A 537,984-nucleotide genomic window follows, 5' to 3' on the forward strand; every position below is an offset into this window, starting at 1 on the left:
TGAACGGTGAGAAACCAAGAAGACGATAAAGAAGCGAAGAAGCAAAGCCGGCCCGCCCCGTCCGCCGAGGTGCTTTGCTTTTTACGAGGCCATTCATTCCCCGAGATGAGCAACATCAATCTTTACTTGGCCGCCGGGACGAGCCCGGATCGAGGCGGGCGACTGGCTCAAAGGTGTACCGCGCGTGCCGCCGAAAGCGCCGGAGGGAAATATGACGGAGCGGGACGCACAACGAGGCAACAAACGTCGCCAGTTCTGTGCCTTCCGTTCAAAATGGGAAGACAAATTGGGGTTTCCGCCAGCACCGGGGTGAAACGTTTTGGTTGGGAGGTAAGGATTTCGGGTCACAGGGTTTGGTCTTCAGGCTCCGGATTAGGCGTTCACATCAAGGTCAGGGTGGTGAGCTTGGCTTTTGAGCTAAGGACAAGGGTTGCATTTCGGCCCAAGGGCTTCAAACCTGCATCGAGGGTTCAAAGTCGGGCGGAAAGGGCTCGGGTTCGAAAGTGGTGGTAGGGTTACCATTTAAGGGTTTCAAATGATGGATTTTAGTCAGGGTTAGCCTCTTAAATCAAAGGAAGTAAGATTTGAATTCAAAAAGGAATCTTTCAAAATGGAGTACACGACCCAATGTGTCCCAATATGAGTGGAAACCTGACTCGGGTTTTCAAGTCTCGTGTCAGGTCAGCCGTTCTGCTTGAGCTGTAAACAGAACCTCCCACGTCCTCTTGAGTTCGTCGTTGCTTTCGAAAGACGGCGAACGGGCGGCGTGAGCCCAGGTCGACGATACGCTTCTGCGTGTGCACGCGCGCGATGTTATCGGAGGCCCGAGTGAGCGACGATGCCGGTTAGAACGGGATCTCGCCCGCCTCCCGTCAGGCAACACCGCGGCCGCGTGGGGCACAATCCGTCAGAAAACAAACGCTGGCCAGAGGAATTTGGGTTTTGAGCCGGGCGACGCGCTCGTCTTTAAATTCCGCCGTGCGGCAAATTTGCTGCTCGTATTTTGTGGACACACATGCGCGTCGTATTGTTTTAAAGCTCGGACGCCTCAAGTTAGCATGAAAATTTGGGTTTCGAACCATGGTTGCGGTTTTGAAACGAGTGTTTCAAGTCCGTTTTACCACTTCAAGCAAGGTCTGGGGTTTCAGATGACACGACCCGTTGGCCTCACTTTTTTTTTTTTTTACCAATGTCGGGAATTTGTAGTCGGAGTACTATTTTCCTTTTTTTTGGCTCGCTACGTGAGCTCTCACGAGCAGCCCGACAAAACCCGGCCCGCTCGCCACTCGGACCCGTCGTCGTTTTGCGGGCCAACGACGTCGGCCGTCACGGTCGCACGGAGCCGACGTCGTCGGGCCGGCTTGACAAACGGCCCGCTTCGAGGCCGCCGATAGCGACGATGTGTAATTGCGTTGCTCCCTCCCTCGTGCGCAGGCCTCCCTCCTCCGCATAACACTCCTTTTTGACTTGGGGGGAGCATTTCAGCTGGGAAAGTACCACCGACAAAGACTCGACTGAGATGTCGGCGTGAACCGTCGTCCGGGCTGAATGATGGGTTACTTCGGAGCCTCTTGTGCACTGACAAAAAAAATAGGGCAGAGTCATTAAAGCCAGTACAAAAGTATGGTTTGAAAAAGTCCAGTCTTGACAAAATCTAAAAGTTTTGTTTTTCATATCGCCTCGGCACACGAGTCAAAGTCAGTTCAAATCATATTTCCTCATTGAAGTGGATAGAAATGCCATTAATCCGTTCCAACCCCTCAAAAATCGGCCAAAAACACGTTTGAAATATGATTTTGAACAGGAAAAATAGCAGCAGTAATCCTCAAAGTGGTGTGGTACTATTGGCTCCCTCTATTTATGTGCTAAAGAATCACGAAATACAAATCAAATGTACAACAGTTAAACCACGAATTAGAATGCAGGATGTAGCTAATTGGAGGTTTTTAAAAATCCACCATGGTAAAATGAAAAAACCTAAAATCACAAATAAAAGATGAAATGTTTAAATACAATTGTAGAATAAAAAATAGACAGTAAACTGCATTTTCGTTTTCATAAAATACAGCAACAAATAAATAAAAAGTGAAATAAGATGTAGACAATTCAATTAAAAAAATAATAACTTTACACCATAAAAAACTAAAATGAAATGGAATAAATTGGAACCGGTGATCGAATCAAATATTCAAATGACATCGCTGAGTGTGAATCACGTCTGTGTGCGAAGCGTCAAACCCAACGCTAAAATCAAATCACATCTCGGAAGTGAAGCGGTCCAGCTGGGCGATCCGTCGGCGGGCGGCCACGTCGCGTCGGTCCTCGTCAATCACTCTAAGCAGATTCGCGCTCTCGCCGACGGGGCTTCTTATTGCTACCTGCGGTCTTCTTCTCTCCGGCGCGTCGGACTCCATCATTTCGCTCACTTTTCACAGCGTGAGAGCCGAGGAGGATGGGGGAGGGCGAGGGGGGGGCCGTCTGCGGCCGAGCGGGAGAACATTCCAAAGCGGTGAAGAAGACGTCGGAGGAGATATTTCCGCTGCGGATGAGTTAACGACTCTCCGGCTGAGTGAAGAAGCAGCACATGTCACTCACGCACGAGGAGAAGAAAACCCCTAAAAACCTCCAAAACGATCTTTCCATCTGCCCCTGCGAGATGGCGATTGATTTTGGCGATCAGCAAAAGTGCCGCCTGTGGCACTTCCCCACCAATTTGGGTAACTTGAAGACGTCTCCAACGGCAGCAGGCGTGGTTGCGTCATCGACCCAAAAGTCTGCCTGCCCGTGTCAACGAGAACGTGACCTTACTTCCTGTATTCATTTCAAAAGCAAAAGTTCACGCGAGCACGCTTCCCTTCGTTGTCGACCGCAGAAGCAGGACAGCGATTCGTTTGCCATGTAACGGGCGAAAGCAATCTCGAGGCCACATCATGCCACACGCCTCCCGCGGACCGGACAGTCCCAACGTTGTCCGAAAGCCTCCCCCTCCCCCCCCCCCAGCACTTTGAAATTGCCTCATAATCTGTTGGGGGGGACGACAGACCGACAGGATCTGTCAATGCAGTTTATACCGTATGGCACGCGAGGTTTCCGCCCGACGGCGATGTTACGTACCTGTGTCCGGAAAGCAAAGCGTGGAGAGTCTCTGTCGCTGAAACGCACACGAAATATTCAACTCCTTATTCTCGCCCGCTTCCACTCTTTGTGCCGTTCCACTTCTCATTTGACAATCGCGCCACGTTTTTGTGGTCACGTGAAAAAAAGAACGTACGTGGAGCTTCTCCCTTTTCTACAACGTTTAGAGACGGTCACGTGCGTTTTGGGTCATGGCGAAATATTGCGCATGGATTGTTTTGGGAAGCCGAGTCGGCCCGACGGCGGCCGCCTTCCGTTTCGCTCGTTTGCGACCCGCTTCCCACGAGCCGCCCGCTCCATCGGCGTCACGCGACGTCTACGCAACGCCGCAAAAGTTTCCCAGGCATCGTCGTCGCTCGCAATTCTCTCAGGCACTTAGCAACCGACGCGACGCGCTTTGATATGTATGTCAACTGAAGCTTTCATAACATTATTAACGATGTACATATATTATTGTCATCAGTTATGAGCAGTTTTATTGGATATTTTTGGATTTGAAACAAATGACATCATTTTTACCAAGCAAAGTGTCAAAATAGCATTTAAAAAAAAAATCCAAACTATATTTAGCAGCGGAGAAAATTGCATAAATTCTTGCCTGTAGTTTTTTAGGATTACTGTATTGTGCTTGGTGACAAAAATGAAATAAATGCCACGATGTAATTGCTAATTGTATTTTAAAAACTCACTCCTCTTACTGTTAATTGAGGAGCTTCAGTACAAATCGGTGACATCAAAAATTCAAGTAATTAATACACATCTTGAGTCTTTCAATATGTTGACTGTTAGGAAACCAATTTCATTGGAGTGGCCGTTGTATATTTTCATTCATAAATATAGCATTTTGAAAAAATGTTTTGAAGTTGCTGTACATTTCCTGTCGGCGATTTCTTTGGGCATGTTTGCTTCTTTTTTCACTGATCTCCCATTCAAATATTCAACTTGATCAATTTTATTGGTTAAATATTGTCTGATTGAATAGTCATCATCTGTGTAATGTAATTATTCTGATTTGTGTTGGATACTGTATTCAGCACAGGTGTCAAAGTCAAGGCCCGGGGGGCCACATCCGGCCCGCCAAATGATTGCATGTGGCCCGCGAAAGGCAAATCTTGCGTGTTAATTTCCATGATTCCTGAAATATTAAAATTCACATTGTCAGATCATAAATGATAAATAGTTGAGATATTGTTCAACTATTGTTGAAAAAGGCATTGGCCTTGATTCCGGACTGCAAAAGTGGCTCATAAATTTTATGTGTAAATACGATGAGGTGATTTTTCTGCTTTCACGGTCATAAAGGCCCTCTGAGGAAAACCGCAGCTGATTTCGAGCCCCCACCCCCCCGCTGATGGTTTGGTCCGTTTTAGCGACATCCCACAGGGAAAACGTGGCCCTTGCAATTCCTTTTTTTTTTTTTTTTTTTTTTTTGTTGATAAAAGTTTATCATAAAATCTAGAACATGAATTATTGTAGTTGTAAACGAGCACACAAGAGAGGATCGTCAACTACAAGAAGGCGCACGTACTTACCCAAACTTTGAAAACCGGCGTCCAGTGTGTGCCGGACGGGCCGTTCGGGTATTGGATTTAGACGTGTGCAGGTGTACCTAACAAAGTGGCGTACGCGACATGGGAAAATCAATTTTAAGCATATTTGGAGTTTTCAGGCGTATTAGCAGCAAGCGTCACTTATTGAGTTGCCTTGACGGTAACGATGACAAGCGAGACGCAACAAGCAAAGGTCAGCACATTATAAAGCCGAGTCTTTTTCACATGAGCTCGGCCTGACGTTATCAATTTGTTTTTCATTGATCCGGTGGCGTAGGTCACGCTCGGGTTGATATCAACGCTTACGTGCGCGTCCCCGTTCCTCCGCTCTCTTAAAAGACCAACGCGTTTATGCAAATGTAATTAGCGGCCAGGAATATGATACGGCAGAGCGGGGGCGCTCGTGGGAATTGATCACCGGAGCCGCGCGCCATCTAAACATTCAATGAAAATATTGGATTTCATCGACTTTAATCTGGAGGTGATAAATTAAATAGCGGGGTGCTGATTCTGCGGATAATATGGATTAGCAGGGGGTTCCGAAGTTGGCCCGCTTGACAGGGAGGGCTGATGATGTTGTAGCCTTCAAATAAAATCTGATTTTTTTTTTTTCACCTTTGCCTTATAGAAAAAGCAACAACTTTTTCCCCCTCCTTGTGTGGTTTGTTTTAGTCCTCCTTACGCTAAACTTGCATCACCGTCTACAGAAATATGACTTCATGAAAAAAAGAAACCCCTCAGAAGTTATTGGCCGTATGGAGCAGTTGCTATTTCTGTTCAAAAATCTTCAAACCAGCTGACGTGTTAGCATCTATCTATTAGCACCCACCTCGGGTAACCATTTGCATTTGTAGTTTTATATTAAATACAGGAATTTTTTTCCCCTCATTTTGTTTCTCTCAATCTATGCTAAACAGTGAGAAAATGTTGTCAGTCAAAACCAATTTTTTTTGTCACAGCTCAGCCAGATAACATCACGTACGTTACTGAGGTCACGTGAAACACAATTTCCTGTCAGGAAAATGTCCATTTAGCCTCAAGTTTGTCATTTTCAATATGCAATCATTTAACGTCCCATACTGCATAAGCGCTAGTTTTAATTTGAATTTCTAAACGGGGAGAACAGGAGCGAGGGGGTCGCTGGATGTCGCCACCAAAGGATGAAGTTTGTCCCGGCCAACGGCGTCGGTCGGTCCGTGGCTCAGCTGTCAGGCTAAGCGAGGTCAAGGCGATGGCGCCGGCTGGGCCGTTGTCCCACATCTCCTAATGTCACATTTACAAGGTTTTTCTTTTCAAGGTTGAGCTGCATTCATGTACGTAAAATAATAAATGAACGTGACCTCATTCTTCCACATTTGCATGAGAGCCCTGTGGCTTTCTTTGCTATTTTGACCCGTTTCGTGTCGGGCTTTGCGACACGGCCTGGAACTCAGTCGGGAGCTTTTTTCGTTTCGCTGCGATTGCGCCAAACTATTTGGAGCCCGTTGTCTGTCGGAGGCAGCGAACTCGAACTCATTCCGAGCGACTGGCCAAACGGCGCCTCTTTAGTCAACTCGCTCTTCTCTGTTCGTTTCCGAGACGGCAGACTACTGAGAACAAATAATGCATTTTTTCAATTCAACTATTTCTTCAATAAATCAATGTGATCCCCGCCCCGGCCGAAAAGACGTACGCATTCATTTGGTTAATTGCTCGGTCCGTCCTGCGTCCCTTGCAGCGGAGAAGCGCGGACGAGCCGCTGATCCGCTCGCGCGTGCGCCGAACGACGTCGGCAGATGGCCGCCGACACGGCCGCCGAGCTGCGGCGAACGACGTCGTTTGCGTCTTTCGGCAAGCGCGCAAAGACGCAGGCGACGCGGTGGGTGCGGGCGCCGTTGTGCGACGTTCATTTGCACGCCTGCTCGTGTTGACGTTCGTGACAAGCGTCAACTCCCGCGTCGGGGGCGAGGTCGCACCCCCGCCGAGGCGTCTGCACGGGTGTGCGTGGCGTCAGCGAGCGAACACCTTTCGGGCCGCGACATCAACCTTTGACGGCGACGCACGCACGCACGTGGAGGTCGTCGGCCTTTGCGCTCGCCTCAGGCCTCGACGTTAGCAAAACACGGGCGGCGCGCAAATGTCAACGTTGCGCATTTGCTGCGAGGATCTAACGCAGATGTGTGTGTGTGTGTGTGTGTGTGTCAAATGTTGCGAATGACGTGTCGCCATTTTAATTAAACGGCATCTGGAGACATCTCGGGCTGCGATCGCACCTCTGGTGTGTTTCAACCACTGACGACTAAAGTTCTGCAAACAAAAGCAGCTGAGCTAAGTCGCACTCCGAGCTCTGCCAAGCGCGCAAGTTTGGCAAAACGGCGCTGCAGTCGCGCATCCGCATCCTTCTGCGTCTACCTTGCTCGTTAGCTAGCTACATATCTAAATGTGTATGGCGCAATACAGTCCATTCATCACACATTCCTATACGTGTGAAAATATATAAATCACTGTTGATAGAACAAGAAATCACCCATCTTTTGACAATAAGTCTCCTTTTTTCAAGATGAACATGAATCAGAATCAGCTTTATTGGCCAAAAGTCGGTCCGCCTGCTCTCGTACGACACTCGAAAGAGAAAACAAAGAAGAAGAGACATTTCAGTTTCTCGGAAGTGTTGCACACTTCAGGATGAAATGAATCGTAAAGAAATCAACCCGACGACAAATGAGAAGAAAAGCATCAACATATTATTAGATCATCGTCGTCGCAACTATCATTGACGTGTCTCCCCGCAAAATATGAAAAGTCGGGGCCGTCGAGCAGGCGTTAATGGCGTTTGTGGTGGCAGCGTTGACCCGTCGTCACGCCTCCGTCGGGATCTGGACGGCAAAGGTATGACGTGATCACCGCCCCCCGTCCCGTCCCCCCCCCCCCCCAAAAAAAAAACAAAACGAAACCCTCCTCCTCCTCCTCCTCCTCTCCTCCTCCTCCTCCTCCTCCTCCTCTGACAGCGCCGGCTTGATTATTTTTTCCCTAAATGCTGCGAGCACATGTGCAAATGTATATTTAACATTTCTCTAAAACGTCCCATCAATCAATTGCGAATGTGAATTTGTTGCGAGTCCAACAGGTGGCGAAAATCTCCCCAAGCTCCGTTTTTCAAGATGTCTCCTCCTTTTTTGCACGATTTATTGACGCTGCCTTTCTTTTGCGTACATTCCACACCTTCAGGGCATCAATTCAAGGCCACAGTTTTTTTTTTTTTTTTTTTTTTTTTAATATCATTTTTTTTTGTGAGGGGGTTAGCATAACCCATGTGAATTTTGGAGCGCCGTGACACCGGTGAGAAGATTGATCACATGTTTGGTATTTTTTTTTTTTTTTTAATCTACCACACTGAGAAAGATTCTCAGCCTGTACATAGTAATTCCTCACAGTTAGATTTAATGGATAAGCGATATTAAAATAGGTCTGAAAGTCTTCATTTTGACTTAATTATACTGACAGATATCCCGAGGAGAGGAAGTCGTGATCCATTGCTGACACGTAGCGTAACTGGAACAGGAATGCAGTACAAAGCCAAGAAAAAGAGTCAAAAAACACAAAGTTAGCAGCAAAGGAGACAATAAACGTTGTCTTTTTGGCAATTCTTGCTTTGGTTTGATGATGTGATTGCACAAAAAAAGAACACATAGCGCACACACACACAGGTGTCGAAGAAAAACACAAGCAAAGCCGAGGGGCCCCGGGGCCCAGGGGCCCATTGCCACCGGCCGGGGTCCATCCCGTACAACAACAAAGACACGCCCGAGACGTTTTCTTGGCTATTGCAAGGCTCTTTAGTGTCCTTGACAATCATTCGGCTCCTTGTTTTGACCGAGACCGAATCATCCATCCCCCGAAAAACATCTCGGCCAGTCTTTAAAAGCCTTTTATTTTGCAAAAGGAGGATTGAGTGTTGAGTCACCTCCAGATCAACCGCAAGTTTCAGACGCCCTTTCAGCTCAGTACTCTACTTTTGGCTTTTAGAGACGACAAAAGATTCGCCAAAGTTTGACTCGGAGTAGTCGGAAAACGCGCTGACGATTTTTCTCTTGAGCTTTGCTACTTTGCGTCTTTTACGGTCCAAACGGTTCTTCCTTCCATCAGGGCCCCCGAAATTTGAAGAGCCCTGAAAAGAAACACGACTTGTTCTTTGATCTCAGCTACCTCGAATGTTTTTTTTTTGTTTTTTTTGTTTTTTTTTTTTCAGAATCACAGCAAAAATTGTTGAGCCCGAGAGAAACGTGCTAAAATGAAATGGGATTCGAACCACAAATGCAAATCCCTCCCGGACGCTTTTTGAGCTTGCGCCAATGACATATCTCTGGCGTCCAAGCTTGCTGATGACGGATTGGATCGGACCGACCGGCGTTCACCTCGACTTGTCTGTCTGCGCGTGTCGATTATCGTCCGCGAGCTCGGGAAACGTGTATTCACGGCTACTCGTGTGTCATATTCACGTCAGGAAGCGCACATTCAGTTTGCGTCGATGGGCGGCGATGACCTCCGAGCGGCTTTCGCGGTCACGGCGGACGTTTTTGCGCCGGATGAGAAGATGTTCCGCCGTTGCGGCGGTTCGAATTCCCGCTGAAATCTTTTTTCGACTTTCCCGGTTGTGTTCGGGGTCAGACGCATTTGTGTGCGTGAATGCAATGTCAATACATTGTTTGTGTGTGTTTCATCCAGCGCATATTCCAGACAAACCATTTTTTTTTTTTTTGACGGGGTATGTCGCTGAATGGCCACGCCCCTTTTCTTACTTTTCCTTTACAACACAGTTTTGTGTGTGTGTGTGTGTGTGTGTGTGTGTGTAATTGTGGACGTTTGTGAGCGGAACTGTGAATGAGCGTGTCATCAAGTGTACATGAGTGTGTGTTTATGAATATTTTGGTCGTGTGAGTATGAACTTTATATTATTTTAAGAGTAAATTACCTCAAGCTAATCTATATTTCCTCCCAAAAGGACACCAAAACAATTGTTATGAAAACAAATTCTGGCTAAAATCACAAATTAATTCTGATGAATGAATCGGCATATTTTGCTTGATCAATCACGTTTCAAAAAAAAGAAGAAGAAGAAGAAGAAGAACGTTGGGGTGCCGCAATGTGTACCTTGGGGCGCAGTCAGTCGTCCAATCTTTTATGAGCGGAAACTTCAAATTGGGAGGAAAAAAACTGTTCACTTCAGATTTCTACAAGATTGATTTTGACTCATTTTTCGATTTCTTTATTTACAGATTCATCGTATTTTGCGCATCGTTGATGTAGGCCGTGAATCCGAAATGAAATCAAATGAAACACAAATGTCGTGGTCTTATTGTTGTTATTGTTATGGTTATTGTTATTCCCACAAAGGCCCGGGCGCCTCCCTGGCTGTCCCTGGTTCGGGTTGAGCGAGAGCAGGCCTGCGCCGTTTGAGCGGCGGGGTCAGAGGTCGGGTGTAGCGGTCCGACCCGTCTTGCGGACTTTTCGCACGCCGCGATCGCAAAGTTTTGCGCGAAGCAGCTGAAGGGCGGCCGAGCTTGACGACTGCCGGAGGAAGTTGTTCAAGTGGCCGATTTCGCAAAGTCAACAATTGCCGTTCAATTGGACGTTCAATCTTGCGACGACTTTGTGAATTTCAGACGCTGAATTACAAAATTGAGCTTGAGCTGCCGCGATGGGCTTGAAAGGAAAACAAATGCTGTGCACTTGGAAGTTTTGTCGTTTCTCAATTCATTTTTTGAATTTTTCAACTCCCCCACCCCAAATCATTGCCATTCCGATGCGATGGCACGCACATATATTATTAAAAAGTATCAGGCCTGTCCTTGTATTTTTATCGTATGGGATCGATAGCAAAATGTCGCAGTATCGCACACTACTGCTTTTTGCCATTACAGTAATGCAAATGTTAGAAATGATAGCATAGTTTGTGGGTTTTATTTACTGTAAAAAAAAAAAAAAAAGAAAGAAAGAAAGCCCACACAAAACAGCTGACTGATTTAATGATGAAAATTGTTCCAAGGTATCGTGTATTTCTTTGGTATCTGTTGCATCGCTACCATTTTTGGAATCAATCAAGTAAAACGTATTCGTGATATCATCGCATCGTTCAAAGCTTTTAATTAATCAATAAGCAATAATGACTGTAGATTTAATTTGCTGATAAAGTATCGGTGCGTCTCCTCGATTGAAGTAAGATCGGATGGATACCGACATCGTTGATTCTGATGATATAATAAATGTTTTTGTAGCACGATAGCATCAAACGCGGGTTTGAAAAGCTTTCAGATTTGGCGAGCGGCCGACGGATCCGCCTTCACGATTGATTCAAAGGTATCAGCGCCGTTATCGAGCCGCCAGGGAGCCGTGTTGCGTTTTTGTGTTTTTTTTCACTTTGATGACACGAAAAACTTTCCCCGCCTTGCCGGGTGACGTCGACGCAGAGTTTGGACGTCGCCCCAAAGCGTCGGCGGCCCGTCAAGTGCGGAGAATTCGTCTTTCCGCTGTTAGCCGCTTTTCACACCTTTGATCAAATGACGGGATGATTGCGTGTAATTGAGGGCAAGAAGTGCCGCCATGACTCGCTGGCTCTGCGGGGGTCGAGTCCTTCGCCCCCCCCGACGCAAAGTCCTTACTGGAGCGCCCCCGAACCGGTTCTGCGCATTCCGACGCTTTTTGAGCCGCTGACTTCGCCGCAGTCAAGCCAAGAACTGAGTTTTGTTGGCGTTTAAGTCTCCTGCCAGTGAAAATTTTCCCTCCACTTTTTTTTTTTTTTTTTTTTTATTCAAATTGTAAAATAATTTTTGTTGTTGCCTAAACTGCCTTTTGAAAAAAATAGCATTAAAATAGCACTTTTTACTTGGAGAGAGCACTCGTACAGGAAGAAAAAAAATAAAAAAAATTCCTTAGCTGATTGCTAACTTGGCTACGTGCGCAAGAGCCAAGCTATATTCCACTGGTGTCAAACTCGAGACCCGCGGGCCAGGTCTGGTCCGCCACCTCATTTTAGCGAATCGTGCGCATCTACTTTGTGTTTCTTGCTCCAATCTGTTGCAAGATTTCAAAATGTTTTTTTTTTTTTTAAATAAATTTGTTTTTCTTGCTTGATTATGTCAAAACAAATGATGCATCCATATTTTGTGCCCGTGTCATAATCGAAGCGATTGTGCATGAATACTCTTTTTGCCAAAAGTGAGGGAAACGTTAACTGCTTTGTGGCCTGCAACAAATTGGACTTTGACACCCTGAGAAATTCTTCAATAATTTTGTTTTTGGATGCTGGCAGTTGTCCGCTACAGAATTACCCAAAGAGCAAAATTCCCAAAGCAAATTTGAACTTGCGAAAATGTTTCTTCTTAATGCTCATTGCGGTCAAGACTCACGGCGTCGTCTTTGTTGAGTTTTCTCTTGTTTTGTGGAAATTTGACTGAGACGAGTCCGCAGTAAGGCTAACGATGATTTGAAATGATCCACTGTATTGTTCTTTGTATTATTTGTGTGTGTGTGTGTGTGTGTGTTGGTGTGATTTTCGGATTGTTGTTCACATTTTGGATCATCTTTCTATTTCGTTTCGGGTTGCATTCCGAATGCTAGAAATGCTAAATGATTTGTCTGCTGGGTTTGAATCACGAGATTCTTTTTTTTTTTTTGTGTGTGTGTCAGTTAAAATCCAGATATCGCGATCCATTTGGCTTATTTTATCATGAAAAATATTCCGATTCTGAGAGGAATTATTCAGAAATCCTCACACTTGGTGATACTCATCAATGGCGGTATTAAAAAAAAAAAAAAAGTAAAAAAATTAAACGTGGTTGCTGTCAGGCCTGACCAAAGATGGGCGAGCGAACTCGTCTTCCACTAGAAACGACAACTTTTTTCTTGTTTTTTTTCCCCAATCAAAACAACGTTTGTGCCGTTATTTCATACGCAAGCACGTTTAAAAGCGCCGTTTGTATTAAAAGACTTTATGAAGTTGAACACTAACAGGCGTACTTCCCCAAACTTTCCAGCCCCCCCCCCCCCCCCCCCACAGTGCCTCCCTTCCATCACTCACACTCTCCCCGACGCTGGTTTTTGAGGAGTGCGGCCATGTGATTGGCCAGCGAGACTAAATGCAACAAAGTCGCACAGAAAGGGATGCGGGGGCCGAGGCCCCCCCCCCCCCCACTCCCCGTTTTTTATGAGCCATTAAAGTTTTATTCATCCCTGCACTGAGGCAGCCATCGGCCACGGGGTCACTGTGCTTTAAATAAACTCCCATCATTCCTATGCTGCCCCCCCCCTCCCATTCCAGATATGAGCCCCCCCCACCGCACACTTAATGGACTGTTTATTGTTTGATCCTCAAGTCCAAGTCGGTCCCGCTTTCATGTGGTTGGTCTCGGCCTTCGTTTGGATGGAATCGTGTTTTTTTTTTTTTTTTTTGCATTTACCTCCTGTAAGTAGTTCAAATACTTTCCTCAAACTGCAAACGACGCGAGCCGGACTGTGAAATATTTGAATGCAACTTGCTTGCGTGATATTTGCAAGCCGAAAGGCCCAACCGAAATTCATTTATGCGGCATCATTTCTATTGTAAATGACTCGGGATCGTATACTGTCAAGCAAAAGTCGAATACACGTCGGCGTGATTATATTTAACACACTCGCTTTATTCAATGTTTTTGTTGTTGTTGTTGTTGTAATTTGTGTAAGCGTAAGTGAAACTGTAAGAGAACTTGTTGCCGTAATTATGTTTGTAAGATGATGTCGAATGATGAAGGACTAAATTTATTCCCAAGCTTTTGTAAGTATTGATACTGATATCTCAACAGCAGCCTGTACGACAAGAATTTGTGATATTTTTCACGACGACCTCATTTTGAGCTCAAGAAAGTGTTTCCGTGTATCCTGTGAAGTGTTTTTATCGATCACTTTTCCTTTTTGCAAAATATTTTTGGTGATTTATGTATCGATACTGACGATGGCAGCCACTCGCTATCGTTTTGGATATTAGCGACGTCGCTAGCTTGCGTCCGCCGGTGGGACATTTTCAGATGAGCGCTGACGCTTCCTCAATGAATGGTTCAAACCTTCTGGAGCAACTTAGCGCATTTCTCGTCTATTTGGAAAGGAAGTGATTGGCACACAAGTTTGAACGATTATGTTGGCAAAATATGTCTCTGGCCAGTCTTCCTTAACTCAGTTAGCTGAGAAGCGTTGCGGTATTGTCCTCGGCTAACGCTGACATTTGAAGGTCAGGGGTCGTGCACCAAATTTGTTATTCCGACGTCGGGCATCTCGAGGCTTTCTATTTTCAGAAGTTGTCATCCAAGGCGGCGTGAAGATTTGTGGTACAGAAATGTACGCTATCCAAAAAATCACGTTGACCAATCAGTCATTGTGTACATTTTAAGCATTTCTCTCGCGACTTGTCGACAAACTATAACAACGATGAAATTTCGCTTTGCTTCGCATCCAAATTGCGGTATTGTCTGTTGCTTTTCAAACGCGAATAACTTGCAAAGTATTGAAGTCTTACGTTAGCATGAGCTAGCGACAAGTCTGCGTGTCAATTGTTGGCTTATGTCGCGCGAGCAAAAGGTCAGCAAATACGTAAACGTTGGGCTTTGTTTTGCGGGCCGCCGAGTGACGTAAGGCCAGCAGGAAACTGGGGGGGTTGAAAGAAGGCACGCGGGTGGAGAGTTTGCAGAGTAGACCCCCCCCTCCCCGCAACCCTTCCACGACCCGGTCCTCAACTTTGACCGCCAACCCCGCTGCAGATCTGTCATGAGAGGGTGCTGCTTAACACAAAACGCAGCCTGGTTCAAGAGTCGCGTATGGGGGGGTTAACACAGAAGGCTCATTTATCCACCCTCTCCCTCCTCGCTGCACTTTTCCTCGGCCTTTTGTTAGCGCCGGCCGCAATCGTCCACGGAGATGCCAGCGGTCCGCGGCGGCGACCACCTGACAGACGGACGTTGGCAAATTGAAATGAAAGAAATGCGTAAGATTTAAAAAAAAAAAAAAAAAAGGGTCCCAGGCAGGAGGGAAGGAAGGAAAACGGCGGCCAGCCGAGCTACCGAGGAAGACGAGCGGCTCAGGTCAGGAGAACGCCGACGTTGCCGGCAAAATGTTTTTTTTTTTTTTGGGGGCCTGCGGGGGAGCAGGAAAATGCTGTTGCTAGGTAGATTTTCTCTTCTTCAAATTGCCGCCTTTTTATTGCCACATGTACTATCAAAAAAAATAAATGAATATCAGATAAGTGAGTGGTTTTGGATGTTTTTATTTACGTGCAATTTCCCCTGCTTTGACGCTCATAAAAGAAAAACAACATTTAAAAGGGCTGCAAAAATATGAAGTTAGTTTTTTGTGGCCTAATTTTTATTTGAAAGTTTGCTCGCTTGAAGTATATTTTAGTGCACAATAAATTGCAGATTCCACGATTCCAAAATAGCTTGCCCGCTCTTATTTTATTTCATTTGAATTTTTAGATGACACTTTCTATTTACATATTCACCGCTTGACATTGTTAATGGTGTTAATATTTTTTACAAAATCCCACCGTAATGAAAAAAAATTATTGACGGGCTCATTTCACTTGAGAATTGATCATTTCAATTGGAAATTGTGATTGTTCTGGATTTGAAGTCCTCCTTTCAAATTCCAATTTGAATTCTGTCGTGTGGATGGAACTCAACAATAATATTTCCGGTGTTGCTACGCGTCATCTTTTTTTTTTTTTTTGATGAAAGACATTTTTTTTTTTTTTTTTTTTTACAAATGGAACAGGTTTTATTTCTGTATTTATTGGCAGCGTAAACGTGCCAAAACCTAAAAGTTGGTCTCCCAGCGTGACGAACAAACGAACAATGAGCGACAAGGACGCTGACTCAGGTGGTTCCGGTCCTCTTGACACATCCGAGCCGTCCTCCTCCGCCGAGTCAACAAAGTAGATCCCCGATTCTTTTTTTTTTTTTCTTCTTTCTCTCTTTTTCTTTTCGTTGTTTTAATTTTGAGAAAGGGTGAAGGTGACGTCTTTCTGATGCCGTCCGTGCGAGTTCGCGTCTCCTCGCTTGCGTGCTTTTTCTTCACGGATGCGCCGAGCCGAGCCGAGCCGAACCGAAGCAGATTGTTTATAAATCCGAAGTGAACGCGTGCACGCGACGTGCACGACATTAACGAGTCCATCATAAATCGCCACATTTTCTCTCAGTAATTTGCTGTTTATGCGCGCAATAAATTCCGTCGTTGTGTGTTGTTTATGAGCTTCCCGGGTCTTCACTTTAAGGAATTTATGATTTGATGCGATTCCTCCTGTGATTTCCAGGTGCCTCGTTCCAAAATAAATAAAACAAATAAGTGCACGCAATCGATGAGATCCGCTGATCGGATTTGCCTCATCAATAGATGGAGTTTATTGTGGCAGCTTTTGTCAAAACTGCTTCTCAAGCGGAAATTCCCAGTAAAAGAATAAGCATCATGTTGTGGTGCGTTTTTACAAGTGAAATCAAAATCAAAACATTTGCTTGAACAATTACGTTTCACGATAAAAAAAAAAAAAATGAAATGAGAGGAAAATGTCATCTATCAAAAGATTTCCATTCGACATGTCATTGACTCGTATTTTGCTGTCTTTTCATGATGTTTTGAAATCTTCAAATGGCCTCTGAAATTATTTTGGGTTCCAGGCAGATAAAGTTGAGGAAGTGCCGCTGAAAAAATATCTACATACTCATATCATATTTTCAAATCCTACAATTCAGATTCCAACTCCAAGCTTTTGCAAGAAACACACCTCAAGACATTTCTTATTTGCCCATTTTTTTTCCCTGCATTTTGTTCCAATTTCATGAGGACCCATTACATAGGGTGAGAAAAAAAATGTATCTTTTATTTTTATCTCCAACATAAATCAACATTTCAATTGAAAGTAGCTGCTGTACATTATATAGTATTTATGTATATTTGGCCATTCAATGGAGGCACGACGAAAGATTGATTAGCACAATAGCCTCCCAATTCTGAGGATCCAGGTTCAAATCCCGCCTCCCCATGGCTCCCCCCTCCCCCCCCTTCCTCCCACATCTAAACTGCCCGTAGGTGTGATTGCGAGAGTGATTGTCGTCTATCTCCGTCTGCCCTGTGATTGGCTGGCGACCAGTTGAGGGTGTGCCCCACCTCGAGCCCGATGAGAGCTGGACTTGCCTCCGGCACTCTCGTGACCCTTGTGAGGATGGGCGGCTCAGGAAATGGAAAGATGGAGTTCTTACCTCCTTTTTCGGGTGTGGGGTTACACGTTTGTCAACATGTTGGAGCCAAACATTTTTGATGCCACTTTTTCTTTTGGCAGTCGTTTCACATGATCTTCATTATCTTTTTTTTTTTTTTGTATTTTGGGTCAAGTGGTTAACTTCAAGAAGGTAAAGTTCAAATTTCAATCGTAATTTCCATTTCAATATAGCTTGGCAGAGGGCCCCCCCCCCCCCCAAGCTACCTTGTTACCTGCCGGCGTCTTTTTGTCCGGGGGGGCGCCACTCGTGTATGACACCAGTAATGGCGGTAATTGTTATTGTTGAGATTACCTGTCAAGAGGAGGCGCCCCGTATTGACGAGGCCCGACACGGGGGAGGTGCGGACCCAACCGCCGAGCGGGGGTGGGGGTTCACCAGGCGGCCCCCCCCGATGACTTCTCCGCTGATAATCAAGCGTCGCGGCCTGTGGGATAATTCAGCTGTCGGTGACACCTAGCGAGAGCGCCGTCAGCCTGCTGGCGTGGGGGGGGGGGGGGGTCACGATGGGGCTGCATCTTTTGAGCCTTAAATTAAAACCATCACGAAGCACTTCAGCAGGGAAATTGATCAACATTATAGCTGACGCCTTACACCAGGAGGCGCTTTTTAAAATATTATATAGATGATAAATATTCTATCGCTCTGGATCAGTGATGGCTAGAGTACACCCCAAAGTTCTTTTCAGTTGTATTTCACCTAAAAATTCAATGACTTTGCATTTTGCTGTCGACTGCTCAAAGTGGATCATGTCAGAATGGCTCCCAATAAATAACATTAAATTGGCCATTAAAGCTGATTCTGATTTTGATTATATTACATCTTAAATAAATTTTCAACGGCTTGTTTTTAAACACTTGGGCCTGCTACGCCGCTGTATTTTAATGACAGTCAGTGCAGTATTTTTTATTTTATTTTTATGAAGCCAAATATTTTTGGAGGCGCTACTTGGCATAAAAGTGATTTGAGAACCGTGCGTGCAAATAACACCCTGTAGTACACCCTTTATAAAATCATAAAAGAATGAGAAACATTTGAAAAAACGTCTCAAGTGGAACAACAACCAAGACAACAAATAAAAACATCAATACTGACAATAACTGGACTTGAGTTATCACATTTTTGAAGCCAACTTTGAAAGGCCTTTTGGTGCGGAGCAAAATAATTCATCATCGACAACATACCAAAGTGTCACAATCAGCACATTTTCCCAGAAAAGCAAAACAACCCCCAAATGAAGTTGCTTCATTCTTCAAAGGATGCAAGAAACGTGATGCTTCGATGATTCACGTCCAGCATTCACCGGGCAAAACGCGTTGTTAGCAACCGCGGAAATACAAGCAATATTTTCTACTTCCGAATATTCCCTTAACCCTTTAACGGCCGATCGCTGTACGTGTGTGCAAAAACGAGCAGAAAGAGGGATGAAAAGCGTTAATGGCGCAATCCTGGCCAGACCCGAATGACCGCTGTGGACTCGGCCGCCGGCGTGGGTTGCCGGCACGCGTTTGCGTCATAACGAGCGCAAACTGCCAGCAAATCACTCGTGGGGAAGTCATCAGAAAGCCTGTCGTGATCGACGATGGTGTCCGATTCCGATTGGACGTTCGAAACCAGAGAGAGAGAGAGAGACGCTTAGGTCTCTGTATTCCACTGAGGCATCCCGCAGGGCTCTGACACGGAGCCCCTGTTATTCCACCGCGATACAAAAACAGTAGATACAGATACTTGTGTTAAATACTCACAAATTCAAGCGCGGTTAGTATTGAAAGTTTGCGAGGTAAAACGTGCAAATGGCAAAGGTTCTCGTGTGATGATTTTGGGGCTGCATTTTGGCAGCAGCACACCTTCCTCACGGTGCTTTGGTCGAAGGTTCAACACTGGACGGAATTTGCACGTTTTTCCTGTGCCTGGCGCCCAAAGTCAGCTGGGTTTGGCACCGCCACCCCGTGACCGAACCCTAACGAGGTTAAAGCGCTACCAAAAAAATGGATGGACTTTAGTTTTAACTCTTGTTTAACAGCAATCAAGTCCAGATGAGTTTAGCGCAATACTCGATGCAGTAACAAGAGAATAGCACGCACCCCGTAATGTCGAGACAAACCCCAATCTTGTCGTGTTAAAGTAGCTCCAGTTGGATATTTGCAAGATTTGGAGTCATTTCCCCACTCAATCAAACTCAATTGCTCCATAAAATCATTTGCCGCGCCGCTCCCGATTTATTACCACGACGTCGTCGTCGTCATCGTCACTGCGACTCGAGGGGGCGGGAAAACTTGAGATTCAAAAGAATAGTAATCCCCCGCCCCCCCCCCCCCTCCGATTTCCCATCCAGATGACGGCGTCGCTGGCATTTATCACCTGGCGCAGGAGCGAAGCGATAAACAAGGCCATTCATTATCGGGCCCAGATGCGGCGATTGTTGATTAGAAGCCTTTCAACGCAACACAGATGGGCGGACGTGAAGAAAGGCCGGGGGCCGCGGGAACGGCCTCGGAGGGACGTTAACGGCTAGCGGGATTGATTGATACGCCGCGCTGGCTTTTTAACGCTATTGTTATTCCTCAGAGTTATCCGCCCGTCCTCCCCGCCGCGTCTCCTCCCGCAGATGAATGGACGTGGAATAATGAACGCAAATCGGACTGCCGGTTTTTGCTTATTTTTCTTGGCCAGTCTCAGTTAGGCCGCAGAGTTGAAATGAAAAGATTTGCGGGTTGAATGCCACGGCCGTTAACGCGCCGCGGAGATTGTACAATCTCACCTCGAGCTCAAAAATCTGCGAGCTGTAACGCGCCGGCCGTGCAGTTCGGCGGACCGGGGTTCAATCCCGGCCCCGCCTGTGTGGAACTTGCACGTCCTCCCCCGTGGCTGCTTGTGTGGGTTTTCTCTGGGTGGGCACTTTGCTTTCCTCCAACATCCCATTTTTTTCCCCCCCACATTTTTGGTGCATTTTATTCATAACAGTGCTTGGCATCTATTTCTTTCCATTTGGGTGAGAAATGGAATCACATTTCTGGATGAAATATGAGCCACTTAAGCACAGTTAAGCTAGCTGGTCGTCCGTCAAGCATCTTTTGATTTTTTTTTTTTTTTCTCACCCTAAAGGTAGAAACCTTCTAAAGCGCAGCCGATTATGTTTATCTCAAAGGCCAAAGGTGTGACGATTGCGGCTTTTTGTAAATGAAGCCACGGTCGTGCGGATGGCAAAGTACGACACGATGTAGTCCAGTATTTGATGTGCCGCGGAGCAGCTCGCGGGTTTCTTGCCAACGTCGGCGTCCCGGCTCCAAATGAGGCCATTATCGCGTCTCGGCTGTACGACGGAATTAGCGAAGGCGAGCTCACGCCCGCTAACCTTTCACACGTCGTAAAGATTTAATCGAAAGTGTTTCTGGCAGCCCGCTTTGATAAACCCTAACCCTTTATTTTTACCAAGTCCTCCTTCACGACGACGACGACGTGTAGCGACACTCGGGACTTTATTTGATTGATTTGCTTTCCTCGCGACTCCTCTTCTAATGTTGTGTAAAACACGAGCAGGCCGTTTTTACTCTTTTTACAGCAGCAAACGTTTCGTTTTCAACGGCAGCCTTGACTTGTTTCTTTGTCCACTTTGAATGTTTGGCTTTTCACACGGTGGCGGACTTTGAACCGTTTTAGTTTGACAGATGTAACCGACGTTTGTAAATCAGCAATCGGTGAGCGACGAAAAAAAGAAAAGATTTAAGACGTCACGTTATCCCGTTGCACGTCCGTGTCCGGAAAAAAAAATGATGTCGGACTTCCCTAAAAAGACGTTCGGCGGTCAAAATGGAATTGGGTCACACCTTCCTCGAAAGAAAACGTTGACGCTGTCTATATGAAATTGTCGGCATTGTTCATTTGCGAAAAGGAAGACAAACTATTGGTGTGAGTCTTTCCTGAAAAATTGTACTCACATGCTTCATTTCTCGAAAATCTAACAGACAATCACTTTGTCTTAAATTGTGTTTAAATTCTCCCAACAGATCATTTGTTCATCACAAAAAGAGAAATATGGGTGTGGCGCTTTCCTAAAAGAAAAGCTCGAAGCTCTTTTGTGTTCTTGGATGGCGCTGTTAGCTAACCCGACCAAAGCGAACGTTCCGCTGCACAGTCTTCAACTAATTTATTTCTCCACAGAAGACAAACGTTGGCGTTGCACTTTCCTAAAAAGCAAAGCTACGATTTGCTCCCAGAAATGCGCTTTTACTGGTGCTTTTGTCTTCTCGCTTCCACCAAAGAAGGAAAGCAAATTTGGCAAAAAGAAATATTTCCCGCTTCCGACCGCATTGCGAAACTTTTCTCCCTGGTGGCTGTCAGTGTTTCTGTTTCTGTTGTTGTCATCACTTGCGCTCGAAAAGTTCCGTCGTCCGTCCGGACCCGCGTGGGGCGTCACGCTGGTCTTTGCCTCGTCTTTGGGTTTGCGTTCATGCTGGCTGGCAACATGTCGCGTGCCCGTCCTCCTCCTCCTCCTCTTCGGCCACGCCCAATCAGGGCCAGATGGAGGCAGCGACGGAGGACGGGGAGGGGATCGGGTTTGGACCCCGCGGCGGGGAGCTGTCGGCCCTGCCGGGAGAGAGGAATTCTCCGGCAATAAAATGCTGATTTATTGCCACTCTACCACAGAGGGAGAGAGAGAGAGAGAGAGAGAGAGAGAGAAAGGAGAGTGGGATGAGACGACAAATAAAAAAGAGTGACGACGGAGCCGCTTTCGGCTGCGAGGGGGACGGCGGGTGCCCCGGCGGTTCCGAGGTTCTGGCGGCCGAAAAAGCGACGACGGCCTGCGTCGTTGAAAGCAGAACGCGGCGCATTTGACGGATGGCTTGACCCCCGCAGGAATGTTCAGCCCGTCGATTTGGACGCCGTTTTGGACCGATGGAGGTGTGCGACCCTTTGTGCGCGCTTCACGACGACAGGAAAGACGTGCCCCGTGGTTATTATTCGCCCAAACAAAACTACATCAGTCGTTCCTCACTCGCATCCGCCGCATAGCACGAGGGCGAGAGGCCAAAAACGATGAGTACACCAAATCAATACAGAAAATACAAATCCAGCGTGCGTCCAAATGGGACGACGCGCCACGTCCCAGCAACACACTAACTTGTGGGGGGGAAAAAAAAAAACAAACAAAAAAAAAACAATTAAACTTACAGTAATGTACCTTCAAGTCAAAAGGTGAAAAATCAAAATTGAAATTAAAAATCACTTTTTTACTCTTGCAACATTTTTTTTCTTTTGTTTACTGTGAGTTTTGAGGAAAGGGGACAACGTTGAATTTTGAAAAATGTGAATTTTCTACTATTTACAATGACATGTGATGCATATTCATGAACATATTGTGCCCGGCGATTGGCTGGCGACCGGTTCGGGGTGGAGTCTGCACCCTGGCACTCCCGCAACCCTTGTGAGGATAAGCGGCCAAATTCTGACCTATAGGTGAAGGTCAAAGGGTAAAATCCCCTTTTGGAGCAAATGTCCTTTTTCTACTCGTTCCAGAAGTTTCTGTGTACAATTCGTCACTTGGAAAGTTTTCAGTGCATTTTTGTGCAATATCGTGCAAATATCGTGCAACTATGTCAAAACACCACTTTAAATGCTATCTTTGAAAATAACGAAGAATAATTTCAAGGCAGGAGCAATGTTTGAAATGAAATATCATTTTGCTGATTTTGCCGGTTTATGAGTTTAGGATTGTTACAGTGTCCCACAAGTGTTAAAAAGCATCTTTTCTACTAATTACGGTGCCTTCTTGAACAAAATGCGAGAACCTCAACAAAATCTTCAATATTAAAAGTTGCATTTCCTCTCCATGCAACCTTTTCCTGGAATAAAAGTTCACGTAGTGTAAAATGAAATTTTTTTTTTCCCTCTTTAAGTGGATCACAATTTGGCTAATTCCAAATTCTCTCGTAGCTTGAAATGAATGAGAAAAAAAACAACATGACCTTCCCCCAAATTGCATTTTGTCACTTTAACACAAAGACCGCCACCCCACCTCACAAGGGCCCCCCCCAGCCCCATCACTATATGTGTATATTATCTCAAGTGCAGAGATTTTATTTTGACTGTTCAAACTTACGCCAACTGCTTTCGATGACATTTTGTCAATAAAAGACAAAAATAGAATTTGGACCCAACAGCAACTTTTCACATTCAGTTGAGCAGCTGACGTCTGTCAAGTACGTCAAGGACATAAAGCCAAAAACATAAAACATATCTGAATAACAAAACAGTTAGTCACAGTAAACTTCGCGTCATTGTTTCCCCCGTGTGAACATTTTTCATGTTATACTGTGGATATTTGTTGAATAATAATTTAAAAAAATACAATGACTATAAAAATGTGACAAGTAGAAAACATGAGAAATACAACAATAGAAATATTGAAGTAAAATTACAAATGTTTAAAATACAAAAATAATTGAAATAGAGCCTTTTAAAAACTTGCATGGGTATTTTAAAATAAAATACTTACAAAGTACCTAAACTTACAAAGGTGCAGCAACGGAAAAAATAGAAATGCAGCACAAATGAAAATGCAAACATGAAATGTGCAAAAACAAACAAATAAAACGGAAATGTAAGTAAAAAAAAAAAAAAAAAAACAAGTAAAATTAGATTTCAAAATACAAAACAACCTAAATTAAAATGCAACAACAAAAATGAAAAAAAAAATAATCTGCCTGCTTGCATACATAAATAAATACACAAATACAATCATGTCAAAGAAAATGTTTATAATCTAGAAAGCAGAAAAAAAAGAAGGATCTGTTTAGAGGAAAAGTTTCGGGACTGCGCGTACGTGAGCGCGAGCTAGCGCGCGTCCATCAACAACGGCCGCGCCCCCAGGAAAGGGCGCGGCGGGGTCAGCGCAACGCAAACACAACGGCGGCAGATTTACGAGCTTTGGCGTGACGAGGCCTCTGCACATTCTCACGTTTGCAATTTGCAGCTTTTCAATCAACTTGACTGCACGCCGCGCTCGTCGTTTGGGGATGGATTTGCTTTTACAAACTCCTCATCAGTTCTTTTCTTTTTTTTTAAAAAAAACTTGCCATGCTGCTTTCATCTCTCGCTGTTTCAAAAAGTAAAAATAAAAATAAAAGTCCCCCTTGTCCATTTTGACACCGACAAAAGGTTTGAGGGAAAATTTTTGACTCAAATGAGATTCATCAGTGCACGTTAAATGAAGAAAAATGATGGTCATTTTGAAAGTGAAGTCCTTTGCATTTCGACAAGTAGGTCATAATTTGATAAGGACAGTTATTACGACAATATTCTGGACCTGCTTTACGAAGATCGCAAAGAGCAGCCACTAAATTGGGTGTTTGCGCTGTTGGCAACAAGTGCAAAAGAGGATTTTGCCCTTTCGGTAGCTCTGTCGCTTTCTGTCGTGCAGGCGCAAGCTAACGTTCCGGGTGATGCAATCGGAAGTGTTAGTGGAACACACAAACGCATTACTGAGTTGCCGTACAGCCGTTAGCTGGGCCTCGGCGCGTCTCATCGATAAAAGCATTGTACGATTTTTTAAAGTTCTTGTATAATAAATAAAATTCATACCATTGCTGAGGCGCTGATGTTTGGTAAATCAAGTCAAATGTTGCTTTTATTTGAAAAGTTGTGTCGCCCCACAACGACGACGCATTTCTCTCACAAGGCGTGAAATGAAGCGCACCGAAATTTAGCGCAGATGCAATCCTGCGTCTGCCTGCGGACGGACGAGATTTCGAATCTGTTTACGTGCAAATTCAGACGCGCCATGGTTTTTGCCGACGCAAACCTTTGGTTGCACCCGTGGACTGCGAACATTACGTAAGACTGGAAAGCAATAAAAGGCATGTGGCGGGAAGCCAGCGGGAGCGCCCCCGCCGTTTCAGCGCCCGTTGACAGTTGTTACCTGTGCCCCAGCGGGCCCTCGCTGCCCCGGGAGAAAACAACCGCTATCCAAGCGCCAGACGCGTAAATACTGCGTTTAGTCGCTCGCCGTCTGATTTCCAAAATAGCTTTGAATTGTTCACGTTTTATGAGCTGGATATTAAGTGCACATGTTTTACAAGACGCGCCGTCCTCCGCCTCACCCCCGACACTTCGGCAAATGTTTTGATTTAGCCAGCTAGCAAAAGTTAGTCAGTGGGGGGGTGGAACAAATTCCACTCCAGTGCCCGCGTCTCGCCACTAGTTGCTCGTCAACGACGCACATTACACGTCGCTTTTACATTTTCTTGGCAAAAACGGAGGGAGCGCCGCGTCGCTTACCGGGAATTGAAGTACAACTTCCGACGTTTACCCGACGCGCGGCCGAATGCAAAGTCGCGATTCGCCGATGTCGGATTTGTCCCGATACTGACGCGTCTCTAAATCAACAAAGCGGCAACTCATCTTAACACGGTCGCTTTGTTCTCGTAACGTTATGAATTTCTCCTCTTAACTTTGCGACTTCGTTCCCTTAACGGGATTCCGTTCGATGCACGTCGGCGACCCGTTTGGGCAACGTCATCGATGATTTTATTTCCCACGTCTGAGTGCATTGGTTAGCTTCAAAGCAGCGAAGAAATATGTCAATATTGCCTTCAAGGAGAAACAGTATCATCTTGTTAAGATTTGCATCACATATTTTCATATACCATTGATGATTTCGTTCCTTCAAAAAGTGGGAGAAATTCAGGAGAAAAGACTTTCTGTCGAAAAAAAAGAAACAAAAACAAAAGATATTGACGACGGTTGTTGGACGGTGTCGGTGGTTACACAACGATTAAAAAAACAAGAAATTAAAAAATCACTGAAAGCCGAAAAGGGAAAATAACCTCATTTGTGATGAACAGGAAGAAAGAAAAGAGTGCGAAAAGCAAGAGCCAAAAAAAAAAAAACAAAAAAAAAGATGAGGCAATGTGACCCACCTGCTCGTGGCCAGCTGAGCAAAATGGAAAATAAAAGCACAAGCAAGAATAAAACCACAACAGAGAAAAGCAGCAAATATGAAGATCGCTTTCAAATTTGGATGCCACAAAAAATATTTTCATAGAGCAACTGCGTAACTTTCCACAGCGCAAGCGAGCGAGCGAGCTATAAACTATAAATTTGTCATCCTTTTTCCTTTTTCTAAATGTTTTTCCATGTGCTGGTAGCCTCTGCGTGACCTCCTCCCCTTATTTGTATTTTATTTTTGCCCCCCCCCCCCCCCCCACAATATCCGCCACATGTGTTTGGGCGACCGGAGCGCCGCAGCGACGTGGCCATTCATCTTCTCCCCGAGTGGTCGCGAGCTCCTCGGACGACATCCGAGATGGTTTGTTCCACTTTCTGGTCGTTCCGAGATCTCGATGCGATTTCGGGGGCGGGGGGGGGGGGGTAATGGAAGAATAACTCACGGGGAAAGATGCCAGATATGACTTTTATTTGAAGTCAAGAAATTTCGACTTTTTATTCCTCGCTCGAGCCTCCGACGAGTTTGCTTCTTAGGAAATATGGAAAATGTCTCCGTCCACGACTTGGGAGCTACGCTGGGTGAAGCTGCGCCCTTTTCGAGCCCGGACCAAACGACGAGGCCTGTACCTTTACCACGCCGGGTTGGGTACGCAAACGCGAATCCCTTCTCGATGGATTGAACGTACCGGTGTGAAACTCAAGGCCCGGGGGCCAGATCTGGGCCGCCGTGTGCTATCATGTGGCCCGCAAAGGCAAATCACGTATTTCATGTCATCAATGAAAACAGGTTTACAGGTGATTCCCTCTTGCGGACACATGGCAAATGTTGCATGCATGCGGATGCGACGTGACGTGGGAGCTGCTCGGACTCCGGGGGGAGAGAAAGCTCTCGGCCCCGAATCCAAACTTTTATTGTGGTTTTCCAAATCCCGTCTTGACTCGTGGCAGCAAACAGGAAAGACGTTTTCCAACACGGCGGCCAGGAATGCTCTCAACTTTTTTTTTCTCCTCTTAAGTTGCAACTCCAAGTGTCGAGTGTCGCTTCAAGCGTTCTACGGTCTGTCGCACGCCATCAGATCGGCGGAGGATCCGAGGTGGCTCCCTGGTGAATTCCAAGCGTGTCCTGCTTGCTTGTTGGTGGACGGGCACTCACGGTCGACAAGTGTGCTGCCTTTGAAACACCAGACCAGAAGAAGCAATCAACAGAAGGCCTTCCCTCTTTTAGGGAGCCAAATCGTCACTTTTGACTTTGAATTCGCTTTAAAGTCACAAACCAAAAGTGCGCGTTTAGGCCCGTCACATGACGTGCGATGTGGTCATTTATTTGACCTCAGACAGTTGAGATTTTCTTTTTTGTTAGTTGGCTAGTTTGGTGTTGCTTAGCTAGGACGTTGCTGCAAAAAAAAAAAAAAGAGGTCAACTCGAAATGAAACCGTATAAAGATGATACATTGTAAACTTCAAAAAAACCCCAAAAAACCCAAAGATAGACAAAATAGTACCAAGTTCTGCGTTTTCTTCTTCCTACTCCCATGTCATCTTTGCTAATACGTTTCCATTTGAACGTAGTTCTCTGCAAGAAGAAGGGAATTAAAACCATTGATGTTGATAGTTTGGCTTTGGCGGAAGTTTGTAATTCACTGCGGACACTTTAGGATCGGCATGCAGATTAGTTGACGGCAAAGTCTAAAAGACACTTGACCGCTGTCTCGGATTCTAAATCTAAACCGGATTAGGATGAAACCAAATGAATTCATTTGTCAATTCTGCTACCAGATTTGGATGTCTCTCTCCTACACGTGTGTTGTTGCACAGGGCTTGCTATTATCGCTCAAAAGCAGTGGTCCTAGGACGGACACTTGTGGAACACCGATACTGCTGAAACCAGTCCAAAGCAGTTTACGATGTGCTTTTTCATCGAGGTACAAGAGAATCTTAGCGTTAGCATCTTGTGGTAACCCTGGACACACCCGAGGAAGCCAAAAGTCAGATGACATGGAAGAGTCAAAGTGAAGCTATTCTCGGTGTTCCTCGGCAGGGTCACAGCCCAAGGACCGCCGTCGGCACGTGGCCCCCCCGCGAGAAGTCCCGTCTCTCAAGTGCAAAACGGACGACGGCACGGGGCCCGACGTGGCCTCGCGTGAAATACGGCAAAGTAAATCCCCCGGGCGCAACCTTCTCCAAGTCGCCTCGGATCCAGCTGTCCTCCCGACTGCGGCGACGACATGACATACGGCGTTCTGTCTGGGAACACCTCCGGAGGATTTGAGTTCTGTGGCTCGCAGGGTTTTGAAGGGGGGTATCCCTTTTCCTTTTTGAGACAAAAGGACTCGGATGAGGGACCGCACAGTTACAGTGTGAGCAAACGGAAACTGAAGGAAATGTGACGTAACGCGGGTGTAAAAGCCTGCTTTGAAGGAACTGAATACTGAGCGTCAACTTTCGTTGACCGACCTGACCTGAAAACGTCGCCGACTTCATGGCCGAGGGCGGCTGAGGCTAAGTGGGACATCACCCACAAACGTGACGTTATCGGCACGGGTGTCTGCGGCTCGACTCGACGTCCCGCCTTTCGCCCGAAGAATTTGCTGCGGGTGCCGTTCACGCGGACAACTGAACTTTAGCAAATAACAAATTGACTTTGAGGGGGGGTTTTTTTTTTCTTCCCCTTTTGCGAAAGGGGCTGAAACCCAATCGTGGCCAATGACTCGACCGCCTGAATAATAAGGAGTTCGCCTTTTTCCTTTTTCACATCACTTCGCCGTGTGAAAGGGGGCAACAACACAACGACTAAAATGTTTTCTACAAGCAGTCAGAAATCCAATTATCGAGTGACTCCGACTTCAATTCAACTTTTGTGGACTTTTGGCTGCGGTCACGCTGGCCATCAAATCTGTTTTGTTTTGGTTTGGGTTTTTTTTTTTTTTTCGCGTGAATGGTGAATTCCTAAAAAAAGAAAAGTCCTAAAAGGGTCTGATAAAAGTCAACAAGCCGAAAGTGCTGCCGAGGAATTTGCCGTTTGATTAAATGCGGAGCAGGCGATAAGCGCAAGCAGTCATCGGGGAGAAGCAACAAGCCGTGATGAATGTGCGCGCCGTTCCCAAAGCTTGAAATTTCCCAGATATATTTCATGCTTTTAGCAAACAAACTGCGCTGTGTTTTCCCTGGCTCGCGAGCCCCCCGCCGATATCAGACCCCGCAATGACTCGAGCCGCTCTGATGGCCTCATTCGCCCCGTCAGCGATTTTTCAGCAACGTTTTTGTCTCGCTCCCTCGGCCCGTCGGGGGAATTCGGGGGAAAAAAAAAAAGTCAGACCAAGGTTGGACGAAGGTTTCGGGCCGAGAATCTGAGGAAAATCACACCTTGGTCGGGCCTGTCAAAACACGCGAGGTCCGGGAACGTTTTGAAAGCTTTTATAGTTTGGGGACCGGATCGATGGGCCGGGGTCACGGCGGGCTCGCCGCTCGGCTGAAAACTGGACTCATTGGCCAAATTCAATCGGCCTCGAGATGCTTTTCTCGCAGTCGGACAAATCCGTGAACGTTTTGCCGACAGATGGGGTTCGAGTTGGCAAAGTCGACTCCCTGACATCCGTGCGCATGTGCCTTCCCTCAGGCGCCGTCAACTTTGAAATATCTTTGGATTAATACTTTGCCATTTCATCAAAATCTGTCCATGATTATGCTATTAGGTATACAGTACTGTATCATGATCCAACATACCAAGTAGGATTGGTGAATTATGTATTTATTGTTTAATAGCTTTACTTTCTTCAGTGTCTATTTTTTGATTCAATTAATGACTTCATGGTAACATAAAAAATGTCATTATTCACTCATTAAGTACAGATTTTACGTGATCCAAGTTGGGCCCATTTTAATTTCTCAAAATCAGATTTGTGTGATTGTCATTTTTCCATGAGTGAATGTGCCAACGTTGTTTGAAATGCATTAAAACTGGCAACTGCTTTTTACTGTACAGAGCGCAGAAAAAGTTGTAACTCTGTTGAACCTTTGACCAATCGACAGACAGAAAGCGGTCAGGAGTAAATCCGCACGCCCGAGCGAATCCTGAATTTGAGGACTCGTCCGCCGGCGGACGCGCACCCGCAACGTCGGAGCGTCGGTCGGGTGTGCGCGTTGCGCTCGCAAGCCGACTCCTCATTTTTCCCCCAAAGCTCAATGGGCCCGAAAGCCCTCCCTGCTGCCTCCCACCGCGCGCTTGTGCCTTTTACACGGCCACAATCCCGAATAACATCAACACCTTGCCTGTGATTGGCGTGTATAAACGTGGACAGTGCTCGCCAATGAACGTTGATTTTTGATATCTTGCAATTTCTGCTCTTTTTCAACTTCTCATTTCAAACGTCACACTTTGGTTTGGAAAGTGAGCGGACTTGAAACCTTCCTTTGCAGCCTTAATTCTGAATCGTGAACAACACGCAACTTCAAACCAGACTCGGGCGATTTAAAACTCCGATCGGAAGCCGTCCTAACTTTCGCTTAAAAACGTCAAAGCCTAATTTGAAAAACGTACCAATGGACGGAAAGCCGAACTCGAGATTGAAACCCCGATTTGAAACTTTCTCTTCAAACGCTAACCTGTTCTTCAAACCTGAATTTCAAATCCTAATCTGAAAAGGTAACCCTGAATTGCAACCCTAATTTGAAACCTGAATTCTTGTTGGGCCGAAATTGAAACCCTAACCGTGAATCGTGACCACAGTGTGAAACCCTAACCTGGTGTGAAACTCTCATTGGAAGTGGAAGACTTTGTTGAAACCCCGACTTTTGTTTGACAGGCAAATTTAAGTCCGTAACCCAGACTGGAAACCCAAATCTTTGCACCGAACCGCGACTTTGAAACTCTCGCTTAGCCAGGTCGACCGGCTCCCTTCGCACTTGAATCCTTGACTTGAAACTCCTACTTTGCGACCCCCACAAACCTTTTTTCGAGACCCCGCCCGCGACAACAAGAAGCCTTCAAGTCGGCCCGTGGCCCCCTTCCCCGCCGTACGTCGGACAACCGATGAAACGGCGACAGATGATACCGTGCCTTCACTTTGCCGAGCCCGGCGAGTGTCGGCTGGCGGTCACTCGGAAGAGAAAGTGGCCGTCGGTGCTCCCTGCTGTTTTATGTCCCGCGGTTTGGGGGGGGGGGGGGACGGACGGACGGACGGACGGACGGACGTATTTATCGCAGCGTGTCCTTCCCCGGCACAGCTTCGTTCACGGGCCCCGACGAGCCGTCCGGGCTCCATAAATAACGGCTCGCGGAGCAGAACGCCGCGCAGCCGGCCGACTTCCCGTCCTGCGCTCGTGAAAGAATGAGTGTAAATGCGGAAATACGTCGTTCGTTCTTTTCACGAGGGGACGTGAACCTTCCCTATGAGCTGCTACGACGTCACCGTAAAGCAACGGCGAGGTTTTCTCCCGACAATTTAGTTGCAGAGCGAAGACAGAGAGAGACGTGGGCTGAAGTTGCAGAAAAAAAAAAAAAGAGTTTCCAAAATACATTTTCCTTGTATTTGTTTAACTGTTTTTTTTCCGCACATCCAATCCCATTTGTAACAGTTGCACGCGGAAATTTGTGATTGGCTCTGGACGAGAACTTGGGGGCGTGTCTCTTTTGCCTCACAAAAGTTGCCCAAGCGGGACGAGACGCCTTCAAACCCGAGCAAAAACTCGACGGAATTTGGCTGAAGTCGTCCCTGAGGCGCCCGCCAGTGTTGGCGCCGCTTTCGGGTTGGAAGACACGAATCCATTTTTGTGCTCGCTACCAAAACGCAAGCATTCGAGCGCGAGTGCTAACGTGGCGCGGGAAAAACAAACAAACAGAGAAACACAAAATCTCAGAAAAAGCAAAATCTGAAAACTTAACCTTTGTTCGAAACCCTAACCCTAACCCTAGTTTGAAACCCCCTGGTATCCCCTGGTCACCGGAAAGTCTGGTTCTGTTCTGCAAAGCTCCGTTTTTAAACCCTCACCTCAACTTTTAAACCTTGATTTGATTTGAAACCTCATCACTGGTGAGCAAGCCTTACCCGGGTCACGGAAAAGCCGCTTCCATTTGCGATCCAGACGCCGCCTCCTCCCGGTCCCGTGCCTTGCTCAAGGGCGACTTGCCGCTTTCGGGAACGAACAGTATCTGTCCAGCGGCCGGCGTCGATGCATCCGTCCATGCCGTACGGACCGAAACGAACGCCACCTCGCACTCTGTAAAAGCGAGGGTTAGGGTTGGAAGAAGAGGAAGAGGGTCGCTCATCCTCACGAGGGTGAGGGTTTATGAGCACCGGAACCTATCCCGCCTACTCTTGGGGCGTGAGGCGGGATACGCTGGGTGCCAGCCAATCGCAGGGTACGTGGAAACAAACAACCAATGGCACTCACAAACACACCTTGGAGCAATTTCCAGTCTCCAATGAATGTCGCATGTTTTTGGGATGGGGGGGGGGGGTGTGAAGAAAAGCATGAAAAACATGGAAGAAAACATGGAAAGTCCACACAGGCGGGGCTGGGATTTGAACCCCGGTCCTCGGAACTGGGAGGCCGACGGTCGTCCGCTGTTAACATATTTGACATTCAAACGGCTATAACGCGGGAAAACAGAATCATTTCTGTATGGAAGCATCAAAGAGGTCAAAATTGAACATTGGCGACGGTTTGAGGACAAAAATTCGTTTCTGACGATCTTTGCAAACGATCGCTCGACGTGGATTCCGGCGCAGGAATTAAACCGATCAGAGGAGGTTACGTCCAGCGAAGGCAGGAGGAGGACGAGCCCCATCGTGCGTGCCCCCCCCCCCCCCCCAAACGATGGCCGCCTTATGAGATAATGCAATTACAAACATCAATAAAGAGCCGGCCGGGTCCCGTCATTATGCGCTGACAGTGATAAATGGTCCCGCGCCCAAGCGGGCCGCCTCCTCGCGAAGGCCCCCCCCACCCCCCCCTTGGGGCCGGGGGCGACCCCGTCCGTCGCCAAGGAGACAGATGGCATCCAAAATGGAGCCCGCGCAGCCTCTTTTCACGTCGGGGTCTCCTTTTGTCCGGCGGCCAACTGTTTTGCCGCGGCTTTGGGGGGGGGGGGGAATTGACGCCCGGTTTCGGCTCGCCCTGGAAGCCATCCATCCAAAATGCCGCTCAAAACGCGATCTTCATTTGTACTATGCGGCATCTGAACGGTCGGACAACAGATAATCAACATTTACAAGTCAAGGAAAAAAAAAAAAAAAAAAAGAAAGAAATGAAATCTGGAAAAACAAAGGAACTCACGTTTTTTTCCCCTCAAGAATAAAATATTGTTTCCCTTAATTATGGTTCTATTTTATTCATTTATTATTCTTTTTAAGGATTTTTAGGAAACCGTTCTGGTTTGGGAAGTATCCATATTTTAATGGAAAAAAAGGAGAATAAAGGTGTATTTTTAAGGTTTTAAAGTCCATCCATCCATCCATCTTCTAGTGCTTTTCCTTGAGCAGGGATACCCAGACTTTCCTTTCCCCAGTCGTTTCTCCGGCGTGGTCCTCCCCGTGGGATGCGCCCGAGCGGGGAGGCATCCGGATCACCTCTTCTGGCTCCTCTCGATGCGGAGGAGCGGCGGCCAGACGCCGAGCCCCTCACCCGTTCTCGAAGGGAGAGCCCCGACACCCTGCGGAGGAAAGTCATTTGGGCCGCTTCTATCCCGGATCTTGTTCTTTGGGTCTCGGCGTACGTGAGGGGAGGAACGGAGACGGAAGCTTGGCCTTCGGACTTCGCGCCTTCTTTATCCCGACGGACAAAAGACAAAACCGCTGCAGGGGTCCGGCTGACAATCTCCGGTTCCGTTCTTCCATCACTCGTGAACTCGACCCCAAGACACTTGCAGTCATCCCCGACCCGGAGAGGGCCCGCCACCCTTTTCCCACTGAAGACTGCGGTCTCACATTTGGAGGTGCCGATGTTGGAGATCCGGAACCACATCATCTGGAAACAACAGTGATGCGATACCGAGCTCACCAAACCGGGGCAGCCTCGGCGGAGTCCAACCCTGACCGGAAACGAGTCCAAATTACTGCCGGCGATGTGGACCACCGGGTCCTATCGGGGGGTTCCGTACCCCGTACGGGACTCGAAGGACTCCCCCAGGGACAGGGAAAGTGATTATTATTTCAAGGAAAATATTATTATTATTTTTGATCTAGAAAGTTATCTTTTTCCAAGATAATGAATAAAAGTCCATTTGGAAATTATAGAATTTTTCCAGATATATGTGATGATTTTCTAAGAATATTTGGAGGAGCAGAAGTAAGATTTTAGGAATGATTCTTATTCAATGAGAAGGAGGAGAACCTGAAGTGTATAAATGGAAAGGACACTTAAAATAGTATTGCGATTCGGGAGTGAAAAAAATGAACGATTTTTCTTCTGGAGGGATATACTTACTGTATATTGTGGAGAAAAAAATTATGATTTTAAAATACAACTTTTTTAACGTACGTTAAAAATAAAGTGGTATTTTTAAGCTATTTTTAAAAAATAATTCCCAAAGTCATATTTTGCAACAACAAAAAAATATGTATAATAATGTGGAAAAACAACAAAAAAAAACTTGTTTTCTGCAATAATATTGCAATATTACAAGTACTTTGTTCTTGTTGCATTTTTTTTTAGGGTTTTTGTTTTGCAAAACGGTTTTCATTTGTTTCCTTTTAAAAGAAAAAGTATCAAAACAAGCATCAATATTACAAATAAAAATGCATTATTAAAAATGGGAATATTTTGGTTTTCTTTTTTCAATTTTCAAAACAGAAACTATTCATTTTGAGAGGGTGGAGTGATAACTAATCTTAAAAAAAAGAAAGACATTTTTCATTATGATGAAGATAAAACCATTTTTTTCAAAAAGTAGTTTAGAAATGTGTATGCTCAATAATTTGTCATAAACAATATTAAGTCATAAAATTTGTGCACGTGTTAATGCCAACAAAAAACGATCCAATTGAGGCAAATCGAAAGACTTCAAAAAAATGGAGCCATATTTGTACTGGGGGAAAAAATCTTTGGGAGAAAAATAAACTTTGCACGAGGAAAACATTGCATCAACATTGTTTGATTTTTTTTTTTTTTGTTTTGTTTTGTTTGTTTAAAAAAATCGAGCTTTTCTAGGAAAAAAAATTTCAAGATTTTTTATTTTGGAATCATAATGATTGCAGTCATTTTTTAGTTTTGTTGTAAACATTTCTACAAGATTTTTGACATCTTTCATGGTCGTCAAACGATACGAAGATACGCTAAGCAAGTTCAAAATATGTCATCATGTTTCCTTTTTTTGGTTTAGATTTTTGTACCGTTAGTTTGCATCCTGTGTATAATATTTCAATATATTTGACTAAAGTGTGCACTTATTCGTATATGTGGGGGCCAGCTCATGAGGTTGAGCAAGTGTACCTAGTAAAGTGACCACTACTGCATCCACCCGTGCACGTCAATATGTTGCGTTTCAAGCACGAAACTCTTTTTTTTTTTTAGATGGAGGTCAGCGACAAATGACTGGAGGCACGCCTTTGTTTTTCTTTTTGTTGAATATCTCGTGTTTCAAAGGCTTTTTGGATCAATACATGGGTCAATGCGTCTCATCCAATAAGGCAGGAGAGCAATAAAAGTGCTTCAAGTTCCCTAGGATACTACTTCTACAGTATTCCAGTATGTACTGGATATGAAACTGCAACAACAACAACAACAACAACAACAACAAAAATGCAATTTTCTGGAGTAGCGGTGTGTTTTATTTGGCTGGTCGAGGCCTGGGCGCGACTCCCCGATAGGGGGCGCTCCAACACGAGCTTTTCTCTTCAGCGCCAAGCGGGCCGCCTCGCGCAGGCTCCGGGTGGGCTCGAGAAGTCGCCGAACTCCGCCGATGCGTTCTTCGGACTTCGAAAAACAAACGGAGCAATTGAAAAGCTTCAAAAACCACTTTGGGTCAAAATATTTGGGAGTGGTTACGGAGTTCGGCACGGGGTGAAAAACGGGCAGTAAGCATGCGGCCCGGAATGTCCCTTGAAACGCACCTCTCCAGTTCTGCTGGGATTGAAGGCACATATTTAAAATATGTCACAGCGGCAGAGGCAACACCAACGTTTTTCTTTTTTTTTTTTTTCCTTCACAGAAACTCGAGAACATGCACACACAGCTTGGTTGATGTCTTTTCTGTTGATTTGGTCACTTTTTTTTTGTGCTAACCCCTGAGGAAATGTATATTGAGGCCTTTTTCGTTATTCTTGGAAAATAAAGTTGAAAGATTTTTTTTCATTATTTTTCGAAAAAAAAGTCCTTTGTCCTAAGGGGGGTGGGGGGTGGGTAGGATAGGATTACAAACATTTTCTAGGAAAAAAGTTTTCCTCTTAAAAATAAAGTTAATTTTTCCACAACTTTCAGGAATGTAGTTGTATTTGAATATTCAAAATTTTCATATATATATATATAAATTTTTTAAAACTAAAAAAAGTACTTTTTTCAAGGAAAAGTCCTATTTTTGTAAATTTTTAGGAATAGTTGCAAAAAATTGTAGAAACATCATGGGAAGGTCAACAAATTGATCTGTCTATCTATCTATCTATCTATCTATATCTATCTATCTATCTATCTATCTATATCTATCTATCTATCTATCTATCTATCTATCTATCTATCCATCCATCCATCCATCCATCCGTCTGTGTAGCGCATACATAGAGGAAGGAAAAACGAGGAGATCTTTTTCTTTTTTAAAAAAAAAATCTATTAGAAAGAACATAATATGCAGAACAATACAACAGCATTTACAAGAGTGGACTTTGCAGTCGAGTCCCGCTTCTCCTCCACCTGACGTACGTATTCCTTCCTTCTCACGTCCTCTCCATCGGTCGGATTTTTTCTCGATTACCCCCCCTCCCTCCCCCCTCCCGTTTTTAACTGGGCACCTTCTGTTTTGGTTTCTTAGGTGTCGTGTCAGGTTTACAGACATTGGCTAGTCCTCGCTCTCGCTCTCGCTCTCGTTCTCGCGGCGAGCGTCCCCGAAACAGTTTTTACAGGAGCGCCCCGGGAAGTCTGGAACGAGTCCTGGGAAACGGGAGCGAAAAGCGGCGGCGAACCAACTGCTGAGAGTCACGTCGCGGCCGGTCTGTCCGGATCTGGGGGCTTTTCGTCCGGGCGGGAATAAACAAGTGGGTGGGGTCTCGCAAGTGCGCAGGAAGCAAGATGGTCGCCGTCGCCGTCGGGACGGAGGGGAATCCCGTCCCCTGAAATCCGTACGTACGCCTCCGCTGTGCCCTGCGCTCCTGAAAACACACAAAAGACGGTCAACAATGCTAATCGGTGCTGACGCTAACCCAAAGCGCGAAAGGACCTTCCCACGTCGAGAACTACAGTGGGGGCAACATCGGATCTCTTGCTGGCAGTACCATAGCGGTCCAAGTCCAAACATTTGTCGATATTTTGCCAAAGACCCAAAATGGGGGTGGAGGGGTAGGGGTAGGGGGCTGCTGCCACGACACGACGGGAACGCAACCTACCGGGAGATCTTCCCGCTCCTTTTTCTTTGTATTTCATGGGTGATAACAATCGAGCCGTTTTACGAGGAAAACTGATGTCTTTAGAATTTTGCGACAAAAAGTCTTTTTCCAACATTGAAGGGGGATGTTGCAGCCTTGTGCTCAAAATACGGCAACGTCTATTATATTGTGCCATTTTTAAAACATTTCAAAGTTGGATTTAAGGTTAAGGATGAGAAAAGTTCTTCCTTTTGCAAAAAAAAAAAACCAAAAAACATCACCTTTAAGAGCGTTTTCCTGTTCTAAAAGTCTCGTCCGGTGCCAAAGTAGCGCATGAAAATGTGGCAATAAAAGAAAAATCCATATTTAGCACAAGGGCCGAGCAGGCACCATTAAGAACTCCGAGAGTCGATGCGAGTCCCAATAAAGAGCTCGAATGAGCACAAATTGCTAATAAGGTTTGGCGCTAATAAGCCAATCGATGCAGGGGAGCTCTAAGGCTTCCCGCGCGGGATTCCGCAGGGGCCGGATCGACGGCGACGAGCGTTCACGCGGACGAAGCGGAGGGAGGGGCCGCCGCCTTTGTTCGCGCCAAAAGATCATCGGGCAAAAAGCAACGTTAAACGGCGGGGCCGCGTCGCCACCTCCTCCTCGGTTAGCAAATTGCCGCTTCACGACGGCGGGGCAAAAGCGTCTCCGTCCGGGCGAGGTGCGGGACGGCGATTCGGGGGGGATCGGCGGGGGTTCGCGGATGTTGGAGTCCGCCTTCGAAGGAAAAGCTCACAAATGGCCCCCACGCCGCCCCCAATATCCAAAATGGCGCCCCAAATTGCCGATAAAAAAAATAAGAAACAATTACTCGGCCATTAAAGCTGATTCTGATCAAATTGAAAAAGAATCCTCTCAGTCATGGAAATTAAAAAAAATTATAATAAAAAAAACTCCAGCATCAGAAAAGACATTAGGGAGTAAATATTAAAAGTAATTCATTAAAATGTATTTGTATTGTATTTTATGTCGGGAAGGAGATTCTGCATCATAAGCGAGCCAAATTTCCGCCGAGAGTTTGCACGTCCCCGGCAAACGGGGTCAAAGGTGACGTGGGAGTCAGCTCGGTGGCGTTCAAAGAGGGAGGGGGCGGCCGGGGGGGTCACGGGGGTGTCCTCGCTTCTGCTCGGCTTGGCCGACTTCATGCGCGCTGACAGGTGTATTGTTTCGCAAGGATCCGGCCGATCCAACTGGAACGTCACTAATTGGCTTTAATGTCGCAATCAAGACCGGGAAGAATGGAAAAGTTGGGAGACATAATGAAGCCCCCCCCGCCCCGCCCCGCCCCATCATGGTACGCTATTAATTTAATTGCTCACAAAAGACTTTCATCGTTTAATTGACCTAGAAAAGACGCCACCGACACAAGCCGCGGACTCCCCCTTTCCTTTCCTGCCTTTGGTCTGCTCCATCCCCCCCCTCCCCCCCCCCCTCCACGTTTCTCGGTCGTCTCGGCTCGGCCGGGATTCCTCCGGTGGCCCAATTACGGGATTGAGCAGGCAAATTGAGGCAGTTTAAAGCGAAGTCTGCTGGGAAGGCGAGCAGCTGCTACCGGGGAGGGCGAGGACGCGAGGACACGCCCACTCGGGAGGACGAGGACGCTGGGACACGCCCACCGCGCACACAAACGTAGACGGTGCAGCGTTTCCGTCGTCTCCTCACGATGAGATTCTTTGTTATTTTTTGGATTTTTTTTTTGGAATAGTGGCACACGCCGCACGGGGGTTAATGGCGTCCATTTTGGTAAACTGAATAAGTCAAATCCATTGGTCACACCTCCGCTGATGGCATATTTAATTTGGATCTAGTCAATTAGGCCCCGCTAAGCTCCATAGCCTGCTGGCTACCTCCTCCTCCTCCTCCATTTTTTTTTTTTTTTTTTTGGCGTTCCCGTCCCCCCCGTGCCAGCAGTAATCCTATTACCGCACACGCACGTATGCGCGTATACATCCACACGCAAACATTCCATATGTGTTTACATTTCACAGACGCGCTTTCTAAACATCGCTCGGCGTTTTTCGTACGCCGCGTTCCGGAATCACGTGGGAGGCCGATTGGGACGCCCTGGGACGAGCGAGAGCGAGAGAGAGAGAGAGAGAGAGAGAGAGAGAGAGAGAGAGAGAGGAAATAAGACATTGAAGGGGGAGGGGCGGCATTTAGGACACTGAATTTATGAATGAATCCTCAAATCAGACTTGACATCAATTCACTTCTTTTTGTAGTTTTTGAAATAAATGCACCTGAACATGCAAAAGTTCCCATAATAAGCAAACCAAAGACAGCAAATTTCTGAAATCATCCATCCATCCATCCATTTCCTTAGCCACTTATCCTCACAAGGGTTGCGACGGGCAGGAGGCGGGGCACACCCCGAACCGGTCGCCAGCCAATCGCAGAACACGGAGACAGACAAAACAGCCGCACTCACAATCGCACCGACGGCGACGGGCAATTTCGAGTCAGGACGTAGACTTACGTTCGCCTCGCTGTTGCGATTGGTCGGCCCCGGGCTGGGGGCGGGGCTACATGTAGTGCCACTGACCTTCCATGCCCATGTTCATACCCATGCCGCCCATTGGTCCTGCGGAACACAACGCGCAAACGTGTCAATGCGGACAAAAAAGAAAAAACGGCATCGCGCTACGACGTCTCGCTACGTCAGTAGCTAACAGAGTTTGCCGTCTTGCACGTCGCGAAACCACGCTACCACATCCGACTCTGATGTTGCGCTAAGAGGTCGAGGTACGACACGACATTCTGACATCACGCTACGTCGTCACACTAAGACGTCGCCGTCGTGCTACAACGTTGCACGGGGACGCCGTGATGGAACATTACGATGTCGAGTTACAGTTATGCTATGCGATCAACGCCGTCACATGAGGACGTCAACATATGACGATGTGGCCAAGCTACGCTGTCGCGTGCTGTGAAGTCTGCGCACGCTACGATGGACGTCGTCGTGACAGCTGGCGCCGTCTGGAAAACGGCGTCGCTACGAGGCCGTGCTACGACGTCCCCTCAACGATGTCGCGCTACATGCTGAGCGCCGTGGCCTTCCTTCCATGCTGCGACATCACGTGACAATCTCCTGCTTTTCACGCGGGCAGCGCGGCTGGCGCCATCTTGAAGACGCGAGGCCCATTTTGTGCACGAAAGCAGGTGAAGGACGAGCGCGGCGGCACAAAGTTGACAAAGAAAAGGCCTCACCAGGTGGTCTGATTCCCATGTGCTGCTGGCCGTCCATGACGAAGCCCCCCATCGGTTGGCCATCTGGATTATAGGGAGCTCCTTGACTTACTGGAGGAAACGGAGGGGGGAGGGGGGGTCAATTAGCGATTTTAATGAAGGCTCAGTGGCCGGAGCAGATCATCTGTCGGCCGCCGCACGCACGCCTCGTAACGGACTTTTTACGCCGCGAAGCCCCTCGCCGGTCTTTCGCGCTCGACTGAGGTCTGACCAGCGCACACAACAGCAAACAAACAAAAAAAAAAAAAAAAAAAAATTCATCTTTCTGTACATATACTGGCAGTGTCGACACGCAGTGGTTGATGATGAAGACTTATCTGTGACTGACAGCGTGTGCATTAGTTCCGGTCTGCGGGGCGGACGCAGACACGAGCAATCGCTGTTGGACAAATCCATATATTGATTTTCCTCATAGGAAATAATGGAAGGAAATTTTCAGTGACTTCCGGGGTTGATTCATTTTTTTCTCTCCTCCAAGTTGTTGCCGTCTTTGACTGACTTTTCTCTCTTTGTCTATCAGCAAAACCTTTGAGCTTTGTTTTGTTTTTTTTTTTTGTTTTTTTTTACGTGCTCGTTTCCCAACCGGGTCCCGGCCAGCGGTTGCTTTTCTTGATGTCTTTTGCAGTAAAGCTGTTTTTTGTTAACGTCTCTCTCGCTCCTGAACTTGTTTTTGTTGTCGTTGTTGCGCTCTCCTTTTTTTTTTTTCTTGCGGTTTCGCCGCAGGTTCTCCAATCAGGTTTCCTGTGGTTGTCTTTGGAGCTGATTTTTTTTCTGCTTTTTTGACTTCTGTGTATATCCTGAAATCCAGCAGGTGTTGTTGTGTTTTTTTTTTAGTTGCATCTTCTTGCTCTATTATGATGGTAGGTTTTAGGGTCCGAAGCTTTGTCATTTTTTTGTTGGTGTGTTTTTTTTTTTTTTTTTTGCTTCGGTTTTCATTTGTGGCGCGGCTGTTGTCGGCGTTTTAATGTAAACACCTGGCAGTGCGCGGGTCGTAAATCGGGGGGCGGGGGGCTCGGCGCGCACGTGAAACCCGAGAGCGTCGGCCTCCTTCGTGACGCCCTCATAGAAATCCACTTAGCTCCCACTGAGGCCGTCAGCGGGTCAACTGGAGCAGAAGCGAGATCTGGGCCCCTCTGGATGCCTTTGAACTTTACTGCGGCCCCTAATAGCGCCCTGACCTCTCACCCCTATTACAGGTAATAAAGTTTACAGCGGCCCAAACTAAGCCGTGCAAAGGGAGGACAAGCGCGCTCTAAAATGGCAACGAGTGCGGAAGGAGGTCTGGAGCCCAAAAGCCAAAAACTGTGACAAAAGACTTGCCTGCGCGGTTGGACTGGTCGATCATGGGCTGCACTATTCTCCTCCTGGCGTTGATGAACCTGGAGGAGGGGGGGGGGGGGGGAGTAAAGAGAAAGGCATCCTTGAAAAGTTTGTCATGCAAGATGAAAACACAAATCGCTGTGAAATGGTGGGAGGGGGGAACGGTCCAAGGTGGGACCCCAAAAGGGAGCTTGACGAGGACGCTTTGTCAGGGGGGGCTTCAAATGGGGGGTGTCAGGCCAAAGCAACATAACGCCAAAGCAGCGGACTGAGGGGGCAAATTGGGCTCAAGCTGGGGTCCTTTAAAGGGCCGGGACCACCGCATTCGGCCTTGCCCACTGAGGCCGCTCACGGGGACCATGTGACCTCTTACAGCCAATCAATTCATAGCAACCGTCAAGCCCTGCGTCGATACCAAAGACAAATATAGAATCATCGAGCGCCATAGTTTTGTATTTATGTATTCAAATTTGTTTTTATTCCTCCCTTAGAGTAAAAACGGAACCCCAAAATGACTTCATAAATGCTAGCGTAGTTGAAATAAAAAAAAAAATACAGGTGAACGCGCATACATGTTTGGCACAATTTTGAAGCCGGATGCCCTTCCTGACGCAACCCTTCTCAGGGAGTGGATGCGAGCCCACAACCGCTGGTTTTACCAAACCAGTGCTCTCACCACTGAGCTACAGGGCCTCCGTTTGAAAAAAAAAAACCCCCCCCAAAAAACTATAATGAATACAAATATTTTAGTCATCTTTAGTGAGTATGCGTGTGGACAAAAGGACAACATATGACAAAGTCACGTTTTAATTCAAAAATAATCTAGATGCCAGAAAATCCTCCGTAAAAATCAAATTGAAAAGAGTAAAAAGCTCCACGTTTGTTTGTATCTGCTTCTTGTTCATTCTCGGCTCCTCTCACACACACAACGCTGACCCGCCACGACCCGACCCCTGCTGAATCGACCCTTTGACCGGTGCCGCGACCCCGAGGAGAGCGAGGCCTCTCGGGGATTTGGAGACTTGATTTATGTGTTCCTGCTGTTGCCCCCGCCGGACTCTTGCGTTTCACGTCTTAAAGGGGGCGGCGGGGGCGGTTGGGCATTGGCCAAAAGTAAAGGAAACAAAAGTCCCCAAGAAAAGGGGAGCATTTAAAGGGAGAGCAGCAAAACAAAAGGGACGCATTTGACCCCTCATTACCCCCCCCCCCCCCCTGGATACAAAGTGTTGGCAAATTAAAAAACAAACAAACGAGATGTGGAGTAAAGCATTAAGTGTCATTTCCCCAAATAAAAACAACAACAAAAAAAACCCAAAACAAACGAGAACTTTGAATTGCCGACTTATTCACTTTTTGAGCCCTCAAACTCGGCTGCCACGTTCCTCCCACGCACGACGACAAAAAACAAAACATCAAGTTTGTCGCTCATACGACGCGATGTGATTTGATGGCAATCAGAAAAATATCCTGGTCACATTTGTGGCCAAAATGACGCAAAAATGATCATTTCAAAGCAAAACGGCAGACAGACGGGACATTTTTGTGGCTCGACTACGACAGACAAAGCCACCAAATTTCATGTAGTTACATGAAAGTTGCCCCCCCCCCCCCACCCACCCTCCTGGGCCTGAATCTTCAAAATATTGCAGTATTTTCCCTTTGGAGGACCCTCAAATATGATTGAAAATGACAGAGTGTCTTTTCACACATTGCTTCTCGAGACTTTTTGGTGGCTATACACCAAATCTCATGCATTTGCCTTCCAAACCATGTTCCAAAATGGCTGCTTGGACCCAAAATGGCTGACAACCTGTGCCTTTTCAGACATCAGGTCTGCAGACTTTGTTTTTCTGGATGCACTTACGAAAGACACGTCTCCCAAATTTCACGTTGCCAAGTGAAACTGGCTAGATTTTGGATGGGAGGGAGGGATATGAGGGGGGGGGGTGCTTTGCTTTTGCAACTTTGTTCAAATAAAATGTGGGGAATTCTGTGTGTGCTCCGGGGGTGTGAGGACAGCGAGGGAGGAATGCGAGAATGCACTGACATGGCAGAGCACCATCAAATGAGGGAACGTCTGGAGTTTTATCACCAAGCGCGCACCCCCCCCGTTTCGCTGGGGGAGATATGGGAGCGTCGAGAAGCATTCCTCCAACTCCTCTCCTCTGCGGGCCTTTTACAGAAGGTCAACCGTGGGCCAGCGTTGGCTAACTGTTGACCCCCCCCCCCCCCACCATTCGCACTTTCCCGCGATATATATTTTAAAGGCGCCTTTTTATATTCTCTCCTGCAACCCGTCCTCAAATACGCTGACGCAAGCCGTACTCGCTTCTTCGTACTTCTTCGAAAGTTACGTGTTTGTTCCTGCTCGATCGCAAAGGACCACATCCAAAGGTTTCGAGCCAAAGAGACAAAAGCGCCTACAAGTCGCACTTTGTTTTGACTGCGAATACTTCATCGACTCCGCCAGCTACTTCTACACGACTACTAAAACGACCCATTTTTAACAGTGCAGCAGTTCGCCTCCATTTACTTTGCAACTACTACCAGCGACATACTGGTAGAAGTACTGCAACACCTTTCTCAAGATACCGCTAGTATCGTGATACTTTACCACTGATAATCATGTCATGACAATATTTTGTCAATGATTCTAAAATATATTGGAAAAACTTTTGCTTCCAATATAAAATTATGGTGGCGACAACAAGTATCACGATAGTTTGTCACGAACCTCCGGTGCGGGGGCGGACCCAAATGCAGGACTTCGAGGCAGAGGCCTAATGTTCAATGCGGTTTGTTCTGGAAACTGGGTCATACCTCGGTGTAGCGGTCTGACAAGGCAGAGGCACAGAAAGGCTCGGCTAGGCGGGGTCCAAAAGACATACGGCAAAGGTTCGATGACTCTGAAGCAAACCGACTTACTCAACAGGACAAGATCAGACAAAAGGGCACAGGAATCGCTGGGACTGGGGTTACTGGAATTTATGTGCAGACGCGGAGAGTCCCACAGGCAGTGAATGCAACTCACCAATGCAAGGCAACGAACTGTGACAAAAACTCCACCTTAAATATGCCTGTTTAAAGTCCAAATATGAAACAGCGGTGAGCGGATGACAGGTGGCCACGCCCCCTTTGGCAGTGGCCAAGCCCCGCTCAGGACATAATTTGCCAAGTACTTTACCATCCATACCAAATCGATCACAATACTTGTAAGTCTTTTGAAAGTATCGTGCTTCTTTACACGATACTTATATTTCAATGGGAATAATAGCGGTCATCCAAATATTTTGCTTACGAGTCTGAAAACACTGCAATACCTCAGCAACAAAAGAGAGAGCATTGTGATACTTGTGATATGGCAGTATGATTATGCTTACTACTATCACAATCATTTTTCCTATGACAGCATTATCACAAGATTTGGACAACAATTCAGAGAACATTATTATTTGCCACAAGCACCAAGAGATGTCAGTGTCAACAATACTGACGTCACAATATTGTACCCGCCATTCTGAAAGTATCACAATATTAATACTTTACCTACCAAACTGATACCATCATAATACACACCCATGTGACACTTTATCAGGCCATTATGGCAATTAAAGTAATGCAATACGTAGCCAGCGAGTCCAATAACATTTTTCTACTGAGATTCTGAAAACAAAAATGACAATATTGATGCATTTGATTTTGATTCTTTACCTCACAAAACTTCACCTGAGGGTATCGCAATTTACCAAGGATACCTCCATCTCCGTTTTTTTTTTTTTTTTTTGCTTTACCGCCAATAGAAACTGCATTTTGAGAGTCGGTCACCCGTTTGGGTATCCAACACGCAAGTTTTCCCGCCCGCAACACGTCCACGCAAAACTCCATCAGAAAAGCGATTTCGACTCCCCCATTACGCCTCCGGTTTCTCCCCTACATGGGTTTGCTTCCTCGGCCCGTTTTATCACTTTCTTATCACGCCTCCCTCCTCTGGCGGTCCAGTTCCGACTCGTACTGGCTGGACAAGCGCCCCCCCCCCCCCCCCACCCTTCCTGTCCCCGACATGCCCGTATCTGAGGCCAGATGCATCGCGGGGTCTGGCTGGAACAAAGGAGAAAATGCCTCTCGTAATAGCAGCCGGGGGAACGGAGAGGCAGAATGGAAAGTACACGATGGAGGAGGACGGGGGGGGGGGGGGGGGGCGCAAGACGCTCTCACCGCAGGCGTGAACGAGCCCAGAAGACGAGGAGTAAACGCCGAGCTGCCCTTCGCCTCGGCACGACCACCCCCGGATGTCGCACACACCCGGTCGGCGTTTACGACCCCCCCACGGCTCCGCTAGTCAGCCGCGGCCACGATAGCCGTGCCCAAAAACGGGGCGACCGACCCCAAATAAAAACGGAGCCCAGCGTCTCAGCGGGGGCTCGCAAACACATGCCGTCCATGTGTTGCGCCACAACTGAGGACGCCGTGCGCTCTTTGTTGATGCGCCACTGAGAGAGACCTCAACATTTCCAGCCCTTCAAAGTCTGCACCACTTGGAGAGGGATCAACATTTTCGGGGTGGGGTTGGGGAGCTGGGTTTCGATTACATCAGCGTAACAACGCTTTTTTTTTTTTTGTTTGTTTGCCTTTTTCTCGGGTGCCAGAGCAAAACAAGGAAAAAAGCTCATGAAATTGGTATGATGTCATCATTTGTTTATTGCAAGGCTTCGGTTCCAGCTAGCCCTGCAATCACACGTCAATTTGGTCTCAAATGCAAACACATCACGCGACAACTCCGTCCACGCGCTAACGAATAGCGTCGGCGTTGGCATCAGCTTAGCGACAGACATTTGAACACAAGTGGTGGCGCAACACAGGTAGACAACACTCGCATATTCTTTATCCTCTTTGAAGAACGACTACTATGACTGCAGCTTCGTGCACGTCAGCTGTATTATACTGACCCACCCCGGGCACGTACACGAAAGGAGCAGCACAATGTCCATTGAATTGAAAGAAAAAGAAAAAAAAAAAAAGGGACATTTCTTGACATTCTAGTTCATCGTGTCATTTGGAACAATTGCTCACGCGCGGAACCGATTGCGAGCGGCGGGCTCGTGTCCTCTTCTCGCGACAGCACACATTTGCGTCGTATACGCTGCACTCACACCGCCGTGCACAGGTGTACGCGCGGCCAACGTGAAATGGACAATTAAAAGCAAGAAATTGTCTTTTTCATCAGCTGCCTCGGCGCCGTGACCGATCGGGAGGTAATTTAATAACGAGCCGGTGGAAAGATGCAGATTGGGGATACAAAAGGTTACGCGGCAGGCGCGTGCATTTCAATTCGGCGTACAACGTGGCACACAAACACACTCGCCGCCAAATAGCAAACACGAGTAAAGCCGGACGCACAACTATACACACACACACACACACACAATAAGCAGGACTTATTTGGGTGCGCGCTTGCATATCGAGAATGCGGGAGAGCTGGAAAAAAAAAAAAAAAAAAAAAAAACCAAAAAAACCGTCGGCTCCCGCCGGCTGCCAATCAAGGTGATTTAAGAGCGTCAAGGGGAGGACTCGCCGCTTATCGTCGGCGGCTCGTCAGCGCGTCCTTGTCAGTCCATTGTTTGCCTCCTCAAACCGCAATTAACGCCTCGCCCACATGTGCTTCCTGCTCTCGCTCGCACATTAGACGCACAAACTAACAGTAAACTGCTTGAAAGTTTTGACTGGGGAAAAAAGATGATTTATTAGCATCAGCGCACTCGAACACAAAATACACACACAGGAAGAAAACAGCACGACAGATTAGCTTCAACTTGTACCCGACGTGATTGGCTATCGGGCTGCAAAACACGAACATAACGACGGCAACAACAAGTCGACTCTTCTCTTCATTAGCAAGCACGGAAATATGAAAGCCATATGACGATGTGCAACGGTACGACAGTAGAAGGACACGTTGACCGGATCGCGTTACAATATTTTAGCATCACAATACCGACAGTATCACAATACAGTATCACCCGTATCGCGATACTTGGCTAACAATGCTGATAGAATCATTGCACTTTGCTTATGAAACCAAAAGTATGACGATATCAAAGGTTTTATGGCATTTTTCCAACAAATACTGATGGAATCATGATACTTTGACAGTATCACAATACCGCGATACTGATATGATCATGGTATTTTGGATACTGGCTAATGATACCCGCGGTATTGCGATACATTGCCACTGATAGCAATCGCGCACGTTTAGCATGTGTAAATTCTCTTGTGGCCTTTTCTTCTCCTGTAATTTTTTTTTTTTTCTATCCGTGTTTATTTTTGTGTTTTTACTCAATCCCATTCATCGTTTGTCTGTTTTTCATAAGCACAGCGATTCCAATTCCAAGGAAAACGTTGTCGATACTTTTTCAGCAAAACTGATCGGACGGAACCGCAATGTTCGAAGTGTCACCACACTTCATTCATCAATGTGACAAAGTGACGATTTGAGGTCAATCGCAATAGCGCCATAATTGCAATTACTGGATAATAAACTCGCTCGCATTTGACATGTTCATTAAGAACATAAGAGAGGCAATTTGCACATTAGATGACTCACTTCCATGAAGTAGCGCCGCGATTACAAGCAGCAAAGTGCTAAAAATACTCGGGAAAACGACATTTTGGATGTTTGAACGCGTTAGCTTGCGTGGACACGCCCTTACGTGCTCTTTCTTCCGAGGTGTCCGCCCTCCGAGCGCCCCGCAACTCGCCCCACCTGCTTTTCTCCACATCTTGTGTGGGCGTGCGCCCCGTTTGGATTTGGACAGAAAAAAAAAAAAAAAAAAAGATGTTGCAACTAACATGACGATGATGCATGTATGTACAGTATGTGAATGACATCATGTTGTGCATTTGTTTTTGGTGTAACCGTGGCAACCGACGCTGGGTATTTGCCGAACTGCAATCAAGCAGTGCGCGTGCGTGCGCGTGCGGGTCATGCGAAGACGTGCTGACATCGGCGGGGCGGACCACTCATCCGTGCAGCTTCCTGTTTGTTTTCCGGAATATTCCGAACTGTCCGGACCTCCTCATGTTTTTTGTTTTTTTTTTAAACATGTCAGATGAATTTTCTTTTCAAAATATTTTAAATAACACGTCTTATTCCTTATATATAACACTTTGTATGGGAAGAAATATATATTTAAAACATTTTTTTTTATTTCTCAATTGTGTCTGGAAGAGATAGGCACAAAATAAGGATTTGGGTTTGAATATCAAATATGATTTCTTTAAAAATAGAATTGAAACTTGATGGCGGGGGAAGGTCCAGAAGCAAGCAGGAAAATGCTTGTGGAAGGCGACCCGAAGCTTTTGAGCCAAGTCAGGCCATTCAAAGGAAACGGATGGCAACTTTTCACCTCGAAGAAAATCAGAATAATAGACAGTTCTGGAGGAAATTTTTGTCGGCGGCGGCACGGTGGAAAATATGGTCACGGCTCCGAGGACCGGGGTTCAAATCCGGGCCCCGCCTTGCAACCCTCGTGAGGATAAGCGGCTGAGAAAACGGATGGATGGATTCTCGCTGTCATTCTTGTGGCGTTGAACAAAATGAAATCATTTTGGTGAGGGTTACTTTGATTTGACTTCAGACAGTGTGACAAAAAATGAAATTTGTGTGTTTTTGCACAGCATGCGTGAACCTCTGGCTTCCATTGTGGGGAATTAGCTTGATTTTATTATTATTATTAGTATTTTTTTTTTTACTTGTTGACATATCATTCCAAAGAAGCAGCAACCTGCAGAATGTTAGCTAAAGAACTATTTTTACACTTCTTGAAAATAAAAAAAAAAAAAAAGACGCAAATCTTCTTCTGGTCACATTTTTTGTTGGTCAAATAAGCATGAAGTCAAGAGTGCTGCTTTTCGTGTTATTTTGCCAAATATTACATCTCGGTTATGTAACGACTGCACAAAGACAACAGTTGGATCCCGGGAGGGATGATTTCGATTATGTCCTCATTTCCATATTTCGTACTAGGGGGAAAATTGCCTCCAAGGGCCCTTTAAGAGTTGTTTATTCCCCACGCAAGCAGTCGGTTGCCATGGACACCATTTTACACAAACGTGGATCCGCGCACTTGTGTGCGGTTGTTGCCCAACTTGTCTCCCTGCTCCGTAAAACCAGTTTAGCGTTTGTTTCGCTGCACTTGTAATGGACGCCGTACTCTTGCATGGAAGCGCAACAGGGCCAGTGTGTGTGTGTGTGTGTGTGTGTGTGTGGGTGTGGGGGGGGGGAGGATCGAGATTAGGGGGGACCCCCCCCCCCCTTCCCCACAGCAGCTCTCACTTTAAAGCCCCTTTTAAATTTCACACTTTCCTTATGTTTCCCTGCGCCGCATGCACATGCTAATCCTCCGCCTCCTGTTAGCGGGATTCGGATCCAACATTGCGTGTGTGCGCTTAGAGAGAAATATGACGTTCACATGCCTGAACAGAGCCAGCGACGTAGCATGGGCGCAGCCAGGTGACCCCCGCCGCACCTCACCTCACCTCAAAAAGTCAAGTCTGCTTGTTAAAGGTGTGCGCTTCATGCACGTGCGTGTGTGTTTATAGATTTGCAGGTAACACACACCTTCCGCCTCGCCTACGACAAGCGTGATAATCCGCGACAGTGAAATTGCTCATAAATCCGCAGATTAATGCGGAAACAGTATTCGCGGGGCGCCGCTAAACAGCCCAGTTATTAATAGCGCAAGGAGGGGGGGAATGACAGTATTGGTATTAATACGCGTCGAAGAATTGATATTCCTGACTTCGTGGGCCGGGCCTCGAGCCGGCGGGGCTGGCGGCCGAACAAGATGGAGGTGATTTATGAGCAGAAGAATTCAGAACACACAAATTTATGATGACAAAATGTAATAAAATGGCTCAAGCTTCTAGGACGCTGGATGGAGATGGCAAAAGTTCTTCGGGGATGCTGCATGTGACCTCATAGGACTGGTGTGTGCGCACCAAATGATCATTCATTGTGGTGACGTTTTGACGCCAAAAGACGAGAAAAACAAACAAACGTTGTTGTCTTCCCTTTTTGGGTGGCACCGCGCTGGAAGTAAACATTCAAGGGTTAGGGTTACAAGTTTTACTCTTTTATTTTTTGATATTCTGGCACGACCATAGACACCAAATCTGTGTGTGTGCGTGTCCGTGCCACACAAACATAGAAAGACAACAAAGAAAAATGAACATTTGTGATGTGCGTTGATGTTTTTCTCGTCTTTCTATCTTTGTGTGGCACATCCACTTTTCCAAGAAGCGCATTTTGATGGCGCCGAATGAGCGCAAGCGGCGAGCGGCCCGACTGAAAATAGACGTCGTCTAATTCCGACGCGCAGGAAAAACCGAAGCCGACGACCGGACTCGCCGGACCGGTCTCGACCAACGTGTTTAGCGCAACGGTTGGTATCGCTGGGCCGCGGGATTCCCCCAGAACTGATGTCAAATCCTGATAAGCCAGAAGTCACGCTTGCCCCCCCCCCCCCAATTTTTCCAATTCAAGAGAGAAGCGATCAAAGCAGCTCCGCTTCTCTCTTCTGAATCCGAATCTGAATCTGAATCTGATACAACTCGCTTACAATCGACTTCCCAGGAAGAAAAATATGCTCAAGTGTTCCGCGACCATTCTTATGAAAGTCATAAAAATAGCCGGGGTTGAGCTGCAGTTAGTTTTTCTTTCGGGATGGAAATTTCTGGAGGATTTGCATGTGGTGCGAAAAAAGCACCAAAATACAAAATAAAAATCAATCATAACAAATATATCAGATGGGACATTTACGTCGATCAGGACCCTGGACAAAAACCCTTTAGACGAAAGGCTCAAAAGTGAAAAATTTGCATCAGATCAGAAGAAAATTGCATCGCGCGTCATAAAATGCAAGTACAGATTTCCTCCGAGGCTCAACAATATTAACTTGGATCACATGTCCGATTCACGCATTATTTGTTGAGAAATAAAAGATTATCTGTCCAAAAACAATTCTGAGAATTGCAGGATGTGTTTTCCGGATCCGCGTGGAAAATGTGAGGCACGGACGCGTTTGTGGTATTGTTGCTTGATGCCGTTGTCTGAGTCCCTCCCGTGTTGCTTCTTTCTTTCTTTCTTTCTTTCTTTCTTTCTTTCAGGAACGCCGTGAAGATCCCCCCCGGCCTGCCCCCCCCCCCCCACCGCCTCTTAAGTAGCCTCCGCTTGCTTTCCGCCGGCTTTTAAGACGTGGCTAAAAGCGGCCATATTGACCAAACAATGGCGGAAACGCCGCCTTTTCAAGGGCCGTGATTGAATTGCGCCCAGGAAGGAGAAACCCGATGACCCTCGCATTGATTTTTACATCAGCGCAGCGGAGTGGCGCAATTTAGGGAAAATCTCCTCTGCTTGTGTGTTTGTGTGCGTTACAAGCCAAACATCACTTCCTGGTGACACGCGCCGAATGACATCAGAGGAGTTCATTAGCAATTCCTGACATGACACACAAATTGCTCACAAGTTAAGTGGAAAGAACAAGACAACGCACGTCACCTTTGCATTGCTTCGCTCGTGAAATCATGTCAGAATTGTATTACCAGGAAAGTACGCAATGGCGCCGATCTGCGTCTGTCATCCGAAATCTGAAGGCACTTTGATGTGCAGCTAAATCTACTGCCCAATTTCAGGTGAATGCCTGCCTCATTGTGGGTCATCATTCTCTAATTTCATTTTTTTTTCAGTAACTGCTTTCCGGTGACTATGTTGAAGTCAGCCATCTTGACTGTTCAATGATCTTTCCATGCTAGGGAGGAGCTAAGTTTAGCCTGGATTGCTGGCGGAAATGACGGTGAGGTCGGCTGAGGGTCATTCGCAGATTTTAGTACAGTGGAAACCCAGATACTCGCATTTCAGCACCCACAGATTCCTCTTTTTTCGGGGGGGGGGATGCAACCAAATTTTGAAAAATTCTCACCTTTTTTTCACCTCCATTTTTCTCATCAGTGCAAATATAATGAATATCAATTATCCATACAATTTGTCTGTCCCGGTGCCTATCCCACACGGACACTAGAGGGGGGGGGGGTCCGCTGTACGGTACGTCAGTCTAAAAGCACGACTTCAACATATACTTCATGGGACAGCAATGACTACTTTCAAATGAGGCAGGCCTTTGGTGCCATCTTGTGGCGGCACAGCGTTTCCGGAAAGCATCCGCAGAAAAGAAGACCAAAAAAAACCTATTTGCTGAAAGCCCCTTCTTCCGTGTCCGTTTGAAAGTGCAGCCGTCGAGAAAGCGAAGGCCAACCGAGGCACAGACCGATCACGTGACACGACGGCGGCGGCGACGGCGATGTCAGGCGCTCGTCCCTCCCCCTCCGTTCAGAGGGGGAACCTCCCTGGTGCGGCGTCGCGCTGCCAATAATTCATGAGTGATCCGAGCCCCTCGCCGGCCTTTAGCATTTTTTATTTAATCCGCCGAGCTCCACTCCGGCTGCCGGCTCATCAATAATACACCGCGACGTGTGTTAACACGTCCGCGCGGCGCCGGAGCGCTCGTGGGGGACGCGGCCGGCCGGGTCGTGTCATTGTTTGACGTAAAATGACTTTGCTAATATCGAGGAGATCTGATCTCTGTTTATGTTTACGTATCTGCAGTATTGGCATCCAAGGTCGGATGGTGGCGGTGAAGCAGTCAACTCACTTCACTTCATAACACGCAGCGCTCTGGCGGATCAAGTTATATGCATCCCTGACTTGAACTTTACCGTCAAACTACACGCAAAACCAAAACTTTGCCTTGCCACTGACGCGTCGTAGGAAATGCCATAGACTGGGGAAGAAATAGCAGTGGGATAACACCAGGAATACTCTCGGGAATCAATTCTTTATCCTTTCCGCAGACTTACTGAGAACCGAAGACCTCTTCCATGTACAGTGAATGTGTATTTCTCCCACCCCCCACCCCCAGAAAGAGCAGCACGATGTCCACTGAATTGAAGCAAAGACTGTGGCAGAAACCGTTTCTTTACATTCAATTCAATGATGCAATTGCAGTATATTTCTATACGGTACAATAGCATTGTTTTTGTTTTGTTTTTGAATTGAAAAAACATTTGGGGGTTTTTTGTGGGGGGGAGTGTTGGGAGGCTGGAAAGGAGTAATAGCATTTCCATTATTTCAACGGGGAAATATGATTTGGGCTACAAGGACAAAATTTCACTTTTATCTTAATGCACTCCCCTAAAAATTGGATTTTAAAACCTTCCAAAACAAATTATTTGACATTATGAGCAGCAGCTAAAGCAGTTGTCAGGGTCGTCGCTGTTAGCATACGCCGCAGGCCGCTAAATACGAGACGGTGGGCCGAACCCCCTCCCCCCCCGCCACAGGCCACGGCTTGAACCCCCCCGGCCTAATCAGTCATTAGTCAAGTTGTTCTTGCGAGATTTGCTCTTTGTTGTCTGACAATGTAAACAAAATGAATCGATGATTGTATCAATTTCTTCCATCGGTCTCTTTTTACTGGACATGGCTTTCAGTGTGTGTGCGCGCGCGCGCGTGTGTGTGTGTGGCTGCCGGGCAAATTGACTCCACCAAATCAACGGGTCAGGAGGTAACATCACCGAGGGGTTACCATGGCGACGGCCAATGGCAACGGAGCTTCCAGGACGGCGCCACGACACAACATGCCAGCAAAATGGCAGCTCTCTCTCTCTCTCTCTCTCTCTCTCTCTCCTCATGTAACCTCTCACTCCTCATTTTTTTTTTGTTTTGTTTTGTTTTTGTCGTCGTGTGCATCCACGCCGCAGCGCACGGAAAACATAAACACACAACAACAGCACGCACAGAATCGGAAATGCACGTTATGAGGGGGCAGCGGGATGGGAGCATGTTGGCTTTAGCAGCTAATACCTCCCAGATTAACCACCCCCGGTTTACCCAAACGAACACAGATTACCCTCCCACGATGCTTCAGAGTGTGTGTGTGTGTGTGTGTGTGTGTGTGTCTAGTCCCGAGATAATATAGTGTCAAATAAAAACTTGGACATTTTCTACAGGAACTGAATCAAAATGGTGGCTTTGCACCAAAATGGAGGGACGATTGTTTCCCCCTCCGTCGGACTTTTTCGTGCGTTCCTCTGAGAAGGGTTGCGTCAGGAAGGGCATCCGGCGTAAAAATTGTGCCAAACATCATCTGAGATGACACGCTGTGGTGACCGACCCCGAAAGGGACAAGCCGAAAGAAAACACACACCTCTATCAAATTTCATGCTGATCCATCCAATTTGTGTTTGGGGATCCCCCCCCCCCCAACAACATTGCAAATAATACAAATTATGACCAAATCTGGCCCACGTTTGACGGTGCAGGCTAGTAAATTCACGCAGTTTAACGTCGGCCGTCATTTTCCGATGACGGCCTCCGACTGGGGTTCGGTTGGACAAATTTCTCAAAGTGCGAAACCGGAAATTCACCAAGATGGCCGACATCGTGTTCAGTTTCAGCCATCAACCCTTGAAAATTTTGGTACTTTAGCATCGCTGAGCTGCTCCTGATTGGGGCTCATCTGGTCCAGTTCCGGAGTCGGCCAAAGTACGAGCCACCCGAAAATACTTCTTGAAAACTGAGGCACGGGTCCTGAAGACCTTTTCGTGCATCCTGCTACGCTAGACGAGTCCACCGATTTTTATTTTACTCTGTAACAAGTGGTGTCAGCAGTTGAATTTCTTTTTTTTTTTTTTTTTTGGGGGGGGGGGGGTTCTCCGAAGTGAATTTTGAGACTGCTGAAATTTCAACCCTTTTCACTTGCCACAGTCGGTGAGTTTTCAGGCACGTTTGAGGCCTACAAAATGAGAGTGAGTGAGTGAGTGAGTGAGGTGTCCCCCCCCCCCCCCTTTCTCTTTCATGTGTGCTAAAAGAATTGATCCCCGTTGGATTTGGGCGAGGTCAACCGACGAGATGGCCTCCACTCGGGCTTCCCCGCGGTCCTCACGGCACGCGTATGCGATGAATCCTCCGTGGACCGCCCGGCATGCTAATCTGCCGCCGTTTCCGGAGCTTTTCCCCGTTGAACAATGGCGGGCATCGTGTTAACATCATTAGACGGATTAATCTGCTCTCCTCCCTCCTTATCCTCTCCTCTGCTTTTCTTTTGGTCTCAATTTGGCTCTCCCTCTCATTTTCCAGGATTCATTTTTACAGATCAAACGGGTTCAGCCCAACCGCGCCGGCCCCTTAATTAGCCGCCGCGGCTAATAAGGTGGTGTGTGCGCGCGCTGATGGGCATCTCAAGGATAAAACCACGTGAAGACGACCCTCTTTCTACCTTTCTCCCCCGACGCTACCGCAGGTTAAAAGCCTCGTTTGGAGTCAAACTCTGCAGCCAATTTAAAAAAAAAAAAAAAAGGCTGCCTCAAGCTAAGCTAACCAGCAGGTGAAGAATCTGAAATGTCAAAGCGTAAAAATGCAGAGAGTCCGACAAACTCAGATTGGAATCGCTTGAAAATACGTGCCGCGAGATTTTCTGAACGCTAGCTCAGGTTCAAAGACTCGTTTTGACTCAAACTTTCCAGGGTTCCTTTTCACCCAGGAAATATGCCGCTTCGAGCTAAGCTAACCGGCGAGTGAAAAATTGCAGTGAATGATGACAATTCATTTTTTTTTTAGCGGAAACACGGCACGCAGTACGGACGTGGCAGACGCGTGACAGCATGGAATCAGACTTTCACACATCAAATTTCCTTGAAAACACGTCATCAGAATTGATTTCAAGTATAATCACCAGCGTCAGAGGCCCATAATTCAGATTTGTTTGCTCCCAGTTTGCACAATTGGGATACGGCGGCGTGAAAGCGCACCTAAATCGCAAATTCTCAATCGGTTAAAATAGCTTCAGGCCACGACATTTCCCTTTATTGCTTTTGTCTCTGTTGTATTGTTTGATGCAGGTTCAAAATAAGAACATATGAACAATAATTGCCCTACGAGCATCTGAAATTAAGTGAAAGTGATTTTAAAAACGTGAAAAGGTTTCAAAAAGCAGCCTGCTCCGCGTGCTAATCACCGTCGCTAACTTTCTCCACGCAGGATTTTTTTTTTTTTAGATGGGGCGGGGGAGATGTTTTCCGACGCCTGCTCGACTCTTAATTAACGCAGCTTTTTGGAAAATGACCGCGGGCCATTTCTGTCGAGATTGATCCGCAGCAGCGCGATTCCGCAAGCGGCGGGGGATGATGATGATGATGACGACGACGACGATGATGATGATGCCGGCGGCCGGCGATGGCGACGGCGAGCGAGCGAGCGAGCGAACGAGCTTCTCTTACCAGTTGTTGACTTGTAGGATGGTGAGGCCCGTGTCTTGCGCCAGCTGCTTCTTCTGTTCCTCCGACGGGTACGGATGCTATTCGGGAAAGAAAAGGGAGGGGCTCATTACGTTCTGCCGAGAGAGATGTTACGTTCTTCTTCATATTCTAAAAAGTGGACAAACCAGCTCGGGTTAAGATGGATTGTTCAAAGACATTCCAGAACCTTCTTTCTCGCACCTGTTAAAAGATGGAGACGAACATGTGCATATCTTTGGGCCCCGACTTTATGTATCATTCTTGATTAGAGAAAATCTATAATAAATTCAACCTTCCCCTCCCCCCCCCCCCCCTCCTCAAAAAAAATCATTGATGTACGTACGTTGTATAATCATGCTACCCTACGGTTAAAATACATTTTCAAAAGAATCAAACGCTCACGATGAGGCTGAATGCAAATGAACGTGCGTCATTTCGACGGGGACTGGAGTCCAAAAACTTTGCCAAATTGAGAACTTCACCAAGGTACCACCAGCGTGTAAAGATGGCACTCGTTTATTTAGCGCCGCAGTCTTTTTGTCATTTTCCCGTTAGGAAGTAAAAGGACCTCCCGCCCAGGCTCCAAACCGAGATCCGAGCCCAATTATTGGACGCGTTTGGTCTTTTTGTACGTTGGGTGTCCTAAAAGGAGGCACACGCTCACGAGCCCGACCCACGTGGGACCAGAACCGGACACCGTTTCAACCACGTTTGTTTCCATCTTTGGGCTTCTTGTATTTCCCCGTCCCCAAAGAAAGTGCTGCACATTTACTGTAGCTGTAGGGCTCTTTCACGTGATAGGAATGTCATATCATATGCGATGAACTCAACAATCGGACGTGTAAAATTGGTGCGGCGCCAGCGTCTGTCTGTCTTTTTTTTTTTTTTTTAGTCTTTCACGAACAGGACTGTGTTTTGTTTGAAAGCTGGCACAAATAGCAGAGGGGAGCGCCCCCCCCCCCCCCCCCCCGGCCACCCATTTCCAGCATTCCCCTTGTCCATGTGATGGGCTGTGACGGAGGGGTGGGGGGGGGGGTCAATTCCATGCAATAAGTTCCAAGTTCCTCTGGCCAAATTGCCGTCCACCATCTTTGCATATAACATTCAAACAAGCTAAACTTGGAGCAACTCACAATAGTTTGGAAAAAAGAAAATGAAAAACAACTATCACAATACGCCGATCGCGCGAATATCAATTTATTACAAGAATACCATCTACAATATCATGAAACTATATCATATAAGGAGACCTGCGCGCTATGTAACAAAAGGTAGCATTTTAAAGATGAGGAAAACCAAATTGTAAATAGGTGCGCTTGCTAGTTTGACTGCATCGCGGGAATCGGCTGGCGGGCCCGTGCGGCTCCTCCATGAAACTCATTGGGAGGAATATTTCATTTTTTTCATCCATCATTGCGAAAATCAGTGTGAATGCTTCTTTGGTCATGGGTGAGCTGTGATTGGCTGGGAAGCAGAGAGGGGGCGCAGCCCACTTTTCACCTAAAGCTGCTCAGTGACGATCTTAATGAACGCTACGGGAAACAAGGCTCTTTCTTTCTTTCTTTCTTAGCAAAGCGCAACATCGTCACTCGTGTGTCTTCTTTTTGGGAAGCAAAGCGTGCAGACAAGCTCAGCGCTGACTCAGAAATGAGTTCCGCAAGTTCCGTGTACGGCCCAAAGCGCGTCGCTAGCCATGATGTCCGCGAGCCTGAGACGTCGCCTTTCTTTGGCTAGAGCGCGAGGCAGTCACACTCCCTGCCTGCCCTTGACGTGATACGTCGCACGCGCGCTCACTCGGTATCCGTCGTACAAAATGCCCAATCCCGGAAAATCGGAATCTGTCAAAATCGGACAGATACGACGCAGGGACGATGCGACCCCACGCCGGCGCGCGCACCTGAAAACGTCGTGCGCTGGGCAAAACAAAAGCGGGATGAGGTCGATGCAGCGGAGTCCCAATCGTGAGGGGTCCGAGAAAGGGGGCGGGTCCACGCCACGGGCCGCGGCGCGGAACAAATGCAGCCGATTTGCACGCTTACACCGAATTCTTCACGGCTGTGAAAGTCGACAACCGCCTGCATTAAAACCTTCGAAAATGAAAACAAAACGGTTCAGAGACAAGAAATGCGGTACAAAGAGTCGCTACTGTATTACGAGATTGTCACCTTGCTAATACAGTGCAATTTGCAATTTCCATAACAGATGTGCCCAAAATCTTCTCGAGTTAGCAAACATGCCTTGTCTCCCGTGCAAAGCAATTTGCTCCAACTCAAAGCGCTTTTTGAAGAAAACCAACACATGGATTCTCCTCCCTTCTTCCTTTCGCTTTTGTGAAGTTCAGTCTGTCACAAGTGTGAACTTTTAATGCGCTTTGTGCGAGCGCGTCTCCTCGCGGCCTTTGGCCCGGACTCGGCGTGCCGACGACGCGTTCTTGAAAAGGGCAGATGGAAAGTTTCTGCGCATCCTCCCCTATTTTAATGATACGACTTCTCCAAATATACAACGGCTTTCGTGAGAACTCGCAGCCTGCGCTTCTGCGAGCGTGTGGCTGCCAGGGCCGGGGGGGGGGGGGGGGGGGGACACACGACATGTTTTCCCCCATCTTATCTTATCAGTCCCGCTCGCTGCTATTTTGCGTGTTAATAGAAGCAAGTGCTCCTTCGCCAAAGGGCCAAGGCGCAGATACACAGCTCGTGTATTTGTTGGAGGTTCGTCATGAAGACTTTCCAGAAAAAGCACAAACTTACTTTGACTTCCAAATCCATTTTTAGGTTCATTTGGGGAAAGGAGTCCCAAGTCTCGTGGCATTCCCGTTTGTGGATGTTCTTCCTGTTTGTTTTTGGCATCCAATCCGGTTTCAGCCTATATTTGTTGCCATGCAACCTGCCGGGGGGGGGGGGGGCGTCACAATCGGTCGGGCCGCAATTTCTTCAACCAATCAGATTCAAGCTTCGCTTCACCGATAACGCTCAACTGCATTTTTCCAGCCTCCGAATGATTGGCCAACGAAAAAGTGATCGATAAACGTCTGCGCATATTAATACCAATCACGATATCTGCTAACCTGATTAACATAAAGGTAAAAAAAAAAAAAACATTTCATGACTATTTCACTGCCATTTCCCCAATTGGGTAAAAATCTCCCCCCCCCCCCCCGCCTCCCCGTCTAAAATCAACAAGTGACCTCCTAGCTAAAAACCAACGTAGAGCGAACGCAAAAATATATAAATATTGCTTTCATTTCACTTTGCCTTCACTGTTTAAGTCACAACTGAGTACCCACCCCCCCCCCCCCGTAGAAATTAAAAGTTTGAAATTTTTGCAATGCCGCAATAAAAACACGTTTGCGGCACTGATGTTCTAGTTTACAGTGACGATGAGGATTATTTCACAAATGTCTTCATCTCGCAATGTCAGCACAAACAACCCCCCCCCCCCCCCCGAGGAGCACCAAAAATACATTTTGACAAGAAACATAAGCGCTGACGTCGCCGACTGCAGTCAACTTCACAAGCGGCCTGCGACGTTGAAAACGTTTTTTTTTTTTTTTTTAATGCGCCGTATTCCCTCCTCGCTTATTAGCGTTGTGGCCATATCGCGCTGCATCTTTTCTATTTCAAGCTCCGCGAGCCTCCACGCTCGCTCGATACGCCGCGTTAGCTTTTTAAAAAGCAGAGCGGGGTGGGGGGGTTGTGTCACAGTCATGTGATACGGCTCTAAAAAAATGTAAAAAAAAAAACGGAGGCCGTGACGCTTCATCGGCAGACGGTCGGACGCAACTCGCAGCATCGGCACCATTTTGCTCGTTTGTTTCAGCGCGAGGCGATCTTAATGAGCTAGTGTCTTTTTTTTTTTATTATTTTTATTGTTTTCCACTCGATTTTGTACGAAATCCAATTCAAGCATTATCATATGCTAAAAGCACAGATGAGACAGTTCCAATTGTTGAGTTCTTCCTCAACGCACTCCACAAATCCTCAAAACGACAAAATATTACTTTTGCCACCCGCGCCAATGCTAACTTCCTTAGCGCGCGGCTACGAGCGGGACTCTCCCGTCGGCTGAGCCGCGACCCCTCTCGCGGCGCGCTGCCCCCCGGAGGATCGCTAACGGCCGCCTTTTGTAAACAGTCCACAAGCGGGACGTTGATTCCCGCTTGTTGACTTGGCAGGTGAGCGACGAGCCGAGCAGCGGGCCCCCTCCCAGACGGTTAATCTTTTTTCTTTTGGCCCGGGCCCGGGTGAGATACGCACGCACGCGCACGCGCACGCACGCACACACACACATACACATTCAGGAACACAGTGTTTACTGCGAGCGCTGCCAGGCCAGTATGAAGTTGCCTGAAATATTTGGGGAGGTGAGCACATTGTTAGTCCAAAACTCTGAGCAAGTGCAGACTTTCCAACATAAGCCGTACGCACTCCCCAATTTCGCTTCCCTTTCTGTCGTCTCGTGGCTGTCTCGGAAGGCAGTGGCGTCCAAATCGTCGCGCGCTCCACACGCCTACGTATGTACTTGGTTCCTCGTTTATATTTCCATCGCCTTTCACTTTCGCTCAACTCCGCTTGCGCTTCATTTATTTTCCCAAAGCATTTTCATTACGCATCCAAAATTAAATTGGAAATATGTATATCGCACTTTCAATTACAGCTCTAAAATGGAATCTTAAAATATTCAGATAAAGAACCCAGTGAACACAAATTGTTTAATTTTTAAACACTAGTAAACATTCAGAATAAATATTAGGTAAAAATTATTGTACAAAATACTGATTTCTGAAAAAATGAGTCACGTCAAAGTGGAAACAAGCAAACAACGTTTGCCAATTAACTGCTTCAGTTGCAAGTCGACAGAACCGACTGGAGACGCCCGAATTTTCGTAGCAAGACGGCGAAAAAGATGACGTTTTATCAATAAAGAAATGGGGGGAAAAAAATACACATGGAAGAAAAAAGTCATCAAAGGAGTGGACAAAAGCGGAAGCGAAAGAAAACAAAGGGCAGCGAAGCTAATTTCCTCTGACTGGGGCTTGCTCCGGTGCAGAGTAACAAAAGACGCTCCAAAATAATAACACCCCAAAAAATGCACGTAAACGTCTCCGAGCTTGTAACATGAATTATTCAGCAATTGGCATTTTGTCATCTAGTGTCTCGCGCTATCTCCTGGAGATAAAGCGGTGGAAAAAAAAAAAAAAAACCCAGATGTTTTCATGCATTAATGAGCATTCCCCCCCCACCCCCCCCAAAAAAAAAAAAAGCTTTTGTTGATTTAGGGAATTCCCTCAATGCAGTACAATTTAGACTCTCCTTTGTGTTTTTGTTGCTGTTTTTTATTTAAACTTTTACATAAATGACTATTAATCAGTACAGCGGTGTTTAATAAGCTTGTGATAAAAATCACTCGCACCTCAAATCATCTTTTCCCAAGGGACAGAAATGAAAAGCTGTTAATTAATCCCCCCCCCAACCCCGCCCCCTACATTTTATGTAGTGTTTTAGCACTCTATAATATCGTACTTTTTATCTCTATAACATAATGAAATAGAATGTCAAGTATGAAACATTTGGTTAATTTCTTCTGGTGTGCATGACGCGGCCACCAGGGGCAGTATAATTGAGTCACGCGTACACAAACAAAGACGACTTTCATAACTACAGTAAGTGACTCAGTGAACTGCAGTAATCGTCATTAGACAAAGAGGACAAAGGAAATATGCGCATTCAAGCCGACGAGATTCTATTTCTCGACGTTAAGAACAAGTATCTGCACTTGCACTTAAGTACAGCGTGCGAGTGCTTTGAGAAGATACGGACGATTCCGGCACATTCCGTTGACAGGGTTAGGGTGGGGGGGGGGGGTTGTCGGAGGTGGGCCGGACGTTCCGCGACACCTGCCGCCCCTTTATGGCGCGCCGGCGGGCTGCTCGTTAGGCCGCGGCTGATGAGCCGGGGCTAATTCAAGGGGTGATTATGTAGTTTGCTGGACCACTAAACCTCTTTAAGCCCGTAATTACTGCTTATTTGAGCGACGGGAGGCACTCCGAAAAGCGTCGGCGAACGGCGGCCGCAGCTGGAGGCGGACCGCCGTGAAGGCGGGGGTGTGCCGCCGCAGAGGGTAACGCCGGGACGCCCCAAAGAACGGCCGCCGTCGTGATGCTTAAAAAAAAAAAAAAAAAAGGGTAGGGGGGGTGTTTCCAGGCTCAAATGGAGGCGGAGGCGCTAGAATTTGGATCATTTCCACAAGTGCGTAGGTCGCAAAAAAAAAAAAAAAAAAAAGAGGAAATATTTGACAAGGGTGTCATACCAATTGAAGATTATTTGGCGTATTTTCTTTCCGTCTGCAATCTCAGACGTGCTCGGTTACAAAAGAAATCCCCGAAATCGTTTTGACAAATTGCCGTTCGGAAAGAAAAAAATCAACGCCGGTCGGGGTTCAACATCTGAGAGCGGCTCCTCGACGCCGAGAATTTGAGCGGTCTCGCCGTTTGGTGACTTTGAAGCGTTGAAGTCGGGGATGTCGCGTTTTGCGACTTTGCCGACGTGGCGGCAGGCGGACTCGGAAGGAAAATGTGAGCGGCGGCGCCGAAAGCCGATCCCTCGGAGGAAGCAATTTGGGCGCACGCTAATAACCTTGGCGATATTATTACGTTATTAGCATAATTACCCTTTTGCCCCTGACGTTTTAATTAGGAAGTCAGCTTTGGGGTAGGGCTGGTAAACGGCGAAAAGTAGGTGAGGTCATTTCACAATTGCTCCCTGATGCTCGGGAGGACCAAGAAGCTTTGTGACGTCTCATTTTGACTTCGTCTCACGCACGCAGACACACAAGATCTTCTTCTCACCTGTTCTCGCCCTCGCCCATCTTTGTCACGCCGCAACACCCCCAACGCCCTTTTATTTTCCTTCCATTTTGCCGCTAAGTGCGCAGCTCGGCCTCCTCCCCTTCCTCGTCTTCCCCGTCGGTGAACCGCCACGACCAATCGATGAGCTAATCCGTCGTAACAAACGAGTGAGCGTCGCTTGCTTCAGCTCCCGATTGCGGGGCGGAGGTGAGGCGTGCGAGATATTTAAAAGAGGAGTCGGGAAATAAGACGACGCCATTTAGTTGGAGGCCTTTCCGAGCGTGTTCGGAGCTCCTCTCGCAAGCACGATGAATGCACGTCGAAGTCAGCCGAGTGCATCTCGGCTATCTTGCTGGCCGGGGTTTGCCATTCAGCTCATCGGGATGAAAACACACGTGAGGCAACGAGGACGAGCCCGAGAGAAAATTGACAAGAGCCATTATCTCAGATGCTTATCCTCACAAGGGTCACAGGACTGATCCCGGCTGTCATCAGTACATCCTGAACCGGTCGCCAGCCAATGGCGGGGCACACACAGACAGACAACAGTCGCACTCGCAATCAATCAAACCTTGGAGCAATTTAGAGTCTCCAATGAATGCAAGCGTGTCTTTTGTTCTGGGAGGAAAGTGAAGCCACGCAGGCGGGGTTGGAATTTGAACCCTGGACCTCAGAACTGTGAGGCCAGCACTCGGACAAATTGGACCACAGTGCTGCTGAAAGATGCGTGTTGTTCTTTTTTTTTTTTTTTTTTTTTTAAATCCAAGCTAAAATGGACTTTATCTGACCTTTTTACAGTTCTTAGTACACTGACTAAAAAGTCAGCAAGCCATCAAAGTTAAGGCTGAGTTTTCAATAAAAGTAGCAGTTAATATATATATATATATATATATATATATTTTTTTTTTTTTGTACATTTCTCTCTCTGAGAGTTAAGAATGCTTGCGCAGTCCAGCTCAGTTTTACGAAGGCGACAGTTTTGAGCGTGAAGTGCATTTTTTCATTTCCATGATGTGCTGTTCTTTGGACTCCCAGCTGGAAACCGGAATTCAACCGCAATTTAGCAGCATTTTCAACCGGACAGGATTTCACCATTTTGTATTTTTGACCCATGAAAATCTGCATGAATCGAAGAAAAACCTTAAGCGTAATTTTGTGTACATGATACCGTCGTGAAGGCCAACGCGGTGTGATGAAATCCACAATCCGGCATTGGAGACTCTCAATTGCCTGCGAGGTGCGATTGGGACTGCTCCTTTGTTTCTGTGCCACGCGTTCGGCCGCCAACCGGGTCGGGTTTCCAAACATAGCTGGGATCGGCGTCGACGCGCCCGTGACCCTTGTGAGGATACGCGGCTCCGAAAGCTAGCACCTCAAAACGGCAGCCGAACAAAGCAAAACAGGCACACGCGCGAATAAATACAACCCGACGCGAGCGGCGATCGAGCGGCCATAAAAGTGGCAGGCAGGCATCGTGTTGCTGACTCCTGGCAGAAAAGAGATCCGACAATCCCGCGGATCACCCCATCGGCCTTAATGGACAACGGCTAACAGCTAGCGCTAATGTGATTTCACACTGAAGCGCAGTTAATATATTGCTGGCTGAACACAACCATGACACACACACACACACACGCGCGCGCGCTAAAGCTATGCTAAACTTTCTTCAAAGCCGCTGAACATTCATTTAAGGAGTTTTAATGTAAAACTGCTGATTTGTGCTTGCCAAAAAGCGCTGACTCCATTTTTTTTTAAACTCAAGATTATTGAGGGTTGCCAAAGAAAATGGCAAAATGTTGGCGAGGATCCTGGTTAAGGCAGAAAATCAAGTCATTTACAACATCTTAACGCTCCCACGTTGTTGTTGTGCTTCACTAGTCACACTTTTTCCATTTCAGTTTTTTTATTTCCCCATGCAATTAATTCCCAGCTATTTACAACAAAAATGATAATCCTATTTGCTATTTTTGAGCTGTTTCCTAAACAGCTGAAGATGCCACAAGAGGACGCCCCAGCCCCGTCTAAAAGGAAAGTAGTACATTCGCGTGGAGGAAGTAGGTTGAGGCTGGGAGGTGGGGGGGGGGGGGGCGGCAGCAAGTTTGGCCTGAATTGTTAGCGGAGAGTTATGGAGACTCTGTTCACACGCAGACATGTTCATTTCAAACTATTTTTTAAGGATAATAATGTAAGACGCATTTTAAATTACATTGTAATGTTTTGGGATCATAATTTGTGGTTCATTTGTAACTACCAACAAAGGGAACGATAGCAACATTTCTGGAATTTAAAGCTACATTTTTTTTTTTTTTTTTTTTTAAGCATGAACCTTAATGACAAAATAGCAAGAGGCGCTACGTCCAAGGAGGATCGTTAAACCTCGGCGGCGGTCGGAACGGAACACGGCCCCCCAAGTTTTGAGCCGGGCGAGCTCAACGGCAAGATTGTGAGCGTACTTATTTATTTTTTTCCCCACGGTCGGACTTGCCACTCATGCTCAAATAAATTGCGAAGCGATGGTGGGGAAGTCCGCATCTCACCCGTGCGCTGATGTCACCCTTGAGCGTGTTTTGTGTGTGCTGGTTGGACGATTTATCATTTTAGAGTTATTAGTCTTTTTCCAAAGAGCACGTGCGCAGGCAGGCACCCGCGCGCAGGCGTGGAGATAACACACACTTGATAATGAAAGCAAGAAAGAGTGCTAAAGGGCGCGTGAGCATGAAACCATCATCAATCATGTCACTGATGGTGAGTGCACACACACACACACACACACACACACACACGCTTTATTATCATGCAAGAGGGTGCATTAATTGCTACGTGTCTGTCAAAATGGTGGCCATGCAGCTATGCTAACTGTTAGCCGTACCTAAATGTAAAAATATACCCCGCTGCGAACGAAGGTCATATTTAATCTTTTTTTCTTTTCTCAGTCTTGCTCCTCATCATGAACGTCGTAGCTGGGCGGCTGCAGCGACTGCCGTAGACAAATTCCTTGTGTGTTGTGGCGTATTCGGACATTAAATGATTGCTTGTGATTCTGATCTATGTGACTGAGTCATATGATTCCATACATTCAAATAGAAATTGATCCACTTACTCGCGTATAAGCTGCCAGCGACCCATCCGGCCGTTCACTCCTCCGTGGAACTACCATCTATCCGTCTGTCCGTCCATTCGACTCCCCACCTCTTATCTTTTATCTAAACCCTACAACCAACCTAGGTTTTGTTGTTGTTGTTTTTTTTTTAATCAATACAAACCACCACGACATGATGTCATATTTCATAAACAAGCGACATGAGTTATTTCTCGGCTTTGTGTGGGAGAGGTCACAGAGTGCCTCGTGGCGAGGTTCCGTTCTGACCTCCCGCTCGGGTTACCAAATACGCTTCCTTGCCCCCGTGAAGGGGAAAAAAAAAAAAAAAAAAAAAAAAAGGTCCATCCATCATTCTGTCCATCAATCAGAGAACAGATGGCCTTTCATGTAATCTGTGCCCCCCCCCCCCCCCCCTTCTGCCCCGGTCATACACTGGCACCCCCAAGACCACCGAGACCGCATGCAACACAGCCACTCGCATCCACGCTCCCATGGGTGACTTTTCGCCAAGGACGCCTCATCATGCTCTCCTTTTTTAATACACAAACAAAAGCGCGCGAGTGTGTGTGCGTCCGTGAGGGTCGGTCAACAAAAAAAAAAAAAAAGATGCCCCCCCCCACGTCTGCCTTCAGTCTCTAGGGCCTGTCAAGAGGGATAATTGATGATGTTTTCATTACAAGGTGTGGGCCAACGTGGGGGTCTGGGGGAACAAAATGAGCGCACGTACGTGAGTGTCGGAGGTTGACTCAGCTGCCGTCAAGGCCAAAATTCCACAATTTCTCATGATTATTTGTTTCGTCAAAACGCACGCCAAACGCTCGGTGGCTCCGTAACAGGCGGCCCACAAAATATGTGCATGTATATGAATCGATACATTGACTTCAAAAGTTTCCAACGAGTGGATCAATCTTTCACCGTCCAAATGAGCAAGAATTTTTGGCCAAAGGTCGGTCGGGTGCAGCGGACCCCGTGATTCCCTTCCGCGCAAAACGTTTGCGCTCGTGTTTCTCCGCAGGAATCCAAATGAACAAAGCTCGTCCTTTTGAAACGGGGAGAAGAAAATAAAAAAAGTCACCGGAGGGGGTCACAAAAAGTCACTTTCTTGGCAGCACTCGGCGTGCTTTCGTAAAATGTCGTTTGTGCAAGCGCTAAGAAGGCGCCTTTTCAACCGGACAGTCGAAAATTTGCCCCAACGTCCCGGAGTTGCCGATTTTGATGTTAAAAAAAGAGGAAAAAAAATTCAAATCAAACACGCTGGAGAAAAACGGGTGGAATGTAAGTCAAATATATATATATTTTTTTTAAAGTCCATTTCTAAATGAACAAAGAGATCTTTTGCTGGGATCAAACGTGATTTACCGAGAACAGAGCTGGATTTCCCCAAAATTGTTTGACACAATAGAAAATTGTTAAGTGAGCAAAAAAAAAAGTCATTTTACCAGTTGGGGATGACAAAAATACAACTTTCAGGAACTTGGCTGACGTAAGGATGGGATGATAACAAGTCACAATCATATCAGTTCCAAGAAGTTCAAGGCTGTAAACGGGGGAAAAAAAAAAAAAAAAAAAAAAAAATCATATACGTTTTGTTTTGTTTAATTGTCTTGAGCAACGAATGAAGATTTTTTTTCTCCGGTTTCACTGGCGCGGCGGCAAAGAAACCGCAACACAGGAGAAGCAGGCCAGAGGCAAAGAAACAGCCCGGTATAAAGCGGCCAAAGAACGCCGACTCGTCCTCTGACGTCACGGCCGTCACGTGCGCGCCGTCCCTTTGAAAGGCCCCCCCCCCCCCCTTTGCGAGTGCACGAAGACGGCCATCTCGTGAGGGGGAGGAGACGCGGCGGCGCAGCACGCGACCGGGCGGACATTGGGCCTTTGTTCTGACGACGGCCGGTCAGCTGACGCCGTGCGGTCTTCGTTCCCCGACAAAAATCACGGGGCAGGCATCGCCGGGGCACGAGGCCCGTCGAACGCGGGCGGCAAGTCTCGCCACAAAGTCTTTCATGACCTGTTTGCGGCGGAGTCGGCGCGCCCAACATTGGCCAATTTTCTTTGGGAAACCCCCCCTTTGAGCTCCCTTTTCATCGGGAGCGCAAGCCCAGTTCAACAGCAAGATGTCCGCCACCTACTGCAAAAAGAGACGGAAAGCGACTTTGCCCAGCACCACGTCAACAACAAAATGCTCAACCGTCCTTTCCGGGCTTTGCCACTCAATTAGACACCTTAAATCCCGTATTTAAAGGATTTTTTCCCCAAGAATAACAACAGCCTTTATTTTCAGAAAATCACAGTGATGACTTTTTAGATTTGACCAAATTACCCCACACAATATGTTTGTGTGCGTGTGTGCCAAAATGAAATAAAGCTCGTTGGAATGTGGACTTTTTTTTTTTGTTTTTTTTCCATGATCTGTTCATTCGTTCAATAGGGAAATACAATCTCACGCAGTTATATCATTAAACACCATTTCCCATGCATGACCGGTGATTTGAAATGGATTTCTAATTTAATGTAAGTTTTAAAATTCTTTGAATGAGTTGCCAGCGTTGATTTCCCACATTTTTGATCTCGCATTTGTAGCTTGGAAATTCGGGACTTTCCAGCGTCGCGGAAGGCAACGTTCCGAATTTCCCGGTAAGATGACGGAAGAAGGACCGAAGGGCGGTCTGATGAAGAGGACTTTTGTCCGCGAGGTCGCAACGGCAAGAACGGACGAAAAGGGCCAAAGCCGAGCCCTTTGCGCCCGTGACGTCTTCGGCCTCCGGCGACAAACAAGCTCGGGAGGCGACTTGCCGAGAGATTACGGACGGCCCGTCGATCGGTGAACGTTGATCGGCTTCTTTAAACAGTGGCGAGGGGAAGCGTTCCCGACAACAACATCGACGAGGCCTCGTCAATGTGCCCACTTATTAGTCTGCTGTAAATCTGACAATTCTGCAAAAACGTCCCCTTTGGTTTTGAGCTGCACAGACATCGGGACTTTACCGCGTTGGTGTTTTTCTTCCAATATTTCTCACGAGTGACACGGGGCAAAATGGAGATTCCCAAACGACGCTTGGGTCACCCCCGGCGTCTCGTACCGTACAAGCCGAGGCTCCACTGCGGGTGCCCGAATGGACTTTGTCGATTTGTCGACAGACGTTTCTGTGCAAAACCTCACTGTGAGTGTGTGAATGCAAGCAGTCAAATTAGCCTCGAATTGCGTTAACGGCGGATTACGCCTTCCAGTCGGATTTTCTTGTTGGTTTTTTTTTTTTAAATACGCCCTCTTGGTGCTTTTTCTACCTTTGAAAATGGAGACGAGACGGCGGGCGGCGGGCGCACACGGGGTCGGCTTCTCTCCTTTTACGAGGCCGCCTCTCGTTACGACGACGGCGCGTACAAACGAGCGCGGCGCGCAGCCAGCGACGCGAGCGTTAGCGATAACGTGTACGTCCCGGTCTGCCGGCTAACACGCTAACACCACAGCCCCTCCCTGTTCCAAGCTGGCAGCCGTAAACGGGAATAACAGTGGGGGTGCGCTTGTGAATTCCATCTAATTACTCCATCACATAATTTCACAAATTGCCTTTTCAGAGGGGAGAGGGGAGCGGAGCGCCGACTGCGTCGGGGGATCGGACGCCCGAGCTTTCATTTACTACTCATTTCTTGTTAAATTAAACAAGAAAATACCATTTGGATGAAAGCGGAAGGGCCTTGGGGGCAGCGGGGTGTCGATTCCAAACGCTTTGAAGAGGCGGGACCGCGTTTCCTCGGCAGAGGCCGGACTGGCAATTGTGGGTACTTTCCACATTTCCACAACGGGGTCAGATTCAATTGACCCTGCACCGCCGTTTTTGAAACGCTAAACCGTCACGGCTTTGTCCGCTCATTGGTCAACAGACGTTTGGACCATAACCCAAATAGTCACGGTGGAGAGAGGAGTACACGCCTGTCTCTGGTTTCACTGACTGAGTGACCTGGAATTGAAAAACTGGACCACTTGCCCTTTAACAAGTTTTGACAAACAAAGGGCAGGTTTTTTTTTTTTTTTTTTTTTTTTTTTTAAATTTTCAGGGCAGTTTCTATTCCAAGTCGCAAAGTTCCTTACCTGTACCATCCAAATTCTAATCACCCTCCAGCCGGAGCTAAACACGCTGCCGTCCGCTGATTGGCCTTCGATAGGACGGCGGCCTACGACAACTCCCGGCAGCTGGATGGCACCGCCCACCTTCGCTTCCACTCAGGCACGACGGCGACTCCCCCCGGGGGCCCCGACGTGAGCGGCGGCCCCGCTGCACGTCTACTTTTGCTGTATCAACATTTTTTTCCCCTGCATGCGCACTCAATTATTAAATACACTTGAAAGATAATGGGGGGGGGGGCGATTGTTAGCGTGCAATCGGTGTACGACAAAAAGCAGCAGCTGAGACAGTGAGACAGCCGACTCCCTCGTAAGTGTGGCGTTAACCGGGGAGTAGTGCCATTAAAATGATGGCGACGCAGTAAAAATGATGCCTGCGATAAAACAAGGCGGCTGCAGTTATTCGCAGATTACTGCGCGACAGTCGCCACGCTACAAAATATAGCTGGACTCGTGCCGTCCACTGATTGGTCCATCGAGGACGGGTTGGAACAACAGGAAGGAGCTTGGAAGGTTTAGATTAAAAAAAAAAAAAAGCGGTTGGAAAATATCACAAATTATGACAGTGGGAGGAATTCTGGCCATTTGCGCAGATTCTCATCAAAATCATCGCTGGAAAAATGTTTTTGCTCGCACCGCCGCCAGTGTGACGTGCCAAGACCCAGTCGAAGAGTTGCCCGCCCAAAACCGGCCTCGGGTGGACAAGGCCACGGCGATTTGGGCCCTCCCAAACTTGGGAATCTTTTGCAATGTCCGGAGCAAAGCGGCCACAGCTGCTCGGGTCGTCACCCGCCCAAGTGGGCCTTTCGCATCGGACACCCGCACCCCAACAAAGGCGGTTCGACCTCGTCATTCGTTCTCGTATTTATTGGTGCGTTTTCCCTCCATGATGCAGTCGCTCAGGAGCCAAGGGGTCAGCCCGCTAAGATTGTTGCCTGCTAACGGAGCGCCTCGGTTATGGACACTTCTCCTCATGCAGTCCTCGCAAAATCGACTGAGTGGAACCAAAACAAGTCAAGCACAAAGCGACGACTTTTACAGACTACAACGTTCCCTCGCGAAATGGCTGCTCATCGTATGGAATCCCCGCCATGTACCGGATTGGACTGGAATGCCCTCACAAGCCAGAAAAGGAGAGACGCAGTCTATTTAACATCGGGAAAAGAGTCGAACAAAGAAGCTCAGCGTGGAGGAGCTGCTGCCAACCACAGCTCACACCCAGACACTCACGTGAAGCCCTGCCGGGCTTCTTGTGCTCCCCCCCCCCCCCCTTTTTCGGGAGGTCAAATACAGTTACAATGTGGTTAAAAACTGTTTTTCTAATAAGTCTAAATGCATTTAATGCGTGTTGGAGAAGAAAAAGTGTTCATTACATCGCAGATTTCCAGTCTTGAACGCATCGGCCCCGAAAAACGGTCTTTGCGTGTACTGTAATTTTATATTTCTCGGGCATATTTATTTCTGGAGTTCAAATCCGGCCTCGTACGCTGAGGGAGCGGAGCCAGCCCGCAGTGTTGGCGTGACATTTCAGGTTGGATGAGTTCAAGTGCAAAGACGAACACCATCAAGCCTTCACCGAGAGAGGAAGCGCCCTGGTGCGATCTTGTGGTCCGCCGCCGCCACCGCCGCCGCCGCCGCCGCTGTCGGCGCTTACAGTCAAATCACAAGCTGCTTCTCAGCATTTCAGCTTTCTTTGAAAGAATGGCATATTTGTTTTTAATAAGCGCTCCGTCAAAGCGTCTCCACGAGCCGCTGGCCGGCGGGGGCGGGTGGGGGTGGGGCTCGCTCGGGGCGGATGACAACACAAGCGTGTGTTTGTGAGAGAGGTGCAGCATGATAGTAGAAGAAGAAGAACGAGCGCGGCTGTGATCTGGCGAGCACTGACGTGTTGTTTGCTGTGCTAAAAAGCAAAATGGAAGATGTTTGCACACGAGATGCGGCGCTGACAGTGGCCGAGCGCTCAAATGTATTATTACATCTCGCCGGCGAGCGGGTGACACTTGAAAGTCAGCGTTCGGCAAAATGGCAGCTTCAGCTCAAAAGTGGCCACCGTCCTACTTTGGGGGAAGCCAGCGAGTGACGGGACGCGATTCCGGTCGAAGGAATCCCTTGAAAATCTCAGGGGCCGATGTTGATTATAGCCGGAGAAAAGGAAAGGAGAAACCCGAGTCGCACGGACGGGAGCGACACGTGCCCAGCCGGCAAAGTCCGGCGCTTTACATGTCCGGGGAAACCACAAGATCGAGTCGCACGGGATGCTGACTGAGCAAACGGACCTTTTCAAAAATGCGAAAAGAGAAGAGAAGAGAAGAGAAGAGAAGAGAAAACCCCGTCTCAGAGAGAGAGAGAGAGGAGTAATGCATGCCGACTGACTCAATGGCATTACTTCAAAATTCCAGCAGATGGCGTTTCCTTGTTCCCCCCCCCCCCCCCCCCCCCTCTTAAAATGAAGGAAAAGGAGAAAGGACTAAAGAGAAACCAAATGCACTGGGTGGGATACACTACTACACGCTGACCGAATGAACGTCACGGTGGAGGAGTTTGAGAAACAAATCCGGGGAGCCAGCGAGCAAGCGTTTTGTCCGTGCGGACTGACCGTGAGATGCTGGAAGAGCCACGCCCGCATGATGTTGGTGGCCACCTTGGGGAAGATGCCCCTCTTCTTGTTGCGCTTCTTCTCCTTATCCGGGTCGTCGTCGTCACCCGTGCTCGGCGAGGCCACACTGTTGTCCAGGCCGTCGCCTGCAAAAAAATAAATGAAAGAAGGCCACAGATTAGACGCGCCATTTGTTGACGTCAAGAACCTCAAAGGGGGATCAAATAGCAAGGAATTCCCCCGTGGGGGGAGTCTTTGTAAGCAAATGCAACAATAGCCCAAAGTGAATAGTGCATCATAAACGCATTCATTTTTAATACTTTTATAAATATCCTTGCCTTTCATACCCCCCTTCCCAGTCAAAACACAGCTCGCATCCCAGCACAAAGGACTTGTAAGGTCGCATTTCCCCACTCAGCCTTCCCGGCCCGCGCCGAATTGAAACTGACAGAGAGATTTAGTCTTTATTATTCTTTATATGGGGGTTGGGGGGGGGGACTAATAGTTATTCCGCCGTTTGACTTGCACTGGAAAACAGCAACGGAGCGGTACAAAAGGGGAGGCTGCCAAAGAAAAGGTAGCGCAAAAGAACGGCGCTCACAAAGCTAGCTGCTTTTCATAACAATGGCGTCACGGATGCTTACAGCAACCTGTAGGAATTCGATAAGGCGCTAATTTAAGGCCACTTCACCTCACCTGAGGGGGAAGATGGCTTAAGAGGGGAGGGGGGCATTCAAAAGCCCTTTTTTTTTTTTATACAATACATGAACGCATGTACCGTAGCTGTATTTATATATATATAACTCTATATACATACACACACACACGTGACCAATTACTGTAGGCTGAGGCTAATTGTTGCTACCGTTATCCAAAAAAGAAGGGAGATGACGTTCATCAAAGGAAGACGGCGCGCGGCAGACAAGCCACCCAACTGAGAAGAAGAAAAATCCAAATAAAAAGCACGGCGGTTATTTATTGATTGCGCACAAAGCGCTGGTAAAGGGCGCTCGGCATCTAGCGACGCGTGAGCGACACCTCGCTAAACCCGGAGCACATTGATAATTAATGAGGATGTTGACGCTAATCCGGCTGGAGATGACTTTTTTTTTTTTTTTTTTTTTTTCTTTCCACGCCCGCCGCCATCAGCGAAATAATCAGCGGCCTAAAACCCCGAGCCTTTGCTCCCCGATACCTCGGGCTAAAGAATTCCTGAAAGCACGCCTGCGGGGGACCTGAATTAGGATAGCGAGAGCGCCCGGATCCCTACAGTCGGCTCCCGCTACGCCGAGATCATATGCGCACATATGGAGAGCTTTCTAATGAAGTTACAGTGATAAAACGAGCTTCCAGAAACACAGGTGGGAACATTAATAATGCACATACGTGAAGGGAGACGGCGGCACCACCACTGCGGAGCGTGCGGATGCTACACTTTTAGCCAAAAGGAGCGGTTGGACTTCACCGACCTTTGGAAGACCATCGGGAACTATTCTCGAAACTTTGTTCGAGGGAAATTTTCGCGATACGAAAGAGGAAGCCAGGAACCTCGGCGGCGGGTCACGCAAATCAGATTCCGTGTTTACATTTAGCGAGTACAAGTATTAAGCTCTTCCCGACACGTCAACGGCAGCAACTGTACACCAGAACTAAGCATTTCATTGGAATCACGTGTTTGGACGACGTCAATTACTGTTATTATACAAAACTTGTCAAACTTGTATCCAAGAGGCACATCGGCCACAAGAACCAGAAACATTTCTACGTTATTATAACTACAAGTTATTGTGTGTTTGGACTGCGGGTTAGATCTGTCTCAATTTACTTCCAAGGATTATAAGAACCAATAACTAGAACCTACGGGCACTTTGTGGCAGCATGTCAACCGCAGGAACTTCACCTCGGAACCCTTGGACAACCATTGCCCGTCCAAAGTGTACTTCCGACGAAAGTGTTTCCGTGTAGTTCAAATCAAGACCTTTTAAAGGAGGTTGTACTTTGGAAAGGCCCGGAAACTTTGGGGAAGGAGTACAGTACCGTGAACTGACTGAAACTTTAGGTGGCACTTCGAAAGTAGGACCTGCACCCCAGAACTTGGAATTTTCAGGGAATCATTGCGTGTTTGGACAACAGGGAGTCTAAATTTAGTGAGGATGGTCCACATTGAGTTCCAGAAACTAAATGATAAATGGCCACCACGGAAGTCTTGTCTACGATTTTGTTCTGGTGTCCTTCATCAGGGCCGAGAGAGAACCTTGTTTGGGAGGTAGTACTTAGGAGAGTTCCAGGAACCTTGGGAAAGCAGCTTCAGGACCTTTTGGAGGCCCGCTGTCTCGTATTTAGTTCCAGGGTAATTTATCAGGGCGGCACATTGGCACAACTGGCAAGAGCATTGGCCTCAGAGTTCCGAGGACCGGGGTTGAAATTCTGGCTGCGTCTGTGCGGACTTGGCATGTTCTCCCCCGTGCCTGCGTGGCTTTTCTCCGGGTGGGCACTCCGCTTTCCTCCCACATCCCAAAAACATGCAACATTAATTGGAGACTTTAAATTGTGATTGCGAGTGCCATGCCGCTGTTGTCCGTCTCCATGTGGCCTGCGATTGGCTGGCGACCAGTTCAGGGTGTACCTCGCCTCCTACCCGTTGACAGCTGGGATTGGCGCCAGCGCTCCCGTGACCCTCACGAGGCGAAGCGGCTCAAAAAAAATGGACGGATCTTTATCGCTTACCGGGGTCTCCAAACCTGTGTGAGGTTCGGGAACATTTGGAGGTTGGTCTCCGGCGCTGAACACGATCCCAGAAAAGAACGAGGGGCTCTTTGGTGGACCGCGGCACAATTAATTTCCCGTCGAAACTGACTTCTGGGATAGAGAGGGACGCCACTACTCTCCAAAGGCTCAGGAAGCATCAAATATAGATACTAACCCTACCGTGTATGCAAGCCTTTATTCCAGAACACGTGGACTAAAACTACACTTTGCAGACCGCAACAGTTGTCGTCACGCAGCCCGCATCAAAAACGTTCATTCCAGTCGATCGATTGTTAGAAAGTATGGTGGCCTTGAAGGGCAGCAAAACAAAGTGTTCCATTGTTAGCGTTCCTTGAAAAATCTCTTTTTTGGTTTTGGGGGACCGAGCGCCCCTGAAGTTGAAACAGCGAGAGCGGGGCGGGTCCGTCCGTGCAGCCGAGGCGTTTGTAATCCAAGAGCAGATTTTCATTGGAAGCAAATGCTCTGAATCCGCCGTAAAGACCAGCTCGTGTTCAGCAAAGCCTACAATAACAAAGCCGGGGGCTCGTCCCGTGCCAGTTGGGAAAAGACAAGCAAACGCGAGCGAGGGAAGCAAAAGGAAGGATGAGGAAACCCACCACAAGTACGGCGTCAAAAGAAGCTCCGACGTCACGCCAACATTTGCCGTCGCCACAGGCACGACTCGGAGCTCGCCCCGGCATCTTGCCGGGAACTACACGAGACAAGGTTTAAGGTTTCAAATTCGGGCTTTAAGGCAAGTTGAGGGGTTGACGGTTTGCAGGTGGCCTTTCCGCGTTGCGTTTTAAAGCCTCACTTGGGTTTTGATACGAGGACTTGGAGACAGGCTTGGGGTTTCATCGTGGGCTTCGAAATGGAGACTCTCAGGGCGGGATTGGGATCGCAAAATAGGGTTTCAAAGCAAAATCAAAATTTGGGCTTGAATTTGAAATTGGGCCTTCCATCTCGCAGCAGTGTTACGGGTTTCCAGCCACGGTTAAGGTTAGAAAGTCGGCTGCTATTATGGCTTCAAATCAGGGTTGGCCTTTCCGGAACGGACAAAGCTTTCACACTTTGAAGACTTTTAAGAGCCAGTTTGGCTTCGTAAAAGTATCCAAGTGTATCTACCACCAGTGGAAAACCCAAGAAGGTCGCGTCTTAAAAGCAACCCGACCGCCAGCTCGTGACGTCGTTAAAGCTTCAAGTGACCACATCCAAGATGGCCCCGCTCGAAAAAGGAAAAGAAGAAGAGGAAGACGACGACGACGACGACGAGAAGAAACAGGACAAGACGAGGTTGAAGAAGGGTCGAATCAATGAAGGGTGCTCGCTTGGCCGTGGGGGTGCGACGCCGGATGCCGGATGCGTCTCTGTGTGTGTGTGTGTGTGAGAAAAATGCTCGCACGCACGCACGCATGCATGCAGGATGTGCATCGGTCTGTGGATGTGGGTGCATGCGGCCTTTTCTTTATGCATGTGCGTTTCCCAGCACGGCGGCTCTGTGTGGCAATTAAGGAGCAGGCCAGTGACTGGAAGGAGCCGGGGGCAATTGAAATGCCCCGGGGCCGACCCAGGGAAAGAATATTTTAGCAGTCGTCTCACACACACACACATAATGACGTAAAAAGTAGGTTAGCCTTGGCAGCGTTTGGCCAAGCGTCTCCGCTAGCCTCGTTAGCATTAGCCCCTTCCGTGCCGTGCCCGTTGTTTTTACGTCTTCGGTTTTCTTTCATCCTGTGTTTCTTTTTTCAGGGGGTATTTCAATGCATTTAGAAAATGAAGACGTCATTTTGCAAGTCAAGTCATTTTTTTGTTTTTTGTAGTACCAAACTTGTAAGTGCAATCCACACGTCCAGTTTTGCTCATTTGCAATCGAGCGGCAGGTAACAGACTCAATAATGAAATGCCGTACATATATTTATTGGGATTTGAATTCCATTTTGACGCTGTCTAAACAAAGCTCAGGTCGATGGAAAAATCTGGACAAAAAATATTTTGATAACGTAAAAGAAAATTGGCCTGAATCTTTTCAACGGGGTCATAAATCATTTCCTGCCTCGAGGTCGCAAAATATCCATCTTTTTGCAGATTTAGGATCACACGTTGAAGCGGATCAAATCAGATTATCGTTGACGTTCGATAGCATCTCCAAAAGATTGCGTTATTGTTGCACCAATTCGGATCCAACATCTCTGATTTAATTTGCATCCAAAGTTTTGGCAATGTGGACGAAACCTGATCCAAGTCGATGGAAGTCAACAATCTTTGTGAAATACGTCAATGTTTGACAAATTTGAATCTAACGGTTCACATTGAGGGCACGTTGCAAAGTGACCACCCTTTGCACCATTTAGGACCCCCGTAAATTTAGAGCAATTATAGAGTACAGCCTACTATTTTTTGCCACACCGTTTTTTTAGCGCTATTTCAAATGCCAACAAAGCGCGTCTTAGTCTTTCACGTCCAATTTCCAGACAAGGCGGGCTGAAGCAAAACGGCGCTACGGAGACGGCTAATGACGCTTCATCTCTTTTGTGTTACGTCTCAAGGCAAGCGCTGACATTATCGCGCGCTATCTAGGCTAATCTGTTATGATCTGATTACGAGCAGTCGCTCGCGCCGCACCGCGTCGGAGGTGTCGGACGTTTTTCCGCTGCCTGAAAAAGTGAACGCCCGCCAATTTCTGCCAGTCGGTCATGTGCGAAACTGCGGCGTGTCGCTCCCGGCGCCACGTGGGAGAATTATGACATTTAAGATTTCTAACATGTCCGTTTGTTAGCCCCCCCCCCCCCCCCCCAGCGCACAAAGGAGTGATGAATATTAGCTTTGCGCCAGATGTCAGGAGTACAAGGATCATTTACAGATGGCTAAATGCTTTTTTTGGAGATGTTTGTGTGAGATTTTATGGAGCGTGAGGTGGATTGAGAGAGAGAGAGAGAGAGAGAGAGAGAGAGAGAGAGAGAGAGAGAGTGAAAGAGAGAAAGAGAGAAGTGCTTTGAGGTGATGTCATGTAAGGTCTTCTTTCTGCTTGGTCAAGTGACCGCCTCCCGCGGGCCCGGCCTCTTTTTGGAGTTTCACAACCAGAGCGTCTCACATAACGCCGGTCGTGCCGTCCGGGCCGGGCCGGGCCGGGTCCGGGGCCGGGCGAGACCCGGGGCCTCGGGGCCTCGCTATCGTGTTCCGCGCCGGGTTCTTGTGCAGCAGGTGAGAAAAGCGACTGAAATCCAGGTGGTGCTCACAGAGGCAACATTGACACCGTGGGGAAAATTACAACCAGCTTGGATTTTTTTTTTTTTTTTCCTTCTTCTTCCACTCACTTATGACTTTTTCTTGGCAACGACGTGGAATCAAATCTGGAAAAGATCGGCTTTAGAGCCCCCGTGTTGAAAAGGCAGAAATCCCGTCGACGTCGAAAGAACATAATGGCTGCAGAAAACCATTTCCTAATAAACAGTTCAAATTGCGCCAGTGCATATCCTTTGTGTGATTTAGGACCGACCGCATGTTGACGAAGTCAGACGGGCCTCAATGGAACGCAACGTCTACAGATATTATTTTCAATTAAACTGTGTACATTGACGACGCATTAACAACAAATGAACGTGTGTTTAATAAATCCAGGTTGATGCGATTGAGCACGACGTTAATGATGGACAATAACCTGTTTGAAAAATACTTGGATGGAGCTCGAGGTTAAAATGGTGCAAAACAATCGGCCTTCGTGATCACACGTTGAAGTGGACCACGTACAATCGACGTCAATGGACCATCATTTCCGAAGAAACTCTTAAGCCCGCGTGGACACTACCTCTCCTCTCCTTAATGTGATTTCAGCCCACGTGTGTAAAAGTGACCCCAACCCGATTAACGGCGACGGACGATCGCCTTGACGGAACATCTCGTTATTTTGTCAGACGGTTGAGATTGAGGTCACGTTACAAAGCAGTCGTCCTTTGTCCGATTTCCGAAATCTAGTAGAGCAACGACGGAAGAGGCGTTCTTGTTGCCTTCGTTCCAACCAAAGGTTTCAGACACCTGAGCGAAATCCAGCCTTGAGCGGATTTAGGACCGGCACCTTAAGTGGACGATGATTCCAGGTTGCATTTGTAAAAACAACGTGAGCAAAAGGAAACCCAAAAACTTTTCCATAGACGTGCGCTGCATTGCCAACCGTCCTCGCTGGCTCCCGAGAAAAAGAAGAAGGGGGCGGGCGGCGTTTATTGTATTGCGGCCATTCATAAGCTCTAAAGCGGGGTGGGGGGGGGGGCATCCAGGACCCTCCCATCTCCCAAATATTCGGAACATGCCGGAATTCCTGGGAGGCTCCGAAACCGGGGTACGCTTTCAAAAGCATCTCTCCTTTTACGGCGCCGAAAAACAGACGCCCGCACCCTTGATTATTTTTTTTTTTTCTTTCCTTTCTTTCCTGGGATGTTCCGCAGGGCCAAGTTCCAAAAATGGCTACGAAAACTACTCCAAACAACACACACTTGACACAAAACTCTCTCTGTTTTTTTTTTTCCCCAAGTCCTACACACGGTGGAGAGGCGAGAGAAATCCCCTCCGCTGTCAGGCGCATAATGACATGCGCCGCGGACAAAACACGACGGCGGCCCGGCTCGGCCCGGCCCGGCCCGTCTAGACTTTCCCTTCCTGCCCGAGCCAGAGCGCCACGCCACTATTTTGGGATCGCAATGCGGTCGGCTCGCATCCCTCCGCCGGGGTACATTTCACTTAGCGGAACCGAAAAACAAACAAAAGGGATCCAGTGGCGTCGTCTTTTGCAAGCCGTTTTTTGTGTTTTTGTTTTTTTACAGTCCGTCCATGACCGCGTTGCTAACGAACGTCACCTTCAACCTCATCCAAGTCGTCTCTTTGATTGGTCGTAATGAGCAACTACAGACGATGATGTTCCGATTCTGGAGCCTTTTTAATTAATTTTTTTATTTTTATTTTTCCCACACGGAGAGCCTGCAAAAGGTCATCCTTTTGTACACAAAGTGCTTTTCTTAAAGTAGGCGCACAATCCACAATGAACGCGAGACAGTGAAATGCTTTTATGCGTCGAGCAAAAAGGTCAGCTGATGTGTGCGCGCGCGCGTGTCATCGCTGAATGTAGGTCAACACTATTTCTGTATATTGTGACATCATAATGACTTGAAGTGACTTAACGTTACTTCCATTGAAAAAGCATCACACGGAGGTGATTTGATTCCCCACGCCGACGACAATGGAAGGGGTGTGTGCGTGTGTTGTGGTGTGGGAGGGGCTCCTCTCCTGTTGACATCGCCATAGGTGACGGCAAAAAATGTCAGCGTAAATGTGACTGCTCTCTCGGTGCAGTTTTTTCCCCCCACCGCAAAGGCCTGGCTTGACACGGCGCAAAACGGCCCCGAGCGCCGGCCGGCGACAGACACGGCATTATGACACACGCACACACGCACACGCGCACACACACGCACAGTCACTGGCTTTTTTTCCACTTCCGGGAGAAAAGGGGCCGACGGTACAAGCTCGGATGGAATTGTCGGGTGATGAGTTCGCCCTTTCGTGTTAAGCACGTTTGCTGTGTAGCTCCTGTATTGATTTTTCCGTCTTTTTTCTTACTCCATCTCTTGCCTTTGTTTTACTGCGATAGCCTCCACCACCGTCCACGACAGAAATGAACGCAACGGCTTGAAACGAACCACAAATCAAAGAAAGAAGTCCAAAGCGCGTCCAATGTACGACAAGTTATTCATCATGGCAGCCATCTTGCAAACATGAAGAGAGAAAACTTTAAATAACGCACAGGCAGGACCAGAACAACGTCCTGAGAGGCAAAAGAAAAAAAGAAAAAGTCAGAAGCAGGCTCGTCACGCACCAGCGTTTGTGATGAGGGCGATCGCGACCCTCGACATCTATTCGCAATCATCACTATATTGGACAAAACGTCAAAACAGAAAGGACTTTGAATAGTCCAATAAATTACACACAAAAAAAAGGGGGGGGGGGGGAGGTCTACAGTCGCATCAGGAAAGAAAATCAAAATCGATCCAAGGCAGAAAAGGACCAAGTTGAGATTTGAAAACAAAGAGCAGAGTTGAAAAAAATCAACTCCAAAGTCAGTTTTAGTTTTATGCTCCCTCTCGCGTGTTCCAGTTAAGGGATTTGGAAAAGAGTGGAGACGTTCGGGGGAGGCTGGCTGACCCCAACGTCAGTCATCTGGCCCAGATGGGACCCTGGCGTGCTTCACGGTTCCACAACGACAAGAAAGAAATCGCACGTGCAAAGTTGTCTGATGGTGAAAGAAGTCGAAAAGTCAAACGGGAAGAAAGTACAAAGAACAGGAAAATGTTCCAAATCCACAACCGCAAAAAAAAAAGTAATCACGTTGTTTTTCTAGGTTCCAATAACTTCAGTGGAGGCGCGGCGCTAGTATCTGTCTGATAAGCGGCCAGGGGGTGAAATCCTGTTGCCATCAATTCCTCTGCCAACAGATGCCCCCCAAAGAAAAACTTGGGGCCAGCCTACAAGTTTTGTGTCCTTGACTCTTTGAGACGTGTCATTCTTTTTGTAGTCTTTGCCAGCAGCTTCAATCGGGGGGGGGGGGGGGTCTGGTTCCCCCCCCCTTCATTTGAGTTGAGCTCGAAGGGTCGCCATCTTTGTCCCACGTCCGCATTCAAGGACTTTGTCAGCTGACTTTTGGAAAAAGGCCGTCCGCCGTGCTATTGTGCCGCTTAAGTGCTCTTGGCTTTTGTGTGGCGTCCCCCCCCACCCCCACCCCCTTCGCTCTCTCTATCTACCGCTCTTTACTCGGAAGCTCAGAGGTGTCAAAAGCCGTCGAAGAGGCAGCCAAACAATTGTGAGAGCGAGGAGGTTAAAATACGAGAAGGCGGCCATTTCATCAACGCATCTGAACAGCAGCTCTGGAAATCGTGCCAGGCTGAGTCCAAGTTTTTCCTTCCTTTTTGTCCCGGACCCACCGACTGCTCTGCTTTTCTCCACTGTGCAATTTTTGACGGGGTTGACAGCGACGACGCGAATGATCGCGCACGTGGCACAGCATTCGGAGGTGTTTTCTTATCATGAAGTGAATGGATCAGCACAGATTTTGAGTACAAGACAAAGATTAGGATGTGAATTGAAGTTTTGTCGCGGCGGGTTCAGGCCCCGCACGCTCAAGTAGAGAACGGACACGGATGGCAATCAAAAACGCCACAAAGCACGTGTTGCCGTAGTTGGTAGAAAACGTGTCGCCATCGTGAAAAAAAAGATGAGTCCGTCGGTGCGAATCTTCCTCAGGTGCAGAATAATAAGAACCAAAAGCCAATGCGATTAAATATAAACTACAGAGAGCGAGAGAAAACGTACGACCGTCGAAGAAAACCAAGGCGTCCGGAGGTTAACGAGGATAGAAATGTACAAGTCACGTGTTCATCTGTCCAACGCTACAATTGAATCGCGCTTTTACAAGCGGGTTCACGTGACATTCTGCACAATTTCTCGTTGAATGTCTATTGCGCAAAGTGGTTGGCGACAGGACTCATCACGTTAAATATTTCTCTCGAATCGCACGGGTGCACGTGCCAGTTGATGCCGCGAAGCTAATGTGCGACGTTAATTCGAGTTGTTCTGGTTACTGGCAAAGAGTCGAGCGCGGGAAGCGGGACCGGCAAACAGGTCCGACCTGCTAAGCTGCTTTGCGTCTTGTTTCATTTACATTTTCAGCTGTTGTGTGCGGATTAACTTTAACATTTCAACTTCCTCCTCGCTGTCAGCGCATCCTTGACGGGTGCAGGATGCGGCGTAAGATCGGGGTGGGGATTTGTAGTATCAAGTCTCCCACGTGTACCAGATAAGGACGCAAAAGAAAAACAGGAAGTGAGTTGGGTTTTTATGCCCGCACTTCCCGCGTGTGGACCGATCGATATGACCCCCGCGTGGGCGGCAAACAGACCTCCGGCTCCACAAAAAAAAAAAAAAAAGGAAACTTTGGGAGGGCCGTCGGCACCGCTGATATTCACTGGAGCTCTGAGGTAATGTATCAGGACTCAAAAACGACGCTAAAAACGAGAAACCCTTCTGAACCTTGGAGGGGGGCACAAGAGATCTGATTGGTGTCTGCAACTACCAAGATTGAAAGGTTCCCCAAAACACATCTGATTGGGGACTTGAAGTAAAAAGAAGCAAAGGCTTCTGGAACTCGAGAAGGTCCTTGAAATGTAGGAACCTTTGGAGGACTGCGACTCCAGAGCAAAGTTTGCAGCAATGACCCAAACCCATCGGAGCCAAGAAGTAAAAGTTCCAGGAACTTCAGGGGAAATTTGAACCACGGAAACGAGCAACTTGAACTAAATTCAGTTCTGGATGTATTTTATCTGGCTCAAAAGAAGACCCGATTAGTGGTCCTAGAACCTTTCGGTGGAATTTGCTTCTCTGGCGCCTCAGATGTGACTGGAGGCCTTTTAGGTCCAAGAACTAAACATTCCGGCACCTCAAGGTGGCAGTTTGCAACTTTTGGAGGAAGATTTTTTTTTTTTTTTTTTTTTTGCAACAATCGTCTCCATTTTCTTCCAGGTTCAAAGGTCGACCCTGCCAGGTGGGTAGTAGTCCTGAAAGAACCTTTGAAGCTGGGCCTGCACTTGTGACTAAAATGTTTCCTAAAACTTGAGAAGCCATTTCAACTGTGGGAATTTTACTGTGGAGTTAGGTGCTTTTGGGGGAGCAAGCTGGAAATGTAGTTCTGAGGCCCAAAGAAGACCTTTGGTGTTGGGGGGGGGGCGTCTCCTTTTTCCCCTATCAAGTGTCCTTATGTATACGAGGCCTCACCGAGGAACAGGAAGCGAGCCGGCTTTTTACAGCCTTACTTCCTGCGTGTGGACTGAGCGATATGCCCCGCGGAGTCACTTCCCGAAGGCGGCGGAGCGACTTCCTGCGCGACCCTCGGCGTGTGTCGGGAGGTCATCTCAGGTGAGGATCTCTTATCTCTTTGGATTTCACCGACTCGCGGCGGACGATCGGGTTACATCCGAATGCGAGTAGCGCCAAGCCACAAGTGGCCTGCGCTGTGTTGCTTTGCAAACACACAAACAAAACAAGACAGCCCCCCCCCCACCCCCCCCCCACGCGTTTACCTACAGGTATTTGTTATCTGGGCCCTGGCTTTCCTCTCCGCACACGCACACAACTCAGCCGGGTCTTTATCTCCCACTTAAAGGCCTTTAGCAGCTATCCATGTCAAAGGGAGCACAAGGGGGAGCAGGGGGAGGCGGGGCAGGCCTTGGGGGAGGTAATGGAAGGTGAGGAGGGGGAGGGGGAGGGGGGCGAAGGCACCTTCGGTGCAGGTCACCCTCGGGTCAAGCGTCGACCCCGCCGGTACGCGAGCACTCTCGCCATTAGCGCCCAGCGTTCTGGGACGCTGGCAATTTAGTCGGAAATTGGACAAACCGGTCAAGCGCCAGAGCAGGGACGAGCTTCACGAGTGGACTCGACGTACAAAATGGAGCTGCAGGAAATTGGGAGGCCGGCACTCGAACCAGTTGCGCCACTTATCTCGTGATTTCCATCATGTCTACGCTTTTACATTCAACCTGAAACTGTTTTAGAAATGGTGAAACTCTTTTTATTCATTTGGAATATTTACAATTTCAATTCGTTGATTTTAATTGTTTAAAATCTGTATATTTTTGCAATTTTTCAAAATGGATATCAAAGATTTTGTTGAAGGTTTAAGGGAAACTAATGTCCAACTTTTTCAGGCCACTTTGGGTCAAATTGAATGTGACCACGAGGGGCTTCAATCTTACATTTATTCATCTACATGACATAAAACATGACCAAAAGATTACTTTTAAAGCTAATCCCACCCCCTCCCCACACACACACACACTTTTTTTTTTGAGGGGGGGGGGGGGGGCGCAGCATCTTTCCACCTTTGCAGCGTCCCGTTTGACTTTCATATAAAAACATCGGCTGAATATTGAGGGCATCAAAGCGGCGACATCATCGCGGGACCCCGCGCTACGTGGCAATAACGTAAGCCAGAAGAATACATTTCAAGCAAGATAAAACCGATCCTGTGGGGAAACGGGGGTCGGGGGCTAAAATGGCGCCTCTCGCAAGTCTTCGGGGCTGGCATGAAATTGGCTTTGCGTGGGTGTCCTTTTGGAGAGCCCGCCGCTAAATTCTCCCGTTCTTTTGTCGGGAAAAAGGGAGGAGGGGCCGGCAGGCCAGCAGGAAAGGGCGGGGGTGTCCGCGCATAATGGTCTTAGCTGGGGAGGTCTGGAACTGTGTCCATAAATTGAATTATTTCAATTTGAGGGCGAGCATGTGAGAGAATAATGCAGAGAGAGGCTGCGCGAGAGAGCACGAGAGCGAGTGCTCATCTCTATTCCACTGCAGGCTCACATTTACAAGTGGGAATGGCAAGTAAGTTGCAGGAGATTACAGATTGGGGGGGGGGGGGGGGCGTTACCTTGCAGCTGGAAGCGATAGCGGATGAAAGGGAACCGCCGCGACGCCACTATCGGCGGATTTGGAAAACTCCACCCTAAGCGAGAGATGAACTCACTTTTAGCTGACGCACGACGTGAAAACGCAGTTCCACACGAGAGAGTCTTTGTGATTGTCGAAATGATTTGGAAGATTCTGCTCAACGGGGCCAAGAAGCTTTGGGCTTTCCGGAACCCTCGAACAAGGAACTCCGGTCCGACCCTCGTGCGCTGGGAGCGTCAACTTCTTTTCACAGTTTATAGTGCTCAACGGACCTGATCGAAACCTTTTACTTCCGGTAACGACAAGTAACGCAAAAACTAAACGGGAATCTTAGGTGCCGTTTTGACCGCGGGAAGTTCTCTGCACAACTCCCAGAACTCAAAACCTTTGGCACACCGTTGAGTGTTTTTCGCATATCAAATTCTGATGACATGATAACCGTGAGCAAAAATATTGCAGTTTTTGCAGTGACAAAGTATTGCAATCAAAGCTCAAATTGGTACCATTTAGGAATGTTACATCATGTAAAATCAAAATGTAGCGCATTGTATGCAACTCTGGTAGCTGTTTGCAAATGTTCCATGTAGGGCAACGCGATAGTAAAAGTTTAATTTGTCAGAAAAAGAGGATCTGGATGAACTTTATTGGCCCAGAGAGGAATATGTTGGAAAAATGTTTCAAAATTTGTGCGGCCCCCTTCGCAAATGTGACATTTTGCCCCCTTTCACAGGCCTACCAAGATGGAAAAACTGAAACCGAAGAACTTTTTTTTTTGACAAGGGTGAAGTTGCCGCTTGGCTCAGTAAATCTTGAAACCGGTGACTGGCCGAGGCTTAGTTTGGACAGCAGGAACTATTCTGCAAGTTTAGTTCCAGGGTAACATTTCCATCTCAAAGTAGCACACGCTGCAACGGGTGCAGCACTTTTGGGAGCTGCGCGAACTTTTGTAGGTGAGGTCTGTAGCTCCAGGGGTCAAAGTACAGACATGGTGACCGAAGAATAATATTTCCTTGATGGTGGCGATTCCTCCTAAACTTCCAAATCCTTTCTTTGTTCCTGATCCAGATGGCACCCACAAAGGCTCCTCGATCCTTCAAAAGTAAGTTCTTTTGAGGAAGGATCACAGAACAGAATCTCATCACCAGTTCGTGGAATCCAAATGCACAACCGCCACCCAAAGGTTCCTTAGGTGCCAGGTAAAGTCCCAGAGGTTGAAACGTTCGGAATGCGTACTATTATACGGTCCCATATCATAACATAAAAGTGGATGGGGTGGTCTTAGGGTGTGGTGTGGAGGAGGTACAAATATCCCCGAGACAATACTGTATAACGCTAAGAAGAGCATATGGCAGAGTGGTAGGCGGCAAGCTATTTATCCTCATCATCCTCTTTGCGGGCTAAAATTAGCACTTTGCTGTTTGTAGCTCTAAGCCAGACCACTGCGACTGGTCCAATAATAAACAAGGACAAAAACAACAGAAGAAGAAGAGTCAGGCTGGCACCAGCACTTCCCGTTCCTTCACCCGCGACTGACCGAGCGGTCACTGGAAGCGGCGTCGCGCGACTGTCGCTGCAGAGACCCCCGCAAGTCAGGAAATCCTGGATTTCCTCAACATGGGACCCCCCCTTGGCCGGCTTAAGCGCGTAGGATGATGATGGCGCTAATCTTTTCATCAAACGCCTACATAAACATCTCGCGAGCGCCTGAGAGCCAAGAAGAAGTCAACGCAAAAGCCGACAAATGTACTGAGACCGGGGACTTCGCCGCCCAGTTCATTTGAACGAGACCCTCCCATTGGCTAGCGGGACAGTGGTTGTCAGTCACCATAGCAAAGGCTGGACGGCGATAAGAAACCTGCAAAGGTCCCGTCCCCGTTAGCATTAAGCTAGCAGGGTTTCACTTTTAGGTGCTTGAATCTGATGCAGGACGCTCGATTCTCTTTATTTTTGGATGTCGGATCAATTCAGTCTTATTTCAAGCGGGTGTCGCATTTCCTCCGAAAGTTGCAGGAACTTGTCGATGTTGTTGATTCCAATCATATGCGAAGCCGACCCAAAATGTCTCCTGGACCGCTCAAAAGTACGAGAGTCTTGTGGTCCCTAGAACTACATTTCAGACATTAGTTCCCAGACTCCAAACACAAATGAAGTCCTGACTCGGAATGAAGTTCTTTTGAGATGGACTGAAGCTGTTCGTTCTAGGGTCTACTCGCGATGATAAAGAACAGGCCACCAAACTTCCTCTGTTGCCTCTGAATCCTGCAACTTAGATGGAGGCTGGCTCCAAATGATTCCTGGACCTCTAAAAAGTAGTTCCCTCTAAACTGACACGTATCCCCAGAACAGCGTTTCGGGCTAGCTGGCGCTTTGAGGCAGGATTGGCAAGCCCGAAACTTTCTGTGCGTTCGATGGAAGCAGTTTGGGGGAAAGTCCATCTCGGTTCTTCGGGTACAAAGAGGAGCTAGACGACAGAGATGAAAAGAGTCGGTCGGATCAGTTTGGCGTTGTTCCATGGCGGTCCTTGCAAAAAGCCAAAGCTTCACACGCAGTCATCCGGCTGACGGAGCGCGCTAATCATGGTGCCCGCGTCCAGCGACGCGAAGTCAAAGTATCGAGTCCCCGCGCGCCGTTTCTCCACAACGTCACATTCCAACTCCGCTGTGTGGAAATAGTAACTTTGAGCAAAACACCAGCAATTAGATCGAGCCTCGGCGCTCCCAAATTAAAGAAGAGCGCTTCCTGTCAACAAACGAGCGAGTGCTCGCGTACATCATTAGCGGGCCCACAATTACAACATGGAAGCTAAAGATAGGCTTTACACCACCGCCGCCGCCGCCGCCGCCGCCGCCACCCTCCTCCTTCTAGCGTCGCATCGCTGGAGTCGATGAAGTATATCCTCGTTGCATTTTCGCCCTCCGCTTCAACGTTAACAACTCAGCAACTGCAGAGGCGCTCGCTGGCCACTTTATTAGGTACACATCACGACGGTAAAAGACCGGAGATGAAAACAAATTGAAAAGTAAATACAGGAGTTTTGCTCATAACAATAAAAATCCAGTAAAACTAATTCATTAACTAAATCATTGAAACCGCTAAATGGAAACTATTCAAATTCAAAACCGAGATTTTGCAATTCAAAAGTACAAATAGATCTATAATTTCAAATATCCTGTATTTTGCCTCTGTTTATTCAGTGTAGATTTTAAAAACTCACTTTAAATATATTATTTCAATTCATGCAAAAGGAATATTGGCTATTTTTGGACGACATTACCCACATACCTGTGCGCTAAATGCTGCTTCGCCGTGTTTGCTTCGGACCCTGCGCGCCACTATTTGACCGGAGTCTGTCGATCTCGGAGCTCGACTGGGTTTCTGTTCCGATAAGCATTTCTTTCACGTATTCGGGACTAGGCCATTTATTGATTGACACAGCAGTAGCAGAACTTTAAAATCTTTGGCAAAGCCGATCGGAAGCTAGCGTAAAGAGTTTGGATTTGGAGTGACATGGTCTGAAGTCTTTGTTCTGGTCAGAACCCAAGCTGCGGCATTCTGAATGAGGTGCAGCTTCGGTAAGTCCAGTCAGAAGACCGTTACAATCGTCAAGTGTTCTTGATACAAAAGTATGGATGGGCTTTTCCTGGTCTGTTTGACACGTACAAGCCTCCCCTCTCGATATGTTCTTCAGATGCTAAAAGGCAGTTTTTGCGATCGATTTTGATCTGAACACCAAGGGTTCGGAGTCAGTCTTTGGTTTTAAAAGACGGAGAGTCCGGGTGTTTCCTAACAGCAATTGTCTCAGTTTTGTTGGGGTTGAGTTGAAGGACATTTTGGATCATCCATTTATTAGTCAGCATTGGACGGTGGCACGACACCCCGACTGAACTCAAGTCAGCTGGCGACACTGCTAAACAGAATTTGTCAAAATGAAACTTTTGAACATTTTGACCCAAGGGTGGAGCTAAAAAGGGGCAGACGTTTTATTGGACAAATAACAACCCATCTTAAATATATTGAAACACGTTTTTGATGAATAAATACTGAAAAAGAGAAAAAATACTGAGCATCGAGTTAGAAATGTAGCAAGGAGCGCCGGTATCACTGCGCTTGTTGTTTTCGCTCACGTCCAAGTGCACTTCATCCTGCTGACAGCTGTTTCCAATACTCGCTGGGTGACTCAGTCGCCATGAATGCAGAAGGAAAAGGCCAGATACCTCGAAAGTCGGCGTCGTGCCGCCTTTCCGACCAACGTACGGGCACGACGGAGCCTCCGTCAAATTGGCGGAAGCTGGCGTGCGAGCGCCGCTCGGAGCCGCGTCGTTGCGTCGTCCGCGAGGGCCAAGCCTCCGCGTGAGAACCCGACCCGCGTTTCCTCTTTCCGGCCTGGCTTTTACAGCCACGCCGTCATGTGAAAAGTCAAACGGGAACAAATCATTAGGTACTCCCCCATCCGCACACGGCGTCCACCGCCATTTCATTCCCACAGTCTGGTCTTATCGCGCCATATCAAATATTATTTAACGCCGTTTATCGTTTTCCAGCGTCGACAGAGAAGTTGTAAAGTCTTTTTCTTCCCCAGGTGAGCTCATCACCAGCGTTTGCCAAGCACTAAATTTTATACAAACTACTATTACTGCTCGCTGCCTGCAGCTTCCTCAAAAGTGTTTATGCCTACGCAAACAACATGAAAAGACTTTTATGACTTTTGCGCCGTTATCTTCCCTTCACTGCGCGCACACAAAAAAAAAAAAAACTCCGGCATCGCATAGACCTCCACTGAAGCCAAACAATCTGAATTTGGATACACAACCGGCACCTCGAGTGCAAGCGCATCTCCATTTTCTCCCAAACCTTTTCAGTGCCAGTTTTGGCTCTACGCTTGAATAATTCCGGCTACGAACGGCAAGCTTCTCGAAATGTTCTTGACGAGCCACGTAGCGAAAGGCCCGCTAAAAAAAGGCAAACTCCTCGAGCGGAAAGACAGGGACACGGTTTATCTGGAGGGGCCCACGACGGCGGCGGCAACAGACGCTCGATTCGGAGTGAAAATGCTTTGCCGTCGCACATTTCAGCTTGGTGAGCAAAATCGTCCTCAACTTGAAGATTTTGTGAGGAAAAGAAAAAAAAAATATATATATATATATACATATCGCTGGAACACAAAATCAAAGCTTCCTTCCTTTTTGTCTAAAAATAAATGCATTTTAGCAATATAAAGCTATCAAAAATAAAAGCATGTTGCACTGATAAATGTCCTGTACATACGATTTTTTATTTGGATTTTTTTTTTTTTTAAATAAATTCACCAAGTGCTTTTCTCTTTCATTATAAAGAATTAACTAGTGTACAAGTCGTACGGCTGGCAATTTTACTAGTTGTCATCAAGCTCTTCAATTACCTGTAATAAATGAAATGTCGCCGGTGGAGTAAATAAGGCTTTAAGTTTGACCCTGGAAGGTATTGTCAATTCCCCGTCGAGCTTTTCTTACGGGACAAACTGTTTTGCGATGACATAACTTAGCGGGCGCCAATGAGGCGCAGCCCAAAGCAAATTAAGACTCGATATCGTCTTATTTTGCTCAGAAAAGTCTTTGCGATGGAAGCGTGGACGCTCGGGTGCGGGTTAGCCCAAACGGAGCCGGCCCGTGTTCCGGTAAAGTCGAGCAAATTCGCGCAAACACGCTTTCGTTCCGAAAGGGAGCGAGGGAGGCCCACGGGGACTTTGAGAGAGAGAAAAAGAGAGCGCCAGAGACGCCGGGTCCTCTCTTCCAGTCTGCTGGACAACGGCGCCCATTAATTGGCCGCTTTGAGCCGTCGGACGAGCTCGAGCCGACCATGGCGGAGGTCAGAGGGTGATGGATCCCAAACGGATCGATGGGAGGCCAGAGCTGCTGAGGTTTGGACGAGATGGCGCGTGCTAAATCGTCGCCACGCTCACAAGTCAATAGGAGAAAATTGGGGAAATCCCCCTCCCCCCAAAAAAGGACCCGTGCTGCGTTCACTGCGACGGGTTTTTCCAAAGCTTTGAAGTGGCCAAGTAAGCGCAACCCCGCTAACGTGACTTCATAACTTTAACGAGACTTTTTTTACACACGCACGGCCGCCGTCTCGCTGTGAGCAATTAGGAGAAGCCCCCCCCCCCCAACCCCAAGTCGGCATTCCCGGCTCGAGTGTTTATGCGTTGGCCACAAACTGACTGGTGCCACCCGCCCCCGACTCCTTTCACTGGATTGCACCGACGGTAATGACATGAATTACAGAAAAACACACACATTTGTTTGGCAAAATGTTCTTGAAACGGAGCATGTCCAAAGAGTCTTGTGCATTTTCTTTCTTTCTTTTTGCTCCAGTGGCTGCGGTGGCGGCGTTAATGAGTCCCTCTCGACGAGGCCAGCTGTTTGCCAGCTAGCCGCCAAGGGCGTCCCTTCGCTCGTCGGAGCTGACGCGACTCCGGCGGGAGGGAGGAGGGACTAAAGTGCTCCGTTATTTCTTCGTTTTTCTTTTGTTCGCATACACGACCCGTCAAAAGTGTCGACACGCTTTCGAGGGATACCGAATGTGAAACTGATGCGGTACGTACGGTCAGGCTCAATTAGCGGGTTTTATCGAAATATTGTTTTTCTCTTTTTCTCCCGGTGGGGACTCCGTCCATGTGCCCGACAGCTGTGATTGGCTATAGCGCTCCTGCGACCCTTGTGAGGATAAGCAACTCAGAAAATGGATGTCTGATATGTGTTTGCCAGAGCGTGACCAATTCTCTCGAGTCTTTGCATCGAGCCGTCTGTTATTCCCACATGAACATGAACCGGAGAATAAAATGTCGCATAATTCACAGAGAAACGCGTAACGTCGGGCGATTGCTGTCACACGATGACAGGCTATGAAAATTAGCACCAAAGTCATACCCCTTGGAGAAAACGCCCATTTGATCACAAATGGTGTAGTAACACATGGAGACAGACATTCTACCAATACTTATGTGTTTATCCTCTGTGAAAGATGACTAATACTACTTCTTTCCTCATCTATTTTAATAAATGCAAACGCCGTGTTGATTCACTATTAAAATTGTCCCAAAAAATAAAAGCTAAATTGACTGAAATAATTTTTTTAAACTTACAACAACCATTTTTTTTTTTTTTTTTAACTCTATAAGAGCAGCACGGTGGAGCAGTTAGCGCATTGGTTCTGAGGTTCCTAACTGTAACTCTCCACTGATAACCCAGGCTAAACTTAGCTTCTCTCCAGCATGCAGCTTTTTCTGTCTCGCACTTGAGATGGATCAATTCAAGATTACTTCCTTGACACCAATCACGACTTCCTGATTTGCCAGTGCATCATATTTGATTTATTTCACATCCCTTTGAAACATAGCGGCGGCACATTGTATTCTGCCGTTGTGACATTTCTGCGTTTCCATCTTTGCGCAGCAAGAGAGGATCTCTGCTTTCTGCCACCACCGCTATTAACTTCTGGTTACACTCGTATGACATGTTAGGAAGGCTCAAATCAGATCACGTAGGCGGCGGCGGCAGAGGGAATAAAGTCCTCCTTCTTGCCTGCCGTGCGAGGGGGAAACAGAATAACACAGCGCCGAGTGTTTGCTCTCCTTTTTGGATGGCCTCACGCCTTTCCTTTAAACCCCCCCCCCCCCCCCCCCACGCCGCATGTCAGAAGCATCCAGGGAGCGAGGCGATGACTGGCCGTATTAGATATGTATCAGCAATTACGGTTGTAAAAGACGAGAGCGCCAAGGCAAATAAGCTCCCTGCGAGGCTCGCCGTTACGCTCAAGTGTGCGACGCTAAAGACGCGAGAGTGGAGAGCGCTTGAGACGTGCAGCCCGTGGACGGCGCCCTCAAACAATCAAAACTCGACTGGACAAAAAAAAAAAAAACTCAACACAATAGTTGCAAGGGAGGGTGGGGGGGTGGCGGGTCGTTGGATCCTGCATTTGAAAAAAAAAAAATAAATAGTACAAGCTACCATCTAATGTTGCCATCTTACACTCAAAAAGAGACTGAGGGAAGAAAAAAAGATGGAGTGGGTATCTAATTTTCCCACGTTCCAATCAAGAGCAGACTGAGGGCAGCAAGAAACTGGGCCGGTGCAGCAAAGCAGAGACTAAGGAGGAAAACTCTGCAAATCGAATATTTGCGCGCGTTTGACGCTTTCAGCCGTTTATCAAGTGTCGCGATGGCTTGACGGTCAGAGAGACTGAGGGCAGCAAGAAACCGGGCCGGTGCGGCAAAGCGGAGACTGTGGGGCACCATCGCCCAGCGCCAAAAAAGATTTGCATGCGAGTTTAGTACCGCCCATTTCGTGCTGTGCATCCTCGCACCAGATCGGTGGAGGGATGTTTCCGAGGGACGTCCAATGAGGCGTTCAAGGGGAAAAGGAAAGAAAGAAGAAAAAAAGAAAGAACGCCGACATCTTCCCCCGGAGGAAGAGGAAGCCGGGGTCGGGGTGGCGGCGGCGAAGGTGGGAGAGGGAAAAGGTCAAAGTGGGGGGGGGGGGGGGGGGCAGAAGGGAAAGAAGAAAGCAAGAGCCAAAACGACAACAGCAAGGAAGGAAGGAAGGAAGGAAGGAAGGAAGGAAGGAGGAGATTTGAAGAAAACCTGAGGAGGAGGAGGCGGGAGACACTTGCAAAGTCAAGATAAACAAAAGGCGACGTTTCGGGGAGCGAGTGGGAAGCCGAACAATCGAGACGTCGGCGAGTAGGTGGGAGATGAAAGAGTTTTAGACTGATGGTGGGGGCCAACAAACAGATAAATAACCACATCGGCGGGATTACAGAGTGACTGCCAGAGGCCAAGACCACAACAAAGACGGCGAAGAAACGCCTCCAACGTGGCCTCCCGTGCGGAAGGAAGGAAGGAAGCAAGGAAGCAAGGAAGGAAAGAAGGAAAGAAGGAAGTAGCACTTGTACGCAACGCACGCCTCGATGGACGCACCCTAACGGCCCATAATCTCGTTAAGGACGTCATCATCGCGTCAGGTACGCGCCTCCCTCCTGTGGAAATACTGCACGTGTACTTTCTCATTGGGAAGATTTGATCGAGTTATTTGGACAAAAATACACCAAAAAGGAAGAATTTTGTTCTCATCTTGAGATGAATCACTGGGTTGATTAGAAACATAAAAATACTGCAAAAATAAAATTTTGATTGGACAAAGTAATCACAAATCAATGCCCATATATTTTCTCAAATTCCAATCATTTTAAAGAAAATTTCAAGGGTGACATTTTTCTGTATTGAAATCCATTATTTGGACATTCAAAAATATTAAAGATACTTGTCGAGTAGAGACTTATTGAGCTCATCTGGGACATCGAATTTTGTGGCACATCATTGGTTAATGTGTTAAGCATTTCTCGTTTGTTTTTATCAATACGCTTGCAATTTGTATTTATGAAAAAATAAATACTTTCCCCCGACTAAATGACGTGGGATGCATTTAGAGGCGCACCAAGCACGAGGGAGCCTGAACGCCTCAGAGCGAGATGGCGAGTGTGCAGAATTTAGCGCGGAAACACAGCAAATATAGCCGCGCGCGGGATATGATTAGTAGCTGGAAAGTTGACCGACGTATAGGAATAGACTATCATTCCATAATTGAAAGAAGAAGACGCACCAGATAGCCAAAAATATTTGGGCAGCGGACCACGACAGGCTTATGAACTTCTCTTCGATGTCATAATTATGTCGCGTGAAGGAAAGGCCCGGAACACCCGAAACACGACAAACTACACATGCACGTACAGCGCGCATACAAAGTACATTCCTTTCTGGAATTGTACGTTCACCATCAGAACATGAACATCATTCACTGTAAACTTTGGCGGTGGAAGATTGCAAAGGAACTCCTTCCGTTCCAATATCCACTCATTTTTTTTTTTTTTGTGATATTGAAATCCGATGTGGGTGTATCAATACGGCGGATAATGAGACCAAATATCACAGGATCAATTTTTCTACAATATTTGCACAAAGTCACATTTCCTTTTTGAACATTCATCAACACCAGCGGTAACCTCGACGGCTCCTCTGAGGGAATCGCACCCTCACTCGCGCTAAAATATTAGGCCGATATTTTTCAAAATTGTATCTTAACACATAACAATAGCATACATAACTGTATCGTTACATCCCACATTCTTAAAGTATAGAAAAGAAGTTAACGGACGGACTCTCCATGTTGAATAAAGCCATCGAAAGCAAATTTATGGCTTCTTCCCCAACCTTTGAGCAAAGCAAGCCAAACAAAACAAAACTAGAGAAATGGGAGAAAGCGGGTCTTGCTCCAACTTTCTCCAAAACACATCTTTGACCGGGAGGGACAACAATGACACACAAAATATGTCCACTCATCGAAGCGGAAGCCGCGGCAACGGCGGCGGCGGCGGCTATTCGCTGGCCTGCCAGCTAATCCCGCTAACGCTCCTTTAATAATAGACGACTTTTCCTTTTCTCCCCTCTCTACTGTAGCATAATTTCCCGGCCATTTGAGCGGGTACGCCCGAGCAACCCGAACAAGTTCGCCTCGTCTTGATCGGCGCGCGCCGCCGTCGAGGTAACCTGATTGGGCGCAAATCTCGGCCCGCTGCAGCGAAGCGGAGACTGCGGAGTCTACGGCAAGTTAGCAACTGTGTCATTTCTCGTTGTGTGGCCTCAAAAGCTACAGCGACGCATTTGAGAACAGACTCAGAGCGGGAGAGCTGCAGTAAAGTGGAGCTTGTGGAGTATAATTCTGCAGCATTTAGCGCTAAGGCGCAACAACAGGCTCACCGAGTGTTAAGGTGAGTCTATTATTGTCATTTTTAGCTCTATACATCATGAGGTGTTGTGAAAATACTGAAAATGAATATTCCTGAAGAAAATGCGGACAGATGTGGCTAAATGGAGACTGCGGAGTGCAGTAGCGCCGCTCCAAGTCCAGAGCTAGGACACGTTAGCATGAGCGTTTGACGCCATCATTGTGAAACATGAAATGTCACGACAAACACGAGAATAGTGCACGATGTGACAACATCACTATGAAGGCAAGTTGCAATTTTATCAACGCCAGAAACTTGAAGACGACGGAGACGTACGGTACGTTTGCACACGAGTTTAGATTTTGCCATTTCTTGCTGTGAATCCTCAAATGTCACAAAGGCTCCGCGATAACATCACGGACAGGAGACTGAGGGCAGCGTCGGAGGGGGCGAGAGCGGCAAAGTGGAGAATATGGAGCAGAATGCTGCGGCCTCCATCTTTAAAAGCTAGTTGATTTTTTTTGGTTTTGGTTTTTGTCACGGTTTCATCCTCAAACACTCCAAAGGTGTCCAAAATGTAGACCGAGGGCGGCAACGGTTTTTCCGAGCGGCCATCTGGGGCAACACGTAGCGCGCCGTTGGCTTTTCTTACCTTGCTCGCTGCTGTTGTCGCCGCTGTGCGACGTGTGGCCGCCGCTGGACGGGCCCGGCGTGCCCCCGGAGCGCGTGGACGCCGCGTCGTCGTGGTCTCGGTTCCACGACGTCTGGGGAGCGACACACGATGGACACGTTTGATTGATTCATTTTTTATAAAAATGTACTTATTGCAAACTTTTTCAGTCATTTCCACTCTTTTCAAAAGCACAAAAAAACTTTTTAATGTCATTATTTACAAGCTTCTTTTTCTCTGTACTTCTATCAAGAGCAAAATAATTATTCCTGCCACCTAGAGGACTGGAGTGGAACAGTCATTGCTTTGGTATATTATTTTTCCATTTTACTCAGTTTAAAAAAAAAAAAAAAAAAGTCTCAATTGACATTTATCTTCATAATTCACAGCGCCACACAGACAACACAGTAAAATATGTATGAGGTTGTCCGAGCAGAAATAACAAGCATATTGAAATAAAAACAACACATAAGAAGACTTTGTGTCACCGTCAGTCAGCCTTGGCGGAAATTTCCGCTCGACTACGAGCGCCGTCACGTCTTCTTTTTGTGCGTAGAGCGCTAGTGGCGCGCTCACGTAAGGGCACAAGCGAGCGTGCGTGACGCCGTCGTACGGAATGAGGGCTGAGAAAAGGAAGAAGAAAAAAAGAAAAGAACAGCAGGAAAAAAGAAGAAGAAGAAACCAAAAAAAAAAAAAAAAAAAAAAGATCCAACAGCGAGCCAACACGTTGCATGAGTTCCCGGCTTTGCGAAGCGTGCGATCCGCGGCCGTCTCCGTTCGGGACAAACCGCTAGCAGATGACGACAAGCGCAACGGCGAGCAAAGCGGCGAAAGTGATGCCATCCGCAAAGAAATTCATTCAAATTCACACAGCGCCCGCCGGAGAGACGTGGCAAATGTGTGAAAACGACGCCGTTAAATGTCAAGATGGCGCAAATGGGTGCTAACAAGTGTTAGCGTACACGGCTAGCAAAGCTTGTAAACGTTTCCCCTCTCACATGCCGCCAATCTTCAGACTTTTGTCGCAGGTCCTCGTTCCGCGTGGAAGGCGCACGGCCGCCAAATGTCCAACTTTGCAGGCGGATGACAAATTTTGCTGGCTTCTCGCGTCTTGTTGCGTTGAAAGCGGACAATGTCGCATCTTCACCCCCGCACAAATTGTTTCAAAGCGTCTTGCCACCGCTAATGTGACTTGACGAATTTGAGATATGGTTGCACAAGTGCGCACACCCGCCGCCACTTTGCATGCCTCTGCATGACCCCAAGTGAAGTTCAGCTGTTTTAGGAGGCTTTTTCTGACTTTTTTTTGGATTTGATTTGATTTCTGGAGTCACATCATTTGCTGGGTTCTATAAAAAAAAGTAAGCCGACGATCGCTTAAATGTGATGCGGCATAAAATCTGCGTGACAAAAGCTGGCGTCACATGACTTCCCTACGTCGTCGAATTCTATAACCGATGTGATCGTGTTTTCCTCTGCGGGCCTGCGTGAATCCTTTTTATTGTATTTAGGCCAAAGTTTAAAATAAAAATAAAAACCGCGTGAGGGAAAAAGGAATCTGCGGTTAAAAAAAAAAAAAAAAAAAAACATAAGAGGCAGACCAGAAGCGAGGAAGTCCTCCTCAAACAGAACCAGAAGTATTTGTGACAAAACTCCAGCGAAAGTTTGATGAATACGCTGCCAAAGTGTGACCGAACTCGGGGGAAACCTCTCATTGACCGAGTTATTTTCAGACACGCACACACTGCAGAAATGTATCGACGCGCAAAAAACGCCTCCTCCGCTGCGACCGCACCACATGTTACGTCTCATTCGGCTTCTGGAGGGAGATCAAAGGGCGGCGATGGCGCGGACGCATCAACGCGCCACCTGTGAGAGTCAAATGTGAACCGAGAGCGAGTGATGGAAGATCTGGTTGAGGAGGGAGAGTTGGGGGGGGTGTAATATAAAACAAAAAAATGGAACAACAACTGGTTCCAATCTGGATCCTTTCGTGGCGGCACACAACTGGAGACAGTTGGAGTGTGTTAAAAATGGGGAACAAAAGGACTTCATTCAAGATGGCGCTGCTGCGTCTAAATTCATAAGACGCATCATTTTTAACACGTTGGGGCCCGACTGGCCGGCTTTACGTCGCCGAGCTTCGTGCACAATACGTCCCCCACCCCCACCCCGAAACGAGTCCACGGGGGAAAATGGCGGATAAACGCCGCAAGGGATGCCCGGCAATCCGGACCACATGACGTGGGATCAACGAGCGGAAGCCGCCCACCTAATAATGGTCATACAATATCAAATAAAACGGGGAAAAAAATGGAAGGAACAGGAAGTAGAATTTCTTGCACAGGACACGAGGAACATCAGCTAAATTTCATTTAACCGCAAAGTCTGAATTTTATTTGCATCTTCCGTCCCGTCCATCGCTCAATCTTGACTTCCGCCTTCGCCACCTTAATTAATGAAAGCGGCCACGTTTAGTTGTGCCTGCAACGTCCCGCCGGACCTTTCCCAGAATCTAAACACTTCTCCACCTTAAAGGTCAAGTGTCATCCCTAAAAACATTGTAAAATAGATATTGTAATGGAAAATACATATAACATTATTCATTTCAATGTCTACATGAAAAAAATAGACCGCGTCATCCATGTGTCATTGGACGACATCCAAGTGGCCGCCATATTGGCTGCACCCCCTGTCCGTGACATCACCCCGGACATTCACCAATGAAAACACGCGGCGGACCCTACTGCGGGAGACGAACACGCCCCTTCAGACACCGGAACAATAGGGTGAAGTTACCGGCGCAATATTACACTATTCTTTCCATCCATATTCAGATGATATGCGATCACGGCCACACCGCCTCCCAGTCCGATCCACTTCCGCGGCGGAGATGAGCCATGTCGCATCACGGCGCCGAGCCGGGCGGCTTTACGGCGTCGGCGTCGCACGCGGCTGAGTGCGCCGTTGCCGGCGGCGTTGTTCGTCGCCGCTGCCGTCCGCCAGCCTTCGCTTGCAAGCAGACGCGGCAGCCTTCGCCGGCGAGCCCGACGCAGAAGCCGTCCGACGCGCACACAGACATTTAGCACGCCTGTCATACGTACGTGGATCTTTTGTTACGTTAAGAGAACACCGGTGCAATCCATTTTTCACGACCAAGCGGGTCTCTTGGAAACTTACGAAGGGTAAATCCATCCTCCCGAGTGTTCAAGCAATGCAACGAGCCGGCATTTTGGCTAACACGAAGGAACAAGCAGCTATCTTCCTGCAGTTAAAACAAACGAGTCCACTAGAGGGCGCTCCTGCCCTGTACGTCACTTCCTTCTTCTGGGGGGGGCGGGGGGGGGGGGGGTGAATCCCTCGAGAGGATTATCATGGCGGGAGTTACAAAAAGCCATATGCGTCAAAATCATGTTTTGTGGTGAAAAAAACGAAAGGGTCCATACCGGCTGCCGTTTTTTCATGAATAACATACTAAAAATGAATTTTCATTTCATTTCATGACAGGAGCCCTATAAGCTTCCGGTCGGCTTGAATGAACGCCTGCATGCAGCTTCCTTCCCGACGTTCCCAATTGAAATGAAAAAGACGGCCGGCCACTGGCAACGTTCGGGCGGCGGCCGAGCGGGACACGACTTCGACGCGTATTCATTGTGCCGCCGACAGGAGCGACACAAAAGGGGGGGCGGGACGGACCACGTCCTCGCAGGCCGGCGTTTACGCATCGCTGAAGCCAAAAGCGAGCGGGCGGCGGAAAGTCGGACTCGCCGAGATTCCAAAAAGTGACAAACGAGGTGGATATTTGAAACAAAATCTAATAAAGGTAAAGTTGGGCGCTTGCTGTAATTGAACAAAAGAACGCAAGGCCTGCCGGGAGGCGGCCGCCCGGGACCCATGGGAAAGGGGGCGGGGCCGTCGCAACGGGGGCCGGGGGGGGGGGCACAGGCCGCCCTTAGACACAAGCGCTGATCTGACACACAATTAATGCTGAAATCGCTCACACACACACATATTGCAACGCCACACCCTAATTTTTTGGAAGAACAATTTTCTACACAGACGTACACAATGCATGTGTGTGTGTGTGTGTGTGTATAGAAATAAGGATACACACACCTAATTTTGTTTAACAAAATCACATACATTTTGTACACTTTGACTGTAAAGTGCATGTGTGCACACACACACACACACACAACACAACACACACATCCTGAAGAAAAAACTAGCAAGGAACACTGAAGCCAACAACAACAACAAAAATAATCAGTTTTATAAAAAATTAAACAAAAATATATTTTAAAAAACACAAAAAATGGCTAGTATACAATTTAAACTTAAGGCCAAAATAAAATGTATATATCAATAGACACTTAAAATACTTGATGATAAACTCAATGCTTATTATAATTCCCCAAAAATTTAACACTTAAAATAATTGACATATGAAACTATTTAAAATGTGTACATTATGTTATGATTTAAAGTGTGTACACATGTTTGTATTTAGCTGTGTTTGGCACCCCAAAAGCTGCCGAATCCCAAAGTCGGAAGAAGAAAGCCCTCGACGGGCAGACACACTGGATTTATTGCGTGTTCTCCTAATGAGCCGCCATTGCCCCCCCCACCCCCCCACCCCCACCGTTCCCTCTTTCCCTTTGCTGCGTGCGTGCGCACTCGCTTGTATTCCGACGCTTAATTGTCAAGTAAATTCAATTTCCCTGCTTCGGTTCTGCCTCGCTTTTCACTAAACTTCTTAAATCTGCCGCCCAGGGAAGCGCACCGACGCACGGAGACGACCCCCCCCCCCCCTCCACCCCAATCCTGATTTAGGCCTTTCTTCCACTTTTTTTTTTCCTTTTTAAATCATCATTTTTCTTCCCTAATTCTCCGTGAAAAGATTCCTCTCGGTGGAAATTGTGATTCGGCATTCCGATCCAGTGCGCTCTCATTCTGTGTGTGTGTGTTGTGTGTGTATGGGGGTTGTGTGTGTGTGTGTATGGGGGTTGTGTGTGTGTGTGTGGGGGGGGGGGTCCTCATGCAAGCAAGCGGCCGCTCATGCAAGAAGGAACATCGCCTCGCCGATTGATTTGCAGTAATAATAATGGCTAAGGTTGAGGTGCTGAAATCTTTTCCGGGGGGGGGGGGGGGGCGTTCTGGTTATTTACAGTTGGCCAGGTTGCAGGAATAATCATATGTGCATACTTAAGAGGTGCAGGCGTAAATATGCATAATCCCCACCAGCGCCCCACACACGCACGCACGCACGCACGAACAACTCCAGCCCCCAGAATGCTTTGCAGCTGCAGTTGTTTTCTCTCAACACCAAAAGGAAGAACACGGTGACCTAGCGGCTAGCGGGGCCGGTTCTGGGTTTGAATTTGGGCTTGGGCCTTCCTGCGTGTTCTTCCCCGTCAACGTTCCAAAAACACGCATTTATCTCCTTCAATGTCACGATGTAGTCATCATTCCTTGAAGAGGAGCAAAATGGAAGAGAGGAAAGATTTTTGGAATGCGGGAGGAAGCAGGACCACCCCACAAGTGCAGGAAGAAGATGAACCCGGATTCGAACAGAGAAACTCCCAAGTGTGAGCCATACGCGAGATCTTTGGCCGTCAAGAGCACTTTTCTGAAGTCCAAGCTTTGACGGCGCAGCGGCCTGGGAGGCGCAGAGTCTCGTCACATTCGTCTTTTCATGCAAAAACACAAATTGCATTCCCGCCTTTGCATGTTCGTCGGCTCCTTTTGGAGAAAGTCCGTATCGCAAAAACAAGCAAGAGTAGCGTGCGCATTCTATCGCTGAGTTTCTCTCCTCGCTCGTTTACACTTAGGGAGCGGAGCCCCCCCCCCCCCCCCCCCACTGATTTGTAAGCGACATTTTGTTGCGCTGCCCAGTTTCCACATTAGCTTAGCCTAGCCGGGCACGTCGGCCATTGTGGGCAGCCAGCGGGGGGTTAAAAGGGGGTGTGGGGCGCAGCGACGGAGGGCTCGGGTGGACGGCGGGGGACTTTTGGGGGTGTCCTTCTATTAGCTAAGTACACACAAGCCACGCGATTGTTTGCTCCGACTTCAAACGTGGACGTGCGTCAGCGGTCATAACTTTGGCGGCACAAAATGGACTTTTGCATTTTTTTTTTCCTCTTTTAGGCTAGCGGGGATGGGGTGGGGGGCAGACTATGACGACCCCCCCCCCCTCCTTTGAATGAGCCTACTTGCTATTCCAGCAGGCTAAGAGGCACACAAGTCACGTGGTTGCCTGTCTTTTGTGCCACTTGTTGAATCGTCCGCCCCAAAAGGCGGGGGGAGGCCGAGAAAAGGAGGGGTCAAACCACCCCTTTATGCCGCCACAAAAGCCGCCATTACCGACAACCCCCCACCCGTGTGTACCCCCCCCCCCTCACTCCACTGCGACTCAGAAGTTTGCTTTGAGAGGAGCCATTTGAGGCGCACAAAAAGAACCCCGCATGTGACGCCGGCGGGTGCAAGCTAATAGATTAGCGATAGCAGAGCCGACCCGATTAGGAAAATGGCGGCTGAACGCATCCCTGTCACCCCTCCTGATTCAGGGGGTGGGGAGAGGGGGAGGTTGGGAGTCACCCTTTGACCAGCAGTATTACCTAAACCAACACCGCTGACCTGGAAAGAAGAATTGCATAACTTCGTAGCCGAAAGACAGCCTGTGAGTGCTAAAGGGGCCCTTTGACCGACGCCCCCCCCCCCCCAAAGTTGCCCGCCACGCCCGTACTCAATAATAATAATAATAATAATAATAATAAATAAGACACATGACTTTATTGATCATTTGCTGCACCCAAGTGTAAACGTGCACATTCCACATTATCCTCGTACAATAGATTGGAACGCTAGCTGGAGTACGACGTTCCCAGGAATCAAAACAAGGGATAGAAGTCAACACCCCCCCCCCCCGCTCAAAAAAAATAAACAAACAGGAAAGCTTTTTAAATTTGTACCCACAAAAAAAAAAAAATCTGATAGTTAACCATGTGAAAGGAGGGGGGGGGGGCGCGCCACAATTTGGGAATCCCCTGCGCTAAGCTAACAGCTAACAAGCGTAAGACTCGAAATGCACCATGAAAGTTGCGCTAAGACGAGATGAACAAAAACAAAACAAATCAAACTACTTCCTGGCTGTATCGACTTTGACAAGTCACATGGAAAAAAAGAAAGTTTCAGTTATGAGCGGCCCCACTTGATGTCGTGGAGAGGCTCTCCAGACCCCCCCCCAAGAGTTCTTTGCGGCATGAGCCTCACACCACCACCCCCCCCCCCCCCCCCGCCCCAGCAGCATGTGCAAGAAAGGTCACTTGAGGGTTTAGACACGTTTGAGGTGCGCCTTCAATTCAAGAAGGACAAATTCAGACAGTCTTCCAACTTTCAAGTACTTTTGGATGTTTTTGTTTGTTTTTTTTAATACATGCGCTGCGTCGATTTTGATTTGAACAGTAGGAAGCATTTTCAAAGAAACACACACACACACACACACTTCATGCTTCGACAAAGAAAGTATTGATCATGTTGAGTGCAGCACATCAATTTTGACCAAGACCAAAATCAAAAAAAAAAAAAGAAATTTGGGCACTATGAAATCACTTTTTCTCACAACGCTGTAATGCCATAAACTAACAAAATGATGATCTTGTAGTCGCTCCAGGAGATTACGTTGAAAAGGAAACAGAAAACAAAAGTGATAATCCCTTTTTTTTTTTTTAAATGATTATTATTTTTTAATATATAAACGCTGCCACTTTGCAAGTGAAGCACTTTCAAGCCCCCGGTGAGGAATCTCGAGCGGACGGGAAAGCGTTGGGAATCTCTCGGGGGAACCGAAGGAACGGCGGCGGACAAACGGGCGACTCGGCTCGGCTCAACGCTGCGCCCGAAGGGGGGTGTTGCGTTCGTCAAGCCCCCCCCCCCGCTAAAGTGGCCGCGTCGCATTCACCAGCCCGGGTTGACTTTTTCCACCTCGGCACGACGGACGGACGGACGGCTCAGAACCACCCGACTTAAATATTCCAAATATTAGCGGCGTGACACACGCGCGGCCCAAACGCTGTCAGAAAATGTCCAGTTGAATAAATATTCTCTCTCTCTCTTTCTCTTTCTCTCTCTCCCTCCCTCCCTCTTTCCCTCCCTCCCTGACATTTTCTTTTCTCTGCTCCACGCCTCGCGCCGGAATAAATTGCTTTATGAATAAATGTGCCTTCTTGTTAACATTGCAGCTTTTGTGCAAATTTGCAGGCCGCTCTTGCTCTTCAACTTTATGCCCGGGGGCATATATTAAAAATACATATGTGGGGTGTGTGTGTGTGTGTGCGCGTGAGGTGGGGGGGGGGGAGTCGAGATAATGTGCACACACATACAAGGGCAATTCGTTAAGGATGTCACCAGTGCGGATAAGCTGTCACACAAAAATAAACCACAAAATGTAAAAAAAAAAGAAAAAAAACTTTGCAAGTATGCGTTGGCAAGTTGTTTTGGATTCACGCCTCCTTCTCTTATGGTCACCCCTGCTACTATTTTACATTGTACAATATCACATACACATCTTTTGATTGACATGGTATATCAACCGGTTCCTAATATATCGACACACGGGACAGCTGTTATTGACGGTTAAACGGGCAGCGGGTCAATTTGACCCGGGACCATTTGAAGCAAAGAAACGAGCCTAGCAGGAGTCTTCAAGAACTGCATCAGTGAAGCCACAGAGCACAACAGAGCTGGCCTCAAATGGGGGGGGGGGGGGGGGGTCTTTCACGCCTTCGTTATATCACGGGTCAAATAGACCCATGCTAATAAAAACTTTTTTTTTTTTTAAATTTCTTCTCCTGCATTTTTTAACTAGCATGTGGTATTTAACATAGCGACCTGAGAGCGACAGGATGGACTAAAAGGAGGCAGACGTGAGCTATTTTGTGGGTCATATTGACCCGTGAACATTTTTGATCCATGAAAGAAAATCTTTTCATAAGAGGATTGACAAGATTATTGTCTTCATGTACCTTGAAAAAAAAAAACCGAGGAGTCTCGCACTCGCCTGTAAAGTTTGTTACTCAGTAACAGCAACAACATCCCCGGGTCAATTTGACCCGGGGCCTCTTTGATGAGACTAAAGTGTCAGAAAGGGGACGCTTCGCAATAAACATTGTGGAAAATATGCGCAATGAGTTGCATTGTACGTCTGGAAGTTTCAAACGGGTCACTTTGACCCCCGAGAAAACAACAGAATGGTTAACAAAGCCGGCGCGGACCTCTTCCAGCGAGAGAATTCAAAATCCTCGAGAGGATACACCAAGCCCCTCAAAGAGACACTTAAGAGTGTGTTATTTCATTCTCGTTCTGGATTAAAAAGCGCCGTTTTATCTTTGCCGGCTGATCTTCATTTCCATAATCACACACACACACGGAGACGAGCCCCCCTCCCTCTTTTGCTCCCCCCTCCCTCCTCGAAGCCACTCACCCATATGGACGCCACACGGATTTAAATTATTTAGCCTGGTGACTTTTTTTTTTAAGTCGCACGCGCCTTTAATTTCGTTTGCTTCCGAGCACCGTCGCCACGTGACCGAATGCGGGATTTTACCGCACGCGGCCATCCGTTTTGTGAGCCGCTTATCCTCACCAGGGCGGCGGGAGCGCCGGAGTCTATCCCGGCTGTCGTCGGGCAACCCTGAACCGGTCGCCGGCCGATGGCAAACAGCCGCACTCGCAATCGCGCCGACGGGGCGATCTTGGGACGTGGGAGGAAAGCGGAGCGGCCACCCGGAGGCAAGCCACACTCGCATGCAAAGGCGGGGCCGGGATTTGAACCCCGGTCCTCGCAACTGTGAGGCCAACGCTCTCGAGCTGCCCCGCCGTGGCGCCTCCGACCGCGATCCTGTGATTTTTCAAACCCGGCGAACGGGTGGCGAGCGAATAAACGCGACAGAAGGAACACTTTCAAAATACTTCATTGTTGTACTTGAGGAGATGTTTTAGGGACAGCGTTTTACTTGACTTACTCGCTTTATTTCATTCACGACGTTTTACTCTGACGCCGCCATTTTTGTTGATCGTAAGACAAAACGGCAAAATACTGTCGGACTGCAAAACTGTGCAATACTACCACTGCGATGTTGCGGCGCATTCAGCCAATACACGAACGGGCTGCTGAAGGCCACAACTCACGCCTGGACTCTCACAAGCGGAGTCAGTGGTGTCGGTGGCTAGGCCACGCCCCTAACAAGACCCGAGGATACTTACGCTTTATAATAGCAGTTTAATGACTGGATGTTTTTGTTTGTATACATGACTACTTTTCTGTATTAGGGTTGGTGCTTTTTGGAGATGGAAAGGATTTTTTTTTTTTTTTTGCCAGGGACTTTTTCCAATGATAATAAAGCTGTCATCCACGTAAGGAGAGAACGTGACACTTTTGAGCACTCGGGCCTGACGTAGCTTTTCTCGTTTTTGCCGCTTATTGCTTCGCAATCCAGTTAAAAAAAGGGCTGCGGCGTCGCGGTGGGGGGCGGCGGCGGCGGCCTCTCGATAAGCAATGTGCACTCATGTCTGAGCAGAACCACTGACAAGGCGCCTAATGAAGCGGAAACGCAGTGGAGGAGGAAGACGACCGAGAAAAGGAGAAAACAAAAAAAAAAAAAAAACAAAACGGCCAGGAAGGAGGGTCGAGTCTTAACGAGCCCAATGAGAGCATTTATGCAGAAAAGGTCTCATTCCGACGGAGGGCGGGGTGGGGTGTACCTGGTCGAGGGCCACGGACGAGCGGGTGATCTCCTCGCTGTCCGACTTGGAGCCCCCCTCGCGGTCGTCGATGACCAGGTCGATGGGCATCTTGCCCTTCAGGCAGCTGATGTAGCGGTGGCAGAAGTTGTCGCACAGCTCGTGCACCTGCCGGGGGGGGGGTCGGACAGAGGGAGGCGTCACGCGTGCGCACACCAAATGCGAAAAACACAAAACGCCACGATGACTCCCACCGGTGGCCACGAGGACCGGAAATTACAATCTAGCGTCATTTACTTTGGGGGGGAGCAGAACACCACCAAAAAAACTGCTCAATGAGTTACGCAATGTGAGCTAAAAAAAAAAATAATAATAAGAAGAAATCATTAGTCACAGTCTCCACACAAAAATAGATAGAAACAGTCCTCAACCCATCAAAACAAAAAAAAGAGCCCACAAATGACGAAGAATAATTCACTAAAAAACAACCAGCTGATTACATGATATTCCCCCGGCCCCCTCCCCTGGGAAAAAAAAAAGCCCAAATAACAATCGCTGGTCAAAAAAAAAATTGGGCACATAAATCAAATCTCATCCCTGTGGAGTAAATCCAAAAATATTAACAACAGCGTTGACACACACAAAATATGGGAAAGAAAAATAAGCCCAGGTCAAAAACGAGAGCAGATTATGTTGAAGCATCAATTAAAAAATAATAATAATAATAATCATCATCATATCAATCACAAGGAAAACTATTGGGCACAGCTGCACTGGATTTCACGAGCTTGGAAAAAATGACAAGAATCAATCAACTTTGTAAATTGTGTCTGGCAATTATTAGAAACAGACATGGCGCAACAAAACAACCACAAAATTACGACGAAAAATACAAATTGGAACGCCACTAAGGCAGCAGCCAGCAATGTTTTTAAGTTATGAATTTATGGAGAAAAAGAAGAAGAAAAATGCCAAGCACTGGTCAAAACATTAGGCACACGTGCACTGCATCTTATTTAAGATTAAAAAATAATTCTGATTTACAAAATGTATTTTTAAAAAAAAAAAAAAAAAGTTACATTTCAACGGGGTTTCTAATATTTTGACCCTCTCGTCATCAGTGGTGCGGACCAAAATATTAGGGACATCCCCTCCACACTACACAACGTATCCAAAAAAATGCAAGAAGTGACTTGATAAAAACTCAAACACAAAAAGAAATTAGACAATAAGGCACTGATATTTTTAGAAAAATACTAAATCATACAATTAGACTAAATAGGAAGGGCTCACAATCAGTCAGATTTCATAAACCCTGTCAGGCAAATTATTAGGAACAGTCCTCAAGATCCACATCCAGCATCAAAGCGGACAAGGGAAATGACCCATAAAAGAATTCTGACACAACAATGATATTAGATCATATTGCAACAATATCAAATTCTTGCACTCGTCCTTTGCAACACAACATCTTAAGAGTGAATAATAATAAATTACAAAGTGTGGATTTCTAAAATATTGACCTTCTCCTTCACGCACGTACCAAATCAAATCATTCAAAAGAAAAAAATTAAAGCCAAGTAACACTTTCCAACACTTCAGAATAATAATATTTATCACTAGTTGGATACTAAAAATAAACCCAACTATACGCTGTGTAAACTGCACAAGGATGTTCTGTTATCAGCTGTTGCTAATATTTGGACCCCTGCTCTCATCGGCCACAAACAGAATTAAAAAAAACACAAAAGATTTGTGCCTACAAGTTTGCTGGGTGCAGAGGTGTACCTAATGAGGTGGCCGGGGCCGTGCACGCAGACAGTAGTCGCCCCCCCCCGCCGCCCAAACCCCAATGGAGATATCCCCGAAAATTGGCAGTGACATGAGGGCTCACACGGGCCACGACGCACTCAACACGCGTGTTAAATTTAAAAAAAAAAAAAAACACGACGCCGCCGCCGCGACACACACGAAGAAAGCAAACGGAAATGGATCGGAACCGGCAACATTTGCACTGGAAGGTTGAAGGCACATTTAAAAAAAAAAAAAAAAAAGAAAAAACTACGGTGATTGATTTGAACGCTAATTACAAGAGACGAGCTAAAACACAATTATGCAAATGATGAGAAAAAGATATATTTACCTTTTCCAACTCCAGCAGATGAAACCGTAACACTTGAATGGCTTGAATCATCTGCAGAAATGACAAATAAAAATGTACAAAAAATAAGAATCATTAAAAAAAAAAAAAAAATCGAGCCATTTAATTCAGCGGAAAGTGACGTCACAACACTTGCCGTCCATATTGTTCATATCAATGAAGTGCAAAAGACGTTCCACGCGAAATTTACTTACCAGGTTATCCAGTTCTGGATTTGAGGAAAATAAAGGTTTTTCTGCACGAATCTAAATGAAAAAAAAAAAATAATAATAAATGGAAAAGTCATGTGATAATTCAGTCAAAGTCACGTCAGTGCACAGCTTCTTGTGCTTGTTGTTTTTTCTTTTGTTTTGTTTTTGCGTGTCGCTGACCTGTTTGGCAAAGACGGCGATGTCCTCGTTGAAGGACTCCGACGAGCACACGTCGCCTCCTGCCACGCCGGGCTCTCGGGGGGTGCACGTGGCTAATTCACATTTCTCGAAAATCAGTGCAAGCAACGGGAACAGGGGGTGCCTGCATTTGGGGGGGGACACGCACGCGCATTTAGATAGCAAATGTCAGCGAGCGGCTCGACGCCACTGCGGGCTTTTTTTTTTTTCTTTTTTTTGGGGGGGGGGGTGGTTTCTGTTTTTTTGTGGGCTTGTGTTTTTTTGCGGGGGCAGCGACCCCCTCGGCTAGGGAGCTTCCCCGCGTGGACGCACGCATGCTGGAGAGGGCGACACAATTGCGCGCGTTGTGTGCACCTACAGTGTGTTTATTATATCGAAAAATTTGACACGCCGCTGGGCAATGCGAGCAGGTTGAGCAACACACACATAAAGAAATCAGTTCACGTTAAGAGAAAAAAAAAAAGGTTTTAGCTCAAGTTAAATGAAGTGGGAATTAGCAGGCTGCACCTGTCTAAATGAGATGCACACTTACATTTTCACGAGCTTCAATGAATTCAATTAGCAACAGATTGTCGCCGCTCCCGCTCGCGTCAAAGTCTGCCATTATTACACGACTCCCACATTTTTAAAGTCGAACATACTTTTACAACAACACATACAAGCGTTAGGAGAAGGGGGTCGGGGGTGAAGGGGGGGGGGGTAGAGGAAAAGGGGGGAAAAAAAAGCACGCGAGGATCCGCTCGGCCGCGGCGACTCGCCGAGCGAGTCAAGCCCGGAAAGCTCTCACTGTCCACGGGCAAGGCAAGCCGAGCATCCAGCTGGGACTCTCGGAGGTCCCCCCCTCCCAGTCCGATCCCTCCGGGGCGCCTACCCGTATATGGCGTCCTTGTCCCTCTTGAGCGCGTCGTTGACCGACGAGCCCATGCTGGGGGGCATGGTGTTGGTGTGCGCCGTGTGCGGGTACTGGTGCGAGTGCAGCTGGGGCCCGTGGTTGAGGTGCACGGCCTGCATGGAGCGCGCCCCGTGCGGGTCTCCGTACATGGTGGTCGGGATGCCCACCCCGTCCATCCCGTAGTGGGGCAAGTCTTCGTACTGCGCCGGAAAGTACACGGATTAGACACAACAAGTGCACTCATGCAATCGTTCCTGAATTTGTGTTTACCTCCCTTTCAAGCGGGAGGAAAAGGGGGGGGGGGCAAATCAAACCCGCGTTTTAAGCAGATAAACTGGGAAATATGCGAGCCCGAGTTGTCAACACGTCAAATAAATAGAACCGAAACACGGTGGCTGCCGCTTTGACGAGTAATTTAATTTAATTCCAAGTCGACTGGTTAAAATTACAATTCAAACTTTTTCAATAGGCTGTTTTGTTGAAATTTGAGATTTGCGGAATTGTCACAATCGTCCAGGCAGTGGAAAAAGTTTTCACTCATTTTCAAGGCTTTAACTTGTGCCTTTTGCCGCTAAAATGCTTTTTTTAAGCATGCAAGTGGAACTGTTTGCCTTTAACAAAGTGCTGCTTTGTTTTCAAAAAATGAAAAGAAAAAAAAAAGTGTCCCACTGTTGATGGAATTATTTAGCAAAGCGAGGACAACAACCACCAAAATTTGTTTGCACACAAATCGCAATTCTAAATATTTTGTCGTCGCCTCGCTGTGAAATGTGTTTTTCTTTCCATCATACGTTTGAGGGCATTTGATTAAAGTGGGGTGTGTGTGTGTGTGTGTTGGAGGGTGGGGGTCCCTGCAGCTCCAAAGTCACGAGACGAATGTTTGAGATTTGTCGCCCACAGAATCCACGCAGTGCTGTCAGAAGTCATCTGCAAAAACACGTCCACGAAAGACGTGTGTGTGTGTGTGTGTAAAGGGGGGCTTGGGGGGGTCGCCCGTGCGTAATGTGGGTGCCAAAAAAAAGAATGTAAAAGTAATAACTTTTTTTTTTCCGAGCCGCACGCGTGATTTTACGTACCCGTTGCGCCATGAGCCTCCTCGCCGCCCGCAGTTCGTGGTTCGAGTCCCGCACTTAAATCCGCTCGGAAGCCAGCCTTGCAGGGCAAATTAGCAAATCCAAACAAAAATAGACGGGGGAGGAGGTTACATTAAAAAAAAAAGAAAAAACAAAAATGAAACCAGCATGAATAAGAAAAAAAAAAATCCTTTGTTTTTGTTTTGTTTTTTTTTTTTTTGCTGCTGTTTTGGTGGGGTTTTCCCCCTCCGGCCAATCACCGCGGTGCCGGCCAAGTTGAACCCGGCAGAGGGGAGTCGATCCTGGGCTCTCCTTCTCGCTCCGAGTCGTCCTCCCCCCCCACCCCCACCCCCGAAAAAAAAATATTTTTAAAATAAAATCAAAGCCTTAAAAGGCACCCGGTGGTTCTCATGGCTGTTTTCTTTGAGGGTCCTCCCGCGTGTCCGGCGCTGCTTGCTGGTCGGCGGGGGTGGGGCGGGGGGGAAGGAGGGGGTCCTCCGCAGGCGGGCAGGCTTGGGTCCGCTGGGTCGGACACCGGCTCGGCGCTCCACTCACGGCCGGGAATGAAGCGTCTGTCCTGGCTTCGTCGGCTGCTGGCTGCCGGCTCTCCCGCGGCTTGATTTACTTATGCAAAGACGTGTGGAGGAGCTCAAAAGGAGGAGGAGGACGAAGAGGAGGAGGAGGACGAAGAGGAGGGAGGAGGGGGGGGGGGGCGCTCATCATTCCGGCTCGGGGATTTTCTTAAAGGAGCCGCGTGGCGTCATGTTTGGATGGCTTGAGCGGCCGTGTGTGTGCGCTCGAACCCGGAAGTAGTGTCGGCCATAAACAGGTCGCGTCGGACCTCAGCAAGTGTCGCCCACACCCGGGGGTGCATCTCGCCATTTTAGTGCTCCGCCATGAGCTCGTTTACGTGCGGACCCACCCGCCGCTGGCACAAGGCTCGCGGTCGTAAAGTTCGCCGAATTCACCCGCGTCGCTCCACGCTGCGGAGTCGCACGTCACGTGGCCTCACCGGGGGCCATTCGGATCCGGACGGGACATTCTCGCCGGTCCAGTCCGGCCGGTTTCGGGAGTCCAACTTTTCTCACGTGTCATCTTGGAAAAAAAAAAAAAAAAAAAAAAAAAGAAGAAGATTGAGTTGAGAGAGGTGACGGCGGCCTGGGGAAGGGGCCCGGGGGGGGCGCATTTATTATTACTATTATTTTTTATATATATTTTGTCTTCCTTTAGCGTAAAATCACAAGCGAGGAGCACTTGGCCAAGCGGCCCCCTCGCGGCCACCCCCGCTGCTGAGCCCAATGGGTCGGTCCGGTCCGGCCAATCGCGACGGGCCTAACGCGGGGGTCGTTGGAGGGAGGCGCTCTGATTGGCTGCCTTCGCCGATCGATCCGCGGAATGATTGATTGATCGCTCCCAGGCCACATTGGTGAAAAGACGCAAAAAAGCAAACACATCATCATCATCATCATCATCGTCAGGCCGCGCTTGAAATTTACTTCAACTTTGTGGCGCTTCTTTATGGACATTATTTTCTTTCGAAAGAAAAAAAAATACAAAATACAAAATAAGAAAATTGGCTCGTGCGGAATTCAGATGCAATCATGAATGAGCGCAAGATGTCGATACGTCAATTATGTTTAATTTCGAGTCTTTGGAACTGTGACTTTCTTGCCTCATAAATTAATTTGATTCTTCTATGTAAGACATAACTTCATCGAGCAAGGACCCGGGAAGTGACGTCATTCTATCCTTTAGTAAAGTACTGCACATACGTGTTAAGTGAAAAGAAGCTTCAGCCAATGATGGAAAAGCCAAATTTCAAAAGATGTGACATACTTAGACTATGCATTTATGTACCATTTACAGAATTGTTCCTTCTCCATATAGATTGATACGATTAGTCATCATATACCATGTGCACGAATACAATCTTCAAACGCAAAACATGTGATTTCTTTCTTTAGTTTAACAAGTCATCACATTTCCCAGGATACATAAATGATCAAATATGCACTGCAAGTACAACTGGAATTGTGATTTAAATGCGTGCGTAAACAGCTAAACTTGTAAAGGCATCAAATTCCCAGTATTTGCATGTACAGATATGACTTCATAGATAGCGACGTCACCGTGTGAAAATAATCAATAGCGTATAAAAGAGTGCGCAGGCAAAGTGCAAATAATAATCCGTTTTTTTTTTTTTTGGTACAAGAAATGGTCCTTAAAATCGTGTCCTGCGTGAGGTCATCTAAAACCTTCTCGCATGTATATCTCGATGATGCAGATGATTATGCTAATACTACATAAAGTATTAAATTGGGGGGGAGGGGGGCGGCGTTTCCAGGCTGCTGCTGCTGCTGCTGCTGCTGCTTTTTTTTGACGGCTGCATGGAAGAAGTTCCTCCGTCACATTCAGTTCAGCGGCCACTCCGACTGTGAGCAGGCCGAGCTGCGAGCGACCAGACGCGGCTGGGAAGTGTGAGAGCCCCCGCCCCGCCCCACCCCACCCCACCCCCCCGCTCGTCATCTTCTATCTTTTTCCGAGCACGACGCGGGGATTTTTCTTTTTTTTTTTTCCACTCACCGCAGCTTCGACACTCTTAGTGAGTATGAGTCGTATCTGTTTGGTTGTTTTTCTTTTTGTTTTCGCAGCACATGAACAAAAGCGAGTGAGTGACGTTGCTGTCGATGCTGACAAAAATGTTGACTTTGGAGCAGTCCAGGAAGGCCAAAGGCGTCTTAAAGTCACGATTAGCGTCGAGAAACGCCAAGCCAAAACTTTCTCAGGCCGCCTTCAAGGTGACTAATAAATCAATTGAAAGAAGAAGAAAAGAAGACCGAGGATGTTGCGTTTAAGGTGTGTATTTTTGCGCTCATGTTTTCGTGGAAATATTTCCTCAATAATGACTTTGCCTGAATTTTTGCACGTCGCAGGAGTCGAAATGAGGTCCAAATGGTCGATTTTCGCCATCGCCAATTACTGTCAATCAAATCAAGTACTGAGGTACATATGTACAGGACGTGTCCGGCCAGGTTTAGCTTTTATTTTAAAAGCTCGAAATCAATCCAATCGTTTATTTTCCGGTGCGATATGAAGTTGGATCATTTTGTGTTCACTGCAATTCCATCGGTCAAGATTGAAATCAATTTGGAGCCGAAAGGTCATATTGCAAGCAGCTAATGTTTTTGTCTCCGATGTCAGCGTCATCAAAGTGTTGGAAACTTGACTTTATTTGCATTTTTTTTTTTTTTTTTTTTTGAGGCGTCGGGCGCGAGTCTCCTTCCGCGCGAATACTTAATCGCGTGCGCCTCCTGGCGCGCCTTCTCGGAATGGCAGCCAGATTGCACACAAGATTTCCGACGGCAATGTGATCCCAAAAATATATCGATCGGCAATATCAAGAACCCCTCGGCGCATTCCAATAAGCCGCGCGTGTACTACATTTACATAGCTGGAACACAAATAAATGCATATTCCACAAAACAAAAGTACATGTATAAAATGATTATGTGTTGGAAAAATGAATGTAACAAAAATGAAAAGCAACACTTGATTAATGAATCACTGCTAAAAGTGTGTCAAATAGGTGGAAAAGTACTGTGCAAAATCTTCATATTGTACTTCGCTACTCTCACTTAGGGCCAAATGATTAAGAACACTCCTCACCATTATGAACTTGAATTTTACATTGATCTTGTACGCTTTTCATATATCTTGAATACATTTTTGATCAAATCGTTTTCATTGTATCCACCCACAGATTTTCTTCAAAAATATTAGGAACAGGTCTCTCTCTTTAGGCTATACTGACGTAAACTACAATAATAGTAATAATTATTATTATATCTTACATTTATGTACAGCACGTTTTAATGAAGCTAATGAGACTCCACATTTCTATCAACAATGACAACAGAACCAGAAATGAAGAATCTCATAACTATGCTCACCCAGGACTAAATTCACAAGTCCAAAAAAGGTTGAGTGGAATAAACAACGTTGACATCTTCTATCTATCATATACATATGCACGTGTTTGTGTGCATTTGTGTTATTGAGTGAATCTTGTACAAAGATCAAAACTGGCCATTATCATTTGTATAAAGCAACAATTTGTTTATGGGATGTCATAAGACATTTGGAGGTGTCCCTAATGACGTGTCTCGCCGGTGGCAATAAACGTCTTTGTCCTCTGATCTTTAATACAAAAAACAAAAACAAAAAAAGGTCTGAATCGAGCCTCTTGTGTGTGATTGTCTTTTCATAGCAAATGTCACGAGTGAGCGTCCGGAGGTCAACTCGTTGGATTTTGGGGGGGGGGGGGGAGGAAAAAAAAAAAAAAAAAAAAAAAGCAATTTGTGCGGCATTCGGCGTTGGCGCCGCTGCAGACAAAGACGTCAGAACATCTCACGTCTGCTTTGGCGTTGCACGCTCGAAGTCGCTAACTTAAGGAGACGCGGTGGGAACACGTGAAAAAAGGCCAAAAAAATACACAAAAGTGTACGTGCGCTCCTAAACCTGGCGGCACGGTGCAGTACTGCATTGTGCCGGATTTTACCGTCCTTCTGCCCGATGATGTGAAAATGGATCATAAGGCAATTCGCGTGCGGTATCGTAACCTGACTGGGGAGAATCGTGACGTCATGCGCAAGATCGTATCCTGTCGAGTGAATCGTGACGTAAGGCATCGGAATCACAATCATCTTGAATGGCCAAGTGTGTCAAAACACACAAAAGGAATTTTTCTCCGGCAAAGAACAAGAGACTTTTCTGTTTGGGGTCAATCCTAACATGTCGGGTCACATCGTATTCCGGCCTATTAATAACATATTGCATTTTATTGGATCAGATGCAATTGAAGCGACTCGCATCGCCTGGTGTCTGTCTTGGGGTGAATCGTTAATTATGATTAGAACGTCTCCCAGCACATCATAATCGATGTGTGGTTGGGGTGAATCGGAACATCGCAATGGGAGTGAATCATATTGCAGGTGGATTGAATTATTCGTAACGTATCGTCATTTCTGCACCGAACCTTTCGATGGTGACAGCGTCATCATCGGAGTCAAGCAGAACGTAGAACGTAGAACCTCAGAACCTGGGATCCAAGTGAACGGGCCCACGTCGCATAGTACTGCATGTCGTACACCACCGTATTGGACTTGGAATCAAATGTTTTGCAATACCAGTAACCTGGAATGCACGGCTACGTTCTCGGATTCTCGGTTCTCGGCCCCCAGGATGGATCTGCGCCATCGCCACTCGTCCTCAAAATCCATTCTCAACGTTGCGGCAACGACCAATCGGGTCATAGCGGCGCGCTTTATTAACATCCGCCCCCGCTCAACATTGCCAGCGCAGCTTTTGTTTCAGGTGCGCTCTTGCCCCGCCCCCCTCGGCAAAAAGTGGCGAGGGCGAGGACAGACGCGGTGCAAGGGGGGGGGGGGGGGGTCGCACCTCGCAGGGAGGCTGTGAATTGATCAGCACCTCAGAGAAGGAGAGGGGGAGGGACGGATGGAGAGAAGTGAGAAAGGAGAGCGGCGGGGGCGGGGTGTGAAAATTTGCTGCGAGTGCCAAAAGCCTGGTGGACTCAAAAAAAAAAAAAAAATCAAATCAAAAATCAAATGACGATGCTTTGAGGTGAGCGAGGACATCTTCACAAATAAAAGATCTTTGTTTGGGCGTCAACCATTTTGCAATATGTCACTTGCAACGTCAAAAATGACTTCGCCGCGATTTTTCACCTCACCGGCGACACGTCGTCAAACAAAATCACGACTTGTTATATTGTCAAGATTTGCCAGTGTCCTCAATGCATCGCATCACAATTGGAGCGAATCGGAACGTCTCGAATTGGATCGGAATCGGAGTCAAATTTGTCATCTCGCATCGCATTGCAGTTGTGGGGAATGTCGAGTCGGCCCGGAATGTATCGCAATTGGCGGCAACGTCCTATTGGACGGCATCGAAATTCCAAACGATTTGGAATATGTCGCATCGCGATTGGAACCAACGGGACCGCATCGCAACCGGGAGCCAATCGTGCAATAATGCGACGGAATTGGACTCGCCGCATGAATGTGGTAAATGATTTTGTCCTGAAAAATATGACCCGCAGCCTACATGATTGTGCAAAATATCGGGATCCATTCCCGATAAATTGCATTTCATCCGAGTTGCGCTCAACTGTATTGGAATTCCACAGTATCGTGTCACATTGTTCATGTTAAAAATGAAGAAAAGTGATTTGACTTGTATGCGGTACACGTTGAAATATGCAAACAGCTGCTTTTGGACATTGTGGAAAGAAATGAGCTTTTCTGACGTGAAGCGACTCCAAACACGATGAGAAGCTCTCACATTTTGCAAGGATTGCAACGTTGGGCGACGTGTTTGGATCCAATTCCCACCACTGCAACTGCTAATATTCAACTCTTAGCAAGAGGAAAACTTCAGGTCTTATTGCCGAGCTATTTTCAGTGGAGGGAAAGATTTGTCATTTTCCAAAGGCGAGTAATAATTTCCTCCGCTTGATCGGCAGCAGGCGGCCGCCTTGTTCTTATTTTTGGAAGCTAATATGAAAAGAGAAAAATACAGCAGCGCATTCATCGGCTTTTTACAGCTCTACTATGTCATCGCTTTGCTTTGCTTTTTTTTTTTTTTAAATGTCTTCACATTGTTTTCTGGTCGCTTCCCAAAGTGCGGTGTGCGGGCCCCTGGGGGGCAAAGGATGGAAAGGTGGTCTGGTTGAAAATGCTTCGAAAGAAAATAAGATTGACCGATTTTTAGGACTCAACATTACTGGATATAAAATAGCTTTGTTTGGACTTTTTCTTCGCTCTGCATTGTTCCGTAAAATTTGCTGTGTTAAGTTACATGAAAGAGACTTTCACAAATATATTGAATAAAAAAACAAATGCAGGAAAAAGTCATAAGTATTGAAACAATAATAATAATAATAAAAGAATGTACGATTCATTACTATTATAAAGAATGGCTTATTTTAATGGCTATTATTAAATCTGACAAATATTTCTGTCGATAAAGGTTCTTCTCATTTAAAATAATACATATTATGGTGAGATAATCGCAATTTTTCCCACCGGATGTTTTGAGCATATTTTTTCTCTTCCAATTTCCAAATTTTTCCCAATTCTCTTTTACCGAAGGAATCTTCGCGCCGACAAATCGGCGGAGACCGTGCGGGTGTTCCTAATATTGTGTCCAAAGGCGACACCGAGAGGTCGGAGGTCACACGACGTGATCCCGACGCGATCCCAATGAGGAATCTTCCCGACGACCTCGGAAGAATCCGGAGATGGACTTTTTTTTTTTTTTTTTTTTTTTGCTTGGCGCTAATCATGACGAATGCGGCTAACGCGCGACGGCCTCCATCTTGACGTCCTTTTGTCACGACGACGGGCGCACCTGCGCGGCTTTAATTACGCCGCCCGCCTCCTTCTCGGCCTTGGGAAAAAAAAACAAAAAACAAAATCACAAGTTGTCAGCGAGGACATCTGGAAGATGAAGTGGCTTCGACGCGTCTTTGCCTCGCTTGTTTTAGCCAGGAAAATACAAAAATGAAGCCACGTTTTTAACGTTCAACAACTTCTTTCGAGCCACTCCAAAGCGTCTGACCTTTTGAGTACAGGCCCAAATATGTTTTCCAAAAACATTTTGTTTCAAAGGTTTCATAGGTGCTTGAGGCCGGCATATTTTGAATTGAGTATGACTTGCGCTGGCACATGATTTAAAAACAAGGTACATCAAGTACTGCAAAGATATGCTACACCGGAATATTGCATACCAAACATATTTGCTCCGTCAGATCACTTGAACGTTAAATATGATCTGCGTATTGTCAGTGTGTGGTGTTACCAAATATGGTGGCGTTCCTTTTTGATCGCAACTTGACAGCAGCGTTGCGTCTCCATGACGACATTATGAACCATTTTAAAGCGGGCAAATTTGTTTGTGGACAAAATCTGTCGACTCGCTCGCGCGTCTCTTCAACGACGTCAAGCCGCGGGAAAATTCCCCAGTTTGACGCTCGATCAGAAGATGAGCCGTTCGCTACGTGCAATACGCTCGCCCACGTGGTGACACTCCTCCACAGTGTCCACTTTGCTCCAGCTGCCCTCAGTCTCCCCTTGGATAAAAAAAAAAAAAAAATGTTGCGTCGTCGTTCGTCATCGCCATTCAACGCCACGTTTTCCGCAGTTTCCCACGTCCGAAAGGCGAAAGCGGGACGCTCTCCTTTCATCATTTTGGCCTCTTTTCAGCCCCCGGGCGGCGCCGCAGAAACGGGACGATAAATCGGAGCGGGTCGATAGCCGATCCGGTCTCTTGTGTTGTCGCCTTTCACTTGAGCGTAATTTATACGCGGGCTGATCAATAAGTAATCTCTGGCCCGTCGTCCGCGCTGAAATAAAGACAAGAGTGATGATGATGATGATGACGGTGGTGGTGGCGGCCCGGCGTCAGAATGTGAGTGGAATTGATGCGCCCCCGACGCACAAAGGCATACGAGTTCCACACGGGTTGCGTCGTCGTCGTCGGGAATTGCCGTTTATTGTTTATCCTTACAACTTTTGGGCGAGCCTTCACATGCGCCCATTTTAATGGAATATTTTTCATCCTTCTGGAAAGTTAATGAAAATTCTCCTGCTTTTTTCATGTTGGCTCCAGCGTGCCCGAAAAGGTTCTTGAAAACCTTTTCGCAGGCGCTCGTACGCAGAGCTACGTGAGCAGTTTTTCCTCTTTTTGATACTTTTGTCTCTTATGAACTGAATCCAGGACTTGCCGAAGGCGCCCTCTAGTGGTCAGACTGATACAGGCCATAACTTGGTTACCTTGTGCTCCAGCCGACATGCAGTCGGATGACGACGTGAAAAAAAAAAGTTACTCTGAAATCATCGTCAGATTTGAGCAGAATCTATGCCGTGTTCAACATGAGTACACGTTTGTGACCAATATTTGATGACAATACACCCTTTGTCACCACAACGGCGGTAACAAGTGTCGGTACTAACTGAACGTACTTGTACTCGGAGTGGAAAAAAAGGCGCTATGGGCGCCCCGCTCGCCCCACAAAGTCGCGGACGGCAAAGCGCTGCAGCTGTTTAAGACAAACGCTTTTTGGAGCGCGTGCTGGCTTTTTGTGCGCGGGCGCCGTCGGAGTTGAGGGGGCTGAACCCCGTGGCCTCAGATTAGCCCCCGCCTGATAGGATTAGGCTCTAATGACTGCCACTTGGAAGACAAAGCGAGTTTGTGCAAAGAGGCTTAGATATGGAAGAATTAGCAGCAACCTTCCGTGGCACCGCGCTGGCCCTCGCTTGCTCCTCTTCTTCTTCTTCTTCTTCTTCTTCTTGTTCGGGACCTTTTTGGTCATCGCCGGCAAAAGGTGCGTTTCATGTTATCCTCCAATGTTCGAATAGCACAAAACACGACGAGACTGAGGACAGCAAGACAAAGCGGAGACGGCGAAGCGTAATACTGCAATTTCCACCAGCGAAGGCCTTTATTTAGTCATTTCTTGCTGCGCATCCACAGCTCTTTCATATTTAATAGGAGATGGAGGCCATCACCAAACTGGGCCGCTGCAACCGAGTGGAGACTGTAATACTGCTGGGCTCCAAAATTTCAATAAAACTCAGGCAAGCATTTATCATTTTTATCCACCAAAGGTAGAGAAACAAATATTTAGGAGGTTGATGCTAGCAAGAAAAGGGAGACTGCGGAGTCCAATTTTGTTGTGCCCAAAGCTGCGTCAAAGCTAATTTTAGGGTGGATAATTTCGACACGTGCGTCCTCAAATGTTAAAAAAAATTTATTGAGGGCTGCTACAGCAAAGTGGAGACTGCGGAGTTTCCGGTTGCTGTCGTAGTGTCGCGTTTATGTTGATCAAAGTGCGCAAAAAGCAACGTAATCCTCGAGTGGTCACAAAATAAATGGGCACGGAGTCATTTCAGATTGGCCTCAAAGCTCTCGTCATGAGTAAAGGCAGCCGGAGGACGAAAAACTGCTGCTTAGGGCGGCTAAGCAGAGGATAAGGAGATCAGCGGGAGGGGGTGGGGTGGGGGTGGGGTGGGGGGGCGCCTCTTAAGCATGTCTACACTTGCTCACTTTGACTTTTTTTGGGGGGGCATAATAAATCTCCACTCATCAAAGCATGATGGACTCTCCTCACTGCCCCCTACTTTATATTATCTTACGTAGAAGTTCCCCCCCCCCCCCCGTCGCATCTGGTCGAGTCCCTCTCCACTTTTACAAATCTCCCAAGTAACGCAAACATTGGAAGGGGAGGGGGGCCTTTTAATCCCATTAAGAGTCGCTTATTCTTTGGCCATTTTCAAGGCAAAAGTGAGCGAAGGGACTGAGAAGCGGCAAAACGGTTTCATATTTCTGTAAGCCTCAAACTTTTGGCAAGAGAAAGAGAGAACTTGGCCCGAATTCCATCTCACGCCGGCGTTCTGGAGGGCCGCGCCGGCCGGGGGCCTGAGCCCTTAAATTGGATATTGCGGGGGGGGGGGTCGATATAAAGGAGCCAGTGTGCGCTCCCGCCACCGGGGAATTATTACCGCTTCCCCCGCACCTCCCAAGAGCGAGCGTACGCGCACGGGCCGCGTAGATGCGCATCTCACAGACTTGCGTCCGTCGCAAAACAGGATTTTCCAGCTGCGACCCAAATTGGGAAGCGGCATTCTTCCTCTTTTCTTCTCCCCTCCCGACTCGACCTTTTCCTCCGAATGCACGCAGATTTCATCCTTTCTTCTCTCCTCCACAGGACAACAGGAACGTTTCTTCCTTTTCACACGGTGACAACAACAACAATGACATCGCCCGTCGGCTCACGCAGATCTCGACAGACGACGCCGTCGTTCGCGTGCCGGGCCAGTAGTTGGCGCTGTCACGGTGCAAACAAAATGCGAAAACGTTGCGCAATTTAAACATCTTTTGTCAGATTTCTAAATGGTCCTATAAGACCATATTTATTTGAAAGGACACTAAGGGCAGCTGCAGCAAAGGGGAGACTGCGGACTGTGGGGTAACACAACATTAGGAGGTATTTACTTTTGTCATTTATCATCAAATGTTCAAATAATGTGACAAATTCTACAGTAGATTGAAGGCAAAAAAGTAACCAGGCACGTACATCAATGTAGAAACTGTCTTGCGTAGGGTTAGGCTACGCTAGCACTCGCGTGTCTCGTTATTCTCGTCGTTTCTAGCCATTGATGTTGATCCAGAGAAAAAAAGTGGCAGCTGCAACAAAGTGGAGACTGCGGAGTATGAAAATTAACCCTTTAGGCACAGCAACGGGCAATGCTAATGATAGCGTGTTTTTATTCTATTCACGTGAACGCAAATGTTACAAGAACGCCGTCATTTGTTATCCAAGACCGAAGGCAGCTAAAAATGGGCAACCGCAGCCAAGTGGAGACTGTGGAGACTTTTAAAGTGAAAGTGCAAAAAGAAAAAGTGTTTTTCATGCTTCTGAACGTCACCCACGTGTGGCCCACGTCGCGGACGACGTGAGTAATTGCGCCGCGTAAAGTTTTACGACTTGCGAAAAGTGGTACCGTGCCGTCGTCTGCTTTTGCAAAGCGCCGTAAACGCGCTGGTTATTTTCCTAGCGGGCCCGAAGGTGACGTGACGGGCCCGGCGGGCCTTCCGTCAACCCCCCCCCCCCCCCCCCCACGACCTCTTTCTCCCTTTCAAGCCCGGATCCAATGTTCAAAACAGATTGATGTGGATGAGCAACTGCCTACAGAGGACTTGAAGCGGCAATGCTGCTCGAATGTATTTCATTTCACACCCTCTCATGGCCCTGTTTTGGATTACGCACAGAAGGGGCGGGGGGCATGGGGGGGGGGCACATCCACAAGGACATGGCGGGTGAGTAGGGGGGGGGGGCAAAAGAAAGAACTTCAGGAAGAAGGCCAGCAAATATTGCTCAAAATACTGTATATAGCTACAAACGAGAAAATTAAGTCTTTTTTTTTTGCTTTCTGGAAAAAATGCAAAGAAAATTTTTTTACATTGGATGTTTTGAATAATCACTGTATATATAGTGTATATATGATGAAAATGTAGCCTGAAACTGAAATTGTTTTGGATGTTTGAAGGAGTGCAAAAGCAAAGTTGCTACTTTTGGAGATGCACGGCTGGAAATGGTAAACTTGATAAATGTGCTAAACTAAGTTTATGATGGTGAATTATGCTCCAGAGTCTATTTTATCTTCTGGAATATGAAATGGCCAAAATAATTTGCCAGAAAATGTCCAGAAAAGATAGCTGTTTCCGTTTCCTTTTAGCCGCCTGGCTCGCAACTGGCAAGAAGGACACCCCGGAGGTCCTCGTTCTCCTCCTCCGTTGTTCTTGTTCTGTTTGTGTGACGTGTTTTTGACAGTTTCACGCACGTTGTCGTCTTAAACCTGCAGCGTTGGCGCTACAAAGTACGTCGTCGTGGCCTTTTTGTGCTTGGTACTGATCCACGAGGTCCCACGTGCAGGGAAGTCCGTCCAGATGGGAACGGTCCTCTGATATCCCCCCCCCCCCCCCACCTTTTCTAATGAGTCTCCGGGGGACGCCGCCCCCTCCACCCCGCCGCGCACTTAATCCACTCGTCTACTTTGACTTCCTGCGCTCGAGGAGCTCGCAAGTCCGGTAAAGGTCGGCCGTTGGGCCGGCGGTCGATGCCGGCAGACTGCCGGGAGTTTGGGTTACCCGACATCAATGAATGGGCCCGTGGGGGAAAGACATGACGACAACTCCGCATCAAAGACTTCAAAATACAAAGACCAACACTCTCGTGTGATAATAGGAGACTGCAAAGATGTCATATTTGGGATATTAGGATACAATTTCCCTCAAAACGAGGAGCGACAGTTGATATTTTTTTTTCAGGGGATCAAAACGCAACCAAGCGCAAGACACTCACCGACTGAAATTAGCTCAGGCCGAGACGTTGGCATTTTTCCACTGTGATTGTCCAGCGCGCCTTTCCTGGGGGAGGGGGGGGGACACGGCTCGTAGCCAGCAGGTCCAGCGTGGACGTCGGTCTCGCGCGGCGGTCCTGCGGCCTCTCCAACGGACGTGGGCTAAGCGGTCCAGAAGCGGCGGCGGCAGCTGCCGCAAAGACAAAACACAAAAGCCACTCAGAGATCCAAGAGACACAACAGCAACATCTGCGCTGGCCCAGACACAGCACGACTTTGTACGAGCGCCGCGGCCTGGAAAATCGGCTTTTACGAGCGACAAAAGTTTCCATCTTGTTAGCATAAAAAAGTTGGAGACTCACGAGCATTTCCACGAAGATGATGATGATGATGATGATAGTCAAGTTTGTTGTTTGAGCGAGTCGAGCACTCCAAAGGTGAACTTCAAGAAAGAAGCAATCAATAGCTCTTACGACGTATAGATAATGCACGGATGCGCGGAGTCGCCTATGAAACGTGAAACCCTTCAACGTATACTTTGCGTTCGGTCCATTTAGCTGGCGGACTTTGCACTTGGACTCGGTCGGGTGTTCAATCGCAACCAAAATCCAAACCACCATACGGTGAAGAAACGAGATTTCAAAGTCGCCAGTCGAGTGCAACCATATAGCACGCGCGTATGATAACCAATCAATGTTGCCAGATTGTCGACCTACTCAGCGTACTACGGATGCCGTCGGGACAATTTTTCTGGCCTGGATTCGTCGACGGACCGACACAACTTCTCAGATTCGATTTTTTTTTTTTTTTTCGGTTTAACATTCAACGTCTGGTTTTGGCGTCACTTCTTATCAAAGACTTTTCTATTTTTCTAGATTTTATTTTGGAACAGAATGTCGCATTCTCAATGTGTTCATGCCTGTGCAAATAAAAGCCATTCTAAGGATTTAATCTCATCTTGAAACACGCCGCTACTGTTCTGAATATGTTTTTCGGAAGTATTGATGCATTTGAATATAAGGTGGTGAAAGACGGCAGGATTTTGCAAGACAATCGACACGTTGCCATATCGATACCGTGGGAAAAGATCAAAGTCGAGGTGAAAATAAGACTCAAATTGGCGCCGACGGCTTAACTTGAAATCTGACAGCTCGGCGGCGGATGTTTTGTCTGCGGCTATCAAGCGACGACAGCGCCGGCGTTCCAGGTTCTTCCCATCTGGAGATCGCCAACGTCGCTAACTTGACAATAATCGGCAAAAAGCCTCCACACAATGCCCGTCAAACGTCGGGAAAAGGCAAAACGTGCGGCGGCTTATCTGCGGCCCGCGACGGCGTACGCCCACGTCGAGCTCGCCTGCCGAACGTGGCTCATTACGCCTCTTTTGTGGAACCTCCGTCGCGAGGCGAAGATGCCAACGAGACCGCAACTCGGGAGATGAACAAAGACAGAAAGCGACCATAAATCACATGACAGAAATGATCCGCTCAGATGGGGGGATTACCCCGAAGGGGAAGCGCCTCGATTGGGTACAATGGCCGCCAGCAGGTAAACCGCGTCGGTTCCAGCAAAACGAGACGAGTTCAGAGGTGACGCGAGTGGGCGAGAGACCAGACGAGACGAGAGGAGGCCCACAAAGACGTTTCGCAGAACTCAAAGAGACGCATCATAAAGCATCAAAATGCGGCAGAAAGCAGATGATTTTTACATCCAGCGCTGGCCTCTTTCAAGTCGCTGAAGGAGTCTTCAATGTTTGTATTTTATTTCTTTTTTTTTTTTTCCCGGGCCAAAACCTACAAGATAAACTTTGATTGATGTTTTATTTATGTTTCCGCCCCAAAAGACTGCAACCCGTTTAAAGCGCACGCAATTTGGACTTGGGCAGGCGCACATGGACAAAAAAATACCCGAGGCCTGCTGCACATGGGAACATCTAATGTCTAAGCTCGTAATTATTGAAATGTGACTCATAAAAAAAAAAAAAATCTCGCCCCTAATTGAACGTTGCGCAAGGTCAGCTTCATCGATATCAGAACATGAACTTGAATTCGAACCATAAACCCGTACGATTCCAATTCGATGACACTTACTCAATACACACACGTTGGAAAAGAACTACAAAAATATGATGAAAACCATTGAAAATACTCCAAGAAATTGACAAAAGTAAAAATAGTAAGAAAGGGCTAAAGTTGGGCAGACGCAAAGATTGTCAAATATGAGACGGAAGCCCACTCGGAACCGGAGCGGGCCGACGACCTCGGCGGTTTCATTGTGCAGGAGGCTGACGGCAAGTCGGACGGCCGCCCCCGACGCTTCAGCGCACCTGCGGTCCGACTACAAGTATTGGACAACTCTGGCAACATTTCAGGGAAGAAGAAGAAGAACAAGAAGAAGAAGGAGAAGGAGAAGGAGAAATCATCCTAGCTTGGGTTTTTACATCTTTGCTGACATTTCTGACTCATCTCCCAAATAACTTATTCACTTATTGCAACATTTCTATTAAACGGCCCCCGAGCTAAAAATAAAAGCGCAGAGTGCAATAATGGATTTAGCCCACTATTCGTCTGAAGGATACACATTTCATTTTTGAACTTCAAAAGGGAGTTCGTTCCTCGATTTGAAACGGGAACGCCGGCTCAACTTCTCACTGAGACAGTTTTGACTGCCCCCCCCCCAACCCCCCGCACAAAGTAAGTGCTCCAATATTTGTGTTCTCCACTTTCTGTCGGGCCGGGACGAGGCCAAGTGGGGGGGTTGCGTGAAGGGCTTTTGTCGGATTAACGCCTATACGATGTCGCGCCTGAACTATGTCAACAAACGTGGGACAAAAGCCGCATCGAAGCCGGACTTCGCGTCCAAATCAGCGAGATTTGAGCTGAGAAACGGGCCCGACTGTCCGCCGAGTGCGTGCGCAAACTGTATTAGAGGCGCTTGCTTCCCGTGCGCCAGGCCGCGTACCTGCAACGCACGCCCACGCTGCTCTCCAAGCCCAACACAAAAGAAAAAGAAAAAGAAAAAGAAAAAGATTGGCTCGACCGCGGCAGCCTGTGTTTCTACTCACGAGACGCGTTTCTCCACCCTTGATGAAAACTGTGCAATGCGTAGTAAAATAACAATGTCAAAAAATCTGAAGAATGCAAGGAAGAAAACAAGACAAACACAAAATTGAAAAAAAAATAAACAAAATACATAACTAACGGAAGAGCAAAATCCGAGGAAAACCAAAAAGAAGAAGAAGAGCCATTTTGATTTTTGGTCAAGCATCACCCTAACCCCAAAAGACATGAAAATACTGAAAACGACCATGTAGAAAAAATAGTTATTACGAAAATAAACAAAACAGAAAATAGGACAAAAATACCAAATCATGACAAAAGACAACAAAAATTTGGACAAAAATCCAAAGATATTGGGAAAAAAAATACATCTTAACATTAACCAAAAGACAAAAAAAAATTTGGGGGGGGGGCGGGGTCCAAATAAAAATATTTAAAAAATACAAAAAACAAAGAGAAAAAAAAAACATACATTGTACAAAAAAATATATATACCGGAAATAAAATTTAAAAAAAAAACATTACGGATCAAATATTATTTTGAAAAGAAAAAGTAAATTTGCCCCAAACTATCAGATGCAAAATACAAATGACGTCATTTTGTCGACAATGTAAATTTTCAATGACGTCACCAAATCTGAAAAAGTAAACGACGCGTGTGTGTACTTGGGGCTGACAACGAGGCGCAATTCTGGCAAACACACTGGTGTTAATCTCCCAGCCAGGAGGAGGGAATTGGGGGTGGGGGTGGGGGGGCAGCACCCTCATAGAGGGATCCCGTTACAACTCTCACCGGTGTCGCATCCACAACAAAACTCCCGAGGCAAAATCCGGCCCTGTCATCGCCCACCCCCCACCCCCCATCGATGACCGCTTTCGGCAAATAAACGCTCTTTTAAAGTACTTCTCTGATGACGCTATAATATGATTCACGTTGCGTTTGAAATGTAAGCGAATCTCAGCGGCGTGCGGCAGCGCCTTGAGATACGACTTTCATTTCTTCTGGGACCACACTCGGAACTCAAGATGCTCAAATCATTGAGTCGTACTGCAACTAATGGAAGTGCCATCAATTTGTTCCAACCTTCCTAATGAGGAAAATAAATCACCATGTAATTGTTGCAAAAATCATTGTTCACGCTCTGGCAAATTGTTGTCAAATATTACAACACCAAATATTGTGTGAGTCAGCAAATACGATCAAAATTGTTGCCATTCTGCCATATTCTTTCTTTGGTGGTCTTGGTCTTTGGTCTGTGGCGAGTTCTCCTGGCAGGGAGCCCGAAGTGACGTCCTTGGTGCCCCCAGCCCCCGTATCAGCTGTCCGTCAAAGTGATTGGCGGGCACGCGTCACACTGAGGCGACGTCGAGAGAGCAAAAAGCCACGGCGGCAAATCTCAATAATCCGTCTCCAGACGGGGGGGTGGGGTCTTCATGGTTGAAATTCTAAGAGTGTTAGGCCACAGGGTTCATGTCATTTCCCTCCGTGGACCAAACAGACGATTAGAAGATTCCATTATTTGTCCATTATGCATATGTGTTTGTGTGCAAATGGCCTCCGTCGGGCTCATCACGGGCCAATATGTCTGCGGCCGCGAGCAGCTGCGCTCCCCGCGGGTCCGAAAATTGCTCATCATTAGGCCCTTTCTCTTCTTCTTCTTCTTCTTCTTCTTCTTTTGACTAAGGGGATCATCAATATGTGAAAGGTTAGACTCACAACAATGTTGTTTTCCCCAAAGAGGAGGAGGACCTCTGGAAGTTAGCCCATTAGCCTCCAACCTCCGCTCCAGACCAGAATTTGGGACACGTCCACAAACCTCTTGGCAGGATATCGCACTTGACCTTTTACCGCCGCGAAGATGAAAATAGCAAAGGCGACGGGGGGGATGCTCGATTGTGGGGGGGGGCGATACGCAAATATGGACGCTCCCGTACCGGAACTTCCCGAGCGACGCTACAACTGACAACTGGAAGGTCTGAAGCTAGCTAGCTATGTGCGTACCATTCAAATACTCTTCTTACTGCAGGTACCAGTGACACCAGCCTCTGATAAGGAAGTACACTTTATGGTACATTTGGAGCATGATGATGATTAATAAGACCCCACTTACGTGTGAAGAAAATAAAAGGCAGAATCTGGCATTAGAAGCATTGGTGCAAAAATATCCATGCAGTACTTCCCGAATCCGAACAAGTACTTGGATAGGAGCTTTCCCCGAAACTGAAACGTTATCTCAATAAATAGTACAGAAAACCGGTTACAGGAGCTAATTGAAATAAGACATCGTGCGGCACCACGGCATCTTTTCAGTTTCGGTATCAGCGGCGCCAGATTCTGTTTTACTTGGTATTGCGTTAAATCGCACGCGACAGTTTTCCGTGATTTCATTTGGGCCGATTGGTTCGATCTCCAGTAGTTTGGAATACAGCGTTAATGTAAACTGAAAGCATTTTCCCACTTCTTTCCCCAATTTTTATGGTACCACGCGGGCTATTCCGAGACTTTCAGCCCGCCGCGTTCAATCAGGCTCATTTTTGGGGGGGTTTGTCCATATAACGCTTGGCCGACACTCGGAGCGCCCATCGTTAAACTCACATTCTTTCAGTTTTTACGGTGGAAAGTGAAAATGTCCTAGGACTAAGAATTTCATGACCAGTATTAGGAGGAAGAGGAGGAGGAGGAGAGGAGGAGGAGGAGGGCCGCCTCCTGTCGCCGCGAGTCGAACCGGACAGTTTTGACGTGTTGATGGCGGCAGACGGCGCTGGAATTCTGTCCCGATGTGTCAAATTGCTTGTGGCCTCCTTGCTCTCCATCTTTAGCTCCTTCCTCCTCCTCCTCCTCCTCCTCCTGCTTCCGCTCGCGACCTCCGCAGCATCTTTTGCCGTCGTTTCCCGAATCCAAACCTCTCCAGTCGTGAGGAATCCTCGCTAGCCTCAGAGTACACGTGCTGATCCCATTCTCCGGAATCGATCATTCATCCCAAAGACCCTCTGCTTTCCGACTTCCAACGTGCCGATCGTTTGTAATCGTAATCCCACAGTGTGATTATAATACCGTCCGGCACGGGATCCTACCGAATCAGTTTGGAATACGATTGGAGGGGTTGACATCACAATGATATCGTGCCATCAGAATAGACTGATTCCGATTAAGTTTCATGACCTTCTTGGACGTTTTTATTCCACAATAAAGTGCGTATTAGAAAGAGTTGTGTTTTTGAGGCGATCAACTGCACTCAATTTAAGCTACCTAAAAAAAAAATCTGCTGGGGTAGAAAATACGTACGTGCACTTGGTTAAATCTCCCGACTGCGTACGAGCCGCAAAGCTTCTCCCGCGCGTCCTGGCATGAAAAAGTCGAGTGCTGCACTCTCCTAGCCTGGCCGTCCAATCCTCCAGCAAGGTTGTAGTGCTAGCATGTAGCGAGCGCGCACGCGTGACTTATGCATGAGCCGCCCGGGAATTCTGATTCTTTTTCCCGCCATGAAACTTGCATGGCCTTCCCGCACTCCGAGGGGAGTAAATGATTCACGATATGCTAAGTAAGCAACGTGTGTTAATTCAGTCTTTTGCTGATACGGTATCAAGTCCGGGCCGCGGCTACATTTAGCCTCGCGTACCTCTTAAAACACGAGGGGAGGCCTCATGCGAGCGTGCAGGAGGCGATGAAGCGCGCCGCGGACCTCCTCGCGAAAGGCTGCAACTCGTGTGTGTTTTGTTTTTTTTTTTTTTTTATCTTTGCGGTGTTGCGTCCACACGGTGGTGCGCAGCGTAGCCCACAAGTCATTAGCCTAATAGCATGACTGCCTAAATCAGTGGTTCCCAAACATTTTTTGCAGCCCCCCCCCCCTCCCCTCCTTTTTAGGAGATGAAATTATACATCCATATATAATTCCTTTGGAATGAACAGCACACATAACCCCAACAATCACTGCAGTGGTCACTTTTACCGTTGACAAAAAAAAAAAAAATGACACTAATGAGTAAATAAACAAAGAAAAAAAAAATCATAAATCCTGCTCACATTTGATGTCTTCAATTTCTGCGGTGGCGGCACAGCGGCGCAACCAGTTCAGGGTGCCCGATGACAGATGGGGTTGGCCCCTGGTGCGCCTGTGACCCTCGTGAGGATAGGCAGCTCTGAAAATGGACGGACGGATGGAATTTCTGCAGTTATTTCATTGGCCGGTCTGGGCTCGTTTGCTCCGTGGTCAAATTTGCTCCATCTGTATCTTAAGAATGAAAAGTGATCATAAAATAACACTTTCATTTGATTATTCCCATTATTATTCCTTTGACTGATTTTATTTTTGAATAATTCCCCCCTTGTGGCGCGTACACGAATTAGCTGCGTGAATATTTTGGAGCGCTTCTGATTAGAATCTCAATTCTTTGCATTCTCTGCAGACTGATACTCGAGTGTAAATATAATTTTAATGTATTCATTTACCTCCCTAATGTGATACTGGTGAAAAGTGCCCATACATGCTATTACTGACTTACTTAGCCCCCCCCCCCCCCCCCAGCCCCCCACTCACTCGCTGGAACCACATCAGAGCACTTCAAAAATTCAAATCAACATTTAAATAGTTTGATGTGTAAGTAAGATTCTGTGAACTCCATTATTTGCCGTGCTATTTGCGTGAATAATTCAGGTGGGAGAGGGGGGCTGAATTATGGATAAAGTGTACAGTTTGAAGAGGGGGGGGGTGGGGGGGGCTTCACGGGAAGCCCGCGGCTACAGCCTCGCCTTTTAATGATGTCTGGAGACGCTGGACTGGGCGCAAAAGGGGCGCAAAAGGGGGGGAGTCGTTAGCGGGTGTAGTTGAGACCAGAATTTAAAAAAAAAAAAAAAAAAAAAGGTGGGGGCCGCTGGGCTCTACTGGACTGGGAATTACGAATGTCCTGTTTCGTGACCGTGGAAAATGAAAACGATATTTCATTCCGGAAAGCCATGCTTGAATTTGCAACACTGTATCGTAATCGGAGTGGATCGCATCGTATCGTATCGCGCGGTATTGGAATTGCGTCACAAGATATCGGATGCTATCGTAATTGGAGCAAATTGTTTTGAGAGAATTGTAAAAACGGTGAATAGTATCGCACGGGACCCCATCGTAGCGCATCGTGCGGAAATGGACCTCAATTTGTCTCGATCGCATGGCAATTGCGGCCACAATTGCCGACACAATTGAAACCGGTGCCGATTCTACTGTAGGGGGAGCCTCGAAAGTCCAAAATGGCCGAGACGATCGCACACGCAAAGAAAAACACGATTGAGCGGCCGGCGGGGAGTCATCGCCTTCCCGCTGGCTGCGGCGCGCGCGCACACAACTCATTCCTAATTACCCACCGAGCCGTCATTATCCAATCATAAAGCCATTAGCGGCCTCGCGCCATATTAACGCGGCCCCGCCTACACCGGCGCCGGCCCGATTGTACAAACGCCTCTCCCGACGCGCACAAATAAAAGCGCTTTTCTACGCCGCTAATAGACTTCGTGTCGCAATAAAAGTCTTATTTGCAGGTACCTCCGGCAAGGCTTCAACTTTTAAGCGTTGCTCACAAGGGTAACAAACCGGCTTTTGGCTTTTAATATTCCACGCCTGGAATAGGTCGGCGTGAGCGCAAAAAAGAAAAGCTTCAAAAGAAAACGGCAGACTCTTGGCCGGTGTTCAGTCGGGACTTTTTGGACTTTTTGGTGGGTCTCCTCATGACAGACTGCTAAATTCATTTTCTTCACTTTCAAATTGGCCATTTTGGGGAATATTTGGACAATTTGGCCATCGGAGAGGCGGTTTCCCTTCGTGGCAGAAAGAAAACGTCTGCCATTTTGGTTTGAGGAAGCCATTTCCAGAGGTCAAAAGAACGTTCATTCTTTCAGCAATATTTTGAAAATTCAGTCCCCGAACAACTTTTTCACATTAGCAGTGTCGAAATTGGTCGGCGTGCCTACCGTGAGAAGACCCGCCAAAAATTGTCAGGAAGCTAAAACCAGTCGGATCATTTTGGCCATTTTCACGAGTCCGCCGGAGACCAATTTTATGATCGTCAAATCTTGAAAGTCAAGCCCATGGAGCCCGTTTCAGTTTTCTAGACACGTCAAAAGACAGGAAGACCGCCATCGTGGTTTCCTGCCATTTTTGACATCATTCGGGTAAAAGGGGAATTCAACCGTGTCCTCCGAGTCGGATTTGGGGATACTCGAAAAGATTCCCTGTGAGAAAAGCTTTCAGATTGATTCGTAAATAACGTGATAAGAAAGGCACCCCCCCCCCCCCCCCCAAAAAAGCTCGCTCGGAAGGAATCTTGAGGTCAAAAGTGAAGCCGACCTGCTGGTTTGTCGAGTCCCTCCCGGCGGCCGCTCGTCCAGATTGTTGCGTCCTTTATTCATAGCCGTCACGGCGGCGGCGCCTTATCGGAGGGAGCGAGGCGGACGGCCGACACGGGCGCGCAGATGTTAGCGCAGCTGCCGGCGCCGCCGAGATGCTGACGCTAGACCGAGCCAGACGGCGGGGAGGCCTGCGCCTGGATTCGCGAGACCTGTTTGGTTCTTTCTCCGCTCGACTCGGTAAAGTGCAACCGCCGCCACCCAAAAAAAAAAAAAAAAAAAAAAGAGGCCACTTTCATCAAATTTGACCACAGAGTTTCCCATTTTTTGGGGGTCGCATCTTTCCACCTAATTTCAGGAAATCAGACTCAAGTCTCTTCAAAGGCATTCTGATGCCATTTGAGACTTGACTTCGAGCAAACGTGGCGAGCGGCAGTGGCCCACACGGGCTCGTTGACTCTACGACAATATTTGAATCGCTTTGGAATAAGATATAAATATGGATGTTTACAGTCTTTTTACCAGCACTTGGATAAAATTGACTGCTACTTACTAAAGCACTTGTAATGGTCATTTCTAAAACTGATGCTTGATTATACCAATGATTAAAATGTAGCTAATGACAAAAATAATGTGGAATTTTGAATCATCCCAGTGAAGGTTTTGGTGTGGTTTATGAGGCCAGTCAAAGATTCCAATCTGCAAAATGTAATTGAAAGGCCACCTGACACCCGTTGTATGACTTTTGTTCTGCCTTCGAGACGTGAACTTGTCAAACGGATATGAAAAAGCACGTTTGAAGACAAATCCGGCAGCACAAAAGAGGCGTCGACAACGGAGGACCCACCTCGCAGATGTTCCTCCTCGCAATCGAACAAACGTCTGCCGCTCAATGCCGATAAACACTTTTTGTTTTGGAGCCTGACGCGCCGGCTTTGTGTTTCCTCTTCCAACCTCCGTTGCACGCTTGGCAAACGTTCAGACTGGAAAAATGTCACTCAATATTCCGTACTGGTGAGTGCGGTGGCTTCGCAGTTCTGGGGACCGGGGGTTCGAATCCCGGCCTCGCCTGCGGGGAGTCCATATGTTCTCCCCGTGCCTGCGTGGCTTTTCCCCAGTTTCCTCCCGCATCCCAAAAACATGCCTGCGTTCATCGGACGCTCGAAATTGCCCCGGTGATGTGATTGCGAGTGCGACAGCTGTGCGATTGCGACTGTTGTGCGATTGCGAGTGCGACAGTTGTGTGATTGCGAGTGCTCTAAATTGCACCGTTGATGTGATTGCGAGTGTGATGGTCGTGTGATTGCGAGTGCGACTGTTTCGCGATTGAGAGAGCGACTGTTGTGCGACTGAGAGTGCGACTGTTGTGTGATTGCGAGTGTGACTATTGTGCAATTGCGAGTGCGACTGTTGTGTGATTGCGAATGCACTAAATTGTCCCTTTGATGTGATTGCGAGTGCGACTGTTGTGCGATTGTGAGTGCGACTGTTGTGCGATTGAGCGTGCGACTGTTGTGCGATTGCGAGTGCGACTGTTGTGTGATTGAGAGAGCGACTGTTGTGCGACTGAGAGTGCGACTGTTGTGCGACTGAGAGTGCGACTGTTGTGCGATTGCGAGTGCGACTGTTGTGCGATGGCGAGTGTGACTGTTGTGTGAGTGCGATTGTCGTGCGATTGCGAGCGCGACTGTTGTGCGGATATCATTCTGTGCCGCGGGATGCGCTCCTGCCGCCGCCGCAGCGCCTGTCAAAGCGCGCGCACGCCCGCTTACACGATGTGCAGTGCGCCCAGAAATGGAGGAGACGCTGGGCCTCGCTCGAGAGAGCACTTTGTTGTTTGGGACGCTTCTGTCATCCTCAATACACGTCACGCCATTGGCACAAATCCACCACAAGCAAAAACAACAAAATGGGGTGTAAAGCTCACAGGTTTGGGCCTCCTTCTCCTCATCGGGAAGGATTAAATGCCCCGCGGGCCTCTCGCCACCTTCTCGCAGGCTGGAACGCGCCACCAGGGTCCACTGTAGTGCGAGACGTGCAATTTGGACAGCACCAGTCATGGAGTGAATATCCATCCAGCCATTACCCGAGTCACTCATCCTCACCGGGGTCGCCGATCCCAGCGGGAGGCGAGGTGCGCGCCGAATTGTGGCAATTTGGAGTCTCCAATGAACGCAAGCATGTTTTTGGCGTGTGCGAGGAAAGCCGAGTGCCCACCCGGAGAAAAGCCGCGCGGGCACGGGGAGGAGAACATGAAAAATCCACACAGGCGGGTGCCGGGATTTGAACCCCGGTCCTCAGAACTGTTGAGGCCGATTCAAACTTTGCGACTAATTTGCACTGACGTGATGGGATGCGTGCGCACGGGCGTCCCCAATCTTTTGACTTTCCCTCATGACGCCCGCTCGGCTTCAAAAGTCGTCCGGCGTTTCCAGCGGTGGGGCCTCGGGCACTTTCCCTTTTTTTTTATTTGAAGTGAGGATTAAACCGGCGATGGCTTTTATCAGAGTGCCATTTTATCCGAGCGTTGCTTGATTTGCTGCGATAGAGCAGCGTGCCGCTATCTGCGCTTTGATATGCTGGATGAAGCGCCAGGCGCTTCCTCCGCGTGCCCCAGAGCGCATCTGAACGTGTTCGCTACACCGCGGAGGAGCTAAAAGCGCTCACGCTCAAAAAAAACAAAAACAAAAAAACTGCAGTACAGCGGTACATTGATCTAGGTTTTTAGATCATTCTGTAACTACGCTTGCATCCCAAATCAACTTTCCCGATTCAAATGAATGGAAATGCCGTTTATCCGTTCTAGAACCCCAAAGAACGTGAAAGACAAACAGGCCGAGACAAATGTGTACTTTTTAAAAACGTACAGTATTCACAAAATGACAAACGAAGAATTGTACTGAATTAAACAGAGCAAAAAAAAGAAGACAAATTTGTGCATCATGATTTCATCTTCACTCCTCATTGGCATCGTACTGCTCCTTGTGTTGTGTGCACCTTGGCCACCGGGGGACAGTATAATACATATATAATGCATGCATACATACATTACAATAGTTAAATACCATTGCCTAACTGGTTATAACTACCGTAACGTCGATGCTAGTTTTCTTAGGCCGTCTATGGCATTTTGCATTGTCTGTTAGCAACAACCTAGCAGGCCTTTTGAAGTGATGTGATTGAGTTGAATGTATATATATATATATATATATATGTTTTTTTGTTTGTTTGTTTCAGTTTAGTTTAACAGTACACTACTTCCACCACTACTTAGTGTGAATGTCACTGTTGCCATCTTGGAACTCGATCGTTTGTAGGGAGTAAAAATAAATGTCTCACAATATAGTAACAAATACTCACGTAAAGACACTTGAGGAACGTGTACTGTACATAAGTATTTGTACTTGACTTGAAGCTGCTTTTTTGTTTAGCGACAGTTCAACGGTCGAACTCGGGAGCAGACGCGTACGACTGAAGCTTTCCCAATGGCCGATGCAAATGAGGCTGATTAAAGCTGCGGCGCACGAACCGGCGCGTTGTACGCGGCGCAGCAGACCGCCGGTCCGATCGGCGATGTTGTGAAGCGGTCGGTCCCGGCCGGCGGCATCGCGCTACTTTCAAGATGAAAAAGCTCGGTTTTGTGATCTTTTTCTGGCTCGCATTAGCACGGTGCTAAACGCGCGGCGTGATTAGCTTCCATTAGCATGAGACCTTCGTTAGTGCGGAGTTTGGCACCTTGCACGTGTGCACTTTGACCCCCCCCTTGCAGGTACAGTCATCACCGATGATCAGGCAGGTAATTAGGCTAATAAATTGTGTGTACGTGTGTGCGTTCGGATTAGAGACTTCATTAGCCCACCCCCTTCCACTTATCCACCCCTTCAGTCAACCCGAGTTGACCCCGACCCCCTTTCATTCTTTTCTCCTCATCTCCAGCAGCCTTACTTCTGACCCTTGGAGGGGGGCTCCACGATAAGTGGGCTGCATTTTGGGGTACACAGAGCCAGATCAAAGCCTCTGGGGCTCCCCCGGGGAGGACGTACTCATGCGTCGCCGTCATTCCGGTGGACGGCTGCCGAAAAGCTGCTTTCTTCTCCACGCGCGAGTCCTAATTGGACACTTGAAAAATGCGCATCGCTCACGACAGTCGACAGCTACGAGACGACGTTCAAATTCATTTTCATCTACGTAAATGGAAGTTTCACATCAGTCCTTACGATGTTTTTTCCCCAGAACTGATTTCTCTTAATATCGATCTCAGACATCAGCAACTTGAGTCCAAAGCCGTTTTGGACACTTCAAGCCGAAGTCGGCAATTCCAAGACGTGGCACCTTCTCGCTTTTTCATGCCTCCTGGAACGATAAACAACGTCCACCCAATTTCATATCAGTAGATTGATGAAACTGGTGTCAGAGGCTGAATTTTTTTTTCCCGGGTGGGGGGGCGACTGAGTGAGTTGTGTGGGCCTGAGGGTGGTCAGACCGTCCACTTAACTCATTTCTGCTTTTGATGATAACAAAAGCCTCGCTCAATAAGTGTAGTCATAAAAGCTACGTCGTTAGCATGCTACTGCATGTTTAATGTGGCAAATAGATACATAACTAAATAGCTAAACAGCCCATGCGGTGAAATGCACGTTGTGGATGCTTGTAAAAATAGCTCGTCGTAGGCTAATTGTGCTAAATAATGGATCATCTCGAAGAGAATGGAAAAAAAATGTTTGCCTTCAGGTGAATCTCCACCAGCTTCCTCTTCATCTTTTTTAAAATCACACCATTCAAAAGCGAAAAGGTCGCAATCTCTCATCATTATCGGGAGGAAATGGGAAACAATCCTCCAGTGATGAAAACGCGCCACTCGTTGACTGCTTTGCTTTAAAAATGTTAAGATGAGCGCATTAAGGCGGAGTACACGGTATGACTTCATTATGAAATATTGATAGGAGCAAAAGTAAATGGACAACTGACCGCTCCGGTTGTGGACCTGAGTGCGTGCACATTGTTGGAGGTATTAGTTCTGGCTCTTATAGGGAGCGCTAATATTATCGTCACATAATCTGTTGTTGTAACGTGGTTGCAAACGCACAAACTCTCCATGACAAGGAAAAGACAATTCATTGCTGGCGTCAAACCAAAATGGCAGATTTCAGTTTGGAGGCGTAGTCTCTTGATAATCTCCCGTAAGGCGCACCAAAGAGCCTTTCATTTTCTCGAAAACTGACAGTGCGCCTTATAATCAGGTGCGCCTTATATATGGATCAATATTGAGCCTTTAGCCAAGCGCATCTCATGGATGCGTAACGTAATCCCAGCTTCTACTGCAGCGTCTATTCTGTGCGCCTTATAATGCGGTGCACCTCATGTGTGTGGGGGGGGGAGTTCTCAAATATTTCAGTCGTAATTGAAGGTGCGCCTTATAGTGCGGAAAATATGGGGTACTTTTTTGTGGCTCTACTCAAAATGTCATCTTGCCAGGGGGGAGGAAAAGTTTACCTTTCAATGACCAAAGTGTCAGGAAAGGATTCTTCAGACATTTTGGGTGGCAAACGTACGTCATATGACGGACGTAGCTATGAAATGACACATCGCAAAGACAATCTTGATTGAGGTGATGTTTTTGGGGGGTTTTCCCGATGCGGTGCCACTGAGCCAATTTAATGGTGAAATCGCACCTGCACGAAGCTGCCTGCAAAATGTCATGAAGTGTCGTTTTGAAAGTGATAAAAAAAGATCGTTGTTGAATCTGCTTTTGAGTACTTTCCACAGACGCTAACTGGTCCTCATCAGCGAACTTTATCTTGATGAACGCAGCCTGAGACGACGGCAAAGATAAAGTTATCAGTCCAAGTCCGCCAAAGCACTTGTCACAGCTATTAGCCGCGCTTCGACGACGGCACGCGTCCCAATCGGAGGAAAATGATGTGCCGCCGAGTGCGGAGACATTTTGGGACTTTTGGGCCAACGCTCGTTACGTCAGGGGCGCGAGCACTTTTTAACAAGGCTTTAACTCTTGCGAGCGTTCTTCCGTGGGATGCACGCGCAAAACGTCGCGCTGTCAACCCCAAAGACGTCGCGGCGAACTTGATACGCCCGCTATTTACCAACAGCTTTGCGGTGACCGCTAAGAGGATTAGAACCCGTGTCTTTGGATTTTAATTGTCACCGTGAAGATGTTGTCAGGAATGGCAAAAACGAGCCATTGTTGAATTGTCTTCTGAAGCACAAAATGGAGGGCACCAGTCAGCTTGAAAAATGTACATATTTTAACCCATATTGTGCCACAAAAAATGCTGTTTATGCCACAGGAAAAATGTATATACATTTTGCCGTGAAAACTCTAAATATTCTCCACATTTTTTTTTAGATTTTCCCACGCAAAAAAAAAATTCAAAAATATTCTGAGAATTTTTTTTTTTTTGCCATGAACTCAATGACATGCTGTGATAATGGTGACAATCCTGATCATTCTGCTGACTGTCGTTGCAATCTCTATGACAATTTCCATTTTTTTTCCCGTCCGTTATTGGCCCGCAAGCTGTTTGGGTCGCCAGCGGAGGCCCCCGAGCGCCGCCGGACATCATCCCGGGCCCTTTCCGCTTGAATATTGCAAGATTGTGATCATCGGCGCATAATGCGGATGGCCATGAATAATTTGGTCGCATTTGGTGGAGGTCGGATTATCACGAGCAAGTTCTGTTCTGAGCGGGGGTGGATCCAAAAACACCATTAGCCAGGTGGTACGGCATGAATTAAAAATAGAGCAACAGTCAAGCTAAGCTAGGTGCACACGTGTACGCACGCACGCACGCTCGCACTTCCAGTATCGAATGTACAGCCTTTCGTGACAGAATCCTCGCATCCCTCCGACCTGGGAAAAACAAAAAAGTGGTCCGGACACGCACTGGTGACCCACATAGGCCCCTCGCTCATCCCACCATGTTTCCGCCATGTTTTACCATCCGATTTCCTCCAGGCGGCTCCTCGGCCGACGTGTGAATCAGACGACAAACACGACAAGATTGCGGAGACGAGTTAGCGAGCTGTCATGAAGACACGACACGGGCCCGACCCGCAGAGACTTTTCCACTTTTAGCGGAAACACTGCGGGGCCATTCAATAAAATAAGACAACGTGACGCCATAAGACACAACAGCGTTATTTTGTGGCTTATTTCGAGCAACGTGAGCCGTGACTACCGACACCAAGCCACGCAAGCGTCACTATTTTTAAAAATACTGTATGCTTTTTTTAGTTTGCTTTATTCAAATAATTGGCAAGAACCTGTTTTTTTTTTTTTAAACTACAAAAAAAATAATAAAGGTGGAGGAATAGCTACAGCAAACGCAACACAAACAATATATCGATACCATTTTGGAAAAGGTTTCCTTTATATTTTTAGAATTGAACAAGCGCCCTATAAAAGCCAGGAAACACACCCAAACAGAACAATAGTAACTCAAAAAAGAACCCCGATGAACCAACATCACGCCAAAAAAAAAGAAAAAAAAAAAAACTCCATCCACAACATGTTCTCTGCAGCCTATTGTATATTTAATACGCACTCCATTATTCTGCCCTCTTTCCATCCCTTTCTCATTCCCAACTCGGCCACACAGATGAAAATTGTGAGGCGTGACGGCGCGTTCTCGGATCCCAATCTGTCCGCTGCGCCGCACCCCCAAAGTCCAAGGCCGGGACGCAGTACAAGGGGGGAATTCAAAATTAAAAGAAAAAAACAGAGGGAGGGGCCAGATAACCGAGAGGAAATGAGTCCACTGGGAATGACAAACTCCGGTTAAGGGCGGGAGAGAGAGCGAGATGGGGCGGGGGGGGGGGGGGGGGGGGGGTCGGTGGCGTAGATGCAGGAATAAAATGTACGCCACGGCAAACATGTTTATCTCATCCCGCGGCTCAAGCGTTGACTGCGTGACGCCGGTTCAAAGCTTTGTCACCCGCTCGTCTCCTTTGCTGGATTTTGTCTGTCAGCCGCACAAAAGGGAGACGGAAATAATCCCCGAGGTCTGCCGCAACGATGCCCCCTCTTTTCAAAATAATATCGTATATAGCGGGGCAGAGCGCCATCCTCGTAGTTCCCGAGTCCGCCTGACAGTTCCGAGGATCCGGATTTCAAATCGGTTGGGTACTCCGGCCTCCTCCCGCATTCCAAAAACGTGCTCGCTGACTAAATTGTCCGTAGGTGTTTGTGCGAGTGTGTATTCTGCAGCACATCCGCGTCGCTCCTCGATGAATCCATGTTGAAATTGAAAATCATGGTGATGAATCTTTGAATTATTCATCGAGCACTGCGATATTTGTCAGCGTGAACGGTTGTTTGTTTTGTCCGCCGCTGGTGGAAGCCACTCCAGGATGTCAGCTGAGGTAGGCAAGCAGCGGTACTTCGCCTCGAAGCTTTGGAGTTGGGACCAAAAATCGGGCTGAAAATGACACCTTCAAGTTGAAACTTTCTTCAAAGTTCAGTCATCCAAAGCGACGACCGCAGTCGATGTCATTTTTCTTTTTGTGCCAAGCGAAGAACAATCTGCCCCGTGCAATAAAGATGAGTACTTTTGTCTGGTACCGAGGCGCCCGATGGCTCGATCGCGAGCTACCAGTTGATCTCTGTCGCGAACGCGTTCCAAAAAACAAACAACAAAAAAAAAAAAGACGTCATCCATCTCGTCGCTTGATTCGGGTGGGTCCAGTACGTGGATTGATTGACATTCGGTTTGACCAATCCTGGCCTCTTTTGCATCAAGCTGGCTTCTTAGTTATCGTCTGTTTTGTTGCAATGATGCCCCCCACCGCCCCCAACCCCCTCTTTTCAGTTGATCGCGAGAGGTTTGCCGTTTGAAAACTAGATCTTGGGGCAAAAAAGTGTGGGCACCCCTGGTCGACTGTTCTTAAGTGTCCATATTTAACGCGATTCGCTCTGCATACTGGTCGGTCCCAAGATCAGGGAAGCGAAGCGCTGACGGCACTAAACGTGAACACTAAAACATTGCCAATCACCGGACAAAAATACTCGGACACCTCTGCTTTACTTCACGGGGCACAATTTTGGGGGGCATCGGACAGAGGTGATTTGAAGTTGCTGTTTGTGGAAAAAATGATTGATTCAAATCAGTTTAATGAAGAAAAAATGATTAACCGTCTGACTTGCTAGCTGCTATATGCTTCACATGGCTTTTAATATTTCCACAGTGGTCGATGTTACTTTCCACTTACGTGTAAATCGGGACAAGGGTACCTAAAACTTTGAGAAAGACAAATAATTTTGAAGCCTTAAATTGAATTCTGTCAGGTTGTTACGTCTTGTTTTTGTTGAAGTTGTGTCTTATTTATCCAAGGATTGAAGATGTAGCCCGCGATGTTAGCTTAGCTAATGTTTTATTGCCTGTACGACAATACAGAATTGTAATAAATTCCATGTAAGTATAGTTATACATTCCCAATTTAAAAAAAAAAAAAAACTTCCATCAAATTGAAGCGACGTCACTCGTATTGTACGCAGTATTTTTTTCACAAACTTTTGCGATGAATCTCCCAACCACAGTCACGATCTCTCCATGACTCAGAAGAAATCTACACAGTATTTGAGCGAAGCGTTTAAACCCCTTTGTTTTATCGCGAGCGCAGCGGAAGCGTCGCAATGTTTCAGGGGTAGCGATTTCCGCTTCCTATGAACTTAGCAGAGAGCACTTGATAAATAAAAGCGTCTCGCCCTGTGGCTAGCGTCGTCTTCACCTAATTGTGTCACTCATTCATCGCGGGCTGCATTTTCCAGGTCACAGTCGAGCGTCTGGCGAGCTGAAAAGTGCCACTCCTGACGAAGAAAAAAAAAAAAAAAACAAAAAAAAAACGGGCCGGAAGAAAAGGAAATTAACAACCGAATGCATTTTTCATCTACCCTACCAGAGCCGAGGTGTAATGCGGGCGTTTGCCCCCATGAAAGATGCATGGATGGCACCACTGGAGAGGTATAAAGAATTTAGCGCTAGAAAGGATATATGACAAATAAATCAAGATGCAAATCTCACCGGGGCGCCGCTGGGACTTCCCCAATGAAAACGCTCTGAATAATTGAAGAGGGAGAGGAAACATTTCATCAATGAGTCGAGCACTTTTTTTTTTTTTTTTTAGACACTCTGGGGGGCGGGGTCTTTTCGGTAGACGAGTCCTCTGCGGCGTAAACTTGGCGAAGAAATTTGGTTTGTGGTCAACTTAACAGGGAAAGGTGACGGTGAAATGAAAGGACGCAAAAGTGGTTTTCCGAGACCTGCTTCTGTGAAACCTGCGCCGCTAATAAGACTGAAATTCAACAAAATTGAGACATTCAAAAGAACGGACAAGTGCAGCAACCAGAAGTCGACTTAGGGGAAAAACAAGTGGAAGGCGTGTCGATCATGAGTAGACTCCAAACCATGAGCCAAAACACGTTTTGTTTCAAAACCGCCACTCTGTGGTGGATTTAGCCATTTCTCTCTTTCTCGAAGTCAGCCAGTTTCACTTGGCAACACGACTTTGCCTCTTGTTAGACATTCTTCAAAAACAAACGACGCCTTCAGATTTGACCAAAGGTGAGACGCAACGATGACGCTGAGGGTGAAACACCCGCCGAACCCCGCAGTGCGGAAACTTTCACGAGGCATCTACTCAGCTCACTCAGACTCCTTTGTAGTCTTTTGAAAACTCGGGCCCAAGGAATGTTTGCAGACGTGTCTATTGTGAGTAGCCCCCACCAAAAAGACAAAGGAAGCCTTCCATTTTGATGGGAATTTTCCATTTCCGGAGTTTCTTGGAAAACGAGATTTTGTTGCAACTTGCTGCTGTTGGCAAACCTTCTGCATGTTCAGCGGGCCTCCACATGGCTTGAAGGGGACTCATCTCCATGGTGAAGCAGTGGCTTGCCAACCACAACTGTCTTGGCAACAGCGTCGCCAGGGATACGGACCCCCCCCCCCCCCGTAGATGGGGTTCATTGATTAGAGTTGGAGCTCACCCCAGAGTCCTTGGAATGATTAAACATTGGAGGGTTTTTTTTTTTTTTAGCGGGGGATGAGAGCCTGGGGAATTGTGGGAAGGACTCGGAGGTCATATTCATTAAGAGGTCGGAGGTCCAAACTGTATTTCGCTGCCTTTGTGACTTCATCTGGGGAGATTACGCTTGGATAACCTTCGCAGGGGAAACACCACCAAGTTTGCGCTTAGTTCACAGTCGTTAAGACCAAGAAGTCGACCCCTGCAATGACTTCCTAAAAATGAAACGCTTACTTTGGTCAAATTTGACAAGAGCTGACTAAAAATAAACACGCCCCCATTTTCATGGCAAATATGCACAAACACCATCGAGTTCTTGCTACTTAGCATCTGTGCAATATTTTATCCGTTTCCATTTCAGGCTCATTTGGGTGAATTCTCTCGTGGGGATTCACTGGGGTACGAGCCTTGGAATTTGCCAGAAATGGCTGCTTCAGACCAAAATGATTGACTTCCTGGTTCTGTGAAGCTTTTCTCATGCATTTTGTTTTCATACAAATGTCCACAGATGTCGATTAGTAAAAACTAACCCGAACCCTAAACCCATCCCATGAGGCAGTTGCAAGAAATTGGTGGAGTTCATTTGTCATTTCCTAAAGCGTGATCTCAAGAGGGACTCTCGGATGTGCCCCCGAAGGACTGAAGAAGCAATTGGGAGCGTCGAGAGGGATTTGATGCGTGTCTTGGCCGGTTGGGGGTGTGTGAATGTTGCGTCAACCCGGGTTAAACGCGGCCATTTGAATGAAGCGACGTGGCGGCGTCGGGACTAATTCGCCAGCTCAGTGTCACATCCCCAGCTAAAGAGTGACTGACACAGCCCAAAAGCATGTCGACACCGCCTCTCTTTGCCCTTTTTACATGTTAAAACGCCGCTGGCCTGACAGTCCACATGTCCGTTAAAGTCAGGTTGATGTGCTATAAATAACTACATTACCGCCGTTTGGATCAGAATAGAATGATTATCCTGGAGAGGTTGTCAATACTGGACCAGGTTGTTGTCAAAAAGTCTGCATTAAGTTTGAGCCAGTATGTTATATCTAACGAAAGTGTAGACAAAGAGACAGACGGCGCGATAGAGACAGAAGGAGAGACAAAGCGGCCAACTGTCAGACAGACCGACCAACACACAAATACAGAGTGTTGAAAAAAAAACGTCATCGTGAAGAAAACGCCACTTTTTATAGAATGATCGTTTTCAAAGCATTCATCGATGAGAAAGGTGACGGTTCAGTCAAAAGCTTTCAACGTACAAAAGCAACAAAGTTCAATAGAAAGCAATTGGCTTGCTTGCCACGTTTCTGCTTGAAGTTTGTGTCACGCTACCTCCAAAAAGGAGACGGGAAGAACTTCCGCTTCCTGGACGGTCGAGTAGACGGGAATCTTTTGTGAGCTTTGTGAGCGGCCAGGATGCTCCTCACGACCGGCGGACACGCGCCTGATTCGCCGGGCGACGGTTCTGCAAGGCGACCGTAAGTCGGGCGAGGTGGTCGTCGTGGCGATTGAGCTGCAGCACCTAAAAACCCAAGACGGAAAACGTTGATTCTCAGACGCCGTGCCACGGCACGTCGTCTAGAGTGTCTATGCCAGCGGCAAACAGTGACAGGAAGGAAAATTAAATGACTTTACACTGATTAAATGTGAATCAATTGAGACAAGGTCATCATTATTCCAGTAGACAGAATTTTTCCAACTTTTGTATTACATGTCTCGTGAAAGTTGTCGGATGTAAAATGTGTACTTTGCCTCCATAAAGTCGGCAAACTTTGACGGTAAACGATGGAGACCGAGTATGTCCGTGTACTGTTACGTTACCTTCGCATCAAAGGGATACTGCCATACCCCTCTCAAAAGTGTCTTTTCCCAGAGAATTCGGTTTCTCTCACCCACTCGTAGACCCACCCCAACCTCTAACCCTAAAGTACGGCAACCACGCACCTAACCCTACGGCCCTTTCCCTGGTCATCTGACCGTCTTAGGATTCCTTTCAATTTGAAGAGCCTTCATATGCCGAGGTGTGCCAGTAAATCCTCACACGCAAGCGCGAAGGGGAGCGGGTATTCGTTGTTTTGCTGTATGTGAGGTGCACCTTTGACGTGTTTCACAGGGATTGAGTATGCGCACACTCGAAATTTAGGCTGTGCACCCTCGACCTCAGATGGGTCTGCGGCGACCCTTGCCCGCGGGGGTGGACGACGGTATTGACGCCACGCAACCAATGGGCACTCTAAAATATGAATGGTCTTAAATAGTCCTAATCCTAATCACATAGCCTAGATGAACTAATGGTAACCCGAAACCCAAAGCTAAACTTAAACCCAGCCCCAACTTCTAACCATAATCTTGACCCTAAACCCGAAGCGCCGGAGCCCTAAAGCCAACACTGAACCCGTATAGGCTAAATGTAACCCCCAAACAACATCACCCTTCCAGACTGAACAACAGGAGCTAAACTGAAAGGTGACCCGCTAACGTGTTTTGTTTATTATTTTCTCATTGACGTGTCGCTCCGTCTCGAGCGATTTCCACTTGTAAATAACTCGTCCTTCCCACTTGTCAGACGTGTCACTAAACTCTTTGACTAAAGCATCCAAATCCCAGAAGCTCATCCCTATTATTTTTTTTTAAACAGTGTTAGAAGGCTCGTCTCCGCTATTGTCGCTTCCCGCGGGAGTGAATCCATTTTTTTTTTGGAGAGAGATGGAAACGGCGGCTGTGGTGTAAAGCTGCTGACACACTCTCAAAGGAAGTGTCAGCTCCTCAGGCCTCACTTTTGTCTTCTGGGTAATTTCTTTGGAGAGGCACGACGGCGGGTCCCCCGGTCCACCCATTCAAACCTTGTGTCCCAACGGTGGCTTGCTTCCTGATGCTGAGATGTTTTTTTTTTTTTTACCCCTGCCTGCCGCCTCATTCCTCCGTGTCGGGGATCCCGGAGGAGGGTGCGCACGGCCCCTGAGAGGGGCTTCATCGTCCGGTTCTCGAGAGCCCAACCTGCGAGACATCCCGGGGTCAGGAGCCAAATTAGTCAGCAGATGATGAAGCTGTCTTTGATTGCACCAGATAGAGCGAGGGGGGCTCGGTTCAGGGGGTCTCCTGTACGGGGGCGGCTTCACGGGGCATGAGAAGCACGGCCGCTGTCAACGGATGCTCCGTTCCTTACATAGCTGAGGGCTGAAAGACGCGTCCGTCGTGCAGGTCAACAGGGTTCACCCGACGTTTCCCGAGCAGACATGTCGGGCACAAAATTGACCTGGCAGCCAGTCCACCGTTGCAGATCGTAGCAAATGGAACAAAGAACAACACTTCCTTCCGTCACCTGTCAATCACTTACGTTGCCAACGAGTTCAGTGAGCCGATCCCGCCGTGTATAGAAAACAAGTTCGTATAATTTGCCTTCCAACTTGCCAAGAACTCCTTGGAAGAGGATTTGCAGTACAGCACAGCAGAGCGTCTTGTACTTGAATCGCTGTTGTCTCAGATAACGACCGGTAAAGTTACAGAATGTTTCCATGTAGGTGAAAGGTGTTTATTGTGTTAAAATGAATATTTGCCGGAAACATGCCAAGAGCTCCTTGGAAGAATGTGTTCTATGAACTGTGCGAATCACTACATTAGAGCAAATTGCAATGCATCAGGCTACCGTAAAAGCTTTGCATATATAAATTGGATACCATCTTACCATCACTACTATGCGACTCACTACGTGCTCTCAAATCCCCACCATTTAAAAATTTCAGAAAGTATCCAAGTACATAAAACATGTTGATATTATTTGAAGTTCCAGAAATCCCTGTACGTGAATATGTTGGCTTCCAGTTTGCCAGGAATCGTCTGGAAAATGTGTCATCTGTACCAGATGCATCTTTATAATGTTTCAATTTGGGATCACGGAATTGACCAAAAGTCTCCACGCATACAAAACATTTGCAATATCTCGCCTGCCAATTTGCCAAGAACTTCTTGTAAAGAAGTACTATGTGAATCACTACATCGTGGCAGCCTTCACAAAGCAGTCTTTAGTGCACAGTCTTTGTGCTCCATATTTTGATAGATGGATCCATTAAAAAGAGACGATAGGTTCTCGAGCCCAGAGGATTCCTTCGGAGCCATCAGCGCCACCGGAGGGTCCGAGTCGAGACAGCTACGAGCCAGACGAGAAAAAAGGAAGAAAGGAATTTCCTCTGCTTTTGTCTTACTTTCTGGGTCAAGGTCTAATTGATTTGCTGATTAGTCGTCCATCAACCTAAATCACAACCTGCCTCCGCACCTGCGACGGCGGGCATCGAGCTCCCCCGTGAAGACTGCGCTAATGCCTAACACATTAACACATCTATTCTTGTCTGAGCTGGAAGTAATAAGACGAAATGTAAAAAAAAAAAAAAAAAAAAAAAAAAAAATCATTTTGTTTTCCATTTGCCATCAGCAGGGGAAATTTGTCACACACAGCACACAAAATCGCAGGGTGAACATGTACACGGGTGGTTAGTGTCATTGGTGTGTCTAATTTATGCTAGCATACGACACGCCACACGGCAATTATCTCCTCAAAAGCACAACATGGCTATCATTTCCCCAGATGCCGTAATTATATTGTACAACTGTGACAAACTTGTCAAAGAATTATGACAAACGGGTACTTTTACTTTGCTAAAGTAGAATCAACCTCAATCGAGCTGGACGGTGGCGGCCTCAAGCTGGTAAACAGCGAGGCCCACGAAAACCAGGACAAACTGCCGAATGCACGCGCTGCGTTTCGTGGCAGAACTCTTTGAAGATCGAGACAGCGTGCGAATATGTAAAGGAGCAGGTAAGTACAACGCTAGACCTGGTTCAACGCGAGGTGAGAATCGTTTGGGAGTCAAGTTTGGACCAAATGAGAACTGGTTTGGGGTCAAGTAAGGGATGAATCAGACCTGGATAAGGACCAATCAACGAGTTTAAGACCAAATGAGAAATAGTTTAGAAACCAAAAAGGAACCAGTGGAAGACCAAAACTGGACAACGGGAGAAACAGTTCAAGATCAAGTCAGGATGAAGTGAGAACCAGTTGATGAGAAAGTAAAAAAAAAAAAAAAAAAAAAAATGGAGACGTATAGATTTAAAAACCGCGCAATAATCATTTTAAAACCAAGTAAAGAACCAGTCTAGGACCAAGTAAAAATGAAACGAGACCTAGTTTCATACCCGCAGAGGACCGAGTGAGAACCACTTTGCGAAAATGTAACAATCAAGTGCGAAATAGTTGGAGACCTAATGAGGACCAAATTTTGTCCCAAGTGAGAACTAGAACCAAGAAACGGGGAACACTTTTGGACCAATGAAATGAAAAAGGGAGCCGAGTTTTTGAATCTCTTCAGGACCAAGTCAGAAGGCATTTATGACAAGTTGAGAAAAGGTTTAGGCCCACGCAAAGAAAAATGTTTTTGCTTTGACTGCGCCGCTGCCGTTTCAGAGTTTGTGCCGCGGCGGTAACCTGACACAAGAGACCGGACGCCGAACGCTCCCCGCCAACCAAACCAGCTGCAATCATAATACTTAGCGTAGCAATCATAATACTTAGCATAATTCCCCCAAAGTGGAGTCATCACTGAGTCATTGAGCCTTCTGCTCTGGTCAGGACCGTGTTGCCAATCTCATGACATCATTCAAGCAGAGCACGCCCGAGCAGATGTGAACGTCCCAAACGCTCGAGCGGGTATCGTCTTTCTCAACGACATCAGAGGCTCCCCGGCAAATGGCGGAGAGCGCCCGACGCCTAAGTCAAACGGTGGAGCTTTTTGCAACAACGCCTCCGGAGTGGCCTGATCTCAAGCGCCGCGGAAACAAATTGCCTTTCATTTTTTTTTACATGCCGCGTCGTTAATAAGCCAGATCTGCTCGTCGGACCGGAAGCGGCTTGCTTCATCCATAAGATGGGACAGGAGGGGACGCGACGGGACTGGAGCTCCAAAGAAGACTGCAATGGGCCTCGACTGGGCTTTACGGAACACGTCAAGTCTAGAACCGGACCGGGGAGACCTCCGCGAAACAGACTCCGTCAAGTTACCTTCTCAACACAAGTGACCTCCTTTGGGGACGTTTCATCTTACATCTGATTTTATTTCGTGTTTAGTTGAATCGAATAAAATCAAGTCAAATGTCCATGCATCCATTTTGCACTCCACTTATCCCCACAAGGGTCGCGGGAGTGCTGGAGCCTTTGAACAGGTTGCCAGCCAATCGCAGGGCACGAAGAATCGACCATTCACACCTACGGGCAATTCAGAGTCTTCAATTAACGGGTTTTTGGGTCGGAGAAGGAAAGCAGAGTGCCCACCCCACCCAGAGAAAAATCACGAGAAGATGCCAAAATCGAGTTAGAACCCCTTTGGAAATAAGTCAGGACTGAGTGAGATTCAGTTTACCGCCAAGTGAGGGAGTGAGAACCCCTTGGAACTAAGTCAGGCAGATCCAGTTGAGGCACAAGTGAGAACCCGTTCAAGCCACTGACTGGATGGAGTCCCGACGGTGAAAGTCTGCGCCCGAGAAACCAAAGCCGTCATCCGGCGGAGGGAAGGCAACGGTGGAGGACGATTGGAAGCGGGCTCAAGAAGCGAGCGGCAGCTTGTGAACGCTCGCTGGCCAAAGACCACGTCCTAATTGAGAGATGCGCTAAAATGCTCGGAGGCTGTTTTCATTTCACGGTTCACTTCACATCCTCGCGCACACAACACGCCGTGTGGTTTGCATCATGAATAAATGGAATAAGCTCTTAGTAAGTTACTAAACGCAGCCTCGATGGCACGCGGCACCCCATCGGCTGACTTCTCTTCTAATTCTTACTTGGCTGCTACTACTACGACAAACTATCAAAACACAAATATTTACCAAACGCAGACACGCTGAAACGGCCCAACGGCATTCGGAGCCACGGTGTGCTATCGAAGAGCGAATACACGCAAATATTCAAAGATGAATGTTGACATAAAAAAAAAAAACACAAAAAACAAGACTGTCCCAAATTGCATCATCCTCAAACATGCTACAAACACATTTACACGTTCAAATGCTAGATTATAATCATCATTCCAAAGCAGCGAAGGTTTGAATTTCATTATTTTTTTTTTTTTTAAATCATGTATCAAATAGACATGGGCATAACTTTTGGGGGACAAAATTCTCAACATTTCTTGTGACGTGATAACTTCTGATTGAACTTTTTTGCCACCAAAAGTTCCAACACGTGTCGACAATGTTTATCATTTCCAAACGGAACGACGTCATCTTAATTCAAGTCAAAGTTGCCTTAAACTCTTCATTTTTTCAACAAAATTCTTGCCAAGTTTGACCCCCGAATGTTTTCCACACAATTTTCCCCTTCTAAAACACGTTTAGATTGTCTTGTGCAAAATCCTTCTAAATTCCTGTCACATAACGCCTTATGTTATGGGTTTCTCATTAAAGGCACATTGCGAGCCTTGTGAGGATAAGCGGCTCAGAGTGCGTTAAGAATCTCCCCGAACAGCGTAGCTTTTAGATGCTTTTTTCTTTTTGGGGGGGGGGGGTGACGATTACGGTTCGAACCTCTCGCTTGGACAATGAGCTGAAAGCCAAAAATTGCCCCCGAAATGTCGCACGAGGAGGGCAGCCGAGCGCAAACCACACAAACACATCAATGCAGATTTTTGGGGTGTGTTGTGTGCGTTTGAATGCGGGGGGGGGGGGGGCTAATCATATGAATATTTCAGCAGACATCCATTAATTTGGTTGTAGCGTCTCGCCCGATAGAAGCCGTTCTTCCCGTTTGCACCAGTGCGCCCGCTAAAGATACCCCGAAAGGCACTTAAGGAGGACTCGCCTGTTGTGTTGGCGCAACGTCGTGTTCGGCTGTGGTGCAGGAAGCTGAAAGGAACAAACAAAGTAACTTCACTCGGAAGGTTTTTGTGTGTTATGGTAGCCCGGGGGCTCCGTGTTTGATCCCAGGCTGTAAAATGGATTATCTGGCGGCGGGAGGGCGAAAGGATCGCAATGTGTGTCGCGCACGGAACCTTTTGTGGCCCCCGAGGAGATGTGTCTTCTTAAGAAAGCTCTCTTGCGTGTAGCTCGGCCTTAATGCTCACTTTGTCACCCAAACTGGGCGGGAAAGCTAATCAATAGCCTTTGATGGCGACTATTCGACTTTTAACGAGCTTTTCCACACGCTACAGAGGAGAGGGAGGGATAACCTTCAAACGCGAGGCCTTCAAATTTCACGACACCCCCGATGAATTCAGATTACAGTGAACGCCTACTTTGCTTCTTTCAGATTTTGGGGGGGGGGGGGGACTTGCAAGGCTATCGGGATGGCTGATGCTACCTACCGACGACCCTCATCTGAAGCTTTCTTTGCGTTCAACAAATAAACTACTGAACGCACTCGTGAATGTAACACGGGCGTGCAATCGTGTACATGCCAGCGAGATGCTCTGCTGATTGTGTGTCGTTCCAGACCACTGGATAGTCGTCCATTTTGAATCAATGCCGGCTGTCATTTCAAATGTTTTGCCACCGTTCTCTTGGCATGTACAGCCAAATAAAAACACCTTTTTTTTTTTTTTGTGAAACATTTCGCTGGCTGTTACAGGAAAGTCCCAACTTAGCTTTCGTGGACGAGATGCAATGGAATTCAAATTTAATAACATAAATGTTTTAGTAAGTTTAAATGTGTGAAGAGTCCAAGAGGGGTAGGACTATAAAAACAAGTTTTTTTTTATCTGTTGTAACTATATTGGAGAGTTTCATTTTTTTCCGTTCTCACCAGACGTGACTTCAAATGAAAAAGTCGGTTAATCGGTGAATGCTGCGTGAAGAAGTCAAGTCTGCTGAGCTGCACTGAGTTAAAAACAAACAAACAAACGGGAAAAAAAAAACCCACCAAAACCAAAACCAAGCAATCTCTCTGCTTCCGTGTTTAATGCTCACGTTCGAGAAAGTGGCTGATCGGTGTCACCGAGACAACGACGATCAGGAAACGTTTACGTGCTGGGATTAGCTAATGATGACATCATCGTCCGCAGGAGCCCAGAAGCCAAAAGTCGTGCGCTATTCTTTGAATCTGGCTGACATCATGCAAGAAAATGAAATGAAATCTTTCTTTTTTTTTTTTTTTTTTACAGTCATGCTCCAAATGATTGGTCAATCGTGTCCTGCGGTATCAATACAGGCTGAGCGACTTAATTTCCTGCTTGATGCGATTAGCCGACTATTAGGCCGAGGCAGGCCACGGCCAAATTGACTTTGGTGGCAAGGTCTTGACAAGAAGCAGAAAGGCCTGCTCGCCGCGGCTCCGTGCGTCAGCGCCGGCGTAACCGCGTTAGCCGCGCGCCGCTCCCCGCGCTAGCCGCCTGTTTCCGACGGAGACGTAACGCAGCCGTCTTCCCGTCATCCGCTGCGCGTGTGCATTCGTCCAGCGACGCGGCGCGTCTACGGTATCGGCCCATCTGTCCGCGGCGTCTTTTTCTCATTTGCCGCCCATTGCCGTTATCTTTACTGCGCAGAGCCGTGTGGCGCTCTCGGATACCGTCAGATTTGTTGCTGTGGCGGCACTAATGCATTCTTCTGTTCTTGATTTTGGTGCTTTGCCTGTCGCTTGAACATCCGAAGTTTCCTGTTGTTGACTTTATCGCTGTCTGCCTGGTGTTATCCTCGCAGGTGTATTTAGTGCGGTCTTCTTTTGTGTCATTCTGTTACACTTGTTCTTCTTTGCTCTTTCTATCTGTCCGGTGTTGTCCTTGTAGTTGCCCTCCCGCTTTTTTTCCCCGCTGATACAAAGAAGAATCTGTCACTATTGTTGTCTTCTTTTCATCTTTTCCCTCTTTTATGACACCATCTCTTGACTCCAAAACCAAGTACTACCCATCTTTGTTCTTGCAGTTCTTGCTGTGACAAATGTGACAAACCCACACGTAACTGTAGACCGCTTCCTCGATTCGGAGTAACTGTCACATCGTAACGGTTGACCCAAATGCAGTCGGTTTTATTCTTAAAAGAAAGTGATGCACCATTACACACTCCAAGAAAGCAGGATCCAAAAAATGAGGAACAGGTTTCGATGACTATGAAGCTAAGAGGCGGAGTAACTGGGGATGCGGTGAAGCATACTCGCTAAGACAAAGCAAGGAACTGGCAAAACTCCAACTTAAATACTTGGTCTAATCACGGTGCCTCGTGCGAATCAGCTGGGACCGGCGACAGGTGTCAGAGATGAGAAGCGGCCCGGCCACGCCCCTCCCGGTAGTGGCCACGCCTTGCACATGACAGTAACGAACGCGCGGCTTTCCTCTTGTCTATAAAGGCATGTTCACTGCTTATCCTGAACAGTCAAAGTCAAGTCAGTTCTCTCCGGTCCTGCCACATGAAGGAACCAGTTGACATTTTCTGACAAGGTCCAATGAATGGAATCATGATTTTTGTATGATCTTGAGCGGGCCGGATCGAGACGGTCAACAATGCGTAATTGCCCCGCCCCTTGGTCTTCTTTCAGTTGAGGGTTGGGGTGCAGGATGGTACTCGCACCTGTGGCGGGAACAGGTGTTGTCCTCCCCCCTTGATTGGGAGCCGCCACGCTTGGCTTCCCCGGCAAAGAGCGCCTTATCCCGCCATCGGCGAGGCTCAACTTTGGATAAAACCACTCGGAATCAGCCGCAATCCGAGGAAGCTCGACGGAACCGGCAAATTCCCAAACGCCCGCCGTGCAATTGTTTGGAGTCTTTCAACCTCTCGTCTCCGAACAAAAATAACAAGCGAGCACGCGCTGTACGCTGCCGTGTCAAAATATGCCCCCACCCGAGGCTAATCTGACGCTACACGGGGAAGCAATCAAGCGCAAGAGAAGGAGGGATTGTAATGGCACACAGCTGCGAGAAGCGGGGGGCCCGCGAGCGAGGGGGGGGGGGGGGGGCCGCTTGCGCTAAACACTTTCACCTGCCGCGCCACCGGCGCTACGCTAGGCCAAAGCTAAATGCTACAACATGCACAGAAACACTCGACAAGGGCTTTTCCGCTCCCGGTGAGAGAATGACAAGAATCAGCCCTCCAAATGTCAACACCGCATTTAGTGACCAGCCCAAAATTTCATATCATTCCAAGATCAACACAAAAGTGATTAGATTACACGGGGAAATGTTTAGCATCCGATTTTTACCTCAAATAATTACTGCACTGACAATAAATGATGCTTTTTTTTTTTTTTTTTTAAATAGCTAATGACGCAGTCGCAATATGGAAATACTAGTGATGATTTCCATCTCATGTTGGCGTCAAACGAGCTCTGTTGGGACCTCCCCTAAAAAAAAAAACAAAAAAAAACAAGCAGTATTGACTGTCAGCTGTTTTCAAAGCATCTTGTCAGTTTTGGATGCACACAGAATGATATCAAAGTTCTGTGACAATCTAAGCACCAAAGCTTCCGAACGAAAAGTTGCTTTTAGCTTTTTCCCTTTTTAATAATCAGCAGTAGAAAATGAGTCCCACCAAAAGTCCGTTTCTGACCAAAGCAGAGACGAGAAAAGAAAAAAAAAAACCATCAAGCGCACAAGTGAGTTTGATGCTTATATATATATATTTTTTTTTTTTTTTTTTGTTTGTTTGTTTTTTTGCTTGGTGACCCTCCCAACTGACTGAGAATTTGATGACCAAGTCATTTCTTTCCAGCTCTACAGCAAAGAAACGTGCCGTGAGCAATGCTGACTCAACTTTTTTGTTTGTTTGTTTTTTTTTAAATCTGGAGTTCCTCAATCACTCCGCGAAATGTCATCTTCTCTCACAACCGTGACACACTTTTAACTCCGTACCGTGACACATATTCGGTTTATACCGTGCGGACACACACTGCAAACTATTTGAGTCCTCCGACTTTGTCGGCCTTCCCCGCCCTCGCGATCGGCACGACAAGCCGCCGTCTTGATCTTTGTCTCAAAAACTGCGAGCCAACATGGCCGTCCGTCTATTCCAATGCTGAATTTCACAGCTTTCAAAGCTGGCCCAGACCGTCGAAATACTTACTCGACAAATGGGTGGTAGTAAACGGTTGGGTTCCAGTTGACGAATATAAAATAACAAAAGATATTTTACTGCAATAAATCTTCCCGAAAAAGAGAAAGAAAGAGATCGTCGAGACCCAGCAGAGGGAAAAACTTCACCGAGGCCTAACAATTGATCATAAAAAACTTTTTGATGAAGAATGACTAACACATGGGCCATACCATTATGAGAAGGAGGGTGGACTCTTGAAAATAGTTCTCTCTCTCTCTCTCTCTCTCTCTCTCTCATCATAAATTCAGATCCTTCCCAAAATGTAACGTGTCAGCGTCTTTCCCCTTGACACGCTTTTGGCAAAATCACGATTCAGAATCAGCTTTATTAGCCGAGTAGGTAAGCTGAAGTCCTTTTCTAGGGATCCTATGTGAGGTTTTGTCTGACCTGAATATCCCGTGAGCCTTGTGAGCATAAGCGGCTTTGAAAATGGATGGATGGATGTTGGTAGGCTCCAGCCTGGGTCGATCGGATCTTGTCTCACACACACACACGCACACACACAAATATGAGGCTATACGCCGGCGTTCCCTGCAGCCATAAGCACTGATCTGCAACCTAATTAAGGGAACAATTAAGTTTTGAGCCGTGACAATTTCATATTCACATTCAAATTCACGTTTTCCCATCACTCGATCCGATTATCCTTGGTTTAAAAAAGAAGCCCCTTTAGCAGATCACAAAAGACAAAAAAAAAAAATGTAATAAATAAAGCTCGCTGATTTCACTTTTTTTGTGAATCGCTGAAATCTGAACTGAATATTGTTGAAAAAAATAAATAAAAACACAATTTGGGGGTTTCAGGGCCACACTGGATGAAAATCATCGGAACACTCCGAGAATTAAGTTGTGTATTTTGAAGAATTGAAAAAAAAAAAAAAAGACTTTTAGATTTAGGGAGAGCAATGCCAATTACTATCCATCCATGATCTGAGCCACTTATCCTCACAAGGGTCACGGGAGTGCTGGAGCCTATCACAATTGTCATCGGGCAGGAGGCGGGGCTGCACCCTGAACCGGTCGCCGGCCGATCGCAGGGCGCACAGAAACAAACGAGCATCCGCACTCAAATTCACATCGGGGGGGGCAATTTAGAATGCGGGAAGGAAGCGGAGAGCCCACCCGGAGAAAAGCCACGCGGGCACGGGGAGGACATCCAAACTCCACACGGGCGGGGCCGGGATTTGAACTGTGAGGCCAATGCTCTCAAGCTGTCCACCGTTCCACCGTCAATCAATACAGTATTTATTGCCTCCGTGTTTGCCTGAGATTGAGTAAAATTATGATATTTTTTGTTTCACCTCAAAATACATTTTTTGTATTGAAATCATAATTGGCAAAGAGTTTTGCATTACATTTTTTTTTCCTCAAAACTTGCTGAATTGAAACTTACACATACAGGATCAAACAAATCACAAACCAAATCTTTTCATTTTCTTCACTTTTTAAGTGTCTATTTTTTGGGGGGGCTGAAACATTTTTTCTCGATAATTCCAAACTTCACTCGTAAGATTCGTGCCTGATGTCACGCAGCAGGCCACGCCCCTTCAAGGCACACATTCAACACACGGATACCGCAAAGTTGCATTTCATTTCTCTACCTTGTCATTTTTTAGAATGTTTTTTCTCCAATGGAGCCCTATTTTGTTGTTATGAAAAAGACTCAATGCGGTGTTTGGGGGTGGGGTAACAGATGAATGGCCTTTGAAATTCATTTCAATAGGAAGCCAATCAGGTTTTTTTTTTTTTTTTTTTTTAACATGATACGCGATTTGCACATTTCGGAGTCGGTATATCGGCCGTTGATTCCCTCCTAAATTCCGCCGATGTCATCAAGGCACCGACAATCAAGAGCAAGCCCGCCGCCCGTCATTTATCTTTGATGACCTCCTGCGGGGTTTCTTGCGCCAGACTCGCGCATGAAAAGGGGAGCGCAGACGCTGAGAAATACCTGCTGGCCCGACCCCAAAAAAAGACGGACTCGGGATGCCCAACGCTCGCTCTCCTGGGCCCCACAAACACAACACGCACGCTTCACCGGGGACAAGTCGGCAAGCGTGATCCTGGCCCGGTTTTTTGCCCCCGGACGAAAAAGAAAAAGCCCAAAAACAATGGAAGGGAAAGTGAAGGAAGGACGGCGTGAAAACATCTCGGCGACGTCAAAATCACAAAATGTAGAAAATGAGGCTTCACAATGTCACGCCATGTCAAGCCGCTTATCCTCACAAGGTTTGTAAGAAAGCCGGAGCCTCTCCCAGTTTGCTGCGGGCGAAAGGCGGACCACGCCTTGAGCTGGTCGCCAGTCAGTCGGAGGCCAGATATCGACACCAACGCTCAGCGGGAATCGACCCCGCGCTGCCCGCACCCAAAGGCAGGCGTGTGGACCACTACACCATCACTGACTCCATTTCCTCCAGTCTCACGTCGCCGGACTTTTCCATCGCGCAACAACGGCGGCGCAGTCACTGGCTGTCAAGTAGGACTCCCCGGCCTCGCTATTCTGCCTTGCGTGCACTCGCAGCCCGACAACAAGGCGCTCTAACGTGGCAAAGTCAGAGGACTGCCCAAAGGGAAAGGGCATTTTTATGGACGCAGGCATAGCGAGCTATCCATCCATTTTCTTACCCGCTTATCCTCACGAGGGTCACGGGAATGCTGCAGCCGATCCCAGCTGTCAACGGGCAGGACTGGACTGGTCGCCAGCCGATCGCAGGGCACATCGAGACAAACAGCCGCCGCACACACAATCACAGCTCGGGCCGTTAATGTTGCGTGCTCTTGGTATGTTGGAGGAAACCGGAGGGCCCACCCGGAGAAAAGCCACCCAGGCACGGGGAGGACATACAAACTCCAGGCGGGGACAGGATGGAACCCGGGTCCTCAGAACTGTGACGCCAACGCTTTACCAGCTGATCCACCTTGCCGCCTGTAGCGAGCTAATTACGCAAAAGTGCTCAAGTTCTTACTTTGCAAGGGAGGGATGATGCGTGCGCTCGCAGCCTGACAACGAGGCGCTCTAATGTGGCAGCGCCAGAGGACTATCCGAAGCTGAGGTGCATTTTTATGGACGCAGACATAGCGAGGTAATTACGCAAAAGTGCTCAAGTTCTTACTTTGCAAGGGAGGGATGATGCGTGCGCTCGCAGCCTGACAACGAGGCGCTCTAATGTGGCAGCGCCAGAGGACTATCCGAAGCTGAGGTGCATTTTTATGGACGCAGACATAGCGAGCTAATTACGCAAAAGTGCTCAAGTTCTTACTTTGCAAGGGAGGGATGATGCGTGCGCTCGCAGCCTGACAACGAGGCGCTCTAATGTGGCAGCGCCAGAGGACTATCCGAAGCTGAGGTGCATTTTTATGGACGCAGACATTGCCAGCTAATTACGCAAAAGTGCTCAAGTTCTTACTTTGCAAGGGAGGGATGATGCGTGCGCTCGCAGCCTGACAACGAGGCGCTCTAATGTGGCAGCGCCAGAGGACTATCCGAAGCTGAGGTGCATTTTTATGGACGCAGACATAGCGAGGTAATTACGCAAAAGTGCTCAAGTTCTTACTTTGCAAGGGAGGGATGATGCGTGCGCTCGCAGCCTGACAACGAGGCGCTCTAATGTGGCAGCGCCAGAGGACTATCCGAAGCTGAGGTGCATTTTTATGGACGCAGACATAGCGAGGTAATTACACAAAAGTTCTTATTTTGCGAGGGAGGGAGGGAGGGATGACTCATGCTGCCCAAGTGCATCATGAGACGCCCCCCCCCCCCCCAAAAAAAAAAAAAAGCATGGTGAAATAGTTTAATGCGATAGATCCACAATGAAGTACCCCATCGTTGTCCATCCTGGTACATTTTCAGCAACCATCTTGAAAGATGTATCTCGTATCTCTAAATTCAGCTTCCAGGGCGGGCAGTAATATTTTATTCTTTGCGTATTTTGATGACTTTCAAGAGTCTCCCACCGTGTGATTACACACACACACGAACGCACGCCACGCGTGAGTCATGGTGCGCTTAAAATACGACTTCATTTGCACACGCTTGCTTTGTCTCTCCGATGCCTCTGAAGAGCGATCGCCGGTTCAAGGATTGAAAATGGATTTTTTTTTTTTTTTTTTTTCCACGCCATGTAAAAAATAAATCGCCGTCGAGCTTTGGGTGGAGAAGACGAAAAAGCAGGAGAGACAAAGTGTTGTGTTTATTTGCTAGAACGCGAGCGTCTTCCATTTGGCTGAACGACTCTCACTGCCTTTATTCGACATTTGCAAAAACTTAAACGTCGGCAAATGTCAAAAGTCTACACACCCCTGTTCAAATGTTGCGCTTTTGTGATAGAAAACCAAAATCAATTGTTTGAAAAAAAGCTCCAGCATTCATCTTCTTTAAGTTCTTTGTTTTGGAAAATAAGTGACATATTTCACATTAAACGAGGCAACTTGTTTTCCAGGGCGACGCGGGACCCGTCAATTGTCGTATTTTATATTGCCGGCATTTCTGTCAATTATGACCTGGATGATTTGCTTTGTATGGAAAATGTACAAAAATCTGCATGAAATTAAAATGAGTCTCTATGCGTGTCTGTATCCAAAATAAAAATGTACTTTGTGTCAATCAAGGAAATTCCGTGAAATGCGAGTCGCTAAGAATGCGCTGAACAAAATTGGGATTCCATAATTTGAGCAGCGTTCTGCGCTCGCTCCACCAAATGTTTGAAAAGTTCTTCCTCGTTGGACACATTCAATTTCACACAGAATGAAGAAAGTCCATTTCCACCATTTCTGTAATACGCACCCAATTCATGGAGAATATGAAGGTTGCGTGCATATTTGCACATAATTTGGCGCATAACTTAGCCTGAATTCAATCAAGGAAGTGGAGCCGTTTTCGAGTCTCTGCTGGCCCAACCCTTGGCTGAGGTCGGCGCTCAATTTATGTTCCCTTTAGTGCAAATGCCGTGCTTGTAACCGAACCGTCGGACTAATCGTTCTTTCAAAAATAAGCAAACCAAAAAAAAAAACCCACGTCACATTCAACGGGAAAACTGATCTTGTGGTGCCGAGTTCAACGGGAAATAATACGCCATTGACCTCTGAAGCGGCGGCGTTCACTACTTTTGTCTCCGCGCACAAACATCGGCCCACACATTCTCGGCGCGGCGGAATAATAATAATCGTAGCATAATAATCACCAAAAAAAGGATGTAATTAGGATTTTTCTACCATTGTTAAACCTTCAGGGGTGTGACACGGCAACCTTTCATTTGCCGAGCGCCACGTTTGGAATGGAAAATGGGGAGAAGGAGGATGAATAGCGGAGGACGAGGGGAAGGGGGGAGGCTACGGCTTATGAATATGCATATTTATATTTGGAGCTCCTTTGAAAGACAATCGGCGGCCTCTCCGATTGTGCTCGGGCCTCGGAGCACAAAAGGCCGACATTTTCTGCTGAGGCCTCGTCCGGGACGGCACCGGCACCCGCCGAGCGGCCTTGAATCGGAAGGACGGGAAGCCGTCCCGCCGGGACCCCCGTCCCCGCGGCGATTCCCAGCGCAAAATTCCGCCGGCCCCGTTGGTTGGTTACGTATTCAGATGACCCAGATAAGTGCAGACTGAACGCCATCTCGGGCAGGGCCGGCCCAACTTTCTCCGCGTTGCAGAGGCCATTTTGGCATTCCTCGGCCTTAACTTGGCAAACGCGCCAAACCCGGTCCGCCATCGGACGGCGGCTAAAGGTGTGACGCCGAGACCGTGGTTGTCGAACGGTTTTACACCGAGTACCACCTCAACAAAGGTCATGGCGACGAATACCTTCGAGGAATCGGCCCAAAAACTAATTGCAAATGTCCTTTCAGGTGAAATACAAGCGAATTGCACTCTGCACGTGTTCTGGACTGGAATGGAGGGAGAAAAAACGAAAAGTTGAAGCTGCTTTAAAATGATGTGCAGTTCAAACATTTCAGTCCGTAACGCTTTGGAGAACCAGTAGAAGGAGCCACCGTGCTCAGCACTCGCTCAAATGTTACGTCGGCTTTTTGTCATTGACAATACACAAACAGCCCTCCATTTTCTTCGCTGCTTATCCTCACAAGGGTCGCCAAGCCAGCTACCAACAGGCAGGAGGCGAGGTACACCTTTGAAATGGTTGCCATCAATAGCATCACTGAGTGGGAATCGATCGCACGCTGCCCGCTCTGAACTCAGCCACGTGTGCCACTACACCATCGCTGACCCGAATGTAAAAAACACTTTAGTATTAGTCATTATTTTGAACGTTGCCATGACATCTGTGTCCCATAGAACAGCACTGAGCAGATCTCCCAGTTCAGAACCAAAAACGAGAGCAATTTGATGCAGCAAGCTAACGTTCTTTATGTTGTTGTTTGACTACTTAAGGAGCATTCATATGATATGACGTCCACAGCGTCTGACCTTCGATAACGTTGCGAACCATTTTTTGCTTCTGAAACAAAATACCATTACGAAGACAAATGTTACCTGGAAGTAGTGTAGAACCAACAATCTATTATTAGAAGTTCCAGTACAAAACGCTCAAAAACGGACAGATGGACGGCGAGCCGGCCCAAAGAATTTGCAAAAGGCCCAAAGACGAGTGGCTGATCCGTTACAACCGGGATCGGAGCGGAGAAGAATCATGTCCGTCGTTCCCCCGCTTTTGGCTTTTATGCCCGGTCATAAAGAGGCCGATTTACGTCCGAGCCTCGCCGAACGTGCACGCGTACGAGAGGCGGCCGCTGGGGTGGGGGGGCCATATATCTTTCCAAACAAATACAGTGAAAGACATGGCAGCGGGAATGGAAAGTGGACTGTGGCCGGACCCGCGGAGAAGGAAAATAAAAAAAAAAAAAAGACGGTCGTGTTTTTTTTTTTTTTATTTAATCGGAAAATCAGAAAACGGAGTCGTCACAGCGCCGATCGCATCTGGGAATGCCATCACGGCTCTGGTCTTACGAAGGCTTTAGTACCTGCAAAAAGTCGTGTTTATGTCATTTTAGTTCCCAGGCTGCTACAGCCCTCAAGTTGCTTTTGTCATTGGACATTTCCTTCAGGATCCATAAAATATGGCGGCGAAAATGTCTCACAGCTGATCCAAAGTCAACTGGTTCGTGGAGAAATTCCAAAGATCCAACAAAATCACAAACGTCCAGTCCAGTAAGTCAAGTCAAGGATTTTTGGTCATTTTGCTTCCCAGGCTCAAATGTTCAAAAGTGAAGCTCAAGATGTCTTTTCTGTTCAGATTGATAAAATGAATTCTGAAAACCCATCAAAATCATTTACGGATTCCGGTTTACAGTTACAGATGAATGCTCATCTTGCTCATTTTGGTTCCCAGTTTGCTTTTCATTTTCTCAATGGGAATTTGTTTTTTCAAATATGGGTGTAGGCTACCTGAAAATGGATGGCGGCTGAAAGCGCAAAACGACATGATCGAAAGTCAATCATTGAGTCCCATCGTACATCGAAGTCGACATTTATGTCATCGAGAGTTTCATCCTAACTGAACAAAACGCTCCTCAACCCTCAATGCTTATAAAACATTTTGGTCAAAAAGTCAACAATTCCGACGGGAAAAAAAAAAAAAAAACTTTTTCGGCTTTCTTTCAATTTTGCAGTTAAAACGTGTAAGTACGTCCAAATTCCATTTAAAAGCTTTCCAGGAGTTCAATCGTTGAGCGCCTTCCATCTTTGGTACAAACTCGCGGTACATGGCTGCCGTCGCAGTAAATCGAGTATATTGAATGAAAAGGCAGATTACGGCCTCACAGGACTAAAATCCGAAAGGTATTGGCTCATGTTACTTTCAGCAAAAAAAAGTCTCTCCCGACCCCTGGATCATATTTCCAGTGGAGGTGCGTCGAGCCAACTTCCTTGCAGGGTTGGGGGATGGCGAGAGAAGGCAGGAAAAGTGGGGGAGGACCGAGAAATGCTGCAGGGAAAGCAGAAGTCTGGAGTGAAATATTCATCGGCGGTGATTCATCTACCGCGGAAGCCTTCGGGCTTCCTCTGCACTCGGCCAGCTGTTGGCCGCCATCTCCTGGCCCTGGCCCTGGATGTGAGAGGCTGGGCCGCTGCCCGGTGTGCCCGTGCGTGAGCTTCCTTGGCCGGGGGAAAGTCGGCGGAGGCCAGGGCAGGTGGTGGACCCCCGGCCAGGAACGCTCGAGTGGGACTTTGGCCCTTGTGTGGGCTTTTTGACTCTGCGTCTACGGTAAGGCGTTTCGCTGCACAAGCACATCTGCGGCCGCCGAGCGCTGGCCGGCCCCTCCGAGGGCAACGACACTCGACCACGTCAAGTTATGACAGATGCTGCAAGGGCCACAAACAAGGACGATGGATCAAGCAAAGCACAACTTTCGGACTCACGCAACATCCCAGAAATGTGAACACAGACCGCCTTCTCCGGCAACATGGCATCACCCTCTGCTTTGAAAGCTTTTGGAAAAAGCTTGCAGGTCACCGTCGTGTCGAGTCGTCGCACTTTTCTTCCAGACTGGCCGTCCAATAAGATTCGCTTCTTTCAGAGATATGCTCGTCCACACAACGGTGATCTCGCACCTGAAGCGGAGTTAGGACTAGATTTTACGAACCAAGAACCAATTTTCCTGTGAGCCTGTTATCGTATCGGTGATCGGAGACCCCGATTGGTCCTCGTGAAGCCAACCGTTTGGAATCTGATTTAAAACGGTCTGAAGACAGGCCCAGTCTAGTCCTAACACACTTTCAAATCTGCAAGACCACAGTCACTGATTCATCCAGTCGTGCGACCAGAGAAATCTCGTCTTAACTGATGGATCACAGTTGCAGTCAAACAAAAATTGGACCAAATTCTTCCAGTTGTTGCAGAACCAAGAGGGAGCTACAAATGGCTTCTTAGAAGCTAGACCACTTACAATTGGCTTTAGTGGTTAGGCATCGGGGTAAGTCTTGAAGCTTAGGAACTTCTTGCCTTTTTCTGCTTCAGCTAGATGACAATCCGGATTTTTGACCTGTCATCGTACTGCCAATCGGGAGATGCCAATCGTTTCTCAACAGTCTGACAAAAGAAATCAGGGATTTAAAAAAAAAAATGGTTTTGGAAAGGATGCAGTTTGGAAAATTGATTCGCAACTCTCCAGATCAATGTTGCAGCCAATCACGTTCATACTTGCTTTGTTGCGGGACCAATGGGCAGGTGCCAATCACTTCTTGGAAGTCTGCCAACAGGTTACCGGGTTAGAAATGATGAAAGCAGGCGTACTTTGACAAGTCTAGTTATAACTCTGCAAGATCATCGTTGCAACCAAGCAAATACTCCAAACCAATCAGGAGCTAGCCTCGGTTTGTGGGGAATTGGGTTTGGAATTCGCTCGCAATGGGCAGAGTTTGGCAAGACTGGTCACGATTCAGGTTCAAGTGAGCAAGATTGCCGTCGCCGCTGACCAACATTCTGACAAGATTTCATCCAATCGTCTCAGTAACAATCAGGAGCGACCAAAACACGATCAAGAGTCAGGCGACTTGAAGTAAGCGCTCGAAATGGACACGGGAAGACAACGCAAGTCGTCCCTCTGTGTCGACTGTGTGACGTCATTGACGTCATTCTTGCAATTGTTGTCCAACCAACCAGGAGCGGCCAAACCCTTCGGAATCGGTCTTGAAACAGGCAGAAATCCAAAATGCTTTTCCTTGTGACGTAAAGGCAGCCTTTATCTACGACTGCACTCGTCGTGAGCTAAATTTCACCTCATTGGAGCGGACACTTCACACTGTGTTGCTTGTTAGCCTCGCTGAACTCTTCAGGGAAGCCCATTAACACCCTCCAAATTCATCCCGTCATCAACTCTTTTCACAATCTGCGTTGGCGTAGCAGGCCCGCCCACCCTTAAACCACCTTTTTACATTGTTGAGTGGGGGCCGGGGGGGGGGGGGTACTGCAGCGTCTTGGCCACAGAGGGGAAAAATTTCAAGGCAGAAGAAAGCAAAAGTGCTGGCTCATGAATTATAGAGAGGATCGCTTTCGTCTCGTTCCGGGGCCACAGCGCTAGACCGCGAGAGAGAGAAATTCACCCCCTATTCTTCTCCGCGCTCCGTCTGCTACGTGGGAAGCCACCGGGGAGGAGCAATTTATGGCCAATTGAAGCGGCCGGCAACATCTCTCCGGAGGCAACGGGTGGATCCATAGCAACGATCCGAGAGGGGCGTATTAATCCCCTGCTTTATGTAGTGCTAAGTGTACAATAGTAATCAGGATTGGAGCAGGCCCCGCTGATCATTAAGGGAAAAGGCTATATAAAGAATTCATAATGGGATTAGCCCACGGCGGGTGGAGACGGAGACGGCGCAGGGGGTGGATGTCAGACCGGGGGGCGGGGGGCGGGGGGTACAATACAGTACTGGAATTAAATCACCCATCAAATTGCATGGAAGAATTTTAATTTACAGGTTAATGTCGCGACGTGTGACTAATCACAGCCAAGCACGGCGATAAACCAGTAGTCGAAGGGAAGGCCAGACCGTAAACGCCACTTACTGATCAAGCCCCCTCGACAAACATATCTGCCATTGGCTGGCGACCGCTTCGAGGGATACCCCCGCCTCTTGCCCCAAGACAACTGGGACGCACGGCTGACTTTGGTGCGGGCAGCGTGGGTTCAATTCCCACTCACTAATGGTGTCAATGTGTGCCCCGCAACTGGGTGGATTCTGCCATGGCTTGGAAAACGGATGGATAATGGTTAGCCCGCATCCAGTTCACCACTCAAAGAGGTGCCATTCATCTGTACAGCAGAAAAGTCAATTCTTGAGCTCGTCGTCCAATATTTTCGACGTCTGGATTGTCTGAACGGACTCACGTGTCGACATGTGCGCGAGGCTAAATTACGGCTGGCATTCTGGCTCCTTTCCCATCAATTTCTTTGACATATGTAGCATCTATCTTCACACTCGGGCTGCAAAGAAGGTGGCGAAATTCCTCATGAGCCTGGTTTCTTCAGTCAAAAGACACGGAAGACATTTGCAACCCAGAATCGAAGGAAGTGTGTTCGAAATGGTCGACGACAGGGCCGGAAAAGCCTCATTGTTGGATCCGTTTTAGACAGCGGTTCTAAGACCTAAATGAACCCAAGCGGGCGGCACGTCGGAGCAACTTGGTGAGCGTGTCGGCCTCACAGTTCTGAGAACCGGGGTTCAAATCCTGGCCCGGCCTGTGAGGATTTTGCATGTTCTTCCTGCACCTGCGTGGCTTTTTTTCTGGGCACGCAGTTTATTGGTGTGTTTTGTTTTGTTTTTTTTTTAATTTTGCTTGGCCCAAGCAGAGAATTCGCATCCTAAGAGCACCTTGACCCTCAGCACCAGGCCGCCGGCTGTCCCTCAGCCCACCTAAAACTCTTCCGCCATCTCAAGCCTTGGCTCGCAGCCCCTTCATCACCGGCGGCAGACCAGCGGGAGGACTTTATTACAGCCACAGCTCGTTAGCTTGAGTGGTCTTAATGAAGCAGCATGGCGATCCGACAGAAATCATGCTGCTGAGACCCCGCGTCATTACGCCGGCCTTTAATTACGATGATGTATGGCCAGGACAGTCCCTTTGGGGAGTGCGGGAGCTCGCAAACTCTGAGTACTGTCGAGTTTCTTGCATTAACATGTGAGTGTTGGGCAGAGAGCAGAACAGCTCGTCTTTATCTGCTACGCTAAGTCTTTTGACTTCCTTGCGGAAAACCTCGCAAGGGCTACAAAGAGAATTGAGAGAATTCCGCTTTGCCGGCACGGTATGAGGGCAAAAGGAGCTCAGGACTGATGAGGCCGAGTTCCAAGTTGGCAAACCGAAGAGGATGACGGGCCACTTGAAAAGAGATACGTACTGTCCAGTCATTATTATTCACGACTTTGCTTGAAGACATCCTTTGCAAAAGAAAGAACAAGATCCCGGATGCAAGAAGCCGAAATGAGTTTCCTCTGCGGGGTGTCCGGGCTCTTCCTTCGAGATAGGGCGAGAAGCTCGGGCGTCCGGGCCCCTCCTCAGTGTCGAGCCGCCGCTCCTCTGCATTGAGAGGAGCCAGATGAGGTGGCTGGGGCGTCTGTTTCCTCTCACCGGGAGGCATTCGAGACCCAGGACACGCTGGAGAGACCGTGTCTCTGGGCTGGCTCGGGAACGCCTCGGGATCCCTCCGGAAGAGCTGGAAGAAGTGGCTGGGGAAAGGGAAGTCCGGGTATCCCTGCTGAAGCTACTTCCCCCGCGACCTGACCCGGAAAAGCGGTCGATTGATGGATGGATGGATGGACGGACATCTTCTGCAAACAGAGTTTAGGACGAGGATTTTCAAGAGGTTTTGCGATTAACGCAACGATTGAAAGAAACTTCATTCGAGGCTGGATGTAGCTCATGTATAAAAGGTCACTACCCTCGTATCAAACTGGAATGTAAAACCATCTTGGATGTTTGAGACTGCTCCGCAAGAGACTGGGTTATGAGTTAGCGTTGGATTCGGCCCCATAAGAAGGGGGATCGGGAAATATCATCAGAAAAACCCCGCATGATACATGAGGAGAGATGTCCACCATATAGAAAACTCGTATTTTGAAAATGAAATGGATTCCCGATGTCTTTTAGAATATTTCTTTCCTAGACGGACATATATATATATATATACACATATATATCTCCACTCTGTCATAGAGGTGAAGGGGTGAGGTTTAATCGTCACCGGGTTATCAAGCGAGAGGGGGGGGGGGGTCAGAAGCGGTTGTGGGAAAACTTGGATAAGTGCTGCGGTTCCCAGACTGCCTCGCAAAGGTCTTGCGTTCATCATATGGACACGATGTCACGCCTCCTTCATTATTCAAAATGAGCAGAAACCGACGGCGGGCGAACGTCGCGGCGAGATGTGTGCAGCTCACCACTGCGCATCTTCTCTCAGCTCCGTGTTAATTGCTTTTGCTTTTGCTTTTGCTTTTGAGCAGCCATCATTTTCTTTTCGAGCCCATTAAGCAGAATGCTCCAGAGTGACGGATGAGTTGGCGACGGCTAAGAATTGCTGTGTTGTCGTTAAATTCAATTTTGGGCACCGCCATCGCCGCCGCCCTGCTCACCCGACACCTCGGGTGGGCCACTGGCACAATGAAGAGATTCATGCGCTTTATGTTACCTTCACGCCTTACTTACTTGTCAGTGGCATCTTCTTTTTCCTTGTGGATTAACAAACCCGACGTCATACGATTCGGCTCACTTAAGCATGTCGTCACGTGAGATGCTAGCAAAACAACTGAGTGAGTCAACTGATTTACTCTCTGGTTGTGTCTTTTTCCACACTGTTTACAGGAGAATATACATCACCAGTCAAAGTACACAGTACTTAGCGCTGACAATTATGTGATCATTAAATCGATGCCAAAATGCACTTTCACGTTGTTTTTGTCACCAAAGTTTGGATGAAGTGGTGTTTCACGTCCTTGTTGTATATTTTCCCATTCATAGTGGTTGACTCCATCCATCCGTCCATCCATCCATCCATCCATTTTCTAGCGCTTCTCTGGGTCAGGTCACGGGGGAAGTAGCTTGAGCAGGGTTACCCAGACTTCCCTTTCCCCAGCCACTTCTTCCAGCTTTGGCGGAGGGATCCCGAGGTGTTCCCAGGCCAGTCGAGAGGCATGGTCGTCCTCGGGGTCTCTTTCCAGTGGGACGTGCCCAGAACACCTCACCGGGCAGACGTCCGGATCAGATGCCCCAGCCGCCTCATCTGGCTCCTCTCAATGCAGAGGAGCGGCGGCTCAACACTGAGCCCGTCCCGGATGTTCCAGCTCCTCAGCCGCTCTCTGAGGGAGAGGCCGGACACCCTGCGGAGGAAACGCTTGTATCCGGGATCTTGTTGTTTCGGTCACGACCCGCAGCTCGTGTCCCCGGTTAACTCGTTTCCGTCTTTAGGCGCGTAAAATATTTGAATCTTCCTGTTGTGTTGCAGATCAAATTGACCATTTCACAATTTTTGTGTAAGGATTGAAATTATTCTGCTGGCCTCGTTTTTAATTTCACTTATTTGGCATTTTTTTTTCAACAAGACCGTAAAGTTGTTGTCGGGGGAAGTGATTATTTGTAGATCATTTCCCATGGGAATGAAAACTAACAACAACATTGGAAGTAGGACTTTTCCCGACCGGCGCGCAAAATACCGATTGAGTGCAGCTATTAGCGGTCCGTCCAAATATCAATAATATCGATGGCAACGTTGGTGTTGGGATTGGAAGAAAATGGAGACTGAGCTTAAGCAATTTGATGATGACTCCACGTTAATGACGAAATATTTCCGATACTCTCCTCGCTTCTACTTATCGGCTTGAGACCACGACTGACATTTATGCTTCGCATACATGCAAGCTATCAAATATTGATGGTTATCATCTTATTTCCAATGTTTGAAGGGTCTAACTTGCATTTCAATAGCCGCGCAAAAACGTTCATTTTTCTCACATTTTGACGGAGTCGCGTTGTTTTCCTCTCGTCCTTCGACCTTCATTATTAACTCCTGCTCTCATTTGGCCGACTGGATTTGCTTCTTCTTTTTCTGCTCAGGATGCAGGTAAGCGATTCATTATTCAGCCAATGGCTCTTACCGGACTGGCCCCGCCCTCCCCTTTCCCCATCTAAAAGCGTCCCCTGGAAGCCCACCTGCACTGCACATTCACTATAGAAGCACTCCCCGAATCTGAATAAAAGATGAAATATTGAAGGTTGGGGGTTTATTATTTAGGGAAAAGATGGTCTAATTGCTTTAATGCAATGATGAGGATGTTTTTTTGTTTTGTTTTTTTTTTTCATCTTCCCTCGCGAGGTGTGGAGTCGGCTAGTTTGAAGACCTCGTCTTAAAGGGCGCGGCCGGCGTCGGACCTTCTTTAAAAGTAGCCGAGACGTGAAAAGACTTTTTCATTTGTGAAAGGGGCGCTGAGGAAAGTTCTACAGGCTGTTGAATTTTTCAGCGGTCTCTTACCTGAGGTTCGGGAAGGGAGATCTAAATCTAAATGTGGAAGTTTTTAATGTAGAGAATGATCACGCCGCCTTGGTTATTCATGAGCCCCCGGCAGCAAGGCGGCCAAGCTAAATGGACCCCGAGGATCTCCGCCAGTAATGGAGCATCCTGGTTAGGAGGCGGAGCATTTTATTCACGTTCTCAAGCTCCGTCACCCGAGGAACGCGTTGTGTCGAACATTAACAACGGGCTCTGTTGTGGTTTTTCCACCATTCAAAATGGTCCCCTCGTGTTTGACCAACATAAATGTCATGTCTGTCAAATAATGTTGGTTTTTTGTAGCCTTGCAACAATCCAACCACGAGCAAAAGATTTCCCCGACGCCCCCTTTCAAACACGAGAAGTGCTTCAACATTGTTGACGCAAAAGACCAAAGTATACTTCATATTTTCAGTCAGCGGTGAAGGCAGAACTTCAGCACCAGGCTAGCGTACGACAATTTTCGGACCCGATTTACGAAAACGTGCGAACTCAATCGGACGTGGAAACGGATCCAAAATCGGGCGCCAGCAGTGACATTTGCGTCGTCGGACATACGGGGAAAAAAAGTCACAAAATTGAACAGGATTTTCAGCCATTTTCAGGTTTCATACTTTGACAAACGCCTCCTAGTAGATTTGCCCGGTTTAGACAGACGACACACAGAAAGTTGTGGTTGTGGGACAAAAGATCCATCCTGCTGTTGTGCTGTACAGTTTGGCTAAAGATACGGGTATCAGTACAGTAGCATTAAATATTGTTGTCATCTTGCAAAAACTGCTTCACCTTTGAAATCCATAATAGTCCCCTTTTTAATATACATCCTGTCTGATACATAGATTTCTTCCAATAGAAGAAGATCACGGTCATCGCTGTATTGCGATACTGTCAGCTCACACGAGCCCAAAATCCCAAAAGGTTTCAAGGGAAGGCCGGGAAATGACAGCTGTAACCACTTCCATTTAAACAGATATTAACCAACGCGGCCTTGACCATATCTAATTATACATCCGACGTAATAACAATTCCCCTCCTGGGATTTAAAACCAAAAAAAAAAAGGGCATCTATCTCTGCGTCAATCCAAGGCTTCGATTCCCGGTGTGGGACTCTGGCGCTTTTCGGTTTCCTTGATCCGTCCGCTCGAGTTGAAACAAAGTATTGTGGAGCCGCCGCAGCGAGAGGACGAACGTAATGGCAATTCCGAGTAAGCTACTTTATAATTAATAGCGGCAGAACGCCGCTTTCTGCTCTTACCGAGGGGGAAAGCGGCCGCACTGCAGCGCTCCTGTTCCGGGATCCGCTCTCCTCTAAACTTCCAAAAAGACGCGTGGCCCTCTTCCCATTAAGAAGATAAAATAATAAACTAAACGTGTGTGTGTGTGTGCGTGCGTGCGTCGTCGTCGTGAAGGAGGCCCTTTTGAGTGCACTGGAATGTACTTAATCTGGCCGCCATCATCATGCAAATGAGGCTCTCGGTCCCAGCGGGGGTTGCCACTCAAATGTGTGTGCGTGTGCAAACGGACATTTTCCACACGATTGTGATGCCTTTTTTTTTTTTTTTTTGCATTTACACTCATCTGGCATTTTATTAGTTACACCTGCACGTTTGTTGTTCTTTCCCTCCATAAAAATGAATGTCATTGTCAATGTCACCATCAGGAATCGACCAACTAACCAAGCAACTGCGAGGCCTCCTCGTTAACGGAAAAGAAAAGAAAAGAAAAGAAAAAAGAAACCGCTGGGAGAGGCTTCAGCCCCCGTACACAGAAGCGTGTTGCAGCCACACGTTAACCTACTAAATCTCGGTGTGACTGACGGTTTATTTTATTTTTTTTAAATACGCACTGGACTGATTTGAGAACAATGCATATTGAAAAAAAAAACAACCAAAAAAAAAAAAGTCTGTCGGTGAGAGGTCCACTGAAGTTTAACGTGTGGCCGCAACACGCTTCTGTGTATGTTGGAGACGACTCCCTGTCTTTTGTTGTTTTTAAACGCATTGTTCTCAAATGAGCCAACTTGCCATTTTAAATACTTCTTGTGAATTTGCGATTGAGAAGAATAATCCCTACCTGAAGTGAAGTGATCGCTACACAGTCGTGTGCGTATTTAGGTCGGGCGCCATCCGTCAAGTTTAATTGGCGAAATCCATCCCTCCCTTCTGGTCTTTACATCCGTCTCGTCCGTTGTGACAAGCGACAGCACAACAAGTCTCGGGCATTGTGAATATTCTGCTCCGGTTTTCAACGTCCGCCACACTGTCGAGCGGCTCTCTTCGACCGACAATATGGCGGCGCGAAAATGCTGACGTCACCTGCACGAGCGCTTTAGCCGCCAGCCGTTCTGCAGTCGGCCCGTCGCGTAATGCACTCAAACTTTTTCTTCCATTTAGATGCATCAGATCCATCCGCAAGTTGACTTGCGATATTTCCGACGCAAACTTTCGGGGACCGCCGGCACTTCCACTTTTAGACGCGCCGAGGCCTTGGCTTCATCCGATCTGAGGTACGACGGCGTTATTAACAGAAAGACACTTCATTAGAAGGGAAGATTAATTAAGGGCTTATCCGGTCGATCGGCGGGGCTAAAGATAACTATCTAATGAACAATGCAGAGGGAAGAAGAAAGTTTGTCGGGAACTTAAACAATCTCCTCGTCTATTGTTGTCTCGCGGACACGCGCACAGGCGCACACGCTTGCTCGGGGGCCCGATGTTTATTGATTGCAGAGTTCATACAATGGCGTCGCTTAATGTGCTCGCTTTCATGTCCTCTCTTTGTTGCTGTGGGTGGACAATATTGCGAATTGATCCGTCTCCCCTTTGTCAGCTTTGTGCATTGAGCTGCGATTACATGAGACGCTGGTGTTTGGATATTGTTCCAGTGCCTCACGCCTGGATGACGTCGTTGATGAGCTCCTGGAGGTCGCACGTCGCTGACAATAAACGGACCCATCAGACGCTCTGACCGCCGACCTTTCTCGTAACCCCGACGCGGACCCCGTGCGACCAAAGCACTTCTTGTTTTCCACCTGAGGTGACCGCCGGAAAATCGAGAGGCGCGAACACAAACAAGGACGACGCACGGACATCGACGTGTCAAAACGATCCCCCGGGCGTGCCGAAGTGCCGATTATTTGGCCGCACGACTTTTTCGAGAAACTCGAGTGCTTCTCGTCACAAGTCTTTCAACTGCACGTCATCACCGACGTGGAACGTCACGTGACCAAACCCGGAAAATGGGATGGCCGACCGACTTCCTGCCCGTGCTAAAATAACGAGCAAACTACGCTTTTAGTTGGTGATTGTTTGAGGACAAGCTTGCTCAATTTTTTTTTGCTTTGTGGGTATTTTTTCAAGGTGGCACCGTGGTCGATTAACGCTCTCCCGTTTGTTCACGTTTTTTTTTGTCATCACAGAGCGGTTTTGGGACATTCATTGGAAGAGAATGTCGCCGTTTTGCCTCTTTTGGTGCATTCTCGTTCGACTTGTTTAGAATTGCTCACTTGGTTGAAAGGGCGGCGAGATTGGGCGAGCGAGGCGGCCACTGTGTTCACCCGACTCGGCCGGCAGAAACACTTTTGACCTTCTGCAGCTTTTTTCTCCTCAAAGTTTTGTGGATGAAAATGGAAAACTTCGCAAAGTGGAGCCTTCGGACGGTGTAAGTCGGGAAAAACCGCAAGGTAGAAAAACAATTCTCCAATAAAAATTGTGTTCCCCGGACAATTCTAGGCAAAGTTTTTATTTAGTTGATGTTTCATTTGGACCGGCCCTCGTGAGTCTAACGCCTCAACTGTGCGTGCCTGACAAACGTATCAGCTGCTTCATTCCTTAAGGTGTGTGCGTGTGCGTGTGTGTGTAATTAAGATTGTACACCACCGTCAACGCACCTCCCATGGCTGCTGTTGTCAAGACGAGAAGAGGCTGTTTGAAGCAATGCGGTTTCAATATCGAGGGGTGGGGGGGGGGCGAAGGTGACTGCGGCACAATGCCATCCATTCCTCATGCGCAACTAATACATGCCACGCTAATTGCTAGCAGAGGGATCTTTAATAAATATTTCATCCGCTGCAGCATCATTACAGCCTTAATGTCGTTATTAATCTCCACCAGTAATTTCCATTTGGGAGGAAAAAAACGTCTTTGTTAATGGGGGCGGGTGGGTGCTCTTTTTCCCCCTTCCCGCATGGGGCAATGCAGCTGTAGCATATATTGCCAAGGTTACGGACAAGACGTCTACATAACTGCACAAAAAAAATAATAATAATAACGTTACACAAAGACTAAGTTTGTCTGATTATCGCGTTCCCTTGTTGCGTCACAACTTTGTATCATTTCTTAGCTAAACCTAGCGTTAACCTGGAGCATTAGCTTGCAGCCTTTCCATGTGGCGTTATCATGTAGCGTCCCTTCTGCGTGTTGGGGTGCAACTTCATTGTTATTATTATTATTATTGTGTAAAGTTACCAACCGTGTCGCGTTATCAGTTAGTTGATTGCCCTCTATCGTTATTTCAGAACATAATTACCTACAATATGGAATTTCCCTGTAGTGCAACTTGCTAGCATAACTTTTAAAGCATCACCCTGTAAGCCTTTTTAGGCAGCGTTTTTAATCATTCTTCAGCGTGAAAATTTGTATTCCTCCTCCAAAAACTGGCACATAATCCTTGCACTAATGAAACGAACGAAGCCTTTCCCCAGTTTTGATGGTTTTTTTTTTTTTTTTTTCTTCCTTGCGGTCTTATCTTACAAGTTGTGAGCACCGAGTCAAGTTTAAAGCGTCGTCGTGTTAGCTTGCAACTGAAAGTCATTTGCGGGTTAAAGATGAGAATGTGAAAGCGTCCCTGGTGCGTTAGCACAGCATGTTGTGCGAGCCCTCTCTTCTGTCACACTCTTTAATACGCTAAAAAGGCGTGACAATGGCACCACGCTAAGCCTCGGGTGGATAGCAAATAGCATTAGCCACCACTTCTTTTTTTTTAAATATCTATCTGTGCCCGGCGGCTACGCTAGCCGACTGCTACTATGGGAATTCTCCACACTCGGGCTGCTTTTTAGGGACGGAATACAATCTGAGATAAGCAAAAATCCCAAATCCATGTTGGTTTCATCCAACAGTGTATTTCAAGGCTTTATTTCTAACTTTTATGGGAATAGGTCATGACTGATTAGCGGGAAAATGATTATGCGTTCATTCTCCATTTTTATATACGCATTGAGGGGCTTGAGCTAAACCGCCCAAAATGCATCCGATCAGCCTCCGTTTCGTTTATTCGCGCGCGCGCACAAAAAAAAAAAAAAAAAAAAAAACGTGCAAATAGAGCCGTGTGTACCGTCCAATTACGTGTCAGGGGTGAATAATGGCCGCAATAATATATTCACATTGCCTCCGCCGACGATCAATTTTTAATCAAGGCCAGAAATATGGAGGAAGCCACAATGACCCGCCAGGAACTGGGCCGTAATACTTCACCGGAGAGACCTCCCTAATTCGGCACCAATCAAATTACCTCCTCAAAGGCTAACTCTTCCTTCCCCAACAGTGGGGGGCTGTGGGGGCGGGGGCACGGGACAAACTAATAGCCGCGACCCGGCCTGATCATTAACAGGGTGGGGCTTAGGCGGGGTGCTGACCTTATTAGAGAAATGTTCTCTGATGATAAAGCCATTAGCCGTGACGTGCATTCGCGGGCGCGCCGTGACATCATTCCGCCAAGTAAACAGGATCACGAGACCTTCTGGGGGTCCTGCTTTTTTTTTTTTGCTAATATTTGCTTCAAACTAATTTGATGGCTGGGAAGATTTGAGGTGCACCCCTTGCAACTCCTCACTTGGTTTAAGACGACAGTGCTACCAAAAAAAAACAAAAACTGCTGCAAAGGAATCCTTAGTTCCTCGGGTCAGGTTCACATTGGTGGTCTTTGTCAATTTTGGTCATTTTGGAAGTAAAAGCTACAGTGCATCCTCAGAATCCTTGGATTAAGCCGAAAACTGGTCCTGAGGAATCCCTCGCAACCCCTCAATTTACAGCGGTACTGCTGTCCATTTTATTCTGTTTTGGATACCGAGAATTAAATAAAAACTTGGTACGCAGGGATTCTCGACGTGACGTGACGTGAAACAACCGTTACCGTTCCTTAATTTACGTTTACACTGTTTTTCTCGTCAATTTCGGTGTTCTTGGAAAAAGAAAGGAAGTCGAGCGTAAAAAAAAAAAAAAAAAAAAACACACACAAAACAAAGTATGAAATCATTATGATGAGTTACAAGCGGAACAGCTGTAGAGTTCTGTACAGTTCTGCAGACTGGGGTTCAAATCTCGGAGTTTGCATGTCTCCCCCCCCCCCCCGTGCCTGCGAGTGTGGCTTTTCTCCTTGGTGGGCGCTCCAGTTCCCTCCCACGTCCCCAAAACATGCTCGCATTCATTGGAGGCTCTAAATTGTGATTGTGAGAGCGACCGTCGTCTGTGTCGATGTGCCCTGCGATTGGCTGCCGACCAGTCCGGGGCGTACCCCGCCTCCTGCCCGATGACAGCTGGGATTGGCTGCAGCACGACCCCGACCCTCGTGAGGATATGCGCCACAGGAAATTGGTAAATGAATGGATGGAATGGTCCAGAATGTACAATGGATCCAAAAAAAAACCCAAACATCAACCATAACCTGGGCCACTTGTTGTGCGAACAATCCAGAATCTGAGACAAAAAGAGGGCGTGGCATCAGTTTCAGAGATTTTGGACCTTTCTTTGGCTTTTTTGTTTGCTACGTTTGTAAAAGGTCACCAGTGATTGGCCACCGAGGAAACGGTAATAATGCGAGAACTAAAACAGTTCAGTTTTTCTGTTTCGCTTGAGCGACCTGAGCAGCAAAGGCTCCTCGTAGCTGCGCCGGTCCAATCTGCAATGAAAGGCTTCCTATTTGTAATAAAGTCGAGCTTCTCCGCAGAGGAATCCTTGGGAGGATCCGGCCGCTCTTCGCTATAAGCACCGCGTCCGTAAAAACAAACGAGCCGGCAGGTGATTGCGGATAAACAAAAATTACATTTCCAATAAAGGCTGTAGTCTCTTCGGGGCCGATACCCACCCCTACCCCCCCCACCCCCCCCGACCGGGCTCCACACCAAACCCCCCCCCCCCCCGCCCCCCTTTTCCGCTGTTTAACAGCCTTAATATAGCCTCTCATCAGCCTTCCCGTTGAGAAGCCACCTGAGAGCTCTCGTCTTAATGCCGGCAGCTTGAAATGTTTCAGGCAATTAAATGTGCCACGCCGGAATAGATGTGAACTCCTCCAAACGGCGCAACGGATGATTGGGATTAAAAAACATCTCCTCGAGCCGCGAGGCCATTACTGAGACATACATATCCGAAACTTTGCGATATGTCGAAATAATAACGGGGCATGATAATGTATTAGGAGGCCGTAAACTTGTTTATGGGCAAGAAGCAGATGAACTGGATGTTTGACGCAGGGACATAAAAACAAGCGCAGGAAGGAGCTAAATGTTCCCCGGAGTGCTTGAAAAGAATACAACCGAAATGCAGCTCGTTGATTCATCTTATTTGTTGGTCTTGGTGAGTTCACGCGGTTGAAAGTAGTTTGGACGGAAACGGTCCGCTCGCCGCGACCCACCGTCAAGGATGCCGCGGCATACAAAGCGATACGCTGGAGCGCACGAGCGCGGTCACGTGGACGGACGGACGGACCGACCTCAGCGGAATTCCACCGAGAGCCGCGCCGGATCCGACGAGACGGCGCAAGACGAAGGCTCCTCCTCACCTTCTTTTGATCAAAACCCAAAAGAGCTCAACTGGTTGGGGGTGCAAATTGATTACGGCCGAGAGCGGCCAGGCGGCATCATATCTCTGGATTATAGGTATTACTGTGATTATTATTATTGACGACGATGATGATGATCATGACGGTGCAATAACGCGAGTGACCGAGCCGGGACACCCGGGGTGACGAGACACCCGCGTGGAGATTTGGTGAGAGGTTCAATCCAGTTGACTAACAAGTCACACGACCGTGCGGCGAGAGTTTCATCACGTGATGATGAAATCGGCTCACGTCGCTGAGCCTCTCCCATGAATGACGATGAAGGCCTAAGCCAGTTAGTTACGAAGCGGCACACCTGGCAAAACATGTCGATCCAGGTGCTGCGTAAGGCGCGCGTCATTCACGTTTGTGCCCACCCACCCCAAATGAAAAAATACGCCATATGCGTCTCTAACGGCTCCCTGCTTGGTATTTGTACAGGAAGTCGGAGGGATCCTCGTTTTTGTTTTTTCCCGTGTGTGGTATCGAGTCAAGACAAGTGAGAAATTCAAATGTGAGCTGAGTGCAAATAGTTTGGGGCTGTTTGTGTCCGTTTATTCTCACGGCGGGGGCTCCTGCGCGGCCTCAAACCCGCAGCTTCAAACTTGATGGGAATACGCCGAGGAGGATAAACATGCTAAACGTCGTCAACTTGTTCTTGCTCTCAGCGTTGATCAAAGCACAGCGCCGTGTGGAAGGAAGATGCACGTCCCAAAGGGGAATGCAAAACAAATATGGCTGTTTAGATGGGGGGGAGGGGGGGGGGGAAAAGAATCCAATGTGTGAAGAAATGTAAGTTCACGAGCATGTAATTGTATCAATGCCGTGGTCACATCCATCCATCCATCCATCCATCCATTCATTCTCTACAGCTTCTCCGGGCGGTCACACTACTTCTTTATTCAACGAGTCTTCTCGGACTTTTTTGAACAAAGTTTGCTCAAATGCAGAGCGAAAACGTGGACTATGCAACATTCCCACATTTGCTTTATTTTACACACTGTTTGAAATGAACCAAAAAAAAAAATTGTTGGCGGCTCGCTCGGTTGCTTGTTATTGTAACACTTGCTGGAATGGCACAAAAAGCCAAAGAAAAAGCTCCACAAGCTCTTGAGGAGTCTCGCTTGCCCTTTCGACGTCAACGACGACAGCCACGATGACATCTTTGATGCGGTTTTTCTTTGAAATTGGCCTGCACTGCGGTGCCGTCGGGAAGTACCGCTAGGCGCCGGCAGCGCTACCGCGCGGACCGAGTGCCGCTTCCCATGCGGGATTCCACGCGTGCCCGCCGCCCGTCTGCTTCCTCCTCTGATGTCTTTTCCGTGTTAACACTTTGCAGTGCCTGAGGTACACGAGACCCATTTAGGATGTTTTTCGTGGGACGCCATCCTTTTATTTTGCAATTAAACTTTGATGTTTTTGTCTCTTTCTTCCCCCCCCCCCCCCACATTCTCTCCTGGTTTTTTATTATTATTTTTTTTTTTTTGTGTATTGCTATTTTTCTCCTATATCCTTTCTTGATATGGCTTTTCTTCCGAGCGGCAGGATGCATTGTGCTTACTTTTGTATGCCCCAAAATAACAAACACACACAAAAAAAGCCATTTTTACACATAGTATTGCAAGTACACGTTTTCTTCCATAAAGTAACTTCTTTAGTTGAACATAGGAAATCGTTCATTCCAATGTAAACGTTTTGCAAATTCTACAAGTGACGTTTTCAGTCAAATTTTAGGATTCTTAACTGTCATACGTGTGTAAAGCGAAGCTCAGCGCTATATTCTAAAGAAATGTCAAATAGGTTATAACAGCTCACAAGAAAGCTGTTCATAGAAAAACGTAAAAGGCTCAAATTGCTTTTTGCGATCCTCCCTTGAAAAAACTCAAATGCAGTCATCGTAATCTTGGGGCCACACAGCGGCCCCCTCTGGGATAAAAACCGCCCACCATCCGCACATTGCAACTGACAGTACGCGTTCAACGGCGTGCGCGTTTCCCGATTGCCTGCGCGTCGATTATTTGTCCACTAAAGTCGCCATCTTAGTTAGTCTTGTAAGATTTGCTGACGCTTTCCACTCCAAATTGGATTTCCATTGCGCCGCATGCGGAAGCACTTTTGGGCCGCACCACATCGGACCGTCGCCGCTAAGGGTGACGGACGAGGAACGTCACGAGTTCTTCGAATCGGCTTCTCCTCGTGCGTCACGCGGCTCACCAACAATCGAAACGCCAACAAAAGACCCACAAAAAGGGCAGAACGAGCGCCTCTCATCACTCGTGCCAGCGGCGGCCTGCAATTTGGACTGTTTTGTCTGACGAGGAGTCGGTCAGCGCCGGGCTCGTTCGTGTCCGATCCCATCTGACGGCGCCGAAGCTCGAGGAATCGATCCCCCGGCATTGCCATTGATCGGCTCGGCGCGGGGGAGATTCGAGGGAGGCGCGAAGGGTCAGGAGCGAGATGTGCCAGGTCGCGGCAATCGACGGGGCCCCCCTCGGAAGGGAGGGGCCGCGAAACGATCCCGGACGGGACCTAGTGGACGTTTTTACGAGGGAGCGCGGCCGTGACGCCCTGACGTCCTCCCCGATTTGAAATCGGCAAAAGGAAATTTGCTTTTCTTCTCCATCGTAAGTAGATGGACAAGGAGCCCGGCCTGACAGGAAGTGGCACATTTTACTTTGAAGGGGACAAACACTTTGGAACCAGTTGGAAGGCAACCCTATCACGAGTGGACCCATAAAAAAAGCCAAAGGAAGTCCACCAATTTGTTTGAAGCCGCCATTTCAGGCTCGTGAAATTTGGTAGCGACGTCCGTAATGAGGGCGGTGCGGTAGTCAACGGTGACCACGTCTGCCTCACAGTTCTGAGGCCCAGGGTTCAAATCCGACCTGGCCCGCGTGGTTTTCTCCAGGTAGTCCGCTTTCCGTAGGTATGAATGTGGCTAAGAACGGTTGCCTCGATCTGCTCTGTGATTGGCTGGTGACTAGTTCAGGGTGTACACCGCCAGTCGCCCAAGACAGGGACCAGCACAACCAGCGACCCGAGTGAGGGTGGCCAGTTAAGAGGGATGGATGGATGGATTCTAATGAGTAGAACCATAAAAATAAAGTCTCCGGAATCCGTGCCTTAAAGAACATGGGAAGTCTACCATTTTGCTTTGAAATTTCAGGGTCACTCTGCCGTTTCCAGGTGTACTTAATCGAACCAATGCAATTTCCTACAGTGTTACTTTTGAGGGGCAATTGTTTGGCGGTTAGCATCCAGACCAAGCGGAACGGGAAGGCCACAGATCGGGAGTGGCATTGTCGCCACCCCCCCCCCCCCCCCGTGAAAAGCTTCCGGACCGCTGGGTAATGAATAAAGGAAGAGCCCCTCCAAGCATCCCGGCCTCATCTTCTTCTTCGCTGTCTTCCTGCGGTGCATATTTGGGGTACAAAAGGCAAACACGCGTGAGCGCCATCGTCCTGACAGGCACAAGACTCCAGCCCGGGTTTGCGGGGATCGTGCGGGCCGCCATCTGCGATGAGTTTGGCTCCTCTTTAGTCCTTACGGAATCGAGGCCTTCACGCACGTTTTGGCGAGGAGGCCTCGCGGATGCAGGAACGCGACAAGGCTTCGCCGCCACGTGAAGTCCACCCCGGAGACGCTCAATTGTTCAACTCGGACCGATTGCGATTGGGACCGTGGCGCTGAGACCTTTTAGCGCGCGAGTCGAAACGGTTCTGACCGGCACCAAGTGAAATATGGAGGTTTTGTTTTGTCTCAGACGGGATCCGTTTGGCGATGCCGCCGCGCTGCTTCGCAGATACAAAACGTTCAAAATATTTATTAAAAAAAAACAAAACAAAAATAAATAAATCGATGACCTCTTGTACTTCCCGCGTTCCACGTTAGTCGTGCAGCGTTATCCTGCACGAGATTACACGTTTGGATGTTTTTTTGGACTGTAACACTTAAGTCAACTTCATGTGAAGAGACCCGATCTGTTCAAAATGGACAACTTTTTTGCTTCAGTGCAGAAGGAACTTTTCAGCCACGAAGAAAAAATGAATTTGAGTGTGTTCCCGCTTATCGGATTTTATTTGTTGCCTCATTCATTGCTTGAGACCTTTGGAAAATGTCACTGTCAATATAATCATTTGACTTTGTGACATATTCATATTTTTTGATCTGATCTGGTAATTGGAAAAAAAAAATTGTGATTGGTGTTGCGTTGGTATGCGATAGGGTTAGCGATATGTCACATAGTCCCGACTTGAACGTTGCGCTGTTGGTTAACTAAACCAAGATGACGTTTGTTCAAAGCATCTTCATATTTAGCGCATCTTCTGCAGCCTCGTGAGATTCAAACTACGGATCGAGGCTTTGCATCAGTGCAAGTAAGTTACATCATCTGGCCCTAGCAATAAAAAGTGCGATACGCTAATGTACCTTCTACATTGTGAACTACAATCACGTCCCGACCGTGCAGTCGGATCGCACCGAGTGGGGAGGATTGCGCGCTAACCTTGACCCGTCCGCCTGTCGGAAACGACACCCCCATCTCGTCCCGGCTCGTCATCGCAAATGCAGTCCGACAATTGAGAGGCTACGTGACCAACGTGTGCTGTACTCTCACGTCATTTCCTTTTTTCTGGAATCAAAGTCCGGGAGGGGGGGGACGACTGCCAATCAAGTCTGGGAATTGGAGACTTTGGGAGATTTTCAATAGCTAGTAAGACGTTCAAAGTTAGCATCTTTCAGGTACCGCCGCGTCCGTAAGCATCCCGGGACGGGCCGACAGGACGTTAGCGGGCCGGGCTAATGAGGAAAAAATAACCACCTAATTGCATCCCTTCGTCGGCGCTTAAATGATTAAAAACGCATCCGTCCGTCCCCGCGATAAATCGCCGGCTAATCGCGGGCCGAGCGATGGTTAAAGCCGAGAAGGCTCGCCGCGCGATCGCTCCGCGTCTGATGCGATCGACGAGCGTCCGGGCCCCGAGTGCTGATCCGCGTCGGGTGGCCATTTTCAGGCCGACCGGCGCTAATGACTCGCTGCTACATTAGCCCAAGAAACAAATGAGGTCACGAGTTGGAAAAGTGAAGTGTTTGCACTTAGTGGGGAGATGCGTCTCTTTGTCCTGTGATTCACTTTATGCAAATGGCTGACTTTTTACTTCCACGTGTACGCCGGGCGCAGTCTGTCGACCGTGTTGCCCCCCCACCCCCCACCCCCGCAATGCCCCTGGGACCCATCTGCCTCCCTCTTATTAATTCATCAGGCTTAACCATGCGGCACTTTACGGCTCTGTTTGGACTGACCGAGTATCTTCGCTCTCTCTCTCTCTCCGTCAGCCATATATCGGAAAACAATATGCGTCACGCCGAGGTGCCGTTTTGCATCCGGCCTCCAGAACCTCCAAAAGCCGGCCTTGTTGTTCTTGGACCTTCGTTTTGAGAGGTCCTGGAACCTGCGGGGCCGAGTTTCCGCCACTTAACATATCCGACTGGAGGAGTATTGGCCGCATTTAATGTGTCTGAGCAGTTCGAGGAAGGAACTCCAAGTATCAAAAATATTCCTTCAGCAAAAAATGCACTTTTTTAAAACTGCAGTTTGATCAAAGCGACTTTACAAGAGGAGAAGAACTGCACTTTCTACTACTAATGTAGTTCCCGGATATTTAATTGGAGCACAAGAAAAGAGTGTAGTCATACTTTTGAGAGGTTGCTCCAGACTTGAATCATCCATCCATCTATCCATCCATCCATCCATTTTCTACCCCTTCTCCGGGTCGGGTCGCGGGGGAAGTAGCTTCAGCAGGGTTAACCAGACTTCCCTTTCCCCAGCCACTTCTTCCAGCTCTTCCGGAGGGATCCCGAGGCGTTCCCGAGCCAGCCGAGAAACGTAGTCTCTCCGGCGTGTCCTGGGTCAACCCCGGGGTCTCTTTCTGGTGGGACGTGCCCGGAACACCTCACCAGGGAAGCTTCCGGGAGGCATCCGAATCAGATGCCCCGGCCAACTCGACACGGAGTCCCTTCCGGATGATTGAGCTTCTCGCCCGTTCTCTAAGGGAGAGCCCGGACACCCAGCGTAAGAAACTCATTTCTGTATAAACATTCAAAACAGAAAAATACAGTTCCAGGTACAAGGTGGGACTACTTGATTGGACAACTAATTTTAAGTTCCAGGAAGAACAAGTATCAAAAGAGAACTCGATCAGTCCAGGAACATTTTGGGCGGGATTTGCCATTTTGAAAATATCCCATCGGATGACAAAAGCCAAAATTCCAAGGACTATAAATACCAACAACCGAAGTTTGAAATCGTCTATTTGGACGCTAGTAAGTGTTACAGCGTTACTTTAGGCGTGTGGTCATTTATTGATGCCATTAGAAGACCCCGCTCAATAGGGTCTGTACCTTTGAAAGGTCCGACAATGTCTAAGACTGAATCTGATTGAATGATTTCGTATCACCCACATTTTTACGGTATTGGCCCAATTAAGACACAGCAACCTTGTAGTTTGCCTTACAGTTTCTCATACTTCACGGGGAAATGTGAGGCAGGATCATGAGTTGCGGCGTTCCAAAAGAACACCTCGCTTACCGGGGCACCTGAACTTATTGGGGAAGGTTTGCCACGCTAACTACATACACCGAAGATTGAAAGATAACGAGTCGCAGGGACACGACGGTCCCGGGAACTCGGCAAGTACTGAAGTTACCCAAAAGTCCTCCATCAGTTTTCCCGTCTGCTTAAAAAGGAAAATCAGTCAAAAAGGATTAAAGTGTAAACACACACTGGTCAATACACGCTGCCACTCTTGAGGAGGATAAAAATCTGATCCGCTGCCAACTTTGCTTTGATTCCCGTCGAGAAAAAACAAAGGCTGGTTCAAAACAAAGCCTTTTAAGAGCTGTAAACTTTTTTCTCTCCCCAGACTAATCTAAGAATCTAAGAAAAGGAAGTCATTGGCCCTTCACCGTGAATACGTCTTGATTGGCGTGTCTAAGTCCAGGCGGCGAAGAGATGGGAGATTGCGCACTGTCAAAGGAGTTTATCTTTAAACGCTGATGACAAGACGGCAAGGCGAAAGTTTTCCGGCTGACAGACGCAACTGAAGAAACACTTTTGGAATTCAAAAAAAGAAAAATGAAAAATAAAAAGCTGTAAATTGGTTGCGGGGCTTAAACTTCCAACAGACGGTCAAAGACAGAAGTGATCAAACGGATCTACGTACTGGACACTGAGCCGTAGACTTTGGATAAAGATGTTGGTTGCGTTTGAGGGGCAGCAAAAAGCTTGGGAATGAGCCAGATGAAGTCCAACTACAAGTAATATCAGAGAGGGAGGGCGACGTATTTTAGTTTCAAGTCGACCCTCAACAAGGACCAAACGGAAGGACTTGCTGGCCAGTCGTTCACCACTGGGGTTACACTGCCCCCCAGAGGCCGATAGAAGAACGTCCTGCTGTGGCGACTGGAAGGCAGTAAGGAATCCAAGTGGTGGTGGTGGTGGTGGTGGTGGGGAGGGGGGGGGGGGATTTGGCCAGAGGGGGGCCAAGTACGTACTCGCACTGTGGACTGAAGAAGTACACAGTCCACACATTTACTTCAAGTACAAAAGTAGAAAAGTGCAGCCTCTGTCATGCACTTAAGTACAAAAGCAAAATCGATGCAAGCAAAAGTAAAACCAAAAAACAAAAAACCTGCACACTGGCCCAAAATATTTTTGGGTGCTCACATTAAGAAATAAAAGAAAAGAATGTATGTTGACAAAGTAAGGAGAAGAAAGTTTCTTTCAAAGATGTCTTTAAAGACCAATAAAATGAGAAATTACAGCAAGAACAGCATTAGATTAAGAAAGAGAAAAAAAACACGATAAATTCTTTCAATGGAAGAAAGAAAAATAGTAACATTTGGACTTGGAATGGATTTTGCCCCAAGGAAATTCATTGGAATTCCTCAAGGCCAGCGTCAATCTGGCACTGTCGTAAAAGGCTTTACTGACGCTACAAGCAATTTGTCAAAAGGTTGGGGAACGGCTGTCTTTCAAATGAAAAACAATAATTAACAGTCAATGTCATTCTGAACGTTGCTCACAGCTGCTGTTCATGTAAAAAGAAGAGAAAAAAAACCACCAGGAAGAGTTGCGGTACAATTTGGAGAACAAAGACAAAGACGGAGTCCCCTCCAGCAAACTCCACTAATATTTTTCCCCACTCCCATGAAGTGGAGAGAAAACCCGAAAACTGAAAAAACTCCATTTTGGATGCGTCGCTAGCGCTCGGCTGAGGCGCGTTTTGCCGTTTTTAACGCTTGTCTGGTCCCTCGCATGGAAGGCGATGGCGCAGTTGAGTGTCGCCCTCTACAATGGCCGACTTAAGGGAGGAGGCGTTGGATCTCCTTCTTCACCAGAAACAAACTCTCCGTTTCCCCGGCCTGAGTAGACCCCCCCCCCCCCCCACTTGGGAGGGCTTTCTTAGCAAACAGCCCCCCCCAACGAGGGGTTGCTGCACTTCAAGCGGCTTTGTCTAATGAAAATGTTGCTCGAGCGTTTTATTTAAGAGCTAATTGCGCCCCCGCCTGGGACTGCGCTCCTCGTTGGGAGTTAATCAGCGAGGAGTCGGGGACGGGGGGGGGGGGTAAATCGGGTTGCCCCGTGACACGGGAGGACGCACGCGTGATTAACGGCGGCCCCTGAGAGATGCTTGTTTTGTTTACCAACGGGTGTTTTTTCCAATTCGACCCAGCGGCGGGCGGGAGCGGCGCCGATTGACGTGTCAGCGGCGTCAACGAGGCCCGACGGCATCTGTTTTGATCGATCGAGCGACTTTTGCATCTCATCTTTTGAAGAATTGAAATGATCACAAGTGTGAATCCGAGCGTACGTGCAACATGGCAACGCGTCCGGCTAGCGACCGGGTCGGGGCGTCGCCCGCCGCGAGCGCAATCGAGACGTGACATTTGCCGAAGTCCGCTCAGGGTTGAAATATTCGTGACGGCGAGCTTAACTACAAACACCAAACTGAACAGTGGTCAGCTGGTTCGGGTTTGCGGCGCGCGACGCATTTTACAGGACTTCAACATGCATTCGCTGCACTCGTGAGACGATCGAGCGGCACAGAGGAAAACCGACACCCACCCTGGACTGGTCGCAAGCCGCTGGCGTGGCACACGGCGTGTAGGCAAGCGAGCATTCACGCTCACGTTCAGGAAAAATTCTGAATCTTTCGTGAAGCTAAACGTGCGTTCTTTCCGGAATTTGAACCGTAACACTTTGTTCTAGTTTCTCTGCAAACATGAGCACAAAATGGAAACCGAGAACGGAGGATGTACGTAAAGTAAGAGAGCGCTTTGGTTTCATCGACAGATGATTGACAGAAATTAAGAAATGCCAGAGGGATGTAAAATGATATGATTTTATTTCCCCCACCCCCACCCATTTAATAGTCTGTCATTTTATCGCTTTGGGCAAAGAAGCACTTTAAAAAAAACGACCAGCAGGAATTGTCTTGAAAGTGTCGTCATTGAACGGCGTGGACAAGGACAAAGTCGAGTCGTCATCCGGGCGCTGAGGAGTGAGGGGGAAAAAAAAAAAAAAAAAAAAGAAGAAAAAGTGGGATCGGGGGTTCAAGAGTGAAAATAAAAGCGGATCCGATATTACCTTTTCACACGTCCACCTCAGGCTGACAGGCCGCTAAAGCGAAACCAACCCGGCAGCCAATTTCAACAGTTTTGCGGCGCGCCGGCGCTCAAGTCGGGGTGAAAATGAAAAAAGGCAAAACTTGCGAATGGACGGACGCCTTTTCCCTTTTTCCTTTTGTTCTTTTGTTTTTGTTGCACCGGTACGACCGTGTACTGGCTCAGTAAGTATGCAATGGGACTTTCCATTTCTCTCATTGTTTTGCTACCTCAGCCAAATCCGTGTCGGTGGTTTGCTTTGTTTTTTTAGTCAGCTGGCTCGACTCGCTTCGGTTATCAGTTGGCTTGTCAACGAGTTCTTGAATCCAGTGAGGTTGTCAGTTGCTCCGTTAGTCAGTCAGTCCGTTAGGTTGTCGCTTTGGCTGTCACCTGACTAAGGTTGTCAGTTCGTAGGTCAGTTCGTCAGATAGTTGGTTTGTCAGTCACTTTACCGAGTCAGTCCGTTAGGTTGTCGGTTAGTCAGTCAGTGACGTTGATATTAGTCGGTCTTGGACAGTCAAATTAGTTTCATCAGTCAGTTAGTCCGTCAATATCCTCGTCAGTCAGCTACTTAGCTGGTAATAATGTCAGTTAGTCGTGCAGTACTTTGGTGGGTGGGTTAGTTAAGTCACTCGCTCAGTCGGTCGAGTCAAGTTTATCTGTAAAGTCAACATCACAAAAGATTCTCAAAGGCCTTCACACTCGCGGCTCTGCACGAGGCAAAGATCGGCGACATCCGCTGAGCTAAACCCCAAAGTTGATCACTTTGTTACTGTAGTTGAGTGCTTAGTTCATTAGCCAGTTAGCGAGCACGTCAGTGATTTAGCTAGTCAGTTACAGTTTGTTGGAGTTAGTTAGCTAGTTTGTTATCCAGTTAGCTACTCAGTACGTTTGCTAGCCAACTAGTTAGTTAGTCAGTAAGCTAGCTTGCGAGTTAGCTATTTGGTCAAGAAGGTAGTCAGTCAGCCGGTTAGGCTATGGTCACGTCTATGGTACGTCGCATGCTAACGTAAGGACAAGTGCAGGCCATGACACATTGTTGCCGCGCGTATTTGATTGTAAATATCAACTGTAAATGAAACACTAACATTTGTGTTGCGGGTTCAAGCTGGCCGGAGCTCTCCTGAGTGCCGGGCTACTCGTTGCGTCTTTGACACTTGACAAGAAAGCGCATGTGACAAAAGGGCAAAGGCCCGTCCAGCCGGCGGAGATTCGAGCGTCTTCTTTGCGCTCTCATCGACTGTTTGAGCGCTTGATCACGGACGCGTGGCCTAATCCGAACATCGATGCGGCCCCATCATCACGCTCTCCTGGAGCAACCCTCTAACAAAAAGGGGCCGATTTAGAGGGTCGGGGAGGAGGGGGGGGGGGGGGTCCACGTACACACACACACACACACATTACACTTTTTTTTTTTTAAAAGACTTTCCGCTGTTGTTGGCTTTGATAGTTGATGCCGAACATCTAATCTGGAAAAGTGACGGGCGTACGACATCTGTGAGGCCATTCGTGTTTGTGAGGAATTACAACGGGTTTGTGTGCGTGTGCGGTTGGGGGGGGGGGGGGTTTGTTTAGAAATCTAACAGGGAGATGAAGTCAGCTTGGTTGATCAGCAGTGCATTTTCTTAGCTCCAGGCGGGCAGATGAGAGGCTGTTTATGTCAAATCTGTCATGAGCAATTGCAAATGTTTGGAACTCGTCATGTGCGGCGTACACAAGACATGCCGGCTCAGCCTCGAGAATGTGTTCAAAGCAAACAAGCGGACAAGGCGGACCGGCGCTGATTGGCGGCTCAGCACCGGACGCGACTTTGATGACGAGTTGAAAGTGGAACTGGGCAAAAGGCTAATTAATACTGCTTTGTGTTTATTGACTCGGTCGAGAAGGAAGTACGACACACTAATAAGGAAAAAGCAATGGAGGCGAATGACCGCAGTAACGTTGGCAGGGAGGCAATTTTCACCAAAGAGGAGAGCGAAGGACTGTGTAGTGGAACGCTCCAAAAAGAAGCTAAGCTAACGTTAGCATTTTTGTCATTTTCAGCCTATATACGCAAACAAGCCAATTTTGTTCAAAAAGAGGCAAGTGGAGACGGCGGAATCGAACGTCGCGGCCTCTAAGAGTCCATAACTGCAGTGTCCAGCAGAGAAAGAGTTTTGATTTGTTTGTCATTTCTAGCAGTGTAACCTCAAGCATAACAATAGGCTAAGAATACGGACGGTGTGAAAATGGATGGGCTGCCGCAGCAAAGTGGAAACTGCGAAGTATCAAACTACATCTAACAAAAGCTAATGCCGACGTTTGCACCATATTGGGGGGTCAGTTCCAGTTTCCAACAGTGTGTGTGATAATGCTGCAGGATTTCGGGTCAAGAAGAGACTCGGGAAAGAACGAAAGAAAACGGGCCAAGGCGGCAAAGTGGAGACTGCGGACCTCAAAGCTGCAGCGTCAAAAGTGTCGAGAACGTCTGCTTACTTTTGTCATTTCTATATGGATCGAATGCACTTTTGTCTGATGGGAAATTAAGAGCAGCGGAGAGCCCGTCGGCCGAGTGTCAATTGGGCGCGTACAAAAGTGGATGACGCGCTGCGCCAAGATGGCGGCCGGAGGCTTTCAAAATGCAGATCTTTGAACTTTGGACGGGCTCCTTGAACCTTGAATTGTCCAAACACTGACTGAGGCGTTCCCACAGCAGAACGTCAAGTCTCGCAGCGGTTCCGGGGGGGGGGGCGCAGACGCTGTCCGTCTGCGTCCCAGTCTTCAGGCTCCAGAACACAACACCCGCCCCGCCCCCAACAGAATCCACGCTGACCACCGCAAGAAACGCAGAGCCGTCACTTGCAATTAGAAGCCACCCCAGAGTATGATGTACAGTCCTGTCAAACAGCTCACGGGCCGGGGGGGGGGGGGGGTCCCAAATGGTCCTCTTTGTTTATTGCATTTGATGTACTCAAAGAGCCCAGCGAGTCGACCGAAGATGTTTTTAAATTCATTTGGATGGATCTATTCTGTTGCCATCTATTTTGGACTCACTTTGTGCCGGGCTCCGCTTCATTAGCGGCCATTCGCCGTCGCTATCCCGTCTTTGACATCCATCAAAGAAAACACTTAACACACACGCTAATGTTAACTTACTCGGTGTTGTACTCCACTGTCTCCACTTTGCTGCAGCGGCCCGTTTTGGTGCTACCCTCGCGCTCCCGGCGAATCAAATGCGCAAGTCGGAATATTTGGGGATCGCAGTAAGAGAAAAAATATTGGCTGACCCACTTGCTGTCGTGTGTATTGCACGCCACAATCTCCAAATTTCTGCACTGGCCCGTTTTCTTCATATTAGTTTGTTCCTCGCTCACTGGTGTGTTTACTGTTCCGTCGGTGTTTACAGTTTCCCCAACACCGAATTTTGGAAGCAGAAAACCAAAGTGGAGGTTTTGAGTCTCTGGTGCAGGTTCGAGGACACGGCGAACAAATGACGAGTCACTGTTGTTCACACACACATCAAAGATAACCCGTTTGAAATGTGACTAACCAAAACAGCAGCACCAAAGCTGACTTTTTTAATCAATTTACCTTGTCTTTACTTATTTCTTACTAAAATTCCCGTATGAATCCAAAGAGCAATTTAAGGCTTTAACGTGCAGATAAAGTTTGAAACTCTGATCACAGTACAGTGCACTCCAAACATAAAGGCGGACGTTGAAATGGTTCAGCGAGACAAACGGAAAAGCGGAGCCGGCACTCGGGCCAAAAGCGCAGACTAAACACTGATGACCTCACTTGTGACCTGCAACACACACACACGGTCGTGCGTCCATATCACTTCACAGGACGTTGATTTACATGCTTGCATTCGTTTCCTGGAGACGTCAAAATGATTTAGCTTGGGAGCTTTTCGGGTGGGGGGTGTGGGGGACAAATGTGCCTTTGATGGCCTTGACCCGCCTCCCCCGAACCAATACAAACTGCATTTTTATGTTGCGATTATAAAAGAATTTTCAAATGGACTGTCCATTCGATAGATAATCTATGGCTCTTTTTAATATTTCATTCTCGTCCATTTAAAAGTAGTGGGCCCCGGTTTTCGTTTTATTGTTCCGCAAAAATACCCGTTAAGTGAAATCCGTGTAGAAAAAGTTGATTTTTCATTTGTTCGCAGGTAGTTTGTTATGTTTTTTTTTTATTAGCATTACTATGGGTTTTGTTTGTTTCTTTTAAGTCCGTTAAACTCCTAGCCAAACACTTTATCAACTTTTCTCAGGCAGGCATTAACAATTTCTCACATTTCTATCATTTAAACAAACAAAGTTCACACCTTCATTTATTTACGTTTCATATTTTACTGTTGCAAAAAAAATTTTTTTTTTTTCATTTTTGGGGGGATTTACCTTTTTTCCTTTATTTTTGGGGTTTTATTTTTTTATGTATTATTGTGACTGTTTTATTGCTTCTATTCTTCAAAGTTTTTAGCGTTTATACTTGGTATGAATTTAACTTTTTTTTTTTTTTATCTTATTTTGCTTCTATAGTTTTAAAACTTTTTTCTTCTTCTGAGATTTCCTGGAGGTATTCTTGAAAGCAGACGCTGCAAACTTGTACGGCATAACATGAGTGTCTGTCTCCCCCTGGCGGACGAGGCTGGCTATGCAGTCAAGGTGTGTGCGTGTTTGGGGTCTTCTGGACCCGCTGACTTTTCAATGGCCTCCAACCCGGAAGAACTGAACCCTGACCACACACTGCGGGGGACCTCATTGATCACATGGATGTGGGCTGTTGTGGTAAGAGAATTGTTGTTGTGTGTGGTTGAGTGGGGGGGGGGGTCGTTAGTGTTTTGTTGTTTTTTTTTAAAAACGGTGAAAGGGGTGCCGGGGGGGCTCGAAGGGAAAGACTTGATACGAGACATGGAGACGCTGGGTGGAAGGATTGCATTTGGGGGGGGGGCCCAAATGGGGACAGGGAGGGGGTCACGGAGTCACGGCTGATGAATGCGTTCCGAGTGGGAGTCCACCGACAAACGAAGCCCCCAGCAGGCTTCAACTTAGTGTCAAACGACATCAGAAATAAAGAGGAAAGCGCTCAAGTATGACCTCGTGAGAGCACAGTTCAATCATCCATCCATCTTCTGAGCCGCTTATCCTCACGAGGGTCCCAGCTGTCAACGCTCAGGAGGCGGGTGGGGTACACCCTGAACTGGTCGCCGGACAACCGTCGCACTCACAATCACACTGACGGGGAAATTTGTAGTATCCAACGAACGAAAGCATCTTTTGGAAATTGGAGTGGCCACTTGGAGAAAAGCCACGCAGCCACGGTGGTGGCCGGGATGGAACCCGGGACCTCAGAACTGTGAAGCAGAAGTTGTAGCCAGTTGCCCCAACCTGCCACGTGCTTGCTATCGCTGGCTCCAATTCTTTTTTCTTTTTTTTTGTCCTGAGCTGCAAGCAAAACTGTTAACTACCAGCACTAAATGGTGATTTTATAAACAATTAAAATATATATATATCTATATATATATATTTTTTTTTTTAAAGACACCAAGTGCTTCCTTCGAGATGTTGCTCGCATATCTCGGTTGAGGTTGAAAGAAAACAAAGAGGAGAACATCCTCCCTGGATCGGACCGGCCCGCATGACCCGTGAATAACACGCAATGCAAAACTAGCACAGATGTTGTGCCAGTTATTTACATTCTATCCAATTGTACATATTCTAAAGGTACCAGACTGTACACTGTTACTTTTCCTACTTGAAAAAAAAAAAAAAAAAAAACATTTGAAATTGGGACTGCGACTCGGGCAGCACGGTGGAGCGCCCGGTAAACTGTTGGCCTCACAGTTCTGAGGACCCGGGTTGGATGCTGGCCCCGCCTGTGTGGACTTTGCAAGTTCTCCCCGTGCCTGCGTGGGTTTTCTCCGGGCACTCCGGTTTCCTCCCACATCACAAAAAACAAAACAAAACATGCAACATTAAATCGGACACTCTAAATTGCCCCGTCGCGGTGTGATTGTGAGTGCGACTGTGGTCCATCTTCACGTGCCCTACGATTGGCTGGCGACCAGTTCAGGGTGTACCCCGCCTCCTCTGCCAGTTGACAGATTGGACAGACTGCCCGCGACTCTTGTGAGGTTAAGCGGCAAAGAAAATGGGTGGATGGACTGTGACTAAATTGCGGGTGAAGGCTCCAGCCCACTGTGCGGTACTTGAGCACTGCGTTTGGCAAAGGCCAAACACGGCCAGTAGAGGGCGCCACAACATCGCACTTTCTGATTGAAATCCCGTCTGAGGATTTGTCCAGACTTGATCTCGGCACCCAGCCCCCCCCCCCTTTTTTTTTTTTTTTTTTTTTTTAAACAAAAACAAACAAAGCAGTCCTGTGTTTAGTGCGTCTGTAAACTCGGGCGCTAAAACATCGAGTGTGCTCCGACTTTAAGAGGATTAAAAAGCTGTGAAAAAGATCAAGACGGAGAGCAATTGTCTCAGTACAAGGATCAACTGCTTTGATCCATTTTTTATTTTTTCCTACGATCATGCACATGAAGTTCAGAAATGGATGTTGCCACACAGGGAGGTGACCTGAGCGTTGACCTCGCCCAAGGCCTCACAAGTACCGCAATGGATCCAACATGTCTACCATTAAAACAAACAACAAAATTAACATTATCTTTGTGTTTCGGATACAAAAACAAAATCATTACATTCAGACATGTTTGGTTTTCAAGTAAATATATACATTGAAAAGAATTTGTGTATATGTGTGTGTTTTTTAAGTAACAAAAAATGCTTCAGGGAGAAAACAAATTTGGGGAGATACGAAATATATGAAACATGACGGCCGAAAAAGTGTTGCTGGGCTTTCGGGAAAGGTATCAGGATGTAGCTAAAATGCACAATAACTTTACAACTTTGACATATTCTGCATTGATATGCAGTACATATATTCCTCTATGCACAAATACACTTATTTTATTTCTGTACTTTTTTTTGAACGATTGCATCCACATTTCGTGTTCAAAGCAAATTTCCTTCTTGGGCAAAGTTCATCCCAATCAAGCATCTCCCGACTAGAGTTGAGCTTCCCGCCACCTTTTTACTTAGATTTCTTTTCTTCTCCTTACTGTGTCCAAAATTTTCCATCTTTGTGTATGACAACAATGAGGGGGGAAAAATGTTGGTTGATGGCTCGAAATTTGACACTTGATGAGGGAGTGAAGCTGCGACGGTGACAACGACGCAGACTCAAGGAAGCAAAATACTCCGAAATCCGTCGCCTGATTTGGGCAAATACTTTGATGTCGTCCGTTCCGAAAATGATGCACGGCGGATAGATTCGTTACGTCAATAAAACACCAGCGTTTAGTATTCCAAAAATGATCTCTCTAATCTCAAAAAACACAAGATGAACATTTTCGTAGTTATTTCAAGCCGAGTTTGCTTTTTTTAATTTTTTTTTTCCCCCTTATTCTCTTCAAAATGTTGTTTCAATTGATTTTTACTTTCTTCCCAGTACAAGCTCGCTTCAATTTCTCAAAACAAAGCAAAACATCTTGGGAGCACTTTTCTCTCCGTTGTTTCAAGTCATCGAAAAAGTTATTGCATAACTCAAAGTCAATGTTTCACGATTGTTCTCGAGGTGACGCAATTTACAAATCTATAACCGATGGTGTGATTGGTGTTATTTTTACGTGCAATGGCTTAAAAATGATACGGTGGTGAGTGTGGGGGGGGGGTCATGCGGCGTCTACGTCAGCACTTCCGCCCAGGCTCCCGCCCCCTCCCATCCTCCCTCCCCCAGCATCGCTGGAGCGACTCGGGTTGCTCGCCTGGCCGCCTCGCAGAGAGAGAGAGAGAGAGAGAGAGAGAGAGAGAGAGAGAGAGAGAGAGAAAGAGAGAAAGAGAGAGAGGAGAGAGAGAGATGGGGCTCTAGCGGGGCCACCCCAATAAGGCGCTTTACAACATTTACAATCGCACCAACCACCACCGTCGTCGTCGTCGTGTGGAGCGGAAAGGGGGGGGGGCAAAATCGCCTAAAAACAAACCAAAAAAAACGAGCACCAGCTAGCACCTGAGGGCGAATCCCACATTGTCCCGCAAGGCGGGGGGAGGAAAGGCTTGCGTCGGACTAACACTACCTGCTGGCCCCGCTGAAACGTCGGAGGAGGCGGGGGTCGACATTTGCAATCCGAAAGCAGCTGTCCGACGAGCACGAGGAAGGAGGAAGGAGAAGCGCTGTACACAAAAGACTTCCAGGAGGATATTTTGGTGATGAATGTGGATTTTGGAGCGGGGGTCGACGCGATGACGAGGCCGAGGAGGAACGCATCCGCCGCGCTACGTGACCTGAGGTGAAGCGAGGAAACATGACAGAAGAAGAAACGCACCCAAACGAGTAAGTAGCCACATCCAAACACCCCCGCTCGTGCTCAACTTGGTCTCGGCTACTTTTTCTGTAGGGTTAGAAACGATAACGGAACGTTATCGTGATGGGTGCGCGGGTAGCTCGAAGGGCCCACCTTGTGTTTAGAGGAAAAACGTGGTGGGGGAGGAGGAGAAAAAGAAGAAGAAGAAGAAGCGTGGGCGGATCGGAAACATTTTGTGAACGGATCCCTGGCCAGTGCCCCCGGTTTTGCAAACGCTGCCCCCGCCCGAGCCTGCTTGGGGCTCTCCCAACGTCCCATCGAACCACACCGAGCGAAGGCGGCCGTGCGGTCCCGTCGGCGTGTCTTATTCCTTTTCCTGGCGCGTGTGGTGCCTCCAACCGAAAGGGGAAGTCTCACAGGATATGAGATTTCCGATACGCCTCATCCGCCATGTCTAACCCCCCCCCACCCCAATCGTGCCTCATTTGCATACCCCCATTCATAAAAAAAAAGAAAAAAGAAGCTTGGTTTGAAATCGAGCCCACTTTATGTCACTAAGCCCACATCGAACATGATCGGTGTCGGTCAAAAGAACACCGACGCGTGAGGACCCCGCACGAGGCGACGTTTATGTTTATGCTGGTTCGCCATTTTGGCTCTGCGGGCGTCGTCGATGAGTTCGGTGGGACCGCGTTCGGCAGGAACTGTGGAAGAGGCCGAAGGGCACCGGAGGGGGATGTTTGCGCTGCGATAGCGTGACGCCGTCCTCATTCATAAAAGCCATCCAAAGGTTCCGGAGCTGTCTCTCATCTCCATTCATGGCCGGCGGCGGCGGCGGCGGCACCGACGGAGACGAGAGAGTCACAAGCTCTCCGGGTCGAACACCCGACTTAGCCGTCTGTAAATATTTAGACACGACTTCTGTCTCGAATTAGCTGAGAAATACTAACAAAAACAGATTTGAAATGGAGTTACACGACAAGAATTGTCTACAATACTTTACTGTGTTAAATATATAGAAATAAAGCTGAAACTTCATCATTTTGATTGGAGTTAGCGTGTTCACACCTTCAATTCTAAGAAACAGACTATTCCATCAGAAACTTTTTTTTTTTTTTTTAATTCATGTCTAAATGTGAAGTTATACTTGCACAACATACCCTATCTAACCCTGGACTGTAACACAAATTTGTTGTGTACAAGCTATTGGAAAAGTTCCAATTTGAGACTAAATGGGGCATTTCTGGTGTGACTTCTTTTGAGAGAAGGCTGTAAAATGCACTTGTTTGGACATTTAAGTCTCGAGTTACACAAGTGTTCTCCCCGATACATCTATGTATACAGAATACAACACTTGAATACTTTATCCATAACTAAAGTAGACATTTGAGACTCAAGCAATGGTTTCTACAATGAGTTAGTGATCTAGCTAGAATATTCTAGTATGGAATATACTAGAACATACTTTAGCCTACTTTTTAAAAAAATTTAAATATCCAGCTTTTAACAGATATTCTTCTCCAGTAAATGGAATAAAACATTTCTATCGTTTACAATCTACGTGTATGAATAAAGTCACAGTAAATGTCGCGAAAATACCAACAGAAAATTGCCATTTCAAGTGCTGGCACGTTTCCGCTAGTCACGAGTTTTCTGGTGACATAATGTCCTAATATACCTGTACTGTATCAATACGCATAGTTGTACACAGTTGTATATCTCGCACTCTATGCTACAATAGTTGTCAAGAGGGCAGATTAGCAACTATTAAAATACACAACTCGCTAACACTTAATGCTGAAGCTAACATTTCACTAATGGACAATCATTTGGAAAAATGTAATGCAGACAATAATGCAACGTGTAGCTTCTAAATTTGTGCCTCGAATTCATATTTTATCTTTGATTTTAATATCTCAGCAAAATGAATGTTGACATGCATCTGAGGTCAGTCGGAATCCTGTGGAAAAGCGACCCATCCCAAATGATAAAAAAAAAAAAAAATCACATAGCAAGCCGCTGGAGTTGTACATCTACATGTTTGCCTCCGTCGCCTCGCTGAGACTGTTTTGTTCCTCCAGTTTATATTTGTCAGCATTTGATATTGAGACTATAACAACCCCCATTAGGTGAGGAATTTGTGCGACTGGTAATAACGGTCAAGAATAACACGCTAAATGTGTGCCAGTGCCCTTCGCTAAGTGCACTCGAATAGCCTTGATTGGCCGTTGACTACCTCCAACGTAGCTCAGACGTCATCTTTGAGGAATTTCCTCAACTACGACCCAATAGTAGCCAAGCTCTGTTGTTTTAGTTCAAGAAACATTGAAAGACTCACAACAAATTGCATTTTGGTCCTCGGAATGTGATATTATTTTCCTTCAATTGTAATTGTTTGCGTAGCAGCCCATTGAGTAGTCATTTGTTTGAAATCGACCTCGTATTGATTCTCCTCGGTGTGGCAAAGTTAACCCTGCCCTAAGGCCTCCAGGTTCTCTCAACGGAACACATTGAAGCTTTTTGGCCAACGCCACCGGGTCAGCGCCATCCTAAAGTTGCCCTACTGGCCTTTCGCACTGCAAATCACCAGTTTTCCATCATCAGATACTTCAAGGAAGGGTTAAGGCTTATTACATGTACTTTTCTTTTCACCAAACAAATTCCAACATGTTGGCCAGCGCTAGGTAAGGTACACCCTGACATTGGCTCCTGAAGCCGTGTACTCGCAAATATCCCTTTTTCCGCCATCAGATGTTTCCAATTCCCCCGGCAACGTAATCAAACTGGCGCTTTTCGGCATATCATACAATTGAAGCAAAGCGTTTCCCGTCACGCGAGGCTTTCAAACATCTTTGAGAAGTTTGAACGGTCTGATGTTCGGACGCTCTTTTCAAAGAAAAGAACATCTCGCAATCAAGTGAAGTGACCGGGGCGATATTACCCTATCGTTTCGAGCCATATTTAGATGATATGCGGATCACTTCTAACTCACAACAGACCCCCAGACAGTGTGTATGAGCCAGCCCGACCGAAGCCGTGCCCCACGTCCGAAGCTGTGCTCGGCGCCGACGGGTACATCGACACAATTAGCACCCCTGACTTACGTGCACGGATCCTTTGTTATGTTATGAGAGACGGATTACGCCCCCCCACCCCCCAACTATTAATTTTTTTTCGTAGCTGTATACACACCTAGCTGTCATTTGGAACCCACAAAGCTCTCGTCCTATGCACCCGTGCAATCCATTTTTCACGACAAACAGAGTCTGTTTGAAAAGTATAAAGATTGAATCCATCCTCCCGAGTGTTCCAACAATATCCAGCAGTACAACGAGCCGCCATTTTGGCTAACACAAAGGAACAACGAGCTACCTTCCAGCAGGTGAAACTAGTAGAAACAGACGAGATCGCTTGAGTGGGCGTCTGTTACTAACGTCACTTCCTGCTTCTTCTCCAAAATGAATCCCTCGAGAGGATTTTCATGGCGGGAGTGACAAAAAGCCAAATACGTCAAAATCATGTTGCGTGATGAAAAAAAAAAAAAAAAAGAATTGGTCCATTCCGGCTGCCCCCCCCCCCCCAATAACATACTAAAAAATCTTGCATTTCATGACAGTGGCACTTTAAGGATTAAGTTTCATTTGTAAGGACAATTAACAGTGTAAAAAAAATATGAAATGAAGGCCCGTCTTTCAACATTCATTCTTGGAACTATACAGTGCGTCATTAAAACAGCACGTCTGTAGCGCATTCCAATACATTTTATGAACTTAATAAACCGTGCCCCCCCCCCCCCAACCATCACACACACACACACACACACACACACCATCACATGGAACAGATACTTGTCCATAGCGTTTCCTGTGTTGTACTCATCGCAGCTTTTATATAATATCCTCAGCTGTTTATGTCCCAGGAGCAAGCAATGACACCCGATTGTTTGTCCTTTCTCATTAAACAACAACAACAACAAGAAGTAATCTTTGCTCATCAGCTGACAGGATGACCGGGATCGGAATAATCGTTGGGGCCAATTTGCGCATTTAGCAGCTCAGGCCTCAGATTTGCATTTTTCTCGAGAGATAGATTAATGTCAAGAAATGTGGTTTCGGCGTCTGTGGATTTCAAATTTAACGTACACAATCAATTTATCCCGTTTGTTGCACAAACGCTACAACAGTTGTTTTGTTTTTGTCCGTGTGTGGAATTTATGATTTCATATATAACGTGTCAGACTGTCAAATTTGACAAGGTTTTCATAAATGTACATCTTGCTGGATACGCTTCATCCGTAGAAACGTTATTATATACTGCCAATGGTTGTTTTGGGATACGCCAACACTGAACTGGTACATTCTTCATTTTCATTCATTTATGTCGGTATTTTCACAAAAAAAAGGTTTGTGTTTTGAGTCCTCAAAAGGCAACACTTTATATCCGTTTCTATTTAAAATGTATTAGCTCCTATAGTTTGAGGGGATATGAAGTATTTTTTTTGGGGGGGCTTGACCTTGGAAAAGGTTTCGAAGAAATCAGATGCTTTTGCTCTTTGTGTTATCTGATCTGCAACGGCCTGGAAATGGGGGCCACAAGATTAGGGGCTCAAAAATGATTCACAAAGACAAAAAATACTAAAACTGAAAAAGTTGGATAAAAAGTATGGAAGTAGATAATCAACAGATAAGCCCTTCCTGCCTTTTTTTAAAGAACAAAAGGTTGTATTGTTCCAGACAAAGTCCTATTTGTTTTTACAATAAAGTTTTTTTTTTTAAATATTGTCCAGTTTTTTGCAGGGGAGAAAATAGCCATTTGTTTTTCCAGAATAGTGTGCAATATGAGAATCAAGTTGTACTTTTAAATCTTATCTTGTAAAAATATCATGCACTGCCACTTTCCACCAACAAAATGTTTTTGTTCCTGTATAGATTACGACCTTGTTAAAAAAATAATAATAATAATCACTCGTAGTTTTTTTTTCCCCCTTGATGTCATATGAATGTTACGGTAACATTACAGCTTTTTTTTTCCTACTCCAAAAACAGAATAAATGCCAGTAGGTGATAAGTGGAGGGGCTTCGTAAAAAAAAAAAAAACAAAAAACCCAAAAAGTCCATATTTTGCCCACCCCCCACACACAATGAACCTTCTGCTCCATTTTCTGGCAGTGTGGGCCTAACTGGCCGCTGAGCGGACGTGAGCGAGTGTTCCACATAAGCGCGTCTGATTGGCAGGAAACACCCCCCCCCCCCCCAGGCAACAGTGTCAATACTTGGGAATGAACTCGCTTCACCTCGCTGTCTTGTATTTTTTTTTTTTTTTTTTTTTTTGGGGAGTTTGCCGTGGGAAACGTGGGCCGCTTTTGATTGCATTTGTTTTTCGCTGCCTCGCCACCGCGAGCAAACACGGATTCTTTAAAAGGGATTTCGGGCATGTCGTTTACGATCATGAGTCACTTTTTTATGATATTCATAATTGATAAAGCACAGGAAGAGCAGCATGAGGGTGTGTCTGAATAAAAAAAAAGAAAAAAATCCACAAGGAAACAAGGGTTAAACAGCAGCATTTCCCTTATCGAAATATTTATTGTTACAAGCGTCAACTTTGAATGCTTTATTTCATATTTGGATAATAAAACCCTTTGTTTGGAACGTCTTGTGCGGGGATCAAAGGTGCCCCCTATCATGGACTCTCTCTCTCTCTCTCTCTATATATATATATATATATATATATACATAATTTTGTTGTCATAATGATGTTTGCCTATCAATGGGCTGCATTTACTGTAATCGCAAGATGTTCAAACTTGCAACTAGAACCAGAATCGCAAAGTGGGCAAAGATTTGGGCCGGCACGGACGCCCGCAAAACATCGCGATGTCGCCGTTGCATCTTCCTGGCTCGGACAGGCGGCGTATGCGCGCGCTGGTGTCGATATTGGCGCAAGGAATGGCCCCCGTCGGGCCATTTCCCAGGAAGCGTCACAATCTTTCACAATCAGTCGCCCTGCACCAAAAATGTCTACCAAAGGATATTGTTAACCTAATAACGTAGACGATTAAGTTGTATTTGAAACCAAATGCAATTTTTATAAAACATGTTGGAATTTTTTTTTTTTTTTAACAGGCCAACAATATGAATTACACGTGTAATCACTAACATTGCAGTGATGACCAGTCAGCACGTTTCTGATTGGATTTAGTCAAAGGAAGCCAATTGTGTACTTTTGGGATTCAAATTTCCCGTGGATTGAGATTTATCGGCCCGAGTGGTAAAAGGCTTTTCACGCAGCCGACGCAGGTTCGCGATCGTACAACGACAATATCAATAATCTTACCTGTTTGAGCAATCAGAAATTGGTTCTCTTGGTTGAACAATATACCAGTTAGGCTCGGAATTTGGGGAAGCACTTGTATTTTAATTGGAATGCGGAATCAATCAATAAAGGGATTGACGATTTTTGTGTTGCAGGTCTGAAGGGACGTAGTATTGTGGTCACGATATGAGCCCAAAAAAAATGGAAAAAAAGAAACCGTATCGCTCGGCAATTGTGGCCTCAACATGCCAGTCGTCAGTTGACCTTCAATCTGATTACGGGGAGGCGTATTAAATATGAGTCATGATTTAGCCTCAACCTTATCACAGGACGTAGTCCAACTTTGCTGCGCAAACACATTTGACGACAAAACAAATAGGAAGTGGGAAAGACTCGGACTATTTCATTTGAATTGTCAGACTTCTGAACAAGTACTTCAAAGCCCACAAAATGTTTAATTTCTCTGATTTCAAATTTGACTCTCTGATAATGTAGCACAAAAGATTCAGAGAGCCAACGTGTGACATCACAGACATTCGGGTTTGGGTTTTTGCTTTTTTTCTTTAACTTTGTGCAACACTCAACAAAGTCCAAATAAATTCCTGAAATCCAATAGAACGGAGCGCGCCTGGTCATAAGCCTCGCTACACAGTTTACCGCTAGTTAGCGGTTTTGTGACACGAATAGGAAAAAGATTACAAAATGCAATGTCACCTTGCTGATGAAGACTCATTTCGCTCATCTAAAAACAAAAAAATGGGTGGGTTACATGGTTATAATTTACATTGGAGTTTTCTCACCAACTTATTTCACGCTTGGAATTGACAATGTCAAAATATTCCTTGAAACTTTGGCTGTACGGTGACTGAAGCTTTAACGACGCGTCGTACTTTTGTGAGAAATCGTCTTGCAGATAACTTTAAAGTCCTCGAATTTGACTTTCTGGAAGGCTGAGAACTTAGCAAAGAGGTCGTCACTTTTGACTGGACTGAATTACATTCCCAGCGCAGCCCCGCCGTGTGTATCAAAAGTAGCGCTTGTGGCTCTTCTCGCCACAGATTTCAGGGCCCGCCAGTCGCGAGACTGGACCCAAATGTGACATTTTCACATTTCCGATAGCAGCTATTGTGTATCTCGGACCGCGTGCGCTTCGAGACGGGTCCGGATCTTTTGTTATTGCCGCTTGTGGGCGGTCTACGTGGGGGGCTGACCCGTCTGGTAAAAGTCAGCGGTGTGGCGCTTCACCTCAAACAGTTTGTGGTGATGTTTGGTTTCGGGATGTCTGGATCTCAAAACAACTACAGCAAGGGTGGCTGTGATAGAAATGGATTATATATATATATATATATATATTTGATGGAGTGCAATACATGGCTGCAATTCAGCAGAAGTGCAAACAGTCTTCCATTTATGGAAAAAAAAAAAGAGTTATGGGTTGAACTAACTCGAGCCAACTTTACTAATTCCCATCATTTTAAGATAGACGTTGACGAGCTGATAATGGCGCGTTCTTGGCATCGCATCTTCAAATTGGCTGATTTACTGACAGATTTTTTTAGCTCACCTGTCTGTAGTTTGGCTAGTCCGACCCTCGCTACCTTTAAAAAAAAAAAAAAAAACTCAACTTTGATCACATTACAGTCGACTACAAAAAAAAAAAAAAAAAAAAAATCTTTGGTCGTTGACCAATCATTTTTGGATCAAGGAAGCCCAGTCATTAATTTCACTTTCCTTCAAACTAAGCGGCATTATTTAGCAAGCTGACCAAAAGTGGGCCAAAAACATTCGTCAGACATCTTGCGGCGTTTTCAGCTGAATCTTACCTAGCCGCAATATTTATACGACCTGTCGTTATGACTGAAGATGGCCTCGGTTGAGGTTTTGGAAGCTGCCGCAGTAGATGAAATACAGATGGGGAGTGGGGGGTTGTGGGGGGGTCCGAGCAAGCCAGGGATGAAAAGAAAGACGGAGGAGAGGTGTTGTTATATACAGTAATTAGCTAACAGACATTGCCGTGCATTTGACGCTTTGACGAAGCGCCCCCCCCAAACACCCAGCACAGGTGGCGGAACCGGTCCGGCGGCTCGAGCGGCCCCCGCCCACGCACATTCATAAAAGTGACTGAATGACAGACTGGTTGACGGCGTGACGACAGACAAACGCTGGAGCGCCAATCAAGCGTGTTCATTTGGGGGGGGGGGGGACGACAAAACCCCGCACGCACGCAGCCGCCGCCTTCCTGTTGTTGTCGGATCAGCGCAGCGAGCTCATTGTGTCATGTGCCGCGGAGGCCGGCGACTGTCATGTTGGGACTCGACTCTTTTGTCTCGTACCGAATGAATGCCGTAGACTAAACTGTCGCGGCTTCTTCCGTTGTTGTTTTTTTTTTTTTTTTTTACAGTGGAATTGCCTCAACGGGTTCTGTGACGATGGTTGACTTCCATTTTGCTCATTTACCCCTACACAAGCCCTGCCCAAAAAGGTTCCCACAGAAAATGAAAACATCATAAATTTTATAGTCCTGGCTATCAAAGAAGAAAGAGAAGCGAACCACTAATCCAGGCTGTTGTGAAAATATGCACATTTTCAATTACCAAACGCAGTAGCAGGCTACGCATTTGCTGTTTGGGCCTTCAGTGGGCGCGTACCTGATGTATTCCATGTGGCATCACTATTATTTTGAAATGGAAGAAAACAGCAATCCTTTACAAAATAGCAACAAAACGGAATCTTCCCAATAATATCAACAGGAGCGGTTCACGCCTCTTATTAAATGTGTCAATTTGTAGAGATTGTGACAGACTTTTGTTTTATTTTTTTCCTCTGACCAACCAATCAGAGAACGGAAAAATGCTTACATCACCATCCTGGGAGGGCAAAGTCGAAATCCGATTGGTTAAACAAACCAAACAAACGTTGACATACGAGAAGCAGCGGGAATGATTCTCTCCAATTTCATGGAACGAGCCAATATAATGTAGGAAAGTGCGAGATTCAAGTTGTGCGAAGTCAACGCGGTAAGTCCACAGTCATACGTTGCGCGTGTGTCCAGACCAGACTGTATAATCAAATCAAAGTCATGTAAAATTGCTCTCTTTGAATACGAATGGCGAGTAACGGGAAAGGCCAACCGATGTCGTCACCGTTGACTTGCGTGTCGTTCAAAATGCTGTGACGACCCCCCCCCAAAAATGTCACTTTGGAGCTGGAAAGTGAACTAAGTGTAAAACACGTTCTGATTGGTCGCTGTTGTGGTTTAGTGAAACAAAGTAACTACTATTTGCTTTTCTATTGGCTGTGTCAATAAAAAGTAGTGTCGGTTAAATATGTTTAAAGTAATGCGCGTGCTTTTAACTTCTCCCCAAAGTTGTGACCGCAGACGCCCTCAAACGTTCGTTCTGCCAACTCGAGGCAGGAAAGGATGAGACACTGAAGCCTTGTTTTATCCTGCCGGGATACATTCCAGACCCAATTGCAAGAGGTGAAAATCTGCGATAACTGAGTCAAAAACATACTTTTATTTTTTAATCCCCCCCCCCCCCCCCCCCCTCTTCCCAGCGCAAGAGAGAAAAAAAAAAAATGACAGATTTAACCACTTAAAACAGGTTTCAAACACAGCGAGAATTCCTCGCCGGCCATTTTTGGCTCCCAGAGTTCCCTAAAAGAGGCAAAGTGTGCTCACTTCAAGCCGGTTTTGCCGACCATTCTGACCCGCTCCGACACGTCAACATTGTTTGTTTCAACGTCAGAACATTTTGTCCGACGGAAGTCCGCCGACCCTAACGCGACGCTGCCTGTGACGTTGCAGCGACAGCTACATCGTGCGTGTGAAAGCGGTGGTGATGACGCGGGACGACTCGAGCGGAGGCTGGCTGGCCCAGGACGGGGGCGCCCTCACTAGGGTGGGGGTGTGCCGTCTGCGGCCGCCCGACTCGCCCCACTTGCCGCCCTCCGGCATCTCCCAGTTCCTCATCCGTGGCGAGCGGCTACGGGACAAACAGGTGACGCCCCATCAAATACGTGACAAAATATTTCTGGAGCATGCTTGAATATTTCAAGTTGGGGCACCCGTTGGTCAGGGGACCTCCGCTTGCATGAAATGTTGTTCTTTTAGCCAGGATTATCTGGAAATATCAAATTCATCCACCGGTAAGTCCCTGCCTGATGTCCGTTTGATCGGCAGGTGATCCTGGACTGCCCGCTCAGGAAGGACTTGGTGTACACCATTGCCACGCCCACTTTTCACCACTGGAAGGTGGAGGAGCGGAGGTGCGGCCTGTCCTTCCAGAGTCCCGCCGACGCCAGGGCCTTCGACAGGGGGGTGCGCAAGGCCGTCGAGGACCTGGCGGAAGGTAACGCGCCATGACGTCCAGCTTTTCAACTGGTGTTCAACAAGGCACTGTCGTATTTCCTTTTTCATTTGACTGCAATACGTCAACTGACCCCAAAAAAAAAAAAAAATGGCCAAGGAGGAATATCGTGTTTAAGCTTACCAAATTTGAATGAACTAAAATTTAAAACCGGTGGAACAGCCATAGCTTCACAATTGAGAGGTCCCGGGTTCAAATCCATGTTCTCCCTGTGCCGGTGTGAATTTTTCTCCCACATCCCCCCAAAACATGCTCGCATCGACTGGAGACTGCAAATTTCCCGTAGGTGTGATTGTGAGGACCAATGCTAGTTTGCTTCCGTGCGCCTCGCGATTGGCTGGCCACCAGTTGTTGGGGGTGCCCCGCCTCCTGCCCGAAGATCGCTGAGATAGGCTCCGGCACTCCCGTGACCCTCGCGAGGATAAGCAGCTCAGAAAATGGATGGATGGATGGATGAGTGCCAAAAGTATATCGCAAACTATGTGAAGTCAGGCTTGAAAAGTGTCAAGAATGGAGACGCTCTCTGGGCTTCCAGACACTTTGGGCGTGTCACCGAGAAAACCGCCCTGTGGGACTTTTGGAGGTCGCTGAAATGCGGGACGCCATTTGTGCATTGCACAAGTTCTCTCGGGTCGCAGGGAGGCCTCCTTCGCCGCCGTTCAAATTCAGCGGGCCGCAGGACTTTGTTTTTGCCTGCATGTCAATGGGCTACTTTTATGCTCGATCTCAACACTTCACTACTTGTTGTCAGCACTTAGCTTCACATATAATGTCCATCCATTTTCTTTGCCGCTTATCCTCACGAGGGAGTGGCGGAGCCTATCCCCGCTGTCAACGGCCAGGAGGCGGGGCACACCCTGAACCGGTCGCCAGCCAATCGCAGGGGGCATCGAGACAAACAGCCGCCCTCCCAATCACACCTCGGGGCAAATTAGGGTGTTTTTTGGGATGTGGGAGGAAACCGGAGTGCCCGGAGAAAACGCACGCAGCCACGGGGAGAACATGCAAACTCCACGCAGGCGGGTCCGGGATTGAACTCTAACCGGCTGCTCCACCGTGCCGCCCATATATTTAATGTACTGAGGAAGAAAAAAAAAAAACCCAATTTCACTGGATCTTTCAAGATCCACGGACACATCGTTATCAAAGTCAATCGATTAATTAGTCACGCAGGCTGGATTTATCCTGCATGGTTCAGATGATTTGGGCTATGTGTTGTCTGCATCAAAAAGAGGAGAAAAAAAAAAAACCTCTTCTGAAGTTGGATAAAAATCAGACACGAGTCTGGTGTCTGCTGATGTGCCTGAAGTCAGTCCGAAAACATATTCGGGCAAACTAAGCTACAGCGTAAGTATTGTTCATTGCTTCAAGTGGAGCGTGTAGCAGAGGAGAACCAAAAAAAGAAAAAGTTTGTCCTGCAATTTTGGACAAGCGGAACCATTTGGGAAAGGCCCTTTTCCTTTTCCGTTCGCGCGGGAGCCTCGGAAGCTTTTGGGACTGCAAATGGTGAAGTAACGCAACGTCGACTTTACAAAAGCACTTTTTGCTCATGGAGGCTTTGGGTAGCTCGGTGGGAGACGACGTCAAACCCCAAAAATCTCGCTCAAATGACACCCCGAGCCACCTTTTCAACATCAATTCGACAATACTTGCGTTAACTTGACTCACGAGTGCCCCAACGTAGCAAAAAATCAGCAGGACTTAAAAGACAGCTTTCGATAGTCGCTGCACTTTGAGCCATTCGTCAAAGTCCGACACCATCCGCGAGGAGCGTGCGGAGGAGGTGGCAGACTCTGCCGAGCACTCCATTTTATTTTTCTTCATCACAAAGTTTCATTTTGTTTGTGTAAAGTGAGCTCAAAGTTTGGCCACGCAGTGAACTAAACGCGGAGGTCAAGGTACCACTGGATCGGATTTGGTTCAAAATCGACAATAATGCGGATGGAATCGCGGAGACTGGGTGTAAAAATGTTACGGTGATGACACATTTCTGAATTTTACAGTTGGCGGCCATATCTATTGTGGTACAGTTGTTCTTCCGCTGCAGGTTCCACAACCTCCTCTCCGGCACTCCAGAACGAGGGCGAGCTGGGAGACGACGACGTCTTCACCGTAAGCACATTTTCTTTTCGTTTACCTCAGGAAAGGCGAGGTGTTTGCAAAAAAAAAAAAAAAAAAGCCCTTCTCCCAACCTCCTTGCAACCCGACACCAAGTGCAGCAGGCAGGGTCAGAAGGTTACTTCCCGTATTCCACCACCTCCCTCCCTCCCTCCCTCCCTCCCTCCCTCCTTCCTTCCACCCACACGGGCAGCAAGTGAGCAAAGGAGCGCTCGCAGCTGTTTCCCAGCTTAGTGCGGGGCGGCTGATTTACGAGAGGAAGTGCCTTGCGGGTTCATCTTTTGGACTCTGGCTGTCTGCGATGTCCAGGACTAATAAGCGTTCTGCTGGGAGTGGACCGCCACCGCAGAGACGCACACAAACACCGAGAGGCCGAGGGCGGCTTCTCCGTGGCCGTCACGAGACTCCGCCGCGGGAAAGCGAGGGAGGGACGCTCATTCGGAGAAAGTACATTCGCCGATAGTTCGACCTCGATTTACAAGTTGAAGTTTTTCTGTGACAAGGCTTGGAACAGATCCATTTCCCCCCATTGATATGAATTTGAAATGCTACTCATTTGTTCCAAAAAAAAAAAAAAAAATTTTGTTCAGTTTTTAAAAAAAAAAAGAAAAATGACCACTCTATTAAGAAATATAAAAACAAACATGTTTTCATTTAAATCCTGGATGGAAATGAAAACATAAATACACCACAAACTCTGATCCAAAGCATCCTTCCATCCATTTTCTGAGCCGCTTATCCTATGAGGGTCGGTGGATTCGATCCCGGCTGTCGTTAGGCAGGAGGCGGGGCACGCCCTGAACCGCTGAGGCGTTACCGCGACCCAAAACAATTTTAGATCATTTCAAAGTCATCTTACAGCTTGACCCTTAAAAATAATGTTCTTACGCATGAGATTTTTTTTTTTGTGTACATGCGACGACTCTGGAATTAGCTCCTCTCAAACATACAACGGAAAAACAATCGTCCGACTATTCTATTCAATGTTTTATAACATAACAGAGGAGAAAATAACTTTTCAAACTTGCTCGTACCAAGATGAACAACGACTAAAGTGCCGGGATGATCCTACTTGAGCCCGTTTTTGTCGGGTCTGAACTGGTCGTAGCCGCCGCAGACGCTCGCAAAGTACAAAACTTGTCAAATTGGCGGGGCGCAACATTTTATAGGGAAATGTCCCCAAATAATTCCTAGATATTAAGAATTCCTCTCCACTCGTGTGATGGCCTTCCTTCCATTTGTCCGTCCGTCCGTCTGTCTTTGCAATGACTAAATGGTTACAGTGGTGGGGGTCAAATTGAGGAGAGGAGGAAAAAAAAAAAAAAGATCCTCCGACTCTTTATCCAAACAAAATACATCTTTGTTCACAATTGTAACTTTTTCCCCCCCCTCTGAAAAAGATTGCACTCATATTAGTTTTTTTTTTTTTTTTTTCCTTAATGCCACTTGGACTGTATTGTACACTGAATGTCCGCAAAACTAAATTCGAACTCGCTCAATTATTCTTTTTTTTTTTTTTTTTTACCCTCCCCTCAAAGTAACAGAAGTCAAAGAGTTCATGAGATTAATATTCATAAATAAACAAATGTCTGTACACCGTCCAATCTCAACTGCGACCGAGTGTGGGCGGGATGGGACGATAAGCTACTATTATAATAAGGGAAGGCTAATGTGATATTTTCAAATGTTGTCCTATCGGCTGTTGCTTTTAGCCCGTGTTAATGACATCTCCCAAAGTTAGCACCGTGACAGTCGTTGGGGGATGGGGGGGACATACTTCCCTAAATGATTCCTCGCCCTCCCTTTGCAGAACATCTCCTGTGTCTCGCCGTCTCTATTTTGGCTCGTTCGCAGCAGTTGGGGGGGGGGGGGGGGTTCAATTCAGGGTTCGTCCCAGGAGGGCGAGGCAAAGGCCTGGAAAGAAGCTCGGAAGTGTCCAGAATTGGGAACTGCAGAGAAGACGTCCAGAAGTATAAACTCAGATAGATTAGTATTATTTGTTGGAAGTGGATTTCAAACTTGGAGGAGTGCGATCCTGTTTTGAATTAGTCGCAGGCCAGAGTACAGCCGCTATGTTTTGTTATTTTTGGCCGGCTGCTCTGCAATGGCTTTTGTAAGAAAGTGGGGGGGGGGGGGGGGGGGGGGGGGATTCTCAGCATGGCAGTGTCCATGTGGGGAGCGACGTTCGGGTACGAGGCCGGGATATAACTGGCGCGGCTTCACACGAACGTGTATCTGGGTCACATAAATCTGGAAAATAATTCATCGTTGGACGGGATCAAAGAGCGAGACGTGAGCAGTTTTGCCGCGCGATCGTGCTTGGGAATAACTTCCGAGAGGTGAAAATAAATGACACCGTGGCTAAAACACACGTGTAATGCGAGAAACGTTGTCCGAGAAGATGATCGCTTTTATCGGAGAAGCACAAAGAAGGCCGAGCTCGTGTTGTGGTGCCTTCAGCTGCAAATTTGACGGGATGGGCCAGATGGGGAAACGGTTTGGAACGCTAACACGATGCAAAAATGCTGTCGTGGCATCATGTCAACTGCTAAACCACATTGAAAGCGTTTTGGCTTTGGTGTGTTTTCAGTGTCATTTAAACAAACGTGTTTGTCTTGCACAGTGACCCTCAAAAGATTCCAAAAAAAAAAAAAAAAAACTTGAGACTGAACTATGACGAACTTTGAAAAACGTGGCCTTCCTGCCGCACCAAACCCGGACGGTGTCTTTGACTCGTACGGTGCCAAAGTCGAGAAACATCCCCCGCAAAGCGCGTGCCCGTCAGCCGCGACGCGGCGAGGCTCCCTCCGGTGCGCCCGTCTGAAATCGATCTGCCCGAGCGCCGCCTGGCCAGACGTATGAGGTGTCTGGCCAAGATTTGATCTGGAACGGCGCCCCGACAGCCTTTCGGGACGCGGGTGACATGAAACAAGCAAAGTAGATCGAACATGCAAATCTGTGGACCCGAGACCGGCGGGATTGCGCAAAGGACAAATTGTTTTTGACAGACCGGCTTCCTCGGCGAGTTTCTGCAGGGAATTCCCGTCATCGGGAGAGTTGGGGGACATGTCAGCGAGGAGAACTAATCCCTGCCAAAGCCGCTTTTTGCCTTTTTAAAGAGATTTCGGAAGTCCCGCTCATAGACGGACTCAACATTGTTGACAGAGGTCTTTAACGCATTTTGATTGCGTTTTTAAGAAGACCGACAATATTTTGTTCTGTCACACCAAACCTACAAAAAGAAAGAGAAGGTAGCCCCACCCTCCTTTTTCCTTTTTTTTTGGGGGGGGGGGGGAGCACGACTTGGTTTCACCAAAAAAAAAAAAAAAAAGAGAAAATAAGGTGCTTTTTTTTTTCACTTTCAAGAAAAATGTCAAACAGCGACTCTGAGGCTAATATTTTTTCCCCATTTTGTGCACCTCAAACTATAAAACAACAAAAAATAAGACTTGTTGCGACTTTTAATGGCAAAACTATCTCTTTACAGTACAAATCAAGCATAAGCAGACACATTAAATATATTTGAGTGAATTGAGACAAGATGATTGTTCCGGCATGGTTCTTGTGACATTTACGTTTGGTGGGATTTTTCTAATGTTAAAAAAATGGCTCAATAAAGGGGAGGAAAAGTCCACTCCAGGAAGACGAAAGGTGACCAAATCTCCAGTGAGTTTTTGTTGAATGCTCAGATTTCCATCGAGCTTGAGGAAGACAAGTGGACGAAAAGTTTCATCAACTAAGTGCCGCCTCCACCGCTAAAAAGGGTTCGATATTCTCCGGGATTCAGCCCCGGTCTTCAAGATGATCAAAACTATACTCGCCGTCCATATATGCAGCAGGGGACGCCCCCTCAAAATAGGCAAATTTCAGCAAGACAAAAAAAAAAAATGCGGTGTAAAGTGCATTGCAATGATTCATCCTTTGGTATTTTGACAAAAGCACGCCATGGACGTGAAGACACCTGGGAACTCTTTGATGTTGTGCGTGTTTGTGGCGGCGGCAGAGTGTATAATAAATAAGCTTAGCACGGTGGGGTGTGTGTGTTAGCGCGGCTCAGTCGCAGTTCTGCGTGGGTATTGTTGGAAAAAAAACAAGACTCTTGAAATTCCCCACCAGTCCAGGTTGTGTCCCACTATGGCGCCGTGGAGCTCCCGTCAACAGCACAATGAATACGTGTGTGATAAATGCTCCAGCCCACCCGTCACCCTAGCGAGGACACGTGCTAGAAAATGGATGGATGGAGGGAGGTCTCCTACTCCAAAACCGGTTCAACTCCATTGACACGCGATTGTCATACGTCATCCCCAAAGCCATGACGGACAAGCTGTCGGTTTGATGGTTCCGTTTCTGGGCAGACGAGTTGAAACGTTTGCCCCGGTTTCCAAATGAGGAAGCCAAAAGCAGAAAAAAAAAAAAAAAAAAAAAAAAAAAACCAAAAGCTCTCCTTTCCTGTTTTTCCCCCCAATCAGGGCAGAGCCTTCCTGTTTTTCGTTTGTCAAATCGGGGCGACCAAGCTTTTGTGTGTGTCGCATCCAATGACAAGGCATCCTGTGTTTGTTTGTCGTCCCCCCCCCCCCCGTTAGAATGCCACCGACAGCTCATCCAACTCCTCCTCCCAGAAGCTGGAGAGCTGCCTGCCGCCGCCGGAATCCTCACCACTCCCGGAGCGCCACAGGTGCGTGCCGGGATATCGCTCCAACCTCCGCGACCCGTACCGGCTCTCGGACCACTACACGTTGGACCAGGTGGGAACGCAACGAGCACCTGAAATCTTTCACGAGTCGTCGGCGACGATCGGCGCGTTCAAAAGTGTCGTCTCCTTCCGCAGCCTCCGTCCCGGCTTCCTCACGTCACTTTTCAGGAGGATGAGGAAATTGTGCGCATCAACCCACGCGAGCGCATTTGGGAGCGGGCGAGCGAGCGCCTCCACGGTCGACCGTCGGAGCGCTCCTGGCTCACGGGCTACGAGGACTACCGCCACGCCACCGTGCGCGACAAGTTCATCCAGACCGACGAAAGCGAATCCTACGTCCATTTCGCCAAGACCGAGGCGCAGAAGCACGAGTACACGTACCCGCTGGCGCCCGTCCTCTCACCCTCGGACTCTGACCCGGCTCTCGGACCCTTCGGCGGGAAGGGCCGCCGCGGCTTCTCGGCGGTCTCCGCCCAGCCTCGATCCTTCCTGCCCAGCTCTTCCGTGTCTGCCAACGGCGGCAAGAGCCGCAAGGAGGGCGGTCTGGATCGGGCGCACTGCGAGCACTGCGGCGAGGCCTTCCTGCTGGCGGAGAACAGGCGGGGCCGGTGCCAGGACGCGCCGGACCCCGTGCGGGGCTGCGTTAGGCGGGTCAGCTGCATGTGGCTAGCGGACACCATGCTCTACCACTGCATGTCCGACCCGGAGGGGGACTACTCGGATCCGTGCACCTGCGACGGGGGCGAGGGGGGCCGGCTGGGCACGCGCTGGCTGGCCCTGCTGGGCTTGTCCCTGGTGGCGCCCTGCCTCTGCCTGTACCCGCCCCTGAACGCGTGCCACCGGGCCGGCCTGGCGTGCGGCTGCTGCGGGGGCCGACACAAGGCCCTCAGCTGAGGGGACGTTGGGGGGACAACGGAACCCGACGCGAGCACGGGGAAAGACAGCAGAACCGCGGAGGTTCCTGGAACTGAAATAAGCCCCAAAAAAAAAAAAAAAAAAAAAAAAAAGACAGACTGGTGCATTTTCTAAGCGGCCTGGGAAGATAAGCTCCCCCTACAGGCAGACCCGTGTCTCGTCTCTCCATCCCGCCATTTTAGTGCTCCGTTTTTGGGCGAGAGAAAGCACTCTTTTCAGGGGGCCTTTTATTTTGAACATAAATGTATCACATAATGCAGGTACTTTATATTTTGTACACTGACTTTGGCATAAGACAACTTGAATTCCCGCAACGACAAGGACCAGGCCCTGCAGCAATAAGCTAAAATCCACAAGTAAATGACGTACCCTTAAAAAGACTTTGACTGCTATTCTATTAGACAGGGTCATGGCTAGGATACATGAAGCTCCTCCCCTTACTTCAACATAGCTCCTTGGCAACAAAGCAATCATTTTGTACAAGACGGGGCTTTGGCCGGAGCACAAAAACAGCAAATGTGAGTTTTTACAGAGGATAGATTCCAAAAAAATAATAATTTGCTCTATATTGGGGGTGTGGGGGTCTTTTCTTGACGTTCCTATTCCGGCATCTCCGTTTCGATCGAGACACGACACCTCACTGCCGGTATAAATCCACATCCTACTAATCCAAACATCCTAAAAGATTTTGTATTTATTTTCTCACTGTACTGATCCACCAGCAGAGGTTCTGACTCCGTGGCTCACTCCTAGTGCCTGCAGTCACACTTGCCAATTATTGTTTGGATTATTATTATTATTATTATTATTCCAATAGGTGCCTCAAATACAGTATAATCACCCGAATCCAATTTCTGCGTTCTTTTGCCGCCACTTGCCTTAACAGTCCAGATCAAAGAAACTTGCTTGAAACCATTTTTTTTTTCCCCCTTCATACTTCAAAATAAGACATCCGCGACGTACAATCGGTTGAGGCCAAGGTCACGTGAGCGGAGCGGGTTACTCAACCCTGGTGGGAGAGAAATCCCAACTGAATTGATACATTTTTCACCATTTCAAAACCAGACAGCCAAATATATGCGGCAAAGTGTTAGCATTGCTTCATCGGTACCTCGAAAACGAAAAAAATACTCCCTGGCATGTGAAATCCGAACAACACGAGAAAAACAAGAAAAAGTGTCAGTGACGTGCATGAAAACATTGCAACTCTTAATTTAAGACCATCAAGGATAATACGCAATAATATAAATATTGGCAGAAAAAAAAAAAAAAAAACAGGATCAATTGCGATATCATGAAAACAAAAGAAAGATCATTAAAATGATTATGGATGTTTTTCATAATACTCTGCTATTCATTCTCTGAGTGGCTTATCCCCACAAGGGTCGCGAGAGTGCCGGAGCCCCTCCCAGGACGGGTTCCCGACCAATCGGAAGGGCACATACAAAACGAAAAAAAAAAAAAAAAAAAAATCAACGGGGCAATATCGACTCATCAATGAATCCACCGTGCGTGTTTTGGAGATGTCGGAGGACAAAAGCCACACTCGGCAGCCAAGGGGGAGAACGTGCAGAGTCGGCACAGGCGGGGCCGGGATTTGAACCCCGGTCCTCACAACTGTGAGGCAGACGCCAAGCATGCCACCCTTTGGTACTATTAAAACAATTCACAACATCTCGAACAAACGTTGATGTATCAACACGTGCAGTATTTGCGAATGGATACTGTACCGATACGCAGTGACGGCTGTCAACGAAGTACTGGTCGGCATACTTAAATTGTACCGATACCCGATATTGGCGTAGCTGTACGGTGCCGATATCTGATGTCAGCGTAGTATATGCCGTACTGATCGCTGACGTATAGATAACGTACGTACCCATATCTGACGTCGGTTGAGTGATAACAGTACAGGTGGCTGATGCCGGCGTATCGATATTTTGATCAATATCTGATAATCGGCCGAGCAATACCGTATCAATATTTGATGCCGTCGTATTAATAAAGTAGCAATATTTGCATATTAATCTCGTACGGACATCTGATGTAGGCAAATCGATACTGTACTGATATAACATCAGCGTATCTATACTGTTCAAATACGGCCATGTGAATCCCGTTCTGATATGTCGGTGGGTGGAGCTACACTGTCCCAATATTGCAGCCCTTTGTTCAAACTGCTTCACATCAAGAAAATCCATTTTTGAACGTTTAAAAGGACGAGGCTGCCGTCGTCGTCGTCGTTGTTGTTTTTGTCCTTCTCAACTCGAATCCAGGAAGTCAAGCCCGCGGAAACGTCACTTACGTACGACACTTGAAGTCCGGAGTGGCCGAGGATGTCCTTTTTCCTTGCGTCCGTCTCACGCGTCCTGTCTTGGCTTTTTTTTTTTTTTTTTAATTGCGTCCTCTGTGTTGTTGTTTTTTTTTTTTTGTTTTTTAACCTCCCGACGCTGCATCTGCTGGGATTTTAAAAAAAAAAAAAAAAAAAAAGGAATAAATCAAAAAGGCAACCCATTTGTGTTGCCGTGCATCAAAAGACAGCGACAATCACAATGGAATGTGCGTTTCCTTTTTTTTTTTAATTCTCTCCATCCACTCGTTTGTGCCTGACAGAGCCAACTTACAAGTGCCTGAACGCATGTCTCTTTTGTCTCATATTTAAGTTGCGAAATTATTAAAAAAAACATGACTCCTTCTATTTGAATTAGACCCATTTTTTTTTTTTTTTACGCTCAGCATTTTTACCTCATTAAAAAAAAAAAATGAAGGGTAAATGTTATATATTGTGTATACAATAATGTTAAGATTATATACATATCGACCCCTAACGGGACAAACTGAAAGGAATAGTAGTGTGTGTGCATACACACACACCATGTTGTACATTTTTACTTCTATTTTTGTTAATAACTTTCCAACTAACGTACGATGGATGCATCTTTTGCTTTTTAAGAAGGAACAGGAAGTACTTTGTAGATAACGAGTGTGTGTCGGGCGGCACGTTTGTGACGGTGGTCCGTGAGGAAAAACTCAAGTGAAACTTGTGTCTTACTCTTTTTGCCTTCTGCCGCCGCCAATAAAAGCAAAGAAATGTTGAAAGCACACCCGAGCCTGCCTGCCGATTGTCATTAGGATGCGACTCCTCGCTTCCTCTTCGATAGTACGTATCCTAATATGATAATCGAGAAAGTGGTTGTACCCGAAACTTTTGTTTCCTAGCGTTAGAAGAGTCCTTTCATGTATCGATGTGGAAATTTCCATCGCGGTCTTGCGCCTCTGGAACATTATGCAAATAAGGCAGATAATCCAATTAGGCGACAATCATTTTTGTACCGATTTTTTTCTTTTTGAATACTTCTTGAGCGCGATTCATCCAGAAAACGATGCCGGGAATGACTTGCTCTTCTCTCCCAAAGAGCCGAACGACACCCCCTCATGGTGCAGATGATGTGTCGGATGCGCTGATCGCAAAAACAAGGTTCTTTGATACTTGTGGAGATGGAGAGGACTGAGGACTGAGGACTGAGGACTGAGGACTGGGGACTGAGGACTGAGGACTGGGGACTGGGGACTGGGGACTGAGGACTGGGGACTGGGGACTGAGGACTGGGGACTGAGGACTGGGGACTGAGGACTGAGGACTGAGGACTGAGGACTGAGGACTGAGGACTGAGGACTGGGGACTGAGGACTGAGGACTGAGGACTGAGGACCAGGTTCCTTGGCAATAGCGAAGCGCAGCCTCCCCTTTTTCTTCTCCGTCCATCTCGCAGTAGTAATGCCAAGTACATCATTTGTTTATTTCAATGTATGTGTTTTTTATACAAAGTATTTTGATGTCAATTCTGACTTTAATTGCGGAATCCGACTTCAGTCGAAAATTGGAGTTAAGTCGCTGCTGTAGGGACGGACCTCAGTCGTAGACCGAGGAGTCACCGTATATTCTTTATCCGCCGTATAAAAAAATGCAAAAAACAACAACAACAACAAAAAACCACTACAGCATCTGACGGAGTCAGTTGTGAAACTCTCATGACGGACGCGTGATTTGCTTTTTTTAAAATGCCAAATGTGGAGTAAAGTTTTCCTGCAAAAGGTCCAGATTTCAAGTTCCTCTAACTAACTCCTAACGTTGTGTCCCGAAACACTCTCGTCCTTCCAAGCCGCCTCCCCATCGAGAAGGCCGTTCAAGCTCAGGATGTGAATGCAAAAAAAAAAAAAGAAAAAGCATGTGAGCAATAAAGACTGAGGGAGGGGGGCTCTGAGGGGGGAAAAAAAAAGACTTTGTGCCGCAAGGCTTTTCGGGGGGCACCCAGAAAGAAAAAAAGTCGTAACGCCGCACATGTGCAAACATTTACGATAGCTGCGCGTACAACGGGGGTCAACGCGGCCTCTCGGCCAGGAATTTCCTTACGGGAACGGACGCTGCGTGGCCCAAGACTTCAAATACGTTTGAAAATCAGCGCCATGCCTGGTGGCCAAAACGCCATCCGAAGTGCTCATCTAAATTCTAAAACGGTGGTCACTCTATTTACAAATGGCCCAATTTATGACTTTTCCAGATACAAGCCGTCACTCAGTAGACTCACAGAGATGAATCGTTCATCCTCTGGCAAGAAAATCCCAACCAGCCGATATAATGTTACTACTTATTGAACAGTTGTAACCCTACTCTTTGTGAACGTGATGTATTATACCGCCCACTTGTGGCCAGAAGAAAACATACAACATATTACATCATGAAATGATAACGTGCAAACTGTTCGATTCCGTTTCATTGTTATTATTGTTTATTTTTACGTCGTCAAATTCTGTGGGGTGCTCCTTTTCTTCTGGAAAAGTATGTTACAAAATATTTTGTCGGTGTTTTCTGGGGGCTGGAACGGATTCTCGGCACTTCTATTCATGTCAATGGGAAGAGATGAGTTACAGAACGAATTCAAGGCACCACTTTAATTTGTTCCGTGAAATTGGGTTCGCGTAACATATTCCCAACGACCCATGACGTACCTTCATTTCACAGCGTTTGTCTTGGTCGCACATGGACGGAAGTAAATAAGTGCCACCGGGATTTGAATTTGAAATGTAAAGTGATCACATTTTCAATCGTTCTATTTCAGGGTCACTTTTCAAATGTTAACAATTCGCCGTCTGCGCCACCTGGCAAGGTTCCTTCCGGTCAGAACCGAACAGCCAGCCAATCGCAGTTACGCTTTCTTGGTCAGGTGACGTCACATACTAAGAAAGCGTAACTGGATTGGCGGGCTGTTCGGTTCTGACCGGAAGTAACCTTGCCTGTTGGCACAGATGCTGAATTTTTGACAGCGAATTGTAGCAACCATTGAAAATGTGATCACTGTGCATTTCAAACTCAAATCCCGGTGGCACATATTTACTTCCATACATGGATGCTGCACATGCTTCAACCACTTTGTTGCCATGTCGCTGTAATCTGCCCGCATCTCTCCAAAATCAGTCATTTTACTGACATGCGATTTTGTTGTTTAAACACCCCAACGTTGACGTCACTTTGCAATTGAAGTTAAAACATGGATTTTGTGACAATATCAGCAATAAATGAACCTCAATCGATTAAAACTTTCAGTTTTAGTTGTGACACAACATGCGTCGACGTTCAATGGGCAAATATTTTGCCTTTCATTTTTGTTCCATTTACTTTCGACTCCCTTTCTGTGTGAAGGTTTGATCATAGCCTGCGTTAGGCAAAACTCGCAGGTGAAAATAAAACAACTCATAAGTCGACCCGTGTGACGGAATAAAATAAAAAGGACTTTTTGTGCAATTACCGCAGCTGTTGGCACATGACAGAGACGACATTTTAGGGGACAAAGTGGGAGTAAAACACGGATATTGTCATACTTCGGGCTAGCGACTCGGGGCGAGCCACTGACAAACATTTGGAGCAAAACGACTCACCGGAGAAGCGGCGTTAAGTGCGCCTTTGTGTCCAAAATGGGTTCGAGTTAGCGAGTCGAGTCCACCCCGTCGTTGAGCTCGCGGGTCTGCGAGGCCGACGAGTCACCTGACCTTTTTCCACCAACAGCGCTCGAGCCACCCAAAGACGTCATAGTTTTCAAATCCAAGGAATACGTCAGTAACATTTGGCATTGAAATGTAATAAATAAAAACAATAAAAGAAAGAAATATCGGGGAGGGCGTGGGGACTGACTTTTTTTTTTTTTTAAAGGGCTTTTATTTTTCCAACTGGAGATAAAGTGCAATTATTCTTTGCCCATAAATTTACATCGTTTCCATTCTCTCTGCGTCTTTTATTTTTCAATAACTCGTGCTTTCTGTCGTGAAGGAATCACGTGATTGCTCTCGCGCTAACTAGACTTTAAATCTACCCAGCCATTGATTATCTACGCCGCTGATCCTCACAAGGGTCGCGGGGCGTGCAGGAGCCTATCCCACCTGTCAACAGGCAGGAGGCGGGCGGGGTACGCCCTGAACTGGTCGCCAGTCATCGGGACAAACACAATCGTTACCGATTTAGATTCCCCAATTAATGCGAGAATGTTTTTGGGATGTGGCAGGAAAGCGGAGTGCCCACCCAGAGAAAAGCCACGCGGGCACGGGGAAAACATGCTAACTCCGCGCAGGTGGGGTCGCCATTGAAACCCGGTCCTCACAACTGTGAGCCGTCACTCGAACCGTTTGCTCACCGAGCTGCAGACCTTGAATCACCTTTGAAAATTACAGTTTTGAGTCCTGTTGCAAAAAAAAAAACAAAAAAAAAAAGCATTTTTCTTTTGGAAGACCGTTTGTCATAATAACCACCAAATATTTGACCTCTCCAAAAAGAAGACAAGAGAGTATTGAATTACTTGTTCCTGAGGTTTAGGGAGCGTGTCATGGAATTTGTCCCAATAAATTGCAATTTTTAAAACCAAAAAATTGAAGTGTTTCTTCTCCTCTTTGAACAAGGGAACACTTCCCACCTTCCACCTTGTTTGAAAACCCCACAATTTACTTTTTGCGCGCCAGTTGATGGAAGCAAAAATGAAAACGGTTAAGTTGCAGTCCCGATGTCAAACGACCTCTCTCTCTTTTCCCGTCTACGAGGGGAGGAAAACATCAAACCGGAGGTAAGAGGTCAGGGCCGCCTGGGTTTTCTTCTTTTTGGATTTTATTTCAGGCAAGGAAAAGACACCCTTTTCCTCTGATGGCGCCACTCTTCCACTTCCTCCTCCTCCTCCTCCTCCTGTTTACCTCAAATGTCTAGCAAGAGATGGATGGAGACAGTATAGAGATGGGCAGATAAAAGAAAGATAGCAAGCTGGAGAGATGAATAAAAGACAAATGGATGGAACACGAGGTATAGAAATGGATGACACAACAGATGGATGAAGGACAAAAAGGACAATGAAAGATGAATGATAAAGGGGATAGATGGACAACGACGTAGGGGTACATGGATGATGGATGGACAAATGGAATGACGGATGGGATGGATGAAGGATGGATGGCTGGAAGGATCTTTACAATATCAGGATATTTGGGGATGATCAGTTGGGGGGAAAAAAAAATGAATAATCGATATGATCACAAGATGGAGCAATACTTCTGCACTTAATTGCTCAAAAATATACATTTACAATAAATTGTGTATTCTTTTCATTTTGTTGGCAGTGATTGCGACAAACAGAAGAAATTTGTTTTCTATTAAATGGCAACAACAATTAACGTCTGCTGTTTGTTGGCATGCCAATTGATTTTTCAACTGTAAAGTATGTGCCATCCAGTATCTGAGGGCTTATCCTCACAAGGGTCACGATCCCAGTTCATCTTCAGGCAGGAGGCGGGGTACGCCCTGAAATGGTCGCCGGCCAATAGCAGGGCACATAGAAACAAACAAACTGTCACACTCACAATCACGCTTCATGCAAGGATGTTTTTGGGGATGAGGGAAGCAAACATTAAAAATGAAAAATAAGGGTGGTCAAATCTGTGACTGCTACACATGGATAATGAGTCAAACCCACGAGTACAAATAATGAGCGAGGCCGGCGTCCTTATAAATCACTTTTATTTAAATCAGCATTAGCCAGTTATGCTATGAACAACAGTCAAAACAAAATGGTGGCGACCAAAAAAAAAAAAATTAAAAAAAAAAAATAGCAGAGACGTACAATAAAACGAACCGCACTTGGCACTGGATAAGACATCCACGGAAAAGGAGGAAAAGAAAAATATACAATCCATAAAAGAAAAAATTCACACCAACAAGGTGAAGTGCCTCCAGTATTGATCATCCCGGGGGGACCAAAAGGAAAGAAAAACAAACAGCATTTTCCACACTTTGCTGCCTTTTGAGTAAATATACAACACCAGGCCTTTTTGATCAACACTAAGGCAGATGAAACCCCCTTTCGCGCCGGGAAGTACCGTCACACAAAGAAATCAGAGAAAGCATCTTTTGCGTCTTTTTTTTTTTTTTTGGACACGTGCTCCTTTAAGGCAGGGTTCCCCAAAATAGACATTTTCATGGAGCAGCCACACCGATTCCAAGGTAAATTCCTAACCATAATTAATGGGGGGGGGGGGCACGCGGGGTTTTGAACCAAATTGTTGGTGCCATTCGGTTCCAACCTCCCCCGTTCATTCCAAGCTCACCTCACCACTAGCGTGACTTAGTCAGCGACGCGTTGCGCTTCGCAAAAAGATCACGAATGGCAACGAAAGAGCCTCTGTCGCGGTTTGTTTTCCAGCTAACCCGTGCATCCAAAAATAGCGAGGCTCCGCTTATGTTCCCACTTTGACACGATGGTAGTTTTAATGGCAGAAACGCGTAGAAGCTCATGAAAATGTACACGGTTGCCTCCGTTTATCTCTTTACAGAGCAACCATGTTTCAAAAGACACCAGATGAACTTGTTAGCGCACATTACTTATAATTTTTCATTGCAAAGTTTTAGTTTTAAGGTCGACGAGGGACTTTTGTATAAACATTTACTGCAATCGCGGCTTTTCTTTCACATTAGCATATTTTAGCGACAGTACACCTGGGAAAATTTGGATTTTGTCAAATTCAGTTGTTTTCTAGCCAGCTAACTTGTTCCACCCCCATTATTAACCTTGAAATCAGGACCACCGTAAACGGTCAAAACCTCATAACTGAATTTGCCAGAAAAGTCTGAATTCCACCGTATACGACATCTTTTTGGGTCCGAACAGCGGCAGGATGAACTCGTCAAACAATTTTTCATCCGCTTTATATTTACGGTCTACAAGTGTTGCATACAAATATTTCACAGAATTATGACCGGAGGGATAGCGCCGCCATAAGAATACGTTGCATTTCCACCCGCGGCGGCGTCGTCGTTCCTGTGAAGGAGCCAAATGTGCGGGGGGGAATACCCTGCTTTGAAAGGAGTTCAACCTCAACTCATTTGAACTGCAAACCAAACTTTTGTTACCACGGTTACACTCCAATTACAAATGGTAGTGGTGCACTGCAACAAAGACCGGCGGGGGGAAAAATAAAAATGAATAAACAAAAAGGAAAATAAGTTATCCCTCTTCCTCGGAAAAAAAAAAAAAAAAATCTGATGTGGGGCAACAAAAAAAATAAAAATAAAAACACTGGGTGGACCCTGATTGTGATATCAAAAAATTCATAAGGCTGCCCCCTTCGAGACATCCCCGACGTTCTCTGCCATTGTGGCAACGCCAACTTTTTCTTTTTTTTTTTTTTTCTCTCCATTCCTTTCAAACGATATGGGAATTGTGCAAAAAAGATGGAATTGTTTACCAGAAGAGGTGAAGGAGTAAAAGGAGAGGTGAAAGGCTGGAAAGAGGAGAAGGATAAATAGATATATTTTTTTTGTGTGTGTGTTTTCATGGGTGTTTGGATGCGCGCGCGTTGTTTTTTTTTTTTTTTATCTGACAGTGACACCCAGCTTTTGCAGAACGCGCACCCCCTTCTCTTGGTACTCCTCGCGCGTGAGCCAGAAGTTGTCCTTGTCCTTCATGATGTCAGCCAGTACGGCCCCGCCCAGGAACACCATGTGCTTTCGCCTGGGTGGGTCCTCGATGCGGATCTTGAATTTCTATTTGGGAAAAAAAAACAAAGTCAACATTTCCAGGTTCCAGGAGACGGCTCGGAAGGACATATGTACAATTCTGACGTCATTTTCAGGAATAAGGAAAAGGGCACAAAACATCAGTGGGATTAGAAGTGATCCATCCTCGGTTGCAGAAGAGTGGGCCCTTCTCCTTCTTTAAACCCGCTTGCGTCAACACTACAAAGGTCAGCTGACGTATGTACAAATATTAGAATGTCTTGCGAATATCTTGACACGAAAAAGGGCGGCCACTTGACCAGTGATTTCAAATTAATAAATAACCGGCAGGCTAATAGTACCACCTAGTGGCACCGCCTGGTGGCAGAGCAATGCACTGAAACCAGTGGAACATGCCCTGGAGGGAAATCACAGGGTGAAAGGTGCCCGGAATTAAGGGGGGGTGTTAATCGCTACGTAAATCCAATTATTAACTGCAACTTATTTTCTTCTATTGAGGATTCAAACTATAAATACAGCTAATTATTCCAAGTCTGTAAGCTCCGCAAATAGTGAGGATTGACTTAATTCTCAGCTTGTTCAGAGTGTGACCACAAACGAGTTTCTCACCGATAGCTTGTCGACGTCGCCCTTGAGCACGCGCTCCAGGTACAGCTGCTTGAGCTCCCGCTCCAGTCGTGAGGGCAGCCCCGGGTACATGGTAGAGCCCCCCGACAGGACAATGTGTTTGTAAAACTCGGGCCTGGGCAGGTACATTTGTAAAATGTTCACGTTACATACGTGACATATACGTTTTCTGTTTTGTTTTTTCCCCCACGGCCGCTCGCCTGGTGTCGATGTCGGCCGCCTGGATGGTGTTGAAGAGCAGCTCGGCCACGCCCACGCCCTCCACGTTGATGAGGTGCGGTTGGAAGAGCGCCTCGGGCGCCTCGAAGCGCTCGCCGCCCACCTTGATCACGCGGCCGTCTGGCAGCTGCAGACGCGTGGGAGGAAGGACGGACATGAAAGGAAAGAAATGGGGGAAGGTTCCAATCGCAGCTCAAAAAACTGAAAAAGCTTTACGAACTCAACTGGCACTTTTTTACACTCATACAAGTGTAAAAAGCAACTACGAAGGCCCCTTCAAATACGACCACCTCTCTCAGTACAGTTAATCCTTTGATGCTGGCTCACATGAAGTCTCGCGAGGGGCGGAAACAGCTGGATTTCCAAAAGTCGTACTGCATATTTTCACTGAAAATCTTGGGTTGAACTGCAAGGTTGAGCCACAAACAGAACCTGTGCCTGTACAAGTGTGCGTGCGTGTCTATAAAAAGGATTCATTGAGCCGCGGGGGCAGTGAGAGGAGGAAGCCGCCGCCGCTGCAAAAGTGGCTGCGCAGGAAATGATGTCCGCGGGCTCCACGGGCCACGCTCACATTACCCTCCTTGTTTCGAAGGTCGCCAAACACCCAAACACACACACGCGTGCGCAGTGGGCTTAGAGACACAACATGAGCTCGCCAAGGCATGCGTTTGGATTCTGTGGTTCTGGAGGAGGGGCCGGGGGGAGTGGGGGGGAAAAAAAAAAAAAAAAAACATCGGAAAGAAAAGCAAAGCTGGCGAACGAGCCCAGCCGGCCGCGCGACCACCAGATGTTTGCATCCTACCTTTCAAGCCGCCCCCGCAACAAAATCCATTCATGAAGACTACGTGCTTGTTTTATAAAGCCAAAGAGTAAACAGCACCAGGTTACAAATTTGCTCCTTGTCTCACGATTTTAAGAAACAGCTGCATTTGTTGAACAAATTATAAATGTCCCCTTTTTTCAAATGTCCAAGACATATTTCATCTCACTAAATGGGGGGGGGGGAGAAAAAAAAAAAAAAGGATTTTACTTTGATTCAAATCAAATTTTTATGATGAAAAAGTCCCTGGTGCACTTTGTTTAAATTTCGTGGCCATTTTGTGCTGATACTCCAAAGCATGTGAAAACAAAAGATGGGTGTTTTTGTACATTTGGGCAATTGTGCATTCAGCTGCTAATTTTGTGCCATCGAGCAGCTGTTTGTGAACAAAGGACTCGTGGATCTGAGTCCATCTCTTTGTGACATTGGACAAGTCGATCTGAATGAAGCCACTTGAGCATTGCTACCAACTCGCCTACTGGCAATACGCACATCACTTGCCATCAAAACGTAGCTTAATCCAAGCCTGGGAAAAAAAAAAAAAAAAAAGAATCTACAAAAGGAGAAGTACTTTCGAGACAGCTCCCGGTACCCAAAAGTTCCCAACCCTTCAGCGCTGCAGACGAAAGGGGGTTCCTAGAACCACTTGAAATTCCAATAACCCAAAACTAAAAAAAGTCCTGGGGCAACTATGCCTTTTTTGTTGGTGAGAATCCTTTTGAAAATGATTACCAAGGAACGAGGAGATTGTTGTTTTGTGCTAACTTATCAGTGCCAAAAGAAAACGCTGCTATTGGATCGACAACTTCCTGACGGGCAGGACACAGCAGATGAGGCTGGGGGACGCCACCTCATCCATGAGCACCAGGACACCCCAAAGTTGTGTCCTCTCCCCTCTGCTCTTCTCGCTCTACACGAACGAACTTTCAAAACGGCAGTGGCGTATACCAAAGCCTCCCGGACCTCTTGGAAGTACCACCATGTGGTCATCTTTTGGTCCTCACGAATCACCCCCAAAATATAAATTCATGAACAAAAGGCTCATGGGAAAAGGAAGAGGTTCTAGCCAGAGAAACATTTCATTGTGGAGGTCCAAAGGCTACAGCGTCCGTGCCACTGCCGCCGGAGAGAGTGTCCAAAGGAAGGCAGCGCACACACAAACAAAGCAGAAAGACCACCTGCGTCCACAGCCACAACACTCACCGTATACGACTCCACCAGCACGGTGGTCTCCAGCGCAAGCTTCTGCTCCTGCTCGATATTGTAGCCCACGTAGCACAGTTTCTCCTTCATCATACGCACCGTCTCGAAGTCGGCCGAGTGGTTGAAGGCGTACCCTCGCAGCAGCAGCAACTACCACCGTGGGAAAACAGGGACACAAATATTGAGCAGTCTGTACAATTTTGGGCATTTGAATGCTTTTAGGTTTTAAAATTAAAAGCTGGTTTTGGTTATCCCACTGAAAACTACACTTCACACCGATTTGATCAGCCGACAATTGCTATTTTTTGCGGATCGGTTTCGATGTCATAGTTTGCTGATCCGATCGGTGATCTCATGGATCTTCTTGCACGGCATATCTGAAACAAAAAGCTAGTTTATTTTTATGAATTAGTATTGATAGTTTTTTTCATGTCTTTTAATATATTACTGTAAATATCTTGATGCCCCTCCCAAAAAAAAGTTGGCGCAACGGGTGTGGAAAAAAAAAACGGCTGAGACAAGACGTAATGCGCGGATCGGACAAGACAGATTTTCTCTTAGAGCTCAGTCAGAACACCACAATGAAATCTTGTATTCCGATACCGCCGCATCACATTTGTTGCAATCATTGGGCTTTATCTCGTCAACTCAAACGTGACTGGTTACAGTGGGGGTGACGGCAAGAGTGGATCCCGCCGACTGTACTACCTGAAGAAACCTGGACGGGTGGGAGCGTTTCGGTGGTCACCGGTGCTCAGGACCTTCACGTAAGGCTTGCCTGAGGGCTGTTGACATATTTTTAATACAATACGGCTCTCGAGCCACGGAGAAAAATGTTACGCGAGTGCTACTGCTCGTGTTTGTGTGTAAACAGGCTGCCGTTTTGTTGAACAGATGACCCGACCTCGGAGCCAAGGCGCATACCTTACCTCACACAGAGTCCCACCAAATGAAAGAAAAGATGATGAACTGCAACATCTTGGTTGATATACACAGTTGTTTACGTACTGACACTATAAACATCCCAGCACATTTGAACGCTGTTGCAAACCAAAACGGCAGCACTTTAAAGTCTTACGTGGAGACTTGCCGCACTATTCAAGCGTAACCTTATTTGGTGACCAAAGAATGTTTCACAGCATTCCAGTCGACCTTCCAGTGTTGTCTACGCCCACGTTAATGTTGTGAAGAGCTACAATCTCGATTTGTTCGGCCATCATAAATCCTTCCTAATTTTATACTACACATAAACAACCCAATATATGCACAGTTGAGTAAATAAAACGCTACTATGCCCATGGTGACACCTTGATGAGGTAGCGGGTGATGTCCCGCCCAGCGATGTCCAGACGTCTGGTCAGGTGGGGCAGGCTGAATCCCTCGTACACAGGACAGATGTGCGTCACGCCGTCGCCAGAATCCACCACCACGCCAGTCAGAAGGCCTGTTAAAAAAAAGACGCGCACACACACAAAAAGCCGCGGTCGTTAAAATAAGCCAGACGTGCTCGTTAAAACTTAAATTTAACCCCGAGCTCTCCGGCCTTACCTTGAGCGTAGAGTGTCAACACGGCTTGAATGGCTATATAGACACCTGAAAACTGGTACGTCTCAAACATCACCTGCAGGGGGCGCAAATCAAGAGTTGTGGATAGTTACGTCTCCAGTTTGGCAAAGCAAACCAAATATTTAGCTCGCTCAAAGACTCTCCTAACTTCTCCCACTAACAACCCAGACTAAATACAGCTCTTCTCTTGTCTCTTTTCAGCAGAGATCCATCACTTCAACGCAAAGGTAATTTGACATCTTTTCTTTATTGCCAAAAACATATGTCTCAGTTTTGTTTTGGTTTACTTGAAGAACATTTTGGCTCATCCAGTTGTTTGTCTGCATTCGACAGTGGCGCAAAACCTCAATTGAACTAAAGTCAACTGGAGACACTGCGAAATATGACTGTGTATCATCTGCATAGCTATGATCGTCAAAATGATAGTAGTTGCATAAAGTAGCGTGTACAGATTGAACAGGAGGGGTCCAAGAACTGAGCCTCGTGTAACCCCCTGAGGTCATTGGCTTTTGTTGAGCTTGAGCGCTTCCAATGGGTACAAAGCAGCTCCTTTCCTCCAGGCAGGACCTAAAACATTTGAGTACCATTCAATTTAGTCCTACCCACGTTTCCAACATGTTCGGCAGGATACTATGATCTACCGTCATCAAAAGCCGCACTGAGACGTTCGATATTGGTTGCGCTCACAGAACCACGACACGTTAAAAAAAATGCCAACTTTCAGATGCTGCGTCGAAAGGGGATTTTTTTTTGCCTTACCTCGATGATCTTCTCCCGGTTCTTGGTGGGATTCATCGGCGGCTCGGTGAGCAGGATCTTGCAGTTGCGCGAGTCGATGTTCAGCTTCTCGGGCCCGAAGGTGTAGTCCCACAGGTGCTTCATGTCGTCCCAGTTGCGCACGATGCCGTTCTCCATGGGGTAGTTGACCTCCAGCATCGAGCGCAGTTCGCTGGCCTCGTCCCCCACCATCAGATCCTTTAAAAAAAAAAAAAAAGTAGGGGGAGGGAGAAGACCTAGATTTAGTCTTAACTTATCTGCGAGCAATCAGGCAAGATGTGAGTATCAGAGAACTAAAATTTGTTGTCAAATTAGGCTGTCACATCGTCTGCGCTTGAATTCCATTACCCAGCATGCACCTCCACTCTGCATGCACAAAACACATTTTAGTGGAGTCCGCAAGCTGTACGCAGCAACTCAGCTGTTTTGACATGAGAGCTGGCAACCATCAAAAATCAATGACGCTATTGACTACCTTCGGAGTTGAAATTTGGCTTTAGCAATCTCCTCATGTAGCCTCGGAATAGAAGATCCGCGGTTGTAAAATTAAGCCAAAGACTATTGTGTCTAGTTTACATATCTCAACGTTTGAATGCATGGGGGGAAAAAAAATTGCAACGGCTGTGAGCTCAATGAAAATGTTCGAGGCCATCCATCCACTTGGATGGATTTGTGTGACTCTCTAAGGTTTTCTGTTGCAACCTGAAGTTCAGTGGCGACTTCCGCTTTGACAACATCCTCTTTTAAGGCGAGGTACCGTTTACCAATTGCTCTTACACTTATTTGACATGAGTGCAAGTGTGATTGGAATGGAGTCAGAATTTCCAAGTAGGTGTTGATTGAAGGGTTATAATTACCATAACGCTAATGCTCATTTCCAATAACCCGCCTATGGCTTTTCACATTGTTCACATTAAGCAGACTGACTTTTGTTCAAGGAGAGTATTTTTTCCAAATACCGTAGTTTCCAGTCAAAAGAATGACATCATGATGCCATCTTTGGGCTGTTCAGGCACAGCAACATGAAATGTGGAAAATGTTGAGACATTCGTTAAAACATTCATGTGAAGTTATGCGTACACTTTCCTGATTGTCAAGGAAATGGCGCAGACATAAAAAGTGCTTATCGGTTCCCTTCATTTCAGACAAGGATCCTTGAGACTTTGCGGTTCCAATAGACGCAGCTTCCAAATTTTGTGTGGATCGATGAAACTGGGGATTGGGGTTCATTTTTTCCCCAACTGTTTGTTGGCACTTTTAAGTATACTTGGGGGGGAGGGAGTTGTGTCAGCACCCCTAAAATAATACTTACATACAGTATTCCACTCAGATCCACGTGCTTGCAATAACTGGCGTTTACCCGAAACGGTGATACTCAAAGGCTTCCTTTTAGTGGTACACAAAAGAATCGCTGAAGGAAATGTTCTAGTGGTTTAAACCTTTTTTTTTCAGTTAAGTATATTTGCTGAGGAAAGTGGTTGTATTGTACTTTGAAATACATTTTCATTTGAACCGTTTTCAAACAATGGTGTTCAAATTTAAACTTATGTGCGCTACATTTTAATTGACTCATTACTTAAGTCCCATGTTTTTAATTTGTTGTCATTTATGCAACCTCTGACTGTTCAAACTACATAGGTTAAGGTGGCTTACAACCGTCAGCTATTTTGGTGTTATTCCTCAGCGTAACCTGCAGCTGGCATTCACTCCAAACAACTTCAAGCCATCCTTTTGCACATCAGCCCTGATGTCAAAATGACGGATTGAACGCGTGAGTATCAAAGCAACAAACGGCAAAGAAAGTCGTCGGTCACATCATGGCAGGCAGTCAAGCTGATGCAAGGGGCGGCGGGCGCGCGCCGTCCTGCACTTACCATCTTGTGGACATTCTACTTCAAAAAAGGAAAACACACGGGAGGAAGAGGAGGTTTGTGTGTATAAAACTGGAGTAGGAATACAAATAATATTTGCAAACAGCAAGAGCAGGTTTTCCGGAGGTGTTTATCACACGTGGTGAAAAAAAGAAAAAAGATTTCAATGAGAAACATTTTCCCACAAATTGAAATTGCTTCCAGATGTGTAAATATGTATGAAATGCTTTCATCAGTTCCCGCTCATTTGACGACCAGGGACAGAAAGCGAGATGTTTGTGAAGAGGAGCGTTTCGTACCTTGATCTCAATGTTCCCCACTTTAGCCGTGGAGCGGATGATCGGCCTGCCCACCAGCGCCGGGAAGATGTGCTCTGGGAAGTTGGAGCCAGCATAGCCGCACTTGACAAACTATAACAACAACATTTGGAAGGACATTAATGACTACATTAGAGCATCTCTTGAAGGGTGCCGGCGGGCTAGTTTCTTGTTATATAGCAGTATTTATATAGTTTTTTTCCCGGGTTATTTCATCACTGTATTTATTGAGTGACTTTTCTGACCCCCCTACTTTTCATAGTTCCTTTACTTTTCCTCTTCTTTCTTTTCGTTGCAAGGTTAATTTCCACTTTTATGAAAAGAACATGACCAGAATCGTTTTTACTTGTTTTGTTTAATGTCAAGTAAAAGGGGGCTGGTGGAATGAATAAATAACATTTTCAAGCACATTCCTACATTCCAAAAGGAGCCATTTTTCCACATTGGACACTTTTGATGCAAGGTGTGTATGCGCTCCCAAGCTGCAGCTATTTTGTCCAAGTCAACCTGATGTTAAAATGTTAGAGCTGTAAAAACGTTTATCTGTTAAGGATGTTTACGGAAATTTTAATTTAAGAAGGAGAGAGTTTTCCAAGAGGAAGCACTTATTTTCACATAGCCTGGAAAGGACAAAAATGGATTTGGCATAGGTTGATGCAAATCGATGCAGGGGGGAGGGGTGGTTGCTTCAGAGCTTACTAACTATCAGGGGAAATAGAGAAAATGCCTAAATTAGAAACAAAAAAAAAAAAAACCAGCCAATTTTGTCTTTTACGTTCTCTATATGCAAAGACAATTTTTTTTTTAAATCACTTCAAAACTAAGACAGGATAATCTGAATAAGTTAGTGTTTTGCAGTCTTAATAAGGGGCCATCCCACATAAAACTTACCAAGAATTCGCCCTCACAAAGCATTTATTCAAATTCCTTAACAAGAACGATACAGGCCGGCAAACTTTATATATATATATAATCCCGGCCGCGCCTGCTAAAACGCGTGGCTAAAACATGCAACATTAATTGGACACTAAACTGGCCCGTCGGTGTGATTGTGACTGTTGTCTGTCAGCATGTGACCTGCGATTGGCTGGCGACCAGTTGATGGTGTCCCCTGCCTCCTGCCTAATGACAGCTGGGATTGGCTCCAGTGACCATGGAAATGTATGGATGGATAAACATCTTGTAACTACCTTAAAATAATATTTTAACTACTTCAGGATGTGTTGAAGCCCCCCTCTAAACATTTTGAGCTATTGTACTTATACCGCTCTCTAAAAAAAGCCTAAAACAAAACTTTGTATTATACTTTATTTGCAACCACACAAGAACATAAAAAGAAAACCTGAGACATGCAGGGAAAATTCTTGCCCCATGTGTCCTAAAAATGTGCTCAAATGACAAACTATTTCATATTGGACTGCTTTTTTCGTCTTATTTTCTGCCACATCCTGTTTTAATGCTGACAAGCAGCGAGAGAAGAAGCCTCTTCTGCGAACAAAAAGAGAACGAGATGACGTTCCTGCACACCGCAATAATGCCGACCACATAGCAACTTACTAATTGGTAGGCTGGTGACCCTGTAATTACAGTAAAACTACAAATCTAAACAACAAAATTCCCCAAAACACGCGGAAACGTGGTGATGAAATTGCTGTGCGCGTTTAAGGTGATGATTTAGGAAGTCGCCCACTTCCTGGTGCGCTTGTCGGCACGAATGATAAACGTCTCGTCCGACAAAATGATATCAGATCCATATCTCGGGGAAGAAAATATTAAAATCCTAAATTTTAGCAAGAAAAATTCCATGATGACAGATGGAAAAACGATTAAACATTAACAGACCTGACACGGCCTAGCCAACTACGGTTATATAGCTCAGTTAAAAAAAAAAAAAACAAAAAACAAACAATAGTGCTCACAAATCGGTTTGGAGTGTTTTAAAAATAGTAATAATATGCGCTAGAGCGATTAACAGTGTAAAATGTGGGCGCTTGGGTGACGTTAGAGCGCATCAAAGGACTCCGTTCCCCGTCGGAAAACAGCAGCCAGCTGGAAAGCTAAGAATGCTAAGGTGGCTAGCCGCTGTCCTCCGAGGGCGGTTGTAACTGTGCGCTCCGGTTTGATAAACTTTCAATTTAACTGCCAACATCGTGTCACTCGAGCCTAACTGGCGTGTTCACTCGTGAAGGGGAAATAACGGCGACGTCTCTAAATGTCGTTTCCGTGTCACGTCTGGATGAATGAAAATTAGCCGAGTTGGTTAGCCACACGCCCAGTTAGCACGGCGGCTCCACTTCCTGATTCTCTCAAAGCGGTTAAAATGGCGACTGGTCGACTAAATACGAGGACGAGGTACGAAACTCACCCCGGTGCCGTTGTCACACACTACCACTTTCCGTCCCTGGCTGTCCATTCTGTTTTAGAGCCCCGCTTGCCTCTGAACCTCCCCGCAACTTTTCTTCTGCAAGCCCGGAAGGAAGCCACGCCAGCCGGACGAGAGGAGGCGGAAGAGACGGGGGCTCATCCGGTTGTCGCTGTGTCCGGTGGATGTACCATAAAAGCATATTTTTGTCTTTTGGGCTCAAAAGGGGGGAAACACACGCACACTGTATATAGGTGTAAGTGTGTGTCTAGTTTTTTTTTTCTATCCAAAAATAATCACAAACAACTGGTTATCTGAAAATTGATAAAATTACAATACTTGAAGGGGTTAAAAATGTACAAGTCATGGGAAAATCCATGTCCATTTTCCAAGCCAAGCCACTTATCCTCACAAGGGGTCACAGGAGTGCTGGAGCTTAGGCCAGCTAACCTTGGGCGAAAACACCCTCAACTGATCCCCAGTAAGCACAGTACTTTATTTGTCTCCAAATTTGTATTTTTCTTTGGTTCCCACTTATCCCAAAAATGTGCCTTGTAACTAAAAATGTATCTAGGTTATGTTCACCTAAAAAAAAAAAAAAAAAGTCAATGTCCTAAATTAAGTCCTTGAATTGTGTTTTAGTCACAAAATGTACCTCTGTTGCTTTTAGCCCCAAATGTCCAATCACAACACAGTTCACAAATTACTTTGTTGTTTACTTGAATATCAATAATATTATTTTTCCCCAGCTCATTCCATTTTTTGAAAACACAAAAGACAGAACTTTCATCAATTGCAGAATTTGTGGTTCGAAAAGGTAAAAAAAATAAAAATAAAATTGAGAGCACGGGGTGCTAATCCATTACCTCCACTGGGTTATTTTTGGAATGTTCAAGAATTCCAATCCAATTTTTTTCAAATTTTCACATTTGCCAGCAAGAGGGCAAAAAAAGTTTATGTATACGTTTATATTTTCAGTCTTGATAACGCCTGCATTATAAGAGTCCCCACTATCGCAGTAGTCAAATATTGCAGGTTTAAAAATAAAAAAATATATATATGGTGGATATAACACGCCATAAAGGCAACAAAAAAAAAATACAACACAATACAAGGAGTTGCAGAACTGTTGGAGAAATGTGAAACAAGCCACTGATTTATTTTTGTATTTACATTTTTGCATGATAGACCTTTGAGTGCAGTGCATGCCATTTGGATTGAAGCGGTAAACCTGAACACTTAAAAACAATTTGTCAAGTAGAAACGAGCCCAAATAAAAAAAATAAATCGTTTTTTGGGGGGGATACAATTGGTGGCATATAAAAGGCATAAGTTATCAAAGGAGGGAAATAAATATTTGCAATGACAGGAACATTTTTAGGATGAAACACTGAAATTGACACGCCTGTACGCTCCATACTTCAGTGGACAGGAAATAGAAAATAACAGACGCAGGGCGTGGACCCATTAAAGTTGACGACATAGAAAGTTGTAACGCTGAGGTTAGTGGCGTGCAACCATTTTGAGTTTGCATTGTCCTCGTCACAGCCAAGTGCTTTCTTTTGATTAGCAAATGCAATCACTGAATCATTCACAGATGCCAGAAAAGGTTCCACACTGTCCAAATAGTGCATCCATCCATTTTATGAGCCGCTTATCCTCACGAGGGTCACAGGAGTGCTGGTGTCATCGGGAAGGAGGCGGGGTACGCCCTGAACTGGTCGCCAGCCAATCGCAGGGCACACCGAGACAGACGACCGCCGCGCTCACAATCGCACCTTGGAGCAATTTAGAGGCTCCAATTCATGTTGCGTGTTTTTGGGATATGGGAGGAAACCGGTAGACAAGCCACGCAGGCACGGGGAGAACATGCAAACACGGGATTTGAACCCGCGTCCTCAGAACAGTGAGGCTGCGCCACCGTGACGCCTCTGAATAATACAATAAAATAAAATGACTACAAATGTTTTAAAAAAAAAAAAAAAGTGCAAATCCTTAAATAACACTGTTCAATGTTTCTGCGACAACTCTCCCGCGTGACCTAAGAGGATGAGGACCACCTGAGAACCGTTAAGGCATGGGCTGCTCCGCTAGGTGTGTGTGTGTGTATGGGGGGGAAGAGAACAGTTAAGTTGCGTCTTTTCCATTGCAGAAGAATATTCAATAACTCTAGCGCATAGTAGCATTGAGTTGATTGGGAGGCCCGCGTGAGTGAGTTTGGGTCTTGTGGCTGGTGAGCGTGTGTTGTGGGTAACAGTCCTGGGATAAAATAACAAAAAGTAGCATTTTTAAATGGACGCTAACGGCGATGGGGGGAACGCGCTGAACTCACTTCGCTGGTGGAGGCCACGCCGAGACACCTGAGGAGCGTCCTTTTGGTGTGGGAGGAGCCCCACTGGAACTTGAGGCCCGCAACCAAGCGCGCGTCCCGGTGGGCGAGCCAAAAGTCTGGCCGGGCCCTGGAAAAAACGGATAGGAAAGAAATTTGTGATAACACGCACTGAACGGTGAGGAAATAATGTGGAGTCAAACATACAGTGGCTATTAAAACAAACAAACAAAAAAAAAAAAAAATACCACCGTTCATACATTTTTGTTGTGTGAGGCCCCGTAGCTCGGTGGTTAGAGCACTGGTTTGGTAAACCAGGGGTTGTGGGTTCGTATCCCACTGGGGCCTCCACTCCCTGAGAAGGGTTGCGTCAGGAAGGGCATCCGGCGTAAAAATTGTGCCAAACATGTATGCGCGTTCATCTGAGATGACACGCTGTGGCCACCCCGAAAGGGACAAGCTGAAAGAAGCTTATACATTTTTGTTGTGGATATATATAAAAAAATACACCATGATAAATCAATTGCAATTTTTTTCTCGTTAATGTAACTTACAACTTGTACCCAAGTATAAGCCTCACTATTGGCATGGTGTGCTTTTGGTGACGTATGTTTGCTGCAAACAGCACCGCCCATTTTGGAATTATGGTCAATATGTTTAGCCCCGGTTTCCAATTTTCCCCACGTGTGTTTAGATTTCAGATGTAAGTTGCAACATATAGCCCAGCCTGGATGATTTTCTTTGTACGATAAGGCATCTACCTTGCCATACTGTTCCCAGATCATGACAGATTCATTTGGGGTTAATCAGAGCCACTTTCAATTAAAAAAAGAATTAAAAATGACATTTTTTGTTGCTGGTTACACCTGTAACTCATTTGAAAAATGTACAGGTGTGGTCAGTTATGCCCGTAGATATAAAGTTGCGGGTGTGTTCTGTTTGTAATTATGAATGTACCCCTTTAAGAGCGCAGGGGGGCGGTGTCAAGTTAACCAAGACGTAGAAGTAGGCTGAGCAGCATCTTGTTCATAGTTATAGACCATGTGATTCCGTGTAAAAAATTAATAAATAAATAATGGACGCCAGGCTGTGGTTCACTGCGCTGGATCGGTTTTCATGTGTGCGACAAGTGCGCAATTGTCTTCGAGGGAAGACTACACAAAATAAGCAACATCTTTCAATATCTACGAATTTCTACTTGTAACAAATTTTACGCGCGCGATTTTTCGTGCTCGACTGTGCAGATTTGCGAGTGCGATGGCGATGACTGATACACGTCGTCTTCACGGGCAAATGTGAACCCCCAAGGGGCTTTTCTTTTGTCCTACCGCTCATCAGCGCCCTCCTCGCGGTCAAGGAGATGTCGAGGATGAAGCAGCGCCTCCAAGCTGGGCACCTCCTCCTCAGCCTCAGCCTCAGCCTCCTGGCCCACAGGTGGGACCTCCGTCTTGGGGAAAGATGACCGGAGGAGCTGGTGGACAAGAAAGAAACGTTTGTCAGATGAGCTTTGGCACCCTCCAGCATCTTTGGAGCAGGCGTTCGCAAACGTTTTGGGTGGAGGGGCCCCTCAGAATCTCAATCCCAATTAAATATAGTGACTACCAAATGCCACTGGAATTTAAAGGTTGCCGATTTTCAACAAATGCGTACAAAATGTATTGGTGACAAATTCATTCTCTGTTTTGAGGAGAAAGTCTGAATGTTATGCAGATAAAATGTCATCGTCCCCCCCCCCCCCAACAAAGTCAATCTTTTCAAGAAGACTGTCAGGATAAAAAGTTGTAAATATGGTTTCCGTCATCTTCATCATCTCCATATTCAGATTAAGGTAAAAAAAGTCAAATGTTAAACTCATAAATGAATTTAAAAAATACCAACCAATTCTTGTAATATTGTGGCATTTATTATGAAAAAGACACCTTTATTCTTTCTTCCCCCAAAATTACTAACGGTATATTATCAAAAAACACTATTTGTTCTAAAAAAAAAAAGCCCTTATAATAATACACCATTAAAAAATATATTCATGCAGAGATGTCAGATTTGTGATGATGTTAAGTTCCGTTCATTTTCGAGCATAAAAAAAAATTATATGCGCTCTATCACCAAAATATGGGGGCTAACTGTATGCACTTGAAAATAAATGTTGATGTGACTTTAATATGATGTCATATGACATCATCATGGAATGCAAATGATTTGGTGGAAACCTAAGCCAGTTTGCCCCCCCCCCCCACGCCCCCGCCCGGGGGCTGCCTACTTGTTGGGTTCGGTTGTCGTGGTGGTCTTTAAAGTGGGCCCACATTTGGCAAGCGTCTTGCTGTGCGGTGGCCGAGCAGAAATCTGCGAAGCTGTCGCTCGCGGGGAGACCTCGTGCGCCGCTGGAGTCGTCGGCAAGGAATTGCGAGGACCGCGTCGAGGTAGGAGACGTTCCCTGAGATGCGGAACACGCGTCGTCCACTTCGTGTTCTTCGCAGTCTTCTTCGGTGTGATCCTCACGTGACGCGAGCGAGGACAACTTGGGTTCCGAGTTCTCCGACGTACCCTTGAATGACAGGGAGTCCTGATCCTCTGAGGCGGGCGCCATTTGGGGAGCGTCTTGAGTCCTGAGACGGAGGCGGCGCCGAGATGACCTGGGTTCGGAGTCCGTGATGACGTCCCGCGCTTCCCTCAGAGCGTTTGAAGGCGTCGTAGCTCCCGCGAAGCCGCAACACCACGGGTGGGCCGCCTGGTCGGCAAACACGGCGAAATCGGCGAATCCCGCCTCCTCCCCGGGGGTGTCCCGAAACCCGTTGGCGAGGGACAAAGGCAGGGTGCCGGGCTCTTCCACCTGGTGAAGAAAGCTGCACTTGAGGCGGAACGGCGGGTCGGCGTCATCGTCCGACGGAGGGCGAGCTGCTGCGTGCTGATAGGTCAGAACGTCTGGCTCCATTCATTCGCTTGGGAGGAAGAAGACCACACAAAACGGGAGTTTAGTATTTTCACACAGAAATACAGAATAATGGCCAAAACATATCCTCCTTTGCACCAAAAGGATGGTGGGAAATGCAAACTTTGACAAGGATTACTCAAGATAGCGAAATAGAAGGCCATTTATTTGCCTTTCATGCAAAACCCAGTGAAGGCAATCATGTGTGAACTTTCGCACAGCCAAAAACCTTTTTCTGCAACATCCAGAACTCGAGCGAAGGCTGGAGTTGCTTTCACCAAAAAAAAAAAATGGCTCAAACATTCATTTTATGCTGAAATTCAGTCAAATATCCAATATTGAGCGTTACAAGAAATGTATTCACGTCACACAGAAGGTAGCAAAGCCAGGACATCAAAACAGCTGTGTGAGATTTCATACAGCAATAGGGCAGAAAACTATTACAGTCAAAAGATTCTTTGAAACAGAGAGCCAGTAAAACGGCTGCATTAGGTGACCTGGTAATAGTACACATTTTCCTTTCACACGGAACCCAGTAAACGCAGGCTTTCATAAAACAACCCTGACCAACCTGCTGTGGAACAGGATCTCGTCAGCGACACTGTGGAAAATGCCTGTGATTAGTCAAACGCTTCTTTTCCACACAAGTCCAACTAAACAGCGGAGTCTGCATTTATTGGCATTCGCCATTCAGGACACTGCAGATTGAAAATGAAACTTTTGACGATCGAAAACTTGTTTTGCATCGATAAAATGGCCTCTTCAGGGTCCAAACAGAACAGCAATCGTATTGCACATCCACGCAGGTGGCATTTTATATTGTATGACAGCCAAAGGGCGAGTAAAATGGCAGAATCGGAGCCATATTATTTTATTTTTAAACACAGAATCCAGCAACGGGGGAATATCCAGATTTACGCATCAGTACTTACGTGACAGTCCAAACAGAAAAAGTCCCATCCGTGTACTCAGGTAAGAAGCTTACTTAGCATTAGCGCTAATCGGTTGATTGACAGGTGTGCGGGTTACCGGCATGTGAACCCTCCAATCAACACAACACACTCAAGAGGGAAACAAACTATCTCGAAAGTCAACTTTTTAAATGGGAAATCAACTCAAAAGTGACGAACATATATACAGTACATTCTGCCATTTTATTCCCGAAAAGCACATTGATGGTTAGCGGCCGGCTAGGTAGCAAGTTAGCTATTCCCATCTTGTTCCGGTCGGCGGTCCAAAATATGAACAGCCCACTTACAAGTAACAAATAACGCAAGGTGACATTTTATTACATACCTACTAGACCAGTTTATTCGCGTTTTCTCCTCTCTTGACTTTTATCCGATTAACAATTTAGCCATCGTCTTTATGAGTGCCGAAACCTTCGTCGTCGTATCGAGATGCTCATATTTTAAAGCGATATCTCACTTGTGAGCCGTTTCACGTGTTTGTCGGGCTCTTCCGCCAGTGAGAAGCAATTTTTCTCAAAGTCGAGAGCACACTTGAATAGACGATCTATGTTGACGCTACTGGTGTTGAACAATCAGACAGTGCCCTCTACTGGAAAGTGGGGGAAAAACACCTATCCAGGCACCGCCCTCAATTGGGAAATGGGGAAAACCATCCATTTTCTGAGCCGCTTATCCTCACGAGGGTCGCGGGAGTGCTGGAGCCTATCCCGGCCGTCAATCGGCAGGAGGCAGGGTACACCCTGAACTGGTCGCCAGCCAATTGCAGGGCACACAGAGACAAACAACAGCCGCGCTCACAATCACACCGACGGGGTAATTTACGTCCAATGAATGTTGCACGTTTTTGGGACGTGGGAGAAAAGCCGCACTTGTAGGCATGGGGGGAACATGCAAACTTCCCACAGGCGGGGCTGGGATTCGAACCCCAGTCCTCAGAACCGTGAGCCCAACACTTTATAGCTGCCCTACCCTGCTGCCTTGGAACATTTTCAATATATTTCAAAATAACGTGAGATTACTATTAATATTGCACTGTTATGAAAAGTAGATTACCTCATGAAAAATCCTTCCATTTTTTTTTTTTTTTAGCATTTTTCGTTTGATAAAAGCAACAAATATTTCACCGCATTTGGTCAGTGAACGTTTAAAACATTGTAGTAAATATACTACACAATCCATAAATATCATAAAACACAGAGACAGAGTATTTTTGAATTGCACCATGTTTGGTCAGTTTTTTTTTTTTTTTAAACAACATACATGAACAGTACAGTACATAAATCTAAGATCTTGTAGAAATGTCAATACAAATTCTCTGTTTTGTGTTATTTCTCACAAATTTGTATCAAGATACTAATTTTACATATTTTATTTGTCGCATCCTAATGGTTCACAGTACAATACACAAGTATCATATATCAAGACTCGGCGGCGTCATATCGTGACATCAATATCAAAAATATATTTTGATGACTTGTATAGTTATTGGTCACATTCCAGTATCGATGCACAAGCATAAAATATTGCATAGTTCATGTAATGCTATCACTTAATAATAATAGTACCGTGTCTCACACTGTTATTTTTACGTGACATATCGTATCGATGCGCTGGTATCAAATATCAATAATCTGATGTGTTGTATCGTTATTCCTCACAGTTTAGTATTAATACAACAGTATCACATATTGTATTTTGATATGTTGAATCGTCATCCTTCACAATTCAGTATCAATTCACAAATGTCAACCAGCGATATTTTGACGTCCGGTATCGTTTTGTTTCACAGTTGCATGTACAAAAATGTCAAACAATTGTTAAAAAAAAAAAAAACTTTTTTTTCTTCTTCTTAAGAGTGTTTACCACAAACAAATACGCGCATCAGGACGCTTAGATGACATCCTGATCACAAACAGCGTGGGCGGAGGTGGCGGCGCGTTCGGGGCAGGACCAACGGGCCCATCGGACCAACATGGCCACCGCCAGAATGGCAGCGCTGCATATAAACGAAGCGCCGCTGACCAAGAAGGTCGCCGTGTAATTTTCAGTCACGTCCACCAACCAACCTGAAAAAAGGGCACACAAAGACAAAGACCATGAAATAGATTGTTGGGGGGGGTGGGGGGGGGGTGTGCACACGCCCTGAACCGGTTGCCAGCCAATCACGGGGCACACGGAAACAAACAAACCGACGGGGCAATTTAGAGTCTCCGATCACGCAAGTGGACGGATGTGGGAACGAAGCCGAGTGGCCGGAGAAAAGCCACGCGGGCGCGGGCAGAACAGGCAAACTCCACACAGCCGAGGCCGGGATTTGAACGCCGGTCCTCGGAACGGTGAGACCAAAGGACCCGCAAAAACTCACCGCCGATGGGTGGGCTGACGAGGTAAGGCACGGCGTGCAGGAAGTAGACCACGCCCAGGGCAGAGGTGAGGTAGGCGGAGCCCACGGCTTCCGAGGTGACCACGGGGAGGAGGGCCACGTAGGCGCCGTCGAAGTAGCCGTAGACCGCGGCAAACGTGGTCAGGGGGGCCAAGGAGTGGACCAGCGGGACACACAGACAGCTCAGGCCCGCCACCGCCAGCGCTACAATGTAGCTTAGCATGCGATACCGGATCAGATACCTGAAATGAACGCAACAGTGTCAAAGGTCAACTGGAAAATGTATTCTGGTATGAAGACTCATTTCTGTCAGAACGTCTTATAGATGATATGACACATATGAGGCTTCCGTATCACGAATCATCGTTTGACGCAGTATCAAACATCTAGATTTGTATTTTTGCAGCAGAGTTGAAGTGGCTTACTTCCTGTCTGTGATCCAACCAAAGGTGATGTTGCCCACGATCCCGCTAATTCCAAACGTGGACATGATGAAGGCGGCCTGCTTGTGCTCCAATCCCTTGTCCAGGGCGTAAGGAACCAGGTAGACCACCGGAGTACTACAACCGTACGCCAGGAACAGGAGGGACAATGCCAGGACCAGGAAGTTGGGAAACCCCAAGAAGCCAAAGTCCTTTCCTGGCTGCAGGCAGTCACAACGACCTCTGTCGACGTCAGCTCCAGCTGAGGGTTCGGAAAGCACAACTTCTGTCTTTGTGGTGACCGTTTTGCTGCTTAGGCGAGGACACTCCACGGCGTTAGCCGTCTTCGTGTCGGCTAGCTCCCCGAGCGCGGCCGCCGTTGGTTTGTTGCTAAACAAAAGGCCCTCGGCTAGCTTAAGATCCGCGAGCCGGGCGCCAGGCCTGCCGGTCAGGAGAGCCGGCGCGGAAGCCTCGGCCTGCTTGCCGTTTTCCAGTTGGCAGTTTCTCAGCCCTCCGTTAGCGATCACAGGTCCTTGGGCGCGGCTAAGGTTACTCATTTCTTGCTCCTTTACTGGTCTCTCTTTGGGTTCTTTTTTGGAGTCTTTGGACTCAAGAGACATTCTTCATAAGGATTAAAAAAAAAAAAAAAAAAAAAAGGAAACATAAGAATTATCAATATGCGCGAGCAATAACAACGGAACAGCTAGTTTAGCTTAGCATTGAGACAGTGTATTTGGATGGGTGGATGCATGGTTTTCATATTTCTCACAGTATAGTATCAATAAAGAGGTATATAAACATTTTTATAGATGATATAATGGTTGTGACATCCGCCACTATCAAATGTAAATATTATCGTTATCATTCAAAGTCAGTATCACATTTCAATACTTTGACAAGATATAATCATTTCTCACTGTGCAGTATGAACATGCTAGTATCAACATTTTCAAAATGTCTCATTTATATCAATTCAAGTGATTCAAAATGAGCAAATAGGCTCGCTAGCTAGTCAGCTATGTGGCGAGATCCCACCTTGGCTTCTTGACTGGCGCCACCCCCAGCGGCCTCATCAAAGCTGCGCACACGCACAAGTTGGAGACGAACCCCCCCAGGACCAGCATGGCCCCCCTCCAAGAGTAACGCTCGATGAGCAGCTGGACCACCGGAGCCAGGATGAAGGTCCCGATGCCGCAGCCTGCGCGGCAGAACGCGAACGCGATGACGACGACGACGACGGCGGCGGCGAGGTGGGAGAGCGCAAGGACGGAAATACCGGACTGGGCGATGCCGTACGCCAGCGCTTTCTTCTCGCTGAAGTATCGACCGACCATGGCGATGGACGGCGTGTAGCACAGAGCAAAGCCCAAACCTAAAAGAGAACCCATCAATAAAAATACATCTTTTCACGCGGTACAATGTTGAAACAAATATTCCCATTTTGAGGTCTGTCTGCCTATCAACAGACCAATATCACATATTGATACGTGACGTGACATTGATACATTAGTGTCATATCACGTCATTTGTCATTCAGAGTACTGTGTAAGTGTATGAAGAATATTGCTATTTTTTTGGGACGTCACAGTGCAGAATCAGTACGCCATAATATCGGTATTTTGCATAATGTTAATGAATACAGTGTGGTATGGATACACTAGCGTCAATATGTATCGCGATCTTAACACACGGCATATTACCGATACACTGATATCAAATATTCTTGTATATCTTGCACCTATTTCCACGCCCCAAGGACGTACCTGTAAGGATTCCCAGCGAGACGTAGAGATGTTCCAGACTGGAGGCGAAGCAGCCGAGGACCAAACCCGCCGAGGACAGGAGACCCCCGAGCGTCACCGTGGCTCTGCACGACAGACGGTTGCCCAGGAAACCGCCCAGAGGGGCTGCCGAAACATGTCCGACTTGAGCAAAATACGACGCCGTCGCGGACGCTTCGGATGAAAAATGTGATCGATACCGCAGAGCATGGTGGTGCAATCAATGAGACTGTGGATCCAAGCCGTGGTGGAATAATCTCGCTCAAAGTGGAGCTGGAACTCCACAAAGAACATCGAAACGCACCTGCGCACAGCACACACGCGAGCCAGACCAGATTATGAAATGCTGCATCATTTCCATTGCCACAATCATTCCCCGCATGACAAAATTTCATATTTGCCGATACACGTGTTGGATAGCAATGAGGTGGAAAGGAAGTCCAGTAGTAATGCGCGGGAGGCCTTGCATAAGCGCGCTTATATAATTTCACGTCTTCTGCTGGTGGGGGCGCGCTTATCGAATGACACCTGCCACTCATTCACTTTCTTATCTTTTTTTGCCATTTAAGAGTTTAAGAGCAAGTTCTGCCAAAAACAACACCAGTGCACTTTGGAGGAGTTCATTCGGAACCGCGCGATGGAAATCTGATGACTGTGCCCAAAAAAAAAAAAAAAAAGTGTCAATATGGAAACACTGAAGCATGAATTCATAGCCTTAGTGGGGTGGTGGTGGTGGGGGGGGGGGGGGACAAAAGTAACACTTTAAGCTGTTCAGGAATGAACACCTGCTAAGCGAGGGACGCCTCACAGGCGACCGGAAATTCACGACTCGAGAAAAGTGACAAAATCACCTGGGTTAGGCTTCAGCACCCTCGTGATCCTAGTGAGGATAAGCGACACCCAAAAATGAACACATTTTTTTTTTACACAAAATTTGTCTTTACTGCATGGTGTGGCTACAAGTGTAGACTAATAGGTGGAAACTGCACACAACTAAAACGTTCTCATAATTCTTATGTTTTGAATAAACATAGCACCATTCACCATTGCACAACTAGTAGGGAATGCAGACACACTTGTGTATTTTTGTGCGACCAACCACACACACACACACACACCTGCTGTATCGTTCATATACAGTACTACGTGTGTATACTACGCACACGGCTGGTAAACGCACGCGTGCAGATGGTTGCGAGGAAGCAGGCAGCGATGATAATCCAGCACAAAATTTGCATGGTGTGGCTACAAGTGTAGACTCATATGTGGAAACCGCACACACCTAAAACCTTTTCATAATTCTTATGTTTTGTATAAACATTGGGCCACCACACACGGTTCTTGTTTTTGTATTATTGTGGGGTCTCCATTACACAACTAGAGGGGAACGCAGACACGCTTCTTGTGTATTTTTATGGGACTGACAACACACACACACACCTGCTGTATAGTTCATATAGTGTACTATGTGTGTATACAACGCACACACCTGGTGACCGCACGCGTGCAGACGGTTGCTAGGAAGCAGGCGGCGACGATGATCCAGCCCCAGCCGCCATCCCGGGTCACCTGGTCGCGGCCCGGGCGGGGGTTCTCGCGCACGTTGACAGCCATGGCTCGCGACCAATCGCGGGGCGCGTTGTCATCGGCGGTCCCTCCCCCTCGGCCTCACCTGACGACGTCGTCCCAGCTCTTGTGCATTCTTCGCCACTTTTGTCAAGCTGCGCCGGATCTAAAGAAGATTCGTGACGTTCCCTCCTCCAGTTCCTGGTCCTCTGACACACACACACACACACACACACACACACACACACACACGCACACACCACTCATTTATGAGTCTCATGTCATATACAGTGATGCCTCGGTTCTCGACCACAATCCAGGAAACGGTTCGAGAAGTCATTTGTTCAAAAACCAAATCGATGTTTCCCATTACAATGAATGGACAAAGAAATAATGCGTTCCGAGCCGAAAAAATCGGGCTTTTTAAAGCCTTTTTTTTTTTTTTTAGCTTTTCCTGATAAAAACCTGCATAGTAGAAATACATGTGTAGTTCAAATACTTTATATAATAAAACAATTTAAGAAATCTATTTTTTTTTTTTTTTTTTGCTCAAAATGTACACTTTAGTAGTAGAGTGAGCTAGGCTGGGAGCGCATTGCGGTATCAGTAGCGTGTCGGCACCCAGCCTTGTAAACTTTTCTTTTTATGAACAAAAGTGCAGAATAACTAAACAAGCAACTTTCCTTCTTTGGAGCCATGATTGGGGGTTAATACTGTCGTCCTCCATAAGAACAAAAACAACAGTCACTACGGGGACACGTCTGTGTACAGAGGCTGCGTTATACACAATAACAAAAGTGCGCTGGTTGCCCCGCGCGCGTTATATCATTTCCGTTTTTTTTTTTTTCAGCCGGCGTTCTAATAGATAATAACAAACGTGGGTGGGTCAGCTGCTTGCACCGCGCGCGTTATGTTATTTCCAGGATTTTTTCGGCGGGGTGGGGATTCACAACAAAGCGCGTCGTGGGTCAGCTGGTCTGGCCGCGCGCTATATGTTATTCACGGGTTTTGTGGGGGCGATTTTCGTTTGAAAACGGAAGCAAAAAAAAAAAAAAATCTTGAAATTTTCGTTCAAAAACTAATTTGTTCGAAAACGGGGACTTTCGAGAACTGAGCCCTTACTGTACTGCTCTTTCATCCACCTTATGTTGCGGTGATATTTTTCAAAATTTTACTACATAGAGTATTGCAGATAGAATAATCGACTTTGAGGTTTTACATATGTCAAGGATTCGCATACTAACAGGACAACAAAGATGGGAAAATGTTTGACTTTTACAGGCAATAATGGCCTCTTTTACAGGGATACACAGAAGCCAGCTGTGGTGGGATATCGCGTCAAACGCAGCGGGGCGGGTTGTTGTTGTTGTTGTTGTACTAGCGACTGAGTCAGCGTGAAAGAAAAATTGAAACCTTCGGTATCATTCTGCATTTAAAGATTTAGCCCGTATTTGAAATAATGCACCTCTCGCTTGAGAGCACACACTGCTGTAGTCGAATTTCAGGAAGACCTCAGCATCAACGGTACACTAACTTGAGACAGTTTCCACATTTCGTCACCTCTTAAACATCACAAGGATAAAGAAACATCAGCTGACAAAAATATATCTGTATCAGTATTGTACTTACATTTAAAACGAGGTAGAGACACATTCGTACTTACTTGCTACGGAAAGCAAGTGAACGCTGGACCAGGTTTTCAAAGCAGTCCTCCGTAAAAAATGCTTGGAACATCTTACCGTCCACTTTCATTTGTCAGTCCAATGCGCCCAATTTGTCTTCAAAAACCTGGTCCAGAACCTGCCCATCGGTTCATCTTTCGGCCGTTCACGCAAGCCGACTCTGTCGGCGTTTGACGCGACACACTTCCTCATTATCGTTGCTAGCTTTTTCACTCTCTGGCTAAATGTTGTCTTGCCGTGACGTCAGATTCCGGGGAGCGCCGGGACTTGCCGAATCTACGCGACATTTCGAACAAAATCTTGAGGCTAATGTATTTCATTTCTGTTGTGTTGAGAATGTTTTTTCGTGAAATTTTAGCTACATTTGTATGATAGACAAATCAAATCCATTTCCTCTGGATTAGACCTTTAAATTTGACACCGCAGCCCCTGACATCACAGCATCTTGCGTCTCTTCCACAAGATCCCCCTGATCCTGTCGTCCACCCGGTCCTCCATTTCCCCCTCCAGTTAAACTCTTGGTCCTCACGCCTCAGTTAAGGCTCTGATTTTACTTCCAGACAGTTTTCGACTTTGGGAAAGCCACGTAGAGGCAGGAACATGTCTTACTCAATTCTCCCGCCCGATAAACTGTTGACAGAAAAAACTCAGGACCAGGTCTTTCACTCGCGTCACGCCCGGATTCTATTTCCCGGCCACTTTCTGCCTTTGGAGAGCCGTATCTATCGCAAGCGGGGACAATGTATCAGTCATTTCGCATACCTAATACACGGCGACAGGAATGACACAGAATTGCTCCGATCGCACTTGAGAAGACGGAAATTTGTCAGTTGAAAGCCGATAGCGCGTCACGCAGCTGGGCCAAGAAGAGGTCAGGAGAGGGTTGTTTTGCGGCTCATCGCCCGGCGTGCATCGAGACGAGCGCTGCGGGTGACACCGCTTCGCTCGCGCAACAGCCCGGCGGCTAACGAACCCGGACGGGATTGTCGCGGAGCTGCGCACGCGCTTGACAATGAGGATTGTGAAGTTGGACACCCTGTCCACCAACGCCCGCGCCCCACCGTCTATTTCGATCCGAAAAACAGGCGCAGTCTTCGTGTTGTCAGTGAGGACACCCGACGCGAAAGCGGAAGACGTGACGGCGCGCACACAAACGCAACAACAACAAACTGGACGGGATCGTTTTGGGTGAAGCCTTGTCGTTTTCTACATCCTGTTGTGATCCACATGCGTCCATTCATTTCCTGTATCCATTTGTACAACTAATTGGACTTATTTTTCAAATTGACAAAATGATACAAATTCAACATCAAGCCACACCCACACTAAACTACGTAAATGGAATAAATCTATACATAAAACCTTAACAGTCATGCACCCATTCGCACATCTGTCAAGGACACACGCTTCCTTCCAGTCGAGGCCCATTTGAACAAATTTCCTCGTAGGAGTTTGCCAAAGTCTACAAAATCTCTGAGTTCAAACAAATTGGCAACTTCAAAGTAAAATAGCCAAAAAACACTTTTTTATGTGGCCTGTTATGGAGATATTTTCATCCAATCCTGCCAGTTAAGTTGTAGCTAAAACTGCGCGCTACAGCCGGTTAGCAAGTTTGCTTACAAGCATTAACTCAGTAACATGCATTTATTATTTATTAGATTCGTAGTCAACTATTTGTATTACTTTTCAGTATGTGGGCTAACTTCTGTAACAGTAGCTAAATATGTCCGATACAGCTAGTTAGCATGTTTTTCAGTTTCAAGTTGGTAACTATACCTATTTGTTTCGCACGACCTGCTATTTAGTCTCAATTATGTCACTGATATAATCCTAGCTAGATAAGACTTACTTCCGAATTGCTAAATATGTTGCAATTAGCAGATGTTTTATGACTACATGCTACGTCCTTTTATTTATTATCCTGGCGTCGTCCCCGGTAGCGCGTCTCAGCTATGTCGCTACCTCATGTTAGCTTATTAAATTTACTTCTTATTGGCTCCGAATGTGCGAGATAGCCCGTTAGCTTCTGCCGTAAAGTCCAATTTATTGTTTTTACTGCCGCATCAGCTCGATGTGCAACATCTGTGTAAATAAGCGCGCATTTTGTCATCGGCACTGCTGTCAATCAACACCGGGGGCGAAGTTCAGAACCTGGATAACCTTTTGCAGCAAGAGATGATGAAGCAGGGGGGGCAAAAAAATGGAGCTTTGACCCTTTCTGCTTAAAGTTTTCCAACACGCTTGTTTTGAATGTTGACTTGTCTGCCGTGCGTGTTTGCGCCTGCGTGCGTGCTCGTATGGATTCTTGGAGTTGGCGCATGATGGGAGTTCCTCTGAAAGGCTGCAATGCAAATAGAGCACAGCTGGCGAGGGGGCTACTTTTTTCACACCAAAACAAACAAGGGGGGCCTTTTTTCACGTTTGGCCCTCTTCATCATTTGATGCTTCGTCCACAAAGGGATGAGACAACAAAAAAAAAAAAAAAAAAAGGGGGGTTGCCAATTTAGCCTCCCCTGTCTGTGGAGGAGGATGCCTGCTTCCCATGGGGACTTATTTGGATGATCTCATAAAGTAAAATCACGTGACTTCCCATTTCATTTTGGATATTTAGACGTTTGCCATGTGTCCCGGTATGATTGACATGCCCACCGAAGGTGCAATTGAGGTTTTTTTTTTAAAGGTTGGCAGAGATTATTTTAAAATACGACGTACATTTTCGTTCGCTTTCTTGGTGGCTGCAACACGAAAAGTGCCAGCTAAGCATAGTTAAAGGTGATAAAGCAGTTACCAGGCTGAAGCTAGTGTAAATCTAGCCAGCTATCTGAAGTTAGCGACGCACTTAAAACTAACTCTTATCCATCCATTTTCTTAGAAGCTTATCCTCACAGGAGTCGCGGGAGTGCCGGAGCCTATCCCAGCTGTCAACGGGCAGGAGGCGGGGTACACACCGGACTGGTTGCCAGCCAATCGCAGGGCAGGGCACAAGGAGACAGACAACAGTCGCACTCACAATCACACCTTGGGGCAATTTAGAGTGTCCAATTAATGTTGCTTGATTTTGGGATGTGGGAGGAAACCAGAGTGCCCACCCGGAGAAAAGCCACGCAGGCAAGGGGAGAACATGCAAACTCCACAAAGGCGGGTCCGGGATTGAACCGGGACCTCAGAACTGTGAGGCCAACTCTCTAACCAGCTGCTCCACTGTGCCATAAACTCTCATGTTGAAGCTAATGAGTTAGCAGTTCATAGCCAGTAAGTTAACTTGCTCACTGGCTTCAGCAGACATGATTGGTTTCTAATGTATCCGGCCATCAAAGATACATTTTGCGACATACAGTAGCTGAGAAGAGCTACCAATTTGAAGCTAATGGGTAGCTAGTCAGACAAAATTAGGCTTGCTTCTAAATCTAGCCAAATGTAAATACTAAATCTTTGCTAAGCATTTAAATTGAGCAAGTCTAGCTAGCTAAGTTGTCACTGACGTATATCATGTGATATATTTACTGATCAATGAATCAAGCAAGAGACCAAGTAGAAGCTCGTGATTTTCATGAGAAAATTTAGCAAAAAAAGTAGCAAACAGATTCAAGCTAATAAATAAAGCTAGTTTCCAAACCGAACTAGTAAATAGTCGTTGCACACTTGCTGATCTACAAATGTAAATCCAACTACCTTGTAAAAAGTTAATACATAAAGCTAGTTAAAGTGTAGACAGAGAGGAAACAAAAGGTCCTTGCTGTGGTGGTAGGTGGAGGAGTTAGCCGCTAAGACAGAGGCTAATGGGAAGCACTGGACTTTGCTATGAAGCTAGCGACAAGCTAACGCAAGTAAGACGATGACGATGAGGGACTTTCAACGGAGAGGACCGCGTACCGACCGGTGAGGCTGGGCAAATGAACGAGAACCTCAGAATCCTTCGAGCCCAGCGTTTGGAACACTAACAGGACTTTTGGGTTTGAAGCCATTTCTTTTGCTAGCTCGTGTTACATTGCTTTGGGCCCTTAGTTTAGTTTTATGAACACATACATTTTGTGTTGACTTTATCAAAATAAACAAGAAAGGGTGTTTAGTAATTTTCAATATTGATGTTATTATTAAATGTTCAGACTTGTTTTTACATAACCATGTTTACTATTTGACTATCTAAAATTCCATTGTAAAAGTGGGGATTTTATATTTGGACCTTGGTTGTCAAAAGATAATATTGAGCTTTAAGGGAAACTATCATTTTAGAGACTCTTGGACACTGAATTATTGTGTAAAGGCTTCATAGAGGAAAGAACTCAGGTTAGCGACCTCTCATATTAGTCTCAGACACTAGCGAGGCGCTACGCAGCTAATAACCATAAGCAGGTAATGCAACAACACATATTCTCAATTTTGTGACATTGGACATGCATATAAATAAACTGTAAAAAGTAGATAGCTGGCTCAAACTAGTTAGCTTCTACCATAAGTCAAGCTAGCAATCTGAAACAAACATTCAGGTAACGTACATGAAACTACCAGGTGGAAATCAATACAACTCTGAATTAATAAAACTACTGCATTTACCAACAAATAACCGATTATTTACTTTATGTATTGACACAACATGGATGTGTTTGAAAGAAGCTGAGCGGTTGCCGCTAGGTTAAAGTGTGACACCTAAAATGCGTTTGGAATGATTCTAATGGGTGAAATTATTATAGATTGTCGATTCACATTTAGCGTTACAGAGGGCACCTCGGTTTATTGGTTTCAATATGTTGAAGAAATCCATTTGAAAATGGAATAAAAAGTACTTTCCATGCAGCGTTTTTCAGAGGCACAATGAATGTTTGTTTGAGTCCAGGATTCCTGTGACAATGAAAATCATACTTTTTGACACTTTGCTCATTCCACACTAGTGGTGTAGATTTACACAAAAATTTAAAAAATCTTGTCAAGTGCATAATGCCTCACATTATTACATTACAGCAAAAAACGACTGCAACTCCAATTGCACTGCTTATCTTTGAAAAGTTTGAATGTAGTTTTAATAATTATTGGTTGAAATCTTGCCAGACACACATAAATACATATATAACGGAAAGAGTCAGTGACGATATCTTTAAAAAAAAAAAAAATAATCATTTACACACACACACAAAACCGAGGACATTTTGTAAGAATTCACTTTCCATCACAATAATAATAATCATCATGGTAATATGTGAAAGTGAACTTACATTGTTTTCCGAGCGACAGGCCTCCAGAAAGTCTCGCTCCGCCTGCCGCGACCCCGTCAAGGTGTTCTGCAAGACTCGCGGCCGAGCAAATAACGTATATTCAATCCTGCACGCGGGGGGGGAATGTCCGCTTTCTTCTCAACGCGACACGCGACGTGCTCGCTTCGCCTCTTTTCTGACTTTCTTCACGCCCACATGCCGAACACGCTTCAAAGAAGGACGAGAAAAGGGACTCGACCACTTGGGAGGGACTTTTTTTTTTTTTTATTCCTTTCCAGAAAAAAAAAAAAGTCTTGTTCACATCATGACGTCCACGTTGCACGTGGCGTGTTTTTTTTTTTCTTTCTCTCGTGTGTTAAAAGCAGCAGAAATGATCAACCAGCGGCAGCTTTCACAAACATCTCAAACTTCAACAAACAAGATTCATTTGTTTACTTAACAACCCCCAAAATAAATGCTCAAGTTATACAGCTGAACCGTCATTGCGAAATATTGTTGCTCTTTCGTTTGTTACATCAAGATTGTGACGTCACCAACATAACATTTAGTGCGCGATGGCTCCGTCGTGACGCCATTGATATCATTCAAAAAACATTAGAGCGGTTACATAATTGTATTCGATGATATCCAAAACATTGCTGTATCTTCAGTGCAGTTGTAAAAATGCGTCACATTGTTTTCTTCCAATATATAATTTCATCATAAAATCCGCGATGGAATTTGTGCTGCAGGAAAAATCCAGAAGTTGAAATGCATCCGTTATTTCATCCAATTAATGCCATTTCTGTATCGTGATCCCCTTTTCTATTGTAATATTGGTATTGTCAAAAAATATTGCAATATCACATCATAAGTTTTCACGACTTCCCCGCTCGTCATCACACACGCTAAATGATGTTCTTCCATCACATCAATCAATCTGCAAATAACGCCATACAGGAGATGTTTGTGAAATCTGCCCATGTTAAAACGAAAGACAGGATGCTGGTGTGGAAAAGATCATTATTATTCATATTTACAATAACCTGTGTGAATATTACAAACACACAAAATCATATTTACATCAACCTCAGTGCGGGTAACAAACACACCCAAACGTACACACACATAACTAAACACGTCAAACGTTCTGGACAATCATTGATATTGAATCAACTTTTTCTCCTCAGTGTCGCTTGAAACTTAAAAGTTGGACTTGTTTGTTGAACAACCAATGGGGAATTTAAATGCCAAAAAAAAAAAAAAGCTTTTTCAGGTTGCGCGAGTAACGTCGGCGCGGATGTACAGCATAGCGCTTGTCGTGACACATTTGTTAAAAGGGAAAAAACAAACAACCTCAGATGGCCTTCAAATAAAGTACAACATGACAAAAAGGAGGAGAGGAAACTCCTTCCTCTCCCATTGTCACACTTGCATATCCAAGTGGCCCTTATTTTTTTTTTTTTTTCAGCACTACTACAGTACTTCGACCTTAAATGGATATGGAAGATTTCAAATAAACGCTCAAATGGCTTCCCGACGTCAAGACGCTAACTGCATAGCCAAATAGCTGTCGGTCGGGCAAAACAGATGTTTATAGATACAGACGTGGTCCCAAGTTTGTTGTGTTAGCATTGATGCTAACACAGAAATCGTCACGCAACCACTTTCAACATTACAAACACAATTAATGGATCCGTTATTATCTGATTATCGCAATGAGATCTGATTAGAATCGACTGTGGTTGTGCGCACATTCCTGCAGGATTTTTCCTGCAGGAATGTATAGAAAATCTGCCTCATTTTTGGCCACCTTAATGCTTTGCCGTGATGAAAAACGGTTACCTGCTGGACCAGCGTAGCACGAGTTGGCTTATTTTGAATTGCAACTCGGATATTACGAATCGGCCACTCCTAAAATTGTACAAGTTGTTCTTTCGTGCCGAATGCCAAAGTGACAGGACGCTTCAGTGACTTCTCAAATATGTCAATATTGTTTTGTTTGGCAAACAAAAATAAACTAATCTCACAGATAATAAGTACACAGACAGTTTTCAAGGTAGGTTGCATATTTTGAGAAAATGTTCAACCACAATAAAACACACACACACACACACACACACACACGCTGTGGCCTCATTTTGAGGCAGGAAAAACCCTCCGACCACAACTGGACATGTTAACTGTACATAATTTGATGTTTTTAACCACAAAATGGCCGCCAGGAACGCACGGAGTGGCTCGTATCTTAGCGCACGTTCGCGCTCGTAACGGAACTCGTAAACCGACATGGAAAAAACCCCCAAACAATTCAATATTAATAAAGAGGATTCAAGTCCAGTTGTAGGTACAATATCGGATGACGGGTGCTGAGTCTTTTCTAATTTCAGTACCAACGCATTACGAGAGGGGGGGGGGGGAAATCTATTCGGCAATATTCCGGCTATGGAGGTAGTACAACCGTTTACGGGGGTTGGGGTTAGAGAGGAAGATGCAGGAGATAGGCTAAGATGGCAAAAGATGACACGCTGTGGCGACCCCTAACGGGACAAGCCGAAAGGAAAAGAAGAAGAGGTAGTACAACCGTAACAAAGGTGGGACTGCGTAAAAAGTGTAAGGCGGCGGGCGGGAAGACCCGACACTCGCTTCCCCACGCGCTGTTGTGTCGAAAGCGATCGTCACCGTCCGACGACTGTTGGATGCGCGCGTCGGAGGTCGTATCAGAACCGTAAGAGAGGTGGGTTTGTAGAAAAAGGTAAGGCCGGGTCGGGGCAGGGAAGACCCCAACCGTTCACGTCTCACGCCGAACCATTTTGCGAGCTCTCCGTATGAAACAGGCGAAAGACACTGCGGTATCAAATCACAAACATGAAGGCATGGACATGGAAAGGGGCTTTGGGGGAGTCCCAGCGTCGGAGAGGCAAGCGTGACGAAAAGAAAACACGCAGAATACGTGCTGGGGAGAAACCGTTGGCTGCAGTTTCTGGCCGATGGTTAAGGTGTGAAGAGTCTGAGACGTTTTCGCAAGCTATGATGGGGGCGACATTGGTGGGGCCACCCAATGTGGGCGGGGGTGACGCGCTTGCTCTGAGAGAACTGCAAAAGTACAAAACAACCATGGACTCAGTTTACTCAGCAGTATCATATGTAGCTAGTAGATTTCCCACTATGGCTCAACCAAGAGATCGCGCTCTCCTCCCATTGGTTGGAAGATTCTAAACAGGAAGTGGCTAGCCCCACCCCACCCCTGAAAAAAAAAACAAAAAACCAAAGTTGGGCAATCTAGCAAGGCCACGGAGCACCAGCGGATGGCGGCGTGCGCTTTTTAGAGGACATGGTGTTCCGTTAATCGACCTACGCACTAAACCAAAGATGCTATGCTAACGCTAAGTACCTGTGGTTATGTTAGCGTTACGACGTTTTGGGTCACGTCGGATTATTACGTGACGAAATAAATCACCGGTGGCAACGCTAAAGCCAAAAGCGAAAATGTGTCAGAGGTCATTTACAGAAGGTTAGGTGGCACGAAAAAGCGTGACGGAGCACGTGAAGACAGAGGCAAAGGAATTCCATTTTTTCACAACTTCCAAGCATTTCGCTTCAAGCCGACATTGGGGGGAAAAAAGGCAGCGCCCTGGACAATCAAACAAGGCTCCAGAACGCCAACAAACAGCCGAGTGCGCTTTCAAGGATATATATTGACGTGCTCAGTGCAAATACGGGAAACCCAAGATGCTACGTTAATGCTAAGAAGACGTGCTTGCGTCAGCATTATGAATATTACTTGTCTTCGGACCTGACCGAAAGAACCACCCGGGAGGAGGAAACAAAATTGTTCAATGAAAACTGACGCTAAATGCTACAGCGTGTCAGCGGTCATAGTTCAGAGGCAGGGTAGATGGCACAAAGAAGTGTCAGGGCAATTGCCGAGGAGCTCGAGACGCTCCACTTTTAGCATTTCGCAGACAGGAAAGGCTATGTTACGCATCCTTAATTTTGGCAGATTTATACTTCCCGGTTTTGTTCCCATTCCTGTTGGCTTGACAGGATCACCGACAGGACGTCTGACCCCATTTTTGGCTGCTAGGTTAGCTTTATGTGCTCGCCACCGAATGGTTAAGCAAGCTAGCGTTAGCAAACTAGCGGTAAGCAGACACTGAAAGCCTTTTTTACTTGCGGTTTGTGTTCCCATTACTGCTGGCTTCGAAGGACTACTGGCCACCTTCTCGTAAACTTTGATTTCTATGTCGTGTAATAACTTCTCGTGCCACGTTGAGATCTTACGCTACTTGCTGAGTGGTTTGTGTCATATTTTACATTTAATGGACACAGAAGGCCGTGCTTAATTTTGTTTACTTTGGCAGGCTTCTTCCTTCCTGTTTGTGTTCTCATCAGCTTGACAGGACTAATTGATGACTTTGTTGTGAACAGAGGACTTTGAAGCCAGATTGAAGATGCTAACGCCACTCGATTACCTCCTCTGCTCACTTCCTCTTCTAACATGTCAACATGGCCTGAAAAGCTCGCAGAGAGAACTGTTTTTTTGATTGTTCGATTCATTTGATCTGAATAGTGTGGTGAGGAATATCTCGGTGGCGGTAAAACACGGCGAGGTGATGAAAGACAAAAGACGCTAACTGAAGTGTAGCTCGGAAGAAGACACGCTGTTGGTCCACACTGGGAGTCTGGAAAGGGACGGGGGGGGGGGGGGGTGTCAAAAATAATAATAAAAGACCATGTGCAGGGGAGTTCCTATTCGATCACATTGGGACAACGCATCCATTAGCTTAGCCACATTTTGGCTAATCCCCTTTTGAGTTGTCACGCACTCACCACCAGGGGCCGCACTGCTACAGTAACTTGTCATTAAAAACTCAGGCAAAGACAGTCAATTAGCATAAATTAGCGATTACAATAGTACAACCTCTCGGCTTTGTCGGCTATGTACACGCGCTCCCCCGTGGCTTTTCCCCAGCTTGTCTGGCAGCGATTCCTCGAGCGGCCTCTGCGGCGTTTCCGGAGTTGATGACATCGCAGCACTGAAGGGAGGGAGGCGGCTCAGGGGTCCTCGGTAGTCTTGAGAAGCTCCATTAACGCGCCCACGGCTCCGAAGTAACCCTGAGGGGAACCGCCAAAATGTGTTAAGAAGCCTTTTGGGAACAAATTGACGTGAGACAGAAGCGCAGACTGCCACGTTACCTTAGCTACTTTCGTAGACATACGAGTGATATTTGTCTCAACTAACATTTTATAAAGAAATAATCTCGATACTCCTTGACCAGCATCATGCATTCAATCAATTTGCTCTGGGGGGAAAAAAAAAAAAAAAAAAACGCCATTGCCTTGACATGAATACAAGTGCGAACTCATTGAGTCTGACGACAATTAGCGCCGAGTGAAGATGTAGCCGTGTTTGCTCCTCCTCCAATGCTAGAAAATGATTATTAGTCTGAACAAGCTTGTTGTGAACAAATGATCGATTTAGATATTGTGTGACAAGTGGTGTGCATTGAAGTCCAAGACAAGAATAAAGACCAAGCAAAGACATTGGGTTCTGGTGCTAGCCGCTAAAGCTAACTATGTGAGCGCTATGAGTCTCAGAGAGTGAACAAAACCGCTTTGATTTGGACTCTCCGGTGACTTCAGCTCAGCATTTGACCGTCACGCGAAGGTTGAGAAGGTTTAAAGAGTCAGCAATTGTCATTACTGTATATTGAAATGGTGAAGTTCAGGTTGTACTTATCTAAGAGTTAATATTGTTAAAATGTGACTTTTTACCTCGTGCTCTAGGAAGAGCGCTCGCAGTTGTCCCTTGGACCAGAAGTCCATGGCGTAGGCCAGCAGTTTGGTGGAGACCGTGTTGATGCGCAGGAAATTGCCCACAAACACCACACGCTCAATTTTCTGCCGAGTAAAAATGTGTCTTTGTTGTCAATCGAACTTACAATTAAAGTGTCATACGGACACGCGGTGTAACAATAAAGGACAAAAAAAAAACAACCAACCAAACAAACAAACCCACGTCCGTGTGTTTTCAATCAACAAAATAGGGTTGAAAATGCCAATGCCACCTCCTCGCCACACGGTGGCGTGAGTGAGGGAACTCAAGAGCAGACTTGATAATTGGAAGAGCAAACTAGCTGAAAAAAATACCCATCTATAATAAACACCAGCCAGCACAAACTCACCTCACAGAAGTATATTTACAATAAAGAAGTACAATTTAAAAACATATCAAATTGGCAAAAACAACAATAATACTGATAAATATTCAAAATAATGACTAATTTTCATTTCTTTTAAATATCGATACTATAGAGCGTATTATAAAAAGTCCATTGGAATGGACAGCCGTTCGCCTGTGACCCTAACGAGGACGCGGGATACATGACGATTATTTTAAATATTAAAATGATTCTGTTTTCAGTAAAATTTTAGAAATACCAACAACAATAATATATATATATATATATATATATATATGTGTGTGTGTATTTAAATTTTAAAGTAATTTCTCATCATGATTCTACGTTTTTATTCAATTTTCTAAAATTATTGATTGAGTTTATTCATTTATTTGCTTTTTTAAAACAAGCTATGCAATTATTCAAATGAGTAAATATCCAACAATGATTTGAACATTTTGTAAAATATTCATTCAAAAAAATCCATCCATCCATTTTTCAGGCCGCTTATCCTCACGAGGGTCGCGGTCGTGCCGTAGCCAATCCCAGCTCTGGTCGGCCAGGAGGCGGGGCAGACCCTGAACCGGTCGCCGGCCATTCGCAGGGCACACGGAGACAGACGACAGTCGCACTCACAATCACACAATTTAGAGTCTTCGATGAATAGAAGCACGTTTTTGGTCAGAGGAAAGCGGAGCGCCCACCCAGAGAAAAGCCACGCGGGCACATCATGAAAAAAAAAATATATATATATAAATAATATTGTAAATGACCCCCCCCCCCCACACACACACACACACACACACTCTATTCCTGCAAGTGCCGCGGCTCCGCGTGCCGTGATAGCCCTGTACAATGCTGCTTGATCGCCATTGCCACAAGGCAACACTGTAAAGAAGCTCACCGCACGCAGAAAGTCACAAACCACAACCCCGCCGCGGCCCGCGGGTGGATTTGACCGTTTGGAGCCATTTACCTCATTGACGGCGCACATGCGCGCGATGGAGCCGATGTTATTGGTGATGGTGACCAGCGTGGCTCGCGCCAGGTCTTCCTTGCTGATGGTGTCGCGCTTCTCTTTGCTCATCATGTGACCGAAACTGAAGAACAACGAAAGAAGATCACATCCGGTGTCAACGCTTGTTGTTGTTGACAAGCTAACAGATAACAAGGAATCAAATCTCTGCTTTGGCCTTATGGCTCAACCTTGGAGCTGATCTGAATGCAGATTAACGGGCAAAGAAATTCTGGCTTGGCTTTGTCTTTTTTGTCACTATTACGGTCTACCGGGCCTTAAAATACAATATCAAATTTTATCCACATATATCAGATTTACAATTTGGGTTTTTTTTTTTTACCCTTCTCATTAAAAAAAAAAAAAAGAGCAAATGACACTTCTGGATGTTGTGTTATTTCTCCTGACGACAAGCATCGAAACAAACTCGTGGCCATCCCGGCGGCGGCGAGCACACACCTGGACGCCACGGCCGAGCCCTGCAGGCCGAAGCGCTCGTAGTCGCCGCCGTAGATGTCCTTGACCAGCTTGTCCACGTTGGTGGAGTCGCCCTTGCTCGCCATCTCCAGAGCCTCCTCGAACGTCTCGCAGCCCGTCAGGAGGCAGCAAAGGCCGAGGAAGGTCCCGCCGCCCAGGCTGGAGGAATAAAAGCAATGTACAGTACGTACAACTATGGAAATGAAAAGTAGCCGTCCCAAAAAGATGTATTTTCGTCCATTTAATACTACCGTAATTCCCGGCCGACAGAGCGCACCTGGTTGTAAGCCTCGGTACGCAGAAAGAGGTTAATGCGCTAAGATAAGAGTTTAACGTGCTAAGCTAATGCTAGGCTCATGCTAAAACTCTTTCTGTGTACCGTGGCTTATAGCCAGATGGACTAACGCTAGCGCCGCCCTAATGCTAGCGCCACATCGCCGCATAAACCGGAGGATTGAAAGCACGTGAAGAAAGTTTGATTTTTAGACATATTTTTGTCAATCTTAATGATACTAAATATTACATTTAAAATGTCTTTTTTTTTAAAGCCCTATGCACCCACAGTACTGTACGGTACAACATTGTTTTGTACGCTCGTTGGGCCCGATGCAGTACAAAGTTATTAGAAATAACAAATGTTTAAAAAAGCTTGACATTTCACATTTTATCCATACTTGCTACGACGTTGTTGACGATTCACTTCCATGAACCGTGAGAAATTAGTGTGATTCTGTTGCCGAAGGCGAACGGCTTGACCAAAAAAAAAAAAAAAAAAATGTTACTCTATCAAAAAGAACCAAAAGTCCCATTGGAACTGGATCCTGTAAGAAGCGCTGAACTATTTCTGGACACGTGCAGTCCCGACAATCTCGATATTTGTTGTATCAAATTTTCACTGTGTTTATAAAACATAACAAATCAAAACAATAAAAACAACACTAAAAGGTGATGAAGGGAATAAATGCTGAACAAAAATGAAGGCCAGAGAAATACACAAAAAGAAGTATTGAAATCAAATCAAATAAACTTGACCGCACATCACTTCAAGCATTGCAACAAATAAAAATGTATTTCTTGCTTTCGTGGCACCGGGGAGTTTTCGAACCACTTTGATGACACTTGTAAATATGTAAATTCACGTGGACTGAGAAAATTCATGAGCAACCTCAATTGAGCAATGTGTAAAAAGCTCCTCTGCGTCATAAATTCACTTATCTAATCTGTTGCATCATGCAAGATTACATAAAAAAGATGTGGCGTAAATATTTTAACTATGTTCACCTTTAGCACAAAGCGCTTTCCACAATCATTTATCTGATGTGAGCGGGAAACTTATCGATTTTTAATCATCTCAAAAGACATTTTTAGGTGTCACTGCATATCTTGATTAAAAACTATTACACAAATACTATAGTTATATAAAAAAAATTACAATCCGAAAAGATACTCTAATTCATAATTCATAAATTTTGAGCATTTCTTACATTCTATATATATTATGTAATTATACATCATTTCAATTACATTCTATGATATAATTATTTTGCACAAAAAATGAGTGTCACTGAAGGGAATTACTGTGTAGTTTGAATGAATATAGCGATTGTTATTGTAAGCCAGTGACACAGTATGAACGCCAACACTCAGTTTAAATAGAGGAGAGATACATTTTTTTGGAAACTATTAAAATGACATGTACGGAACATAAATGAAGATGTACTAAAAGAAATGAAACGTTAAAGCCAAGTGAAGTGCAAAAAGTCCTTTGCGCCTTCATCATCACGCCAAGATGTTTTATTCATTTGAATATGTTCGATTGTTTTCATGTTGAGAAGGCGTTTCATTGGATCCGTATTTCATTCAGTGACTCCGGTCCAGTTGTAATAAAGCGACGGAGGCCACCGACCTGGTCCCGGTGACCCGCTTGTAGTCGCCCTCGGAGTAGACGGCCAGGATGGAGACGCCGGAGCCGATGTTGACCAGCAGCATCGGGAACGGGTTGTCCAGCGTGCACTGCTGCTTGACGCAGCTCTGCGTGTCCGACGGGTCGTGGAAGTAGTAGCACTCGGGGTGGCCGTTGAAGCCCACCCGGTCCACGAACAGCAGCCCGCGGATCAGGCAGTCCAGCTCGTCCAGCTTCAGCAGCTCCAGGTTGGCCATCTGGACGGACGACGGCCACGGCGTTAGGACTCCGGAAACGGGAAACGCAAAACCCCCCCCCCCCCCAAAAAACGACGTCGTTTTGCGCAGCCGCGCCTTCGTCCATCCGGATGGTCACTGAAAAACGCGTCAGCTGCTGTGAGGACAAGATGCGCTATGCTGCCCCCTGGTGCCCACAGCCCGTCGGGCGCCGCCGTGTGACGGCTGCAACAAATCATCCGTCCATCCATTTTCTTCACCGCTTATCCTCACAAGGGTCACGGGGAGTGCTGGAGCCAATTTAGAGTGTCCATTTAATGTTGCGTGCATCATTAATTGGACGCTCTGATTGCGATTGTGAGGGGAAATGGATGCTCGTCTCCATGTGCCCCGCGACTGGCTGGCAATCGGTTCAGGGTGTGCCCCGCCTCTTTCCCGTTGACAGCTGGGATGGGCCCCAGCGCTCCCCGCGACCCTTGTGAGGATGAGCGGCGAAGAAAACGGATGGATGGCTATAACGACGGCAAAAAAATTGAAAGCGTGAGCACTTGGAAGTGCAGGAGGCGGGGTACGCCCTAAACCGGTTGCCAGCCAATCGCAGGGGACAGAGAAACCACCAACCATTTGCACTCGCAGCCACACCTACGGGCAATTTAGTCTCCTCTTTTGGGATGTGCGAGGTGTGATTGTGAGTGCGGCCGTTTTGTCCCCATGTGCCCTGCGATTGCCTGGTGACCAGTTCAGGGTGGGCCCCGCCTCCCGCCCGTTGACAGCTAGGATGGGCTCCGCGAACCTTGTGAGGATAAGCGGCAAAGAAAACGAACGGATGGATAGACTTTGATAAATATGTATCCAACTAAATGAAAAAGCACATTTTAACCAAGTGAATTCGTTGCAAAAGGTTAAGAGAATCAAATTTACGCGTAGCATATAGTGCAGGATCAACAAATATAAATATACTGTATTCAAATGTTAACAGCCACACATATGTAGAGTTTATATACAGTGGGCCTCCAAATTATTGGACATGATCGTAGCATGTCGGCAGCATGGCGGATTCGACATTTCAAGCAATTTCGAAAGAAGGGAAGAGAGCCCCTGTCCGTCCGTTTCAAGCGAACGTTTTGTCCTCACGATCACAAAAAGAAAGCAGAAATGCTCCCATGCAACATCATCCGAACGGGCGAGGGAGACAAACACACTCACGGTCCGGAAGTCGTCCTCGAACTTGTACGCGCCGCCGCCGGTGGCGCAGAGCGTGGTGTGCAGGCTGGAGAAGTTCTTGTCGCGGCCCATCTGGATGAAGCGCGGCATGGCCTGCGTGGGGAAGCGGATGAAGTGCAGGTTGCCCGTCCGGCCGCACATGCTCAGGTTGCGCAGCTCCAGGTGGACGTCGCGCACGCCCGTCTTGCCTGGCGGCGGACAAAGAGAGACGGGACGCTCGCGGCGTTTCAGCTCCCGACGTGGTCCCGCTCGACCCTCGCCCGCCCGCCAATATTTCTCGCTTGCGACATCCAGTATTCGCAGCGAAACGCAGTAACTGGAGTAAAAACTCTGCTATACCGGTGTAGATTTTTAATAAATCGTTATTAATAGGGTACGCTGACAGCGTGCAGTCAGACTTTCCAGACGCACACCTTCGTCGTAGTCGTACTACGTCGTGGCGCAAAATGAAGAGGAACCCGCACTCGAGGAAACTTGCAGTACACGCACGCCGGTGACGATGTTTGTCGTATCCTGCAGTCGCCCATCTTTGGCGTTTCACATGACGTGTTGACAATAAGACGGCGGACTATTGTTTGAACGTTGTGGTAGTTTATTTCTTTTGTTTTCTCTGCATGTGTTGCTGTTCCAAGGTTTCACGCCAACTTCTGTTCGCTGTTTCACACCGGAAGCTTACGATGGGACTTGTGAGAATGAAGCAGAAGGTTTGGTTGCACGTTTCACGTTTGATTTACGCCCTTTTAAAAGTAAACCTCAACTGGCAATGACAAAAAAAAAACAGCTCGAAGCAAGCACACATGACATCTTCTTTGTGTCATTGCGAGAATTCTCCAATCGTCTCACATTTCTTAGTAGGTGTAAGTGCGATGGAATATTCCAAATAAGGCATTTTCAGACGTTGTAGTCTCTTTGAAGGACTTTCAATGTATTCTAAGCACGTGGGCAAAGTAAAACTATAATCTGGTCACTGTACATTGGGGATGTTCATCTATTCCGGGTTATGAACGCAGGTTGACTATATAAACATTCGGAGGGGAAGCCGTCTCATATTTGTATTATTATTCCCAAGTGACCGCAGATTTTGGTCGTCGCACTCGGAACCAACGAGGGTTGACTGTTTCACGACATGTACAGGTGGTGGTGGTGGTGGTGGTGGTGGGGGGGGGGGTCGGTTTGTGTTTTACCGTAGGCCACGTTTGAGGTCAGGTATCTGCGGATGGACTTGAGGTTCTCCACCTCCTCCTGCTCTTCCTCCGCCGTGATGTCCACTGGCTCAAAATAGACCAGCTTGACCAGGGTGCCGCCGATGTCCATCCCGAACCACGGGAACGCTAACGGGCGACAAAGGGGGATGACGGCTCATTTCGTTTCAGCGCAACGAGATTCCGGTATAAGGGGGCGGGTGAAAACAGCGCAACCTGCTCGTCGGTGGGCCGGAACGTAGCGGTGCCGCGCCGGTCGCCATGGAAACAGGCAACCTCCCTCCCTGCGTCCGTCCCGCACATCGCCATCAATCATGCCCCCCCCCCGCCCCCCCCTTTTCCTTTTCACACTTCTCTGTTGCTTCCGATCCCATTTTGCTCTCCGGCCTCCATCTCATCATCTTCTTCGTGCTTTTTGGTTCTTTTGCGCTCTTTGAACTTCATTTTGTTCAGAGTCGCATCATAATGGTGAAATAAGAGATTGCAACCTTTCATCAATCAATCGATCAGGGTTGGACCAAACAAACCTCAATGCTAAGAATTCATCTTTATGATGCACACTCATGCAAAAAAGATGTGAAATTATACAAAAAACGAACAAACTACTACATCAATTGAGTTGTAAATGTTCCAAAAAAAAAAAAAAAAAATCACAATTTTACAAGAATTCAAATGTATTCATTTTGAGAAAGTCAAGCTGAACTTTTAAGAAAATAAAGTCATGATCTGAAGTGAAGATTTGGAGAATAATATGCTGAGGAATGACGTAATATTCTGAGTTCGTCTGAGCATAAGAAGAGGACCCCCCCCATATAAAAATAAGACTCTGTCCCTTAGAGAGTCATCATGATTTTTTCTTCTTTGAGAATGTTAGGAATTTATATTGAAATGACTGAACGACTTCCTGTAAAGAACTTTTCAATATCCTTAAGACTTTTTGTACTAAGATGACATCTTTTTATGTATCCTGAATTTTTTGCTTGATTTATTTTTCCAATACTATTATGACTGCATTTTCGAAAATCCTCATATTTTTGAATGTGAGAACTATCTTTTCGTAACATTCTGACTTTATCCTCAAATGATTTGTTGTTTTTTTTCTCTGAGAGATATCATCTCTTTTTCACATTTCACGGCTCTTTCCTTAAAATTGGGATTTGATTCTCAAAACACATTTTTTCTTCCTAACATTGTGACTTTCTCCTTGAAAAAAATTACAATTTCATGTCGCAAAAAGGAGACTTTGATCACAAATGACATTTCTCTCATGAAATTAGGACTTCATGTTCCACAGGATTCTAATATTTTCCCTCATGAAATTGTGACTATGTTTTCATGTTCTCTTTGGACTCAAAAATGAAAGTGTCATTTTATAATTCAGTAATAGTGCAAGCAGAAAGTGGCGACTGTGTAAGAATAAAGTCGTACTATCATGAGGGAACCCCCCACCCCCCCATTTTTAAGCAACTGAGGTCTTAATTGTACGAGTTCATCGTTCGAGATTGAGGTGTGGAAGAGCGCCTTCGCTTAGCCTGACAAATATTATAAAATAAGAATTCCTTCTATTTTTAGAAGCCAGACGAGTGGTGTCGTTCAGGTGCGCCGAGCCCGGCGACGCCACACGTACAACAAACAGCAAGCAGCCAGCTGCTGCGGAATGCTTGACTTTTTTTTGTGTGTGTGTGTGTCCATCGTCGTTGTGATGACATTTTGACCACGAAGCAAAGCTTGCGCGTCTACGAGCGAAAGCAGACGGCCACAATTTGTGACCCACATCCTGATTGAGTGCAGATTTAAAAAAAAAAAGGGGGGGGGGGGGGGAGAAGGGGCATGCAGAAGCTCAAGACCCATATGAACCAAAAACTGGTAACCTTCGGAGGACAGCCATGCTAACTTTTGTCTAAATGTAGTTTTTGTGTAACTTCGCAACCGAGCAAAGAGGTAGAATGTTCAAGAGGTCCCGGAACCTTTGCGCTACGGTTTCCAGCTGTGCTTTGAGACATTTAGTTCCAGGAATTTTAGCTGGCATGAATTTTCCCAGGAACTTTTGGTGGACCATCGCAGTCAAAGTCAGTGGGGTAGTACTTTTGGCAAGTCCGCCAAAGGGTCTCCACCTCTGATTGGAGCACTCTAGCTCCAGGATGCAAACGTTTCCGGGACTTTAGTTGACGTGTCGATAGAAAGGCTCTGGTTAAGAACTGCGGGAACTAATGCGTAACTTTCGTCCTGTGGTTATTTCGTCTTTGTCAAAGGAAATTGTCGCAAGAATTCGGACGCCGAAGAGAAGCAGAAACTTTTGGCGCTCGGGACGTTGATGTCAATGTTTGCCACCGGAACCTTTGGGCTCCGGGAACTGCAGATTTCCTGGGAGGGGGGGGCGGAAGTACTTTCCACGTGATCACCTGACTGCCTGGCCGTGGCAGTCAGGTGATGTTCTTCTTCTTCTTTTTACGCCGCGGCCCGCTCCACCTGCCAGTCGTGACGCAGCCAACGGACAAAACGGTGTCTCGTTTCGAAACCCGGTCCGGGTCACCTCTACCCTCGTTCTGCTTCCCTTTCCCCCACTGACCTGATCTCAGGTCTGTACACATGAGCTCCCCCTCCCGCAAAAAAAAAAACACACAACAACAAACAGAGGAGTGTTTGGACCTAACACGAGATAACACGCCCAAATCGCAGACGTGTCGTGCTACATGTCTCAAATCTAAACAATAAAGAAGAAGCATACAGAAAAGAAAACAACACAGGAGAGGTCACGGTCAAAAGCTGAAATTAATTGCCCATATCGAAAATTTCAAGCATCAATAAACCACTAACAATGATTTTGAAATGCGTGGGAAGAAGCTCACGGCAATTCAAATGCTTACTAACGTAATGGAGTCTACTTTTCAGAGAAAAGCACTTTTTTTTTTTTTTTTCCAAAAGAAAAACTAAAAACAATTTCAAAAGCAAATCTCTCAATCGAGTCAAGGAAGAAAATGGGCGGCGGAAGGCGTTTATGTAGCTTCAAGGACGACGGCTGTGCGCGTATTACATATAATAGCTGACTCATCTATCGCATCCACGCTTACTGATCAACTTGATAGAACTCAGCTCTTCTGTTTACTTTCCAATTAACGAGCTAACCTTTAATCTCATCCTTGCAAGAGTCTCGTGTGTCTGCGATAAGACAACAAAGAGCCTCCAACTCAAGTGACTCAGGAGGTTTCGTACGGGATCCAGCGTCTTTATGAATCCATTTCAACTTTTTATTGACCCGTCTTCCTCCCAAAGCAACCGAAATGATCCTTCGGCTCCCCGAGTGTCCCACCGGAAACCAGACAAAACTCAAAGTTGTCTTGCAGAATATGGAAGCAGATTAGTGCCACCAGGATTTGAATATGAAATGTAACGTCATCGCATTTTTAATAGTTGTATTTCAGTGGAACTTTTCAAGGTTAACAATTCAACCGGCTACAATTCGCTGTCTGAAATTCGCCATCTGTGCCACCAGGTGAGGTTACTTCAGGTCAGAACTGACCAGCCAGCCAATCGCAGTTCTGCTTTCTTAGTGTGTGACGTCACGTGACTAAGAAAGCCTAACTGCGATTGGCTCTCTGTTCGGTTCTGACCTCAAGTAACCCTGCCTGGTGGCACAGACGGTGAATTTTAAAGTTCAAATTCAAATCCAATTTCACTTTCCATTTCAAATTCAAATCCTGGTGGCACGAATCTACTTCCACAGCAGAAGCTTCACGTTACAGTGAATCTGATGGAATTGTTGCACAACAAGTCGGGCTTCTTCCGAGTGCAATTCCCCGGAGTTGATGTCACGGATTTCTTTTCGGCGAGGACGCGCACGAGTCCGTGTGACTCATAAAACCGTCATCGAACAATAGAGTTGATGTCGAGCATTGACTCAAGTTCTTCACCACTCACACCATTGTAAGATTCTGTAAGGTGGTTTCAACTTTTTATCGATTGTTTGCTTGCCGTTGGTTGGCCAAATTCAAGTGAAACGCTTGCAAATATTTCGATTTCGATTACGATTTAGCGCATCGTGGAAGTGGTTTCGGTCAAGAGTGCCCAAAATAAAGAACCGTCCAATAATTGGCACCACCACAAACCCACCAGACTGAAATTACGTCACGTGTTCCGACTGGAATTAGAAAGCCGAGGTAGCAATATTTCGGCCATTTCCTGAACAAAAAGTGCCAATAACCTCACCTTCAAAGTGTACGTTTAATCCTGTACACCACTTTCGTGACTGACAAGGTCACATTATTTACTTATTAATGCAAATTCTAAACCCACGCTCGATGCTGATGAAGTCTAGGCTAGTGTTTCTTTACATAGGACCACTGCCCCCGCAGGCCTGGCATGCAAATTACAGCATTTTTAGTCTGACACACAACGTTTCCCCCCATTGACAGTACAAAGTTCATTTTAATGCACCCTAAGGCCAATACTGTCAGACAAAAGGAAGTTTTTTGTTTTTTGTTTTTTTTTGTGCTGAAACGTGGAGCAGGAAACAAACGTGGGGTTAAAAATCACACGCCCGAGGGGGCAAACATTCCTGGCGAAAAGCTCTCGGTGGCATTCGGCTTCATCGGGACGGCTGACTGGCCTCCGTCCAAAGATAACGCAGCCGGAAAAAAGGCGGCGGCGGGACCCCAATTACTTCGACGGGTCCGCTTCTTTGATGCTCACACCTTCCTCGTTTATGCGCACTCATCGCTGAATCTTGTCAACGAAAAAAAAAAACGCAGAATTTGGCACCGACATGTCTGCCCTGTGTAGTTTGGAAAGTTTCCAGTCTTCTTTTTTAAATCAGTGATGGCACATTGAACATTCAGTCCACAGCTTTTTTTTTTTTTTTTTTTTTTTTATTTTTTTTATTTATGCAAGCTTTTCCAAATAATCTTGCAAGAATTTTTTCATTTTTTTTAAAATGACATAGCTCTTTTTGGGGGTGGGGGGGCATAGTTGGTTACTTAAGGTTAAATCAATATAAACGCCACAACCCACAGCAAATATGCAACTATAGAGCGGTGTGATTTCTCCTAGCCAATCAGAAATGGTTAGGTTATCAAGATGAGGTAAGAAAGGGAAAATCATATTTTGCCCGTATATCATGATTGGACACATTTTGAAAAAAGTGAAAAAGTACATTTTAAACAGCAGTCATTTTCTGTATTTTTTTTTTTTAATAATTCAATAAGGCCCATTCCATCCATCCATCCATCCATCCATCCATTTTCTTAGCCACTTATCCTCACAAGGGTCGCGGGAGTGCCGCAGCCTATCCCAGCAGTCAATGAGCAGGAGGCGGGGCACACCCTGAACCGGTCGCCGTCCAATCGCATTAAGTCCCGTTACTATTTCACAAATTCTTCCACTTCTTGAAAGATAAAACATTATCGGACGAGTGCGACGAGAAGCTCGACTGGAACTCCAAAATAGCGCACCGTCAAAGATGTCAGCGTGTCGGCTGACGCCATGCCCGATAAACTTGAATCATTACTTGAGAGCAGACAAAACAAGACGGGTGTGCGACAAAAACAAAAAAAGTTCAATCCTGTTTTTGAGTCTCATCCAAAGATGCAAGTAGTTTTTCAAGGCAAATGTCATGTTTTAAGGAATGACAATGATTTGCTTAGTAACAATATAATACAAGTAGCTCATTTGTTTGAACGGTCAGAATGGCACCACCTCTGACCTCAGTATAAAGCAGGAAAAACACTGCTCAAATATCTCGTAACTTTCCGAGCAAACAAACTAATAATCGAGACGCCGTTTATGTATTTTAACGACAAGATAACGTCAAGGCTCCTTGAGAGTGGAACCGTGCCCAAAAACGATGTCCAGTCCATTCCAAATTTGGAACGTTGACAGTCTCCACTTTTCACCAAACCCCGAAACGTGCAGCAAATCTCTGCAAGCCGCGCAACAAAAGCAGGTTTTGTTACAACAATCTCGCCTCTGTTCAGCTCAAGGAGGTGTGAAGAAGCAACATGTCAGGGGGGGAATTGAACCCGGTAAAGTCCTTCTTTTTTTTTTTTTTTGCTTCAAATTTGGATTAAATATCAATGACGGGGGAAATACTAAGAGCAGAGATATTACAACTGTGGCTAAGTACAAGGTAATAAACTCACCAGGTTTCTTTTGACTTCTGAATTTCATCGTAAGCTGACGAACGAAAAGCTGTGACAGAAAATGCGGCAGAAATGCAAAATTTCACGGAGTTTAGCTCGCTTTCAATATTCTTGACATAAAAAAAAAACCAGCAACTTTTCAACTGGCCGATTTTTCACTCACGTTGAAAAAAGCCCGGAAGGCTGGGTAAATAAGTGGGCGTGGTCTAGCCCCACTCGCACGCCGGCCTGGAGACAAGAGTCAAGCGCCGATTGGACGCGCCAAGCCAAGCCCACTTATCAGGAGCTTCGCCACCGCCGGCCGTCGACCAATCAGAACGCGGCTAACGCAGCGGAGGGCTATAAATCCCGAGAAGGCGACGCCGACTGACTGCAAACTAGCAAGAAAAGCGTGCCGGGCGGAAGAAGCCAAAAAAACGAAAATGACAAAATGATTGACAGTGGCGTGTTACAAAACATTCCCAAATTATGTGGCACACTTACGGGGTCTGTGTCGTCTCACGGACTCGGTCCTCCTGCGGAGCCGGCTCTTCTTGGCAGGCGAGCCGTTGCACGCCGCATCCTCGCCTCGGTTCACGGGGCGACTGTTCTCGTACTGGCCGCCGGGCGAGCTGGTCGAGGCGATGCCGCCGCAGCCGTTCAGGAGGCCTTTGCAGCTCCACTGGCTCGGGCCGCTGTTGAGGCGGAAGGGTCCCGACGCCCCCTTCTTGTCCACCAGTGACTTTGCTTTGTCCATCTCCGCCGCTGGCGCTGCGATTTTCGCAGCCGCGAAGCGAACCGCGACAGACGGGGATGAAGTGGGGCTAGTTTCGCTGTAGCATCTACGGGTGCCGGGAAGCTAACCGCGAAAGCTAAATTAGCCTAGCTTCCCCGGAACATCTACGGGTGCCAAACGAACCAAGCAAGCTACATTAGCATAGCCTGCACACGTTAGCCGCAAAATGACAACCTTGCCGCGGCTTGACGCATAAACGGGACCGAACTGACGTTCTGAACACGGGTTAAATTATTTTAATGAGAAATCAAAAAGCGCGAGAGGCGCTAACCGTCGCTGTCGCTTCGAGGTCACTCGCGGTCATTTCCCCACATTTGCGGCTCCGCGTCGTCTTCGACGTCACAGTGCGAGGCCCCGAAAAACCCGTTCACCTCCTTGGACCGGTTTTTTTCGTCCCCTGTTGAAATGACAAACGAGTCCACTGCGCGTCCTAGGGTACGGCTCACAAGCGGGGATGTTATTGGCCCAGGCTGGCACGCAAAGGGGGGTGTGCAGCTGCGGTCTCGGCTTTATGTATTTATAAAGAGCCGCTGTCATTCCTCGTGCAGCGTGCAGTCCACCCCGACTCCCCCTTTGCATACCCGACTGATGTGATTGCGCACGAAACAAAGCCGCCTGTCACGGTTACTACGCTGTGTTCAAAATACTGCAAAAATTGTACAGCTTTGTTTTAGATAATAATATAAGCCATATGCAGTTGAGAACTGTCAGAAATAAGTACTTGGTTGTCATGAAATAAAAAGAGTAAATATGTCCAAATATAATTTCAAAAACATTGACAAATAATTTGACCTATAAACTCTGCAGTAAAATGCAAGTCGAACCACGCCCACTTAAAGAAAAAAATTACGCTGATATTACCAAGTTAATGGTCACCAAGCAAGGAAATTGACCTCCATATACAATGGAAGAGTACAAAAGACCAGACAATGAAATATTAATTGTGCAATAAGTATGGATATAGTCTCTCATACTTATTTTGGTATACGTATTTGGATATGTACTTGCATCTTCTTAACTCATATTATGGAGTGCAAAAAAAGCTGATTGGTTTATTGGTTCGAATGACAAGAGTGAATATGAAAAAAAAAGATCAAATTAATTGGTTGAATATCATAACATTGGATATAGATGAAAACTAACACAAGTGCGACCTCTGGTGGGAAATGATGCACAATAACCATTTGGAGTTAATGCACTTGGAATTATTATCACACTGCAATACACGCTTGTGCTCATTTGTTGACCAAACTTGGCAGAATTTACAACATGTAAACAGTGATCAGGCCAACCATGTATTTTAATATGCTTAAAATGAAAATATGAGGCATTCTGAATAGCATATCATTACATGAAAAAAAATAAAGAAAATAACCAGATGGCTCATGCCCACGTTCCCCAAAAATAGCAATATTTAAAAAAAAAAAAAATCTGCCAGGGAGTGTCAACTTACAAGCACAACTGTATAATGAAAAAAAAAACACATTACCCCATAATGTGTAGGTCAAACAATTCATTGAGAATCCCATTAAAATAAAAATATGCAAAGCTCATATTCATAATTGTGCCTTGATTGTTTTTGCTACCAGGGCAGTTGAGTGCCATCCCAGCTGTAGGCGTTGCCCGTCTTTTCCCCATCCAGCGCTTCCACGACGGCCATCAGGCACTCCACGGAGCGTTCGGCGCTGAATAATTTCCCTTCGGGTACGTTCCGGTGGTACGGTCGCGACAGGTCCGTGTCCAGCGTTCCCGGATGCAAGGACACGCATAAAACCTGGGGGGGGACACGAGCCTCGTTACCTCAATGACGTCAACGCCAAGTAAAAGCACATTTACAGTACCTTGGGTCGACCGCGTCCCAGCTCGATGGAAAGATTTTTGGTGGCCATGTTGAGAGCCGCTTTTGACATTCTGTAGCTGTACCAGCCGCCGAGACCTTTCACGCAAATAGAGTAAAGTATAGATAATACACGCAAATGGCAAACATAATCATGCAGATAAAGTGGACCCATCTGAATGGGTCAGAAAATTAGGTACTGGCTCGCCTCCCGGGCTGTGGCCGCCATCAAACACTTTGAGCTGTTATGTCACGCAGTTGTTATTATTTTGCCTAACGTTTATATGACAGTTACAATGGTTTGCAAACTCTACCGTTGTCGCCAATAGAGCCCACTTTGGCGGTGATGTTGACGATGACGCCGCTGTGCCGTTTGGCCCGGTCCGCCGGCTGCCGACCGAAGCCGCCGCCGCCCTTCTGCAGAAGGGCGGCGAAATACTTGGCCATGAGCAGCGGGCCAACGGTGTTGGTTGTCAACGTGGCGATGAGGCCCTCGTGGAAGAAAAACAAATGACAAATATTTGGGATGACAACGATGTATTCATGCAAGGCGGGAAAAATGCCACAAATAGGAAATCATTTAAGAAAGCGTTTTTGCCCAAGTCAGAGATACTTTCTTAAGGAGAAAGAAAAGCGGGAGACATTTATTGGGATGTCATTAAAAAAAATGCATTTTTGTCAATGGGCTTTGATCAATGATTGAAAAACTTTCTTCAGGGCAAAAGGTTAAAAAAAACAAAACAAAGTTGTGGTCTTAAAATATTCAAGCAGAACAGTTTTGAGGAGGAAAAAAAGCCTTCTCTGATTGCAAAGTGACAGGCAGGATGCAACCGAAGCAGCAACAACAACAACAACAACAACAACAACAACGTCCATGCCGGCGGACTTTGCGGCGCAATGACCCCTACCTGTGCAGAAACATCCCTCAGGCTGGTCTCTCCTTTCCCAGACGGGTGAAGCAAAGCCGACGAGTTGACCATCAAATCAAGCCGCCCGAAACTCTTCTTCACCCCCTCGGCCGCCTCCCGGACGTCCTCTTCGCGGTTGACGTCCAGCCGCAGCACCGTCAGCCGATCCGGGTGTTGTGCGGCCAGCCCCTGCAGCGCCACCGACCCGTCCGGATTCCGACACGTTGCTATGACGCTCGCCGGAGGTTTGTTTTGTAAAATGTACTTGCAAAACTGCAAACCCAGACCCCGGCTGGCACCTTGAACGAGAGCCACGGGAGCCGCCATGACACGTGAATGACGTCATGATAACGGATCAGACGTGTTCTAAATTCCACAAGTTCTAACTGGAATTGAAGGCAACGTGATCTCTAATGTCCTGAACATACTCAACTGTGTCGACTTACTCAAAATAATCTTTTACCTGTCTACATTATTTTTATGAAATATGACATTAAATAAACTTTGTGAACGCCAACATTATGAAAGCGGAGTAAACCCGGAAAGGGAACCCAGTTGCTAAGCGACCACGAACCAATAGGGGACGATTATGAAAAATGACGTCATCAAAAGTCTTATAAGAGAAATGTTGGGAGTTTGGACGACCAAAACTGGAATGCACAATATTCTGAAAAAAAAAACACACAAAAAAAACCTAGCTGTCGCGTATGAAACGTCCTTTTTTTCCTCATTATATCTCGGAACGTCTGAAGGAAAATTAAGGAACGAGCAGTAAGCGAAGGCAACACGTTTCACAACAAGCGTCCTGTGAAGCCACTGAAGGTTAATCGAATTTTCATATATACTAATTTGTCTTCCACAAATTAAGTATATAAGCTTAATGTTACTGAATACACTTCTGACAGATTAAGTGTATAGTCTCACGATAAAAGTAAGACTTAAGAGTGGATAAAAAAAAAATAACTTTGAAAACGACTCCACCCGGAAGTAAATCATGGCTGCCTAGCGACCGGCGGACCAATAGGAGCGCAGCGTCACATCGCACTCGAGTCCCCAAATTGCAACGATGACGGCTAACAAGGGCGATTAAATGCCGCCTAAGGGAAGAGGACCCCTGCAACAGGTCCACAGAGAGGTGGACGACATGAGGGGGCAGGTTTGTCATAGAAAACCCTCACTTTTATGACGTTTTCATGCCACGTTGAACATTTCATACACAAGCTAGCTTGAGTTAGCAACCAATGGGGGGGGGAGAAAGTGGAAACAATACAACCTGCCTGTTGTTAGAAGCTAAATGTCGCACATTTTCTTTTATTGTTATACTCTTTTTTTTTTTTTTTTTTTTTTACACTTTTGTTTGATTTTTTTTTTCCTAGCTGGAGAGTCTTTTGAAAGATGTTCAGGGTGACGACACGGAAAGCAAAGAAGAGTCCTTTCGGAGGTAATCAACTCGACATCGATCCAGCACCATATCACAACAAAAGTTGCTGCAGGTCACTTTAAACATGGAGCTAGTCGACGGGCATATTCCCCATTTGTAAAAAAAAAAAAAAAAAAAAAAAGAAAGCAAGCAACTGAATCCCACAAGAGCAAGCAGTAGCCGATAGAGGCAAGGAAAAACTCCCATTTTGGAAGAAACCTTGTGCAGACCCGAGACTCAATTTGAGGTGTCTGTCTGTCCTGACTGGTTAGGTTAGCGAGATGGAGTGAGGGGTGCCCTTCTTTTACTTCACCTTTAGAAACTTCCCTATTACTGGACAGAGGGATAGTAATGTGACTGTTGTAAGAAGATCACAACTGAGAGACAAGAAATGACAGTATTACAACTGTCTGTTTACTAGAAACTGCACTGAAGTGGAGAACGACCAACAAATCAGCAATCCGTAGGAAATACATACAGGAGGTGATGATTGTACATCAAACATTGGACATGGATCAACAAAAGTGACGTGACCCAGATGTGGTTTTTACCTTTTCCAAAACCGACAATTTAATAAACAGGAAACTTTTGAAATTTTCAAAGTATATTGATAGGATCCCAGATAAAGGCAGAGGGGTTGCGTCAGGAGGTAAAAACTGTGCCAAACAAATGTGAGCGTTCATCTGAGATGACGGGACGAGCCGAAAGAAATGCATACATCCTCAGCGTTAGATCTGAATGTATTTTCAATGATCAGATGAAGTACCAGGCCAGAATGAGTACACAATCTTTTTGCAATCTTATGTACTATAGAGTAAATATTGATTCAAGTAGCTTATTAAATGGCCCTGTGGTGCAATGTTCAAATAGTGGAAAAACCTTCATATCCAGTGTTGTGTCCCATTTCTAACAGGTGCCAAGAACTTCAGCTATCTGCAGAGAAAACGCTGAAGAATCTGACACAGCTCACCAAGGTGACGCCTTGGAAGACGTGAATTTTGTTTGTTTTGATGCGGGACATCTCACAGCTCACAGTTGGTGTACGTTTTAGGCCGATGAGATTGCGCCAGTGGGCAACTACGACCAGAGGAAACTCGAGGAAGAAAGACGATTGCGCAGCGTCCTGGAGCAGCTGAACAAACTCTCTGCGGAGCTCTCGCCGCCGGGACCCAGCACGGATCCGCCGACGGGGTCTGTCGCTTTGCCCGTTTCGCCGTAGCTGCGTCATTTTTTTAACGGCCGCATCCGCATCCGCAGTGACGCCCGGAAAGAAGGCGAGGGCGGCACTGGAGACAGCGATGAGGCCGACACCGACGAAGACGCCGCCCAGAAGGACGACGGCCGCAAGGACGAGAGTCGAGCGGCGAACGCGACCCCGCAGTCGGAGCCCTGCGTCTACACCGCCCTCAGTGATTTCCAAGGGGACCAGGAGGGAGATTTGACCGTTAAGGTGATGGGATGATTTCATATCGGGCTGAAAAACTGATACACGTTGAGAGTGACTTCCAATTTCATACTTGAACCCCTTATGAGACCCTCAGGGGTATCATTGCTCTCCTTTTTTGAGTTCAAGTAAAATATCAAACATTTTTAATCCCTGCCACGTTTTTGAAAAGTAGACAAATTCAGTTGGTTTTTTTTCTTTTTTTAATTATAACGACGAGGGATCAGCTGGTAAAACGTTGGCCTCAGAGTTCAACCCCAGACCCGCCTGCGTGGAGTTGGCATGTTCGGCCCGGGCCTGCGTGGCTTTTCCCCGGGTGGGCGCTCCGCTTTCCTCCCACATCCCACTGGACACTCTAAATTGCCCCTAGGTGTGATTGTGAGTGGAAATGGATGCTTGTCTCCATGTGCGGAGACACGACTGCGACTGGCTGGCAATCGGTTCGGGGTGTGCCCCGCCTCTTTCCCGTTGACAGCTGGGATAGGCCCCAGCACTCCCCGCGACCCTTGTGAGGATAAGCGGTTAAGAAAATGGATGGATGGCTATAACGACGATTAAAAAATTGAAAGCATGAGCACTTGGAAGTGCAGGAGGCGGGGTACGCCCTAAACCGGTTGCCAGCCAATCGCAGGGGACATAGAAACCACCAACCATTTGCACTCGCAACCACACCTACGGGCAATTCAGTCTCCAATTAATAACCTCTTTTGGGACGTGGGAGGAAAGCGGAGTGCCCACCCGGAGACCCGGCGAGGGGAGAACATGCCAGCTCCATACAGGCGGGGATTTGAACTCGGGGCCTCGCAACTGTGAGGCCAACGCTTTACCAGCTGATCCGCCGTGCTACCCTATAAAATCTAAAAATACATAATGCAGTATATTTCACAGAAAACAATGATACAAATATCAAAATAATATAATGGAGCAAATACCCCAAAAATTCCCAAATGGACGAGTTCACGGTTTCTCTGCACCGTCAGCGAGGCGACACGCTGAAAATCATCAGGAAGACGAGCGACGGCTGGTGGCTGGCCGAGAACGCCGACGGCGACCGAGGCGTGGTGCCGAGAACGTACCTGAAGGTCCGGCGCTCGCCGAAACGTGTGCCGCAGCTACACAAGCTCGCCAGACCCGGTAGAGCGTCGGCGTCATCGACCATCCACGCTTCCTTTTTTTTCCCCAGATCGGTTCCGCCCTCGCTGCCGACAAGGATGAAGAGGAAGATGAAGAGTCCCCTGACGAGGCCGAGGAGGAGGAAGAGGGTTCCGAAGAGCTGGCTGAAGAAGAAGAAGAAGAAGAAGACGAGGAAGAAGAGAAGCCGAGGTTTGATTTGAATTTGTTTGACCTCAGCAGTTGTTGAGTCTCCCCTCGTTCATTCTTCGGGTTTTTCCTTCCGCAGTGACGCTGCCCAGTCCAATTGGTCCACTTTTAGAAAAGCTCTCACTGAGGTACAACTGCACATCTTTGAAAAAAAAAAAACAAAAAACAAAAAAAAAACCCCAGATGGCGGACTTTTTATTTTTCATCCGGACGCGATTATGTTTGTGTGACAGATCGACGCAACCGACGTCCTCGCCGCCATGGGCGCCATCCCTTCCGGGTTCAGGCCGTCCACGCTCAGTAAACTGCTGGTGGACGAAGGTGTCAACTCAAAACGTTACTTACCATCGACTGACTGCCACCTTCTAAAAGCTCTGAATCTGGTTTATTCAAATTACACGCAGGCCGTTTGGAGACCATTTTTAAAAAGCGAATAGCATGCATGCAGTTCTGGATTTTTTTGTGGGGGGAGAAAACTGAAAATTATCCCAGTCTCTGAATTTGATTTACAGTATAACAATGAGTTTGCGTAAGATGAACATTTTTATTTCCTTCACGATGTCTATATGTGTGTGTAACTAATCGATATTACTGAGGGATCATAGAGAAAATATTACGTCCCAAATATAAGAAGAAGTTGGTTTGGCACAATATGTCTCGTTTCTGATGAGCGTATTTGTCTGGATAAGAAAAATATGGAAAACTGTAACTAAAATCAAATTTGCGTCACAGCACTAATAAACAGTAAAATGTGCAAATCGTGTTTGTCGTGTTTCAGGCGCCAAATACAAAGGAAGTCATTTCATGCAGCCGGAGCTCAGCCAATCCCAGCTGTCCTTCAGCGACCTCTTCTTGGATCCGGACACTGGCAGGGTGAGGAAAAGTCCAAAAGACTGTGCTTGTGTCCACGGACGCTTACTTTTTAGTTGTTGTTGTTTTCATCTTGTGACGAGCCCATTTCCACCTTGTAATCAACATCTAAGCACCGAACGTCACGCGACTCGCAGGTACGGCCTCGACACACCCGGACGTGCGTTTGTTTCACCCTGTGGAGCTGCAAGAGCATTCCCACGCCCGGCGTCGGCGTTCAGGTCCTCAGCAGACACATCCGCCTCTGCGCCTTCGACGGAACTCGGGTACGTCCTTCATATTTTAGCCGTTGCGACGCCATTTACAAAAAAAAAATCCGCCATCCTGTCCGATCCGCCGATCCATTTTCACTTAGCGACACGGAGTCTCATGTATCCATTTCCAGAAAGACACAGGAAGTCGGCCGTTTTCTTTGAAGCCACCATTTAACCCATTTTTGCAAATCGGCGAGGTGCCAAACGTCGCGCTATTAGCGAGGAACACCGGTGTGCACGTTAAGCTGGAAAGTGGAGCAAGCGCAAGGAATAATTCTGCTCTTGTTGCCCTCCAGGTGCTGAGTAACATCCACACGGTCAGGGCTACGTACACCCCCAAAAACCCCAGGACCTGGCTCTTCTCCCCGCGGGTACGAGGACGCCGGCGCTCCCCGCCGGGCCCCCGCAAGTGTGTTTACATTGCAGAGCGCGGGGGTGGGACTTGTCGTTAGAGTGACGCCGGGGGTGTGTTTGTCACAGACGGCCGGCGTCCTGCCATCGCTGCTGGACGGCGACTGCTTCTTGCGCTGCGACGCCGACGACCCGGACCTCGGAATCCTCTTCGAGCTCGGCGTCACCTTTATACGCAACGTCAGGAGCGCAAAATCGGGGGCACCGGAGCTGATTGTTGTCGTTGATTTTAAATAAGCGCCGTTTGCTGTGTTCTAGTCGACAGGCGAGCGCGGAGATCTGAGCTGCGGGTGGGCTTTCCTCAAACTGAGCGACGCCGCCGGAAACGCGCTTCCCAGCAGGTGACGTGAACGCCCCGGGCAACCTTGGCCTCCGTACCAAAATCATGCAGGCACTTTTTTCGGGGCTTGATTTGTGTATTAGAATAGGAAAAAAAAAATGCAATTGCAGTTACAATCTTAATGCACAGGGTACAATGAAATGGGGTGGGGGGGGGGGGCGTTCCCTCCAGCTGTTCCTACAAACATAGATAACAAAACAAATACATGGGAAAAAAAAAATCATCCATCCATTTGAGCGAGGGTCTGCCTAAGGGGGGGCAGTAACCTAAGCGAGCGTGGCCAGACTTCACTCTTACCGGTCACGTTGTCCACCTCGTCCCGGTGGGATGGGGCGGGGGGTGCAAGGCTGGCCGGGAGATGTGCTAAAAAAAACAAAACAACAATGAATAAAAATAGAAGGAAGCGAAGAAAACTCTTTATATAGCGCATTTTCAATTCCATCAAGGTTACTCAATGTGCTTTACATGAGTCAAAGGATTTGAATACAAAGAAATAAAACGTTTAAAACAAGACGACAAAATATATCGAAAAATATAAAAGTACAGTTAAAAATGGCGTACAGTGCAAGAAATATCACTGAAAAGTGGAAGTACTCTGAAAAGCATCAGGAAAAAAAGAAGAGTTTTCATCCTGGATTTCAAAACATTCCCACTCGGGATTGACGGGACCGCCGTCGGCAACTTATTTCATTTGCGGCTAATTGCTAAATGCTGCTTCGCCATGTTTGCCTTGGCCATTATTTGACCCGACGAGTCTGTTGGGCTCGGAACTCCACTGGGTTTGTATTTCGCAAGTATTTCTTTCATGTCTTCAGGACTTAAACCATTTAGTTCTGTACGTATACACCAGTAGTGGGCGGAAAAACGAAAGTAAAATACTGTAACACAAATTGAATAAGATAAAAAAAAAATTGGAATCGGAGATTGAAAAAAAATCCATTTGAAAAATGAAGAGGGGTGGCATGGTGGCGCCGCTGTAAATGACAAGACGTTATGAATAAAATGAACTCTGATGGAAATTACATTTGAATCATCAAACACTGAAGCCCAAAAGTGAGCTTTTGCTTCAAATGATGGTTTACCAGCGCATTTTCTACTCCTGCGTGGGGGCCCGCAGGACATACGAGCTGCCAGTGAGTGGCGGCACCCCTTACGAGAAGGACGTCGACATGGAGGGATTCCTCACTCGAGCGTGTGAGAGCCGTTCTGCTCATAATCATTCGTACGAAAAATACACAACATTGGAAGGCATTTTTTGCCTCACCTTTTTTTTTGTTTGTTTGTTTGTTTTTTTCCAGCTTCAGCCGGCATCTTCCAGCAGATGCTGAAAGCGCGGCGGCAGCCCAAACTCATCGTCAAGTTCAAGACGGCCAACGCTCGCATCAAAATGCAACTCAGGTGAGAGGCTTGACGCACGCACGCACGCACGCGCATTGTTAACGGCAGCGTGTATTTTCCCCGCACAGCTTCCTGCCCAGCACGCTGCTGCACTGCTTGAATTTGGTCCCCCTGCTGGCCATGTACAGGCAGCTGCTGGCCGACGCGCTGCTGGTGGACCGGCCCACCATGCAGAACGCGGGTAACGCGGGCGCGCGCGCACGCACGAGGCCTTCCGTCCTTTCCGCAAAGACGCATCTCAGCGCCACTCTCGTTTGTTCAGATTTGATCTTCAGTCCCGTGCTCGCCACCTTCCCGACCCTCGTGGACCAACCCGACCTGCTGGACGCCGTCAGGGTACGTTTACCGTGCGTATGTTGAAAGGTGCACGTTGTGTCGTGTCCCGCATAAAAAAATGTAAGTCATGAAAAATTACATGGATGACATTATTATAAATGTGAATAAAATAAAGACTCCTGCACATGTTTTTGATTTACTTGTCAACATTGAGGCCCCTTGCTTAAAGTTTTATGAATCAACAAATATGAATAATCATTCTATTTGATCATAAATAAACAATTTAAACTTGATAGTCTTAATATTTGTAGAAAATTACAAATTGTATTTTCAACGGAAATTCTTTACTCTTAAAATAATGTATGATCAATGAAAATGTATCTTTCTGATGAATAATAGCAACGATAATACATATGGAATTTATTGCTTAACAGGTCTTTGTTATTCATGGCAATAACTATGATAATTCCCAGGAAAAAAAATTAAATGAATACCAAAATAATCCACGAATAGGGGGATCCGCAAATGCCAAACAACCAACCAATCAGCACGATCATGTTATTTTTGCCCTACATTTTGTTTGTGGATCCAAATCTATTTGTACACACAAAATTCAGATTTGATCCATTTCATGTTTTTTCCAGACTGCCTGGATGGATGCGGAAAGCAACATGAGCAGGGCGCAGAAGGTGTGCACTACTTGTTTTCACCTGCAGAGGGCGCACTCGGCTTCCTACCTGAAAAGTGTGTGTGGTGCGTGTGTGATCGCACATAGAGAGACGAGGCCCAAGTCAAGCAAGAGTTCGCGAAGGCCTTCCGGTCGTCGGCGTCGCTCCTCCTGCACTCGCCTTCTCTGCCGTGGCACCGTTGGGCCGACGCCGCCTCGGAGGAGCAGCGGTCGCGCCTCATCGGCAGCGCGCTGGAGGCGCTCAAGCGGGCCCGCGGCCCGTCCGGCGGCTTGGAGGTCCTGGCCGACCCCGCCCGCGCTCACCTGGCCTTTGACGTCGCCGAGATGACCTTCGACCTCCTGAGGGTGGCGCGCTAGAGCGACAGAGAAATGGACGCACATCAAGCATCGTTATTTTTGTAATATTTGCATTCACATTTTAAACCGGTGGCAGCTTCAATGCACATGTCGCCATTCAAAAAACGAAAAATACATTTTGACCTTTGTGATTGTTACGCATGTCGTTTAAAAAAAATGCCAATGGATCATCCATCCACCCATTTTGCTCACGAGGGTCACGGGGAGTGGCGGAGCCTATCCCAGCTGTCAACGGGCAGGGCACACCCTGAACCGGTCGCCAGCCAATCGCAGGGCACATGGAGACAAACAGCAGCACTCACGATCACACCTCGGGGCAATTTAGAGCTCATTCATTAGTAATTAATGTTGCATGTTTTTGGGATGTGGGAGGGAAGCGGAGTGCCCACACAGGAACGGGGTGTGGAACATGCAAACTCCACACAGGCGGGGCCGGGATCAAACCCGGGTCCTCAGAACTGTGAGGCCAGCGCTTTTGACAGCTGAGCCACCGTGCCGCGCCTGGCAATGGATGATTTTTGTTCTTTTTTTTTTTTTTTTTTTTTGTAAAATGCAATTTTCAACATTTTAACTCCCGGGCTCGTCTCATGCATTGCGATGCTAATTATAAAATGTGTAATTTTATAATGAATCCAAGATGGTTGTCTGCGGTCTGGGCGCGGCCCGAGCACATTTTTGCTCGTCTCGCTGAGCTGCGTCGTCGGGCCCCCTCCCATTAGGTCAACATCGCTCAGCGGGGGCACCAAAGGAGCGTCGCGCGTTAATGATTACTCGCTCTGTGCATTCTGTAAAATCAAAGCCGAGCAGCAGCTGCGATGAGTTCAGGTCAACATTTGTGGGCACAAATATCATTTCATAAAAAAATGATATTTTTTTATGTTTTACATTTATATAAGACCCATTTTTAATCTGAGATGAAATTGTGTGCATTTTTTTTTCCACAATCTGGTGAAATTCAATAAATCCAGTCACCCCCCATTAAAATGTAATCCATGCTCGTGTTTGCCGGCAAACAGGACGAGGCCATCCCGAATTTCCACATTCCGCCATCCCGTCCGTCCCTTCTTCCTCTTTTTTTGGCCCTCATTGGTCACGGCCATGCCAAGCCAGAAAGCAACAGCACAGATTTAACATCGTTCGTCTCCAACCAAACGGAAGAAAAGTCGTTTTGGCCGAGCTTGGGTGACTTTGCCGTGGGACGGTCGGGTTGCGACTGTCCCGATACTTTTGTCATTTCATTTGAGTGAATTCAAACAAAGCAAAAAAAAAACACATACAAAAGTGACGAGACATTTGCGAAATTTTCGCCGCTGTTCAAAATAAAAAATGCATTGCCACATCCGCCCATTTTCTGAGCCGCTTATCCTCACGAGTGTCGTGGTAGTGCCGGAGCCAATCCCGGCTGTCGTCAAATTCCTTGTGTGTAGTTACACACTTGGCCGATAAAGCTGATTCTGAAGCGGGGTACACCGTGGATTGGTCGCCAGCCAATCGCAGAGCACATGAGGGCAGGCAACAGTCGCGCTCACAATCACACCAACGGGGTAATTTAGCGTGTCCAATCAATGGTTTTTTTTTTTGGGGGGGGGGGGATGTGGGAGGAAACGGGAGTGCTCACCCGGAGAAAAGCCACACTTGCAGGCACGGGGAGAACATGCAGACTCCACACGGGCGGGCGGGGCCGGGACTTGAACCACGATCTACAGCAATGTGAGGCATCCGCTCTCGTCAGGTTATTTTCGAAAATCTCAAATTAGTTTTTCCCAAAACAAGTCGATAAAAGGATTTGAGTTTTTTTTTTTTCCTTGAAGAAACCCCTTTCTATAAATACATGAGCTTGTTATATTTAAAAAAACAAAAACATGAAAACCAATCGATGGACACGTGAGAGGACGTGTCAAAATCAATTCATCAGCCAGTTGAGTGTTTTTGCGTGTAATTTGTGCGCATCTCCCGATTATTGTGCATCCAAACACGGCGTAGGTGGTTTCTATGGCGACAGACCCGAACAGCCACGTCTCCATCAACAACATCGATGGAGACGCGGCTCGTGAGCTTTTATTTCGTCCCACCGACAACTTCCTGTGACTTTTGAACAGATTGGGACGTATGACGGGACGTCGTCAAACTCCGACAAAATAAAACGACTTCTTGCCTAGCGCCTTTTGTGCTACTTTTGTCCATGTAGTGTAACTTGCACTTCTACATTTAGTTGAACAACAATGCCACGATATTGTATTGTATAAAAATACATAGTTATGAGCCGATTCCATTCCATGTAAAGAATGAAACAACCTGCGCATCATGATAATTCAGCGGGCCTCGCGTCGCTCCTCCCTCGCCTGTGCACACCTTGGCCAACAGGAGGCAGTATAATGTAGATTTGACGGAAGCTACGTGCTTCGCGGAGGATAAGGAATATATGTCCGTGAGTATTGTTGGAGGTTCTGCAGTTTGTGTTCAAACGTTCGCAAGTTTCAATTGCTGCAACGTCGACGCTTGTTCGGTTAGCTCGGCAAGGCCTTTCGCGTCGTGTGCTAGCATGAAGCCAGAGGAGATTTTTTTTTTTTTTTTAACTTATGCGCTTGTAGTATATGGACAAAATGGATTTCATTTGAGAGTAAAGTTGAGCCGGGGAGTGGCTGGAAACTGTTTGAAGCCCAGCGTTCTTTCGATTCGCAATCATTCGGGTCAAAACTTTCAAGTCGGGCCCCTGGCAAGTCGAAGCGGCAGCTGTCCTCACCGCTGCTTTTTTACTTCGCAAACCTTTCATGTCGGCGTCGTCAACGATGCTTTTCACTCTTTTTGGCGTCCCGCACGGCCGATTTGCCTGACAATCACTTTTTGTGTGTTTACGTCAACAACCTCTTTGCCTTTTTCCAGGCCACACACACGAGGCGGAGGGACGAGAGGAGGAGCTGCGGCGGGAGGCGCCCCCCCCCCCCCCCCGCATAAAAAAAAAATGCAGATTAGAAACATCGCCGTATTTCGTGGTGCAGACAAGCGTCGGCGACGATGGCGTCCACCACGTCGGGAGACGTCGTGCCCAGCGGCTGCGCCATCTTCACCAGCATCCCCGACTTGTTCTTCATCCCGGAGTTTGTGAGTCTTTTTTCCTTGCTCGGCTGCGCTTTTCGGTGCTCAAACTTGTTGGGATGCGCGTTTTTGCTCAAAAATTGGGGGTGGGAATGAGCGAGGTCAGACACCTGATCAATGAAGACCCGCTTACTATGTATTTTTTTTTTTTAATTGATTATGAGAAATACATTTTAAAAATGATATTTCATTCAGCTTTGAGTCTTTTTGGACTATTTCTAAACAAAATTCACATGTGCCATCATTTATTTTTTTGCATTGATTATTGTTTGTTTATTTATTTGAATGAAACGTGTATTTAATGTATCTGCACTATTATTGTTTTTTAACTTTCCCCTTTTCATTTTAAAAGTACACTTTATTTATAGAATTGCATCTTATGTTAATAATTTGTTCTGTTAAAATATCTTTAATTTGTCGTGTAATCTTTATTCAAGACACGCGAGTTTTTATTTTATTTTACTTTCCATTCGAATTGATATTTTTTTGTCCTAATTTTATTTTCAGTTATCTTTTCTTTGTAGTTCCTTTTCTTTTCAAAAGTGGATTTTATTTAAAATATTTAACAGTTGAACCTTTGTTATTTTTATGATTATTTGTATTTTTTTTTCAAATATTTTGTTTGTAGTTATATATCACAGAATACTATCCTCATAAATCCTAAAAATGTTTTTAGAAGAGTCTTATTTTTGGAACTGAATCTATTTCAAACGAGTTCACCGGTTCTGAAATTGTATTGTGGGTTTTCTAAATGATATTTGATATGTTTTTCTTTAATATTTTGCAATTGTGTTTTTCACGACATGAATCCTTAAAAGCGGCAGATTTTTCTACCTCTAATGTCGTCGCTCTTTTTCTTGCATGATGCCGTCGCCACGGCAACTAGTTGACCGAGACTCGAGGCCGCTCGGTCACCATGGCGACGTCAAAACACGGAAAGCTAAAAATGTGAGCGTCCGAATGTTTTTGGTAGGCTTTGAAACTTCGCCCCCCCCCCCCCCCGACTGGTGTTGACTTTTTGGCTCATCGTCGTCACGTTGCAACGCTGACAAACAAAAGATTTGACTAAACCAACACAATTCAAACCTAAACTCGTCCGGTCGGGGCTGAGTCGTCTCACCGCAGGAATAATCGACACTGACGGAAAATATGTAATTCTTTGTTCCGAAAGTACGGTATGCCTAAAAGAAAAAAAAAATTTGGAGATGGCTTTTTTCTTTTTATCAAAAAAACTTTGAAAAAATGTCTCCAGTCTGTTTGTTCTTTTCATCTTTTTTTAATTTTTATCATTCAAATTGTAAAGTTTTGTCATGGTTCTCCTCACAATTATGACGCTAACATAAGCGGCGATGAAACTTTGACAATCCAACTTTTGTCATTTTTCCTCCATTGCGACAGGACTGGAAACCCGGAGGAAGACTAAAGCCGAAGAAAGCGAGCTTGGGGGCGGGGCGGGGCGGGGTGGGCGTAAATCGAAACCGGGGGCATTTCTGGTCTCCTTTTACGGTCGGGTCAGTCCCATCCGAGAACCTGCCGGTCCGGTTTTGGGACGAGCGCGCCCGTGTTTGCCGACAACAAGCCGACGGACCTCGGCGGTCGGGAGATGTTTGCTTTTGGGGGCGAGACCCGATAAAGACGTGACGCTAACGGGGGTCGTCGTTTATGCAGCTGCAACAGTGACATTTTTTTTTTTTCCCACGACTTTTTCCAGTACATCACAGACTTTTTTTTTTAATGTTATCCATTTTCCTTCTCTTTTTTCCCCTACAGGAATTTTTAGGTGTGAAGTTATGCTACGTATAATGTGTAAGCAACGCGTATTTTAGCCCCGGGGACTGGCGGGGGTCCACCGTATCTTGGCGAGTCCCAATTCGGCGCTAAGTGTAATACCGCGTTGTGCCACAACATGGCAGGCAGCACTGAGGTGGACTGCAAGCCACGCAGCGTGATTAAGAGAAAGAAGAAGAGGCAGAGCGGGTGCAGTAATCCACGCTGCCACAAATACTGCATTGGCCTGCGAGTATTGTTTGTAAGCAGCTGCTCGGAACTTTGTCTTTAATTTGTCCCCCCCCGAACTGGTACTTTTCAATTCCAATGGCGGGATTGGATCGTCCGTGTGTGCCTAATGAAGGGGCGAGAGAGACATTCCGAGCCCCCAATAATTGCGGAACTGGTGTTTGAGGAGCAATTGGATCCGCTCGGAATATTCGGGGCGTGGCAACGATGCCGAGTCGTCGCCACGACACGAAGGTTTGCTCGGCTTTCGCGTTTCTTTTCTGAAGCATAACACGCACGACTTATTAATGCTTTTAAAAATCGACACGCTTGGAATTCGCAACAGCCCTGCCGACTTCGGGTGATCCCGAGCAACGTGCTGCTTCACCGGCCTCCTTGTTCTGCTCTGGGAAATGAACCCGCGGCAGGTGGGACTAATGACGGGGCAACAATGGCGCTTTTCTTTCAGGCCCTTCGTGGACTTGAGGCTTCAAGACTCACCATTGTGGATTGTGTTCACGCCTCTTTCGAGGGGAATGTTTGTCAAAGGAGGACGGCAAAAAAAAAAAAAAAAAAACCGTTTTTGGAAGGCCCTTCTGGTTTTGTCGGCAATTCCCGTTTGATCAGCACCGTCGGCTCCCGCGGGTTCTACGCAGAGCCGCTCAACCGTGACCCCTGACCCCGAGTCACCTCCAACCGGAAAGCTCCCGTCTCCGACTGGGCTCGAGTGTCGTAAACGGCTTGCGAGGATTCTGGCGCTGATGTTTTGGTCTTCATCCTCATCAGAAACTCTGACGGGACCCAGGAAGGATCGAGCAGATATTTCGGTCCTAATCCTGAGAAGAAGCGCCGCTTAGGCCTCAATTGTCCCCTTTGGAACACAGTTGTGTACATTTTGTGTTCCGGCCCAACCCGCTAAGGCCTAAACCAAATTTCCTGAATTTGGATGGATAGAAACCAAAAAACGATTGACTCTCCAAGTCAGGACTGACGTGAATGAAATTGTTGTAGTTGGTAGCAGTCCTGCGTCCTCCATTTTGGGTCTCATCTTTGAACTGTCGGAATCCATTTTGGTTTGCGAAGCATTATACCCAAAACCAAAGACCTGCTCGGGAATCCTCGCAACAGTGGCAGTTCTAGACTGTTCTCGGCAGGGTGGCCAGACCGGGGCCAAGCGAAAACCCTACGAAAGTACTGGTACCTCACCCTGGCCCCGCCCCCTAACGGCTATTTCAACCAGGTGTTCGGCAGTCTGGTGTGGATCCTGGTGGCGTCCACCCGGGTGTACCCGGACAACCCCCTGGGCTGGGTCATGTTCGTGTCCGTCTTCTGCTGCCTCTTCACCACGCTGTGGTTCTTCTTCTCCCTGTGCGGAGCCAATCAGAGCGACGTCTGGCCGGCCCTGGTAAGACACGCCCCCCGATCGGCCGAGGATCGGGCGTCGCCTCCGGTTCACCCGAATTGACCCCCCCCCCCCGCAGGATACGGGCTACCATTTCTTGGCGGCGGTGTTCTACCTGAGCGCCTCGGTGATCCTGGCCTACGTGACCGTGCTCAAGGGCTGGGGCGTGACCGTGGACTCCAGGGGGGTCGTGAACCTGGTGCCCCTCGTCGGCGAAGGCCTGAAGATCTACAGGCTGGACATCGCCGCCGTGGTGGGGAATCCGCTCGCTAATGTTCCGCTTTGCGATTTGTTTGCTTCCGGACAAGGCCGGAGGAGGCTCCGCCCCCCCCCCCCCCCACCACATGTATTTTTCAGTAAGAAAAAAAAGTGTCAATTCCTTCCCCTGAATTCAACAGCTGCCATTTTGCAATTGTAATATTCCCCCCCCACCACCACCTGGCCCCCAAAATCTACAAACTGTACAATACAAACTCGATGAGACAAGTTTGCAAGTTTTGCATATTTAAATGACTTTCAAGTCAGCCAAAAAGGTTTTGGGGCCCCATTTAACTGAAGGCAGTTCTTAAAGGGCCGGTGCGACGGTCTGAGCGCCGCCGCTGCTGGAAAGTCTCCTTGTGATTAACGCGCATACGTGTACATTATCGCACATGCGTGTATATTTTGTAAACTTCTGGCTCTTCTGAAATATCCGCATCCGTGCTTCACCCCGTGCCATTCGACAACTCGTCGCGGAGCCTTCGTGTTGGTCTCCGAAAGATGCACACAGAGAACTTTTGTTTTATAACATATGTTAGCTCCCTCCACGTAGAAGAAGGGGAACTATGAGGCCGGGAGATTTCCCCGTAAGCGTCTCCTACGCAGGCGCATTCATCACAAGGAGGCTTTTCAGCGCGGGGGAGCGCTCAGACCGTCGCACCGGTCGCGTTTTTCCCTCTTTCGATTCCGTTGGCCCAGTTCTGACCTGACGTTGACCCGCGCGCGTGTGTGTGTGTGTGTGTCCGATGTCGTCCAGGTGATGTCACACGTGTCGACGCTGCTCTACTTCCTGCACGCCATCTTCTCCGCCATCCGATGGAAGAGGGCCTGAAATGGACGCCGAAGATTTGCCTCAATCTCAACGCAGAACCACTAATTCATATCTTTTTTTTTGTAATAATAATAATCATTTCCCTTTTGCGAGGCGCTTATCCTCACAAGGGTCGCCGAAGACTATCCCAGCTGACTTCGGCCGAACGCCGGACTACACGTAATTCTAAAGATGGTTATTATTTTATTATACTATTTTTATATCGCCGTTACAGACGAGTTACAAAAGGCACACGACTGAACGAGCGGCAAACAAACGGAATGTCACGTGTCACTAATCAAATCCAAACATATTACCAAAATATTGGTCATCCAAAAGGCGCAGCATCTTCATTTTGTTCTCGCCGCCAAAATTTTGTCAGATTTGAGTCGGAAAAAGAAAAAAAAAAAAAATCACTATTTTGTTGAATATCCCAAAAAATAAGACCAAGCATCATTTAAAATGTTTTGACAGTTGAAATGATCTTTTTTTTTAAAATGAAACATTGAAAAAAAACAATAAAAATATATTTTTCTGATTTAAAAAAAAATGTTGGAAATGAAATGGGGAGGAGGGAGGGGCGTTCCATTTTGGACACTATTAGTATTCCACATCTGCCAAATTGAAGGAGTCCAGTTCAAATGGAGTCAAATATGATTTTACTTTTTGTCACATATTAACAAAATGTCACAAAAATATAAACCAAAATCCACAAAATGCCGAAACTTTTGTGTAAATTTAAGATTTTTTGCACTGTACATCCACCGTGAACCAACTGAAAATAAATCATTCATTTGTCAAAATTCCAATAAAATGTCTTAAATTTTGTAACAACTTTTCACATTTTAACACCCCACCCCCCCAAAAAAAAAAAAAAATCCCAAAAACTCATGCCACAGCCACTTTGTTATGTGGGCTAAAATCTACAAAAGTAAAAAAAAATCTAACCAGTTTTTGCTCCAATATTTCACATTTATAATGCAGAGTGTCCAACAATTTCATTTTTTTGGTATGATTTTCCGGTAAATTCTGATGCAAACACACTGATTTTATTTTATTTTATTTTTTTTAAATTGATGAAATCTTAAATGTCTCCAATCTTGCTTTCTGGTGACTTTTGGTGAAGTTTCGGTTTTTATCATTTTCTGTTTACAAGCAACATGGAAAACATTCGCAAGCTTTGATTTCTTTCTTTTTTTTTTAAATGGTTTTAAAGGATCGGACTCGATATGTCGCTTATGGGCGAATGTTCCCACGTGATTGATTGTCATTTGTATAATTTCACTTTACGGCTATATTTACAAAACCACAACGTGAAATAAAGTAATAAGTAGACTTCAAAATCGTCTGTGGACTATTTATGACCATGATAAGTTGGGAAAATGTAACGCGTCATACGTCGAAATGTTTTTAAACAGAAGAGAAGACGAGCGCGTCGAAGAAAGGCGCTTCGGTAGAACTCGTGAAACTTTGTTTCTCTGGAACCGGAAAAAGGAGCAGGAGTCCGAACCAGTCTGCTGGTGGGCGAGAACTTCTGAGTCCTGAAAACAAACGAATGACCGTCGTCGGGGTGGGGGTGTCACATGACCGGCCAATCTTTAAAGGTGTCACGTCACTGGCGGCGCGGTGGGTCACCTGGAAAGCGTTGGCCTCACAGTTCTGAGGTCCCGGGTTCAATCCCGACCCTGACCTGTGGGGAGTTTGCGTGTTCTCCCCGTGCCTGTGTGGATTTTCTCCGGTTTCCTCTCACACCCCCCCCCCAAAAAAAAAAATAAAATAAAAAAAATGCAACATTCATTGCCCATAAAAACATAAAAATATCAAATAAATTGCCCCGTCGGTTTGATTGTGAGTGCGGCTGTTTTCTGTCTCAACGTGTCCTGCGATTTTGTGGCGACAGGTTCAGTGTCTCCTGCCGTTGACAGCTGGGATATGCTAAAGCACCCTTGTGAGTATAAGCGGCTAAGCAAATGGATGGATGGGCATTAAGAGGCGGGGCCGCGCCCTGGCGCCCTCTGGTGACCAGCCGCGATCCTGCCTTAAAAGCAAACGTCGTCCCGCGTCTGGATTTTCGTCTTGTGTGGAAAGCAAAAACAGAAGCGCAACGAAAAGGAGATTCCGTCGGACTTCTTTGAGGCCAATTTAAAAAAAAAAAAAAAAGGGGAGGGCATGTGTGGAGATGTGGGAAACGGCAACAATACCAGAACTGGTTTGGCAGCTCAATTGGCCTGACCGGCATTTGGACCCGACCAAGGCAGAGCAAAGCGGCCGAGTGTTCTGGGATGGCGGCGAGCACCTCTCAATCCACGGGAAGTCTCCCCAGCGGTCTGGCCATCTGCGTCACGCTGCCGGATATGTTCTACCTGCCCGAACTGGTGAGTTGGAACGTTTCGCGTCTCGGAATATTACCGTCGTATCTGCGCAGGATTTGGCTGTGTTCCGTGTTTAGACGTAAACACGCTGCCTGCCATCGTTGCCGTCTCGTTTGGCAAACCTACGGAAAGATCCGCATTTATGTATTAAAAAATTGGATCGGATCGTGAATTAGCTTCGGACAAACAGACTGCATCAGGCCTCGTTTGAGAATAACAATCAGAATCGGCCTGCAAGTGGCTTTTCCTCCGGTTTCCTCCCACATCCCCAAAAATCGCCCGTAGGTGGGATTGCGAGCGCGACTATCGTCTGCGTCCATGTGCCCCGCGATTGGCTGGCGACTAGTTCAGGGTGCGGCCCCGCCTCCTGCCAGCGAGGGGTAGGGTCCGGCGCGCCCTCTGACCCTTGTGAGGATAAGCGGCTAAGAAAATGACTTCAATCAAAGTCAGAACCGTCACAAAAGTATCTTGATGAGTCCAGAATAAGACAACGTCTGTACGAGAGGAAAGAAATTTCTCCCGAGGACAAAAAAAATTGAGAAAGAAAATTCCGGCAAGTGTCGCTCCTGACGGGAGGTTCCCTTTCAGCTGCTTTCCGGCGTCTCGCGTTTCACGATCGTCTTTAGACTAAAGTTGTTGTTGGGTTTTTTTTTTTTTTCCCCGCCCACCTCACAGTGATTTTTATTTTCCTACTTAAAAAAAAAAAAAAAAAATCTGCATTTCTCTTTCAGACAAAGACGCGTCCAGATAAACGAGCAAGCTCAAAGGCAGCCACATTCCTAATCCGATCTGATGGTAATTCGGGGTTGTTGGGTGCAGGTGACGGGCGGTCTGGTGTGGATCCTGGTGGCGTCCGCCCACGCGCAGCCCCCCAACCCCCTGGGCTGGGTCATGTTCGTGTCCGTCTTCTGCTTCGTCACGACCCTCCTGTGGGCGCTGGTCTTCGCCGCCGGGGGCCACAGGAACGGCCCGGCCTGGGCCGCCGCCGTAAGGCGCGCTCGATCCGTCAGAACCGGCGTGACGTGAGAACGGGAGATTGGAATGAGGCAAACGTTGAACGGGAACAAATAATGCGATGAGGCTGGTGCGGACACCAGAGCGAGTAGCAATGAGAATAAATGACACGAGTTTAGTGAGAATGGCATGAAACCGAGGATGGGAGGAGCCTGACAGGGCGATGAGAACCAAAAGACAATGAGAATGACAGCAAACTGAAATGAGATGAGATTCGATGGGGGCAACCAACGTGACATCGAGGATGAGAGATGAGAACGGCGTCGACAGGTTAGGAGGGAGAAGGAAATTGTCATTGCGAGATGAGATTGTTGTTGAGGATGAAAATGGACCAGAAATTGGGAAGAAGACAAAATTGTCACGAGAACGGGATGACGACGAGGAGTCAGAGCAACAGTGGAGAATAACATCGGGAAGAAAGATGAAGATGGGATGAGAAAATGAGAATGACATATCAGTGAGAATGACAACCAAGTTTATTTGACTCGAAAGAGAGGAGTGAAATATAGGCATAGAAATTTTTCGTTAAAAACCAAGCATGGGACGAAAATGAGATTTTGATGGGAATGAGCTGATAATGGGGTTATCGTTGGGAACAGAAATGAGACTTGGATCGAAAATGACTGAAATTCTGATTAAAAACAAAAGACCATGTTTTGAGGAGAGATAACTAACACCAGTGAGTGGCCAGAACTTGACGAGACTGGAAAATGCGTTGAGAATGAGGTGGACATTAGGACACGAGGTCAGGCTAGCTACCAATAAATATGGCATTTCCTTTCGTGTGTGTTTAGGATTTTGCGTATCACGCTTTGGCCGCGTTGTTCTACCTCAGTGCCGGAGTCAGTTTGGCCTTCATCACCTTTGTTCTGAAATCAGCGGACTTCAGAATCTACCAGATTGACATCGCCGCAGTGGTCAGTTGGAGGAGTACACGAGCGTCGTACCGTCCCGACTTGATTCCATTCCATTCCATTCTTCCGCGACGTTGTCGTGCGTTTCAGGTGTTCGCCTTCGCGGCCTCGCTGCTCTACTTCATCCACGCCGTCCTGTCGTCGCTGCGGTGGAAGCACTTTTGAAAAGACAACCGTCCTTTCGTCCAGCAACATTTCGTTGCCCTTGAAATGAGCATTTCACAGCTAGCCTCTGATAGCATTTTTTTTTTTTTTTTTTTAGACTTCTTTACTGTTTTTATATTGTTGACAGATAAAATGAAATATTTCCCTCTGTCTCTGCCCGATGACTGACCGGCGACCAGTTTAGGGCGCAGTCCGATAGCTGAGATGGGCTCAAGCTTTCCCGTGACCCTTGTGAGGATAAGCGGCTTGGATAATGAATGGCTGGAATTCCATCTGTCTTGACACTCAGAAGTCACCATCGGTTGCAAGTGAGCGTATCCTGCTGAAAATGTTTGTGTTGAGGGGTTCCCAACATGACCCCCCCCCATATATATATATATATATATATGAATATATGAGAGAGCGCTATTAAACGATAAAATGCGTGATCTACAGGGCCAGTGCTACACATAGGCCTAATTGTATTCACAGTTGTCAATGATCTAATATTTGAGAAATTTACGTCCAACTTACCTTTGTGTTGTGTTGTCTGGTTTGGATCTGCTCCTGATTAAGTGCGCAGCACTTTGCAGGGAACGTCCACTTTTTGCATGGGTTCGGTTAGACGTGTCGATACCGTTTTCGTTCCCGTCTGCACGGTCACACTTTTTTCACGCCGTGCCCATCTGAAACTGATTTTTTTTTTCTTTTTTTTAAATCGTTTTCCCTGAGACGATCTTCATCTTTTCGCCATACTGGAAAACGTAGACCCCTCGACAACATATGTCTATAGATTATATTTCTGTCGTAGTAAACAAAATGCTTCACTAAGAAAGAAATGTTAACAGACTGAAAATACCGATGAAATTCCGCCCGAATGCAAAGCGACAGCAACGCCGTTTTCCGCTATCACAGCTGTGACTAATTTCACGACGAGCGTTGCCGATCGATGCTGGCGGCCGGACTTGATCGCAGCCCCCCCCCCCCCCCCCCCCCAAAAAAAAAAAAACCCAAAAAAATTTAAAAAAAATTGAAAAACCTGAACGAATCTACACGTTTCACAACAATGACATTTTCACATGAAAAAACTCGTCATTCCGCGAAAAATTCTCATCCCTTTTTTTGAGGATAAGCTTAAGTAAAATGGATGGATTTTATTTCGTGGATATTTCCGATACCAGCAGAGGGAGCCCGCGTACCGCTATCACGCTGAGAATGATTATTGTACTTGTGAATTTGGCCAAAAGAGCCCCAATCAGGTTGTTCTTCTCGTATTTGTCAATGATGTATCCAAAATATTGGAAACGTTATTAAAGTGATGCCTCAAAAATTTAAGCATTTCAAGAATTTTTTTATCATAAACCAAGAAATCCAGTTAATGTCATAGTTGCATTTTATTTTTTCATGCACATGGTGGGAAACACGATATGAGCACAGACCAACAAAGAATATTGTTGGCTTGTGATATGTAATCATTATCAGCATTATTCGACAGATATACGTGATCCGAAAATAAAGACCTAAAAAAAAAAAAAAAAAAAAAAAAAAAAGCCCAAAGATCTTTTGGTATATTGATTGCGGTTCTACCAGATGGTGCGCTTGACGCCGGCCCAGATGGAGCGTTTGAGGCCCTGGGCGGCGCGCACGTCGTCCCAGTGCAGACGCGTGTCGGCGATCTCGTCCTCGGGCTCCGGCAGGGCCCGGGCGCCTTCCTTGGGGGACGCCACCAGCACGGGCAGCGGGCCGCGCTCCTGCCGGAACTCCACCACGTGCAGCCGCTTCTTGTCCGCCAGCGTCTGGTGCGTTTCCTGCCGAGCGGGCCGGGGAAGGACCACACGTTGCGTGAAAAAGGAACTGGAAACGTCTCAGCGGTTGCCGCTTGGGAACTTGCAAACGTCACAATCGGAACCAGACGGAAAAAGAACGCTTTATGAATGCACAATATCATTAGAAAAGAATTCAAGAATCCAAGAAAATGTGCAATAGACGCAATCCAGAAGAGTCATATACACAAAGTACAACTAAGAACAAAAAAAAGGCTACAAACGATATTGTAATCTTCAGAAAATAATGAAAACAAGCAACAAATATCCTAATGAAATGCAAATATGTAAATGACTACTTGAATAATTAAAAAATGCCAAATCACATCATAAGAGACGCGTTCATTGCTGTTATCCATAAATGTCAAATATTCATTTTAATGTTTAAATACAATTATTTACTCAGTTATATTCGTTTTTAATAAGTAACACACAAAAAAAGACGCACTATAAATATATGATGGCTATTTTTCACCTACAAATTTAATGTCAAATATTCATTTCATCGATTAATACCAATTATATATTCTAACGACCCCTAACGGGACAAGCCGAAAGAAAAAGAAGAAGATATATTGTAAAATAGATGTACCAAAATAGAAGAGTATATTTAAACCCATTTATGTAAACGTTTATACCGGCGCATTTTTGAAAACGCGACATTATTGTATGACTCCAACGACAGGGCAAACGTCACCTGATTGGCCAGCCCGGAGAAGAGCGCCCTGGTGATGTTGAGCAGGTTGACGGAGCCGTCCACTTTGCAGTACATGTCTTTCAAGCCCATCAGCTTGCACATGGTGATGACGGCGCGGTGGCAGCGCAGGCCGTAACCTGCGGGGTGGGGGTGGGGGCACGCGCTCGACTCCTTTTTTTTTTTTTTTTCCCCTCTCGAAATCGTCTCAACGGCAACAACAAACCCGTTTTTGTTTCACCTTCATTCTGTTTCTTCATGCGAAGCGTCGTCCTCTTGAACTTGGAGTCAATGTCGTGATAAACTGGCGACAAGACGCAAACGTCACACAAAAAACAAATCCAAGTTGCAGTTCAAGGTCAAATTGCAGCTTGACTCACTAAATAGTACGCTAGCTTAATGCCAAACGAGCGTCGATATTTTTGGCAAAGATGATCGTTTACTCCGCGTGAAATACGAGTTCTGGCGGCGCAAACACGGTTCGGAAACTTTGATTTTCGGTGCATTGCCGGAGCCCAAATTTCGCCTTGAACTCATTTTGAAGCCATCCGAGCACAATTATTTGCAATCCCCATTTTTCATATTCCTTAAGTCATTTCACTTTCTGTCTGCCCACTTTCAAAACTGCTGTCGTCTTTTGCTATTTGCGTTTTTTCACATTTTTTTTTATTTCTCTTCCTCCCTTCCTTTTTTTCATCCTGCTGGGTGACATTTTAAATGTCAAACAAAGAAGAGCTCTCAGGAACGTTGTGTGCCCAATGAATCATACATCGTGACTCGAGCGGTGTGTGTGTGTGTGAGTGTGTGTGTGTGTGTGGGGGGGGGGGAACGGCGACGAAGACGACCAAAAAAAAAAAAAAAAAAAAAAAAAAAAAAAAACAAAACAAAGGCCAAACTGCTTATTGCTCACTTTTGTTATGTCATTGTGCGAAGTTGACGGACAGCAAGGCCAACAAGAAAAATGCCTTGCTGACGTCCTCGATGGCATCTAGCGAGAAAATTGCAGTTTGGTTCGCAAAAGTAGATAGAATATAGATATAGCTATATACAGATAGAAGCAGACGATGCGAGCGTCTACTTACTGGTGTGGTTGTTGTATCGTTCTATGTAGTACAAGTAGTGGATGGCTCGATTCTTTGCCTGCGCAAACGCACGCAAAAAGTCAAAATTAGGATTGCAAAGTCAATCAAATACATTCATAAGCGCTTCAACATCTGCACACAACACGTCGAAATCAAGAGTCGTGGAAATTCAAAAAAATAAATAAATCATTTTCCAATGACACCACAGATCGCTGAGCTCCACCAATGAGTTTCAAAAAAGAAAGAAAGAAAGAAAGAAAATAAAACTCCAAACTTCAAAAATGAAAATCATAATGGTTGCTGTGACCTTGCGGAGGGCCGTGTTTCTGTCTGCTGCCTTCCCCAAGGCAAAACCTGCACACAAAAGGCATTGACCACATTCACATATTCGGACCTCGTTAAAAAAAAGGTATCCAAAAAAAAATGATTGACAGATTTCGAGACGCTCCTGTACAATTTATTCATGCATTCATTCATTCGTTCATTTTTGAATCAAACTCCCACATCCAGTTCTGATTCCGGACTGAATAAAAAGGGAGGGCCGACTTGAGAATGGTGTACCGCAGAGCGCTGGGCTAAGTCCATTTTGGATTCAAGATGGAAAACAGAATTGAACGAGCCAACATAAAATGGAAAATATGCTAATGTCTCGGCAAGGCATATTAAAAATGAACATTCAAATAGTTATCAGATTAGATACGCCTGCACACCTTATGACTTCTGTAGAATCCACGCAACCTTTTTTTTTTTAGTGATATCATTAAATACTTATTTTTGTAGCTTGCACTGGCGGGAAACTGCGCTGCACCCGGGTGGACGTCATGAAGCGTCGAGCGGGCTTCGTACCTGCGGCGCCCTGCCCGTTGCCCACTGCGACCAGACAGCTGATGGACCTCTTCCTGCCTTCCTTGGCCGTCATGTTGAACACGCTCTTCACCTGCGGGCGGCAACAACTGCTAAATACACGCCCGCGCGCACATGCTCATTATTTACTCGTACTGCAGTACACGCACATCGAAGTGAGTGTAAAAAGACATGACAAACACTAGGGGGCAGCAATGAAACACTGCAGAGAAGAGATCCGAGGACGCCACCCGGTTCTCATGCGGGTTTCCAGAATGGATACAAAACGGAGGCCAGCTTTTTGCGGTCAATCATCTACCTGGTGAATTGTCCTTTAAGTTTATAAAAAAAAAAAAAAATTGCTACATGAAATATGTGAAATGCTCTAAACAGACTTTGAATGACATCAGGCAGCTGGTTTTCCTCCCCCTTTCGTGACTTAACGATTAGGCCAATTCGACTAATTCATGTTCTCTCTCGTCGAACGCGACTGAAAGTCAGGTAGGAGCTTTTCACTCTTTCAGCCACTTTCTCCTCTTTCGAGCTACACGACTTTCAAGAAATATGAAAATAAAATTAAAAAAAGAAAATATCATAAAGTAAAGTAAAGCAGAAGCGACGGACACAAGATTGGGGGCCCACGGACGTCCCTTTCTCATCTCACCTTTTTTGTGCTCCTGCCCCCCCCCCCCCCTTTCCTCCAACATGGTGACTGCATTCCGTAATGGCACGCTTGCGTCATCGTCCTTGGGAGTCCGGCCTTTTTCATTTCATTAAGCTACACTCAACGTGCGCGCGCACACAAAAAAAAAAAAGCACTCGCGATGCTAACTTAAAGTGGCCATCGGGGGGAGTTTAATTCCGACGGCAGGCCTGGACAAGATCCATCAATGGAAAACACACACACACACACACACACACAGACACACACACACACACACAACACACACACACACACACCACACACACACACACAGACACACACACACACACAGACATCCACTTCTCTTGCACAAAATGTCCATCTTGACATTTTTTTCTCTTTTCACTTTACACCTGAATGTAATTTGCAGGCTCCCAACGCAGGATTGTTGTCCAACGTCACTCACCTCAATGACACGAGAGTCGAAATCTTCGTAGGTCTCTACCGCACCCCCAATCCAAAAAAACAAAAACAAAACCACAAATCAGTTTTAGAACAGTCCAAGCAAAGCCCCACAATACCCGTGAACCCTTTTGGCATCGCTCCGAGTGACCTCTAAACGCACCTTCCTTTGAGAGGATCGGCCGCGTGTTCCCTTTTTAATTAAGCGCAAACAAAGGATGTCCTTAAAAAGATGGCCGATCACACACACACACACACACACACGCGTACGCAGCATCTGCGGTGCTCATCAGTGGCGGTTCCAGCTCAGTGCCATCACATCCGGCGTGCGGGCCTCTCGTGGATTTCTTTTCCTCACTTTAGTTTTACAACCTGCGAGTGCTCGTTAGCGGTGAGGGCGCCAGAGCGGTAACAAAAACGCAATAATAATAACATTTAAAAAAAATTGTCCAAGCAAGAGGCAGCGACGTGTTTTGCAAGGCATTTGTGAGCCTCAGTTACATATTCCATAAAGACAAGACTAGTATTGCTGCAGTGTATTATCACATATGCATCAGCTTGCATACTCTACGTTTTTCTATTAATATATATATATATATGTGTGTATTCTGAATTATTATATTAGGTTTATTACACGTACATTTCCCGCCATTTGTTTAAAATGAATGAGAATCATGTTTATATTGACAAATATGTCAAAAACACAACAGGAATTTGTCTCTGGTATTTGGAGCTGCTCTACTGTGACCTCAGTCAATTGACAGAATATTTGTGAGACATAACAATAACAATAAATAATAAAAGCTTGTGAGGAGTCTGGCAATGATGGCACACTTTTTTTTTTTGGGGGGGGGGCGGGGAGGGGTCCCCACAGCATCCTCATGAGTACGATCATCCACCGCCGTGGGGCCGAGACTTCCAAAATTGCATTCAGTTGAAAGTGACTCATAACGCAATCATCTGGGAAAATGTCGATTGCGCAAATGTTGCAGACATTTCTTAGTCAATTGTGTTGGAAGGGTGCAGACGCTGCTCAGGCACACGAGTGGCCGGCATTGGCCGACAACGGATGTGCAGAGGATGAAGCGTGCTCACACTACCGCAGTGGGTGCACTAGTCATGTGTCATATATTAAGAAAATATATAAATACGTGGAAAAAATGCAGAAAAATCTTCCCTTGGGTAAATAAATAAATGCAATAAAATATAAAGATGCTTTCAAAACAATGTATAAAACTGCATGCATCCCTTTAAAGATATGTAAAAAGGTTTCGCTTAAATAAGGCAAAATAAATAAGTGACAACTAAATCATGTTTAAAATATAGTATCAAATCATTTCCACTGGCAGCGTAAATTATTCACCAATTATTGCTTTGTGCCCAGCAAAAGGGCACAACAACCAGTTGCAATGGAGCCATTTGAACGTTTCAGAAATCTGAAGGAAGTCATTTGCAAAAACGCACGCCGGGGAGCGAGTAATATGACGCCAAGGTTACCTCCGTTGGGTCCCGGGTCGGGGGGTCCCAGGCTGACGCCCCCCCAGGAGTTCCCTGTCCAGCCTCGCTCCCGCTTCACCTTCATCTTCCTCTTCCTCTCCCACTCGTCCCGCTGACGCACTTCAAGGGAGGACGCCGACGTCAGCGCAAATTCATTTTCACCTCACGCACGTGCGTGCGTGCGTACCCAGTTCAGCTTGCACTTCCTGCTGCTCGGCTTGACCTCTGCGGCTGACGCTCTGCACGGTGCCGTCTTTTAACACCGGCGCGTTCAGCCCGGGCCACATGAAGCCTCCTTGACCTGCGCGCTCAAGTCGGAGACGACGCGCGTTGAGACTTTTCGACTCTCAACTCTGTCGGCGCAACGTCTTCCTCACCTTCCCCGATGGTCTGGCCTCGGTTCAGGTCCCTCCTCAGCTTGCGCTTGGTTCTCTTCCCTCGACCCTTCCTGGCGCCGGCCCCCGACTCGGCCAGCACGCCTTTCCACAGCTCTTCGGCCGTCACTGCGCGGGAGTTACCAAAGGACGGCGTGATCAAATATGATGATTACGGAGGGCGGAAAAACTCGTGTGATTGCAACCCAAATGAGAATTTGTTCAAACGTTTCTCAATAACGACCATGAAAAGAAAAAAAATAAAGATCAACGTGTTCTTATTTTACACAGGCATCAAACTCAAGGCCCAGGGGCCAAATCTGGCCCGCCACATCAGTTTGTGTGGCCCGCAAAGGGAAATAATAAGCGTTGACGTCCATGGTTCTTGCTAAAATCTGTACCAAAATTTCATGTAGAAATATGATAAAGATTTGGATGGTTATACAGTCATAATGGCCCTGTGAGGGAAACCGTAGCTACAACGTGGCCTGGGACAAATACGAGTTTGACACCCCTGTTATAACAGAAAATACTACATATTTTATTTTAGCGATAATAGAAATGAAGAAATACATAATATATTCAAAAAAAAAGCTTGCTTGAAACCACAGACATTTACAGGTATTTAAACGTAACTTTCATTTGGACAGCGCAGAAAAATATCTGTACCTATTAACTAATTTTAAAATGTAATAAAATGAATTAAAGGTAAAAATAGGATTATAATAAACACTAATAATTAGTGGAAGGAATATTCCAATATATCGACTAATTAGGAATAAAACCGTGTACAATTATTAAGATCACACGATGAATTGTCATTTATCTCCTCAAAAGCAGATGGAGCCGGCATCTACTGAGTTTTGGGGGCCTTTATTTAAGGAATAATTATCTTAAATTCCACACTAATGACTTCCTGTACAATATCCAGCAAGACGGGAAACTTCCATATAAGGTAATTGCCACAGGCGGCGCTGCTGTTTTAGTTAGCGGCACAGTTTAAAAGGGGCTCCTGGTGGCTGCGTTTGTCCTTACACTTGTTGAAGAAGCTCCCATGTCTGCTTGGCTGCAAGCACCCGAAGGGCACAAAAGGAAGTGAGGGCGACGCTCGACTGAGCAGTTGGGATCCGTGGAGGGCGCCCCCTGCGGCGCGGAGGGGACCGGCACCTGTGGGGAGACAGCCGTGATCGGGCAAGACAAAACACGGTCAGTGTTAGTGCAAGTGTGCGCTTTTGTTCTCCTCTCCACTGCATTGCCCAAACTTAATTTAAATTGAGCATGACAATAATAATGTTAGCTGCCACAATATTAAGACAAGTATTTATTAAAAACGGCGTCATTTCGAACGCAGGTCCGAGCGAATGCAGTATTCGTCCCGATTGATAAACATGACGTTACATTTTGACTACATTTAGAAAACACCAGAAACCTCAAACAACGGTCGTTAAATAGTCAAAATAGGAAAAATAAATGACAAATATTTCACCTCCAACAGCGATACGGAGGGCACAACACACGCGTACGGCCGCCGCCATTTTGGATTTTCGACGGGTCCTCACAAAACAGAGGCAAGGTGGCCGCGCTTCGCCTGTTGAAAATTTAGGAAACAAAGACGTACTTATGTTTTTTCGAATGTTATTGCCATTACAATTGCGCTAATTATTGTCGGTTTGATTATTACGTCATTAATTTGGAGTTCGCTGTATGTAATATTTCCTTTAAAAAAAAAAAAGACATAAATGACTACTACATTACTATGCGAGGTGTTCTTCCTGTGTCTGTGTGGGGTTTTTCCGGGCACTCCAGTTTCAGCCCACATCCCAAAAAATTGCAACATTAATTAGAGACCTTAAGCTGCCCCGTGGTGTGACTGTGAGTGGCACTGTTGTCTGTCTCCGTGTGCCCTGCGATTGGCTGGCGACCAGTTCAGGGTGTACCCCGCCTCCTGCCTGATGACAGCTGGGTTTGGCTACAGCGCTCAAGTGACCCTCATGAGGATAAGCGGCTAAGGAAATGGATATGTGCACTGCGATTGGATCACCTGTGATCCCTAATCAGTATTGAAAACACGAATAAAATAGAGAAAATGGATGAACGTCAACATGAATGACGTTTGAATCCTTTTAGTTCTTTCCCAAAAGAATTGAAAAATGTCAGAATATGTGTGGGGGGGAAAAAAAACTTTTTTTTTAATAGTCTTTCTCACTAGGAGACTTCTGTGATGACTGACTGCGTATGCAGGACCCCGCGGAGCCCCATTTCCCCCTCTGGCATCAGTTATCGCATCAAGAGATGAGTAAAAATGAGAACATGCAGAAGAAATTGAAGCCGCCAAGGGAGACGACATTAAGCAAAATTGTTGTCAAACTTTTGCCCCCAAAATGCTGCAAATGAACACATTTCTGTCAGGCCACGTGTTGCGTTTTTGCAGATGATTTTTGTTCGTCATCGGTGAGCAAACATTTGTACTGAAGTTTTAGAAAGTGGGCAGATGGGCGGGGGATCATCTGCAGTAGGAAAAACTTAAACATGGAAACAAAAATGTGTGAAATACTTTATTGTAAGTGGGAAATAGATCATAATGGTTTCTACATTTTATTATTTCTAATTATTTAATTAGGATCAACTAACAAGTGATTTTAATGTAACAAATAGAGAATTGTTCAATGTGTATATACATAATATTACAGACACATATAGTCAAAATAGACACTTCTTTTTTTAAGAAAAATAATTAGCCATTTTTTTTGTATCTTTTTGGGTGTAAATCCATTTAAGTTTTTAAAATAATGTGATTGTTAAAGTTTATTTTCTTAATGCAATAAAAAATACTAATTTTTATTGTTTTATTCTCAATGACAGTAATTTAGTGAAATAATTTAAAGGTGTTGACAAAAGTGTTTTAAATAATGTCATTTGTAGAGAGTCATTTAGCCAGTTATAAAGTGAGGTAAATTAATTAAAAAAAAAAAAGTATTGTTATAATAAATTTACCTGAATGTAGCACACATTTGAGGACTCTTGATAACGCCAACGTGCCTGCAGGCCAGATTTAAAAACAAACAAAAAACCCCGTCGTGGGTCATTTGTGTCCCCGGCGCCTTGCTTTGGCCACCCCTGTAAAAATGAAACCTCGCATCGCTGTTGGTGACGACGTTCCTTTGTGACGTTCGAGCTTTTTCTTTTTCTTTTTTTTTTCTTGCGCGTGCAGCAGGCCACCAATCAGCATCCATCCAGCCTCTGGACAAGATTGCTGGGAATTATGCGGCGCATTGCATTCGACAAGCTTCTTCTGGCGTTTGAGATCCGTCCAAGGGGGGGTTTGCGATCACGGACGCGCTCGCTGCATTGCGGCGGGCTGGACCTCCAGAAAAAAAATATTGCCAGCTCAGTCTCAGACTTTTCAAAAGGTTACATAAAAATTACAACAAAAATAAATGTAGTAATTGTTCAGACAATACTGTTGGAACAATTAGAACTAAATACATACATACAAACTGGACAAGCCTGTCTTAAGGAACATCCATTCATCCATTTTCAGAGCAGCTTATCCTCATGAGGGTCACAGAGCTTTTTTCTGGGCACACCGGTTTCCTCCCACATCCCCAAAGCATTGCTTGCATTCATTGGAGACTCTAAATTGCCCCGAGGTGTGACCGTCTGTCTCCGTGCGCCCTGCGATTGGCTGGCGACCAGTTCAGGGTGTTCTCCGCCTCCTGCCCGATGACTGCTGGAATTGGCTCCAGCCCTTCCGCGACCCATGTGAGGATAAGCGTCTCAGAGAATGGATGGATGGATGTATCTGACATCAATATTCTTCGACTGGCGTTGCGTATAAAAGAAAAATGGAAAAAAAACAACATTTGTCATGCATCCACGCATAATTGCGCCGCCATTGACGTTCCACTTTCGGCCGAGCGGGAAATCTTTGTCAGCCTCAAGCAGCCGGCGGAGGGTCGATTTCAAGTCGCCACTTTAGCCTCGTGATGTCATCATGTACGTCTCAAACCTGCATCCTCTTTTTTCAAGACCGAGTCAAGTGTTTTGTCGCGCTCGCCTCAACGATGACTTCAAAATGTTCGAGGCTGACAGTCAGCCAGGGAAAGTGCTGTGGAAAATATTTGAAAAAGAGCTACAAAAACAAATCATTTCAAGTTACAATAGTATCATCCGAGGTATAAAATAGGCAGAAAGTGGCCATCCTGCAGTGGATAGAGAAAGTCTCCACACCTTTTTTTTTTTTTTTTTTACCTTTTACCCGAAACATTATGTATTTTTATCACTTGTTACTTTAGTTTTCGTGTGTTTATTTTCTTCACAATTTATCTTTACTATGTGCAGTCGGCATTCTTCATGTTTTTTTGATTTCTGAGGTCTAAAGCATACGAAGCGGCGGCGCGCACGGACGACGGCCTTCCTTTGCGCTAATTCTCTTTGACGTGGGCCGGCTACGCGCCCGTCGGCTTCGGGGCAAAAAGCGCGTCCGGCGTTATTAATATGAGCGCGTCACGATACTGCGGTGGCCTCGTCTGGGCCCGAGTCAGACAGCCGAGCGCGTCTCTCATCATTTCCCGTATCCATTTATGGAGGGTGTGTAAATACAACAATGCATCAAGGGAAGTGGCCCAAACACTCTGCTTCGTGCCTAGAAAGAGGACCACAGATGCATTATTTGCCTTGAGGGATGCTCGTGGAAAAGAACAGAGAAGGTCAGAAGAAGCTACGAGTTGGTGGATTGAGAGAAAGCCCATGACAGAGCACCAAGAGGGGAACTGTGGTACTGCATGCGTACGTCTGGTGTGGCGGAGAAATACGTTGGAATGATACAGGGCATGTATGAAGGCGGCAGAACAGCGGTGAGGTGTGCCGTAGGCATAACAGAAGAATTTAAGGTGGAGGTGGGACTGCATCAGGGATCCGCCCTGAGCCCCTTCCTGTTTATGATAGTAATGGATAGGCTGACAGACGAGGTTAGACTGGAATCCCCTTGGACCACGATGTTCGCAGATGATATTAAAGAAGATGGAGGCATGCACTGGAAAGGATAGGAATGAAGATTACCCGAAGTAAAATAGAATATAGGTGCGTAAATGAAAGGGGCGGAGGAGGAAGAGTGAAGCTCCGGGGGGAAGACGTAGCGAGGGTGGGTGGACGACTTCAAATACTTGGGCTCAACAATACAGGGCAATGGTGAGTGCGGTGAGGAAGTGAAGAAACGGGTCCAAGCGGGTTGGAACAGCTGGCGGAAGGTGTCTGGTGTTCTATGTGACGGACGAAGGGCAAAGTTTAGAAAACAGTGGGGAGGCCGACCAAGACGGACGGACGGACGGACGGACGGACGAGAGACGGTGGCGCTGAAGAGATGACAGGAAGCAGAAATGAAGATGTTGAGGTTCTTGCTCGGATAGGATTAGAAATGAGCTCATTAGAGGGAGGGACAGACAAAGTTGGATCTTTTGGAGACAAGGTTCGAGAGAGAGAGAGAGAGAGAGAGAGTGCAGACTTGGATGGTTTGGACGTGTCCGGATGTGAGAGAGTCTGAGGATGGAGCTGCCGGGCGAAAGAGCGAAAGAGAGGAAGACCAAAGAGAAGCTTGATGGATGTCGACAGGAGGATGCAGGAGGTAAGATAGGCTAAGATGGAAAAAGATGACACCGTACGGGAAAAGCCCAAAAATAAAAAAATAAAGTGTCTGACATTCTACATTTTGGACTGGTTCATTTGCAAAATTATTACAAACTTGCTTCACAGTGCTTTGTCTGTTTTTTTTTTTTTTTTCATTATTATTATTATTATTATTATTTTTTTTTGGGTGGGGGGATGAGTTGCCGCTGGATGTTTTTTGGATGATAGTTGCCCAATTAAATAAAATGAAAAAAGTTCTATCCAATTAATTCACAAAATATTTTCAAAAAAAAAATAAAGTGGTCAAAATATAAATCGGTGCAAATCAAATACATAGAAAATACAAATAAGATTAAAGGAAATCTAAAGGTAAAATTAAACCTTTAAAAAAAAAAAAAAAAAAAAAAGTACCTCAAATGGAAATGAAATTGTTACGTCATAAGTTCCAGCGCTGCGACGACTTCGTGACCGGTGAGTCGTCGTTTGTTTGGCGCTTTGTATGAAAACCAAAGTTTCCTTTCCTAGGCGACACAAACGAGCGACGTGGCGTTGACCTTCCCCTTCAAAGTCAAAGCGTCTCAAACTTGCTTGGGCACTTTATGATTTATGGCCCGCTTCACTCGGCGGCGCCTCTTCAAACCGCTTTGCGTCCTGCCGACGAGCGCCATGGCGGGTTTTGCGTGTGGAAGGCGGGACAGGAAAAAAAAAAAAAAAAAAAAAATCACAATTGAATTGTTTTCGTCTGCTTTCCACCCGTATTTATTCATTCATCCATAATCGTTAGTTGCCTTTCCGTCTCTGTCTTTAATTTGCATGTCTATCCATCCATCATTCATTCATTCATTCTTCTGAATATGAATATGAAGTTCGTTTATCCATTTATTGCCAGGCTTCCTGCCTCCAACCCCTGGGGGAGGTCGTGGGTGCACCTTCTTTGCTCATCCTCAGAACAATTTCAGGAGTCATTGACGGAAGCCATCGGCGCAATGATGCTGATCTCGCCATCATCACTGTTGTGTGTCGTGTGTGTGTGTGTGTGTAGATCACTGTCATAGCTGCTCGTGTGCATGTGCAGCAGAGCGTGCTTGTGAGAGCCATAAAATCGGGCCAGGACATCATAGATGTGCCATCACATGAACAAATGCACATCATGTTTTGGAACAGTGCATATCAAAAGTCTACACACCCCTCTTCTAATGCTAGGTTTGACCCAATTTTGCATTCACTATGTGCATTTTTGTCTAAGACCGCCGCCTCTCCTCTGATTGGTTGCTACCACGTGTTATGCCGGAAGTAGGCGGGGATTTTTGCTCGTAACATAGATAAACGTAAGAAATTCTAATAACCGAAGTCACTGATAGTGTAGTACACATGACTGCGTTTGCTGCGGGGCAGCGTGGGATCGATTCCCACTCAATAATGGTGTCTGTCTGCCCTGCGACTGACTGGCGACCAGTTCAGGGTGCAGTCTGCCTTTCGCGCTAAGCGAGCTCCCGTCACTTGTGAGGATAAGCGGCTTGGATTTTGACATGACCTGATTTCAGGCCCGAGGAGATAAAAGGGTAGAATTCAGGAATGTGTCAATTGTTTCAATTCATAGTTTGCATTTACTGAGGCCCATCGAGCCAATATTAGCCCTTATTAAATGGTAAATATGGTTTGGTAAAACTTTCACGCAGTTGCAACCCCAGTTAGAAGGGGACACTTGTACAGTCGCACAATTTCACTTCCATTTACTGTATTTACATTATTATTTTTAACCGACTTGTACACTTTAAAGGTTGAATGAAGTCACGGGAAATCAATTTTATCGGTGTCAAATAAGTACCTTGATGTTAAAGTGAAGGATGTTGGATGTTTGCAAAGAGCTTTAGTTAGTCCGGGTTGTTAGCGAGAGAACTTACGAGAGTCTTTTGAGATAGCAGTTGTTTGATTATGTAATGCCGTGTAGCTTTGCAAAACTGGAGACCGAAGCTGAATATCCCCAACAGGTCTGGTTCTTGATTCGCGCCCCCTGCAGGTGATGTATGGGTGTGTGTATATTGGGAGATTACATCCCACATCAGTTTGCAACTTTGTTCACCATTAGCGTCACTAAAAAAAAAAAAATCTTTTTGCTCGTCACCATTTTCCACCCTTTTCATCAATCTGTTCATCCATTCACCCGTAATATCCAGATGCATACATATTTACGCAGTACGTACGTATGCATGCGGGCACTTGTAATCCATCAGCTGAGCCGGCGCGACAGCTCAATTTCCTGGCAGACACACCAGCTGATTCGGATTCTGAGGAATTCCGAGCAGGCGCAATTTGTCAACTACACACACGCGCACACACATATGTGGTGCTAGCGGCTAACTGCTGCAGCCAACTCGCCGCGTTGACTCTGGAGCGCGACCTTCGTGCTCACTTTAGCTTAGCATCTGTAGCGTGAGCCGAATGAAGAAAATCGATCTTTTCCGCTTTGTGCAAGAGGCGGGCCATGGTCGCTTACTCCTTCTTTTTTTTTTTTTTTTTTTTCTACGTCCCCAAATTCTTGTGTGACACCCAATATTTTTTTTTCATGTTAAAAAAATATATCCAGGAAATTAAGAGTTTCTGTTTTTTTGGACACCAATGAACTTTTCTTTGCGCACTTCTCCTGCTTTCCTTCATGCTTCACCTCTTCCTAACCACGCCGTCATTCATACCTTCCTCATCCTTCGTTTTTCCTTCTTCACTGCTCCTTTTTGATCGTCCATTCATCTTGCCGATTGTCCGAAGACGTCGTCGTATTACCGGCTGTTCCTAATATTTTGGGTCTCTCCCAAAAAAAACAAATATCAAAGTTCTTTTTATGGTCTTTATTTAGTCTGACTTTTTGCATGTTTTTGTAAGCATTAAAGAATCTTGATCTTGAATATTTCCATTTCCATATACATATAAGATACAAGACTAATTAAGGTCTTCAATAAACGTACCATGCGTTTTCCAATCAGGAAATTCTGTTTGACGAGCCCAACGTGTTTTATTCTTAGTAATTCACAGTAATAATTTGGTGTTCAAACAAGGAAATGTACGTTTTCGTGAACAATTAAAATCTTTGAACTGTCATCGACAATTTTGGTCTTTCATTTCGGCTTCAGTGAACCAAACCAAGACAATTTCGACATTTCAGTGTTTTCGTAAACTTCAAAGACCATTTATAATAAATGTAGCATTTTGACCCTTAGATGAACCGAAGTCATGTGTATTTGATATTATTTAAAAAAAAAAAAAAAAAAAAAGGATAATAAATTCACGCCAGAATGAGCGAGACTCATAAAAGGCAGCTCCGTCGCTTTTGCCACCAGGGGGCGCTGTCAGATGAGCGGTCGCTGTCCAACATGGCCACCCACGTGTCAAATATCGTCTCCATATGCTCTAAATGCAATTCTGATCATAACCACACATTGTTTACTGAGAATTGAACAAACACGTCAAAAAAGTGTGCTTTTATTCACGTCTTCACCTGCTTTTCCCCTTTCAAATAAACATAAAGGATGGATAAACTAATCGATTGCTCCATCCTCGAGTTATAGAATTATTAATAAAGGTAACTTTTTTTTTGTATTTCATTAGATTACAATATGAGTGAAATTAGGGGTGAAATGATTGAGGTACTTCAGTCACTGATTAGTTTTTTCATTTTTATATTTGTAACAACATTTGAAGGATATGATGATCTATTATTCTTTTAATTTACTTTTAATATGTATTCTATTGTATTATAATATTTATGAAATGATTGCAAAAATTACTTAATTTTTTCATTTTAATTCTAAAAGAAATCTGTATGAAATGACAATCATTTGCCAAGATCACATTTATTTTATTTTTTTATATTTTCTTATTTGAATTGAAGTGTAATGAAATTGGTATGGTTAGTCAATCTTTGAAGTCACCTCTATTTAATTTTAAAATTACTGAAATTATTGGCAAGGCTAATGATATTTTTTGTTATTATGAGAATATTTACGAGTAATTTAAGATTAGATTAGAATATGCCAAATGGTACTGTTAACTCATTTACCTAGCCACATATTTATTTAATATTTTTTTAAATCACAAACCTTATTGAAATTTAATGATAATGATGTATATTTCATGTCATTTATTTTAATTCATTCAAATAAAAAAAAAAATCAACAAACTACTGGTAACAACAAATGCTCAGATCACTTTACTATTATTATTTTTGTATTTGTTGGACTATTTAAAATTCATGGTAAATAACGAGGTTGCCGCTGTGTTTTACTTGAATAAATAAATTATTGGCTACGTACATGAAATTCTGGGGGTTTCCTCCTCCAACTAGAATAAAAGAGTATTTCTCCCCCCCCCCCCATTGATAATAATTCCCAAACAGTCTTTGTTTTTCAACAATGACAATAAACAACTTTGTTTGAATCAATTGCGCTCTATTTTTTTTTTTTTTTTTTTAATTCCCTACCGGGCTCGAGCGTCTCGTCTTTTTCTTTCCTCCGCGAGTCGACTATTTCACGACCAGAGGTTTTTTTTTTTCCCATGATTGGAAAAATGCTTGCTCGTGAAAATTTGTGCGTGTGTGTGATCTTGCTTTTAGCCACCAATCTGTATTCTTCTCCTCTATCTTCATTCGCTTGGAATGAAAAAGCATCTCCCTGCTTGCTGCACTTAGTGGAATTGAATGTTGTACATTGGACACACACACACACACACACACACACACACACACACACAGAGAATGACACACTAACCAGTTCATCCTCCCATCCGTCGACCGCATGCGGCGCTTCCACCAGTTTTGGCGACGACGTCCAAGGTGGATCTGCTCCATCATTTGTGTATAAAATGTAAACTAATTTGTGGCTCCATACTGCCACTGATGCACTGTTGTGTCTCTTTGTTGTTTGTTTGTTGTCTGGTGGGCGACATGTTGTTGTTGTTTTTTGTGGCCTCAGGGTTTCTTGATGTCAAATCACTTGATTATTCTTGACCGTTGCTTCAGTACAATGCGTAAAGTGTGTTTTCCCGTTAAAAGTCATAGAAAACAGTTGAGTCTTTAATTACTCAGACGTATTAAAGATAATTCGGTCTTTCGAGAAGCCGGCGCGTCTACGAGCATTTTGTCTTTGTTTGCGTAAACCTCCCAAGAACAAAATGCAAGTGACAATTTGAAAGTCTTCAATGAACGTATTGTACCAACCGCAATTCCAACAAACATAAATAAAAATAATCCAATGATTTGACGTTGAATATAATGGCATAAAACATCAAAGACGAGTACGTCTAAAATCTCTCCAACGTACACGTTTTGGAAGTCGCTTAAATTGAGTTTTTCAATTATATTTGAGGTTGATTTATTAAAAAAAAAAAAAAAGAAATTGTCTTGGAAGCCTAAACAAATATGCGTGTGAGAGTTATTGATGACTGCATTGAGAAATACATTTGCATCAGAAAATATTCCGCGTGTACCCGTGTGTGTGCGCAATGATGAATGGACTTGCGCCACACTTGATTCCCTCACAACCTTAATCACAGACTCCAGAGTCGAGTCGGTTTTCTTGCATTTTTAGACGACGGTGAAAAGAGAACACAAACCAAAAAAAGCCCTACTAGCTAATTGTAGATTCATAAGACGACTTTGTGCTCGCAGCCCTGAGTCGGCAAGAAATGCCAACGCGCTAACGAGGCATGCTAACGAGGCACGCCGCTATCACGCGTTCGGCTAAATGCCGAGTGGGGAAAGAGAAAACATCAAAACGCCATCAAAGTCTTTCGTTATTATCATTAATACCTGAGGTTAAAGTATGTAAAATAACATTTTCATTGGCTTCAGTGAGGCAAATGAATTTTTTTGGGTAATGAAGATTAGAAACAAAAATTGGTTACATCTTGCGGATAAGTATGCTAAACCAACACATAATTACAGTCGCCTAATGTTTATCGCGGGGCGGGACGGGACGGGAGGGGTCACGTTCCACAACCCCCGAGAAAGACCAAAAACTGCAAAGTGGTCACCATCTTGTTGTTTTATTATTTATGTATATTTTAACGCTATATGTGTAAATATGAATGTGAGGTATTATTTGGGGGGGAAGTTAAGCTCTCTTTTGAAAGCCACACACGTTCAAACTCGCAGATACTACAGTGTGGAAAACGAGGCCAGCCGCCCACGAACGGACAAAAGTAATACCTCTGCCTCACATCCGTATTTTGTATCGATATTATGCGTAAAGATTTCAAGCATATATACAATATGCGGTCAATATTTTACGGGTTTCCCTCGAGCGATCTATGATTCCTGAACGTAACAAACGAGGTTCGTCGTCTCGCGCGGAAAAACGGCAACGTCAACAACAATGGCGGAAAACGGCTTGTCATCAAAATGTCTGCACTCCAAACATTTGTGAAGACAGGTGCAACTACACGCCCGTGGACAGCGCGACAACGTACTGACTGTATGTTACATGTGTACGCGTTATTTCCACTGCGTGTCTTGAGATGTGCTTGCGTGGTGGGAAAAACAACCCCCCCCCCCCAAAAAAAAAAATATTTGCAGTGTAAACACGCAAGGACACAAAACGCACGTCGTGAAAGACAAACGCCCGCAAAAACTTTCCCACGAAGTTCCGAAACAGGAGACGGGCGTACAACTTGTCGCTGTCCAAAAAAAAAAAATCCATCCAAATATCAATACCGTGTTGATTTTGACAATATCGCGGTCAAGCTATCGATGCTTTAGTTTAGCAATTATTTGCACTTTGATGAAATATAAGTCAATATATCCTTTGAATATCCGTATCGCACAACATGAAGTTGCTACATTTCCTAAAAAGACAGCTTAAGCACACCAAAGTATATGTCTGTCTTATCCAGCCATCCGTTTTCTTAGCCGCTCATCCTCACGAGGGCCGCGGGGAGCTGTCGATGGGCGGCGGGCTCAACTGGTCGTCAGCCAATCGCATGGGGCAATTTCGAGTGTCTAATTAATTTGGCATTTTGTTTTTGGGATGTGCTCGGAGAAAACCGTCGCAGGCACGGGGAGAACATGCAAACTCCGCACAGGGGGGGGTCGGGATCGAACCTGGGACCTCGGAACGTTGAGGTCAACGCTGAAATTGGTACAAATGTGATACAAATAAATGATCCAATACCATTTTGACTCTAATCTGACCTCCAGAGCAATTTTTTATTTTTTTTTGGATAACTTTATTTATTGCTTTTCTGATATTCATGCGCCGTTATATATTCTCTGCGTGGGAAAACATGACCTGCAGTGGGGATTTTTTTTTTCTTCTTTTAATTACATTTGCCGTTGAACGAGTCCGCTTGATTGCAAAATCGTGCAGTTTGTCAACATTCCTACGGCTTCATTTCCCTCTCTTGAGAATTCGCCGCGTCATCAAAGTCGTGCCATTCCGTTTCCGAAATGAGAATACGGAGGCCACGCAGGACGACTGCGCGGCACATTTGTCATCGTTACGAGCGAAGAAGATGGCGAGGGGTTTTGGCGTCGGACGCGCCGGTCCCCGTGAACGATGCTGAGCCGGCCCCAATTGGCTAAATATGCTAATAAGCGCCATCGTTTTAGACACAACGGCCAAGAAGTTGTTAACGTACGCAGGGAAGTCGAAGGTCTTCGGAGGAAAATGTCTGCGGTGGCGGAATTATAGCAACAATTGTTTTTCCATCCAGCACCTGATATGTCGCATACAAGAAAATGTGGAAAAGTTCCAAAAGAGAACTTTCAGGTCACCAATAAGTCAAGGCCAATTTTTTTCATTATTTTTATTTTGGGTTGACCCCTCACAAATGTGTCGTCTGATTCGAATTAAAAAAAACTGCATTATTAAACTACATCATTAAAACATTGACAAGTAAATGGAAGGTAAAAAAATGAAACCCTTTTTGTCTTTTTTTTTTTTTTTTTTCCAGTTCAGTGGACATTGCGCTAGTCCTTCTAGTGTGCACATCTTGGCCACCGGGGGCAGTATAACACAGGCATGGCATGGCTGTATGAAGACTTCTCAGCTCCTCAAGTCGCAGGAATACCAGTTGCTCTTCGCAGAGGATAAACAATGTATGCCTGTGAGTATTCTCAAATTATCTGTCACTTTGCGTTTGTGTTGAAATATTTGTTCGCCACGTTTATGGCATTTCTCATGATGTGTTAGCATTACGCTAGCGGACTTCAGGAGGCGTTTTGAAGACAGTTTTGACAGTAGACTTCAATTGCAATGTGGTGGTGCTTGACTGTATTTCACCTTCAGTCTGATTGCTAAAACGAGACTGCAAACATTGAAGGAATTCAAGCGTTCCCGAAGTCGATGGGATTTCTGCAGCAGTCAGCGCGTCTCTAACGTTCACGAGCGCGACAAGGTCCCGTTCGCTAACCCTAAGCTGGAGCAAAATGTCTGACTCGCGCCCGATCCATTAGGGCAGGACCTGACGTTCTTGACAGCTGCACTCGGGACAATATTGCCCGGGCCCGGCTTTGCTATTTTTAACGCGTAAGAAACGCTGTCGTGAGTCTTTCGCTTTAAAGGGGAAAGAAACTGAATGTCAGGCCGTTAACGCTCGACTTGCGACGTGGAGTTTTTTTGCTTTCTTCTGGAAGGGCTCAAGTCCAGCACGTCCACTTAAAGGAAAAATGTAAACATGGTCGCCATTTGGGGGAAAAAAAGTGACACCTCTAAAAACAACATTTTGGCAACATTCTGTGGGCCATCTTGCAAATCGTCGTTCCTCATTCAGCTCAATGGAGACGCCATTAATCTGTTGTCAAATCTGAAGGGAGAAAAAAATACCCCCCCAATAGTCTTTAATAAATAGTGTGTTTTACTTCAAAGGCAAAAGAGTAACTAAATTGACTCACGGCAACACAACGGGGATTGTGGTGCTCCTTCTGTTGTACTCTGTGGCCACCAGGGGGCAGGATGAGAAATACTACTTGTAGATTTGATGATCAAACACAGAAGATGACAATCCATCCAAATTAAGACGAAGTAATATTACTCAGGCGGCACGGCGGATCAGCTGGAAAGCGTTGGCCTCACAGTTCTGAGGTCCCGGGTTCAATCCCGGCCCCACCTTGTGTGGAGTTTGCATGTTCTCCCCGTGCCTGCGTGGCTTTTCTCTGGGTGGGCACTCCGGTTTCCTCCCACATCCCAAAAATATGCATTCGCTAAAGACTCTAAATTGCCCCGTGGTGTGAGTGGGAGGGTCACTCTTGTCCGTCTCCGTGTGCCCTGCGATTGGCCCGCAAACCAGTCCAGGGTGTGCCCCGCCTCGTGCCCGTTGACAGCCGGGATAGGCTCCTGCACTCCCGTGACCCTCGTGAGGATAAGCGGTTAAGAAAATGGACGGATGGATGATATTAGCCACCTTTTGCACAGGATAAAGAATATATGCGTGTGAGTTTAGTATGTGCTGTCTACATGTATTTCTAAAGTTTGTGTTCCACTGTATGTCGTTTAGGGTGTTGCGTTGTTCGCCCGCCCATGGTGTTTCCATTATGTGTTAGCATTAAATTTGCAAACTTCCGTGAGACCAAGTTCATTTGGTTTCCTTAACGAGACGACGCAGGATTGTCTTTTTGTTTTCTGCTTAGTTTGACCGTGAACAGCTCCAGGCCTCTTTTTGAAAGATTGCTCACAATCCGAAGCGCCGCTTTGTCGGGAGGTTCACCGCCACAATGAACGTTTTTGCTCACAACTCAAGACGGGAATTTGGCTGAACGATGCTTAGGCCTACAAGAATCATCAGCAGAATCTGTTTTTCTGTGCTTGGCAAAGGGAATACATGAATATGATGATGTGCGGTGGTTACTTATCCTCTTTGAAGCATCAGACCCCCTGGTATCGATTGCCGCCAAAGCACGTCGCTCCTGATCGTGATGACGAATAGATTGCACAGAAAGGAAACGAGTCAGCAACACGCGGCCCGATCGGAGCCGTTTGGCTTTCCGGCGTTCGTCGAAGGCGATCAAGCGTCACCGCGCGCGGCCGGATCCTTTCTTTTTTCGAAAGGCGCTCGGATGCAGCGCTGTGGGTCCGTCCGGCGCGGGACGAGGCGATGGGGCGATGTGGCGATGAGGCGATGGGGTGATCTTCCAAGAGAGGGTGAAAGGAAAAGGTCAAGTGAAAGTGGAACGAGTCTCGAGATGAATGTCGCCTTCTGTGCCTTTCCGCTCGATGCTTGGATACGCTCGGAAAAGATCAAATGATTGGAAGAAATTATCGTTAGCTTGTTGTCTTTTGTGTTGAAGAAAACCTACGTTGGATTCACGCGAAAGTCAAAAGTCACTCTGCGCCGTTGACGGCTGTTGAATGGAAACAATCCACGTTGACACGGACGACTGGCCGGGAATGAGATTTTCTTCAAAATACGAATGTCAAGATGGACTCGGAATTTGCCCGTGCGACTGTTGTCTGTCTCCGTGTGCCCTGCGATTGGCTGGCGACCAGTTCAGGGCGTACCCCGCCGCCCGCCCGATGACCGCTGGGATTGGTTCCGGGACTCCCGCGATCCTTGTGAGGATAAGCGACTCAGAACGCGGATGAATGAATGGATGGATGTTAGGCCAGTCACTCAAAATACGGCTTTTTATTAACAAGATGAATCCAAGATGCTCGTTTTCACGAACAGCTCTGACAAACCAGATGTAAACATCCGCGAACATTTCATCAGTGAATTCCCACATACATTTTTGCTAAACACCAAAGACGATTAAACGATTCAATGAAGCAGTTTTATAACCACCGGAGATGATTGGGTCTGTTGCTCCTTAACTCGCAAGCCGCGTAGCGCATGTCACGTCGTCCTGCCCATTTGCGACCGCTCGATCGTCTGAGCCTTCATCAGCCGTCCGCGCGCGACAGCTCGAGCTCGAGCCTCCTCTTCCGCCATTAACGGCGAGCGCTGAAACATTTCGGTGAGACATTCGGCCAGGCGTCCGTTTTGTGCGTCGCTTGCAGGCGGGCTGGAGCCTAAACCGGCTGACGTCAGGCGAAAGCCAGGCAAGACCTCGACCGGTTGGCGGCCAATCGCGAGGCCTCTCTAGGCGAACGTGACCAACACGTGCACAGGACATACACGGGATATTGTGGTCACTTCATACAAACGAGTTTGATGGTCCTCCCACCCTTCCCATCAACAACAGCCAAGCTCAAGACTTTGTCGGGGGAGGATGGAGCCTCCCTAAACAATAATCGCTCATTTTGAAAATAGAATCTTATTCTCGTATTTTCATTCAGGGAAAGATGACTTTATTGTCCATGGAAAAAAACAAAATGGTAAAGTAGTTCAAATTTATACTTTGACTTCAATTTAAAATGGCCTGGTCTCAAACCTCTGAGCAAACAATTTTTTTCTTTCGGTACTTCAAATCCACTCAATGGCCAGTTCGGGTCACATTTCTGGAGAATATTTGATTTCCGTTTCAGAGATAAGGCCACCGCAATTGTGTTCAGATGTTGTGGCCAATCTAAAACGCACACATACAAAAGCGGGGGCGTTCCAGAACATTTTGAGCGCTTGGTATTCAGTTATGACAAACGATTTTTGCACACCGCCATGTTCCAGACAAGCCCTTGAGACCGAACTCTTTGTATCCAAGAAAACGCAAAGCCACGTTGCCGTCGTGCTTCGCGTCAGTTTTAATCCTGATTCTTCTCATTTAAAGGCTTCAGTCAAAGTTCACGCGTCATCACGCCACAACTTTTCTAATCTTTTCATATCCTGCCAGACGTTAATTTTCACAGCCGACCTCCTCGGTGTGCTTCTCACGCGTCAGACGCCGCGTCCGTTGGTTAAAGACGTCTTCCGTCGTCACCCGACGCTTTCCAGCAGGAACTGAACGCGCTTGGCCGCGCTTTCAGTCTCGCGATAAGATCTGCCGGGCTTCCAGCCGGTTCTTGTTTTGTCTTTGTCGGCGCAAGACGAATTCGGGGGCTTGCGGTCGCGGCCCAATCGCGTGAGGTTGCTCTCGGTCTTCAGGTTCAGGGAGGCGTAAGAGCCCACGGTCTTCCAGTCCTTTGTCGTTTTTTTGCTCGTTTTGGAGCGTGACGGCTCCTTGGCCTCGGTGGCGTTCCGGCGACTGATGGAGCCGGTCGGCATCCAGTCGTAGCTGGGGTTCTGCAGCTCGTTGTCGACCGTCTCGACCAGACTCAGGTAGGTGAAGACCGACTTGTGGGGGCAGCTCGGAAGCCCGGCGCTCGAGACGGTCTCCGGCGACTTCCTGTGTTTCCGTTTGGCCGTCTTCTCTCGACTGTGATGCGTTCGGGCCGACGGCTCGGGCCTGCCGGGTCCTCTCCGCTGCTTTTTCGCCTCCCGGTGGTCGTCGCCCTCGCGGGACCCGACCATTGTCACCGTCTTGAACGGCTCCTCGGTCTCTCTGAGATTCCTGTGGGACGGGATGGGTTTCCGGTTGTTTCCATTAGTTTGAGTCACTCTTATGTCCTTAGGCTCCTTGAGAATGTCAATCATGTAGGACTGGGCAGGCTTCTGGCGGTTTTCGCAAGCTTTATCCACTCTTACGGGGTCCTTCGTCTCCTTAAGATAATCCCGCATGTAGGACGGTACAGGCCTCCGGTGGTTTCCATGAGTTTGATGTACTTTTATCAGGTCCTTAGTCTCCTTAAGATTGTCACACGTGTAAGACAGGACAGGCTTCCGGTGGTTTCTATGGCTTTCATCCCCTCTGATCAAATCCTTAGTCTCCTTGAAACTGCTGTGGATGTTTCTTTTATCAACTCCTTTTCGCTCTCTTCTCAGGTCCTTCGTCTCGCAAGAATCATCATGCGTGTGGGATGCAAGGTGATTCCGGTGGTTTCCACTTGATTTATTGCCTCCTACGAACTCCTTAGTGTCCTTAAGACTGGTATTTGTGTAGTTGTTTCCGTTTCTCCTTTTGACTTCTTTTGTCCCTCTCAGGAACTCTTTAGTCTCCCAAAAGATGTCCCGCGTGTGGGTTGCTTGGTTTTTGCGGTTGTTTGTGTTTATATTTTTAACTGTTTTCAAGTCCGTTGTGTCCTTATCCCTGTCACCCTCGTTTTCATTTGCGTCTTCAACTCTCAGAAGCTCCCTAATCTCTTCAAGATTGTCACGCATGTGGGACGCAAAGTAATGGTTGGCGTCTTTGTTTTTGACTATGAGCTCCTTAGTCTCTTCTAGGTTGTCACCCATGAAGGATGCAAGGTGGTTGTTTTCATTTGTTTCGACTCTTAAAAGCTCCCGAATCTCTTCAAGATTGTCATGCGTGCGGGACGCAAAGTGATTTCTGCCATTTGTGTTTTTGACTCTTTTGTGCTCCTTAGTCTCGTCAAGATTGTCACCCATGTGGGACGCAAGGCGATTGCTTTCATTTGTGTTTTTGACTCTGAGAAGCTCCCTAATCTCTTCAAGATTGTCACACATGTGGGACACAAAGTGGTTTTTGGCATCTGTATTTTTGACTCTTATGGGCTCCTTCGTCTCTTCCAAATTGTCCCCCATTTGGGCTGCACAGCGATTGTTGTCATTCATGTTTTTGACTCTCGTCGGCTCCTTAGTCTCGTCAATATTGTCACCCGTGTGGGATGCAAGGTGGTTGTTTTCCAAAGGTTTTGGTTCCCTAGTCTTCTCCAGATTGTCATACGTGTGGAATGAAAGCTGCTTCTGCTTGTTTCCGTTTGCTTCACCCTCTCCTGTTAATTCCGTAGTCTCCATAAAACTGTCCTGCACGTGGTATGTAAGAGCGATCCGGTCGTGTCCGTGAGTGTTTTGGCCTTCTGTGAAGTCCGTAGTCTCCTTCTGACCGTCATACATGAAGGACTCGGGGGTATTTTGCTGGTTTCCACTCGTTTTCTCAATTTCCATGAAGTCCTCAGTCTCCGAAAGGCTGTCGTACAAGGGGGAGACCAGGGGTTTTCTGTTCTTTCCACTTGTGTCTTCAACCTTTCTGGCCTCATTTGTCTCATTCAGACTAAAATGCATGCGGTTGTTTCCATTCCTTTCGTTGCGTCCTTTTTGCTCCTTAGTCTCCATAAGACTGTCTCGCACACGGTGGTTATCTAATCCAGTGAGGTGCCCAGTCTCTTCAAGGCTCTGATGGTAGTGGGATGCAAGGGTCTTGGTGTTGTTTCTGTTTGTTTTTCCAACTATGCCTTTCATCAGCTCCTTAGTCTCCTTATGACCGTGACGCACGTGCAGAGGTGTGATGGTCTCCTGCTCCTGTCTGCGTGTCCTATGCACTCCCTTTCTCTCGAGGGGCGTCTCTTGAGGTCTGTGAGGCTTGCGCTCGGGTCCCTTTCCCTCTTTGGAACGGGCCTTTTTGGCCACCGAGCTTTCGATCTGCGAGCACAGCCAGCGCAGGAACGCCGCTTCGGACCGGTTGCGCAGCGCCGCCCCGGGCTGCGCGGCGTGAAGGTGGATGCACTCCACCACCACGTCGGGCAGCGAGGGCAGCATCTCCGGGGGGATGTGGCCCACCAGCCGGGTCAGGCGTTCGCTGTAGACGTCCATGGGGAGCGGCGAGCGTAGCCGGGCCCTAAGTAGGCTCTCACTCTAGCTGACACGCGGCGATGAACGCTCTGCCGGTGTGCGTTCAAAGCTGAGCGGCGATGTAACAAGGCTCTGATGGCGTCATCACACGCCGGCCGGTGACATCGAAAACGCCGTGCTGAAAGTCGAAGTCATAGACGCGATCACGTTAGGCGCGCGGCAGCGGTTGCCTTAGCGACAGCCGCCGCTTCTGCCACTCTGAACAGTGAGCTGCAGGTATAATCACGTATCCTCTGCCATATAATTGACATTTAATACTACGAGTACTGTGTACGGGTCATCGTTAGACGCTGCTTTCCCAGTGCTGTAATGAATCTCTGTTACCAGATTGCCACTGTGTGCTAGTCTGTCTCGTTCTGGGAATTGATACCATTTCCTTGTTGGAGGTGGACAGAGCGCTAGCGAAGTGACTGGAAGTATGGACACGTTCATTGAGGGTGAAAATAAATCGTTTGAGTTAGTTTTATCGTGACAAGACTGTTCAAACAGACTGAAAACTGATCATAAAAAAAATGTCAAAATTAAAAATATGTTGTGTAGCTTCGTACGGCCCGTTTCTCATTCGCGGGCCTCCGTTAGCCGTGGCATTTTGTCACCGAGCTGCCCGAGGTTCCGCCCGTCTCGGCTTGGCGATTCTCATTTGCACCGTGCGGCGCCTTCAGCTGTCACGCTGGCTCGCTTTGCTTTGTGCGAGTCAGGGCACACAAATGGATTCCGGGTTCAAAAATTGCAAAACGTGTTTGGCTACGAAGTTCCAGTGGCAAGGGAATCCATTGTGCATAATTGCCACGTCGATGCTCTACTGTACATTTGCAAGTCAGGCGTTTTGCTACACTGGAATCAAAAATGTGCCGGTTTTCAGCCACTTAGCCTCAAGCTGCTGTAATGCTGGTCGTCTTTTCTTATGAAAAACTCAATAAAACACACGGATAAAGACGGTTTGGGATTTTTTTTTTTTTTTTTTTGTGCTAAATTACAGTCCATATAATCGCGCTAGAGAACTGACGCTGAACCAAAAGTAGTTTCCGTAGTAAGACAGACAAAACACTCAAAGGAAGTTCTAGCATTACCCTGGGCAAATATGGATTTGGTTCTACAAACAAAAAGGCAGCTTGAGCTAATGAAAAAATGAAAATCAGCCCCAGTATTTCTTGATACAACTTGACCGCTTCTGAAGCTAATAAATTCCCATCATGCTAGTTGCGTTGTCTTGGAAAAAATAAAAGAAAACAGATGGAAAATTCTAGAAGTCACAATGAGGAGCTCATCGTGTTGTATCGTATATTTCAACGTTCAAGCTGTGCGCGTTACAGGGATGAGAACTGAGCTCATTTTTGAAAGTGGGATTGCATTTTTTTATTTCTTTTTTTAACAATCAATATTTTGTCAATTCAGCGGCTGTTTTTCTGCCATCACCATAATCGTGTGGTGACACTGCGAGTTCACCTCATCTGTTTTAGGAGGCTTTTCAATCCAATTTGCTCATCGCGGCTGCGGCGCCGGGCCGACCCGCGCTGGCTGCTTTTAGTGTTAAAGGAAAGAAGTTTGCGGCTGATGGGAAAGCTTTGCCCTTTCCCCTGGAAAAGGTTTGTGTGGATTAATTGTGTCAGCTCACAAAGTATGTATTTTTGGAAGCTTGAAAAATTCATCTGGCTTCATCCGGCAGGTGGTGTGGGATTTAATTAGGTAGCTGCCTTTAATGCCTTGTACAAAACACAAGACAGCATTTGTCACACTGCTAAAAGGGAACATCTTGTGATGGAGGCCCTCTTTTTTTTTTTTTTTTTTGGTCTGCGGCGGGTTGGTCGTCTTCCCACGAGGGGCGATGCGCGTCGGCCGCCCCTTTTGTCTTCGCTCGCGCCCGGGGCGGCCCCCGGGACGAGCCGGGAGAGAGGCTGATGGGTCTGGCGCCGCTTCAGAGCGGTCGGAGGCGCGGGTGCCAAAAGGTGCCGAGGCGAGACTCTGCCGGGACGGAGAACGCCTCGGCTTTGTTTACCAAAGCGGCCGCGGCCTGACGTCCGCCTGCAAAAAGCAAAGGCCGTCCGATCGTCTCGCCAGCCAATCGAAGCTGTTAGCGGAGACCATATGACCCTCGCGCTGCTGCTTTCCATGGTGAATTCCTGATAGAATCACCCAAATTTGACAGCCTTCGATGGAGTAGGCCTCAATCCCAGCCAGGGTTGCAAAACCCTTTTCAAAGTTGCTCATTTATTTTCCTGAGAAATGAATGGCAATTTATGGAAAGAAATGGCGATAAACACAATTACGGATTGGCTCTCGAAAGGGAAATAAAATCGAGTTGGGGAAAGCACTCAGATCGTAGTCAATCCCCATGGAAACGTTCCACTTTAGATGATTTCCAACATCACGCATGCCGTTTACTTTCCCACCGAAATTGACTGGAAACTTGCCACTAATGCGACTTAGAGGAACGGTGATGATAACTGTTAAAATAGCTGAGGAATAAATTTCCAAGTAAAGCCACCCAGCCAGACATTTGCGGATGTCGGCATTTGACCCGCAAATCTTATCTGGTCTCCTCCCAGATCGGGATTTGACGGCATCCGTGCGGCCTTATTGCTTTCCGCCCACTCCTTCCTTCCCTCCTTTGTCTCGTTTGGACGGCGAATGTGCTGTGTGACTGGCTGGCATCCACGCTGAGTGGAATTGAAGGCTTTTAGTCATCGTGCATTCGCTGCCAGGGCTAATGGCTCCAATCATCATGTTCAAAGGGAAAAAGAAGAAAAGGAGCAAGACGTCATTTGCGCGATGGGCTGGAGCCCTTCTCCTCAATTCAGCCTTCATTTCTGACGTCTTTTGTTTCCTGATGGACGCGTGGATGAATTTATAATGCGAGGCTGCGTTTGATCCCCGCAACCGCCGCTTCCCTAGCCGAGGGTTAAATCACAGTGCAAGTGTCGCGTCGCATCATTATTCCGTTCACTTCTGGAAGGTCAAGTACTTCGCCGTGCGGTTGAGGACGCTTTATTATCGCCGATAAATAGATGTTATGCATCTGCTCGTGGAAGGAATCGAGCTACTAAGCCGTTAACCTTTCCCCATGCTAATTGTTAACATGAGAATGTGCAGGCTGGGATGTTTTTTTTTTTTTTTTTTCGCCCCAAAGCGAGTATTCAGTATACAAACGAGGGATTTAACTGGACGCCAAAACTCACAGTTCACTTGGTACTTTGTTTTACAGTCAAATTGCGGTTTATACTAGCGAATGGAAGACAGGGTTTCCCAACTTTTATTGCGCCAAGGCACAAGTTTTACATGAGAAGAACTCTTGAGGTACACCACCAAACACAAATGTCACAAAAACAAACGGTTACACGGGTTTCTTTTCATTTAGTGGAATGTACGGCAATGTGGGAAAACAAAACATGAAGATTTGATGAAATTCCAAGCACACTGTTAAACGTATATTGTCCGCTAGCTTAATTCTGGAATGTACTCTATTTGTTTATGGAGTAGACGTGGATACAATGTTCTGTATCAAGAAGTCTGATATACATGTGATATATATATATATATATATATATATATATATTCATAGAAACCACTGTTTTATTAGTGGAGGGAAGCACCATTAGGGGAAAAAAAAAAAAAAATCCCCGCGATGATGTAGCAAACATCTAATTATCATTTATGTACTAAAAAATAGCCCCATTTGTCTCCAAACTGAGTACCAAATCAAGGTCGCATTTGCCAGGTAACGTTGCAGTAATGATCAGAAGTGAGAGATTGCATTTCCGTCCCGACCCAACGTTTCATATTCACAGTGAAAATCCACTTTGGACTCGGCACTTGCAAGCAAACATTTGCATAACAAGATGGCTACCACACGGAAACAAAGCAAGAGTTAGCAAAGTTTGAATGGGCGCACGTGGGCAGGGAAGAACTCCGAATGAGCCACTCGGGTGTGATCGAAGCCATTTCAACTTTTCTTTGCTACTGGAATAAAAACTCAAGTTCTCATTTAAAGGCCACTAATCCGTCCTAATTGTTGTGGGTTTTTTTTTTTTGCGGTGTCATAGAGCCGTGATTCCCAACCCGTGTGCCGCTGGAAATTTCACTTAATTGGTCATGAGATTATTTATTTACAACAAATAATGTATCTATCTTCATCATTGTATGGCAGTGGCATCTAAAGACCGACGGAACATATAAAGGCTCTTCTATAAGATAGCAGAAAGTGTACAATTGACTTGTGTATCCAATTTTTGTGACTTTTCTTTTGGTGTACCGTTCAATTCAATAAAATCAATAAAGGTTAGGCCTGGCAGAACCACATTAAGTATCAACGGGAAAGCAAAATCTTTCACAGAAAATGCATCATGTGAACTTTTGTTACTACAAAGGACTTGCGCCAAAAGAACAAAGGAGGGGAACTGATAGAACAGGAACAGGAACTAGCGGATGAGAATGAAAAATCAACAAAACGGGACTACTGTTTGAAACATTTAGGTTAAGAAGGAATTGACCCCTCCGTGGATATTGCGCAATCCGCGTCACTGACCAATCAGAGGCCAGAGATCTGCGTAGACCAAAGCCCGTTTTTGCTCCCGCCATTTTCTCAGACAACATTGCGTGGTCCAGTATAGGTTTAGTTAGCGTTTTATCGCGTATTTGGTGTTATTTAACAAAAAATATGGTTAAGAGGTGTAGTCACGGACTTTGTAATAGTGACGACGGGTATCCCGAAAGGCGAGTCGGTGGGACTTCGATTCGTACCCTTTCCAAAACCGAAGACCCGGTACGAAAAATGCCTTCGATGGGTCAAACTTTGTGGAAGACCGCATCATCAACTAAATCCATCTAATATCAATCGGAACACACATGTTTGCACGAAGATATGCCCTAAATTTGATTTTTAATACACGTCTCGTATAAATGAATTCCAAGTTCTTCGCTAGCATAACACCGCTGCGTGTGAACGATTGACACACTTATTCCTTGTTGAGCGATATTTAGCGACGATCGGACTGCACAAACGTATCGATTTCTTGCCGGCTCGCGGCCAGAACCTCAACCGAACGGTGTTTGCGCGAAGATATGCCCTAAATTTGATTTTTAATACACGTCTCGTATAAATGAATGAGACGTTCTGCGCTAGCATAACACTGCTGCGTGTGAACGATTGAATGAAATCAGAAGCATGGCGTCTGTCTCAGTTCAGAATGTGTTGTATTGTATTTGCCATTTTTACGAATTGTTTGTCTTACGTCAGCGCACGTGGCGTGACGTCACTTCAGGAGGCGTGGTTAAGTGCCCCGTACGGAGGGGTCAATTGTGGACAAGGACCCACGACAAAGTTGCGAAAGAACAACAAACAAGGACTTAAGACCAAAGAGAGCCAAGATTCAACAAAATGAACACAAACAGAAAGTAATCAACACAAGCGGACTCGAGCTGGTGGCAGGGCCTGGTAAAAACTGCAAAAATGGACCCAATCCAAACAAAGCAACTGGGAAACTGAGAAACAGGATTAAAAGCAAATACTGCGCCGTACCTCTTGATGAAGATCGATCAAAATGGATTTGGACCAAAGAACGACACGATCTGAAGAAGTCTTCAAAACCAGTTGGGAGACGCTTGATTCTTTAATGACTCTGAACATGGACCAAAAGCAAAAGTGAAAATGGGAGGAACCCCCTCCCACTTCAAAGATTCCAATCTGTGGCGGCTCAGGGACACAACAGAACCCGAGAAACTTTGAAACAAAAATAATTGTGAAAAACACGACTCGACTTGAACGCAAGTGGAAAAAGACCAGAAGGAACTATGAGTAACACAAAGATTGTTTCAAAAAGAACACGATCCAAAAAGACTGCAAAAATCACAGGAGCAGAATGTGACGAGAGTTGAAGACACCTGGGGAAGGAACAACATGATGGGGAAAAAAAAAAAAAAAAAAAAAATCAAAACAAAGAAGGATTAGCAGCCACAGAACATGTCGGTCCAACAGAACTGAAAGGATGAAAAAAACTAATTACGAAACACACTTGGGTGGAGAAGGTGCTGTCCAGATTTAAAAGCAAAGACCTGTGAAGTGAGAGGCGGAGAAGGAAGACTGATCGCAAATATACAAACCATCCAAATGACACTTTGTCAATTCAAAACAAAAAAGGGTGACGTGAGCTTGGAGAACAAACATGATCCAAAAAACGGATAACAGCATCTAAACGATAACAGAATTTTTTGCAAGTCGCAGACTTGAATTCTGAAGAATGGTAAAAACAAATCAGAACAAAGAACGGTCAAGAACAACCATCGATCCGACTTCAGTGGCGAACGCTAACGGCTTCTGCTGGCCCTTTGCATCGATCGAGAGAGCCAAAGTAATGGCGGCCTTCCACTCGACTTTATTCATGACGGTTAGAACCGCCGTAAAACGGGAACAGCGCAGTGTACTTACTCAGCTTTCAATTAGACGGCTAAAACCGGCTCAGCGTAGCGCTAACGGATTCAGTCTCTCGCATCCACAGGCGACGCTTCGCAACATCATCATTGAATGAAGTATAATTAAAGGGAGGTGCTACGCAGGTAAAATTCATTTCCGCTCTCCTCAATTTTTGCTTCCCCCGGCGCGAGCTTTCGTTGACAAATCCTCCTCCGCTCTTTACGTGACTTTGCTGCAGATTGTCAAACCGCTCTGGAAAACACCGGGCAGATCGATGAGCGCGCTCCGTTTTGGCGCTGATTTCAAGAGTAGAGCTCGCCTTTTGCTCCGCTCGAGCGTCTGTGGAATTGTCATGCGAAGGGGGCGGGGGGAGAGCGGGAGGCCGGTTTTGGAGGTCGGTTCGCCCAAAGCCGAAGCTGTGCTGCGTCGGCGCCGTTTTGACGGTGCGAGGTCACTCAAGGGCAACGATAGCTAGCGTCACACGTAGTAGCGCTTCGGCCCTGAAAATGCAGCCATTGTGGCCCTCAAGACTCTTTTGCAGTGCACTCATTTAAGACGCTATCATTAGATTTCCATCGCATTTTAGATGACCGCTATTCCTCGTTTTTAATTGTGTATACATGTACATATTTCTTACGGTCTGGTTGCTTTCTGATATGTCCCGTTGGGGGTCGCCACAGCGTGTCATCTCAGAGGAACGCATGTTTGTTTGGCGTTCCTGACGCGGCGCCTCTTCATTTTAGCCCGGGAGAGAAGCTTCCAGTCTCTGGTATTCCCATCCAAGTACTAACCGGGGCCAAAACCGCTCAGCTCCCGAGATCTGACGAGACTGGTATGGCTGTAAGACTCTGACTCATGAGACTGATGATTGTAAAAGACCACGCGTATAAATCTTTAGCGTTCTGTTAGCCTGACTCATTCGTACTTGCCATCTTATCCATGTCTAAGGCCTCTGTCACAGCGGTCATGTTGTCGGTTGGTTGGTTATTTATTTTTATTTTTTTTTCAAAGATATGCTGTGCCCTGAGATGCTAACATAATGGCCTCTTTACATAACATAATAATAGTCACGTAGTAGTGTGTAGTATTTATCATCTGCGAAGAATGACCAACTTTACTGCAGCTTCCTGAGGAGTGAGCGTCTCCACCTACTGTATGTCTGTATTATACTGCCCCCAGGAGGTCAAAGCCTGCACACCAGCAGGAACAGCACAGTGCCCGTTGAATTGAAGCACTAAATGTGGCAGATTATTTAGAAAAATATTGTATTTAATTATGTACGTCCAGTATGTTTTCATGTGCAGTATTCCAATATTTTAGAGTACTATTTCGCTACAAAAAAAAAAAATACTACAGCATTTTTCGGGGGATGCCGGTAAGGGTTAATGGCCTTTTCCAATCAGTCCAACGGGGAAAGATGATTGAGACGAGATGATTTTATTTTGTTACTCCGACATGTTATTTAGATGACAAAAAGTACGGTTAAAATGTTCGGCGCGTCAGTGGCTGTGCTCAGCTCATCGTTTTGACGACTTTCAAAAGTACAATATTGGGTTCAATATCTCTGTATCAGTCGTAATGTAATTGTGTTTCTCTGTGCTTAAACCTTGGAAAAGTCTCTTCTGAGTACTCGATTGAATTCTTTTGTGGCCGCTTGCGGCGTTTTATTTCCACCGCGTCGTGTGTGTGAAGAAGTCTTTTCCTCCTTTTGTTTAATCGTGCAGGACAAGCCGTCAAACGGCAAACCGAAGCGTCCTCGGCGGGATGGCAAGCGAGACTTTATGAATGGAAAGGAAAAGAGCCCCGAGGACTACTTTGCATTAATGTGCACACCCACGGAGCAAACAAACCTCAAAAGCGCACTCTTCGAAGCAAAGTCCATTCATGAAGACTTTGCGGTCGTCGGATGCATTTAGACGTCGTTTTCCGCGTTCTGAGGCGCCGTTGAGCCTCAATGAAAGAGTCAAACGTCGGCGTTGAATGTAAACAAACATGTTTTGGCTTCAAGATTTGTCACCTGAAAAATTTCGTCAGCTTTTTGTCAATTTTCTTGTGACTTTGTCAAACTTAATTTTGAGGAGTACTCACGAGATGACTCTGCAAACACTCTCTTGGCGCTCCCCCTTTTTTTTTTTTTTTTTTTTTTTTGCAGCCATCTTCACAGGACTATTAAGAGTAGTTTTACTTGATTTTAGTTAAAAAAAAAAATAATCCAATGTCTTCTTATACTTTTGGAATCGTTAAAAAATGTCTTCAAACATTCACTGCTTGATTAGTTTTAAAATATGATGCTGGCACAAATGACCAATCAAGCAAAAGAGCAGAAGATGAGGTTTGCAAATCTCACGATATTTGCTGAAATCGCGCAGAAATTGGAGAATCCATATTTTGAGAAGTATTACACCTATACGCGCTGTAAATTGCCACCAAGACTGCTTGTTTTCTCTCTCGAAAGATGAGTTTTACTTGATAGTTTTATTCTAGTCTGTTCATGAATAATTTGAGTTTGAATGAGCCTGGAACCAGGGAACGCCCCCTCCACAATTTTCCACAGGATGTTTGTCCTTATCCCGAAGGAATGTTTGAGATTGTGCTCCGCTGACTTGTCGGCTTTCTGCTTTTCTCCCTTTTTGACTTGTATTTTTTGTGGCAGGTACAAGAGCGGGGGATGCCAAAACCATATTTCACGCGCTTGTAGAACATCGGCGCACTGTCGTACGCTTTCGTAACAGGCCGCTGACTTTTCCGCAAGATTTTCCAAAGTGTCCGCGGCGATCTGCTCACGCCGAGCCTCGGGAGCGTCGCGCCGATGTTGGGTGATGTACAAATTTGTCTCGCGGGCGTTGAGGTCGGCACTCTGGCGGTCCGCAGAGTTCTTGGGCGCTCGTTGCTCGCAAAAGCGGCTAATTGTGACTCGTCAAAGCAATGCCACTTTTTTTGGAATAACGTGAACGCACGTTTGTAAAAAGCCAAGAACAAGCCCTCAATCAACGTACACATGCTACGCTTTATAGACAAGAGTACTGGAACAGAAAAGTACAGAATATATTCCAAAATGTCTAAATAAATTGAACAATTAGGACAATTAAGAGATTATGTGAAGTCTGATTTGAAAGTGTGCACGGACCCCTAAATTACATTTGAGGCCTTAATCATCATAAAAAAATGACACATTACAGTATTTAAAGGTGTAATTATGCCACAACGTTGTTTTTAAGTCAAGTAACTTTCATATTGTTGCATGTGGGTAAGGTAGAACTACGTCGTTTGCATAAATAAAACCTGCTATAATTACCCAAAAAAGTGAAATCGATACGAATAACATGACCATAGAATGAATTAAGTAAATGCAAAAAAAAAAAACAAAACCCAACTATCAACATCAAATATCTAATTTAATTTTTTTTTTGTTGGCACACAATAACTCTGAACATACAATAACTACATACAAAATAAAATAAATAAAACCCAAGTAAAATTCTTACCTAAAACTATACACAAACTTATTTGAGGTTAGGTTATCAAAAATTGCTTTACATTCTCATCCCTGTTCGCTTTTCCATCTCAAGATTAATTGTAATCTAAGTATTTTTTTCTTAATCTTCCAGCGCTTCCTCAAGATCGTTAACGTTCCGGCCGGTACGTGTAAAAAGTTCTAAATTAGTGAAACAAACTGGCTAGCCTGCTAGCTAACATCGTTTTTGTGTCAAAAGAGAACATCTGAATGAATTTGCCTGTTGAAATGTAATTTACAGCCCGCGTTCTGCTTTCCTTGGAAATAACGAACCTCCCGTTGACGTCTTCGTTTTGACTGACGCGCTCGGCTTTAAAACGAGGACGGTCGCGATTAAGCCAGAAGTCATTATTTATGCCTTGGTCAAATGTCGTAAAAGGGTTTGTTTACTCGTGGCGCAAAGAGAGTTTTTGTCACACGGAAGTACATTTTGGACGCCGTTGTGCACACGTCCAAACGGGACGTCAAATGCTTCTTTTCATCTCTCGGGTTTTGCCGCCTCGAAGTTGTCAGGCGACGGCGCGATAATGTCGGAAGTCGGCGACGGCGGCGAAAGCCATTAGCGAAGACGGAGCCGTGATTCACGTCGGCCGCGATCCATCAACATTTGAGCGCGCACCCTACATTATTCATTGACGTGGCGCAAGCTAACGTCTGGTGGCTGTCGCTTTATAAAATAGCTCGCTGATGCCCTGACGGCTTCCCGGAAACGTGAGTCATGTGGATTTCAAAAAGAAATGCACTCAGTGACGTTTTTTTTGCAAAACTACATCTAATTGTGACATGAGGCTAGCGCGCTACTGGCCTAAATATTCGTGGAACCCACAATGGCTCAAAATTACTTTGCCGAGAGGCCACTGTCACAAATACAATACAAAAAAAAAAAACCAACAACCAGTAACAATTAGAATTCATAAAGAAATAATTTAGATTCCCCAAATAATTTTGCAACTGCTTTTTTTTTTTTTTTTTTTTTTTTTTTCGAACCTCTGAAGTCGTGTTTTAAACAAGAAGTCCATCAATAATTGACTGTCCTCTCGGTCGGCTTAATCGAATCACTCTGAATAAACGCAGCGACGGGAGGAATACGCCAGCGGCCAACGCAAACGCTGCAGTGAGCGGACGCGCCCGCATCGATGACGCGTACGGAAAATGTGTCGTTCGGTTAGTCAGCAAACAGATGGCGGCGGGAGATTAATAATGTGATTAAGTGGATGGAAACATGGCGCTTTTGTGCTTACGTCAGCATGGTTTCATCCAGTTGCTCTTCAACACAAAATCGTTCTTGCGTCTTCCACAATTGGACATTTTGGATCCACTGATCGTTTATTCGTTGAAAATTCATTTTTAGCATTTCAAGTAAAATAAGGGATGAATTATAATTGAAATATCCAGCTCAACCACCAACGGTCCACTTTTTTGTGAGAAAAATGACCCTTGGTTGGAGTAATGAAGGCAAATTTTTTTTCCCATGTCACTCTACAAACATGTACTGAACGCTTTTAGTGTCACATTGAGAGACAACTACAAAAGAATTATTACTATTTAAAATAAGACTGTCGTAAAAACAAAAACATGGCGAAGGAGGTCTGCGACGGTCCTTTACTCGTGGAAAAATGGAAAAACCCTTCTGCCACATTTTTGTTTTGTTATGAGAAATATCAAGTTTGTGAAACACTTTCTTAGGATATGAGGTCACTCAGATAGTCATTGCTCAAGTTATTAATTAGTTAATTAATTAGTTATTACACTATTAATAAAAAATAGGAATATTCTTGTTCAAAATCTTTTTTTTTTATATATAAATCATGTTCTGTATCAGTCATCCAGGTCACAGAGATCTGCAAAAGTTGAATCAAAGCAACTGAATTGTTTTTCTTAAACATTCAAATATGAGTCGGCAACTATGATTAGCAATATTTGAATGAACAGCAAACCCCATCACCATCAAACGTGCACCAGAAATAAAGATAGTAAGAGGATCTTTTGAGGTTCTGTGTCTTGAAACGTCGTGCGGTCACCTCAGTCGCTCTTCACTTGAGCCGTCGTTGGCGTTTTTCCTCAGGCGTCCGCGGGGGCAGCTGTCACCCACCGACCAGGACCCCTCGCCGTCTTTCTGATGGCGTTCTTTTTTTGACTTTGCTTTTCTTTTTCACACTTGCGCCAATGTCGCCATGTTGTCGGAAACAATCCTTTTGGGTTCTTTCTTAATCCCGCTGGAAACTCAAAAGCGGCTTTTGTTGGGTGACCTTCCGGCTCATTCTGTGCATCATCCCCGTTGAACGTCTCCAGGGACAAACCCATTTTGACTTTTATTTATTGACATCATTTTTTTTTTTAGGATCAGCTGCTCCGCAGAACAAAAGCAGGCCGGGTGGTCCCCAGGCAGAGTGCCTGTGATGCAACCGTTGCTTTCAAGTGGAAACCGCCGCTGCACGTACGCTCTCTTAATAATTCATTAACGCCATATGGCTGCCGCCGACGATATGGAAATATAATCAACGTCGACAGCGGTTTAAATGCAATGTTGGCACGTGTGACAAGCGCGAGAGTAAATTTTAATGCTTGGAGTCTGGCGTGAGGAGTAAAAGTAAGAGTGGAGTGCGGCATTTCAAACTTAAAACGCAAATGCGACGCGTGAGTTTGATTATTTCCAACTCAATTTACTTGAATTGAATCGAATTAAGAAGCCAGCCCGAAGTGTGCGTTCCGACCACAGCGGGGATCACGCTGCTCGGCTTTTCAGGGGTTCTGGAGACCAGGCTCTGTTGGGTAGTCTCCCATTCAGGACTAAGTTCTGACCGTGATGCAGTGGACCAGTTCTCTACACCCTCAGCAAAGTTCTGAAAGATTTAGGCGAAAGGTTTGCGACTTGGAGACGGCGTTCGACTGTGTCCTCGGGGAGTTCTGCGGGGGGTACTCCGGGATTACGAGGTACTGGCCGCTCTGATACGGGATGTTTGGTGCCTTTCGACCGATGTCTGACTTTGGTGAATCTGATTCTTATCAAGTGAGGTTTGGAATCGGCCAAGGCGTGTTTCTATGAACAGGATTTGTATGTAGGTACAGCCGAGAGACTGAAAGGTCCGGTTTGGTCGCGCTCAGCATTGCGTCGGCGCCTTTTGCAGATGATCCGATTGCGCTGGGTTCATCGAAACCGCAATCTTCAACTCCCGTTTGAGCAGTTCGCCGTCAATTGTGAAACGGGTGTGACGGGAGTCAGCGCCAACAAATCCGAGGCCGTGGTCCTCGGTCGGAAAGGAGTTGAGTGCCTTGGAATGAGATCCTGCCCCGAGTGAAGGAGTTCTGGTATCTCGGGGGCTTCATCACGAGTGAGAGATCAAGCAATTATGCGGACGCTGCATCGCTCGGAAACGGTAAACTCTCGAGTGATGGAAATGACGCGACGGATAGCTGGCCAGAGAGCGAGAGGGACGAGAGAAAGGGACGGTCCTCTCATTTCGTCTACATCCACCGTCGCCTTCTCGTACATCTGACGTCTCTTTGTCGGGCTTTCGCCGCAGTCTGTTCGCCGAGCACTCGGCTGTATTGTGTGTGTGAAACAATTGCGTAACGAGTGCAGCAGCAGAGAGGGTGGAAGGGGGCTCAAGGATTAGCTGGTAGAAACGCGCGTGGCGCATGGGGGGTTGGCGTTTGACGGTGGTGGGCGGCACGGAGCCTGAAGATGGCCAAAGCCGCCATCAATCAAGTCATCCCAGTGCGCCGTCACAACTTCTCGATTCACGGAAGAGAAGCGTTCATTCATCTGTCAAAAATGCTATTTCCAATTGCACACCTTTGCGTGATGCTAAGGTTGTGATTTTCATTGTTGGGTGCCAGCTTGTGCTCTGATTTTTGAGTTGGGATCAAAGCTCGTTGTGTTGTCTTGGCAGCAATCGACACAAGTTGTCCTGCAGCGTCTCCGCGAGATCTAAAAAAATCTTCCTCCATTTGCCACTTCATCACGGAACATTCAGTCCAGTGTACATGAAAGGAAGCAAAGGAGAGAAGGGGTCGTCTTTGAAGGTGACCCGTCCCACTTGGACAAGGATTTTGGATTTCACGGAAAAAAGTCCTCTCTTCAGTCTGGAAGAAACGACACCTCACGTCTTTGCCCGAAAATTGAGCAAAACCAGGATGTTTAGTTTCCCCGAAAAGTCCAGCACCTGCAGTGACTCCGTTCCTCTCAAGTGACCGAGTGGAATTTCTCACAACCGCTGTCGCTGTTCTTCTGTCAATTAGGTCATGACCAAATGTGATACGCAGCTTGAGGGAAGTTGCTTTTAAGTTGCACTCGCAAAAAGTTCTGGATATTTGGCTTTTGGCTGAAATTCACGGATGACCTGTGAAATCCTCATCGTAGACGAGCTCAACTTTCAATTGAGTGTCAGTTTCCGTGTCTTTGTAGGTACTGCTGTTTTGGTTAGCAGGAATATTCACGGGCAAAATTACTCTGTGCGTAGTTGAAGCCAGTTTCTGTTCCTTCCCCGAGTTGCTATGTTCGTTTTAGAGCATTTTGAAGGATCTTTCAAGAAGATTCTGCCGTCAATGTGAGTGCCAAAGCTATCAAAGGAAAGGATGGACTCTCTTCTTTTATCAGAAAAAGGTTTATTCCCAATTTTTTCCCTGTTCTTTGGTAATTAGCAGCAGAACAATGAGCTGCTTTTGCTTCTGACAAAACAAGCTCACGGTGAACACGTTCAACACAACATAACAGCGACATTGATGTTGGTTTATGTCTGAACTTTTGTGAGAAAGAGCTTTGACTGTTGAAATGACGCATTTACAGATAGACAAGTTGGCTCAAGTTTTTTTTTTTTTTTTTTTTTTATTATACATCTTTTCTCACAATCGTGACACATTTTCTGTTCCCTACTGTGACACGTACTCTGCTTATAAATACCATACACTGAACATCCTCTTTTTGAGTGTCGGAGGCATAAATTAGTCTGACTTTAAAAGATGTTTGATTTCACTAAATCAGAATTGATGTGACAAGCCAAGATTCATCTCCTAATCTTGATTTCTACTCAAAAGATGTGCTGATCTCAAATCCAGAGAAACGGTATACTGCCATCTACAGGGATCTGTTGGTCATTACAGTGGTTTAAGAACCTGAATCTTGCAGACGAGATGGGCAAATGCGGTTTTTAATCCAAATAGCTGATGTTGGGTTCCATGGGGGGGGGGGGGGGGGGGACAACAACAAACTGAATTGAAGCGTATTGCTTCTTTGATAGGAGATGTGCTGATACTTTGGCATCTCTCCCATCTGATGTCGTCCTGGCCTTGAATTTTCCCTCCCTAATCTCCTGTCCTGTTGTCGCCTCTGTTTTCTCGCGGCCATCCTCGCGTCTGTGCGAACACGTCGTCTTCGGATAAGGAGGCGGCAGCCTGTGCGGATGCAGGCTCGTGTGACGTTTGGACATTGGAAGAGACAAAGGGAAGGCAAATGCGGGAAAAGAAAGCGCTGAAGCGAGGTGAAAAGGGGGATCTGGTCCAGTCAGCATCATGGCAACGGTTGCCGTGACAGCAGTGGAGACGGAAAAGGGGATTCCTCAAAAAGAAGTGCAGTCAAAGCTTCTTTGCGGTTGTCGTCCCCCCCCCCCCCCCGGGGGGTGGCCAACCCCTCCGAGGGAAGGCGAGCGAAGATTGCTGCAGTCTTCCATCAGCCTCCTGCCCGCTCTCCAGATAATGGCTTGTTGCCAAGGTCACCGCCGCTGTCATCCAATCCCGACACTTGCGCGCGAGCCGGGCCTCCCGCGTCGGGGTAATTTGACCCTGACATTGTTCGTGGCGGCCCGGCTCGCCGCGGTAATTGCGACGCCAAAGTCAAGTCGGCCAATTGAAATTGGCCATTAGCGCCCGCCGGGGTGGCGCAGGTGATCCCCCGGGTGGCGCCAACGTGACAGCCGAGAGCGCGTGCGGAAAAGACTTCCCCCTACTCTTATTACATCAGAATTATTAGCGTGGGGGTGGAATGGTGTATTTTTTGCCCATGTCAACTTCAACGCATCTGATAGCTTTTCCGCATTTATGAACAAAGGTCATTATGGGATGTAACAGGCGAGGGAGCTTATTGGCCTCGACGCAAATGCCAAGCGAGTCGATGCATCCGATTCACTGCACTCACTTTTTTTTCACTTGGGGGGGGGGGGGGTGGGGGGTTCTGCTAAAACTATGGAAAAGTATGGAAATGGATTTCATACATTTTCAGGTCTGAAAATGTCAGTTTCTGTCACGGACGAGACTCGGGGGTGGACCCAAATGCACGACTCAGGTGAGAGGTAAGCAGTGCGGAATAAGCCTTTATTCGTTCCAATGTCGGTTACCAGGGAGTCGGTCCAAACAAGCAGCGAGATCAGTAACGGCAGGCTTACGGGGTAGGTCGGGAGACGGGCGTTGGTCGGTACACGTCCGGAGTACGCTAGTGCTCCCGCACGAGGCATGAGAGGCAACGATCTAGCAGAGTCTCTGTCGTGCCCCGGGTCCTACATGTACTGGGTCTCATCGGAGGTCATGAGGCGCAGGTGTGACCCTTCCGATTAGACGGCCACGCCCAGCCCTGGCCGGAATCCGGGATCACGACAGTTTCTGAGACTGTCCCCAATTTTTCTGTGTGTGTCTGCACGCAAAAAAACAACACTAAACGCCAAATTCTGCGGAAGTGACACAACATGCAGACGCGAACGAGACAAGAACCTCGAACAGCGTGGCTTGCGCTTCAAGTGGTTGTCATGGCGACAGCTCAAATTTAGTGCTTGCCATTTCAAAAAAAAAAAAAAAAAGATAAAGCGTTCACGTTCGGCCACTTTAGCCGACAATTGCTGCTTTTTGTCTGTGATGACCGAAATCTGGCTTTGCGCAGAAGAACATCTTCAGAATGGCCCGTGCTGGAGAGTTGACTGTTTACATTCTGAGCGATCGGCGCTTCCATTGCGCGCCGGTTAGCCGTTGAATTGGACCGACTTCTCGCTTGGATGTAGGCCAGTAATCCCGCAAGGTTCGGAGATAATTGGTTTGCGAATTACAAACCGGCAGAGCGCTAACAAAAATCCTTAATGGACGCAGCGGACTGGGAGCAAATCCTGGGCCGTTTCTTCTTCTGCAAATCCTCGGCCCGTCCCCGACGGGCTAAATAGAATCACTGGTTGTCGTCAACTGTCCAAAGGCCAATCCGTCCGTCTTCGTTGGACCGGCCAAGACGGGATGAGTCCCGACATTAACTTGAAATCTCTTAACGTGTGAAATTCTACCCGAAGAATGAAACATTGAATTGTATTGCAATGAATCAACACAATTTAACCACCTCAGTATTTTCAGATATAGATTGTGAGATATAATTCTTTCTCTAATTTTGTTTTTGATTTCGCTATTTTTTTTTTTTTTTTCACACGGTCCTCCGTACTAAATCGTTGCAGATTAGCTGGAGCCCAAATCGACAATTTGAAGCTCGAATGAATATTTTTGCAATGAAGTGAGAATCCCTGCAGAAAACCTTCTAAGCTGAGATTTGAACCCAGAACCTCGGCAGTGTGAGTCAAATGAGACGGGTTGTTGCCGTTTCCGTTTCTCCCAAACGCCTCATCCTTGCCTTGTTGTCCGATCAGACGCACGCACGCACGGCAGACTTGTGGGCCTTCGGCCGTGTTGCTGAGGGTGCAGAAAAAGAATCAAAGCGCCGCATCAGGCGGCCGCGCTTACGTTCACAGGCCACGGCGAACGCGAGGCCTGATGAAGCGGGCCGGCTAGCGACGGCGGCTCTTTTTGATGCCGGCTGAAGGAAAGCCCGAACGGAGACAAGCAGGACGACGAAGGCGGGGGAGGTCGAGGCAGATGATAGAAGTCGAGTCTGTGCTTGCAAAAGTGAGGTGTCCGTCAGAATCGGAATCAGAATTCCGTGGTCTGACCTTCCTGAAACCATTTGGTGTCTTAAATTAACGCTTAACCGTTAAACAACTCTTTCCTTACGATCGTGTTCAAGCGGCGTATGTGCAACGACTGTCTCTTTGCGTTAGCTCTTTGGGCCGGAATCATCGGCGCGAGTGAGAAATTTGTCTGCAGGAACGACCTAAAAAAAAAAAACTAAAAAGTCAAGCAGCAGCTGCCCCCCCCTCACCCCCCGCCGCCACCAAAAAAAAAAAAAAAAAGTAGCAAACGCAAGATAACCATCGACCCTGCTCTGTCTGCTCGTAGCGGAAATGCTGCGAAGGGATTTTAAGAAGGGAAAATGCAAATGCGAGAGATCGTAATCGGCAGATTCTTGAGGCGATAAAAGCCTCAGGGGAGGGTGGCCAGAAAGCCGGATTCTCTTTGTGTGCAAATATGAATCTGTCGAAAGTGAAGCCGACCCTGCGGTAGTCCAGGTTCGTTTTGCCATTGTAGTGACTGAGGACCACCCCCCCCCCTCCAAAAAACCCCAAAGTGGACCACGTAGAGAACTGGGCCGTATTTCCAAAGAAGTTATTTTTTGTCACAACATTCCCCCCATCGCTGCGATACATTGACTGGTTTTGCAAACATTCCCATTGAAAATGTTGGATTTTAACCCCCGCCCCCATTTGTTGACTCTTAGAACTCTGAAGTTAGCCAAAAAACTTCAGTGCAAACTTACTGGGGAGCACAAGAGGCGGACAAAGGCATCGTGTTCCTTGTGTCCTGTCCAGCGTTGTGCTTTTTTTTGGGGGGGGGGGCTGACCGTGTTGCGGTACTTCCGTACCTTGAAAAGTGCATTGCAAATACGCAGTGCATTGCAATACGGCCCGTTCCCGCTTTGCTTCCTTTCTTTTCGATAAAGCCCCCTTCCCAAAAGTGTGCTGAGTAATTGCTGCGAGTCTGTCACCGTGTCGACACTTGCTAAGACGTGCAAACTCCCTTCTGGGTGGGGGTGGGGGGGGGGGGGGCAGTGGCTGGGGCTGACCGTGTTGCGGTACTTCCGTACCTTGAAAAGTGCATTGCAAATACGCAGTGCATTGCAATACGGCCCGTTCCCGCTTTGCTTCCTTTCTTTTCGATAAAGCCCCCTTCCCAAAAGTGTGCTGAGTAATTGCTGCGAGTCTGTCACCGTGTCGACACTTGCTAAGACGTGCAAACTCCCTTCTGGGTGGGGGGGGGGGGGGGGGGCTGCCTTGGCATTCACAAATGAGGGGACTCATGAATTAGTCTAGCAAAGTAGCCTGGCTCCACTCCCGAAAGGTAACACGAGCGTTCCGGATGGAGTTATTATCGTGACGTGGCCAGAGGCCCGCGAGTTGCCCCTCACCTGCCCCGCAAGCGGTCCGACCCCCCCCGATTGTTTCCAGGGAAGCAGTGTTTTTTGTTCCAGGAGGAAATCTAAACGACCAGGAGAAATGCAAAGTCCACAAAGGCAGGGGGTTCCCCCTGTTCCAGAACTTTCTGGTGGACTTTGGCTTTCCAGTCGCGTTTCCTGTTTTTGCAATCTCGAGTTTCACACGCACTGACAAAGAAACGTAACCGAGATGGAATATCCAAAATCAAGGAGAAAAATGTGTCACCCCCACCCCCACTTAAAAGTCTTTCCAATGGATTTTATACCACTGAGATTTTATTACAATACTGGTTATTAAGTTTAGTTTAAAATACTGTAAATCCATAATCTAATATCTGTAATTAGTATCCAGTAATTTAAAGGCGTTTAAAGAAATATTGTCAAGTTAAATTGATAATATTTGCACAATAGGCGCCAGGATAATTTCATATTCGGATGATACACATGACATGACCAGGTGGGATACGTGTATTACAGCCACTGGAGGCCTTGAGTGCGTATTTTCACGACTCAAACTCAAAATATGTTTACGAAAATGAAAAACATTAGCTGAGGTACAAGTACCGGCATTTGATTGACAGCTGAGAGTCGAGCGGGGCGTGGCTTCAGCGCATTCAGAGGACACGCCCACATTGTCTACCAGCAGAAACAATAAAAAAAAAAAAAAAAAAAAGCTTGTATTGCCCCATTTACAGATCAATATTTTTAATCATTTAATTTTGCCACCATTAAAAAGATTTGTGTGGTGTGTTACAAATTAATATATTTGTCATGTCATCATTTTTGTGTCTTTTCAGGGTCGCTTTAGTCGCGAAGTCGGCATTTAAAAGTTGCTTTTCACCCTGGCTTCCGGCGGCTCGGCCCTCCTTTTATACTGACCCACATCAATCTACATAATTCTATAAGTGTACTGCGAATACGGTTATGCAGATATTTTATGTTCAGCATCCACTTGTAAATCCGCCCACATCAGAACCGGGCCGTAAAACAAAAGAGCCTTCCCGGACGAACGCGAGCGAGATGCGAGATGATTCAAGCGGCGTTTATGTTTTATTTCGGTGCCGCACGGCAAACAAAAGGCGTCCCCGCGGCGGCCCGTTACGTAAGCTAAGCGCCGTGTTTTTCTTGCGCTCGCTAAAATTGCGACGTGAAGGATTAAAATGACGCCACCGGCGCACGCTTCTCGTCAGATTTGTCCCGCGACTAAACATGCGAGCGACGCTAAGCCCTCTGCCAGGCGATGTCGAGTCCCGCCGAGTGCGAGCGACTCCGCGTTCTTTGGACACAAGATTTCAGGCCGCGACGGCGCATTGAATTATTCATCCCGGCGCTCATCTTATTATTGGAGAGTAAGTTGATTTTCACTGATGCCGTCTTGAACTTAAGATGCGGCGGAACGTCCGACCCGGCACTCCCCGTTTGAGGCCCGCATTCGCTTTAATCGGCAGTTAAGGCCACACTGCGGAGATCAGAATCAGGGGGGATAATAATTCATCTCGACATGAGGCCGCAATTCACTTTTGATTTATTTCCCTTCATTGATGACTTCTTAAAACTTAGGTCGAAAAAAAAAAAAATCAATCAATCAAAAATGTGTCATTTCTACTGAAGATGATCAAAAGCTCACTGAACTCAAGACTCAGTCAAGGCAAGACCGAGAACTGTGAGAAGGATTGTAGAGAGACGCTGTAGGATTCAACAGTTTTTCACCGTTTCTGGCTGCGGGACACAATTTTGAAGTCCGGGTTAGGTCGGTGCCATCAGCAGTTATATACATAAATATGGACATCTTCCCTCGAATTAGTCCTCTGGTGTGTCCGCTTTAGAGCGCCTCGTTGTGGGCTGTGGGTGTGCGCATGTCACACAGACAAAGGCGGAAGTATAAGTATGTATGGATTTCTTTGGGCTTGCCACCACAGCGTGTCATCTCAGATTGTTTTTACGCCGGATGCCCTTCCTAACGCGAGACCTCTGCATTTATCCGAGGAGAGAGCTGGCGCCTATCCTCGCTAAGTTCGGGCGAAGGCAGAGCTGGTCGCCAGCCAGCCGCAGGGCAGATATCGACACCGTCGCTGAGCGGGAATTGATCCCACGCTGTCTGCACCAAAGGCAGGCGTTTGTCCAAGTATGTCAATAAAATGATGTAGTGGTGGTAGCCAACCCTGCCGTGTGTCGCTATGTTCAGCGTCAACTTGGGTTTAAGTTTCAGCACATTTCCCGCATTTGACTGGCGAGCGGAACTTAGCATGCCGCCGTACCCCAAACCCGGAGTTCCTTGGGTCCTCTGTAGTTCTCAGTCGTTGTGGCACGCATTTCCAAATGTGGATCAGGTATTTCCAAACACATCTCTGAATTCACTTTGCTGACTTTCTCGCAAGAAAGCGAGCTAGCGTGTTGCCTTGTGTTCATGTTAGCGGTTTTTGAGGGAGGGCCCACCAGATGAGCCCCGGACGAGTTGAGGCAGCTGCACCTCGAGCTACGGTTGCAGTTGTCTCACGAAAAACAGAATTTGCCTCCAAAGTGCAGGACCAAAGCGTTGCTTTGCTTGTAGGTCGTCGTTGCTAACACGCTAACACGAGGGGGGACGGACGCGCCTGTCGGATTAAAACGCAAGACCTCTTCCACGGAAAGCTTGACCGCCCGTAATGTAAAGCGAATAAAGACCGCAGCCGAAGAGGCCGACTGATCCGTTCGCTTCTGCGTCCTTTTTATTTATTTTTTTTTTTGAATTTGCGTGCTGCCGAGGAAACGCGAGAGCGCTACGAAAGCGGGGGAGGCATTAGCGAGCGGCTTTGCCGGCTCCCGTGCCAGCGACTTAAACACCAGTCCGGCAAATCTCCTTCCATAAATAAAGCAATCGCGGCCTCCGACCTCTCCGGACCGACGAGTCGCGTGACCGCGGCGCGCTTTTGGTCGCTGCCGGCGCTCGCGGACAAAGCGACGAGCCGCGTACGCGATCGTGCGGGACGGTTGCTGTTATCTGGGAAGCGCGGGAATCAATCCGCTGATTAAAAGCGACAACGTGACGCGTTGGACAACGGCGATGACACGCTGGTTTGTGATTAGGGGGGGGGGGGGGGGAATACATCTCTGCGGTTGCCATGGTGACAGCAATTATCTACTTAAGTGGTCCATAATATTAGCAGATCTGACCGAGCTCTTCTTGTGTTGGGTGTTGATGTTTATGCATGATTGGCTTTTGACAGGATGACAACCAATCACAAAAGATCTGATTTGTTTTCTTTTCATCGTCTCGGGATCACCCAAGCTTGAAGAAATGCCCCCAAAGAAATGGAAAATATGGTATAGGGTATTTATTTTTTATTTTTGGGCCAATCTGACATATACAGTACATATAATCTCAAACCATCCATCCATTTCCTTAGTCGCTTATCCTCACAAGGGTCGCGGGAGTGCCGGAGCCTATCGCAGCTGTCAAGGAGCAGGAAGCGGGGTCCACCCTGAACTGGTCGCCGGCCAATCGCAGGGCACATGGAGACAAACAGCCGCACTCACAATCACACCTTGGGGCAATTTAGAGTCTCCAATGAATGAATGTTTTTGGGATGTGGGAAGAAAACGGAGTGCCCGGAGAAAAGCCACGCAGGGAGGATATGCAAACTCCACACAGGCGGGGCCGGGATCGAACCCGGGTCCTCAGAACTGTGAGGCCAATGCTTTCCCAGCCGCCTAATCTCAAAACAATAGAATGCAAAAAAAAAAAAGGAAAACAATGACAACGATACAAGGTTTTCCCCTCCATTCCTACATTATTTCAAGTGGTTATGAATAAAAAAAAAATGGATTTGAAATCTTCCTCCAGCAGTGGATCGCAGACGTCGCCATTGTCAAGAGTTGAGGGTTGAAATGACCAAACGGGACAAAAATGTGCATTTTGGTGAATTTACATGACGCTTTCAAAAGAAGGAAGGAAGGAAGGTGAAGCCCGTCAGCCGGCGCGTCGCTCACGTTTTATGCGTCCATTTTCCAACGCCGCTCGTTCCAGTTTTTCCATTTTCCAAGCCGCCGTGAACGCATTTGGACTTTTTCTTGTTGTCGTTTGCCGTCGCATCCGATTGCTCCGAGATGTGAGGAACAATCCAGGAATAGATAAGAACAATCCTTTCAAAAACAATCTGATATGAAAAGCGCTTCTGGGTGAAGAGGGGCGATGTTATTTTTATTTTATTTTATTTTTTTTAACGGGCCGTCTTAATTTTGCTCCCTGTCACATTCGCTGCATTTGTAAAAATGAAAGGTGTCACTCTGAGCAAACGTCTCGATGCCACGCGGACGAATTTGCATGTGTGGGTGTTTTAAAAACAAAATAAAAAACAAACAAAGATTGCGCCGCATGGACTGAATGTCAAAGAGATGAAGTTGTTATCTCAGAAGGAAAGCGAGTCTTGCAAAAAGCTTTTACGGGTGGCCAACATTTATTTCTCTGACGTGCTGCCTTTAAACGGCTGTCCGGCATTTATCAACGTATTGGTTTGTTTTCATGCGCCCGGGACTCTAATCACATTACATCAATAGAAGTTTGAGTGCCCTTGTCTAAAAGTAGGCCTCATTCATAATTCATGCTACATTATCAATGGTAAGAGAAGGTTGCTTACGCCGGCCACAATGTGACAATGATGCACTTTTTTGATTTGGTTTTGTATATTTAAAGAACGTTGCCTACGCTGCGTGTCGTTTGTGTACATTTGGGCCACATTAAAGGGAATATTAGACAATCAAAAATCTAATGGAAAGCGTTGGGGTAATGCACGGCGATGCCACATATGGAATTTTATTGTAGTGTGAAATTGAAGTACTGTACCATCTTTTGTTTGTGTAGAGTAGCAACCGCCCAATGATTGATTCTTATTACATTTTTGTCTCTCTTGTTTCTTTTTTTTTCATGGTAAATCGTCAACAAGCTCATCAACTCCTCTGACATATTTGACTTTCCTGTAAGCAATTAAATTTTACCCCCAAAAGACTTCCTCAAGCCGCAATGCCTTTTTCCTGTGTCCTTTTATGCCCCCAAACCCAATTTCATATCCACCAGTCAATTTGTTATTAGAGTCTATTTTTTTTTTTTTTTTTTTTTTATTGTTTCTACGTTTCCGAAAATCCTCAAATGATCAAATATTCATTGTAAAATGTTTGCTTTGAGTTAAAATGGCCGACTTCCCGCTCAATTTCAGGCTTGGGCTCTTTTTGTATGTCCTGTTGTAAAAAACAAAAACTTTTCAACTCGGGGAACTTGTGAAATTTGGTAGCTTTTTTTATTTTTTGGATCATTTCTTAACATACGCAAGATAATCAAATCAAAAGCCTTTCATGTTGTGCATACAAGGAAATGATGAGTGCTGGGATTGGTTTGGTACAAGAGTAAATTAAACAAGGTGCACAGGTGAATAAAATAGAATAAAAATAGAAGAACATCTTGGGTAAAAACAACAGATAAAATACATCAAGGCACAGTTCCAACTTTTAACTGTAAAATGGCTTCTTCCATTTCAAAATCTGCCACTTTTTTTTTTGTTACGATGGCGAAATTAGTGCCCCCCGGGCTATTTTTCCCCTGAAAATCCTCCACCCGATCAACCTTTCAAACAGCAAAACATCTGCTTCGAGTCAAAATGACAAACTTCCCTTTCATTTTCGTGATGAGACTTTTCCGTACGCTTATGAATATGACGAACAGCCGGTTTGGTGTCGACCCCTTAAAAGCGGCGTCAAGCGTTACAACATTTCAGACTTGTCAAAGGTGCCGCGACCGAGTTCTTAGTGGACCACGAAAAGGCGGCAACAACAACAACAACAACAAATCCAAGGAGAAAGAAGGAGAATTGCTTGTTGTTGTCAGTGTTTGCGCCTTGGGGACGCGCCGTCAACAATCAGACGTCAGCGTCCGGCAGACTCGTGGCCCCGGGAGGGTCTTCGTCATTGGATCGGGGGGGAGAGGGCGAAGGTATAGGACAGCGGGACGAGGCCCCCCCTCCTGTCACTGACCCCGATCCCTCCACGCCGCGCGTGCGAGGACGTCCTGGAAATCTCCTCGAAATCGAAGCTGTCACCGGCCGTCAGTGCTCGAGCGCTCAGGGCTTGGCTTGCAGTTGCTGTCAACAACAAAAGCTGCAATAAGGTTACTGTAATTCATCCAGTACTCAAGTTTGAACAAATAAGATCAATTGCCCGTGAACAAAATTACGTAAATACCGTACAGCAAAGATGACTTGTCAATTTACTTCAACCGTAAGCATTTGAGTTGATTTATTTGCACTCTACCGGCTCCGTATTCGATTCCTGGATAAATGAGGACATTTATGAAATGAGAACGTGATAGGCCACACCCCTTAAAAACAAATACCACAGTATGCACATTTTATTACGCTTAAGCAAACCCGTGTATTTCTTTAGTCTGTTAATATACAATACATTAATTTTTTTTTTTATATTGGACCATATCTTTTGTGGAACGGATTTGTGGCATTTCAATTCATTTCTATCTGGAAATAACAAAACCGATTTAAGAAATTGGTCCCAACGCAAATTCAATATCAGGGTACTCCTATTAATTGTGCCCCCCCCCCCCCCCGAACTGATAAATACCTTCCAAGCAAAAACATAAACCCAACCCGACCCACAGGTTGAAGTCCAGGCTGTGCAAGACTGGACTGTTACTTCACACTTCCTTGTCTTGGATTTGCCCCTATTGAGCAAAACGTTACTTCCTCTGAACATAGAAAGTGAAAGTGAAATAAAAACCAGGAAAAAGAGCAGAAATGCAGAAGCGGCGAATGGGTTGCGGTTCTTGGGAGTCTTTGTCGCATTGTTGCAGACGAGGACTGGTGGGAAGGAAGCCTTTCGGAAAAGTCCAAATAGTTCGGCAGCATGTCTGCCCGGCCTTGAAATGATCCGTCAGACAAAGTCGACGCGCGTGCATCCACGATTCATGAACTATGATTAATGCGAGGCGCCGAGCATGCGGTTTGAAGGCCCTCTTGGAATGCAAATTTTTGTTGGCGTATCGATCGCGTGCAAAGACCTGCAAGAAACAAAAGAAAAAAGCTTCAAGAAGACCTGCTCGGTCATCCGGGAGGGGTTGAGACGGGCCAGATGAGGCGGCTGGGGCATCTGATCCCGATGCCTCCCGGACGCCTCCCCGGTGAGGTGTTCTGGGCACGTCCCGCCGGACAGAGACCCCGAGGACGACCCGGGACGACGTCTCTCGGCTGGCTCGGGAACGCCTCGGGATCCCTCCGGAAGAGCTGGAAGAAGTGGCTGGGGAAAGGGAAGTCCGGGTATCCGCTGCTGAAGCTACTTCCCCCGCGACCCGACCCGGAGAAGGGGTAGATCGTGGATGGATGGATGGATGGATGGAAGACATCCTCCAAAAGACGATGGGGGTCTCCTGGTGTGGTTCAAAGTGGCCATTTTGATTTTTTTTGCCCCCGATGGGATTCATTTGAAAATAAAGTTCACATTGGGCATGAAATTTGTATCATAAGTGCACCCGCGAAAAAGCCACACCCCAATATACAAGGGAAGCCTTCCATCTTGGTTCCGAGCGGCCATTTTAGAGTCATGTTGGCTGATTCCAAGGGTAATATTTAGAAAATTCAGCACTTTACTAGTTTCACCTTCGGTTGACACAACTATCACGAGTGCGTAGCCGCGCCCCAAAAATCTCAAGAAAGAACCCAGGAAGTGTCGTTGGAAGTGGCCAACGCCGAATTTCCAGGTCTCCTTCAAAAGTAGAGATTGTGCTCGTAACGGATGGCTGATGCTAAATTATGAGGTGTGGGCGGAGAACGGAGGCAAAGTTTGACGATTTGCTCAAAACCCCTCTTGAAAGTTTTTCCCGACAAAGCCAAATTGGCGAGCGATATCCAGATGCTTCCGTCAGGAAAGACGTATCGCGTATGGAATAGCACGGAAGATGACGCTCGCCGTGTGAACAGACGCCAAGACTCCATCTGAGCGCTAACGCGTACCCACTCGCAGGACGCCAGTTGCCGTGTATGTGACGCCCCCCCGCTCGGCTCCTTTTTCCGACGAGACGGAGCTGTCGGCGCCATCCATGCGACGTGAACGCGTGCATTCGCGGCTGACGCTTCACTTCCAGCTGCGCCTGTCAAAAGCAGATTGGCCTCCTCTTGGAAAACGAAGGAACCAGGATGAAAAGATGAAAATTGTGTGAAATTTCAAATCTCATCGAGTCGTCAGTTGCACGGGTGTGTAACTCGGCAGGCTTGAGGAGAAAGGTGTATACGTACACTATTGGATCTTTTTTGAATTGGCTCGGTCGCGCACGTACGTGCTTAATCGTCACCAAAGCAAATGAATTTCCACGCCACAGCCGACAAGTGCGTGGCGGCGTTTGAAATGCAAACATTTTGGCGTTTGACGCTTGAAAGGACGAAGGTACACGCGAGCGGGCCAGTCGGGACGACAAATTCATTTCTGCGTCTTTTGACATCAAATCAGTGGCCAGCGCGAGCGAGGAGACGACGTCTGACAGAGCACACACGCAAGCGGCAAAATTTTTTACTTTCATTCCGTCTGTCACTGAGCTTGTAACGTTTAACTTACTCTTGTACAAAACCCTTGAGCAACATTCAATAAACCCTTGAGAACCGCGGACACGAATTGTTGAAGCTTTGTAGGTGGAATTCCTTTCAGCTGTTCAACGGTCCGGGGTCTCCGTCGTCACATTTTACGCTTCGTAATGCATCACGTCATTTTCAATGGGAGGCAGGTCCGGTCTGCAGGCAGGCCGGTCTCGTACCCGCACCGTTTTACTACGAATCCAGGCTGCTGTAAGATGTGCAGAGTGCGCTTTGGCATTGTCTTGCTGAAATAGGCATGAAAAAGACGTTGCTTGGATGGCGGCATGTTTGTCCAAAACCTGTATGTGGTATTCATATTCACAGATATGTACGTTACGCATCCCGTCGGCACTCACACCGCCCCGTAACATGACAGAGGCTGTCTTTTTATAGTCGAGTTTTAAGTTGGACTTAGGGATTTCCCCAAAGCGTTTTTGAGCCCACGTGATGATATCCTTTACGAGTTGATGTCGGTTTTTGGTGCGCTGCCCCCCGAGGGGTCGAAGGTCACGGCCGTTCGATGTTGCTTTTCGGCCTTGTCGCTTACATGCAGCGATTATTCCAGATTTTCAGAACCTTTTGATGATATTGTGGCCCGTGGATGATGAAATCCCCAAACGTTTTTGCAAATGTCTTGAAACTTTTGCACGTCAAGAGGCGAACGTCACCCCAGCTTTGCTCGTGAATGACCGCAATTTCAGGGAAGCTCCTTTTTCACTTGTGGGACCTTCCAAATGGTTGTTTGATGAGCTACTTCGATGCAAAAACGGGAATTCTTGGCCCTGACATGATTGCCTTACAGAGTATTTGTCTAAAACCTCATGATGGACTCAATGGTAAAACGTTGTAAAGGTCTCAAAGCTAAAAAAAAAAAAAAATCACAAGAGGTTGGCGCCATGAATCACTGCTGATGGCCAACTTCTCTCCGTCCCCAAAAGCAATCTACTGCAAATGATTGATTGGGATTGCGTCGCCGGTTAAAAGATCATTTCTTGGACAAGTCACGCTTCTTCCCGGTTATTCTTCAAGCGAGCGACGCCGCCGTTCCATCGGTGGGCGTCTGGACCGGTTTGGTCCGATAGGGTCATCCATTTTTTTTTTTTTTTTTAAGAGTCGGAGCGCAACAGTGACGGCTCACTCAGTCTCCAGCCAGCGCTAACACGAAGGCGAGCTGCCGCGACGTTTGCAGGCGCGAAGCCATCCGGGCCTTCAAGTGCTATAAAAGGTCACAATAGAGTATTTGGAGAAGAACTTTAGTTGTACACGCTGGAATCAATCAAACCCGTTTCTGTCCAATGGGAAAAAAATAAACAGATCTTTCTGAATGACTGCTACATAATAATCAACTATGTTACTTCTTCTCCTCGATATCTAGATGAAAACTTTCGAACCCGCTCAGAGACGTCGCCGTCGCCCGTGAGAAATGACTCGCGACGGGCCAAATGAGTCGGCAGGCGAGAGGCGCGATGCGACCAGACGAGGAGGCGTCGCGCTTATTATGGCAATTATGATTAGGGCCGCTTACGCCATCTGCAAGTCTCTCCGCATTGACGTATTCGTTTTGTTCGGCGCGCTTGCGTCAGTTCTGGGACACAAAGAGCAGCGCATTTCAAAATGAGAGCCTTTGTCAAATCAAACTTCAAGGAGTTTTTAGAATTGTTTAAAAAAAAAAAAAAAAATTCCTCCCACATCCCCAAAACATGCAACATTAATTCTTCTTTTTTTTTTCCTTTCGGCTTGTCCCGGTAGGGGTGGCCAGAGCGTGTCATCTTTTGCCATCTTCCTCTCTTAACACCCCAACCGCCCTCATGTCTTCCCTCACCACATCCATCAACCTTCTCTTTGGTCTTCCTCTCGCCCTTTCGCCTGGCAGCTCCATCCTCAGCACCCGACCACCAACTTCCTGCCTCTCTCACCTCTGGACATGTCCAAAACCATCCAAGTCTGCTCTCTCGAACCTTGTCAGCAAAACATCCATCTTTGGCTGTCCCTCCCTCTAACGAGCTCATTTCTAATCCTATCCGAGCGAGAACCTCAACATCTTCATTTCTGCCACCTCCAGTTCTGCTTCCTGTCGTCTCTTCAGCGTCGCCGTCTCTCATCCGTCCATCATGGCCGCCCTCGCCGCTGTTTTGTAAACTTTGCCCTTCGTCCTAGCGGAGACTCTTCTGTCACATAACACAGCAGACACCTTTCGCCAGCTGTTCCAACCCGCTTGGACCCGTTTCTTCACTTCCCGACCACACTCACCATTGCGCTGGATTGTTGACCCGAAATATTTGAAGTCGTCCACCCTCGCCATCTCTTCTCCCTGTAGCCTCACTCGTCCCCCTCCACTTTTCTCATTCACGTACATATTTTCTAATTGTTCCTCTGCATGCATGCAACATTAACATGAATTGGACACTCTAAATTGCCCCAAGGTGTGATTTTGAGTGCGATTGGTTGTCTGTCTCGGTGCGCCCTACGATTGGCTGGCAACCGGTTCAGGGCGTACCCCACCCGCCTCCTGCCCGTTGACAGCTTGGGTAGGCTCCAGCACTCCCCGCGACCCTTGTGAGGAGGATAAGCGGCTAAGAAAATGGATGCATGGAAGTTTAGTAAAAACCCAGCAGCCACCTCGTAAAAATGCTCGCTTTTGCTGATCGTCTGCTCTCAGCGCGGTCGGACGACAGCCTCACTAATCAATAACGCGCTCGACTGTGTCAATCAAAAGTGAGGATTGTCATCTTTGTCAATGCAGCGCAAATTGCCGGGTTCAACGCACCAAATATTGCGCGGCAATTATTTCCAACAATGAGGCCATTGTGCTTCCTGACAAACATTTGAACCCCGTCAACATTTGCATTTGCGTGACAAAACGCGACCGACGCCGCGTCGTTCAATCAATTTTGCGACGAACGGCGAGCCGGACCGAACGGATTCGAGCAATTTCCTCGGCGGAGCGAAAGACGGGAAATGAAAGGGAAGCAAAAACGCGGTCGTCGCTCGCTATTAAGATGGAAATGAGAATCGGCCAAAGCGGGGAGGGCGCCCCAAAAAAATTGGCCTTTGAAAAGCTCGCTGATAAAAAGCCGTGCAGGGTGCTCACTTCATTACAAGCGATTCTTTTCAACTGAACAAGAAGGACTTTTCTTCAGTGAATTCTGAGCAAAGAGGTTCCTTTTTACGATGAAAATGCCGTACACTGCTTTGCCAAAAAATTAAAGACAAGTAGCGGCACACCACCGATAATGAGCAGTAGTTCAGTTCTTTGGACCAATTGGATTTGGCCACGTGAGGCGCAAGTGGTCCTCGGTTTCGGGCAGATTTTTTGTCACGGGAGCCCAATTCATGGCGGAAGTCACCGACGGAAGAAAAGAGGGTAGCTTGCGGCACGCACATGTGCGCATTTGTGTGTACACAAAGGGTCACGACCTCCAAAAGTAAAAACCAAAAGTCACGCTTGGCGGTGCCATTGAGGTAAACACAAAAGGAGAAGCAAACCACGCTGACCGACGCTTTTGTTCAAATGTCATCACAGCCGTTACTTGAAGGACAAAAGTATTCGGACCTTCCTCCTGATCGATGAATTTATCCGTCTCACGTCGGACGAGACCGCTTAGCTAATTCATTTGTCCTTTTATGAAGACATTTTGGACAAGTGGATGCAACCAAAGTTCTAGTAGACGCCCAGAAGAGCGAAAGCCGTTCCAGCTGTGGAAAAAGTGAGGACCGACTCTTGAGCTTCATCATTTCTTCTTTCTTCTTTCCTCCACTTTCGGATCTTTGCAGAGAGGTCACACTTCCGTCAATACCGATGTGAAAAATCAAAATGGACAAAACAGATGAAAGGTGGAGTGGCTTATCTCAAAGATTTCTTGGCGACATTTCTCTCTTTTGTCTTTCTGGCCGCGTTTTCCCGGCTGGGAATTTCGCTTCCCGTCTGCAGCGGAGTCGCAACGGTCGCCTCCGTGGCTGCGCTTGTCGTTCGGGTTTCTCTTTTGAGATCCAGAAAGGCGACCAATGCGTGTCGGAGTTAACGAGGATGGGACGGATTTGCGACAAGGGGACATTTGGAAATCCTCAGCCTGACGCAACGAAGCTCGACCAACAATCGCAATAGTGAACTTTCTTTTCGGGCATTTTGGGGGAATTCCACGTCTTGCCAGTTAGGTCTGAAGCGGCCATTTTAAGGAGGATTTGGGACATTTCCGCGTACCCTTCAAAAATCTCCTCTGGAATGTTTTCACAATTCAGCCCCTGAAGGGAATTTTACTTGGTAACACAACCCCCCCCCCCTTGAACTAAAAGCTCACAGGAAGTCTGCCATTTTGATATGAAGCTGCCATTTTCAGGCCTCCTTGGAAGACGTAATCGTTAAAAAGGAAAATTAGGCAATCACGATTAAGACAAGCGAAGAACGTGACGGAATGAAATGAAGTGACCCATGCGGAACAGATGAGCCTCCGGCTTTCGGAATAATCAACGCTGGCATAATTGACAGATGCAGACGCAGTACACTTCATTTTGGGATTACGTTGCGTGCATTTGTCCACGTCCGCAGCAATGAGAGACTTCCTGGTTTTAGTTGATTTCTTTTTTTTTTTTTTTAATTTGACCTTCCAGATGAGGTCGACCTAATGTCGTTTCCACCTTTGGGACTTTGCAGTCCTTTCATGCGCGATGACTCAAGTAAAACGTGTCAAAGTCGTAGGCCAGGAAGGTGACTCCGTTTCCGTCTCCGTCTCCGTCTCCATCCCGGCCGGCTTTTGTTGGGCGAAACTCGGTTCTGCCCCGCTTGATTTAGTGAGCCCAAACGGGCTTGACAGCGCGCGTCCGACCTTGTCCGCGGCGACGGACGAATGGGACGGATTTGGGGAAAATGTCGTCTCTTTTGGTGGGCCGCGTCGCGCCGGTTCTAATATGGTGAGCGCATCCATTTATTTATGAAGTCGATGGACTCTCGTCGGACGCAACATCTAATTTAATGAGATCAAGAGCTCTTGGGGAAAAAAAAAAAAAAGAGACTAGAATGGGAGGTGGGGGCCCGCCAACGATGATATCATATCAATTTAAAAAAGAAAAAAAAAAACCCAACAAAGTCAAAGTCACCATTTTTTTGTCATTACTGTTCCACTCCATACCTGCAGGTGGCAGTAATGAACTCGCAAAGGTTTGTCATTGGAATTAGACTACTTTGCAAATCTTTATTCTGAATTAATCCAAAGAATAAAAAGAACACTATGATGGGGGTGTCAAACACGTAGCCCACGGGCCAAAATCGGCCAGCAAGGGATTTCCAATCCGGCCTGTGGCATGGAAAAAATAAGGATAATTTTAAAAATCACGTTTTTATGTAGAAAATATAATAGTAATAATTCCTTGGTATTCATAAATTGTTTTCATTTCAAGTAGCTGTGACTTTTGTTTTGTGCCTTAAGTTGCATTCACTGTGATTAGTTACTGTGCACAAATGATGGCAAAAGTTTTGTCTAGAAATTTCCATCTGGTTATTTTTTTTAAAAAGTTATTTCATCTTTAGATTTTCTGTAGGTATTTCTGACTTTTTTTTTTTGCAAACAGAGAAAAAAAACTTCTTGTAATCAGTTGTAATATCAAGTATGGAAAGATTCTGTTGGTGCGGCCTTTTGAAATCAAACTGGGCTGTACGTGGGCCCCTGAACTACGAGTTTGACACCGGCGCGTGTTCCGAATTTACGTGATCGCTACTATCGAGTCGTTTTGCGATCGCCACCACCCAGAACAATGGAAATGAACTCTGCTTGAAATAATGCACACTTTCCCCTGCAAAATACATAAATAATCAAGTAATGACGCGCCTGGCCTTATCAGGAAGGAATGACCTTTTTTTTTTTTTTTACTGCTTTTGGGGATGGATCCTCTTTCCAGCGCTCCGCATTTGACTTATTATCGTTTCAGAGCGCGTCTCCTGGCTTTCACTAAATCTCGAGCGTGCAACCGGCGGCGGCGCACACCTCCCTTGTGATAAATCTGCCGCCTGATTTGAGAAATGTCGCACCAAAGTGCAGCGCAAATACGCCCGGCGGGCTTTCACTTGATTAAATCCCCGGGACGCGGCACCAGGCTGCGACATACAGAAGGCACCGGACACGCTTTTTGACGCCGGGGAAGCCTGAAGCGCGACGCTGTTCGAGGAGATTAGCTCAAGATGGCCAAAAATGATGTAATATGGAGATCATTTTTCCTCACAGCCAGATGATGTCGCTGGGTGGGAAGCGTTTGATCTTCAGCGTACGCGACAAGGAATCCCGATCGAAATGGAAATGCGACGGAGCAAATGTGTAGCGCCTCGTTTCACGGGCGTGGATTCTTTAGCCTCTCAAAAAAATAAATATAGAAGTAGAAATAAAATGAGCAGTTGGCACTGTCTTCTTCGGATATATACTATACGTATGTCCATATGATCCTGACCCCTTGTGGCCAAGGCAGGTCCAGCCGCGGGAGACAATTATTCATAAAATCTCCCAAAGACAACATTCCTTACTTCTCAATTTTAAAATAATACTTTATATTCATCAAAAAAAGTATGACACATTTCTTTTTTGTTGTTTTTTTAGAGGGGCTGAAACGGATTCATGGCATTTCCATTCATTTCAGTGGGAAACGGTGATTTGAGACGCCAATGATTTCTTTCAAGCTTGGTCATGGAATGTGTCCAACTTGTATGTCAAAGCAACATTTTCAATAGGATAATTACAAGTAACTAACTGTGTGAATGAATGATTCATGTCCCGAATGATCAGTCATGGCAAAATATGAGCAAAACCACCAAATGTAAGAACAAGTGTCCAGAAGAAGGAATCATTACCGCGTGCAATAAATCACCAGGATATAAAGCCATAAAAGTTGAAATGGCCCCTCCTGCAAAATGACAACAACAGAGCCGTTCCGAGGGGCTCAATTAATATAATTACTCCTATTGTCCCGTAATCCACGCGTGCGGTCCAAATACTCTCGCGCGGCTCGGCCTCAACTCCGCTCGTCCTTCCGCTGGGGGCTTTTGATGGCCACAGGTGACCGACCCGCAATCGTCGTCGTGGTTTGCCAGACTAAGCGGAAACATGTCACGTGTCCTCTGAGATTAGCACTTGCAGAAATGTCAAGCGTCTTTGGAGCTGCTGCTGCTGCTAATGAACAAAAAGCTCCGAGGATGTCAAAAGGGGACAAAAGATGGAAAGTGGAGGGGGGGGGGAGGGGGAAACAAAACTCAAAATTAGGCAGCGCGCTTATTAAAAAAAAAGGAAAATCAAGAGAAGACTTGTCGCTTTTTCCAAGGAGGCCATCTTGATTCACAGATGGTTGAAAAGCTGGAGGGGAGTCGTACGTTCTACTTTTAAATGTTGGAGAATAACATTTCAATTTAAAAAAATGAAATAAATTCATACTTCCATAGTAGGACTCGAAAGGAATGGGAAAATGCTTATTGTGATGACGATCAAGATTTGTTTATTCCCCCCCTTTTTTTTTTTTTAATTTGACTTTATCCCTTTGATGATCACAACAACATACATACTGGGAAAAATATTTACTTCATAAATGTAATTGTTTGAAATAAAATAAAAATATATACCTACATATTGCACATCTTAAATATGGTTCTATTTCAGTAAAAATAAGAAAATACGAAATGTATTTGTATTTGTGATGACTCATAATGTCCATAATATGTTAATAATTACACACGTGAATGGAAAAAAGTCACATCAATAATATACGTCCTATTCTCATTATAGTTCTTTGTGTTTGAAAGAAAATGCTTTCATGAATCATGATGATGAGTTTATATTAATGTGAATTACGTCCAGTTTTTTTTTTTTTTTTTTTCAAGTAGTTGCATTTCGTGCTTGCATATGTTCCCCAAAGTTAAAATGATTTTTTTTTTTTTTTTTTTTTTTTTTTTTGGGCGCCGTTCTGTAGTTAACTTCAACTTGAAGTGTGCGATTGGTGAGCGTCGCGCAATTCCACTTGGCGGCTTTCCTCCAAAGCTTTTCCCCAAATGATTTTCTTCAGCCTTCCGATTGGCTGATGTGTCGTTTCTGGGCCAAGCGTTTACTTTACAGATAAACAAAACAAGACAAACAACAAGTGTCGTCTCATGTAAGTAAAGCCGCGTCCGCTTCATGGGTTTTTGCTTACTACAAAGACGGCCTTTTCCCCTCCAAGCGCAGAAATATGGATGTGCTGTTTTTGTCCCCGCCTCCCTTTTTGCCTCAGCACCATATTTCTCTCAAGCTCCATCACTTCCTCTCCTGGCTGCTTCCTTGCGTTGAAGAAGAAAAACGCCAAAATATTTGGACTCGTGTCCAGCGTTTGCCGCCCTTCTCCATTTTGTGCGTTATTTTTTCCCCCCGTTTTTATGTCATCTCCTCCGTTACTGAATGCAATCGAGGATGTTAGCAGCTGAACACTAAAAGGAATGACAAGAACAATCCCAAGGTTGTATAAAACACGAAAAGGGAGCACTTTTATCTTGGAATTGAACATAATTGTTGCATAACCTTGCATGAATTTGCCGATCAAATATTGCCACAAGTGGCAGGAATTCAAATTTAGTTGAAATATATCATTCTTAATTGGCAATAAATCCCATTTACTTTTGTGATTCAAATGTATCTTATTGCACAATCAATGTCGTTCCTATTTGCTATTAAGATGTTTTTCTGGGGTGGATGGAATGGGGCAACTAAAACCAAAATGGCCGACTGCTTGCACAATTTCGGACGGGAGTCACGTTTTGATATGACGGCCACTGAATTTTGTGTCGGTTGGCGTCTGGGACTTTTTTCAAGCCTTTTCAAATAGTTAATAATTTTAATTTGACCTTTGCCACATGAGATTGTATTGAAAAAAATGTAGCAAGTTTAGAATTGGCCAAAATATTTGCGCTCATTTCAGGAGGAAGCGCTGGAATTTGCCCCAAATGGAGGCTTCAAAGCAAAATTGCCGACTTCCCGTTCACTTTCGTGTGGGCGGTTTCGATCGATATTTGGTGCACTTTTTTTCAAACCTTTTGTGGCATGTGGATGCCCCCCCCCCCCCCCCCCCCATGAAAAGTAAACAGTTGTGCGTTATTGAAACCCTTTGAAATATGAAAATGCAAGTGCAGCATGCGTAATATGGCTTTGGCTCACGTATCAGCGGTTTTCCCGAGGCGTCGCGAGCGTTGCTAAATATAAATAAAGCGGCCTTGTCTTCCTCACTTCTCTGCCGCTTGTCTTTCTGATGCTATTTTCTGTGCGCCGGCTTTCTATTTCCATCGCCGAATTCCGCGCGACGCGGACCCCGAAAAGGCCGTTTTTAAAGCCACACATTTTGCGTCTGCCGTTTTGATCTCCCTGCGTCGTGATCGCATGGGTGCCATCTTTGCTGGCTTTCATTTAGCAGTGTCATGTTGAAGCTGCTCGGGAAGAGAAGGAGAAGGAGAAGAAGAAGAGCCCTGGGCTTTTCTTCTTCTTCTTCTTTTTTTTTTTTTTTTTTGCCTCGGCTCCCCCTCCCTTCCCCGGAATAGTTTTTTTTTTTATTTTCAGCTGCCCCCAATAAGACAGGAGTGGCTGCAGGTGAAAAAGAGAGGAAGAAAGAAAAAAGCGAGGGATGCGCCGGCACGCCAATGTGGACGCCTCATGCGATCCGTCACGTGATTCTGTCCACTCTCTTTTGGACATCCGTAATTTCTCGCGTTGTTTTCCCCTTCGGCGTCGGGGGAACCGAGTGCCATTTGTGACGCAACACGTCGCGGGCGGCGTCCGGCGGGCCCAGTTCAACATCCGAGACTCGTCATCTAAAGAGGGGAAGCCGCAACAGCTGCGCGAACGACCCCCGTCGCGATCGCGGCCCTCCTAATCCGGTTACGTCTTCGCGACTCGGCCGCGTGAAAGGGGCCGACGACTACAAGCTTCGACGGCGTCGCGGGTTGCTTTCAGAGGCTCTCGTTCCGACCGGATGACGAAAAAGGACACGGTGGAAGTGTCGCAGGACGCTGGATGCGCCAAAGCTGAGTGACTCAGTTTTGCGTTTGTCCGTGTCGCCTTCGGCCGCGTGACTCGAGCCCGCCGTACTCCACCTAACCTCTGAGTGTGTCTTTGTGCACGTTCTAGTGCCAGTTTGTTAAAATATTTACTTGTCTCCGTGCAAAATTAGCAATGACGTAAGGCGAGATCCTCGATGTATAAATGAATCGTCTGCGTGAGTACGTTGCAGACTTGACGTCGTAAACTTTCATTTTTCTAAGCATCTCAATTTGGGGTGAGCGCCCAGCGCGCACACTTGCTAACCAAAACAGCAGCACCCGTCGAGGACGAGATGACCACGGCACGCTTCCCTCAAACGCACGCTGACCTTTCCAAACAAATTAGTGGAATCAAAACATTAACGCTCCTCCAGTAATTATCTTGCGTATCATTTGCACAATGGACATAAGAGTGTGAACTCCTCATTTGCAATCTGGTGCTAACCAGAACAGCAGCACCCATCGAAGACATTGTGACAAAAAAAAACCTTCCTTGCCCATCTGTAGTAAACTAAAACAAAACTAGCAACTAATCATCTGTTATATAACTAAAACTCCGTTCACATGTTTTTTTTTTATTAATTTCACAGATTTCACGGAATAGCTTCCTTTTTTCAATCTTCAAAAGTTAAAAAAAACAAAAAAAGTTCTGCGAGGTCTTTGCAATTTTGTTCTCCCTCATGCCCATGTATTCTTACATGAATTTACGCAACATTTAAGAAAGCAGCACTGCGTTCATTATGTATCTATTTTTTTTTTTTTTTTAATTTTTGTTGCATGAAAACATTCCAGTGTAGCGACTGATGGCGCAAGCAGGTGTGGCACGGCACCGATTGTCCTGCGGGCTCAAGTAAGCCCAGAAAAAAAAAGAAGGGGGGGGGGCGTGTGAAGGGAAAAAAAGAAAAAGGAGTGTTTGCTAGAGAGAGAGAGAGAGAGAGAGAGAGAGAGAGAGAGAGAGAGAGAGAGAGAGAGAGAGAGTGGGTGGGGGTAAGCGTAAGAGGAAGAATGAGGAAGACGAGCCTCCCTCCCCCTCTCCACTCCGGTCCCAACCCCGGCACACATGCGGGCTGCGTCGCTGCCGCTGCCGCTGCCGCTGCCGCTCCGCCGCCGCGGTCATTCAGGTCGCTCCGGGGGCGCTCCATGGAAAGACCCCCCCGCCGCCGCCGCCACCACCAGCAGCAGATAAACAAGCAAACAAACGAACGAGGGAGCAGCGGCGACAAGAACAAGAAAAAGAAGAGGAAGAAAAGAAAAGAAGTGCCCGTGTGCATGGGAATCCGGACTGGTCTGCCTCCCCACCACCACCACCACCACCACCACCACCAGCACCAGCACCACCATCACCTCCTCCTCCTCCTCCTCCTCCTCCCCCGACGCCCACCCCCACCCCCCTCCTCCTCCTCCTCCTCCTCCGACTTGTGTGCGCCTTCGCTCGGGGGGCTCCGTCCGCCGCCTCGGCGCTTATAAGAGGAGGGCGCTCCACTTGGCGCACCTCCACTCCGATCACCTCCGCGCCGATCACCTCAACAGCTCCCACGGAAGGTAGGAACTTTCTCCTGCACGTATTTGGGGTGGGGGTGGGGGGGGGGTCGTAATTTCAAACAAAAATGGACCACCTGGGCTCGACAGTTCTCTCGCTTCTTTTTTGTGCAGGAATGACAATCACGCACGTTGAGCGCATCCTTGCCCCCCCCCCCGCCCCCTTTTTAAATAAGACTTTGAAGGTCCAAGTTATTGAGCTCCTAATTGGACCCCCCTTTCTAAATATGAATGCACATTGCGCATGCACGAGAGATGATGCTTTTCTCTTTGAGCAAGCAAATCTCGACGAGCCAACCGGGCACTTGTACGGCGACTGTGCGGTCCCGTCACCGGAAGGCTTTCCAGGCATTTTCCATCCCGCCTGTCCCGGAATCAGAGACGTGAACGAAAACCGTCTCGTCGTGCCTCTAGAAACGAATCATCTCGGATTGATGTCAACGGCGATCGCCGCACACTTCCCCGGAGCGGTCGGCGTTCATGCCCGAATAATCTCGATGACGCCGCGGATGACAAACAACCGGCGTGTTTGCTTTAACGCCGACGATTGTTTGAACAGCTTTGAGCGCCTCCGCTAGTGCGTAAAAAAAAAAAAAAAGGAAACTGCTGTTTACGGTAAACACCGGAGAAAAAAAAAAAAGGTCAGGGGTCGCAGGTGTTAATGGATGACTGAGGAAAGGGATCAAGTGGAGATGAGATTGACATCCATCCGTCCGTCCGGGGGGGGCGACACTCAGTTACTCGCACCCCAGTGGTTGAAATCCGATGGCCGACCGATCGCATCGATCGTTCATCATTGCCGATCAGCGGCGGCGGCGGCGTTACCTCGTCGTCAATGTCGCCAGAAGACCTCAAAATTGAATTTCTTCGGCAAAGTCCACGATGGAATTTTTGGGGGTCATAAATACGACGTATACAAATTCCGATTATCTTTGATTGAGCTCATAGACAAACTGCTTGTTTTCATCGGAAGTTCACCGAGAAAATTGGACAGATGATGTTTGAAAACTGTGCTTTGACCTTCACAATGACGAGTTTGTCTCATTCGGGGCAACTGCTCGATGGCACCTCGTGAGAGTTTTGATCCAATGATGAAATCCATTCATTTTTCCCCTCTTTTTAATTTTAGCTTGGCCCGTGAAGCAATTCTGGAAACCCGACCAACAAGTACAAAATTTGCCCTCTGATGGTTTTAAAGCAGATTTCATTGGGATCTGGAACTTTGGTCCAGTGACTCCTTGGAAATCTGAAATTGGGGATTGATGATTTGATTGGAAGGGGCAGGCGCACCGCTGCCCCTCCGTAACCAGAAGTAAGCGACTACAGTTGAAGATTTTGCTCGTGAAAAAGTCGAGAGTCAGCGGTTTTATTTGTTGGTCAATTCCGACGTATGTCGACTTTTCGTGGACCAGCGCCGAGTCCGAGGACGACAAATTGAAGGGCCCTGATTGTGGAGGAAAGATTTCAACCAAAAAGCTCAAAAACCAAATCTGAATTTCATTTATCATTGAACATAATCTGCTGAGTTTGCCTTGAAGTTGATGAATTTTGTTTCGCCCTCGCCCGGGTCGGTCTCGACATTCACGACATGTTGTTGGCTCAAAAGCTCGTTTTCACGTTGACTTCTTGTCGGATTTCCAATTTTGACTTCGAGTGTCATCAAGGCTGTTCGTAGTCCGGAAGGGCAGTGCCCCACGCTTGAGCGACGTGCTTGGAGTTACTTCTACTTGAATGACTTGATTGCTTATTTCATTTTCCACATGATTTCTTGCGTATTCTGGCGTTTTTCCTTTGGACGGGCCGCGTTTGTTGCCCTAATCTGAATTTCATTGGCATGTGGAACGTTGATCCGATGACTTCACGTTTTACGTTTGAACTTACTCATTCGCACAATGCTGTACTTTTTTTCACGTTATTTCTAAACAATGTGTCGTGTCTTTTTTTTTTTTTTTTTTTTAATTGGGCGGCGGGGCAATCACGATTGAGCCCGACGAACTCTGCCCAGCAACAAGCGCGTGGACCCTGCCCTAATCGTTGCAAAAATATTTTACGATGGAACGCGGATTCAATGACTCTACATTTCGTGCATTCAGCTTCATCTTGTGTGACACTTGCAATTCTTTGCCAGTAGGGGCAAGTGGGGCAGTGCCCCACGTGAAGAATATATAAGATATTTGCCTGGTTCTGAGGGATAATTTTGTCCTTTTCAATTATTTTGAATGCAATAAAAGGCGATATTATCCCGGGCAAATGCACGGAATCCACTCTGGAGGGTTTTCTGACTGACACGGCAGCCGCTGTCCCACACGGCTGATGGCTCCAAAAGACGTTTTAGTTTAGTTTTTTTTTTTTTTTTTTGCATTCTAATCTCCTTCGATCGCTGATTGTCAACTTTTATTGATCCGAGGCACATATCTTGCATTTGAAAACTCTCACGGCACTCCAACAATCCAAAATGCCGCAAACGGTGGATGCGCAAGTCACTTCTACACGTTCTGCCATCAACAGATGACAGATGAACAAAGATACATCTTTTGTTGTCAAGAAATCACATTATGAGCATCCATCCATTTTCTGAGCCGCTTATCCTCAGAAGATTAAGTGAATTTTGATCATTTCCCAGGGTACAGCGGATGAGCTCTCACGGCACGCTGGTTGGAAATCGTCGTTGTCGCAACGAACAATGATGGCGTGCAGGCTATGAGGAGCACGTCGTGGCTTTCAGATTGCGCATCCGCGTGATCATTAGTCTGAATATTAATGTGACCGTTTTTTTTCTTCTTGGGACCATGATAACATACTTGTGCGAATAATTTCACACATTCCTCATTTGGCATCTGTATGCGTAACCTTATGCAAGTACCCCCTCCCCCTACTCACTTTTGTATAAGTCAGTCGATCCTGTAGTAGTACACGCACGCGACGCCCACGGATGTCGGATGTTCACTGCTTGATTATGGATGGATCCAAAGCACTTTACGTGTGAGGAATTAGCAAGTTGATGTATGGCGTGTTGATGGAATTCGCTTCTTCGCAGGCTGTGACCGAAAGCAACCGTGTGGTTCTTTCAACCGTTTTGATACTTAAAAGTACTACAACTAGTGCTACAGTAGGATTTTGTGTCCATTTTTGTTCCTTAAGGTACAATGTACACTCCTTTCATGTTGATGGTTTGTAGCTATCTACCAGGTTCTTTGGCGTCAGGTCCAGAACCAATAAATTGAGTCCAAAACTGGGATAAAGTAGTTGTGTCCCTTAACGACGTTCGTGTGCTGCCAACTCGTGATTGGATTCCAAGTTGCAGCCCACAGGAACGCTCCTTGGACTAATTTTCAGACTTCAAGTTCATTCCAAAAAGGTCCGGAAACAAAATGTGCCACCACTCATCTACAGTACCCGTTGGACTCCGCCCGAAGCCGCAGTTTCTATCTTTGTACTTTGCTGATCGACTTGATCCTGGTCTCCAGTTCCAAGGCGGCATTGGAATAGCTGAAGCTAGCAAGGCTAACCGCCACGCTTTTCCACGACCGGCCAATTTCAGTACTCCCGGACAAACAAAGAATGTTGTCTGGGGCTGGCATTTCGCCGCCCCACGCGACGTCGACAGAAATTGAAATTGGCCATTTGGAAGATGAGACTGCAATGGCCTACCTCAACTGTCGAATGTCAACGCAGGCTAGTCAAGTCGAGTCGTCAAGTATTTGACCAATTTCTTCAACAAATTCCACGTAGTCTATAGTCTGTAGATGTCTTAAACATTTTTGTTTTGACCTGACATGTTCCCAGAATACTCTGAAAGGTGGGACAAAAACAACAACAACAACAACAACAACAACAACAGATCGCACACCTCACTTTCTGTCTATCTGAGGTCTGATACTCCAGGTATTACCGAAGAACCTTTGTAGCCGCGACCAGACCTTGAACCGACATTCAAAGTCCGTACTCTAATTTTAGCCCGTGTTTACCACCCTAGTTGCTGACCGTTCTGTGATCGTTTTCGGAAGCGGAGGCTATAAAAGAAAAGATGATTAATGACAGATGTAACTGCAGGCGTGCGGAAAGCCCAAAGAGCGAGCTGACAAATGTTCTCGTCATGCAACAGGACACCGCGGGTCGCCCTTTTGGACTTTCAAAATGAAATACCCCGGATGGGACCGGGAAGCAGACTTCAAGATCAAGGCTAACACGGTTCTCGTGATGTTTTTCTAATCCACAACGTCCTACTTTGCCGCATTGTCTTTCTGGGTTCGCCTCGCTGTTCACCTCCACCTCCAACCCTGCCAAATATTTGCCGTGCCTCGCATTTTTCAAGGTTTCATCATCCGTCCGCGGGTCCAATTCACTCAGACGTATCGGGTTCATCCCGGCGGCCGCCGTCCTCCCGTGAAACGACGGATTCATTGCACGTAATATATGTGTCATCACCCATCTCCTTTTGGTTGGGGCTTTGGCGGAGTTAGCGCCGGGGGTGGCGCTCTGCAGGAGTTAGCGGAGGATGACATTATGGGGGCCGAGCGGGGAACAGCTGGCCTGGATGCGGCACATGGATTTCGGCTTCCTGGTAACTTTCTGGATTGTTTGGGCTGCCTGAAGGTGGAACGGCTCCGTTGTCTAACCTTTCAGTTTGACGCAACTTGTTTGCGTCTCGCCTGACTGCCTGCGGCAAATTTTTTCAAGATTTTTTTTTTTGTTCTGACAGTAAGACAATCACTGGCAGGTTCCCGTGATGACGAAATACTGCACCTGTAACTGACTGAAAATGACTTCATAAGTGTTACTCATTGAATCCAAGGATTGAGCGGGTGTCGGGACACGCCTCGAGGATATCGATATTGATAACCCGGAGTCCCGCCAAAACATCATCAGGATCAGATTTAATGGCCGAGTACGGAACAACACACAAAGAATTTGTCTCCGGCAGTCTGCGCCGCCCTGGTACCACTTTCGAAGAAGAAGGAAGAACAAGAGACGTTCAGTTAGTGGGAACGATTCCTTAACCGAGTCACACACGTGCAAGATGCAGAGTCGGCTTCATTTGGAGCACTAAGAGTGCGTCAACCCCCCCCCCCCCCCCCCAGACCCCTGCCCCCCATAATGTTCACACGTGGTTAAATTGGACAAAATCGAGTCTATTGAACACATCTTCAATATTTTTAGTCAAGATAGTGTGCATCGATCATCTACGACATCTCCCCCAAGTCAGCAATTTAAATAAATACCAAAATTCACACAAATGTGGGTAGCATACAAACACATATGTGTATGCACTCTACTGTATGTTCATGCATGCAACAAATCATTTTAAAACATACATTAATATTGTTTACATAAGCAAGTATATCAAAAGCATCTGCAATGTTGAAAGGTTTGATAACAATTAGACTATATTGGCAACCTTTGATGTTCCACCCAAAATGTGCAACAAAAAAATGCTAAACTTTACACGCCATTTAATAAACCATCGCAATCGGGACAAGCCGAAAGGAAAAGAAGAGGATATTGAGAATGATATCGTGAAAAAGACCAACAAAATACATAAATTCAAAATCAGATGATATTTAATACAATCAATCATGTTTATAATCTATATTTATAACCCAGTAAGCACTTAGAAATTGGCATTCATTTAAATTTAATACAAGTTTGTAAAAAAAAAAATTAATTTAACAATAAATAAGCAATTAGAAAACATATTTCTATATTGAGATAAGTATATGCCCCAAAATTGCCACATAAAAAAATCATATCAAGAGGGAATTTAACAACGCTTTAATTCCCCATAAATCAGCAGATTGAAAATGTAACTAAGATTATATTTAAGAAAAATATGGTACATTGATAACCTGCGATCTCTACCCAATCAGCAGATTAAGAAGAAATAAAAATTTTAAAATAATCTTAACATGACCATGAATAAAATATTGGTAACTACTGATAATTCTAGATCTGTTTTCAAATGTCAGTTAAAAAAAAAAATGACAGTAACACAGTGAAATTGTTCCTTCTTTACTGATTGGTTGAGAGTAATCACATGGTTGTATCCCTTAACGGCTTGGTGTGTGGCGTCCATTTTGACTTCAAGTGCGGTTCACCATTCACGTCTTACTTTGTGAAAAAGATTTGTCATCTGTCTTCCTTCCTTCCTTCCTTCCTTCCCGAAATGGCATCTGACGTCAGGCGCCCTTTTACCCGATTTCAACATCTCGCCCGGCGGCTCGTTTTGACGGCCTCGTGCGAAACCGCCGACCTCGCCGCCGCAGCCAGACCATCATCGGTGTTTGGCGCTCGTTCCGCATCAGCTCGTTTCGGTTTCCGCCGCGTTCCTCTTGAACGCCAGCCCGGCCTTTTTGATGGCGGCTCACGGGGGGCGGGGGGGTTGGATATTATGGAACGTGATATTTCAATTAGAAATCAGCGGAGCTGCCAGCGTCGCTCTCCCGTGTTACTCACGCGATATCTGCTCCAGCGCTTTCATCCCACCGCTGCACCATCCTTTGTCTATCGATTGAAAGCTTGTAATTTATTGACTTTTTCATCTCTGTTAGGACTCATTTTCAGATCCTCTCAGATAATACACTTTGTAAATATTACACGCGCGCTTGTACGCTAAAGAGAAAAGCCACAGTTTGGGAGGTAGCCGGGTTTTTCGGCGACGGTTCCGTTCCGGTGAGGGAACAAAAGGTAAAAGGGAACAAAGTCCTCGCCCCGCGCGGATGAAGTTACTCGAGCTTTTGCTTTATGAATTGCCGCAGTTAGCCAGTTAGTGATGAGTGTGGACAGATGACCGCAGTCGGCTGTAGTTACGGCATGGTCCCTGCGACGACTTTTCGATCGGCGAGCGGCAGCGGGAGCGGTGGGGGCTGCGTCGTGGTCGTGTGTCTTGAAAGACCTCAATCTGCCTTGGCACTCGATATCCAGCTCGTTCTTGCGCAAAGAAAACAAACGAGATTGAGTGCGGTGCGATGATGACCGAGAGACGCACGCCAAGGTGCTGTAATTGAATTTGGGACCAAACGTCGGAATCCATTCGCCGACCGTTAGGAATCTGCCTGGGATTGTTGATTACTCGGCCCTCGAAGATTTCAGTCTCAACCACGGTAATTTGCCGTCTCCAGAAGCACAAAAAGAGGCCAGCTGAGACCCGGAAACAGGAGGTCGCAACATCAAGGGAGGCTTTCGCAATCCTTCAATTCGGTCAAATGTTTCTGGAAAACGGTTGCGTTTGCACGAGCGCCGGCGCTCATGGGAGCTACATTTCTGAGACGCTTATCCTCACAAAGGTCGCCGGAGCGCCGGAGCCCATCCCGGCCACGGTCGAACTGCCTGTCAGCCAATCGCAGGGCACAAGCGTACACACTGACAATCCCACCTACGGGCAATTCACAGTCTTTCAATTCACACATTTTTGGGTTGTGGGAGGAAAGCGGAGCACCCGGAGAAAAGCGAGGAGGAGGTGCAAACTTCACACTCGCGGGGCCGGGAATTGAACCCTGGTCCTCAGAACTGTGAGGCCAACGGTTTCATCATTGACTTCACCGTGCCGCTAACGGGGGCGCTTTGGATATTCATGGTCGACGACCGATCGGAGGCCACTCGGTTGGTCTGTCCCTTCAGGTTTTTCTTTGGGTATTCGTGGCCGTTTCACAAAAGTTCTTCCAATCTTAGTTTGAGTGCCACGTCGGTCAGTCTGTGTTGTGTTTTCCGGCCCCGTAAGTAAGGAAGCAATCTTGTCTCTGTTGGTTTTTATTGCAAAAAGAAAGAAAAGAGGAGAAGGTACAAGTCTTACGAATGACAAATCTTATTCAGATTTGAAATTGCCAAAGATTGTTGGAATAGCTCTTTCCGTCGAGGTGTTTTTCCATTTTTTTTCAATTTTTTTTCAATTGTTGTTGGGAGAATAATTACTATATCGTTTCCGCGGGTGTCTCTGAGTCGCCAGGGATTGTCTTGGAGTCCGTCTACGTGTCGTCGAGTCAATCGAGATGTTTCCGCCCGGTTACTACAAGTTACTCCGGCTCGTTACGGAGTGCCCGCAGATGCCTTTCGAGTCTGCCCGTGACTTGCTAATGGGTGTCCACGGATAAGGTCAGTTTTCCTGTTTCGGAATAGCCCCGAAGCTGTCAGCGAGAGTTTACCAGTCGCTCTCGGGTGTCTTTGAGCCTGTCAGCAAGTTGCCCCACTGCTGGTGTTGACAAATGTCGGAGTTAATTTAATTTTAACATAAATCCCATGAGATGTTCGCGAAACACAGGTAAAGAAAGAATCTCAGGAAAAACTCTTATTTGGCTTTTTCTTTGGCTATTCTGTGGCAGTCGTTACGGTACTTGGCCCCAAAGACGGACGGACGGACGGAGCAGCGTCGTGCACGTTTACGATTTTGTTTTGTTTTTATATTACGGCGTTCTTCCTTTTTTCCTTCCTGAAATGATTTTGAAAATGTAAACAAACCTCATTTGATGAATTAAAACCTTTAGCCACATCAATACAAGTCCTAGAAAGTGACTTGGACTGCACAGCTCTCCAGCTAGCTCATTTGCACAAAACGCACCAATAAATCCTTTCGGGAATTAATCAATAGCAAAGGCAGACGCAGAGAACGCCATTTAACGGTCAGGCTTTAGTAGCACCTCGCAAGTACCGACAAATGCGTCAAGTCTTTGCTGCTCCGGTCGGCGCCACGTGGTCAACAATTGTACGTTGGTCTTAACCGTCTTCCGACGCATTAACTGGAATCTCTGCGCAAATGCACAAACGATTTCAGCGTGCAAATAATTCAAATTGATCGGGTCGGGTTGCTCTCCGTCGTCGCGTCGGGACGGGGCATCGGTAGTCCTGCGGCCCCCGCACACGAGAACTTCTGTTCCATAAATATGTCACGTTCTCAGCTCCGTAAGTACAGCGCATGCATTCATCTGATGATTTGTTGGGGATGGCCGTATGATGCGCACGGCGTCTACGTAATGAAGCATCAATCCCGCGAGCTGCCTTAAGCCGCCGTTTTCCCAAATCCATCCCGCAGCAGCAGCAGCAGCTCCTCATCTCGTGCGGCCACGCCAGGCTTTGTGTGGCATTTGGAGATGATAAATAATTCAGCCTGCTTGGGATTCTTCATCCCTTTTCTTCACTTCAGGGAGTTTTTTTCTTTTTCTTGTCCTCCAACAAGCGAAGGACCGAAGAGCAACCACCGCCCCCCTCCGCGCCGGCTGCTTTCGTGGCGCACCGCTGCGCTTTAAACACGATGATTAGGGGTGGAAATGACCACATTGTTCTGTCGGGGGTGGGCTGCTAAAGTGAGATTCTGTCACTCGTGGCTTGAATACATCGTTGTGACAACATCCAATGTGACGAATCCAACAATTTCGCAATTGGGACCAAAGCGCATGGACAAAAGACACTCTGGACATTGCTTGCGGACAGAAAATCGGCCTGAATTTGAGCATTTTCGCCCTCTTGCAAGCAAATTTTGCAAAGTCGATCGTGACGATCCCGATGTGTTAACACCGACCCCCCCCCCGCCCCATCTGCTTGGAAAACGATTGACGGCAACAATCGTCACTGCCTCCAACGTACATTTCTTTATTTGTCAAGCACTTTTTTCCAAAGGTGGCTGTGGCCAGCTTGTTTGTAAAATTCAGCTTTGTTAAGCCCTGCAACGACAAAGAGATCCCCGTAGATGGCGATGTCAAAATGCTCTGAAAGGGCCGGAAGTGAATGCGTCGCAGAACATTTACGGGTGGGGGGTCGCGTCCGCAATTGATATTTGAGCATTTTCTCTTCCTTACGATCAAAGCCGGCGAAGGCCTGATCGTCAGACGTCTCTGGAAAATTACCCCGAGTGATTATTCTGTATTATGCAGTGCGCTAACTCATTTTTCTTACGCCCACTTTTAAAACAACGGGCTGCCAATCCCGAGTGTTGTTCAACAGTTGCGATCTTAAACCCTCGACACCGACGTCCGTTCGCCCACGAACTCTGTGATTGAGACGACAAATGAAACGCTAGCCAATCAGGAAGCCGAGTGATGCTCCCACTGCTGCAAGAGCTCGTTTTGACTTTTTGTGACGTGTACAACAAGTCAGTCATTTGAAGAGAAATACTGAAGAAAAGTATTGCAACCGTATTGTAGCCACAAGAAAAGCCGAGAGGACAGCGAGCGTATTTCTTTTACTTTGTATTTTCTGGCAGTCTCAATGCCCCGCGTCACTCTTTTCTAGTTCAGTTTTGGTATGAAGATAGACATGTTTATGTATGCGGTGCGCTGTGTTGGACAATCAGACCACACCGGGCGACGTTTTAGTCCCCGGCATTTGAAAAATTGGACGGGATGTTAAAAATTGGTCCATCCGCTCCAGCGTTACTCTTACGCGAAATAATGCAAATTTGAAAATAAGACCAGAGACCTGTGGCAAATGTTAGCGCCGACCCGCCGCGGTGTGAACAGTGGATGTTTGCTTAGCGGCTGTAAATTCCGGACTTGCAGCCCACCGTTTGTTATCTTGCCAGCCAGATTGAAAACCCAATTTTGAATGCGGCACCACCGCCGGCCAAACGTCTTTACGCCGTAACCTCGTTTACCCGGCAAACCTTGTTACTGCGACTGAGCCGGAGACTTTTATCGGGGAATGCGGGGCGGACGTCCTGCAGACTTCAGAGCGTGTGTGGGCTGGGGAGGAGGCACATTGTTGAATGTCGGAAATTCAAGTTTGTCTTTGGTGGAGTTATTTGAATTTTGTGCAATGCAAACACCTGCCAGGTACCGGCTGATTTGCTCGAGTTTCGGCCTCCTGTTTGACTGCACTATGAACCGCATCAATTTTGCAGCGCTCGTGCATCTGCTGGAAGGTAAATGAAAACGGAGGTGCTGATTGGTTGCTGTACGCGTGCAGAACAACGGTGGCCATTGCAATCCAATAGAAGCTCAAAACCCGCCCGAGCACATTCAAGTCCTTCTTTGCGATAAATGGACTGTCGGGAGCACCGTTACGCTATGTAAACGATATCCCACATTTCATATCAAAGCAACGGCTGGTGCCACGTGCCCCAAGTTCAATTTCAGCGAACTAAATCCCGTGACGTTTCTCCTCTTTCCTTCCCCAAAGGTTCAGCATCCTCATCAGTCGTCACCTCCCGTCAACATGGCCCTGAGACCGGCGATCGTCGGCCTCGTTCTGCTCGTCGGAGTTCAGCCTTTGCTGGCCGGCGCCGCCCCCGAGCCCGGCTCGGGCGGCTCAGCGTCGGCGGTGTCCGCCAATAAGACGGACTGCGGCAAGGCGGACGAGTGCTCGCCCGGTGTCATGCTGCCCGTGTGGGAGCCGATGAACCCGTCGTTTGGCGACAAAGTGGCCCGGGCGACCGTGTACTTTGTGGCTCTGGTGTACATGTTCCTGGGCGTGTCCATCATCGCCGACCGCTTCATGGCATCTATCGAGGTCATCACCTCCCAGGAGAAGGAGATCACCATCAAGAAACCCAACGGCGAAACCAGCACCACCACGGTGCGCATCTGGAACGAGACCGTGTCCAACCTCACCCTCATGGCTCTGGGCTCCTCGGCTCCGGAGATCCTGCTGTCCGTCATCGAGGTGGTGGGCCACGGCTTCGACGCCGGGACCCTGGGCCCCTCCACCATCGTGGGCTCGGCCGCCTTCAACATGTTCGTCATCATCGGGATTTGCGTTTGGGTGGTGCCCGACGGCGAGACCAGGAAGGTGAAGCACCTGCGGGTGTTCTTCGTCACCGCGTCCTGGAGCATCTTCGCCTACATCTGGCTCTACCTGATCCTGTCGGTCATCTCGCCCGGCGTGGTTCAGGTGTGGGAGGCCCTGCTCACCTTCTTCTTTTTCCCCATCTGCGTTGTATTCGCCTGGATAGCCGACCGCCGCCTGCTCTTCTACAAATACGTGTACAAGCGCTACAGGACGGGCAAGCAGCGTGGCATGATCATCGAGACCGAGGGCGACCGGCCGCTTCCTTCTAAGGTATCCTTGGTGCTCGCCGACGCCGCCATCAAAGCTCCGTCCCTGTCTTATCTTGCAAAGTCTACCTCTGTTTTATTTTACTCGTCAATTCCGTCTTTGGTGTTTCCAGGCAACCGGCACTTTGGGTCATCTTTCCTATCAGATGTTTGTCGCAGATGTTACAATTCAACCCATTAAAAATGACATTGCACACTGGAAACCTAAACAAAAGTAAAACCATAAAAGGCAGGAAACACGAGGAACCAAAAACTGTTTTCACACTCTCCATCCAAGCGGAGGCCCCGTAGCTCAGTGGTTAGAGCGCTGGTTTGGTAAACCAGGGGTTGTGGGTTCGTATCCCACTGGGGCCTCCACTCCCTGAGAAGGGTTGCGTCAGGAAGGGCATCCGGCGTAAAAATTGTGCCAAACATCATCTGAGATGACACGCTGTGGCCACCCCGAAAGGGACAAGCCGAAAGAAACTTACACTCTCCATCCAAGCCATCTTTTTATGGGGTCGCTGTCCTGTGTAGCGATCGGTAGCGATGCTATATTTGGGTCGACTTAGACTTAGAAAATTCCGACCCGGTCGGAACTCCCCAGGAGCGTTGAAGTCAACTCGGCAATTTGCCACCCTCGACGTCGTATCAGAAATGTTTCATTTCAATGGGAGCTACGGAAGCGGGCTTTGGGGCCAGGGTTTGAAGTCCACCCGCCACTACCGTTACACCTCCGATGTGCGTCAAGTGAACGTAACGTGAAAGGAGTTAGTTGGATGTTGCTTGGCAGGAAGCTTCCGCTAACTCGGCATTTTTCCTCCCAAATACGCCATCCAAAATCTTGATCAGACCTCCAAGCTGGGCACACCAATTTTCGCAGAGCTCTCTTGAAATTGTCCCGGAGCCATCTCCAAAGAGCAATCATGTATCGGTGCTATTGATGCAACCTCGTGCGCTTCTGCGCAGCAATATGTTGTCAGGTGAATGGATCCGACACCGGTGGTGGAGCCCAAGCCCGTTTCGCCTCTTGAACATCACAAAAGTTGTTGGAGAATCGACAACTTACCTTTAACACAGGAGCCGCACCGGATGTGGTACGAGTACCGATGGTGGAAAATTGCCGAGTCGATTTCGTCCCTCCTCTTTCCAGGATAGCGTCAAAACGGTAACTTTTAAGGCTGTCTCTTGCGAAATTCCTCCGTTCAGACTCTGAAACGACCTGAACTGCCCGGTTGACTTCGCCCCGAATTACAGAAGGGCGAAATCAAGGCAGTGCGAAAGGGCCTGACCTCTGTTTACAGTTCCAGTCCTTTGCTTGATAAGTTGACTTCATCCAATGACGAGAAACGCTGACGTTTAAGGACTTACTTAAAAATTGATGCCTGGCGCGTTTCTGTCAGCAAATATTCTGCCTGATGGGAATTTCTTTTTTTTTTTTTTTTCATCCTTTAAAAACGGGGTCTTCTCTTTTATGGAAGCCTCAAAACAAAACTGTCCATTCAGAAGCTTTATCTTTGAATGTGGTGTTTCTTTAAGGCGCCGTAGCGAGCGTAATAGACTTGTAGTCCAAATAGACGAGGGCGTGAAACCCAAGTGCGGCCTCGCGGGGTGATGAAATGCAAATGAGCCGACTGTTAAACTGCCAATTTGCCTCAAGTACCACAGGGAAGAGTCGTTTTCAATCAAAGTTACATAATGAAACCAAAAATAAAAGATGGACTTGTTTATGCGTGACGGGCATCCTCCAGCAGCCACGTGCACGCAAACGCAGAGCACCGGTTTTTGGATTCACGCGTTTTACGCGCACTTCAACTTTAAGATTGAAATGAATTTGCATCTTCGCCTGGATTGCATCATCCTAAGCGGCGCTCGTAACTGCTCCTGTCCATCGTAATCAGGGCCGGCCAAATTAGGGCTCGCACGCCAGATCGGGCCAGCGGCCCACTCGCCGTTTATTGATCCGCAACATTAATCGCATTGTTGTAGCCGTTGGATTACAAGAATTGTTTTCAATGTATTTATTCAGTCTTTGTTTTTTAACTTATGGCATACCGGTATGAAGTTCATTCTTGATGTCAAAACATAAACAATCTTTTTTTTTTTTTTTTTTTAAAAAAAAAAATCATTTTACATGTACATTTCACTAAAAATCCTTATAAATGGTTAATGAATTTTTAAATCAATAATGAATAATTACATCAAAACGTCAAAAAAGTGATTATTTTTAATCATTAAAATAAACTATTTGATGTAGATATTTATATATTTTCATATAAAATTCTAATTCCGTTAATTATAAATAGCATTAGTATTATTATCTGTATTTAATATTTTATTGATCAACTAATTAAAGTATTAATTCAGTTATATACATGAGCATGAGTATATTTTTTTACTATTAAAAAAAACTATTTTCGAAATTTTTGATGAAATAGTTATCGTGCTTAAAAAAATAATACACGTGAATTAAATTTCGTGAAAACATTCAACTACTTTACATATTTTACACAATCCCACCTCGGGGCAGTTTAGGGTCTCCAATTAACGCCCGTTTTTGGGATGTGGCAGGAAAGCCTCGTAGGCGCGGTGGAGAACATGGAAACTCCACACAGGCAGGGCTGGGGTTCGAAACCCGGTCATAACAACTGTGAGGCCGACGTTCTTCAATGGAATAAATTGAGAGTGAACTATTTTTTAAAATATTTTTACATATGCATTAAAGTCGTGCCACCCCCCTCCCATCTAAGAATGACCTTCCCGACCCATCTGGCCCCTTTTCAAAACGCAAATTTTGAACGCCGGTCGCCCTGAAAGTTGACACCGGGCCACCTCGCCCGTTAACCGTTGGCCTCGTCCGTCTTCAGGTGGACATCGAGATGGACGGCAAGATGCTGAACTCTCACGCCGTGGACTTCCTGGACGGCCCGCTGGGTTTGGATATCGACGAGAAGGACTTGGATGAGGAGGAGACCCGCAGAGACATGGCCAAAATTCTCAAGGAGCTCAAGCAGAAGCATCCCGACAAAGAGGTGAGGAGTGTTTTAGTCGCCCCGAGGCCTTTTATTTTTTTTCTGCGCGCGATGACGGGCGGGACGGTAGAACCGGTTTGCCGAGGCCCTTCCGACTCAATCAAAATGAGGACCAGCGCCAACACGCACTTCGTCTCTTTATGTAGGATTAACCCTTTGTATAGTTTTGCTTTGAAGCTAACGGTTTTACTTAAGGTTAGCTTCTTTTTTTGTGGGGGGGGGGGGGGGGCATTTTACACACAGTTCCTGGTTGTCTTAAAAAAGGCTTTTGTTCAAAATTCAGAAAGACTGAAGAACGACAGCACAATAGAGAGCCATTTGTGGGAGGGCAGAAAATGCAGAGGACAACTTTTGTTACCGTGACAACAGGGAGGGGCGGAGCTAGGGCATTTTCACAAAGCGAAGGGCACTCAGCGACGCCAATTTGGGGATGTCTTCTGACAATGTTTTGAAAAACAATTACAAAAATTGAAGTCCGCAGTGACTTTCCGCAGTTTTCGTTGGCGTCTTCTGGAGACCCGAAATCTCCGTTCAGAACAGCTCTGACCCACAACAATTCAGTTGTATTTTCACTACCCGAGGCGGCACTTCATCATTAAGCCGCCAAATTTGTGAATTTGAACAACGCAAGAACGCTCGTTGCGAGTCAGCCGAGTCGCTCGTCTGCCAGTAGCCGTTTGCGGCATTGTGCTGATTTATCAATTTAATAAATTGAAGAGAAGGGAAGTGCTATGTGGAAAACCTTTGGATTTCGGGTGTTTGGCGGCCCGAAATCAACTCGTAGGAACGAGCAAGAGGTAACGCTAAGCCGTGTTGTTGAATTCTGAGATTTAATAAGGCCATAAAACAGATCACGCTCGGCTTTGTGAGGCTTTACACGGCTTTCTTCGGAGCCCGTCCGAGGTATTAGTTTCAGTTTTCAGGTCCCGGGCTTTATATTTTCCTCACGCCGCTCGCCTCCTTCCTTTTACGAGCGCGTCGGCGTCCCAAGATAGTCTCGTTTCCAGTACGAGTGCATCTGCGAGGTCGTCTCCTCCGGAAGATTTAACATCCCCAGCTCTGTTTCAGATCCTATCTGCTGACATAATTGATACCTTTGCTACACCAGATATTTTTATGATCTGGTCTGACACACCAGAGGGGGATGCAAGGATGACGGGAAAGGACAGAATTGGAATGATCTCATCTTTCTGCAGAGAAGCTTTTCTCAAACTTTTGAAGCTGCGCAATGTCGCTTCGAAAAAGCACAGAGCATGTCTTAAAGGGAACATATTATGAAAAATGGAATTTTCATTTGGCTGTGTACAGACAGTCGGGTCTCTGGAGCGCCTGCTCAATAATCAAGTGTGAAATTGGACAAGCAAGCGCATCATTTGTTATCAGCCTACTTCATGAAAAATGTCTGTGAAGGGAGCCCTTCAGAATTTTTGCGGATAATCACATCCCAACGCCAACTGAACACTCACATCCAAGCCAAAAGGTCAGCAGAGCTGCAGTGAAATTTGTCGGATGCAAGGATCAGCGTTCGCTTCAGTATTTGCCGGGGCTGCTTGCCGTGTTTGCGCCTCCTACAACTGATTCATGAAAATTGAGTATAAGTATAAGAAGTGCGCCGCGTGAAGTGCCGCTTCGACAAGTGAAAATGCTTTCGTTGTCCATAGGGTCACGGAGTCCGCCCACTGCTTCCGTAGTAGAAGCCGCTCGCCTAGTTGCAACGCCCTAAGCTCCGTCCCACTTCATCAAAAGCCGTGTTTTCACCTCCAAACTGTCACTCATTTTCACGAGACTCAAAATAGGCGAAGTTCTGGTTGGCTGAAATAGCGGACTGCCCCGCAATTCTTGTTCCTTGGAGTATTTTTGATAAAAAGCATGACAGAGACATGTTCAGAAAGCTGGGAGCAGTTTTCAGATTTGGTAACAAAGACATACTAACTACATCATACATCATCTCTGTGGAGGGAGAGTAGACAAGTGTCTGCCTCACAGTTGAGAGACTTTGGATTTCAATCTCGCCTCGGGCCCTTCCGTGCGAGGTTCCCATCTTCTTCCCGTCCTGGTGAGGCTTCCATCTGGGTACTCAATATTTCTTCTACCTTTCAAACATGTCCGGTCAACCGAATGCTCTTATCTGCCCAGCGGCGTCAATGTGACTGACGGTGGTTGTATTTCATCTGTGCCCTGTTGCCCAGTTCAGGGTTTACTCTTACCTCTTACCTCCAGTAAACTGCACGTATCAAAGTTGATGTGGTCTTTACGTGTTGGATCCAGGTGGAGCAGCTCATCGAGCTGGCCAACTACCAGGTCCTGAGCCAGCAGCAGAAGAGTCGGGCTTTCTATCGCTGCCAGGCCACCCGACTCATGACGGGCGCGGGCAACATCTTGAAGAAGCACGCCGCCGACCAGGCGCGCAAGGCCGTCAGCATGCACGAGGTGCGCTCCGACGCCGGCGACAATGACCCCGTCTCCAAGGTGTTCTTTGAACCCGCCACCTACCAATGCCTGGAGAACTGCGGCACAGTGGCGGTGAAGGTCCTGCGGCGCGGCGGCGACCTGACCAAGACCATTTCCGTGGAGTATCGGACCGAGGACGGGACGGCCAACGCCGGCTCGGACTACGAGTTCACCGAAGGCGTGGTGGTGTTCAAACCCGGCGAGACAGCCAAGGAGATCCGCGTGGGAATCATTGACGACGACATTTTCGAGGAGGACGAGAACTTCCTGATCCACCTGTCCAACGTTAAAGTTCTGGCATCAGAGGGTGAGGAGCCCGCGGAGGATGAGTCAGCCAACCGCGTGGACTCTGTGGCCTGTCTGGGCCTGCCGGCCACGGCCACGGTGACCATCTTCGATGACGACCACGCCGGCATCTTCACGTTCGAGGAGCCCGTGTTCCACGTGAGCGAGAGCGTGGGCACCATGGAGGTGAAGGTGCTGAGGACGTCGGGGGCCCGCGGCGTGGTCACGCTGCCCTACAAGACGGTGGAGGGGACGGCGCGGGGCAGCGGCGAGGACTTTGAGGACGTGCACGGCGTGCTCGAGTTCCAGAACGACGAGATCTTGTGAGTAACCGCGCTAACGTGTATGTTCCGCGAGGAAAACGAGGTGTGATGTGGTCACGACGATGGTTCGCTCAGCTCCGACGCCTTTCTTCATTTCTGTCAATCTTTCGCTCTTCTTTTGCTTTTCGTTTTCCACTCGGCCTCTATTTTCATTTGCTGAGGGCAGAGTTGGGCGACTCGTGTCACTTTAATTGACTCAAGTCGGAATCCAGTTGGACTCTTGGGCCAGTGGTAGGCAGGCACAAAGTACAAATCCGATGGTACATTGACTTTGGAGTGCCCCAACTTTCGAGTCTGGACTCACGCCCGAGTCGAGTTGTATTTTATTTTTCAAGGGACGCGAAGTTGCGCTCAAGGTATGACAAGTAGAACCGCTGTTGCAGACTTCCAGTTGTTTTGTTGAGTGATGAGATCTTGTGCGTGACCACGCTAACGTGGAAGCATGATGAAGTTGCGAGGTGGCTGCCGTCGTGGCTCGTTCAATTCTGACAACTTCCTCCTTCATCTCCGTTAACCTTCCAACTCTAAGGAAAGGGGTGACGCTCAAATCGCCGATTTTAGGGACTTTGGATCAATGGTGAGAAATACAAAATTTGACAACTTTTCTTTTTTTAGAAACTCATGCGAGGTCTGCAGCATGCGAGTTTTTCCACTTGACGATACGTGATGTAACAATCCACCGCTATGAAACCCACAAAGACAAACTTTTCACTTTAGCCCACCGATAGCAATGTCCAACATGAGCTAAGCTTCTTTGTCAGTTCTCGGTTTCACTAAAAATGACAAGAAAGGACAATACGAAGGCTGGTTTTGGCATTAGGAAAATGACGCGATTGTAAATGAGTCATGCTAACTAACAAGTACAGATTGCGCGCAATGTTGCTAACATGTTGTGAGTGAGTAAACGTGTGTGACTTGACCCAAGACTGGCTCAACCCGAGCGATTCAACTTCAGTGAAGCGTCGACTTGAATTGATTGATTGGTTTTTGCCGCCTGAACTCTGACCTCGCTTGAAATGCGAAGATTAAGACCGGAGACGTGCTTGTGACTTTTTCACCTGCGTATTTAAAAAAAAAAAATGGTGTATTCCGCCGGGCCGCTGTTTGAATCTACTCAGTGTGGTTATCGATCTCCTGCCTCCTTCCCGCAGTTTCCGGCCGCTGCGTGGCACGAGGCTAAAGATGTCAGGAAACCCGATTATTTGTTGCTCAAATGTTAATCCGTGAGGAATGAAAAGCAGAAGGATTCAACGATGAATCAGACGGCGCCGAGCGCCCCGAGAACGCGGCGGTCGATCGATAAGCTCATCAACTTTTTCCAGATGACTTTGCCGGGACGACCGTTAACAAGTGAGGCTCTTGCTTTTAGGCATTAGTGCGCCGTAAAGTGCGACCTGTTGTTTACCGCCGGATGCCGTCCTTCTGGTAAAATCGAGCTGTTGTGTGTTTATTTCGACGGTGAAACATTTCAGCAGTAGTCGTATGGCACGTGGGAGCGGCTGAGCCTTTTCTTGACTGGATCATTTCCGATCGTTGTGTTCATTTCTATTGTGCGAGGTGTCGGTTGTCACCATGAAACGGCATCCTGGAGAATCGGTCACGTTAATTATCAGACACATGTGATCAAGTGTGCCAGAAACTTTTTAACTCTCTGGATTAGTTGTTCATTTATATTCCAAACAACTGGTGAAAAGTGTGAACGTATTTCATTTTTTAGACTTGAAGGTTACGCGCGCGCCTGTTCTTATGCGTGTGGAACCATCTTTTTTTTTTTTTTTTTGTGGTTTATTTCTAGTCTTTTCTATTTCAATTTTGCAAAGTGTGTCTTATCATCAGTAGAACGTGAGGAAATATCATTTTACAGCAAATGCCATGTCTACTGTACATGCTGTAGCCCCCCCCCCTTTTTTTTTTTTTAACTCCGTAGAATAATTCCAGTCATTCTGTTGATTTCACTTGTGCAAAGTGGCAGTTGTCATAAAAACTAGCACGGAAGGACCTTAGTACAGCAGTAGTTCGGCAATTCTGCAGTGGGCTGGTGTGTAACGTCGCGCTTCCATTACTTTTTTTGACAATGGATTATTTCTAGTTGTTATGTTCATTTCTATTGTGCGAAGTGGCGGTCATAAATGACTTTCAGTAAATGCAATTCTGACATCCACATTACGTGCATGTGCGGCAGTATTAAGCGGACTGTTCGGACCGTGGATTATTTCAACTGGAACAAAGTAGAAGGCAACATTGCCACTGATGTACTATTTTGTGCTATCGATGTGCCCAACCTAAAACTGAATGATTACAAGGGGATTTAGTCGCTCCATCCCCAAGGAGGGTGTAGTATATATACATATATACGCTAAACAGTAAAAGAAGACCCCAAAAAATAGTTTCCCGTAAAAATGCTCATTTCTGGCTTCCTGTACCCGGTGAACTGTGGGCGTGCCCGCGTCATAAATCAGAGTTTGCGGTAAAGCCTCGCTCCCCTCGCTCTTGTCCGTCGGTCGGGGCTTTATTACACTGCAATAACGTTCACTGCTTTGAACTGAAGGACCTTTCGCCATGGCGACCGTTTGCCACTTTACGGCCAGCACGCAGAACGTTGACGAGCATTTGGCTGAAGTGTTGGCTCCCGTGTTTGTTTGTTTAAAACCGCCACTTGGACTGTTTTTGCTGGTTCCAGACCATTACAGATGAGTTACTGCCCTCGTAATTTCTCTCATATTTCTTTATGGATTTTTTTTTTTTTTCTAGTCATTGTTGATTTCTAATTGTGCAAGGTGGCAGATATCATGAATAACTTGATGGCGATGAAGGCGCGACGATCGTATGACACATCTACTTTTCTCCGTTTGTGACAAATTGTCCTGTGGCCTTTCAAATATTCTTTTGCTTGTGTTATTTGCATTGCGCAAGGTGAACACTTCGCAAGGTACTTTCCCATTTCTGGAACAAGAGACAGTATTTTGTAGTAGCTATGCTTATTTCTTTTGTGCAAGGCACTTTTATTTTTCTTTTCTCATCAGTAAAACTGCAACCAAGCCTTCCCCAAATAGTCATATAGTAATCCTGTTTGTTTCCAGGTATCCTGATACTAATTTGTATGAAATTTCTACTGGTCTTGTTCATTTCTCTTGTACAAGCTGGTGGATGTCACGAATGATCAAACAAAGAATGACGGCGTTTCATCAAGCGCGACGCCCGTCTGAGGTCATTGGTTGTGACTTTTTTTCGACGGGCTCATTTCTCCCCAGGTGGCCAATGTCGGCGTGTCTTCAAAGCACCGGCAAAGTCTTTACGCAGCAATTAAAATACCTTCAGTAAACACGTTAGCGTCTTGTCACTTTGCTCAGCAAGAAACGAGTGTGGAAATCGGCAGCGGCGCTTTTGTGTCGAGGGCGAGGTGTCGATGGAAGTCAGTCACGTGAACGGCGCAAGTGTCGCCGCCGCCTTGACTCGAGGCATACGCCGACCCTGCCAGGAAGAGGATAGGAAATCTGACCCCCCCCATTCCCCGAGGGTGACTTTGATTGCCGGAGAGAAGCTCGGCCGAATGTGTGGAGACGATCCAGGACAGATGACGGATGGATGCGGCGGGGGAGACTCGGATTTATGGACCTTCCCTTGGCAACTTTTCATTTGTACTTTTATGGAAGGCGGTCGGATGAGGTCGGAGCGAGGAGCCCGGCCGGCTTCGTCGTCGTACTGCTCCTCCTTTGTGGAGCAGCATATGCGAGAACGGTAACTTAGCCAAGTCAATATATTTTTAAAAAAACAAAAACTGTCGTGCAAACTGGGGGTGGGTGGGACACAATGTTGATGTCACCGTCTATCATCATGTTTTCATTTATGGAGCACCACTGTTTAATATTGTCTCTGTTCAATGTCAAACTTCAGACCGTCTGTGGCAATTGTTGATATAATACGCGATTTTCGTTTGCTCGTGCCGTATTGTGGTACAGTCGACATCATTGGTACGCGTCTCTGTGATTGAGTGGCGAATACCTCAGTGTGTACTTGACTTCTTTCGCCCAAAGTCAGCTGTAAAAATTGTCTTTACAAGTCTTTGGTGATGAAGTGCTGCCTCCACCGGTGAAAATACAATGCCCAAGTCGTAGCGCCGGCGTTTTCCTCTGCACTCGGCCCAAAGTCGTTATTAGCCCCTATAACGAGACTGGACCACCCTTTCAAACTTAATTTCATCAAGGGAAAAAAAGTGTGGCGTAATTGTTGGTCTTTGGACCTGTTATGAAGAAAAATGTGCAACAAATATTATTGATTCTAAATGTCCCCGCAGAATCCCAAAACATATGTTAGCTTCACTGAGGTATTCAAATGTGCCCTTTGATGAGTTGAGACCGAGTCCAGGTTGTCCCCGTCCACCCCGTCCGTCTCCACCACGCAGCTCCTCCCAAAAGCACAATGAACATGTTCAAGTCCCGTACGCGTCGTTGCGGTATTGGAGGACAAGTGCTCCATTGTGGACGTGTGCCGAGCGACTAGCCGGTGATGTGTTCAGATTGTGCTCCCCTCCGTGGAGCTCCTCTCACAAGCGGAATCAATACACGTTTACGTTCCGTGTACGTCGTTGCAGCCTTTGCGGCGGCGGCGAACGAAGGAACGTGACTCAGTTGCCATTTTTGCTGGTCGCTAAACGGACATCCTGAAGGCAACGCGTCATCTTCATGCCGCGGCCTCACCACCACGCCTGCCGTCGTCTTCCGACGGGAGCTTTTTTATGGAGAGCACCTCGCGGCACACTTCGGCTTCTATTTCTATAAAGCCTGGTCCAGATGGGATCGGTGCTGGAAGTGGGTCAGCAATTCTTTTTATTGAAATTAGAACCTGATGAGGACTGCCGGCTCGTTCCTTGCATCCAGCCGCCGTTCACATCTCCAATATCCACACGCTAATCGCGGTCTAGAGTCAGTTTTTGACTGCAGACGTTCCTCCCTTTCCATTTATGCAATTTCCATAAACGGGGAGGAGAAATCAAATGAGGCTGCCTCCCACGCTCACAAATTCACACATGCGCGCAAGTAGTACGCGGCAGACCGGGACTTCATCCTCTAGTAAGCAGCACAGATTGGCCTGTTCAGACACAAGTTCACCAGCGACACAAGTGTTGCCATTCTGCATGGGTGTGTGTGTGTACTTATTTTTGAGGATTTTAAAGCGATGGTAACGTTTTTGTTTTTTGTACAGCTCGCAATGTTCTTCAAGTGGTCACGCAAGCGCAAGGCGAAGGACGGAAGAAAGTGTTTGCGCGAGCAAGTGTGACGACGCTCTCGTGTACGTCGGCACTTTGCGACCAAGTCGCTTCTTTACTTGAACCGTTTTATTACATATTGGTAATGGTATGTCGATTCCATCAGGTTAGTTTTGGTCATCAAGCTGTGCGGCTAGCCCTCTTGGCGCCATGTGACGCTTCGAAAGCTGCGGTGGCTCCGCGTTTGTCCAGAAGTGAATTTAAAGCTGTCGCATCCTTGTACAATTTAAACAAAGCAATAAAAAGCCCGTGGAAGTCCCCGGCTGGCTCGCCTGTTTCAGCTAAGTACCTTTAATGGATGACGACGTGCAGGCTAATTGTGTAATTCCCGTGTGTTTATTTTTTTTGGGGGGTGGGGGGGGGGCGCAAATTTGCACCATTTGGTTCCTTTTATTTTGATCACTGGTGCGGCGCAACGGCTGCCAAATGTTTGGGGTTTGCGCAAATATGAAGTACATCGTCGTCGTCATCAGACGTCAGGACGTGTTTGTAACAGTCGGCATTGTGGAAATGTTATCACACGGTGCAACTTGCTTGAACGTACTGAGATGAAAGGTCAACAACCGTTTGATGTCATCACCAATTGCTTTCGACGCAAGAGCGCGAGAAGTGAAGCTTCGTCTTTACAGCTTTTGGAAATGCGGTACCGTTCCGGGTCTCGGTCTCCTCTGCGCCTTCTTTACACCTCCTGTGATATGCATGCAAAACGCATCTCGTGTAATATATCCGCGTGTGTGGTTTTTTTTCCCCCCTCCTGCCGCATGCCGTTTTCTTAGCGCAGTGTTGCCGTGGGTTACGGTGCTAATAGCGGCGGCGGCGTTTTGCGGCCAACTCGTAGTAAAAAGTTGAGCGTTTTCACACTCGGTTGAGCCTTTCTTTCTTTATGCTCTTCCTCCCGCTTGCGCCAAGCTGCTTATTGTACCACGCTGACACCAAGGAAGGCCTCTGTGAAATCAATTGCGGCCTGCTGATGGAAGAGGTGCAACAGATGAATCGATGTCGAGACGGAAAAGAATGAATGCAGAGCAGAGAAGGCTAACGAGTGCAGCGGAGGAAAAACGCTCACCGACCCCATCTTTTATTCGGTTTTTTTATTATTATCCTAGGTTGTTTTTTTTTTTTTTAAACGAGACACTGAGTGTGATGCAGTTTGAGCACCTGCCGAAGGAGGGACGGTGTTCACGTGCTTTGTCTCAGTTCATCATTGAGCACCCCAACTGCATTGCATTTTTTTTGGCGATTGTTTAAATAACAATAAACAGATTTACTGTAATCCTCTCACATGTGAGAAAGGAGAGCGACAGGAAATTCAGCTTTTAAAAATCATGTGGAAACATGAGGGCTTGTGATTTAGAGTCGGGATTACGGCTGCGATTAGGGGTAAAGATGAGGGGTTCTGTTCAGTGTTAGGGTTCGGATTTGGAGTTTGGGTTAGGAATTAAGATCAGGCGTTTGTAAAGTTGGGTTGCAGTTCGGATTAAAGGTTATCGCGAGTCAGGTTTAGGATTAGGATCATCGTTTGGAGTTTGCCATTTGGAATTGGATTACAGCCTGAGGTCAAAGTGGAACTAAACTGTATGTGCATCCAAAATATGCAGTACATGGTATAAATGTTGAACCTATGATATAGATTTGGACTCGGCGGCGCAATGGCGATGGCGCTTGTTGATGACCTCATCAGATCTGCCCGAGTGCGAAAATGTCTTTTCGTTATTTCGGAACATTTTTTTTTTTTTTTTTCAACCGGCGCCGAGTCACTACAGTACACTTTTAACGGAGGTCTGAACTGCGTCAGAGCGAAGGATAACCGACCATGAAGCCAGAAAGTCTGCAGTCAAGAGAAAAAAATTGTTGACACGGTAGCCACACAACATGTCCGAAAACTTGTCATTCGGGGGCAGTTAAGTTTGTTAACATTGATTATAGACAGCAACATTTTTATATGAACAATGTTGCTTGTGGTTGTTTGCAGTGTTTTGTATCATAGAGTGGCGAGTTTTCGTTTTAGACGGGATTCAATTTATAGATATAAATTGTAGGTGGCTATATCCAGCCTTAGCCAGAGACCGAAATGCCTTGAATTTAAAACGAGTGTTTGTGTGCTCTTAATTCCAAATCCAAACTTGGCTTGATTGCCAGCCAGACCTGCTAGTAGGACGACGACGACGACGACGACGACGACATCTTTTCTACCTCCTCCCTTTGATTCTCCTTTGTATTCATTGCAGTTGGAAAGCGAGTCGCTGACTGCGCTTTGTACTTAAAAATAAGCTCTTCTTCTTCTTCTTCTTCTTCTTCTCTTCTTCTTCTTCTTCTTCTTCTGGTGCAGCCCTGTCCTCCGCTTCAACTCACCCTCTTTCTTTTCTCGAGCTCGAGAGCCAACTGAACCGAGAGCCGCCGGACGTTCGCCGCCGTAGCTCGTAACTTGACGCATTAGCGCGCCTCGGCCGATTCCTGGTTTCCTTCCTGCTGTGTGGCCATTGTGTGTTTACGGCACGTTAGCATAGCATGCATAGTTGGGGGGGGGGGGGGGGGAGCGATTCACAACACAAGAGGAGCTTGTCCAAAAAAGGACACGGGCCAGAAACAGAGCCCTGGTACAGATGTGCTCCTTGTGACGTGAGATAAAAGCACAGATTGTGCAATGAGATGAAAGCGCACTTGAGATGGCGCTCATTTGTGCCTGCCGGGACCATATTTGCATGCAATTTGCAAAGTGGACAACGTTCACGCTTTTGTGAAACAAGCGTTTTTTTGTTTTTTTTTTTGGTCACTTTGCAGCAGAAGGCTTCTATTTCAAGCAGAACTGTCAAATTATAAATAGTTATTGGATGGATGAAAAAAAACTTGGTCCATAATTTAGGAAGTTATCAATCAGCAGGGGTGGTGTGATGATGCCCGAACAAAAAGTCCCGACAGGAAACCAAGGACGCTACGGCTAAATTGAGACTGTGGAGTGCTTGCCACGGTTGGAGTCGGAGCGCCAACAAACAACAAGATGGGAGAACGACTGTGGTGTTTAATCACATCTTTTTTGGGGGGAGATTTGACTGAAGGCACCACCAGGAAACTGGGCCACTGCAGCCAAGTGGAGACTGTGGAGTTTAGCCCATCACTTTCGAGTTAGAACATTAACAGAAAACAACCTCAGATGAGAGCAGGTGTCTTGAAATACTCGCGATGTTTCTGTTTTATCCAGGAAGTGATTGAAAGCAGCCGGTGCAGCCCGTGGAGAACTGACCCCTCCGTGGATATTGCGCAATCCGCGTCACTGACCAATCAGAGGCCAGAGATCTGCGTAGAGCAAAGCCCGTTTTTGCTCCCGCCATTTTCTCAGACAACATTGCGTGGTCCAGTATAGGTTTAGTTAGCGTTTTATCGCGTATTTGGTGTTATTTAACAAAAAATATGGTTAAGAGGTGTAGTCACGGACTTTGTAATAGTGACGACGGGTATCCCGAAAGGCGAGTCGGTGGGACTTCGATTCGTACCCTTTCCAAAACCGAAGACCCGGTACGAAAAATGCCTTCGATGGGTCAAACTTTGTGCAAGACCGCATCATCAACTAAATCCATCTAATATCAACCGGAACACACATGTTTGCACCAAGGTATGCCCTATATTTGATTTTCAATACATGTCTCGTATAAATGAATTCCAAGTTCTTCGCTAGCATAACGCCGCTGCGTGTGAACGATTGACACACTTATTCTTTGTTGAGCGATATTTAGCGATGATCGGACTGCACAAACGTATCGATTTCTTGCTGGCTCGCGACCGAAGCTTAACCAGACTGTGTTTGCACGAAGATATGCCCTAAATTTGATTTTTAATACACGTCTCGTATAAATGAATTCCAAGTTCTTCGCTAGCATAACACCGCTGCGTGTGAACGATTGACACACTTATTCTTTGTTGAGCGATATTTAGCGATGATCGGACTGCACAAACGTATCGATTTCTTGCCGGCTCGCGGCTGAAGCTTAACCAGACGGTGTTTGCGCGAAGTTATGCCCTAAATTTGATTTTTAATACACGTCTCGTATAAATGAATGAGACGTTCTCCGCTAGCTTAACACTGCTGCGTGTGAACGATTGAATGAAATCAGAAGCACGGCGTCTCTCTCATTTAAGAATGTATTGTATTTAGAATCTATAATATATCGTTGATTTGAATGAAATCAGGAGCACGGCGTCTCTCTCAGTTCAGAAAGTGTTGTATTGTATTTGGCATTTTTACTGTTTGTCTTACGTGAGCGCACGTGGCGTGACGTCACTTCAGGAGGCGTGGCTAAGCGCCCTGTACGGAGGGGTCGATTTGCCACAGAGGCCAGACAGAATGCTAACAAACAACAAAAACAAGATGAGCAGAGAACGTGTGGCTTCTCTGCTTACTTCTCAGTCGGTGGCTTTTTTTTTTTTTTTACCCGAGAGGTGACTGAGCTTGCTGCCCTTCGTCTCCTCTTGGATAAGGCAGCCACATGGCAAGAAGTATGAAGGGAAGACTGTCATTCCTCTCTGTTGTATGAATGGCGTTTGTTCGCATTTCGGCTGGTGCCTTCAATGTTGTGAATAATCCACAGTCTCCTCTTGGCCCCAGCAGCCCAGATTTCTGCTACCCTCAGTCTCCTTCTCGATCAAAGTGAATCCTGCAGAGATTGTCGTCATTTGTCAAGAGTTACAGTGTGTTTGTTTGCGTTCCAACTGGTGACAGATACTCCATAGTCTGGACTTGGTTGCAGCAGCCCGGTTTCCCGCCGCCCTCTGTCTCCTCTCGTATAAATCCATCAAATATGAGTTGCTGTGTAGTGGAAAAGTAGCTTGTATTCGTTGTATCCAGGGTGGAGAATGAGGGCGTTGGGAACGATATAACATAACGGATATAATAATAGCGTTTAGACAAAGCCAAGTTAAGTTTCAAAATGGGCTATGTTGTTGTCCTGGAAATAAAATCCCCCTGTGACAGTTTGCCCAAATGCTTTTGTGAGACGTTTTAGTTTTCCTCCATGAACTGCAAAAGGAAACCTCCTTTTGTCTTTCTTCAGGAAGGCATCAACTTTTTCAATCGTCATCAAGTCTAAGCTCCGGAAGACGCGTGACTAATCAGCGTGCCGAGGAAAGAAGGTTTCCGTCCTCTTAAGAATCGGATGATTTGCATGCTGTCCTGGCTGTCAAGATGAACTTGACATTTCGAATGCAAAGCTGCTTATTGGCAGCTCTATCGACACGGATCTGGCATTTTCCGCAGCGCGTGAGGATGACGGGAGGAGTGCCGATAACTCTGCCGAGGAGCTCATTTGCCCAGGTTAGCGAGCCGGATCGATGCGGCGCATCGGCGCTGTCGATCTTACGGCCGCACGCGTGCTGCATCGTGATATAATTTGCGAGCGCTCCGGTGTGCACGATCCGAACGTCGGATCTTCGAAGGTTGCCGTTCGTGCTCGTCGACACCGATCCGGAGAGCTGTCTCCGGCAGAAAAGCGAGAAATTGGGAAGTCCAGAGAGAGAGACGGCCGCTGTTCTGCCTGTCGCCGTGGTGACAAGTCCGAATTGGACTTTCAGGCTTTCGGTGTAGTCGTAGTAAATATTGCTAAATATATCTTGCTATTCAGCCATCAAATGTAAAAGGTCGTTTTTTTCATTTTTGTTTGAGGAAATTGCAACACCAATAGCTTGTCTGTCAAATATAATGACATAAAAGCTTACATAGTTTTTTTTTTTTTTTTTAGAAGAGTCCAACTAATATTTTGTTTTCTTCTTCCAAACAATTGAGACACGTTTAAGAGTTCGGCGCTACGTAAACAAAAGCAACCGCATTTGTTGTCCCTTTGGTTCCATCGGAAGAACTGATGTAGTGCCAAAAGCAGGCTAGCATGCTTAGCCCTGACCGCCGCTAATCAGAGGCCGAGCTGCACTGTGTTTGTTTCGCGAGTGGTAGGCACGTGACCTGCGTATGAGCGAGCCACACTTCCCGTCCCTCAGCTTGTGTCCGGTATGTTCCGCACCTCCCGTGTCCCCATCTGTGTGGCGCGGTATTGACTCATAACACGTTTGAAATGCTTGCAATCACACAACCGCATCTCGGTTATTACACTCTTGCCGCTGGAAATGGCTCGGGTGGGGTAACACACGTACACACGCGCACAATCAACACTCGTCAGCCGCCCCGCTGTTCGGTTAAAGCGTCGGTCGGCTCCGCTTGCGATGCATGAAGTGGTTCTCGGCACACCTGTGGGCCAGAAATCAACAACATGTCTTGACGTACGCGCATCGTGCGCACGTGCGTGCGTAACACACACATTCACACTATTTCATATATATGCAAACGCACGTTTCATAAAAACAACCACCACACAATTTAAGTAAATAAATAAACTGGGAGATACATTTGGATAAAAATGCTGGTTATTATTGCTTTTTATGTGTCAATTCATGACAGTATGAAAAAAAATTGTTTGCTTTTGATCAATTGAAAAACAAATGAAATACATTCAAAATATTTGAAAATACATTTAAAATGCAAGATTATTTTTCCCTTTTGTGTCTTTAATAAAAGCTCATTGAATTGCTTTCTTTTTGATGACAAAATATAACAAGTGTATTTTATATTAAGTAAATTAAGTCATGATTTATTTTCATTTTTTCTCAATACAAATAAAAATTCAATAAAAAGCTTAGAAACAATACTTTTTTCAATGAAATATAAGATGCAAATAATAACCCTAAAATAAATTTTAAAAGCACATTTAAGAAAATGTTTTAATTAAAAATTGTACTATTTTTCAGATGAAATTGAATACACAAAAAATCAAATACAATGGAGAATTAAAAAAAATATTCAGATTTTTTTTATCAATACAAATACAATAATTATTTAATTAAATATAATGTGCAATAAATAATGCAATAAATTAAAAGAAACTTAAAATACATTTTAATTTAAGAAAATGTTTTAAGTTAAAAATTGCAGTATTTTTCAAATAAAATTCAATACACAAAAAATAAAATACAGTGACGATGTTTTTTTAAAATGAAACTATCCAGATTTTTTTCGTCTTTTTCTTTTAAATAAATCACTTTTTATGTATGTTGTGGGCATAACAACGGAACCCTGCGCTCCCCCCTCCCAGCGCATCTTTTCTTTGGGTTCCCGTTGAGCCTTTTATGGTCGACTTGTCATCCCGGCAGGGCCGCACACGCCGCCGACACGTCGGCTCTCGGCTTCCGCTCGTTCGTCAGCGCTGCTGAGGGGAAATGGAAAGAGCCGTGGTCTTATTTCCATTGCTTCACCCGGAGGGAGAGAGAGAGAGAGAGAGAAAGATGGAAGGGGGGGGGGGGCGCGAGGAGGATGGCAAAGTGACAAACGTCTGGCCCTAAACTGGAGCCAGGAAGGATGGATGGATGGATGGATGGATGGATGGATGGAGCCCAATCTGATGAGCGAGAGCGGCCCGGTGAAGGCGGATTGCGATTGCGTCGGTCCTGCAACTCTTCAAATGCGCTGACATCAGATTTGTTTCCAGCGGTCCGGCACGGCATCTGCTCGGAACCTCAAAGTTCCTGCTGCGTTAACTTTGCCGTTGTTATTCCTCAAATTGCTACATTATGAGGGATTTCATTTTGCTGTGAAATAATCCGTTTTACATGGAAATGAACAATGGGAATTATATTGGATTTTATGATTGAAACGACCTTTATTTTGACCTCATCTATTCATCAGGCAAACATGTATTTTGATGAGCGCACGGTTCTTTTTCCTGTTCTCTTTTGTTAAACATCGAATGGATTTTCGACATTTCAGCCTACAAGAACCTCAGAAATGTATAATGTGGTTTCTGCCTGGTGAACTGGTGAGTTAAAAAAAAACCAAATATTTATTTCAGACCATTTTCTTGTTTCTAAGGAGTTACCCAGAACTTTGTTTATTTTCCACTGATGAATTCCTCAAGTAACAATTTGGATGACCTCTTTGTGTCCTAAAGTAAAAGTCATTTCTCTGCGATTGTCGGGAAAGCCCCTTTGAGAGAGTTTTGGCAATATTGCTATTTCCCTGGGGGTCACTTAGCTGCCCGTCTCTCTTTCGCGCACAACCCCAAAAGCAGGAGCGCGACCCGGTTTCATTCGGTTCTGATGATCGTCGGGTGGCAAACGTCACAGGCGAGGCCCCGGCTTGCTGCGTTCCGTCGTGCCGTCGCCTCTCTCGGAAAAGTGGCCTTCATTTTCCCATCGAGTACGTTTGACTCAGAATGGCGACGTGGGAAAAAGGTCGACTCCGGGGGCAGCAGAGCGAAAGGATCTGCGGTCTGTCCCGACTCGGATCTGGAGCAGACTTGCGTTTCCCTCGACTCTCTTTGCCCCTTTCCCGCCCTCGACCCTCAATGCGTCTCCGGGGACTCTCGCAGGAATGTTTCCATTCTCCCAAAAAAAAAAAAAAAAGTCAGACTGGTATGCGTGTGTGTGTGCGTGTGTGTGTGTACCAACATGGAGATGATCGTACGATCGTTTATTCGCATCCTTTCTTAAACTTCGAGAATATCATTTTCTTTCCAAGCACCCCTAGAATTATACTTAACGGCAATTAAACACCATTTCCATGTGTACCACTAAATACCACAACTGTAGTAACAAATTAAAAAAAAAAAGTCATTTATAAGAATACATTTTTCTAGACATCGTTGTTAAAAAAAATAAGTTTCAATCTTATGGGAATACATTTTTAAAAATCCAGGATAAAGTTGGATATCAAACTTTTGGTGTCCAGTGTTAGAAGTTATTCAAACTATTTATACTTTTAAAAAAAATGTTAGTAAAATATTTTTTCAAAAAATAAATCAAATGGAAAAAAAAAATCATAAATTACACAAACCAAAAACTAAACATAATGTTGGGAGGAAAAGTCAATCTGATAATAAATGAGGATTCCTAATAATGAGATATTAAAGTTAAAGTTTCACGAGGGCAGAAAGTTAAACTGTATTTTAATTCAAATTTGGAAAATCTGACTTTATTCTGCACATATTCCGGCACTTATTCTTAAAAAAAAAGAAAGATGACATCCTTAAGAAGAAAAACGCTTCGATTCGTAAACTCTTTTGTTACTTCTGTGATCATCCGCCTTTTGTTTTATTTTAAAAATGTATTTTTGAAAATGATAGCATATAACTAATTCTTTTTTGTCAAGAATTATGCGGTATATCCCCGAAACCTGGACTCACGGACGGCCCGCGCACCCCAGTTTGACAACCAGCGCGTGTTTCTCCTTCGTCTTTGCTTATCGGCGACGCCACAACATTACACATTAATTCCACGTTTCGGCAAGTCTGGTGTGTCCCTGCGAGGCCTCCGACTTCATGCAAATTCTTGTTCCCAAGTTGCTTTTTCAACCGACTCCCTCCCGGCCGGTTGGGAGGGGGGAGGGGGGGGGGCTGTGGGGAGGGGAGGCCTTCACGTTTCACTTCAGCGAACAGCAAAGCGGGGCTCACATTTGATTCGGCGCCGTGACTTCCGTCACCTTCCCTCGCCGTCGACGCGCCGCCTGCATAAGTCATCACTCGGATTTAATGAGTTGGCTTCCCCAAACGCGGTCAGGAGGTCGCGGTTGTCCCCCCCCATCCCGGTGAGTGGCCATTGAATGAGTTTGATGCAGCGCCACCCCCCCCCCCCCCCAACCCGCCTCGCAGGACCACCCTGATGAAAATTCAAAGTTCTCCCCCTATTTGGGATGTAAATTCAACTTTTCATCTTCATTAACATCAATTGGATCTTTCTTGCGCATCGAGTGGAGCCGATAAAATAGAAACAAAATGTTTTTTAAGACTTTGTGTTGCACATTTCAATGCGTGGCATGAAAATAACATTGTCATTAAAGAAATAAAGTTTTACAGTAAAAATGCTACTATGAATATGAAAACATGATCAAATAAATACAATCCATGCTTTTGAATGAATACAAATTTCATTGCATTTCAACTATGCCCCAAATAAATAGAAAGGCTATTAAAAAAAAAAAATCACAAAATAAAAACTAATTTTAGATTACACACAAATACAGATGTCATTAAATAAATAACGCCATCAAAACTGACAAATTCCCTGAAATGAATAAAAAATGAGAAGGCTCACAAATGATAGAAAAAGCACTCAGGACGGTGTGGTAACAACGTGATTGCAACTGTGATTCGATTCATGAACGGGCAGGAAGTCTAAGGAACGCATTCGCATCTCATCCCTTTGATTTGGCTTCGTGTTTATTTTTGGTCAACAACATTTTCCTGAAATCCCAAATTTGCAAGTGAAGGATTTGCTTTTTCTTTTGTCACTCGTCAACGGAGGGAGGACATTTGTCTTTTTCTGCCTCTCAAACTGGCTTGTCTTGAACGTCTCGAGAGGAAGTGCATGGCGGTCACGTGATCTCTGCGCCGCAGTCTCACCGTGACCCGTGACTTTTGTTTGTAGTTCCGCCAGGACTTTGACTTTGCGCTCGGTCGTCTCCTGTCGGAGGTTAAATGTCAGCAGGCGTTCCTCCCCCCTCCCCCGGTGAACTTTGAGCTTGTTCTTCTGCTGGGAAGCAGCACGGAAGGTCCCAGAAAGTCACAGAACAAACAAACCTTCGGGGAGGTGAGCCCGGCGTTTTCCGCTGCAGTTCATCTTTTTTCATTAGAGTCCGAGCGTGCCGCCCCTCCCCCAGTCTGCTTTACTTGGGTGCCATGTCTATCATGAGGAAACGCATTTAAAAAAAAAAAAAAAAAGTCTCAAGAAGACGCAGGAAGTCCGCCGTTCGGGTTCAAAACTACCATTTTCCAGGCAAAATGTTTCCAACCGGATTCTTTTGAAAATTCAACCCCGCAACCCGTTTGGAACTGGTCTTTGGTCTTCCACAAGTGGAGTCAGAGAAAAAGTCTCAGCGAGCCAAGTCCCCAAATTTTAGTTGGGGTCGGCCATTTTAGGTGCCTTTGCTATCAAATTTGAGTCATGGCAAGTCGACGGTTTGACGACTTGCCATAAAAGACGAGGTCAGATCTGACTGGCGTGCGATGAAGACGGCGATCGATGATGAGAGTCTGCCACGCCCTCTGCAGGCACAAGATCAATAACTAATTGGCACTTGTGCCCTCCGGAGATTTTCCTCCCAACTCTGCATCCTCTCCGTAATGTCTCGGCCGTTTTGAAGGAGCTAAATTTGGCAACGTTCCCCCGCCCGAGTAAAAGGGCAAAGGCGGAGGAGTGAAGTTGAAACACTTGGCACGCGGCGAGGTCACAGAATTTCTCACAGGCCGAGCGGACCTTCCCGCCGTCGATCTTCCCATCGGGGCGGTTTGGGGTTTTTAAAAAAAGAAGGCCGGCGATCCGTTTCCCAGCGGAGTCCGGCCTGCTTCCGTTCCCTACTTGCGCTGTCCTGGTTCAGCCGGGTAAGAATAGAATCGCTACCTGCGGCCGTCTCTGCGTACGCTGGATGTGGAACAGGGAAATATTAGATTTTACAGGATCTGTGACATCATCTAGTTCCTGCGTGGTAGCAAACTTTGAGCGCACAGCTTGTAACGGTCGCACTGTTTGAACTGTTTCACCGAGTTGTTGGAAACTTTGTTGAGGGCTTCTGGATCAAATTTAGAATTGGACTGACACTACAGCACGGACGTGTATCCTGAAGGTCTGTAATGAAGTATACGTCAGTTTTACTTCATATCTTTGGACGTTTGACCAGATTGAAAAGGAAATGAGTTCATTGGTTTTGATTCGTTAAAGATTACTTTGATTGAATCCCTTAATGATGGGCATCCCGCCTCCCAGGCCCTCTAAAGAGTTTCACCGGTTTCCCAACGCGAACGTCGTGTTGTTCTTCGTCCTAAATTGCTTCCCGACAAAATCACTCAACAATCAATTCCCCACAATCGACCTGATTCTTCGCGATCAGTTTACGGAGGTCGTCATTGTTCGGGCCACAGTCGGGGGGGGGGGGGGAATCAAAGAATGTTGTGTGGGTGAGCAATTTTTCTGTCCTTCTGTTTCTCGGCTAGTTTTGATTTGTTCATTGTATCCTTCACAACTATTTTTTTTTTTTTACTTCGATTTGACGTCACCTGCGGCGCAAGTGGAATTTTGTTATTTGACAAACCATGACTAAACCTCTTTGATATACATGGAATAACAGCTCTATTTCTTTTGCCTTCTGCTTACCAAGTTAGCCATAAAATGGTTGTTTAAACGGAAATACCAAAAGTTAAGATAGTTTCACAGTCTTAAAGCTGTCAGACACATTTCTTCCTTATCCGATGTCTGAATGATCGTCCCGCGGTTTGTTGGTGGCGTCAGATGCCCATGCGGCTTCTATTTCTTCTCCTGCTACGACTACTAAGGGCGTCTTCTTTGATGCCCCGTGGCCCACACCGCTTCCCACAGGTCAGCCGTGGTACTACGACGTGTCCCGCATTGGTGCACGAGCTCACACAAGTAAGAAGACACACGGCTAGTTCTCGTCGTCAGTCGCGGGATGAAAACCGGGTAAGATGTTGAAAAGCGGTACGTCTGCAGTGCGTTTTGGATCCCGCGGTGGGTCTGGCCTCACTTAAGCGCTTTAGTCTGATGAGCAGGGTGGCTCCGTGTCAGAGTTTAAGTACATCTTTGGGAAATGAATATAAATCAGCCGCGGTAATACGTTATCACGGCGTGGAAGCACGCACGCCGGCGCCTCGGTCTATTGTGTTTTGACCTCTCGCGCTTTAACTCTCAGGGCGCACCCAGCGTGTTTTGGCAGTACACAAACACGCACGCGGAAGGCGTTAAAGCCGCTTAAAGTGTTTCACCCTCCCGTCGTGAGCGCAGGAGCCTACTCTTGTGACCAAAAAAAAAAAAAAAACAAAAAAAATCCTAATCTTAAAAAGGCCAATTCCACAAAGTCTGACCTACTTAGGAGATATCGGCGTACTCATTAATCACCCACACACATTGTCTCCTTTTCAAAGCGACCTGCTTATTATTAGGCTACTTGGATGACATTATTATTATTATGATGATGAAGAATTAATCGCCTTTTGGCAACCTCAACATGTCCGAAAATCCACAAGTTTATGCAAGCGTGTGTCCAGCTGGAATTGTTCCGTTTTTTTGTTCTACTTCAAGGAAAAACTCACTCAGTAGTCTTCTGGAACGTTAAGGTAAAAATTGCCCACCAACACCAGCGTCATGGATTAAAAAAAAACAAAGTCTACAGAACCCATGGCTGAAATTGAACAGGATGTCAGCCATTTTGCTTTGGGCCAGCCAAATCCTGGGCTTGTATTTCGTGCCCGACTATGATCAAGTTTGGATGATTCACCGTGAAAAAGCTTTTGTTTTTCGCAGCTCTGTTGTACATGTGCGCTTTGGCCCAAAACTGTATTTTGTTGTCATCCGAGGACAAATTCAAGCGCTCGTAGGATCCGAGCAACGGCGCGCGCGAAGAAGCGGCTCCCGTTGACGGAAGAAGACATTTCAATGCAGCGATTTCTTTGAAATTGACGCCCTTGTCTTTCTCTTTGTTCTCGCCCCCCCCGCGGCCATCTCGGCCTTATCAGTGCTCCCGACGCCGACTTGACTCAAGCGCCGCCCGCCGAGACCCACCGAGGCCTCGTTCTCAGTGCACGCTCAAGGCAGTGGAAGGAATGAGAAGGCGACTGCAACATGTCACAGCAATGACAGTCGTGTGATTCCAAAAACTGCGACACTACCGACGGTTGGCGGGGGGGTGGAGAAGCCTGTAGCCAAACAAGCAATGCAAAAACATGTTTCATGGACCGGTGAGGATGAAAGTCAGTTCTGAGTGGGACCACAAGCCCTGAAATTTGCCCAAAATGACCGACTTCCTGTTCAATTTCAGGCCTCGGCCCTTCAGACTTTTTTTTTTTTTTTTTGTACGTCCTCGTACGTCATCCAGTGAAACTCGTGAGGCTGCAATTTTTTTCCGGCGCTCCAAGACCTTGAAGTGACCTTCCAGATTTGACGGCAAAGTCTGCACACGACAGAAGAAATAGGCCGGCTGGCTTAGCAATTTGGCGTTGCCCATCTTCTTTTGGATACCGGCTTCCAACCGGGGCCCATGTGGGCGAATTTGCGACTCAATGTCAGAGTAGGAGTCCCAAAATTTGTCTGAAAATGGCCAAAATCACAGAGTTCCTGGCAAAACAGCAGGACCATGAAACTTTGTCTGTATGTCAGGTGTACCTGCTTCCGATTGGCCCTCATTTGGGGCAAATTTTCAAGGAGGTATTTGTCCAAGTAGTTGGGGAAACTCGCTTAAAATGGTTGCTTCCAAACAAAATGATGGACTTCCTGTTCAGTTTATGCTCTGGTTCCCTGAAAGCGTTTTCTGCAATTTTCCGTCAATCGCTGTTGCTGCTGTAGCCAAGTACGACGGTCGTTATTCCGTATCGAGGTCCAGGAAGTGAGCCACATCGGCCGGGGCGTTCCGCAGATGTTCCACCGTCGGCGGCACGGTCAGTTTTTGGGCGGCGACCGTCACACAACGGGCATTTATCGACGATGTTGTCGTCGAGTCGACGCCGACAGCTGTTGAGCTTTGACCATTCGTACGTGGGCCTTGGAGACTTTGGGCGACTCCAGGCGCGGTGCAGGCACGTAGATCCATCTCGAATCAGCACCGACTTGCTGTCGGGGGATATTTTTACTTCACCTTCATCTCTTGCTCGACTTTCTCATCTGGCCTTTGCATCTCGCTCCAACCATAAAATGTCTCGGCAAAGACGCCATTACTTATTGGACAGAGTTGTTTTCGATGAAATCCTTTCTTCATCTCGAGCGACCTGCTTCCATCTCACAGCTTCCCTTTTTCTTCTTGTTGAATCAGCATCAACAGACCTTCTCCACGATCCTTCGAATCTTCTTGACATTTGAAAAAAGTCAGCTCACCACCCTCCCTTCAAAGAACTTTTGATGTGTATCAAAGCGGCCGAGCTCGCAGTTCTCGGTGCCGCTCCGCTGTCTGAATTTAAAAGTTTATCAATTTGCCCCGGCGAGCGCAGGACCCGCTGCGAATGCCAACATTTCCGACAAAGATGGAGGAGTTGCCGGCGAGCGGGAAGGCGAACAAAAAGCGCAGTAGAGTACGTTTGCGTTGGCCGGTGTTGCCAGGGGAGACGGTTGCAATGTTACCCCGGACACCGGCATTAAAATTCAGCCTCCTCTGGCGCGAGAGCCAAACCTGACAAAAGACCCTTCGGCTTTAACTCACGCTCATGCTGAAATGTTTTGTCGTCTTGACGAGAGAAAGGATGATTAGCTCTGTGTGTGCTTTTGGCCCAAAGATATCAAAGGCCGTCGTTTTTTTGCATTTCTTTGAAGGCTCCACAGCCTGACTGATCTTGGATCAATGCACGTTTTTGAGGCTGTAGTGTGCATGCCGGGCCAGTAGTCGGCTCTGTCTGTTGGATCAACGCACGTTTTTGAGGCTGTAGTGTGCATGCCGGGCCAGTAGTCGGCTCTGTCTGTTGGATCAACGCACGTTTTTGAGGCTGTAGTGTGCATGCCGGGCCAGTAGTCGGCTCTGTCTGTTGGATCAATGCACGTTTTTGAGGCTGTAGTGTGCATGCCGGGCCAGTAGTCGGCTCTGTCTGTTGGATCAATGCACGTTTTTGAGGCTGTAGTGTGCATGCCGGGCCAGTAGTCGGCTCTGTCTGTTGGATCAACGCACGTTTTTGAGGCTGTAGTGTGCATGCCGGGCCAGTAGTCGGCTCTGTCTGTTGGATCAACGCACGTTTTTGAGGCTGTAGTGTGCATGCCGGGCCAGTAGTCGGCTCTGTCTGTGGATCAACGCACGTTTTTGAGGCTGTAGTGTGCATGCCGGGCCAGTAGTCGGCTCTGTCTGTGGATCAACGCACGTTTTTGAGGCTGTAGTGTGCATGCCGGGCCAGTAGTCGGCTCTGTCTGTTGGATCAACGCACGTTTTTGAGGCTGTAGTGTGCATGCCGGGCCAGTAGTCGGCTCTGTCTGTTGGATCAACGCACGTTTTTGAGGCTGTAGTGTGCATGCCGGGCCAGTAGCTGACTCTGTCTGTCTGTCTATACTCAGCAATGGAAAAACTACCGATAACCAAAGAAAACACGCTCGGTGAATTTCCTTTGTGAATAAATAAAATACAGACTTACTAAACTACCTATAGTTGAAGCCAAAAGTTGACGTCTACTGTGCAGAAACACATATTTCATTTTTTGTCTTACTGCCTGAAGTCAAAGCAGACCTAAAATCTGTTTCAGGTCAGTCAGATTGCCAAAGTTATGAAACTTTGTTAAATAGCACACTCATGACAGAGAACCAATTGTTCGTAGGTTTGCTGATTTTGTATTTTTATAATTCAAAATCCAAATGACCTGAATTCAGATGCTTGAATCAATTTTTTTTTTTTTTGCTCAAATTTCTTGTCGCAGCAATACAAGTAGTACCTATAGCGCTGATAATTTTAGTCACACTAGTCGCAATAATTCAAGATTAGGCAGGTAGTTGTGTCGGACTCTACAATAAATGCCGACCTGCTCCAGAAGAAATCCGTTCAGTGGGCAGGATTCTCCCGACATTACTCGGGGCAACGGACCGGCTCTGTAGGATGGAGGTGTGTGTTTGCGTTGGTGCGCGCTCGTGACATGTTTGCAAACGTGCCATTACGCCGTAGCGGCCGCGAGCCGAGCGTAACCGAGGCGAAGCAATTTGCGGAAGTGAATCGCGTCCAAGAGTGCACATCCCCAGAAACGTGTGCGCTTGTGTGTCGGAAAGTAAAGAGACACAAAGCCAGAAATAACGTAAATAACGTCGAGTGCATGTTTGAATGGGCCAAATCTTTTGATGTCATAACATGCGTTTGTCTTTAACGGCGAGCACAAGCGATGCTTATTACTGTAATTGCAGCGACCGTACTCGAGCACTTTGGGATTTCCTTTTGGCCTTTTGAGTCGGGATCAAAGGCAGATGTTTATCCAGATGTCAGGATTTGTGTGTGCGCACTTGAGGTTGTTCCTAAAATTCCTCAATGTTCGCCCGTTTACTCGCTGCTTGATTAGTTTTGTATTCATGGCAAGTCGTTTGCTTCCTCTCCGGATTTTTGGAACGTTCTGTAATGGTTTTATGAGCTCAGCGCACAACAGTGAATTCCCCGTTGGCTTTTTATCAAGTGGGACACACGAGCTGTGACGCATTCGTTATGACTTTTGGGTTTTGGTTTCTTTTTTTTTTTTTTTTTTTTATAATTTGGGTCCACACCCCAGCACGCCTCGTTTGTTGTCGTTACCGTTCTAAATCTTTTGGCGATTTGAAAGTACACGTTCAAAAATTCACCTTAGCAATCGGATTCATCCTGCCCAGGTAGAATTTGTAACATGACACCCAAAAATGAGCTCACTAGTGCTCCTCTCTCCCCGGGAAACGTTTGAAAATTCAGCCCCCGACGCTGTGAAATTTAGCCGGGATGTTTATTATGAGAAGACTCAGCAAAAAAAAAAAAAAAAAAATATCAGCAAAGCCATGCCTGAAAAAAGATCAGATGTCTGCCATTTTGGCCATGGGTCATTTTTAGAGGCCTTTTTGAAAAGCCAGTAACTCAACGTCTAACCACGAGCGGAGCCTCGAAAAAGTCTCTCCAAGAGACGGGACGTCATTCAAGTGGCCGTTTTAGTGCCACTTTAACTACTTCTAGGAGGTCCTTCAAAGAAGAACCAGTCCTTGAGATCTTGTCCAAACTTGAACGGCCCACACTCGACAAGAGTCGTCCTAAATGAGGACGTTTGGGATTTCATTTCTCGCTGGTGGGCGAAGCGCAGCAACAAAGTTTGATGACTCGCCACAATAAAGGGGGGTGTGGGGGGACTTCAACTCCACAAGTTGGTGCTAACCAAGGACTGAAACCAAACTGCTCTTCAGTCTTGGATTCGCCGCAGAGATTTGAAGCTTACAAATCCCGACGGATTTGTCCACCTACGCTCGATCGGTAAAAGTCGGCCGTGCGTCAAAAAGCGAGACAACTAATTGATCTTGTCTCAGCGGTTTCCGTGTATTGCGTCCAAAATCAGGAGTGACGCGGCGTTGACATTTTCCCGACTCCCCTTCCTCCTTTTCGCTCTCTCTCTCTCTCTCTCCGTCAGCCAGATGTGAACTTTCTTAATCTTCTGCTCCAAGAACCAACGTCAACATTGTGTTTTCCCCTCTGACGTAAGCGTCAGAGAGGTTTACGTGAGGATTATGTGATGATCCGCAGACGGCAATAATACTGTCACTGATCCAGTGTGTTATTCTCCACTCGGAGGAAAACACCGGACCCAAAAGATTCTGCTTTGGAGATAAGGCACGAAGGCCCTTTTCAAAATGGCCTCTTTGTCCTCGTTCCCAGGCCATATACAGTAAATCTGCGTTTTTGAGGCCTTTTAAATGCTCCAAAACCCAACAAATTTTGCACAAGGGTTCGTCCTGGTGAGGATTTGTATTTGGTAGCAGTTGTGCGCTCGAGCCAGAGAAACCGGCTTGGTGGTGCCCCCCAGAAGGTCGCCGATCATGACTGTGGCGCCGTCACGAGCAGCCTGTTCTTGTGCCTGCTGAATGGCGAATTCGAGCCGTGTGTTTCCTTTGTAAGAACGACTGAATCGGACGCTTTTTCTTTTTGGAGCAGCGAGAGCCCTCCCGAGGTTCTCGGCCGTCGCCGGAGGGCTGCGGCAGATAGAAGCAAACACGAGATCCCATCTTGAAAACACAACGCGAGCTGTCGAGCGCTCTCGCGCGCAGAAAAAGACGGCGAGGAATGGAAAGCGAGAAATGGAGGCGATCCTGAGCTGGCGATAGGCGAGAGACAGGAAATGAAAAAAAGGGACGGAGGGGTCGAGAGGAGCGGCAGGAAAGCGGCGAGGGGGCGAGCCGTCCAGATTACCTCGGCGGGGAAGGACTTAGCGGACGATGCACAAACTCGGACGCATCTGGAACACCACCACCATCATCATCATCATCATTTTAAGGACTGATCGGGAGACGATTGGAACCAAAATGTCGATTTTTAGGTTCCATTACTGCTTTCGTTGCCAGCAACGAATCAAAATGCCGTTTATCTCTCTCGTGCTAGTAATGAATCATAGATATGAGAATCATACGCAAATAAATACATGACTCCTAGTAAGTTATAACGGGAAGTTCTCAGAGAAGAGACAACAGAGGAGAGGAGAAGAGTCGCAGAGAGGCAAAGATATGGAGAATCTTTGCAATTGACATCCATCCATCCATCCATCCATTTTCTGAGCTGCTTATCCTCACGGGCTGTCAATGAGCCGGAAGCAGGCCCCACCCTGAATCGCAGGCCACATAGAGACAAACGGTCGCACTCACGATCACACCGAGGGGCAATTTAGAGTCTCCCATCAATGTTGCATGTTTTGGGGACGTGGGAGGAAAGCGGAGTACCCGCCCGGTGAAAAACCCGCGCAGGCACGGGGAGGACATGCAAAGTCCACACAGGCGGGGCCGGCATTGAACCCGGGACCTCGGAACTGCTGAGTTGCCCTTTTCAAAAACAATTACATGTAAAATAAGTGACGCAGAGCTATTTTTTTTTTTTTTTCCCAAAGAGAACAGCTCATTGTGTAAAAACAAACATGGAAGATTGTTCACAGGGGAGGTTCCCCCCATAAAGTTGGACTCCCCCGACCCCTATAAATGAAAAATGCGTCACTGTTGTTTTCGGTCTTGTTCGGCAAATAATTCGATCGTCCTCCCCTGTGCTGACAACGGAAGTCCTCGGGCGTCGCCAACGAAGGCCTCTCTGACGAAAAAAAATTGGTCTAGAACCACCACTGCACCCGAAAGCCCAATATCCAAAACCTTTTGCGAGTCAAATATGTAAAAAAAAAAAAGGAGTGGGATAGCGACACAGCAAAGATGGACTGACGTACGCGGGACAGATGAAGTCCCTTCCGAGCGGCAGTTCAGAGATTCTCTCAGTGAAACATTTATTACAAGAGCACACTTGTGCGTGTGGAGGTAGTGGGTGGGGGTGGGGGGGTGGGGGGGGGGTTCTCCGGGAGCTTGGAGGGTGCAGCCATCGAAACGCGGCAAGATCACACGAGCTGACGGCACGCCCATCCTTTCATTTGCTGGAGTTCTCGACAACACGGCCCGGACCGATCGGCACATAATGAGTAAAATGAGTAAATAATCACAAATACTCAAGTACAAATATGTGGAAAAAAAAAAACTCCTTCAGTACACAGTCGCTGCGCTTCACTGCATCTCTGCAAAGACTGAGACGAAGTTTCAAGCTGGCTCTCCAATGTCAAAGAGAAGCTCAATTGCCATGGCAACGATCCACAAGTACACACACGCACGCTTGCAAGCGCATTTACTGTGAATCGCTTCTCAAGTACTTCATGACAGATTTCGCACATTTTTACTTGTTTGTAGTTCATTGTTTCTTGGAGATGCTTCTGATTGCCCCCCGTTTCTTTTTACATGAAAAGAGGTTGACAGCTGAATTTTCAAGAATTCCAAATCTATCCAAAAAAAAAAAAAAACTTCTCATCTATTAGTTACAAACTACAAAATTCTAGTATAAATATTGGTTGCATAATGACCTCTGTCATGAGATCGATTCTCATTTCCGTTTTTTTTTTCGTGTACATTCATCCCAAAGAGAAGAGTAATTAAAATAAATCCATTTACCGAAATCTAGAAAAATGTACTGCTATAATGAACCTCATATTTTATTGCCTATAATTACACTTTGGGATATACCGAGGGAGGAGTAGACTTACGATGTTTAAACTACGGGATGTAAACAAAAATGTTTCTCATTTCACGCATTTGATCTAATTAAAAATCCAAAGGGGGGGGGGGATTGAATGATGAATGAATTATTAAATTGCATCTGGTAGACCTGACAGCAAGTTGCAAAACCGCACAGCGCCATTGCAAATGGGAGTTGTCCTGCAAGTACATGCCCAAGTCCTTTTTTTTTTTTTGCATAAAATCATGTGGCAAATATGATTTCATCTCCTTGAAAGCGATGTCAACATTTTAGACTATGACAACATTTCATCAAAATTGATCCTATGAAGTGCCCAAATCATCTTTAAGCCTTTTTCAGGGGAATGTTTTTGGAGAAGACGCAAGAACTGATTACTTTTCAAACTGACGCATTTGCATTTTTTTTTTTTTTTTTTTTTTGGCGTGATATCCGTATAATATCTGCAATTTCGTTCCTTGTCTGGCGAACCCAAACCCAGTCAGCTGTGCCGCCTCCACGTGCAACGAAGGGTTAACCCTCTTGCTTCTGTTCTCTAGTACACATCAAAACACGCTCGCTCACCCGCGAGTCGCTATGAAATATAAATTATCAAATGAATTAAAGATGGCGGCGTGCCGGGACCTCCTCACGCCGTCGCACGTTATTATTATTATTTTTTTTTTTTCAACTTACGAAAGAAGAAAAAAACAAATCCTTCCAGCTTCTTGTCGAGGTTTGACGGGAAGTTCTCGACTTCGCTCGGGCGGTCGATCAGAAAAGGAAACAAAAACACGAAAAGACGCGCAAGCTAAAAGACGGAAGCGATGATGTCACTGTCGCCGGCGTCGTATGCCATCTCGGCGCGTCGAGAAGACTTTTTCCGTTTTGTGTAGGTAGTCTCTACGGGTTTTCACGGCGGATTCAGTGGACCCCCGCATAGTTGTGCTTCATCTGAATGTAAAAATGTTAGTTATTCTGCACGTTTGTTAATAAAAAAAAGTTGACAATGTTGGGGGCTGAGTCGCTACAGATCCGGCAATGCGCTCCCAGCCTGGCGTACGCCACTACTAAAGCATACATTTTGAGCAAAAAATACATATATTTCTTAAAGTATTTTATTATATAAGGTATTTCAACTATACATGTATTGCTACTATGCACTTTATTGTCAGGAAAAGCTAAAAAAAAATGCTTTAAAAAGTCCAATTTTTTAGGCTTGGAACGTATTATTTCTTTTTCCATTCATTGTAATGGGAAACATTGATTCGGTTTTCGAACAATTCACTTTTCGAACCATTTTCTGAAACGGATCGTGGTCGAGAACCGAGGCATCACTGTATACGAGTATATATAAATCTGATTCCTATATCCTGATCGCCAACTTAATCAATCGTCAGTTGCAGCCCCAGTACGGTCTCGGTATCACAGATTTTCAGGTATAGCAGGGGGGTTCTGGAATGTTCTCATCATGAGGTCGCATGGTGAGGGATCTACAAGCCAGAATTGTTTGACAAGCACGGAAAAACCTGTCAAAAGATTTTCAAATCCAAGGCAGTGACCGAAGCGTTTCGCTCTTTCCCAGATATGAATTTGTCCTCTTTTTGCCTGGCGCGGTGAATCTCTTCAGAACGGGAACTTCTGTCCGGTCCAATGCCGACCTCGCGGGGCTGAGTTATTGGTTTCATATTTTATTTCCTCTCATGGAACTTGGCTGCCACGCTCCAGCTCCTCGCAATGACGAAAAAAGTGAAAGTATTTCTCACGTGTCGTCGATCTGCCGTGTACACGACGTTTGAATTTGGGAGCCAAATCTCGTGATTGAGATTCTGAAATGGAGCCGCATCTTTGACTTTTAGCATCAGGTTGAAATGAAATCGCGCACTGTCGAGCAATCGACTGTTTTGTTGGCGATACAAAAAAGACAAGTTAGGCCTGCACAATTCTGGGGGGGGAAAAAAAAAAAAAAAAAAAAAGTCTGCCTGTATTTAAATACTCTGTAATATGAAGCAAAATTCCCGCCAGACGTGAGACATTCAGATGATTTGTTTTCATGCCCATGAAGGCATTTTTCACACTATTTTTCCGTTTTTAAGGGTTGGCTAACCCTGACCCTGACCCTGTTGTTACTTTACGGCTGTTTATTTTTCATTTTTTTCCCCCAACATATTTCTATTTCTACCTTTGTTGTTCGTTCAGTATTGCCGTAGCTCTCCCCTCAAGTGGAATCCGTTGCGGCCGCATTCTGAAGAAGGAACCGACAGCGACGAGAACTGCGCGTTGTTGATGATTTCTGAACACACTTGTACATATTCCTACACGTTGAGCATGCGGTTCAGGCTTAGCCCCTTAACCCTCATTTTGTCTGCGAATAATGCACGGATCCAATGCGCCATTCGCAGATGCGCGGGACTGGAGCAGCTGTGAAGGTGTGCGAGGCCTTCGATTACGTCCGCTCCCGCCGCCATCTTGTTCCACGCTTGGCTTTAATTTCACTCTCTGCCATCTGCTCCAGTCCTCGTCTTCCCTTTTCCACCCTTTCAAGCGAATCGCTCCGGCTGCTTGCTAGCCGCACCTGAATGTAACCCCGCAAGGCTCCGCCTCCCGCCAACTTGGGTTGTTCTGCGCCCCTTCCTCCATCCCAGGAGGAATGTTCTTTCGCTCCGAGAAGCATTTCATCGCTCGTCTTGCCCTTCAGTTTCTTATTTGCGTCCAATCGCGGCGAGGTGAGCGGGTTCTCTCACGCCGATGGCCGGTTAGTTCCAGCAGACAAACAAAGTCGCTTGGGGGGGTTGGGGGGGGAGCACCGCGCCGAGTAAAAATCTCGACTCCCGTGTACAACCTTGCGTTTTGTTCATCGGCGCCTCCGTCCCATCGCTCGAGTAGGCGGAAGCTGTCGGAGGTGAGAAGCGAGAGCGCCAGCGTGCGCGCCGGTAACCAAGGCAACCCGCTTCTAATTGGCCGGCAGGCCTGGCAGCGTGATTGGCGGTCTGTTGCAGTCCAGAGCGGCGGTGGGCTCGGACACAAACAAGTACAGTATGTCTGTTTTGGTTCGTGGGGTGGACGGGATCGGCTTGTTGCTTTGAAAGACAGTCGGAGACGTAAAATCCCATTGCTGCCATCACCTGACGCGCTTCCGGAAGGTTCTCGGCGAGAGACCTCCAGGCGACGCTGGCCCGAAATGCATCGCGTCTCATTTCTTAAGTGAGAAAAAGGCGGAAAAAGGACAAAGTTTTGTTTTTGTGGAAAATAATTGGCATTTTTTTCAAAGAGACGCGCCGATCGACCACACAGCAAACCGGCCAAAGGCTGACAATCCCGATTAGGGTCTGGAACCTTTGCAAGTAACAGTTGAAATCCATTTTTGCATCTCTTGTTCGCGTTTTCACCGCCGAGAAATTAACGCAAAGTGCAAACATTCTGACAACAATCCAGATAGAAAAATGAAAACGTGTGTTTAGCATGAGCTGCTTTGTTGCTAGGGCAACACCCCCAAAAAGTTTGGGTGAAATCACTTGGAGCAGAATCGTCCTCGACGACCAAATGAAAACCTCAATGAGAAGTCCTTGGTTGCACAGTTTTTACTTCCTGATTTATAAGCGTAAAAATGTGCACGTTTGAACTTGACAAAACCGGAAGTGCAACGCCGGCAGGGAGCTGTCATTAGGATTTTCATAATTCAGAAAAATGGAAGAAAACAGTGGAATAAAACAAATCCCGTTCCGCATGCGATACCTTTGTGGGACTTTTGATTTTTTTTTTTTTTTAATTCCGGGAAATGAATAATCCTCGTCGCCCTTGCGGCTCAGACAAAATCTGACGAGGTTATTTGCCCAAACGGGACCTGACCAAGAACGGTGATGCCACATTTCCAAACGTTTTGTGGGAACATTTTTGCTCATTTTGAGGTCTGTCTGCAACTTTGTTTTGATTATTTTGTGACGCCTTTCTTTTGTGCCTGATTCACTAAATACTTGTGCATTATTTTTGGGGGGTGGAAGTCTGTCCTTGCGTGTCTCGCATTTCGGTTTTTTTTTTTTTTTTTTTTTTAAGGATGCTTGTCAACGACGGGCCACCGAGACCCAGCGTCGCACGACGCGTTCGTTTTTGTCGTATTTTCCGATTTCCGAAGGCGTCTGCAGACGTTCCCCCGCTGTTTGCGTCAAGTGACGTCGCACGCGTGGAAAAATGCTCAAATGCCACTCGGACTTCTTTTGAGTGCTATTTTGCGGACTTGCTCACGCGTTTGCACCGTTTTCCAGCTACGAAAGGGCAGACGGCGCTGATAAAAAGTTTCCCCTTGCATCACTCGTTTCTCTTTTTACAGTTTTTTTTTTTTTTTTTTGGTTTTGTTTTGTTTTTTTTCATCAATCCTCTTGACCCGGCCCCCTTCCCACACGCAGTCTCACAAACACACAATCCTGCTGTCAATTCCTCATTGTTTGGACGAGCAGTGTAAACTGGCAGCATTTTTTTCCATGACTTCAGGCTCGCTCTCTCTCTCTCTCTCTCTCTGTCTGTCTCTCTCTCTCTCTCTCTCTCTCTCTCTCTCTCTCTCTCTCTCTCTCTCTCTCTCTCATACACGCATGCGCACGCACACGCGATTGCGTAGGCGTCATATCACAGTAATGAAATCACCAAGTGTGCCTCGAACACACCGGTGCAGCAGTGTGACGACGCGATGGAGCCAGTGGAGTATGACGCCGCTTCACGGCTCTTAGGTTGAAGCTTTTTTCTTTCTTTTTTCATATCTGCACACAGAAGGCGCGTGCCCGCGGGCAACACGTTTTGTTGCTCGATAAGTAAGCAGCGCACCTGCGAGTCTTCCTAAACCTCGTGACCCATTTGCACTTCACTGTCCAGTAATTACGACGAGCGTTGGGCAATTATTGCAACATGTCGTGTATTACACATCAATGTTCTGATGTCATTTCAATATAACATTACAATGATAAGTTCAATTAATTGCCCCCCCCAAAAAAAAAAACCCACCTCAAATCATCTTTCCCCATTTACATGAATGAAAATACATTTTAATCTGTTCCAGCCTCCCACAAAAAATGTTGCTTGTAAGAAAAATACCAGTCTGTAATATTGTACTTCATAAACGCATACCTAAATAGAATGGAAAGGATTCGAACCTTTTTCTCATTTTGTTGCTTCAATTAAATTTCAATATAACATTACAATGATAAATTAGATTAATTGCACAAATATAAAATGGGTGACATTTTGAATGAGAAAAATCTCAGAAGAGTCCCCCCCCCCGCAAAAAAATCAACACAAAAAAACCCACCTCAAATCATCTTTCCCCATTTAAATGAATGAAAACACATTTAATCTGTTCCAGCTCCCCCACAAAAAATGTCCTTTGTAAGAAAAATAATGTAATATTGTACTTCATAAATGCATACAATAAATAGAATGGAAAGGATTCTAACCTTTTTCTCATTTTGTCGCTTCAATTAAATTTTGCCGTTTCTTCTGGTGTGCGAGTATAAAAAAGACAAACGAGGGAGATGCTCACAATTGCAGTACTCTTAGTCACGGGGGATAAAGAATATATGCCTGTGGCTACTGTTATATTATCTCAGTGTTGTCACATAATTTGTATTCCACTATACGTTTCCTAAAGTGTTGTATCTCAGTGACATCGATGCTATTGGCCCACCATTAAGTGTTAGCATGAAGCTAACAGCTAACAATTGTGGTCGTTTTAAACACGTGACTCTTTTTGTTTTATGTTTCGGTTGACGGTACAATTGAATTTAAAATGTCACAGAGGAAATGAAGAGTTTGTTTTCAAAACGAGACATAGGCATTTTTTTTTTTTTTTTTTTTTTTCAGATTTACGAAACTCGGGCCAAAATTATCCAGCTCCGAATGGATAATTTTGGCTCGAGTTTCGTAAATCTGAAAAAAATGCCTACGTCTCGTTTTGAAAACAAACTCTTCAAATGCTGATATTAAATGTTAAATGTTGGAAAAACACGATGCCGGTGTTCATGTTTACAGAGCATTCCCACCATTCCGCTGCCATTTGCTATATAATTTATTATTGTTTTGCGATTTGCGTCCGCCGTCTTCTCACGCAAACAGTGGCTCCGTCCCTTAAAGTGTTTTGTTATGCTCCGCGTTAAAGAGTCTTGTTCCCTCACTTGGCTCGCTTTGATGAGGAAGTCTTGCAACGCTCCATCAGGGAGCATTAATATTATATCACCGCACACACACACACACACACACCACACACACACACAGGCACACACGCTATCATCCAGTATGCCTACAAGCAGATGCAGTTAAACGCACACAAGGATGGCTGCCGCATCACTTCAGTGTGGAGCTACGTGGCGACCATCTTGTGTGTGCAAACACTTAATGTGTGTGTGTGTGTGTGTGAGTGTGAGTGCGTTCACACACAAACACACACACACACACACAGGGAAGTAAAAAGTTTCCATGTTGAGGCTAACTTTGAGCTTTAACATGACAGATGCGGGCTGCAGCATACACACACAAACACGCGCGCGCACGTCCTATTTTTAGCCCTTTTCATGTCTTTGTGCTCATAAGTGTGAGGGGACGCACACTCGGTCATTTATAAATGAGTGGAAAAGGGAGTGAGCGCGCGCGCACACACATCAAGACAAGTTTCGCTGCTGTGTTCAGGGCTTCATTTTCCAGTGGGACTTTTCTAAATCCGGCACGCATCGCTCTCTTCTGCGGAAGGGAAAGGCTTCCATTTCTTCGGGATGAAAAAGGCAATTTCTCATGACTCAAAACGGGTCGAGTAATGACCAGGTTGGCTCTTTGAGAACTTCTTGCGTTGACCTTGTTCAGTTCTCGCTTTTGGACATTTGGCTCCAATTTGTCACCTCGTTGTAGTTGTGTTGTCAAACTGCGCCCACATGAAATGGCAAAAAATGTCGAAAGGGCGACCGTTTGGTCGTGGCCCACTTGTCTAGGATGAATTTGGTGGCGCTCAGACAAACTCACGAGCGGGAGATCGACGAGGGACCCAAGTCGAAAGGGGGAGCTCTCAATTTACGATCAATTCGGTCTATGTTCCTCCCCGCACCTACGGGCACGAGCTGTGGGTCGTGACCCAAAGAACAAGATCCCGGATACAAGCGTTTCCTCCGCAGGGTGTCCGGGTTCTCCCTTAGAGAACGGCTGAGAAGCTCGGTCATCCGGGGAGGGGCTTAGTGTCGAGCCGCCCCTCCTCCGCATTGAGAGGAGCCAGACGAGGCGGCTGGGGCATCTGATTCGGATGCCTCCCGGGACACCTCCCAGGAGAAAGAGACCCCGGGGACGACCCAGCGAGAGACGATGCCTCTCTTCGGGATCCCTCCGGAAGTGGCTGGGGAAAGGGAAGAGCTGGAAGAAGTGGCTGGGCAAAGGGAAGCTGCTGAAGCTACTTTCCCTGCGACCCGACCCGGAAAAGCAGAAGATAACGGATGGATGGATACGCACTCACTCGTGTAGTTTATTCAGAAGAACTCCTGAAAAATGACATGAAAGGAGCTGTTTAGAACCAAAATGGCTGACTTGCTGTGCGGTTCACCGCGTGGCGCGTCGGGGCCACGACCACCGAATTGCAGCTGCCTTGGGGGGGGGGGGGGGGCTGGCTCCATTTTCATAACAATCCTTTGGGGAAATATTAGTCTCATAAGGATCCCCGATTGAGACAAAATTGGCCACTTTCAACTCAAATGGCGTTTTCAGATCAAATTCCGTCGCGTTGGAAATTGGCAAAAATCACATCTCACGGTAGACACGTCTGCCAAATTTCATGTTGCTAACTGGATGACACGCTGTGGCGACCCCGAACGGACGGTGGGGGCCAAATTTTTCTCAATGTTGAAATCGAAAAAGGATCCCTCGGAAATTGCCAAATTGACACAAAAATGGCGGCCTCAAACCAAAATGGCAGACTTCCCGTTTCTTTTACGACATTCAGGAGCTTCTTGAGACTTTATTGTCAGTCTGCTTGTGATGGACAAGCCAGAGCAAAAGTGACTTTTTTGGGGGGCTGAATGGTCTGCAAAACCTCCGAGGTGCAACCACCGAGGCAGACTTTGATTGTACTCCAGTCCTTTTTTCCTCAAGCGTGTCAGGTGCGTATAAATAATTTCATCCGGTCACATTCTTTGCGACCGTTTCTGCAGTCGGGGGCATGTAAAATACACGGACAGATATCCTCATTTTCATTCAAATACAAAGAGCGTCGAGAAAACCTGAGCGGCATCTGTGGCGACAGATTGGGGTTGAAAACAAACTTTGAGGGGACAAACAAAACAGAAAAAAAGATCCTGCAAAGGTTCGCACGGAGTAAGAAGAGCATTGAACGGACGAGTGTGACAGCGCCGCGTAAATATGCAAATAGTCCGTTCAAGTATTAGCGCCGCATATTGAATAAGAAGCGAGGCAGGAAACGAGAGCCAGAGGTGTTGTTTTACTGCATTATCCACTAAATTATTGTTTGGTGGAGGGGAGAAAACAAACAAACAAACAAACAAAAAAGGAAATAAACCAGACGGCCTCCGAAAATGGGAGACGGTGGTGAATTAGCAGAAGTCAGAAGAAAGCACAAAATGTGAAGTTCGACGTTTTCTCCATTTTGGACTTATATGCGCATTTTTCAAATGATTTTAAACTTAAAAATAGATTGCAATTTGTGCAATACAATTATTACATTCATTAAATGTAGCAAAAAAAGACTCCGAAATAAACGTGAAAATATCTTAAATGCATTCAAATGAGCACAAAAAATTACATCGGAAAATTATAGAATACAATCATAACATAAATGGACTAAATCATTGGTTGTCAATGGCTCGCCAAGTACTGTTATCGCGACCAATATGATTAAAGCACAGTAGCTAGTAGGCCCGAGTCTTCGTCAGGAAGTCTGTTGCTGACCTAATAGCGTAGCGTACGCATGCGCTATGCTGTGGTACGTGGTACGCGTCAGTACTGCAGCCGAAAGCTAGCTGTGGCTATTTGTCCTGACGCGCTAGTTGAGAATCACCGCCCTCGCTTCGACTTGAGCAACGCTCCAAATCCATCTTTTAGTGTCGAACGCCGAGAAGGCAAGGAAGCTCCCATTCCTTGTTGCCGTACGTACGCGGTACACCTCAGTACCGTGGCTAAAAGCTCGCTCTTATCAGTTTGTCTTTCAAGCAGCTATGCGGCAGTGCATAAGCTAACGACGCCAGCTAGCAGTCCGTAAGCGCGCACAGTAACCCGATCGACGAGGTTCTCGTGGCATACATCAAACGTTTTCTTCCATTCCTCCGTTAAAATTCGCAGTATGTAATCCCGCGTCAACCAAAAGAGAAGGCCGATGATTAATTGTGTGTACGGATGTAATCGGCGCCATTCGTGTCACGCTATTATGTAGTCTTCCATTTGTGAATGATCTTCCTCCATTTTGGCTCCCTGCTTCCAGACACGACTAATCAAGCCAATCGATTGTACACAATCAATTTAGGGTTTAAATTAATCCAATTTAATCCCACCTCCGATGTAAGAGAAAAAAATATGAAGAAATGAGCTGAACTGAACTTATAAATATCCGCGAGACCTTTAATGTCATGGTTAATTATTACACATTCATTAACTTTCTTTCTTAAACCCCCCCAAAAACAGTTTTAGTGGTCCAATTTTGACTGACTTCTCATAATCAAATTGAATGTGAAAGTTCATTTTGAAATTCCTCATCCCTAAATTTTAAAACGCACTCGTCGGCCGATGCCGATGACGCCTTATTGTTGAAAATCCGCGGGGGAGAAACTGAAGCGCATCCTTTGTGTTTAGGTTTGAAACTCCAGGGTCAAGGGGTTGATCCTCATAAAATATTCATGCCAAAAAAAAAAAGGACAAATATACAGTATAGCACATTATTGTGCCCGGATTAAGTTAATGGACAGAAATAGCTGAAATTCCTCATTTCTGTTCAACTGGCTTGAATCACAAGAATGAAATCCTTTGATACGGGATGCTCTCTTTTTCATGTTTTTTTTTAAATTACATCTCTATATTTCCTATGCACGTGGGCGCGTGTTGTGCAGAAGTCTTCTTGTCTTTGCAGCCGGCGCCACGTGTCGTCCGCGTCGGCCGCTTCGCCCTTCGGCAATCTGAGCTGAAGCTTTGGAAATGTCACTGAAAGTTGGTGGAAACAGAAGCCCGTGAAAAAAAAATATCAACTAAAAAGATTGCAACCCGTCTTGGTCACGGATTTGTCGCCGCGCCGCATTCGCTTTTTTATTGACCCCCAAAAGCTCGGAAATGCGTCGATCGGCGGCCTCGCCGGCAGGCGTCGTCCTCCCTCCCCAACGGGATGAACCCTTTGGCGGCCCCTCGCCTCTCGTCACGGCTATTTAGCGCCAGACTTTACGAGCGGCGGTGCTCGCTATTTGTGCGCAATGCGAGTGCAGTCTGGCGTGAAATGAAAGCGCCGTTTCGTTTTGGGACTTTGCCGCCAAGCTCAAATCTGCGTTTTGGCCGGTTTGACCGTCCTGATCAAAACTGGAGAAAAGTGGGAAAATGAAAGAACGTGTCACCGTGTTGAATGGGTGGCACACACAGACAGGTACACACTCGCAGTTCTGGGGACGGCGGTTCAAATCCCGTCCCCGCCTGCGTGGCTTTTCTCCGGGTGGGCACTCCGCTTTCCTTCCACTTGCCCCCCCCCCAAAAAAAAAAAAACATGCTTGCATACTCTCAATTGCCCATCGGTGTGATTGCGGTCTGTCTCTGTGAGCCCTGCGATTGGCTGGCGACCGGTTCAGGGTGTACGCCGCCTTCTGCCCGATGACAGCTGGGATTTGCTCCGGCACTCCCGCGACCCTCGTGAGGATAAGCGGCTCAGAAAAGGGATGACGTCGGACGGTCGCTGCATTGTTTTTCGAGTACTGGTTCGATGATGCGCCAGGCGCTTTGCCGGCCCTCATTCCAGTTGAAAATGGACGCAAATTGTGGTTGTTTCTCGTTCTTACGTTTGCGGCAGTGCCGACGAGCGCCGCGATCGCATCGCGGGCGTTTTGACACGCCTTCTTTCTGTTCAAAGTCTTCAAGCGTTGAGATATCGAAAGAGTGCGCATTCAAGCGATCTGAGATTCTGGGAGTCCCGGGTTTCGAGGACAATCCTGAGGTGCTGTGGTTCCTCACGAGATGGCGACGTGTCATAATAAAGAAAGATTATTAAGATTGCATGAAATCAATTTGTGACGATGGATTTATTGCCCAGAAAGCCCCGAACACCAAAATCTATTCGCGCTGAAATCCAAGCGGGGGCACTATCGCCGCTTGAATTTCTCTCCGCGTCACAAAGCTGCTTGCTGAATAAGAGCCGAGTCCGGGGGGGGCAAAAAAAAAAAAAATGGAGGTCAGGCCAAGCGAGCTGCAGGTTTGAGAGGCGATCGATAGCGGCTAATGTGACGCGAGCCTGCCGCGCCTTCGTTGGTGGCAGATCGATGACATCATGTCTGGACTTACTGGGTGCTGCAAGACCGATGGGAATTTGGCTCGGTTTCAAAAGTCTGATCAGATTTCTCATTCAGACCCAAGATGGAGGCCCAGAGACTTAAGCTAGCTGCTACAGGCTAGCAGCCGAGCACAAACTTTCCCTTTAGCTTGAAAATGAAAACTCGACGGCTGAAATCTTTCCTTTCGGGACGTGCGACTTCCTTCCATCCATTTTCTTTCCTTTCAGTAGCAACAAAGTTGCCAGCCCGAAGCTGAGCGGCACCGTTTGTTTACAGAATGTGGACTTCCTGTCCCTGACCTGCGCGCAACCCTCGTGATCGCCCTGTCACATTCCGTTGTTTTCCCTGCATTGGTTTTTTTCGACTGATAAGAGAAGGCAGGTTTTGCCCGGCCGCTCGCATGAGACGGAGGGCCGGATCTGGCCCGCAGGCCTTGACTTTGACACCCGCGAGTTAAAGCGCTTCTCCGTACTAATTTTTTTTTTTTCTTACAGGAAAACGAACCAATGTGGTAAACATTCGATTGGCAGCTGGTTCAATACAATCGTGGCCTACTTTGTATCCATTTTGTACTGCACCGTAAGCACATTTACATTTTTCGCACATTCCGTCGCCGCGTTGCACGCTCGACACTTTGCACCTAAAATATCATTTTCCGGCCAATTTTGCCACGCTAATTTTCTAACGACCTCCCCCCCCCGCCTCAGAGTCCCGGCCGCGGAGACCTTTTGCCGAGCTCTCCGCCCCGCTGGGAGGCCACCTGTTTGTTCTCGCTAATGCGCGGCAGAATTGCCATCATTATGCGCGTCGCTCGGTTTGAAATCGGCACCGCGGCTGCTTTTCATTCTCTCTCTCTTTTTTTTTTTTTTGTTCTTGAATGGATTTGACTTCTAATTGAGAAATCAGAAGCAATCCACCCATAAAAAGTACACGATGCGCAGAGAAAGTGGATTACTTACAGCGTGGGTTTCTCGAGCTTTTTCTGTGGGCCTCCTTCGCCGTAGACGTGCCCACCAAAACAACGGAATTTGCATAATTTACTTTCATGGCGAGTCGTCCGACTGCACTTCTGCCCAGTCGTCATGACAACATTTTTGCAATTACGTTTCATCCAAGCGGCACGGTGGGACAGCTGTAAAGCGTTGGCCTCACAGTTCGGAGGTCCCGGGTTCAATCCCGGACTCGCCTGCGTGGCTTTTCTCCGGGTGGGCACTCGGTGTGATTGCGAGTGCGGCTGTTTGTCTCTACGTGCCCTGGCGACCAATTCAGGGTTTGACAGCTGCGATTGCCTCCGGCACTCCCGCGGCCTTTGTGAGGATAAGCGGCTAAGAAAATGGATGAATGGATGCGTCATCCATATAAATGCCTGCTTTAAATGATTCGGCAATTGGAGCAAATGCCGAGAAACCAATTTGTCTTTGAGGGACCAACGGAAATGCCACAAAATGACCCTAAAATGACTTTTTTTCTTTTTCTTTTTGGCCGTTTTGGGATTTCTTGATTCCTTTTTGTTGTTTTTACACGGCGAAATCCACGTAGCTAGGTCAATGTAACGCGCTTTTGGGGGGGCGGGGGAGGGGTTCAAAATTTGGGCATTCCCCGAGCTGATGTTTGCTGAGTTTTGTTTGGGAAAACCCTCAAATTGGCAAAGGGGCAAAGAAATAGCGGCTCTTAACATGCCTTAATTATTCTAGAAATGGTAAACTTAAAAGCTCCCAATGATGAAAGCAAAATGGCGCACGTCGTCGCCCTTGTTTTGGAGAAATTCAACTTCCTCCTAACTGTGTCTGGCTTCCTCTCGAGGGAAATATCCGCCCGCATCATCCGTTATGTTTGTTACTTTCTGTTCCTAAACGCGTCCGCGGGAAGACGTTTCTTCCCCCGCAGGAAATAAAAAGCGCCACGCCAAATGAAAACGCACCGTCGTTAAATGCTACAAAACCAGAGATGATGTTAATTAGTTTGTGTCTCCTTTCGTTCACTAAAGCACCTCATTTAGCGTCCTTATTGCCACAAATTGTATCCAAATTAGTTTGTATACGTTTATTAATGTTGTTACATAATATTACGAGTGTATAAATGATAATTACGACACGAAAGTTGAGTTGAAAACAAACTCATTTGAAGAAATGCAGCAATAACTCGATTCATTAATAGAATACTTCATTGTAAAAATATTTGATAGCTGCTGCCCACAAAGGGAAGTAAAGGAAAGCAAATTTATATTCATATCGCGGATTTCACACACAATGTAACTCAAATCATTTTTTTTTTAATTTGATTAAAAGCGTTGAAATACAAAGCGGGAGCTCCCAAATAAGCTCGGAGAACGCGCCACATGCTGCGCCATCCGAGACACGATCATCTGAGCGATTGCTGTCGTAAATAATTTTTAATAACGCGGCATTTACAAGATGCTCGAATTCATCGGACAGGCTGTTGACATCCCTCTGTAGGTGCTGCTGTTTTGGTTAGCAACATTTTTAAAATGCTAAAATGTCGACGTCGTCTTTTGCCCTGATGCTTTCATTTATTTATTTCACACTAAAAAGGCAACTTGGCGGCTAACCACGACTCAGCAAATCTTCAATTGGGCTCCGGGCGGACGATCGGGATGATTTTTTTTTTTTTTTTTTTTTTTTGGATGACTTTGCGGCGCTTTCACGCACCTTCGCGTGTCAAGGACCAGCGCCGGGGGGGTCGTGTGAGAGGTAGCGTGTTGGTGAGTCGAGGGAGGGTGGGGGGGGGCGGGGGCTTGAGGTTTGGGAGCAGATGGGGCGGGATCATTTCGGAGGAGCTCGCGAAACAAAAGCAAAGACGAGGCCGTCGCTCGCGCACGCAAGTCGACAAAAATGGTGGACGCCAACGAGGCACACCTGCACACCCCCTCAGCTCGCCCACCTCGTCCAATAAGTCGCCCTCATTAGCACTTGACGCACGCGAGCGGAGTTTCCAGCTGCGTCGGGACAGCTGCCGCCGCCCGCGGTCGCTCGGTAAAAATAGAGGCAAAGCAAATAAACACAAGCTTCCTTTTTCAAATGGGGAGTTTCTCTCAGGTCAGCCACTGGAGCAAAAAAAAAAAAAAAACTTTGGAGCTGACTCGCGCACTTAAGTGGCGGAAAGAACTGGGAAAATGTCAGTCGTTCCGGACAAAGACGGCCCAAAAAGTGCATCCAGGGTTAGGCTGAGGGAGGGAGGGAGGGAGGGTTGGCGCTTCCTTCCTTCCTTCCTTCCTTCCTCCTTCCTTCCTTCCTTCCTTCCGTGCTTCTCCTGGTCTCCGACCGCCTTCCAGGCACATACGGACGAGTGTTCACGCTCGTATGAACGCCGAGTCATCAGTTAAGGGTAACCACGCGTGTTTGGGGATATGCACCCGGAGAAAACCCCATTCGAACCCGGGATTCCGCACGCCGAGGTGGGATTGATGGACAGGTGTCTGTCGACGTCAGAGCGGAGGATCGGTCGCAAGCGACGTCCGTCACCGTCACCTCACGAGGGCCCGTCTTATTTTTATCGATTTTATTTTTATTTGTATCATTTATTTTATTCTCATTATTTTTTTATTCTTGTTTTTATCGTGTTTTTCCCGTCGTCGAGGCGCTCAGCGGACGACGTTGATAAAAAGCAATTTGCGACATCCCTTCCAAAAGTATTGGGACGGCATACGTACGCTTTCAGATCAAAAGATGAGACGAAAGTTCGGAATTTCCACGCTGTGGTAAATCCAGATGCGCGACCAGCCACTTTTCAAATTGTGTTGCGACAGACATGATCGTTTACATCACAAAATGTGCATCAAGCCTGCAAGCCGCTGACTTCTTCTTTTCCTCTTCGGGAGGTCTCATGCATGCTCTGTTGGGTTCAGGTCCGAAGAGCTTCCACTTTTGTTGTGTTGGAAGTGTGTTTAGGGTTCTTGTCTTGTTGCACGATGAAGCTTCTCACAATGGGTTTGGATTCATTTTCTTGTAAATTGTCATTTTAAAAAGGTGGAAAAATGTGAAATATATTTATTTTTTTTTGCAGACGTCGGGTTGGCTAATTTCCCATCACAAAGATCAGATCGGGGAGAGACGTACTGAAAAGTTTCAATTTTGGGTAACTTCGGTATCACCGGGTGAGAACGCTGACTTTGGCTCTCTTTGAAAATTCTGAACGCAATATTTGGCACGTATAATCCCGAAAATGCCGTCTTCCACTCCACTCCTGTCAGTCGGTGTATTGTGCTTGTAATCTGTTTGAAAGGAAAATCCACCCGCCACACTGCGGTAACGCGCTGCGTAAGAAAAGTCAACTAATCCCCCGTCAGCATCCTCCCAAAGACGGTCGATACACGTAGAAAGAGAATTTGTGATCAATAGAGAAGCTCATCTATTCTTCTTGGCAGCAGGGGTTGGGGGGGGGGGGGGGGGGGCTGTCGGGGGGGCTCAAACGGAACCCGCAATTCACCTTTTCATTGGTCTCTGACGCCGGTCAATCAATGTCTCGTCGTTGGCCTCCGAGAGATTCGGCCGAGGAGCGCTTGGCCTCATCTTAACCTCGGCGAGGATTTCCAACGTGAGATTCATGTGAAACTGCAGATTTATCGATTTATCTTTTGCTTGTTGGCCTCGAGACTCCTTTGCGTGAATTAACTCGATTATTTTTTTTCTGCACCTCCGCAAGATTCTGACTCGTGAAAGTCTCTTGAAACAAGTCGACAAATTACAACTTTCTATTCGAGTAAGATTATGACTTTTTATGGAGAAAACAATGTCATTTATTCTCATCAATTTTTTTCCTTATGATACTGTTTGGACAATTCGTTTTGTTTCCAAAGTGTCAGAATCAAATTGTTTTCTCTCAGAATGACATTTTTTTTCCTCAGAGATTCTGACTTTTATTTTTGGGCAAAAATTCAATTTTGCTCAAAACAACTTTTTTTCAAAACAGCAAAAAAAAATAAAAAAAAATTAAAATTAAACTTTAGAAATCCAAATTTACTCTCAAAAGATGTTTGTGATGTATTGCAACTTTTTTACCTCAAAAGGTCAAGTTTTTTTCTATTTTACTTTAAAAAAAATACAGCTGACTTTATTCTTGGAGAATGATGGCTTTTTTCAAATAATTCCTACAGGATTTCAAATTTACTATCATAAAATTTAGGCTTGAATCATTCAGTTTATTTTCCTAAAAAAATCATTAATCATCTATTCTCTCATGAAATTAAATCACAATTGCGATATGTTGGAGTGAAAAAAACCCACTTTATTCCTGAAGGATTTTGACATTTTTTTGTCATAAAGTTTCAATTTATTTCTCCCCAAAATAAGGATTTTTTTTTCAATTTAAAAACACAGTTATCATTTTTTGTTTTTGCTTTGTTTTTTTTTGTCCAAAAACTTTGACTTTTGTCTCAAGAGATGACCACTTTATTTCCATAATGGTACCACATTTCTAAATGACGTTTCCCCCTTTTCAATGTTAATATTTTTGCACATAAATTTACAGGTTCATCCTTCAAATAATCTGACATTTTTTTTCTTGAAAATATTGACTTTCTCCAAAATTTTTTTTTTTTTTTTTGCTCCAAAACATTGCAACTTTTTTTTTGCCCAAACATTTTATTGTCATAAAATAGTGACTTTATCCTTAATCGATCCAAAAGTGTCTTTTCTTCTTGTAAAACTTCCAGTCCACTTTTTTTTCCCTGGCAAATCTGTCAAGCATAATTTTTTTTCCAGTTCATTTTTTTTTTTTTTTTGGTACCATTCTTTTTTTTTTTTTTAATCGTGACAGAAAAGAAGCATTTTGGAGCTTTTTGTGACGAGTGACGTTCTAAATGCGAGTTTTAAATGAATTTGACATCATTTCTGGTTTCCATTCGTCTCCTTTCACTGGAGTCGAGTATTTTCTGAGGTGTTTTCCACCTCGGACCAGAGGTGGCGCTAAACTAAAAATGATGCGGCTGCTTTTTGTGCAAACAGCGCCCCCTGGGACCGACCCATCTTTGGTGGCATCACGAAATGTCGATGTCGAGAAATTCCCATCTCCATTTTTTTCGAGGCGACGGCGTTTGTCCGTCCGTGGCGCGCTAGCCGCGGGCTGCATCTGTCGCCTCGGGCAGCGTAACGCGATGGCGTCTCCAGGGAAACGACTTTCTTGGCGCGTCGCTTATCTCTGTTTGTTTGGCTCTTCTAACCCAGAAAACACACACACACACAAAAAAAAAAAACCAAGAACGGATCATCCTGTGCTCTGTCTTGCCTCTTTTACAGTCCAATAAATATGTTTTTCATATTTGACCGAGTGTTAAGTCGCACCCGCATTTAAATTGCTCATTTCAGCAAAAGCGGGACAAAGGGAAAGTTCGGCCGGGTCGCGTCCGATTCCCGCACGCTCCACTTGACCCGAAGGTCCTCCGGACGTGTGTCGCCGTCGCGTTTCCGGGACGATTTCGTCCAAGGAGGCCAAATTTCTCCGCGTCGGCGCTCTCGTATCTCCCGTTTAATCTGGTCAGATGCTGTCGCTTGCCAGAACTTTCACTCTTTGAGCTTGAAATGGGAAGTCGTCTTTATTATTCAATGATTGATTGCGCCTCACTTGGCAGATGTTTTATTTATTCATTCTGTTGGTTGTTATTCACAGACCCACTGCTTTATCTGTGCGTGTTTGGGACTCTTGTGTACGACTTTATTCTGAGCAAAACGCAGAGAAAAATGCGTATTTTTTCCTGGAAAAGAAACCTGTCAAGCATAACAATGATTTTCTCACTATTTCTTTTTTTTTTTTTTTTTTTTTTTTGTGACACCTCAAAGTTTAAAACGACAAAAACCGAGATTGAGAAAGAGCTTTTGAAAAGCAAAGAATCATTTCCAAGTGTACCCCCATGAAGTGCGTGAGGATAAGCAGTGATGAAAATGGATGGATGGAAGGAACATTTTGGCATTTTCCTCCCTCATAATCGACACGACGAGCCGACATTCCCAACTGAATCTTGGTCTTCTACTCCAAAGCTGTGCTGATCTGGAGCTCTGCAACGGCGCCATCTACAGGGATCCGTTTGTCATTGCAGTGGTTTACAAATGGAATTTGCTCGAAGCCAAAACGGCTGACTTGCTTTTTCAGTTTCGGGGCAAGGCTCCTTGAGACTTTGTCGCGTCCGCGCAATTTCATGTCGGTCGGTGTCGGGGGCGATCCAGGGGGCGCTGACGAGTGGGGTTTTTTTTTTTTGGATGGGTTTCACCAGGATTACATGTCACAGCGGTCCTCACAGCTATGAGGCAGATGCTCTAACCACTCGGGTGTCGTGGTTTTCAAATAAAATACTTGTACAAAAATATCAAGATCACTTTTGGATGTCCTTCAAGATGAAAGCCTCAACATCCATTTTGTGTCCCTCACCCGGCGTGTTTCTTTAGCGACCGACACGAAACAAACACGGTGGCTTTTGTCCAGTTGCCGCGTGTGCGTCCCCCTTTGTGCAATTTCAACCATTTTGTTGCGTTGATCTTCGGAGGGAGTTTCCCCCGCTAACGTCTTAACTATCTTTGTCCCGATCTGGAGTGCGGCTCGCTAACCAAATAAGGCCTTTTGGAGCATCCCGGGCGGGGGACTCCCTAAAACACACACACACACACACACAAAGATATGGCGGAAACGTCAGCGGCGCGCTTGTAAATCTTGGATTGGAAACACACACGTGCGTGTGTGCGTTGTTTAATTTCATGATAACTTGCCGGGAAGATGCTGGTGTGTCTTCAAAATGTTGCCCATATTAGGCAACCCGACTTTTGTGTGTGTGGTTTTTTTTGGAAGCAGGATTTGGTCCAGATGTGGAGAACCTCTGGGTGCTCCCCAACGTGTCTGGTTGGCGCATAACCAAGTCGCGCCGTTAATATTTCATTGGACACCATTTTCATTTCGTGACGTGTAGAAAAGTTCTCCACTCGGGACGACGAGTGATGAATCAGTTTTATCGATTCATTTTTTTTTCTTTGGATGTGCACCGCTTTACACTAACAACATGCCCGCGAGCTGCGAGGACCAAATTGACCAAAGCGCAGTCAAATTCGTGAGGTTTCCCCTCGAGTGGTGATTTTTAGAGCCTGGTGGAAGGCAACCATGGAGCCCATTCGAACATTTTTATATGAAAAATGAGGGGGGGGGGGAATCTCAAATAAAATAAAATCACTTGCTCTTTGATGAGGTCATGGAGAAAAGACAGAGGGAGAATTATTAATAAGCAGCACTTGACAATATGGGCATTGTACTTTATACACTATTTTGATAGGATGTAAAGAAATGACTTTTGGATCATGATTTCATTCATTAATTCATTGTGCGCCTCCTACTGGTGTGCGTGCCTTTGCCACCAGGGGGCAGTAAGATATCTACATGTTGAAGGTCACAACTGTTCAGCAAGCAGCAGCAGTATCGGTTGTTTTTTGCAGAGGATAAAGAATATATGTCCGTGAGTATTCTTGTATTGCGTCGGTTACAGCATTGTTTGTGTTGAAAATCCATTTTTTAACCCGTCACAACACCGCCAAATTGATCCGAGTTGCGTTAGCCCGTTGAAGGAGTTTTGCATCACGAGCTAGTGGACGAGGGAAACTTATGTGGTTTGGTTTTAAAATAATATCTGCTCCTGCAGTAAATTCAATTAATTCTCCACTTCAGTAGCAGCTCAGGGAGCCAAAGAAGTGCTTTGAGACTTTTGGAATTGTAGAAGGCAGTTTTCCTCATTTCATTTGACGCCAGGGCCGCGCATGCGTGTTTCCGTCGGAATGAAGCCAGCGAACACGCTGGAGGTGAGCAGAGGAGGACGGCGGCGACAGATGGGCAGTCCGCGGAACAAAGTCACGTTTTCATCTTTTCGTACAAGCCGAGCGCTAATGAGCAAACGGCAAGAGGCTCTGCGTGTGCGTGGCTGCTGTCAAAACCCTCGGCGTGACGGTCTGAGCGCTCCCCCGTGCTGAAAAGTCTCCTTGTGATGAATGCGCATGCGTTACTAACGGGGGAACTCTCCCGGTCTCATAGTTCCCCTTCCCCTGCATAGAGCTCGTTCTAACCTAACCTTAAAACAACAGTCGATAAAAAAAATAAAAATAAAAATAAAAGAAGATGTACACATATATGTACGTTCTTCCTGAGACAAACACAGCAAACGTGAACGCTCAGCGACAAGTTGGCGAATAGCAAACGTTGAAGCACGGATGGGGATGTTTCAGACTGGCCAGAAGTTGACAAATTACACGCGCATGCGCATTAATCACAAGGAGACTTTTCAGCACCGGGAGCGCTCAGACCGTCACACCGCGGTTCAAATCCCGGACCCGCCTGTGTGGAGTTTCCACGTTCTCCACCCGAAACCCAAAAACATGCTTGCATTCACTGGAGACTCTAAATTGCCCCAAGGTGCGATTGTGAGTGCGACTGTTGTTTGTCTCCATGTGTCCTGCCATTGGGTGGCGACCAGTTCAGGGTGGCATGTCAAGCCTTGTGAGGATAAGCGTTTCAGAAAACAGGATAGATGGACGTCACCCGGTCCTTATAGCGTTTCTTGCAATGAAGCGACATCTCTTGGAGCTTTATCGAAGGAAAGAACCAAAGATTCCCACAACGCTGAGTATTACAAAGTATTTAAAAATAATAATAATAATAAAGTTGCAATGAACTCAAGTGTGAAGTTGTCCAGCTGCCACCTTTAAATGAGCTGTGCCGTACAGCTGCGGACACAAAAAGAGAAGCACGGCGGCGTGCGCGTCGAGGGCGAAGGTAGCAAGTGTGGGCCTTCATTAATTTGGAGGTTGAAGTGGAGCGTCGCGTCCCAGGTGGGAACGTTTGCTGGCGCTCGCACGCTCCTCATTAGCCGACACTTTGCGTGGTTGCGTCTGTGGTGCGCACAAACGAGCCCGTGTTGTGGTTGGCCGCCGCCACGGCAGCTAACGGCGTTGACCACACCTGGATGAAGACGCGCCTGAATTGGGAACCTTGACCTTCGACGCTTACTTCCTCACAAATATTTAGTTTTATCCTATTGCTGTGAACTGTCAAAACTCACCTTTTCACGTTTTTGTGCAACACTCGAAGTTACCACAAGATGGCGCCAAACAGACTTAATTGGAACGTGTGCCAAATGCACTTTTCAAAAACACATACTGCATACTGGGGTGGGGGACACACACACACACACACACACACAATGGATAGCAAAAATGTTGTGCAAACAAAATGTATCTAATGATAAAGATTTAATATGGAAAAAGAAATGCAATAACACCCCAAAAAAATACCTCTGGAACCGTGAAATCGGAACCAGTTTTGCCGTTTTACTGTATGTTGAAATGATGGATATGGACGGAGAGACATATTTGTATGACAAGCAGGAGCTAAGTTTAGTCTGGGTTGTTAACGGAAGTAACTGAAAGTCTTGATGATTTATGTAGCATGTACACATGCGCTTGTTTGTTTGGTTTTTTTTCAAGTGAAAAAATATTTTTAGGAGTTGTAAGATGAATTTGAAGTTAAGTTGAAGTATTAGGAGATCATAGTTTGTGCTATTTTCAGTTTATACTACAGCAAACTTCTGTTTTTGAGCTAAGAGCTGTCGCTACTGCCGATTTTTTTTCTTTTTTGTCTTGAAATACAAGAAATAATGTGAGAAAAAAGTGACCTCCACCATGAGACGGCAACAAAAAAAAAAAACAAAAAACGTAGTCATATCTGGCCACCGTTTTTTCACATTGGTTTCTTTGCACATGAAGGAAATTGGTGCCGCGACTGCACCATTAAGTTATGTTGAGAGCAAATGTTATTAATGTGTGATTTTTATGCAGGGCAATACAGTTGGGTGGAATATTTTGCGAACAAAGACGTTTTTAAAAATGAATTTTGGCATTCTTGCAGGGCGCCGGCACGGATTAATTCCAGTTCCGTTGATTGCAATGGGGAACGGCGATTTGTTTTGAAACGGGTTCATTTTCAGAAATACACACTTCACAAAAGATTTACATTCTTGTTTCATTTCACACTTGAGTCCATAGAAACAATTAATTAGATACAATTAGGACGGATTTCCCAACCATGATCAGAACCGCTTATCCTCACAAGGGTCGCGGGCGTCCTGCAGCCCGTCCCGGGTACTTTAACGGAATCATATTGAAGTTGATGTAAATAGTTTATGAGTGCAGATGACCCGCATGTGCTCTGCATGTCCGCCCACAACAAATCTGCTCTGCGCCACAAACGAAAATAAAAGCTCGCTTTCCCAAACTCGCTTTTTCCGAACCAAATATGTCATGCGAGGTGCGGGCTGTGTGGGGGGTTGCCGTGGCCAAGATTTGTAGTCATAATCATGTGTTTTGCAACTTCCTGTTGACGTTAATGGGCATCTCTTTTTTTTTTTTTTTTCAAGTATTTCTGGTGCAGTAAAGTATTTAAAAAAAATCTCATATCAGCACTTCCATACATATACAGCGTTTGAAGACATTTTGTCACTGGTGCGCATTTTCATCTGCATCCATCACAGCAAAGATCTTAAAAAACCCGTTTAATATTTGTACATCAATCGTACAATTGTAAAACATAATCTCGAATGGGAGGCAATGAATACGACAAAATGACGTTAATTATATGAATTTAAAAATGTTTGCCTTCGTACAACTAGCAATAACCCAGTGCAACGTGTACACTTGCTATACATTTAATATTCAAAGCATCCACATCACACATATCTAATGCAGTCAGACCGCATTAATGATAAATATCCTGCACATTTTACAGATAGAATTCTTTGAATACATTTGCGATCTCGGTTCGTTCACATTCAAGTATTCCAGATGCAGTTCCTGGAATGCTTTTAATGCACAAACAATACAATTTGTATATTTACAGCGTTATTACATGCATACATCAATGCAAATGATACGCTTCATTTTTCGAGCCATACGATGACAACACGTCCCGCTATAAATACGGCAAAGGTGCAAATGTGTGAACTCGAGATGCGACTGAGGCGACGCGATACGTCTCAGCTGCTTGGCGCGAGGCAGATGGCGGCCATTTGTCAAATTCCCGCTGCGTGGGAAGCGAGCGTCACTCACTAGAACCTGGAAGCTCCGATCTTTTGTCCCCCCCCCCGTAAGAAAAAATTCAAATTCAACTTTTTGGCCCAACTTTTGCCCTACTAGTATGCGATGAATCTTTCTGGTACACAAGTAACTGCTAGACATGCCTAATGCACTAGTAGCCCCACTAGTACATTTGCCTCACTAGTAAACTGTAATTGTCTTACTAGTGTCCAAAAAACGTCGCACAGGAATTGAGAAAACGGAAGTTTTTTTCAACCTGGATTCCGAGAGATTCAAAAGATGACTCGGGGCTGGCGTGAGCGCCGTCGGCAACTTCTTCCATTTGTGTGCAGCGTAACGGCAAAATGCTGCTTCGCCGTGTTTGCTTCGGACTCCGCGCTCCACTGTTTGAGCCCCGAGCCTGTCGATCTCAGAGTCCCACTGGGTTTACGTCCCAACCCCTAAACCGTTTATTGGTTTATAGAACAGTACCGGAACTTTCAAATCTATTGCAAAGCTGATCGGAAGCTAGTGTAAAGGCTTTGGGTTCGGAGTGACGCGGTCTGACCTTTTTGTTCTGGTCAGAACCCGAGACGCGGCATTCTGAATGAGCTGCAGGTCTTTCGTGGCCTTTTTAGGGAGTCCAGTCGGAAGACCATTACAATAGTCGAGTCAAATCAAGTCTTGACACATGCAAGCCTTCACTGTAGAACTGTTCTTCAGATGGTTAAAGGCAGTTTTAGTCACTGATTTGATATGACTGTTGAAGGTCAGGTCGGAATATTTGGGACTTGCTCTTTGGTTTTTATGGGTAGAGAGTCTGGCTATTTACTAACAGTGCTCAGCTTTGCTTTATTGCCAGAATCATTTGTCGCAGTTTTGTTGTGCTTTAGTTGAAGAACATTTTGGCTCAACCAGTTATTCATTTGCTTTAGACAACACCTCACTTGTCACCTGGAGACGCTTTTAGACATAACTGTGTGTCATCCACATAATCTGTTCTGAAGAATTTGACCCAAGGGTATACAGGAAGGGTCCAAGAACTGACCCTTGAGAGACCCCATTAGGTCATCGCCATTCGTTGAGGTCCAACACTTCCAGTGGCCGCAAAATCAATCATTTCATTGCATACTCGTCAAAAGGTAAAAAGGGAGACTAGTAGTGACAAAAAGCGACAACTAGTACACTGTAGTCGTTCTACAAGTGTGTAGAAGAGTCAGGACTAGCATACTAGTGCTCGGACCTTAAGATAGATGTGAAATAGCTGAAATGGTTTTTCATGGACACACACAGCAGCGGTTTGTTTACATTGTCCTCACGGCGTACGCGTCTCGTCACGTGACAGGATGCCGGCGCTCAGACGCAACTTCAACGGCAAGCAATGCAGACGAGCGTCAAGTAACGCGCAAGTCGGCGTGCGTGTCTGGAAACAATCTTCTCCGCTGCTGTCGGCGGAGGAGCAAATATCCCGTCACCGTGACAACGCATCGCAAAACCCGCCGTGTTGCTCGCGTGCGGAATATGCGCCTCAACTTTTGGGGGGGGGGGTTTATTCGTGTGTGTGTGCGTCGTCTGGGAATGTGTGCGTGTGGTCATGTGCGATCTCTGCCAGCTTCAACAGACAAGTCACCGTTCACGAATTCAGTGCAAAAATAAGAATAAGAATAAGAATCCGCCACCCCCTCATCAATTTCCCGCTGTGTAACTAATCCAGACGTCGACCCGATTTGACCGTTTTCCACAATGACCTCACTGGATTCCGGCACGTGTTAGCTAGCGCCGCCGGGGAGTCAGCTCGGCGGGACGGCGTTGAAAAACTTTCTGCCCCGTTCTCGTTTCACGCCAACGTTTGCATCGACGGAACGACAGACGTCGTCTTCCTGAAGCGGAAGGGGGAGAAACTCTTTGGGAATTTGCTCAAAACATGCAAAAACGAGCACTTCAAATACGGATTTTTGAAGAATAAAAATCTGATCAATGATTCATCAGCCAATGATTTAGAAAAACCTGTCATGAATATCATCCATATTGGTCACTTACAACAACGATGGTATGAACGAATATTTTCAAGGACAAAAACATTTCAGAGCTTAAATGAAGCAACAGAATACGCGAAGCCCGCGGGAAAATGTCGCCTGAGCGTCGAATCCATTTTTTTTCCTTTCCTTTGTTCTCCTTGCCATGAATTGACAACTTGACGACTTTCTCACAGGTCCAAATACGTCGTAAACGGAAATTTTTCCTTTTGAAAAGGTTTCTCCTGTTTTCTACCTCGAAACCGTCACAAAACGTCCTCCCTTCTTCTTTGTCTTCCATTTCTGCTGCGCCCTTCCTCTGTCGTTCCTGCATTCCTTCGTCCTCCAGCCTTCCGCTCCTCTTTCTCCATTTCACACCGAGTCCTCCCTCCATCCGTCGTCCTCCAGCCGTCTTCGCTGCCCCAGGAGGTTCTCCGTCGGTTCTCCCGGGGCCGTTGTAAAGCAGCTGCGACTCGCTCGGCTTCACCTCCGCTTTGTTCGGATCAATCGGCAGATCGAGATAACGAGCGGCCCGCTACAAGTTAGCTGCCGCCGCAACGACGAAAAAGTCCGCACAAGTGCACGTCTCATCTTGACGCGCGCTTTGGTTTTGTCATATCGTGTGCAAATCTGCTTTCCGCCATACGGCTCGTGTCAATTGCTAAGAACCGTCGTGGTTTGTGGTTAGCGGAGTGGCTACTGTGTGTCCACTCGCCGCGTTGTGTTCATCTGCGTGTGGTTTTGATGTCGTCAAACAGGATTACGAGCGTCCTTTTAGCGGATTTGGATCCGCGGGGGTTTTGGTCCGGATGGGGGAACGCAGATAAACGAGCGCACACGTACTCCACGGAGCCGGCGTTGTCGTTGCGTGACAGCTCGATGATTGTTTTGTTCCGGTTGTCCGGGTGTGAAAACTGACGAGTTCCTTCAAGAGAACTTGGTCCCGCTTTCTTCTAATCCTCGTCCATCTTTTCCAGCGTAATCTTTTTTGGGAGGATCTTGAAATCTTTTATCCGAACTGTGCCGTCCGCTTCCCGTTGACATCGCTGAGTCCATCGAGCTTCAGGGGCTGAATTTTCCAAATATTTCAAAGCGGGAAGTTTAGCTTTGAAGGCGTCCTTGCAGGTCGGTTTTGACGGCTCGTTCTAACACAACCAAAATGGGAAATAGTTGACAAAGAAGATTTGCGACACCTCAAACGTACTTTTAGCAACTGCTAGCTTGCGCTCTGTACGCTGGGAAAAACCCCAAACCTGCGTGCGTGTTTCCTCTCACTTTTCCAGCCTTTTCCTCACTTTTCTCTCTGCTTCTCTTCTGTTTTTTTTCCCTCCTTTTCCTCCCCCTCTTCAGTAAAACCATCAACGTGCGAATAATTGACGACGAGGAGTACGAGAAGAACAAAACCTTCTACGTAGAGATCGGCGAACCTCGCCTGGCGGAGAGCGACGACGCCAAAGGTCGGGAGGAGCCTCATTGAGCGAATCAGCGCATTGTGTACCACATCTCGCCCTCGTCCCCGTCCGCGTGTCTTTGTGTATTTTGTTCATTCATTCGTGTTTTGATACCTTGCATGCATTTACCGCCCTCCTGTACGTGTGTGTGTGTGTGTGTGTGTGTGTGTGTGTGTGTGTGTGTGTGGGTGTGTGTGGGTGTGGGTGTGGGTGTTCCATACAGGAAGACCATAACGGTTAGGATCTTAGACCGCGAGGAGTACAATAAGCAGTCCTCCTTCTACATTCTGCTTCAACCCCCCCAATGGAGGAGATGCCACAGGACAGATTGGACAGGTGTGAGACCCCCCCCCCCCACCCCACCCCGCTTAGGGTGGAGAACTGGCTCCAACTACCCACAATCAAATGGCCATAACGTTTAGACGAGTAAACTTTAATTTGCATCATAACAAAAACAAAAAAAAAATCCCAGAATCTGGCATCCGTTATTCAAATCTGCAATCAATTTAGTTTGTCTTGAGGGTTCACATATTTGGTGTTGGGGGGGGGGGGGGGGTGAAGGAAAATCCGGGAAGCTTACATATTTGCAATGTCAAACAAAAATCACTCAATCCAGCCCCTTATTTGAAATCCGCCACAAATGTCATCGTTTTCTGTCATTCATATGGAGGAATTTGCAAAACATAAATTTCTGAATCGAGCACCTCGATCCTGATCTTTGCAAAATGTCCAACCTCATAAACTCATACATGTTTTCTGATATTAGGCGAGAGCAAATGTGAAAAAGTACACAATACTAAACTACAGAAAAACATTTTTTTCAGATATACGTACGTGTTTTGAATATGCCTCGATTTGGACTCATCGATTATGCACCTGAAGATTATTTGTCAAATTCTAGCAACTAGCAAATTGAACAAAAAGTAAAATAAAAATCCTCGAATCCTGGACCTTAATCAAGATCCGTACCAAATTGTACAACCTCTTGATACGTACGTTGTTATGTTACAGTTTTATTGATTGCAAAATTAGGGAATATATGGGAAAATTGTAACAATTTCAATGCAAGTGAAACAATCATTTCTGAATGTAGTCACTTCAATTTCTTAACAATGAATCATTTGAAAAGAAATATGGATGCAGGATGTTTTAAAAACTAACTGCCCATAAATTATCCAAATGTATTATAATATTAATAATAATACTTTTTTAAAAAAATAAAATAAATTAACCTTCACAGATAGGTCTCGGTAATTGAAGCAGTAATGCAAATGTGAAAATGATCTTTAATTCCTCACATTTCCTTGATTATCGTGACCTTTTGTTGCCAATTGGCCGTGCAAAATCATTCGGCGCCATTTTGAAAAAGGCCTTTTGATTGCGGTGGCGCACTCGTCCCTCTTTTCTTCATTTGAAAAATCGTTTGTGTCCTTTTCCTCTTTTGCTTTTCTCCTGAGCTTTTGCTCGAGTGGGAATCACACCTGTCCTCTCGTCTTCCTCCTCCTCGTGGCTTTTCTTTTCTTCTTTTGGCCGCCACGCAGAACCTTTCAAGGCTTCTTCTTCTTCTTCTTCTTCTTCTTCTCCTTTTTCTTTCTGCGAGATGTGAAATCTGCTGCCGGTGTGTTAAATGTCACAGCTTTCTCACCGTGACATTTGTAAAGTGTTCACAGGTGGAACGGGCGTAGTGGGCGGGCGCAGGAACGCGGACACGCCGAGGCCGCGCTTCACTCTGACTTGGAATAGACGGAGACATAAATAATAAATAACAGGGTACAGAAAATTGGATGAGGATGACACAAAAGCTGACACGCCTTAAATGTAAAGCTTCTTTTTTTTTATGTTAAATTAACATTTGCTCGACATCCCAACTATTTAAAACTATCAGGATCTTCTTTTTACATTGATGCATAACGAAAAATTGTCCAACATGTTCAAACCAAATCAGCAAGTAGACAGTGACCACATCAGTCAGCAGACTGATAATACCAGTAAGTACACAGTGACGCCATCGGTAAGTAGACTGTAGTTTTCCCCGTGAGATCAATAAGTCGACCGCTCAGACTGCAGTCCAAAAAATTGTGATGACATCAGTACGAGCAAGTAGACGCTGACGGCACCAGTCAGTCGACTGGAACATCGATGTGTAAACCGTTACGACGGCGGTAAGTAGAGCGTGATGACGCCAGTAAACTAGTAAGTAAACTGTAATGACGCCAATGGGAGAGCGAGACAATAAAAGTCATTAGCCTGTGACGTCGCTAGTTAGAAGACGGCAACGATGACAAAAGGTCCACTCGTAAATGGACTGTGATGACATGACAAAGAAGACTGTGACAACCTCATGATGATACAAATGAATTGGGTGTCTGCGTCTGCACAAGTAAGTAGACAATGACAGCTCTGCTTTGTGAAGTGTTGGGTAAGTAAGCGGACTGCGAGACTGCACGGACACCAGAAAGTAGACCCGGACCACACCTGTCAATAAACTGTGATCACATCAGTAGAAAAGACTGCAGGGACGCCAGCAAATAGACAGGGACGACAACCAGTCGTACACTGTGACCACGCCGGTACGGGAACCGTGGTCACACCTGTCATTAGACTATGACAAAATCGGTAATCGGCAGACAGTGACGACATCAGCGAGAAGACGGCGACGACGCCCGCAAAAGATTCATTGGCGACGTCAGTTGGAAGACTGTAAAAAGGTCAGTTGGTGCAGAAGGGCCCTGATGACATTACAGTACCAAGAAGACTGCGAGGACACCAGAAAGTAACCGTCAGTTGGCAAACTGGGATCGTTGTTCAAAATGACGAGATTAAAAAGTGAACGCGTAGCGGCTCGTGTCGCTGGACAGAAGGACCCTTTTACTGCGCTTTCCACTTGCTGTCTTTACACCACCCTATAAAACCACCGCGAAGGTCCGTATCGCGCGCGCGTGTTTACGACCTCCACATCCGTGTCATCAAACGGCGTCCTCGTTTCACAGTCTTCATCGGGCGCCGCGTTGCACTTTCGTGTCTTGACGATGGCACGACATTCGGCGCGAGCGACATCAGTTGATCCGTCCACGTTTGACCTGCGCGACACGTCTACGCTCACGTTCCCATCTGAGTTTTGGCTGCGTTTATGCGCGTTTAGCGGTGCAACCAACATGAAAAAGAGAGTTATGGCTTCACAACCCCTACAACAATTTCTATTTTCCTATCAGACTTTGAAGTGATTTTTGCAGCTTTTTTCAATGATCAACCGACAGCCAAACGTTGACTGCCACCGACGTTTTTCGACGGCTCGACGACCTTGTCTGAAATTCAGCTTTTGTAAGCAAGTGTGATGGCAAACAAACCCCTGTAGATGGCGCCGTTGCATCGCTTCGGATTAGCGATCAGCACAGTTTTTGAGTCGAAGATAAAGATTAAGCGGTCTCTTGTTAAGGTCACTGCTTATATGGTAACAAAACAAAACATTTTGTGGGTCTTTTAAGATCCATTTCAGTGTTGTAAAAGAGCTGGCGAAATGGTGAACTCTGTTTTGAAAATGGATCGCTAATTTAGGGCTCATATTACGGGGTAAATTTAAGGTTGAAAGGAATAATAATATAATAATTATCAGCATTCATTTTTGGTGGGGTGCGAAGGGGGATGGGGGGGGCGGGGGGGGGGGGGGCGCGTCCATTCTCCTCGCGTATTTCTCCTGCCCGGGCCTGGGCTTTGTTCTGTGTATTGTTAAATATTTAAACGTGTGCGGTTATGCAATTGCGTGGCTTTGCATCGGCGTTACACAAGAAAGCTGACTCAGAATCTCCTTTGCGGCATCAACACGGAGGGCTCGTTTCATTTCATTTTCAACTCGCAGGTGAGGTCACGCACATTCGACCCGTGTGAGACACGTGTGTGATATTACACATTTATTTTGTGTTATAATTTGATATATAGACACCCCCCGAAAAAGCCCGGGGAGCGCGAGAGGCGAGTTCACGGCAGGCTGAAAGTGCAGCATGTGAGCTACGAACAGCCCTGAGAGGGGAAAGCGGCCCAAAACGCATGTGCCCAGCCGCAAACATAGACTCACGTAGACTCACATAGACACACACATCGGCTTTCAGAGGGAATATACGTGACAGATTTCGTCTGACAGCAATGTCCTCTCACCCTCTTTTTGTTCTTGACTCCGCTCGCGCGTGCGTGCGTCCGTGTTGTTGCGTAACATCAATGTTAGCATCTGCTAATTGTGTTCTCACATTTGCCCCCTTGGCACATTTCCTGCTCGATTCAAGCCCATTCGCACCTTCCCCAAAATGACCATTTCTTAACTTCAGTTTCTATCTTAAATTGGCCTACTTTAGCCCCGCCCCATATATATATATATATATATATACAGATATCCAGATGATCGCTAGGCAACTACTACTTGTTCAGTGCTACCTCTACTTACCAACGTCTCTAGTTACAAAAAAATACAGGTTACGAGACGCCTCCTCGGAAAAATTGTCTATAGTTACGAAGGAAATTCAGGATACGGAAGGAAAAAATAGGCGCTGGATTCCCCCAATTCCACCGAACGTAAACATCTTGTATCTTGGTTTGTGATCAAACTGCTCTCCCATTGGCTATCGCGGAGCATTTTCCTGGCATCCCTTTGGCTAGGAGGGATGTCATTCTTTACCCACAATGTACTTCCTGTACCGTGGTTTGTGTTGCACGATAGAGCTTCTCTCTTAGACTGTCACCGAATCAACACACATTTATGTTTTTTACAAGTTTTTTTCATCTTTCTTCACCATGTACCCCAAGAAACGTTAGTGGAATTAAGTTGTGCGCGTGTATACGTTGGTACGCATGTTTTCACTCGTCTGTGAAAGTTTGCCTCATCCTCTTCCATCCCCCATGATGCCTTTTGCTTGTTACTGCCAAAGGTAAATGAACATAAATTGTTTTATTCACGTTTACATGATGTACTTTGAATGCTTGTTTTTGCCAGTGCGTGTGTGTGTGTGTGTGTGTGTGTGGGCGCGGGGGTGGTGGTTGGGGGGGGGGGGGGTCATCAGAACAGGCTATTAACGCTTAAAACGTGTTTTTACTTACGAAAAATTCAAGTTAAGAAACGACTTCCGGAATGGATTAATTTCATCAGTAAATGTACCACTGTATTTTGATAGTTAATCAACATTTAATTATATTCAAAGTTTAGTTTTATTTCATACCACACTCGGAATCGTAGTCGTCTCAAAAACTAGCTTGCTAACTGGTATGCTACTCGCTAAATGACAACTTTTTGACACGTTAAAATCTTCAAGAATTATTACTTGGGTAATAATTGGTATGGTGTTGTTGCGTTTCCCATGAAATTTATGCCACTTGTGACGGCATTGTTTGATTGGATGAGCAGTTAATGTTAGCCGACATTCCCTCCTCCCCAGATATATTCAGCTAGTTAGAGGGATCGTTTTACCCACTAGAGTTTTGGAAGTTAATAAATCAAATGCTATAATGTGCACTGAATTGTGCTCAAAGCTTTTTCTACATCACAACAGTGTTCGTTGTCACCACAACGAGCTAGCTTACTCACTCCCATGCTAAGAGCAAACCGATGACTTTTAATACATGCTACTTGAGTTAGATTCATTACTGGGTGATTGTATTTCTCGCTACACAAAAATGTTGCTGACTTATAACATTTGTGACGTCATTTTATGCTTCGCTTATAAGCTAACTTTAGCTTACACTTCATGTATTAGCCTCTCCCTTGGCTGATGGTTCCTTACAGAGACAGACGATGGATTTATAAACAGATTGCTTGACGGACAGACAGACAGATGAATGATTTACTTTATATTTTTGACCGCTATTGGAAACTGATTAGTTCCTCGCCAGAAAGAGACGTTTTGTGGGTCAAATTTGTCTGTGCAGAGGAGAAGCAGAAGCAGCAGGAAGAGGAGGTGGTTGCGGAAGAAGAGAAGGCCCTGACGGGGAAGGACGAGGAGGAGAGGCGCATCGCCGAGATGGGTCGCCCCATGCTGGGAGATCACGTCAAACTCGAAGTGGTCATCGAAGAGTCCTACGAGTTCAAGGTGAGCTCCAGCGCGTAGTCTTGGGGGGGGGGGGGGGGCGAGTTGGCGACTTTCCTCAAATAGTGGCATCTACTCTCGTTCATTTGACACCACGCGCCAACTGGTCGGCATCTCAAACAAACAGACCCCCCCCCCCCCCCCCGCCAAGAAAAAAAAATCTTTTTGATGTTTAGGGGAAAAAAAAGGCATTTGTGCAAATTGAGAAAAAATTATGATGAGCCACGTCTGGAAAAACAAGGTGCAGTTAAGCGTGTTTGGGAACAGAAGTGCCATGGTAATTGCCACGGCAACAAGTAAACATCGACACCAGAGCCAGCCGTGAGTGACGCACGGCGAGATGAGATTGTTTGTTCCAATATTGGGATGCCGAGGACAATTTTTTTAAGGGGGGGGGGGTAGAGAAAAAGTGTTTTGTAATTGTTGCACTTAAGACAATACACACACGTGCAGCAATCAGTCAAAGCGTCACGATGCAAATAATTGTTGTTCACCCACACGCTCTTTAGACAAGTGTACAACCAATCACGTGTATGCATGCGTGTGCGTGTCAGACAGACAGAAAGACACAAATTGTTAACCGCCGTGATTTGTGGCCACTTAACGTGCCAAATAGTGCGCCCACACATCCAGCAGTGAAACAAACGGCAACATTTTTTTTTTTTAGGTCACACGGCCCACATGAATCTATACCTGCCACCCGCAGGGCTGGAGTGGAACTGCATCACTTATTTTGATTGACGTTTTTTTCTCGATTGCTACCAAATGGAAGGTCCTAAATGAATAGCAAATTTCTCTTTTAATCTCTCCCTCTTATTTGGATTCATTTGAAGAGTATTTATGAAGGACTGAGATAATAGTCCTTCGCACGCATCAGCGCTAATTAGCCGAGCGGCGGGACTATTATCCTCGTCCTTTCTCTGCTCTTCAGAGGGAGAACCGGGATGCAAATTGTGTTGAAAGGATCTTGGAGGGATGAAGACAAAACCTCACGCAAACACGCTGCGGCACACACACACACACACACACATGCACGCAGAATTTTTGCCGTAATAATGACGAGACTTACATTGCACCCAAGTCCAATTTAAAAAAATAAATAAAATAAAATAAAATGAAACTCGTAGGCTCAGAAGGAATAAAATTACAACTTCGCAAAGAACACGAAGGATTTTTAGATGAGTTCATCTAGACACACAAGAGGTGTTTATTTTTCACCACAGCGCCATCTGCTGGATCTAGTGGGGCATTGTGCCACCTGCCCCAAATGACAAATTGACACTCGATGTTTTTGTTGATCTTTTTGTCAGAATTAAAGTCGTTATGACGATTACGAGTTTGTGCAAAACAAGTTAATACTGGTGAGAACATAAAAACGTATGTAAAGATCGTTAGTGTTTTTCGAATTATTAAAATATTGTTAAAACTCCAGTAAAAAAAAAAAAAAAAAAAAGACACACAAAGTTCCCTTATCGCGAAGGAGATGGAGAAAGGATAATAAGAAAATTACTAGACAAACAACACGAAGGATTTTTAGAGCATTTATATCCATTAATTTTCACTATGGACAGAACAACACAGCGCCATCTACTGAATCTGTTGGGGCACTGTCACACCTGCCCCGGATCGTAAATTGCCACTCAAGTTCTTTTGGAAGAAGGTGAAATTGTTGTGAGATTTAAGAGTTTGTATGCGGCAAATGTCACGGATTTATTGTCCAGCAAAGATCAATTAGAAAAGATACACAAACGTGACAAAACTTCTTGAAAAGGGACGAGGAGACACGCGAGTAAGGAAATCACTTTGCAATCAGTTTTCAATGCATTTTAAAGGAGTTTCACTTGGGAAAGCGCAACACAGCACCCTCGACTGAATGTGTCCCTCCTGCCCCGTAGTTAGTTTTCTTTTCATAGCACTTGTCTAAATCCAAGAGTGGTGTGCCACAAAAAAACCAAAACAAAGCTGAATTGTTGTGGTCTTTGACAGAACACCGTTGACAAACTGATCAAGAAGACCAATCTGGCGCTGCTGGTGGGGACTAATAGCTGGAGAGACCAGTTCATAGAGGCCATCACTGTGAGCGCAGGTAAGACACATACAGGAGCATCATCATCCCCATTAACTGTACCCTTTTTCTGGCTGTTCCCTGAATAACACGCCAACGGTTGTCACCTTGACATTAATTGACTGTTAATTGGTCGACCGTCTTCGGGCAGCTCGCCGGAAGGTTGAAAGCGACAGCTCGGAAAAAGGCCGACGTTTGTAAACGGTCGCAAAGGTCAGGCCGTGTGTCTACTTTGAGCGATGCCGCTTCCTGAATGAAGTGTTGCCAGGCAACCGGGAAAGGATCCAAAGCGCCGCGGCCAAGAACTCATCCGGCGTGTGATGATTGTTGAGCCTCGGAGGCGCTTGTGGTGCCTTTACGTGTCATTGACGTGTTCGTGAACTCTTCAAACAAAAGCCTCACATGTTGCCTTTTTTTTTTCTTCTCTTCAGTAAAGTCATAAATCCGCTTATTCAAACCCAAATTGATGTATTTTTAGGTTGACTTCATAAATGTCATGTTCAGTTTTCACAAGTTGGACGTTTTACCCTTTTCTCCTAAGTATCACATCAATTACCAAAATGCGTGTTGAAATAAAAGACGATTACATTCCAAAGATGCGACTTTTTCATAAAAATGACCATCTTAAGTACTTTTTCCCAACGTTATGGCGCCAAATCGGGGGCAGTGACCCGCGAGTTGGGGTGACACTAAAGGGAGCTACTGCCACCTTGAGGACTGGAGCGTTGCCCGAGACATGTTTCGGAATGTCACTTCTCGTAAATGTGCACCGAAATCTTCGGGCGTCCAAACCTGAAGTCGATTGTTACTTTTGAGCTTCTGTGATTTCTGCCTTCCTGCGGCTGCCGTGACTCACGATGCGGTTTGTAAGTGCGAGACGGGAGGTCAATTAGCGCCAGCTTTCCCCGGCCACGTCAAGTGTTTCGAGCCCAGCCACGGCGTCGCGGGTCAGGCCCATTATCAGGCTGCGTCGGGTAATTGACGGAGGGCGTTGAGTAATGGCCCAGTGGGTGATGATGATCTGCACATCGCCCGCGGATGAGAGGGAAGAAGAGAGGCGTTCCTCAGGGATGCGTTCTCCCGCCTCTCGCTCCTCCAAATACTGCGCTGGTGAAAGAATCCAAATGAGGAGGGGAACGTTATCGTTATGTGACGTATCATAGATTATAGATAGTGACAGTAAATAAAATGCCGATACTGTCATGCTTTTGTGTTTTCGAGGTAAACGCTCTTTCGATGTGGCTTTTTCTTTAGTTATGTACTGCATAATGATATGGTGCAGATACATCCAATATTAATATTGTAATCATTGATAATTTTTTTCCCCCGTTTTGTCACATTAACAGTGTCAAACTTTATGTTGACGTTCTGTGTTTTTCTTTTTATCTTTCACAGCTCCATATAAATCAGATATCACATCACATGACGTCTTTTTTCCGATGTATCGATTATCACATATACTGGATACTTATACTCTATGATATACTTATTGATGTGATGGGTACAGCTGGTCCATCTCGGGGGGGGGGGGGGTTCCGGAGAGCCAATCAAGCAATTCAAAAGTGAGTTTTACATCCCATTAAAGCATTTTATGAGTTTCAGCCCCAAATCTTCCTTCATCAATCAGCGGTATCGTCATCATTGGCAATTTTGGACAAGCGCTCGCTTCCGACTTTGCAAAGGGTTAGCGAAGGCCCGCTTTCAACAACAACAACAACAACAACAACAAAAAGAGAGAACTGTTGTACGGAACCAACATCGATTAAGTAGTCAATCGTGCACTCTGCTCAAGGTCCTGACACTCTCAAGTCGGTTCGAGTCAGCGCTTTGAAGACTTTGCAGCCAATCGGAGGGTCTCGCACTCGGGTTGCGGCGCTGGCGTCCCAGCGGACTTTCCAATTAGCGTCCTCGCGACTCGCGGGGAGGCTGACCTTCTCCTCGCTCGCCATTCCGTTTGTACTTAATGAGCCCATTAGCTGACCCCTCCAAAAAAAGAAACGTTTATTTTTGAATGCACATAAAAGTCTCAATGAGAAAGGAGGTAAACAACACGACGTGAACTTTGGGAAGTTGCGCTTCCTCTAGGCGGCGCTCACGCACCCATTAAAAATAATAAACCGTCTAGCTTTTTTTTTTTTTTTTTTCTTTGTTCAATTCAATGTTGACGGAAATTGAGTTGAAGAAAGCCCAACCCTGCAAAGTGCGTTGTTGTATGTTTGAAATGTTCGATTTATCTTTGATGGAGGCATTATTATTTTGATTGTAACATTACTACCTTTTTTTATGTTACTACTATTAAAATAGTTATATTATTGTATTACCTTGTCGTAATTCATTAAAAATATCAAACAAATTTCAATGTTTTCTTTTAGATTTCATGGTAGTTCGTGACGAAACTTTTCATATTTTAATATTTTGTGTTCAATTAGCTTGTTTAGATTTTTTTCACGTGTAAGTTGGAGTTTCCTTTTTGTAAATTGTTATTGTGTTGTTATTGTCTGAATGAGTTTTAACATTTTTGTTGCCTTACCTTATGTATTATTACAGTGTACGTATTTTTATATGATTGTAATGTTAGTTTTAAAATACATTTCCAGATTATAGGCATTTTCTTTTCTTTGCTTTTTATACATTGAATTTCTTTTTTAATAATGAAAACAAAAATCTTATTATCTTAAGCGCACCCTAGCCATATACTTTTCATATACTATTTATTGGGCTTTTATTTCACTTGATTTCCCATCATTGTTGTCATTCCCTGTGCTGTATTTCTGAAATATGAAACCTCCGTCCTCCCTTCCCGTCCAGGCGAGGACGACGACGACGACGAGTGCGGCGAGGAGAAGCTGCCGTCGTGCTTCGACTACGTGATGCACTTCCTGACCGTCTTCTGGAAAGTCCTGTTCGCCTTCGTGCCGCCCACCGACTACTGGAACGGCTGGGCGTGCTTCGTCGTGTCCATCTGCATGATCGGACTGCTCACCGCCGTCATCGGTACGAGTCCCGCGCCGGCGCTCGTTTTGGCGGCGGCGCACTCACGCGCGACGCTGTGCTTACAGGCGACCTGGCGTCTCACTTCGGCTGCACGGTGGGCCTGAAGGACTCGGTCACGGCCGTGGTGTTCGTCGCGTTGGGGACTTCGGTACCAGGTGAGCTCGTCCCGCATTTAGTGTCGTAATGGTGTGGGACCGTCTAACGTTTGGGCTTATTCTGAGGTTTACCTCATCTCACCTGGTCTGTTTCTCTCGGCGTCAAGAAATCATATCACAACACTTGAAGCAAATGTGTAAAAATAAGTGCCCTGGCTTCACCCCAGTTGAAGTTTACTGTAAAAGTGACACATTGCACAAATGAGAATTCACAGTTGCACAACAAAATGTTCAACCCAAAAGATTCAATTATGTCTGACGACAGTCCACTAGCTTGAAGCTAACGGAAATTAGCATCGACGTGATGGCAATTTTTAGCCTTCAAACACGTAGAGCAGTAACACCTACAAGCAAAGTACACAACAATACTCACAGGCATAATATATTCTCTCTACTTCGGGGAGCTTCGTTGGGGACCTTCTCTGCCTCTTCTTCTTGCTCTTAATTACGCCGCATTTCCCCTCCGGCGTGTTACGGGTGCACGATTGTAAATTTGGGCTTGCCTGGCAAAGCGCTTAAAAAAAAAAAAAACTGCCTGCAATGAAATGTGGTCATTGGCTGTATTTCCCGATTGGATTTTCTGCCCATTTCGACTTCACGAGCGCGAAACTCTCCCCCCGGGGGTCCGATTTGTGTGGCATTGCATAACGTTTGCCATTCAGCGAGGCCATTTTGAGCAAGGAGATTTATTCCTCCCGTTTCCTTTCTGCACATTTTCAACCGGGAGCAAAATAAAGGAGCAAGGCCACGCTGCCGTAGATGATTTAGTATTTCTAAAGCAGCCTTTTAAAAACGGCCGGAGAGGTCGGGAGGCTGCTTCGGAAGCTGTGAAAGGATCAAAAAGCTGCTAAATATGGAGATACACGTTTGTTATCGGTGTTTGTTGACGTATCGAGATCACGTTGTTGTTGTTGGTTCTGCGAGAAATGGCGACTGCTACTTAGGGCTGCAACGATGTATCGTTTGAGCGCAATAGTTGGTGGCTTGATATGCGCTCAATCAGCTGTAATAATAATAATAATAAGTGCATGCATGCGTATCAAATGGCAGATCCATCCATCCATCCATTTTCTCCCACTTCTACCGGGTCGGGTCACGTGGGAAGTAGCTTCAGCGGCGAGGATACCCAGACTTCCCTTCCCCCCGCCACTTCTTCCAGCTCTTCCGGAGGGACCCCGAGGCGTTCCCGGGCCAGCCGAGAGACGTGGCGTGTCCTGGGTCGTCCCCGGGATCTCTTTCCGGCGGGACTTGCCCGGAACACCTCAGCGGGGAGGCGTCCGGGGGCCATCCACGTCACGTTCCCGAATGACAGATTGCGTCAAAACAAACGAATCGTGTTAGGAATGTGCTAATGACGGATCTACAGAAGAACTGGGGAAGAAACCAAGTAATTTCAACTTCATGTCTGGTTGGACTATTGCGTAGTACTACACAGAGTTTAAATGCAGGTAGACTGCGTGTGGTTTTGTGCTTTGCGAAAGAGGGAAAATGTGAAATGTGCGCCGGCTTTCACATTACGTCCGTCTTATCATGTATTTCTTTGAGCACTCCAAAAGAGTAAAAAGAAAGAAAAGGAATAGATGGTCAAGCACACTCTAAGTTGAATATTGACCTGTCAATTGTTGCTGGATTTCACTGGTTTATCACTCGGGGAAATCTGCTCAAATGAGAATATTGCACACAGAATATCGCCACACATATTTTGCCAGCCGGTGCGAAAGCAGCTTTTAGAGGCCTGTGAGGCATTTCGTTTTTGGCTTCTGTCGGGTCCGCTCCATGGTCGGCGTCGTTCACGCGGGACAAACAAATACAGATCAAATCCGTGAGCTGGATTTGCTTGGTTTACACGCAAAGAAGCCGCTGGGGCGTCACGCAACTGCGAGGCTGTGATTACACAGCACCGCCGCGTTATTAGCATGCGGCCATTTGTCATGTCAGGCTCGGGCGGCCGTACAACGCTCACGTATTAACGTGATGCATGAGACGCGCAGAAACGCGTACACACACCGCGCGGCCTAGTACACAAAATCCCGGCCAAGCGAGCGTTTGGTCTTATTAGCGCACACGGTACTTATTTGGCTTTTGCAGTTCATAAATCCTGTCTTGAGCGGCGGTTTGTGTGACGATTAACCTCGTTTATCACAGTTAGCCAACACGCTCGCGGGCGCGCACGGAGGGAAAACGATATCACTGTTTGCGAGTAAAAAGGAAAAACAAAAACTGCGCTTGTAAACACCTGAGCTGCATCTTTCTACATGTTGAATTCATTTTTACGCTGCCAAGCGAAACTCCAACCCGCGGGAATTGCTGACAAAAGTAGCGCCTACCCAAGGCTCGCTTTCTGCTACCACGTATGCGATCGTTTCAAGCTCGCGCAGTGAATTGGAAGTCAAGCGTGCGTGGCGGAGTCCAGTTCTATCCATTATGTTTGACCTTTTCAAATTGCAAAAAAAAAAAATTCAAATAATAATAATTAAAACGCTTTGGGCCACTCAGGACATTGACGCACTTTCAGATCCTGGAGATTTCCAGAATGTTGAGCTGCCGGGATCGCAGCCGCCGGGCAACTTTTCTGCTTTTGCGCAAGGTGCGGCAAATTCCTCAGAAAGTCTTTTAATGTGGATGCTTTCAGATCCTTTTGCCTCCCTTCACGTGTTGAGCATCTGCGCAGTTTTCCATTTCAGTTTTAGAACAGCTGTCATAAACGTGGCAAGAGACCATCGGGTATCATGAAGTGCTTTAATGTGGATGCTTTCGAGGTCCGTTTACAGCTTATTGCTTCTGGTCACACGTTGAATTATGTCAAAGGAACTTTGTTTTTTCAGCTTCATGTGGCGGAAAGACACCCGTCATACATATCGCCAAAGACCAATGGGTAGCATGACGTGCTTTAATGAGCATGCTTTCAAGTTTCATGTTGCACGTCTGGTCAATGCAGCTTTGTTTTTGAGTTTCCTATGATGGAAAAGACACCTGTCAGAAATATGGCAGGGGCCAACCAGCATTGTGAAGGGCTTGAATGCAGATGGTTTCAAGATCTGCAACAGAGCCTTTGGACTTCCTTCACACGTTGAACATGTGTGCAGTTTTCTGCTTCAGTTTTACATGACAGAAAATGATTAGCAGCTGTCATAAATAGGCCAAGAGACCACTCAGCATCACAAAGTCCCTTAATGCAGATACTTTCGAGTCCAGTTGCAAAGCTGATTTCTTCTGGTTACTTGTTCACCATGATTTTGCAACTTTGCCTTTGAGTTTCAGATATGACGGGAACACACCTGTCATGAATAAGACAAGAGACCATCTGGTACCATGAAGTGCTTTAATGTGGATCCTTTCAAGTTCCATGACAGACCGACCCTATGCCAGAAATCCCAGTTTGGGTCCTTGGTTCTAACTTCTTGGTTTGGTTCCCATTGGTTACGTTTAGACTCACGAGATGATTAAGGCAAGACCATATTGTTGTTGTTGCTGTTTTTATTAATTATTCAAGTATGGGTGATGAGCCAAAAATGGGAGGCTGGCTTCACTGTCCCGAGAGTGTCAAATTGAATTACGCTTTTGCACTTTCTGCGTATTTATTATGAAATAATTCATTTTTGGTTCTCTCTCATTGGTTGGAAAATCTTGAGGACGCGTCGCCCGCAGTTAGTCTGTTTTATTTGAAAATCATCTAAAGCTCACACACACACACACACACACAAAATTGCATCGCCTGTTTACCCGAGCATGTGTTGAAAGCGTTGGGGGGGGCCTTAATGTGCCCCCGGAGGGAAAGAACTCCCCGATGGTCCTCCTGAGTCCACCGCGGGAGGTGGAGAAGGAAATGAAGTTTACACTCCGAGACGAACGGCTGCAGTTTTGATCGACGAAAGGCCGACGTGATGTGATGGTGGCGGGGCCTCGAACTGGAGGCCGGTGACGTGCAAACACACCAAAGAGAGCAGAAGGACCTTGAAGCTTAACGGCGACCTGGGAGATTTATCTCTGCAGTCGCTTTTTCGTTTGGACCCGTTGCCTCCGAACGCTCCCGCGCCTCCGCCTCCTCGAGGTGCTCCCGTCGTCCTCTTTTCCTTTTTCTCCCGTTTTGGCTGACGTTTCAAGGCAAAGCATCCCCTCTCCATCTCCCCGATCGCACTTGCCAGGGACTCGCTAATGAAGACGAGCCGCTGACCCGTGAGTGGCCGCCTCGCCCTTCGGGCGCCCGCGGATGTCGCCGAGCACAATTTTCCCAGAAAAGTTGCCAGAGTCGCTCCGTTGAACACTTGTCCAAGGAATTGTCAGACAAGTTGGAGATTTTTGTTTGAGAATGGATGCTAATGAGTGGGAATTCACGCCAAGAAAGCTGTTTGAATATTCAAAAGTAGTAATAGTCCATTTGATTGGCCTGTGATGTGACAAGGCAGTAAAATCCATTCCAACTTTTGTTATTATATTGCGTATATTGCATAACAAATGTGACCGACAAAGCTTTCATCCGGTCTCGGTGGACAATGAAAGGTTGCCGTGCACTCAACGGCAACCCGAATCTAAAACGCACCGTTTGATCCCAACGACATGAAATGTGCAAGTTTTGTTGCTAACGACGGCGTTGTTTGCCCCTTTTGCGTGTCCTCGCCCCCCACCCCACCCCAGACACGTTTGCCAGCAAGGTGGCAGCCATCCAGGATCAGTACGCCGACGCCTCCATCGGCAACGTGACGGGCTCCAACGCCGTCAACGTGTTCCTGGGCATCGGGGTTCGTGCCGTCCGTCCGCCCGCCGATGATGGCTCGCTAGGAACGAGCTAACGTTCCTTTCTTTTGCACGGCAGGTGGCGTGGTCCATCGCCGCCATCTACCACCACAGCAACGGCAACGAGTTCCGGGTGGACCCGGGCAAGCTGGCCTTCTCCGTCACGCTCTTCACCATCTTTGCCTTCATCTGCGTCGCCATGCTGATGTACCGGCGCCGGCCCGAGATCGGCGGCGAGCTGGGCGGGCCGCGGACTGCCAAGGCGCTGACCACCATGCTGTTCGTCAGCCTGTGGCTGCTCTACATTCTCTTCTCCTCGCTGGAAGCCTACTGCCACATCCAGGGCTTCTAAGATGGTTGGAGGGGGGGGGTGGAGTTCAAGGCGGTCCCGTCGGTCAATCGGTCCCTCCTTTTTTTTTTTTTTTTTTTGCGGAAGAACGGCTGAAGGAGTGAGAAATGCGCCGACGCAAGAGCGAAGGAAACGTGGAATGATCACAGGAACTTGAATTTGAATGCATTTCTCGACGTAACTTAAAAAAAAAAAAAAAAATAATAATTTAAAAAGGTCTTAAATTTGGCGTCCGTAGAGCTCGCACAGCTGGTAGAATTTTTAAGTGGCGCGACTGAGACTGAATCGTTGTGTTTGTGAGTCCATGCATGAGCGGACCGTACCGACAACACCACCGCAGGAGAGTCGCTGTGTGTGTGTGGACCTCACTGCTGCTTCGGGACTTCAATACCGAGTAGTCAAGTACTGTGAAAACAAACAAACTTCAACAAAAAACTCTTGTTTGTTTGTTTGTTTGTTTTTTTTGCCGCGTCAGACTGAAAACGCTTTCGTTAAGCATCCGATCCGTTTTTGTTCTTTCGTTGTCGCCTGTAGAAACGCTGAGTCGTCATCCCGGAGATGTAGATAAAGCCGAGCGTACTCGGTGTTGTTTTTTTTTTTTGTTTTGTTTCGTTTGTTTTTTTGGACTGCGGCTCGTCGCGAATGTTTTTCCCCGTTTGCGCTCTCCCGGATGTCTTTATACTGTAGAAGGGGGTTCGGAAAATGTGTGCTTATACCTTTAAGAAGGCCTCGTCCGATAGGACGACACGGCCGCCGTACCGTTTAAAACTGTTAAGAGTATTACGAGTGCATATATATATATATAAATATATAGAGATTAATTTTATGTGTTTTGTTTTCCACTAATGTACAGTAGATGTCCAAAAAAAAGAAGAAGAGATTTAAGGTACCGCTCTGTGGAAGCTGACGTTCTGATGCCTCGCTGCCATTTCGTTTTCGCTTCACGTTTTCTACGTGCGTCTGAAACCACCACGACCCCCCCACCCCCACCCCGCGAACAATGAGTGAACCATTCCAAATCCTTAAGGGCTGACCTACATTTACGACCACCCGATCCCGAACCACAATTTGCCACGTCGCTCGTAGTTTGGTCTCCAAGGAACACGGAAAATCCCGCGTTTGAAAAAATTCTTGACCCTGGTGGTGTTTTTCAACAAGCAAAATGTGTTCAGAAAGATGGCAGCTGTTTGATTTATGGTGGTGGGGAGGCACGATATGTCTCATTGCAACTCCCTGGAAAGGGAAAATGAATGTAAATTCGACACAGCACGGACAACAAAGTTGTAGACAAAAGTCAATAAACTGAGGATTCAAAATGGTGTGGAATCAAGCTCTGGAACGCCGTCGCTTTTGCTAACTTATTTCCCTGACGTGCGGGCACTCGCAGCGGACAACGAGGCGCTCTAATGCGGCCACGCCAACGCGAAGCCCCCGTCCACGCGCTGGCTCTCGAGTGGGACTTCAAAATAAATCAATAAAATCCCCCCTCCTTGCTCTTCGTGACTTGCGTGCACTCACAGCCAACAACGAAGCACTCTAAAGTCGCCACGGTAATTGAAAGTTTTTTCCATTCAGTTTTGAGGCAGCAACAAGGTCTTAAAATTGAGGGTTTTATTTATTTGTTTACGTGAAATGATGATTTTTTTTTTTTTTTTTTTTTTTTTTTTATCGTCTGCCAGAACTTTCCTGCTGATATCTTCTTTGACGTGCTATATCTTATTTGAAAAATGTCCTTTGCAATGACGTAGCTGGTAGTCGATCCACTTGAAAGGGATTGAAAGCGGCAACTCGCGAGCGACGGCGCGGACCGGACGACTTTGTGCGAAAAGACCTCAAAGTGGTGACGCTCGTCTCCCCGAGTGACTGAATTCACACGTTTGTAACCATAATAATCACATGAATAAGAATACTATTGGCCCGACTCTTGCACGATGCACGACTTTTTTCCCCTTTGGAGTTCTCCTCGAAGGCCTTGGAGTGGCAGTGTACCCCTGTTTTTTGTCAAAGGGAAATATTTCTATGTGAATATTTGCTGTCCACGTGACTCCACAAGGTTGTTTGTTTGTTTTCCTAGCCGAAGAAGTCTTTTCCTAAAAACCGCCAACAACAAAAGAGTTGATTTCTTCACCTTCTTAAGAGCTTGATGAGCACCAGACCGCGTTGAACATTTGTGTATGTACAGTATTTGTCTCTTCACTGGCGTCGAGCTGATGTTTGATCCGCTGTAAAACGTCGTGCGTATGACTTCAACTGTTAGCTTTGAGCGGGACTTGGCGAAAACGTTCGTACGCAGTCCGCGGCTCGGCCAATTGGAATGAAAAGCTTGTAGTCGCGTGTATGTAGCTGTCTGCATCCGATTAGGTAGCTAGCGTTTGTCTTTTAATGGTTGATGAGATGTTTTTTGCTCTTGTTGTGTGACGCTTCTGCAAGCCCGATCGAGCTTGCCCGGGCTGGTGCTGCCTTCGAGATCACTGCGACTTTGGCAAATTTCAATTCAAAATGAGATTGCTGAGAAACATCAACTGATTACTACGTAGAGGTACATATTTCCTTTGAAAAAAAAAAAAAAATAAAAAGTTGGAGCCCACCAAGTAAAACCATCAGGACCAACATTGCGATACAGTAGCTAGGCGGCCTAAGTGTTCATTGGAAACACAACGGGAGCTTTATGAGTCAAAAGTATTTTTAATACTATACACAATTAGTCACTGCAACATGATGCTGCTGGAACATTTTGTCTTTTTTTTTTTTAATGATGGCAACCAAGAAAATTAAGCCAATAATCCAAAATCGCAATCGTAGTCGAATGTAGCAAAATGACGTTCACGTGATGTTTTGCAGTTTTTCTCGTATGCAGCATTAGCCTGAGCTAGCCGTCTTGCTAACGGGGCAGAAATGGACACTGATTTTTTTTTTTTTTTCAATGAAGGAAAAAGATTTGCACTGACTTTGTGGCTTCTGTGAAAACAGCTCATGCTCATGTTTTATTTGTTTTGTCGAAGTTTCTGACAATGTAAACAACCGCGTTGTACCTAATGTAAAAAAACAAAAACAAACGGAAAAAAAAAAAAAACAATGAGCAACAGCGGCAACAAAACGACGCCATTTTACCTCCCGGTTGACTTCCCGACTGATTGAGCAAAAGGGACGAACGGGACGAGCGGAGTCAAATGACGCCAAACGGGAAGCGGAGGGCGGAGTTTCGGGAATGAAGTTACAGCCATATTTCGTTGATTTGCGGGTCAGCGAGCGTCCTGGTGTCTTATCTGTCCTCGATTGCTTTTGTCTTCTTCTTCTTCACTCACGCAAATTCGAACGTACGGCCACGGCCACTTTGTCTACGTGCATCTCTCGCCATCTTTTATTTTATTTTTTTAGGGGTGGGGGGCGTCGATGTGCTACATGTGGTCACAGTGCATGAATGCTACCGTGTGTGTACATATTCCAATTATCCAGAGTCGTTATCCCATCATCCCAATTTAAAATAAATAAAACAAACCACGGGGGGGACAAAAAGTCTGAATGCTGTACAAATGTTGCCGAATGCTGTTTAGGATTTCTTTTCGTTGTCTTCGTTTCGAAGATGTTTTGGGAATAATTTGCACATTACGATGAAGGAATATTAGGGCCACACTCAGACAAAGATTTTCATCAGTAATGTTTTGACTTTATCGTTCGGCTAATATCAAAGTAGTTGTCCGAGTCATTTATGAAGATTTTTATAAAATGAGAAGAAAAAAAAAAACAATTAGATAACATATTGGTAAGGTGTAGCATGATGGCAAAGTTATTTTCACTTTATACTTTTAATCGTAATTTTAAAAAATTAAAAATGGTTTTCTTTATTCTAATACAACTTTGGAATTTCTTTCTAATATGTGACTTTAATCTTTAAAAATATATCTCCAAAATAAGACATTTGGTATCCCAAAAATGTTCAATTCTAGTTTTAAACCCAGAATTGTGCAACTTTCTTATCCTAAAATGACCATTTTAATCTCCGAAATACACTTTTTTTAATCTTCAACTTAAATCTTAAAATTATATGACAAATCTAGAAAATATACACGTTTTAATCTAAAAAAATGTGTTCCAAATCAGAATCAGCTTTAATGGCCAAGTGTGTAGAACACACATGCAAAATATTTTTTTCATAAAATTATGAGTTTAACAGTAAAGTCAAAAAGTATAGTCAAGTATGTGCTAGATATATATATATATATTTTTTTTAAGTATGATTAAAGGGAGAAATGTATATTTTGGAGAAAAAGTTGTATATTTTCAAGATAAACTAAAATCAACCTTTTTTTCTTCAAATACAAATCCCACCTTTAATTTTGAAAATGTAAAACTTTTATTCTCATAAAACTACAATTTTGACCCATTTTTTAAATTCCATTTAACTTGACACGTTAGATTAAGAAAAAACGAAACTTTTGATCTAAAAACAAACACAGGAGTTCATGATCATAAAATTCTGACTTTAATCTTGGAAATACAAGACTTGATCCCCGATATTTTTGATGTTTTATTTTTTTTAGGTGGTCCTAATACGCCTTCATACATTGCTACTTTTGTTTTGTCCTTTTCAAACAAACGGCACGGAAAATATCTGCTGTGATTGGACGAGAAAGACGGTTTGGTCGCCTACTTGGCGGCCAAACGTCTTTTTTCTTGAAAGAAATATTATTGTGTATATACTGTACAGTGTCATTAAAAGGAAATAAGCGCCGGGGTGGAGGGCGTCAAGAAAGTGAAGTCAGGAATGACACACAGTCCACTTTTATTGCCTTTGGAGGACACGTTTTTTGTTTTTGTTTTTTTTTTAATTCCACCCGGGGGATTTCAGATGAGTTTTGTTCCCCTCCATCGTTTGTGTTGATCTGCCTTCCCATCATGCTTTGCCCCACCCACAGTTAGCAAATCGAATTGTGTTTGGTAACATAGGGACTTATGTTTTGTCTTCTTTTGTGTGTCTTTACTGAATGATTCTTAATATTATTTGTCGGGGGAAGTTATTTGTGTGTGTGTGTGTGTGTTGCCACTAACTGTGACTGCTCTCCATGGTACTTCTGATTAAAAATCAAATTAAATAAAGTTTGGGATACCCTGTTTCAGAGACACGACGATCTCCGTGTTTTACTGGCGCGTGTCTGTGCCCGACCTGTTCAACGTAACCTCCTTTTCTTAATCTCCATGGGAAAAAGAATCGATTATAAGAAATAACATTGTATTCGACAACGTCCGCGTTTGAAGTCCATTTCCGTTTCGGAGAGAGAGGAAAAGCGTTTTAAGGCCGTGTCCTTTTTATTAACAACCTGTCAGTACTCTGTTGGAATGTGATATTTTAAAAAACTAAATTCCTAACGAATAAGAATACACTGTCGTGAGCACGAGGCACAGGGGCGGACCCAAATGCAGAACTCCGAGACGAGGACATGATGTTAAGCGCGGTTTTATTCTGAACTGAGGTGGCAGAAGCACAAAAACGCTAGGCTATAGGCAAGATCCAAAAACATGAAGCGTGGTCCGACGACAACGAGGAGACACTTGACATGTGACCAAAATGTAACGAGACCATGGGGCCACAGATACGCTGCGACAAGTGGATGCTCTACACAAAACGTGCGACTTACGCACAGTAGCGCAGTAACGCATGCCATGTTGATACCACGTTTACAAGTGAAATTCCTGGTCTCGTTCCTGTCCCAATGTAACAGAGGTGGCACCGCCCAGGGCAGTGGTTTGGCCACAACCCCGCGCAGGAAGCACCGCCCACGCCAGTGGTTTGGCCAGGCCCCTGACATACACACGTTGCTGTGCATGAAAATATCGAAGCCAAGGCGCTAGCGAATAGCATGAAAAATGTCCTTGAAAATCCCATGCAATACCCCTGTAATATCGGCTCCTTCCTGTTGTGCGCATCAAATCAAATCAAATCAAATCATAGAAAAGTGCTCGGCCGTTTGAGTGAAGAATGAAGGACTTTTCTTTTTTCTTCAAAAGATTCCTGGTTGAGAATTATGCCTAGCACGCGACTATTTTTGTACATTTATGACCTTTAAGTCAAAAACAATCCGACTATGACCAAGCTTGAAAATATGCTATTTATTTAAAAATGTGGGGTATCTTTTTGATTTGTAAAATGTGCAACTTTTCTCCCACAGTGTTTTTCTCGATGCCGCAACGCATCCAAGCAAGTCTGCCACGAGTGTTTCTTTTTTTTTTTTTTTTTTTGGGGGGGGGGGTCGTTTTTTTTCTCTTCTTTGTCTTTCTTTCTTGGTTCTTTCTTTGTTTTGTGCTCAGCGAAGCGTCGACCGCGAGATGTTAATTCATTTGGAGTCGGCGTCCGGCGGCTGATGAATCGTGTTTACCTGAATATGTAATAAAGGCCCATTGTCTGCGCTCGCGTCGCGCGGCTTATCAGACTGTGGCGATGATAGAAATAATGATAATAATTATGATCGTACATCATAATGATGGTAGAGTGCTTGCGCTCTCAAGTGCGATTGTGTTTGGATTCATGGACGGACGCGCTCATCCTCAATGTAGCAAAAGACCCTCGTTCATGAATATCCTTTGTACCGATTTCATCACGACCTCGTTTGTTTCAGTGTACTTTTTTTTTTTTTTTTTCAAAACTGTGCATCTTCAACTTTAGTGACGCTTTGTCTTAATAGAAGAAACGCTTGACCGCAAATGTGCAACGTCAAACGATAAGAGGACACGAATAAAACAAGAATTTGCTGTGAAGACAACTCATGAGAAACGGCTTGAAAACAAACTTCTTTCAATCCATCCATCCATCCATCCATCCATCCATCCATCCATCTTGTAGCGCTTTTTCGGGTGACGGGGCCACGTGGGGGGCGGGGGCAGCAACTTTAACGGGGATGCCCAGACAGACTTCCTTTCCCCGGCGAATTCATCCACATTCGCTTCCAGAATGCCGAGAAGACCAAAATCTTGGAATTAAAACTCACAGCGGCAGCGTCTTACGGCTGTGCGGCAAGAACGCAAACGTGGAAATTCTGCATCAAAAAACAAAATAAAATAAAACAAACACACAAAGTAATTGTAATAAAGAGCCAAGTGCAACACGAGCGTGGTCTCACGGCCGTGCAACAACACACACAAATTGATTTTTAACATAGAACTTGGGCAAGAATTTCCATTTTGTAATTACAATTTTATGATGATTTTCTTTTTTAATTTGTTTGGAGCGCTTCAGAAAATAAAGTAACATGAGGGTTTTTTCACATTATATTTTAAGTTTCGCAGTTATTTTAAATACAATTTATTTGATTTGATTCAACCTTTGGGTGCCTCATAAATTCAAGATTCTTTAGAAATGTTTATGTCACAATTGAATGCGATACAAATGAAAGTAACAGCAAGGATCTTTCATTTTCATTTCTCACTTCCCTTCGTCGCTTTATCATAACAATTAGTGAAGCCTTTGCCGTTCTGTGTCGTGTTCCGCCAACCTCGTGGATCGCTGATTGTCTGTTTCTCTGTTCAGGAGCCACTCCAGGACCTCGACGGAAAGTTCCGGTCCATGTGGAGGTGAGAACAAAAAAAAAAAAAAAAAAAAAAAACAACACCGAGCGATGTGTCACTCTACTGTCTAGACGTGCATCTGGCACACACCACATTTCCTCCTCTCTGGAGTCGATCTTTATTCTGGCCTCAGAACGAGGCCGGAATCCCAATAGGTGCCCGAAGTGTGAGCAGACTATTTAATCGACCCACCGGCTCCGCTTCCGGTCAACGGGGAGATGCTCCACATGTCAATTTGATGTGGATTTCTGGCAGGTACAAACACTCCGGTTCCTCTCGGGCTATCTTGGAGGAGAAGAGGTAGGAAATATGGAAAATTACAATATTGTGACTCAAGATGTTTCTCATGTTTATAACCTGAAGCAAGGCATTTTGGATCTGTGATTGCCCACACAGTATGTCTCTTCCCGCGACCCCGGTGAGGATAAGATTCCCACTTTGTCATTGATTGATGCAGGAGATCGTTAACATATGCATGAAGCGTCGGGGGGACTAATGGAGTCCTTGGACTAGCGTGTTTTGACATTCAAAATGATGTTTCCATGCAAGGACCAAGTCTTGGTAGGGTGTAAACCTTCTGCAACACCTCCCCGGGTTTTGCTAGGATGACTTGTGTCTTCCACTTTGCATATCCTGGTCAAAAACTAGTTCTCTCCGAAACTCTGGAAGGAAGACCTTCACGACACAATGGACAGACACGTGCCCTGTGTCTCAAGACAATGCCGAGGAGGGATCAAAGCTCCAGAAATGGCGTCGGAACACAAAGCAGAGAAACATGAAGTGCTGGACATCGGGACAATGTCCAGGACTGAAGTTTCACAAAGACAAAACAAAGCTCCCTTGGCAACTGGAACAAGGTCCGTTTTCTGGCTGCGCACTCCACTCCTAACATGACAGGTTTCAACGTGTTTTGTCCTGATCTCGGAATTGACCCCTCCGTAGGAATTGCGTCATCCGCGTCGCTGACCAATCAGAGGCCAGAGATCTGCATAAATGTTGGCGTCCGCCATTACCTCAGACAAAGTCGCATGGTCCAGTATAGCTTTTGTTAGCGTTTTGTCACGTATTTGGGTTCCTTAACAATAGATGTGGTGAAGAGGTGTAGTCACGGACTTTGTAATAGTGACGACAGGTATCCTGATAGGCTAGTTGGTGGAGTTCCAAAACCGAAGACCGAGTACGAAAAATGCCTTCGATTGATCAAACTTTGTGGAAGACGGCATGATCAACTGAATCCATCTAAAGTCAACCGGAACAGAAGACCGAGTACGAAAAATGTCTTCGATGGATCAAACTTTGTGGAAGACGGCATGATCAACTGAATCCATCTAAAATCAACCGGAACACACACGTTTGCACAAAGGTAAGCCCCGTATTTGATTTTCAATACATGTCTCATATAAATGAATTAGCAGTTCTTCGCTTGCATAACGTAGCTACGTGTGAATGATTGACACACTTGATCTGTGTTGAGCGATAATTTGCGACGATCTGACTGCACAAACGTGTCTCTTTGTTGCCGGCTACCGAGCTACGGTAAACGGACTATGTTTGCACGAAGGTAAGCCCTATATTTGATTTTCAATACATGTCTCATATAAATGAATTAGCAGTTCTTCGCTTGCATAACGTAGCTACGTGTGAATGATTGACACACTTGATCTGTGTTGAGCGATAATTTGCGACGATCTGACTGCACAAACGTGTCTCTTTGTTGCCGGCTACCGAGCTACGGTAAACCGGACTATGTTTGCACGAAGGTAAGCCCTATATTTGATTTTCAATACATGTCTCATATAAATGAATTAGCAGTTCTTCGCTTGCATAACGTAGCTACGTGTGAATGATTGACACACTTGATCTGTGTTGAGCGATATTTTGCGACGATCTGACTGCACAAACGTGTCTCTTTGTTGCCGGCTACCGAGCTACGGTAAACCGGACTATGTTTGCACGAAGGTAAGCCCTATATTTGATTTTCAATACATGTCTCATATAAATGAATTAGCAGTTCTTCGCTTGCATAACGTAGCTACGTGTGAATGATTGACACACTTGATCTGTGTTGAGCGATATTTTGCGACGATCTGACTGCACAAACGTGTCTCTTTGTTGCCGGCTAAGGAGCTAAGCTAAACCGGACTAGTGAGTCCTGAAAGCCTTTGGACGTGCACCGAGACACCAAGACTGAAGGAAGGATGTTTGAGGACACTAAAGTCGCGATTGTCGTACTCGGTCGGGACTTGCGCAGGTTCGGCACTAATTATTGAGGGGAGCGCGTGACGTTACACAAAGAAAACGAGAGAAACAACTCGTAAATCAAGCCTCGCCTTCTTGATACGGCGGTTCCCGAACGGCTATACAGATACATATACAGATTCTGCACACAAGTGTGATATGTAATACGAAAATGGGAAACTGTCAATGACGAATTCGTCTTTGGGTTATAATACATTATATTATATTATGTGGCTTCTCGGTCTTCCTCTGACTCGGAAAGATCTCGCGCTAGTATCAATGATTTCTCCGTCGATCTGCATGGAAATGCCATTGAAATCCCCCTCGCTGAAACACTTGAAGCCCTGCTGTCTGCTTTTCAACGATATTTCACTGTTAGCTAAGAATGCGAGTGAGAAATCAGCCGGTAAATCGGACAATTTCGCTCTCGTCTTTTCTTCCTGCGCCGCCATTTTCGCTAATTGTTTGTCTGACGTCGGCGCACGTGGGGTGACGTCACTTCGGGAGGCGTGGTTAAGGGCCCTGTACGGAGGGGTCAATTGACGTCGGACCTCTTCTACTTACTTACCGTGTTTGATGACCGCAAACGTTGTCTGATGGTTCCGACCTGCAACCAACCAAAGTCAGACACCAATTTAAAAAAAAAACGTCTAAATGAGCTGTAGAACGGCGACAACCAACGAGGGCAGTACTAGTGCTGGGACTCGGGTTCGAGCTTGATAGGGGCCAGGGAGGATCCTCTGGCCTTAAGCCGCAAAATCTATTCACCCGGCAAGGACTCGTATGTTTTACATATGATTTAATGTGTCCGACTCCGTAGTCCAAGCATGAACGTGGGACCGGGCCACGTACAAGCGAGTCTTTCTCACAAGGGCAGATCGGAATGAAATGTCAGGCAAATACCAGAGCCTGAACTCTGACCCGCATCCAGCGCATGTCTCGCTACTTCACGTGAGCGATGGCATTTTACACGGTTTACGCTGATGATTACGTGCCATGGAACAGCGAGGGGGAAAACAAGACAACTTCATCTTTCCCTTTTTGAACCTGTCAGTGGGGGCATTAAGCATCTGAAATGTAAATTGCGTCTTCACTCTGAATGCGTCTTTAGTCCAAGTTCATTCTGCTAAAGTGAAACGAGTTGAAGCAGCCGAATCAATAGCGAAGCCCCGCTGAGACTTTTATCGCCATTGAGTCTTGCCGGAAATGAGCGATCTTCCTTTTTTTGCATGGAATTCTGGCTGCCATTATGTATTCCTCTTCTTGCACACTGTCCGAGCGCATATCTTCTTTCCCATCTGTACTTCCTACGTTCTACGTCCTGCCACCTGTCTGCTACTTCCAATCTTCTCCCTTTTCTTGACTGGATCCTACTTCCTACCCCCTAACCCTAACAAAGTATCTTTTCTTCATCCTCGCTCTTATTTCCTTCCGCCTTCATTCCACTTCCTTCCGTCCATCTCCCAAACGTTCCACAGTTCTCCTCCAGCAATGGGTCTTTGACTCCCCCGTTTAGGATTGGAACCGATTCTCTCACTGCGTCCGCAGCCCGGCTAATCGCCGACCCTGCGTTTTTGGCATCTCTCTCGTCTTCATCCCAGTCGCGCAACTGAGACAAATTTTCCACTTGTGCACGCCTGCCGCCGTTGCCGTCCTTGCGGGTCGGCTTTGGCTATCCAGATCCTCGGTGGTCTTAAAATATTCATGGCGGCGGAAATATTTTCAGAAAATGGAGTCACACGTCATATTCAATAAAAGTAAAAGCGGAACTGTGAAAAGATGGAAAGGCTTCATTTTTGCTGGGATGTCACGTTTTACAACGCACGTCGCTAAGGAATCCAAGATGTGTCCGCCTGGTTTGTCGGCGGAAAAACATTTGCACGACTCTCGTGAAATCCCAAAAAAAACTACACTTGCCGCAGTCTGATGATGAGTTATATTTGGAATGATGTGTTTCTGCACTTGAAAATGTGCGTTGACTTGAAAGCGTGGCGTAAATGTTTACCAATTCATCGACTAGAATTCCATGAGCATGGACTCCAAACGAATCCGGTTCCGTCTCCTACTTCCTCCGACCGTCTTTTGTCCTATATTTCCATATTTCCCTCCTGTAAGCGTTCTCACTACCTTGTATCCCTTTGCTCCCTGCCACGTACTGCACTACATCCTATTTCCGGCGATCTGTTTCGTAACATTGCGTTCCGTCCAGCACTTTATTACCAACCGAGTTCTCCTTTGAATCATCCACTGCATCATCCTGCACGCTCGATCCGAACTTCCCGTCTCCTCCCTTCGGTCGCCTACGTCCGATTTCCTGCCTCAATCAATCTCTCGCCTCCTTCCATGCCTCCCAAATCCTCCACGCTTTGTATCTTTCCGCCTTTTCCTCTTAACGCGTCTCCGTCTCCGACATTGACAACTTTGCGCTCTGACAAGAGGCCCGTGGGCGGCGGCGCGAACCCCGTCGAGTCGGAGCGGCGTGTTTTTTCCCCGTTACCGCGGCGACGCTCCCGTCACCATCGACCACCTGAGAAGAAAAGAAATGGCCGTCCGTAATCTGCCAGCCTGCTCGGAAAGGAGGAACAAAAGAGTAATAACGGGCAGTCGGGCGGCATTGGCGGTGCCGTAATTGGAGCCGCGAGGCGTGACTCATCGGCGCCAGCTACAGGGCCCGCTCGCGCTGCGTAAGGCGTCGTTTGCTGTGTTCGGACGAGTCCTGACGTCCGCCGACTTCCTGCTCGACACAGAAATCGACGGCCACGTTTGCGCGCCAGGATTGTGACGAACGCGATGTCGCACGGCATCTCACGTGGTTGTCGTGGGAGACAAGCGCATCCCGTTGGAATACGGCGTAAAATGATGCGTGGCTTCAATTCCCGCGCAGTCGATATGTGCCCCCGGGATTGACTGGCGACCGGTTCAGGGCGTAGTTAGCTGGGATAGGCCCTAGTACTCCCGGGAAGCCTTGTGAGGATAAGCGGATTAGAAAATGGATAGATGGATATCACCCGGTCATGATTTTGTGCAGCTCCACAAACTAAACAGCTGAGAGGGGAGGGCAAAATATGGCGTGCGGGCCACACACGGCCAGTACCTGTTCTTCGATCCGGCCCCATAAGAACTTGAATTGTGCATCTAAACAGAACACATAACTTGGTCTGACGAAAGTCCGCTAGCCTAACATTAACACGTCATAGACTGGCTAGCAAAACTAGCATTAATATTGAAGTAGTAATAACCCTTTAAGCAATAGATATTTGAATAAAAACGGCGCAGTAAAATATGTTAGCAGGCAGGTGGTTTTTTTTTTTTTTTCCTGATTTTAGAAAAACGTCTGTGTGTACATTTTGTAATGTAAGTACTATACTGGCCCCTGGTGGCCAAGGAACATTCGCCAGAAGCAGCAGCATAACATCAGTGGGCATTGAAGCATGAAATCATGAGGCACAAACACTTGAATTCTTCAAATTCCATGAAATTATGACTGTGTGCTTCAAAATATTACAATGTATGCTTTAAACAAAATATATTGATAGCATTTCCCTTCATTTCAATGGCGAAAGATCATTTGAGAAGTCAAGGCAGCGCAGTATTTTCTCCAAGCAGGTACACAAAGTACTGCAATGCGTTTACATCTTGTGTGTCCCTGCAATACTTACTTTCAATTGTTGTTCGCTCCCAAGCGGATCCTCCGTTTCGTCCTGCGTTTCCGCTCCGCGTCCTTCGCGTCGACCCGTCGGCGGTCCGCTTCGCGGCGTTGTCAGCCTGTCGCCGGCCTTGGCGAAATAGTCCCGCAGCTCTTGCACTGGGCCCTTTTCGGAGAAGAGCTGCTCCACGTAGGCCTTGGCGTACTGGTCCGAGGTGATCAGATCCGGCCGGAGAAAGGCCGACCCGCAAGCTGCAACGCGGACGTTTACTGACGAAATGGGCAAAAGGAAAGCTGTGGTTCCGCAAAGTGAAGTTTGGGGAGTACGATTACGGGGGATTAGAAAATAACGGGGCAGCACGGTGGCACAACCGCTTAGAGCCTCGGCCTCACAGTTATGAGGACTGGGGTTCAAATCCCGTGTGGAGTTTGCCTGTGTGGCTTTTCTCCGGGTGGGCACTCCAGTTTCCTCCCACGTTAACTGGACCCGTCGGTGTGATTGTGAGTGCGACTGCTGCCTGTCTGCACGTGCCCTGCGATTGGCCGGCGACCAGTTCAGGGCGTAGCCCACCCGCCTCCGGCCCGATGAGAGCTGGCCTTGGCTCCGGCACCGCCGTGACCCTCGTGAGGATAGGCGGCTCAGCTAGAAAACAAGCGCTTTTCATTTTTGCAATGGCACGTAAATATCTGTTCTGAGGTTCCCCAGGCAGAAAATGCGACAACAAGAAACGCTGACCTGGCACGAGGACGAATTGCTCGCCTTCTTCTTCGCTTCCGACGAGGACCAGACGAGTAGGTCCATCGCCATGGTTACGGCCAATCCCAGCAGGCCGGCCAGGCGTGGCTCGTCCGAGAACGACGACGACAGTTGTCCGATCAGATCCCTCAGGTAGGCGGGTGCCCTGTTGCCGATGTCACCCTGGAGCGGGGTCCAGGCAACAACGTTCGTGCAAAACAGTTTGGCAACAAATTTAGCTTATGCGTTCAATACGTGCGTTGACAGGATTACAATATTATATGATCACAATGTATTGCTGCGAGCAGATCAAAAACATAAACAGCAATGACGTCCAAGCACTTGCACAGTTTTGATGACATGTAACCTGCAGCAGTTGCTCCTGGAGCCGGTCCTCAGAGTCCTGGTTGTGATGGGCCAGCAGCGGCTCGTGCGCGACGGCGAGGTCGGGTACACCTCCGCCCTCCAGCATAGTCCGGGTACGGGAGGACGCCGATGGCACGTTTCACGCTCGAGAGCTCCTCTTCCGAGGACAGCAGCTGGCCCATCTCAGCGGCTAAGTTGCTAAGCTAACACTCCGCAAAAGTATTCAGCCCCAGTGTGGTTTTTGAGGCAGCAGGCGGGCCTCTTGCCAGCTTCCTGTTCCACTTCCTTCTCCCGCCGGAGTAGAGTTCTTCTGAGACGAGACTGCGAGAGCAGAGTTTAGCTGAGCTGTAAAAGAAGCCCACCCCAGAGCCGCGGGGAACAGGACCTGCTGCCATACTGGGAGGGGACCCTTTAAAGCCCACTGACCCCCGTTGGATTTGCAACCTTTGAAGAGTGTCACAGTTATTAAGCACTTTTCTTCCAGCGCTATCTTTGACTGGATGCAATTTCAACTAATCCTCTTTATGCTAACGGAGGAGAAGAAGCCAGAGGCATCATGGGATTGGAAGTAATAGCTACGAACTGACAAATAGGCCAAGGGCTTTTTATTGAGCTAAATGGAACAGGGAGAGGCCTTGCTCGGTGCGCCTTCACTCGTTTAAATATGGGCCAACGGGGGTGTGGGAATTTCGGCGCCGTCGGAGATCTTCTTTGCCATCTGGGACAAGGACTCGCTGCGCTGAGACGCCCCGAGACTGAACCTCAGGTTACCGCCGGCAGGGGGCATTCAGAGCGGGATTATTTTTCACCCGTTGACACCATCTGTCAGCATGTTGGTTTCTCAGTCATTTGGACACCGTCGGAGGGTAACGTGTGCAATTTTGCTCAGAGAAATGATCTTTTCATTTCTTGCGTCCTAGACTCGTCGAAACGGAAACGCGGCAATTTGGTCACGTCGAGAAATGATCTTTTCATTTCTTGCGTCCTAGACTCGTCGGAACGGAAACGCGGCAATTTGGTCACGTCGAGAAATGATCTTTTCATTTCTTGCGTCCTAGACTCGTCGGAACGGAAACGCGGCAATTTGGTCACGTCGAGAAATGATCTTTTCATTTCTTGCGTCCTAGACTCGTCGGAACGGAAACGCGGCAATTTGGTCACGTCGAGAAATGATCTTTTCATTTCTTGCGTCCTAGACTCGTCGGAACGGAAACGCGGCAATTTGGTCACGTCGAGAAATGATCTTTTCATTTCTTGCGTCCTAGACTCGTCGGAACGGAAACGCGGCAATTTGGTCACGTCGAGAAATGATCTTTTCATTTCTTGCGTCCTAGACTCGTCGGAACGGAAACGCGGCAATTTGGTCACGTCGAGAAATGATCTTTTCATTTCTTGCGTCCTAGACTCGTCGGAACGGAAACGCAGCAATTTGGTCACGTCGAGAAATGATCTTTTCATTTCTTGCGTCCGAGACTCGTCGGAACGGAAACGCGGCAATTTGGTCACGTCGAGAAATGATCTTTTCATTTCTTGCGTCCTAGACTCGTCGGAACGGAAACGCGGCAATTTGGTCACGTCGAGAAATGATCTTTTCATTTCTTGCGTCCTAGACTCGTCGGAACGGAAACGCAGCAATTTGGTCACGTCGAGAAATGATCTTTTCATTTCTTGCGTCCTAGACTCGTCGGAACGGAAACGCGGCAATTTGGTCACGTCGAGAAATGATCTTTTCATTTCTTGCGTCCTAGGCTCGTCGGAACGGAAACGCGGCGGCAATTTGGTCACGTCGAGAAATTATCTTTTCATTTCTTGCGTCCTAGGCTCGTCGAAACGGAAACGCGGCAATTTGGTCACGTCGAGAAATGATCTTTTCATTTCTTGCGTCCTAGACTCGTCGGAACGGAAACGCGGCAATTTGGTCACGTCGAGAAATGATCTTTTCATTTCTTGCGTCCTAGACTCGTCGGAACGGAAACGCAGCAATTTGGTCACGTCGAGAAATGATCTTTTCATTTCTTGCGTCCTAGACTCGTCGAAACGGAAACGCAGCAATTTGGTCACGTCGAGAAATGATCTTTTCATTTCTTGCGTCCTAGACTCGTCGAAACGGAAACGCAGCAATTTGGTCACGTCGAGAAATTATCTTTTCATTTCTTGCGTCCTAGACTCGTCGAAACGGAAACGCAGCAATTTGGTCACGTCGAGAAATGATCTTTTCATTTCTTGCGTCCTAGACTCGTCGAAACGGAAACGCGGCAATTTGGTCACGTCGAGAAATGATCTTTTCATTTCTTGCGTCCTAGACTCGTCGGAACGGAAACGCGGCAATTTGGTCACGTCGAGAAATGATCTTTTCATTTCTTGCGTCCTAGACTCGTCGGAACGGAAACGCGGCAATTTGGTCACGTCGAGAAATGATCTTTTCATTTCTTGCGTCCTAGACTCGTCGGAACGGAAACGCAGCAATTTGGTCACGTCGAGAAATGATCTTTTCATTTCTTGCGTCCTAGACTCGTCGGAACGGAAACGCAGCAATTTGGTCACGTCGAGAAATGATCTTTTCATTTCTTGCGTCCGAGACTCGTCGGAACGGAAACGCGGCAATTTGGTCACGTCGAGAAATGATCTTTTCATTTCTTGCGTCCTAGACTCGTCGGAACGGAAACGCGGCAATTTGGTCACGTCGAGAAATGATCTTTTCATTTCTTGCGTCCTAGACTCGTCGGAACGGAAACGCAGCAATTTGGTCACGTCGAGAAATGATCTTTTCATTTCTTGCGTCCTAGACTCGTCGGAACGGAAACGCGGCAATTTGGTCACGTCGAGAAATGATCTTTTCATTTCTTGCGTCCTAGACTCGTCGGAACGGAAACGCGGCAATTTGGTCACGTCGAGAAATGATCTTTTCATTTCTTGCGTCCTAGACTCGTCGGAACGGAAACGCGGCAATTTGGTCACGTCGAGAAATGATCTTTTCATTTCTTGCGTCCTAGACTCGTCGGAACGGAAACGCGGCAATTTGGTCACGTCGAGAAATGATCTTTTCATTTCTTACGTCCTAGACTCGTCGGAACGGAAACGCGGCAATTTGGTCACGTCGAGAAATGATCTTTTCATTTCTTGCGTCCTAGACTCGTCGGAACGGAAACGCGGCAATTTGGTCACGTCGAGAAATGATCTTTTCATTTCTTGCGTCCTAGACTCGTCGGAACGGAAACGCGGCAATTTGGTCACGTCGAGAAATGATCTTTTCATTTCTTGCGTCCTAGACTCGTCGGAACGGAAACGCGGCAATTTGGTCACGTCGAGAAATGATCTTTTCATTTCTTGCGTCCTAGACTCGTCGGAACGGAAACGCGGCAATTTGGTCACGTCGAGAAATGATCTTTTCATTTCTTGCGTCCGAGACTCGTCGGAACGGAAACGCGGCAATTTGGTCACGTCGAGAAATGATCTTTTCATTTCTTGCGTCCTAGACTCGTCGGAACGGAAACGCGGCAATTTGGTCACGTCGAGAAATGATCTTTTCATTTCTTGCGTCCTAGACTCGTCGGAACGGAAACGCGGCAATTTGGTCACGTCGAGAAATGTTCTTTTCATTTCTTGCGTCCTAGACTCGTCGGAACGGAAACGCGGCAATTTGGTCACGTCGAGAAATGATCTTTTCATTTCTTGCGTCCTAGACTCGTCGGAACGGAAACGCGGCAATTTGGTCACGTCGAGAAATGATCTTTTCATTTCTTGCGTCCTAGACTCGTCGGAACGGAAACGCGGCAATTTGGTCACGTCGAGAAATGATCTTTTCATTTCTTGCGTCCTAGACTCGTCGGAACGGAAACGCAGCAATTTGGTCACGTCGAGAAATTATCTTTTCATTTCTTGTGTCCTAGACTCGTCGGAACGGAAACGCGGCAATTTGGTCACGTCGAGAAATGATCTTTTCATTTCTTGCGTCCTAGACTCGTCGGAACGGAAACGCAGCAATTTGGTCACGTCGAGAAATGATCTTTTCATTTCTTGCGTCCTAGACTTGTCGGAACGGAAACGCAGCAATTTGGTCATGTCGCTATACCGGATGCAGCCACTCGGGGTTCACGTGTGAGTAACATCACGGGATTGTTATGATATGCTGCAATGTACTGAATATTGTTTCAAGCTCTGAATTAATGAATTAATCTTTTCAAGCACTTATGGGGATCAAAATATTGGATGTCTTTTGCGAAAGGGAAAAAATAGAAATGCCTGGAAATCTATGAAGAAGCACTCAATTTCCTGGCAGTCGCCAACAAGTGAAAAAGTTTCTGTTATATTTTTGAAGGCATGTTTCCGCTCCATCTCAATGTCGTCATGCACACCTTTTGCACTTTGCCCCCCCCCAATCACTTGCAAGCGTTGACTCGTGTTGTCGTTTGTGTGTGCCGACTCAGCGCAGACACGTTTTGCACTCCTCCAGGAGTGATAAATATTTCAAGGCGCTTTTGTCTCACGTACATGTGGCAGCCATCTCTCACTTGGACTCCATCTTTCTTCTTTTCTCAAGGTCTCCTTTGCATGAGACTTTGAAGATGAGAGGAACACGATCTAATAAAAAGATGATGAGGGAGGAAAGGGGAAGCAAGGTGGAGATTAGAAGGAGAGGATACGGCAGGAGGAAAATGATAAAGCGGAGGCCAGACCCGTTAATCCCAATTCTTACTTATGAGGTGAGCCAAGTCGGAACATTTGGGGGAAGATTAAGACGAGAAAACGAGGTTTTAGCCTCAAACTGACCTCTTAAGGCGTCTCGTGGGCATTTCAAACTCATATTGATCAACGAGACTTTCATTTTTCCTCCACAGATTCACACACAAACACACACGCTGATTGGAACCGTAATGGAGGTCCAGAAAAAAATCTAAAAAGAAGACATACTACGTGTTGTTGTTGTTGTTTTTTTTTTTTTTTTTTTTTCCACAATTTAGAAACCCACCCAAGTCTTTTAGTTTATATGTCACCAAGCAGTAAAGCAAATGCTTCTCCCAAACTCTGTATAAAAATGTAACTTCCTGTGCAAAAAAAAAAAAAAATTGACAAATATCACTGGAGTTTACTGAATCCGTTGTTGAACTGTTCTTTGTGTATGGAATGCTGGTCCCAGGCGGCTGAGGGATGCACACCAGAAGGAGCAGCACAATGTCAATTGAATAGAAATTGAATTGTTTACATTCTTGTTAATTATTTCATGACTGTTTTTTTCAATAAAGTATTAAATAATAATGGGAGTTATATGGCATGTTATTTTAAATGGTTCTTTTGGGGGTAGAGATTAGTGATTGAACAGAAAACCTTTTTTTTTTTTTTTTTTCCAGATCCGTGTGTTTTACCACAATTATGGTCAATGAGTTGAACTGACCCAAGAACATTATTATTATTGCTGTTGCTGACAAACGCACACAATACAAGGCATCATCGTTTCAAAAGCTACTTTGAAATCCTGCTTTCGTTTTTACACAGAACGAGGACCCTTTTCCCTTTTATGAAGTCAAGCAATTGGATTATAAAGTGGCACTCGCATCCATCTCGCGAAATGATGCAAAGTATAATTTTGCTGGCTCTCAGTGCGGCATTAAAGGCCTTCAAAAGTGGTGAGATGGATGACGATTCGAATGACCCTGAAAGCTTCTCCGCATGTACATTGAAAACAAGATGAATGGCTCTCTTCCTGCTCAGCTTCTCTTTGTGACGTCGCCCACGCGCCAGCTTTCAGCGGGCCGCGATACGCGACGTGCCCGCCCGTGCCCGGCGCCGAAATCAATTCTGCTTTTCTGCCGCTGCCATTTGGTATACGTAATTAGCCCCGCCGCTGCTAAGTGGGCGCACAAAATGGATGCCGTGTCACACGCTTGCCGCTGCCTGACGTGCTGCCTGGCGTTCAACTTATTTCGTCCATTAAAACGTCCAACAGAAAAGAAAAAGTAGTCAGTCAAACTTCCAGGGGGCGCTCCTGAGGAACTTCTATCCATCCATTTTCTTAGCCACTTATCCTCACAAGGGTCGCGGGAGTGCTGGAGCCTATCCCAGCTGTCAACGGGCAGGAGGCGGGGTTCACCCTGAACTGGTTGCCAGCCAATCGCAGGGCACATAGAGACAAACGACCAATCGCACTCACAATCACACCGAGGGGCAATTTCGAGTGTCCAATTCATGTTGCGTGTTTTGGGGATGTTGGAGGAAAGCGGAGTGCCCACCCGGAGACAACCCACGCAAGCACGGGGAGAGCGTGCAAACTCCACACTTGAGGTGCTGGGATTGAACCCAAGTCCTCAGAACTGTGAGGCCAACACTTTCCAGCTGTGCGCCACCGTCATCGCCTGTGTAAACATATAAGAAGCGTAAATGTATACTTGAAAGCAACAAGCAACATTTTTTGTGAAGCACAGTGTTAAGAATTTGCACTCAGATGTTTTTTCATGCGCCACCCCCGCAAAAAGAGAACAAAATCCATTATTTAACGACAACAGCAAAAACTCCGACGACATTTTCTCAACTCAGTGACCCGAACACTCGGATTGATTTTTAAAAGTCTCATAAAAACGTTTCATTACGCCAAACGAGCGAACCATCTCGAGCGGTGAGCCAGAAATCTGCCCGCGTGGTTCCCAGGTGATGTTACAATATCATATCAAATCCATTTCCTGGATGTTTTTAGGGTTGCTGATGGCTGAGCTGGAGCCTTGGAGGTGAATTTTAAGGTCCTGAACTGCTTTGCAGCCAATCGCATGGATAACGGAGCATAACAACTCAAATTCACGTGGACAATTTGGAGTATTCAATGGACTTCAAATGCATTATTGCATTTATTTATTTATTATAATGGGGAAGGAGACTAAAATTCAGACTTAGATCCTCAGAACTGGTAAGTCTGACATGTTAACCACTCAGCAGCCCACATCTTCTGAAATCTAAAAATGTAAAAGCAGGGGGATCTGACCTTCCATTTTTGCTCCCGTGACATTTTTAACCGTGCCCTGGGTCACTTTAGCCCCGAGGCGAGGCCTAAAGGGGGGTCGCCATTTAAAAAGGCCACGGCCCATGAGTGTGTCTTGTTAGCGCGTCAAACCCTTTAGTCAATTAAGTCACGACACCAAAATGACTTCAAATTGGGTTGCGCTTTGTGTGTCACATTTACGAGCGCTCACAGTCTATGAAACCAATTTCCCTCACCACCCCCCCCCCCCAAAAAAAAAAAAAAACCGTCCCAGAGTAAAAGTCTATTGGATTTTTTTCCGTTTGTTTGTTTTCTCAGCGAGGTGCCGTTTTTCACATACAGTGAAACAATAAAAGAGAAGAATACATGGCGCTTTGTCAGGGCTTTTGAAAAAGAAAAAAAGAATACTGTATTTAATTTAAACAAGCAAATTCACTGATGTCAACACACATTACACAAAAGCTGTAACAGATACAATAAAAGGATGCCAAGTGCCTACGTAAAGAATCAAACTCACAAGTCAAGGCGCCACTCTATTAAAATAAAGTTAACCAGTTCAGAGTGAACCCCGCCTCCTGCCAGATGACAACTGGGATTGGCTTCAGTACTCCCGCGACCCTAGTGAGGATAAGCACCTCAGAAAATGGATGGATGCAAGCCGCCTTTTAAATGTAACCAGCAAGTGAGTAAAAGTGGGTTGTGTGGATGTTGAAATCTTGTTTTTGTATTGTTTAAAAAAAAAAGGAAAAATAAAATATCGACTGGGGGGGAAGGGAATTGTACTTAGATTCATAGTAAAATAACATATCGTAATGAAAAGATAAATTGGGACAAAAGAGACCCCTGCTGGAGCAGAAAATGAAGCGCATCTTGATGACGTACTTCCGCTCTCGGTGTAAATAAAGCAGCCAACATGGCGGTTAGCTCGAACCGAAGATGAATTTTTGCCTCTTTTCACCGTCAACTACGATTTCAAAGTGAAGACAATGGTTAACAAAAGCAACGAAGCCGGCGTAATTCGGTATTTTTGCACGGCGGGTTCCGGAATGGAGCAGTTTGTAGTCGACGAGGTGACGCAGAAGCTGGCGGCTCAAGACGTGAGTAGAGACTACAATGTCGACAAAATAAAGCAAAATCTCAATTCTGTAGTTACCGAACTTTATGATTTTATCATTATTCCCCCTTTCCAAAGTGTACGCAACAAGAAAGGTGTTTATTAAGAACTCAGACCTCCATACAGCGTAACCAAACACCCCAAATATTTGTAAATGGTCATTTAAATGAAGCAAGAAAAGCACGCTAGAAGATAAAATTGACATTTGATATTGCATTTTCAGCTTGTATTTTTTTTTTTTTTCAAACAAATTGTGTTATTGTCAGGGTGATGAACCCTCACTCTCCTTCTCTGACAACCGAGCTTTATTTGGCGTTAATTTGTGGAATTTTAAATGGGCAAGTTCGTACATGATCTGAAAAGCGGGTTGGTGGAAAGAGGAAAAAAAAAAAAAATCTTCATCCCTGCCGCACTCGTGATTGTTTGGCAGATTGAGCGATTGCAAGGTAAAGTGTTGTTCAGCTCCTGTGCCCACGTCAGCCGAGTGAAGGAGCTGAAGTCGGCGGAGAGGCTCTTCCTTTTGCTCAAGCGAGACTCGCCTCTCAAGTTGTCCGCTCACGCCAACCCAGGTGGCAAGCACACAAAAAGTGCACGCCGGGGCAATGCACGATTTCATGGTTTTGTCCGCTACATTCACAGCCAGGGTCGCCTCCGTGCTGAAGTCCGCGCTGTTGGGGGACCTGCACGAGTGGACGGGTGCTGTAATGACATGGAGGCGCCTGCAGGGGGTGGGAGCAGACGGGAAAGAGGCGAGCGGAGATGAGGACGAAAACGGAGGCGACTTCCAAATCATGAAGAAAAGGAGAAAGGTGGACCCTGGAGATGACTTTACTGGAGGAAAAAGTGGTAATTGTGACTTTATTAGTCAACACTTCTGTTCATGTTGATGTTTTGGGTACACTGAAAATATTCACCTGTCATTGTGACTCCACATTCTGCCCTCTTTGTGTCAGTCCCTGGTCAATATTTAATATATCAATTCAGAAGTATCTTGTAAATTGTAACTGTTCTGTCTGTCCTATTGACCCATCAATATCTATTTTTTTTCTTTAAAATATACAAAGGATGTTTTATTGCGTTTTAGGTTTTTGGCGAGTTTCCTGTTATAATGTGGGTCAAATTGACCTGTAAAAATGTCGATTTGTTTTTTTTTAAATGTAAGGAAATAAGTTTTATCATTTTTAATATTAGTTTAACATCCTGTTCTACTGTGGGTAAAATTGTCCTATTAAAAATAATTTTTTTTTTCAAAATATTTAAAAAGTTTAATGCTCCCTTTTAGTATTTTATTTCAAACCAAGCCTGGAAACAATTTTACATTTTTATTTGTATTTACTCAGTTGAATTATTTAATTTTTTTATTTTTTTTTTTTTTAAATAAAGGCCAGGACACAACAGCACCAGAAGCTAACCAGCATTCTCTCCCACTTTCTTTCCGGATCAGCTGCAAGTGTTCTGGGTCTCTGTCCCGGTACCTAAATATTCAGGTACGCTCATATTATTTTTCAACTTCAAAACACTGCTTATCCATTTCCAGAATTGAACATACAGGAAATGGGCCGTTTTGGTTTAAAGCAGCCATTTTTGGCGAAATCCAAATCTGATGCGTTGGCAAACTCCTCCTCGCAAGGGAATTCACCCAAGTTTTGTCGCATACATTATTGAAATATTTTGTACATACTGCTGTTTTGAATGAAAAGGAGGTGAGCAAAGTGTTGGGAGGTAGTCTGAGGCGACAGTTGGGCTGGAATGTTGACTTGAGGAACCCCCACATTGAGGTAAAGCCAGCAACTTTAAAAAAAAAAAAAAAAAAAAAGTATTTGTGTTGTATTGTATCGTTTTATAATTGTGTTTAGAAGTGCTCGTTTTCTCTGCAGATTACCGTTTACTTGAGAGATGACCATTGTCTGCTGGGGATACCGCTAACCAGGTTAGCACTCGTCGCCCGGACCGTCAAATGGAAACCATGAAGGAGTTTGAATGTGTTTTGATTTCCTTTGTACCGATAAGTCCTGTTTGCTTGCCCTCAGGTTACCTCTTGCTAATCGGCGCTACCTCAAAACGACGGGACTGAGGTCCACAGTTGCCTGGGCCATGGCCGAACTGGCTCAGATTCAGGTATTCGGCTATTAGCACAACCGGGCTGTGTGCTCCTGCGCTACGATTTAATACCGCGCTTTGTTTTGGGACAGGAGAAGGATTTGAAGTCAAATGAATCCATCAATTCTTGTTATTACTTGAATCGGGCGGCACGGTGGCGCAACTGGTTGGAGCGTTGGCCTCACAGTTCTGATGACCGGGATTCAAATCCCGGCCCCGTCTGTGTGGACTTTGCGCGTTCTGCCCCCGTGCCTGGGTGGCTTTTCTCCAGGCAATCCGCTTTCCTCCCACATCCCAAAAATGTGCGTTCATTGGTGACTCTAAATTGCCCGTCGGGATGGTTGCGAGTGCAAATGGTTGGTTGTTTCTATGCCCCCTGCGATTGGCTGGCACCCTGCCCGATGATAGCCGGAATAGGACCCCTGTGAGGATAAGCGGCTCAGAAAATGGATGGATGGATGGTTATTTATCTATTGGGTTTTTAAATTCACTAATTATATCACGTTTCTTTTTTTTTTTTTTGTGAATAACTTGCATATAGCCCAATATCATTTTCGTTGACAATCACTTTTATTAGTGACAGTATTTATTATTAGTTGTATTTGTTTGTCCTCAATATATCAATGCGCATACATGAATAACAATGCAGTTGGATTTTTATTTGATTCTATACAGTTACAATGACCAAAACAAAAGCATCAATATGATCAAGTGTTCTTATTTTTTGATGTCACTATTATTTATTATGGTAGTGTGTTACACTATGATTTTATCATACCAAATACAATATATTAATTGTGATACCTATGTGCATAAATATTTACAACGCAGTTAGATTTTTATTTTGAAGTACTAGCTTGTTATGCTGTGATTCATCACATGTAATTGAATATATATATATATAAGATAAAATTACAACCTGACACTGGCATGAAGCGAGGACAATATTTTTTTTTACTTACAAACAGTAGAATATAAATTGTGTATTATATATAAAACAATTATATATTGTAATCCATCCATTTTTGCAAGCCGCTTATCCTCACAAGGGTCGTGGGAATTCTTTTATTGTTTAATTATATTACATAGAATATAACCACAATGGTTATGGAATAGTATTTCAAAAGTAAAGCATATTAATTAACATTTAATAACAGTACGTTTTATATTCCCCCCCCCCCCCCAGTCAGGTTTCCTTGTGCTCGATCCAATGTGCGGTGTCGGAACCATCCTCATCGAAGCGGCACAAGATCACAAGGTCATTAATTATTCCAAGGACTGCATTGGAGTGTAACTTCATCGGCGCTGTTGTAATGAATGCAAATCAAATCATAGTCTCTCTGGTTCGGAATTTGATTTTCAGCTGGCTTATTTCCTGGGTTTGGATCTCGACGACGCACAGCTGCACAAAGCCAGTGAGAATGTTGCATTCGCGAAGCTGGGAGAGAAGATACACCTCATAAAAGCGTCATCTACTGGTGGGGGAAGTGAGCAGAAAATCCTCAGAAATGTAATTTCCCCCATCCACGATTCCAACCGTGTCCCCCGGCAGATATGCCCCTCCCGAGCGCCAGCGTGGACGCGGTGATCTGTGACCTGCCGTTCGGGAGGAAGTTCGGCACCAAAGCCGACACGGCCGCCGGTCTGCCGCTCATCCTCGCCGAGATGGAGAGGTCGCTCACATCCGGGACTGGCTGGTTGCTAACGGAACGCTCGATTCAACGTCGTCGTACTTTGCAGGGTCCTCCGGGTTGGCGGAACTTTGGTGCTCCTCCTGAGTCCTCAGCTGTCGTTAGTCCTGAAAAAAATCCTCGCATGCAAAGGCACTGGACAGTCCAAGCCAGAAACGCATTCTGGATCCGAGGGCGTCGCGCCAACTTTTACCCGAGGAACGGAGCCTCCGGTGGGGCCGCCGACCGAGCCGTGTCCCCCTCTCTCCTCTCTGAAACACGCGGCCACTCAGAGACTCGGTTTAGGTGCCATCGATGGACTTTTACATAAATATATAAAAACACACACTTAAATCTGTCCGTGCTGGACATTTTCTATTGTTGATACTTTAAAAAAAAAAAAAAAAAAGTGTCCCAGTTTGGATTGCAAAACTCAATGGGAAATGGACTTTATAAGAATAAGTTAGAATGAATCGAATATTTGCAACATGACAGGTCAGTGTACTTACATGGCTCGTGTGTGTGTTTCTTTCGGCTTGTCCCTTTCGGGGTCGCCACAGCGTATCATCTCAGATGGACGCATATATACGTTTGGCACAATATTTACGCCGGATGCCCTTCCTGACGCAACCCTTCCCAGGGAGTGGAGGCCCCAGTGGGATACGAACCCGCAACTCCTGGTTTACCAAACCAGTGCTCTGACCACTGAGCTACGGGGCCTCTAAATTCATGGCTCGTAATGAGCTATATTTACTCTATTACTCAAGTAACGTTTTGGATAAACCAGACTTGTCAGAGGAGTTTTAATGCAATATACTTTTGATGGGAGGGAACGACTTTTACTCCATCCCATTCATCTCCAAGCAACTCCAAAATTGTGAATTTATCTACACAGACTTTGCCACATGACAATTTCACCAGTCCAATGTTACCGGTTACATTTTGGATTCCATTGTGACCAAAACAGCCAGTTGGTCGCATGACATGACCACACCCCATCTTCATCCTGCAGCCCCCACAAAAGAAGCAAAATGTTCCAAGCGATTCGTGAAAGTTGGCAGAAATCTTTATTTACCTCGCAGACCTCACAAAACTGGATGAGTGGACTCCAAAAAAAAAAAAAGCGGTGTTGTGTCTGCCTAAAAACAATGTCATTTCGCCTTACAAGAATTCCACTTGGAACTTGAAAAACGATGTGGTTTTCTGTGTCATCTTTGACTGGTGACCCCGTTGAGCTGCTCAAGGAGTGAAAACAAACCCAAAAAACTTAATGAAGGACAATTTCTTATGGGTGAATTTGAGTTTTATAAAGATTTCGTTGGGTCATGATATTGTTGCAATATCTGAAGATGCCGCCTCCTGCTTTCGAGGGGTTCAAAATCCAAACCTTTGGTTATTTTCAAATGTTTCTGGAAATCTCTGGCAAATTTTATGCACCGCTGCAAAACTGGATCATGTTCCTGTTTTCTGGTGACAGTCAGGTGTGTGTATATTTATGATACGGTAACTTTCTGGCATGACGTAAGAGGTAATGACCTAAAAGAATTCACACGCTGAATCACAATGCTGCCATCTGCTCGCGTTTAGCCCCGCTTAGCCTAGTTAAAGTGCGGGCGGGGGCCACACTGAGCTCGCTTGCTTACCGGCTTCTATTCACTTCTCCTTAAGCCAATCATTTGTGATTTTTGATGCCGGCACACCCAAGCAACTACTTCATACCCACCAGTTCGGATAATCAATCACCTCAACATGCTCGGGAGAGCCGTTTGAAAACTTCATTTTTACATATTCTCTCCAGGAAGTTAAAATTGACTCCGGAAATTGCTTTTCATACTTTTCACACCAAGTACCACTTTAAAAAAAAATACTTGCAGTTCTCAAAGTAGCACCCTCCTGACCAACATATCAAATATAGAGGCATGGTAGGCCTGCGTGTCCATCAAAAGGGTTTTAGTTGTATATTTGAAGCCACTGTAACCTCGTGCACGGTTTGACCACTAATATTATGCTTGATTATGGGATAAACTACTTTGTGATGAAAATGTATTGCACATGAGTTAACTGTATGCAAATGTGTTGACTTTAAAAAGTGTATAACGGCTGTACTTGGGCCGTGATTATTTTGCGTGCCACTGGAGGGCGCCTAAACCTGATCAAATTCTGTGATTTAGTATTTCTCCATCTATCCCTACCCGAAGATAGCTGGGATTGGCTCCAGCAATCCCGCGACCCACGTGAGGATAAGCGGTCAGAAAATGTATGAATGGATGAATATTGTAATTATGGGATGCAATTATTGTGAGCGATCTCGGTGAAAGTGCTGTACAAACGAATTAGAATTCATAAAGAAGTGTGAATTTGGTTTCAAAAATGTTGATTACAGATGTGTTGGTTTTCCTCTATGATCCTTTAGTTTTTCTTCTTCTCATGACATTTGTTTTACAGTTGAATATTTCCAAATATGTATCTGTATACGTGTGTTGAGTTCGTCTTTTGCAAGCTCCCTGCAAGAGGGCACGGCCACTGCGCATGCTCCTTGCGCAGTGGCCGCCATGTTGGAGCAGGAGTGGGCTCAGGCTGCTATTTTCTGACGCCGTATGTTGTTTTTGGTTTGTTTGGGGTTTTTTTCCTCCCTCTTCGACGATTGTCCGCACAGAACATCGTCGACGTCCGTCGAGCGAGCGCGTCGTCGTCGTCGTCCGGCGCCCCGAGCGGCCCTCGGTCCACGATGAACGCCAGCGTCGACCTGTCCCGCCGCAATCCGCAGGAGGATTTCGAGCTGATCCAGAGGATAGGAAGCGGCACTTACGGAGATGTGTACAAGGTAACAAAAAACGGAAAACGAGAGCGGGGGAGGAAGCAGCTTCCATTATCGGACGGACATAAGTGCTGGGCGCATCTGTTAAATTGTGTGTTTTCTGCTCCCCACGTCACTCATTTGTCAAGGCCAAACGTTGCAACTGTTCCCATCTGAAGCCGCGGGCCGTCAAAAAGTGCGTCAATCGTAGCTCGTGCTAGCTTTAGCGCCCGCCTGGCCTGTAGCCGATTTACCTCGTTAAAGTCACCCCCTTTCCGCTCGAATTTCAGCTTTAGCAACGCGTCGCCGGCGCGGCTCTGTTAAAATCCACCGCGCAGGAAAAGGGCAGGCTCGTGGAAAGCGACCTGTCCGAAAATGGACTCAGGCTACGTGGGTTAGCATCGCCATGCTAACCCCGGCTGCTCCGTGGTTGGCAACAATGCCACAAAACTGCAACGAGCCTTGATTTAAGGTTCTCATTTGTTCACGGGAGTGCACCAAACGCTCAGTTTTGTTTTTTTTTGTTTTTTTGCACTGCTGCCGGTAAAATGTTGACAGTTGACAGCTGGCGTGAGCCCCCCCCCCCCCCCAAAAAAAAAAAGCAACCAACTCAACAACCAGCTTTAACAACATGAGCAGCCTATCTTGCTCTCCTCCACCTCGTAATACCATAATAAACGTTCAGATCATTCCAGAAGTAAACGACACCACTACTGATTGATTGATTGATTTTGATTTGTGGTCAGCAATCGATGTGCCCGTGGAATCAGACCCCGACCCCAGGACCTGACGGGCTTTAATTGCATGACGTCATTAGTACAAGTGAAGTTGTTGTGCGGTTATTGCTGTAGTTTGCAAAGTGTAATCATACACACAAGATTTGAGAATGTTAAAAATGTCTTGCCATGCATCAATTTGTGCAAAGTGACGAATGCTCATTATTAACATTGTTTTTGTCAAAATATGAGGATTTTGTCTCTTTTGTGCACGCTCGCTTAATCAAGTCTCAGGTATGTTGTTGTTTCCTGTAAACTACAGTCGCAGCTGGCACGGTGCAGCTTTGTGAATCATTAAACACTCTTAATACCGTTCGATGATGACATCTGGACCGCTTCCAGGACTCGTTTGTTGCGATCAACACATCCTAAAATGTGACCGCAACATTTCCGACGCTCGTTGTTGGATTTATTTGTTCATTTATTTATTTTGGCTTATTTTTTTGCAACTTTTTTTTTTTGCCTCCCCTGCAGGAGTCGATCATGTGCACTTCTAATTTTAGGCACTTTATCTTGGCTTGTTGCAGCCACTCAGGCTCTGACAAACTTGCTGCTCACCCCACTCGACCTGTTTTCATGTCATAGTTTGTCGTGCAGTTGGAATACATGATACGTCCAGCAAATGTTCAAGAATAAGAAGTTATGCACGTTGCCCATTTGTTTTTTTTTTTTTGTTTGTTTTTTTATGCAACACTTTACTGACAGGATTGGTTCCCGCATTAGCTGCAGACAGGATCGCGCTCCTGCACTTGTCGCTTTTGATCACAAATTATTAGCGACTGTATGTCCCACTTATGCAGTAGCGCCTCAGCCCGCGAGTGTCCTAATTCGTGAGGCATGCGGCTACTAGATGGCGGCTGCAAATGCCACATCCGGCCAGCGTCAATTGATGAAAACGCAAACAAGTCGTCACTGAAGTGATCACTGTTACCCGTAAGGCAATTAATCATATTTCATGTAACTTGTCACATCGCCTGTACCGTTAGAAAGGGTTTTTAGGATGGCGACAGTTTGGACACTGTAACTAATTATTCCAACTAGATTAGTAGGTGGTAATGGTTAGCCGCTTTGGTTTTTCTGCATCCTGTTTTTGTTGCCAGTCCCGTCAGCTCATTCGAAACTATCCAACAGCGCTTCTATTGACCACCGTCTTGCGAACAAAGAAGTTTAATTTTGGGATATTATCTGGCCAGCGTGGTGCATTTTAGGTCATCTACTTGTGCGGTTTTCTAAGTAATACTGAGGAAAGAGCTAGACTAGCCGCTACCAATCTTTCAGCTGGTTTATGCACGCCACTTTTCACACAAAGGAAGTCTATTGCGTTATTGTCAGAATGTGTCTGCTTATACTTGTTTGGTAATTAATCATGTCAAAATGTTGTGTAAACCGTAGCCTTTTGCAGGATGTTGTTTGCGACATAACGCACCTTTGTACGCCGCCTTGTCATGGCCATGCTTGAGTGACTGGAGTGATTAGATGTCGTCTTTACATAATTAGTGTGAGCGCGCGCCCATATTCGCCATCGTTGGCAACAGTTAAAGCCAAAAGAGAGGGAAATTCTAAACCATAAAAAAAAAGTGTGAAGCTTTTCTGCATGCTTTTCAAACCTCAGATTGACACGAGAGGAGCAGCTTGATGACCCCCCCCCGATGGGACGCGTGTGTTAGCGCCCGGCGGCTTGCTCGGTGAACCTCACGGATGCCTATATTTGGCTGCATCGCGGTCTGAAAATCTGCGGCTCAGATCGGAATGTTTGAGCAGCCAGCGACGTGTGAAGCCGGCTACCGTTTTTCTTCTCCTCCCGCTTGTCGCGCCGCACCAGAGGAGCGCCGTTGGCTCAGCGCAACACGGACCTCCGGACACACGGTCCCCTCGCGCATGTGCGACGGAGGCGCTCGATTCCGCCCGTGATGGGAGTTCGCATTTTGAACCCAGACGCTTGGAATCCGTCTGTCGTTCCCGGAGGCCCGCTGATACCGGGTGACCTTTTCTCACATTTCCGAGGCTGTTCGGTCCAAACAAAGTGGCTGCTGCTGTGTTAGCACCTTGCAGTGACGACTCGATTTCAACCTGAAGTGGGGAAAGTCAAGGACAGGAAGGCCGCGCAACCTTTTTGGATGAATAAAATAATCGTTTGAAAAACAATTTCCAATGCAAAATGCACATTCAGACTGGTGGTGTCAATTTTTTTATATGACCCATACAGGAAATTTTAGATTCTTAGTGACAATAATGATCAAATATTTTGGGTGCACCACTACCATTTTTTTTTCAGCCTGCCGAAGAGGAAAAAGTACCTTACTTATATTTGAGTACTCAGTGATGCTGAATACACTGAATATTGCTGTTTGGTGTTGCAACCGTCATGAAAAAGATTTTTTTTTTTTTTTTTTTGATTTAATATTATTTTAACCTAGTAGTGTAAAAGCCGCTTATTTATTTATTTAATACTTGGGATAATTTTCACTTTCACATATCAATCGTCAAACTCTTGTGTCTGCAGGATTTTCAGATTGTGGTATTTCACTTTGGATTAGAAAATGAAAGGATTGAGTCTGTCTGCAAGATAATCTTGCAATTTATTGTGACAGTAAAACCTCCTGACCAAAACCTCGCAGTCAAGTTCGCTGGGAAGATTTTGACACATGCAACACCTGCTTTTTGTGTCAGATCAGATTTCAGATGGGTTTTGCGTTTCAGCCTTCGACATTGACAGAGTGACAACTTGTCACGACTGACATTCTCCATCAAACCGCATGTTTTTTATTTTGTCCTCTGACAGTCTTGCCACTCATTTCCCTTAAATGCAGCCTTTTTATCACGAGGGATTTCAGTTGCGGGGTCTCAGTCTTAATTTTAGGGGCACAATGTAAAAGGAACAGTTACGTGACAAAGATGACGATAATCTGATATCAAGTTAAGATGCCACGTTAGCTGCAGAATAAAGTGGGACAAAGAGAAACAAGACTGTTTCTTGAGAATTGAGAAGGGGAAAACTGAAAGGATGTAATTTTATGATGAGAGTGCATCCAGCGCAAAGCGGGATGGCGGATGGGACTCAAAACTTGGGCATTTTTCGGTGGGCTAAATGTCTTATCTGTGTTCACCTTTGAAGTATCTCCAAACAGCCGACAGGACTCGTACCAGGAAGGTTTGCGTCACTCTGGTGAAGTAGTATTTGTGTGTAACAACGGCACATTTGTGAGAGTACAAGTTATTGAGACTAATATATCAAAACTGCTTCATCTCTCCAAGCTGTTTATACACCTTTCATGCTCGCTGAACAGTGCAGCTAGCTACGTGACGGCTAACACCAATAGCGTATGTTGGTATTCATTCAGTAAGCGCGAGAAATAGCAAAGCCCAAGCTCACGCTTGATCCTTTTGTTGCATGATGAGCATCGCTCGAGTGAGGCATGCTGAGTCGTCCGTAGCGACAGTTGGTGTGGGACACTTCAAGTCTTATTTTTCTCATTTTTAAACACCATACAATCTTGTTGCTTTTCAATTTCGTCGTGTCAATGAAAAAGAATCGTAAGTTCAAGTTGTAATAGTGAGATAAGATTCACGATTCCATGCCTTTAAATATGAACACGTCCTGCTTTCTAGTAAATTGAAGACGGAATACAATTGTTGGAATTCCTGGCGCTCAACAATGCACTCGACATGCTGAGTTTGTCCCGATCCGACTGGTTTGTAGTGCTTCAAGGCAAAGCCTTTCGATTGATTGTCACTTGTTTTGCTTGTTGAATACCTGCGCCTCCCAATGGCCTGGCCAACATAGCTGCGCTTCGAAAATATTTCCCATCAGGGAGGATGCGGCGCTCACTCCGACGTTTGAATAGGATGACGTTCCTGTTCCCGCAAGGTGACCGCGACTACGTCTTTAGATGGAGGAAGTACAGTCACATAATATGTCCTTTACTCCATGACCAGCACACGAGTCACCTGAAAAGTCATTTATCACTTGTGTACTTTGTTAGCAGATTTAAGACTAAAGGACCAGAGCATAGTTGGGCAAAATGAGCCACAGGAGGTTTTAGTCTCAGTCCATTCCCATTGTGCACAACAGCTGTGGCCATAAAGTACAGCCCCACGTGAGTGATCCCAGGAATGCATGCTAACTAGCTGACATTCTGGTTATGTTAGCGCAGCTAATTACTCGGACTGGTCAATGTAATCAGTCTGTACGTCACCGGTGTGCCGACAATGTACTGTAGGTGGCATACAAGCGAAAACTCGGCTCACGGATTTAATAGATTTCTTCAAAAGATGTGGCGTGATCAAACAAAAAAATTCAATACGGCTGAGTGTTGGCAAGCTTATTTATCGCTCTCTTAGTTCTTTGGCAAGAAGATTACACAAAAACCGCATATTTTGTTGAAACTCAAATTTTGGTGAAGATCCGGATCAATGCACAGATCCAGAATTTTTTTACCTTCTGGACCCCTTCAACAGGCTTGTAAATCAAAACACTCGTTGCCACCCCCCAAACATCAGCAAAATGTTTGTTTTTTTTCCAACAAGAAAAAGATTCTACAGTATTATACCCTATGAAAACATACATTAACATCATTAGATAGAGTTAAAGAATTATGCAGTTTGTGCATCACGATTTCATGCTTCAAAGTCCATTAATATTTTTTTCCCCTTCTGGTTTTTGTGCCTTGGCCACCGGGGGGGGGGTATAATATTTGGATAATGAATTCTATGAAGATGACATTGTCTTCTAAGCTCAGTAAGATGCAGTAAAATTAGTTTCTTTTTGAAAAGGATAAATAATATATGCCTGTGAAAGTAGCGATACTATATGTCTCCATGTTGCTGCTGCGTTTGTCTTCAAACATCCATTGCTTAGTGTTGCAACTACTGCTACATTGATGCTAGTTTCGTTAGCATGTCTATGGAGTTTAGCATTAAGGTATAAGATTGCCCTTTGGCTAAATACTGTGCACATCTTGTCATTCGCAGTTTTATGCGTAGCATGACAAAAAAAAAAAACAGCTCGGTGATGATAAAGTGATTGAAGCCTTTTTGTCTTTCAAAGAACTGCTCACAAACTATTATTTGTTGTGAAATTCGCTGTCAGAGCTGCATTTCATAACTCAAATTTTGCTTTTAAGGCACGGCAGAAAAATGCTCTTGAGCGACGGATCCGCTGTATTGTTTTACAGGCTGACAGAATTTCTGTTATCCTGTAGCAGCACAGATGTTAACAGTCACGCCTCGTCACGAGAACGAAAGGATCATAATCAAGTGACATAAAAGATCTGTAAAGTCCTCTGGTACCGGACGGACATGTTTGGCATTGTTTGTTGTTGTTTTCCTTTGTTGCTGCACTGAGCCTGCAGAGATTGGTGACTGCTGAAATAAGAACTGATGATCCTTCAGCAAAAAACTGCCGCCACCTTTAAGCGCGTGCGCGTTGGTTTGTCGGCAGTGGACGTCCTGCTGGGTTTAATATGAGGCAGAAGCCGGTAGATGTTAAAATGTGCTTATAGTAGCAATTTCCTCTGAGCAGGCCTTGTTGTGTGTTTGCGAGACATCTGGACGACCGCGGCGCAGGAATGCAACAGTCCGGGCTTCCTTCATGTATGTGAGCGTTTGTGTTGGCGTTCGCGCTCGGGCCCTCACGTCCTATTGTTTCGAGATGCGCTCGCAGAGGAAGACGGCCGTGCAGAGGGCTCCGACGTGACCCGCCCACAAACCCAGGCCTTTTGTGTGGCGTCACAAGCCTCGCAGATGGCCGTCGGGTGGGCCGTTGTTAACGCGAGGCGCCCGCCACCCGGACCATCCTGTTTTTGTGGCTCTTCCTCCGCTTGTTCGCCCACTAGAGGTGAAAAAGACGTGAGGTCCGTTGTCATTCTAACGCTAATTTCTCACGGCCGAGTGCTTGCCCTTTCTCAGCGATCCATCAAATTTGGCACACTGGTTCGGTCTGGAAAATATTTTGTATTTTGTCATGGATGTGTGCAAGCTCCCACCAAAATTGGCTCCGTGGGGGCCCCCAATGAAGTAGGACGACGCAACTGACTCGTTCTCTTTGTTTAGATTTATTTCAGTTATATTCTGATGAGCTATGACCAATAACGTGAGAGAAAATGCACTTTTTTTTTTTTGACGTAATAGAAGCAGCGCAGGGACTTCGAGCAAACCGTAATGGAGTCATCTTGGTTTATTTTTGTGTGTGAACCATAAAAGTAAACGTTGTTTTTCAGTCAGATGCCAGTTAAGCCAGACGACTGTTGAATGCACTGTTAATGGAACATTTACTCATTTCGTGTGGTTGGTTAGTCAGCTTAGATGTGAACTTCGTAATCAGACTCGGGTGACGGCCTCGATTATCGACCTGGTTGGGGTTACGCAGATGAATTCACCTGACCGGTCTCCAGTTGTGGGCTGACTTAGCCTCAGTCACGCTAGATTAAGAACAAGCAGAAATTCTTGTTTTTGGGCTGCTTTGCAAAAATGACACTGTGCAAAGTGAACATTCGGTCTTAGCCACAAGAGGGTGAAACGCCGCACCGCTGCTGTACCACGCTTTGCAAACTTTTTTTAAACACGGGCACCGTGGCCGAGCTGCTAATGGAGTATAAATAATAAAGGTCATAAAAGGAAGAACACGTGGAAAGCATGAAGATGCAGATTAAGCTTGTCCTCCTTGCCGTCTTTCACACACCATCAAGAGTCTTAAAGGGGGAAAAAAAAACTTGTTTCACGTATGCGTTCAATAGTCATATTTATTTCACATTGTTTTCTTCAATTAATTTGGAAATATTGCTTCAGCTTTCAAAGAGTTTGGTTTCAGTCAGACGTTTTGGAATGGATTTATCTCAAAATCTTGATTGCGTAGAGTTTTGAAGCTCACTGTTGGATGTTTTGTGCAATTTTAAAGACAAATTTTGTCTGTCTGTAGATTTCCTCGAAAGGTCAACAACAAAGGATGAGACTACTGTTTGGATTTAGAACATACAGCACAGCACAGATGGATAAAAGAATCATGTATTGCTGTTGTACAATTAATATAATCTATTTTGTATGAGTTCTGTAGCACTTGAGTGTAGAGACTGTGTTGTTTTGTCTGTGTTTTTGGGTGAATGAAAGGCTGTATTATAAAGTCCTCAGAGACCTCTCTAACCGCATTCCAAGTGTCGGAGGGACTGAAATCAAGCTAACATGGCTGCGCATTCATTCATTTGTAGCTGCTTGTAACAACAACAATAATAATAATAATAATAATTAAAAAAAAAAAAAAAAAGCCCAATGATTTAATCCGGCATGTGAACACGCGCAGCAGTGATCAAACAAGTGATACCAGCCAGATGTCATCAATTGGACTCATTCAAGTGTGCGCTTGTTGTCCTTAGCAGTGCCACCGAGCGCTTATGAGTCATCGCTCTGGTCCGTCTGCAGACCCAACGAACACACTGCCGTGTTGTGTGCGTCTCCTTTCTCGCCTGCGGACGCGTCTTTGTGTCTCCCCCCCTCCTGCCACGGCTTTGTTACGTCTTCTTGTATTGTGCGCTGTCAATCATTTCCCTGTTCTCCACTTGTGGCCTCAATAGAAAGCACAACACTTGGCATTCCTGCGGCACTTAAACTACACGTGTTGGTTTTTTTGGGGTTTTTTTTTTTTTTTTTGGTCCTTTTGGCAAACGTCCTCCTGTTGACATCAGTAGGTTTCCCCACTCTAATAATAACGTGAGCCGAGCGCTGTGTGAAATGTCACAGCCTGTTGTCCGCAAGCTGTTGGGGAAATATGCGGGCGAGGCTGCAGTGGCGATGAGGGTGTGTGTTGTCAGAACTGAACAGCGCTGCTATGTCTGCGTCTTGTCTTCAAGGTCGAACGTTATCACGCTGCCTTGGTCTGATAGAGTAGGTCAAAATCAAGTTTAGCCAACTCTTTTTCCACATTTGAGGAGGATCTTTAATAGAACGTTGCTCCCGTATTTTGGCCAGGGCTGCGACGATTAATCGGATAACTCATCGTTTGATTACAAAAAAGGGGGAAGCAAAATCTCTGCCTCGAAGCTGAAGTTACTGCTGTCGACCACGCCACATTGTATTGAAATAAGTTGTAGCATAGGCGGCGAGCCACAGAGGAAAGAGTCCGTGAAAGGGTCCTGGATCATTTCACACATTTACTACCACAGCACACCTACGTTCACCATCACCGGTTGATGTTTCCTACGGTCGCTACTTACGACGTATTTTATTTTATCAGCCGCCACTGCACTTCAAATCACGTTTACACTTGCGCTTGCGGTCGACGGGGTGTCTGGGGTGTGTGCCACGTGCACGGTTCTGCACGCCATGCTGTCGCCTACAACTGACGATGAAATCCAAGCATTTTACTGTCTTTGCGGTGCCTCGTGCAGACTACGCAGTTGAAGCTCACGTTTTTAGCCTCGGGGGCTCCATCGCTATTCCTCATCAGCAAAGAACGGCATAGACCGGCTCATAAAGGACTGAAAAGTAATGGAAAAGTACAGTATATGTGTATGAATATATAATGCAGTACAGCACAATTTTATTCCAACCACTCTCATCGGTGCTGCTCTCCTGTCCAAAGGAACTTGCTTTAAGAATGAACAGAGGCACAAAACTTGAACTGCGATTCAGTTTCGCACATTTTATGATGCGGCTATGCTTCTGCCCTTAAGTGAATTGGACGATTCACATTTCCTCCGCACAAATCATCCTTTATTCATGTCTCGTTTCACAGAGGAACTCCTCTTCCCTCGCCGGCGCCGCGTCCAGATGTAAACACGGCTCGCTATTTATAGCAAAATCTGCCTCCTCGGCGTCCTGCCAATATGTCGTTGACCAAAGAGTTGCCGTCTTTTCAAGAATACGCCACCATTTCCTGTCCATACGTTCCTATATGGAGTCAATGTCATGCAAAACGATCCCTTGAGGTACCTTCGTGGTATATACAAGTGTCGTAAACAATTGCAGGATGCACAGTGGGATACTTTTTGGCAGTCCGCGGCGCATTTCGTACTCTGCTCGCTCAGCTCCCTTCTTCTGCCGTTCTCTGCTCCAGGCTCGTAATGTAAACACGGGGGAGCTGGCGGCCATCAAAGTCATCAAACTGGAGCCAGGTGAGCACTTTCCCTCCGTCCACTTTGCCCATCTCCCTCTTTGTCCTCCTGTCATTCCTCCTGCATGTTTTTGATGTCCCCATGAGGAGAAGGCAGCTTCTTCTCCGGCAGTGACTGTGTTCTCTCCAGGGGAGGACTTTGCCGTTGTCCAGCAGGAGATTCTGATGATGAAGGATTGTAAACACTCCAACATCGTGGCCTACTTTGGTAGCTATCTCCGGTAAAAATGCTTTCCATGTTTTACTGACATTGGTGTGTTTTTTTCAGGAAATGAGCGTGTGCAGCGGGAGGAAAATACGTCCAAGCAAAACGATAGATGGAACTTTGTCGGAAGAAATTGAGCCTTATTAGGTTATACCTGTAGAAAGTAGCGCCATAAAGTAACTAAAATATTAAAAACTGCTCTCAGTATGATACAAACACAATAATGTTCATGATTTACTGTAGGAATACATATTTACGTAGTAGACCAGACCAGACATGGCATCTGTAAAGCTGAATGAAGTCTATATTGGATTGGTGTGAGTTTGTTTTTTTTTTTTTTTTGTTTTGGGGGGGGGTGCTGGAGGATGATGAATGGCTGAGGACGAATGTCAGTTTTAGAACTGATGGAAAATGGATGGATGTCCGACATGGCAACTCTACAGCTGAAGTTGATGGATGAGTGTATTTTTACCGAAAAAAAAAAAAAAAAAAATTCTCAATTGGAGGACTAAAACAACTCTTTCATAAAATTTTGTAAAAATGTACTACTCGATGACAAATATCTGCTGCTCTTGATATATGTAGCGCTGTTGCCAAGTAGTTGAGGTGATTTAAAGGTTCATGAAATTTAATGTAACGTATTCCCCGCGCAGTTGCGAAATTTGCCTCTCACCTTCGTTCGCTTGTTGTTGGAATGCAGGCCAAAATCCAGAGTTGTCCATTGGGGGAGGGGGGCAAGAGGGGCATATTGGCAAGGGAAAAATTTGTAGTTCAGCCTTTGCTCCATTGTCCAGGTGCACCCTAATGTTGTGTGCGTGTGTGTGCACAGGCGAGACAAGTTATGGATCAGCATGGAGTACTGCGGGGGAGGTTCTCTTCAGGACATCTATCACGGTGACGCATACGTTCTGATTGCAGAAGTTTACCTACACGGCAAAAACACATTTCATTTTTTTTTGCCCCACGGTCTGAATTCCAATCAAACTGTTTCAGGTCAGTCAGAATCACCAGAATTAATGAATTTCCTTGAATGCCACAGTACTGAGAGAGAGAGAGAGAGAGAGAATTTCTTGGAAAATGTCATATTTTCTTTGAGGTCAAAAGTTTGCATCCACAAAAAGTAATCTGTCTTTTAAGAAAATGGGGAGGCCCAGACGATGAGGTGGTGGCTTTGGAAGCTCCTGATAGGTTTACTGACAACATGTGACTTAAGCAAGTCTGGTCGTCTGCTCGCTGACCTTCACTGACCTTTCACCGTCTTCTTTTGTTCTTCCAGTCACAGGACCTTTGTTAGAGTCTCAGATAGCGTACATGTCACGGGAGACCCTGCAGGTAAGCATATGCCGCGTAAACGTTGATCATTGTTATTGTTTTTACAGCGACAACAGCTGTTGTGTGCTTGCATTTGCAGGGTTTATACTACCTTCACAATAAAGGCAAAATGCATCGAGACATCAAGGTGAGCTTTGGGGAAATGAATGATTGTGAGTGCGACTGTTGTGGAGCCCCGAAATCCGGAACGAGCTCAGAATTTTCCCATTTTGCACTTTTTCGGGAGATGTGTTGACGACAGCTTAGTTTGGTTTCGGCCACGTCACTCAATATGCGGCGGGCGCAAGGTTAAGAGGCTCATCTTAGGTTGGTCAATCGTGAATTGTGTTAAAATGGGCCCGTTCCTTCGTCACCGTGTCCCTGTTTAACACGTAACTTCCATATTTACGAATTAAATGTCGCAATGAATCACGGAGGCGATTTGACAGTTGGTTTCAAATGATTCATTATCATTTTTTTCTGTCAGTGTAAACATAACGACTGCTCTCTTGTGTACTTTGGTGTGCGTGCGACGCGCAAAAGCATCTGAACTAAGTCACAACCCAGCTGAGGCTTGCCGACAGGCCCGCGTGCCTTTCCCATTTGATTCGAGTCGACGTGCGATGTTGTTGTTGTTGTGTTCTGATGCGCACGTCGCATTTTGTCTCCACCAGGGCGCCAACATCCTCTTGACAGACAACGGCTACGTCAAACTAGGTGAGAGGAACCAGACAATCTGCCGCTTGTTGTTTTTCCTTCTCTGGGGATTTCGCTGTTTTGTCCCCCCCCCCTTTGTCATAAATCCCTCATCCGCCGTTCACTTTTCTCTCAATAGCCGACTTTGGTGTATCGGCACAGATCACAGCAACTCTGGCCAAGAGGAAGTCATTCATTGGAACGCCTTACTGGTGAGTTATTGATTCCATTTATTTCTTTATTTTGGATGTGAGGGTAAATCATGATTGTGACAGAATTGGATTGATGAAAGAGCACTTGGTTTTTTTTAAACCTTAATGAATATAGGACGGTGTTTCCCTCTCTTCACCCAGGATGGCTCCAGAGGTGGCAGCCGTGGAGAGGAAAGGAGGTTACAACCAACTGTGTGATATCTGGGCCGTGGGTATTACCGCAATAGAGCTGGCCGAGCTGCAGCCGCCCATGTTTGATCTGCATCCCATGAGGTGCGTCTGCGGTGGTTATCATAGCGGTATTTTTTCAGGATACAAACTGTCACTTGACCGGGTTTTGTTTTGGATTTGCTTTTTCCCTTGCGAGCAAACAATTGCGATGGAAGTCAAACAAAACACAATTACAGGCTTACCGTAATTTCTGGCCTACAGAGTGCACCTGATTATAAGCCTCACCCGCCATCTTGTGTGTCAGAGACCACAGATGATAGGTGAAGCGTGAATTTTTGTTTTTTTTCCATCGTTAATTTATCTTATTGGTTTAAGAGTTCTGACGTCGTAGAAAAAGGGAATCCTGGGACTGTGGCGACGTCATCGGAAACCCATCCATACCATTTGGTACATACGTAAGCCGCACCTGTGTAAAAGCCGCAAGTGCCCACGTTGAAACACGAGATCTCTACAAAGAAAGACGGTACACAGAAAGAGTTTTCAAAGTTTTAATACCTTAGCTTAGCTTAACATAGGAACAACACGGTAGCGCGAAAAAAAAAAAAAAACAAAAAAAAAAAACCAGCCGTGGCAGCTACACAGTAGCAACACGCTAGCACAGCGCTAACAGAGTCGGTTTAAAAAAAAACAAAAACATACCGGTAAAAATACTGAGACACGGCAGTAACACAGCAACAACACGCCAGCGCAGCGCTAATGGGGCCGATTTAAAAAAAAAAAAAAAAAAAAATGGTAAAAGTCACTTCCTCTGCACATATATTCCACCAGTCTCACTCTTACCTTTTCCGCTCGAGTGCCCCCTGCCAGCCGTTAGAAAAAAATGCACAAATTAGCCGCACCACCGCATAAGCCGCAGGGTTGAAAGTGTGTGAAAAACGTCGGCGCTTGTAGGCCGGAAATTAAGATGCATAGCTTTGGTTTAGGAAATTCTGCCAGCTAAATTGAAGAAATTCTGCTATCTTAATGCTAACAAACGATGTAGCACTTGTCTCAGGCAATATTTTTATCGACAAATATTACTGAGCAGTTGTGGCCAAGGTGCACAATTAACGAATGGTAATGTACAATTATGTACGTACAATTTTTCTTTTTTTTTTTTTTGTTGTTGTCAAGGCACCACCTGTACCTAGCTGTTATACAAGCAGGTGACAAATCCCATTTTGTCCCAAATGATCTCATGCGAAAAGAACCTCAAACAAAAAAGCGCTCACCTTTTTGTGTGTGTGTGTGTGTGGGTGTGTGTGTTTGTGTGTGTGTGTGGGTGTGTGTGTGTGTGTGTGTGTGTGTGAGTGTGTGTGTGTCTCATCTTGCAGTCCAGTGAACATCGATTGATGCCACTGAAATGAAAGCCGTGTTTTATTTGAAACTAATAAATGTTTTCAATGCCTTGAGTAACGAACACAAGAACATCTTCATGACACAAAGCCACCGCAGCTTAAGTCTTTCTATCCGCGATTATGTGTGATGATTCTTTCCCTCCTTTTGATGTTTATGCGTCCACCATGCCCAGGGCTCTTTTCTTGATGACCAAGAGCAATTTCCAGCCACCCAAATTGAAAGACAAGGTCAAGTGGTAAGCTGTTGTTCAATAGTTTAGAAATCCTCTGAAGATGCACGCAAGCAATTTTGTCCCGTACGTTCTGTAATGTGAACCGCAGGACGGACAACTTTCACCATTTTGTCAAAGTGGCCCTGACGAAGAACCCAAAGAAAAGGCCCACAGCGGAGAAACTGCTACAGGTGGGCTAAAAATGCTCGACGCTGCACTTCATGTTGATCCCGCCTAATATTTTACCACTGAGCTGGAGGCAGATAAGCTATGAAAGGGCCCCTACCTGCTGCTTTGTTACCCATTTAATCACCCCCGAGTACGCGGTAGGCCAGAATGCATCTGAAAACGTGCGGCGCATTTCACTTTTTGACTCGGATTAGTCAGGAATTCCTGTGCTAATAATAGAATTCCAAGCAACATCCACTTGTTTGTCCAGACAGTCAATTTGAATGGCTGTCGAACGAAACTTCATTTTGTTTTGCGCGGCTTCCTGTCTTTGCAGCACCCGTTCGTGTCTCAGCCGCTGAGCAGGACGCTGGCTAAAGAGCTGCTGGACCGAGCCAAAAACCCCGACCACAATAACTACAACGACTTTGACGACGACGACCCCGAACCGGAGGTAACCTCTGACCTTCTATTGTATTCATACGTAGGATTGCAAAATTCTGGGAATTTGAAAGTTGTAAACTTTCCACGGGAGCGGATTCATTCAGCGCAATAGAAGTGAAGTTGTGCTTCCAATTAAATGGGAATTGTATTATTTTTGCATGGATGTCGTCGATGCGAAATTGCCGTTAACTTCTTGTGGCAACCCAACTCCTCAGAAATTCAGTGGATATTTTCCACCCCGTGAAAAGCTGCCTGGTAACGATTCCTTTTTGCTGGAAGTTGCTTCTTTCGGTTTCCCTCCAAACTGTCCCTCGTCTGTTCCCCATTTGTCAAATTCAGCAGCCTTAACCTCTCTCCTCCTGGTCGTCGTCCTCCTCCTCCATTGCACTCTCTCACTAAATGTTTCTCCTCTTTTCTCCACCTTGCAGCGCTTCCTCCTCTCCTTTTTCTCACCTTTCCTCTCCTCTCCTCTCTTCTGTTCATGTGTGCCTTCCCACCGTCCTCTACCCTCTTCTCCCTCCTCCACAGTTTAAGTACAGGGGTCACTTCCTAGCCGTAAGCCCCGGCGCTCGGCGTGCGCCCCGCTTTCCCGCCCGTCGGAAGGTACCACGTCGGGCTGCGGTGTCTGCAGTGATGTGCGATGTCTTAACAAAGCCTGCGTGACTTGTATTGACGCGTAGATGCCATTGAGTTGACGTTGGCGTGGAACTCCGTGACCTTGCCTAGAACGTTCGTCATTCTGGCTTTCTTTTATTTTAACAGATAATAATGACGATATACACGTGTACCTCAATGAAAAATGGCATTCACAGCAGTCGTGTGGTATTGCTACAAATAATGCCACGCCCCCAAAAAAGGTTTCTATACTGCGCTGTAATTGGCTATAGATGCCACAAGATGGCAACAAAGGATTGCTTTTGTCTAAATGAGGCTCCTCAACTCACTTCAACAGGTCGTTGCTAGCAAGATGCCGCCAATATTTTTTTTGTATATATTTTTATTTTAGCAATGGCGCAGCTTCATTGTAGTTCAGTTCGAAAAGTGAAATTTATATTATACAGATTCACTAGCCATCATCAAATTTTGTTTGAAATCATTTTAACAGTAGCTCGTAACAAAAACCCCAATTCACCATCTTCAGAAAGTAGAACATTTGATGAAATTAATATGTATATATATATATATATATATTTTTACAGCGTTCTTACTTGAGATGCCGCCTGTATTTTAATGAAAAATTACTAGAACTTTTTCTCTGGAATGCGTCTAAGTAAGATGCAGCATTTATTTCTTTTACGTGATGAATACATCCAGCAATTAATTCGGGCCTCAGATCTGATACAAATCTAAACTTGAAATACTTTTGGTGCAAAATCTGAAGTCAAGTACATATCAGTAATGTCAATATTATCAACCGTGTTCATGTGTACAGGAGATTGTCATTTATGAGGAGGACTTGGCTCAGATTTTTAAAAAATGTTTTGTTTAAGGAATGCTGATTTGTCTTTTTATGTTTTTCGAGCATGGTGTGAATTTGGTGTGTTATGAAGGAACTGTGAGACTGATGCCATTTGTTTGTTTTTTTTTAAAGATAAACGAAAGCATCATAGCGATGATGTTAGGTTGAATATAAAATTTTTTGAAAGTGTTTTGTTTCCCTCGTTTTTTTTTTTAAATTCCATATTAAAAAGATATTTTGAGGCTATGGAGCCCCTTCGTCATCCTGGGCTTCATCTCACGGGGTCAACGGATGGAAACCTCGGGCGGGTGGGAGTGTTTGTTTGATTTGATTTGACTTTGTTGGTGGGCGCAGCTGGCTTTTTTTTTTTTTTTTTGCGTGGTCATCAACCCCCCCAGCAAACAGATTTAGTTTTAGACGTTGTGTCATCTTCTCGAGTGGCCTGCAAAACCGCCTCAGTGTTGTTTTTGAGCAGCGCGCATCTCTTTTGTCACAGTCTCCGGTGTCCGTCCCTCATCGCATTCGCTCCACCAGCAGAAGCACTCGAGAAGGAAAGACGCTCTCTGAGATTAATTGTGAGTTCGTGTAGAAATTTACAAGCGACGCGCACAACGCTAAATTCACGACCACCTTTTTGTCCTCGTTTTCCAGTCGGTCAGGTGAAGTTTGACCCCCCGCTGAGGAAGGAGACGGAGCCCCATCACGAACCGGTGAGTTTTGACAAGATGTCTTTGCGTTCGTGCATTTATGTCACTTCACCTGCACAACCATGGCCACCCTGGCCACTCTTCACCTGTCTTAGACCGAGCCCAAACGAACCAGCCCTTCCACTTCCTGCTGTTCATGCGGCAGGATCAGCATCATATCGCTCTGTCGGTTCCTATTTAATAAGCGTGTGATGTGTTTAGCAGCTTAAAGAAGCATGGAGTGGTTCTGATGTTCTTTTGGGTTGAAAGTGTAAAATTGGGCCCTGCTCCAGAATGTGCCTTGGAGGAGTTCTGGGCTATTGGACTCTCGGGATGAAATTGGATTTGTGAACTTTTTCAAGACATTTTTGGTGGTTGGGAGTCCAAACGTTTTGCTGGAGCTCCAAGAGGAAGATTTGAAATTGGACATCGGGTGGTACTGGCTTCACGTACCATCAATCTCCGTTGCTTCTGGTCTTTTAGATTTCTTTATGCATTTTTTTTCTCAGGCATTTCACACATGGAAAGTACCTTGTGTGTGTGTGTGTGTTTTTTTTTGTTGTTGTTGTTGTTGTTTTTTTTTTTTTTTTTTTAAATAAGTTTGAAATGACCGCTGAAGGTCTTCGTTGTAACATTCCTTTCTACCACCTGATCCAATGAATGCATCACGGTCCTCCATCTTTGCTGGTGGTGAACCGTGTGGTTCTGAAGTCTACGGCCTCAGCGTGCAGCGTAGTGTCGTGTTTTGTCATTTTGCCTTATTGATATACATAATGCCGCCCTCTCTGGAGGATTTGTCCACACCATTCAGGATTACGTGGAAAGATGAATGGTGATATTTTCAAGTTGCTTGAACGCAATGTATATTTCCTCAATTAGTGGTGTGTATTGAAGTATATATTGCAATTTCCATCCATCTATTTTCCAAGCCGCTTATCCTCGTAAGGGTCGCGGGAGTGCTGGAGCCTCTTCGGCCTTGACAAGTGAATTTCCTTCCAGCATCTATAAAACCTTCAAACTTGTTGAATGTTTCAGTACTGTTTGCACTTCTGTCTGCTCTCTAACAAGAATGCGAATATTAAAATTCACAGCAGGTGTTTAAGCCGTGAATTGTGCAATAAATTTCCAAGGATATGGTTGGCACTTCGCTTCCTTTGAATGACTTTTCCAGTGTGCTGATGTCCCAAAAAGCTCAGCAGCTATTTTCTGTTCAGGGTCTTTGCAACAGAGAGACTGGCGGAGTCACGGAAAGGCCTAAAAGTGGACATCCTTGGAAATTTTCCTGGGTTAAAAAAACCTGCTGTGAAGTTTGCTACTCAGCTCTTTGTTTGAGAAGAGAAAAATTGTTCCAAAAAAAAGGAAGTTGTGCATTCAAAAGTTTAGAGAAGGCCAAATTGAGTTCACGTATCAGTGTTGTCATGCATTTTTGGTTTGATCCTGAAGTTTCACTTGAAAGGCTTCACCTAATCACCGAATTTTTTGCATTTGTTGTTTTGCCCAAGTGGCCTTATGAATGTGTGGGGACAATAGATAAGAAATCCCTCCAAGTTCAGCACTTTATCCTGCTAAATTTCCTAATCCTAATAAACGCCACTATACGAGGAAATGAGGGATAGTCGGAGATTTCGTGATATCCTTTGTGTCTATATCCTCTCTCTCCAGAGCCCATTTTGGCCACCATCCATTTTGTTCCCCGTTGCCGTCCAATACATCTTCTGTCTTGCATCAATGCCCCCCGACCCCGACCCCCACTCCCCTCACCCCCAAGTCCCCTCCATCGTCCAAGGTTGATGTATTAACTTGAGATCTCTCTCGCTTTGTCTTGCTGACCAGTGTGATTCTGAGCCCTATCTGGACTGTGTTGAGGAGCTCTACTATACCGCGAGATCTAATCTGGTAGTACTCTCTCTCGTCTCTCGTCTCTCTGTCTCTCTCTTTCATTTTCTCTCTTTCCCTCTCTCCCCACCTGAGCCTCTGACCCTTTCTCTTTTTTTGGGGGGAGGGGGGATCATTTGCTGGCATCGTCACTAACCCTCTTCTGTCTTTTTCTGCCGTTCGTCATCGCCTTTTTCTTTCCATTTGTGTTCATACTGGGCGATTGTTGTCCTCTTGCGCTTCTGCTCTCATGTCTGTCGTTCTGTTCTTTGTTTCCAGCTTCATTAAGGGTTGCTTTTCTATTCCCCCCCCCCCCCACACCTTCACATGAATGCACTCAGACAAAACATACACAAAAAAAAAAGATGGTTTACATCTCTGTGACATACCCCGAATAGTCCAATGCCTTGCTCCAGGGCACACTTGAGGATAAATAATACAGATTTTTTTTTTCCTTTTCTGATGGTTGGGTATTCCTTTTTTTTTTTTTTTTTTTAAATGTACGCTGCTGCTTTTTGTATGGTTGCTCTTTCTAACCTTTCCACGTACGGTAGATGACGAAAGCAAGTGTCTGGCTTGGGCTTCTGGTCTTTTTCTTTTCACTCCTCCTCCACGTTTCACTGTCACTTTTTTTGCTTTCCAAATGTCGTTTTCTCCCTCGCCCTGACACACAGCTGCTTACACATTGTGGCTTTACTTGGCGGTTTTTGTTAGACAGCCTCATCAAAGTTCAGCTCAATCCTACACATTCGACGGCCGAGAAACTTCGGAGGAGGAAAATTAAAGGTCCGGCCCGTAGAATTCACGCCGGAACGCTCAACGGTTTAGCGGCTCGGGTGGCGCCAAACGGGCCGCCGCAGTCACCATGGCGACCACATTAGGTCACGCAGAAGACAATGATGAGTGCAGACGGCTTATAATTACATTTGTTTTTCTGTCACTGTGGATAACGTGCGATTAGTGGACATCTGAGCCAGCTTGGCAGGAAATGCCTTCTGTTGGGACCGCCATGGCGGGATGATACGGACGCCATCACCGGCCACAAGTTGAAATGTTAGCGTGAAGCCACCGTGCTTTTGTGCTAACGCCGCTGCAATTCGTTCGCCGCCGAGTAATTTTTTTTTTTTTTTTTCCTTTTTTGGCTTGGCGTCCTTGTGATGTTTTAGTCATGCTAGACATACGCGAATAAATTCCAAACATCGTTTCTTAAAGCGGCGGTCGATGTTGATGGCTAACCACGATGGGGAGTGGTGACAAATTTGCTAGACGTTGGTCATAAGCAAACTCGCAATGGGAATTCCACATTGCAACATGACCACTAGATGTCACTACTGTTCCTTCTTACTAGCAACGTGACAAGCTGCTGCCATCAAAGACAAATAAATTCACAAAAAAAGAATCGTTTATTATCGTAACTATTACTATTTTATTGCCTGCACTGCTCTTTTCGGTAATAACCTTGAATTAGCATTATTCGAGTTTGTAGGGAAAAGCCCTTCGCATTCCAGCACGTATGAGTTTATTGGTGGATGTTTGAAACTAAAACTTGTTAGCCAATTGGAGAAAGGGTTCCCCAAGCAGATGAAACTAACGGGGGAGAAGCAGTGTGAAGAATACAAAAAGTAATTTATACTCTCTTACAGTATACTGAATGCTGCTTTTTATTTTCTGTATCAGTCAAATACATCCCCAAAAAGGCATCAAGCCCCCACGATAATTTCTGCAAAGTTCCCGAAGCCTAAGGAGTGCACAGCAAATGATTGACACCTCGTCGGTCGCACCTTGTATCTGATTGGTTGATTTTCCTTGGGTGTGGTTGGTTCTTAATCATGTGAATAGATGTACAAAATTTGGCACTTTTTTTTTTTTTTTTTTTTGACCCATCATTTTGCCAATGTCCCACTGTCATGTTTATATTGACAGTTTTAACAAAGTGGGTTTTTTTTTTGGGGGGGGGGGGGAATTGCAAAGTCCCTTGTAAGGCAGTGATACTGAATCCCTGTGCCCGAGGAAGCGATCCAATTCACTTAAGAATTATTTATGCCAGTGACGGGCGGAAGAATGAAAGGCTCTTCCAGAAGGTGGCAGTAGGCACAATTTAACCTACGTTAGCTCCCTGTTGCCATTTATACAGAATAATAATTCCATTTAACAGGCGTGGATTCACACTTAATAGTTTTCAGTAAACTGAAATGATATCACTATCTAAGTATACGTAATTACGTTTTGTGATCATTTTTTGGGGGGTGCCTTGACATCTTTGGAAAGTAAATTATGTGCTTTGTGCTTTGGCTTCGTAAAAGCTGGGAAACGCTGACTTCATTGATATGCAAATTTCCATCACCCCTGGAAAAATAAGCAAGATCCGAGATTGTTTTGCCCATTTTCAAGTGTTCTTCTCTTCATTTTGGGTGAGCCTCGTGACAGCCGCCTTTGTAAGGCCACAATGTGAACCACGACACCCTGTGCCTGAACATGTCATGAAATTGGACTTTTGCTGCCGTAGTTGACGTCCCTGCCGTCATTCGGCCACAGGGATTGAGTAGTCACTGTCGTCGTAACTTCAAGTGCATTGCCTTTCATTTGGGATATGACGTCCGAATATTGATGCAATTTTTATTTTTATTTTTTTCCCCCCGTTGGACTTGCAGTTGGAGTATAGCCACGATTCACCCTGTCTGCTCGGAGGAAACAAGTGAGTTCTCCTCATTTTCTGTCCTTTCGTGCCAAATTCTTCCCGTGTAAGTTTCTTAATCGCATCAACTTTGGTCAATATAATTGCAAAAAGAGGACTCTTTGCATTCATATTTGCTGCCTTGGGGCAGGCCGGATACTGGCCAAGGCGACTTAAGATCTTGATTGACTTTCCTGCTTGTCCCCTCTTTATAATCATGTTTTGTCCACGTGTTCGTCACTAAACAGGAGTCTTCTCAAATCGGTGGAGGAGGAGCTGCAGCAGAGGTGAGTCCGACCTCCTCCTCCTCCTGCTCTCACTTTTGATTTTGTTGGTTTTGCTGTTGGTCTAACGCAACCACATCCGCCAGTCACCGTTAACCCGCGACTAATCGGTTCTGATCACACGCCACTAACGTTTGGTCACCGTTTTGCACTCTGCCGGGTTTTCGCCTGGCGCTTGGTCTCAAGTCGAACGGTTGCGCTTTTCAGCCACTTTCCCGCTGGGCATGGCTTACACACAGACACTCACTCACATGACACATAAGCACGTTTGTAGTTTTTTTTCCGAACTCCACAGCGGGGGGTCTAGCAATTACACTCTTCTTTTTCTCGCTTCGTTTCCTTTGTGGCAATCTGTCGCAATACATGCATTCTGGATTCCGTCAGTAATCACGGGTTGGTGTCATCTTGCTGTTAATGATGTTGGGATTTCACATTTCGAGCCGATACGAGCTTGAGGACCTTTTAAGTGTGTTGATGAGGTGTTCTTCAGTGGTTTTGGAGTTACATTTTCCAACTTTTTTGACAATACAGTACAGGAAATGAAGCTTCACTTTTGTCCCATTGTTCTGTTCTGAAGAATTTGTTTGGAGGGTTAGTGTTTTGTTTGTGGACAAAGCTTCACACAGCTCTAATCCCATCCCACCCCTTCCCTTCCCTTCCCTTCCCTTTCTTCCTTATCTTCCTCCACCTCCTGTTATCTCCTCTCACCTTTTGCTCGCATCCTTTCTCCCGCCTGTAATCCCCGAAATTCTCCCCTCCTCTCTGCACCTCCGCTCCCAGGGGCCATGTGGCACACTTAGGGGATGATGAGGATGATGATGGTGCAGATGATGATGAAACTCACGCTCAGTAAGTCCCAGCCCCACCCCACCCCACCCCACCCCCCATTGCAGTTGTAGAACGGGAGGCCTGTCCGTCCTCATTTCCCTCCCTTGCCCGCATCAAAACAAGGGTGAGGAGCGGAGGAATGGGGGGGTGGGGGAGGCTTCCCGTTTTGTGCTACAGTTTCATCCACGCATCTTTGTGCAACAACACCGCACCATCATGCCCGTGTTTTGTGTGTGTGCATCTTGACAGCTAACTAACAATTTCCCCAAACCTTAAAACTTAAAAGGTTTTGCTGCTTTTCTAATGTATTGTTTTTTTATCATACCACATATTTTTAATATAAAATGGCACAAATGACCCTAAGAGGATTCTCATCTGATAAACTAAAAATGAGTGTGACTGGGTTCCAGTTAAGGTTCAGTCCGAGTAGCTTGGATGCATAAGTGAACTTTGGTGCTGCTTTTTCCCTTTTTCCAACTGCCATCTGTGTGCTTTCGTCTTATTGCTCGCATGCTGCTCGCTGCATCTTTTTCAAGTGTTTATTGACACAAGGTGTCTTCCCTCACTGTGTAAAAGCAAAGGAGGAAACGATTTAGTTTTCTCTCCTTAGCTTTGTGTCTTTTCCCGGAGCTGGATAATAACTCTTTTATGGACAGAAAATGAGCGAATTAATGTCCTGATGGCACGGGGGGAGGCAACGTGCTTGCGCTCATTTCCGTTTTGGATTCATTATCCAGCTGCAGTCCATTCTCATTTGTGTGCACATATCAGTCATCAGTCATCATTAACAAATTAGTTACACTAAGGAGGCAGAGTGGAGTCAATCTGTCATTTTAGTGCCGATGGCGAGATAACGGCGCCTCCAAATTGGCTCGGTTGCACCTCCCTATGGGGGAATTTTCAGTGTCGGCACTACAATTCCACGACAGACTTCACACCGGCTTGCTTGCGTCGCGTGCGTTTTGTGTGTAGCCAAGACACCGTTATCATTTCATCATTAAAGGAGACATGCGTTTGGGGAAGAAGAAGAAAAAATCAGCGGTCCTAATCAACGTTCTCTGACAACACGGTTAAAACACACAAAGAGTAACAGATTTGAGAGCCTTGACATCTTGTCATGAGAGTGTGAGTTAGAAGGTTTGTGGAACAGGGGCTTGGGAATTATGACTCTGCGGACGTTTTCTTGCCCTTCAGCAAGTCAAAAGAGAAAGGCAAGCCCCCAAAGTAGCCCCCAGGCTTTCAAACAGTATTTTCTCTCTTGCAATTAAGTCATGAAATTCTGCTATTTTGTGACATCTTGGCACAACTGTGACACCCTCGAAGAAATAGTTCCGTATTGATTGAATGTCTCTTCTTCTCCATTCTTGTTAGTTTGTTCTTCTTCTCGGTACTCAGCACGAATGTCTTACCGGAGCGGCACCGGCACTGCCTCGTGTTGTTACATACTCGACCGTTAGAGCTGATTCAGATTCTGATGAAGATGAGCAGGGCAAATGTCTAATAATTTTCACTCACGGGGCAGCACTTCATCGATCCACCCTATTGCCCTTTGTCAATTAATCTGCTCATCCATGAATGTGGTGCCTGCAGAAGACACATCTTCGAAAAGCAAATCCGTCCTTTGAACGTTGGACTTTGACGCTTATTAATAACACTGCTGGCTAATGCTAATCTGTGCTGACGCTACAGCTCTGCGGACACTTTGGCTCCGACATGGCGGTGCTTCCGCGTCGTCTGTTGCAACGTGGCTAGCAAATGTTCTTGCTTGTGTAGTTTCACAGTTGATTCCACATTTGGGTGGGAATGCAGTCAAGAGGCACGACTGTTTGTGTACAAGCAATTAAACAGTCAATGTGCCACAGTATGTCCCCTTTAATCGAGTCATGATAAATCACCAAATTCCAATTCCATTGTTGCATTTGTAGTCTAAACCAGTTCAGGGGTTAAAACTGTCGTGGTGAAAGCCAGGGTGACGCACCATTGTGAGCTGTCCTGTCATGCAAAGTCAGTGTCCTTTTCTCTCCGTCTTGTCGTTGTGTAGCAAGATGAACACTATCCTGAGGCCAAAGGTCCCGCCCCCGCTTCCACCCAAGGTAAGGGTCACACCTCTGTTGAAAACGGTTCCAATAAAGCCAATCATGTCGGGGAAAATAATACATCTTTAAAGGTAAACAAAAGTTGGGTGCTGACATGGTCACATTCAGCCTTCCAGATTGGATTGTGTTCCGTTCCCCTTTTTCAAGTCCACTGTGACGCTTTGTGTCCCCTCCCCCAGCCCAAGTCCATCAGCTCGCCCCAGCCGCAGGCCAAGCAGGACGACAGCCATTCGCACAGCGAGGACGACGGCGGCGGCGGAGGCGGGACCATCAAGCGCTGTCCGGCCCCGCACGCGCCCAGTCCCGCCAGGGCCGCCTCCAACGTACCCCCGCGGCCGCCGCCGCCGAGGCTGCCGCCGCACCGCCGCAGCAGCCTAGGTAACGAGACCGCGAGCGAGCGCTCGGACGCTGACACGTCCGCCCCGGAGGATGATGGGAGTTTTAGGCATTTCTGGGAGTGGCTCCACACGCCTCACACAGAGGAGGAGCTGGAGGAGGCGTGGGAGGTGCTGAAGGAGGTGAAAGAGGAGCAAGAGAAAGAGAATGAGGACGAGAGTAAGAGCCAGTAGCTTGATAGCTGCCTTTTGCCCCGCCCCTCCGGTTGTCCTCGCCTACTGATTTATCTGTTCCATAAGACCATTAATATCAACACTTTTAACGTCTCCTGGGCTGTGTTCGGAATTACTCCAACGGAAAAAGAACTGGAATTGTTTGCTAGCATGACCGTTCTGTTTAGCGAGTCCTCTTAAGGGGACTTTTATACTGCTGCTGCCTCGCATCGCGTGACCTCCCCATTGCCCTCCGCTCACGTCATCAAGTGCCAGAGGTTTTCTCTCGTGATTGGTCCGTTCTCGTCACTTGCTGTGATGACATACTCACCGTTCCCTCGGGCTCCACAAAACTACGCGACCGGCTTTATTGATTTTGCAGCATAGTTAATCAAATCTGGTCGTTTAGGTCCATTTCTTCAAGCAGACTTTATTCCACGGTCGCCGTCGTCGTTGCTTTGGTCCTCCTTACGGCTGTCGGAAATAACCAAAAAGTGCTTAGGAAACTCCACCCTCTGCCGTCCTGGCCAATAGTAGCCGGAGCGACCGCCACTAGCTTGAAGAAAAACTGCAGCACATTTGCCGAGTTTATTGAGTGAGTTGCACTCGAGTATGAAGGCCAACTGCGTGCAGGATAGCCGCACGCTTGATGATAAAAGAGACCTTTGGGGGGCTTACCAGGGAGGGCCTCGGCTGCTGGTGAGTTTTCTGTGGACCTCTCAGAATGGATTTTCCAAGGCATGCAAAAAGTGCATACCTTACAAACAACTTGGCATACTGTGAGAAGTTGAACTGATTTCCTTTCCTTTTTGTCCTAAGGATACGTGACACATGTGGAATGCATATTCAACGGGCTCTATCTTCTGTCAAAAATTGAAGCCAAAGATATCAAGCCCACTAATATTACTTATCTCCTCAGCCATGAAGAATCGATAAGGAATCAGATCAACAAGCAGTATCAATAATGGAATCAGAGTGGCAAAATTCCCGTCCCTGTCTTTATCGCCTGCGTGGTGCCCTCAACGTATCCCACATCAAATCTTATTTATAGAAGTGAGCAAGCGATGGTCAGCGGAAAACCAATATATCCTGTGATGCATTGGAAAACGAAAACCACAACACTTTCTTTGGATATATTTTGTAAAATACGCTCATCATTCAACAATATTGTATTCTATTTGTCTGGAATTTATTATGGCATGTTCAACAGCTGACATTGATCCGGTACGTTGCACTCGTGCCAACGTCATGACACAAATAAACGGGCCACCTTGTGAGTGTCCCAAAACAATTTTCATTTGAATGATGTGTGAACGACTACATAGTCCACTATATCAAAATGAGTGAGAATGAGATGAATGAATCCGAACACAGCCCATGTTTGTAATGTTTTTTTTTTTCTTTTTGTTGTTTTTTTTTTTTTACCCATCAGCTTATTGCTATCTGTGTCCTGACACTAATTGTTAAACAGCTGATTGGTTGCTGAGCGCTGTCAATCATTTAACGGCGGCCTACTAGCCCCCTCCAGTGAGGACGAAGGAAGAGGAGAGAAATTCTTGTCATAGGGAAATTGAAGCGAAGATGAAGTCACGGCCGCATTTATCATGCGAGCCGGTCCCCCTCTTCCCTCCCTCCCACCATCCCTCCCCCCGCCTTGTAGTCAAATTTCACTCTCCTCTATGTCGTCAGTCCCGTGAGTCCAATATTTGCAGGTTCTCCTTCGGCTTCCCTCCAACTGACCTTTTGTGCGTGTCGCATTTCTGCAGGGAACGGCCTCAACTCCTCACATAACGGCGAGCAGCGCAGCGGTCCCGCCGACAGACAACAGTCCACCATGCCACCTAGCGTCCCCATACGGAAGGACAAGAAGGACGTTCCGGTAAGCAGTCCAACCGGCCGGGATGGGGGGGGGGGGGGGGTCGACCGTCACGGGTCTCAGAGAACTTATAAAAAGTCATCTAATAGGACGACCACATCTTGACTTTTCTTTAAAACCTTTGTGTGTGGATTAGATGCCAAGTAGCAACGGGCTTCCACCTACGCCCAAAGTCCATGTAAGTGTCTCTTTAAACTTGTGCGGCTCACGGATGAAGAATTGTTTTTTCTTTTTGTTGTTTTGTTTGTTTTTATGACTCCTCCTCCTCCTTCGTGGGGCTCTCTTTGCAGATGGGTGCTTGTTTCTCCAAAGTGTTCAATGGCTGCCCCCTCAAGATCCACTGCGCCACGTCCTGGATCAACCCAGACACCAGAGGTAACAAATAAAAAGGACCCCCACCCCACCCCACCCCACGTCATCCCACCACCACCACCACCAACCTCACCATTTGATTTGATTTGATTGCTGATTTAAACGGATAAACAAAAATTATAATGAAATTACTGTACATTTGATTGCTCGGTAGTATTATTCATATACGGTTCTATAAATGGATCCAATTAATTATGGACAGTTGCTAGGTGTCTTACACTGAAAATAAAGACGTGCTCAATTAATACTTGGCCTGTTTTGAGGGGGACGGCCCGTTTCACGCAAATAAGCGATGGTCAACTTCGCCCGCGAACTGCGGAAGCGACGCCGAGTAGACCCTCGATGGGCGGGGCGCGCGACCTGGGCCAAAGACGGTGCCCACAAAGACAGGAAAAATCATTTTCAATTGTGAAAACGGCATTTCATACACTCCACTCCTGAGCTTGTGTTGTTCTTTTTCCAGATCAATACTTGATATTTGGCGCCGAAGAGGGAATTTACACACTCAACCTGAATGAGCTGCACGAGACCACAATGGAACAGGTGAGTTGTTGCGCCTCCTGCTGGTGCAGCGCATCCATGTGTGTCTTTTAAATACTTTTGCATTTGAAACAACAACAACAACTTTCGCTGCTCCCCGTCCGTCTGCGTAGCTCTTCCCTCGTCGGTGCACGTGGTTGTACGTCATGAATAATAATCTTCTGTCGGTATCCGGTGAGTCATTTGACATTTCTCACAGGGGAGTTTGTTACCGCAAGACTGACAAATGACTCAACGTCGGTACTTTGTGCCTCGGCATCTGCAGGAAAAGCCTCCCAGCTGTACTCGCACGGCTTGCCGGGACTTTTTGACCAGGCCAGACAGCTGCAGAAGTTACCAGTCGCCATTCCCACACACAAGCTGCCCGATAAGATGATACCCAGGCAAGGAGTTCAGTCTTCTGATTTTGAATTCATGTTCCTGTAAATCCTTTGAGGGGTCAGACACGGGCGCTCGATGCGTTTTGGTCGATGGTGTGACGGCACGCCCAGAAAAAGCCGTCAGCCTGTCGTCCATCCCGTCGCTTGATTCAGTTCGCATCATTGTTGACCACGTTTGACAAAAAGTTCAATATTTACCTCTTAAGTCTCATTTTTGCGGGACTTTTGGATTTTCATTTGACGTTTTGTTCCATTTTTTTTTTTTTTTTTAATCAAACTTGAGGTCCAAACCATTTGATTGTGGAAACGCTGCGCTGTATGTTAACAATTAAAGAAATGAACTAGATTTCTTTGTTTTTTTGGGGGGGTGGGAGTGTTGTTAAAAGATCTAACTTTGTAATTCATTAACTATGCCACTTAAGTTGCACTATTTTTATTTGTTCCAGGAAGTTTGCGGTTTCCACTAAAATTCCAGACACTAAAGGGTGCCAAAAGTGCTGCGTGGGTGAGTCTTTTAATAACTCTTAAGTCATTAGTAATTAGGAAGAATGCTTCCAATGGATTGTGTTGTGCAGCTCATATTTTAAAAGTGCAGCGTTCTTTGTATCGTGAAGGCTGCGCATTGCGACGTGTTTCTTCATTCTTGCTGTTTTGTGTGCAGTGCGCAACCCGTACACAGGCCACAAGTACCTCTGTGGGGCCTTCCAGTCCCATGTAATGCTGCTGGAGTGGGTAGAATCCATGCAAAAGTTCATGCTCATCAAGGTCCCTTTGGCATTTTCCTTATTTTTTTTTTGTTTTTTTAAACTTCACTTGTCCGGTCTGTTAATTAAAACTCATCTTTAAATGTTTTTTTTGTGTGTGTGTGTTGTGTGTCAAACTAGACCATCGACTTCCCCCTGCCGTGCCCGCTGGAGGTGTTTGAGATGTTGGTGGTTCCTGAGCAGACCTACCCTCTCATTTGCGTGGCGGTCAGCAAAGGCAGCGAGCTGAACCAGGTGGTCCGCTTCGGCACCGTCAACCCCAACCCTAACGCTACCTCCTCCTGGTTCACAGAGACGGGTGAGAAAGGCTCAATAGTACAGTTCTGCTGCCTTTAGGCTGAACTCAAAGTGGCTTTTTGGACATTTTTCAATGAACAGGCCTCCTCTTGCTGTTCACTGTTTGATGACTTTTTGCACAACTTGCTAACAAGGAGCTGGACGGTAAAATTTTCGACAGGTGTTTGATCCATGGCGGAAATAATTCAGTTTGGAAAAGCTATTTAAACAGTCCAGTTCACGTTTTGACATCATGAGACCAAAATGACCCCTGAAAATGAATTAACAGTATATAATTGTTTTTTTTTCTGCTATTTGGACTGGTGCCTTAATGGAGGTGGAGGCATTTAGGAACAGTTCCAAATAGCAGTCATCGTAACCACAAAACCTGGCGACTTCCACTAGAACGTTAAATGAATGTCCGAAAAGCCAATCAGAACGTCGTAGTCTTATTTTCAGATCATCTGAGGCACTTTAAATGGTGGCCAATGTGTCGGTGAGTTGAAGTTTGAATGGGATTGTTTAGTTCTCGGCACCTCCCCAGTTATGAGGGTGTGCGCACTTGTGCAACCGCATTGTCTCACTTGTTTGCTTTCCCTCAGGAAATGATTTTTTTTTTTTTTTTTTTTTTGTGAAGGATAAAGTTTTGGATTTTTTTTTTTTTTTTTATCGGTGACAACTTCACCATGATGTCCACTTCTGTTGTCTTTTATTTAAACAAAATCAAAGAGGGGTTTAAATTTGAATGTGTCATTTATCGACAGTGGTGAAATTCTGAGCCAAATATTTCAGTGTTCCTAATGGGAATTTATGGCAGTTGTGTGTCACTATGCTCAATTGTTGTGTTTGTTGCTTACTTCGGCAGTTGATTTCTGGTGTGTTGTTTTTGTTCTCGCCGCAGATACGCCACAAACGTGCGTGATCCACGTCACGCAGCTGGAGAGGGACACCATCCTCGTCTGCCTCGACCGTGAGTCGGCGCCCTCGGTCTGATGAGCGCCTCCAAGAGGGGGGAAGAAAAAAAAAAGAAAAACCCAAAACAAACTTCTGACTTCCTTTCCTCTCCGCTTTTGGCCCTCATTCAGGATGTATCAAGATCGTCAACCTCCAGGGCCGACTGAAATCCAGCAGGAAGTTGTCAGCCGAGCTCACCTTCAACTTCCAAATCGAGTCCACAGGTAGGAAACCAGACCCGCGTGCAATTAAACATCGACAAGCAGAAGCCGTACTTCATTATTATTGTTACTTTTTGTGGTCTTTTCCTTGCCAGTTTGTCTTCAAGATAGCGTGCTGGCCTTCTGGAGGCACGGCATGCAGGGGCGGAGTTTCAAGACCAACGAGGTCTGCCGCCGTGTTTGTCTCACGACTGTTTTTTTTTTTTTTTAATTCTTCAGGTTTGTTTCATTTTCATTTGTGTGCAATCCCTCAGATCACGCAGGAGATCTCGGATAGTACGCGTATCTTCAGACTGTTGGGATCAGACAGGTGGGTGTGCAAGTGAAAACGCACACACACACACTCACACACAGACACAGCGTCCATCAGGCATTTAACTTGTGCGATGCCTTCTCACAAAAGACGAGGCGGCCACAGAGTTCGTCATGACAGAGGCGTCACTCTGCCCAGGTACTGCCGACTCTCGAGGCCCGGTGGAACATTTTCAACTCTTTCAAGAGGACGCGTGTGCTTCAGGGGGATTTCTCGCTTTATGAGAGTGAAGACACCAAAGTCTTAATTGGTCATCACAGCATTTCTTGATGATTTTTCTGCACCAGTATGAACCTTTCCGACTGGTGATCTTAAGCTCCGCCCCCTTAGCTACAGTTGCCATGTCCCACAAGCTTCCAAAATGGCGACTGAACAGAACAAGTTTGAAGTCAATTCTCTGCCGCGTATTCCAGATAATATTGCCAGTATGTTTTTTTTTTTTTTGCCAAATGCATCAGACTCATCCAAGAAAGTTCTACAGAGTAGTCTCAAGGATATGTACACGGAATTTAAGATTTTGGACGGAGCAAGACGCAATGTCAGAGTTAGAGCGAAACGTTGCCGATCGACGCCAAAAAGTTTGACGCCTCACAAACTTCCTATTGAAATCTAACAGGATGACTTAGTGGAATCGTGCTGCGCATGTAAAGCAGGTTGAGTGCTTTTTACTTGGAAAGATCACCAGTAATATCGTCGGAGTCTTTAGAAGTGAGTTAGGTTCGATTTTCTACAAGTCCATTTAAACGATGGCGATGAACTCGGTCCGTATCGTAGTCAGATGAAAAAGTTTGACTTGGGTCGTAGTGGAACCGGCCCAGTGCTCTGTCTTAAAAGTCCGATGCGATGCAAATAGTCAAATGTACATTTCTCTTGCGTGAAATCGCGCATTTACATATCTCTAACCCGACTCTTCGGCATAAAACGTGACACACTTCATTCAGCGGGTCACAAAGTGAAAGTCGTTCTCCTGCAATGTATAAAGCAATAATAATAATGAAATCAAACTCCGAGAAGATACTTCTCCCTCTCTTATTTTGGAATGTACAGCCTTGTGCTTGTTGATATTGTCCACCTTTAGTTATAGGTGCGCTCTTCCGCAAGCCTTTATCCGGCGTAGACACTTAGTCGACGTGTGTTTTAGAGTTTGGGAAATGAATCAACCGGGTGGGCCCCTTGTAAGCTAGCAGGATATCTTTCATCAGAATTGCACGTCCCCCGAGCGCATCCGAGGACCATTTTCTCGGTAGCGTTCGCTTTTCCAAGCGCACGCTACCTGACAACCAGCATTGCTTGTGGGACAACACGGCGGCACGGGCGTGTCAAGACAACGCGGCTATCTGATTGGCTATTATTGTACGAGTGATTGACAGTTCGGAAAGGTCCATTGTGAGTAGATCAGCAGCTTGACAAAAAAATGAATCAAGTTTTATTTTGGTGTCTGCACGCTCATCGTTCATTGTCATTGTTTGATGTCAGCATTTCTTCCCAAAGTGATTGGAAAAAAGAAACTTAAGCCATGTCCATTGTTTGTTTGTTTTTTTTCTACCTACCATTTCTTGTAGTGGGTATCAAATTGGTGCATAAAACATACCTGAGAATTTATGGACATAGCCTAATATTCTTTGTACTGCGATGATCTGATGTCCTGTGTGAGCAGCGGGCTTTTTCCTCCTCCATGAATCTCATTTTGCTGTCAATATGACGTGATAATACGTTGTTTCCAGGGTGGTGGTGCTGGAGAGCCGTCCGACCGACAACCCGACAGCCCACAGCAACCTCTACATCCTGGCGGGCCACGAAAACAGCTACTGACACACGCACACGTACGTGCTAACAATCCGCATTAAGAGCCTAGCAACTAGCAAAGGGGAGTGTGCTGCCCCCCCACCCCCGCACCTCCCTACCACAGTGTCGACGAGGCTCCGTGGTGCGTTCGAGGGCAGAATACAATGTAAGTAACGATCCCGCTCGTGACGCCCTCCCCGGAGGTGGGACCTCCACACCACTTGTACTACTTAGTCGTACACGTTGTGCTACTACTGCGGCCATCTTGCACAGAGACCCTCCTTACCAACACACACACACACACTTTTATTTATTGTGGCATGACGTTAATCCGCCAACAGGACGAAGACTTTCCTGGTTTGTCTGTTTTTGTTTTAAAAAAAAAAGAAAAAAGAAAAAAAGGAGACTGCTTTCGGCGGCCGCCTCCGCTTAGCAACAACAGCCACGTAAGTGCTTAACTGATGTCTATTTAATTGATGTACATATAAATGTAGTATTTTTGGACAGATATGAACACTAAAACTGCTCGTGTGTAGTTAGGCGTGCGTGTAGTTGCTCGGCACAAACAAACGGCGAAAGGGCGGACGATGGGAAGCGGGACGGCTCACTTCCCGGTCCCCCGGTCACGTGACAAGGAAGCCGAGCCGGATCCGTTTCGGGTGGACGTTCCGCGTGTTTGATGACTTGTTCGTTCTGCACACCTAATTTTTTTTTTTTTTTAAACTCTTTTTTTTATGCAGTTTTGATCATAAGGCTTCTTTTTACTTTTGTTTTTATTTGAACCACTGGTGTTAAACATTTGCACAGAGAAAAAGTTGTTTGTGAAAGAAATGTGCTCTTTTGCGTGTGAATGTGGATTATCAATGTCAGTCTGTACACACATCTTGTCCTTAACGAGCAACACAAACGTTAGCTCATTTTAAGTTTTTTTTTTTTCTGCATCACACATGTAAATGTTCTCTTTCACTGAAACAAAACCATAAATGAAAAGCAACAATGGTTGCCGAGTTTTTAAGTAGGCCGCCAGGATCTCTTTGAAAGTCCGAGCGGCGCAATTTGCAAAAGCGGAAAAGTTGAATTTGAGCAGTCTACTTAATTGCTGCAGTCATGAGACATTTCAGCTCAACAGTTTTCTTTCTGGAGATTTGCAAGGGACCCATAGTTTTTAGATTTTATCCCGCTGGGTCGTGGCCTCTGAAAGTGCGCGATATTCTCTGTAGCGTATCCACAAATATTCCGACCGTAGGAAGTCGGCAACGCCCACATTTGGAACATACGACGGACGCCTGAGAAGCGCGTGCAATGGACTTTTCAATCCGATCCCACTCTGTCCAACCAGTTTGTCCGGCGGGTTTTCAAGCGGTGGGCAATTTTCAACGATGGCTTTTTGACACATTTAAGCAATCATTTTTCTTACTTGCCCAAGACGCCACGTTCGAAATATGCTTTAAACGCGTCCACTCCCTGCGCCGTCACCAACGGTTTTGCCTTCGGTACTTCAGAAACCCGTTTGGCCTCCCCACAAGTCTTGCGAAGCTTCTCTATGCTGTCGGCACGTGCAAATATTTTCTTCCAAGTTTTTGAAATTCTGAAGCAGGCCCCATGTAGGAAGCGTCCAAATTACTCTAAAACTGAGGCTGACCTTTTTTTTTTTCTTTTGATTAATTGATGAATCCAATATAAAAAAAAAAAGTTATGTCCATTCTTTGTTCCAAATTGACAAAAGAATGGACATAACACGAATGATGATGAGTAATGATTATGAAAATGAGCAAAAATGCTGTTTTTCTAAGCTAAAAACGTGTTTGCAAATGCTTTATTTGAATTCAGTCGGGACTGCAGAAATCTGTGGGAAGGCTGAAATTGAAGAATTTGGACAGTGGGACCTCTAAACGATTGTTTAGCCAACTGTTGCGGTCCTACGCAATCGATTGTGGCACAAGTCGGCTGACTGTCTTGTGTCTGTGGTTCGAACCCCTGACTCCGACTGCCGTGGGAGTGTCCACGGGCAAGATGCCGAGCCCCTAAATTTCCTCCAGGTCGGTCGGCGTTGTACATGAGAAAATGTTCTTCTCAGCTGCCTTAAAAGGTTAAACAAAAAGCAAACGAGTTGCAGTCTGTCGTCCTCCGCTGAGGCGCGATCCCATTGGGCCGGTTCTGAAGGATTGTCCCCTTTAGTTGGGGGGGAGTCGGGTGTCAGCGCTGCGTCTTGAGGATCGCTTTGGGTCGAACGCGGGTCGACAGCTTCGCCTCTTGAGGAGTTTGTTGCCTTTGTGGAAACCCGGTCGACGTCATGTTGTGGCTGTGCCTTCAGATTCTGCTTCAGTCGGAACCTGCTCGCCATCTACGGTGCGGTCACACGTTAACGGTTGCGTCTTGAGGTTCTGCTTCACGGCGGCCAGTCAGAATCTCCGTAGTTGTGTTCTGGCGATCGTCTCGATTATTTTTGACATGATTAACGTGATCATCCTTGACTTGTCGGGGGGGTTGGAGGGGGGGATTGCCCCTTTCCGGCTGTGTCAGCACATTGTTTTCCCATTGTAGTTGAACTACAAGGTGGAAACCAGTCGCAGACGGTTTTCCTTTTCAAAACTTCCCCACCTTCAAATGGATTCATATATTTTATGTAAGAACAAAAACATAAGACTCTTCTTGATCTCGGGTTGCATCTAACAATTATTGTAATCAGCGATTAATCTGTCTTTTTTTTTTTGTTTTTGTTTTTTTTTTTTTTTTCAATTCGCCCCTCTCCACGCAAAAAAAGCAACTGTTACTTGACTCGCACATAGAATGACGCAGCAATTTTTTACATTTTTTTTCCATCCAGTATTATCCCCCAATTTTTTGAAAATGTCTCATATTCCCGATGCCTTGACGTGGATGCGACTCATTTTATGTGGAAAGCACGCTGCGGCAATTTCGATTCATTTGACAGCGTCCCACTGAAATGTTTGAAATCCATCTCCTGTTACCCAAAAAAAAAAAAAAAAGAATCCTTTTTGCAGATTTAATGTGAACACTAACACAAACACACTAAAAACCGGACTCTCTCCTGTTCTGTCAGGTTTTTTTCTTTCATGTCACACGTTTTTGTTTGTTTTGTCACGATGCAATTGGCACGTTGTGTACATAGTGTAAAATAAAATTGGGTTTGTTTTGCATACTGTACAATTGCCTATATTTTGTTTTGAGAAGTGTAACAAGATTTATGAGGATGAGAGGTTAACTCATTAAAAATAAGAAGAATGTGACGCTTCCGTGTTTCATTTAGTTTGTTCGCACTGAAACAAAAAGTCATAAGTCGGGAAATAAGTCCCGTTTATTTGTAACAGAGTCTCACTTTCCAACTGCCTATTTGTCACTTGAAAAGCAAAATCGAATTACAAATTGGCCTTCATTTCTACACCCTTCAGCGCTTCATATCTTTAAATAGCTCAGAAATAACAACACACAAACTTCTGCATGTTTACAATATCATAACATCGAAATTGGAGCTTAAACTTGTACATTGTTGAAACCTCCAAATGATCTTAAAAATTTGACACCGAGGTACACGACACCTCGTAGGCAATCTATATCGTTGAAATTTGTCAAAATACGAGCTATGGAATAAAAGTGCAGCTTCCTCGTCTTCCTTCAGACTTTTTTTTTTGTGTGTGTGTGCGTGTGTCCTGTTGTACTTTTTCTGGGGGGCGCTATTGAGTTATGGCATTTTTGGGACTCCAACGATACGTGAATTTTCACCCGAATACGCACATAACATTTTCGAGCATATTTAAGCATTGTTTAATACATGTCAGCTTTACAGATGCCACGCCCAGTGAGCCCCCATTTATTCCTGGTTCAATATTTCCAGTTGACTTTAATTCATCCTCTATTTGCATCAAAAGTCCACCATTCGCTGAAATAGGGTTCAGGTTGAATAAAATCGCTACTTTAGTTCGATCAAAAGTAGCGCTTTGGTGACATCTTGTGGCGACATTTTTGGGACGGCCGTCTTTAGTTTCTGAGGTGCGGTCATAATTCCAAGCGGAACGTGAATAACTTTGTACTTTTGTTTGCGTTCGGCGTGAAGTACAGTCCGTACTGCGGGCCACGCACGCGTTCACACTGCAGTGCCTCTGACGTCAGCTTGTTGATTTTCTTGCCCTTTCTCAGCTGCCTTCTCCTTCTTGTCATCGCCGCCGCCCCTGTTAGAAAATCATGTTTTAACAACAATGCAGCTTAGCTTTTTGTCGGACCCGAACGTCTGTCTTCTGACTTCTTTTTGAAGAGTTTCTTAAAGGAGCTCCTGAAGCCTCCCTTGTCCTGCTTGCGGCTCCTCTCGCTGAAGGCCGTGTGGTGGTGGTGGTGGGTCTCGTCCTCGCCCCCCCACGGCTGCATGGCGGAGTCCTGACCGGACGGGGCGGGCGTTTAAAAAAAAAAAAAAAAAAAAAAAGTCTTAAACCTTCGCATTTCAAGCCAGTCCCAAAACTCAAGTCGACTCCCGCTTCGAACCGAAGATAAATTCAGATTAGGAAGAAAAATCCAAGACACGATAACGTCAATTTAAAGAGGAAAAACTGAGTTGGGACCGAAATGTGGATTGGCCACTTTATTGAATTCAAGGTCACGATGGTATTTGGAATTTAGAAAAAAAAAAAAAAAAGAAAAGAAAGGAGGGGGGTGGGGAATACCATCGTCACTCAAATTGGGGAAAATAAAAATAGATTACTGGAAAAGAGAAAAAAAAAAAAAAGTCATTACCGTAATTCCCGGCCTACAGAGCGCACCTGGATAAATGCCTCACTGAGTACATTTGTAAAGGAAATACCATTTGGTACATACATACGCCGCAGCTGTGTAAAAGCCACAAGTGCCCACATTGAAACACGAGATGTTTACTAAAAAAGACGGAAGCAGAGAGTCTAACGCTAGCGCCGTGCTAACAGGGCCCGACCGGTAAAAAGTCACTTCCTCGGCACATATATTCCACCGGTCTCGCGCTTCCCTTTTCCGCTCGAGTGGCCCCTTGCGAGCGTTAGAAAAAATGCGCAAATTAGCCGCATGAACCGCAGGGCTGAAAGCGTGTGGGGGAAAAAGTCGCGGCTTATAGGCCGGAAATTACGGTACTAAAGGAAGGAAGTTTCTTTCAGCTTGTACCGCAGCATGACGATTGTTTGGCACAGTTTGTACACCGGATGCCCTTCCTGACCTCTTGGCGGAGTGGAGGCCCCGGTGGGATATGAACTCGCAACCAAACCACTGAGCTACAACACAAACTTGCTCAGGTGTTGAGTTTTTGGGCAAAATCATTTCGTGAGTCGAGCGCACGCCTCCTCCTGCGGGGTTGCAACGTGATCAAAGCGATTTGTGAACATTTGCTCAGTCGGCGTCGCGTTCGAAGGGCACTTTGCGGATCACACGGCAAAAAAAATGTGACGGTTCCCTCGTGATTCCTGCGTCATGTTTTTTTTTTTTTTTTTTCCTGGATGTCGAATCCGAACTAAGAACAATACTCGTGTCTTGTCTTGTTCGGCAAATCCAAGGTTAACGAGCAACTTTTGGGGGGGATTCAAAATGGTCCTCTTTCCTTTTGAATTTGGAACTTTACCGCGAGCTGTCTTGACAACAGACAAACGCGAACGAAAAAATAACACAAAAAGTGGCTTCGGACATTTGCAACAAAATGTGTATTTCGTCCCAAAGGGACGCGTTCAATTCTGACACGGACCGTGGCCTGTTTAGGGTTCGAACTTGGGATGAATGAATTTCTCGTGTGAGCGCAAACGTGTGCACTATTTCAATGAGAAAATGGATCTCCACGAGGACTCGGATCACTTCCTGACGTGAACGAGTGACACGAAGGACCTGAAAATTGGTCGGCGGTCGTCACCGTGCCGAGCAGCCCGTGAAGGTCATCGCCGGGCTTGTCGCCGTCCTTCCTGTTCCCCGGCGAGCCGTGGATCTTGCGGGACGGCGCGACGCCCCCTCTGCTGCCCCTGCTGCCCTGGCGCTCCAGCTCGGCCGCGCCGTCCACCTGCAGGCCGTTCAGCGACTGCAGAGGAGACGCGTCGCGATTTGAGACGGGAACGGGGCCGACTCCGCGCGGGCGGCGGGTGAGCTCACCTTGCTTTTTTTGCGCTGACTGGGCTGAAGGGGGCGCTGGTGAGCCTGGCGCATCAGCGCGGCGGCGTCCGGGGAGGCGCACCCTCGGTTGGCAGGTTTGTCGTAGCCGTTCCCAAAGAGATCCCGGCCGGTCGCCAGGTGGCGCGACGGCGTGGCGGGACCTTTGGGGCACTTGACGAAGGCGATGTCGACGGACGAGTCGGACGAGGCCGAGGAGCAGCAGTCGAACGCGGACGCCTCGTGCGGGGAGGCCCCGTCGTCCTCGTAGAGGCGCTCCATCCCGGGCGGGTCGGGAGGAAGGAGGAACTCCTCCAAGGCGTCGGCCAGAGCCGAGCCCGGCTGGACTTGCCGGAATTCCGAACTTCTGGAGAGCGGCGGGTGCTGGCCGGAGCGTTCGGACGCGTCGCTCTCGGGGATGCTGCCCAGACCTGGAATCCAAAAGCTCGCTGGATGTTCCGAATCAGAATGTGCCGACCGCTTGCGCGTCACCTGCGGGTTTGTGTTTGCGCGGGTCCGCCTCGGGGCTGTAGTACGCCCACTCGGGTCGGTAACAGCTGGCTTCGGGCTCGCGCTCGCGATCCCGTTCGTGGAAGCGGTGGCCGGACTGGATCTGCTCCAGGAGCCGCTGCTTGCTGTGTTTGGCCTGGTTGCTGTGCTCGCTGTACACGTTGAACGGCACACGAGCGCATTTTTCTCTTATTTAAACATTTAGCAAATAAGGCGGACATTTTCTTTTTATCAGTTCCTCAGACGATGCAGAGTTTCAAAATCAAGCATTGTGTGACTAGAAGCACATTTTGGTACCCGACCGGGATGCTGTCGTTCCACATTTGGACCGACCCAAATTGGGAAATTTGTTTGGCGTTAGTCATACCTTGCTGTGATGCTACAGTAGCTTTCTTTAGCATTAGCAGCTACCAGAATTGTGTCTTTTATTAAGCGTTAGCGTCCACCAAAAAAAAAAAAAAAGCTCCCTTTTTTTTTTTTTATTTAGGATTGTACAGACCCAAAATGCAAGTTTTGTTTGGGACATTTCATACTAATTACCAAGACAATATTTCTGTAGTATGAGCAGCTGCCCGTTGGTTGTAGCAACCCGAAAAGCTCAATTCTGCCCAAAATTGTAAACTTCAGGATTAGCACCAGCCAAGTAGTCGTCAGTACCCAAAAGGCGAGCTTAGTTAAAAACTGCCAAGCGCTCATTTCTACCGATAACTGTTAACGATATGAATCCTGCGAGACGCGAAGTCACAAACGCTAACGCCAGAGCATCGAGGAACGAACATCTGACGCAACGACTTTGCCCCTAAAGCGGCAGATCGGATTTATTCACAGCCATCCATTTTGATTCCTTTTTCCACTTTCAGAATTGCTTTTTGTAACGCTAAGCTAACTCTCCACTTAAGTTGCTTTCTTCTGCCATCTGGTGGCTTGGAAGAGAAATTTTGCCGTACTTACAGGAGGGCGCTGCCCCGAACGTACGAAGAACCTTGAAGGCCGCCGTCCACGGTCCGCAGAATCTGCTTCGTTGGCGACCTGCGGGGAGACGCGCGTGCACGTCCTCCGTCTTTACCTCGGTTGTGTTTCCATAACTTTTGCGTTAGACTCGAGCGTGCTGACCTTTTGACCTCCTGGTTGCGCTGCAGGAGGTGCTGCTGCTGGCCGGAGAAGTTGCGGAGCTGCTGGATGCACAGCAGCAGCAGGACGTGGTCCGGGTGCGAGGAGTCCGTCTGCCTCAGCAAAGCCTGAACGCCGGCGACGCGCACGCGTGCAAAATACACGCGTGACACAAAAGCGGGCCGCCCGTGGCCATCGCCAGTCGGGCCGAAAATAATACTCAATCAGAAAATACGATCACTCTCGAGTGGAGTCCCCGAACGTCCAAAAGTGCCGCCCCCCCCCCCCCACCCCCGGGAAATGAAAAAAGGGAAATTCTCGAGTTAATATCGATAAATATGTCTTTCCGACACTTTGGATCGATGAGTAATTTGCAAAATGAACGGACCCAACGTGGAGGGAGACTGACGACAAATACTCCATCGGGGAAAAATAGCAAACTGGCGAAATTCAATTCATTTTTGTTTTGATAAATAAACATGATTAACCAATTGTTTTGCAAAATACATTTTCAAAGTTGTTCATGTAAAAGTTGATTTTAATAACATTCATCATCCATCCATCCATTTTCTTTGCCGCTTATCCTCACGAGGCTCACGGGGTCCTGATAATTCCGCAATTATATAAGAATAGTTCAATGTTTAAAAGTGAATCTTGCTTATGCAAACATACATTTTGTGTTATACTGTACTTATCGATACTTAATAATCAATGAGGCGGCTATTTAATGAAATCGTGCACGTATCGTGTATTTTTGAGACGCGTCACCTGCAGCAGCTGCAAGTATTCGGGGATCCTGTGCACGGGTTGGAGGAGCAACGTCGGCAGGGAGGGTTTGGATTGGTCGCCCGTGATGTCACTCTTTTGGAAGAAAATGGCAGCAATCCGCGGTCCAGCCGGCCAATCAGGAAGCGAGAATGAGAGAGGACGTAAACCAACGTGGCTTGGTCCGTTCTGTCCAGAAATCTCCTTTGTGTGGACCAAAAGTATTGGGACGGCGTTCTAACGACCGATTAGCACGTTTTGTCCTTCTGTCATTTTTACTTTTTCCAGGGAGACGTTTATGGGACGATCGTGTCAATTTCCCCAAATAATCCAGATTGGTTATTATATTTGTGCGCTTCAAAGAGGTTTAGTAGTCCAGCCCCTGATTGGTTGAGTCTACTGTACGTCCCAAGACTTTTGTCCATTTCTTGCATGTCGCCCCCCCCCAAATTGGGTGCAAAACTTGACATTGGTTAACGTGACACCGTGTGCGCGTTTGACCTCCAGGAAGGCCGAAGTCGCGGCGGGGTTGGAGGTCAGCATGCCGACCACGTTCAGGCACTCGGGCAGCTCCTGCAGGTAGGACACGTACAAGTCCAGGAAGTCGCTCTGCGGAGGACGGAAGGGGTGGAAAACCGGTTCACGTCCGAGTCCGCTTGTTTTAACATTCAGTACAAGGGCGAGGATTGTTTGCCAACTGCGATGGGATTGATTTGGATCCGGTTTTTTTTTTTTTTTTTTTTTTTTAAACGGTCCAAGGATTGGGACTGATTAGGGACGGCAAAGTCACGGGGGCCAAACTTTTGACCTCCACGCATTCACATTTATTACAGAAAGATTGCAGTCTTGGACTAAAAGAACAATGTATGGTGGAAATGCACCGATTTAAAAAAAAACTTAAAAAAAATGTAAACTTTTACTTTAAAAACAAATACTACGATTACATGTCTCATATAACTTATTGAAGATATTTTAGAAAAAAGATCATGTATTTGACAAAAATGTATTTTAACACAACACTATGTGTATAATATACAAATGTTTTATTGAATATTTTCTTGATCAGAGTAGTCATGAATTTTAATATTACCAGTATATTTATGAATAATTCAGTCAACACTTGAAATGTAATCAAGCTATGAATTTTTTTATATAATACTACTATTACATGTCTCATATAACTTCTTGAAGATATTTTAGAAAAAAGATCATGTATTTTGCAAAAATGTATTTTAACACAACACTATGTGTATAATATACAAATGTTTTATTGAATATTTTCTTGATCAGAGTAGTCATGAATTTTAATATTACCAGTATATTTATGATTTAAAAATGAATAATTCAGTCAGCACTTGAAATGTACTCAAGCTATGAACGTTTTTATTTGTTTAAAAGATAATCAGATGAAATGTATAAAGGTCTGTTTTGTCAATTTTCGACGCGATTTAAATCATGCTGATTTTATTGACGATGTTTTTCTTCGCACACTTTCCTAATCCAGTATATTCTTCTTTGTCACTAAATTGGTGTCAGGTCAAGGCCAGTCGGTGTTAATTTGAGCGCTTCTTTGGCGTGCGGCGGGCGACTACCTCTTTGCTGGTGAGCCTGATGAAGATATCTCCCATGATGCCTTGCCACTGGCAGCGGAGGACTCGCTCCTGCAGGGTGTGCAGCAGGTCCAAGTGCTGCTGGATCAGGAACCTCAAGGAACTGGGGAAGGGACTGCGGCCGCCGACGGACGGAGGCCGGGGGCGTGGTCAGCGGGCAAACATCATGAGGCCCCCCCCACCCACCCCCCACCCCCCACGGTGCTGCTGCTGCTGCTGCTTGTAAACACGTTCACGGACGCTAAAGCAGCAATTACTTGATTGAATTTCTTCATTTCCTGCCTTCCACTTACTGGAAGCGTTCAAATTTGATCCCGCGCGCGCGTGTGTGTGTGTGTGTGAACTAATAATGCAGTCATGGCCCACGTTGACTTTTTTTTTTTTTTTCCTCGCGTTCTGACCGTTTGTCCTTTGGGCCGAGCCCCTCGGAACCGTTGAAGGTGATGTTGGCCTTCAGCAGCAGAGACAACTGCGACACGTAGATCCTCTCCGACTCCAGCAGTTCCAAGGCCGCCTTTTGTCTCAGACCTGACCACAAAAAAAAAAAAATTCCAGCAAGAAAAATACAAAAAAAAAAAAATAAATCCACAAGTGGCGAGAATGGATTTTCTTTTATTTTACTTCTTTTCAGTTCATTTCATTTACTTTGATCTTTTTCTTTTTCTTATTTGATTTTTAGTTGTTTAAATCTTATTTTATTTTGCTCTTGTGTATTTTTTTTTCTTTATTTGTTTTCTTTTAAGTCCACTTTACATGACCATAATTGATTGTATTTTGTTTGTTTTGTGTTCTCTTTTTTTCTGTATTTGTATTTTACCTTATTTTATTTGTTATACTCTTACTGTTTTTCTTCTTTTTATTGCTTGCTTGCTTGCTTTTTTTTTTTTTTTTTTTTTTTAATGGGCCTCTATTTATTTAATTATTTATTTTTAATTCCAACTCCCCGAAACCCTGTGAGGATAAGTGGCAAAGAAAATGGATGGATGAATTCCAACTCTTATTTTGTCTCGTTGAAATTTGTGTATTTCATGTTTTTCTCTTTTATCTTAATGTGCTGCTTGTTTTCAGTATTTTCTGATCAAATCTGAATTCTGTCTTAACTGAACTCGCACAGTTTTATCTTTTCATTATTTTAGTGTCAGTATTCATTTATCATCCATATGTTTGTATCTGATGCTATTTTGTTGAATTTCATCCACCCATTTGATTAGGTACACATGCTCCTAACCTCCCATGGACGGACATACACGCTCTTTTTTTTTTTTTTTGCTGTTGTCTGCGCTTGCGTTTTGCCTCCGTGCGGCTTTCTTTGGAATTTTGTTCGCGTCCACAATGTGCGCTTTGGTACCGTTTTCCTCGAGGCCGTCGGTGTCCTCGCCGCCGTTCCCGTCGGCCCACCACGCCGGATTTCGGGATGAAGGACATCGCTGTTGCTTCTGCTGCTCACAGGCGGACGCTGTGGAAGATTAATGTCGTAAGCAATAAATAATGTGCCCAATTATTATAAGCGATTCTTTTTACTAACCCCTCTTGGACGTAGCTGAACTTTGTATAACCTCTCTCCTCAGATAACGGTCAGTCGATAAGGACATCATCGTAGCTAAAACTGGCGATATTTGTCAGGATGTTTTATGATTTCGATATTCTGAAAGGGTTACTTGTCAGGATCATTTGCGAGCGAGATAAGATCGACGGCGGAGACACGCTGGGGCAGCTGGTTAGAGTGTTGGCCTCACAGTTCTGAGGACCAGGGCTCAAATCCCGGCCCTGCGTGTGTGGAGTTTGCATGTTGTCTCTGTGCCTGCCTGGCTTTTCACTCTGCTGAGACCCCATCAGAAAGAGCGCCATCTTAATCTAAGACGATCACGGTTTCGAGGTGGAGTTTGAGCTCAAGTGGGCCAGTCCCAAACTCAATTGGATACAAGCACGTTGCTGTGTTTGCTCCAGGCCTTCAATACATTTCCAGATCCAGCTGAATGCCGAGTTGGAAAGTGATTGGTTCACGCTGGACGCAGCCACATGGCCACCATGAAAGGGTGTGCAGACTTGTGCAACTGAATTATCCTAGTTTACGGCTTTTCTCAAAATTCTCCGATTGAGATGTCGAGGACGTAACGCTCATTAAAAGCTTTGAAAAGATTTTTCTTGCTCTCTCTTCTTTTTTTTTTTTTTTTTAGATGACAAAAGCCTGGCACTTGAAGAGGGGTGTGTAGACTTTTTCTAAGCACCATCGAGTTGCTCACACTGCGCGGCCGCGAAGCTCCTCTGCGACTCGGCAAAGTAGCGCTGGATGACGCTGAGCTCCGACTGGCCGGCCGCCCGGACGCGCTCGTCCTCAGGTGCGCCCGGCGCGTCCGACTTGGGGCTTTTGCCGCTTTCGGAACAATCAAGGGGGGGGGGGGGGATAAGTGAGCGACGGCCCGACCGGTTCGGCGTTTCAGGCGTCGGGCCTACCGGCGCGCGAGCCCGACGGGCGCGTCCGCCTGCAGCTGCTCCAGCTGCTCGGTCAGCTCTCGCTGTCTGTCGGACACGTCCTGGATGTGGAAGAACGCGGCGCTCAGCTCCTCCTGGAAAGGGAAAGCGGTGGACGGTTTTGGGCATGGTCTGGAGGTTGAGGATATTGGACGGGTTTAGGGCCCGGTTGGTTGGGGGGAACGTACGTCGAAAAAAGTTAGGGCTAGCGACCTTAAGTTGGTCCCAGTTTGAAATGCTGCATTTGGGTCAGTAGTTGTTGCTTTTTTTAAGTCGTTTTGCTGTAGTCGGAGGTTTTGTAGGTAAAAGCGAGCTTTGAAGTCTCGGGTGGGCTTTGTCGGTCGGTGGTGTGAAGTCAGGACCAAGTCGGTCAGTGAGTGGGTAGCGAGATCCCCACCGAAACTGAGGCTCACCGAGGTGGGCCGCTGCAGTTCGGGCGGGTCGGTCAGGAAAGTTCGGTCGCTGACCAAAGCGCAGGGGCGCACTAGTAGCCTGGTGGGAATGTCCAAAGCCGGAGACGCTTGGCTCTCTGCTGCTCGCGTTCAGCAGTCGGATGTCGCTCGCCCACCTCCGACCAGAATACGTTCGTCGTGTGTGATGGGTGTGGGGGGGGGGGTCACCTTGAAAGTATTGAGCGAGTTCTTGAGGCCCATAATCTTCTCGTCCACCTGGGTCCGGTGGGCCCGCAGGCTCTCCTCCAGCCGCCGGTCCTCCCGCCGCAGCTCCGCCAGCAGGCCCTGCGGTCGCGAGGTCAGCCCGTAATTCGGCCGTCGGATGATTCGTTTCCTTTCGCTTCGAACGCGTTCAGCGAGGAGACGACTTTGTTTACGGCAAACGGTTATAGTGTCAAGTACAAAAAAAAAAGAAGAAGAAGAAGAACACATGCTCCCGGCCTGATGCCTCTCACATGACAGACGGAAAAGATGGAGGACGGAAAGCGTGAGAGACAGAAGGCCTTGTTCCCGGGAGCTGATTCGGTCATGAGGGAAGCCAGACGGGCGGCGGCCCCGAACGGAACATTCGTACGGAGCGCGCCGTGATCTTATCGCAGCGTTACGCCGTTAAAAAGTCCCGCTCGGCTTTGGTCGACGCCGTTCGCGTCTTCATCGTTGCCGTTGACGCAAACTGCGCTTCACTAAAACGCTTCCGAATAATAGCGCTGAGACGGAAACGTTTGAGTCGCATTTTCATCTTCAAATTGTGAATTCTGATAGAATTTTGATGGCATAAAATGAAGATTTTTTTTCTTTTTTAAGGTTTAAGCATCTCAACAGTTAGCTTGAGCGTTGAGAGCGTCTTACCTGGGCTAGCGCCACGTTAGCATCCTGCACGCTTTCGTCTTCTTCTTCATCTGGACAAATAAAACACGTTAATGGAGTTCGCTATAGAAAATAATAAAACGTATGTTTTCATGTCATTTCCAAAAGGAGCCACAAGATGGCCCCAAGTCAAATTTCTTCACCTAGCAGAGACCTGACAATATGAAGCTCCGCCCCTCACTTCAACATAGCTGATTCATACCGAGATGCAACAAAAGCCATATTTTAAAATATTCTGGAATTGACTAATTTACATGTTTATCAAGAAACTAAATTGGGGGGGAGGGGCTTCATTTGTATATCTATACATTTTTTTTTAAATATGAGGGCTGCATGACGCCAGTGAACTCAACTCAATTTCACAACAATCAGCAATTTGGTAGATAATGAAAAATTGTTCAGCAAAAACATGACGTTTACCATCAAAGTAGATATAAAAAAAAACCAGAAATACACATTTGACTGCTCGCTTCATGTTAAATACAGTTCAAAACATCACCGACGGACATGCTAACGTAACTAGCATCGCTGTACTCGTATTTAGAATCAATTCAGTAATGGATGTTTGAACACAGTTAGTGCTGCAACGCATGTAGACAGACAACATAACAAAATTCACAGGCACGTATTCTTTATCGTCTGTGACGCACGGCCATTATTACTGCATCTTACGAGAATGCCCCCCGGTGGTCAAGTTATGCACACCAGACTGGGGTCACGATTAATTAATAATGATGGACAAACTGTACATTAGAGTTATTACTTTATGCTTTCATGGAGAACACATTTTGAGGCTTGTTTTTGCGACTCAAGAACAGATTAATGGCATTTCCGTTTGATCCGAGCACAATCGTATCGGGCATGGCTCTCAAGCGCAGCAAAAAAAATGAAATACATTTTTTTTTTAAATGTTTTAAATCACTCAAATTGCAAACCGTGACCGTTGACTCACTGCATGATGACGCTAATATTATACGCACGCGTGGCGTCGCTCGTTCTTAGCGGCCCCGAAGGCGGCACGTTTGCGACGTCGGCCTCGCGACGGCTTCGCTTTGCGTCCCGCGAATGTCAAAGGTCAACTCCTCATACTAACTTTTCCGTCATGTGACTTTATTTAGATGAATAAAAGATTTATAGCCCCCATTTGATAGGAAACTTCCTAAGCCGTAAAAATTAAATTCCCACCTGTACACAATAAAATGGACATCTGGAACTCATAAAGATGTTTTTTGTGCCCCCCCCCCCAGCCCCAAAAGTGTTTGATGTTGGCGTGATTTATGGCCCCCGCCACTTCCTAAGCAATAAAACAACAAAAGCACGTAAAATCCACCAAAATTTTATGACATCCTGTTCTAGGGAGATTTAAAAAAAAAAAAGTAATTCAAGCTATAAAATTTAAAAAAAGAAAAAAAAACATACATCTGGAAGTCATGAAAAAAATATTTTGATGACAAGATGCATGTTTTTTTTTTTTTTTTGTAGGAAAACGGACAAACATTTTGCGTTCTTGTAATTTCCCCCAGTAGGCAACGTGGGGCTTTCGATAAGAAGCCATCGATTTATGCCCCCCTCCCCTCCCCTGCCCTGCCCTGCCCTGCCAACTAATTCCCGCCACTTCCTGGCCTCCGGACAAACTACAAGATCATCAGGAAGTCGTAAAATATTTTGAGGACGTCAAAGTGCGCGCTTCTTTTTTTTCCTTCTGCGGAAGACGGAAAAACTTCTCCCATTCGTGGAATTTACGACTCGCAAAACTTTGCGAACACAACGTAGATAAAACGCGATTTACGGCAAGAAATTCTACACGCGGAATCGTTTTGTGAAATAGTTTCCGAGCAATCAAAAGGTATGAAGATGCCTGTGGAAAGTCTGGATTTTATTTTATTTGTTTTTTTGTTGTTTTTTTTTTTTCCGAAGCCGATAGACCGTTTTCGACCACATGACTACATCCGGGGCACGCGGCCATGTTGGATGGGTTCACGCAACGGACGCGCCGTTCACTCTAATGCTTTTGCATCCAGACCAGAGTTACACAAATGTTCGTACGGCTGTTAAAAAAGTGACGCATGATGGCTAAAAAGACTTTGGAAAGTTATCGGTGCTGATGAGATGTTGTTTCAGGAAACGCCGATGGACAATAGCAAGTTTCTTTCGGCTTGTCCCTTTCGGCCAAATGCCTTGGAGAAACACAAATGGAGCACACAAATGTGGGCGTGGGTAACCTACCCAGACATCGTCCACTTTCTCCTCTTCTCCACAAGCGCTTAAACCGTGGACCAACTAAAGAATGACAACAGGTCTGGAGGCCTACAAGCAATTCATCAATGGCTGGGCATCTTCATCCGTTGTTAGCAACCTGCTAAGGTTAGCGTACCGCACAATGCAATTGAAATATGTACAGCGTTGTGTTCAATTCTGAAGATTATTATTTTCGTTGTTGATACCGAGAAGGCGAAAGAGAGAAGTTCGAGCGGGACGAGTCCCAAGTGGAGCCCGCACCTCTTTCTCCACTTCAACGGCTACATTTTGAACTCAACTTGCGAAACAGCTAGCGGTGCGCTAACTTATTATAATAAAACAGAAAATACACTCGCACTCACGAGTATTGTGCTGGACTGCTAGATCGGCTCCGCTAATACGAGACAGCGCCGGTCGTCGCCGTTTGGTTGCTAACGGCTCCGTTTTCTCGCACCGGTTCTTGATCACAGCTGGCAGTCAGAAGAAAGACGCCCGCTTTCGTTTGAGCAACCGATAACGTGGCAGCGCGCCGCCGTTCATGCGCCTTTCGGAAATGATTCCTGCTTAGTTCCGGTTCGTTGACTCGAATTCACCCAACCAATATGGCGACCGCGTTCTGAACCGGAAGGTGTGGTCAGGTCAGTCTATAGCGACGTTGGGTCCATTGGACTTTCCAAAATGATGCGTGCGACGCTCGGCGCAGAAGGAGCTGGTCAGCCGCGAGGGGAAACGCGAACGCGATTGTTTGCCGTTGCTTAAACGGCTGCGGGCTCGTCGTCTCGTTTCCGTGTCACCGTGACGATGTAGCGGTTGCCGTCAGCTTCATTTCGTGACGTCCGTGTTGCATGAAATAGGAAAAAAAAAAAAAAGGGGGGGGGGGTTGGGGTTGAGGAGATTTCGCTTCCCTTGTGCGCTTTATTTGCGGCGGTCGCATTTCGCCAGCTCGCTTCACGTTTCAAGCACAACACGTGTCATGTGATGTCTTTTCGGAGGCAGTTTCCACAAAAACATGTCAAATTTATTTCCAGAAGAAACAAAACAAAACAAAAAAAGGGCAGAAAACAACAACAACAACAACAACTGCAAAGCAAACGACTGCTTATCACGCATCCGACATTTTTCATGTTGAACGGGTGCTCCAATACTTTTGTCCACACCTGAGAAAAAGCCCCCCCCCCCCCCCCCCCCAAAAAAAAAAAAAATCTTTTCAGGGTTAGTAAAAAAGAGTTTTGTGCATAACTGAGAGCAAAAATAATTTGGAGGCCAAAGCACATTTCATATTGTGTACTTTTCCTGATTGTCTGAACTTAAATATCAAATATGATATGAAATATGAGTATGAGTACTTTCCCCCACTTTGCTCACGTCAGTCGCGACCGTGTTGATGGGTCGGTTATTACTTTTTGCCGTCCATATCGCAGGAAGTGTGTCTCCCGAACTTCCCGTTTGGCGCCCGACCGAGCGAAATGAATGAAAAGGATTTTTCGTACCTTTTGGGTTCGGCGTGGCGTCTTCCGGGCGGTCCTGCGCGTCGCTCATGTTCGAATCCCTGCAGTGCGGGATCGCTCGGCAGGCGGATGAAAAGGACGAGGGCGGGGGCGTCCCTCCCCAGCGAGCTTGCAAGCAGCAGGCCGGTCCTGTGATTTGTCTTGTGCGCGCGCACAAACGCCTCCTTGTTCGCGCACGCGGACGTGACGGCGTCGAACCGCAAACGGATCGCGGATGGGCGCGTCGTGCCAAAAGTACCCAAGCCCTGGAAATAACTCGAGAAGGAAAACGCTCACTCGTGGGCCACCCCCACGCGTGTTTTGTCGGCTGTCTTGAAAGGAATGATTTCATATTAGTCGGAACAATTGACTTAGTTGATAACATTTTTCCAATACAATCTTGTTTTTTTTTTTTTTCCTTGAATGAAGGAAGGAGGCAGAAAAAGTCAACCGTCTTAAAATAGTCATAGATTTAATATTGAGTATTTTGGTTTTGTTTTGGGGTTTTTTTTTTTTTGTTTTGTTTTGTTTTTTGGTTCCCTATCAATCTACTCCAGCGGCAGAAGTGGGCAAAGCTCGTTCCACGCTGCGACGATGGCGATCGTTTACGATCTTGCCGAAATGTGAAAATAATCGCCGATGTTTGGAGATATGAAGCACAAAAGATTTCAAAGAGAAAACAAGCTTGCTATCGCAATAGGCACATGTTGCATTGGAAAATGTATCTTCAAATTGGGACCAAAAAAAAAGCATTTTTCCTGATACACATCAGTTTTCAAGTGACGATCGTGGACGATCTTGCACAATAAAATCCCAGCAGAAGTGATGAAAATAATAACATTTTTGTGGGCTTGCACCGTGTTTCCATCCTTTCTTCTTTTCCTTTCCTCTCCCTTCTTTTCGTCCCCCCCCCCATTCTGATTTCATCCTTTTCTGGACACGCGGGTTCCCCCTGCTGGTTACGCCTGTGCATTACACCGTGGACGCTCCCGAAGGAGGCCGAAAGAAGTTCTGCCGCCTTCTTTTGGGACTACACCGCTGCACAGGAATCACTGATGGCCCCATCGACATCTTACAAAGTTGAGCGAGTGGGCGTCGGCAGCCCACCGGGCACCGGGCACTCGACTACCTCAGTCACAAGGTCGAAATGAGCAAACAACACCATCCTCCGTCCACGGGGGGCACCGCAGGGATGTGTCCTCAGTCCCCTTTCCGTATGCCATCTTTAGACACGAGCTCTCTACCGTTCGCCCCACCGACGCATTTCTCAAATTTGCCGCCACCGCCGCCGCCCTTGCGGGACTGATCGGGCACAAGGACGAGTCCGCCTACAGTCCAGGGGTGTCTTTTTGTCACGGGCCGCATTGGAGGTACGGTTTCTCTCAAATGGTCGTCATGACTTTGAAAACGCATCAATGTTTCAGTGTGTTGTCATATTATGAAATATATTCTGGAAATTGATTGTGAAATTAGTATAGGTTTTTTTTTTCCAACTATTGTTAGGGTTACTGTGAAAATGGGTTTGGTGAGCCTTCTCCCCCATCCCAAAATGCTCGCAATATCTCAACGTATGTCATTATTCATGACATATGATGACTTCAAAACTTGGTACAGATTTTAGCAAGAATTAAGGAAGTTGACGCACATGACGTACTTTTGCGGGGCTGCAAAAAAAAATGATGTGTCGGGCCAGATGTGACCCCCGGGCCTCAAGTTTGACACCTGTGGTCCGGCATCTCGGGCTCAACCTTCAAACAATATCTTTAAGTCGGACAATTTGACAAGACATTTGAAAAGAAAGTTGTCGTCCAAACCCTTTGAATCTTTATGGATACAATCAAGCTATTGTCAAGTCACAGTTGATGATGATTAATTGTCCATAAATTCATTTGAATAATTATTTTGCATAAAGTCATATCAGAATATTTCCATATTCACAGATGTGGAGGTATTTTTATGCAATTATTTTTCAGTACATTTTTAATACAATGAGTGATTTCGCCTTAACCCATTTAATAAATATTATCTGATTGTATTTTATTTTAGTGAATGAAATTGTCCGATTGTTTGGAACCTCACAACACATGTGAAACATTCTTTGGGAGTCATTCTTATGTAACATTTTCCATGCCTATAGAGTATACTGTACACATACATACATACATACACATATGTATGTATGCAGTCTTTCTCCACGTGCTGCGACGTTGTGGCGACGCATCTGCAGCGGGGGAAACGCCGCGTGCAGCTGCTTCTTTTATCGGAATATCTGCATCCTGCTGTCAAAAGATCACTTGGACACGTGTTTGCAGTCGAAAGCAAACGAAGAGTAAAAACGCTGAGAAAATGTCAGCGCGTGTCATTTAAATGTTAGCGCACTTCTGGAGCTTTGTCTTGTGACATTTAACTACACCAACACACACACACACACACACACACAAACTTGTGTTGTTCCATGCAGGTCAATCTTTTTTCCATGAGTGTGATTTTTTTCACAGCACAAAAATAATTTAAAATTAAAATTCAACCCACACAATCACGTAAAATAACACTTCAACCCTCCTCTTATCTGTTTTGAATTTTTGCAAAGGACACATATTGGCGGCATTTCGAGCCCATTTTTGAACGAATCCCTGAAATGAATCCGAGCACCCCGAAACCGATCGGCCTCATCGCAGAATAATGACACGCGCGCGCACACACACACACACACACAAAAAAGACCGTTGTTGGGATTTTTGTCTTGTTTTTGCTACTTTTGGATGACAAGCATGCCCGAGGAAGCGTATCAGGAGGCTTGTGACGACTTGGAGTCATCGTAGTAGTAGTCGTAGTGCCGTGTGAGGTAAAACTATTGTTTAACCACAGCCAAGTGAGGCCAGCTGTACTCGCGCACAAGTGCAAATCTCCGGCAAGTGCAGGACACGTCTGCCAGCGCAAAAATGTACACACGCAACCTTAACACACGTAAACACAACAACAATTTAGTGCGAGTTCAAACCCAAAAAGAATGAAAAATGAACGCGGGCCAAAGAAGTGTTGACAAATCGCGTTCCGACTCAAAAAGTGAAATCGGAGTCGCAACTTGCTTATGATTAAGCCCAAAAATAAAGTTCGGATGATCTAGTAGGCTTTTTTTGTGTGTGTGTGTGTGCGTGGAAGGGTGGGGGGGGGGGTCGAATTGTACATTGGCACTTTGTCACTTGTCATCCGTCCATCCATGTCCTTCACCCCTTATCCTCACGAGGGTCGCGGGGAGTGCTGCAGCCTATCCCGGCTGTCGACAGGCTGGAGGCGGCCGGGGTACACCCTGAACTGGTCGCCAGCCAATCGCAAGGCACACGGAGACAAACGGACGCACTCCCAATCACACCGACGGGGCAATTTAGAGCGTCCAATGAATGTTGCAGGTTTTCGGGATGTGGGTGAAAACCGGAGTGCCCAACTGGGGAAACTCCACACAGGTGGGGCCGGGATGGAACCCGGGTCCTCAGAACTGCGAGGCCAACGCTTTACCAGCGGCTCCACTGTTCCGCCGTCACTTGTTATCGTGAAGTGAAAACAAAGCGATGGTGCGGAGCGGCCAGCAGCACCAACAAAGGTGCTGCGGTAATTTCCGGCGAAAGTGCTCGCGACAATCGTTCGACTTCTTGTGGGGGGGCTGGTGCGAGGGGAGGGGAGCGTCATCTCAACAAAACAAACAACAACGGTCAGTTGCATAAATTTAACGAGGTCACGCGAATCACGGAAAACCTCCTGACGAGAACACGTTTGCGCTTTTTCCCCGCCAGCGACGGGCGCACGGCGGCCGCCATCTTGGACCAGCAGC

At 46.3% G+C, this 537,984-nt stretch overlaps 13 protein-coding genes, 4 long non-coding RNA genes and 1 other non-coding gene across 41 annotated transcripts; 9 read left to right on the plus strand and 9 right to left on the minus strand.

Annotated features, from left to right (window-relative positions):
* Positions 1-36,700: 36,700 nt before the first annotated feature.
* On the minus strand, positions 36,701-114,618 carry LOC133510273 (homeobox protein Meis1). Its single transcript, XM_061838129.1, has 13 exons — positions 113,951-114,618; positions 112,854-113,074; positions 111,965-112,106; positions 111,788-111,838; positions 111,576-111,626; positions 109,454-109,600; positions 98,675-98,786; positions 74,044-74,189; positions 57,363-57,439; positions 42,030-42,088; positions 40,671-40,760; positions 39,937-40,041; positions 36,701-37,199 (listed from the first exon to the last, which is right to left on the minus strand). The coding sequence occupies exons 1-12, from the start codon at positions 113,960-113,962 to the stop codon at positions 39,983-39,985; spliced, it is 1,167 nt and encodes a 388-aa protein (XP_061694113.1). The 5' UTR covers positions 113,963-114,618; the 3' UTR covers positions 36,701-37,199; positions 39,937-39,982.
* A 3,644-nt stretch (positions 114,619-118,262) lies between these two features.
* LOC133510276 (uncharacterized) lies at positions 118,263-128,972 on the minus strand. Its single transcript, XR_009797574.1, has 3 exons — positions 128,393-128,972; positions 126,891-128,317; positions 118,263-121,414 (listed from the first exon to the last, which is right to left on the minus strand). It is a non-coding gene; the product is annotated as an uncharacterized LOC133510276 (long non-coding RNA).
* A 71,094-nt stretch (positions 128,973-200,066) lies between these two features.
* On the plus strand, positions 200,067-219,155 carry LOC133510271 (sprouty-related, EVH1 domain-containing protein 2-like). Its single transcript, XM_061838127.1, has 6 exons — positions 200,067-200,207; positions 210,302-210,494; positions 210,677-210,845; positions 212,911-212,975; positions 217,565-217,726; positions 217,810-219,155. The coding sequence occupies exons 1-6, from the start codon at positions 200,179-200,181 to the stop codon at positions 218,566-218,568; spliced, it is 1,377 nt and encodes a 458-aa protein (XP_061694111.1). The 5' UTR covers positions 200,067-200,178; the 3' UTR covers positions 218,569-219,155.
* A 220-nt stretch (positions 219,156-219,375) lies between these two features.
* Positions 219,376-226,172, minus strand: LOC133510275 (uncharacterized). Of its 2 annotated transcripts, none has more exons than XR_009797573.1 (2): positions 224,526-226,172; positions 219,376-221,045 (listed from the first exon to the last, which is right to left on the minus strand). It is a non-coding gene; the product is annotated as an uncharacterized LOC133510275 (long non-coding RNA). The 2 variants fall into 2 exon arrangements; XR_009797572.1 differs by having other exon boundaries at positions 219,376-221,048.
* Positions 226,173-226,621: 449 nt separating this feature from the next.
* Positions 226,622-238,625, minus strand: LOC133510272 (actin-related protein 2-A). The gene is made up of 9 exons (XM_061838128.1): positions 238,399-238,625; positions 236,016-236,126; positions 233,828-234,043; positions 233,051-233,123; positions 232,810-232,946; positions 231,503-231,652; positions 229,461-229,606; positions 229,243-229,375; positions 226,622-228,660 (listed from the first exon to the last, which is right to left on the minus strand). Exons 1-9 carry the CDS (start codon positions 238,444-238,446, stop codon positions 228,490-228,492), a joined length of 1,185 nt encoding a protein of 394 aa, XP_061694112.1. The 5' UTR covers positions 238,447-238,625; the 3' UTR covers positions 226,622-228,489.
* An 860-nt stretch (positions 238,626-239,485) lies between these two features.
* On the minus strand, positions 239,486-245,093 carry LOC133510274 (uncharacterized). 3 transcript variants are annotated; one of them, XM_061838131.1, is made up of 5 exons: positions 244,950-245,093; positions 242,985-243,663; positions 242,053-242,195; positions 240,728-240,854; positions 239,486-240,654 (listed from the first exon to the last, which is right to left on the minus strand). In XM_061838131.1, exons 2-5 carry the CDS (start codon positions 243,654-243,656, stop codon positions 240,565-240,567), a joined length of 1,032 nt encoding a protein of 343 aa, XP_061694115.1. In that variant the 5' UTR covers positions 243,657-243,663; positions 244,950-245,093; the 3' UTR covers positions 239,486-240,564. The 3 variants fall into 3 exon arrangements, with proteins under 3 accessions (XP_061694115.1, XP_061694116.1, XP_061694117.1); XM_061838132.1 differs by lacking the exon at positions 244,950-245,093 and adding an exon at positions 244,586-244,846; XM_061838133.1 differs by lacking the exon at positions 244,950-245,093 and adding an exon at positions 244,225-244,408.
* A 736-nt stretch (positions 245,094-245,829) lies between these two features.
* On the minus strand, positions 245,830-277,419 carry LOC133509419 (pantothenate kinase 1-like). 9 transcript variants are annotated; one of them, XM_061836377.1, is made up of 10 exons: positions 276,187-276,192; positions 276,024-276,072; positions 269,872-270,018; positions 268,670-268,875; positions 267,231-267,484; positions 265,307-265,483; positions 264,809-264,932; positions 263,426-263,551; positions 262,572-262,765; positions 250,826-250,985 (listed from the first exon to the last, which is right to left on the minus strand). In XM_061836377.1, exons 2-9 carry the CDS (start codon positions 276,049-276,051, stop codon positions 262,706-262,708), a joined length of 1,122 nt encoding a protein of 373 aa, XP_061692361.1. In that variant the 5' UTR covers positions 276,052-276,072; positions 276,187-276,192; the 3' UTR covers positions 250,826-250,985; positions 262,572-262,705. The 9 variants fall into 9 exon arrangements, with proteins under 9 accessions (XP_061692357.1, XP_061692355.1, XP_061692356.1 ...); XM_061836373.1 differs by lacking the exons at positions 262,572-262,765; positions 263,426-263,551; positions 264,809-264,932; ... (4 more) ...; positions 276,024-276,072; positions 276,187-276,192 and adding exons at positions 245,830-246,690; positions 246,990-247,249; positions 247,433-248,050; ... (3 more) ...; positions 249,411-249,514; positions 257,669-257,928 and having other exon boundaries at positions 250,700-250,985; XM_061836375.1 differs by lacking the exons at positions 276,024-276,072; positions 276,187-276,192 and adding an exon at positions 276,507-277,419.
* Positions 277,420-277,836: 417 nt separating this feature from the next.
* zgc:65997 (uncharacterized protein LOC794398 homolog) lies at positions 277,837-280,006 on the minus strand. Its single transcript, XM_061836378.1, has 4 exons — positions 279,544-280,006; positions 278,950-279,127; positions 278,640-278,734; positions 277,837-278,572 (listed from the first exon to the last, which is right to left on the minus strand). Exons 1-4 carry the CDS (start codon positions 279,868-279,870, stop codon positions 278,381-278,383), a joined length of 792 nt encoding a protein of 263 aa, XP_061692362.1. The 5' UTR covers positions 279,871-280,006; the 3' UTR covers positions 277,837-278,380.
* A 168-nt stretch (positions 280,007-280,174) lies between these two features.
* nphp1 (nephronophthisis 1) lies at positions 280,175-289,836 on the plus strand. 2 transcript variants are annotated; one of them, XM_061836366.1, is made up of 20 exons: positions 280,175-280,699; positions 280,920-280,984; positions 281,877-281,937; positions 282,015-282,154; positions 282,221-282,413; positions 283,388-283,489; positions 283,591-283,730; positions 283,807-283,855; positions 283,961-284,048; positions 284,506-284,600; positions 284,711-284,863; positions 285,148-285,222; positions 285,332-285,442; positions 285,521-285,603; positions 286,720-286,796; positions 286,901-287,000; positions 287,069-287,181; positions 287,263-287,336; positions 287,921-287,965; positions 288,052-289,836. In XM_061836366.1, exons 1-20 carry the CDS (start codon positions 280,634-280,636, stop codon positions 288,319-288,321), a joined length of 2,100 nt encoding a protein of 699 aa, XP_061692350.1. In that variant the 5' UTR covers positions 280,175-280,633; the 3' UTR covers positions 288,322-289,836. The 2 variants fall into 2 exon arrangements, with proteins under 2 accessions (XP_061692350.1, XP_061692351.1); XM_061836367.1 differs by having other exon boundaries at positions 284,735-284,863; positions 288,052-289,832.
* A 1,443-nt stretch (positions 289,837-291,279) lies between these two features.
* On the plus strand, positions 291,280-297,397 carry LOC133510124 (myelin and lymphocyte protein-like). Of its 3 annotated transcripts, none has more exons than XM_061837836.1 (4): positions 291,280-291,423; positions 294,653-294,817; positions 294,894-295,067; positions 295,830-296,942. In XM_061837836.1, the coding sequence occupies exons 1-4, from the start codon at positions 291,337-291,339 to the stop codon at positions 295,902-295,904; spliced, it is 501 nt and encodes a 166-aa protein (XP_061693820.1). In that variant the 5' UTR covers positions 291,280-291,336; the 3' UTR covers positions 295,905-296,942. The 3 variants fall into 3 exon arrangements, with proteins under 3 accessions (XP_061693820.1, XP_061693819.1, XP_061693821.1); XM_061837835.1 differs by lacking the exon at positions 291,280-291,423 and adding an exon at positions 292,874-293,446 and having other exon boundaries at positions 295,830-297,397; XM_061837837.1 differs by lacking the exon at positions 291,280-291,423 and adding an exon at positions 293,318-293,667 and having other exon boundaries at positions 295,830-296,932.
* A 688-nt stretch (positions 297,398-298,085) lies between these two features.
* On the plus strand, positions 298,086-300,348 carry LOC133510125 (myelin and lymphocyte protein-like). The gene is made up of 4 exons (XM_061837838.1): positions 298,086-298,258; positions 299,075-299,242; positions 300,064-300,186; positions 300,274-300,348. Exons 1-4 carry the CDS (start codon positions 298,166-298,168, stop codon positions 300,346-300,348), a joined length of 459 nt encoding a protein of 152 aa, XP_061693822.1. The 5' UTR covers positions 298,086-298,165.
* A 1,364-nt stretch (positions 300,349-301,712) lies between these two features.
* Positions 301,713-316,133, minus strand: mrps5 (mitochondrial ribosomal protein S5). Its single transcript, XM_061837834.1, has 13 exons — positions 316,064-316,133; positions 309,232-309,333; positions 308,781-308,912; positions 307,749-307,874; positions 307,559-307,672; positions 307,372-307,491; positions 305,879-305,913; positions 304,773-304,863; positions 304,234-304,280; positions 303,927-303,984; positions 303,086-303,148; positions 302,848-302,984; positions 301,713-302,135 (listed from the first exon to the last, which is right to left on the minus strand). The coding sequence occupies exons 1-13, from the start codon at positions 316,116-316,118 to the stop codon at positions 301,911-301,913; spliced, it is 1,305 nt and encodes a 434-aa protein (XP_061693818.1). The 5' UTR covers positions 316,119-316,133; the 3' UTR covers positions 301,713-301,910.
* Positions 308,811-459,860, plus strand: slc8a1b (solute carrier family 8 member 1b). 3 transcript variants are annotated; one of them, XM_061837833.1, is made up of 12 exons: positions 308,811-308,951; positions 321,312-321,464; positions 378,402-379,280; positions 382,123-382,287; positions 384,556-385,346; positions 438,254-438,360; positions 444,265-444,425; positions 446,409-446,508; positions 449,296-449,481; positions 449,547-449,636; positions 454,272-454,375; positions 454,450-459,860. In XM_061837833.1, exons 2-12 carry the CDS (start codon positions 321,393-321,395, stop codon positions 454,720-454,722), a joined length of 2,928 nt encoding a protein of 975 aa, XP_061693817.1. In that variant the 5' UTR covers positions 308,811-308,951; positions 321,312-321,392; the 3' UTR covers positions 454,723-459,860. The 3 variants fall into 3 exon arrangements, with proteins under 3 accessions (XP_061693817.1, XP_061693814.1, XP_061693813.1); XM_061837829.1 differs by lacking the exons at positions 308,811-308,951; positions 321,312-321,464; positions 438,254-438,360 and adding exons at positions 367,238-367,301; positions 438,578-438,690; XM_061837830.1 differs by lacking the exons at positions 308,811-308,951; positions 321,312-321,464; positions 378,402-379,280; positions 438,254-438,360 and adding exons at positions 367,185-367,301; positions 438,578-438,690.
* trnat-ggu (transfer RNA threonine (anticodon GGU)) lies at positions 379,558-379,630 on the plus strand. Its single transcript has one exon. It is a non-coding gene; the product is annotated as a tRNA-Thr (tRNA).
* Positions 459,861-470,025: 10,165 nt separating the features above from the next.
* Positions 470,026-474,414, plus strand: LOC133509757 (uncharacterized). Its single transcript, XR_009797440.1, has 4 exons — positions 470,026-470,131; positions 473,294-473,363; positions 473,806-473,968; positions 474,104-474,414. It is a non-coding gene; the product is annotated as an uncharacterized LOC133509757 (long non-coding RNA).
* A 7,089-nt stretch (positions 474,415-481,503) lies between these two features.
* Positions 481,504-519,717, plus strand: map4k3a (mitogen-activated protein kinase kinase kinase kinase 3a). 8 transcript variants are annotated; one of them, XM_061836155.1, is made up of 34 exons: positions 481,504-483,940; positions 493,736-493,793; positions 493,886-494,013; positions 494,827-494,891; positions 495,274-495,329; positions 495,409-495,456; positions 495,983-496,025; positions 496,144-496,216; positions 496,358-496,489; positions 497,958-498,020; positions 498,106-498,187; positions 498,502-498,618; positions 500,564-500,642; positions 500,719-500,777; positions 502,587-502,649; positions 505,280-505,323; positions 505,551-505,589; positions 506,367-506,435; positions 508,456-508,507; positions 508,690-509,065; positions 510,825-510,937; positions 511,071-511,112; positions 511,225-511,309; positions 511,770-511,849; positions 511,960-512,020; positions 512,112-512,229; positions 512,673-512,731; positions 512,888-512,991; positions 513,111-513,288; positions 514,168-514,236; positions 514,352-514,444; positions 514,537-514,607; positions 514,696-514,751; positions 516,479-519,717. In XM_061836155.1, the coding sequence occupies exons 3-34, from the start codon at positions 493,958-493,960 to the stop codon at positions 516,564-516,566; spliced, it is 2,733 nt and encodes a 910-aa protein (XP_061692139.1). In that variant the 5' UTR covers positions 481,504-483,940; positions 493,736-493,793; positions 493,886-493,957; the 3' UTR covers positions 516,567-519,717. The 8 variants fall into 8 exon arrangements, with proteins under 8 accessions (XP_061692139.1, XP_061692140.1, XP_061692141.1 ...); XM_061836156.1 differs by having other exon boundaries at positions 493,886-494,000; XM_061836157.1 differs by having other exon boundaries at positions 493,923-494,000.
* Positions 519,718-519,948: 231 nt separating this feature from the next.
* Positions 519,949-534,509, minus strand: arhgef33 (Rho guanine nucleotide exchange factor (GEF) 33). Its single transcript, XM_061836158.1, has 17 exons — positions 534,159-534,509; positions 530,413-530,462; positions 529,732-529,848; positions 529,094-529,206; positions 528,883-529,013; positions 527,988-528,095; positions 527,041-527,167; positions 526,622-526,754; positions 525,531-525,638; positions 525,033-525,125; positions 524,268-524,392; positions 524,106-524,183; positions 523,137-523,306; positions 522,648-523,075; positions 522,415-522,576; positions 520,801-520,931; positions 519,949-520,729 (listed from the first exon to the last, which is right to left on the minus strand). Exons 1-17 carry the CDS (start codon positions 534,505-534,507, stop codon positions 520,645-520,647), a joined length of 2,508 nt encoding a protein of 835 aa, XP_061692142.1. The 5' UTR covers positions 534,508-534,509; the 3' UTR covers positions 519,949-520,644.
* Positions 525,107-526,697, plus strand: LOC133509346 (uncharacterized). The gene is made up of 3 exons (XR_009797294.1): positions 525,107-525,211; positions 525,537-525,608; positions 526,566-526,697. It is a non-coding gene; the product is annotated as an uncharacterized LOC133509346 (long non-coding RNA).
* Positions 534,510-537,984: the final 3,475 nt, after the last annotated feature.

Source organism: Syngnathoides biaculeatus, chromosome 12 (genome assembly GCF_019802595.1).
Source record: "Syngnathoides biaculeatus isolate LvHL_M chromosome 12, ASM1980259v1, whole genome shotgun sequence".
NCBI lineage: Eukaryota > Metazoa > Chordata > Actinopteri > Syngnathiformes > Syngnathidae > Syngnathoides > Syngnathoides biaculeatus.

Coding starts and splice junctions, on each gene's coding strand:
- arhgef33 (XM_061836158.1), bottom strand. CDS start 534,507: ATGAAATCATTCCTTTCAAGACAGCCGACAAAACACGCGTGGGGGTGG. Junction 524,393..525,032: donor AATACTTGCAGCTGCTGCAG/GTGACGCGTCTC, acceptor GCCGGCGTTCAG/GCTTTGCTGAGGCAGACGGA. Junction 523,076..523,136: donor GCGCAAACACAAACCCGCAG/GTGACGCGCAAG, acceptor TTTGGATTCCAG/GTCTGGGCAGCATCCCCGAG.
- LOC133510273 (XM_061838129.1), bottom strand. Junction 109,601..111,575: donor ATCTGCTGGAGTTGGAAAAG/GTAAATATATCT, acceptor CCCCCCCGGCAG/GTGCACGAGCTGTGCGACAA. Junction 40,761..42,029: donor CGACCAGTCCAACCGCGCAG/GCAAGTCTTTTG, acceptor CGTTTCCTCCAG/TAAGTCAAGGAGCTCCCTAT.
- map4k3a (XM_061836149.1), top strand. CDS start 483,578: ATGTATCTGTATACGTGTGTTGAGTTCGTCTTTTGCAAGCTCCCTGCA. Junction 496,026..496,143: donor CAACGGCTACGTCAAACTAG/GTGAGAGGAACC, acceptor TTCTCTCAATAG/CCGACTTTGGTGTATCGGCA. Junction 512,992..513,110: donor AAAAGTTCATGCTCATCAAG/GTCCCTTTGGCA, acceptor GTGTCAAACTAG/ACCATCGACTTCCCCCTGCC.
- LOC133510125 (XM_061837838.1), top strand. CDS start 298,166: ATGGCGGCGAGCACCTCTCAATCCACGGGAAGTCTCCCCAGCGGTCTG. Junction 299,243..300,063: donor GCCCGGCCTGGGCCGCCGCC/GTAAGGCGCGCT, acceptor GTGTGTGTTTAG/GATTTTGCGTATCACGCTTT. Junction 300,187..300,273: donor AGATTGACATCGCCGCAGTG/GTCAGTTGGAGG, acceptor CGTGCGTTTCAG/GTGTTCGCCTTCGCGGCCTC.
- nphp1 (XM_061836366.1), top strand. CDS start 280,634: ATGCCGCCTAAGGGAAGAGGACCCCTGCAACAGGTCCACAGAGAGGTG. Junction 284,864..285,147: donor GCGCCTTCGACGGAACTCGG/GTACGTCCTTCA, acceptor GTTGCCCTCCAG/GTGCTGAGTAACATCCACAC. Junction 287,966..288,051: donor ACATGAGCAGGGCGCAGAAG/GTGTGCACTACT, acceptor GATCGCACATAG/AGAGACGAGGCCCAAGTCAA.
- mrps5 (XM_061837834.1), bottom strand. CDS start 316,118: ATGAATGGACGATCAAAAAGGAGCAGTGAAGAAGGAAAAACGAAGGAT. Junction 305,914..307,371: donor CGACCCGGGACCCAACGGAG/GTAACCTTGGCG, acceptor GGGGTGCGGTAG/AGACCTACGAAGATTTCGAC. Junction 303,149..303,926: donor ACGATACAACAACCACACCA/GTAAGTAGACGC, acceptor TCTTGTCGCCAG/TTTATCACGACATTGACTCC.
- LOC133509419 (XM_061836371.1), bottom strand. CDS start 250,824: ATGGCTGTCAACGTGCGCGAGAACCCCCGCCCGGGCCGCGACCAGGTG. Junction 249,515..250,699: donor TGCACGCGTGCGGTCACCAG/GTGTGTGCGTTG, acceptor TGCTGTGCGCAG/GTGCGTTTCGATGTTCTTTG. Junction 249,337..249,410: donor TTGCACCACCATGCTCTGCG/GTATCGATCACA, acceptor ATGTTTCGGCAG/CCCCTCTGGGCGGTTTCCTG.
- LOC133510272 (XM_061838128.1), bottom strand. CDS start 238,446: ATGGACAGCCAGGGACGGAAAGTGGTAGTGTGTGACAACGGCACCGGG. Junction 234,044..236,015: donor TGGGGAACATTGAGATCAAG/GTACGAAACGCT, acceptor TTTTTTTTAAAG/GATCTGATGGTGGGGGACGA. Junction 233,124..233,827: donor ACCGGGAGAAGATCATCGAG/GTAAGGCAAAAA, acceptor CGCCCCCTGCAG/GTGATGTTTGAGACGTACCA.
- LOC133510271 (XM_061838127.1), top strand. CDS start 200,179: ATGACAGAAGAAGAAACGCACCCAAACGA. Junction 200,208..210,301: donor GAAGAAACGCACCCAAACGA/GTAAGTAGCCAC, acceptor GTGACGTTGCAG/CGACAGCTACATCGTGCGTG. Junction 212,976..217,564: donor GAGACGACGACGTCTTCACC/GTAAGCACATTT, acceptor CCCCCCCGTTAG/AATGCCACCGACAGCTCATC.
- zgc:65997 (XM_061836378.1), bottom strand. CDS start 279,870: ATGGCGGCTCCCGTGGCTCTCGTTCAAGGTGCCAGCCGGGGTCTGGGT. Junction 278,735..278,949: donor GGGCTCTATTGGCGACAACG/GTAGAGTTTGCA, acceptor TTTGCGTGAAAG/GTCTCGGCGGCTGGTACAGC. Junction 278,573..278,639: donor TGGGACGCGGTCGACCCAAG/GTACTGTAAATG, acceptor GTCCCCCCCCAG/GTTTTATGCGTGTCCTTGCA.
- LOC133510274 (XM_061838131.1), bottom strand. CDS start 243,656: ATGGAGCCAGACGTTCTGACCTATCAGCACGCAGCAGCTCGCCCTCCG. Junction 242,196..242,984: donor ACGACAACCGAACCCAACAA/GTAGGCAGCCCC, acceptor CTTGTCCACCAG/CTCCTCCGGTCATCTTTCCC. Junction 240,855..242,052: donor GAGGAGGGCGCTGATGAGCG/GTAGGACAAAAG, acceptor CGTTTTTTCCAG/GGCCCGGCCAGACTTTTGGC.
- LOC133510124 (XM_061837835.1), top strand. CDS start 293,324: ATGGCAGGCAGCACTGAGGTGGACTGCAAGCCACGCAGCGTGATTAAG. Junction 294,818..294,893: donor GCGACGTCTGGCCGGCCCTG/GTAAGACACGCC, acceptor CCCCCCCCGCAG/GATACGGGCTACCATTTCTT. Junction 295,068..295,829: donor GGCTGGACATCGCCGCCGTG/GTGGGGAATCCG, acceptor GATGTCGTCCAG/GTGATGTCACACGTGTCGAC.
- slc8a1b (XM_061837833.1), top strand. CDS start 321,393: ATGAAGACTTCTCAGCTCCTCAAGTCGCAGGAATACCAGTTGCTCTTC. Junction 321,465..378,401: donor AGGATAAACAATGTATGCCT/GTGAGTATTCTC, acceptor CCTTCCCCAAAG/GTTCAGCATCCTCATCAGTC. Junction 449,637..454,271: donor GTTGGGGACTTCGGTACCAG/GTGAGCTCGTCC, acceptor ACCCCACCCCAG/ACACGTTTGCCAGCAAGGTG.